This window comes from Tenrec ecaudatus, chromosome 14, assembly GCF_050624435.1.
Source record: "Tenrec ecaudatus isolate mTenEca1 chromosome 14, mTenEca1.hap1, whole genome shotgun sequence".
In the NCBI taxonomy this organism is placed as follows: Eukaryota; Metazoa; Chordata; class Mammalia; order Afrosoricida; family Tenrecidae; genus Tenrec; species Tenrec ecaudatus.
In genome coordinates this window covers 68,077,053-68,653,768 of record NC_134543.1, presented here as the reverse complement: position 1 = coordinate 68,653,768, position 576,716 = coordinate 68,077,053, and the positions used below count along the sequence as shown (strand labels likewise).

The window sequence follows — 576,716 nt, the reverse complement described above, 5'->3', positions numbered from 1 at the left end:
ATGAATGTTCATTACAGCACTGCTTGTAAGAAGTCAAAACTGGAAACCACCCAAACTCTCATCAACATAGTCTGATGTGCATCATCTGTGCTCACTCAACACTATGGGGACAGAAATGTGAATGAATGGGCAGCGCGTGTAGTACATGGATGAACCTCGGGCTAATGTTGAGCAGAGAAACCACACGAGAGAAGGGACATTCTTTATAACTGCATTTAAACGAAGTTTAAAAACAGCAAGAGTATTGAATGATATTAGGTGTCCGAATAGTAGTTTCTTGGAAGGCACTACAAGGTGGTGGTCATGGTGGGAGGGTCATTGGTAGTGCTGGACATGTCTGCTCTGGCCCTGGGTGGATACTAATCAAATCACAGGCGTGTGTTCACTTGGTAAAAAAAAAAAACAACAAAAACCATCCAACGGTACAGTTACGATATACGCTTTTTTTTGGGCACATTCTTCTTCATTAAAACATCTTCTCGGCATGCACCAGCTCCTCTCCACTGCCCTCACGCCAGTTTCCCTCAACTTCGTGTGCCACTCCTCCCAAAGCCAAGTTCTCGGAAACCCAGCCAATGTAAGTTTTAACAAGCTTTCCTCTGGCAAGCAGAATGCCAGCAGCGAGTACTGCTGCAAACCACTCTCGGAACCAGGGTTTCCTTCGACCGTGATGAGCTCATTGGTGTCACGTGTTCGGTAGGGCATTAAGACGACATTTTTTTTAAAAATGAAAGAGGCATTTGATGATAAAGGAAGTAAATAGCTCTCTTTTAAAAATGTCTGAAAATAGCCTGCCCTCACCAACAAATTCCATTCTGAAATGTCATCGATGCCTGGGGGATGGGTGGGGGGGTTGTTATCAACTGACAAGTGTTATTTGTAAAACACCCTATAAAGGGTATTAAAGATGTCAAGGATGTTTTATCTGCTCACCCGAAACCTGTCTCAAACAGAAATAAAAATGGCTGCAAAGTCAACACATGCATTTCATGTTAGTATCTCATGTGAAGGCACCTGGGCCCAGGTTATGTGGTAAGTCAGGAAAAATGTGTGATTGATGCTGTAATTGAAAAGGCCACTAGACAGGAGGATGGATGGGCTGAATATTTTCTGTGCCACCAAATGGCTAATGATCAGGTAAACACCTTTGACAAACCGCAGCTTCCAGAACTGGGGTAGCCATTCTCCAGCCTGTCCCTGCCTCTGGCATGCAAAGTCACTCACCTGCTGAGTTCCTCCAGAAAAGGACCCACTGCAGAGTCGCAAAGGCAGGGGTTCTCAACCTGTGGGTCACGGCCCCTTTGGGGGGTCAAGAGACCCTTTCACAGGGGTTGCCAAAGTCATGACAGTAACAAAATTACAGTTATGAAGTAGCAATGAAAATACTTCTATGGTTTGGGAAGGGTCACCACAACATGAGGAATTGTACGAAAGAGTCGCCGCATTAGGAAGAGTCTAAAGGGTCGCATTCACTCTCCCAAGTCTTGGGGTTCAGCTTAGCCAGAGACATCTCCTCTGACGGCCTCTCCTTAGAGAAACTGGTAGTCAGGATTCAAACAAGGGTTGCTGATTCCTAAGTTCATTCGATAGCTATTATACTATATTCCTTCTAAATTTTTTAATTCCTCTTTTTGCCCTTCTAATAGAAAGAAAAGGAGCCCTTGTGGGACTGTGGTCAAGGACTAGATTCCTAAGCACAAGGTCAGTGGTTCAAATCCACCAGCTGCTTCATGGGAGAAAGATGAAGCTGTCTGTCTCCATAAAGATGGATAGCTTCAGAAATCCTGGTTAGGGTTGCTACGGGTCAGAATCAACTCAATGGCAGTGAGCTTTACCAGAAAAATGAGCCCTGGTGGCACAGTGGGCTAGATGCTGGACTGTTATCCCAGAGGTTTGTGGTTCACACCCATTAGCAGCTCTGTGGGAAAAAGAGGAGGTTGTCCTTGCTTAAAGATTTAATTTTGGAGACCCTAAAGAGCAGATCTACTTTATCGTGCAGGGTCACTGTGAGGTGGAATTAACTCAAGGGCAGTGGATTAATAGAAAGACACGTTCAAAGAGCAGGAGCCAGGTCAGAGAATTCAGTATGAATGACATTCAAGTCCCTACTCTGGGTCACTTCACAGAAGGCCAGACTCCATGTCAGCAATACATACCTGTGGATTGCTCTCCAGAACAGAACCGCCCACATGATTCCATCTGACTACATCTCTGATTCACGAACTTGCGATGCAAATACCCACAAATCATTATCAAAAGAGTTCTAGACGGAGAGCACAGAAAAGGTCAGAGCAACTAGTCCTGCAGATTCAATCTCATCTTGACTCACACCCACAGAGCTCAGGAGCTCTTCAACCTGAACCTATGTGCTTTGATTTTGTTTCTTGGTCCCCATTTGTAGGTAATGAGGTGTTTTGTTTGTTTTTCCTTATTTACTCTCTAAGAATAATGTCAACATTTGCCCATTACACTTTACTGAATAACCAAAATTGGATAGTTTAATGACACACAAAACTTAAAGGGGGGTGGAGTGGGCAATAAAAACCAAGAAATTTGTTGCAAACTATGAAACAAAAAACAGTATCTGCTAAAAATTGAGTTCACTTACCTAGTTATCATCTATTTTAGTTTTAACATGCTGTACTTATGGGTTAGATTTGTTTTATGTATATTTTGTCATTTATATTCCCTCATGAATCAATAAGTTGTATACCCTTCATGTAGATACATAAATGCATACAACGTGATTCAAAGTCAGGTTTTCCAAAGCTACACATACAAAATCAGTGCATGTGGAATTCAAACACAGTACACACAAAATGAAAAGAACTACAGCACACAACACAGAGCAGGGCATTATCTTGCCTTTGAATGCAAAACAAAGCCCTTGTATCATTAGACTGTTGGGGGTTTTTTCTTTAAAAAATAAAAATCAGAAGTTGATTATCTACTTGTTGGGTAAACAGCAAAGCAGTTCTCACAAAGAAAATTAGACAGGTAATGGTAAATGTACTATGGTCTTGGAGCCAGTCTCTCAACGCTTCCAAAGATATTTAATTTTTTAAAAAAGTATTATATGAAATACCATGTCATCTGTACATGTAAACATTGTGATGTTCCAATACCCAAATAGATGGATATATTATCACATTTATGATGTATGAGCTTTTCTCCATTGCTGCCTTATTCATAATGTGGGGAGACGGTAGTTTCAAATATTCCATTAAAAAATTCATGTCTTAGTTTCAGTGTTTCATTCTGAAGTGTAAGAAACCTGAATTTCCCCCCTTTACCTCAAATTATACTCCAATCTTAAGATAATACATGTGTGTCTCTCAGTTTGTGTTAAATAACTTGCCAACATAAGTTCCATATGAAAAGTTTTTACCAAAAGTGTGTATAATCCGGATTTATAAGAAAGGAACCTGTAGCAAAGCCATTTACCTTTCTGCTGTACTGCCTTGGAAAAGCAAAGGGCATGTAAGCTTTCTATTGCTCAACTAGGCCCAAAGCTTGTCTTCCACAATGCTACTCCAAATCTTCAAGCAAACACTCCATTTCCTTAATTCTAGGACTCCCATTTCTCCCCACATTTTAACATTTCTAAAATTGGGATCATTTTACAAAGAACACATATATTTTACAGCAATTCTCATATTAAAAAAGAAGTACTAAACTTAGAGGTATAATGGGGTGCGGCATGAGACTGCTCCATCCTTGACTGCAGGAAGAGCCGTGGGGTCTTGTAGAAGGCGTGTCCTTATAACATGAATGCTGAGGACTAAAGGGGTAGAAGTGCTGTTAAGGAAGCGGATCTTGGGAGATGGATCCCTGAAAGAAAAGGGGACTGGACTGACTTGGAACTGGATGATAACAGGGACTGCTCGCTACTTCACAGAGGGGCACTCATCTACTCTGGGTCAGAACAACACTTAGACTTGGAACAATTTGTGTTCTCTCTCTCTCTCTGTTTTTTCCTTTTATTGTCTACCTACATATGCTAGGCAGGATAAACAATCCCAAGGAGACAGCAAGGGGACTGATGGTTCCAGGGGGTGGGGGGTGGACACGGAGAGGAGAAGGCTGAGGGAGGGGAGAGATGAGCCAATAATGACAGGAACACAGGAATTGCAAGGGATCTAAAATTGATGGTAACGAGGGTGTAGTGTTCCTGGTTGGTTTGATCAATTGAAAGGTATCCGAGAGGAATTACTGAGAGGTGAATGATGGGTAAATATGATAGTGGGGCAGTTTTACACACAAGAGCAGCTAAATCTTGAGAAAACATCCCAGCCCAGTCCAGATCAAGTCCGTAAGTCTGATATTAGCCCATATGTCTGATACCAATCTATAAAGTCCTCTTCTGATTTTGTAACTGCCACAGAGGCAAAGAAAAAACAATTAGGTGAGTTGACAAATTGACAGTGTAAGTTAACTTAACTGCCATCAAGGGGCTCTCTTAGAAGGTAACGTATTGTTGGTCCAAGGACTGGTCATTACGCTGTGAGAAAGACAGGGCTTCTTACCCTGGCACGAGGGCAGTTCTGCCTTGTACTATAGGGTCGCTGTGACTGGTATCAACTTGATGACAATGGGCTTTAGTTTGTTTATACCATCAGCTTAGCTAGACTACATGCAGAATATGAAGCAACTATTCATGCAAAAACTTTAAACGTTTCGTCTGATGGTCTGAAACTTCCTTTGGCAATAAAAACCTGGTATTAAAAAGTCCTAATGTTCAGGCTGCTCAGCCTAACTTGCCCCAGAAATCTAATTCTCTTGGTAAGAGGTACCTTTTATTTACCTCCCTTCATTTTTACTGGCACATTTTAAGAAGAGAAATTATGATAGCTTAGTCATTTACATAGTCATGCCTTCTTTCAACAAAGACATGACAGATACATTTCTTAACTATACTACATTTCATTGAAAAACTTCCAACATCTCAAGGCTCCTGCATCTATTTCTGATTATTTTAAAGACTTTGTCTTAAGATTGCTAGCCAAACTACCAACACAAATTTTTAACCACCCATCAGGTCAAAAAGACTACACATATCAAGGCAGCTGGAAAAGGGTTATTAAATGAAAATATTCCGTCAATTCTCCAGCTTACTGTTGGCCTAAATATCGCTTCATATATACTTTGCTCCACAATAAGAGTGATCTCTGCAAGTTGCCCAGCAGAATTTGAAACATTTGCCTTAACTATTTTTAACCAGATTTGTGGAGGAAAATTTTAACATATAGTCTCGATGTTATTATGCCCCTATAAAATGTGATGAATGAAAGACAATTACACCTTATGATGATTCATCACCACCACCCAATCCACCTGCTAGAAGAGTACCCCATAATTTAAACAACCTAGTATAATACAGCAATGATTTTATAAAGAGATTACATCAATTAGGAGGTGAGATGCTTTGATTAAATGCTAATGTTTTTGTTGCTTTCTAAAAGTTATTTTTAAAACCACAAAATTATATGACTTGATAATTTTATCATGAAGTTGAAAGAATGTTTGCGCTAAAAATGAGTTCATGTCAAAAGGCAACAAATATATTCTGCTGCTGCCAAAACAGCCTTTTCTCTATATGATCAAAGATTCAGTAACCCCAGAATGAGACGGAAACTGACCGCAGTCCCCAGAGTAACACACCTCATAGAAGGCAGTGCAAGAGATCAAATGTGTGGGAGGGTAGCTAGGGACTCGGGAAGACCAGAGCAGGACAAAACAAAGCTCTTTCCTTCCTTTACTTCTCCCTCTTTCCTCTTTTTAAGTCTCATGCCATCAGTTTCCCAGAGCTTTTACTTCAATGACAGGCCTACAACTCTACTTTGGAACTAAGGAATACTAAGTAACAGAAAACTTCATTTGAATTTGTGAGAAAAATCTGAATTTAGAAATAACAGGAGACATTTGTCCTAAAGGATGTCTTACCATCACTGGAGGCATCTCTGAATTAGCGTGTGGTATCTACACTATGATCTATTTGCTGCCCTTTAAGCAACTTTTCCCCTTTTTCAATAAAAGTGATAGTCTATTTATAGAATAATATGGGCAGATTAACATCTTGACATTTTGCTTTCAGTGGTGTGACTAGTTCAAATATTCATACTTGCATAACAAGGTAGGGCAGGTAAAGTTGTTGTAGTAGCATTTTCAAGACAGGGTGAGAAGGAATTTCTTACTTTGTCATGGACTATAACTGGCTCACTTCAGAGAGTCACACCATGGTAATATTAATAAGCCACACGTTTCACAGGTCTCTATATTTTCACTCCATTTGATAGCCACCACTTAGCTCTTAGCTTTCTTTTCTGGGCCACTTTTCAAAAATTGGCCAAATTTGTGCTCTTCTTGAGACACACAACACAGCAATGCCGACCTAGATTAGAACAACCAATCCTGAGTTCTTGTGCAGAAGTCGGCTGGGCTCGCTCTAACTAAAGTTGCTTTCCTCCCGTACAAGGAATTCACCTCCAACGTTCAGCATAATGAGTAATTAGTACTTGACATTTGGGACCATGTGTGAAGACTGAAATTAAGGATATGAATTCAAGATACAGTCTTACATTGATCACTTAGGTTAGAATAGATATATAGTCCATATACTAAAACACAGTTGTACCATTTAGAAATATGGTTTAAAAGATACTGCTATCAAATTTTAAAATTTTCATTTTAAAGCCTTCTTTATACATCAAATGTGTATTTTAAATTTTAATTTACACATATTTCATCACACAATGAACCTAGAATAAGAAAATCAAACACTCCCACCTTTGCTTTAAGAAGTCTTAAAATGAGCTAATTAAGAAATTGGAAGGTAAGTTATACATCTGAGTAATGGCATGACCATACATAAGCAGAAAGTAGGAAATAGCTTCCAGTTATCACAGAAAAGATAAGTTCAATTTCAAGTATCACTAGAAAGAAGTTTAATAATCTAGATTTTTGGTAAATTCTACTCAGAACCTGCTTTCTCAATTCATGATTTTATCATTTAATGCCTATATTATGTTTGGAGAACAGTGTCTGCATGTTTGTGGGTGTCAAATTTCCAGATTTTAATAACAGCTATTTGACTTAAAGGACTTAATCCATACATACATCAACTGTGTCAAGCACATTTATACATTCATTGCCCTCATCATTCTCAAAACATTTGCTATCCACTTAAACCCCTGGCATCAGTTCCTCATTTTCCCCCATCTCTCCCTGCTCTCCCCTCCCTCAGGAACCCTTGATAATTTATAACTTATTATTTTGTCATATCTTATACTGTCCGATGTCTCCCTTCACCCACTTTTCAGTTGTCCGTCCCTCAGGGAGGAGGCTATATGTAGATCCCTGTAATTGGTTCCCCCTTTCTACCCCACCTTCATTCCATCCTCCCTGTATCGCCACTCTCACCACTGGTCCTGAAGGGGTCAGTCATCCTGGATTCCCTGTGTTTCCAGTTCTTATCTGTACCAGTATACATTCTCTGGTCTAGCCAGATTTGTAAGGTAGAATTGGGATCATGATAGTGGTGGGGCAGGAAGCATTTAGGAACTAGAGGAAAGTTGTATGTTTCATTATTGCTACACTGCACCCTGACTGGCTCGTCTATCTCCCAATGACCCTTCCATAAGGGGATGTCCAGTTACCTACACATGGGCTTTGGGTCTCCACTCTGCACTCCCCCTCAGTCACAATGATATGATTTTTTTTGTTCTTTGCTGCCTGATACCTCATCCCTTCAAAACCTCATGATCACGCAGGCTGGTGTGCTTCTTCCATGTGGGCTTTGTTGCTTCTCAGCTAGATGGCTGCTTGTTTACCTTCAAACCTTTAAGAACCCAGGCGCTATTTCTTTTGACAGCCGGGCACCATCAGCTTTCTTCACCACATTTGCTTATGCACCCATTTGTCTTCAATGATCATATTGGGGAGGTGAGCACACAAAGATATGATTTTTTGTTCTTTGGTGCCTGATAACTGATCCCTTCAGCACCTTCTGATCACAAAGGCTGGTGTGTGGGCTTTGTTGCTTCTGAGCTAGATGGCCATTTGTTACCTTCAAGTCTTTAAGACCCTAGACGCTATATCTTCTGATAGCCAGGATCCATCAGTTTTCTTCACCACATTTGCTTATGCACCTGCTTTGTCTTCAGCGATCATGTCGGGAAGGTGAGCATCATGGAATGCCAGTTTAATAGAACAAAATATTCTTTCATTGAGGGAATACTTGAGTGGAGGCCCAATGTTCATCTGATACCTTAATACTAAACCTATAAATATATGCACATAAATCTATTCCCCATCCTCACATATAAATATATTTACATATGTACATGCCTTTATTTAGACCTCTATAAATGCCCTTTGCCTCCTAGCTCTTTCCTCTATTTCCTTTTACTTTCCTCTTGTCCCACTATCATGCTCAGCCTTCATTTGGGTTACAGTAATTCCTCTTGGTTACATTACCCTTGATCATGCCCTGTCAGACCTCCTACACCCTCCTCACCACCAATTTGGATCACTTGTTGTTTCCTTGTCCCCAGGTTCGTTAACACCACTTCCTTTCCCCCTACCTCCTCCTCTCCCATGTCCCGCCCGGAACTGTTGGCCCTGTTGCTTGCCCCTCCAGATAGTTCATCCAGCCTATTGTATTTAGACAAACCTGCGGAGATAATAACATGCACAAAAACAAGACGGAACAAAACCAAGCAAGAAAAGAAAAGAAAGCAACAACCAAAACCCAATGACAAAAACAAAACCAAAAAACCCCATAACATCAACATAAAAGAAAAGCTTGTAGTTAGTTCAAGGACTGTTTGTTGGCCTTTAGGAGTGTTTTCTGGCCAAGTCTGATGGGGTGCCAGGCCCTGGCCCCAAAGTCTGTTTTTTGTATTCCCTGGGGACTTCATTCTGGTCCCCTTGCTGTTCTGTTTCACACCCTTAGTGTTTTGCCTTGGTGTGGCAGGATCAGATCGCATGCAATTCCCACACTGTATCTCCAGTGTCCCCTGGAGGGCTATGGGTCAGTGAGGGCTGTTGTGACTGTCTCACAGTGGGACCGGCCATGTGGTCTTGTCTGTGAATTGGCTGTTCTGAGCGGGAATATCATCGTAAGGCTTGGTGGACCAGGATGTGCTCCACTCTCTCTTCCTCCCCCATCATTGGCTCCCATGTGTTCTGATCAGACATGTCCCTCTCTCTGAGCTGCAGCTTCAGTGCTGTCCTCTGAAATACATTCTTCTGGGGGGAAAAGACTTACGTAATTTTCACAACAGACCAACCACTTAGAATGTTCAATATAACACAACTGCTCTTGAAATTGGAAGGACCACCATGAAAAATCCACAGTGTTAGGCTGTGTTTAACTTGTCAGTCCCACTGTCAGAATGACAAAACTGATTTGATCATAAATCGTCTCCTAAGAAGACCTGTGTGCTTTGGGGACGAGCCAATCGTGAACCAACCTTCCTGACCTCGGAGCACAGTTCCAGACTCTGTGCGGGGACCGTGGTGGGATGTGAAGCTCAAAGGCTAGCAAAACAAAAGCTAAATTGCTCTTGATTTCAAAATGTATACTCTAAGAGCCCTGGTATTGGGAGGAATGTCTGAAAAGAATAGCTTCAAATAATATTATTTTTAAAGACTTCACCCCATTGAGAACTGCTGTTCTATGGGTGTGAAATAAAACACCAGGCTTTATTCCATTGAAATCGGAGAGTCACAGAGCTCGAGTTTTAACTACCCATATGTCTGTGTTGGCTTTACAGATAAAGATCAACTCAATGGCATTTTAGAAAATTAGTTGTGTCTAATCCCCAATGTCCTAGTTGACATTTCCTTTATTAATAGCACAGGATACACACCGCTGTAGGTGACCTCTTGCTGGGTTTGCCAGGACTGTTGCTACAGCCTGCTCAGTACAGCTGCTCTATGACGTCTACTGGGCCTGAGGAGGAAATTACTTTTAGGTCTCCCCAGAAGCTTTCCCTATTTTAACTATCAAAGGTTCTTTAGGATTTGAAGATTTATTTTCAAAGGTCCTTCAATTACGTGTCACAAAGGACATTAAAATGTTGATTTCCAAACTACGCTCCAAAATGACATCGAACATATTTTTGGTGTATAATTTTTACAAGAATATCACTAATGACCTTTGTAAAATAACCCCTATTTTCCTCCCAAACACCCTCCAAAATTCACATGTCATTCAATAAAATCAACAGATAGAAATACATAAATAAATAGTAATTGGGTCTTCTGGTTTATTTTCATTCTTCCCTTCATTTACTCATTCTTATTGCCTTACTTTGTTCATTTTTCATCTCATTAAATATCTGTCCTTTAAAATTTTTAATCTCTAGAATAATTTCACATATTTGGGGACCCAAAGCCCATCTGTATACAATTGGACATCCCCTTATGGAAGGGTTGCGGGGAGGAGATGAGCCAGTCAGGGTGCAGTGTAGCAATGGTGAAACATACAACTTTCCCCTAGTTCTTAAATGCTTCCTGCCCCTCACTCTCATGATCCCGATTCTACCTTACAAATCCGCTAGAGTATGTACACTGGTACAGATATGAACTGGAAACACAGGGAATCCAGAATAGATGATCCCTTCGGGACCAGTGGTGAGAGTGGCAACAACAGGAGGGTAGAGAGAAGGTGGGGTAGAAAGGGAGGGACCGATTACAAGGATCTACATATAACCTCCTCCCTGGGGAATGGACAACAGAAAAGTGGGTGAAGGGAGATGTCGGACAGTGTAAATAATGACAAGAAAATAATAATTTATAAATTATCAAGGGTTCATAAGGGAGTGGGGAGTGGAGAGGGAAGGGAAAAATAAGGAGCTGATACCAAGGGCTCAAGTAGAAAGCAAATATTTTGAGAATGATGACAGCAACAAATGAACAAATGTGCTTGACACACAATGGATACACGAGTGTGGTAAGAATTGTACAAGCCCCCAATAAAATGATTTTTTAAAAATGACCAATACAATAACTAGATACAAAGAGAGTCAAGGTTCTTAGCTTAGTTGTTTCTCTTTCATAGACTTTAGTTGATGAGTCATGAATCTATGCCAACTTTTCTCCTTCACTGCACCCTACCTGTGTTAGTTCGCCTTTCTACTTTTTCAGCTGACAGCTGTGCGAGCCTGGAGGGGCCCCCAGTGGGTATCTTACCCATGGATTTAAGCTTGATAGGCTGCTTTCTTGATATAAATTTCTTTCTGGATATAAAGTTCTTTCATATGAAAGAACGACCCATTTTCTTCCTCGAGCTTGTTTGTTTACTTGATTGTCATTTGTCTTCCCAATGCTCTTGAGATCTGCACTACATAGCCACAATCAAGGCCTCTGTTCTGGGAGCTCTGGGTTAAACGGTCAAGAAGGGCTCGTGGAATATAAGATTAAGACCTGAACTTAGGGGATGTGCTGGAGAGGAAACACGAAAGGTCACTCCAGGTCAAGGGACAGTGTGTAAAGCTGGAAGAAAGTCATCTACGGGAATGCCACATTCTGGACAACTTTGAGAGTGATTTGGGGCTTAAAGAATATGGGGAAGGGGCTGTTGTGGCTACAAAGATAAGTGGGAATAGATTATGAAGGAGAACATTATTGTCCTGTAAACACTGCAGAGCCACAGACAGTTTAAGAGGAGAGTGAAATAAGCAGATTTATGATATTCATGCAGCAAGAAAAGGAAAGTCTTCCTAAAGACAAATCTATAGCTCCAACTCTCTTCATTAATAAAGCTACAATACCAGTCTAAATCAGGAGGTAAAAGAAACATAACGTATACACTCGAGTATAAGCCAACCTGACTATCAGCCGAGGAACCTAATTGTACCACAAAAACTGCATTAAAAATGTGCTGGAAAACTCGGCTTCTACGCGAGTATATACGGTACTTTTAAATTAAAGTTGACTATGTAGGAAATTACATTTAGTGTAAAATCAAATACATTTTAAACCTATAAAACCTAAGTTATATTTGTACTAACACAGTTTGGGAACTTTCAGCTAATTTTCCAAAAGTATTAATATTATGACTGTGCTAGATAAAAGTCAGATAATGTAGCTAGTTTTTAGAAATAGCACATTATTTAATTTTATTATAATAAAAGAAAAATAATTCTGAGGATCAAAGTTGAATTATCACTTTATAAAGTAAAACTACCAGATTCGCATTAAACAAGCAGACAAAATATTTTAAGTTACTGGTACATAAGCAAAAGTCATTATATATATGTATATGTGTGTGTATGGATATATATGTATGTGTATGTGGTGTGTGTGTGTGTGTGTGTATATATATTTAAATATATAAACTTTGGAAATACATAAAACTCAATACGTTCCATTTAGGGCTTCATCTAATCATGTGAGAAAAGAAAAACCTGGCAAATATGAAAAAGTCACTTTTCCCCCCCAAATCAGAGAGTTTAGATATGACCTGACTTGACCCCAAATTCCACTGGACGTTCTGTTACAAAGTAATCAGAAATCCACAATGTACTTGTTCAATTTGTTTGTACTATGTAAAATTGATTTTTTTCTTTAATACTAAAATTTGGTCCATCTGTTGGGAAAACAGAAAATGTTCTAAATATATACAAAGAGTGGAACTGCTCCATCCCACTGGCTGGATCCTGTGGTATATGCATTTTCATCAGTATGTTTGTCTTGCAGACAAAATGAATATCAGATGGTGGTTTTGAAAAAGGGCAGACCTAACATGAGGTGATTAGTTTCAAAAACAGATTTTTATTCTTGATAAATTATTACCAAATACAATCATCTGTTGATTGAGGATATAAAACAGATTGGTCATACTACAACCCACAGGTTAAATGAAAAACGGAAATAATAAGTTTATTTAATATGGTCTTGCATTAAGTTCCCAGCAGTGCAAATCTAAGGCAAATAATTAGATTTCCAATTTAAAGATATACATTTGTTAAACCAGACGTTTCCTGAGTTCATCTATTTCTCCGTTGGCTAGTCTCGGTGCACTGCCAACGCATTGAGGGCATTTTCACTTAGAACTTCGTATTTCTACACCTTGGACATAGTTCTGATCAGGTCCACGCTTTGCCATTTGATTGTGATAATGCAGAGTACAAACGGCTGATTGTGACAATTCCTGACTGCAAATCAGATTAAAATATGTTGTCATATTGATGTAAAGAAAACAGGGGCCTTAAAAAAGGGTGCTCCCCAAGAAAGGAGGAAAAATTTGCCAAAAGATGGTAAAGCAAAGAAATCAAAACATCTTTTCCCAAGTAAATGGGACACCAATTACAGTACATTCGATCTCTTATCCAGCCTTCTTTTTTTAGGGGTGACTACTTAATTTTATGGTAAAAAAATAAAATTAAAAGGCAACAGCTCTGATAAATAGCATATCCTCTTTTTACTCGGCATGCCCCCCTCCCGCCTTTCCCCCCTCCTCTATTTATTTCTTCAGCCTTTTACAGTTCTGCTATGTAATGTCTCTCCAGGGAGCCAAGAATCCCATTACAGATGATTCCTCTGTGTAGACTTCAGCTCTGTAAATCAACAGGCTGAGCTCCCTAACAGATTTTAAATCCCTGTTTGAGTTCGGCTGGGACAACTTGAAAATTGGTGGGGCTGGAAATAGGGGGAGGAAGTAGAGTTTGGTACCAGAATAAGTTCCAGGAAAAGAACTTATAGCACAATCTGTGTTTTCGTTAACCTTTTCCAATAGCCCTGGTATCTTGGTACACAATGGAGGAGGTCTAGAAGTAGCAGCAACTGAAAAAACATGTCCCAAGGAGAGTCTTTCCCTCCCAGGAAAACAGTTCCTTCCGAGGGACCCTAACAGACCCTTGTTAAGAGGCTATCAGAGGCATAAGGTAAGTTAGACCAAAGCCCCCTTGGAGTTCAATTTCTAAATGGATAGAATATCTTGGAAATGTAGAGGAAGGTTAGGTGACAAAAGTGGGGATTGGGTTATTTCTAAGATAATTCTCTGAGAATGAGGTATTTCATACATTTTTTTTTGTTTTTTTTAGCCCTACAGGGCTTTACGTCTTTATTATTCAAAAAATGAAAATGCTCTAGAGATCAACTGATGAGGTAGTTTTGCATAATGCAAGATTCTTTTCAAATGGTGTCTAATACCTACAGCACCAGACTGTAAAGCATGAGCAATTATATAAAATTTTATTTTAAATAATAATCTTACCCACATGGTGCTAACTTGATCACCCCTGCTTTAATGTGGCTTCAGACATCACCTATAAAAAGTAACACCATGTTCAAATTGAACGAAATGGTCATTGAAATGGAACAACAAAAATAGCCAAGAAAGGCAACTTGGCATGCCTTAGCACAACTTATTTCTAAGGGTGAATTCCATATAATAAGTCATATGGACCATATGGGTTTAGGGTTAGTGGGTTCTGCCTTGGTTGTTAGTTCTTAATATGTAAGGCCCTCCCTTAAGCTTTCCCTCCCTTCCATCCCATCTCTTTCAGCATTAACTTCCCTAGCCAAGATCTAGTCCTCCAGTTTACACTGAGCCAACACTTTATTTTCTCCGTCTCTCCACATTCAAATAGCTTCACTTCTGAATGTCACTTGTTGGTCGTGTTGCTAGTGTTCCCAACACTTTTCTATGTCTATTCCACTTTGATAGGTTACCGGATAGGTTATCTTGCCAGTCCTTGTTTGCGTTAATTCTCTTGGTTTTGTATTTGTATTTCTGCTACCATCATTCATTTCAGGTCTCATCACCTCCATCCTAGGTTACTACTGTCTCGGTCTGATAATATTTTGCTTTGATTTTCCCAGCTATTCAGCTATACACACATTCCCAACGAATCCCCCTACAACACCATTATAGTCATGAATTAATTAAGTCGGGGATCTGGAAAATTGGTCTTGACTCAGTTCTGTGGTCACGATTTTGAACCACAGCCAAACATTCTCAAAACGTACATATTGCTGCGTATAATGAAGTGAGAGAATTACTAGATTGAGACCAACAATGTCTACTAAACAAACTACTAACGGAGCAAATGTTTTTTAGTGTTAGTCAAAATTGTCTTCTTACTTGCACTTAATTGTTGCCCTAATATAAGAATAATTAGTTCTTCCAACATGGTCCTACACGTTGTCTGCCCTCATGAAAAGGTCACTGAAGATATGGGTACTATAGCAAAGGGTAGTGAAGAAACCAAATAGTGCCTGGCTATCGGAAAGAATATCAACTGGGATCTTAAAAGCTTATCTTAAAACAAGCAGTCAGCTAAGGGAGTATCAACAAATCCACATAGAAGAAACATACCAGCCTGTGTGATCCAGGGACTAGAAAGAATACAATCAAAATCCAAAGGAGGGAATAATATCAAAGTTTAAATTATGAGCACCCAGCTTACAGAAGACTAGGAATGACCATGAAAGTCCAAAATCCATTTGCAGAATTCCCACATGGATTAAGCCTCTGGAGAATTCCCTCTGAACACAGTCCAAGGATTTTAATAGATTTACTATGAGACACAGAGCATTGTAAAGTCTATTATGGATTATGTAGTTAGGTTAAAATGTAACACTTTCTCATTTATCTCCTTTAACCCTCTTTAAAATGGTTTCATTTATTGATATTTTCTGCTGTCTTTTCTTTTATAATCATTTTATTCAGGGCTCTTACAACTCTTGTTACAATCCATACGTCAATTGTATCTGACATATTAGTCCATATATCCCATCGTTCTTTTCTAGACATTTACTTCCCATTGAGCCCTTGGGATCAGCTCCTCTCCCCCCTCCCCACCTCTAACCCGTGTGGCCCCTTGATAGATTGTAGATTGTTAATCATTTTTCAAATCTCACACCAATCCCTGTCCCCTCTGGTTTCTGTTGTTCTTCCCCCTCGATGGGGTGTGTGGTTATGTGCCATTCATTGTGATCAGTGTACCCCTTCTCCACCTCTCCCCCATTTCCCCCTACCCTTTTATCTCTATTCCCATTCCTCTTCCTGGGTTCCATGTGTTATGACTTTTATCTCTTGCCTATACCTATGTATATGCTCCCATCTAGTCCACTGGGGACTTGACAACGGAACATGCCCCCACAGAGGGGTCGTAGGGAGGGGTTGAGTCAATCAGGCTGCTTTATTTTCTATGGAGGTCTCTCTCTGCTTCATTTTGTCATTGTGATTAGGTTTTGGGTTTGGGGGTTTTGGGCTTTTGGTTTTTTGGCTTGCTGCTATTTTTTGCATTTGTTTTGTATGACTTTCTTTTTATGACATCCAGCGTTGGTAAACATATAGAGACAGAGTCCTAGCAGTGGCCACTCATTGGGCTGCTAACCTAAGGTAAGCTGTTCGAACCCCTCAGCTGCTTCGTGGGAGAAAGGCAGGGCTTTCTACTTCTGCAACGCGTTCGTCTCGGAAACTCACAAGGGCAGGTCACTGTGAGTCTGCATTAGCTTGATGGCAGAGAGAGGTACTGGACAGGGGGGATACCGGTAGCTAATAACGAGGGTTTGAAAGACGAAAATGTTATGATATTGATTGTGGTGATGATTATGCGACTTCTTTTAGTATGATTGAATTACGAAACTGTATGGTAGGTAAAGTATATGCCAATAAAACTATAAAAGAAAAAATGTTCTCATAGGATAGAAACAATAACATATAGTAATTAATTACTAGATTACAAGAGGTTTTAGAAAATCATACAATGTGAACCCGGATTCAGAGGTGATGATCATGTAAGGCAGTGGTTCTCAACCTTCCTAATGCTGCGACCCTGTAATACAGTTCCACATGTTGGGGTGACAACCCCCCCAACAGCAACCATAAAATTATTTTCATTGCTACATCATTTTTTGCTACTGTTATGAATTGGGCGACCCCGGTAAAAGGGTCATTTGACCCCCAAAGGAGTCATGACCCACAGGTTGAGAACCACCGATTTAAGGTAATTTCATATAGGGACTAATGCCCTCTCTTGTAGCACAGTTGGTTATGGGTTGGGCTGTGAACCCCAAGGTCAGCAGTTCAAAACCACCAGTCACTCTTCAGGAGATGGATGAGGCTTTCAAATCCGGTACACAGTTATAGCCTTGGAACCCACAGCGGGTAGTTCGGCCCTGTCCGTACAGGGTCACTATGAGGTGGAATCAGTTTGATGGAAGTAAGTGTTTTTGTTGTGCCAGTATCATTTTCCAGGCCACCAACCCAGTCCTCAAACACTGCCTCTGACTGTGGTGATTACTGACATGCTGAACATACCTCTGGGATGCTTTCGCTCCTCCACCGAAAACCTGAGTGACATTCTATAACGATTGGTTTTTTGGAAGGAATCTCACTGTCAATCTTTATTCCCAAAGTGTTCCAAACCTCAACCTCTTCCCAAGCATGGACTGTTCTACAGGGACTTCTCTGTCCTGCCAGGAAACTGCAGAATGAACTTTTAAACGGAAGAAAAGCCTGAGGGCACCACTGGGCACCATTTGCTGCTTTAAGAATGGTATGTTTGTTTTAAATTGGTGCTCCATTGCTAAAGTTCAAGAGGGGACCTTCACCAAAAAAATCAGTGTTTAAAAGATCCAATTTCCCTGCATCTTTGGTCAAGAGTTCATATTTACTTCCGCTCTTAGAAGGAACATTAACTTATCTTAGTAATAGCAGAAAATAAAAATAAAACAAAATGACTATCTTTCTTAATCAATTCATCAGTAACTTAACTTTCTTGAAAACTATCTTTTGCCTTTAGGTCCACAGACTTCACCTCTCTCTCCTTATTGGATATTTATAATCTGAAAGGTAAGTAATGAGTATCGAACTCCAGAATGCCCTTCTAAGTACTCTTTTTTTTTATTCTTTTTTTTCAGCTTTAAAAAAAAACATTTCATTAGGGACTCATACAACTCTTATCACAATCCATCATTACATCAATTGTATAAAGCACATCTGTGCATTCTTTGCCCTCATCATTTTCAAAGCATTTGCTCTCCACTTAAGCCCTTTGCATCAGGTCCTCTTTTTGTTCCCCTCCCTCCCTGCTCCCTCCTCCCTCATGAGCCCTTGATAATTTATAAATTATTATTTTGTCATATCTTGCCCTGTCCGGCATCTCCCTTTACCCCCTTTTCTGTTGTCTGTCCCCCAGGGAGGAGGTCATACGTAGATCCTTGTAATCGGTTCCCTCTTTCCAACCCATTCACCCTCTACCCTCCCAGTATAGCCCCTCACACCCCTGGTCCTGAAGGTATCATCCACTCTGGATTCCCTGTGCCTCCAGCTCCCATCTGCACCAGTGTACAACCTCTGCTCTATCCAGACTTGCAAGGTAGAATTCGGATCATGGTAGTTGGGTGGGGGGGAAGCATTTAGGAACTGGAGGAAAGCTGTATTCTTCATCAGTGCTACATCGCACCCTGACTAACTCATCTCCTCCCCTCGGCCCCTCTGTGAGGGCATCTCCAGTGGCCGACAAATGGGCTTTGGGTCTCCACTCTGCACTTTCCCCCTCATTCACTATGGTAAGATATTTTTGTCCTGATGATGCCTTATACCTGATCCCTTCAACACCTCATGATCGCACAGGCTGGTGTGCTTCTTCCATGTGTGCTTTGTTGCTTCTGAGCTAGATGACCCCTTGTTTACCTTCAAGCCTTTAAGACCCCAGACACTGTCTCTTTTGATAGCCAGGCACCTATAAGTACTCTGTATGCCTACTTACAATTCCTCCAAACAATACTTCTCTGGGTTTTTAATTCTTTCAACTTTTCATTGTAGTTTGAGTGAGAGTTTAAAGAGTCTGCATTTACCATGCAACGACTCATGCATTCATTTTGTGGCACTGGTTGCAACCCCTTTCACGTAGCACAACTTTTCCTACTAGAAAGATACAAATCAAAACAACAAGAAAATATTGTCTTACCACAGCAACAATCACAAAGGGGAACAACAACAACAGAAAAGCAAAGTTGGCAAAGGTGTGAGAGATTGTAACTCACATAACCTGGTGCTAGGACTGTCACGTGGTACAATAACTGTGGAAACAATATGGTACCTCCTTCAGAAGTAGAAACAGAAGTACCAGAGGATCAGCAATCCCACAACTAGGTATGTATGTGAGAGTAAGAAAAACCATAATATGAATAGGTACAAAAAAATAAAATATGAATAGATACTTGCACGTCCAGATTCATCACAGCATTACTCAAAAGAGCCAAAAATGGAAACCATCTAAATGACAACCAATGGATGTATGAACATACAAATCATGGTACAGATGCACATGGGAATATTGTGAAAGGCACCCCATAACATGGATGGACAGCACACAGAGGGAAACAAGTCAATCAAAAAAGGGCCAATACTGTATGACACCAGTACTGTAAAACATCACGAAAAGTTGTACAGACAGAAAGAAACACTCTCTCATGGTTACCAGGAATAGGAAGAGGTAGAAGGTAACAATCATCTAACAAGAGAGCAAATATGCATTCGCTTGGATGAAGGGAAAGGAGATATAAACTGAAGAGGAGATCAGCACATGAACAAGGCCGACACCTGGAGCTGCCCAGGTGTGACGCACAAAGACTAAATACTATGACATACACAAGCCTGGGTTAAAGGTATTGACAAACTATAATTTATGAGCAGGCACGATAGATCTGCAGGCAAGCTGAACTTCCTCGACTTTTGATGAACAAGTCTTCTGTGTGCTTTCAAAGAACACTCTCTCTACTATCCATGCTGGCAGATTGTGCTACAATGGTTCTATAAATTTGCTTCCTCCTCGCAAGCACATTTGGTGAAAGAGGGAGGGATTCTATTTTACCCAGCTTTGAATTTCAAAGCACAGGACAGTTCCTAAAGTCAGGATCAGTTGCTATCAAACTCGCCGTGATCCCGTGCCAGGGCAGAACTATGTGCCATATGGTTTCGCAATAGATGCAGTTTTCGACCGTCAGCACTTTCTTAGCATGAAAGCAATGTTTTGTTCTCCGTGCCACCCATGGATTCTTAACATTGCTAGTCTCTCCATAAACATTTGTTGAAACCAGATTAACTGAGGAACTGAGACTCCCACTGTCATGAAGTCGATGCCGACTCGTAGTGACCCTATAGGACAGGGGAGAACTGCCCCTGTGAGGTGCTGAGATGGTAACACTTTAGGGCAGTAGAAAGCTCTGTCTTTCTCCCAAGGAGCAGTTGGTGGTTTTGAACTGCTAACCTTTCAGACCACAGGCCAATAAGTAACCACGACAGAAAGAGGGCTCCTGAAGTGAGATTCAGGCCATATTAATGATTGGCTAAGGCCAGGTCTCCACAGAGCAGCAATGAAACATAGTAATTATCCGTATTGCTGAGACTTAAAAATGTGCTAATTTTGGCAAAGTAGGTAAGTCTATTTTGTGTAGCTGAACAAATCTATCATTGAATTTCAATGCCTAGCTTTACTAGTGGAAATTGGGCTTCTGTGAAGCATTCTTATTCTCTCATGCTTTGTGTTAAAACTGACTCATATGTTTCATATCGATGCTGAGTATTCCGTCTTCTTGGGCACAGGACAAACATCACAACCTCCTCCCCATCATCTGTCTCATGGATGTGCCATTGGGTCCCAGGAGGGTCAGCTGAGGGCGGAGCATAGATGACTCTGGGAAATGACCGCATTCAAGGACCACACCTCACTGGGACACTGAGTCACTGGCATTGCCTTCATGTCCTAAACTCAGCACGCAGCCCAAGTTCACATTTTAGCTCATGATTTCTCCAAATGGAGACAAAAGCCAAGGTGGGTCTCTCAAGACTTTACCTTTGGGGATGAAAATAAACTCTTACTGGATTTTAAGGATTATTAGAGGAAGACGGTGTCACATTTTAAACAAACCAACAGCTTTATTATCTATAATATATACATACATTTGTTGGCCTTGTTCCTTTTCTGGCTCATTTAAGCAGGAAGAGCAAAGTTAAACAACTAAGCAACTGACTAGAAGTTTACATCCTTGACTTTTAATCTTTTGTCACTTCTGTGAGAATGTAATTCATTTCCTTATGAATGTATGTCCTGCTTAAAAAAATGAAAACTCAAAGTTTTGATTTGGGTGGGGTTTTTTTTTTTTGGTATATCATGAAAGTCAAACAACATATTTGGAAAGCACTTGAACTTGTACAATATTTTTTCAGTTTACAAGTAACTAGTTAGCAAATAAATGAGGGTGGCAACACTGAATATATAACTGTATTAAAATTAATAGACATAGGATTTTCATAAGCTGTAAGAGTTTATGAAGGGTAAGGTGGGTCTTTTATAAAAATGAGTGGTAGGATGACAAATTAATGAATGACAAGACTCCTTTAAAATTCAGTACTTTGGATAGAATACAGAAATAGAAATAACTCAGAAATCTGAAAAATCCTAGTATTAATATCATCAATACTGGTATTTTGTGACTTTGGCATGACTTTCTAAAACAGAAAATAAATAAGTCTAATTATAATAGGACTAAAATAAATAATATCTAATTCCTAGGTGTTAAGATTTTTTTTGAGAAGGATGTAAAGTGAAGGAAAATGACTTTGAAATCATGGAATGTCAGACAAGGTGAAGACATTCTTCTTATTACTTTGGCATGCGGGTTTGGACAATGGTCATGGAGGAATGGTCTGATGCCTACCGTCAGATGCACTGTGAATGCCCTGCTGTGAGTGTATGAGATGATTGTAATTGCAAACTAACTTTTGCTCTGCTTCAGCCAAATAGTCTAGAGTTCACATTTCTTCAAAAATCCGAGTCCTTTTCTTTGGTGGTATAGTGGTTACAAGTTGGGAAACTAACTGCCAAGGTCAGCAGTTCAAAACCACCAGTAGCTCTGTGGGAAAAAGACTAGACTTTCTACTCCTGTCAAGAGTTACAGTCTCGGAAACCCACAGTGGCAGTTGCACCCTGTTCAGGAGGGTCTCTGTGAGTTGGAAGGGTCACCAGTGATTTTAGCTTGAGTTCCTCCTGTGACTTTCTACGCACTTTTGTAGGGCAAACTCATTATCAAGTTGGGGAGGAGGCATGGGGACCACATCTGATCTCCTCCTACCACAGGAGAGTAAAAGAAATTTGAACCCCACCTCTGCCCAAGGGTAATTACTAGGAGGCCTTTACCCTCCTCTGCCCCCACCCCTCCTTCCCATGGCACTCTCCTGTTCTGCTGGTTTCAATGGGCACAGAGAACTCACAGGCAATACTTAAAATTATAGAAGATTAGTAGGGAAATTTGCAGTTGTCACAAGTCAGGATCAGCGAACGCTAAGGATTTCACCCTTTTGTCTGCAGTGTTTCTTGTCCACCATACTGCCAGGCATGGCTCTTTGGTCCTTTGGCCTCTGTCTTGCTCCAGCACTGATAAATGCCCAGGGGCATGCCATGGGCTCTCAGTTCACACAGTCCTTGAGCGGGGATGCCCCGGGCTCCTCTGCTCTAGGTCGTGGTCTGAGTACTGAGGCTTCTGGTGTCCCTGCTGCCTCTCCCACTTCAGGTAGGGATCCTCTGCATGGCCCATGTTGGTCGCCCTTCTTACTTGATGATTGTGGACCCATGGGCGGTGGTCCTGCTTCTGAGAAGCCTCACTTTTATATCCAGTGGAGTGGCAAAACTGACCACATCCCAAGACATTCGCACCCTGTCACTGGGTGGAAGTGATGAAGACTAAAGACAGAAGCGCCAGACCACGTAATGTCACTTCACCACACAAACCTAAATCGTATTTTAAGTTGTGAAACAAGAGAAACTTCCTGAGAGGGTTTGAGCCCTAGGTTTCCTTGCTTTTCTCATGTCAGATACAATTTTTGTAACTCTTGGTTAGGCTTCTAACACAAATAAAAAAGAACCCTTAGAAAAGAGAAAGGGGGTGGGGGAAGGTGCACTAGACTGGTATATAAATTCATAGCGGTAGGGATAAAAAAAAACCAGACCCTACACCAAAAGAGAAGAAACTTCAGACCGGCATGCAGCATTTCTACTTCAGGAGGGGCCTTCGTGGCAGAGTGGTTACATATTGGACTACAACCAGCAAGGTCAGCAGTTTGAAACCACCAGCTGCTTCTCCAGGAGAAAGATGGCTTTCTCTTCCCATAAAGAGTTAGTCTTGGAATCTCACAGGGCCAGTTCTACTGTGCCCTACAGGACCGCTGTGGGCTTGGTTTTGATTTGGGCATGAGAATCAGGAACTAACCCAGACATAATCCACTATGTTTTCAGGGAAAGGGGAAGCACCAGAGAAGACCAGTCATTTTAATGGAGATGAGACTTCCTAAAAAGAGCAGTATTTTCCGCCTAGCTTTTCCTCTTTGAGGATTGCTGACAGCCAAAATGCAGGGTATTTCCTCCCCCTTTGGCTTCAAGCCAGGGCTTTTTGCAAAGATTCCACTGAACCACAAGAAACAATCTTTATTTTACTAAATGCCATTTGTTCTCAATTATTTTCAATAAGACTCTTGTCTAGCACTATTATGAGCTGGCTATAGTAAGGTAGAAACATCAATCTAGCTCCCTGGGCATTGTCAAAATGATTCCTATTCCATAAAAGCAATAAGAAGTATTATGAAGGCAGTCATCTCCCAAATACTTTGCTAAGTAAGTAGCTGCAAGACTTCAATTTATTTTGTTATTAAAAGTTAGGTGCCCGAGGAACTCCCTCCCTCCACCAGCTATAATCACACTGATTTTTGCATCTGAAAAACAAATGGCATGTGATATTACCATGTAACCTTATGTCCTGGCTCCCAAAGTATTATACAAAGCACAACATATTAAGGGATGTTATGGAGCCGTGTTAAAAGAATGAAAAACTTTCCAAATAAGTTTGGGAATCACTCCATTAAACAAGGCTAAACAGGTTTGTTTCCTACTGGATTTCTCAACTCTACAATATTGTTGTGACACGTTCTGTTAAAAAAAAGTTGATGTAGTGTATTTGACCACTAAATCCTCTGTCAGGAAACTTTAAAAATCTGAAAGAATGGCATATAGAGACAGGGTGGGGAAATGCCAGTCTATGCCATGGAAAAAATCTCTATGTCAGAGAGTTCATTTTCATGGTGCCCATCTAATCGAGTTGCCTTTGCTTGTTTGAGTCCCGTAAGTCTACCCATATGAGCACAGAGAACCTAGCCTGACACCAGGTTCTGTGGATTTAAGAAGCAGATTCAGATTGCTTTGTGGGAAGAGAAAAAGAGAATTAATCAGCGCCAACACGCTCCAGAGCTGCCCCCTCCTTCAAGTGACTGTCATTTTAGGAAATGATTTAAGTTGCCTTTCCTATGAAGCCCCAAAGTCCCGATAGGATTCCACCTTATTTTCAAGGAGGGGAGGGTACGGAGTCAATACATGTGTGAAAGAGAAGAGCCCCGTTTCGAAACACAGCCCAGTGCCGCCACCGCCTCGCTTCTCCTCCCTCCAGGGGAGCTGGACGCACAGTTCAAGCGAGGGCAAAGCTTGAGACCTGAGATATGTATTTCGGGAGCAGTCACTTAGAGGCGAATTCGCGTTTTTACCTCCCCACTTGCGGTGCTGGTTCTGCATTTGGCGCCAAGAGGGCTGAACACTGGTGCCGATGGTTTGATGGCTGTTTCAGCGACTAACCAGAGGGGCTTAAATGGGGTCTCCACCTGAGAAGGCCCTGCTCGTAATCAGAAACACCGATAGGCTGTTTCCCCTCAAAGGGCAATGGGAAGAACTGAGGGTTTCTCTCTGCGAGAAGCGCCACTTGTCCCGCGTTGAAGCGGGCCTCCCCCAATACTACAGTAGCGCCGGAGCGTGTTCGGCGGCTGTGGCAGCTCAACCATGCAATTTTATAGCAGGCAGCAAACAAGGCAGAGAATTCAGGGTTAAAAACTCAAGTGAAGTTTTGTCTTCGACAGTAATGCAAGCTGACTAAAAGAGTAAATCAAATGGAGCTCCTAACAAAATGGAAGCAGCTGTTTGGCCTGGCCGGGTCTCTGATTTAGGTTAAGTAATTATTGCTCCAGTGTGGCTCAAGGTCGTTCTGTATTCGTGAAATAGGATACCACGTGAAAATCATCCAACTTTTTAATTTACTGTAGCATCAGAAATTCCACTGTACAGAAAATTCCAGAAACGTAATCTTCTAAAAACTTACCTATAAACCTTTTCAAATACCAATTGATTAAATCTTTCAAGACATAATTATAGAATGCATAATTACATTATAGTAATAACCTTTAGTATCTATGCTGAGAAAACATTTTAATATATTAACTTTAAAACAGTTTTTTTTTCAATTTTTACTGGAGTGATATATTATATCCCCATTCCCATATAACTGTATAGCTCATGTGTGTGTGTGTGTAGAACCTTTTTCATGAAAAGCAATCAATGGATAGCTATTTCTTGAATCCCAAACAAATCTATTTTAATAGTACAAATAGTGAAAATCTTTTTTAAAATTTTTCTTTGGTTTGAGCATGGCACACCACGAGTAGTTGGCAAGAAAACCAATTACAATAAAGTACTTAAAGAAAGAAAGTACTTAAAACAGAGGTTTCTTTGATTGAACACTATTGAAAGTGAAATAAATCACTCAAGCCATTTTAAATTTCATTTCTTCTTTATGGATTTTTATTTTTCATTTCTCAGTCACCATTACTAATGTTCTTCTACTCTGACTGCAATACTATTTTTTGCTTTAGCTCACCTATTACAATAGTGAACAAATCAATGATAGGATGCTCTTATTTTTCACAATTTTTAGTAATTTGTTTTAATTTTTTTAACCCTAACAATACTACTTGACATTGTTGTAAGGTGCTGTCAAGTTAGTTGCAAATCACAGAGTTCCTGTGCGCACTAGAACCAAGCAAGGTCAGTCCTATGCCCCGCTCACAACTGTTACTGAGCCCTCTGGGCCATCTTAGCCCCTGTGTCAGCCCATCGTAATGAAGGTCTGCCTCTTTTTGTTCTCAAGCATGATGCGCTTCTATACAGAAATTGGGTCCTCCTAATACAAGACCAAAGTACATAAGGCAGAGTCTCGCCATGCTTGCATTGAAAGAGCATTCTGGTTGTACTTCCTCTAAGACGGATTTGTTCTACCACAATGTAGTGGATACTTTCCACCGACACCCTAGCTCAAAGGCACCGATCCTTCGTTGGTCTCTTTTATTCACGGTCCAGCTTTCACACACATATAGGCAATTGAAAATACTGTTGCTTGGACTAGGCCCACCTGAGAGTTTTGCTTCACCATTTTAAGAGTTCTTTTGCAGCAGCTTTGCCCAGAGCAGTACGGCCTTTGATTTCTCACCTGCCCTCCATGAAGACTGACTGTGACAAGAGTGCAGGGCTCCCTGGCAAGCCCCGTATTTCCTCCATTTGCCACACTGCTGCTTATTGGCCCATCATGAGGGTTTTGCTTTCTCTATTTCCCTTTGATCTTCATCGGTTAGTGAGTGCTTCAAGTCTTCTTTATTTTCAACCGACAGGCTCATGTCATCTGCATGTGAGTCAGTCTCCAATCTTCAAAATAATGTCGTTTCTTGGATTATTCAGTCAGTCACTAGATTGAATAAGTCTGATGCAGCCCTGAGGTGCATCTTTACTAGTTTCACACTGGGCTCTGTTTGAACGTATTCAAATGCCTTTGCAAGTTTGCCCTGGTAAATATCTTCCTAGTGCGTATGCTCTGCTTTCAGCCGAAATCCACCTGCCACCACGGCGATGATGGCCCGTGTTGTAGGTCCTCTTCCGGGTCTGGTCTGAATCCTCCTGCTGTTCCTGGTTGATGTACTGATGCCATGAATCTGGAATTATCTTCAGCAATGTTACCTGTGTGTGAGATTAATGATGTTGTTTGATAATGTCCATGTTCTATTGAATCAAACTTCTTTGGAATAGGCACAAAAATATATTCCAGCGATTGGCCAGGTAGCTGTCTTGCTTTTTTTGGCCCCAGCATTGCGTCTGTTTTTGAAGCATCTCAACTCCATGAAGTCCTGAAGTCTCTTTTTCAGTAGTGCCTTCGGTGAAGCTTTACTACTGCCTTCAATATGATTAGTTCTTGATCATATAAAAATGGCTGAATGCTGATCAATTCTTTTGGGTAAAGTAACTTGGCGTATTCCTCCCATCTTTTTTTCAACACTTCTTGTGTCTTTCAATATTTTGCCAATAGGTTCCTTCAGTATTGCAGTTTGAAACTTGTACTTTTTCTTCAGCTACAAGAGGTTAAATTATTGAAGAGAATAAATATCAAAGCATTTGGCTACTTTCTCTGGCTCTTAATCTATATTTACTTCATGTGTTAAAGTATGTTAACATATATCCTTATATGTGTTCATAGATTTAATAAACACACTTATTATAAGTATATATGTTGAGGTATGTATTCTAAATCTGATCAATATTTTAATTATAGGATAACATTACTTCAATGAAGTGGCATCTTTAGAGCATTTTCATTCACATGGGTACATTCAACTAAGTTCCCAACCAAAAACAGAGAGATTTACTGTGTCAGAAAATTAATGTCTTGAAGAAAATTTCTTAGGTGAGTTAAAGCCTGTGTCTCAGATGCTCTTGTTTTAATTATTACTCCTGGACACAGAACATGACATATTTATCTTGCCATTGGGAAACAGTTTTGAAGCTTAATAATCTAAAATGTATTTCTTACTATTCTCACCAATCATTCTCATTAGCAGTTGCCATTCCATCAAAATAACAAGAAACAAGAGTTGTATGTGTTATTATTTCTCCAAATAGTTTAAACACGATGATCCTTCATTGGGGGGATGAGGGGGCAGGGGTCAATATTCCTTACACTGAAGAAATAGATCATATTCACGGTTCCTATTCAGAAATTGTGTTGTGGAACCAGGGCAACAGTGTTTAATTTACCTAAGGATTAGAGAGGAACTCAATGAAAAGCAATATTTACACAGAAAGTAAAAAATTTCCCTTTCATACAGTTAATGTAAATTCTAACAGAGATCTTTAAAATGATAGGGCACAAAAAGTCAGTCTACATTGTCAGTTTCTTCAATTTGAAGTGGGTAACAGAAAGGAATGGTCCCACCACTTTGCAAGTTTCCTATTGGTTGTTGTTGTTTGTCAAAGGCACAAAGTATACTCCTGTTACTGAATAATATTTACTGTATAACATACAAATATTATTTATTCAAAGTCAAAAGTAAAGAATATGTGATATAGTGGAGCAACTTCAACGGCACATCTTTCAGTGCTGATTCAAATAAAGTACTAAAAGGCTAAACTGCATTCATTTCTTGAAAATCACATTCCTTCATTACCGTATGCGGAGAGGATCGTCTTTCTTCCTGAAGATTTCTGATCTTACTCTGGATTATCGTACTTTGCTTGAGGCATTGATGTCTCTCTCTAGCCTGCATTTAGTCCCAATAGTCTTCCCTCCGAGATAGCATTCCTCTGTGTAATCCTTTAGTTGTATGGCTGCACTGATTCCATCTTTGAAAGGAACAAGTTTGGAAGCTACACTTTGAAGGTCCTTGTATTTTTTCTGACCATCGGCAGTCTATCATCTTGCTGTCCTGGCGTGGTTTGGAAGGTGCCATAATGTGATGATGCTAGGACACAGGTATTTCTAATACCATCAGGGTCAACCGTGGTGAACAGGTTTCAGAAGAGCTTCCAGACTGAGAAAAATTGGGAAGACAGATCTGTCTGTCTGCCTAAAATTAACCAGTGAAAACCTTATGACTCATAAGAATATTGTCCCATCATGCTGGGAAATAATGCCCCTAGATCGGAAGGCACACTAATCTACAAGGCCATCCCTTTGCTTCCTAGGTACTTCTCCACTTGACATTGGCTAGAATGTGAGAGCAAACCATACCCAACTGAGTGCCATCCAGTTGACTCCCACTGTCCCATAGAATTTTCATGGCTGTGAATCTCTTTAGGGAAGTGGACTGCATCATATCTCTTGACAAGACGGGTTGGTAAGCCCAAACCGCCAACCTATCTCTTAATCAACACTGCTCTACCAGAGTCTTTCCAAACTGAGCCAGTAATTCAGTCTTCCTAGCCTATGCTGCTAGCGGCAGCCGCATGAGAGGCTGGGAACTTCCAGGAGGAGCCTAGTCACTCAAGGCCCCTGCTGCTAACATAAACGCTGGTTCGACCTCAGCAGCACTGCTGCGGGCTGCTCTTACACACACAACATACACACACACAGGGGAAGACAAGAGGTTTCTAAGAAAGATTAGCCATGCATTCTATTTATTGGAAACTTTCATAGTAAAATATCCACTCATCTTACTAAATAATAAGAAAGGAGGGCATCTTATGCTCGTGCCAAACTTACAGAAGTCGTTTACACGTTGGGGTACTAACCAGCCACTCCAGGGAAGAAATGGAGGCTGCTAGCTCAGAAACCCCACACAGCCATCTGCACTGCCCTGTAGGGTCACTGGGAGGCAGAATCAAGTCAGTCGCAGTAGGTTTGTTTGGTTTGGTTTGCAAGCACTATCAAATTCATTCATAAAAGTTTTATCATCTACATTCAGCATTGTTATTCCTGTAATCACAGGCCTTCCTCATAGTCTCTCCATAATGCTATCTCCATTTTATATTTGAGGAAATCGAGGTTTCGTGAAAAATACTACCCTTAAATTACAAGTACTATTTTAATATAACAAAAATAATTTAAGAATGCATTCTAAATGTGCTGAAATAAGTGCTTGTGCCAAAATTATCACTGGTTTAAAATGCTACAGGGGAAAATGGTAGGCAAGTAGAAGGAGCAAAATTGTTAAAATTATCATATTAATTGTTCTAACAAGGTTATGTTGGAGGCTATTGTGCTCTTCTACTCAGGGAATATTTGCCATTTTTTCCTAATAATTTATTATTTTTTAAAAATTCAACGACTGCAGGGATGGCCCTTTGTGGATAGTTTAAACAGTCCCCTGCGGTGGCGGGTCCTCAGCAGTAGAAAATAGGCAAAGGATATGACGCAGTCTGCATCAGATGATCCTACTTTCTGAGGAAGCTGAAGGATGGGCGGCTGTGAGAAAGCTTCAACTAAGCAGCATGGAGAAAGATTGATGTTCCCTAGCTGAAACACAGTCTATCCACCACCCTTTCTCAATTCGCTGTCCATGCCCAAAGAAAACACCGGACAAAAAGCAGCCAATGAGCCCAGAAGAAATCAAACGTGATCGCGCTCTACATTTCCTTCCTAACGCACTTCATTTTGGTGTTCTTCCTTGGGAGAACATTCCAAGGATACTGGCGAATATAAATATATTGGTATTCCCAACGCCTAGTGAAATAACCACAAGACATCGGAGTGGTTCGGCTACGGACAAGGTACCTGGATAAATGTGGATTAGGAGAGTGCCAATTTATTTATTTTTAGATTTTTAAAACTTTTAAAAAATTAATTAAAAGTTTAATTAATTAATTAAATATGAAATAAGAAACTGCGCGTTCCAAGATATGCCAAGGTTTATTTTCATAAACCAAGGCAGTTTTGGTAAACCATTTGATTATTAATAAGCTGAGCACTTGTGCTCTATTCAGCAATTCAGACAAGTTTCCCAAATGGCCCTCGGGCACCCTGGGGGATGATTAGGTTTAAAATTATTAGAAAGAACGTGCTGTTAGGGGCATAGCTCTTCAAACCTGTGTCCTCCGCAAAATTCAACCAGGGAGAAGGCCCATGCAACATCACTTGAGTTTCTTGGGTGTTGGGAAACTACTATCATCTTATTTAGAGCCATTTTTATATTTTGTATTTTGCTTCCCATTCACTTTCTGGGTTCCCACTCCTACTCCAAGGAGTCGTCACTCCCTTGAGCTTGTTAAATTTCTGGTTTGGATTGTGCAGAGTGATTGATGGTGGTGGGCCTGGGACATGTTGAGGTCAGCGCGCTGAGCATCCTGTATGTCAGCGACAAATACACCCGTGTGCATCCACCGACTCACTTTGCTCTTTCACAGGCATAATTTATTCATCCCAGGGTGCACTCAGCCATCTGCTATTTATTTTGTTTTCTTTAAGCATTATTTCCCTCGATTTGCTAAGCCAAGGCACAGGTGAAAAGTGGTAAGAAGCAAATGGAAGTTGTTGTTGCTTGTCACAGAAGGGGCTAGTTGAGCTCCCCAGGAGGAAGAGCATTGAGCTCCGCAGAAAGGGCCTAACTGTATTGTTGAATGCTTAAATCCCTGCCTAATAGGAGCCTTTGGGCCAGGCCCAAACATAACTAGCTCAGCCTAGACCCCTGGGGTGAGGAGTGTAAAGCTAGGGAATTTTAAGCATCCTTAATAGTAGCCCTGTAATAAACTGATGCTCTGCATCTTTGCTAGAGTCTGCACAAGACTGGCCCATAAATTTTACATTTGGCTAAGTGACTCATAAAGAAACACCCACCTGATTTCAGACACGCATTTTTGGCAGTCAGGGCGCTCACTGAATTAGCTATGCTTCTATTTTTAGCCGCTTTCTTTCTCTGCCGAAAATACAACGATTCTATCTGTACAGTTTTACAACCCTGCCCTCTACTACTGCTTATTAGACTGTCTCTGGAACTGGGAAGCATTGGTGTTTTTATCCTTTTTCAAATGCCCAGAACACTTCAAGGGACTTCCCATCTGTCCCTCAGTGCCTGCTCCTTGAGCTGGTTTTCACCAGCGCAATGATAATGAATAGCTCTGTGAGAAGCATTTCAGTTATATGTCCGATCACGATTTCGTTCTTACCGAGAGAGAAAATACGAAAAAACCACTTTTTCTCCAGGAAGAGCTGAAGTGTCTCTAGTCGGGGGAGGTCCAATGTTGACTTGAGGAACCTCGGTCAACCTGGTATTTGACCTTTGGCAGGAGGCTGCCCTGGGTCTTACATTCTCAACAAACTGGGCCCAAGACAATAGTGTGCTTTATGGCCGAGAGCCCAATCACTGTGTTTCTCCACGGAAGACCTCAAGCTGAAAAGCCAACATGCCTGACAACCACCACCAAGGTACCCAGGGCATAAGCTCTAGACATTGGAAAACAAATGGAAAAGCACAGGCAGCTACATCTGGAATCCTAATGGACCGCCGATGGTTCCCAGCTAAAGGAAGAATTACCCATGTTATTTTATCATCCCTTGCGCTAACTTTACTGTTTATGTACAGCAATAAATGATTTTTTAAAAACATATTTGGGTCATTATGTCATATACCACCAGCAAGTAAGGTTGTTTTATTGTGCTTGGAGTCAAAATACACTGCTGTACCCAGATGTACGGGAAGTTTAAAATCTCTTGTCCTGTATGCATTCCTCTTGGACAAATGAGTAAAGTTTTTAAAAGGGAAATTGAGAATTTTTATGGCTTCTACTCCCACCTCGCCAGTAAAATTTGCACCAGTATTTTTCTACCCAGCAAAGGTGCTTGGCCAATGATAACACTAAATGCTAATACAGAAAGCCAAACAGCTTCCAACCAACAGGAAATGCCAGAGTTTTGGGGTTGTTTTTTTTGAGCGAACACTGTTAGTAAGTTGGTTCTTCTGCCAGGGCTGGGCTGCAATAATCAAAAGGTACCTGCAGACCAAGACTATGAAGCGAGAGCCACGGGCCCAACGTGATTCTTCCCTTAAGAGTAACCTCAGTGGATGGTACCTTCCTTCCTATGTGCTACGCGCAGTTTAAAACGCACACATACACAACCGCCCGCCCTGTTCACTCCTTTGTCATGGATACCCAATATTTATACTTTCAGAGTTCATAAATAACCCACAATTCCCAATTCTTCAAAAAGCATTATGTTCATGCTCTATAACCAATAGACATGGATGATTTCTTTATGCTCCCAAATCTGAAGCACAATTCACCCCACTTTGCTAAATCTTCTTCCATCCCGCACCTAATAAGAACTTACTTTTCCTTTCTCCACATGAATAAAGTCCAGGCCTCTGATCATTGAGTGGGGAAGAGGAGGGGAAAGGTTGAGAAAAGCAGATGTTCAGATGTGGGTCACGACTGACCCACCTAGCCAGAGAATCCGTCCTTGTGTGTTTGGCTTCTGAAGCAGAGGATGCCGGCTTCCTGTTTACTTAGCTAGCCCTGTCACTGGTTTACAGGTGGCCTGGAAAGAAGATTTAGGAAATGTTTTCCTCTCTCCATTAATGATCATCAAATTATTTTACAATGTGCTCTGGTACAAGCATCATGACAGACTGGAAGTCAAAGAAAATCTCAAATAAAGCTGGGGGCGGGGTGGGGGAGGTGAAGGCGAGGCGTGGAAGTAGAGTAGGAACTTTCCTTCAAAGTTCTTTCTTGAAGAAACAAAATGTACTTAAAACCTTTCACAAGTCTTCCTAAAGGATGTCATTTTTTCCCTCATACCTTCCCTCTCTAGTCTCCTTCTTTGGCAGAAGTTCTAATGGGGGATTTACAAATTCGAACTATTCTTGCAGTGTAGCTGATTTAAAATTTTCAGAGGATCTTTTTAATAACCAGTGAATTTCCTGAACCGTTACCCTGATCTTACTTTTGTTACAAATATTTAATCTTTGAAGGAAAAAGAACAGTTAAGTTGATTCTGGGATTCCACTGAATTCCATACATAAGGAAATCCTACAAACACCAGCACTACTTGGGGCATGCCCTAGCTTTCCCTTGAAGAAGCAAGCAACTGCGTCTTACCGACTGCAACCTGGAGTTCCATTTCTCTCTCTCTATTTACACTCAAATCTGACATTCCATTGGTCCTCTGATCCCATTATTTAACAATGTTTTCACCAGCCTTGAGTGGCTTTGCCTAGAGCCCTTTCCTTTTCTTCTCATACATCCATTCCAACCCTGTCCTTTCTGACGCATTTCTAGCTCACATTTCAGAAGTATCTCATTCTTGTCATGTTCCATGCCTCTTGCCCCTCCCTCTGCATCCCTCAGCCCTCACCAAACAATGTCCACAGATCATCTATGTGAAATCACCTTCTACTCCTGCAAATGTTGCCAAGAGTCACCCCAAATTAACCCCGCATGGCTCTGGCCTACTGAATCCCTTCAACAAAGCCGTCTGCACATTGTACAGAGAAATTGCTTAGGAAGACGTTCCTGTATTCTGCAGATGTTATTGTTTGCTTGTTTTTTAACAGCCGTGTCTTTGTACTCTCATTTGTATACTCCTATATATTTGTATATACCTTTTAATCCTAAAACTTAAAGTTCCTTGTGAGTCTGGAAATGATCTTAAGCTCACACACCTTTTTTGTGTTCTTAAAACTCTCAATTCAGTGATTACTTTGGTATATAAAAAAAGACAAAGAAATATGGCTGAACTCAGGTCTGAAATTACTTCCCTGGCTGTCATCTTTTTTGGTTTGTGAGGGCAAGTGTATCTTAGCCTTTGTTCTCATCTAGACATGACGGTCATTGTGGTAGTGACATATCTGGTGTCAATTTGGGATTTAAGAGGATTAAGAGTGAAGGGGTGGAGTCTAGATTGTCAATCGGATCATAGCCAATGAGGTCTCTGTGTGAGTGTGGCCTTCTGAGAATTCTGGGAACTCCTATATTTCCTCCTTAGTGGGAGACGACACTTTCTGTCTCTCTGCTCACTTTCTTGGATACTCTCTACTGACAAGGGTCACTCCCTGAAAGACACTTTACTGACCAGACGCATGGAACTACGCTGATTCACCCCTGCCCTGGGAAACGGAGAAGCCAAATTGAGACCCCTGCCTCAGATGCTTACAGTGGCACTGGATCCAAAGACTTTCTACCCACTGACCTGTGATCATCATACATTCAGCATAACTGCATGTGTTTCATGAGTCTGAAGAGGACTTTATAGATTGGTATCAGACATATGGGCTAATATCAGACTTGTGGACTTGATCTGGACTGGGCTGGGATGTTTTCCCAATATTCAATTGTTATTGTATATAAACCTCTTTCTTATACACATATGAGTGTCTATGAATGTTTCTCTGGTCTACTGAGACAAACACAGTCATATTCACTGAACTCAAGGATTCTGAGGTCACATAGGACCTACCAAATTTCCATTTGTCTACACAGAAATGAAGATTAATAGGACTGGCAAAATTACCACAAATGCATAACTTATCTTTTTGTTCATAGGCTCCCCTTCATCAATTGCAATAGTCTCTCTCCCTCTTCCTAAACTCAGATATTATGGGCCTTCTTGAATTCTAATTTCTCCATCTAAAAGCAGCAAAATGCAATTTTAAAAAAATCCTTTTATTAGAGGTTTGTACAGCTCTTATCACAATCCATCCATCCATCCATTGTGTCAAGCACATTTGTACATATGTTGCCATCATCATTTTCAAAACATTTTTTTTCTACTTGAGATCAGCTCCTTATTTTCCCTTCCCACACAAAATGCAATATTATGCATAGTTTAACTGAAGTTAGTTACCACTAATACATGGACTCCTCTGAGAATTTTTCATTTTAAGCTTCATTTTCTCTTATGAAATAAATTTCTCTCTCCTGAAAAGGGAATTTAGAAAATGCTCAGCAAGTGAGAGGAATGTTATGGGTGGCAGAACGAGCCCTCTCTTGGCCCTAACATCATGCTACAATTACACCTGGTCTCACAGACCACAGAGTGAACCTCCTTCAGTTAGAGGAAGTACTTTTCCTAGTGGGGGACTCACATAGTGTTTCCCTTCCCACCTTCTTTAATACCAAGATTCCCATAGTCCAAGATTCAGCGATGGCAGAAATCCAGGGTCCCCAACCCCAGTCCAGGTCTCCTAGTGGATATCACTGCCCCTCATATGCCCCCATCACCCACCCCCATTATTACACCACATGAACAAAAGATGTGTTTTGCTCACAGCTTCTTGATTTCCTGGGCAATCTAATTCATAATTACATGATCTAAAGTTTTACTTGTTCCTACTACCCCAAACACTTGAATCTGACCCACCTTAGATACACACAGGGAAGGACAGACCTCAGGTGAAGAACAGGAGGGGACCGGGCTGAAGAGGGATCCTAGCACAGTGAGGGATGCCTCTGTCAAACAGCTATGGTCACCAGCAGATAACGAGCCTGACTCAAGAACCTGACGTTTAAGCAGCAAACACTAAAGGCATTCATGCACGCATTCATTCTCTTATCAGACAGATATCGTTCTTAACTGAGGTATAATTACTAGGCAATAATTGCATAGATTTGTATCATCACCATATTTCAATATACTTAATTAATTAAATACCGTCCACCCCTAAAAGCATCCTCAGGGCCCTTTATTATCTCTTTCTCCTGTCCTTGCCTGAACTGAGAAAGTCATGGATTAGCTTTTGATCATTATAAATGAATCTGTATTTTCTAGAATTCTACATGCATGGAATCAAACAATTTTAGTATTTCCTGGATCTGATTTCTTTCCCTTAGGATGATTGATTGTTTTTACATTAACCCATGTTTTGCTCACTTGTTTGTGCATTTTTGTTGCTAACTAGTCTTCCACTGTAAGACTGTGGCTGAGTGGCATTATTGATCCCCTTTTATGTGACAGCTTCTGTGCTACACACTAAATTACTTAGCCTACCACTGTAGCTCATTAAAAAAAATGTACTCAGCACCCAGCTGGCAATTAAAAACTTCTTTACTCTAGCCCCAATTCCAGGATAATATTTGCTTCTGCAGCTCCCCCACCCCTACCCCAAATCATTCAAGAGCCCACCTGAGGGCAATATCATCCACTTTGGGAAACACTGTACTAAAGGCTAGATCCCAATCATAAAAAATCTAACAGAGACACAGAACAGTAGAAATTTTTGATCTCATGTTCAGATACCATACCATAGTGGAGGGAACCACAGGACACTTGGAGCCCCAACAAAGACCCTTCTGAGGGGAGGTCCAATGGTCTACTGATGGGCTTTGGGTCTCCATTCTGCCCTCCCCCTCATTCACACTGCTATAACTTTTTTTTCTGCGTCTTTGATGCCTGATACCTGATCTCTTCAACATCTCGTGATCACACAGAATGGTATGCTTCTTCCATGTGGGTTTTGTTGCTTCTCAGCTAGATAGCTGCTTGTTTATCTTCAAGCCTTTAAGATTCCAGACATACATCTTTTCATAACCGGGCACCATCAGCTTACTTCACCCCATTTGCTTATCCACCCATTTTGTTTTCAGCGATCCTGTTGGGAAGCTCAGCATCACAGAATGCCAGGTTATTAGAATAAAGTATTCTTGCATTAAGGGAGTAGAGGCCCAATGTCTGTCTGCTACCTTGATACTTAACATATAAATATATATACATAGATCTACTTCTCTATCATCATATATAAATGTATTTACATATATACAGGCCCGTATTTAGACCTCTATAAATTATCAAGGGTTCATGAGGGAGGGTGGGGGTAGGAAGGGAAGAAAAATGAGGAGCTGATTCCAAGGGCTCAAGTAGAAAGAAAATGTTTTGAAAATGATGATGGCAACAAATGTACAAATGTGCTTCACACAATGAATGGATGTATGGATTGTAAGATCCCAGATAGAGATCTTTTAATAGCTGGGCACCACTAGCTTACTTCACCCCATTTGCTTATGCACCCATTTTGACTTCAGCAATCCTGTCAGGAAGGTGAGCACCATAGAATTCCAGGTTATTAGAACAAAGTGTTCTTGAATTGAGGGAATACTTGAGTTGAGACCCAATGCCCGTCTGCTATCTTACTGCTTAATATTTAAATATATGTATATAGACCTATACCATATCCTTTTATGTTAATGCAGTTATGTATATATATATGTATATATATACATGCCGAAATTTATGACTCTATACATGTCTTTTGTCTCCTAGTTCATTCCTCTATTTCTTTTTACTTTCCTCCTGTCCCACTATCATGCTTGACCTTCATCGATTTTCAGTACTTTCACTTGGCTACATTGCACTTGATCCAACCTCATCATACATTCCACTCCTTCCTCACCCTCAGTTTTAGAGCTCTTATTGTTCCCTTGTCCCTGGGTTTGTTGGCTCCCTCTTCCGTTTCTCCCACCTCCTCCTCTCCCATGTGCCTCCAGAGCCGACAGACCCATTTTCTTCTCCTCATGGTCAGTTATCCTACCTATCCGAGGAATTGTTTTTCATCACAACAATATACCTTCTAATTTTTCAGAGGTAACAAGGGAATGTGGTCAATATGGGTCTATGATTGCTTCTCTGAAATCAGTCTATGTGAATCATGAAATATACAAATAATTGGTTCAGGAGTGTCAGAAAATTATTTAATTTCAAGACATAGATGTGATCTATTTATTCTGTTCAGCAGAAGCTGAGCTTGTGAGTTAGAGAATTAGGCACAAAGGTAATGTTTCAAACTCACAAACCACTCCACAGTAAGAAGACAAGTCTGTCTGCTTCCATAAATGAATCTTGGAAACCTATATTGGGTTGCTCTGAGTCCAAATTGACTCAACAGCAGTGAGTGATGATAGTAATGTTTGGCAGGGAGCTTATATATACAAAAAAATTAAAAAATAAACTTACTGTCGTCAAATCAATTCCAACTCATACAACCCAGGAGGACAGCATAAAACGGTGTCTGTAGGTTCCCCGGGTTACACATCTTTATGGGAACAGATAGCCTCATCTTTTTCCAACATACCAGCTGCTGGATTTGAACTGGTGACATTTTGGTCACTGTGCTATCAAGTTATGCACATAGCTAAATAAAATTCCAGACAGAACAATGAACATGAATTTTCCCCTTTTTTTCAACCATGCTAAACATTTATGTTGTTGTTAGGTATGATCTCTCAGCAATCCTGTGTACAACAGAACAACCCACCCAGTCCTGCATCCTTCTAATTGTTGTCTGAGCCTTCTACTTTTCCAGGCATAGTGTCCTTTTCCAGGAACTGGTCTCTCCTATACCATGTCCAAAGGAAGTGGGGCGAAGTCTCCCCCATCCTTGCTGTCGAGGAACATTGCAGCTGTACCTCCCCCAAGACAGAAGCATTTGTTTTCCTGGCAATTCACAGTACTGTCCGTATGATTCACCAACACCCTGATCCAAATACCTCGATTCTTCTCTGGTCTTCCTTATTCACCGCGCAGCGTTCATATGCGTTCGAGGCAACAGAAAATGCCCTCGTTGGATCAGGTGTCTTTTGATCCTCAGAGTGACACCTTTCCTCTTTAACACTAACGAGGTCTGCACAACAGATTCTCTACTGCTCTTTCCATGCATGTTGATTGTGGATTCGAGCCAAATAAAATCCTGGACAACTCCAGTCTTTGTCTCCATTTACTAGGATGTTGTCTCCTGGTACACTTGGGAAGACTTTACCTTTGTCTATAGTCAGCTGTAACCCACGCTGAAGGCTGTCTTCTTTGATCTTCATCAGCAAGTGCTGCAAATTCTCCTCACTTCCAACAAGCTCCTGGGATTGTTGGCTCAGCATACAAAGTGAATGGATATGGTGAGAGGATGCAAGCCTGATGCACGCCTTTCCTGATTGAAGCCATGCAGTATGCCCTTGTTCTGTTTGCACAACTGACTCTTGGTCTGTGTACAGGTTCCACATGAAAACAATGAGGTGTTCTGGCATTCTCTTTCTTTGAAATTTTATCTGATTTGTTATGATACACACAGTAAGTAGAACACAGAAAACATCTTCCTGATAGTCTCTGCTTTCAGCCAAGATCTATTCGATATCAACAATACATGGAAAACACAGATGAAAAATTAGATAGATTATTGCTTAAATGATTATAAATTCCAATTCTCTAAAGATTAATAAGACTTCCCTACAACAAAATTAAATCTAAAAATGATAAATAGTATCCCATCTCTTAAACCCCAAACCAAATTCCTTGCTGATGAGTGGATTCCAACTCATAGCCACCCTAGAAGATAGAGTAGAACTGTCAAACGTGTTTCCAAGAATGTGATCTTTACAGGAGCTGACGGCCACATCGCTCTCCTGAGGTGCGTGTTCTAACCACTGAGCAGGCAGTTAGCAGTCAAGCATGTAAGCACTGCATCACCAGGGCTCCCTATTCCATCTCTCAGCCAGATTAATTCAAGGAAAATGAGTATAAAGAGAGCAGATAAAAACTCCCCTTTTCTCAGCACATCACGTAAGAAGCAATGATTTAAGGAAAATGCTTCCCATATCATTTCCTCATGTCTTTCTCCCATAATACATTAAGGGGTAACCTTTACTTGCCATAGAAAAACAGACATGTGAATCTGATACTCTCGGCTTGTTGATATGTTTTGAAAGCTGGCGAGCAAACAGAGGGTAGAATGTGATTTCTTTCTTTTTTTTTTTTTTTTGCTTCAGCTGCCACATGGCTAACGAAAAGCTAAGTTCAGGACATAACAGACTGTCTATTCAGATTTCCAAAAACAGCAAATATATTGTTATGTTGGGAGAGAAAAATTCTTATTCTTGATATCATCAAACTGTTGTTTCCAAAACCCACTTCGATTTTGTCTAGGTGGAGACCCTTACGAGTGAAATGGAAATAAACTTAACTTTACCATCTCCAAATGATGTGTGATAACTTTCAAAGGAATTTCTTAAGATTCTCCTAGTTTTTGAACTTTCTTAAAATAGGAAACAGCAACACAGTTTGGGGTCCAAACACACTTTTTGACTAAAGTAATATTCTTTAGATTTCAACTTGACAAGAAAATCTACTAATGTAAATATTTCCTCAAAAAGATGAATTAGAAGGATATTCATTGCATTACTGAAGCGATTTTCACATTAATAGGATTCATTAAAGTACTATATTCTTTAGTACTCTTTAAAAAAAACCTTTATATCTGAATTTTTAATTAAAAAATAATTTATTCAAATCCCTCAGGAGAGACATTTAATGTGTAAAGTGAGGCATGCGTGAATTTTCTATAAGTTTCATGCTACTCAAGACTGTCATCCTCTTATCCTCCCTCTAACATATTCCATTTCCTCCGAACATATCAGCCTACCAACTTTCTACCACCACAGCAGATAGTTTTCATATGCTCCAGAGAAATATATTAAATCCTTATGAGCTATCTCCACGTACTTAATCCATGAAAATTAAAATCCATTGCACTCAAGACTAATTGTGAAAAAATAATAATTTATAAATTATAAAGGGTTCATGAGGCAGGGGAGCAGTGAGGGAGAGGGAAATTAGGAGCTGATATCAAGAGCTCAAGTAGAAAGCAAATGTTTTGAGAATGATGAGGGCAACATGTACAAATGTGCTTGACACAATGGATGGATGGATGGATTATGATAAGAGTTGTACGAGACCCCAATAAAAATGATTTCAAAAAGAAAAAGACTAATTACATCACTTCGTCTTCCCAATCCTGTTCTCCTTCCAATTCCTTATTTCAGGAAACTGCTGAACCATTCACCAGTGGTTCAGATCAGGTCTCTGGGTTCATTTGAATCCCTTCCCATCTTTAAGAACACATATAAATAACAGATTTAATTTGACCATCTCCAAAGGACATTGAACACTTTTCAAAGGAATTTGTTTCCATCTCCTTATTATTACTGCAGTGCATCCAGTTTCTCCATTTCTGCATTTCACTTTAATCCTGACTCCATTCCCCTATACAAGCACAGCGCTAACTCCACACTCCACTCCCCCTATACAAGCAGAGAGCTAAATCCACACTCCACTTCCCTATACAAGCACAGCGCTAACTCCACACTCCACTCCCCCTATACAAGCAGAGAGCTAAATCCACACTCCACTTCCCTATACAAGCACAGCGCTAACTCCACACTCCACTCCCCTATACAAGCACAGCGCTAACTCCACACTCCACTCCCCTATACAAGCACAGCGCTAACTCCACACTGACTCCAATCCCCTATACAAGCACAGCGCTAACTCCACACTCCACTCCCTTATACAAGCACAGCGCTAACTCCACACTCCACTCCCCTATAGAAGCACAGCACTAACTCCACACTGACTCCATTCCCCTATAGAAGCACAGTGCTAACTCCACACTCCACTCCCCTATACAAGCACAGCGCTAACTCCACACTGACTCCATTCCCCTATAGAAGCACAGCGCTAACTCCACACTCCACTCCCCTATACAAGCACAGCGCTAACTCCACACTCCACTCCCCTATACAAGCACAGCGCTAACGCCACACTGACTCCATTCCCCTATAGAAGCACAGCGCTAACTCCACACTCCACTCCCCTATACAAGCACAGCGCTAACTCCACACTGACTCCATTCCCCTATACAAGCACAGCGCTAACTCCATGCTCCACTCCCCTATACAAGCACAGAGCAAACTCCACACTGATTCCTTTCCCCTATACAGGCACAAAGCTAACTCCACACGGACTCCAATCCCCTATACAAACACAAAGCTAACTAATCTTCTCCAGGTGTACCCATCTGTACTCTATTTCCCACATCACTGCCAATGATCTTTTGAAACTGCATATTTAAAAGTAAGTCAAGAGCCCTGGTGGCATAATGGGTTATACGCTGGCTGCTAACCACAGGGATAGCAGTTCAAAACCATCAGCTGTTCTAAAGGAGAGAGAGAATGCTTTCTAATTCCCATAATAATTCACAGTCCCGCGAACTCACAGGGACAGTTTTACTGGCTTGTAGGATCACTATGAGTTGGCATTGACTCTCTGGCAATGATTGAGTGAGTGAATGAGTGAAGTAAGACAGTCCCTTAGTAAAACCTTTAAAGGATAAAGCCTCACTCCCGAGTATGGCAAAAAAGATCATTCAAAATATTCCTTCCCATTCTTCCGCACCTTCCAGTCTGGGTTCCTACCACACAGGGCTACTCTCTGTCTCCCTGTGCCACCCTCCCACTCACCTCTGAGTTTTTGCCTGCACCACTTGTTAACTGGCCATCTTCTAGAACTCTTTCCCAGTTGCCTTTACGTATTTGCCTTTTCTGTCTCATTTCAGGCAATAACCTTCTCCAGGAAGCCTCCCCTGACTAGACAGAAAACAATCCCCTTCTGTCCTGGGAGCTTTCTCTACTTCCCTCAACTATAACCCATATAAACCTTGATTGCAATTGCTTTCCTGTCCCCTGCTGCAGGGGCAGGTCCTGGGCCTCGTTTTCCCCTAACTTCCTCAGCAGCAAAAACCAAGTCTGGCGCACATGACTCTAACAGATGAATGTAGGAATAAAAGTATGTATGGAAACATAAGCTAAGGCTTAAGGACAGTTCATTTGTATATGTGCTTCATTTTGATATTAATAGCAATATATAAAATGAGTCAAATGTTTACTTTTCTTGGAATCATGGAGGCACAGCTAAGCTTTAGGTTGCTAACTGAAAGGTTAGTGAGCCACTCCATAGGAGAATAATGTGGCCGTATATTTCCATAAAGATTTACAGCCTTGGAAACTCTATGGCAGTGGTTCTCAACCTGTGGGTCGTGGCCCCTTTGGGGGAGGGTCAAATGACCCTTTCACAGGGGTTGCCTAAGACCATCAAAAAACACATAAATATTACTTTTATACACAGTATATTACATATTGTTTAGTAATTAATCACTATGCTTTAATTTTGTTTAATTATGTTAAATTTGTAACAATGAAAATACATCCTGCATATAAGATATGTATATTATGATTCATAACAGTAGCAAAATTATAGTTATGAAGTAGAAAATAATGTTATGGTTGGGGCTCCCCACCACATGAGGAGCTGTATTGAAAGGCCGTGGCATTGGGAAGGTCGAGAACCACCATGCTATGGGGCCATTCTGTAAAGTGGAGTCCCAGTGATCAGAATCCACTCAACAGCAAGGGGTTTGGTTTGGGGGTTTTACTCTTTATTTAAATACAAGCGTAAGCATGTTTCTTCTTCTGAAAACTACAGTGCATTTATCTTTCCGCAAAAATCTCTCTGCAGCTGTTCTTTAATGTCTAGCGTAACTGAGATCCTAGAAAGCTGTAGGTAAGCAGAATTTTACATGAATTTTGACATACTGTTAGGGCTTCTGAGTACTTCTTTTTTGAACGAGTGATTAATTATAGAAACACATTGTTCTCAATTATGAAAACATTGTTTAGATATTTAGTATTGGGATTTATAAACCAATAGTCTTAATGTTTGTAAGAAAAGAAAATTAGAAAGTCACATAATAGACTTGACTTAAAGAACTGATCTACAATTTTTTGCGTGTATGTGGGCATCTGTGTACATGTGTGCATACATGTTTGTCAAAATCAGAAACTTGATTAAGGTATTTACTTGCCAGTTCCTTCCTCTACAAAATGAGGACATCTACAGAGATCAATGCTGTGCAAACATTATTTCAAATGCAACATCTTTTTCCCCACAAATAACTATTATATTGATAACCAGTACGTAAAACATAAAAATGCCGTGTTCTGGGAAGAGGAAAGGAAAGGTGCTGCTCTCCCCATTTCCTCTTCCGACACACTGCTCCAGGAGAGTCAAGAATCCCACAGAGCACAGGTTCAAATCCAGCTGTTTGTGAGATCACCCCGAAGCCTTTTTTAAATCTGAAATTACACTACTCTACAATTCACAAAGGTATCTGTAGGAAGTTGTCTTGAGAAGACAAGGTCAAATAATCATCTGAAGAGTTTCCAGGGCATACAAAAATGTAGGAGGAGCTGTAGATGTGTTTTTAGTGATTTATTGTTATTAAGATGTGTGTTGACACCACGGTCATAAAGTTAGCAGCTCCTATAATGTCTCAGTAATTATTCTTTCCCCAAAAATCTATCATTTCTCTTCATTTAAAGGAGTCTTCGAGACCATGTATAGTTGAAAGAAAAGATAAACAAACTCATTAATATTTCAAATTTAGAAAGGAAAATGAGTGGGTTTCATTGAGAATCACACAATAACGACAGGAACTCAGTTTCATGAAAGCTCAAGACATTCAGAGATTCCAAGTAATGACCTTAATTCCCCAGAGGCTGGAGCCGTTCCCGCCCCAGGGTAACAAAAACAAGGATTCATGTTTGTTTGTTTTGGAGTCTCTGTTTGGACTCGGGAAGGTCACGCTCAGAACAGCAAAGCCATTGTTGAGCATCGTTCACCCTGATCACGGCCCAGCACCTGACTAGGAACTAGGAAACCTGGGTCCTTTATCTGATTCTGTGATGGACTTACTCCGGGACTTTGAAGAGTTACAATTTACCTACTCTAGAGTCACCATGAAATGTTCTCTCCCCTCTGGATGACAGAGGAGTCTGGGGACTGTGCTGTCTCCAAGCACTGGAAAATGCGCTGTGGGTGGCTGGGACAATACCACGTGACCCAGGCTTCCAGTCTCCTCCCTAAAAGCAACAATCACAGTTACCGTGCTATTGAAGGATTACTCTGGACCAGGCCCGGTGCTAAGTGCTTTATGTTTATTAATCACTTAAGGCTTAAAACAACACTATTTGTTAAGTCTGTTATCATCTTCATGTTACACATGAGGCAGCAGCATTGATGAGAAGTTGGCCAGCCTGCCTAATGTCACCAGTCCGCGGTGGAGTCAGAGCATCCGAGCGGCTGGCCCAGAGTCCTTGCTCTTCCCCATGCTGCAATGCGACCTCGTCACAAAACCAAACCAGACCAGACCAAAAGCCCCCACTGCCATTCAGTCGATGCCCACTCGCCTTTCTCCTGAGGAGCGGCTGATGTTTCTGAACTCCTGACCTTGGGGATAGCAGCCCAACTCGTGACCACCTCTTGAGAGAGACTGTCAAATGTTCCCACGCCTAGTTCTAGGAACGGAAGATTTCAGGAAGGAGAGAACAACAAAGGTGGTGTCTAAATAGCCCGTGAAGCCAGATTGACTGTGTCGGCTTGCACACAATCATGGACTATGACATCAACTGGATTTAGCCGTGTTTTTTTTTTAAGCTTCTCCAAAAAAAAGGATTTGATTACTTTGTGGTGGTCAGACAGCTGGGAAGAGGAGAGGGTTTCAGATAGTCTCAAAGCATCATTTTAAATTGAATTGGACTATCTCTTAGTACATATGTGTTTAGAATAGGATTTGAAGGGGTTTTTTTAATACAACTCCCTACAAAGTTGTTAATAATAGTTGTTAACCCTGATCTCTCCGTTACTGAGAAGTAACGACAACGAAAGCACCAAGAATCTCACAGCATATACAGTGAAGCCCGTGGCAGAGCACCCTCCAATCAAGTTTTCGGGAAGCAGATGTTTAACATCTATGTGCATTTATGATTAGGCTCTGCTTTTACTTTTTCTCCCTCTCCATGAACTAGAATGTCTTCTCTCCGATTGTGCAGGATAGGGGATTCTGAAGTCCCAGCAGAAACAAGAAAACAATGAAAAGTGTATTGGGTGTGGAATGCAGCTGCAAGTGTTGAACCGCTCCTGCCCCGCCCCCCCAGCCCCTGGCCCCTTACTCCCCAAAGATTCTTTGGGGAGGGCCTTAAATAGGAGCCAAACAGGACAACGGTATCCGGAACATTTGGCCTTATTGTAGCTTGGATGAAGACATTACAGTTCAAAAGCCTCTAAGCAACTACTGAGTTGCACTTATCACAAAGAAATCTCTCTCACAGGAACTATGAAATGATTTAACTGGAGTCTTCGTTCCAAGACTTCAAGAACTTTTCTAAGTCAAAATGAGTCAGAGGGTTTGTAAAAAGCACGGAGGCTAAGGAAATGCACATTGGTGGAGCTGCCTTCTCCCAAATCCATCTGGGAATCAAATCACATGAGACTCAGAAGAGCACACTACAGGTTAGAGGAAACGAGACCAGAGTGTTAAGTCCAGAACCTGAGCAAGAGCAAAAAAAACCACCTGGTCCAGGGCCATTGAGACATGTTTTGAGGTGTACATTGTGTGTACCAACACAAGGGGAAGCAATAGGAATCAACTGCTGCGAAACCAAAACAAAACAGGAAGTATGGGAACAAATAAGAAAAACATGACCGAAAGTGGCAATGTGGCAGAGAGCAAACCATGGTCCACTGGTGGAAATTTGCTAAAAGGCAAAAGCACAAGTCTGGGTTTCACCAAACCCAGATGGTAATGCAAAATTAGATGAGTGAATGCTGAGTAATTATTTATCAAACAGCACGATCATTCCAGAAACACAGAAAGTATGCAACATAACAAGAACTATTAAATCAGCCCCAGCAGAGCTTTGAAAGAAACAATAGGGGGAAAAATACATGTTGATTAAAAACCAAAATGTAATCGTGGTGTTTTTTATTTACTTTGCCCTTAGAAACAAACGTGTTGTATGCAGTAAACAGCAAACCTTGGACAGCAAGAAAGCAAAATTTTCTTGAATTTCATGCTAACGAGATGTGGTTTGCATCACCCACTCTATGCCATGGATCAAATTTTCTCTATCAGGATTATCAGGGAAAACAACAAGATCAATAGCAAAAATAATAGGTATTGGATTTCATAACATTCTTAAAAATAATATATATTTATATTTAGACATCATATGTGTGCATATATGTATCAATATATGTATGTATATTGCTTTCTTCATATTCTTATGAGAGAAAAATAAGCAAACTTTTAACTTAATGTGGAACTCAACACAGTTACCTATAGAATGAGCACTTTATTCATCTTTTATACAGAAAAGTATTCTTTAAAACTCCCCAGGAAGGGGGTAGGGGCGGCTGCGGGGTTTCTCCTGAGAATTTAAGGGAACAGTAATGCATTTAGATTTTGCAAGATCAAGATAGACCATACAAACACAAGTTTCCCAGTGGCCATGTCATTTTTCATATGCTAACCACCACTTTCTAATAACACACAGGTAGAAATTCCTGTCATTGTAAACCAGGTCATGTATCTCAATCAAGTACCCAAGAAAAGTTACAGGTGAGGATGGATGGCGAGAGACAGTACTAAATCCCTGCGTCTTCCTGATTTTATAGTAGCAAGTGCACATACCTCTATGCTTCAAGGAGAAAGTGGCACTCCAAGATGCAAGGTTTGTCTGTAATCACAAAGATATCACAGGCTGGCTGTTGTTTGTGGCATCTGACAGCTGAGAGTACCTATATTAAAAATGAAAAGTTTTGGCAGAAAGCTTAGTATTAGTTCAGTGTGAATGTACTGACCTCAACTCTGAGCCTTGACATCCTCATCTGTGAAATGTGGCTAAGCACGTCTATCTCACAGCTGCTGAAGGAGTTACTACTGGGCAGTAGGCACTCAAACTTTGGCTGAACAGAATTTCACTGACAAGTACATGTTTCTTTTGTCTAATGATAAAAAACAAACTCACTGCCATCAAGTCGATGCCAACTCATAGCGACCTCCTAGGACATGGCTCAACTTCCCCTGTGAGTTTCCAAGACTGTAGCTATTCGTGGGAGTTCAAAAGCAGCTCCACACATTTTTTAAAGAAATGATATCAACTCAGACTAGAAGGCACAGAAGCAGTTCAAAAAGGAAAAGCAAAAACTGATTGCCAAACTTCTCCTTAGGAGGGAGCATACAAAGGTGACCCCATCACAAACAGAGAAAGAAAAAGGAGGAAACCTCAGAGTGCGCAGATAAGGCATAGAACCTGTAGGAATTATTTCCAGGAAGGAGGACTGAGCCCTAGCCAACATGCTGGTTGGAATTCAGAGCTCCTTACATCTTGATGGTTAGCCTGCTTCTCCTTGACCTCCTTGTGCCTGGATCTATTGTAGTTATCCTGTATCTTGGTCACCAGGGCATTTAGGTGGATCAGGAGTGGGGCACATTTTCAAAAAAGCAGCAGCAAATGAAACTATAGTATTGAGTAATGAAATGATAAATGAATTCAAGTTAATGCTTATGTGAACGCTAAGACAGAGTTTTCAGTTCCAGTAGAGAGAGGGCCGCAGACCCGTTGAGTGGATGTAGAGCAGCGGTTCTCAACCTGTGGGTCGCAACCTCTTTGGGAGCCCAACAACCCTTTAACAGGGGTTGCCCAATTCATAACTGTAGCAAAATTATAGTTATGAAGTACATGTAATTAGCAACAAAATTAGCAGCTGTAGCAACGAAAATAATTTTATGGTTGGGGGTCACCACAACGTGAGGAACTATATTAAAGGGTCAAGGCATTAGGAAGGTTGAGAACCACTGATGTAGGGGGTGATAATAAATACCTGTAATGTAACTTTATTAATGTTTGATTTGCTAATATTAAAGGAGATTCTTAAAAGAATGAAAAATAATACTGAAACACAGAAGCCAACATGTGTCCCAAATGGTAGATTAGCCAAACCGGATCACTAGAAGAGACAAACGCTGTGTTCTCCAGCGGTGGGCCTGCGGAGGTCACCAATAGCCCTCAGAATCGCATCAGGTCGCTTTCCGGGAGAAGACAAACCCTAGAGGTCAGGTTTCCAAACTGTGGCTCGGGGATAACAATTACCAGACTCTCCTCTGCAATCTTATTTTAAATTAAAATCCCTAAACCTTATGCACTGTTTCATTATTTGGGATCATCAGGCCCAAGGAATCAAGACACACTCCAGAAGCAATGTTTATACGCACACCAAATTTCAACGAAAACAAAACCTCGCGGCCGTCGAGTCAGTGCTGACTCATGACGATCCTATAGGAGAGGGTATGCTTCCGAGACTAGAAATCTCCACAGAAACAGGAAGCCCCATCTTTCTCCCAAGAAGCGAACTGCTGGCCCCATGGATCATACATCATCACTACACAAATTTTGAAAACTACTGTTTAATATAGAGATTTGAGGAGCTTTAAAGTCATTTAACTTGTTCTGCCAAAAAGCTTCAGTGAACGGGGAAAGGGAAGGATTATATGAGGAAAGAGTGAAATAAAAAAGGGTCATTTTTATAAGATGATCTGTCTGGAGATATTTGTTGGGAGTACAGAAAATGTCAATAGAGCAAAACTCTGGGAAGACAGCTAGAAAACCTTGAAGAAGGTGGAGAGAAAGCGTAATCAAAAGCATGTGTTAATGAGGTTAGATTTTCCACCAAAGGAATAATGAAAGGGAATCAAGTGAAAACTAGAGACAGAGCTTTGAGGCAAAGAGAAATTGAGTGATTTGTGGCTCTTACCCTCAATTTCATCGTAATATAGCGAGGCCATAGAGAAAAATGGAAACACGGGGAAGAGTTTGAAGATTCCTTTGCTTTGGGGAACTATACAAAAGTTTCAACAACCATGTGGAAACAGATTTCTGTCTTACTCTGTTCTGTAAGAGATGGTAAGAGCACTCCAGGAAGACACTATGGAATTTCACAAGTGTAAGTTCTTTAAAATAGCACACCCCATCTGTATTTGAGAATGACATAGCCCTATAATTTACCGAGTCTATGAAACTACTAAACGACTCACAACCTTTCCCACCAGGTTCACGGATGATGGGTCCGCCACAGCTTCTGCGCATATTCTAGCCACCCCGCTGGGTACTGACCTCCAAGTACCCACAGACTTGAAGTCTGTGGTCGAGTCAACACTGACAGATAACTCTTTTTTCCACACACGGGGCAGGCGCTCATCCATATCCATCACACCTTTCCAGCCTGTCAGGCTCTACTTGCTCCCATACAAACTTCCGAAAATCATTATCTGGACATGGTATTGATTTTAAGCTTAGATCTATAAAGACTCGAAGCACTTCAAAACCCTATTCTCCTGCCTGGAAATAGGTGTATAAATCTCTACACACAGAGGAGAAGGGCTGTTGTTGTTGTTTAACCTCCGTTCAGGAGAAAGCCAAATACCATTTTAGATAAACAGTATAAAAGTCTTTATATCTGAAGGGATGCAATACCATTCTCTTCCTTTGGAGTTAGAATTTTCAAACACACGTATCTGGCTACAGTAACCTCTTTTTAGTCAGAGGCTCCTTAACTATCTTTAGCTCTTGCAGTCTTGCCGCTCCTCACCCCTGCTCACTTTCTGGAAACAGCTTTGTTTTGCTTTCTTCTGTGGTACAATGACATTTGGAAGCTAAAGTAGTATTCCAGGTGGGTCCTGACTTGCTCGTCATTTACTCAGTATTTCCCTGCCTTTGGCCAATTTTATGATAAATTTAAATTAGGGAAAGGTTAGCAAATTGACCTATAAAATGAACAAATTGTTATAATTGTGGATTTTATAGCGAATTGTGTAATTTCCTTTGATTTTCTAGCTTCCTTTTTATGTCCTCTGCCAAAAGAGTTACTGGATCTAAAAATCTTGTGAAACACTCTCATTTATATTAACAGACATTTAGCAATAGTCAGATCAAATAGACAAATCCATTAAAACATAAAAAGCATTGACTGATTGTTTTGAATAGTGATACCTGGGTTTAAAGTATATACAATATTACTTTCCTGGGTTTTCTTTCCTTCTTTTGACTGGTGGATTACAGAGTCATTTTTTATTCTGCTATGTTAAATTGAGTTTTCATATAAGTAAAAGCTTTCCTTTGGTAAAATATATCAAACTTGTTTTGTTTTGTTCTATCATAAAGAATCCTTCATTTAAGTATTTTGGGATATTTTCCATTTTAACAACATGAGTGAGTATAAGATCCACAACATTAACATCTTAGCAAATTATCACGTAGAACCTTGATACTCACACAGATTGCACAGTTAAATTTATAGCCCAAACCTCACAGTACCTCGGATAGTTTGCGTTTTCACATTTGGCATTGGAACGTACCCCACTCACGTGGCAATAATTTGATAGGTGCAAAGGAATGTAACCATGACATTATTTCATCAGAAGGCACTAGGCAGAGTGGGAACTGTGGACAATGAAAGGGAAAGGCTGGTACACTGTTCCAATCACTGCTTGCTGGCATAGTTTGAATTGTATCCTCCCAAAACATGTGGCCAAGTTTCAGTGATTTGGCAGTTATGTAATGCTGTAATCATGCCCCATGCTGTGAGCAGATGCAATCCACCAATCCATTGTAAGGGGATTCCATTGGGATGCAACCTGTTGACTCAGGTCACCTCCCTAACAGGAAGTAAGGGGAAGATGTGACTCTCATCGCCTTGTATCTCCCCTCACCCTCAGGGCCATCAACTCAATGCTGACTCATAAAAAGAAGGAATATCAGAGATGGGGGACCACTAAGAAAGAAGAGCCAGAAACAGAGCGTATTCTTTGGACTCGGGGTTCCTGTACTGAGCACCTCCTACACCTGGGGAAACACTGATGCCAGGCTACATGAAGATCTCCAATGGACCGCAGGCCCACTGAGTTTGAAAAGAGACAAAGACCTTACCCCAGTGCTGTCAAAGAGAAAGCATTTTCCAAAGCTGGTCCTCAAATTCAGACTTCTAGTCTCCCAAACTGTGAGAAAATCAACTTGTTTGTCAAAGCCACTCCATGGTGGTAGAGCTGTTAGAGCAGCAATCGATGGGTGTGGTGTTGGGAGGGATGGAGCCAGATCTGCCGTCCACAGCTGAAGAGGTGAGCTACCATCCCCAAGGGGCGAAATGAAAGCCCTGCCAAGAGGAGGTGGCTACCACTCAAAACGACGAGGAGAAATGAGCAGAGAAAAATGGACCTACTGCCCTCAAGAAAGAAAAGCTGGCAATAGAGCATGTCCTCTGGACCAAGAGACCCTGCATTGACAACCTCCTAAACACAGGTAAGATTGAGATCCAGCCCCATGAAAATCAACCAGGAACAAAAGCTAAGAGAGACAAGGACATTCTTCCAGAGCCAACAGGAAAAGAAAGCCGTACTCTAGAGCAGGGGTCCTCAAACTACAGCCCACGGGCCACATGCGGCTCGCCGAGGACATTTATCCAGCCAGCCGGGTGTTTTTACCGCTGCTGCCTGTCATGCTTAGCAGCCAACTCGCCTAGTGTGCATAGGAATTTGCTCATAGTCGGGTTTTTTTTAACTATAGTCTGGCCCTCCAACGGTCTGAGGGACAGTGAACTGACCCCCTTTTTAAAAAAGTTTGAGGACCCCTGCTCTAAAGTCTGCACCTTAGAGTGGAACTTCTAACTTCCTAAATTGTGAGAAAATAAATTTGTTGGTTAAAATTGCCCACAGCAGGACTAGAGAACTACGACAGTGGACATATCTTTCCATTTTTCAAGGGAAATCAGAAACCCAGATTTTATTTTGACATTTTCCAATTCAAAAACAATATATCACAAAATCTTCTTCCCCTTTTTGAATCATTGACACAATGACGATCAATGCTAGTTGTGCCAAACAAGGCATCTGCAGGTCACGTACTTGGCCCATGGCTCACCAGTTTACAACTGTAGAGCAGACGCTCCAAGTCCCACATTTAGGAAACAGGAAACAACGACCTGAGCAACCTGGCTATTTGTGGTCAGAAATAAACACAGGGAGTAAAATTCTGGAAGTCAGACAAGGTGAGAAGCAAATGAATCCTAGGAGGTAAAAGCAGGGGTGTGTCAAGAAGCCCGAAAGGTCAGTGGGTGAGGACGATGGTATCACCTAGAGCTCCAGGAGAAAGAACGTGTTTTGAGAGTGATGATGGCAACAAATGTACAAATGTGCTTGACACAATGGATGGATGGATGGGTTGTGATAAGAGTTGTAGGAGCCCTCAATAAAATGATTTAAAAACAAGATAACGGTAAGAGAAATCCAACCCACAGAGAGTAGCTTGGGCCAGGGGATGCATGGCCTTACGTCTTCTTGCTGTGAACCAAGGCTGGTGGTGGACGGTGGCTATCCCTGGACCCACAAGAATAAAAAATGTCTGTCCCCAAAGATGGGTTCCAATCCTGGCTGGAGTGAGGGCAGTGCTGCGGGAGCTCCAGGGAGACGCTGGCAGGCCGGGGAGCGGAACTTTCCCCTGGGAACATGAAGCACAGTGCAGGGATTAGCCACTAAGTCCTCCCACATTTCCGAGTAGCCCCTCGCTGCCAGGGCTTCCCCAGTGTCCCATACACAAAGCATGGTTTGCTCTGACCAACCCCAGGCCCCAGTAACAACGCTCGGCTGATGCATCAAATGTCGGCTTGGCCAGTCCGCCCGCTTGCTTGGTAGACCACCCAGTTCCCTTATAATGACTCCACGTTGTCTCATTTATTTTCTTCATGGCAGCAAAGGCCCCAGTCTCCTTAGTTAAATTTCATTCTCTCCCTTTTGCAGCTGGTGATTTATTTGGTAATTCCCTGGCTCACTGTCAGTCAGCCCAAGATGATTCTTCTCCACCTCCACCCCCACCACTAATCAGCTGAGAAATAGGGCAGGATTAATAAAATTATTTTTCTACTCTATTTAGAGAATAATAAGAAACCGAATACAAGGGGGGAAAACCGAATGCGGTATTAAGCGATGATGAGAAGGAGAAAGAAAGAATGAAGGCGTAGGTCGTTCATCGTGTCCTTTTCAGTAGATGTTGTGAAAGAAAGGGACAAGAAAACAGCCTTAATGAATTCCCCCTATCATTTGGTATAGCTCATGTTACTGCATCAGTATAATGAAAAACACATCAGAACACGTCTAGACACATGACATACTCCTGGTAGAGGGTGCTCCGCACTTCAAAAAATTGCGGTTCAATTTCCCTTCTGGGAAATGCTCCAATGGCAACATTTCAGGATTTGAAAGGCTCTTCAGAATGACCGCCTAAGGGGAGGCCGCCTCCAACAGCAGACGCCCAGCACCAGGGCACTGCAAGGGCTGGCCGAACTTTCCATGGGAAAGGGGTGAGAAAACTGGGGGGGGGGGGCTCCCTTTAGAAATCCTACATACAGTATTCCACTGATGAGCTCTGCTGTGTGCAGAGGAGCTATGATAATCTAAATAAAACACAAAAGAAAACCTGTAAACAGAACAGAAGTAAAGAAATACTTTGTTTTCCTGATTCTTTCATTTTCACTACAAATGATTTAAATCCAATTGGTGTAACGTTCATCAATGTGTTGATTAAAATCAACATGTATAGGCATCGGGAGGTAGGAAAGAAAAACGACGCCCTACTCCCATGACACACTACTACTCATTAGGGGACAGCCGGTGCTCGCTTGTGTTCACACAGAGGATGGGGACCTGCAGAGTGAGCCCCAGATTGCAGTCATCCTGTTTGCATTCTGGTTGAGTCACTCACAGGCTCAAATCTAAATTCTTGAGGTTGGGCAACACGTGATCTTTCCTCTCACATTTGTCAGGCAAAATATATAGCACCACCAAAAGAACCTCCCATTCTCTAAAAGGACCGCTGGTGGCACAGGGTTAAATGCTCAATTGCTAACAGGGAAGGCGGCAGAGCACACCCACCAGCAGCTTCACGGAAGAAGAGGCCTGGAGGTCTGCTCCCCTCATGTGTCCAGTCTAGCACACCCCATGAGGATGTTCTAGTCCGTCCTCCACGGTCGCTAGGAGTTGGCATCAACACTGCAGTCCAACAACATTCTATCTAACTCTTTGAACGCTCGGAGACTTCAACAGGATGTGTTGGAGATTTGAAAGGAGTGATGACTGCTTGCTCTTTTCTATTTAACAGGCCAGGTGAATTCTTCTTCAGGGTGAAAACCTGTGCCCCATACCGTGACGGGAAGCAGGGTAAACACAAAATAAATTTTAGGCATTAAGAAGGCAGCAACCAATGTTGGAAAGGAGTGAATCTCAGGAAATAAGTAAGACACATGCTGGTGTTGTTAGGGATTTAGATGGTTCCACCTCATAGCGACCCGAGCCACAACACAATGAAAAGCTGCCTGGTGCTGTGTCCTCCTCACAACTAAGAAGCATAACAAGATAAAATAAAAGTATATGCAAAATGCTAAGAGCTCCAATATGATACAGGAATTCGGTTCACAAGTGAGAGTAATAATGTGGCTATCTCAGCAGAGGTGCATTTTAGTTAAGCCTTGAACCTACAGTAACCATAGGCAAAATATATATTTGGTGGTAAACCATTAAACAAACGTACAGATTGGGCAATACATTATAGAGGAAGGACTAGGAACAGCAATTACCATGCACTTGTGGACACTCTATTAACTGACATTTACTAGAAAAAAGATGAATAGGGTTAGAAGAAGTGAACTTCCTAAATCTTGAAAGCAGGTTGGTAGAAATAAATACCTTTACCCATCAGCAGCCAAAATGGAGTAAGAGAATAGTCCAATGAACCTTGGGGGAGCTGTGTTCAGAATCTTTATAGAGGTGGTGACTTTTGAGCTGAGAGCTCAATGCTCAGGAAGTGTCTACGAGACAAAATAGATAGAAATGGAGAACTCATCACTAAAGAAAAGGAACCCTGAGCAAGAATCAGCAGAAACAGAGATTCAAAAATTCTAGACATTGAATTAGTAGACCTAGCTTATAAGACCAATGTGCTCAGTGCTCTCTAAAGGTTAGACGGCAAAACTTGCAAGGCTGGACAACCAAACGTGCCCTAGCATGCTTGCTTCAAAAGGATTGACTCGGTCTTATTTTAAATTCTAACAAGGCAAATTGATTTCCTTTTAAATGGATTGATTTTTAAACTTACAGGAAAGGTTAGGCCAGGATAAAAATCATCAGAGAATGTCAAATCCAGGGGGAGATTCTGACAAAGAGAAAAATGCTGTATGATCTTTAAAGTGTTTGCCCCAAAATACACTGTTACAAGGGAGAGTTAAAGAAACAAACAAGCCCAGGAATTAAGTAGCAGAAAACCTGGATAACGAATTGGTCAATTGTAACATCCTCACCACAGATATGATACCCTGAGAAAGATATAGCACTGCCCATGCAATACTTACACTAGGAACGAGTAGCTTGACTCGAACCATGAGGAAACACCAGACGAACTCCACATTGGCGGCCTTGTCTAAGTTTGGAGGGTGGTATAATCTTACAGAATATGAATGTCTTAAAAGACAAAGAAAGGCTATGAAAGTGTTCTACATTAAAAGAGACTTAAGAATTATGACACCTGAAAATAAATTATGACAACTGAATGTAACAACTCAACGTTAGTATTAAAAGGGAAAGCAAAACTTGTAAAAGACATTATTGAATCACCTGACACGAAATGGAACATTGCAGTACATAAAGTATTATATTGATACTCTGCATAACTATCTCACATAGCGTAGACATAGATAAAATATCTCCCTATATACTGTATCACTACAACAACTTAAGGTATGATTTCACCTGAAGGAGCCCTACTGGCATAATGGGCTGCATTAGGTCAGTACCGGATGAAGATGAGGCTTTCAGTCCCCATAAATATTTAGTCATTGGAACCAGAGAGGCGGTTCTACCCTCCCCTCTGGAGTAGCTTTGAGTTGGAATCAACCTGATGGTAGTGAGGGAGGGAGTAAAGGTGGGAGTGAGCTTCACTTGCAATCGACTTTCATTAAAGGAATGTTTTCATTTTTATAACATGGCCCTCCTCCATGTCCCACCTCATGAATAGGTCACATATGGGTGCTTTAGCAAAGTGTAGAGAAGAAACCAGATGGTGCCTGACTATCAGAAAGAATATCACATAAGGTCTTAATGGCTTGTGTTCAAACAACCACCTAAGTGAAGCATCAGCTAAGTCCACATGGAAGAAGCACACCAAACTGTGTGATCCAAGGATTGTAAATAATAAAATCACAATCTGAGGTCGGAATGGCATCAGACCTTAAATTGCAAACACTTGGTTTACAGACCTAGGATTGATATTGGAAGCCCCAAATCCATGTGCAGGGTCGTCTCTGACTGTAAATTGCTTTGCTATCAAATAGAGAGTATTGCAAAGTCTATTATGTATGATGTATTTAGGTTAAAACATAACACTTTATAATTTGATCTCCCTTTTGATCCATTTTAAAGTTGTTTCAGTTATTAATATTTTCAGCTTTCTTTGCTATGCGGTTTAATGTTGGTTTTGTCATTTGTTTTAATGTTTGCTTCCTGTTTGTGTTTTGTGTGATTTTCTGTATATGAAATTCAGAACAGATAAATCAATAGAGACAGTAACTGGATTAATAATTACCTAAGGGTACGGCAGGGGAGGTTGGGGGAGAAATGAGGACCTAACAACAAATACAAAAGAAAATGGGGTGGGGGGAATGAGAAACTAACAAGTCTGAGAGGAAAACTGAACATCAGAGCTTAAATTAATTGTGAGCACACGGTCTGCACACAGCTACGGATGATAGGGCCCAAATCCATGTGCAGAGCTCTCCCCTGGAGGGAGCCTCTGGTGAGTCCCCTCTGACCGCAGTCCGGGGATGTGACCGGCCTTGCTGTCAGAGAGCATCATAAAGTGACCATGACAGCTACAGTCTGGAAGTGATTGTGGTGATGACTGCAGAATTCACATTAATATGACAGGACTATGTGAGTGCATGATATGTGCAGCATATGCCAACAAGACGATTCTAAAATGCTTCAGAAAGGAATATAGGTTTTACTGCAGTTTTGTTGCATTCTCTGATGTTAATTCATTTTTATAATTCTATCATATAATTATATTAATATCATATTGTATTAGAAATTAGATAAGTTATATTAATGTAATTCCTTAACCAATTTTAGTCATTTTCTTAGAAAAAAAACCTGTCAGATGCTAATGGTCCAATAGACATAATATAGCAGAAATGGATCTTTAAGTGCATTCTTTTATTTTCTTATAATTCTTGAGATTCCCAAAATATTAGAAGCTAAGTAATCAAATTTTTTTTAAAAACTAAGCTATTTTTATTATCTTTTGTAATACTTAAATGTATAATCACACTAGTGGTTATACAGGAATATGGTTTTCAAAAGCACCCAGCTGTATTCACCATCTCATAACATAAAGTGCTGAGCATTTAACTTGGTTGTTATATATTATAGAGTATGTGGAAATAATAGCTTGTGCCCTCGTGATTTTTTATATGTCTCTATCCTTCATGGGTATACAAATATGTCCTTGTGAACACATGTGGAGATGTCTTTGAAAAACATGCCAGCGTATTAGTGAAAGAAAAAATATATTATTATCATCAATAAAGATAGAAGGTGAGAAACAGTACCACATGCATCCTCATAGTACTGCAGGTGGTTTTCATTTAAATTAGTTTCAGCCCTCTTCCTTGAAAACAGAAGTAAGTCATGCAAGGAACTAATTCATACTGGGAGAGACAGCAAGGAACGCCAATAAAATTTATTCATTAAAAAAATTGCTACAAAAATATTTCTACCACATTTCCAGTTTTGTGTTAAATAAAAGAATAAGGGCCCTTTCCCAGGAACATTTTAAAAGGATATAGTTTAAAGGAAACTTTTATTTATATAGATATCATTTATTATGCACTAATTTTCAGACAAAAACCCTGCTACAACACACACACACACACACACAGGCTTGTCACAAGCAACCTGGTAGTCTTTAAAAAAGAGGTCTCCATTATCCCTAATTATCCCAGTGCCAACATGAGCCTACTATGGTTTGCTCTGCAAACAACAAAGCAAAAACACTCAGGTTTTTGTAGAGGCTCTCCGTTACCAGTGTCATCGAAGTCATACGAATTCTCTTTATTTGTGTGCTTACAGTATCTGAATTATACAATGTACCCAGTACCCGCCCGCCCACCCCCTCACACACATTGCTGCAGTTGTCTTACCTGCTCACGCAGACACTACTAGATGCCTGACCCATGGACCATTAACCATGTCATTTCTTCTTTGATGGGACCACCAGGGGCTATATGATGGAACATATCTAATTTCCTGCCAATGTTATAGACATACCCCCAAATGTCACTGGTTCCCTACTCTGTTACCCTGGAGCTTATCTAGACATTTATAATGCTATTTATATTTTTAATCTGTACCACATCTTGGAATAATGTGTTCCACAAGCTTCTATCCAGTATCAACCTCTATTAAGCTGTGAGTGCCCTATTTTCTCGTGCACTGGGATTCAATAAATAAGAAAACATAATTTTCAAAATTTCATGGATCATAATTATATGTCCTCTTTCTCCCTGTAAGTAGAGCGCTTTTCTGTTTAGGCTACACACAGAAAAAAAAATACTTGATGAATTCAGTCACTAATCTGAGCTAATTAATTAATAATGAAGCTCTCTTCATTTGCTCTTGTTAATTCGCTTTCGGTGGACCTTCTCACTTTAATCAAGTCTTTGTGGAGTACTGCTGACCAGATCTGCATTCCATGTTCCTGTTGTAGTGTGTAACGAGGTACAAAGCTAGGTTCTGTTTATTCTAAAGCAACATGCACGCATGCCTGGAAATGATGAAGAAACTTGTGGACTCACCATATACACCGGAATCAAGAAGGGCTTTGGTTGAAATGGCGCTCGTCAGTGAAGACAGGGTGTAGAAGTTAGAAGCAGCCTACTGCAGTAAGGTGCACTTCCCCTTAATCCTGGACAAGCATGACATCACTGGACAAATTGTCCTCACTGAATATGCTGTCACATCAAGTTTGTCCCAGGCTGAAACTGGAAAGAAAACTCAAACCCACTGCTGCCAAGTCAACACTGACTCAGAGCCACCCTATACAACAGAGGAGAACTGCTCCCCGGGGTTTCTCAGTCTGCAAATCTTCATGGGAGCAAAAGATCCTACTTTTCTCCCAGGAGTCACTAGGCCATTGCTTAGCCCACTGTGTCACCAGGCCTTCTTTCTTTCCACACAAGGCCCTAAAATAACAAAGATTTTCATTGAAGACAGAAGTTTCTAATGTAACTGCCGACAAGTTAAAGTGATTTTCGTTGAAGATAGAAGTTTCTAATGTAACTGCAGGCAAGTTAAAGTATAGCGACTGGGTTGTTATTGCTAAGTACTTATGTCAGTCTGGGTTAATTTGCAAAACAAATCCACAGAAACTCATATGTATACAAGAGAGTTTTTTTTTTATAAAGGGTAAGTGCACATCTAAAAAACATCCCAACCCAGTGTTGCCCAAGCCCACAAGTCCAACATTAACCCATATGTCTGACACCAATCCACAAAGTCCTCCTCCATCTCACAAAACACACACTATGACGCCGACTGCAGGAGGAAAGCTGAATCAGTGAATGTGTAAGCATCTCAGTGCTAGCAGGGATCTCCACACGGCTGCTCCAGCACCCAGGGCTGCATCGGGGTAGGTCCATGCTGCTTCTCCTCGGGGATGTCTTGCAGGAAGTGAGCCTTGACAGCTGAAGCAGGGAGCTGGCTAAGGCAGCTCCACCCTGGTCTGACCATCACAAAGCAAGAAACCCAAGAACGAGAAAGGTAAGGTTCACCGAGCCATTTATCTCTCCGCCCTTCAATTAATCCCACGTGTTCATTGGCCAAGTTGGCACAATAAACAGTAACTCTCAGTACTATTGAGACTTTCCCAATCCAGAGTGACCTCATGTCCAATGGAAGGCTACGCGGCCCAGCCCTAAACCATCCTCAGACTCGTTGCTATGTGGGGCCCCGTTGTGGCGGCCATCTGTCAGTCCATCTCACGGAAGGGCTTCCTATATTTGCTGATGCTCTAGTTGACCACACAGGATGTTATTCTCCAGGGACTGATCTCCCTAATAGCACGCCTAAAGTACACGAGGCAAGATGGAGTCTCGGTGCCTTGCTTCTAAAGAGCACTCTGACAATCCTGCGTCAAGGGCAGATAGATATGCCCACTCTTTTGACAATCTACAATATAGTTGAGGTTCTTTGCCAACCCATAATTCAAAGACACCAGTCTTTCTTTGGTCTCCCTTACTCATTATCCAGCTTCCCCTTCTATATGAGATGAATATAAAGACCATGGCGTGGGTCAGGCACATCCTTGTCCTCAGAGGGACAGCTTTGCTTTTGAACACTTTTTAAAAAAGTATTTTGCAGCAGATTTGTCCAATGAAAATTTGTCTCCAGGGATGTTGACTGTGGATACAAGTAAAATGAAACTTTGATGACTGCAATTTCCCCCATTTTTCATGTTGGGAGCCCTGGTGGTGTGGTTAAGCCTTGGGCTGCTAACTGCAAGGTCAGCAGTTCCAAACCACCAGCCGCTTCTCTGGAAAAGGATGGGGAATTCTACTTCTATAAACAGCTAAGGTCTCGGAAGCTGACAGAGGCAGTTCTACCCGGTCCTGTACGTCACTATGGATTGGCATTGACTCCATGGTAGTGAGTTTGGTTTTCGGGTTTGTTTGTTTGTTTATCATGATGTTGCTTACTGGGCCAATTGTGAGAAATGTTGCTGAGATGTAATCTACACTGAAACATGTAATATTTGATCTTCTTCAGCAAATGCTGCTTTGCATCCGAAAGCAAAGTTGGGTCCTCTGAATAGCACAGGTGATTGATGGGTCTTCTTGTCCGTGTCCTTCTTCAGAGAGTCCAGCTTCTCGGATGATCTGTTCAGCATGCATATTGAATAAGTGTCATGAAAGGATACAACCCTGACACGCACCTTTTCTGATTTAAAGTAAGTACCCCAGTTTGAACGATTGCCCCTTGGTCCTTGTACAGGCTCCACATGAGCACATTTAAGTGTTCAGAAGTTCGCTTTCGTCACAATATTAATCATAATTTGGTAGGTTCTACACAGTCGAATGTCTTTGCATGATCAACAAAACACTGACTTGTCTTGTTAATCATTGTTTTCTTTCTTCATGTTTGGTGTCCTAGTGCTATCCCACAATGTGTCTGGTCTCTGGGAAACATCTTTCTGGTGTGTATCCTCTGCTTTCAGTCACAATTCTGACATAAGCAATAAAATCCCTCATTCCCTTTCCTTTTCTGAATCCAGCTTCAATTTCTGGTGGTTTTCAATGTACTGCTTCAAACCATCTTTGAATTATCTCCAGCAATATTTTACTTGCATGTGATATTAATGATATTGTTTGATAATTTCTGTATTTTGCCAGATCACTTTTCTTTGAATGGGACAAATACAGATTTTTTTACAATTGGTTGGGCAGATAACAGTCTTCCAACTTTCTTGGCATACTTGAGTATTTCCAGTTGTGTCTGCTGCAATGTATCCAGTTGGTATTCTGTAAAATTCTGGTATTTCTTTCCTGTCTTGTTCATAATTTTTTGTCTTCTTCATGTATCATGTCCTCATGTCATCCCACAGCTAATCTGGTCCCTCATTCCTTAGTGCTGAATACATCAATTCGATTCCTGAAGTGGTTTCTAAATTCAGGTGGGATATGCTTAAGGTGGAACTCTACCTCTTTTTGTTTTTTTTCTTTTCTTTCTTTATTATTTAAACATTTTATTAGGGACTCATGCAACTCTTATCACAATCCATACATATACATACATCAATTGTATAAAGCACATTTGTACGTGCTTTGCCCTAATCATTTTCAAAGCATTTGCTCTCCACTTAAGCCCTTTGCATCAAGTCCTCTTTTTTCTCCTCCCTCCCCACTCCCCCCTCCCTCATGAGCCCTTGATAATTTATAGATTATTATTTTGTCATATCTTGCCCTATCCGGCGTCTCCCTTCACCCCCTTTTCTATTGTCTGACCCCCAGGGAGGAGGTCACATGTAGATCCTTGTTTTAATTTCCTTCAGCTTCAACTTGAACTTGCATATGGGCAATGGATGGTATAGTTCCACAGCCTTTTCCTGGCCTTATTCTGATTAATGGTATTAAGCTTGATTCTTGTGTATTCCTTCCAGTAAAGTCCATGTGTATAGTTGCTATTGTATTATTGCGGGGGGGAAAGTTGTTCCCAGTGAATAGGTCATTGTTCTTGGAAACCTCTATCTGGCAATCTCCAGTTTTGTTTCTTCACCAAGGCCACATTTTCCAACTACTGATCATTTTTCTTTGTTTTCAAATTTAGCATTCCAATCACCAGTAATTATGCATCTAGATTGCAGTGACCATATGAAAGGGAGAGTGGGGGAGATAGTAGAATATTTGTCCATTGATGCACACATTAAGCCACATTCCAAAGTGATTACCCATTTATAAAACATCCAATAGATCTTCCAGGGAATAAATCCCCTGAAACACTAATTTAGAAGGTTTCTTGGCAAGTCTAGAATCATGACAAAAATGTTTATATGGTAGTGATTAAATGAAAAAGCATGTGAAATTATTCCTACTGCAGAATATATCATGTCAATACAGACAACCAGTATCCATCAGATATCATTTCTGAGGCCTGGGTAATACTGAATAAACAGTTATAAATGATCAATTTCCAATTCCCTTTTTAATATAAACTCCATGTAGGCGACTCTTTTTCAATTACTGTATTCGAGAGAAGATAAGTGTCTGGCGTGTGTGGAGCCATGGTCGTATTCCCATCCCCACTACAGCCCTTGTGAAGGGAACCAGTCCCGAGCCAAAAGGCAGATTCAGAGTATTGGCGAACACAGTATTTTTCACAATCATTACAAATTAAGTCTCGCTGAAAAAGAAGACAGAGTCTATTTGGCATATAGTTGGATCAGAAGGCAATTTTCAGGTTTCCTCTTTTTGAGTTATATTCTAGGCCTAGGGACACATTCTAGCTATTTTCGCTCTCTTTTGCCCTTTATGAGTGGCTTACAGTCGTATTCCACTGTCTTGGTTTTTACTGCAATCTGTTACAAATGTTTCCTGAAGGCAATTAAACATAAATTAAAGAGAATATATTGCCTTATTTTTCCATAAATTTTATACACATTCGAAATTTTTATATTGATCTACCCAGATATTTTACTTAGATTAAATTTAAAGGGCTATAACTATATTGTTAAAGTATTAATGATAAAGAATTCCATTAATTATAAGAAAGTATTTAATACAAGCCAAACTATTAACAGTGCAGAGTGAGTGAAAGGGGGCAGGTTGGTTTTTAATATTATGAGTTTCAAAATCTTAGTAGCATTTTGACTTTATGCAAGCAGAGAAAAAAAGATGCATATTTAAAGGATTAAAAACAAAGAGAAGACAACCAAAATTATCTTTGTTTTCCTAAGTCCCCGGGGTGGTCGAATGAACGTGAGGGTTTAAGATATATAGGGTGGTAATTTGATTATTGAGTCATATGTGACCCAGCTGAATGAATGTAATAACAGACAGATGATGGTTTACATCGTTGATATGAACTGATTTCCCTCGTTTCATATGTTAGCAGCCAGTCATTTCCAGAATTGGCTTAGACCCTGAAAATGTCTTCAGCAGGGATACAGTTTGGGGCCCGGGACACTCTCTAACAGATGGAACACATTCTGGGACTCCAAATGATGAGGACAAGCAGGATGCGTGGGGATGGGCACCTGCCCGGGAGCTGAGCTCCAGGCTTCCTTCAACTAGCAAACACCTTGCTCTGGCAATAAAATCTCCCCTGAATTTGTTTAAAGAGAAATGTTTAGAAGCAACCCAATAGAACAACAGTTCATTTGAAATTTTCTCCAGATCTAGAAAGCCAGCATGTCACAAGGCTTTTACAGTGTAACTGTAATCAAGGGTAAAAAGTGTAATCAAGGTTAGAATTTATTCAGTGGAAGAGAACGCAACATGGATAGTCTTATTTCAAATTCGTCAACTGCCTCTTCCATCACAACCACAAAGATGAGCAAAGCAGGTCTTGCTGTTGCAGAAAGTCTTTCTAAGATGTATAATAAAAAAGAAAGCACGAAACACTGAACTTTAATGTTTATATTCTGATAGCATAAACTCTCTGAGCTGTTTAACATTCACTCGTAAAGACCTAATCAAATAGATATTTAAGTGAGCAGGGCATTGAAAGTAACTTCAGCATCATAGCATTGTATTTGTCAACAGATAGACTCAGTTCTTTCAGCACACTGATGTATCCTTGGGACTACAACTTAAAAAAGCATTCATAAAGTGTTGGGTTGTTGTTTTTTAACAAAAGATGCTATCAGCAAAACAAACAGAGAACTTCGGTTTACTTCAAAGCTTATTTATAATGTGTTTAGAAAGAATTCAATGGAAACAGGAAAATAAATGTCTTGATTTTCTAAACTTTACAACATCTGCTTTTACTTACTTTTTCAGCATTGTAAAATTCTCTGGATTTCAAGTGAGTTACTTTGCTTTCTTTTCTTTTGTCTATTCCTTTATTTGACTATCTTCACACTAAGTTATGCACCCAGACACAATCTATGACGGCATGAAAATCTCTGTGGCATGTATGACCAAAAATCTTTCAGAACGTCTGACACAGAACATGTGCCTCAAACGAAAAGCCAGGTGTATCCGGGGCAGATCCTTTTATAAGAATACTGACAAGCAGAAGTGAGACTCATAACACAACCAGACATGTGCACGCCTATAGAACCCTGGTCACACCAGCATAAGATGCTCACCAGTAGAATGGTGGTGCGTCCACACAACAGAATGCGATGCATCACTCAAAAAACAAGGAGAAACCAGGAAGCACATCAAGACAGGGATGGACCTGGAGAACATTATGCTGAGAATAAAAAGGGGAATAAAAAGGAAGGATTTTCAGACCTTCAGAACAAGCATGGAGGGGTGGTTGTATTTGATCTCCTCTGGCTTCTCTATTGCATGAGGCAGGGGTGAGACACGCCCACCCTTCACCCTGTCTTATCCTACTCTCACACCCACTCTTCGCCCCACAGCACTCTTATGCTGGGTCTGATCATTCGTTGCCACGGCCACACAAAGCTCATAGACAATGCTCAAAATTAACGTGGCTTATTAGGGGAGTTACTATTATAAATACTAAAAAGGCTTCCTACTGGAAAAACAAAGGATCTTTCATCTGTGTAGTGTACGTTAGTTGTCCAAATCGAAAAGAGAATATTAGTATTTAGTAAGTTCCCTATGTTGTCATATACCAGAACCAACCAACCAAACAAAAAAACACTAAAATATGTTGGGAACAGCACCCTCAATTAAAACATATCAATCCACTTTATTCTATTGGGGGCTTCGCTTTCATTCTTCTTAAATCAAGGGTCTTATTACCAGACAGTTAAAAGGAAATTTTAGAAAATGTTTTAAGGGAAATATTTCCCTAAACTTAGTACTAATTCCCTATAATTAATGTCCAGTTACTTTGGAAGACATGGAAGACTCTCATTCTTTGATCTTACTCATTTCATTCAGAATTTGATTTATTTCATTTTAAATAAGTTACTTTAAAGACTCAAAACGATTGTGTATGCCATATTTCCTGATTTCTCAAATTTTGAGGTTTCAGTTCCATTTGGGGAGTGGATACTACGTGTAGATCATTTATTTAGCAGAAGTTTATTGCGAATCAAACAATTCACCTGAGTGCTAAGTATCAGGAAGATGCAAAGTGAGGTGGCAGCCATCTGAATAGAATCCGATGGACTTTGAGGTTTGTTGCTGTTTGTTTTTTAATGAATTTTTAAATTGTGAATTAGGTGCAGAGTGGGGAGGTGTCGGTTAATTTTGTATCACAGGACCCACTGACTAGAAATATAATAAAGATATATCAGTCATCCCCAAAATCCAATCCAGTCCAGGACTTTCTTGGGCACTGAGTTGAAAGGTTTTAAACATTTGTTGGTTGTCTCTTGTGAAGCTAGTGTAAAGGATGTAGGTTAGTTGTGGTTTAGGTACATGAGGGGAAAAGGAAACACTGGGAGGAATGGCCTTCAAGGAACACACTCCGGGGGGTCAGTGCTGGCCAGCTGATATTCTTCCCTTGACGCCCCAGTTTGGCTGACCTCAAAATTCTGGTGTCCAAGATTTCTAAAAGAATGTAGACCACATTACCTTCCCCAGAGGGGAAAATAGAAACCATGGGATGATCTATCAGGATAAATTCCAGGCCCACCAGGAGGTTAAGGAGAAGGGAAAGTCCCAGGGCAATCACACCAAAACTCAAGGTTGCGTGGATAAGAGATGGTCCACAGCAAAGACGGAGAGGTGGCTTTGCCGTGCAGTTGAAGAGCAGGTTGGGGGCCATTATTCTTGGTTTCTGCCACACACACCTTTGAGATCAAGAAAGAAGATTGTACAAAGATCCGTCTCTACAAAGGATTTATAACATGGACAGCTACTGGCGGAGAGAGGGAGAGGCAAGCCCTCTCTACAGCCATCACGGAATGTTGGCAACACTTCCTTCTATGGTTGTTTTGATTATTCGCTAAATTCAAAAAGTTTTAGCCATGGATAATTTGATGCTTTGGTTTTCCTTTATTCTTCGTTTTCCTCATTGCATGTTTAAGAATGGTTTGCGCTCAAGAATTAACCACAATAGAAAAGACTGTGATTTGGAATTTGAATGACTTCACTTGAGGTAGAAGGAAACTGGAAATTAGTTCTGGAAAAGAAAGAAAACTCCCGTGCCGACTAGTCTTCTGCTTTCCCCTAAAAACACTGAAAAGATGTTTTATCTAATATTGTCTTTAAATCATTTCTGTAGAAAAAGTCACAAATGGCAGTGCTCCTCTGAGGGGTCAGCTCACAGACTCTGTGTCTCTACTTATGCTTGAGTCAGCATGCTGCGTCCCAGACCTTTACTTTAGGCCCATGTACTAATCACCCTCGCGTTTTTATCTCCAGTCACACTCTTTGGCCCTGCTTACTTGGGGTCTCGTTGGCACTTCAACGCATCACGTTCTGAACTGCTCTCACATCCTCCTCGACCCCAAGTTCTTCTCCCATCTCTTCTCAGTGCAGTGTTCCCTCCAGGAACACAAATCTTTAATCTAGAGATCCTCTTTGACTCCTCTGTCCCATTCAACTAGCTACTAACGTCTGTCAATCTGCCTCTTCAATAGTACTTTAAATTCTCTTTGCTCCCTCTCCACAATCAGCACCTTGGTCCATCAGTATGTCTGACGAGGTGGACTGCCGCATCTCATGCGGTCCCCTGACCATTGCGTGTATAATCTTTCTTCCCTCCAAGCTGGTCTCCCTCCACACAGCCCTTACCCTTGGCTTGGGGTGAATCCCATACTAGACAAATCATGGCACTCCCATTTTAAATGCTGCAGTAATATCTCATTGTATCACCAAGTCTAGAGACTTTCCTTACTACCAGTTGCCATCAATGATGATCCCATGCGCATCAGAATGTCAGTGTACTCTTTAGGATTTTCTGTGGTGCTGTCTGGTAAGCACAGGATTGCTAATGGCTAGGTTCTTAGTTCAAACCAATCAGCTGCTCCAAGAGAGAAAGCTGAGGCTCTCTGCCTCCATAATAGTTTACAGTTTCAAAAACCCGATTTGAAGTCACTAGGCATCAGAATCTTCTGTATGGCAGTAGGTTTGATTTATGAGTTTGGATGATCTTTCTAAAGTAGATTTTAGGCCTTTCTTCTATAGCACCTCTGAGTGGACTTGATTCAGCAAGCTTTGGATGAGCTTACAGACTTGAACCACCTTCTCATTATCATGGAGTCTATTCAGACTCAAAGCAACACTATGGGGCAGGGTAGAACTGCCCATGTGGATTTCCAAGACTTAACGCTTTTCCTCATTTTCCTCCCAAAGAGCAACGGCTGGTGGTTTCAAACTGCTGACCTTGCGGTTAACAGCCGACTCGCAACCACCATGCCACCAGGGCTCCTTGAACCACTTTACCATGACTTACAGGCGAGGATTACTTGCAGTGTGTGCCTATTTTCCGAGTGTGGAGGACTCCGTTCTCCTTCCAGTCACAGTGAACTTATTTCAGTTCTCAGAACTGAGCCGTATTTTCTTCAACTAGAACACACAGTTTTTGTTGCCTCTCCAGAGTGTAAAAGCACCCACAGAAGAACTAAGTGGCAATCTTTTTCTAGAAAGATGTGCAGACTTGGAAACCCTCCGGGAAGGTGCTACTCTACGGTGCAGTGTTGTAGAACTGACTCAAGGGCAGTGGGTTTGTTTGTTTTATCCATGCCTCATGAGTAACTCCAGTGAGTCTGAGCACCTAACCTCACACCAGTCGTTCAACTCAAAGACAGTTTATGGGACTATACATCTTTAGGAGAAGACATCCTCTTCTTTTGCTTTTGGAGTAGCTGGTGGGTTTGAACTGCCAACCTTGTGTTTAGTAGCTGCCACCAGGGCTCCTTCTCCTAGCACCAGTCTTTAAAAATGAAAATGGGTCCACATATCGGAAGTGGCAAACAAAGAAAGAAAATACACAATCTCTCCCAATTTCTCTAACTCTTGTCCCAAACCCAGAAAACGTGTCTAGTTCATCGTATGCTTCCTTGGGAGACAGATGTGACAGCTAGAAGCTGCCATGTCAGTGATCCTTGGTGGGAGAATGAGTAAACAGTGCCAAAGCAGCATCTAAGGATCCTTCCAAACAAAGGGCATGGTGCCCATAGTGGTCTCATCTCATGACCAGCACTCCGTCCATCAGCTTCCTATTCTGTCCATGAGAATATGACAATCTCCGAATAGGTCCTGTCTCTATAAACTTTACATCAAACAAGGGTTTCCCACTGGTTTCCTTATGGGCAATGTTCACTACAAAGAAGGAAACGCACAATGTAATTATTATTGGGCTATTGAGGAACCCTGTTTGTTTGCTATATTCAAGGCCAGCAGTTTGAAACCATCTTCAGCTCTGTGGGGGGTGGGGAGATATGATGCTTTCTACCCCCTTAAAGATTCATAGTCTTGGAAACTCACAGAGGCAGTTCTCTAGCCTACAGAAATGCTCAGCGTCAGAATCAAACTTTTGTTCTTTAATAGTTTCATTGCTCTATATTGTTGAAAGTGAAAAAATCTAGTCATAATTAGAAAATTTGACATTTTCAGTCTTCTTTTTAATTCTGTATTTTCTGTTCTGAAGGTTTCAGATTCCAGACTCTGAAGATACAACAGTAAGATGCCGAATGGAGAGAAACATGGAATGACATACATTAACCCTAGACAAACAGCAAAGCTCAGTAAGAATAATCCCATTAAAGGATCACATTCAAATCTGCCCAGTATCTAAGTCCTAATCTTTAGTAACAAAGTAGAAACGAATGACAACACAACAACTCTGTTACATTACTGGAAAACTATACAGTAACTTTCTATAGAACGTTCGTTTCCAAAGAGAGTCAAAAGGAACTGTGATTTGTAGGTAAACATGTCTTGGAAACTTGGCTCCACCTATGTCTTTGTTTCCTCAAAGCTTCAATCTGCAGAAATAAATGGGGGATGAATACGGAATCACCATACCAACTCACATCAAAGTAGTGGGGATCGAATTAGATCATATATACGAAGCACCTAGCACTTGATGAAGCACCTGGCATGTCCTCTCCACCCCCTGCCCCCACCCCCATCCTCAGGCAGCTAGTTTACTATGTGGGAAACCATTTAGAATCGATATTAACAAGTCCCATTCGACAAGCCTCTCTTCACAGTAACTGGACTTGTTACTTTTCAACTGTTTTTTCAATGACAAAAAAGTGGCATTTTATGCATTTGTAGAGGACACAGTTATAATTCAACAGAGCAACCTAACTAAATACAACTAATTGTTGAGATAGCTATTTCTACAACTATCTTTCTCTATTTGAATATAGGAGAACCTAGAGCTCACCATATTCCCAAATGCCAGGAAATCTCAGTGTAACTGGCTCATCAATTTCAAATTTAAATATATTTGAATTGACTTAATGTATCTAATTATTTGCAGCTGAGAAGGCAAGATATTCTTATATTCTACATTGACCGTGAGCATGTAAGGTCAAAGGGTAAATGCTACAACACAAGTGAAAGTGGTAAACTAGGATGGGAATCATCCCTCCCATCCACACATTAGTCCGGAGGGAACCCACTCCTGGGTTTACTCCAGTCGACAAGTATTGATTCAGAGCCTGCCATGTGCCAGGCCCAGATACACTGCTCTAGTGTATGTCAAAACAACCATGGCAGAACAAACAAACCTTGCTGCTATGGATTCCGTTCTGACTAAGTGGCCCTGCAGTCAAATCGCCCTTTATGTTTTCAAGGGGGTAAATCTTGAGGAGCACCAAGGCTCACCTTCCTCCCTCAGAGCAGCGGGTGGGTTCAAACTGCTGACCTAGCAGCTAGCAGCCTGACATGCAAGCCACTGCTGTACCAAGTCTCTCTTCTAGACGATGGAGTGGCAGCTAGAAATGAGTCCTTGAATTGATTTCCAATGCAGTATCTGAAACATTTTTAGTGTTATCTAATGAGTCTTACCAACTGTGATTATTCTTTCTTTTAACAACAAAAATAACACATGGCTTATAATGATTCCAAACTCCATGTCAAATGCTTTATCTCATCTATCCTTCACAGTATTCACATAAGGAAGGAATTATGATAATCTTCATTATATCAGATAAGGGCAAGACATATAGACAAGATATGCATTTTCCCTAAAGCCAACCAATTAGTCACCAAGAAAACGGAAAACAAAGAAGTCCTGTTCAAGCGTGCTGCCCTGGCACGATATTACTTGTAGCCCTTTCCTTCTCAACAGCGCTGCAGTGGAGACCTTCAGCCCCATGATGGCACTGCTCATTCAGCATCGCTCGCTCGGGCTGCCGGGCTCTCCATTCGCATGGTCTTCTCACTTATGTTCTCCAACGACGATGGCCTTCTTTCAGTTCCTTGGAAAATGGCAAACTCAACTCTGCCTCAAGGAGTGAAAATTCGAGTCTCTCTTCCTGAAGGCTCTCGGCCCAGCTGTCTGAATGACTTGCTCCACCTCAGTGGCAGCCCAAAGGCAGGCTGGTGGGATAGTCTTCCCTGCAGGAAACAACAGCTAGCAGTTGGTTTAAAATGAAACCAACTTGATGACACCTAACAGCAAGTAACAATAGCGGTATGTGTCTCACTCACTACCCACCAACAGTTTTCAACAACGCGATAAAACGGTGCTTCTTCAATATTCTTCTGTTAGTCTATGGTTGAAATTAGAACACGATTGTTATTTGTCCTTCAAGAAACATTGCATTCCAGCTGCAAGTTAATTTGGAGAAGTACAAGTTAAAAAATGGCTTCCATCATACAGTGCCCATCCAGATTCCAACATCACTCTTTAAAGAGATGGAAAAACTAACCAACCTTATATGGGAAGGAACTCACTCACTACCATTGAGTTGATTTCTACTCATTGTGATCCTATAGGATAAGGTGGAATTTCCCCCTGTGAGGTCCTGTAACTCTTTAGAGTAGGAAAAAGCCAAGTTAGCAGCCCCATACATAGACACCAAGCTACTAGGAAAGAGACCCCAAATAAGCAAAACACTATGAAAAAAGGAGAACCAAGTAGGAGGCTCACACTCCCTGATCTCCAAACGTGCTACACAGCCACGGTGGTCAAAACAACCTGAAAAAAACTAGTAAAACAGTAGATACATAGACCTACATCTTTGAGACCCCACAAGTCAATCCGTCCACCCACAGACAGCTCATCTTTGGCAAAGGGTTGAAATATATTCAATGATGAAAAAAGAGACTTTTTAACAAATAGTGCTTACACGACTAACACTCATTTATAGAAAAATAAAGTAGGCACCATATCTTATACCATTCATAAAAACCATATCATAAAAAAATCCCCGCTTTTCTGGTGCTGACGACTGCTTGGCGATCTTGCCTCTCACAAAGGATCTCCTTCACCCCTCTCCCGAAGAGGAGAAGAGAAAACACAAGAAGAAGAGCCTGGTGCAGAGCCCCAATTCCTACTTCATGGATGTCAAATGCCCAGGCTGCTATAAAATCTCCACGGTCTTCAGCCATGCACAAACAGTAGTTTTGTGTGTTGGCTGCTCTACTGTCCTCTGTCAGCCTACAGGAGGAAAAGCAAGGCTCACAGAAGGATACTCCTTCAGACGGAAGCAGCACTAAAAGACCCTGAGCCGAGATGAGTGGGAAGCCATTCTAATAAACCCATTTTGGATACAAAAAAAAATCCCCAACATAGTCACATATCACCTTTTGATCAAGATGGAACAAAAATCTCAATGTAAGCCTAGCACTAGAAAAATCATCAAATGAAAAAACAGGAGAAAAGTTCAGGGCCCTAATGCATGGCACAATTATATTATCAAACATAATGAAAAACACACAAATAGCAGAAGACAAACTAAGTGACTGTAACCTCCTAAAAATTAGACACGTAAGGCTATCAAAATATTTCATCAAAAGAATAAAAAAAGAACCCACAGAGGAAAAATTACTTTGACATATTACACAAGGGGTTGATTTGTAAAATTTATAGAAAACTTCAACACCTCAACAACAAAATACAAGTACCGGTAACTTGATGAAAGGAAAATGAGCAGAGGACAGGAAGAAACAAGAACAAAGACATTCAGGTGGCCAACAAACACATGAAAAATGCAAATCACATTAGCCATTGCAAAGATGCAGATCAAAATAATAACAAGACATCATCTCCTTCAGAATTAACAGCAGAGTTAAAAACAAACCATCAAAAAACTAAAAATGCTGGCGAAGACATAGAGAGCCTGGAACCATTCTTCACTGCTGGTGGGGCTTTAAGAGCGTTCAACCACTGTGGGAAATCGTATGGTACTTCCTTAAAATGGTGGACTCAGCAATCCCAGAAGCTGATACATAACGCATAGAAATAAGAGCTTTAATATGAATACAGATAGGCTTATTCGGATTCATTGCAGCATCATTCACAAAAGCAAAACAATGGCAGAAACGTAAATGCCTATCAGAAAGGACAAACAAACTATAGTACAGAGACACGATGGCATACTATTAAGTTACAGAATATCAACAAATCTGTATAACATCTCACGGCCTAGAGGAATGTGGGAAATGTTATGCTGAGTGATACTAGTCAATCACAAAAGACAAATACTATATGAGATAACTATTATGAAAAGTCAAGAAAAAGTTTTCACACTAAAAGAAACAATATTTGATGGCAACCAGGCTAGATTCAGAAGAGGACATGGAACAAGGGTGATCACTGCTGATGTCATTGCTGATCTTGGCTCAATGAGAGAATCCCAGAAAGATGTTTACTTGTGTTTTATTGACTAAGCCAAACCATTTGACTTTGTGGATCTTAACAAACTATGGATAGCATTGAGAAGAATGGGAATTTCAAAACATTTCATTGTGCTCCTAAGGAACTTGTGTGTGGATCAAGAGGCAGTTGTGAGAACAGAACAAGGGAATACTGCATGGTTCAAAGTCAGGACAGATGTTCATCAGGTTTGTATTCTCTCACCATAGTTATCCAATCTGTGTGCTGATCAAATCATCAGAGAAGCTGGATTATATGAAGGAGAATGTGACATCAGGATTGGAGGAAGGCTTATTAACAACCTACAGTGTGTAGATGAGGCAACCTTGCTTGCTGCAAGCAAGGAGGACTTGAAGCACTTGCTGATGAAGACCAAGGACCGCAGCCTTCAGTGTGGATTACAACTCAAAGTCAAGAAGACCACACATCTGCTAGGTCCTCACATCTGGACCAAGATGTAACATCATAATAAATGGGAAAACGGTTGAAGTTGTCAAGGATTTTGTCTTGTTTGGATCCACAATAAATGCTCATGGAAGCAGGAGTCACGAGATCAAAAGATATGTGGCATTAGGTAAATCTGCTGCCTCTTTAACGTGTTGAAAATCCAAGGATGCTGCACACGATTAAAGCTCAGGGTGGAGGCCAGTCTTGGCCAGTGAACTTCTGAGTGTCGGAAGTGTGCCACATTAACAGGCAGGGTTTTTGCTAATACCAGTAGAGCTTGCCTCCATGACTGGAGTTTGATAGTACTCGCTGTCACAGGTGAAAAAAAAAATAAAGAAAATCCAAGGATGATACTTTTAGGATTAAGGTGCACCATGGCACTTTCAATCGCCTCATATTCGTGTGAAGGTTGGACGTGAAGTAAGGAAGACCAAAGAAGAATCAAGGCATGTGAATGGTGGTGCTGGCAAAGAAAAGACTATTGAATACCACGGACTGCTAACAGGACAAACCAATCTTCTCCTTAGAGGCAAGGATGGCAAGGCTCTGTCTCACATACGTCAGACATGTTGTCAGGAGACCATCCCCTGGAGAAGGATATCAGGTTTGGTAGAGAGGAAGGCCCTCAGGAGGTGGATGGACACAGTGGCTGCAGCCATGGCTCCAGCAGGGGAACAATTGTACGGGCGGTGGGTGCAGTAGAGGGCAGTGTTCTGTTCTGTTGTGCATAAGGTTGCTATGGGGTGCAACAATAACACAGACATTGACAGATTAGCGATTGTTTTGTAATAGAGGAGATAAGGAGAATGAGCTATGATTTGGCAATCACTAAAGAATATTGAATTTTTTTGAGGGTCATGAAAATGCCCGAATATTGATTGTGGTGATGGTCACACATCCAGAGTTAAATGGTACATTTTATATGAGTAAATTGTATGGTTTGAGTTATATTGGAATAAAGCTATTAAAATAATTTAAAACTGTGCAAACTGAGAGTATGTAGGCAGGTGTAAGATATTTTTCCTACTTTATGAAAAATACAATGATATAATTAATAAGTATTAATTTACTCATTTTTTTCTTTTCACTTTGGTAATTTTATTTTATTTACTAATCTAGTAATAGATTAAAAGTGCAATACTTTTACATGTTGTTTCTGGCTCTTACTATTCTTTTGTACATGGTTATTGCTAAAAATAACTTTATAAAAAAAGGGGGGCTGTTAAAAGTAATCATTCCAGACTTCTGTCACCCTTTTGCTTCTATCACCCTTTTGCTTCTATCACCCTTTTGCCAGTGACCGTGGGTCACAGCACATTTGAGCTATGAAGCTGCTAACGAAAGCCATGACCCTCTCAAGATTTCATTCCCTCAAAGTTGCTCCCGGAGTCACAGCCTTGGCGGCCCCCACAGAAGCCCTCCAAAGCCTCAGGACCTCGAGTTGACCAAACGCTTAACGTCAGTGGCCTCGTCAGAGGGTTTCCTGACTGAAGGGGGACTCCAGGCGTGAGTCGCTGGTTCCTAGGAGTGCCAACCACAGTCCTTCAGCAGAGTGACTCAGTGCCGCCACTGATGTCAAAACGCTGCGCGAAGGTCGTTTCTGGCAAAAAGTCAATGGCAACAAGTGGAAATTTGGGGCATATACCTTTCACTGATGAGTTAGAATACTGAAATACATGAAAGTCTAATATAACATTTATCTTTTTTTGTTTTCTTCTTTCAACAACCTGGAATATCTTTAAAGCATGGTTATGGGTAATTATTCCCAACTAACCTAAAATTAATAAAATATTCTATTTAAGAAACCAAAATTAAAAAAAATCCATTCCAAGTTTCAAATACAGAAAAAATGTCACCGTTCTTTCTTATGATTCAGATGGTTGCCCAGATGTGAGCAGCTGCAGAGAGGCCATCCTTAGCTCCAACACGAGAATCACTGCCATCGAATGAATGTCTACTAGAAGCAACCCTGCGGGACACAGAACTGCCCCTTCAACGTTCTGAGAAACTCGCTGTGGAAGTTGAGAGCCCCATCTTTCTCCCAGGGAGAAGCTGGTGACCTTGAACTGCTGACCCAACTGGCAATCACTAAAGCACCACAACCCCCCTTCTCTAACTACTCCATCTAAAAAGACATCATTCTCTCCCCCTGGATTTCTCGTTTACCCCCTTAACTAGCTCTACTTTTTTTCATACTACTTATGCTGAATTGATAGTATACTGTTTGTTTATTGCTCTTCTTCATAAGAAAGTTCATTCAATAATAGGTTTCTATCTTGCTCATCCCTCTATCCTTCATGTACAGTATATATTCAATCAATTTTTGGGTGAATAAATAAACACTAAAAAGTATACTTACTGGTTAAATATCTGTACCTAAACGTTATATATGGTATTTTATACCTCTGAATTATCTTAAATAAGTTTTGTGAGCCACAATTCACTCAATTTTGAGTGCCCCTTTCTTAAACTTACCTCGCAATCTTTTTCTCACAGTTACTCAAGCTTACATTGTCTCACAACTCATGAGATCCAAGCTAATGCGAAAAACCAGACTCCTTTATTGAACCCTGACAATTTCTGGACCATGTTAAATAGACTTCAAAAGATTTTTTAAAACATGACAAATTTTTACAATTTTATCATTCCTTTCTTGGAATTCAGATTTTCTGTTTTTATTGCTTTTTCTCCTCTTCAAAATAACAGTTTTTTTAAACAGAGCAGAATTCTGCTGTAATATGGTTAAATATTATAACTATTTTCATGGGTCAAAGGTCAAGTCCCAATCTTTGCGAAGGGTGGCAACCACCAGTGTCACCCTTGTAGTGGTACCCAGGTGCTAGGGCACACAAGTTCAAGAAAGAGGGACGCTGCTGCATGCGCAAGTTCAGCAACACATATAATAGAAAAAGGCTTCCTAACAAAATGAAACAACACTTGGAATGGCGCTCTATTTTGAATAGTGACTTACATGTTTGTTTCTGTATCCTCAACTACTTGGACTAAAACTACAGCCTGTTTCAGAGCACCCAAAGGCCCGACTCCGGCCTTAGAACGCTGTGCTCAAACTCCTCGCTCCGCCACCTCCCAGCTGTGCTCCTTATCTTCCCTATGCCTCGTTTGTGTCACCTAGAAAGTGCAGAAAATGGTGGTCATCGGATGAGGGGGCAGTGATGAGTAAATGAGTTAATCTGGGGGGTACTTAAAACACTCACAAGGGCTAGCCATTCTTTTTAGGTTACAGGTAAAAAATTATTTGAAATTAAAGTTTTAGGAAACATATACACATCTATTAAAAATAAAAGGACACAATCTCACAAATTTTAATTAAAAATGCAGAAAGAAGTATTTTAACTTTAGGCTTTCCGTATATATTTATTAAAATTATAGTTACTGTAAAATAGAGATTAATTTAAACAGCCAAATAAATACCTTTATGAACTATAGATTTATGCATAAGTCTAATGGATACAAAATTATTTTTTTACACTGCTGCAACCTAGGAGGGACAAAAGGTCCAGAGCCTTCATGCCAGTATAGACGAGGCCATTTTCTGAAATGAGCGTGTACTCCTTCCGTAAACTGTCTTTTAAGGGCCTTTTTGATGACTTCCAGTTCCCTCCACTATAACAAGGATATTAATTTGTCAGTTTGTTTTTTAATCCAGTGGCAACTTTTAATATATGAACTGAGCATTGTAGACTAAATGGAGGGCCAATTAACTGGATTTTCCATCATCTGCGTGTAGTATAAATGAATCAGTGTCATCCCTCTGCTGCAAAGGTGGTCTTCCTTGGCCAAGAACTCTACATTTTGTTCTGCCAACCCTGGTTGCTTTTAAAAAGAAGGGGAGCTGCATTATCTGCGATATGAAACCAACTAAGTTCCACTCTCCATTTATTTTTGTGAAGGTTCAAGGACCTAGTATACTTCTACAGAGTTATTACCCAATACGGTATTTAAGAACGTATCACTTGGAGCTGTGACTATCAATTAGGACCCAGCACTGCATTCATTTTCATAAATGCAGGCTGTCTGTTTTCCCTTCCTCACTGATTCTCTATCTTTCCCATTCCTGAAGACTTTGCGACGACCTGCTGTGTGCATCTACTCATCTAGTGACTCTCTTTGGTAAATAGACCTCACAAAAAATAATCTCATCAACTAATTACAAATCAGAAATGATATAACCATGAGTAGGTCTGTAATCTTAGTGCAAACACTCTCCAACTGTATTTGCTTTTGAAAAAGAGTATCTTTTCTCCTCAAACATTTAGGCTTTAGAACAGATCAATTAAAAAAAGTCATGAAACATATACATCAAACACAGCATCACCGTGTATGGCTTGCTAAGTGGTAATGGGAAATGTGGTACATTTCACCTCTGAATATTGAGAGATGTCTCATTTCAAGCATTTTTGTGTGTACTTTCTTTGCCATTTCAAAAGAGAAAGTGAAATATACAAGCAAAATACACAACTGTGATTTACTGATTATGCAAACTTAAATGTTAAATATATAAATCATGCTTTTTCTTCTACATTTAAAAATGTCTTTAGATTCAGATGGTATTACATAATTTGTGAATGCTATTGTTAATGTAGCATCGTACATATACATGCTAATTTTAAATATCCTGATTTTGACATATTTCTATAGCTGTTGTTTTTGTAGGATTCATTTTTTAATATTGAGAAAAGGGCAGCTAATGGTACTAACAGTAATTAATAAACTATTTTGTGTTTAAAAGCAATTAACTAACAGTTACTAATTAAAGAGACTAGACGGACCTTAGTTTTTTAATACTCACGGGTTCTTACTGTGAATATTTGTTCGGTTGCATATTTTTCTGTCAGGTAAAGTCGCCAAGTTGGGAATGAGCCAAGTCTCTGAAAATCGATTGTTCAAAACTCTTAATTATGAAAAAGTAAACAGAGCTGGTTGAAGCAGAGCAGTTATAATGAGTTAATGTAACAAACTCAAGCAAAGGCAACTCTCTTAAGAGCCAGCAGGCTCAACTCTGACAGTCATCCATCACCCTGCAGGTCTCCTTAATAAATGCCAATTATGGGGCATATATGCACAAACGTGCCTAGCATAAGCCATAGGATCATTTCCTTCCGAGAAAATTAGTGACCAAGAAAACACCCAGGCAGTGCAGACAACCAGCCCACCCCACAGTAAAGCTTGTTCTAGAGTGGAATATGAACCAGCATTATTTCTCTCTCTCTCTCTCTCTCTCTCTCTCTCTCTCTCTCTCTCTCTCTCTCTCTCTCTCTCCCTCCCTCCCTCCCTCCCTCCTTTGAGTGCTCTCTTTTGGTTTGGGGGTTGTTGGGTTGTTTTTTTTTTCAACTTTGGAAAAGTTCAGAACCACACAGATTTTTTGTTTGAGGTTATACAAATTCCTTCACAATTTGTATAGAAGTCTAACATAACTTTTTAAAAGCCATGACATGCCCATAATGTATACAGAGTCTCCGACTTCCGCTGTAAGCGAGGCTTTTTCCTAACTTAATCATACTCAAATTTCACCCCTTTTAAAGATCCTGATTCAAAAATGTTCACTCATTCTCCACAGTCCACAAATTTATACCATCTCTTCCTGTGGTATTTTATGTGCATAAATTAAAAAAGAATGGCCTCCAATGAGGATTAAAAGGTTGAAAAAATCCGCCTTTTCTAAATTTAGTTTCATTTTTCCTATTTTAATTCTCAAATATGTGTGTTCACAAATTGTGTGTTTTCTTACACTCTTGTGAAGTAGCCTATTCACGCAACCTTCCTACCTAAAGGGAGTGTTGGATGCACTGAGAGGAGTCTGCATCCTCAGCTTGGCATTTGGATCACCGCGAGGTAGCCAAGCGCAGGGCTACAGATGAGGCCTGCTTACCAGTCTTTCAAACGTGCCCACCTGGTACCCTGGCTCTTGCTATGGAACCCGTGCCACTTTCACAGATATTGCTCTGCTGCCTTGTTCATGATCTACCTGGCCAGATCCTGAGACCACTATCTCCCAACAGGCTTCTTAGTTGAATCTGATGGTGCGAGGGAAGGGAGAGCGGATTCACAGAGAACACGGCACCATTTCAAAAAGAAGGGCTGTCTCCCTCTGTGGTGACAGAGATAATTAACGAAGCAAATGAAAACATTTATGTTTGATTTTTTTATGCAAATGACTAGAATAGTCTGCATTGGCCCTGAGTTGATGTCTTACCTAATTGCCATTTAAAGTGACATCTTCCATCACACGTGCAGACCTGTGCTACATTCACTTATTTCCATGTTGCCTGAACTTATGATGAATGGTCTGAGCTCCATTCAATTATTTAAAATGTGCAAAGAAACAGAAACAATGAAACTGGCAAAGCCTTCTACATTCTTAGGAACAATTTAGGCTAATTAGCATCAACTTCTCCCCCATTCATCATACCCCTTTAGAAATATAAACAAACTGTCAGCCCTAACCTAACAAACAGATCACTGAGCTACTTAACACAAATTATTCTTACATGAAAAGCTCCTTCTCAGGCAATATTCTCCTTTAGGGCATCTGGGAAGCTGAGCTATTAAAATTGAAGACATATGTTCCAGTCAAACTCAACTCCTGGGTTGCACTGATCACTGCTGTGACAGTTTTCAGTCAGCATACTTGCTGCTGGCCACACAGCCCCGAGCTTGCGAGAAACAAAGTCCCAGGGAAGGGCTCGGGCGCCGCCGCACACCACCTATCACCACTGGGTTAGCAGTTCTCAACTGGTGATCTGCTTTCCCAGCTCAGCGTTTGCTTTGCTCGCCATGCAGGCAACATGCAAGAGGACATAGCAAGCATGGTCGGTGACACGGCTGTGAATTTCATCGGGAGTTCGGTTTCCACCAGCACTCTAAGGCCAGTGTGAGTTTGTCTTTCACTATTCAGTGGAAGCCTGCAAATCCTGACCTCTCTTTTCAAACGAGAAGCTGGAAAGGGAGCACTTGGAAGGGTCCCGATGGAGAGAACCGCGGGTGGCTCTGCTGGTATGTCCCCTTAAGTGACTACTTAGAAACTCTAGACTCTCCCCTTCAAGCTAAGAGCCATGAACGTGGACTTTTTAACCCTTTAAAACGACAGCTCTGTGGCTTAGTCCTTGCCTTGATATTGGACCAAATAACATTTTCCAATCATTTAAGATATAGCCTTGTAGTCATCCTGCCTTCAGACTGCCCTGCGGGCCTCCGAGAGCCTGGCCTCAGTAAAGCAGGGTTCTCATTTGGGCACGAAGAGAAGCCTTCCTAAACTAACTGGTAAGATGTGACCTCGACTCTTCCTAGTAAATGGTAAAGCACCGCGTCATGCAGATTCGCCTGCTCTCTGTCTTGCTGCTGCGAGGTGCCACAGAAGTGGCTCCGATGCACAGCAGTACAACGAAACAGAGTGCTTGCTGCTGGAGCCCACTGCTGCAGCGACTGTGTCAGTGCACCTCGCTGAAGCTTTCCTCGGTTTCTGTGGCCTCTACTTTACCAACCATGCTATCGTTCCCCAGGGATCAGTCTCCCTCAATGACATGCTTCCAGTACATGGGATCAAGCCTCACCATTCGTACTGTTAAGGAGCATTTATGGCTGTGCTACTTCCAATAAGACTTGTTCACTCTCCTGGAGCTCACAGTATTCGTCACCAACACCATAAGTCAAAGATACCAACTTTTCTTTGGTCTTCCTTGTTTGTTGTCCAGCTTGCAAATGCATATAGGGAAATTGAAAATACCACGGCGTCTAGAGGGTAGACATGTGTCAAACTGGATGAAGGAGAAGGCAATATACAACTAGGAAGGAGGGAGGAAGGGACGGGAATGGAAGGAAAGGAAGGAAGAAAGGGAGGGAGTGAGGGAGGGAGGGAGGAAGGGAGGGAGGGAGGGAGGGAGGGAGGGAGGGAGGGAGGGAGGGAAGAAACCACATAGCATGTGTCGGGCCAAGCAAACCTTCCTTAGTCCTCAAAGTGGCACCTTTGCTTCTTAACACTTATACTTGGGGGTGTTTTGCAGTAGATTTGCCCAGTACAATGTCACTTGATTTCCTGACTACTGCTCCCAAGAGCATTCATCATGGAGCCAAATAAAATGAAATCCTTAACAATTTCAGTCTTTTCATGTTTAACATGATATTGCTTACTGGTCTAACTATGAAGATTTTTGTTCTTCCTGCTCTTTTGCATCCTAGAAACATGAACTTTGGTGGCATCTTTAACTAAAACTTACTGTCATTAAGTGGATTCTGACCCTATAGAATCTATGGCAACACTATAGAACAGAACTGAATTGTCCCTTTAGATTTCTGAGGCTTTAAATCTTTATAGGAACAGACCTCACCTTTCCCTAGTGGAGCAACTGATATTTCAAACTGCTGACCATTCTGTTAGCAGCTGACTGCATTATTGACTATACCAACAGGGCACTGCATCTATGACTCCCAAAAGCTCGCTACCATTGAGTCAATGCCAACCCATAGTTATACTTTAGCATAGGGTAGAACTACTGCTGTGGGTTTCTGAGACTAATCTTTACAGGAGTTTAAAGCCTCCTCTCTCTTCTGTGGAATGGCTGGTGGTTTCAATCTTGCAGTGAGCAACCCAAAACATAACCACTATAGCATCCGGGCATCTATAACTACTATAGTAATGATGTGGGCCCATATTCATGCCACCTAAATGATACTATATGGATTACTGTTATCTGCTCTAACACCCACTTCCTCCTTCCCTTTACTTACCTAGGACTGAGATTGCCACCCAAGCTATTTAGGTAGGGTTGGATGTAGAAGTGGGCCACTGGCTTTTAAAATGACTTGGAGATACTATTCCCGTGGCCACAGTGATTCCTGTAGATATAGGCACATGACTTAATCTGGAATAAGGACACTAAAGATAATTACTGAGTTCTCTGGAACTTAGGTTCCTCTCTGTAGAGTTCATGGGGGAGAACCAGTCTCAGAAGGAAGCAGGCACTATGGAAAGCAGAATAGAAATGTAAAGAGAATGAGGCCATGATGATGTCGTTGAGCTAAAGGAAAGGCTTCACATTTACCTCAGCCTATTTTGGAGTATTTTCAACTCAATGGCTCACAAATAGCTTTCGATTTTTTTCAGTTCATTATTCATGTATTTATCCATGATGGGCCAGCAACCATTGCAGGTAGCAAAATGCCATGGTGACGAAGCCAGGCATAGTTCCTGCTCTCATTGAGCTTATATGCTAGTGGGAACCTGGTAAACACATTATCTAGAACTCCATCAGCCTTTAACTTGTGAGTCAACTTATGTGGAATTGGGTATTTTTCTTATAACCTCAAGAATACCAATATATTTATATGCTAGTTTTACCACCCTCCTTGCCACCTACCAAACGCACAAAAGCACTGGATTATTGATCCCTTAAATTATCTTTCACTCAACTCTGTATATATGCTTCACATCCTGACATTGTGACTGCTACATGGTAAATACACTGGATTGAATTTGTGGATTAGAGAACTCTTTGAATGTAATCATAAAGAATATATCACAGTAATCACAGGGTGGTTATCCAAGATGGTGGCTGTTACATCGCTGCTCACTCATCAGAATTGAATTCTTGTTATCATTACTTTAAATATAAATTGATTCACTTTACATTATGTACCTCCATACCATAGAATACTAAAATGATAAGATAACCAACCAAGAATCAAATTTTAATTTAGCAAGTAAAATTACAAAGGTGGAATGATCTCGTCTCCTGCTCGCCCACACAGCAGGATAATGTGGTGGTATTTTTTCTAGTATCCCTAACTCCAGTATCTCTGGATTGGGTGAAATGAATAAAGCTGAATGTTATGCAAGCTTCATTCATAAATATAAACAATATGCCAATGTTTTTAAGTTTCTGCCTAACCTTTTCTTTCTCTATGGGTGGTTTTAATAGCCATGATTATTTGTGGATGCAAAACTGTGTATATAATAAATTGAAACTACAACTGACTAACCTCAGAACAACTGACAAATGATTAATTACTTCCACAGGTGGCCAACCACTTTGGCAATTAGCTTATTGTGGGCAAAATTCATCGTATTTAAGAGAAATGCTTCCTTTTCAAAATAGTGCACACCTCCTTTTTGAAGGGAGGAAGAGGATTTAAAGGGAAAAAAGGAGAGGGGGAGCAGAGAGAAAGAGACAAGTGATAAAGGGGAAAAGTAATGGTTACTTGCACAGGGAAGTCATTTAGTAATTTCCAGTCCAAGTCCAAGGTGGTGGAGTTATGCCCAACAGTCGCCCACCTCCCCACAGCCCCCCCCAAACATTCAGCAACAACCTGAAAGAGATCAGACGATCTACCTGTTTTTAATAGTTCAAAAGCCATCTGTCATGAACCTGTTTATTATATAAAGTTTAGAAATACATACGTATATGTGCAACACTCCTAAACTCATTTCTCATGACATTGAGCATAAAAAGGCATGTCTGAATGATTCATTTAAAATCAGTTATTGATCTGTGGTTATATTACTTCATTCACTTCCTACTAAAATGTCCCTAAGGTAGCATCCCCATATCTTAGTAATGTAGACAAGCATAGGTTTTAAAGATTTGTTTCCATGACACACTTTACTCAAGAACTTCGTAACTTCTTTAAATATGCAGGCAGCTGCCCTGTGTCCCGTCTATCTGCTCGCCGGAGGCTCCTGGAAGAAGAGCCTGTCGCCGCGCAGCAGTCACACATAAGAAGGACGTGGCACATCAGACTTGTAAACATTTGGACTTTTCGGTATCGCCGAGCTAAGGTAATGCCAATTTGTAAGGCAAGGGTGAAAATATTTGATGGTGCCCACTGTGGTGAGAAGGGGAAATATAAGCACTCTCATACACTGAGTTCAGGACAAAATTTAGAGGGATATTTGGTAGTATCTATTAAAATGTTGATACATAACTTGTTTGACCCATACATTTCTCTTCTAAAAACATAATCCAACAGATACACAACTTTTTGCATGCAAGTACATATTTACACAAGCAGTCACATATATACACAAATAGTCCATTATACTCACATGCAGATCCATACACACAGATTGTGGTAGTTGGAAGATTTTATGTCAAGCAGATACATCTGGCTTAGAGGTGGAGTCAGAACTGACCATCAAGTGTTAGTTTGAGGACACCTCCTTGGGTGTGGCCTTTGGTATGAGAATGAGGGACTCTTGGGACTGCTTCCCTCTCTGACACTCCAATGGGACTCTGTGTCTGCTCCAGGGGTAGCCACATGTGGGCCACCCCACCTTGACAAGTGTCAGAGTCCTTCCATGTTTCCCCTGACCTTAAAGGCACGTGACTCTGTACTTGTGGGGCTGGGATCTCCCTGCTTCCTGTGGTGTCAGATTCACAGGGCCCTGGCTAGGATCGCCCCCATGGACTTGAGCAGGACTAGGCAAGGGTGCCTTCTTAATTTAAAGTTGCTTCTTAAAATAAAGTTTCTTCTTGTACATAGATAAGTGTCCCTATAGACATGAGCCTAACACACATAGCTAGATGAATATATATATATATATGAATATATATAATGGCATTTATTTCATCATCATTGCTAATAGCAAAATAGAAAAGGAAACAGGTTACATTGGTATCAGAAATGATGGACAATAAACAATGCCAAAGAGATACAATGAGGTAGAATATTAATATTCAGGTTTTCTAAAAAACTAAGAATTCAAGTGTCTAAGTGGACTTCAAAAAATTAATAGAAAAATTCCATTATCTTTCCATTTCATTTCTCCACATACATTTTAAAGCACCTTAGATATAGGAATGTGTCAAAAGTGGAAGGAGAGAGTGAATTTTGTCTGTTTTGATCATTGCTACACCACCAAGGTCTAGACCAGTGGCACACATGTATTCAGTAAGTGTTGAATTGAAATATGTGTGTCACTGCAAATGTCTGTGTGATTGAATAGAAGTGCAGAGTACGAATAACAAAGAGACCTAAGAACCACACCTTGGCCAGGTGATCAAAATTAGCATGTGCCCTTGTTGGAACACCCTAAGATGAACCCCACATCATGCAGCCTGACTTCTGTTGCAAGCACAGTTGTCTCCTAGAAGCTTTAGGGGACTGGTTTCAAGGCATTCCCCCTCTCATGCCCAAATCCAAGAACCCGCAAGTCCCTTATATGAAATGAGTTAGTAAGTGCTAAGTTTATTCAAGTGTTATTGTGATTATGAAGATCTCTGTTGTTAGGAAATACACACTGAAAAGTTTAGGGGTTCAGGACCATAATGTTTGTAACTTACTTTTAATTAATTAGACAAAAACATTCTCAAATGACAGATGGGTAGATGGGTACATGAATGGATAAAGAGCAATAGAAAAAATAAAGCAAATGGGGCAAAATGTTAACATGCAGTAGATATGCATAAAAGTCTCTTTGTACAATCTGTGCAACTTTTATTTAAGTTGAACTTGTCTCAAAATAAAAATATTTTTAAAAGCACACACACAATTTCTGGAAGTATGCGTTGAAATGGGAATGAAGGGCTTTGGGAGAAGGAAGCAGATGTCTGAGAGGGCGAGGGATTCAGTTGTGATTTACTGTCATTCTCTATTCTTATAAAGGAACCTGCATGTATGGAACTTAGGTAAGTAGAATGGCTAGGTCGACTTTCAGTCGGCTGCGTGGAATCCTAGCAAGTGTGTTAGCTAGATCTTAGCTGAAATTCGCCCAGGACCCCACTTTACTTACAAAGAGGCCTTGCCCAAATCAAGTTAACTTCTTAAGACCTGCTTTCTAGTCCCAGTTCTACCACCAACTCAAGGAAAGACATTAAGCAGTTCATTTCATCTTCCTGAGCCTTTAAGTCTCCTGTGTGTATAATGAGGCACTTCAACTGTGATCTCTTTCCCGGCCTATTTTTGCTATGAAAGAAGTTTCGTTTTCAAGACAGCATCTCCTTTAATAGGAATGGTTCTTCTCAACGTTATCGTTCATATGAAAAGAACACGGTTTACCACGTTCTAGGTTAATGACTATTACTAATTGATCTCCTAAAAGGATTAAGAATATTTTTCAACCTTCAGAGGTGAGGTCAGCTGGAATTACATTAATTTGGGCTTCATCAAAGTTGGAGCCGAGCGGGAGGAGGGATCGCTCCCCCGTTCTTCTCCAAGGGCTGTCTCTCCGCCTTTTCTCTGTGCGTCTATCTACAATTCGCCGGGGCTCCTAACCGAGCAGGCCCCTTGCTCACTTCTCTTTCCCCTTGCCGTTTAAACCAGAGCACTGCTGAAAGGAAATTTAATCCATATGCTTCTGAGTAATTTACACTTAACACATCAAAATATCCCGTTGTAACAGTCATTTGTTGTCCCAAGAAACCTCTTGAGCCTTTTTAAGGCCGTTTATTCTTAGCAGTCTCAGTTGAGCCGTCATAAATGGAATTTGAACTCCAGAAGAAAAAGCTGGCTTTATCCCTATTATTTCGCACTCATTTGGTCGAACTTGCCAGGGCTTTATTTTGCAAGAAAAGAGAGTCTTTGTTGTAAGTGTTTTGTTGTTTTTTACTTTCTTCTTGTTACATAATACAGGCATTAATGATGCCATTTCATATGGAATGAGAAGCTCTGTATTGATAACTTTACACTTATCTTCTCGAATCTTCACATCGAGGCAAATATAACTGTTTTCTTTTTCTTTCTTCTTCCTCTTCCCCCTCCTTCCTTCCACATTCAAGACCTGAAGCTCTGAGAGACTAAATTATCTAACCAAAATCACATAGCTAGTAAGAACTTCAAACCAAACTCACTGCCACTGAGTCAGTCCTGACCAACAGAGACCTGCATGGCAGGGTACATGTGCTCTCGTGAGATGCCGAGATGAGTCTTTCTCCGGGGGAGCAGCGGGTGAATTCAAAGAGCTGACCTCGCTGTTAGCACCAGGGCCTAACCACTACTCCATTAGACTTTCCAAGATGGTGCACAGTCTTCCTAAGTTAAATAGAAAACAAACAAGTAAATAGGCAGTGTTCGAACTAGAAGTCATGCTAGCCGGGCCCCTGACCCTTGTCTTCTGCCAGTCTCTCTGTGTGCCTGCTCAGACGGTACGTCTTCTCTGAAGCCTTTCCTCTTTGCTAATCCTTCTTTGTCACGTTGGCCACGCTGCAACATAATCACAGTTTTCATGTATGCTTTCCTTTCACACGATGAGCTTCCAGAGTTCCAAGTTTGTGTCTTAATTAATCTTTGTCTTCCCAGGGCCCAACCCAAAGTCGATGTTTAACAGATGGCTGTCATGGATTGAGGTGGAAATGTCATTCATTAATTCATTAGTCATCGAGGCATTAGGGATACAGCAAGGAAACAAGCAGCGTGCCTCCCACATGCAACACCATCCACGGGGCTGCCTCGCCACTCACCGTCTGTCGCTGTTTATTCTCTCAGGAGAGTAGATCAGACGAGAACATGATTTACATGTAAACTTAGAACAGTGCCTGGAGTATCATTATTAATGAGCTCAATAAATATTAACTCTTATTCTTCTGTTTCACCTCCTTTGTTCTTCTTGTACTGCTAGTCAACTTAACAAACCATAATGAATTAGAAATTAAAATGGCCTAATGTGATCATTTCCAAACAGTACCTTTGCAAAAGGCTTCTAGTAATATTTTCCCAAGTAATGCAATGATTCTATCTACAATGGCTAGGTCAAACAGGTATAAGATTTTTTTTTTATATACAAAACACATATTCAGTGAATAGACACTTTCTCACTTCTGTAATTCATTCCAACAAATATAATGTCTCCTCTTTTCCACCTCTATACATTTTAATACTTGAGCTCTATATTTTTATTTTTCTTTCTTACTTCCTCCACATCTATTTGTCTGACTCCGTGTAAGCACACACTGGTTTACGAGACCAAGGTTAAAAAAAAAATTCTTTTGCAAATCCAACTATCATTCTTTTTCCAGGCAGCATTACTGACTTGTACATGGTAAATATAGTGTTAGCAAGCTAATTTGCATCTAGGAGCATTTTAGCTGTTAGATGACTTGAGAGACTTCATAATCTATCATTTTCTGAATTCTACAAATTGCATTCTATTCTACTAGTGAATTTTATGGTGGTGATTTTTACACGATCTACATTCCAATTGAAATCACTTGGCTTCTTCAATTAAATAATAAGGCTATCTGGTTCTGCCTTTTGGAATGAGGAACTTTAATTCAGGGATGACAAAGATGGGGCTTTCAACTCTGTATAAAGTTAGTCTCAGAAACCCACAGTGGCAGTTAGTTCTACCGTCCTACAGGGTCTCTATGAATAAGAATCGACTCAGTGGCACTGAGGTTTGTTTTAGTTTAAGACATTGATCAAATTGTTTAACTTTGAGCACAATAACCTAGAGTTACAGCACTAGCAGAGACAATAGTAATTTCAGGTGTAGATATCAGAAGTATGCCAAATGTGGGAATTTTTATCAGAAATGCTTAGAAAAGTGTGCTTGGAGTAAAATTAATGTTCTCCGTGAGTTATGCTTATTTAATGTGGTCCTTCTAGCCATGGTTTCTTAAATGACATATTATGGTTCTGGACTTTATATGTCTGTGCCTATGTTCCCATTTTGGAGAGCATTCTCTACTATGCTTTCTACTCTCCTAGAGCATTACAGTCCCAGAAATTCACAGGGGACAGTTCTAGCCTGTCCTGTAGGCCACTATAAGTCAGCATTGACTCAATGACAGTGAGTTTGGTGAGTTTGGGTTTCCATTTTTTTGGTCCCTACTATGCTGATGGACAAGAGTTAGATGTGATTGGGGTCTGACCTTGGTGAAGGGTGTAGGTCAAGCCATATTCTTTGTTTCCTTGAGGGCATCTTTAAGATCTCACTTAACCACTGGGGGGAGCCCTGGTGGTGTAGTGGTTACACATTGAGCGGCAATCCACTTGGTCAACAGTTCAAACAACCAGCAGATCCAAGAGAAAGACTGGGCTTTCTACTCCCATTAACAATGACAGTCTCAGGAGTCAGTATTAATTACACAGCAACGAGTTTGTTTTTGGCTTACTACTGGACATGAACCAGGCCACACACTCTGTTTCTTCAATGACATCCTTAAGATCCCACCTTAGTACTAGTTGCAAACTTGGTCACATTCTTTATTTTCCTTGGCTAAACAATTCTATACATATCCTCACCTGGAAAGCCAGACCTCTACTGTCCTGACAGAAGTTTGATAGAAGCAAGATGATCTTCTACAGCTTTGGACACATTGGCTTCTAGTTCTGGACCATGCATTTGGCTCACCTTTGTCTGACCCTGAGATATTAGACTGAACAATAGCCATCACCACATGAGACACTTCTTCAACGTTTCTTGGTTTCTGTGTGATGTTGCTATGAATCAGAGAACCCAGGGATATGAGGAAATACACTCAAGGGTGGAGTGGGGAGTGGAGGAGTCGTGAACAGAGTAGCATCTTCAGGACATCTTTTGGACATTGGGCTTATCTTCGATCCAGACTCCTTGGAACTGGTCTAGTATTGATTCTTACAAAAGAAAAGATTACCACACTCAGCTATGGGGTTTTAAATGTATTTTTAAGAAAACAAAATCAATTTCCAGTATTTTAATATTTTATTTACCAAATAGATATAGTGCCTACAAAGCACTAGGCACTTCAAAGTATTTTTTTCATTCAATCCCTATAACAGCCATATAATGTAGGTAATCTTACTTATCATATCCATTTCACTGAGAAGTTGAAGTTATGATAGGTTAAGTAACTTACTCAAGAGCTAGTAAGTGAAGGAGCCAAGACTCATAGGCTGAAAATCTTATGAATAGCATCAGACCATTGTTAGGCATATGGAAAAATCTCACGAGGAGCAGCAGAACATAGTCAGATACAGTGCCAAAAGATAGACCCTTCCACTCAAAGGCACTCTGAATATGACTGAGGAAGAGCTGCCTTATCAAAGTTGAGTCAAGTCGATCATAACGACAAGGATGGAACAGATAAAGCCTTTGGGATGTTCATGTGATGGGAGGACACGACTCAAAGGACAAATGGAAAAAAAGCAGCATTTATCTATTAATAATTGGAATTTGCAGTGTCCAAAGCATGAATCTAAGAAAATTGGAAGGAATCAAAAATTAAATGCAACACATAAAGATTGATAGCCTCGGCATTACTAACCTGGAATGGTTTGGTATTGACCATCTTGAGACAATTGTATGGTTTCCTGTACAAGGAATGAAAAATTCAAGGGGAATGATGCTGCATTTATCCTCTAAAAAGCCATTGCGGGACCTATCTTAAAGTACAATGATATCTGTATCTATACGCCTACAAGAAAATCCAGTTAACACAATTCATTGAAATTTGCACAGCAACCACTGAAGCTCATAATAAAGAAATTGAAGAATTCTAACAACTTCTTCAGTCTGAAGTTCATCACAATGCAACCAAGATGCACTGATAATTATTGGCCTATGGGAGGCGAAAGCTGGGGACAAAGAGGAAGGAACCAAAAAACCAAAACTGAAAAAAACAGTGCCACAGAGTCCATTTTCACTCACAATGACCCTAGAGGACAGGGTAGAGCTGTCCCTCAAGGTTTCCAAGACTTTACATCTTTACTGCAGTAGACACCACCATCGTTCTCCCTAGAGTAGCAGTTCTCAACCTGTAGGTCGTGACCCCTTTGGGGTTGAACGACTCTTTCACAGGTGTCACCCAATTCATAACAGTAGCGAAATTACAATTATGAAGTAGCAACGAAAATAATGTTATGGTTAGGGGTGACCACAACATGAGGAACTGTATTAAAGGGTTGTGGCATGAAGAAGGTTGAGAACCACTGCCCTACAGGAATGGGCTATAGTTAGAAAATCTGGTCTTACTGACAAATAAAATTGGAGATACCACACTAGAATTTTGCAAGAGCAACTTCTTCAATTCAAAGATAATTTTACAACAAACCATGACTATATATGTGAACTTTACCAGATGAAATAAACAGAAATCAAATTGACTATATTTGTGGAATGTAGTCAGAAGATGGAGAAGCTCAATATCTTCAGCCAAAAAGAAGCCAGAAGCTGCTTGTGGAACAAACCATCCATCACTCATATTTAAGTTCAAGTTAAAGGAATCCTGGTGGTATCATGGTTACAAGTTGGGCTGCTAACTTCTAGGTCAACACTTCAAAACAACCAGCTGCTCCTCAAGAGAAAAACATGTCTTAGATTCTACTCCTGTAATAAGTTATAGTCTCAAAACCTCACAGAGGCCATTCTACCCTGTCCTTCAGGGTTGTTATGAGTCAGCATCCAGTCAATGGAAGTGAGTTTGGTTTTGTATGAAGTTAAAGACAATTAAAACAATTCCAAGAGAGAGAATATTTGAAGAAAATTATAGCATCAGGATTGGAGGAAGGCTTATTAACCACCTGTGATATGCAGGTGACACAACCTTGCTTGCTGAAATTGAAGAAGACTTGAAGCAATTGTTAATGAAGATCAAGGATTGCAGCCTTCAATGTGGATTAAAAGTCAATATAAAGGTCAGTGATGAGCAAATATCACCATCTTTCGTTTGAGTCTCACAACCATGAGACCAATCCATGCACACACACCAAAAAAAAGTCAATATAAAGAAAACACAGATGGACCAATAGACAACATCATTATAAACAGAGAAAAGACTTAAGTTGGTAAGGGTTTCATTTTGTTTGGATCCATAACCAATGCTCGTGAAAGCAGAAATAGAGATCAAATGATGCATTGTATTTGATGAGTCTAGTGCAAGATACTTCTTTAAAATGTTGAAGAACAAAGATGTCATTTTTGAGGACTAAGGTGTACCTGACACAAGCTACAGTATTTTCAGTCACCTCATATGCATGTGAAAGTTGGACAACGATTAAGGAAGACGGAAGGAGAATCAGACATTTGAGTTACAGTGTAGGCAAAGAGTATTGCCAGTGCCATGAACCACCCAAAGAACAATGTTTTGGAAGAAGAACAGTCAGAATGGTCTTTAGAAGTCAGAATGACAAGACTCCCAGACTTTGTTCATGTTATTAGAAGAAACCAGTCCCTGGAAAAATAAGCATGATTAGCTAATACCGTCCATTCCTCCATGGAGAAAGCAGAGGGCAGAGAAAAAGAGGAAGACCATCAAGGAGATGGACTGAGACAGTGCTGTAACAACAGGAACATAAGAACAACTGTGGCCAAGGACAAGGCAAAGGATGGCAAAGGACAAGGCAATGCTTCATTCTATTTTACACAAGGTCACTATGAGTCAGAGCAGACTCAATAAAATCTAAATAGCAACAACAAAGTAAATACTACATTTATTTGTATATATTTAGAAAGAAATCAGGAAATGCCTGAGAAACATATAGAAGTGCCACTGTGTAAAAATAAGATTGAACTCTAGTAAAGATGAAAATAGGTTCCACTGTCACTGGGGCAATCCCAGCTTCACTGGGGCAATCCCAGTTAATAACTGTCGAACCATGGTAATTATCAATATTAACCTTTGTCACTCTAAATAGTGTCCAAGTTTGTTTTAAGGTCAACCTATTTGAGAAGTCGTATTCTACCATGAAGTAGCCCAGTGGCTTGGGGGGTTATTCACTGTGCTGCTAACTGCAAGGTCAACAGTTTGAATTCACCAGCCGCTCCATGGGAGAAAGATGAGGCTTTCCATCCCAGTAAAGAGTTACAGTCTTAGAACCCACAAAGACAGTTCTAATCTGTCCTATAGGGTCACTATAAGTCGGAATCTACTCGATGGCAGTGAGTTCTGGTTTGGTTCTACCCTGGATAAAATCTTTAAGCTGCAAAATGGAAATGCTCATGTTTGTTCTCTTTCTGTATCTCAGGAGATTATTGTGATACTATTTAAGTATCACATATAAATATTATATGTAAAGTATATATGATGGTTCCCAGTCCCTGTGTGGTATAAATGATTAATATACTTAGCTGCTAATCAAAAGATTGCAGGTTGGAGCCCACCCAAAGGAGCCTCAGAAAAAAAGACCTGATCACTTACTTCTGAAGTCAGTCAAGGAAACCCCTATGGAACAGAACAGTCCTGTCTGCAATTGATCATGGGGTTGGCACAGGAGCAGGCAGCAGTTGACTTCATTGTTCATAAATTAATAGCAGATATTAAGGCAGGTAACGATATGTAGCTAACCAAACTAAACCCATTGCTGTCAAGTTTATTTCAACTCATAGTAACCCCATAGAGAAAAACATCTCATAAGATTTTTCAAAGTTGCCAGTCTTTATAGAAGCAGAGTGCCACATCTTTCTCCCACAGAGGAACTGGTGAATTTGAAATGCCAGCCATTTGATTAGCAGGCAAGTGCTTAATAGCTGTGCCACTGAAGGTCTTTAATGGCATATTCACCCCTAACCACTGCCATTGAGTCTATCCCAACTCATTGCAAGCCTATGTAAGGTTTCTGAGGCAGTAAAATCTTTATGAGAGCAGATAACCGCATTGTTTTCCAAAGGAGCAGCTAATGGGTTTGAACCTATGATCTTACAGTTACTGGTCCAGCAGTTAGCAGTCTAATGCCGACCAAGCAACACCACGAAGGCTCCTTAATGGTATGCAGGAATATATAAATTTTAAAGTATCATGAAATGTTACAAGTATCTAATCATTTTATAGGGAACTTTTATAACAAATGAGCTCTTCCCAATATCAACAAACTGAATTGAGCGCTTCACATTAGTTACACACTCATTGACAGTGAATATGTAATGTGATAGGTAATACGTTTATTGTGCCAGCCTGGCCAATAGGAACATGTTGGATTAATAAGGTCTCTGTTTGATTGGAGGTCAAAGAGATAAACGGTTCGGCAAGCCTCACTTCCCTCGCTCTTGCTCTCTGGTGATCAGACCTGCTTTAGCTTGCTCTCTGCCTCAACTTGTAAGCTGCACTACCTGCGGGATAGCCAACCTGTGGATCCTGTCACTAGAGCTTGAGGTTCCTTTGAGACCTGCTTCACCATGCTGCTGGTATACCCATCACTTGAGCTTGAGTCTGTCCCCTTGCATTGCTTGAGTGCGATATCCCATCCAGGCCTGCTTCACTAAGCCCCTGAGCTGCTGACTGTTGATGACTCACCCTGCTGTTTGCTGCCTATGACTGGATTGCCACCATTGCCTTACAGAAGACTCAGCTGTTTGCGCCCTTGACTTTGGACCCAGCAGCCCTCATGAGTTGAAGGACTTCCAGAATATTAACATGGAAATGAGTTGAACTGAGCCCTCTGTACTGCTGTGTGGGCAAATTCTATATAATCATTAGTGTCCTGGTTTTGTTTCCCTAGAGAAACCTTTCTAACACACATAAGGACATTGTTATTCTTACACAACAAACATTTGTCTTGTCAGGATAAAGCACAAACAAACAAATCATTAAGTCACTCTTAAGCATTATTACTGAACCAGAAATCATGCCAAGAAGCTTGAAAAGAAAGCTTTAGTACATCCATTTTTATAAGATCCACTTTATGCTTGACTCATGATTTTCCACTTAAGCAAGAAAATAAGCAGAATAAAAATAATAAACTCCTTTGTTGTTAAAATATACTTTAAAAGATTATTACTGATAAGTACATCAAAAAGAAAAGTTATGGATTCATTTAGCACACACACACAAATTATATATGTATATAATTAGATAGATAGATAGATGAGAGAGAGAGAGAGAGAGAGAGAGAGAGAGAGAGAGAGAGAGAGAGAGCGAGCATAGGCATCATGCTGCTACACAAGCATGTGGACATTGAGGAAAATCACCTACATTTTGGTAATTAAAGGCTGTGAGTTGTCTTCTAGGGATGTATCTGATTTTCCTTTATTTGTTTGGGGGTTTGTGAGGGTGCCAAACCCAACCCCTTTGACTTTTTGTTTATCTTTAGAAGGCACATCTAAAATAGAAAAACGTATTAGCGTTTATCTTCCTGTATCTTCCCTTGGTTTTCAACTTTCTACTCCCTGATTTCTACCCACCACACCCACTCTAGCTTATGACACTCTATTGGCAAGTTCACTACAATCAGGTCCTTTCTCTGCTTTTCATGTATCATATTGCTAATTGAATAAAAGTCAGGACTAAAGCTAAATATATTCATTGTTTCCTTTTCGCTGTAAACCCTGTCTCACTTTGCAATTAGTAGAGCTGGAGCAACAGTCCCCTCACCTAAAAAGAGGAAAATGTCAAGTAGTTGATCCCTGGGGAAGTTCGTGTTTTAGAAACTGTAACAATACATCATGTGAATGGAGTTTTAGAAAATGTAACAATGCATCATGTGGATGGAGTGCCTGATAAAGACTGCAAACAGATAAACAATGGAGACAAAGATGATATCGATGACTCTATTTTGTGTCGGGGAGGGGACATCAGAAACAAACAGCCCTGCTTTAATTAAGCAATAAATCTCTGACCGAACAGAAAGAAATGAGGGGGGAAATGAAGAAACCTTTTAATACTGTAAATTCTTTCCTGTAGAAAATCTGAGATCTTTGTAAAAGAAATAAGAGAAACTATACATTGTGTAATATTTACCAGTTATCTACCTCACAGAAAGGGAAGATTAATAACACATATATCTTAAACCAAGCTATAGCTCAAGAGCATATAATAATCATCTCTATGAGACAAATAGTCAACAGTTACTTTAAAACAAAGAGAAAATGTAAGGGGGCAAGGAAAATAGATGAATGGCATAGGAACAACCATAATGGAAATACTGCGCATGTTCACTCATTGTGAAGAATATAACCAATTTCACTAGATAAGTGGTTAATGGGAGCCTAAAGTACTTATGTAAGACATTGTCCAAAACATTTTAAACTAGTATTAATATAGTGTGTGGCTATTCTTCATTGAAATGTTTCAAGAATCAGTGCTAACTTTATGTTGACCTGTGTTTTTAAAATAGAACATTTTCATAGTAGTGAGGTAAAAATGTGTAAAATTGCTGTAACACAATAGTTTGTGAACAGTACGTTTAACCTTCTAATCATACTCGAGGGAGTCCAAGAGCTCATTTCCTCTGAACTTGTATTAGTTACATTTCATGTTAGGAGGCTATATTGTTTTTAAAGATATTAGTTTGCCAGAAAACAAGTCCCTAGAGCATTTGCTACATTATTAAATGCAAAATAAGGTTATAAATAGCAGGATAAACGCAATGTGTACATTTTCCAACGTAATCTATCAGGTGTACAGAGAAAAGGTGAGTAGCATTCTGCTCTGGAGAATTGAGTACATCCACTTAGAGAATATGCAAAGTCCTGAAAGAATGAAGGAATCTGCCTCCGCTCTGATTTCTAAGCATGCCTAGAAAAGTTATAATAAAGTTAAGACACAATGAAGGTACCTTTGCTTAGACTGAAGGGCAATGGCAAGCAGGTGCTGGGGCCACTCATAGCCCATATTCCTCCACATCACCACATCCTTGTGGCAAGCAAGGGTCAACTCCACCCACAGAACCGCCCCAGCACCCTAATTACAGTTTACAAGGATCCTGCTATCATTGTGCTTAATCATTGTCGTTTAAGTCTATAACTTTGAAAATTTTTCACTACCAGATAACAGCTTATCAATGATTTATATAATCTAATCATAATAAACACAATACAGAAACAGTCTGGTTGAGACATCATTTGTCTTATGTGTTACTTGGCTTGTACAAGTTTATAGATCATTGGAACAACTTGTTTGATTTCCTATTTTGTAAAAAATTTTCACTGTACAGTTTTGTGATTGTTTGGGACTATGGCAACTAGATACTCCTGCGTGAGAGTAAAGGCGGAGCCAAATGGGTCACAGCCTAATTATACCTCCTTGGGGGTGGGGACTTTTATAGAAGAAAGAGAGACAGAACAGAGGCAAATTCTCTTTGGTGCTTTGCCTTCCACCAGAGATGGATCTTGTGCCTAGTTCCTTGATCTCCTGTTGTGTCACCTCCAATTCCAGGAGCTCAGAGTTGGCTACTGATGATGGATTCTTTGGGCCATGGATTCGTTTGGCCAACTTTGGATTCATAGTGTCTTTTCATCTATCAGCCTGTTGGCCTCTCCCACCCACCACTCATCTCTGATTCATCATTCTGGTGCTGTTTTCTCAGCTTCAATTCAGTCTGACTTGAATCAGACTGGACTGGACTGAACGATTTCTACAACTGAGTAGCTATTTCTTGATTTAACTCTCTTCCTCTATACAAACACATACAAGTGTCACTGGTTTTGCTTTTCTGGAGAACCCCACCTAACACAGTTAACAAAAAGAAATTACTCTTCTTCTTCCTCTCTTTCCTCTCTTCCTCCTCTTCTTCCTTCTGTTAACAAGAACAACAAGTCAGGGATGTAATGACGCTATGGAGGCAAGTGAATACGTACATCATCTAGTGGGAAGAAATCTAACTCATGAAAAAAGAGAGCTGAGTGCTGGGACAGGGTCTGCCTTTGAAATCTTTGACAAGTTATTGTCCTGAAAGCCTCAGAGTTTTCATCTATAAAGTAAGGCAGTTGTGTTCTGTTGATGGTTTCTAAGCTTTTGTTAGAATGAGAACCCTGATTCTCAAAAATGTACTGCTGCCTAGTGATTCTGCTCTGGTTACCAAAAGAGCAGGAAATCTGAGCTTCAATGATCACCTGCTGTTCCCACCCCCAACCCAGACAGCAAATTCTAAGCAGGAGAATCTCTACAACAATGCCAGTGATTCTGTGTTAGGCCGGGTTGACTAGAGACACAAATCCAGAAACACTCCTCTTATGTATAAGAAAGAGCTTTATATCAAGAAGTAACCATGCATTAATAAAACATCCCAGCCCAGTCCAACTCAACTCTATAAATTGAATACTAGTCCCTAAGTCTGAAAGAGTCCATGAATCCCTCTTCAGACTCATGCAGCTTCATGCAACGATGCAGAATGCAAGAAGATCACAGACTAATGGATGCAGTGTTGGGTGGGTCCAATGGCAGTGACCACATCACAGTACGGCTCCTCAACAGGAAGATGAAGACAGAGAGAGGGGGGCCAGACTCCAGAGATGCATTTATCTCAAGTCACATCTTAAGAGAAGATCATCAAGCCTTGTCCTGATTGACGGGTTAAACTGCACCCATAGCTTCTTACATGTGCCGTGTTGGCACAAAAAAAAATGATCACATTCTCATTTCATTTATTTACTGATCTTTTCTTCCTTCTTTGCTTTTTTTCTTTTGTTTTTATTAAATACTTTTATCGGGGACTCTTAAATCTCTTATCACAATCCATACATTCATCTATTGTCAACCACATTTGCATATATGCTGCCATCATCATTTTCAAAGGATTCTCTTCCCATTTGAGCCTCTTATATCAGCTCCATATTTATACCCCCTCCCTCCCTGGACCACCATCCCTCATGAACCCTTAATAAGTTATAGATTATTATGTTCATAATTTACATCCTCCTCCGTCACCCCTCACCCACTTTTCCATTATTCAGCCCCCTAGGAGGGGGTTCTAGAATGATCCTTGTGATCAATTTTCCCTTTCTCCTCCCACCCACCCCTACTCCTCCTGGTATCTTTACTGTCCTTGTTGGCCCTGAGGGGTTTGTCTATCCTGGATTCCCTGTGTTGCGGGCTCTTATCTGTAGCAGTGTGCATTTCTGGTCTAATCTGATTCGTAAGGTAGAATTGAGGTCATGATAGTGGGGGGAAGGAAGCACCTACGAAGTAGAGGAGAGTTGTGTGTTTCCTCGGCCCTACACTGCACCTGTAAATAAACCTATTTTTAACAGGCCCAAGAAGTATTACAGGCATCCTTTGTAGGGGATGTGCTACTAGTGGGTGCTAACTATTTGATTTTATATTTTCTACGGAGTCACTTCCAAGCCTATAGGATGGAGCAGACGTGTTTCCAAGGTTTCCAAGGCTGAAAATATTTACGAAGCAAACTGTATCATACAGACTTCTCCTTGTGGTGGCCAGACCTTGAGTCAACAGGTCAGTGCTTAGCTCACTGAGCCACCAGGCTCCCATCATCACTACCTACTTTTAGCTGACACTCCTAACTACATTTCCCAGAGCCCTTGACAGGCAGGTGTGGCCATGGGGCTAAAAGCCAGCACTAAGGTGTGACAGGAAGTGACCCAGTGGGATGGGAGGCGTGGACTGCTTAGAGAAAAGTCATAGCCACAAACCCAGCAGCTGCTCTTCAGGAAAAAGATTTGGCGGACTGCCTTCATAAAGATTTATTCTGGAAACCGTATGTAGCAGTTCTACACTGTCCGACAGGGTCACTCTGAGTTGGAATTAATTCTTAAGCAACAGGCATGTGAAGCTGCTGTCCCTCCTTTCTTATACCCAACCATTCACTCCAGCACTAGTTCAGCCTGGAGTGAAGATGCCTGGGCGGTAATCCAGCTTTCACTAGGCATCTTCTCGGGAGAGTGAGGGAACATAAACAGAATCTAGATGCCCTGACCTTGAAGAACAGCAACTACTGAATCCCTTCTTTCTCCTAGAAGCCAGTGTATTACAGAGTCTCTTTGCTACAGGCTATTATGCCTTGACTAACATAAATCACTTCTACCCAACTAATGACTTAAACTTAGAAAGAAACAAATAATAATAGTACAGAGATGCACATAAACAATATTCAATAGGTTCCTGTTCTTTCATCTTGCTGTGGGATGTCCAGTCATTGTGATTCACAGTGGCCCCATGGATCTGAGTAAGTGGCCTGGTAGGGTGTTCTAGGCTGCAATCTCCTCCAGGGTTGCTATGAGTCAGAACTGACCCCATGGCTACGGGTAATCATCCTGGGGAGCAGATCCCTGGATCTCTCCTTGGAGCCACAGGGTGATTTGAACCATCAATTGTCAGTTGGCATAGGTCTCTTGTCCATTGTGCCACCAAAGTGCCTGTTATGGGGGCTTAAATCCCCAGGAAGGCTTGACCTGAGCTCCTCTTACAGTGTCAAGTCACACTAAGAAAGCGCCATAAAGTGCTTCTAAGCATTTCCACACACACACTTCAGGTAGGTCAGATTTCAACTGGTCCAAGGGGTTTTCCAGGAAGAGGCGGAAAGCATGCGCCAAAGTCACATGTCAGCTAGTCACCTGGCTGTCTGCTAGTCTCCTATGGCAGTGAGTACAACATCCCCCAACCCCATCTCAGTGACCTCTCCAAATCCTCCCCACCATCTCACAAACAAGGCCAATTTGTTTAGAGGGGTGGATTTGGTATGGAATTGATCAAGCATGAAATACTTCTAATCTCCTTTCTCCTTGCTCCCTTTCCTCATGGCAAGATAGCGAAAGGATGGATTATGAAGAACAGAACATGGGCAGAGAGAATGTGAGTAGGCATGAGACACTGAAGCTTTATTTTTTTTTCACTGAGGTTGCTTTTTCTCCTCAGTCATTTCCCTCGTGATTTGGGAATATGCAACTGTCAAAAGTTACACTTTGGAATGAGCTTCTTCTTTTCCATGATATATTTTACACCTGCTTGTATGTTTACTGTGAGGATATTTGAAAGCTATTTTTTAAGTTCATCATGAAATATGATTTATGTTTTGCTTGGATTTTAATAATCCAGATAATTAGGCATTAAAAGTGGCAGAGAAAAGCAAGTCAAATACTGTGATGCATGAACAGGTTTTGCCCTGGTGTTCCATTGTGCTTCAGAATCTCATTGTGTGCTTTTGTTCCTATGTACCATAATGAAACACCAAGCTACAATCAACTTGTAATGACAAATTGTCTCAGGGTTGGGTTTGCATACTTCTGAATATACTGGCAGTTGTAAGCTGGAAAAGATAGATGTAATCAGCCACCCTCAGACAAAAGTAGGATGATTTTTCTGGCCAAATGTTCAAACCACATTAAGTCCCAATTTGAAACGATGTTTAAAAAGAAGCAATGCAACTAGAAGCAATTTATTTGTACAGCAAATAAAAACTGAATCCACTAGACATATTTAAGAGATGGAAACAATTAAATGCATTTGTTTTCTAAACAGACCAAAGATATTAGAAACTTTTAAGGCTAAAAAAATTCCAATTTTAATAGCCACTATTATTTGTTGCTGTGCAATACTTAAATCATTTTTTCTAATGATCATTTGAGGTTGTTCTAATAAAACATGCTATTTTTAGAAGTGAACAAACATGTTTAATTTTACATTTTCAGGATGCCACAGATTTAATTTTACATAAGCAGCAGCACATAAGAAGAAGTAAGAGGAAGGTGAAATAACTTAAACAGAAAATCATCTTATTATTGGGCATATAGTTGGTTTTCACTTTTGATTTTTATAAACTATGAAACTTGAAATTTTCTCCTTTGTATGCAAGCCAAGTTTCTATTGTATTCTGAGGCACGTAAGTAAAAGTACTCCACAGGATAAAATTATGCTGCAGAAGTGCATACCTAGACATTTTCACCAAAGATAACAATCGTTCCAGCAAAAAGGAGATTGAAAGAGTGGCATTTCCATTCAGAATCATATCCTGCTTCAAATGTGGGATGGCCAGATACCAGCATATCATCAAGTCTTTGGCTAACGTATGTACCCTGACCACTCAATCAAGGCGAGTTTCTTTAAGACCAACTCTCCTAGACTCTCTGGCGTCTTTTCCCTTGGGCAATGTCCTGACAAGGCTGGCTAAGAGAGGTGGCTCCTTACACACCATAATGAAGCACAGGGCCGGGAGGTAGCTCTGCCAAGGGCCCGCTGACGCTTGCCAAGAATGGATGCTACAGAGTATTCAAAACAGGACAGGGCCTTTTCTAGTTCTCCTTCTCCACAACACTAGCCTGTCTGATGAACATTTGAATGGAGAAGCATGGAGAGGATTTTTTTCCTCTCCCATAAGGATCAGACATCACCAGCAAAAACGCATAAGGCCTACCGCTGCCTGGAAGACTTGAGAAAGAAAGGGAGGAGTGAGAAACAAAAACACTAGCCCACTTTTAATCTCATTACTACAGGATCGGGAAGTATTCATAGGCTCTCCTTGGGCCATATTTGCGTTTTGCACAAATACAACCCCACAAGTGCACAGCATATTCTTAGCAGTGGTTGCTCCTCCTAGAAAACCATCAGGGACTAGGAGACTGTATTTGACTTTGATATGCCTGCTGAGAAGAAGAGATTCGGCTGATAAGAGCATTCAACCTCAAACACATACAAAGACATAATACTGGTGAGACAACTGGCGCGTGACTGAAACATCAAGTTTAATAAATTGCTTCATTCTACACTCATATAAGATTTCATGTATTGCAACTCCGAAGTATTTTCATTGAGCCGAAAACCAACCTGTGCTTCCATACTATAATTATATTACTCAGCACTGCTGCTAAAGTATTTCAAGATTCCAGTGTTCCTTCTATCACCAAACCACGTTAATAATTGAAATACAAATAATGCTCATAATCAAAATACATTTTAAGGAAGCTCATTTTGTAGATTCATTTATGTAAAACCAAACTTAGCCAGAACAATCCTGTTGTAACAGAAAGGATGAAAAAATTCAAAAAGAATTTTAAAGATGAACTTAGTGAAAGCAATAATAACTAAAATCACTCAGCAAGGATAGTATGAAAACTTAAGTCAACCGTGAACACATTATGTATGCATAAGACACCATGTTTCACGTTGTATCATGGTTGTATGGTGGTTAATTCATAGCACACAACAAACATACAATTTCCAACTTCTACTTGCCTCTCAGGATTCCCTGTTTTACCTAGAGAGCCTCGGTGGCCTAGTAGGTAATGATTTGGGCTGCCGAGCACAAGATCGCAGTCTGAATCCACCTGCCACTCCACAGGAGAAAGATGAAACTTTCTACTCTTGTAAGCCCTCAAGGCCCACTCTTGTCCTACAGAGTTGCTATGAATCAATGTGATGGCTGTGAAATTGAGTTTGAGTTTTCATGTCTTACTCGATGGCAGTGAGTTTGGGTTAGTTTTCGGACCCAGAGGCGCCCTGGTGGTCCTGTGGGTTAAGAGTTGAACTGCTACCCATTAGGTTGGCAGTTCAAACCCACCATCCTTGTGGAAGGAGAAAGAGGAGGCTATCTGTTCTCAAGAAGATTCACAGCCTTGGAACTCTTATACAGGGTTTCCAGGACCCGGAATCCACTCGATGGCAATGGGTTTGGTTTGGGTCTGCTCCTATCCTAGTCGGCTAGTAACTGATCAGCCTACTCCTAGCGGGGATTTTAAGTAGTAAGTGCTGTCGGAGAATGTCTACACAGTCCAAGGGTGTGCATCTCACAACACTGACACTGGTACTGAAAAAGCAAATGCTACTTCCTCCAGCTTTATTATTACATTTTAAATCCATGGACACACTATTGTAAGCCTTTAGCAGGCAGACCTTTCCAAACTAACCAGAACATGTCCTTTTAATCAAAAATAATAGCTCTGTTCTCATTTTCAAAGTTTGCGATTAAAACCTACAGTGAAGGAATCCAGCTGAGAAAAAAATTCCTTTTGGTTTTAAAAAAATAATGTCATTAAGTTTATCAGAACAATATGAATGAAGACGTTGTTGTTGGGGCCTTCGCCTCTAACAGAGCCCAAACAGGCCTGCTAGCTTTGTGAAAGGCGTCAGCTATCTTCACTCAGCATTTCCATAGTCACCTGAGACCCATGACAATTAAGCTAGGGGAGCCAATCCCACCATCGGTGATCATCAAAGTCAACAATTAGACATCTTTCTGGATGGGGCTTCGTCGCCCAAGTCTCACGTGTGAAAACATTTCTTGTGCGTGCTTTAAGCACGGCAGGGCATTTCCCAGGGATAATGCGCAGTATCGGTGCCATTCCAACTGCAGGTTCAGGCCCTCTGACGCAGCGGCAGTTTAGTTGCGAAAGAAACTTGGCATGCATGTTTAAAACAACTGAAATACAACTGTACATGGTAGCGTTCCATTTTTTTCTCGTAGCTCGTGGACTAAAATCCAGCATTTAATTGCTTTTGATACTGACAAAGGGCATTTTATTTTCTAACACAGAACTCAAAGGTACATGAATCATCCTTTTGAGACTAGGAATTCATGCAAAATAGTGGATGTGAATGAGGACTAAGTAAATAATTCCTTCCATCATCTAAAGTTCTTGTTTTCAGGGCATCAACCTTGAAAAAAGTCATTTTTCCCTTAAAAGAAAGAAAGAGTGAGAGATGGTGAAAACTTCATTCCCAAGGAGCCGTTTATTTATCATAAGACATGGCTCAGTAAAGTATTTTGGGTTCTGGAAATGTAAAGTTAATTCTTCCTGTCGAAGCCTTAGGAAAACAGCTGGATCATAAACATACTTTTGCATTTTAGAGTTGGTCCTCAGTTTTTTTAGGAGAGGGTTTTTCTGTGTGTCTCATAAATCAGGGTTCTTCGATGTGCAGAAAAGGAGAACAAGCATTTTAATGCACCTCTGCAGGGCACACCTAATATACAGGAGGACACCTTTCACTCTCTACTTGGGAATGCAGAGAGGGGGAAAGGGTACAAAATGAAATCCCAAGAGATGAGACTGACTTTAGCTAAAGTGATACTTTTTTTGGATTTTAAGCTCCTTCAAATACTATCAAATGAGAGCCGAGGCTCAATACTGCCATCTCCTTCTTAGATGCTGAAATACAAGAAGCAGTCAATCTTGGGAGAAAAACACAGGATAACAAAACAAAAGGAAGTCATTTTTGGACATGTAAAATTTCCCCAACACACATGGTGTAATTTTTATATTGGTCATTTTAGAGAGAAGCCTCAACCAATAAAGATGGACTCCTTTATTCAGAGTCTGATAGGGCAGTGGTGATGAGTTGGTCTGCTAAGGCAAGATCCGGTGTTCGAACCCAACAGCTGCTCCCAGAAAGCAAAGACGCCACTGATTGCTCCCATCGAGCCTGACAGCCTCAGAAACTCACAAGGGCTTGTTCTACCCACTCCTGTCGGGTTGTAATGAGCCAGACCCACTTAATGACAAACTCAAACAAAAAAAAATCGCTCCCATCCAGTGAATGGGACAGGGTAGAACTACCCCTGTAGGTCTGCGAGACTTTTATCTCTTCATGGGAGTAGAAAGCTTCATCTTTCTCCAGAGAAGCAACAGGTGGTTTCGAAGTCGTGACCTTGAAAGTGCTGAGCTAGCAGTGAGGGCGTTGTTGTTGCTGTAAGCTTTGCTGAAAGTACCCAGGTGGCACTTGGAGGCAAGCACTGAAGTGCACCACAGACCCACCATCGACTCCCCTGGAGGAAGTGGAGGTTATCAGGATCTGTAAGGAGCCCTGGAAGCCACAAACTGCAAGCTCAGTCGTGGGAAGCTACCAGCCACTCTGCAGGAGAAAGTTGAGGCTTTCTACTCCTTTAAAAAGTGATAGCTTCAGAAACCCCCTGGGGAAGTTCTACTCTGTCCTGTAGGTCACTAGGAGTCGGCATGAACTCGATGGCAGTGAATTTGGTTTTCACTTTGTCTATAAGCTTTATTAAATCAAAAAACATTTTGCAACAACAAAATGACAATATTTTGCTTCCCCCTCAAAAAAGGGCAAAAGGTACAGCTCACTTGTTCATCCTATTGACAGTTTATCCAACATATTTTTCTAATTTTTAAACTATTTAAGGATTGATTTGGACAGCTTTTAAGATAGTGTAAAGGCAGGCTTAACTTTAGGCAGAATAATCCACTGAAATACTTTCATTTTAGCACGCCTTAGCATTTCTCTGGCTTCAGTGGCTTTCTTATTAGGTAAGGAAAATGCCTAAAAACTCACTGTAAGAATACTTTAGCTTTAGCTCAAGGCGTTGAGCCCGATTGCATAAACAGGCAAACTTGCAACAGACAAATTGGCCAGTGATCTTGAAAACTGTTGTCAGGCAGATTGATAGTAACGTCCTGGACAGTCTGTCTGTTTGTCTGTTTAAAATGTCTCCTTCAATTGTGGAGAATTTGTTGCTCGCCTTAGGTCCTGTCTTGAGAGCAAGGTCCAGCAGGAGAGAGCACTGTGGCACAATGAGCGTCACCACCAAAAGGCAAGGAGCCCTGGTGGTGCAGAGATCATGCTGTGGGCCGCAACGCTCAGGCCAGCAGCAGCTCTGGATACTCACAAGGGCGCTTCCAGCTACTCTGTCCCTATAAGGTTGCTACGATTTGGAATCGACGCAGTGGCAGTGTAAACAAATAAAATGGATGAATAAGTAAATAAGAAGCAAAGTGAGTGGTTGGAAGTAAGCAGTGGAATTGGGACAGTGTGGTCAGAAGAAGAATGCCTCTTGGGGAATTATTTAGGTACTGCGGATTCCCTTACATGACCTTTCCTGCTCTGGGTTTCCAGAGCTGAGAGCAGAAGAGGTTCATAAGAAAGGAGTCAGCGGAGCAGCAGACAGCTCCTGAGTGTGCGCGCGCGCGCGCGCGCACACACACACACACACACACACACACACACACAAAGAAACAAAAATGGGACTGTGGTTAAGGGCAACAGTACAAGGTCAAATCAGGTGGCAGCACAGGGCTGAGGAGGTGCAGGCCCTCCTTAAAGGCAGCAGCAGAAGCTCCTGCTGAACTGAGAGCTATAATATTTGGGAGACCTAGCACAGGGTCTACCACAGACGCTGAGGAGATCCTATGCAGAGATCTGGACTTAGAGAGATGGTGTGAGCTAGGCCTGAGGTTGACCTGAGACTGATAGATGAAGGCTGAACTAGCCAGTAAAGGGACCAGAGCCAGCCTAGATGGGCCACGAAGACAGAGAGAAACCGTGTCACACATGACCTGAGCTGGTGATAGAAACCCAGGACATGAACTACAGTGTACTTGCTGGCACGTGAGCCATCGCATGCCCACCCAGGCACAAAAGAGTGGTCATCAGATGATGTGAAATAGGGTAAGCAAGTGTCCGTGAGACATAGCAGGTCCTTCTCCAAGGATACTTTGTGGGACATGTGTGGGGAAGCTCACTCTACTTCTGGGCCTACTTCGTATTGTTTGCTTTCTAAGAGTACTCAGGGTGGCTCTCATGGAGCACCACTTGGTTAGTTTCTGATTTGAATAGCTATGTCATGTGGGATGGATGGAGCATTATGGTAATAGTTCACACCACTGTGTGAAGTTCTTAGCCAAGTAGAAGGCAGTTACTAAGCCACCAGAAACAGTCTTTAAGGCAAGCTGTGTGCAACACAGGTAAGACATTTACAGTATTTAGGGGCGGACTATAGTGACAACGAACCCCAGAGTATGAACTGCAACACAATCTTAATTGATCACAGTACATTACACATTTGGCTAAAGTAAACAAGTGAAAGCACCATCCCCAAGAATAAAAATGCTAATTTGGAATCTCTTATTCCAAAACTGAATAGATTACTACTGCTGTAGCCATTTGTCAGATGCAAAGCTCAGCAGAAGCAGCCCGGGAGAACCAGTGGCTCAGGAGAGGCACTGTGGCGCCAGGTGCATTCCTGGACTGCTTGGCAATGTGGCATCTCTCCCCTTGGGGTATGATTCTACGATTGAATCCTAGAAGCAGAAAGGCAAAGATGACACTTTGGTGACTGTGCCTGATGCAAACCATAGTCTTTTCAGTTAGCTCGGGAGCATGCCAAAGCTGGACAAGGAGTCAGGAAGATTGAAGACATTCAATAATGCCAATAAGGCCCAGCTCAAGAATGGCAATGGCCATGCTGCTTTGTACGTCTATCCCTCTGTTCCAGCCATACGCCCATCGCTTGCATCAGGCTCCGGAATGGACTCACTGTGCCTCTCCCATTCCTGGGCCTCGATTCCTAATTATTCCCAATCCGGTGTATCATTCTAGAACACGCACTTTTTACAAATTCAGGTCTGTTCTAATTTCCCGGAACTGCACTGATTCAAACCAATGCGAAGACCTGCATGAATGAGGTCTGCTTTAACTGTTTGGGCTCTGGATAAATAAAGATCAAAATATAAAGGAACACACTTCACATATATTTAGTGGCAATGAAAATGATAAAATGTGTTCCAGAAACCAAACTCACTGCCATTGAGCTGATGCCAACTCATAGCGACCCTAGACATAGTAGAACTGACTGCCCCTGTGGTTTCTGAGACAGTAACACTGTTTTTATACTTTCATCTATATAAAATTCCTTTGTCATAAACCTCCATAGTTAGATAGCCTTTAAGAAGAGCTGTAGATACATCATCACAATCAGTTCTACTGCACTGCCACTCCTCCTGCGTTCATTATTTTCTTCCCCATTCCCTCCATCCTTTCCCTCGTCGCTGAGAAACCATTGCATCCCTTATTGTCTCTATGCATCCACCCCCTCTGTATTTCATAAACTTGGAAACAACAGAAACAGTAAAAAACAAAACAGAGAGAGAAAACTAGCAATGGGCTGAAAATACAGAAGAAAGAAAAGACTGCCGGCAATAATAAAATAAGCCAGAAAGAAAATGTCTGTTGCAGTTCACAGATGGACTAAACTCACTCACATAACCCCCTTTTCTCCACAGTACCTTAAATCCTATGCTACTGGATAAGTTATTGATGTTATCAATGCAATCGCCTTATACTCCAAGGGGATGATTGATAATGTTTTTACTTTGACATAAAATAATAATAAGACCACTAAAACAAACCAGAGTTGTTCATAATCTGTGGACAAGCAGATGGGTTCTGGGCTCCCACTTAACTCTAACCCCAATGCAAGAACAGTTAGTTCTGACAACATTGTTCTCGATACTCACCTTCATGGAGAGATCACTGACAATAAGGGTGCTACAGCAAAGTGTGGTCACTGAGTAGATGATGCCCTGCAATTAATCGGAATAATGTCTGGAGTCTTAAAGACTTGTATTCAGCCATGCAGCCATCTAAAGGAAGCAGCAACTAAGTCCACATGGAAGAAGCGCACCAGCCTGTGTGATGCATAGAGAGCAGTAACGAAATGCAAATATGATGAAAGGGAAGAAGGCTGTGGAAGACATTGGGTGCCCAGACTCCATCTTGTTGGATTAAGCATCTGTAAGAATATCTACTGTCTAGATAAGAGTACTGGATTATCTAGTTGGATTAAGCCTCTGTAATAATCCCTTTGCCCGACAGTTGAAGGATGCGAACAGTTTTGTTATCAGAGATAATTGTAAACTTGATTATGGTGGATCGAACCACAGTATAATGGGATACCTGAATTTGCTCTAAATTTAAATATTTCTCGCTTACTCCACGAGACCGTAACTCGTTACAAGAGTAACAAATCCAATCTTTCTTCCATGGGGACCTGCTGGCAGTTTCAGATTGCTGACCTTGTGGATTCCATCCCACTATACCTCCAGATCTCCTTATAAAATGTGTCACAAATGCAAACTATCATGTTTATAAATGGCCCCCAGAGACTGAAGTCATCCATGTTGTCTTCAGTCCTCTGAGAAAGCAGCACCACCTTTTAGTCCTCACCTGTCATCCAGAGTAAGAAACAGAGGCAACGCAGACGGAGGGCAAAGCTACTTGAGTACAGGAGCACCTGATCAAGCTACTTCACTTGACCACTGAAACAAACAGAGGCTGCAGGCTCTAGCCTGTCTGCCATCACCGACGTTCCAACCCCAAGTCTGCCGGCTCAATGGCCGGGAAAAGGTTGGTTGAGGGCAAATTTTCAGGGCTGGGATGCTCTGTCTTGTGCACTCTTCCTGGTGTTAGAAAGTGGCATGGTTCCATTGGCACACATAGCACCAACCCAGCACTAAACAGAAGTTCTTCCACATATCTATCAATTTTTAAAATTATATATCTATATCTATATATGAGGAGCTGATACCAAGGGCTTAAGAAGAAAACAAATGTTTTGTGAATGACGATGGCAACAAATGTACAAATGTGCTCGACCCAATCGATGGATGGATGGATACATTGTGATAAGAGTTGTATGAGCCCCAATATGATGAAATTTTAAAGTTTAAAATAAATGACCTCTACATGTAGTGCACCTGTGTGATCACTGCCAGCCATGCTGTTGTAGTCCTTCCTTATCCTAAGGGAAACCTGAGGGAACCTCTGTGGGTGCTACCAAACTGAGGTCACTTGCTAACTGAGAACAGTTTGACGTTAATAAAAGAGCCATATAAATACTGCGTAGTTGAAAGCATATTATAGTGAAGATCTTGTAACTTTAAGTAATCTGAAGCAATGCTCAAAGGGCTTACGCCTATCCTTTCAAAGTGACTTTCAAACAATTTTAGAACTCCAGATCACCGCTGCGGGGCAAATGATTTAAACCCGCTGGCTGATTATGCCCACTGGCTCTGTAGAGAACAAATGGCATCTGCAAACGCATACATTCTGGCAAGTCACATGTACGAAGGGGCGATATTTAGGAAATGGTTTTGAGAATGTATTCCAAGGTTCCAGAATCTATTTTCTATATAATTTTCTGAAAATCATTGATAGCCTTTAACCACCATAAAACAAGGTCAGTGGGCTAAAGGAGCTAGAGAAACCAGTTGCTATCGAGTCACCTTGGACTGCACACGTGTCCGAGGAGAACAGTGCTCCGTAAGGTTCTATTCAGAAGTAGATCAGCAGGCTGTTCTTTGGCGCTGCCTCTGGATGCTCTCAAGACTAGGTGAACCGTGGTACTCCAAATTCCAACAAGGGCACACCCAGGAACGTCTGCACGGGCGAGGCTGCCCCTCTCTGGACTGGCTAGGGGAGCAGTAGTAATCAATTTTCAAACACATGCTGCCTGAAGGCAAAGCTGTTCATATTGCTAGCTCATTACTTGAAAGAATTCAAGGAAAGCTGAATCTAGGTGGAGACCCAAAAGTGGTTATAGGGTTCTCAATGTAAACTGTGTTGTTGTTGTTAGGTGCCATTCAGTTGGTTCAACTCATAACAACCCTAGGTACAACAGAATGAACCGGTCATAGCCCACTACCTGGTTCTGTGCCATCCACACAATTGTTCTGATGGTTGAGTCCGCCAATGCAGCCGCAGTGTCAATCCACCCGGTCGACAGTCATCTTATCATTGCCCCTCTCCTTTACCAAGAATGATGATGGCTTCAGGAACTGGCTTCTTATGACAAAACGCCCAAAGTACCCGAGACAAGCCTTGCCATCCTTACATCTAACGAGCATTCTAACTAAACTTCTTCCCAGATAGATTTGTTTGTTCTTTTGGCAGTCCTGCCAATATTCCTCATCACCACCATAATTCAAATACCTTAATTCTCTTTGTTCTTTCTTATTCAATGTCCAACTTTCACACACATATGAAGCCACTGAAAGTGCCCTGGCTTAGGTCAGGCTTACTTTAGTCCTCAAAAAAAATCTTTGCTTTTCGACACTTTAGAGACATTTTGTGCTTCAGATTTACCCAAGACAATGCAATCTTTGATCTTTTGACTGCTGCCTCCTCAAGCATTGTTTGTGGATCCAAGCAAGACAGAATCCTTGACTACTTCAATCTTTTCTTCCTTATCATGATGTTACCTCTTGGTCCAGTAGTGAAGATTTGGGTTTTTGTTCTAATGAGTTGTAAACCATACTGAAGGCTGCACTCCAATAAGTGCTTCAAGTCCTCCTCATTTTCAGCAACTATAAACTTAACCTTGGGCAAACTTTGTACTTAGAAAGTAAGCGCTAATAAAAAATAAGTAAAGCTCACTGCCATGGAGTAGACTCTGACTCATAGCAACCATAGAGGACAGGGTGGAACTGCTCCTGTGGATTTCGGAGACTTTCTACTGCTGTAAAGAGTAGAAAGTCTTGTCTTTCTCCCTTGGTGTGGCTGGTGGTTTCAAACTGCGAGCAACACATAACCACTAAGCCGCCAGGGCTCCCTGTAAGCTCTAATACACAGTTAAATTCAAGTAACAAGCACTTACAGATACAGGGCATTGAGAAACATCCCTTACTCACTCCCTGCTCTCAAAGAGCGTCTAAGTACATATTAAATGATGAATAGTCCCATGCATAATAAAACAACTGAAGGATAATCATTCATTAATTTTGATAGAGCTCAGCTAAAGCTTTGCTTGAAGTTGTGAGTTACATCTGTGCTAAACACCTGGCAGAACTGATCTTATCTGACTGGAGCAACAGTAGTTAGGGCTCTGGAAGCTGCAGAGACCCATGACTCTGCATTGCTAACATTTTAGGAACGCAAGTGCTCCCTGAGATTAAAAAAAAAGATTTTTCTTTTATAACTAGAATTAGTTCTTATAATATAGCTCCTCACCTCAACTGATTGCCATTGAGTCAATGGTGACCCCACAGGACAGAACAGAAATGCCCCTGTGAGTTTCCCAGACTGTAACTCTCGCTCCCACGGTGAGAGATAAACTGCAGGCTGGTACTTTTGAACTGCTGGCCTTGTATTTAGCAGTCCAACTTGTAACCACTGAGCCACCTGGAGGAGGTCGTGGAAGTTGCAAATATGGGCTAAGTGCTCAACAGCTACCTGAAAGGCTGACAGTTCAAATCCATCCGAAGGTGTCTCTGGAGAAACCCCGCAATCCGCTCCTGAAAGATCCCAGCCTTGCAAACTCTGAGAAGCAGCTCTGCTCCACACGCATGGGGCTGTGTGAGTCAGTACGATTTCACCACCAAGTCAGGCAGACCTCATCATGACAACAACAGCTGTTCGTGGAGTGCCAGCCACGCACATTACAAACACTGACGACTGTGGCTGTTACATAATCTCCTGTCAACTTGAGTGAAGAGATGGAGTCTAGCCTGTCAATCAGATCATAGCCAATAATGCCTGCGTGGGCATGGCCTTCTCCTGAGGATTCTGGGAACTCCTGTCTTCCTCCCTGGAAGCAAGACACAGACACATCTCAGCTTCATCTTTCTGCTGACAAGACACATGGAGCCACGCTGACCCAGCCAGAGCCCTGGAACAGGAAGAGCCACATGGAAACCTACGCCAGTACTGAGATGCTTCCACCACCACTGGATCCATAAGACTTTCCGCCCACTGGCCTGTGATCGTCCTGCAGTCAGCATCATTGCATGTGTTGCATAAGTATGAAAAGGAATTTATAGACTGGTACCAGACATATGGGCTAATATCAGACTTATGGACTTGATCTGGACTGGGCTCAGTTATTTTCTTAATATACAATTCCTCTTTGATATAAAGCTCTCCCATATCCATATGAGTATCTCTAGACTTATTTCTCTAGTCTAACCAGTCTAACACACCTACTTAACTTAGCAAGGTGGGAATTTCTCCTTTCTCAAAAGTGAGAAAACAGGGTCAAAGGGCTGAGGTGAGGTCACACCATCATGTTATAGCAGTACCAGGAGTCTAACACTGGAAAATATAACTCCAAAGACCTCAAATGCCCACTTACCAAGCTGCCTGTATGGAGAGAGAATGGCTACCCACGTGAACACAATTATCTGTGGCTTTCACAAATGTCTTTGACTTCAGCGTTAATACTGTACAATGCATTTCCAGGACCCTCTCAGTTTGGACGTCCTTTATAACCCTATCTTTACCTTTGACTTGTTTGTTTTAATACTCTTGCTGGTGGTTTTGTGGTTTTATTTTGACTATTGTTTTTCTTTATACCTTTCCTCCCCTTCACGATGAAAGAGAGTGTGGCAATTATTAACTCTTGACACCAAGTCTGGAAGGGATCCCAAATTGCTCCTTTTACTTAGACCTGTACTTATGAACCTGAAGTCCAACACCTTCATCGATTAAAAACAAATTTAGGTTTCAAGCCCACAAAGACAAGTTCTCCAGCTGGCTGGAGCATCCAATTGTCTGGGCTCAGCTAATACACACGGCCATATAGAAACCTCAGAACTGAAAATCTGGTCAGGCAGCGGAAGTAGATCTAAACTAATATCACTTCTTTCCCCAGTTTTTGGTAAGGATGGCATGTGTTGATGCTGAGCAGAGATCACACCAGGTTGTCACAAAGAAGAGGGACTATTAAAACTGGAAGGAATGAGTGAAAACAGATGTTTGTTTTCATTTAGAAAGCACTGGACATGTGATTCTAGGATATAAGACCTCAGAAGTCAATAGAAGGGGGCTTCACAAGGTTCATGGACATTTTCCATTGTCCAATTTTCCACAGACTTAGTGTCGTTCCCTGGAATATGAGACCACACTGAGAGAGGACATTTCCGCCAGCAGAGAAAGTTCCGTTACACACTCTGGTCTAGAAAGACGGTATGGTATGGACTACAGAACCGCAGCTTCCCGTTAAAGAAATTCTCAGCCACTGGGCCAACACTGATTTCGTAACACTGACGTGACAGCAACTGTACTCCACGCCCTCAGAAACAGTAATTCCTTGAGTGCACCACCTAGTGAAAGCGAACCAGGGTTGCTTTATGGTGCACAGTGGTAGGCCTGCAGCCCGCGCGGGGCGCTATCGTCCTGACCTTTCTGCTGGCCGGAGGCATCTTGTGCCGTTCCATTTCTCTGGATAAGGACCCAGTTAGTGTGAGAAAATGGAAAACATGACGTTCAACATTCAGAAATGACTCAGACTCACCCAGTGTCCCTTTCAGCACTGTCCCTGAGCGACTACTTTACACTGGACACCAGTAGTACTCCACCTTCCTAACAACCTCAATAAACCCTCGAGATGGCAGATGAATTGCTCCTGGGTCGAGTAAATCTGTGATTTACTCTTAGGGTGATTTACCCCAAGTCCTACATTCTCTGAGTGAGATAAAAAGCACTGTATTAAATAAATTTTAAATAAGCATGCCCAAAATAGTCCAGTGTTATGTAATGTGCTGGCGCCTTGAGTTGATTCTAACTCTTGGAGGCCCTCTGTGTTACAGCTCAGTAGAGTTTTCTTGTCTGTGCTTTTCACGGAAAATAATCACCAGGCCTTTCTTCTGTGGCAGCGCTGTGTGGGTTCAGACAGCCAACCTGTAGGTTCATAGTCCGGCACAAAATCTTTGGTGCATCTAGGGACCCTGTAGTGTGCTTAAATCTCCAAAATACAAACCCGCTGCCTGTGAGTTAAGTCTGACTCATATCAAACATATAGGGCAGCATAGGACTGCCTCATAGGATTTTCAAGGTAGCAAATCTCTATGAAAGCAGGGAGTGATTTCTGGGTTTGAGCTGCTGACCTTTCATTTGTTAGCCCAAAGCTTAACCACTGTGCCACCAAGGCTCCTACATAGTGAGCCTATAGCCACGAATCAATTCGGGAACATTTCTAGTTTTATTATAGGGCTTCATTAAGATTTTCTTAAACATAATTTAGGATTTATATTGATTTCTTACCTGAATTCAAGTCCCCAAACCCACTTAAAAATTATTTTATTAATTGTTCTCAACTTATATCACTGATATTAGCTAATATTCTTTAAAAGGCAATGTTTTTAAGCCAGGATAATTCTACTCAGTGTATATACGATCCTGTGAGAATGACAAAGAATAGAAATAAAGCTAAATCCTTTCCCTCAAGGAACCCCAGATTCACTGTGTGCTAGGATGTCTTTGAAAAGAGAACTCAATCATCAGTGTGAATTCAGAGGCATATAGCATTCCATACAAGGTAGGAGTTGAAAAAAAAAAAAAAACATTCACTCTGAGTTAACATGGAATCTATCCTCTAATTGTCTGTACCATTTCTACTTATACCAGGCATAAGAAACACGCTATGATTCTGAATGTATAAAGAAAAAGAGTAAAGCGCCTCACAAAAACTTCAAACATGATAGGAACTCTGACCTAGGCAAAAGTCAAGGAACATTCCTTTTTGCTTTAATTCCTAAGAGCCCATGTGCACTGCAGGCTCTCTGAGAAATACGGGCCCTTCGAGGGACGTAGGGCCAAAGAAGATTTGGTGGTTTCTCATTAAGCCCCTGGCAGTGAGTGTTTCAGAAAATTAAGTAGTTTATGGAGCACACAGTCTTGAGACATTCCCTTGCTTGATTAGATGAGGCAACAACCCAATGTGGATGTGAATTCTAAACAGATGGGGGAAATAAACAGAGAAAAGAAGCTGCTGGCTTCGGCCAGATTGTTAAAGGCTCTCCTAATGGGCGAGCAAACCAAACCTCGTTGGAAAAGGAATTAGAGGGGCTCTGACCAATCAAAACCAAAGTCAAAGTTCAATGCGCTACCTCTGGGAAGGAAGAAGGAGGAAACAATTAGAGGAAGGAAAAGGAGGGCTGGGTGATAATGTTTTATCTCTTGGCCAGGTAATGGCTACACAAGTTGATATGCTTTGAGTAATTCATCAAGCTGGATACTTGTAATTCGTCTACTTTAATGTACATGCTTTGCACTTTGAATTTTTTGTCTAAGTTGAATGCCTTCAACTCAGAAGAGAGCATGCAGACTAACCTTGGAGGCTTTGTGGGTTTCTGTGAATGAAGCAACAAAAAGGAATTTGGTTACTGGAACCCCCAGGGCATGTCATGGAGTCAGACACATGTTGCGGTGGTGACATTTCATCTTCTGAGGTCCCTAGTGAACATTCTGGTGTGACACTGGTCCAGGCGTACTGCTGCATGTGCAACAGGATGCTTTGCACCGGGCCCTTTGGGAATGGACCAATGTAACTGGCAGCAGGCATGTGGCGCGAGCCTCATAGATGCACAGCAGTAGCTGCATGGGCCAGGGTGGCAAGAAGAGTGTTCTGCCCACAGGGGAAACAGGACTTATATGTTGTTCTGTTTTTCCCCATACGCAACATTTGTACTCAGTGAAACACAATACAATTTTCACCAAGAGCTCACGTGGGATTGGCCATCTAGATAAATCCGAGAGAATCTTCAAGAATTAATAACCTCGCTTTGAGCAGTGGTCTAAGTTTTTAAAATATCACTGCTCTAGTCCTGTGCCCAGAGATAAATATTTAATTTTTCTGAGGCACTACGTGGTTATTTAAAAACTGTTTAGGTCAGTGGTTCCCAACCTGTGGTTCGCGACCTCTTTGGGGGTCAAACCAACCAGTCATAGGGGTCACCCAATTCATAATGGTAGCAAAATTACAGTTATGAAGTATCAATGAAAATAATTTTATGGAAAAAATAATGTTATGGTTGGGGTCACCACAACATGAGGAACTGTATTAAAGGGGCGCAGTGTTAGAAAGGCTGAGAGCCACTGCTTTGGCTAATTCTAATGAGGACACAGGAGGAGAAACACTGTTTGGGTTGGAGCTTAGGGGGATGGCCCATTACAAAGCCCTTTTCGGTGAGGATGCTGTCAGGAAGAAAAGCGGATGTGAATGAGCAGAAAGATTTGCTTAAGCTACACCAGTAAAGATGAAGGGCCCTTTTGAGAGATCCATTTAGATCAGTGGCTCTCAAAGTTCCTGGCCCTTCCCACCATCAGGTAACAAAAAATAAGAACTCATTTTTGTTTGTTTAGAAATATCCATTTGGACTTAAGAAATTAGCTATTTCTATGATCAACTCAATGTTGGAATTTTTTTTTTCCGGGAGAGAATCACAATTTCTTTATTCTAGAATAGCCTTTATCCTTTCTTTCCTCAGTTGATGATAAAGATAAGATGAAACATGTTAAGGATAATTATGATAATATTGAAGGAGACCTGGCAGCACTGTGGGTTAAGCACTGGGCTTCTAACAAAAGTTTGGTGGTTCAAATCTACCGGCCATTCTTCTTCTTCTTTTTTAAAGATGAACGCTTCACGAATTTGCGTGTCATCCTTGCACAGGGGCCATGCTAATCTTCTCTGTATCGTTCCAGTTTTAGCACATGAGTTGCTGAAGCAAGTACCTCCCAGCCGTTCTGTGGGAGCAAGATGCGGCAGTCTATTTCCAACATATTTATCACTTTGGAACCTCCTGTGGAGCAGTTCTACTCTGCCCTGAGGAGTCATTATGAATTGAAATCAACTGGAAAGCAGTAGGTGTGTATGTTTGTTTGTTGTAGGACATCATTTTACTACCAGTGCCTTGGTTAACACATAAAAATAGAGTACTTACCCTGTGTCAGATACACTCTTTGTATTAACTCACAGAACCAGCATAGCAGCACTACAGGACTGGTACTTTTCCCTCCCCCAAATGCAGAAAACTAAGCCATGATGAAGTGGAACTCTCCCACAAACCCAACCCACTGCCCTCCAGTTGTTAACAGTCCTACCCAGGGTTTCCGAGGCTGGAAATCTTCATGGAAACAGAGAGCCTCATCTTTTCCCTGCTAAGCAGCTGGTACTTTTGCATCGCTGATCTTGATTAGAAGTCCAACACCTACCAAAGAGCCCCATCACGGCTCCTCAGGACTTGTCCCTGACACCTTTTAATAAGTGAAGGAGCTGAAAGTCAAAGCCAGGCTGTGTGATTCTGCAGCACAGAGTCACTGTGGTCACAGGTAAATTGGAAGGAAGAAGACAGCATAAGGGGAAGGTACCGATTTAAAAGTGAACACTTAGACCTAAGGTGGGAATTCTGACTCAATGGTGATAATGTGTCAATGGGTAAAGTGAGGTGAGAGTAATATTTTATAGCCACTGTTTGAGTGACTGGGAAGAATACTCAACACCACGGGCTTCTTGAAATGGTCTTCCCATGGCATTCTTCTCTTCTGATTCTTTTTCCACCTCTCTGATGGCTCATTCACGAATTTCTTTACTGAGCTCCTGCTCCTATCCTGGTGATTTTAGGAGTTCTGAAAATGTTCCTCTCCTGCCTCGTCTGGCTGGTCTATAGCAAGGATTCTTAACAGGACTTGATAGGGTAAGAATGGGGAAAATCAAATAATGAGGTCATTTTTTTAATCCCTCCAGGCAATCCTGATACACAAACCCCATCCCAGGGCGCGCACACACACACACACGCACACGCGCGCGCACACACACACACACACACACACACACCTAGAATCACTGGTACTGACTCCCACACACCTTCATGTGAAATGTATCCAGTTTCCAATCATCTACCCCTCACCTTGCTGTCATCCAGTCATCTACTAGCTAATTGAAACCTCACAGACATGAAACAACTCTGTATTCCCTGAACCCTCTTCGGACATCACTGATCATCCTTAAAGGCATTAAACATCAGCTTTCACTAAGTCTCCAGCTGGGCTGCTTCCTCAATCAACTGCACAAATCCAACCCACCACCTAATTGCTTTTCTGCAAGCCTAGTTCTTCTCTTTTCTATTGTCACTGCCTTCATCTAAATTCTGTTCCTCCCTCTTCTGGATAACTATACTAACCTCCCAAGGGTCAGGAATCATTGAGGAAGTTAATTGAGTTGGGAATTGGAGTTTTCTGAACGATAAGGCCATTCTAGGGGAGCTGTTGCAGGAATGAACCATTGCCAGTTTGCCTCAGTTCACATTTGCATGACTGGCAGCAGCTGCAACACACTATTCAGGGTGGGTGAAGGTGGAAGCGTCTTCTGACTCTCATACTTCAGGTGCCTCCTCCAGGTCCCAAACCCACCTTCTGTGTTATCATCTCATGACCAACTCAGTACCTGGTACCTGGTGAACACACATACATTCAGTATTTGATAAGTGAGGGACTTAGATACTTAAATCTAGAAGTGAAAGGTAGTTAAAGCTATCTAGCCAAGAAACTATCAGAACTAAACTAATGGTGGTCAAAATAAAAAGAGGTAGGCCAGTGAGATTAGAGAGTTTTGATAGGAAGAAATAGAATAGCAATCATAAAAACCCACTGCTTGTTTGCTTAGCAGATTTAGGCTCATGAGCTGTACCAGACAAATTAGGATGGTGAAATAAAGTTCCTTTCTCCTACGTGGATTCCTTTCTAACAAACCCAGCTTTAATTTATATAACTAATGAAAGATGTTACTAGCAATAAAAATAACCTGACATCTAGAACCTTTTTTTTAATGTAGAATACTGACTCTTTAGATTACATTTCAGGTTCTGGATTTGAAAACAGAATATTCCAGGTGTTTGGAGATTGGGTGGTGTGGGGTGTCCTACAGACAGGGAGTTAGCTACCATATGACTTCCTTTGAATGTGAGTCTATTGAATACCTTTTTCTGATTCCTCCTTCTTAAACCTTATTTCCTGGAGGCATAATGGCTTACCTGTTGGAAATCACCAGTCACTCCAAGGGAGAAAGACGGGGCTTTCTACTCCCATAAACAGTTATAGTCTTAGAAATTCAAAGGGGTCATTTTAGCCAGTACTACAGGGTTACTGTAAGCCAGTATCAATTTGATGGCAGTGGGGAAAAAATGATTTCCATGGGTCAAAAAAGAATACTTCATGATTTCATTTCTGTGTCAGCCAGGGTTCTCTAGAAAAACAAAACCAGGACGTTTATAATTATATACACAAGAGAGGATAGGTTGATACAGCAAGAAGGATTATAACAGCGAATTAGTCCATACAATAATACAGAGGGCTCACTTCAACTCACTTCTGTGGAACAGCTAATATACTGGAAGTTCTTCAACTCACGTGGGCTGTGGGGTCCAAGGTCAAGGAAGCAGACAGTGGGTTCCTCCCTCGGGCAAGAGTCTGCCCACAGACAGCAAACAGCAGGGTGGGTCACCAGCAGTCAGTAACTCTGGAGCTTAGGGAAGCAGGCCCAGATGGAATATCAAACACAAGCAATGCAAAGCAATAGGCTCCACCAGCATCAAGCTCAAGTGATATATGCACCAGCAGTGTGGTGAATTAGTTCTCAAAGTAGCCTCAAGCTCTAGCAACATGATCCATGGGTTGGCTTGGCCCACAGGTAGTGTAGCTCACAAGTTGAAGCAGAGAACTAGCTAAAGCAGCGGCAAGCTCCAACACACTCCAATCACCAGAGGGCAAGAGAGAGGGGGCAGGACCTGCAGAGCCATTCATCCCTTTGCCCTCCAATCAAACTGTGACCTGATTAATCCCACATGTTATTAATGGCCAGGTTGGCACAATAAATCTAAGTATCACAATTTCATAAATGAAATAGCAAAAGTTTTATGATTTTGAATGAGGAATATAGATCTAGTCTATTTGGATTTAAACCTCTGTAATAGTGAAATCTTGAGCAAAAGTCAACAAATTTTTCTCTTCTTCAATTTCCTTATTTGTAAAATAAAATTGTTCATAGGTCCCACAAATCTGGTTCTGCCCTAACCTTAGAACAAGATCAAACACACAGTATGTACTCAATGAATGTCAGGTATTATATATTATTTTATAGTTGTGATACTTATATAGATAGAGCTGCATGGTAGGAACATCCCTTGGTTTCCCAGGGGCTGGAAGGATGTACATCAGAAGGTTATTAATGATATCTAACACAAAATTAAAATCTATACCTAATTTTTTAAAAGACCATCAGTATACTCAAAGGAGATATCCAGGTGGCCAACAAATATATAAAGAAATGATTGCAATCTCTATCCAGCCAAGAAATGCAACTCAAAATAATGATGAGATACCAACTCACACTAGCATTGATAGCAAAGTGAACCGAAGCACAACAACAATTACAGACAGAAATGCTGAAGAGAGTGCGAAGAGGTTGGCACTCTCATCCACCATCGGTGAGACTATAAAGTTGTACAACGACTGTGGAAAGCTGTATGGCATTCCCTCAAACCACTAGGAACAGAAATTCCACATGGCCTGGCAACCCCTTTACTCAGTACCTACCCTAACGAGATGAGAGATGTAGCGTAAACAGATATAAGAAACACCCATGTGCATTACAGTACTATTCGCAATAGCAAGAAGATGAAAACAATTTAAATGCCCATTAGTGGAAGAATGAATAAACAATGGTTTGCTATATGCACACAACAGAATGTCACACATGGCTCAGGAATAATGATGAATCTGTGAAACACTTCATGACATGAATCAATTTGGAGGACATCAAGCTAAATGAAGTTAGCCAATCACAAAAGGACAAACACTGTGAGATGGTGAAAAGATACAACGCTGACACATACCTTTTCAAGTTTTAAACCATGCAGTATCCTCTTGTTCCGTTTGAATGACTGCCTCTTTGTCTATATACAGATTCCACATGAATACAATTAAATATTCTGGAATTCTCAACTTTGCAGTGTTGAACAAAAATGTTTTATAATCCATCTAGTCACATAACTTTGCACATTTAAAAGAACATACAGAAGTACCTTTCTGGTATTCTATGTTCAGTCAAGATTCCTCGGACATCATCAATCCCTTGTTATGGACCCTCCTACAAATCTCTCTGGGTTGTCTGACAGTTCCCTGATGATATATTGCTGCAACTATTTTTTAAAAATGATCTTCAGCAAAATTTTATTGTGATTGATGTGAATATCACTAGATAATTCCACATTCTGTTGGATCACTTTGTTTGGGTTTAACAAAAAATACGGATCTCATCCAGCCAAGTTGCTGTCTTCCAAATTTCTTGGTATAGACTAGTGAACGCTTCTAGTATAGCACCTATTTGTTGAAACAATGCAATTGGCATATGCAATAGTTTATTGTGCCAGCCTGGCCGATAAACACAAGTAGGATTAACTGAAGGGCAGAGGGATAAATGGCTCTGTGAGCCTCACCTTGCTTGTTCTGTGCCTCAATTTAAATGGGTACACTACCTGTGGGATGCCTAGCCTGTGGACTGTGTCGCTGTAAGTTGAGGTCCCTTTAAGCCCACAGGATTGGAATGTTCGTCTCTGGAGCTGGGGACCGACAGTTGATGACAGTTGGTGACCTGCCTTGCTGTTTGCTGCCTGGGTATATATAGCCCAGCTCTCTCTACAGAAGGGGACTGGCAACTGGCAGTTCTCAAGCCTTAAAGGACTGCTAGTGTCTCACTGCTTTATAATTCAACTGTTAATTTCTTGTATTATCTATCTGTATATAATTTAACGGTTCATTCCTTGTATTATATCTCTATCTTTATAAATATATTTATATATAATTACTAGCAATCTGGTTTGCCTCTCTAGAGAACCCTGTCCAACACAGCATACCATCCATGCCAAGAGCCTTAATGTTTGCCAGTGCCTTGACTACAGTTTGAACATCTTCCTTCTGTACCAAAGGTTCTCTTTAAAACAATTTTATTGTAAATTAATTGAAAGTCTACAGAGCAGATCATCAGTTTTACATTCAACAACTTGTACACATTTTGTTGCAACTCATCTGTTGCAACTCTCAATTGCAATGTACCATCACATAGCCCACTGCCTCTCTTTTTTTCCTGCTTCGTTCTCCCTCTTTCCTAACCATCTGACCTTGATCCTTGGAGAAATGTCCTTTTTATCTTAAATGGTTGATTGGTCTTGCATGAGGCTGAGTTCCCGTTCCAGATCTGAAAAATGACTAAGGTTCATAGCCTACGGATGCCAACAGTCTCTAGCTAGTCAGTCAATCTAATCTCTTATATAACATTGAGGCTTTGTTCCACATTTATCTCCCACTCCATCCAGAACTTTTTAATGTGATCCTGTTCAGAGCAGTTGGTAGTGGTATCCAAGTACCATGTAGTCTTCTGGTCTTAGGGTGTGGAATTAATGCCTGTTTGGTTCATTAGTTTTCATATATCTCTATTTTCATCACTCATCTTTCCTCTGGATAAGAGACTAATAGTTGTACTTCAGATGAGTGTTCACAATCTTTAGACTCCAGAGGAGTCTTAACATCCCAATATCTCCTCCTGCTTCCATCATTTTGCCAACCTCCCTCTTATTAAATATTGCCTCTTCTTCACCCAAATGAACTCTTGTCTACCTTCTAGCCCTTGACTTACCCTCCCTTTCAGTCCTGATAACTATCAAAAAAGTTTCTTTTAGTATAAAAACCTTTGCTTGGCTATTTATAATAGTGGTCTCATAAAGTACTTATGCTTGTGATTGACTAATTTCATTCAGAATGTCTTCCATGTGAATCCATGTGATGTAGTATTTTATGGACACATCATTATTCTTTAAGGTTGTATTACTGTTCTACTGTGTGTATGTACACAATATTTATCCATTCTTCCACTGGGGGGCATGTTGGTGGTTTCATCTTCTTGCTATTATGAATAGTGCTATAATTAATATGGACATGCATATAATAATTTGAGTCACAGCTCTTATTTCTTTAGGATTTATACCAAATAAAGGGATTGATGAGTCATACAGGAGCCCTGGTGGCATAATGGTTACACAATGGGCTGCTAAGTGCAAGATCAGCAGTTCAAACAAGCCACTCCACTGGAGACAGAGCTTTCAACTCCTGTTAAGTTACATTGGCAAATCATAAGGACAGTTCTACACTATCCTATAGGGTCGCTAAGAATTGGCATGGACTTCATGGCAGGGAGTTTGTTTTCTTATGGGATTTTGATTTCCAACTTTTTGAAGAAACGCCCTACAGCTTTCCACAGTGGCTGCACCATTTACAATGCGACGAGCATTGTACGCAGTCTAGTCTCTCTGTGACCTGAAGTTTTCGTTTTCTAACATTTGTTAGAACATCTAGCATTTGTTGTTTTCTAACTACACTGAAGGTAAGATATTTTATTTGTTTTGATTTCCCTATCTCTAATGACTAATGATTGAGGCCGTTTCTTCATATGTTGGTTGGCCATTTGAATGTCTTCTTTGGTCAAGTGTCTGTTCATATCCTCTGCTCATTTTTCAATCTATTTCTGCAGAGGTGTTAGGATTTTCTATACTTTTTAGAGACTAATATCTTTTCAGATACACCAATTTTTTCCCCTAGTCTGGGGTTCTTTTTTTACTTTTTTTGGTGAAATCTTTTAGTGCACACAAGTGTCTAATTTTTAGGAGGTTGTGAACATCTATTTTGTTTTCTGCAGTTTGTATGTTTTGCATTATGTTTGATAGTGAATTTATGCCATGCAATAGGGAGTTGTCCCTAAGTTTCCATTTATGATTTTCATAGTTCTTTGTTTTACAACTGGGTGTTTGATCCATCTTGAGTTTGTTTTTGTATGTGGTGTGAGATGTTTCATTCTTCTGCAAATAGAAATCCAGTTTTGCCAGCACCATTTGCAGAAGAGACAATATGTTCCTTATTTAATATTTCAGTCTATTTTGAAAGATTAGCTGACTAGTGATGGCTCAATTTACTTCTGGGTTCTCAATTATGCTTCATTCATCCATGTATTCATGGTTGTACTCGTACCAGAGTGCGTTAACTACTGTGGCTATGTAGTAGAACTTTGTTTAATCAAGGTCTCTTTCCTTTCATTATAAAATCAGTGATTAGTTTTCCCATCTCTTTAAAGAATTTTTGATATCTGGATCTATATCAGAATTTCATTAGTATGAACATTTTCACCACATTGTCTCCCTATCCAAGAGCATGTTATATTCTTCCATTTGCACATGCTTCTTTTGGTTTCTTGGGGTAGTCTTTGTCATTTCCTTTGTACAGGTCTTTTGTTTTTCTGATTAGATTTATTACAAAGTTTTTTGTCTTTTAATACTATGGGTTCTTGATTAAATATTACCTCCTAAAATTGTTGGAGATAGGATTAAGTCTTACTTATTTTTGCAGGAAGTAATTTCCCATATAAATAAGTCTTAATTACTTCTGAAAATCTTCAGGGAAAGTAGAATGTTTTATAGTAGACAGTGTTTTATAATTTTAAACTCCAAATATGTGATATTCTATATAACATTTTAGCTGCCTGGTATAAGTGACAATATGCTAGTACCTATGTCATTCTGCCTTAAAACATCAATTTATTATCTCTTGACAGTATCTCTTGCTTTTTCCATTCCACTCTCCTCAATTGTCTCTGTATTCTGAATAACCTCATTTACTAATTTCTCTTCATGGAAATTTAAATATTGTGAAGTTCCTTACAAACCCTCCAAATAGTCTAACTATGTATATCTGCTGTTTAAGGTGATTTTCTTAAGGACAGAACAGGTTTCAAAAGGGAAAAATTATTTAAAATGTTTATATTATATCCTACAAGATAGTCTTCAACTGATTTTTTTAGGGGGGTAAACTATGTTGCACTTTTTACCAATGTTCTTTAGTCCAGTATAAATGATATGGTAAATTTGCATTCAAATTCATGGAACTTTTCAAATCTGTTTCCCATTTAGTTGGCCAGCCAAAAACAATATTTTCATTTGTAAACAGCTGTTTCATAATCAGCTCTTTTGTACTATGTAGAATTCCATAAAAGATAGAAATTTTTATTTAAAATACAGGATTCGCATTAATCCACTGCAAATCATTGATTAGTTTCTCTATACGACCACACAGTTTAACTTATAAGGAAAGATTTTAAGGAAAATTTAATCTTGTGTCCAAATATAACATTACTTTAAACATGAGGTCATCTAAACATCTGTCTCCAATATATCACTGGGGATTTAAATCAAAAGTCTGCTAAACACGTACAATCATCTTGAAAATAAATAACAGGACAAATTTTGTCTTGATTATGATTATCATGCATTTTAAAAGGAAACATTTATTCTAATAAGAAAAGTCTGAACTAATTTAAACTTTATTGACATAAAGCTGAAATAGTTTCATACAAACGAATAAGTGATATATTTTATTTGCTGCCTAGCAATAATTATATTCTTTAACTTTTCAACATTACACCCTCACTTTTTATTCACAAAATCACTGACTTTTATCTCCCTATATATTTTTAATTGTAAAATAATCAAGGAAAAGTTTCAAGACATTATAAAATTTTTCCATTCAGCAACTGAAAAAAAAACTTAATAATAATGTTCTTTCTGAAATTTCCTTCCTTTAGGGCAACTATGAATCCTCAACAAGAACTTAAATAGCTCTATCAGTTTAATTGTCTCTTGCTTCATGCTTCAGAATAAAAAGAATACAGCTAATTAAAGAAGACAGTTACGGCAATGTCTTCTCTCTAAGACTTCACAATCAGTTTTTAAAAAAGTAGATATATCTTATAGAGTTCTGTTAACACTTAAACACGTGCAATACTTGTAGAATTTAATTTGTGTCTAATTTTAAGTTCTAGTGTTTAAAGTCGGCAACAGACGAACTTCAGCAACCAACTAAATACCTGAGATTAATTAACTTTAAGCTAAAATGCTTAATAATCAAAAGTTTCTGGCAAAACTGAGATGAATATCAGCAGTTGAAAAGCTGGGTACAAAAATGTGTCCATCGCTGAAGAAAAACAGCATGCTTTCCCCAGTACTGCAAAAATCACCAGAGAACCCAGCTGCTAGACATATTATTGTCCAGGTAGGTCTTGCGTGTAGTTGGCTGTCCAGAAATATAACTTTAAAAGGTAGTATTTATGGTTTTCTTAACTATCTCCACTCTTTTCCCTTTCCTCCCTGGATCGTGGAAGAGTTAATAGCTTTCGCCACAGAAATTTCAATCATGTATTCTGCCGTGGTACACCTAGGTTAAACATTATAAAGTGCATTCACGGTGTTGGGTATGAAATCCTCAGGGGCGAGGACTGTGTTCTCACTTCCATCACCAAGAGCTTGCGCTGCAGTTACTGTGGCAGGAATACGCGTAGTGAATGGTAAATGAGTTCACAGAAGGCTCATCTAACTAAAAAGCATTTTCGCCCTGGCTCTGTTGATATTGCCTGTTAATAAGCTGCCTTAATTTTCCCATGGAAAAAATTCATCTAATTCCTGACCTACACCTTGACTGTAGTGGTAGAATTGAAGGAAACTGCATACACGCCATGGCTGCCCAGGACCAGGTACGACTTCATTCTGCCGCACATATGGCCTCTGAGTTGGAACCAATTCATTGTTTTCTAACAACAGAAACTACATACATACGAAATGTCTAGAAAGCCAAAAGTAGTAAAGAGGTATATTATGCTAATTATCAACAAATATCCTTGTTAAAAATTGTATACACAAAGAAAGACACTATATGTGAGATGAAGTACTTATTTTAAAAACATAACTTAGTAAAAAGACGCAACACATGAAATGTAGAGAAACTCTCTTTTAAAAATACACTATAAAAATATGGGCTAAGACATCTTGGAAAAGATAAACCTGATAGCATCATTTTATATACGATCTTAAGAATATAATAATTCATGCCTTTTGGATTTCCAGAAAGAAATTCTGGCTTTCTTATTTAATTAATAGAGTTGAGTTTAGCCTGGATCTTAGCCTTCCCAATTCAAAATGGTTAATACCAATAGATGCCTAAAGATGCTGATTCGGCACTATAATGTTTGATCTTGTATTTTTTGTTGCAAGTGTTTTTTCTCAGCATTTAAATAAACACAGATATGATCTGAATGGGAAATATTTGAATTTACACTGGTATGTGTGTTAAAAAGTCACAGCATTTTCTTTGCCTTGCTATCAATTAACTCCATTTTAAAAACACATTAAAATGTAAAGCTAATTTCTTTTTTTATAGTTCTACCTATGTAACTTTATCTTACACATTCAAAATCTCTTTTCTTTCCTTATAGATTTTTATCTCCTATGAAGTTGGTAGTAACTGTCCCCTTGAAAAAAACATTTAATTTGGTTTCTCCCTAAAAAATCTGAAAGAAAATATTTCAAGTACTATGTATCACTTTTTATACTTTCCTAGAGCATACTAGGCTTTTGTTTATTTGTTTCCCAAATTATCCACTCTAATGAATGTTTCCTACTTTTGCTAGGCCCATCACCAAGGACCATGCTTCTCAATCTTGCTACATCCTGGAATCAGCAACAGCAACTTTCTTTCTTTCTTTCTTTCTTTCTTTCTTTCTTCATCATTTTATTGGGAGCTTATACAGCTCTTATCACAATACATACATACAATCATTGTGTCAAGCACATTTGCACATTTGTTGCCATCATCATTTTCAACAGTTTCTGTCTACTTGAGCCCTTGGTACCAGCTCATTTTTTCCCCTTCTTCCCTCATGAACCCTTGATAATTTATAAATTATTATTATTTTGTCAAGTCTTACACTGACAGATGTCTCCGTTCACCCACTTTTCTGTTGTCCATCCCCCAGGGAGGGGGTTATATGTAGAGCCTTGTGATCAGTGCCCCCTTATCCCCTCCCCTTCCCTTTCCCCTCCTGGTATTACTACTCTTATTACTGGTCCTGAGGGGGTTGTCTGCCCTGGATTCCCTGTGTTTCCAGCTCTTATCTGTACCAGTGTATATGCTCTGGTTTAGCCAGATTTGTAAGGTAGAATTGAGAATCAGACGAAAGTTGTATATTTCATTAGTGCTGTACTGCACCCTGACTGGCTTGTCTCTTCCTTGTGACCCTTCTGTAAGAGGATGTCCAATTGTCTTCTGATGGACTTTGGGTCTCTACTCTTTCACTCTCCCTCTTCACATTGATATGATTTTTTGTTCTGGGTCTTAGATGCCTGATACCTGATCCCATCGACACCTCATGATCACACAGGCTGGTGTGCTTCCTCCATGTGGACTTAGGAACAGCAAATCTCAAAGTGCTGAGTCCTCGGGCTCACGCCAGGAGACGCTGATTCTGTTGGTCTGGGGTGTGACCTACACACAAGGCTATTTTAGAGTTATCCAAATAATGACAATGTGTGCCCAAGGCTGGGCACCTTACTGTCCTCTTGTTGCTGTTGTAGCTGTCACATTGGTATTGTCAGTTGCCATTGAATTGATTCTGACTCCTGGAGAATGTGTGTGTTCTAGAATAGAACTGCTCTGCATGTTTCCTTGGCGGTAACCTGAACAGAAGTAGATTGCTACCCGGAGAGAAGGGCTGATTGACATGCCATCAACTGATTGTGTATCCACCGGTGCCAAGCAGTGGGGCTAAGCCCTCAGTATGCATGACATCTCATTGAATTCACAACTACCCTCTGGGGAAGATTCTAGGATTGTTGTTATTTTGTGGATAAGGATAAGAGGACTAGAAAGATTAGAAACTCACTCGTGATCTCCCCACCCCGTCCCCGTCCCCATCCCTCCTTAACTGCTGCAAAAGAAGCAAACACAGTGAGAACTCTTCATCACTATCTATCATCGGGGGAGGGACATGCCATCCACGGGCACATCTGCAGGCCAGTGAGGAAAGGAATTACCTTTGGGGAGACGAAAAACCACAACCTTCACCAGCTATTGGAAATCTCCATCTTCTCCCTCCCATTGATTGTCAGAGGAAATATGAACTCTCTTGAAATAGTTCTGTCTGAAGGAAAGAACATTCCCAGGCAGTGTCCTGTCTAGCTGCCTAGCTCTCAGTTGTCATGGACACAGGAGGGAACAGTGAAATCAGTATTTGACTATTATTTTTTAGTTGCTAGTCAGCATATGATTCTGCCTGTCGACTGCATGTCCACATTCCCTAGGGGCTGCGGGGGAGGGGCTGTCCCTCCTGCTAGTGACAGAATCACTACAGCAAATGATCCTTCTCTGGGGAAAGCCATCTTTATCTGTCAGTGTTGGTCAGTTGAGAAACAGAGCTGGAGGCAGCTGAAAAAACAGCTTGGCTGTTGTAGGTTTACAGGTGGCCTTGTACTGGAAACTTTTACACACTGAGATTCCTTTTCCAAGTTAAAAGGTTTGGACAAAAATGGACACAACTTGGCAGTATTTTCATGCAATGCTTCTAACCAGCTTACAAAAGCAAAACATGAAATGTTAGCGAAGCTTGGTGGACTAACTCCCCACCTTCTGGCAAACAGGCCCGGCTCACTGTTCCCACCCTTCTGCACGGCACATTCCTCACAGTTAAAATCAGAAAGGCAGCACCGTACCTGTTATCACAGGGCCCGGCACACACTAAGCATTCAAGAAATGTTTTCTGAGTTAATACAGAGGCGCTGGGGATAACTAACTAATTTAAAAAGACTGTGTAAAGGTGCTGTTTAAACAATGACATCATAGAACTGTGAGCCTGTACGTAACAGGGCAACTGCTTGAAGCCCAGCTACAGAGCATTTTGATGAGTCTGTTCATTTGTGTAAGGAGGTGAGTGGGTGGTAGGTGGGTTGGGAAGAGCCAGAATGAAGGATGCAAAGCATCTTTGACTAGCAATTTAATAAGCTTTCACAGCATGGACCAAATATTGCATTTCCGGGCAGGATACTAGCTTTCCTCTCAAATATTTGGGGCTATGAGCAAGCAGAACCATTATTTTGTAGATGGCTTAAATATCTCCCTTCCCTGCCTCCCAACTGGTCTTACACCTCCCCCGCACCTCTCTCTCTCTCTCTCTCTCTCTCTCTCTCTCACTCACTTTCTATTCTCCCCACTCTCCCCCCCCCCAAAAAAGGCAGTGTTTGCAGTCTATCAAAAGGGATTAAATCAGAGTGAGAACATAACACATTGAACACTCATGGAATAAAGAGCAATTAACTCTTAAGTTTATCAATTTCGCTACTGATTTTTATAAAACAGAGTCACCATGTGGTTGGTGTAAGCAGTCAACAGGCTTGGTTGTTAATTGAGAGGTTAGAAGTGTGAGTCTACCTTGAGTTATCGCAGAATAAAGGGCTGGCACTCTGCTTCTGGAAATGAAGCTATCGAAATCCCTCAGGAGCCCAGTTCTACTCTGAGACACATGAAGTAGTTACCAATCAGAAGCAGCCAGTGGGTTAATTTCCTAAAATCAAGTTTTTTTAAAGGTCAGATCAGCGATTAATAGGAGCCAGGACAGCCTGGGGAGTCTTAGTGAGAACACAGAACATAAGGGTTGAGGAACTGTACAAACCACACAGAAACTAACAAGAAATGGAGAGCCAGCTGACTACAAACTTGGGTAAATTCTGCCTTCCAATTCTGGGCCAAGGGCTGACAAACTCTAATTAGTTACAAATGTATAGCTGTCAGTCAGGGGGTCTCTTTCCCAGTCACTGGGAAAGGTCAATTGTTTATATTGAAGATAAGGCCTTTATTACAACTACTAATGTGGCTGTCGTTAGGAGGCAGGAGTCATTCCGACCCGTAGTGACCTGTGCGTGAGAGAACCAAACGCTGCCCCACCTGCGCCATCCTCACAATGGCCCCTCTGCCCGAGTGCACTGCTGCAGCCACAACCACCAACAGTCCTAGATAAAAGGTGTTCCAAATACAACCGCACAGTTTCAAGTCCTGGACATTGACTATGCATGATAAGAATAATAACTACTTAAAAACATGTAAAAAGTGGGTCTTAGAGGAAATAAGAGAACCAAATTATTTAATAGGGTAACCACTGTGATAAAAGTTATGAGTTTAAAAAAACCAACATAGACCTAATATGGAATAATGGGAAGGACTGAAAAAAACAACTCATTGCCATCATATCCAATGCATGATGACCCTACAGGGCAGAGTAGAACTTCCGAGACTATAAATCTTCATAGGAGTAGAAAACCTCTTTTTCCTGAGGAGCAGCTGGTGGTTTTGAACTTAATAAGGCCATTTTTCTTCAAATAAACAAAAAATCTGGTTAAAAAAGACTATTATGTTGGTGACACACAGGTTTGAGACAAAATGGAACTCTATTGTCCCAAATCAGTAGAGGTAACACAGAAAATACGACCGGGTCTCTAGATTGTAACCTGAACGATGCAGTTTACATTCTAAGTTATAGCACACGATTACAGTTAGCGTGCACTTGGTGTGTAGTGTGCCACCACATGTGCTGGTAAAGACATGTGCAAGATGGTTTCACGCTCCATAATAATGCAGTGGAAGCCTCCTCAACACTGGCATAAATTTCCTCTTCTGCAATGATAACTAACAGTTACTTCACCGAGAGCGCATAATGTACTAGGCACAGTTCTGAGCACTTTGCAAGTTCCGGTCAGTTCGAGCCTTACTAACACCATAGCAAGTAGATTACCGCAGAGTCCCATATTCTGACTGAACTGTGGAGATATTAACCCAAGGAGCGTAACGACTGAGTATCAGAGTTGAGATCAGATTCAAGGCAGTGGCAGTAAGCATCACAATCCCTACATTACATCACCTTCTTGCATTATCTCTAAGCGCTTTGTAGCAGGAAGCTCGCTAATTGTTAACCATGTATGCTACTTGATGAGGTGCCCTGTTTTCTTCTTGTGTGCTAATCTCAATTCTATCTACCTCATTGCTTAACAGCTTTAGGGCGCCAGGAATTTTGTCAACTATGTAACCATTTTAAGAAAACAATACCTATAAAACAAAAATCAGAGAGTAAAAACAAGATCAAGGTTTTACATGAACAACTCTTAGAGATGCCATAATAAGAATTTAATAGACCAGAATTATATGCCCTCACTGAAGATGCCCCCTGTAGTATAATTACATCATTGTCTGTCTGTCTCATGTGTGGCAGTAATGGACATATTCCTGAGGAAATGTGGGGCAAGTAGAAATACTGTCTGGTAAAAATAAAACAGAACACAGGGGCCTTTGAACTTGAGAAAATAAATGTACCTCCAAACAATCAGAAACAACAACCAGCTACTCTGAACTTCTAATAGCCATTTCTGGGCAGCCAGGTGTTGGAAAGAAACAAGTCCACATGCAGGCGCAGTCAAGATCTAGAGATTAAATTCCCAGGTTTGGAGATCAATAGAAATTACAATGCTTAGAATTAAAGTCCCTCCAAGATTGACTCTTGGTTAGAGCAATCAAAGCAGAAAGACTAAGGCCCTTCAGGTTTTGCTTTTCTTCCTTTGTTGCTCCTAGGAATGCACTTGAGCATCTTGGGCAGTGCATGGCTCCTGAACTTGGTGCCCAGTGAGCAGCAGTGATTCTTCTTGGCAACAATGACACTGGGCGCATATGAGTGAGAAACCACACCAAAACGTTTAGATCATTTCAGAAGCAATAGGTTTTCTGGATTCTTGATAATAGGTGTAAAGTTGTAAAGGAATAATAATTAAAATTTAAAATTGATCATCAAAATAAGCTTAATACGTTTATCTAATTTAATAACTAAATAAATGTAGCACTCACTCATCTCTTCATTCATTCATTGCCTATTCTGTATCAGGCTCCATGTTAGGCACTGGGGATATAGCAAAGTACCAAAGAGAAAACCTTACCGCAGGTAGCTTGTAGTCTAATAGCAGAGTTAAGAAGAGGATGTCTTAATATCTGCCATTATTCCACACCAAGTTCATCTGACAATTATTCTTGTGCATCCCTACACTTAAATACATATGCCAAATGTTAGGTATAGGCTGATAAAACATGTGCAGTAAGATATTACATTTGCTTACATTGAATATATGATCAATCAGCAATGCAATGTAATACGATATATAAAAAGGTATGACTTCCCTCATGATTATCAAATAAAAGCATACTCATGTACGAATTCAGGTAAACTTTAAATACCAAAGAATTAGAAAGAGTTTATTTGCTAGTAACCTGTACTTACTAACACTGACTACAGTCCCCCTCGTCTCCCACGGTCATGCTCTTAGGTTCGTCCCCCTTCGTTGGTCTTCCTCTGCTGTCTGGCTGTTCCCCCACCCATTCACCATGTGCACTTCACAGTGAGAAGCTTCAGAACCCCTTCATCCGTGCCTTCCAGAGGTTGGAAGACATGTAAGACCATCTATTTCATTCAGTTCTCAGCATATTAAAAAAAAAATGCTAACAGTGTAATAAAACATATAGTTAATATTTATACACATGTATTTATATTTGCTGTAACTACATCTGTGAATACATTAGAGCATACAAGTAGCAGAATTATGAAAACATCATCTGGAGCAAAGAAAAATGAAAATAACATCAAAGATAGAAGGAAATGAGTAGATCAAAGGATGAGGGGACCATATGAACTCAGGCCTCAATGAACCTGAGGCCTGCAGAAGGAGGTGTCTTCTGGCTGCCATCATCACTGACAGCGTCGGATAAGGATTGCAATAGGAGACCTTGAATAGAGTCAGAGAAAATTTGTAACCACCTGGAAAATCATATAAAAGGCCAAATTTACTAATCTGACAGGGATTTATAGAACCCCTGAGATTGTGGTTCCTAGATTCCCTGCAGGTTTGGAACTGAACTCATCCCTGTGGCTCGACTTTGAGTCAGAGACAGAAGGCCTATAAGTGAAAGTCACACACTCCGAACCAGAATTGATAGGAGATCAGCAGAGCAAAGCCTCAAGGCAGAGTGAGATGGGGAGGGGACTGATGGGAACGGTCACCTGGGAGGAAGTGGGAAGATGCTGTTACATTGTGGTGACTGCAACCAATATCTGAAATCAAAATGTGTATAAACTGTTCAACGGAAATCCAATTAGCTCTGTAAAATGTACCAAAATCATAGCAAAAGGGTTTTTTCAAAAGCAATTTATTTTAAATCCTTACATTTCTCCTATTAATGTTTTTAACACATGCGTTTGCATTGACATAGGCAATGGCTTTTTTTCTAGCCTTATCTGAGACAATGACAAAAGTCACAATGTGAGAACCACTTCCCGCCTCATTGGGCCTCCCCGAGAATGAGGCCGCTTGCAAATGGCCTTCCTGGGCCTGCCTGGTACCCTCTTCACCTGGACTGATGGCCCCTTCCTGTGGCACTGCCCAGGAGAAGCACCAGACTGTATGCAAACATGAGGTGTCACTCCTATCCCCTACCATTGAGAGCTCTTGAAACCTTCAGGGAAGCTAACCTCCGAGGTGGACAGGACCCTATTTCTGAATTTAGCATCCTAAATGTCCCAGGGCTTAGGACTCCAATTAATGGCATTTATACATTACAGAACTCCATATTACAGCGTTTTAGTATTATTATTATGCCTTTGCTCACAAGTTACATAACATTGTTCTGTGGGGAAATGTACCATGATTTCAAACAAGTAATCTAAACCTATGAATTTTCAGAATATAACCTACAGGTTCAAGATATTACCTGAAATTATACTATTTTCTACACATGGGGACTAGTTTACTTACTTCTTTCTTGTATTTGTCCTACACATAACTATGTGTCTTTTTTTTTAATTCTTCTCCACAAAAAATAATTTTTACAAAACCGGTGTAATTCACTTCTACCTCATCAATAATGGAAAGTAATAGTAATTCCCTTCAAGTTCCCTTTTGAATCTGTAAAGACAGTATGTCTGTTTGAAGCTGCACCCAAGTGGCACATACCCATGCAATGTTGACGATATGTCAGCTATACCACTAGCAGAATCATATTGATTGGCATAGGTACATTTTCATCTAGATACACCCTAGGTCAAAAACATGAAAGTTTTCTATTTCATGCTGCTCAGAATTAAACTGTTACTCCTACAAGAGCATTCCCTTCACTATCAGCAAAACATTGCACACTATTGGCTTCTAAATTAGGAGACATTCCTGATTTCTGTCATAATTGTGCCTGGTTAGGCTTCAGTCCATGAAAAAAATAGGTCTCAACACAATTCTATTGCTTTGAAGCAAAGACTAGCTGAATAAAGAATGCATTTATCAAGCAGTTTCTGTATTCTAACTATATATCCCTGGGGATTCAAAGATAAGCAAGACTTAGTCTCTCCCTATAAAGGACTCGCTCTTTGTAAGACTTACAAAATATGAAATAGATTCAGTGTAATTTTATCACCTCTCTGTCAGTTTGTCTCACTGTCAGGGCTTGCATACTTGTTACTATGAAGCTGGGGAGTATGCCACCGGTGTTTCCAATACCGGCAGGTGGCCCGCGGTGGAAAGGTGTCAGCGGAGCTCTGAAACTAAGCAGACTAGAAATCAAGGCCTGGCAATCTACTTCTGAAAATTAGCCAAGAAACCCCTATGAATCACAACCGAATATTGTCTGAGGCAGTGCTGGAAGATGAGGTGAGCAGGCACTCGGCACGTCGCCTGGCTGCAACAAGGACTAGAGCACAGCAGTGATATGAGCGGGGCTCCGGGCGGACCGTGTGGCATTGTGTTCTGTCGAACACAGCATCGCCGTGAGTCAGAGCACCCAGCTTCAACATGAGTAACAACAGCGCCCTTTCAAAGACACCTACCCGTGCAAGTTAACACATACTACTACAGGTTAGGGAAGGATGCCCATATAAAGACAGATAATATTGACTAGTGGCCATTCTTAAGCACCTACTAGTGAACAGACAGATGATACCCTTTGGTGCTGTACAAGACAAATCGAACAAGGGTCAGATGGACAGCGTGGTCACCGTTGTGTTGTGCTTTGAACTTAGATGTCAGTGTCTCTATTGTTCCCCCCCACCACCACCCCTTTTTTTTAGTTTCCCGCTTCTCGGTTGGTCTGCTAATCTCCTGCATATGTGTGCTAAAGAGAACAGAAGGGATAAACCAGTACATATCTCCCTGAAAACATGAAGGAAAGAGAAAAAGTTCCTATCACTTCTTGTTGCTTGGGGAGGCAAACGCGAGACCACGCTGCTCTGCAAAAGAACATTTCTGATATGCCTAGCTATTCTGATATCATCACATTCCTACTTCCAACTTTAAGGAATGCAAAATAAATGTCCTAATACAGCTAAAACTTCTTGCTTGGTCAACGAAAGAAAAAAAAAAACATTACTCTTTAGTATTTCTTATGTCCTTTAAAATGTACTTTTAATACTCATCTTCATTATACTTTTCCAAAAACAAACAAATGTAGATATTTCTCAATAAGAATGAAATCCTTTAATTTAGTAATAATTTAATTAAAACTGGTCTTAACAGACACAGGAAAGTTATACTGCCATCTTGTGTTTAAAAGTTCATTTACAGTAGCAGTCACTTCTGGGAATGCTCATTTAACCCTCTGTTGGCTGGATTATTTTATCAGGTCAGAGGCTTAAACTGAGCTGCTACTGGAAGGTCCAAGGTTCAAACCCACGAGTTGCTCACAGGAGCAAGATGTGGCTGGGGCTTCTGTAAAGATCTGCAGCCTTGGAAACCCCATGGGTCAGATCTCCTCTGTCCTATAAGGTCAGGGTGAGTGGAACAGATTCAAGGGCAGTACATCTGGACTGGAGTAATCATTTTGCACTACTGGAATGCATGCTGCTAAGCTTTTGTTAGGTATGATACATTTTTACAAATATATGTGGAACACATATATTCATTCCAGTGGACTCTTGTCTTATCATTCTTTGACACTGAGTGAAACGTGAGAACAGGGATAACCCATAATGCCCCCTCCACTGGCTGCGCATAATGTTCAGATGCCCTAGCGCCCAAAGTGGTAGGAAGTACTTATTTGAACCTTGGTCCATGCAGCTTGTCAAGGATGTATGATTAATCTGCGTTTCACCTAAGAATAGCTAGTCTTCCCTTGAATATTATTGAATGCCCCAAACAGCACCTCCCCAATAAGGTGAAGGAAATAGTAAACATACTGTACAAGCATCTCACTGTACAGCGATCCAGAGACAAAAGTTCCCAAAACCTCATGTCTGGATGCACCGATGCACACAACCATCTCTCGCAAGCAATAGGGTAGCAATGCTTGCTGCCATCTTGAGTAGTTACATAAGCCTCTGTTCCAACAACAGCACGTTCGTAAGCAGCATAAAAGCATGCTCCTAAATCTCAGAGGTGGGAAATGCAACTGGAGCTCACACATACCAGTGACCCCAAACACCTGAATGCTCCACACGGTATAAAACCAAAGCCAAACCCACTAACTTCAAGCAAGTTCTGACTCATAGTGGTCTTAGAGTTTCTGAGGCTGGAGATCTCTACTACAGCAAACCGCCTCATTTTCCTCCCAAAAAGTGGCCGGAGGGCTGGAAATGAGGTTAGCAGCTCCACGCCACAGTGCACAGCACTCCCGGGCTCCTCAACACAAGACACACTCATATCACAGTCATATCCCTGCGCGGACCTTACGTGTAAGATAGTATTCTCTACTAAGGGCTCAAGTATAAAGAAAATGTTTTGAAAATGATGATGGCAAAAATGTACAAATGGGTTTGACACATGGATGTATGTATGTATTGATATAAGCACTGTATGAGCCATATATATAAATAATTCTCCACTTCTTTATGGTAAAAGCCATTAAAACAAGAAATGCCATTTTGAGTGACCACCTTAAATATAAATAATACATTTGGTGTTACAACTCTTGCTCACAGACGCTTATAAGCTATCATTACCTAATACACACTCAAGTCCTAAGAATTTAGAAAAGCAAAACTAAGGAATATAGGAGTTTCATTTTAACAAAGAATTCTTCAAGATTTCTTTTTGTTAGTATCATATAAACAATTGCTCTTTGGTTCAGGACTCTGAATTCCAAAGCAAGACCTCCACAGAGAAAATACTGTAGCAAATAGACATAGCTTACTCCACTTGTTCTCACTCATATACATACAAACCTACTTTAACACCCATAGCTGAAACCCATAATTAAATGAGAAACATATTTCCAAAAGCACAGTCCTCTCTATTTACCAAGTGTCGAGTCCTCTAGGATCTTACAAGAGATCTGTGTCAAATGTTTTCACAATGACAGAATCCAATTAGACGTTAACATGCTTCTGGTTCAATCCACAGAAAACTTATTTTTTGAGCAAATCACCAAAGATGTGGGAAGACAGCACCATCTATCGGTCTTCACCAGGAGCGACTGCTATGCTTAGAGTGGCTGCTGGTACCCGAGCCAACCAGCTGGACTGCCTTGGGAGGAAACTCCACAGGACCCCTCTCACTCACCAGTCTTTGGAGGGGCTACTGCAATTGATTCCAAAGCATTTCATTGACCTCTAGAGTCATTTTCCAAAAGCTGATGACAGTAACATCAGCTGCCACTACAAGAACAAAAAGCAGTACTGCCCACAACTCTAGTATTAGGATTGCTTTTGGTACAACTGACGGCACACCAATACTGCAAAGCTAACATATGTAATGTTACACAGATACAGATACATACACACACACAGTGTTGATTGTGTTTGTTCTCCTCCCACCCCATCCCCTCCCTTTTGCCTTCTCATTCTTTGTTTCTCTCAAGACAACCCTATTTTGTCTAGTAATTAACTTCCTTCTTTTTTCACAAACTTGTCCTGTCTGCTCTAGGCTTGTTTTGACACCACAAACTCCAGTGTCTTATCTAGTTGTGTTAGAGTTCAGATAACAATTACATGAGAGTTAAGGCTGGTCTCATTCCTAATCAACTGCCTTCAGGGGCTGGCAGAAGAGATGGCCCTCTTGGTGCTGACAGAGCCCCTGTTGGGGTGATATGGAGAATCCCACACTTGAGCTCTCCCAAGTCCCACATAAAGCCAGTGTCTTGATCTAGACTGGGACTCAGAGGGACCCTACAGGCCAGAGTGGAACTGCTCCACGGCGATTCTGAGAATAGCAATCTCTGTGCAGCAGCAAATCCCCTTGTCTTTCTTTTGCAGAGTGGCTGGCAGGTTCTAACTGCCGACCTTTTAGTTAGCAGCGTAATGCTAACCCGCTGTACAACCAGAGAGAGCCTCTCACCCTAGATGCTATAGGCATTAAAATATCCGGCCAAGCTAGGAATTGCCCTTTGCTGTAGGGGCCAACTCGTGCTGAGCAATCGTCACAGGTCCAGGGCAGCCACAACAGGTCGCCCAAGCAGAGCAAAAAGAAGCCTAACTGAGGCGAGGCACGGCACGGTATCAGGTGGCTTGCCCACTTCTCATTCCCCAGAGACTCGCCTAGTGGGAGAGAGCACGTGCTTGGAAAGCAAAGAGAGCAGAGTTTGAGCCCTTGCTTGATCACTGGTCTTGAACATGTTACTTACTCCCACCGAGCCTCACTTTCCTCATCTTTAGGAAGTTACAAGTGAATACAGATGATTGCCGCTCAGCCTGCTGCTTCTCTTATGGTAATTATTGGCTCTAATAAGGAGATAAGATCTGTCCAATACAACCAAACACACACCCCCCCCCCCAAAGGATCGCTTTAGGACTTCTTACAGATGAACAAAGGAACACGCGGGAAAGGCGGAAGCCAGTGTGGAGCTGAGCGAGTCCATTTACAGAGCAGAGAAAACGGCATCCCAGGGTCTACTGTTAGCTTCACACACTATCTCCCTGAAACGGCTGTGAAGGCATTCAAGTCCACCTCACTCCAATCCCCGTGTGCTTTCTACAGGACACAGAGAAGATGGAATCCTCTGCCAATAAATAATATTAAACCAGGAAATTTGTTTTCTATTTTTTTATGGCAGTTGAATCAAGTGCCCTCACACTAAGGGCACTTTCACTTCCAAAATTTTGTTCTGGGTAAAATAAGGTAAGCAATCCTTTGAAATGGGGTTATGCAATTCATATTTTATTAGCTTTTAAATTGATACTTTGGAAAAGGACGTGCTCTGTAAATGAGGATTTTTTTTAAAGAGGGGCAAGAACACATTTTAATTAAAGCACATTCTTGAAAGGCATTTGATAATTAATTTAAGCATTAGAGCTGCTTCCTCCTATATGGTTGCAATGGGAGGTGGGGGAGAGTTTCCTCCTTAATTGCCCAAATAATGAGTCCCAGCCTCCCTTTGATGTGCCATGAAAGCTTACCTGCTTCACTACAACCTGCTATTTATTATCAAACAATTACAGTTTCCCAAATCCAGAATATCCAAAGGTGCCATTTATCCAAATCACACGTGGGTCCCCTCGGCACCCATTCTGCAAAAGAATTTTCCTGGATCCAAATGTTCCCCTTGATTATTCCCTGCCCCCCATGTGTGTATCAGCCCTTTTTGCAGCCTCATCCAAATGACAATCCAGAGGACCATTAGTAGACATATTGCTGGCTGCAGCATTTCCTTTATCTTTTAATTTTACCTCGATTATCATGGATTATAGGGAGGGGTTGGGAAGGGTGAAACTCTTGTGGAAAAGGAAAATAAGCTATAAAACTATCCAAACCAAACTCACTGCCATCGAGTCAAACCTGCTCATACACATGGAGATTGGAAATCATTCTGTGCCTTTTGCTTAATCTTTTCAGGTAGGGTAAACACTTTAAACTCTTTCTCCACCATAACGATGTACATTTTCAATGTACTCTTAGAGGGTTCATCTTCCCTCTCCATGAATCCTATATTTAAAACTCCTACTATATCAAATGCTCCCCTTCCCTCCCACAAAAAAATCTGTCATTTCACTCTTGTTTGGAAAAATAAAAGTCCCAGCTTGGAAGGTTATTGATGAGATAAAGTGCACACAATACTTGAACTGTGTCAAGTACAAAATTGAAAAGCTTGTTTCTAGAGTACTTTGACTAAAACAATTCATTTCAATGAAAGTCATGACCTCCAGGGAGCTGCACAGATGCACAGGGAGCTGAAGCAGAGTGATGGAGATGTGCAGGTGGAGGTGGGGCAAGGGCTACATGACAACGAGAGGGCTAGCGTGGGGCTGGGCAGGAGGACACAGAAGTCTAGAAATTTGGGTAGACAAATCTGTGGCCTGCCAGCTCCATCATCGTGTACATAACATACCAAGGGGAATGCGACTCTAGGAACCATTATGAATGTGATATGGACAACTTGAGAGAAACAAGATTCTCAGAGTGGGGAGCAGGATGGGTTAGAGAAGCCACTGTAGGAGTTCAGTGTGGACAAGGCCAGGACAAAGGTCACGGATGACCTTCAAGAGAACACTGCTCTGAGGTCCTGGAAGGTTTTCAGATTGGGTAACACTTTGTGAGAGCTTGGGGAGAATGGACACTGAATGGGCCTGGGAGCTGGGGCCCTTCAAGGCATGGGGAATGAAAACCCCGTGGGTTGAGGGAGCACCTGGAGGAGCCCAAAGGGTTCGCCACGGAGAAGAGGGGGGTCTGAAGGAGAGCCACACACATGGAGGAACAGTCCGAAGGCTGCTGGGGGATATGGCTAGGGCATGATGCAGGGCCTAACTTCCAGGAATTCGGTCAGGGTTACTGCCAGGCAATTTAGATGGTGAATCCACATGGTGGTGTTGTGAGAAATAAGGACAAATATCCCTTCCTGCCAGTGGACACAGTTCTGCTCCAGGACCCACAGATTATGAAGTCTGCGTTACATTTTGGCTCCCACTGTGCCCTTGTCCAGAGCCCCTTTTTCAGTCACCAATTCACACACCCCCATGTACAGGCCCTAGATGGACAGAGAACTAAAACAACTGCATTTCCTCCTGGCTAAAAGCTTGCCTTGTCCCCCTATTCAAAGTGACAAGACACTGATAAATGGAAAAGATTGCATATGAAGGTGAAAGGACTCACTGGGCAAGCTCGAACACGCTCCTTTGCTCACCTCCTGCAGAAATGGTGGGACAGAGCTGCGCAGTGCCACCAGGGGCTGGTGGTGGTGGTTAGGTGCCATCAAGTCAGTGACCTTAGGATCAACAGAACGATACACTGCCAGGTCCTGCACCAGCCCCCCCAATTAGTCCTAGATTGGAGCCCATTCTTGCAGCCGCTGTGTAGATCCATCTTGTCGAAGGCCGCCCTCTTTTTCCCTACCCTTCTACTTTACCAAGCATGATGTCCTTTTCCAGGGACTGGTCTTTCCTGAGAACATGTCTAAAGCATGTGACAGGAACACTCGCTACAGGCAAGTTAATTAGCCTCTCCATGTGTCATTGCCTTCATGGAGCAGTGGGGAGGATTAAAAATGTCAATCCAGCTCAGAACCAGGTGTGGCATTTAGCATTTAGACAATAAATGTTGGTTATTGAGGTTAATTATGCCATGTATGTGACAATGAGATAGCTGAGATAGAATGAGGCTGTGGCGGCCATTTGGGAAACATTTATATAGGTAACAGTTCTCAGGCTGCCCTTGGGGAAACTGATAGGATTTCAATGAGTGGAGAATGTAAGGAGAAACCATTCTAGGTATTAGGAATGAAGGTGGGAAGGTTGAGACAACATTAAAGACAAGGGGTAAAAAATAAGCCGGGCAGTTAATTTGAGGACACAAGGAATACAGGAGTGCTGGTGACATCGTGGTTATGCATTGACCTGCTAACCTCAAGGTTAGTAGTTCAAAACTACTAGTCTCTTCTTAGGGGAAAGATGAGGAAATGAGGCCTTCCACTCCAGAAAAGAATTGCAGTCTTGGGAACCTACAAGGGCAGTTCATCTCTTCCTACAAGGTCACCATGAGTCAGAATCTAGTCGATGGCAGTGAGTTGTAGTTTAATAAGAGGTACAGAACCTATTCTTTCTCAGTCATCGATGAAAACTAAGAAAGATTTCCCCTGAAACTCTCTTCAATTTGACTTTGGCCTCATCACTCCATGGAAACTACCCCCTGCCCTCCAGCCTACCCCCCACGAAAAATTAAATCTTCTAATGTAATGCTTCAAAACTTTAACATGCAAACCAATGGCCTAGAGATGGTCCCAAATTGCACATTTTATTATGGAAGTAGGGGCAGTAGTGCTGAGATTATACAATTGGGGGTAAGCTTTCCGCTGCTGCCCTGCCACAGCTTCTCATCCATGGACCACACTTTGATTACCGAAAGTCCAATCCAGAGGACTTTGCCATATTCATTCTCAATCTTCCTGAAGCTTTCTCATCAGCAACTTCTATGACTCTCTTGACTGAATCTTGTCCTATTACATGAAGCTAAAACCACATAGTGGCTTATCTCAAGAAACCCTGCTTGCCTAGCGGTTATGCATTGGGCTGAAAACTGCAAGGTCAGCAGTTCAAAACCACCAGCTGCTACAAGAAAGAGAGATGGGGCTTTCTACATTTATAAAGAGTTACAATCTCAGAAACTCTCAGGGGCAATTCTCCCTTGACCTGTAGGGTTGCTATCAGTCAGCATTGGCTGGATGGCAGTGAGTCAGTCTCAGACTGGCTTCTCTTGAGCACCTCATTCTCAATGTCATGTGAGATAGTTACCACTGGTCACAAGGTACTGATAATGGCTTTAGCTACAAACTCAATGCCAGTCTTTAGATGTCTATTGTCCAACTTGTCAGTGCATTTAGTTCTTTTAGATGTAAGCATTTATAGACCATCTTTAATAAAATATAAGCATTTATCATTATAGTAGGATCTATTGCTTATCACATGATACATCACACTTCCTAAACAAATATCTCCCCTGGGGATTTCCACCACCCTACCCACCCACAGGGGGACTGGCCGCTAGGTTCGTGCAGAGGTGTGCCCTTGACCAATATGGGTTATTCTGAGACCTTTCCCAGGATTCCAGATTAGAATGGAAACAGCAAGTCAGAGTCTCTCTCTCCCTCAGCAACAGAATTCAAAGGAGCAGAAACTCAGGAGCTGTTGGTAACCATGTTCTGCCACCTAAACTAAGGAACAGAAAACAAGTCAGTTTGCACTCACTGTCAAGAGTGCATGTGTTCGCTGCACACTCACCTATACAGGTGACGTTCGCAAGGGAACAAAGCAAATGAGGCAAAAAGGATGAAGGAAAAGCAGGGGGAAAGGTAGACAAGACTACTTTGTATTGTTGTTGCATCTCCTGTAAGCCTCACATCAAACCAGAATAAAAAGTTACCCTCACAAAAAAGAAAAAAAAACTATCAACTATGAGAAACAAGATCGATGAAGATAGGTCCACTGTGTGGTATGCTGACGACCTTGAACATCTCCATGTAGGGCACAAAAGCTAGGCTTGAACACAGTCTGACCTAACTCCTGGCAGGCTCCCGAGTTTCCTCCTAATAAAGGGGAAGATACAAGCCTGGTAAGGAGCCAACTCGCCGCAAGGCAGTTTCTCATCCCTATCATGGGGAAGATTGGCACCTGGCCACTTCTCATCCTTCTCCCGGCTTTCAGTTGAGGATAGGACTTTCCACCTCCCCCCACTGAGAGCGCCACTAAGAGTAGGTTTCAGACAAATCCATAAAAGGCACCCCTTGCCTAGTTTCGAAGTGGCTCGTCAACGCAGAATGGCCCTGCTGATAGCATCTCACATGGACAACCAGTCCACTGTCATCATGTCACAGTGCCAGCATGAAGACTTGCTTCTGCTCTCTGTGTAAACAGGAGCTATCGGGGCCCCTGTGCACACCTTTGTTCTTTACCAGGCCAATCTACAGCAGTGTGGCAAGCCAACCCAACAGCTGCAGTGCAGTAACTATGGCCCCGTAGCTATCTTGGGAAGGCCGAACTGAATGACAGAGAAGAAAGGAACGGTACAACTGATCATTTATAATTATTATTTTACCATATCTTACACCATCCGACGTCTCCCTCACCCAGTTCTCCGCTGTCTGTCCTCCAGGGAGGAGGTTATATGTAGACCTTGTCATCTGTTCCCCCTTTCTCCCTCACCCTCCCTCCACCCTCCTGATATCGCCACTCTCACCACTGATCCTGAGGGGATCATCTGTCTTGGATTCCCTGTGTTTCCAGTTCCTATCTGTACCAGTGTACATCCTCTGGTCTAGCCAGATTTGTAAGGTAGAATTGGGATCATGATAGTGGGGGGTGGGGGGAGCATTTAAGAACTAGAAGAAAATTGTATGTTTCATCGTTGCTACACTGCACTCTGACTGCAGAGCCTGTAATTCTTTATGGGAGTAGAAAGTCCCACCTTCCTCTCTTGGAGCGGTGGCTGGTTTCAAACTGCTGACCTTGCAGTTATCAGCTGAATGTAAAACCACTACACTACTAGGGCTCTTTGACATCGTGATCAGTAGGCCTAATTTGTAATAGTTCCTTCTGAAAAGCCATTTGCTTTCAATTATGAAATTTGTTTCAAAATAAAATGAAATTTAAGAATCTAAGTTAATTATTCACTGTGTAAATCTGCTGCACGAGATCTTTGAAATGTTAGAAAGCCAGGGTATTACTTGGAAGACTAAGATGCCCCTGACCCAAGGGTATTTTTTAATTAATGCATATGCACATGAAAGTTGAGCACTGAATAAGGAAGACTGAAGAAGAATCAATACATTTGAATTCTGGTTCTGGCAAAGAATGTTGAAAGCCCCAATGGACTGCCAAATGAATACATAACTGTCTTGGAAGAGGAACAACCAAGGATGGCAAGACTTCTTCTCATGTACTTTGGACATGTTATCAGGAGAGACCAGTCTCTGGAGAAGGACAGCATGCTTGGTGAAGGGGAGGGCAGGGAAAAAGAGTAAGTCACTCCATGAGCTGGGGTGACACAGTGGCTTCAACAAAGGGCTCAAACATAAGAACCAGGCAGTGTTTCCTTCCATGTCTACGGGGTTGCTGTGGGTCAGAACTGACTCTTCAGCACCTACCAAGTTATATATTAGGCATCTACCAGTTATTATCTTATTATGATTTAGTAGAGCAACCGTAATATTACTCAAGAGACTACATTTGTCGTAGGGGAGAAAAAAAGACACTGCCATTGTGTCAAGTGACTCATAACGATCCTATATAGCAGCAGTTCTCAACCTTCCTAATGCCTCAACCCTTTCATACAGTTCCTCATGTTTTGGTGACCCCCAACCATAAAATTATTTTTGTTGCTACTTCATAACTATCATTTCACATTGTTATGACTCATAATGTGAATATCTGATATGCAGGATGTATTTTCATTGTAACAATTTGAACATCATTAAAGCATAGTGATTATAGTCACAAAAACAATATGTAGTTATATATTGTGAAATATTTATTTCTAACTACAAATTAATGAAATTTTGTCTTGAAGCATAGTGTACCATGGGTAACAGTCTTCACGCAGGGTACTCGTATGTGGGTGTATCTGCATGTGGGCAGACTCTCCTGGAGACGGATAGAGGAGCGGTGTCTGGATTCCTAAGACCATCAGAAATATGTGTTTTCCGATGGTCTTAGGTAATCCCTATGAAAAGGGTTGTTTGACCCCCAAAGGGATCACGAGACATGGGTTGAAAACTGCGGCTGTATAGTTTTATTTTAATGGGTACAGAAAGGCTCATCGTTCTCCCTCTGAGCAGTGGTGATTTTGAACCATAAACCTTGAGGTCAGCAGATCAATACTTAACCCGCAGCACCACTAAGGCTCCATCCAGGAGAGAAAGGAGATCTTCAACTCAAATGTAATTCAAAGAGGCAAGTTCATTAAGTCTTAAAGAGGGCCCAAAAAAGCACAGGCATCATCCAGATGAGGGAGGCCATCAGTGTGAAGTCATAACCATGCTCACACCTTCACAGAAACTCAGCCACATAAATAGGGCCTGGAGAACAAGGGAGGCCATCACAAAATTAAGACTGGCGGAGATCAGCCCATCACAGTTGCAGGCACTTAAGAGGGACTTAAGAGTCCATGACTGAGACAGTCACACTTTTACAGACAGAAAAACTTACAGGACCCTCCTACTAAGGCAGTTGGGGTATAAATTTATGGCTATGCAGGCTCAAGAAGTCCTGGGGGCATAGTGGTTACTTGATGGCTTTGATCCTCAAGGTCAGCAGTTCAAAACCAACAGCCTCTCAACAGAATCCCATGAAGAGTTACAGTCTCGAAAACTCCCAGGGCAGTTCTACCCTGCCCTATAGACTCACTATAATTGTCATTTACTCCGTGGCAGTGAATGAGATGCAGACCCACGTACCCCAAATCCCGTCAAGGGCAAACCCTGGTAAGTCCCTAAAGGGCTAAATTGTGCTTTGGCAGGCTAGTTAAATGGTAGTAATCCATCCTTTACACACTCTGCCTGAAGCCAAAGCTTTTCGCATCGCAGGCTAATAAGCCAGAAAAGAAAAAACTCACTGCCATAGATTTACAGGAGTAGAAAGCCCAGGCTTCTTCCTGTAGAGCAGCTGGTGGTTTTGAACAGTTGACCATGCAGATCACAGCCCAATGTGCAACCACTACACCACCAGAGCTGCTATCTTGCAGGTTAATGGTCAAAGGGAATTTAATAGCAGCTAACTCTGTGGAGACTCAAAAAAAAGGATTTAGGAATTTAACAGTAAACAAGAGCTGTCCACAACTTCGTACTCAGAATTTAACTCTAGGGCATATTCATAAAAATATATTATGGGATGGATAATTATTGCAATGACGTCTTTACAATAAAGACGTGTCACAGAATTGAAAACTCATTCTCAGCAAACTCAGTATCATTAAAAGACCTACAGGTAATATAGTCTTATGCTTGGTAACTTTCTCTAGCCAATTTAAACCGTATTATTTCCAAGATTAGTAATAACAGGGTTTTTTCCCCTAATGTTTTCTTCTCCTACAGCTCCATTTATGAAATAGCGAATCGGTTATGGCAAATGTATTTATCTACGTTCATAGACGACCTGGTTTGGGTCGGCCCCCACCTGGCGCCGAGCAACCGCACTACGCAGTGGGATGTGTGGCGTCCGAAGGTGTGGGCGTGGGCGTGGGCGTGGGCGTGGACGTGGACGCGGACGCGCGGGGTTTCAGGACGCAGGTAAGCCTGGGCCAGCGTGCACGGCCGACACCACTAAATCCGAAGGCACTGCACGCACTTGGCGAGGCGCAGCCGGCGGGACTGCGTTCAAGTCCTCGACGCTGCAGGCCTCAGGCTGCCTCCCCGCGCGTCTCCGACCGGAAGCGAAGAGGCCGGGAGCGCGGCGACGTGACCGCGCGCACCGGGGCGCGCCGCCCGCTCCCGGCCTCCTTTGCGCCGCCGCTCGGCGGGCTCTGCGCCAGGGCGCGGGGCGGGGACGACGCAGGGAGCCGCCGCGGACGCTCACGTCCCGGGACGTTTTCCGGGCCCGCGGCGGGGCGAGGGGACGGGAACCGGGCCCGGGACTAGCCGGGCGGCGCGGCCTTACCAGCGGAGCCTCCGGCCAGGATCTGCTGCGAAGCTTCGCGCACGAAGCCGCTCTCGGCCCGGGCCGACATCTCCGCGGGGCGCGGGCGGACGGAGCCGGCGGCGGGGAGCGGGCGCTGTCGTCCGGGAGCTCGGCGGCCTGCGGAGCTTCTCCGACGCGCGGGAGCCGCTCCTCGGGGAACGTCGCCCGTTCTGTGGCGGCCGGCGGCGGCGACTGTTCGGCGGCGGCGGTTCCGGGCGCGGCCTCGCGGCGCGATCTCGGGCGGGTCGGGACCTGTCCTCTAGGCCCCCGCAAGGACACGCGGCCGTCCCCTCGGCCCCCTGGACTCCTGGGCGTCGCTCGAGAAAGGGTGGGGTGGGCAGCCCGGCCCCCTGGGCCTCTTAGATCGGCGCCCACGAGCTTCCCTATCTGCAGCCGCCTGCGGAGTTGGTCGCAGTGGATAACACCCGCAGGAGTGGCCCTGGCCTGGACACCCAGAGGCTGGGCCCGGGCGACCCTTGCCCCTCCTGGCCAGTCGGAACCACGGGCCAGAGCGAAAGGAGCAGGTGAAGACGTTTCCTGGAGTTAGTTCTCCTGGAATTCTGGGCTTTTGCGGCCAAGGTGAAGCAGATCCAATTTGCACTTACATTACCGTTGAGCCAATGTAGCACTTGACCCAGAAACTGGTTTCAGTTTAAGGCAATGATTCTTAAACCTCATCAACCTGAATTATTTACAGAGAGACCCACAGAGGCTGAGGCCTGCTAACCTACCTCTCGTCCAGGAGCCCTGCTAGCACAGTGGTTTATGCATCCCGCTGCTAACCACAAGGAAGAGAGGTCCTCTGCCCCTATAAAAATCATCAAAAGTCTCAGAAACTCCAGGGGCAGATCTACTTCTCTCCCATAGGGGAGCTATGAATTGGAATTGATCACAGCGGGTTTGATCTGGGGCATACCTCAGGTCAAGGAACCCTGGTGGGTAGTGAATTACGTGTTGGGATGCTGAGTGCCAGCGAGGCTGTTCAAACCCACCACTTTCTCTGTAAAGCTCCTGTAAAGATGTGCAGCTTGGGAAGCCCACAGGGTGTCTGTGCTATAGGGTCAACATGAGTCAGAATCCGCTCCATGACGGTGAGTGACTAATAACTTCGGTCAAAGCGTCCCTGGTGGCATAGCTGGTGAAGCGTTGGGCTGCTAGGCAGCAGGTCAGTTGTTCAAACTGTGAGTCAAAACCAATTCCACGGCACCTCACAACATTTTAGGGTACAAAAGAAATCTCAAAGACAATTTAAAAACATTTTCTTAAGACAAAGACAAAAAAATAATAAGCTCACTGCCATCGAGTTAATGCCACCTCATAGTGACTCTACAGGGCAGGTGCCTTTGAGTTTCTGAGATAGAAGAAAACCCTGTCTTTCTCCTGAAGAATGGTTGGTGGTTTCGAACTGCTGATCCTGTAAATCGCAGCCCAAATAGTAACAGCTCTGCCACCAGGGCAGGGCTCCTTTGAGGCAAAGACAGCTTGAGTGAGGGAGCACAGTAGCATGAACTCATAATGGCATCCACTGGCTTACAGAGACTCTTCAGCTTAGAGCTTTACATCAAAGGACAATTGTACATTAAGAAAACATCCCGACCCAGTCCAGATCACGTCCATAAGTCTGATATTACACCATATGTCAATACTAGTCCACAAATTCCTCTTTAGACTCACGCAGCCATGCAATGATGCTGAATGCAGGCAGGTCACAGGCCAGTGGGTGGAAAGTCTTGTGGATCCAGTGGCGGTGGAAGGATCTCAGCGCTGGCGTGGGGCTCCACATGGCTCTAGTTTCAGGGCTCTGGCTCCATGTGGCTGTTAGCAAAAAGATGAAGCAGAGAGTGTGTGTGTGTCCCACCTCCAGGGGGGAAAATAGGAGTTCCCAGAGTCCTCAGGAGAAGGCCATGCCCACACAATGGCATTATTGGCTTTGATCAGATTGACAGGCTAGACTCCACCCCTTAGCAAGTTGACATGCAACCACGTGGTGTCCACAATACCTAAGACAAGTCTTGCCATTCTTGCCTCTAAGTAGCATTCTGGCTGTACTCCTACAAGAGGTTTGTAGTGTGTGGCAACTAACAAAATAAGTTGTAGGTTTTGATCTACTCCTTCGGGAAAAAGAGATGTCAGTTTACTTGGAAGCACTACTGGGCAGTTCCACTTTGTCCGTAACATACTGTGAGTTAGAATGGACCTCTCAGCAATGGATTTGGTTTCAGTTGGTCCCAAAGTATTACTCATTAGATGTGAGGATGGCAAGATAATAGTCCATGGAAACGAAATCATGCTTGGTAAGAGAGAGCCAATTAAGAGGAAGACTCTCATTCAAATGGATTAACACAGTGGCTGCAACAATAGGATCAAACAAGAGAATGACACAGGACGAGGCAATGTTTTGTTGTGTTGTACATAGTGTTGCTATGCATCTGAACCAACTTAATGACACCTAAAAACGACACCAAAGTAATCAGGTAACATTAAGGAACTCTGCATTTTTTCTATAAAGCATTTCATTACTCATACTAGTATGAATACAAAACAAAAAATGCTATTTCATACTATTTTGAAAATCAAGTTACAAATGTTATGCGAAATAGAAGTCTGAAATTTTATACTTGTGAGGCCTTTGTCATGTGCAGGGGACCAGCCTACCCACAACCGAATGGGTCCAACGGGTGTTGTGTAATCAGGGTGTAAATGAAAGAGACGTGAGACATGGTAAAGCATGCGAGTGCTCACCTCCAGGACCAGCCAGGTCCGTGCAGAGAGAAAGAATATATTTCCAACCAAGGCTTATATATGCTCGAGGGGCATGCAAGCCCCCCTAATTACAGGTAACTACATACATAACAGGAAGGATTGTAAAACAGGCATACACATAATAGGCAGGGGATGAGCTAGGGGTGCACAAACAATAGGAAGGGGAGGCACTACAGGCATACATGTGACGGGAAGCCACATATGTAACAAGACGGAGACTTTGGAATCAAGATGGCAGCCTAACCAGGTGTCTGAGGTCTTCCACAGGGGAACCGTCCATTATCCTTATCAGAAGGGAACGGGCCCTACTTAGTGTGGGACACAGAATAGGATCTGTTGGCCTTAGATGGCAGGCAACCTTCAAGCAGTTGACCCTCAACAGTACAGTGAGCAACCATGTGGTTGCAGGCAGCACCTTAAATTTGGCATTCTTATGGGGGACATCGTGGGGAATAACTTTTACTTAGTAGAGTATGATTGGGATGCATCTCCAACCCACAAATGTGAAGGTTTCCTCCACAGGACCCTTGGCCTCCCAGACTCCTTAAATGTATGAATGTGGAGAATGTATCCACGTACACTCTCTTCCTGATTTTCCCCCAGACATGCAGGAGACGATTTGGGTAAAATGAATTAATTGGCTTTTGGGCCTTTGCTCTATTACTTCTTAGAAATGACATTTAATATTAAGTACATTTTGTGTCAACCTTGTAAAATGGCCATTTTTGAGGGTCAAAAATAGTTCAGTGCTATTCCGATATCCCCATTGAAACAATCTTTGTATTAATAAAAATACTCCGTATGAAAAGTGTTAGGTTCCCTAGGCGGAAATACCTTGGTCCTTGGCTTCACACACAAGAACTAATTCACGCTGAAGCCTGGTTTGTGATCCAAGTAAGTTTTTATAAAGGATAGAAAAAGTTTCAACTTTTACTCAGGCACCCTCGGCACTTCACACCCGCATGTGGAGACCTGAGACTGGCGAAACAGCACAGCTGAGGAGGAGCCCCTGGGAAGGAGGGCTGTGGGCTTTGGATTCTGGCTTTTCAGAGCCCTCCACTGGGAGGCGTGGTTGATGGTACTTATTGACCATTGGCTGAATTAAGCTCACCTGGCCTAGATTGGGGCCCTCCCAAGAGTACTGGCTTTCTGTCTCAAAGGCCTGAATGGGAGCATGCCCTCTAGCCTTGAGCAGCTTCCAACTTCCTGTAAGGGGGCGAAGGGAGGCCAGGGCCTTTACAGGGACAACTCCTGGTTTCTGCCTTTAGCTACCTAAAGAGAGTACTAGAATAATGCATGATATAGTTAAAGTTTATTGTGCCAACCTGGCTAATAAACACATGTGGGGTTAATTGAAGGGTGGAGAGATAAATGGCTTGGTGAGCCTTGCCTTTCTAGTTCTCGGGTCTCTTGTTTCTGACGGTAGCATCAGGGTGCCTTAGCCAGTTCCCTGCTTCAGCTTGCAAGGCTCACTTCCTGCCAGACATCCCCAAGGAGAAGCCACATGGACCTACCTAGATGCAGCCCTGGGTACTGGAACAGCCGTGTGGAGACCCCTGCCAGTGCTGAGATGCTTACACATTCACTGATTTGGCTTTCCTCCTGCAGTCAGCATCATAGTATGTGTTTTGTGAGATGGAGGAGGACTTTGTGGATTAGTGTTGGACATATGGGTTAATGAGTAATGTTGGACTTGTGGGCTTGGGCAGCACTGGTTTGGGATGTTTTCTTGATGTGCACTTACTCTTTATATAAAACTCTCTTATACATGAGTTTCTGTGGACTTGTTTCTCTGAAGTACCCAGCCGAACACAATGCATCCGTTACAGTGAAGGTTAACAAACCAACAACAAGATGTCCTTAGTTTTGATCCTGGGTGTTTCTCTCTTGCAGGATGTCATCCAAGATCCCACATTACATTTGTTTCTCAAGGCTCACAAATTTCTCAGACTTGAGTTTTGAAGGCCTTGGCAGTTTTAAGGAGGAGGGGTCAGATATTTGTAGAATGTCTCTCAATTGAGATGCACGAGGTGCTTTTCTCATGATGACACTGCTTATGAGTGTGACCATGCAAGTCAAATGCCACTTCTATCACGTACTATTAACATAGTTTGTGATGGTTGAGATTGACATTGGTATGTCAGAGTCCTCCACTGGGAAGTTACTCTTCTGCCTGCCCCTTTCAGTTCTGTAGTCCTTGGATGGAAAGGACTTGGATACAAAGCCTGCATTTATGGAGTGGGGAGCTATAGTTCACCTCCTCAAGGGATCTATATAAATTATTTAGAATTCTTCTGCACATGTTTAGACCTATCTAAATTTTAAAGAATAAACATACTGTTTTAAAAAGGGAACAGACACACAAATATACCTCTGAGGTGAAAAGGTCCAGGAGCATGGGCTAATGTATGCATTCTCCCAGAAAGCAGCTGTGGTAGGGTACAGGGGTTCACGCCGACATTGGCCATTTTCTACCTGCTTGATCCTGAAGGAGGCACTCGTTCTCCTGCCTCAGTTCTCTCAGCTGTTAACTGAGGGGAGAATCCATGAGAGAGTATCCATGAGAGGGCTCTGTAAACTGCTACCAAGAAGTGAGGTATTAACAGATGTTGCTTCAGAGCCTCAGGGGTGGAGTGAGAGTTCTTTCTGCCTATCCACTATGGAAATCAAGCACCAGAAACCAAATGGCAGTGGGTACCTCCGACAGGGAAAGAAACTTCATCTAGGGCTCAGTACTGCATAGTGGCTACCTGTTTTGGACTGGAAATCTCGAACTGTAACTTTGGGGAAGTAGTCCTTCTGAGCCTCAAAGTTCTCATGTGTAAAATGAAGAAATAATAACAAGTTCACAATAGAGCTGTTATGAGAATTAAATGAGACATGGCAGATGAGAGATAGATAGATTAATGTTAGCAATTTAATATGGTTTAAGTAAATATGTAACCCATTTCAAAAAATCAGAAAGTTAACAAGTGTTGGAGGGGCTGTGGGGAGATAGGAACTCTAGTCCACTGCTGGTGAACCTGTAGATATGTACAGCCACTATGGAAATCAATTTGGCGATTTCTAAAACAGATGGAAACTGAGCTACGATACGACCCAGCAATCCCCCTAATGAGCATATACCCAGAAGAGGCACAAAGAAACAAGCCATGGCCAGACATCTGTGCTCCAATGTTTATTGCAAGGAGTTGGAAACAACCCAAATTTCCATCAACAGACGAATGGATCAAAAAAACATGGTACATACATACAACGGAGTACTACGCAGCGATGAAAGCATGAAGCACATTGCTCCATGGGAAGAACTGGAGGAAATAATGCTAAGTGAAGTAAGCCAAGCACAAAAACACAAGTACAACATGAGTCCACTGAGATAAGCTTAAAAAATGGAGCACAGGGGAAAAGCTACTATATACATACATTCCTGGGGTGAGGTCCAAGTACTATGGCAGGGGCCAAACCTAATCCAGGGATACATATGGCAGCCAACAAAATAGGGGGAAAGAATGAGGGGGAATAATTAATAAGAAATGGGTAGGTGGGGGAGGAGCAGGACACTAACCCACCCAATGGGAGGATATTATTTATATCTCCGCAGGAGAGGGAGAGAGAGACCAGGCTTCAACCCCATGCACCAAGACATGAAGACAACATACCAGCATGTACCCGGGAACCAATAGAGAGTTCTGCAGGGCTGGCCCCAATCCCAACTATGTGGACACACCTCCCTCACCACCACCCCACCACCCCCAGAAGAATGCACTTCAGAGGACAGCACTCAAGCTGGGAAGTGGGGCACATCTAATTAGAGCAGACAGAAGAAACAGAGAGGGATGGAGAGGGTGGGCAACACATCCTGGTCCACCAAGCCCTGAGGGCGATATTCCTGCTCAGAGCAGACAACGCACAGAGAGGACCATAGGGTCAGCCCCACCACAAGACGTAACATCCCTCACTGAACCTTAGCACTATTGGGGACAACACTGGAGACAAAATGAGGGAATTGTGCCCAATCTGACCCCACTTCACAATGGGGCGAAACACTAAGGGCATGCAACAGAGCAGCAAAGGGAGCAAAGTGATGAAATCCCCGGGGAATACCAAAAATAGACTTTGGAGACAGAGCGTGGCACCCCACCAGACTCAACTGGAAAACACTCGTAAAAGCCAACAAACCAACCTTGAACAATTTATAGGCTTTTCCTTTTTGGTCCGTGACTTTTTTGTTATTTTGTTGATTTTGACTTCCTTTGTTGTTTTGTTTGCCTTTGCCTGTTTTGTATTTATTAATGTCTCTGCATGTCTATCTAGATAAGATAGGTGGGATAAACAATTCAGAGACAAAAAGAATGGGACCAATGTTTCCAGGGAGATACATGGGAGAAGAGGAGGTGGGAGAAAGGCAGGGTGTGGGGTGGGGTGCGGTGTGGTGGTGGGGAGGACTAGCCCAGAGACAAGGAAACTAGGATGCCTAGTGGAGCTTAAGCAAGGGCAATGTAGCAGTGAGGAATAACTAAACCCAAATGAAGGCCAAACATGATGATGGGACAAGAGGAAAGTAAAAGGAAATAGAGGAAAGAAACAGGAGACAAAGAACATTTATAGAGATCTAAATACAGGCATGTACATATGTAAATATATTTATATATAATGAGCGGGGACTAGATCTATGTACCTATATGCTAAGAATTAAGGTTGCAGATAGACATTGGGCCTCTACTCAAGTACTCCCTCAACACAAGCACAATCACTGAAGACAAAATGGGTGCATAAGCAAATGTGGTGAAGAAAGCTGATGGTGCCCAGCTATCAAAAGATAAAGCACCTGTGGTCTTAAAGGCTTGAAGACAAACAAGCGGCCATCCATCTCAGAAACAACAAAGCCCACATGGAAAAATCACACCAGCCTGTGTAATCACAAGGTGTCTAAGGGATGAGGTATCAGGCATCTAAGACCTAGAGCAAAATCATACCCAATGTGAATGGTGGTGATGGGCGTGGAGTGGAGACCCAAAGCCCATCTGTAGACAATTGGATATCCCCTCACAGAAGGGTCACAGGAAAGAGATGAGCCAGTCAGGGTGCAGTATAGCACCAATGAAATACACAATTTTCCTCTAGTTCTTTAATGCTTCCCTCCCCCCACTATCATGACCTCAATTCTACCTTACAAATCAGATTACACCAGAAAATTCACACTGCTACAGATAAGAACCCACAACACAGGGAATCCAGGATAGATAAATCTCTCAGGGCCAACAATGAGAATAGGTATAACAGGAGGATTAGGGGAAGGTGGGGGGAGAAAGAAGGAATCGATCCCAAGGATTGACATATAATCCCTTCCCAGGGGGTGAACAACAGAAAAGTGGGTGAAGGGCGGCAGGATGATGTAAGATATGAAAATAATCTATAATTTATCAAGGATTCATGAGGGAGGGAGGGAGGGAGGGAGGGAGGGAAAGGGAAGGAGAAAGGTGATGAGCTGATATCAAGGTCTCAAGTAGAAAGAAAATGCTTTGAAAATGATAGCAGCATATGTACAAATGTTCTTGACACAATGGATAAATTATGGATTGTGGTGGGAGATGTAAGAGCCCTCAATAAAAGTATTTAATAAATTTATATGTAACTATGGTTTCTTATAAAATATGGTAATTATGTCTCTAAATTATTTATTGGCAATAGTATTCTGACTGGCAACATTATTTTAAATGTTTGAAAAAATGAGGCTTGTTTATATGATCAGATATATACACAGTTTCTATAAAATTCCTGTTTATAGAATTACTAAGCATGAAAATGTTTATCAACAAATCGTTTTCAGAAAATTTTGCTAATTAGATGGGATAAAAGCTTCTGACTAATAGCTTTGTCTTACATTAATATGGGTTTTGAGTGCAGTGTAAAACGTCCTGGTGTCTTGGTGGGTAAGCTCTCCGCTGCTAACTGACAGGATGGCATTCAAGCTCACCAGTTGCTCCGAAGGAGAAAACTGTGTCATGGCGTTCTGCTTCTTTAACAATTTACTGCCTTGGAAACCCCATGGCAAAGTTCTACCCTGTCCTAGGGATGATGATATGGGTCCACAGGAGGGGTAGGAGAAGAAGGAGATGCAGTATTCAATATTAAAAATCAGTTTATTTTTATGCTGAGCACTAGAATTAGATTTTCAAAGCTCATAGAAAATGTCCCCCTGACAAGAGGAAAGTAAAAGGAAATAGAGGAAGGAACTAGGAGGCAAAGGGCACTTATACAGGTCTAAATACATGCATGTACATATGTAAATATATGATGATGGAGAAATAGATCTATGTGCATATATTTATAGGTTTAGTATTAAGTTAGCAGATGGACATCGGGCCTCCACTCAAGTACTCCCTCAATGCAAGACACTTTGTTCTAATAAACTGGCATTCCATGATGCTCACCTTCCCAACACAATCACCAAAGACAAAGTGGGTGCATAAACAAATATGGTGAAGTAAGCTGATGGTGCCTGGCTATTAGAAGATACTGTCTGGGGTCTTAAAACCTTGACGATAAACAAGTGGCCATCTAGCTGAGAAGCCAGAAAGCTCACATGGAAGAAGCACACCAGCGTGTGTGATCATGAGGTGTCAATAGGATCAGGGATCAGGCATCAAAGAACAAATGAAGGAAATCATTGTGAATGAGGGGGAGTGCATAGTGGGAACCCAAAGCCCATCTGTAGGCAACTGGACACCCCTTACAAGAGTCTCAGGGAGATGAGCCAGTCAGGGTACTGAATAGCACCAATGAAATATACAACTTTCCTCTAGTTCTTTAATGTTTCTTCCCTCAACTCTCATGATCCCAATTCTACCTTACTAATCTGGCTAGACCAGAGGATGTACACTGGTACAGATCAGAGCTGGAAACACAGGGAATCCAGGACAGATAAACCCCTCAGGACCATTAATAAGAGATACCAGCAGCGTAAGGGGAATGTGGGGGAGGAAGGGGGAGCCAATCACAATGATCCACCTTTAACCCCCTCCCTGGTGAACGGACTACAGAAAAGTGGGTGAAGGGAGACATTGGACAGTGAGACATGAAAAAAATAATAATTTATAAATTACCAAGGGTTTGTGAAGGAGGGATGATGGAGGGGGGAGGGGAAAAATGAGGAGCTGATACCAAGGACTCAAGTAGAAAGCAAATGTTTTGAGAATGATGATGACAACAAATGTACAAATGTTCTTGACACAATGGATGGATGACTGAATTGTGATGAGTTGTATGAGCCCCCAATAAAATGATTCGAAAAGAAAAGAAAATGTCCCCTTCATTTTACATGGAGGAAACTTGAAAATTCCAAGATCACATAGCCAATATTGTAGCTAAGTTTCAAAGCCAAGATTCCTCCTTTCAGTAGCATCGAATATGTGAAATTTTATATTAGTCACAGCCTGAATTCCATTCTCTACCATAGAAGGCTAAGGTAATTAAAGTTATTTATTTGTACAGGAGCCCTGGTGCCGTAGTGATTATATGTTAGGCTGCTAACTGAAAGGTCAGTAGTTCAAAACCACCAGTCACTCCTCAGGAGAAAGACTGGGCTTTCTATTCTCATAAAGAGGCAGGTCTATCCTGTCCCATAGTGTTGCTATGAGTTGAAATTCACTAGATGACAGTGAGTTAAGGGGTTTATTTGCATAGAAATAGAAGATTGTTTTAAAGTCTTAAAAAATTGATCATAATTATTAACCCCAAGTTATACACTAAGTCTATACACTCATTGAAGGCTTACCGAACATCTGCACTTTTCTGGGTGTTGGCCAGGTAATGTTCACTAAAACAGTCTTGTGGAGGCTGTACCTTGGTGTGGAAGGTACATCTTGCAATGTTAGGTACATTTTTGACTTCCCTAGATTACTTCAGGAAAGGTACTAATGCTCGAATCTCTTAGGTGATTTTAAAGCAGCCTTTTGACAACACCTATTAGATCCATAAGCATTTTATAACCTCTGAAGATCTCATCCTGAGGATGTGGGAACAGATTTGTAGTCTTATAAAGTCTCATATGGATTCAGTAAAAAGACGTGGCCATCATCTTTCCAAATATTTTGTGAGAAAAATACTGCTCTTTTTAACCTCAGTGGAGGAGCGTTGGACTGGTTGAGTTCGAAGAAGCGAGGTCTGAAGTCACATGGAATTCAGTCTTCTATCTCTAGGAAAGTGATGGACAAGCCTGGGCGTAAGAACATGTTGGAGCTTGGGCATCAGCCAGGGTCGGTTCAGAATCAACAAGTACCGGTAGTGGTCAGATCTTTGAGTATGGCTTATGACTCTTATCTGTAGCTAAACTTGCCCAGAGCCAGAATGGAGGTGCTGGAAAGTCTAGCAGTCGCAAACCAAATAAATGCTACTTAACATACTGCTCCAGATTTCCTAGACTCAATTCACCGCACTGTTCTTTCTCTGATGTATAACTTAATGCACTTATCTACAAGAGGAATGCTGTGAAATAGCAACTTTACATTTCAATAATGTTTTATAAAATTTATTTAAAATAGTCTATAAAATTACAGCATTGACTTATTAGTTCATCCAGTATGTAACTGAAAGCTAAACCTTCAGAGGCCTTAAAATACCCACTTTCCAACTAAACTCACTGCCATCAAGTCAATTCCAACTCATAGCAGCCCTTGAGAGCAGAGTAGAACCGCCCCTGTGAGTTTCTGACGCTGCACATCTTTACTGGAACAGAAAGCCTTGTCTTTCTCCCACAGATAGGCTGGAGGGTATGAACTGCTGACCTGCGATCACCAGGCAACTCATAACACACTCTGCCACCTGGGATCACTGCACTTAAGTGTCCAACAATTTCTTGAGTATCTTTTTGAAATAAACTTTTTGTATTGGGCCACTAAATCATCTAATCTACAAGGCCAAAATTAAAGTGGCTTAAATATTATAGAAACCATTTCCCACTTGTGTAAAAACCTCATTGTAAGGCACTAATAAGGCTCCATGCAAAAGAAAGGGGGACGGAGAAGAGAAAGACCCTCGGAAACCCCTTGGAGCGCTTGAGTGCAGTGGCACTACAGGGCAGTGCAGTGGCACAACGTGCAGTGGCACTACAGGGCAGAGTGGACCTGCTCTACAGGATTTCCAGAGCTTTAGAAACACCCACTGCCACATCTTTCTATTCAGAGTGGCTTGTGCGTTCAAATGGCCAAGGTTTGAGTTATCAGTCGAGTACTATAACCACTACACCACGAAGACTCTTCAAAGGTCTCTACAGGGCAAAATTGTCTCTGGTTGAGAATCCCTGGTTTAAGTGAAAGAGCTACCAGGACAATGAACCTAATTTAATGCTCTAGTTCAGTGGTTCTCAACCTGTGGGTCGCAACCCCTTTGGGGGTTTGAACAACCCTTTCACAGGGGTTGCCCGATTCATAACAGTAGCAAAATTACAGTTATGAAGTAGCAATGAAAATGATGTTATGGTTGGGGGTCACCACAACATGAGGAACTGTACTAAAGGGTCACGGCACTAGGAAGGTTGAGAACCACTGGTCTAGTTGATTCCAGTTCATGATGATCCCAGGTGTTACAGAGAACTGTTCCAGAGGGCTTTCCTGGATGTAACCTTCACTGAAGCAGTTTGACCCGCTTTTCTTCTGCTTGCCACTGGTGGATTTGAACCATCAACCTCTAGATTCATCAAGTACAAACTGTTTGCCCCACCCAGAAACCCTAATATGTTGTATTGCTTTAAGGTGCCTTTGAGTCAGTCCCGGCCTTATGCACAAGAAAAGGAAACACCACTCAGCCCTGCCCCAAGTTCACAATTGTTCTTATGCTGCGCCTGCTGATGCAGTCACTGGGTCAGTCCATCTTCCCAGGGCCTTCCTCTTTTCCCTGCCCCGCTCTTTTATTAAACACATTGTCCTCCTCCAAGAGACAAAGGGTCTGGTCTCTTCTGAAAATACACCCAAAACTCTTGGGATCAAGTCTTGCTCTCCTTGCCTCTGAGGATATAAATCTGCCTGTACTTCTTCCAAGACAGATTTTTTTGTTGTTATTTGGAAATTCGTGGTACCTTCAATATTCTCCACCAGCACCACAATTCAAACGCATCAATTCTTCTTTGGTCTTCCTTATTCAATGTCCAACTTTCACATGCATATGAGGCCACTGAAAATGCCCTGGTTTGGCTCACGTACATCCTACTCCTCTGAGTAACAGTCTAGCTTTTCAACACTTTAAAGAGGTCTTGTTCAGTAAGGACTTAATCTGTGAAATTCAATAATCAATATTTCAATTTATAGTTAGCCTACACTTGCTAATCTTCCTTTCTCTGTTGTGTTTTGAATATATTACCATGGGCTTATCAGGAGCACTATAAACAGAAGGACCTGAAGCTCCAGGGAGATGATTGATATAATTCTCTAACAAAAATTGACAAATATCCTCTAAGGTGATCCAGAGGCAGATCGAAAACATAGATTTAGGAATGGATTTGGGGCTTGCACTTAATCCTAGCTCCACAGTCTAGGCACAATTAGTTCTTACAGCTTGACCCTGCTCGATATGCACTGCAGGATCTACACATGGAATACACCTCTGGTGATTTCCCTCTGATCATAAGTGAAGGATGGGACTAACCTGTTTATCAGAGAGTGTACTTTAGATTAATGATAAATCTGACTAGATGGTTAAAAATTTGCCACATGGTCTCCCTTTTGACACACTTTTGGCTTGATCTGTTTTGGGTGAGTTTTTTTTTTCCTTTTTAAATTGGAATTTCTCTCTGTTGTATTTTGTTATTGTTGGTAGCATTCTTGACTCTGTTATGCATTTTTCTGTGCTTTTCGATATATGAAATCTGGGTAGGGAGACTCTATAGACACACTAACTAGAATACAGATTCCTGAGGACTATGGCAGAGGAAGTCGGGGTACTGGGGAGCTCATAGCAAGGAGAAAACAAGGAAGAAACTGGTCTGAAAGTGACTGTGGTGGCGATGACGCAACATTGGATTAAGTCCGTCATGGATATGACTGAGTTATTTGATGTTATTATGACTGTATTCTGTCATAATAAATGGTTTGAAAAAATAAAACTAAAGACATTTTATGCAACAGATTTACTCAATGTAATGTATCCTGCGGTCTCTGGACTGCTGCCTCCATGAGCACTGACCGTGGATCCGAGCAAGACAAAATCCGTGACGACTTCAATCTTCTCTCCGCTTATCATGGTACTTATTAATCCAACTATGAGGCTCTTTGTGTTCTTGACATTGAGTTTTAATCCAGACTGAAGGTTTCAATTCTTGATTTTATCAGCAAGTATTCCAAGTTCGCCTCACTTTCAGCAAGCAGGTTGTGTTATCTGCATATCTCAGGTTGTTAATAAGCCTTCCTCTGATCCTGATCCTGAGGTCCCATTCTTCTACATATAATTCCGTTTCTCTGGTTGTTTGCTCAGCATACAAATTTAATAAATTCAGTGGCAGTATACAACCCAGATGCACACCTTTCTTGGTTTTAAACCGGGAGCACTCCCTCATTCAGTCTAATGACTCCCTCTTGATTCATGTGCAGGTTCCACGTGAGCACCATGTACTGAGTGCTCTGGAGTTCTCAACCTTCTCAAGTCCGTCATCACTCACACAGTCAAGTGCCTTGTCGTAGGCAATACAACACAAGTAAACATCTGTCTCATATTTTACTGCTTTCAGCCAAGATGCGTGTTACATCAGCAATGATATCCTTTGTTCCACTTCTGACTCTGGACGGAATTACTGGCAGCTTCCTGCCAACGTCCTGCTGCAACCTCTGTTAAGTGATCTTCAGCAAAACTTCACTTGCATGTGATATTAATGATACCATCCAATAATGTGAGTGTTCTATTGGGTCACCTTTCTTTGGAATGAATGAATATATATAGATATAGATATCCAGTCAGTTGGCTAAAAGCTGCCTTACAAATTTCCTTGCATGTATGAGTAAGTCCTTTCAGCGCTTCCTCAGCTTGTTAAATCATACCCATTGATATTCCATGAGTTCTTGGAGCCTTGTTTGTGGTTAATGCTTTCAGTGAAGCTTGGACTTCTTCCTTGGGTACTGCTGGTTCTTGATAATATGCTACCTTGAGCTGGTTAAATGTCCACCAGTTCTTTGTAGTATAATAACTGGATATTCTCTCCATCTTCTTTTTTTAATGCTTCCTGCTTCATTCAATATTTTGCCATGGAATATTTCAATTTTGCAAATGGAGGCTTGATTTTTTTTCTTGTGTTCTTTCTGTTTAAGACATGCTGAGCATGTTCCTTTTTGGTTTTCTAATTCTAAGTGTTTGCCCATTTCATGATAATATTTGACTTTGTCTTCTTGAGCTTCCTTTTGAAATTTTCCATTCACCTCTTTGACTTCATCATTCCTTCCGTTTGTTTTAGCGGCTCTGTCGATTAAATGCAAGTTTTGGAGCTCCTGACAGCCACTTTAATCTTTTCTTTCTTTGCTGCCTTTGTAATGATCTTTTGCTTTCATCATCAATGATGTGCTTGATGTCCTTTCACAGCTCATCGGGTCTTCTGTCACTGAAGCAAATCTGTTCTTAAGATGTTCTTGAAATTTGGGATCAGTTTGATTTCTGTGTTTTCCCTCTGAAGAAAGTCCACTTATATAGTTGCTGTTTGTGCTGTTGAAAAAGGGTATTTGTGATGAAGTCATTGATCCTGCAACATTCTATTATGAGCCCTCCAGCTTTGCTTCTTTTTTTAATATATCATTTTATTGGGGGATCATACAACTCTTTTCACAATCCGTACATACATCATTTGTGTCCAGCATATTTGTATTTATGGTGCCATCATCATTCTCAAAACACCTGCTTTCTACTTGAGCCCTTGGTATCGGCTCCTCATTTTCCCCCTCCCTCCCCGCTCCCCCTCCAGCTTTGTTTCTATCACCAAGGTCGTATTTTCCAATGACTGCCCCCTCCTCTTTGTTTGCAACACTTGCGCTCTAATCACCAATAAGTATTAATGCATCTTGATTATACCTTTAATCAATTTCAGACAGAAGACTGCTAAGTCCTTTCATTTCTTCATCTAACTGTAGTGGTTGGTGCATACATTTGAATAAGAGCTGTATTACCCGGATTTACTTGTATTCAGATAGATGTTATCCTATCACAAACAGCATTGCACTTCAAGATAGATCTTGGAATATCCTTTTTGATGTTGACTATGAAGCCATTCTCTTTAAATGTATCCTCCCAGCATAGTAAACCGTATGATTTTCTGATCCAAAATAGTCAATGCTAGTCTATTTGAGATGACTAGCACCTATGATATCAGTTTTTTTTGCATTTCACTTCATTTTTGATGGCTCCCAATTTTCCCTGATTAATACTTTGTATGCTCCATGTTCCACTTATTAATGGGTACCTGCAGCTCTTTCTTCTCATGTTGAGGCTTACCCCATCAGCAAATAAAGGTCCCAAAGACTTTGGTCCTGAAAGCTTTACTCCCCCCACCCACATCCTGATGGTCAACAGCATTTCGGGAGGCCACTCTTCCTCACCCATAGTTTGAGTGCCGTCCCACCCTCGGGGCTTAGCTTCTAGCACTCTCTCTGGCAGCGCTTATGCTGCTCTGCATGAGGTTTTCATATGTGACTCACTGCTGTGCGGAAGCTTTTCAGTGGTTAGTTTCTCTGAAGTGGAAAACCTATTCTTTCTGCCTAGTTTGTCCTTAGTCTGGAAGTTCCACTAATAGTTGTTCACCACAGGTGACCCTGCTGGTGCTTCAACTACTGGAGACATGCTTGCATCTTCCAACATCTCAGCTGCATACGACCGTCACAGAACAACAAACAGACAGACAGACATTGAGGCAGGGTTGAGAAATGATTTACAGAAAGTTAAAATATATGCTGAAAACAGCAACTGATATTTGACATTGCTCTGAAGGGAATTTTATTTTAGAGGAGGGCAATACAAATGTACGATGGATTAAGAACAGTTACTTCATTGATGCCAAGATATATATGTACTTTCCCATTTTAACATTGTCGGATTCCTGTTATAATAGTCTTAGACGATGCCTTAACAAGTATAAATGGCACCGTTTTTTCTGCATAAGCTTTTCAGTGGCTAATTTCTCTGAAGTGGACAGTCTCTTCCGTCCTCACAGTCTGCTCTTCGTCTGGAAGCGCTGATCAAACGTGCTCACTTAGGCTGACTCTGCTGGTATTTGAAATATCAGTGACATAGCTTTGAGCCCAACAGCAATGCACAAGTCACTGTAGTATGACAAACTGACAGACAGACAAGTGGTGGGAAAGTCCTCTAGACTGAATAGAGCCATATTAAGCAATTTCAATTCACGTCCCTCAATATTCCTGTGGCTGGCTCCTCAAATACAAGTAGGGTTACTCATGGTCGACCGGTCTCAGCAGAGTTTCTAGATGGAGGCAGAATTGGAAGGAAAACGTGGTGATGTACCTCTAGAAATATTAGCCAGTACAGCGCCTATGAATATCAACAGAACACTGCCTGACATAATGCCAGATGATTGAGCTCCCGGGTGGGAAGGCACTCCACATAAGACCAGGGAGAGCTGATTCCTTGCACAAAGTTGACCTTCATGTTGAGGGGGCAATAGCATGTTCTAGACCTCCATGGGCTGATGTGGCGTGGCTCTAAATGAGAAGAAACAACTGTAAACATCCATTACTCACCAGAATGTGAAGTATACAAAGCACGAATCTAAGAAAACTGGAAGTCATCAAACATGTAATGGAATACATAAAGGTCTATCTGAGTCATTCTTGAGCTGAAATGGACCGGTGTTGGCCTTTCTTCATCAGACAGTCATAAACTCAGATTTGCCAGGGATAAAGGAAGAATGGCATTGTGTTGATTGCTAAGAAGAACATTTCAAGGTCTTTCCTCAATTCAACACTGTCAATGATAGTAGAGTACCCATCATGCCTACAAGAAAGGACAATTAATATGACTATTAATCAAATTTACTCACCAGCCACTAATGACAAAGTTGAAGAAATTGATGACTTTTTTTTCCAGTTTCAGCAGTCTGAAGTTGATCAAATTCATCCAGATGCATTGATCTCTACTAGTGATTGGAATATGAACGTTGAAAACACAGAGCAATGATCAGGAGAAGCGGCTTCTACACCAAGCAAAGGAAGCAAAAATGAGCGTGAGGGTAGCTGGATGGGCCCCATGGCCAGAATCACCCCCACAGAGGTGGTGAAGCAAGTTTGCAGCCCCAAATTAAAAACTAAACTTGCTGCCACCGAATCAATAGCGACTCATAGCAACCCTGTAGGACAGGATGGAACAGCCCCCCTGTGAGTTCTGAGACTAGCTGTTTAATGACAAGAGCAGAAAGTCCAGGCTTCTGCAGAGTAGCTGCCGGTGGTTTCCAAGTGCAGACCTCGGGATAGCAAGTCCACTCAAAGGCCCTGAGCCAGCAATGGCGGGAGCAGATGCACAGGTGCCAGGAGAGGGCTGGGCGCTTGCAGCGAGGAGGGGAAAGGCGGCCCGGGAACACTGAGCCCGCGATGATCTCCTGGTGGTCAGCGCTCAGGACGGTCCAGGAAGGCTCTGCTGGAGGACGCAGAGAGCTGCCAATGAGCGTGAGGGAGGCCTGAAGGTGACCGAGACCCGTGCCTTAACAGATGAAGGGAAGATGGAAATGGAAGTGGCGCACACTGAAGAGAAGGGGGGGTGGGCGGTGGTGGGGGGAGCGGTGGTCCCTTTTGAAGGGGTCATGGACCGCACCTAGGGGAGCTGGCAGTCTGGCTGCAGAGAGACTGATGAGCAGATCAGACTGATGGAGCAGAACTTGAAGTGTCTGAGTGCTGCTGAAGAAAAATACACTCAAAAAGAAGCCAAATAGGAAGAAAAGAGAAAGATTCTAACTGAGAAACTCAAGGAGGCAGAGCCAGGTGTGTGTTTGCTGAGGGTCAGTAGCCACTCAGGTAAAGACAATCAACGATTTGGAAGATAAATTGAAATGCACTGTTAGCCTGAGTACATTAGAGAAACAAATCCACAGAAACTCATGTATGAGAGAGTTTTATATAAAGAGTAAGTGCACATCAATAACACATCCCAACCCAGTGCTGCCCAAGCCCACAAGTCCAACATTAGCCCATATGTCCAACACCAATCCACAAAGTCCTCCTCCATCTCACAAAGCAAACACAATGATGCCAACTGCAGGAGGAAAACCCAATCAGTGAACGTGTAAGCATATCAGCACTGGCAGGGGTCTCCACCTGGCTGCTCCAGCACCCAAGGCTATATCCAAGTAAGTCCATGCGGCTTCTCCTTGGGGATGTCTTGCAGGAAGTGAGCCTTGCCAGTTGAAGCAGGGAACTGGCTAAGGCAGCTGCACCCTGGACCGACCATCACAAAGCAAGAGACCCAAGCACTAGAAAGGCGAAGCTCACTGAGCCATTTATCCCTCCGCCCTCCAATTAACCCCACGTGTTTATCAGCCAGGTTGGCACAATAAACTTTAACTATCTCATGCACCAAAGAGGAGTACCTCTGTACACAAAGGATGCAGGACTCTGGTTGGCTGGATGGGATGTAGCGCACCGGAGTCCACCATGCATCTACTCCTCTCCCAGACCCCAACTGGGCCTGAGGCTGCCTGCCAAAAGCTGACCTTTACTCACACCTGTTACTGGCAACCGCCCACCCCACCCCTGCCCCGGAGAACCAATCACACTTTTTCCTTGTTTGCTCTGCTAAACTGTCTCTGTGTCTCTCCAGAGAGTCCACCTGGGCTAGGGGATGAGCACTTCTGAGAACAACATTTAAGGGAACATGAGCCCTGGTGACGTTTTGCATTGGATGGCTGCTTGACCAGAGAAAAACTGGGCTTTCTACTCCCATAAAGAGTTACAGTGTCAGAAACCCACAGGGGTAGTTCTGTTCTGTCCTACAGGGTCGCTATGAGTCCACATCCACTCAATGGCAGGGAGTTTGATTTTTGGAGTAGAACTCGATGGCAGTGAGTTTGATTTTAAAGGCGTCTTCAAAAGCATATTGTGATGCACGCATTTACAAATACTTTACGTGCTCCCCTGCCTCCTTTATTAAAAGATAGAAAAGACAATTATGTCTTTGCCCCTGACTTAGCCGTGTGAAACTCACCTCATCACCCTACACTGGCTCTGAAGCTGCTGTCTTTCAAAGTGCTCTGAATCAGTCGGTGCAGGAGAAATCTTGAATATGTTACATGCAAAACTTTTTTGAAAGTTTATATTATTTTATATTTTCGATTTTTCTAAACTATTGTTTCTTTGGGGTTGGAGTGTACAGGCCATGCTGGGTGGCTGTGAATGGTGTCTATAGTTTGTAGGCTGGCATCATGCTGCTCTTTTAAAGTCCTTGCCGCCCCCCCCCCCCAGTTTCCCCTCTGGGTGAGGTATTTTTGTGAGAGGTGTTAAGGGTACATCCTGCAGCTTATCAGCTTAAAATGTACTCTCCCTTGTTGTAGTCTCATTTGGGGGCTGAATAGGAGAGAGAAAAGTAATAGTGCAACTATTTGGATATTGAACATTGACAAGTGTCTTTCTGAAATAAAGAACTAGTCGAGAGAGAGAGAGAGAGAGAGAGAGAGAGAGAGAGAGAGAGAGAGAGAGAGAGAGCACGCGCGCGCGCGAGAGAGAGACCACTTGATGGGGAACATGGCCTCGATGATAGAGAGTACATGATCAATTTTACAATGCCTCATTCGTTGCAAATACCAGTTTTCAACAACATAAGTCACGGCTCTCCATGTGGACCTTGCCAAACGGAACACAGAAATTGAAAGCACGACATCTGTGGAAAGGGACAACAGGAAAGTGCAAGATCATCAGAACAAGACAACAGACCTGTGCGAAGCAAGCCCAGTGGTATTTGTATGTGCACGTATATAAAAGGAGGTATCTCTCAAGAGACACCTCACACAGCTGTCGAAGTGGGTAAGTAGAGTGCAGTTCAAGTCTGTGGGTCAGATGTAAGCTGTGAGCGTATCTGATTAATGTAGTTGCAGGGGCTGATGAACAGAAAGCAGGAGATTGTGTCAGTCTGGGTAGACCAGAGAAACAAATCCATAGACACTCATGCGTATAAGAAAGAACTTTATATAAAGAGTAATTGTATATTAGGAAAACATCCCGGGCCAGTCCAGATCAAGTTCATAAGTCCTATATTAGCCCATATGTCTTATACCTGTCTATAAGTTCCTGTTCATACTCATGCAACACATGCAATGACTCTGCATGCAGGGTGAGCACAGGCCAGTAGGTGGAAAGTCTTGTGGATCCAGTGGCGGTGGAAGCATCTCAGCATTGGTGTGTATCTGCAAGTGGCTCCTCCAGCTCCAGGGCTCTGGCTCCATCAGTGTAGCTCCATGTGGCTTGGCAACAGGAATGTATAGCAGTGACAGTGTGTGTCCCACCTCCAGGGAGGAAGACAGGAGTTCCTAGAATTCTCAGGAGAAGGCCATGCCCACACAGAGGCCTCATTGGCTATGACCTGACTGACAGGCTAGACTCCATCTCTTCTCTTGACAGTAGATTAGGTAACTGCCAAAAAGATGAAGCAGGAAGACCATAGGTTGTGGATACAGAGCTGAATGAATCCCTGGGCATAAGAGTGAAGCCAGGGTCAGCAGTCTGCTGATGGCTCAGCAAGTGATATAAGAGGAGGTTGAAAAACCAGATGCAGGATTCGGATCCAGCAGCAGAAGTGAGCTAGCTTCAGCACAGTGTCGATCTATACTAAGGGTAGTTCACACCCCGAATGAAACCTCCCTCAATTGTGTCAAGGATGTGACCAGATTAAACAGGTGGTACTCAGCCCTATTCTTCTCACAATTGCTTGGTTGCTTCATAGAAAATCCCATCATGGGGATAGCTATATGATATTAGATCATATCATGAGAGAATTCTGGCCCAGCAGGGCCAAATATACACAGAACATCAATTTCTCATATGCAAGTTCAAGATGAAGCTGAAGAAGCTTAGGAAATATCTCCAAGAGCCAACATGTGACTCTGAGTCTATCCCATCTGAACTTAGAGACCATCTGAAGAATGCATTTGATGTATCGAACACTAATGACTGAAGAACAGATGAGTTGTGGATTACATCATGGGTACTATCCTTGATGAAAGCAAAAGATCATTTAAAACCACAGGAAAGAAAGAAACATCTAAAATGGATGTCAGAATAGAATGAAACTTGTGTTGGAGAAGCTAGAGCTAATGAGAGAAATAATGAGGTAAGCGAGCTGAACAGAAGATTTCAAGGATTGACTCCAGAAGACAAAGTCAAATGTTAGCATGAAATGTGCAAGGATCAACCTAGAACCCCCTCTCAGGGGGACAAACAATGGAAAAGTGGGTGAGGAGTGACGGAGGACGATGTAAGATATGAAATAATAATCTCTAACTTATCAAGGGTTCATGAGGGAGGGAGGGTGGGGGAGGGATGAGGAAGAAATGGGGAGATGATATTAGGCGGTCAAATGGGAAGAGAATGCTTTGAAAATGATGATGGCAGCATATGTGCAAATGTGCTTGACACACTGGATGAATGTATGGATTATGATAAGATGTGAGAGCCCCCAATAAAAGTATTTAATAAAAAATAACAATTAAAAAAAGAAAAGAAATGTGCAAAGACCTGGAGTTAGAAAAACTAAAAGGTAAGGACATGCTCAGCATCTCGTAAGCTAGAAGAACTAAAAAAATAGATCCAAGCCTCAAGTTGAACTGGTGAAGGACTGTATGGACAAACGATTGAACAGTGCAGGAAGAACCAAAAGAAGTTGGAAGGAATACACAGAAGCGTTGTATCAAAAAGAACTGGTCCACCCTCGAGCATTTCAGGAAGTGCGATGGATATTCTGGAGAATGGTTGGTATCGAAAGAAGAACTTCAAGTTGCGCAGAGGCATTGATCAAAATAAATAAGCATCCAGGAACTGACCAGTTAAGATGCCTCAGCAAAGAGATGCAAAGCTGAAAGTGCTCACTTGTCAATGTGGGTGGGGGTGGGGACATCCTTATTTTGGGGTATTTCTTTTAAAAGGTGATCCAACAGAATGTGCAAATTATCACACAATATCATTAATATTACCAAACAAACACCACTGCCATCAAGTCAATTCTGACTCATAGCAACCCCATATAAGCTTTCTGTAGCTATGCATTTTTATGAGAGCAGATAGCTTCATTTGCCATATCAGTAAAATTTTGCTGAGGATAATTTAAAAGGTGTTCATAGCAGCATATCACCAGGGTACTGCCAGAATTTAAAAACTTGTAGTGGAAAAAAACACGAGCTCGTACAGCTCTTATCTCAATCCATCCATCCATCCCTTGTGTCAAGCACATCTGTACATATGTTGCCATCATCATTTTCAAAACATTTTCTTTCTACTTGAGCCCTTGGTATGAGCTCCTCATGTTTCCCCTCCCTCCCTCCGTCCCACCCTGTCCTCCTTCAGAGGACAACACTGAAGCTGCAGCTCAGGGAGAGGGGCACTTTCGATCAGGAGGAAATGAAGAGGGAAAGAGAGAGAGTGGAACACATCCTGGCCCACCAAGCCCTGAGGACAATATTCCAGCTCAGAGCAGCCAATGCACAGAGAGGACCATAGGGCTGACCCTACCACGAGACGGGACGTCCCTCACTGACCCTAGCACTAAGGGGGACAGCACTGGGGACATGGAGTGGGAGATGTGCCGGATCTGACCCCAGCACACCGGAGTGAAATGCGAAGGGTGTGCAAAGCAAAGCAACGGAGACCCTGAGGGATACCAAAAATAGGGCATGGCACCCCATCAGACTTGCCTGGAAAACACTCATAAAGGTCAACAGACAGACCTGTAACTATTATAGGTTTTTCTTTTTTTGCTGTTGGTTTTTGTTGTTGCTGTTGTTTTTGTTTATTTTGTTATGTTTTGCTTTTCTTTGCTTTTGTGTGTATTATTGTGTCTGGATTTCTATCTAGACTAGATAGGTAGGATAAACAATGCAGAGGAGAAAGCTATGGGACCAATGGTTCCAGAGATGGACACTGGAGAGGGGGAGGTGAGGGAAAAGAAATCGGGGTGCCAACAAACCCAGCGACAAGAGAAGAACAAGTGTTCTAAAATCCATGGCGAGGAGGGCATAGGATACCTGGTAGAGCATGATCAAAGGAATTACTGAAGCCTGAATGAAGATTGAACATGATGGTGGTACAAGAGGAAAGGGAAAGCAAATAGAAGAAAGAACTAGGAGGCCAAGGACATTTAGAGAAGTCTAAATACAGGCATGTATATATGTAAGCACATTTATACATAATGAAGGGGGAATAGATCTGTGTTTATATATTTATTTGTAAAGTATTAAGGCAGCAGATGGACATTGGGCCTCCACGCAAGTACTCCCTCAATGCAAAAAAACAATATGTTCTACTAACTGGCATTCGGTGATGCTCATCTTCCCAGACACAATCGCTGAAGACAAAGCAGGTGCATAAGAAAATGTGGTGAAGAAAGCTGATGGTGCCTGGCTATCAAAAGATATAGCATCTGGGGTCTTAAAGGCTTAAAGATAAATAAGCAGCCATCTAGCTGAGATGCAACAAAGCCCACATGGAAGAAGCACATTAGCATGTGTGATCATGCAGTGTTGATGTGATCAGGGATTAGGCATCAAAGACCCAAAACAAAATTATATGGATGTGAATGAGAGGGAGAGCTGAGTGGAGACCCAAAGTCCATTAGTAGTCAATTTGATATCTCCTGTCAGAACCTGTCAGAAGGGTCACAGGGAAGAGACAAGCCAGTCAGGGTGCAGTATAGCACTGACAAAACACATAACTTTCCCCAAGTTCTTTAATGCTCCCCCCTCCTTCAATATCATGACCTCTATTCTACCTTACAAATCCGGCTAGACCAGAACATGTACAATATTACAGATAAGAGCTTGCAACACAGTGAATCCAGGAAAGATAAACCCCTCATTACCAATAATGAGAGTAGAAATACTAGGAGAGTAAGGGAAGGGGATGGGGGTGAGTAAGGGGAACAGATGACAATGATCGATATATAGCCCCCTCCCAGGGGGATGGACCACAGAAAAGTGGGTGAAGGGAGACAGTGGTCAGTGTAAGATATGAAAATAATAATTTATACTGCTAGAATTTTAAGCTGGATACCTAAGATGACATGGACAAAGAGATATCATTGCTGATGTCAGATTGACCTCGGCTAAAAGCAGATATGTTTTCCTGTGTTTTCATAAGTAGGAAAATGTGTTAGACTGTGTGGATCATAACACATTGTGGATAACATTGTGAAGAATGTGAATTTCAGACCATGTAATTGAGTCCAGGAGTCTTGGTAATGTACTGGATTGGGCTGCTAGCCGCAAGCTTGGAACACACCAGTCACTCTGTTAAGAAAGACGAGGTTTTCTGTTCTGGTGAAGATGTATTGCCTTGGAAGACCCAGGGACAGTTCGACCTTGTCCTCTACGGGGCTGCTATTAGGCAAAAAGTGGCAGTGGGTTCATTGTGCTTATTCAGAGCCTGTACATAGACGAAGAGGGAGTCCTTTGAAGTGTATCCTTTCCCAATATGGATTCAGTCTACGCTCAGCAAATAATATGAGTTAGACTATGTCCTCAGGATTGGAGGAAGATTCATTAACCTGCTACATGCAGATGAAACAACCTTGCTTGCTGAAAGTGAAGAAGCGTGTAAGTACTTACTGATGGAGATCAGACTATGGCTGTCAGTATGGATTATACTGAAATTAAAAAAAACAAAAGTCCTCACAATTGTACCAATAAGAGGGAGTCCTGTGGTGATTCGGGTTACACACTGGGCTGCTAACCACAAGGTCATCAGTTTGAAACCACCAACTTCTCCTGGGGAGAGAGATTTAGACTTTCTGCTTCCTGAAAGAGTTACACAAATACACATGGGTAGTTCTACTCTTTCCTATAGGGTTGCTATAAGTAAATAAATAAATAAAAACAAGTCTTATTGACATATAATTCACATATCATAAAATTCAATAGTTCATTCACACCCAGGAGACTTGTACAATCATTACCAAAATCACTTTTAGAACATTTTCTTCATTCTTGAACTGATCATTATTAGCTCCACAAGGAACCATAAATCACATTACTGTCTCTATAGATTTACCTATTCTGGATCTCATAGATAGAAAAACATTTAAAAACAAAGAACAACAACAAAACTAAAGTAAAGCAGATTAAAAACCCCAATAGTAAAGAAAGCAGAAACACATTAAAAAGTAGGACAAATTTAAAATGGATCAAAAGGGAGATAAAATCATAAGATGTTAAATTGTAACATAACTGCATCGGTGTGGTAGCTATTTAATCATTTGTCAAATTGAAGATTACGAGTGTAGGGGTGGAGTCTAGCTTGTCAATCAGGTGATAGCCAATGAGGCCTCTGTGTGGGCATGGCCTTCTCCTGAGAATTCTGGGAAATCTGGTATTTCCTCCTTGGCAGTGGGAGACACTTCTCTCTCTCTCCCTCTTACGCTCCTTGGAAGACATTGCAGCTGACAAGACACATGGAACTACCCTAGTGCCCTGAGCTGGACAAGCCACATGGACACACCAGACCTCTGAGGCTGGAGAAGCCACAGAGAGATCCCTGCCAGCACTGAGATGCTTACAATGCCACTGGACCCAAAGACTTTCTACCCACTGGCTTGTGATCGCCCTGCATTTGGCTTCATTGCATGCATTTCGTGAGCCTAAAGGGGACTTTTGTGTTAGACAGAGTTCTCTAGAGCGACAAAACCAGATTGCTAATAATTATATATATATAAATATATATATATAAATATATATATATATAAAGATAGATATATAACACAAGAAATGAACAGTTAAATTATAAAGCAGTACAAATGGCTCAGGGAAACTCACTCCATGAGTGAGTTGGGAGACACTGGCAGTCCTTCAAGTCTTGAGGGCCACCAGGTAGTCCTCTGTAGAGAGATTCAGGCTATCCCAGCACAGGCAGCAAACAGCAAGGCAGGTCACCAACAGTCAGTCCCCAGCTCAAGAGATGTAAATTCCAATTGTGTGGTGAAGGAGGTCTTAAAGGGTCCTCAAATTACAGCGACACAGTCCACAGGTTAGGTGTCCCACAGGTAGTGTAGCTTGCAAATTGAGAAACAGAACAAGCAAGGCAGCCGCACACTGGTCCAATGATCAAAGAGTGAGATACAAGAAAGGCGAGGCTCACCGAGCCATTTATTTCTCCACCCTTCAATTAATCACACATGTGTTTATTGGTCAGGCTGGCACAATAAATTAACTATCTCAACTTTATAGATTTGTATTGGACATATGGGCTAATATCGGACTTATGGCCTTGGACTGGATTGGGATGTTTCTTAATGTAAAATTTCTCTTGTATATAAACCTCTTCCTTATACACATATGTGTGTCCATGGATTTGTTTCTGTAGTCTACCCAGAGTAACACAATTGGCAATAAACCACTTTTCCAATATATTCTCCATGATAGCAAGTCTATTCACATGACTCAGAATTGACTGGAGGCAGTGATTTTGTTGTTGGGTTTGGTCTTTAGTATCAAAAAGCAACATAATGGTAAACAGAAAATGATTGGCTTTCCTAGCCCAGGGTTTAATTTTATTTAGATTCACAATCCACAACCATGATGGAGTCAAGAAATCCTAAAGTGTTAGAAGCCAAAGATGTCACTTGGAGGCCCTGGGTGTACTGGACCCAGTCCACAGTATCTTCCATTACTTTACATGCATGAGAAAGCTAGACTATGAATAAGAAAGACCATGAAGAATAATTGACGTTTTTGAATTCTGGTGTTGGTGAACAACATTGCATATACCCCAGACCTTCGGAAATAGTGAAAAGAAAATCTGTCTTGGAGGAAGTATAGGCAGAATGCTCTCTTTGGACTTGCTAGCTGCAGGGACCAGTCCCTGAAGAAGGACACCCTGACTGGTCGAACTCACTCACTGACATTGAGTCGCTCCCGACTCTTATTGACCCTGGAAGACAGGGTAGAACCCCACTGTGGGTTTCTGAGACTGCAACTCTTCACAGGAGTAGAAAGCTTCATCTTTCTCCCACAAAGTGGCTGGTGGTTTCAAACTGCTGACCTTAAGGTTAGCAGCCCAACATGGAACCGCTACACCACCAGGGCTCTGTAGAGGATTAAGAAACAAAATAGAGCAAGATCCTCAATGAGGTGGAGTGAGGCAATGGCTGCAGCCATGGGCTCAAACACAGCAACAATTGTGAGGATCGCTCAGACCTGCTAGTGTTCCCTTCCACTGGATATCGGGTTACCATTAACTGAAGCGAGCTGGATGCCCTGGCCACAAGTTAACGCAGAAGAGAATTGGCACAATGACTAACAAGTTTAAAGTGACATTTATAAACAGGACTACTGCTTTGTAGAACAAGAACACTATGTGTAAACATTACTAGTAGTCAATTATTAAACACAGAGGTAGAGGAATTCAAGACGTTTTTAAAAAATTCTGGTAATTTCAACATTTGATTTTGAAGAATGCCTATTCTGAACGAAAAGGACATGTGATATACAAGTCGGGCTGCTAACCCAAGCTTGCATGTTTACTCCACTGGGCATTTGTGGGAGAAAGATGAGGCGCTCTGCTCCAGTAAAAATGTGCTGGGTGCCCTACCTGTGATCTCTATTCGTTATCATTAACTGGATGGCAGGGGTGATTCTGAACGTTGGAGCCCAGAGATTTTCCCAGCCCCGACAGCCATAAAGTTCATCCCACAAGCACCAATGTTCTCATCTGTCATGTGCTTTGCCCAGGAGCTGGGTGTTAGGTTTTTGTTCACCAAGTGGTGTCTGGCCCTAATCCTTTTCATTGGATGTTCCTTCGCCCCCCAAGCCCCGCCCCGCCTGCGCCTGCTCCCTACCCCTGAATTCTCACTTTTCCTCTCTCACCGCCTCCGTCCCCCAAAGATACTACCAACTCCCGTGGACACTTAACAAAGTAAAAACACACCACAAGATGCATTTTGAACCGCATGCTATTCCGTTCTCCCAGAAGGCACCCGTGCAGGACGGGGCAGCCACAGTACCCCGCTGGCACAGTCATCGGAGACTCTGACCGCATTCCTCCTACTGTAAAGTCCGCTGAGATCTTTCCGCGCGCTCTCCTGCTTCCACCAGCCCTGGCGACACAGCGGTCGTCCCTGGATGCTAACCCAAACGCAGGCGATTCTAACCCACCAGCCGCTGGAGGGGAGAGAAACGAGGCTGTCTGCTTCTGTAAAGATGACAGCCTGAGATTCCCTATAGGAGAGTTCTACTAGGTCCCATTGGGTCGCCAGAATCCAGAGTTCAGTTTGGGGTTTCTTCCACTTCTCGAAGCTCCGCCCCACAGCCCGGGCTGCTCAGCACTGCGCATGCTCAGTGCGCACCTCCCGCCCTCCCCTCTCACGCCCTTCGCAGCCCCCTGTCTCCCCGTGGGCCCTGCCACGCTCGGCTCCCCGCCCGCCCGCACCCCCGCGCGGGCAGCCCCCGCAGGGAGGTCCCTGAGCCGCGATTGGCTGACGCAGAGCTGCGCGTCGGCGGGAGCTGCCCCGGCGAGTCAGTCCGCCGAGCCCGCTGCCCGGAGGTGCCCGGCGCATCGCAGGTAAACGGTTTGCTTGGGCGGCTCCGGAGCCCGAAGGAGGAGGAGGCGGAGGCGGGCGCAGATCCTCCTGGGAATCCCCAACCGCAGTCATTTTGGAGAAAGACGAGACCCCTAGAGTCGGCACGCAGTCAAGGTTGGTTTGCTGGCCGCGCGGCGGGGGCGGTGGGGCGGGGGGATGCCAGACCCCCCTGTGGGAGCGCGACGGCGGCGTCTTCCCCCGTTTTAGCAGCGGCGCATTTATCGAAGCGTGTAGATGATTGTTTTTCTTTGGATCGCGTTTACACGGCTCCGGGGCTGGCACCATCTCTGATTGACTCTGTGCCCTTGAAGGACTTACTTAATTCTTTTTTACTTCAGCTCACTCACTTTAAGTTTCGCAAAGAATGCAGTGTTTCGTAAGGCCCATTGAGCCAAGTTGTACCAAAGACACTGTTACAAGTTGTTGCTGCTTTGCTTTCTAAGAGCCCGGTGACATAGTGGTTGTGTGGGCAGTGATCTACAAGGTGCATCGTTTGAAACCACCAGCCGCACCATCGGACAAAGATAAGGTTGCTCCTGTAAACAGTAAGTCTCAGAAACTCACAGGACACTTCTACGCTGCCCTTTCGGGTCACTCGGAGGCAGTCTCCACTCCATGACAATTGGATTGCTTTGGTGCAGTCCTGGAGACATGATGGTTACTCATTGGACTGCTAACTGCAAAGGTTAGCGGATCGAAACTCCCAGCCGCTTCGCGGGGGCCAAACCGAACTTTCTACTCTTGTAAATAGTTACAGACTCAGAAACTCACCTGGGCAGTTATCCCCTGCGCTACAGGTCACTGTGAGTCGGAAATGTCTCAGTGGTGAGTCGGTGGCAGTGAGTGATGTTTTACTCTACCCTGCCCTATAAGGTAGAATTGACTCGGTGGCAGTGACTGCATTATAGGTGTTGCAAGTTAGACTGCAGGGTTAGCAGTTCAAAACCACCAGCCGTTTCGCAGAGAAAACGGAGGCTTTCTGTCTCATAAATTGTTACAATCTGGGAAACCTACTGTGGCACTGCTACCGTTCCTACAGGGTGACTGGGTGTCAGAAATGTTAGAATGACAGAAGTGCTTTGTAGTATTGGGGAGCCCAAATTTCAGATTGTAAGGTGACACTTTCAGCAGTGTTTATGACGGACTGTTATCTAGCTAAAGGACTGGATAAACCTGAGATTGCAATATTCTTAGACAAGGATAGCATGGGGGAAAAACCTACTTTCCACAACCGTCTTTGTTGAAAAGCTCTTTTGAACATTTTATGCAAAATTTAATATTTGTGGTAGTTGAAAAAGTTAAGTTCAAACAGTCAAACAAAACGAAATTCCAAGAAGTTTTCTCCCCTCCTACCTCCTTCCATAATTTTGTCATAGAAAATCGGCTTTCAGAATTTAACTTCATGATTTGTTATTACTTAAAATGATGTTTATGTAATCCCAACAAACAAACAAAAACTCCATTTTCTGGAGAGTTGAATCCTGTGTAACGATGTACCGGTAAAATGAAAAGAAAGCTGGAACAAGATGGCCAGGAGCGAGGCTGGGGTCACTCTGGGACAGCTGATCTTGGTAGGGTCTCCCACGCTCGGATGTTACCAACTTCACACCACTGTCGCATGAAGTCAGCAGCAGACAAGCCACCACTAAAGCAGGCACATCTGGTCACATCGCTCATGAGAAGCCTACAGTTGTAAAAAGCTGTTTCTGGAGTCCACATTGTCAGGTGAAAAACCAACTAGAAAGAAAGATTGCCATCAACCTTGGCTATGCCAATGCTAAGATTTATAAACTTGCTGACCCAAGTTGTCCTCAGCTGGACTGTTACAGATCCTATGGAAGCAGAACTCCTTATGAGCTTCCTACACAGACATTCCAGGGAGCAAAGGGAACTTCAACATAACCAAGCACATGTCCTTCGTGGACTGTCTGGGCCATGATGTTGTGATGGCGACTGTGCTGAGCGGGGCCTCCGTGATGTCCCTCTTCTCTTGAGAGCTGGTAATGAATCTTGCCCTCAGCTGCAGACTTCTGAACACTTGGCTTCTATGGAAATCATGAAACTGAAACATTTTGATTCTACAAATAAAATTGATTTGGTGAAAGGCTAGCGAGCAGTATGAACAAACCCTTGCCTTTGTCCAGGGAGAAGTAGTAGAGGGAGTGCTGATTATTCTAACTTCTGCTCAGCTGAGGTACAGTATCAAAATTGTCAGTGAGTACGTAGTAAAGAACATTCTGGTACCTCCAAGAGACTTCACTTCAGAACCCTGACTCATTGTTATTAGGTTCCTTGATGTCAATAAACCTGGCTATGAAATTGGTGACCTTATAGGGGTATAGCATGCAGTAATATTCTAAAAGAACTGTTAAAAGAGCCAAGCGATAAAAGTTAGACCTGGCTATGCTTTCAAAGATAGCAAAGAAAAACTCATGTGTAAACCAATCAGTTCCAAAATGGTGTCACTTATTTTTGGAACATAATGATCTTCAGGTAGTGATGGGTAGATTTATTGTGCCAATCTGGCCAATAAGAACATGTGATATTTCTAAGGTCACAGTTTGGAGGGCAAAGAGATAAAGGGCTCGGCAAGCCCCACCTGTCTCTGCCTTGCTCTCTGGTGATTGGATCAGTGTACAGCTGCTTCAGATAGTTCTCTGCCTCAACTTGTGAGCTACACTACCTGTGGGACACTCAACCCAGGGATCTTGTCACTAGAGTTTGAGGTTCCTTCGAGACCTGCTTCGCCATGCTGCTGGTGTGCACATCGCTTGAGCCTTGGGACTGTCGGATCCTGTTGTATGGCTGACTGTTGGTGCCCTCCCCTGCTGTTTGCTGCCTGTGGCCGGACTACCTGTATTGCTCTTGGAAGACTCAGCTGTCTGCTTCCTTGACCTTGGGCCCAGCAGGCCTTGTGAGTTGAAGGACTTCCAGTACACTACCTGTTCCATGGAAGTGAGTTGAACTGAGCCATCTGTATTTCTGTGTTGACTAATTAGCTGTGATATTCCTTTGTGCCATATATATCTATCCATATCTCTATATCTATATTCATAAGTGTCCTGGTATTGTTTCTTTAGAGAACCCTGTCTAGCACACAGCTGTAGTCTTACTGGAGTTGGAACAAAAATTGACCTCACTTTGTGCTGAGCTGACAGAATGGTCAGGCAGGTACTTGGTGTCATAGGAGCTTTACCTGAGATCTTCAGAGTTGGAAATTTCCTATTTTCTACTCAGATGGCTTCTACGTGTAAGCACTGAAAGAGACAAGAAAGCAGCCAAGGTGCAAGCACTCTCTGGGGATGAAATCCTCAGGGTGAGCATAGGATCCCTGTCAGCCGGAGGAAGAGTTAGTGCAGTGAAGGCTGGTTTGGACACAATTGTTTTGACTAATCCTGTGTGCACAGAAGTGGAGAAAATATTGCCCTTAGCCGAAGAGTTGAGAAACACTGGTGTCTAATTGGCTAGGGTCAGATAAGCAGTGACAATCAAGCCCATCGTAGATGGTGACTGAAGACTCCTGGTTAAATAATAATAATCAATTTGGATATATTTGGAATTTCTCTTCCCAACCCTAGGGTTGTATTTTCAAAGCAGTACCACAATTCCATTTCAAAGCTCATTACCTTAGTAGTAGCCATAAGGTTATTCTCAGTATTTGGGGAGGAAAGTTGAACCTCCAGTACTAAACTGCACTCAGTATTAAATGAATAATTAGCGTAATATTGGATTTACACTACTATTCAGCAAAAAATCTGATTCCAAGTAATGTCCAACTTATAAAATGATTTGCTACAGCCAGCCTTTGCTGTAGCACACATGCAAAGTGAACCTATTTGAAAGAAAGATTTTCTTAAAAAAAAAAAGCCGATTTTCCTCATAAAGTAGTAGGAATTAAGGTGAGAGGCAATAATATCAAATAAGGTAGGTAAATGGAGAGATGTCCTCAATTCCCTCCTCCCATCCCAAAGGCGAAGATCATAAAGAAAACTTTTACTGTATTTTAAAATTGAGAATGAAATATACATTAATATTTTCTTTGTTTTCTATCTATATCTGGGGAGCCTTGGCTTTCTGATGGGTATGTACTGGGCTGCTAACCACAAGGTCAGCAGTTTGAAACCAGCAGCCACTCTTTAGGAGAATTCCCAAAATAAGTTACAGTTTCAGAAACCCATAAGGGCAGTTTTATCTTTTTCTAGAGGGTCACTATGAGTTGGCAACTACTCAATGGCACTGAATTATACTTTATTCTCGATCATAGATTATAATACAAAAATTTTTCATTGTCAGTGGTCACTGAGTAATTTTTTTTGCTTTTCTGAAAGGAGTCAAATACGTTTGGGAACCTATGTTATACACACAGAAGAGTTCCTGGTTGGCTCAAATGGTTAGGTGCTTCCTCACTAACTGAAAGGTTGACGGATCAAATCTACTCAGAAGCATCTTGGAAGAAAGGTCTAGAAATCTGCTTTAGAAGATCATAGTCTTGGAAACCTTATGGAGGACGCTTCAATTCTGAGCATATAGGATGGCCACACGTTGAAATCAACTAACAGAACTGGGCTATTCATTTGTTTATATAGGGACGTGAGTCATAAGAGTACACACAGGTCTTTGCATTGTCACAAAGTATACATTCCCATGTAACCAGTCTCAAACCAAAAACCAAACTCACTGCCATCAAGTAAGTGCTGACTCATACCAACCCTATAGGGCAGGTTAGGACTGCCCCTATGCGTTTCCGAGATTGTAATTTTTTTTACACATTTCCAATGAGTTTTTATTATTTTTTAAGTCATGAGTCAGGATCCCAGGAGAGAAGTGAGGAGGGCCAGTCCAGCTCTTCCCAGGAAATGTGCCTTCTGCCCTGAGGTCGCCCCAGGTGGACACCCAGGACACGGGGCAGAGATATTGGTACACACATTGATACCACTGACCCACAGAGACCTCAGCCTCTCTGGTGGGCATTGCCTTCTCGCAGCTGTGGAAGTACAGGTAGTTATGCTGGCAGTTCCTGGTTTGGTTCCAGTTAGGAAAGTGACAGTCAAAGGGGGCAGTTCGGTAGTTCTTCATTTTATTCTGTATGTCTTCTTCCATGGTGGAGACTCATAAAGGTGCCCCTGAAAATGCTGGCAGCTCAATGTGAGCCTCAGAAAAGATGCCTATCCTTTGATGCCTGATACGTGATCCCATTGACACCTCTTGATCACACAGGCTGGTGTGCTTCTTCCCTGTGAGCTTTGTTGCTTCTCAGCTAGATGGTTACTTGTTTATCTTGAAGCCTTAAAGGTCCCAGATGCTATATCTTTTGATAGCCAGACACCATTAGCTTTTTTCACCACATTTGCTTATGCACCCGCTTGTCTTCAACAATCATGTCAGATAGGTGAGCATCATAGAGTACCATTTTAATAAAACAAAGTATTCTTGCATTGATGGAGTATTTGAGTAGAGGCTCAATGTCCATCTGCTAACTTATACTAAACCTATAAATATATTCACACAGATCTATTTCCCCATCATATATAAATATATTTACATACATGCATGCCTGTATTTAGACCTCTATAAATGCTCTTTGCCTCCTAGTTCTTTTCTCTTTTTCCTTTTACTTTCCTCTTGTCCCACTATCATGCTCAGCCTTCATTTAGGTTTCAATAATTCCTCTCAGTTTGTGAATGATGGGAGATTGTAGAGTGGAGACCCAAAGCCCATCTGTAGGCAACTGGACATCCACTTACAGAGGGGTCACGAGGAGGAGACAAGCCAGTCAGGGTGCAGTGTAGCAACAATGAAACATACAACTTTCCTCTAGTTCTGTAATGCTTTCCCCCCCACCCCCACCCCCACTATCATGATCCCAATTCTACATTACAAGTCTGGCTAGACCAGAGGATGTACACTAGTACAATGTAAGAACTGGAAACACAGGGAATCTAGGATGATGAATACCTCAGGACCAATAATGAGAGTAGGGAGACCAGGAGGGGAAGGGGAAGGTGGGGTAGAAAGGGGGAACCAATTACAAGGATCTACATATAATCCACTCCCTGGGGGACAAACAATAGAAAAGTGGGTGAAGGGAGATGTTGGACAGTGTAAGACATGACAAAATAATAATAATTTATAAATTATCAAGGGTTAGTGAGGGAGGGTGGGGAAGGGAAGGAGGTGAAAAAAATGGAGCTGATACCAAGGGCTCAAGTAGAAAGCAAATATTTTGAGAATGGTAATAGCAACAAATGTACAAATGTTCTTGACACAATGGATGTGTATATCGATTGTGATAAGAGTTGTATCAGCCCCTGATAAAATGATGTTAAAAAAAAAGGCACCTGTCACGGACCACAGGTTGTGACTCTGTATGAAAGTAGAAAGCCCCATCTTTCTCTTGAGCATCTCCGAGGTGGTTTTGAACTGTAGACCTGGTAGATTGCAGCCCTAAGTGTAACCACTACACCACCAGGGCTCTTTAACCAGGACTTAGATTTTTAAAAAGAGCAACAACCTTACTTACACCTTAGAGGTTCAGAAGGTCTATTCCGTCCTCCTTTCCAAAGATAATCATTATCCCAACTTCTAATATTATCCATGAATTTTATCATTTGTTCACTTTTTATAACTATATGGTGCTTTGAGTCTGTTTACTTTTGCCCAGTATTGTATCTGTAAGCTTCATACATGTGTCATAAGGCAGTAGTACATTTATTTTCATTGGGTATGGTATTTCATCCAGTTTGGGAAACTGCTGTGAACATTTTTGTAAGTATTTTGGTGAATGTATTTCACTGGGTGAAGTGATTGTCTTGTTGGATGTGAAAATGGTTAGTTCTGGTGTATAATATGTTACCAAAACGTTTTTCAGCTCTTGGAACTTGAGTCAGTTTATACCACTACTTCACTAGCGCCCCAGATCCTTGCGTCATTTATTTTTCCCCATCCAAGTGAGTGTATGGGAGCCCCGATGTTGTCCTGGGGGCCATATGGGCTGCTAACTGCAAGATCAGCATCCGCAACCACCAGGAGAAAGACGAGGGTCTCTAGTCCCATAGAGTCACAGCCTCCGAAGCCCCCTGGAGCAGTTCTACTCTGTCCTACAGACTTACTGTGCGCTGCCGTCCACTCAATGTCAGTGAGGTTTGTTTGGAGAGGAAATGTATAAATATATCACTTTTCTGAGGTTTACATTTGCATTTCCCTCATGACTAATGGAAGGAGAAAGAATGAGGCTTTCTACCCCCAACATGAGTTACAGTCTCGGAAACCCACAGGAGCAATTCTACCCTGGCCTTTAGGATCAAGATGAGCCAGGATTGATTGGATGTGAGTGACTGAATGATGAATGATACTATCATATGTGTGTCCATCATTTGTATATTCTCTATTGTAGGGGTTATGTTTTTGTTTTTTCCAGAAAAGGGGCAGAGAGTAAATATAGGCATTCCTCAATTTGTACAGTTTCAGTTAGTCTTAGGTGAAACTGGAACTGCCTATAATTTAAGCTTTTGATCATATATGTCTCTCTGATATGTTCTTGTTTCCTCCTCCTCCTAAATTGTTCTTCTTTAACAGCCCTTTAATAAAAACGTAAAAACCATTCTTAGCATCCTCGCTGTACACAAACAGACCACAAGCTGAATTCAGGCTCTTCCATAGTTTACACAACCCTGCTCTTATAGAAAGTAGTTGCTCCGTCTTTTGCCGAGTGGCTGCTGGTGAATTTATTGATCAGCCTGGCTTGCATTGGACACACTCAGATATATAATGGTATTAAGCAGCAGTTGTGATCGTATTGGATGTTTGAATTCTTGGTCTCTAAATTTTTGTAGTTTTTTTACTTCTCAGATTTGACTTGATGCCAGTGAGTTTGGTTTTGTTTGGATAAGACTAGAGAGCTGTTTGAGACTTCCTTGAATAAGTTTTACTTCTTCTATTTTTCCTTAAGCTTATAAATCTGGAGGGGAGACAGAGCAAGAGAGAGAGAGAGAGAGAGAGACCTTCAATGTGAGAAAAGGAGATACACTCTCCTTTGATATTAAAAGACAAGACACGGGGCTCCTGCAATGACATGCCATGTTGCTTCTGGAGACTTCAAAGGACTGAATTCTAAAACTGCTTTGCGAGCTCTTGAGGAGCATACTGTCTTTTGAGCTGCGCGTTTTCGGATGGTCTGATTGATGGGATACTTGATTGCGTATGTAGCTTATGAATTTGGACATGGCACTCACCAGTGGACCCCCTACGCAGGATGAAGGTTCTCTGTGACTTACACGTCCCCTTGTGCTGCTCACTTCATTGTCTCCTACTGTTTTCTGTTTTACTGGTCTTCTGTTTTTCATTGGGTATCACCAAAAACTTTCCTGTATTCTCTCTCTGCCCAGGTTAATGTTTAACCTATTAGCTTCATATTGAGGTTAACCTTTTTACCTATTAGCTTCATTTTCTTGGGTACCTGGAAGGTGCAAACAGTTAAGTTCTCAGGTGTTAACTGATAGGTTAGCTATTCCAGTGAGCTGGACAACCAAACCAAACCAAATATACTGTCCTTGAGTCGATCTGACTCATAGTTACCCATAGTTACTCATAGGACTGTCCCGAAGAATTTCTGAGAATGCACCAGACTAACTCTTTATGGGACTGGGAAAGGCCTATCTTTCTCCCGCATAATAGCTGGTGGTTTTGAACTGCTGACCTTGTAGTTCACAGCCATATGGGTAACCACGAGGCCATCAGGGTTCCAAAAAAGAAAAAGCAGATGTTGAAACTACTCCATTGCAAGTGTTTTGATATTTAGGGATCTATTAATTTAGGTATATATTTAGATATGTGCTTATAATAGTGTCTGGGTGCAATCACCAGTCAATGTGACCCTTGCATATTTTTTTCAATCTTATTTTGAAGTATTATGCAAAGATTGTTTTAATATAAGCTTTTGTTATGTGTGAGCCCATTGTAGCAGCCACTGTGTCAACTCATCTTAAGGGGTTTCCTCTTTTTGGATGACCTTCTATTTTATCAAGCATGACGCCATTCATTTTTCAGGAACTGAGCGCTCCTGATAACATGTCCAAAGTACGTGGGATGCATTCTGGCTATGCTTTTTCCAAAGTGGATTTGTCTGTTTTCCTGGCAGTGGTGTCACTTGTATTTTGAAGGCTGTTAGTAGTCTTCCTCCACTTCTGATACTGCATTCCTCGTCTCCTCCAGCTTTCCAAATTACTGGTCTAGCATACAGATTCAGTAAGCATGGTGAGAGATACAACCCTGATACACACCTTGCCTGCTTTCGTTATTTTCTTTTTTTTCAAACGTTTTTATTAGGGGCTCATACAACTCTTATCACAATCCATACATGCATCAATTGTGTAAAGCACTCTTGTACATTCATTCATCATTTTCAAAGCATTTGCTCTCCACTTAAGCCCTTGGCATCAGGTCCTTGGCCCCATCAGCTTCCTTTGCCACATTTGCTTATGCACCCATTTGTCCTCAGCGATCGTATCATGGAGGTGTGCACCCAATAATATGATTTTTTGTTTTTTGATGCCTGATAATGGATCCCTTTGGAACCTCGTGATCACACAGGTTGGTGTGTTCTTCCATGTGGGCTTTGTTGCTTCTGAGCTAGATGGCCACTTGTTTATCTTCAAGCCTTTAAGACCCCAGATGCTATATCTTTCAATAGCTGGGCACCATCAGCTTTCTTCACCACATGTGCTTATTCACCCGCTTTGGCTTCAGTGGTTGTGTTGGGAGGGTGAGCAACATAGAATGCCAATTTAATAGAAGAAAGTATTCTTGCATTGAGGGAGTACTTGAGTGGAGGCCCAATGTCCTTCCGCCACCGTAATACTAAACCTATAAATGTAGGCACATTGATCTATTTCCCAATCCTCATATATATTTGCATATGTACATGTATTTGTCTTAGACCTCTATACATGCCCTTTGCCTCCCAGCTCTTTCCTCTATTTCCCTTGACTTTCCTCCTGTCTCACTATCATGCTCCGTCCCCACCTGGGTTTCAACAATACCTCTTCCTTACATTACCCTTGATCATTCCCTACAAGGCCTCCCACACCCACCTCACCATCAGTTTGGATCACTTGTTGTTCCCTTGTCCCTGGGTTTGTTAACACCACTTCCTTACCTTCCACCTCCCCCTGTCCCATTTCCCCCTGGAACTGTCAGTCCCGTTGTTTTTCTTCCAGATTGTTCATCCAGCCTATCTTATTTATACAGACCTGTGGAGATAATAACATGCACAGAAACAAGACAGAGCAAAACCAAGCAACAATATACAACAAAACAACAACAAACCACTGCCAAAGAACAAAAGAAAAGACAACAAGAAAGAAAAGCTTGTAGTAAGTTCAAGGATCGTTTGTTGGCTTTAGGAGTGATTTCTAGTGCAGTCTGTTGGGGCACCATGCCCTGACCCCAAAGTCCACCTTCAGCACTCCCTGGGGACCTTGCCACTCCATTCCCTTGCTGTTCCGCTGCACTCCCCCAGTGCTTTGCCTCGGTGTGGTGGGATCAGGTCGGGTGCAATTCCCACACTGTGTTTCCGGTACTGTCCCCCGCAGGGCTGTCGGTCAGTGAGGGATGTCATGTCTCATAGTGGGGCTGGCCATGTGGTCTTCTCTGTGGACTGGCTGCTCTAATTGGGGTCATCGTCCTCAAGGCTTGGTGGGCCAGGTTGTGCTCCACTCTCCTCCTCCCCTTTCACCTGCTTCCGTGTGCTCTGATCAGATATGTCCCTCTCTGGGAGCTTCAGATTCAATGCCGTCCTTTGAAATAAATTCTTCTGCGGGAAGGGGCAGGCGTCCATTTAGTAATTGGTACTGGGTCCAGCCCCCCAGACCTCTCCATTGGTTCCCTACTCCACGCCGGAATGTTGCATTCACACCTTGGGGCACTGGGTTGAAGTCTGGTCCCTCTTTCCCTGTGGAGATATAAACAATACTCTCCTCTTGGGTGGGTTAGCACCCCATGCCCCTACTACCCATTTCTTGATCTGTATACAAGTTCCACATGCGCACAATGAAGTGTTCTGGAATTTCCATTCTTGCAGTGTTGTACATAGTTTGTTATCATCTACACAGTTGAATGCTTTTGCACACTCATTAAAACACAAGGAAGCATCTTTCTTGTATTCTCTGCTTTAAGCCAAGATTCCTGTAGCACCAGCAATGATGTCCCTCATTCCATTCCCTCTTCTGATTTTGACTGGAATTTCCGGCATCTTATTATGCTCTTCATAGTTGAATGCCTTGGCATAGTCAACAGCACAAGAAAACATCCGTCAGGCGCTCTCTGCTTCAGCCCAGGTCCATGTGACAGCAGCCACGACATTCATTGTTGCATAGCGTCTCTGGACCCAGCCTGCCCCTCGGCAACTCCGTCAGTGTGCTGCTCCGACCTTTGGTGGAAGATTTGCAGCAAAGTTTACTTGCGTGGGATATTATCTGTGATAATGTTCTTTAATTTAAGTATTCTGCCCGGTCATCTTTCTTTATAATGGTGCAGATATGGATCTCTTCTAGTCAGGTGGCCAAGTAGCTGTCTTCCAGATTTCCTGGCATAGAGGCGTGAGTGCTTCATTCGCTTTTTGAAACATTTCAGTTGATATTCCATCAGTTCGTGGAGCCTTGCTTTTGGCGAATGCTATCACTGTAACCTAAACTTCTTCCCTCTACCATTAGTCCTTGTTCATAGGACACCTCCTGAAATGGTTGACCGTCCTCATGTCCTGTAGGTATGGTGGCTGTATTCTTTCCACCTTGTTTGGCTGCTTCCTACATCACTCGTATTTTGCCCATTTCCTCTTTAAATATTGCAAGTCGAGGCTTGAATTTTTTCTTGAGTTCTTTCAGTTTAAGATATGCTGAGTGTGTTATTCTTTGGGCGGGGGGGCTTAGCTGTAGGTCTTTGCCCATTTTATTTGAATAGTTTACTTTCTCTTCTCAGGCTGCCCTTTGAAATTTTCTGTTCCAATGTTTGTCTTTTATTTGCCTCAGCTACTCTACTGTTAAGAGCAAATTTGCGTCTCTTCTGATATCCACTTTGATCTTTTCTTCCTTTCATGTCTTTCTAAGGACCCTTTGCTTTCCTCGTGAATGAAGTTGAGGTCTTCTCACAGCTTATCAGGTTTCTGTCTGTATCCAATGCAGAAAATCTGTTCTTGAAATGTTTTTAAAATTCAGGTGCGATAGACTCGAGGTTATCTTTGGCTCTTGTGGATTTGTTTTCATTTGCTTCAGCTCCAACATGATCTTACATATGAGCAAACATTGATGGTCTATTCCACAGTCAGCCCCTGGCTGGTTTTATCTGCTGATATTGAGCATCTCCATTGTCTCTTTGCACAGATGTAGTAAATTTGGTTTCTGTGTGTTCCAACTGGAGACGTCCATATATGCGGTCAACATTTGTGTTGTTGAAAAAGGTATTTACTATGAAGAAGTCATTGGTCTTACAAAATTCTGTCATGGAATCTCTGGCTGCAGTGTTCTATCAGCAAGATCATATTCTCCCACTACTGTTCCTTCCTTTTTGTTTACAACTTTTGCATTCCAATTGCCAGTGCATGTCAATGCATCTTGACTGCATGTTTGATTGATTTCTTATTGAAGACTTTGGAATTCTTCAATTTCTTCATTACTTGCTTTTGTGGTTGGTGCATAAATTTGAATAATAGTTGTATTAATTGGATTTATCTGAAGGTGATAGATATAATCCTATCACAGATGGCATTGTACTTCAAGATTGATCTTGAAATGTCCTTTTTGACAATGAATGCAATACTATTCCTCTTGATTGTGTCATTCTGGCACAGTAAACCTTATGCTCTTCTGATTCAGAGCAGCCAGTACCAGTGTGATTCAGCTCATGAAGGCCTAGGATATCGATCCTTATGGGTTCCACTTCAGGTCTGCTTACTTGAGCTTTCCTAGATTGATACTTGTGCATTCCAGGGTCCAATTACTCGTAGATTTCTGTAGCTCTTTCTTCTCACCTTGACGTGTGTCCCATCAGCAAGTGAAGATCCTCTTTATTCCCATAGGTTTTGCTCAGTTCACTTCACTGTGACCAACTCTACTTTGAGAAAGCAGCTCTTTCAAATTCACCTTTCAAGTCCCTTCAGTCCCAAGGGGTCCATCCTCGGCCCTATCTGACTTTCAGTGCTCTGCTTCCATGCATTAGGCTTCCAATATCTGACAATGTTTTGTTTTCTTTTTAAATCATTGTATTAGGAACGGATCCTGACATCACCCCATTCCATAGTTCAGTCATATCAAGCAGTGTTGTATGATCGCTACCACTGTCAGAACATTCTATTCCTTCTTGAACTCCTTGATACCCTCCCACCTTGCCTGCGCACCCCCCAGGAACCCTTATTTTAGTTTTTGCCTCTATAGATTCACCTATCCAGGGTTTCATATACCAAAAATCACATAAAAGGGAGTCAAGAAAGTGACCAACAATGACAAAATACAGCAGAGACAAACCCAATATGAAAAAAACCCACAGAAAATATTAAAAACCAGATGAAGCATAAAGTATCCGAAGGGAGATCAAGTGGGATGGTTTTAGCTGTTCAAGTCCTGACAGTGTTTGGTGCTGTGTGTGAAGTTCTTAGTGGCTGCTTCCTCGGAAGTGCGCAGCCAGTTCCTTCTTGCAGTCTGTTAGTCTGGAAGCTCCACTAAAGCCTGTTGCCTTGGGTGAGCCTGCTGGCATTCGAAATACCAGTGACATAGCTTCCAGCGGCACAGCAGCAGACAAGGCGTGACAGTACGACAAGCTGAAGACAAGTGGCGGCAAACCCTCCTGACGTTTTGCAAGTACACATTTTCCTCCAGTTCTGATACTGTGTTCATTCTTCACCTTCTGGATTATTGGATCAGTAAATAGGCTGAATATGTGTGGCAAAAGGATACAACTCTGACACATACCTTTCCTTTTTAAAAACCTCAGTGTCTCTTTGCTGTGTCCAAAGAGTACCTCTCGGCCTGTGGGCAGGTTTCATACGAGTACAATGAAATGTCCAAGAATTCCCATTCTTTGCAATGTTATTCATAGAATTTTTGATGCATTCAGTTGATTGCCTTTGCATAGTAAATAAAAGATCTTTCTGGTATTCTCTGTTTTGAGCCAAGATCCATCTGACATCTGAAATGCTAAGGATTTCATTTCATTTGGAATCGCTGTTCCATGCCCATAACTTCACTGCAACACATAGACCACCACTGACAGACTAGTGGTGAGTGCCTGTGACGTGCAGTGGTAGGGAATTGAACCCCGGTCTCCTGCAGTGAAGGCAAAAGTTCTAGCACTAAACAATTGCCTAATGGGTTTCACTTCTTTAATAAGTAATGATGTTGACGATCTATATGCTTTGTGGCCATTTGTGTAATTTCTTTGAAGGAATCTCTGTCCAAGTTCTTAACCTGTTTTTTAAATTAGGTTGTCTGTCTTTTTTATTGTTTTGTAGGAATTCTTTGTTAAATCCTTATCAGATTTGTAAATATTTTCACTAATGCTGTAGTTTTCTTTTAGAAGCTTTTGTAATATTCTTGGGAGCTTGAACAATTCTATAATTTTGATGAAATTCAATTTTTCTTGTTTGTTTTTTGTGTGCTTGTGCTTTCATGGTCAGATCTAAGACTCTGTTGTTAAACCTGAGATCATGAAGATTTATTCCTGTGAGTTTGTTGTTAGTTATTGAAAAAGTTTATATTTAATATTAGCCAGCTGGACTCGGTTTAGATGAGTCTGATTTTGCTGGCAGCAAAATGTAGTCTAACATATGCCTCCGTCTCGCCATCAGGTTGTTGACCTTGGCTGGATCAGTGTCACAGAGCTTCTTTGCAGACTGTTTCATCTGGTGCTTGTTGGCCTTGACATCCACAATGAACACCAGTGTGCTGTTACCTTCAGTCTTCTTCAAGGGTAACTTGATGATGGCATAATGGTCAAGCTTGTTTCTCCTGGGAGGCGCTCTTCTGTGGGTTTTTGTGCTGCCTTCTCAGCCTCACAGTCTTGGGCCGCTGGAAGGTGGCTGTGTGTGTGTGTGTGTGTGTGTGTGTGTGTGTGGCTGTGGACATTTTTCACCTTTTCATCCCTTTGCTTTTCTTCTGTTTTGGGAGCAACTGAGGCTTCCTTTTCTGTCTTGGCTCCATCTTGATAAAAAGGATTCTTATGTTTTCTACTAAGAATTTTATAGCTTTACTTTTAGACTGTTGATCCATTTTGAATATATTTTTATATGTGGTATCAGGTGAGGTTCCGGCTTCTTTTACATATAGTGATCTAGTTATTCCAGAACCATTTGTTAAGGATTCTTTTTTTTTTTCCCCCTGTTGAATGGTCCTGGCCACCTTGTTGAAAATCAGCTGGCCTTAGATATTTGGGTTTATTTCTGGGGTTGTAACTCAAGTTCATTAATCTATATTTTATCCTTGGGCGAAGTATCACATTGCTTTGATTGTTTTGTAGTAAGTTTTGAACTGAACTGTGTGAATCTTCCTACTTTGTTCTTTTCTTTTTTAAAATCATTGTATTGAGGTTCTCGTACAACTCTTATCACAATCTATATATCAGTCGAATCAGGCATGTTTGTACCTATGTTGCCGTCATCCTTTTCTAGACAGTTACTCGTTATTGAGTCCTTGGTCTCAGCTCTTTCTTCTTCCCCTCTCCCTTCCCCCCACCCTCATAATCCCCTGATAGATTGTACATTGCTATTATTTTCATCTCTCACACCGACCGCTGTCTCTCTTCCCCCATGTTCTGTGGTTATGTGTCGTTCATTGTGATCGGTTCCCCTTTCTTCTTTCTTCTCCCCCACTTCCCCTAACCTTCTGGTGTCACTATTCCCACTCCTATTCCTGGATTCTGTGTGTCGTAAGCTGCCATCCCTTTCTATACCTGTGTACATGTTCCGGTTTAGTCTGAATTGAGAAGCAACACTGGGTTCATGGTAGGTGGGTGAGGTGAAGAAGCCTCAAAGAACCAGAGGAATATTGGGTGTTTCATCGATGCTTTACTGCACCCTGGTGACTCATCCCTTCCCTGTGGACCCTCTGTGGGGAGATTGCTCCACTATCTAGAGATGGGACTCTGGATCTCTGCTCTAGCCCACCTCATTCTCAGCAATATATTTTTGTTTGTTATATATCTGCTGATGCCTATTACCCGGTCCCTATGACTCCTCATGATCACATTGGTGGTGTGCTTCTTCCATGTGGACGTGTTGCTTCCCTGCTGAATGGAAGCGTGTGTCACTTCCAGCCTTTAAGACACTATATCTTTTGATAGTCGGGCACCGTCTGCCTTCTTCACCACATTTGCTTATGCACCCATGTTGTCATCAGTGATTGTGTCAGGAGGGTGAACATCTCAGACTGCCGACTGGTTAGAACAAAGTCTTCTTGTATTGAGGGAGGGCGTGAGCAGAGGCCCAACGTCCATCTCCTACCTCAGAGTATTGCCATATAAATAGATGTACATGGGCCAATACCTCTATTTTTGTGGATCAATCTATTTACGTATGCACACCACTATGTTTATACCTCTATCTACTGCTTTGCTTCCTCGGTACTTTGTTCTTTTTCAAGACTGTTTTGAGCTCATTGACTGGTTCTGATACTTGTTTAGTGGACTCTAGAATATTACAAATGCACAATCACTTAATCTGTTCATAGAGATAGTTTTAGTTCTTCATTTTCAACCAGGATACATTTTATTTCTTTTTCTTACCTATTTGCTTAGCATAATGGTACTGTAGAAGGAAGATGAGTTCGTTTGTTTCCATAAAGATTGCAGTTTTGGAAGCTCAGTGGATCACTTCGGTTCTGTAGAATTGCTAGGCGTTGGAGTTGATGCAAGGCATAATGGCTCTGGCTAGAACCTCTGGCAAGCTAACACTGGGTAGATGTGGCAATGGAGGGCAGCCTGGTCTTGTTTCTGACTTGAGGAGGAAAGCATCTAGTTTTTCACTGTTTAATGTTAGTGGACTTTTCACAGATGCTCATGTTCAATTCGAGGAGGTTCCTTCTTTTCCTTGTTTGTTGAGGAGTTGATTAAAGGGTGTCAGGCTTTGGCTAGTTTTTCTGCTGAGATAATCATCTGAGTCTTCTATTCATGTATTACATGAATCAGAGTTCACATTGTAGACCAGTGTTGCATTCTGGGGACAAAGCCCTCTTAAATATCTAAGTTTTTTATATGTTGTTGAATTCAGTTTGTTATTGCATTAAAGAATTTTGCACCCATATTTATAAGAACTTTTTTTTTGACGTCTTGGTATTCAATCCCTGATTATGTAGTGTTCCATATTGGACTGCTCACTACAAGGTCAACAGTTCAAAACCACCAGCTGCTCCTTGGGAGAAAGACGAGGCTTTCTACTCCTGTAAACAGCTAGTCTCGGAACAAGGGCCATTCCACTCTGCCCTGTAGCACACGATGAGTCCACTAAGTGGTAGTGGATTTGGTGGGGGATGGGAGTGATTGATATTGAGCATCTTTTCATGTTATTCACATATTAGCTATTTTCATATCTTTGGAGAAATGTGCACTTAGGTTTTCACCCCATTGTCATGGCTTGAATTGCGTATCTCAAGAAACAAATGTCAATATGACTGGGCAATGATTCTGAGCGGTTTGGGAGTTGTAACAGTGCGATTGGGCACTTATCTAGCGATTTGACCATCCCTGTGATGTAATCTGATGCAATCAGGAAATCACTTGTAAAGAGATTAGCACGGGATGTAACCCCCTTACGCGGGCTGGGCTGCCCCTAGGGGAATACAGCCGCATCCCTGAGCTCTTACAGGAAATAAGAGACAAGAGAAGCAAGCCGATGAGGAGGAGCTGCCTCCCATCAAGAAAGACGTGCTGGGAGCAGTGCTTGCCCTTGTGGCACACTGTAGCCCTGCTGAGCCCCTCCCAGACCCAGGGATGCTGGCTCCCCAGGTGTTGAAAGGAGACAAGGACCTTCCCCCAGAGCTGACAGAGAGACAGAGAGAATACCCTAGAACTGGTGCCTTGAATTCAGACGGAGAGACTCAATTTCTGTTTGTTAAAATCCTGTAATTGTGATGTTTCTGTCACAGTACAGCTAGAGGGCCTAGTGGGATGTGCGTTCAGCTGCGTGCAGTAGGCTGTGCGTTCAGCTGTGTGCAGTGGGCTATGCGTTCAGCTGCTAACCACAAGGTTAGTAATTTGAACTCAGCAGCCACTTCTTGGATAAAAGATGAGATATTGTGCTCCCAGAGCGATTTATAGCCTTAAGAACCCACAGGCAAGTTCTGCTTTGTCTTATTGGGCTCCCGTGAATCAAAATTGATGTAATGGCAGTAAGTGAGGTAAGGAAGACACCTTTTATTTATTTATTTTTATTTTAACAATTTATTGGGGCTCATACAATTCTTATCACAGTTCATACATATACATACATCAATTGTATAAAGCACATCTGTACAGTCTTTGCCCTAATCATTTTTTTCTCCTCTTTTCTTTTTTTACATTTTATTAGGGACTCATACAACTCTTATCACCCTCCATACATATACATACATCAATTGTATAAAGCACATCCATACATTCCCTGCCCCAATCATTCTCAAGGCATTTGCTCTCCACTTAAGCCCCTTGCATCAGGTCCTCTTTTTTTGTCCCCTCCCTCCCCTTTCCCTCCTCCCTCATGTGCCCTTGGTAATTTATACATCGTTATTTTGTCATATCTTGCCCTATCCGGAGTCTCCCTTCCCCCCTTATCTGCTGTCCCTCTCCCAGGGAAGAGGTCACATGTGGATCCTTGTAATCAGTTCCCCCTTTCCAACCCACTCACCCTCCACTCTCCCAGCATCGCCCCTCACACCCTTGGTCCTGAAGGTATCATCCACCCTGGATTCCCTGTACCTCCAGCCCTCATATGTACCAGTGTACAACCTCTGCCCTATCCAGGCCTGCAAGGTAGAATTCGGATCATGGTAGTTGGGGGGAGGAAGCATCCAGGATCTGGGGGAAAGCTGTGTTCTTCATCGGTACTACCTCGCACCCTAATTAACCCATCTCCTCTCCTAAACCCCTCTATGAAGGGATCTCCATTGGCCGACACTTGGGCCTTGGGTCTCCACTCTGCACTTCCCCCTTCATTTAATATGGTATATATATATACATATACATATACACATATATACACATACATACACACACTTATATCGTTGTTGTTTTTTTTGCATGATGCCTTATACCTGGTCCCTTGGCACCTCGTGATCACACTGGCCGGTGTGCTTCTTCCATGTGGGCTTTTTTGCTTCTGAGCTAGATGGCCGCTTGTTCACCTTCAAGCCTTTAAGACCCCAGACACTATCTCTTTTGATAGCCGGGCACCATCAGCTTTGGAAGACACCTTTTAATTAGGAAATTAAGACACAACCTAATTAAAAGGTATCTTATTTATCAAGTATTGCCAAACCAGAATACCAAAGTTGGTGATTTTAGCAAACAGGATTTTTTTTTCTCACAGTTCAGTAGTCAAGAAGTTTGAGGCCATTAGTCAGAATTTGGGGCACTGGCTAGGCGAAGACACTCTTTCGTTTTGCTGTGGAAGAAGATCTTCATATTGAACTGTTCCACGGTTCTTTGGAAGTCTTCATGTGGCTTCTGTCTTCCCAGTTTGTCCTTGCTTGCTTCTGTGCCTCATTTGCTTATTTTTATATCTTCAAAGTGATTAGGTTTAAGACGTACCCTATACTGTGGGAAAGTATTGGGTGTCTCCACAGAACAGAGAGTGTTCATACAGACCCCACCACGGCACACAAAACCATGAGGGCAACGTAACTATGAGAGAGGCTACAGGACCGGCCCCAACCAGAGCCAAATTAACCCCCTCCCTACAAGTATGTGAGGGGCCAGCATATCACACCCACACGGAAGCAAACCAAGAATGAAAAAGAGAAAGGGATGATCAGTCTAGATCCCTTGTCAGCACACCAAGCCCAGAGGACAGTGTCTCTGCATGGAGCTGCTAAGGCACAGAGATGACTGTAGAGCCCACAACAGCTCATGACATGTTGTCCCCTCATGAGAGCATACCGCAACAGAGGACAACACTGGGGACACACAGCAGGGAGGTAGTGCAGGCTGAACCCCCAGTAATGGGGCAAACCAAGAAGGGACCATAACAGATCAGCAATGGGAACAAGGCAAAGCCACAAAGCCTCTAAAGAGCCCCCAAAATACTTCAGGCTAGGAGGGGCAGCTCCCAGAATCCCCCCAGGACCAGTGGAGAGACAGTCATAAAGGTCAGCGGACAGACCTGGAATTATGTATGTTTTTATTTATTTAATTATCCCCTCCCCCCTTTCTTATTTTCAATCATTTGTTTTCTATTTGTTTGGTCTATGCCATTGTTGGTATGCCTACTTACATAAGACAGGCATGGAAAGTAAGCTGGGGAGAAAGCAACGTCGGGGAGCATAGGGGGAGAAGGGTGTGTGGGAAGGGAGTGGTGGGCAAACAATGCCATAGACAGGGGAACAACTAGGGAATTAAAACCAATAAGGAGGAGGATATAGAGATCCTGGAGCTGCTGGTGCAACAGCAATCTAGCTGAGAGGAAATACCATGAGACAGAAGTTGGCGAGCGTGATGGTGGGCAGAAGGAAAGTAAATGATCTAGGAAGCAAAGCTATGAATAGAGGTATAAGCATAGGTGTGTCCGTATGTAAATACATAAAAATAGAGGTATTAGCCTATGTACATGAGGTAGTTACTTTATTGTGCCAACATGGCCGATAAACACATGTGGGATTAATTGAAGGGTGCAGAGATAAATGACTCTTTGAGCGTCGCCTTTCTTGTCTTTTGCTCTTTGATCATCGGACCAGTGTGCGGCTGCGTTGCTTATTCTGTGCCTCAATTTGCAAGCTACACTACCTGTGGGACACCTAACCTGTGGACTGTGTCGCTGTAATTTGAGGTTCCTTCAAGACCTGGTTCACCACACCATTGGGATTTACATCTCTTGAGCCTGGGGACTGTCAGACCCTGTCATCTGTTGACCTGCCTTGCTGTTTGCTGCCTGTGCCTGGATAGCCTGAATTGCTCTACAGACTTGCCAGTGTCTCACAACTCTCTCATGGAAGTGAGTTGCACTGAGCCATTTGTACTGCTTTATAATTTAACTGTTTATTTCTTGTTCTATATATCTATCTATCTGTATAAATATATATATATATATAAAATTATTAGTAATCTGATTTTTTTCTCTCTAGAGAATCCTGTCTAACACATACATATATTTATATGGCAATCACAGAGGTAGTGGATGGCCTCTGGGCCTCTGCTCATACTCCCTCAATATAAGAATACTTTGTTCTAACCAGTTGGCAGTCTAAGATGCTTACCTTCCCGATACAATTGCTGAAGACAAAATGGGTGCATAGCAAAAGTGGTGAAGAAGGCAGATGGTGCCCAGCTATTAAAAGATATAGCTTTTGGGGTCTTAAAGGCTTGAAGTGAAATAAGCAGCCATCCAGCAGAGAAAAAAGCACACATGGAAGAAGCACACCAGCTTATAAGATCATGAGGTGTCATAGAGACCAGGTAACAGGCATCAGAAAACCCTAAACAAACAAATAAGCAAACAAACAGACAAAACCATGTAGTTTAGAACTAGGGTGGTCAGAGCAGAGACCCAAAGCCTACCTGTAGACAACGACACATCCGCCACAGAGGGGTCACAGGAAAGAGATGAGTCAACCAGGGTTCAGTAAAGTACCGATGAAATACACAGTATCTCTCTGGTTTCTCACCACCTCACCCCACCCCCACCCACTGCCTCACCCCAGTGATGCCTCTTACTTCAGACTAGACCGGAGCATGTGCACAGGTGTAGATAAAACATAAGAGCTCATGACACACGCAACCTAGGAGCAGGAAGGGGAATAGTAATACCAGAAGGGTAGGGAGAGGGGGTGGGGGTGGGGGTAGGAAGGGGAAACCAATCATAATGATCAACACACAGAACAACGGAAACCATGAGGAAGGGAGACAGTGGTTGGTGTGACGTATGAAAATAATAATTTATAATCTTTAAGGGGTCACAAGGGTGGGGTGGGGAGGGAGTAGGTAAAAAGAGGAGCTGATACCAACGGCTCAATAGAAAGTAACTGTCTAGAAAACAATGAGGGCAACAAATGTACAAATATGCCTGATACAATTGTTGTATGGATTGTGATAAGCATTGTAAGAACCCTCAATAAAATGATCAAAAAATAAATAAGAATTTAAAAAACATTGCTTAGTAGAAGCATAAAAATAAAAAGATGTACCCTATATTATGTTATGTAGCCTCAGTAACATAACAAGGAAACACTATTTCCAAATGGGATTTTACCCATCAAGTCAATTCTGACTCATGGTGACTTAACAGCACAGTGTGAGTTTCAGAGACTGTATACCTTTAATGAAGCATACAGCCTCAGCTTTCTCTTGTAGAGAAACTGGTGGGTGTTTAAACTACTGACCTTGTGGTGGCAACTCAACTTTTTAGCCTTCTACAACACAAGGGCACCTTAAGCCCTAGTTAGGAAAAGATCATTTGTAAGCTATTACCATTTTGTGGGCAGTGTATTAAATAGCTATTCATTTTAAATAACACTTTGATGTTAGAAATGTATTAATGAAACTAAAGATTGAACACTAGCAGATTGCCAACAATTGTTCACCTAAAATCTGTCGATTTGGTGGCATAACGGTTGTACGTTAGGCTGCTATCTGCAAGGTCAGCAGTTCGAGACTACCAGCTGCTTCAAGAAAGAAAGAAAGATGGGTTTTGGACTTTCTACTCCCATAAAGAGTAACAGTCTCAGAAATTCACAGGGGGCAGTTTGATACTGACCTGGCAGGTCACTATGAGTAGGTATCAGTGAGTTGGTTTTTTTGGAGTTGCTCTGTGGAAGGATAGGCCTGGACAATTGCTTCTGTAAAGATTTTAGCTGAGAACCCTACAGGGTTACTCCATCCATTCCTTGACACCCGGGTCACCAGGAATTGAAGAATGATTGGGTCACAGCTTACCAAAAAAAACCTGTGTGCAGGACATAATATGCAGGACATAAATTTTTTATTACATATTAATATTTTTCCACTGTTGTTTTACTGCTTAGATGACATTCAAGCAGTGATTTGTTACAGGCATTTGAAATTTGACTCTTGAAATGTAGTTTTGCATTATTCCATCCGTGTACATGTAAACTAAAATTCGTTTGAACATTTGAATTTCTTAAATTTCCTGAAATATGGCAGGTGACTTATTTACACAGCATGTCTTGATACTAATTAGTACTTTAATACTTTTCTTCTCTTTTGAATTCAGTGTAAATTGATGCTACAATCTTTAATTTATGCCCCAAGCTAATTGACAGCTTGGGAGCTGTGGGTTATTGTGTGTTATAGATTTTGATATCCCAAAGTAGAGAGTTTTATTCAGTGGCATGAGCTGGCACCGTGGGCCAGATTAGTCTAATTCACTTGGTAAGTGAACTTCAGCATAGGAGATTCATATAGAAAAACTTGTAGGCTTTCTTTGTGATTCTTTACTGCTAAGAAAGTGCATAAGCTTTCATTCGCCTAATTTCTATTGTCTTTATTTCATGCAATTGACTACTTTTTATCTCACTTTAAATTCCTACTTATAAAAATTGTTGTAGTAGAGCATATATAACAAAACATTTGCCATTTTAAGGGTATAATTCATGGCATTGATTATATTTATCTTGTGGTATAACCGTTATCACAATTCATTTTCAAAAGTTTTTCATTCTTGTGTTAGTCTGGGTTGACTAGAGAAACAAATTCATAGACACATATATGTGTATAAGACAGAGCTTTATATAAAGAGTAATTGTATATTAGGAGAACATCCCAGCCCAGTCCGGATCAAGTCCAGAAATCAGTTATTAGCTTATATATCTGAAAACAGTCTAGAAATTCCTCTTCAGACCCGTGCAACACATGCAATGACACCAACTGCAGGAAGATCACAGGCCAGTGGGTGGAAAGTCTTGTTTATGCAGTGGTGGTGGAAGCATCTCCACGTGGCTCCTCGAGCTCCAGGGCTCTGGCTCCATCAGTGTAGCTCCATGTGGCTTGTCAACAGGAATGTCAAGCAGAGAGTGTGTCCCACCTCCGGAGAGGAAGAAAGGAGTTCCCAGAATCTCAGGAGAAGACCAGGCCCACATAGAGGTATTATTGGCTATGACCTGATTGGCAGGCTAGACTCCACCCCTTCTCTCAAGTTGACAGTAGATTATGTAACTGCCACAATGCCCTAGAAACTCAGGACCTCTTAAGCAATAGTTCCTTATTTTCCTTTCCCCTGATGTCATGGTAACTGCTAGTAAGATCTTATCAGATATGTCCTTTTGTGTCGGCCTAATTTTACTAAGCATATGTTTTTCAGACTTATCCATATTGAAGCTTGTGTATGCTGTAAAAATGTCATGGCAAGGATGTCTGACCTCTGCTAATTTCACAAGGGAGAAGGGGACTCAGATGAGTAACCCAAGGCTGATTTCTCTTAGGCAGAGGTCAAGTATGCCTCCTTCTTCCCACCTTTATTTTCCTTTTTTTGCAACCAATTCTGACACCAACAGCCCCTCCCTCTGCCCCAGCATTCTCTACTTCGCTATCGGGTTCTATAATCTTTCTCAGTGCTCATACAAAACTTCCAGACAATACTCATGATTATGAGGTTTACTAGGAAAGCTAACAGATTACAATTCAGGATCAAGAAAACCTCTGGATGCAGTTCTTCAGTCAGGATAACTTCCAACCTGATAGGCTACTTCCTGGCTTTTGGCCCCTTGGCCTTTAGGCAGCATGTCTTGATACGAAGGGCCTCTTGGGGTAGGTAGCCTGAGCTCTGCTGTGCTCAGTTAAGTGTTAGAAAATTTGTTAGCTCCACCAATAAATGTTCAGAGGCATCCTACTCCACCAGCAAGCCTCCTGCTTGAATGATCTCTGTGTGCTAGAAAGTCCACTGTGTTGCCCCCTGCAGATCTCCTCATTGTGCTCCTCTGATTGTTGCCGGTTTTCCCTGCTGCTGTTCTCTGTCTCCATTCTTTGAGTGTTTTATATTCCGAGTTTAAGGATCCTGGGAATAAAGAACATGTTGCATACCCAGACTATTTCTTTGTGATAGTCAGGGCCTCCACCAACACCCCCATTATCATATGTTAGTTTTGATGGACATCATCCAACAAAGTACACTGGCAGAGAGCTGCCAGAGGTTCAGACTGGATTCAGAAGAGGTCATGGAACCAGGGATATCAATGCTAATGTCAGATGGATCTTGGCTGAAAGCAGAGAATACCAGAAAGATGTTTCCTTGTGTTTAATTTGCTATGACAAGGCATTCATTCGACTGTGTGGATCATAGCAAACTATGGATAGCCTTGAGAAGAGGGATTCCAAAACACGTTATTGTCCTCATGTGAAACTTGTACATGGATCAAGAGACAATTGTGCAAACAGAACAAGGGAATACTGCATGGTTTAAAATCAGGAAAAGTGTGTGTCAGGATTGTATCCTTTCACCATGCATATTCAATCTTTATGCCCACCACTTACCGTATATACTCGAGTAGAAGACCACCCGAATTAGGCTGCTAGGCACCTAATTCTACCACAAAAATGGCATAGAAAATGTGCTGAAAAACTCGGTTTATACACAGCATATGCGGTAATCAAAGAAACTGGATTAAATGAAGAAAAATGGGCCTCAGTACTGTAGGGAGTATTGTAACAGTATTGTAACAACCGTGATCTGTAGGTGATGCAACCTTGCATACTGAAAGTGAGGAGGCTTAAAGCATTGCTGATGAAAATGAAGGATCCAGCCTCCAGTATGGATCAGAACTCAATGTAAAGAAGTCATCATGACTGTATCAATAGTTAACATCATGAAAAATGGAAAAAAGATTGAAGTTGTCAAGGATTTTTGTCTTGTTTAGATCAATGCTATGGAAGCAGCAGTCAAGAGGTCAAAGAATCCATAGCTTCGGGGAAATCTGCTACACAATATCTCTTTAGAAGTTGAAAAGCAGGGAGCTTGCTTTATGGACTAGGGTGTGCCTGACCCAAATCATGGTATTATTTTTTTTTTAGTGCCTAATATACATGTGAAAGTTGGGCATTGAATAAGGAAGACGGAAGAAGAATCAATGCATTTGAAATGTGGGGCTGGGAGGGAGTACTGAAAGTACCACGGATTGCCAAAGGACAAACAGATCCGTCTTGGAAGAAGTATGTCCAGAGTGCTCCTTAGAGGCAAGGAAGACTTGGTCTTGCATGCTTTGGACGTGTTGTCAGGACAGACGCGGACCTGGAGAAGGACATTGTGCTTGGTAAAGTCGAGGGGCAGAGGAAGAGAGGAAGGCCTTCAGCGAGATGGAGGGACACAGTGGCTACAACCGTGGCCTCAGCGTGGGAACAATTGTGACCTTGGTGCCGCTTCAGGCTGTGTCACTCTGCTGCGCAGAGCATTGCTGTGAGTTGGAGATGACTGAGCGACACCTAAGAACGCCACCACGCTGTCACCTGGTGGGTATTACAAAGACTCTGACTAGAGCAACAGGATGAAGTAAGTCATTGCACTACTGTGTGCTATAATTTATCTATCCATTAATCTGTCGAAAGATACTTTGTTTATTGTGAATAGTGCTTCACTGAACATTGTTATAAATGTATTTGGCCAGATTCCCACTTTCAAATTTTTTTGATTTTTTTTTTACTTCAGATTGGAAGTAGTATCTGAGGTCTTACAAGCTTTTGAGTGGCCACCGAAGCAGCAATTGTTGGTTTTCGTGCCTGGAGCAAAGGAGATTGAAAACTCAAAGAAGGAATGAATGCAAAGGGCTAATAGGTCACAGGAACCACAGGCTCCTTTAACCTGAGACCAGAGGAAGTAGATGGTGTCCGGCTACTGCTATGAACCACTGTTGCTCGGACCGCAACAGAAGGCTAACTAAAAACAACCTGGAATAAACAAACCTTAAACTCACTGCTCTAGTCCATTCTGACCCACGGTGACCCCTATAGGACAGAGTAGAATTGCCCCTGTGGGTTTCCCAGACTGTAACTCGTCACAGGAATAGAATGCCTCATCCTTTTCAGGCTGTCCCGACCCGCGGGAACTTCAGCACGGACCCTGGAGGAGGGAGTGGGAATTGGGGGGACAAGAGACACGAGAAATGGAGACAAGACAGCAGTCTGATCAAGTCTTGTTTATTGAGTAAAAGCCTACAGCTTATATAGGCCAGGGAAAGGGAAACAAGCTGCAGGTGTTTCCCTGAGAACATAAATGAGGGAAGCAAGCCACAGGTGTTTCCCTGAGAACAATGACCGCAGCAAAAACAGTTCCTGTGGAAAGTTACAGAGCTCAGGCAATAAAGATCAAGACAATGGCCGGGCCTCATGGCTCCCGACAGGGGCAGCTGGTGGTTTCGAACTGCTCACCAGCCCAACATGTAAAATACAGAACAAAATTAAAATTGGAAACAACCAGAACCCCTGCGGGAACTATCTCCCAAGACAACCTTCTAACTGGAGACGAAAGCTAGTCCCAGAAACTGCCTTCCAGCTAATTAACAGATGGCCCCTGGAGTAAACATAGCGGGCAGGAAGACCGTGCTCTTTAGAACAATTAACTATACCAGCCCGAAAGGGTAGCATTTACGCAAAAGCAAATGCGAGGCAGCAGAAAGGGGCAGTGAAATTAAACTCATGAGAATCGGGGCACAGGGAGGAAAGGAGCAAGTGTTGACCCATTGCAGATTTGCAGCCAATGTCAGACAACGATCTGTGCATGAATTACTGATTGAAACACGAATATGCTTCATGAACTTTCATCTAAAGCCAATAAAATGTTTTGAGAATATATAAACATCTTATAAAAACATATAATTGTTCATACATTTAAAGTTTTTTATCCTGTTTGAGTTAATTTTTGTATATGGTGTGAGATCTAAATCCAGCTTTATTCTATATTTATAGCGACCTAGTTGCCCAAGTGCTATCTATTGAAGCAAATGAGAATGAAGACAATCAAAACTCAAGGAAGAAAATAGGGAAAATGATTAATAGTCCACAGGAACCATGTGTCTATGTGCTGCGAGTCCTCCACCCTGCTCTCCTTCTGCTATGATTATTCAGGAGCCCCTTACAAAATATGTTTGAGGATTAGCTTTCCTATTTCTCTAAAGAAGGCTGTTGGAATCTTGGCAGAGATGGTATTGAATATGTAGTAGCTTTAGTATTGACATTTTAATAGTATTGTCTTCCACTCCATGAACACTGGTTGGCTTTCCATTTTAACTGCCTATATTTTTGTTTGGTGACATTTTAGAATAATAGTGTTATATTTAAAAATAGTTTGCTGTATGAATAATAATTGGTTTTTTTTCTGGAAACTCCAGGTCTATATGTAAATGTACCTAAAACAAAAAATTAATTAGTTGTGTCTTGAAAATTTCTTGGAATTGGGTAAGCAAGTGGCCATCTAGCTCAGAAGCAACAAAACACACATGGAAGAAGCACACCGGCCTGTGTGATCATGAAATCGAAGGGATCATGTATTAGGCATCAAAGAACAAAAAAGTCATTTTGTGAATGAGGGGGAGTGCAGATTGGGGACCCAAAGCCCATGTGTAGGCAACTGGACATCCCCTTACATAAGAGTAACAGGGAGGAGGCAAGCCAGTGCAGTGTAGCAACGATGAAACATACAACTTTCCTCTAGTTCCTAAATGCTTCCTCCCCACCCACTATCATGATCCCAATTCTACCTTACAAATCTGGCTAGACAAGAGGATGTACACTGGTACAGACAGGAACTGGAAACAGGGAATCCAGGACAGATGATCCCCTCAGGACCAGTGGTGAGAGTGGCGATGGGAAGGTGGAAGGAGAGTGGGATGGAAAGGGGACCCGATACAAGCACCTACATATAACTTTCTCGCTGGGGGAAGAACAATAGAAAAGTGGGTGAAGGAAGACATTGGACAGTGTTAGATATGACATAAAAATAATAATTTGTAAATTATCAAAGGTTTATGTAGGATGGGGGATCAGGGAGGGAGGGGGAAAATGAGGACCTGATACCAAGGGCTCAAGCAGAAAGAAAATGTTTTGAGAATGATGATAGCAACAAATGTACAAATGTGCTTGACACAATGGATGAATGTATAGATTGTGATAAGAGTTGTACAAGCCCCAATAAAATGATTAAAAGAAAGAAAATTTCTTGGAATAATTTTTCCCCATAGGTTTTCAATTTTAGGAAGTATTTTATGAAAGAAAACTATTTTATAAGTAAAAGTTTAGCCTCTTCCTTAACATACAGCACATTTAATGTTAACAGGATTTTTAAAAGCTAGCACAAAGGTGCCCAATGTAAGGCTCTACATAACAGAAAACAATGATATTGTCATTCAATGGAATATTAAATAAACACTAAAGTGATAGGTTGAAGGAATATATATATATATATACTATGATTTTATGGTGAAAGACATAATCATTTCTCTTGTGTATAGAGATTAATACACCAATGTAAATAACTAAGGCGCCCTGGTGGTATAGTGGTTTTGTGTTGGGCTGCTAACTGAAAGGTATACAGTTTGAAACCACCAGCTGCTCCATGGGAGAAAGAAGAGGCTCTCTACCCCCAAAAGAAGTTAAAAGTTTTGGCAGCAAATGTACAAATGTGCGTGACACAATGTATGTATGTAGGGATTGTGATAAGAGTTGTATAAGACCCCAATAAAATGATTTATATAAAAATGAAGAGTTTCAGAAACCCACAAGGTCAGTTGTACCCTGTCCTGTAGGGTCACTCTGAGTCGGAATCCACTCGATGGCAGTGTTTTTAGTAAACAAGTAAAGCAAAAATACCAAATGAAATTCGTGGAGATTTTAAAGTTGTTTTATATTTCAGTGGTGAAAGAAAGGGATTGTTCATTTTCAACCCTCTAACTCTCAGCTACTGTGGCCTCTTCCTACTTCTGTTTTTATATACTCTGGATTATTTTATATAAGACATGAGTGGGCTTCAAAAAGTTTATGGAAAATGGAATTAAAAGATAATGGGGGTTTTCGACGAACTTTCTAAAGCCCTCTTTTATAGTCATTTAGGCAGAAGCTCCAGGGAGAGAGGGGCTTAGAGCTTGACTGACCCAAATTTAAGTTCAAATCCACCACCTACTATGTATCAGGAAAAACCCTGTGGGACAGTTCTTTCTATAGGAGGAAAAGTGACATGATTAGGAGATGTTAAAAACCCACTAGTTCTTGAAAACATTGCGCTTAGTTAAATAAGGCACGCACAAAAAGATAACTATGACATGTTCCCACTTATGTGAACTGTCTAGAATTAGGTAAATACATAAAGACAAATGTATATTAGTAGTGGGAGGGAGGGGGGAATGAGGAGCTGATTTCAAGGGCTCAAGTGGAAAGCAACTGTTTTGAGAATGATGAGGGCAACGAATGTACAAATGTGCTCTGCACAATGGATGTATGTATGGATTGTGATAAGAGTTGTATGAGCCCCAATAAAATGATTAAAAGAAAACATATTAGTAGTTACCAGGAAGGAAGAGTAAAAGGAAATGAAGAGATATTACTTAAGGGTCTTGAGTTGCTGATTAGGATGAAGAAAACCATTTGGAAATGGGCAGTGGTAATAGTTAAAGTGGCAGATGCTTTATTATATCTGTGTTTTACTACAATGTTATCTTAGTTTGTTATTAACTGGGAGTTCATACATATATCATTCCGGGATGATGATGTGCTTCTTCCAATTGGACTTTGTTGACATCTCACTTAAGTGGCTGATTTGATTGTTTGGAGCCTTTAAGACCCTATGTTATCTGTTAGCTGGGCACCATCTAGTTTCTTTGCCACACTTTGCTCTAGCACCCGTATCTTTGTGTTCCCTTCCTGAGGGTGAGTAGCGAGCAGGACCATGGTGTAAGAACTAATTGTTCTTTAATTGAAACTAGGATGTAGTGTAAGCCCAAACCCATTCCTGGATCTATGTTGGTTTATTTGTTTTTAAATTTTATTGTTAATTGGGTGTTAATACAGATATCATTCTATAATTCAATCATGTCAATAAGAATTGTACAGTTGCCTCCACAGTCATTTCCAAACATACTTTTTCTTCCTGGACTCCTTGACATCATCTCCCTTTTACCCCACCACCACCCCTGCACCCCCTGGAACACTTCTCCCCCAACCCTTGCCATCTCTTTAGCTTCATTAATCCTGGGTTTCATGTACTGAAAAACAAAACACAACTTCAAGAGTGTGACCCCCCCCAATGAAATAACACCTCTGAGATATACCGGTGTGTGTGTAATCATTTCATTGGGGGCTCATACAGCTCTTATCACAATATACATGCATCCATTGTGTCAAGCACATTTGTACATTTGTTGCCATCATCATTTTCAAGATAAACCCTAATATGGACAAACAAAAGCAAAACAAAGCAGAATGTGCATCACAGGTTTGCTGTAATAATATATATCTTGATACAGCATATAGGGCATTGGTGTAGCAATACCATGTTTGTGTTTCTGCCGGCAGTTCAACAGTCTTAGTGCAGCTGTCTTCTGCTTCCTCAGACACCCTGTCTTTTCCGACTTCAGTCCCCAGGTTACAAGGGTGTCAGGAAAAGTCCAGTTCACCTAGTGGATTTTCACGTGAGATCTCACTGATGCAGCCTCGGGAGCATGCTGCGCATCTTGAAGACCCAGGAGTCCGTGTCCCAGCATTCCACGGCACTGGCCTGGCTCCCCAGGATGCACCCAGAAGCCAGGTTCAGCATGGCTCATTCAGTGCATACTATCAAAGACACTACCCCCCTAGGATCCTCCAAAGCATTTTTAGTCATTTTTCTCTCCAACTGGACATCAATCCTCTTTCTTTTCCTACCAGTAGGCATGCATTTCTGTTTCCCCAATTTCTACTATTTTTGTTTCATGCAGTTGGTAAGTGTATGGTTGGTCAGGTTGTCTACCAGACTGTATGACACCAGCACCCCCCCGCCCAACCCGGGCATCAGACTGGATACTTTAAAAGCCTGCTCTGCTGCTTATTCCTACAGCAGTGGACTCATGCAGTATTTGTCCTTCTGTGGTTGACTGACTTCACTCAGCATTGTGTCTTCCACTTTCCCCTCATCTTGAGTTTTATAAGTAGGCATTTAAGGTGAGATGAAAATTTGTCAACTGCATGAACTAGAATAGTCGAAATTAGATGTGGTGTGGTGAAATGTCTTAATACAACTCCTTCAATTCATGTTTCTCTAATTGGTGGGACCTTGCAAATGGGGTGTATGAAACACTAATGGAGGGGACTGGTCAGTTGCCATTCCTCTAGCTGTAAGAGTGAACCATCACAGAAGCAGGAACAGAGAGAATTCCCGGGATCATCAAGGAAGAATATCCATCAGTGGAGCACACTCAAAATCCCCGCCTGCTGTGGCGAAGGCCATACCGCATCAGGACCAGAGGCCAAGGCAAGGAGACCATGAGACAGAGCAGAGCGGGGGAGCAGGGAGGACGCTATGGGACCGCGAGGCAGAACCGTGGGTGGGCTTCTTTGCTCACAGAGGCGGACGCCAAGCCAGTACTTGGCCGAGAGACTGAGGACCAGAGAGACACTTAACTGCTGGCCGAGGAGAGGCACCGGTGTGGGCCAATGACTGTATCCTTAGTGTTTACAGATTCCGGCCTGTGGTAACCTGTCAACTTCCCTAATAATCCCCCCTTCCTGTGAGGGTTGCCTGTGAGTTCTGTGGGACATTGTGGTGGATTACGGGACCTGGCGGAAGAGTAGCGTGCCTGGGGAGGAACCATTGCTGTCAGAATAGGGTAAGAGAGGGTTGGAGGGTGAGGGCATGTCTGACGTTGACCTTGTGCTAGTAAGGGATCAGAGTTTGTGCGTCGTCACAGTCTCACTCTCAGTGCATCAAGTCAATGCTGACTCAGCGCTCCCCTGTGGGTAACTGTGGACGGCAGTAGAAAGCCCAGTCTTTCTCCATCGGAGCTACTGGTGGTTTGGAACTGCCAAGCATGCGATGGCAGCCCGGCTGGTCACCACTGCACCGTCCTTTTCCACACGGGGGCACGGAAAGCCTATGCAGTTTCTTACCGTGGAGAATCCCCAAATAAAATAAAACATCCAAATAAAATAAAACATCCCGTTCTGGAGTGGCTATTTTTAACATTTCTCAAAACAAAACAAAAATATTTTTCAAAATAATGACTTTCATATTTTTTATGAACAACCTATGTGGAAAACTTAAAGAGAAACCTTTTGTCTTAGAAACAGCAGAGTGCTGGTTGTACTTTGAGTCATGATCCTTGTCAGGTGCCCACAGGTCCATTTCAACTCAGAGTGACACATGTGACAGACCAGAACAGTCACACCGGGTTCCCAGACTCTGATCCACCCCTGGGTGTTCCTTACAGGCAACTGCTGGGATTCAAGCCGCCACACTGGGGTAGCAGCTGAATGCTTAGCCGCGGAGCTACGAGGAGCAGGATTAATGTCAGTGCGTATGCGTTCTTGACTTTGCCAAGCCCCCTGACAACAACAAAACAAACTTAAAAGGGCCAACTTCTCCTTGAGATCCCAAGAACTAGATGGTGTCTACTGGACCACTTGAACCAACAGGACCACCACCGAAGGCCCCAGGTAGAATGGGTAAGAAATATAGGATTCAAATAAAAAACACACCACATTAAAGACCAGACTTACTGGACCCATAGGGATTCAAGGGACCCCGGAGAATCTAGCTCTGATAGACCTTTTGAATGTACAACTGAAGCTACGCCCAGTGGGTCACCTTTTATCCAAATAGTAGATTGCCTTATAACATAAACATCACCCGTGAGTACTGTGCTATCTTCAATTAATCAACCGTATGAACCGGAGTGATCAACATGTACCCTAAAACAAAGATGAGAGGAAGCTAACGAGGTGCAGGGCCGCTACCTTAACTGAAACAGACACGAAGAACAGAAATAGGAGGATGTTGACACAGTGTAACAAATGTAACCAATATCCTGGAACAAGATGTTTAATGAGTGGTAAATGGAAACCTAATTTGCTATGTCAACTTCCACCTAAAACGCAATAAAACATACATATCTTAAGTGTATGTGTTTTCACCAATGTTAGAGAATTTTTACCAAGTAGTAATCATTAGTTTAACAAAATCCATCAAAGTTTAACAAAATTCAAAAATACTTCATTGTTTTAATTATATTGGAGAGGGAAGGGGTCCAGAAAGTATGGACATAAAAAGCTGGGGAAGCATGTTGCAGGGCTTCTGTTTCTAGGACACTGTTGCCGACTTGCATCGTTTCAGAGTAACTTCTGTGTTTCATCCTGTTTCGTAAAGGGACACTGGGAAGGCCAGCCAGTTCCTTAGGCAGTTCAGCTGTCACTGCTCTTGTTCCTGGGTGTGTGTGTGTGTGTGTGTGTGTGTGTGTGTGTGTGTGTGTGTGTGTGAGGGGTGAGTTAGGGGTGGGGATCAGTGAATGTGGGAAAACATTTCTTTTTTCACAGTATAGCCTATCTTGGTCTGAGTTTGAAGTAAAGTATTCATGTTTCCAACAGGATGGAGTTAATGGGAAATTTCATCTTTTAAGCATTAACTGCATGTTGGTGATATGGTAAAAATTTAACATATTTACTTGTGCTTAACTTTCTAAGTGTCCTTTTTTTGGCTTATCATAAAACTTTTGGGCCTTTCCTCATAAAACTATGCTGGGTGCCATCTGTTTCTATTCGTGGAAAGGGAACAATTGTTTAAAGGTGCTGAGGCCAAGGCAAAACACGATGGGAGCGCAAGGGAGCAGCAGGGGAGCAAAAGGGCTTGGGGGTTGTCACCTCATCAGACCCCATCGTAAATTATTCTAAGGGTCAGCAGACACCTGGAACTATTTATAGGCTTTTAATTTTTTTAAATCTATATAAGATAGGAAGGATTGTTTACAATTCCGAGGAGAAAACAATGGAACCGACGGTTCTGAGGGGACATGGGAAAGGAGGAATTGGGGGGAAATGGAATAGGGAGCCATTAAGCCCAGGGACAAGGAACCAACAAGAGATCTAAAATTGATGTTGAGGAGGGTATAAGAATGTCTGGTAGAGTGGAGACCCAAAGCCCATCTGTAGGTAATTGGACATCCCCTTACAGAAGGGTCTTAGGGAAGAGAAGAGCCAGTCAGGGTGCAGTATAGCACCGACGAAACATACAACTCTCCTCTAGTTCTTTAATGTTTCCTTTCACCCCCCCTCCCTAATATCATGATCCCAATTCTACCTTGCAAAGCCAGGTAGACCAGAGCATGTACATGGGTTTAGATAAGAGCTCGAAATACAGGGAATCCAGGACAGATAACCCCCTCACGACCAATATTGAGAGTAGCCATACCAGGAGGGTAAGGCGAAGGTGGGGGGAGAAGGGGGAACTGATGACAATTATCTATCTATAACCCCCTCCCAGGGGGATGAACAACAAAAAAGTGGGTAAAGGGAGACATAGGTCAGTGTAAGACATGAAAAAATAATAGTAATTTATAAATTATCAAGGGTTCATGAAGGAGGGAAAATTTGAGAAGCTGATACCAAGGGCTCAAGTAGAAAGAAAATGTTTTGAAAATGATGATGGCAAAAAGTGTACAAATGTGCTTGACACATGGATGTATGTATGGATTGTGATAAGAGTTGTACATGCCCCTAATAAAATGATTTTTAAAATGTCTGGTGGGGTTTTATCAAGTGAGAGGAATTATTGAGAGCTGAGTGAAGGTTGACCATTATAGTGGGGAAGTAAAAGGAAATAGGAGAAAGAACTAGGAGACAAAAGACATTTATAGAGGTATAAATATAGGCATGTATATATGTAAATATATTAATATATAATATTGAGGATATTGCCTTCATATATTTATATGTTAAGTATCAAGGTAGCAGATGGACATTGGGCCTTTACTCAACTCCTCCCTCAACACAAGAACACTTGGTTCTAACAACCTGGCATTCTGTGATGCTCACCTTCCCAGCATGCTGAAGACAAAATGGGTACATAAGCAAATGTGCTGAAGAAAGCTCATGGTGCCTGGCTATCAAAAGATATAGCATCTGGGTCTTAAAGGCTTGAAGGTAAACAAGTGGCCATCTAGTAGAGAAGCAACAAAGCCCATATGGAAGAAGCACACCAGCCTGTGTGATCACGAGTTGTCCATGGGCTCGAGTAACAGGCACAAGAAGACCCCAAACAAACAAAAAACTCAAATTGTTGAGAAAGAGGGTGGTTGGAGTAGAGAACCAAAACCTACCTGTAGACAATGGGACATCCCCTTACAGAAGAGTCACAAGGATGGATGAGTCAACCAGGGTGAAGTAAAGCAACAAGCACCGGTGAAACACACAATACATCTTTGGTTTCTTGAGGCTTCCTCATCCCCCACTATCATGACCCCAGGCCTGCCTTTCACTGTGGGCTAGACCGGAGCGTGTGCACAGGTACAAATAAAAGGATAAGAGATAAGAACTCAGGACACACAGACTCGAGGAACAAGGTTAGGGGGAAGGTGGGGAGAGGAGGGAAGGGGGAACCGATCATAATCATCGACATCCCCCAGCCCCCTGCCAGGGAGATGAACAACAGAAACCACAGGATAAGGGAGACAGCGGTTGGTATAAGATGAAAATAACAATGTATCAGGGGGGAGAGAGGGTGGCAGATAGAGGGAGGGAAAAGAAAGCTGATTAAAAGGAAATGCTTAGAAAAGAATGATGGCAACATATGGAAAAGCAAGCTTTATATAATTCATATATGGATTGTTGTAAGAGCTGTAAAAGCCCCCAGTAAAATGATCTTTTAATACAAAATCAATTTTTAAAAAGAGCTCTTGACACATGGAATCCAGGACAGACAAACCCCTCGGGACCAATAATGAGAGTATGCACATCATGAGGGTAGTTGGAAGGTGGTGGGAGAAGGGGGACAAAGTGGGAACCAATCACAGTGATCGATGTACAACCTCCCCCTGAGTGGGATGAACCACAGAAACGTGGGTGAAGTGAGACAGCAGAGGATATAAGATATGAAAATAATAATTTATTATTTATGGTAACAAATGTACAAATGTTCTTGACACAACGGATGTATGTATGGATTGTGATAAGAGTTGTAGGAGCCCCAATAAATGATTTTAAAAAAAGAGTTCATGAGGGTGGAAGGGCAGTGGAGGGAGGGGAAAAGGGGGGAACTGATACTAAGTAAAAAATGTTTTGAAAATGATGATGGCAACATGTACACAAATGTGCATGATACAATGGGTGTTTGGATTGTTATAAGAACTGTAAGAGCCCCCAGTAAAATGATTTACAAATAACAATGATAATGATGCTGAGGATATTCAAAGTATTAAAAGTGTTATCCATCAAATGAAAATTTTATGATAAAATATTTAATTTGAAAAAATATGCAGGTATTTGCATGGCCTGAATTGAAAATTGGGTTTTTCATATGAGTTCCGTCTGGTTTCCGGCAACCGCACCCCCACCTCCGGCCCCCCAACCCCTCCGCCCCCAGCAGTAGTAAAAACTCCAGAGGCGTTTATCTATTTCCCCACTAGATGGGGCTATACGATAATAATCTTGCTCCATGGCACACAGTGGCTTGGATCATGAGAGCAAACCTGTGAGAACCAGAACTTGATGGAACTTCCTTGTTTCTCTGGGTGTGGAAAGTTTTCTGCAGGTGTGATACTTCCGTGTCACGCTTTTAGAGGAAATATTTGAGTTTGCAAGTTTTCACCTTTCACCATCTGGTTTATACTGTAGCCGCTTGGTTCTGAGTTGATTCAGACTCTCATCATTACAGATTTTTCTTATTGGTGTGCTGATTTAGTTTTTAGCTGGATGTGTTGAAATCTTGCTGTTTAGGTTTTTAGATTTATTTCAGTGTAAATAGCAAGGGATCATCTTCCCCCAGGCTTGGAAGACAGGTAGGTGGTTTGGGCTACAGTAGTGTGAGCCTGTGGATAGGGTTCCCGAGGCTGTAAATCTTTAGGGGAGCAGGCACCATCCTCTTCCACCCGAAGAGCTCTTGGTGGACTTGCATGCTGATCTTTCAGTTAAGTCATGCCTCCATCACTGCTCTCGCTGCTGTTATATCACTTCAAAACCATTGATAAATGCCTACCAATTGGCTATTCTTTTTTTCTTCTCCATCAATAGATACCTGTATCTTTTGATAGCTGTTGGCAGAGGCATTTACAACATGTATGTGTAATTTTTCACTTCCTTATTGATTAGTAATTTTCCTTGGTATCCTATCACTAGACGGCCTTTAAATTATCCTCCCAATGAATTTTGTAATCCTGGAGATTGAATAAATTTGATTTTTCTTTAATTCTGTTGATGAATCTTTAAGCAGGGCTCTGCACCGGTTCTTCCTGGTTCGGTTGTGGCTGACAAAGTGAAACCAGGAATTTTGACATGTGGCTGCCTGGAACTGTCAACCGAACAGGAAAACTTCAGGGCTGATGCCCTGCTGGAAACGTGTCCCTCTTAGAAAACTAAGGCAGCAAACATATTCATTGAACAGCAACCTAATCTCCTAACCAGGAGAGTCTGGAATAATGGTGCCCTGCTCAAAGATGGTGCCTGACCATACCCCTGTGAATGTGTATTGCTCTCTACCATCCTGCCACTAAGCCAATCTCCTGCACCAGGCTCTTGAAAGAGCTCCTCGTGCCTTTTTTTAGTCTCCTTCATTGCAGGGGCTACACGGAACTTTTCCTGTAAGCTCAATGATTCATTGCAGTGATCGGATTACAGTTGTAGCTGGCCAAGTGAGAGGGAAGTTTGTGATGTGAGAAAGACTGGAAGTTGTGAATAACTTCCTCTCCATTCCCCTCCTTGCCACTTTCAGATCTTAGAAACCTTTCCAGTTGGCTACTCTACTTGCTCACGATTATATTATGAATCTTATTGTGGAAGTTAACAGGATACAATTCAGGTGAGAAATACTCAGGATACAGTTGTTCTATCAGGACTGTTTCTTCTCCGCTGTGCCCTCAAGCAGGTCAATGTCTCTGGTGCTCAGGCTCTTGACCTGGCCTCTGCCCAACTCAGGCAATGCCACAAAGCTCTTTTAGGGCTACCAATAAATAGCCCACGGGCATGCCCACCAGCCACTGTATAAGTCTCCATCCAAAGGCACTGAGCTCCAGCTCTGGAAGAGTAAGCCCAGCCCCTCCAATTAAGTGCCCAGTGGCACCCTGCTCCACAAGCCAGCCTGCTCCCAAGTTTACTGTGCTCCGCCATCTCTTTCCTGCTCCAGCTCCCAACTCTGCTGCTGCTGCCCCTCTGCTGTCAAACTGTCACCGCATCCAAAGGGCTCAGTGCGCACGGATCCCGCGGTCTCTTGCTGGTAGTAAAATGCCCCTCATTCTGAGATGGTTGATTTTTATAACTAGCATGATGACGATCACGATTAACCGTTTACAGAAACTCACAGCTGAATAATATCATCCCATCAGTATCTTCCTGATCTTTTTGAACTTCTTACCCACGGCCAGCAGGAAAACAAAAGTTGTTTGGTTAGAGTAGAAAGGCCAGGGCTACACTGTCATTAGACAGCAGCTGATCTGGTAATCATGAACAACCAAAAATAAGACACAATGCCATTTCTGAACTATTCTGTAGATGTCATTAGAGGGTTGCTCTTTGATGCTTTTTTCTTCACATCACCCAGGTAGAATCTTTCGAGAGCTTCATAAACCAACATTGGTTCAGTTTTCTTTCTCTAAAGGTTCGTCCGTTGTTTCCGTGTTCTCAAAAGTCCTTGTGGGGAAAGAACATTAACATTCTCCCTTGATGACATAATCCGTGTCTCTGCTCTTAACATTGGCCACCAGTTATTTAGGTTTCTATTTGTTATCCATTTTCCCTCAGTGGGATGAACTGCATTGTCCTCCCGGGATGCTCGTGTGTAACTGCCCTCCTGCTCCCCTGGACAGGAAGTTACGGACGCCTCCTCAGACCTTCTGCTTGTTCCCAGGAAGAATTTGTGAGATGTGGCAAAATTTCAGAACTGACTCTTTGTTAGTGGTGAGGCAGTGTTTACTTATTTATAAGTAAACTTGGCGGTGTGAGTGACGTTTCAAGCCACTCTGCAATGGCTCCATCTACTGGCGCCCACAACATTGCGTCCTGCTCAGGTCCCAGTTGTGTTGGCCAGGTGAGAGCAAAGTCGTGTGATGTCAGAAATAATGAAAATTGTGAATTACTTCCTCCCAATCCCTCATTGCTACTTCCAGATTCTAGGAAGCTTTCCGGTGGAGTTCTCTGCTTGCTTCTCATGCTTTGCTCAGTTTAGCCAGCCAAACTTCAATGCCTCTCGTTTTAAATAATATGTACTTTAACTGTCCATTCTAATTTTCCCTTGCACCGTACCATACCCCTCTGGAACTCTGATTATTAGATTATACATTATTTTTGTTATTATATATATGTATGTATATACTTGCTGTATCACCAGAGCTTCTTGAATCAGAAATTTTGTGTTTTTTGAAGTGATGTACTGCTAATTGTTCACAGTGCATTTGTTCTCAATCTGGCACATAGTGGCATGAAGCAATAACTCACATATTTTTTTAAAAAGCATTTCATCTTTCATTTCTTTTTTTAAAACATTTTATTAGGGGCTCATACAACTCTTATCACAATCTACACATATACATACATCAATTGTATAAAAGCACATCTGTACATTATTTGCCCTAATCATTTTTTAACAATTTATTGGGGCTCATACAATTCTTATCACAGTTCATACATATACATACATCAATTGTATAAAGCACATCTGTACAGTCTTAGCCCTAATCGTTTTTTTCTCCTCTTTTCTTTTTTTACATTTTATTAGGGACTCATACAACTCTTATCACAATCCATACATATACATACATCAATTGTATAAAGCACATCCATACATTCCCTGCCCCAATCATTCTCAAGGCATTTGCTCTCCACTTAAGCCCCTTGCATCAGGTCCTCTTTTTTTTTTTCCCCTCCCTCCCCTTTCCCCCCTCCCTCATGTGCCCTTGGTAATTTATACATCGTTATTTTGTCATATCTTGCCCTATCCGGAGTCTCCCTTCCCCCCTTCTCTGCTGTCCCTCTCCCAGGGAAGAGGTCACATGTGGATCCTTGTAATCAGTTCCCCCTTTCCAACCCACTCACCCTCCACTCTCCCAGCATCGTCCCTCACACCCTTGGTCCTGAAGGTATCATCCACCCTGGATTCCCTGTACCTTCAGCCCTCATATGTACCAATGTACAGCCTCTGTCCTATCCAGGCCTGCAAGGTAGAATTCGGATCATGGTAGTTGGGGGGAGGAAGCATCCAGGATCTGGGGGAAAGCTGTGTTCTTCATCGGTACTACCTCGCAACCTAATTAACCCATCTCCACTCCTAAACCCCTCTATGAGGGGATCTCCATTGGCCGACACTTGGGCCTTGGGTCTCCACTCTGCACTTCCCCCTTCATTTAATATGGTATATATATACATATACATATATACATATACACATACATACACACACTTATATCTTTTTTTTTTTTGCATGATGCCTTATACCTGGTCCCTTGGCACCTCGTGATCGCACTGGCCGGTGTGCTTCTTCCATGTGGGCTTTTTTGCTTCTGAGCTAGATGGCCGCTTGTTCACCTTCAAGCCTTTAAGACCCCAGACGCTATCTCTTTTGATAGCAGGGCACCATCAGCTTTCTTCACCACGTTTGCTTATGCACCCATTTGTCTTCAGCGATCCTATCATGGAGGTGTACAGTCAATGATATGATTTTTTGTTCTTTGATGCCTGGTAACTGATCCCTTTGGGACCACTCGATCACACAGGCTGGTGTGTTCTTCCATGTGGACTTTGTTGCTTCTGAGCTAGATGGCCGCTTGTTTATCTTCAAGCCTTTAAGACCCCAGTCACTATCTCTTTTGATAGCCGGGCACCATCAGCTTTCTTCACCACATTTACTTGTTCACCCACTTTGGCTCCAGCAGTTGTGTCGGGAGAGTGAGCATCATAGAGTTCCAATTTAATAAAAGAAGGTATTCATGCATTGAGGGAGTGTTTGAGTAGAGGCCCAAGGTCCTTCCGCCACCTTAATACTTGACCTATAAATATAGACACATAGATCTATTTCCCCATCCTCCTATATATATTTGCATGTACATGTCTTTGTCTAGACCTCCATGAATGCCCTTTGACTCCTAGCTCTTTCCTCCATCTCCCTTGACTTTCCTCCTGCCCTACTACCATGCTTCGTCGCCACCTGGGCTAGAGTATACCTCTTCTCTAAGCAACCTTACCCTTGATCATTTCCCACCAGGCCTGCCACTCCCCCTTCTCTACCATTTGGGGTCCCATGTTTTTCCCTTGTCCCTGGGTTTGTTAACCCCACTTCCTTAACCCCCCTACCCCCCCTACCCGAAGTCCCCCCAGAACTGTCGGTCCCGTTGTTTTTCCTCCAGATAGTTCATCCAGCCTGTCCTATTCAGACAGACCTGTGGAGACACTAACATGCACGAAAACAAGACAGAGGAAAACAAAGCAACAATATGCAACCAGACAACAAAACAACAAAAACAAACCACTAACAAAGAACAGAACAAAACAGTTCACAAGAGAAAAGCTTGTAGTTAGTTCAGGGATCGTTTGCTGGCCCTTAGGAGCGTTTTCCAGTCCAGTCTGTTGGGCCACCATGCCCTGGCCCCGAAGTCCACTTTCAGCATTCCCTAGGGACCTTGCCACTCCATCCCCTTGCTGTTCCTCTGCACTCCCCCAGTGCTTTGCCTCGGTGTGGTGGGATCAGGTCAGGTACAGTTCCCACACTGTGTCTCCGGTGCAGTCCCCTGTATCGCCCTTAGTCACTGATTGGCATCATTTCTCATAGTGGGGCCAGCCATGTTGTTCTCTCTGTGGACTGGCTGCTCTACTCAGGAACATCATCATCACGGCCTGGTGGGCCAGGCTGTGCTCTACTCTCTCCTCCTGCCCCTTCATCTTCTCCCATGTGCTCTGATCAGATATGTTCATCTCCCGGAGCTGCAGAGTCAATGTCATCCTTTGGAACAAATTCTTTTCGGGGGAGGGGCAGGAATCCACTTAATTTATGGTGCTGGGGCCAGCCTCCCAGACCTCTCCACCGGTTCCCTCCTCCACGCCGGGATATTGCATTCACACCTTGCGACACTGGGTTGAAGTCTGATCCCACTTTCCCTGTGGAGATATAAACAATACCCTCCCATTGGGTGGATTAATGCCCCATGACCCCACTACCCTTTTCTTCCTTGTATTCATCCTTTTGTTTTCCTTTCCCCACCTCCTCCACCATTGTCTACCATGTACATCCCTGGTTTTGGTCTGGTCTCTTCCATACTACACAGTCTTCACCCCTATCATCTTTCATTTCTTAGAGTCAAAATTTTATAAAACTTCCATGGAACTTCTAGCCAATTATCTTGGTATGCATCTCCATATTTTTATATAATATTAAACTCAGAACTCCGTGCAACTTAAAGCAACTCTGTAGGAGAGCGTCTGACTGCCCTCGGGGTGTCCGCGATTCGGAGGCTTCACAAGAGCAGAAGCCCCTCTGCGTCCACGGCTGTTTCTCACTGTGCCCCTGCAATGTGCCGACCATGAAAAACCCGCTGCGGCGTCAGACAGGGCGCCCGCTTCTGGATTTTTCCAATCAGTTTTAAGCCTAATTCCTTGGCTTCCTGCCCTCGAAGATAGGGAAGACTTTTCGTTGTATTACAGGACAGAAGATAAGAAATCATTATAGGCATTTCGAGCAGACAGATTCTTTATCCAGGAAATTAAGAACTTAGAAAATGATTCCAAATCCCGTCACAGAGTCACGGGCTATCTCTGGAGCACGGTTGTAAGGTGATTGTTACAATCTCGGGGTCAGGATGTTGCTGGTCGTGCTGCCTTTCATCTCCTGGAGGCTGGTGTCTGCACGTTGACCTGCCAGGTCTCAGCTAACAAAAGCACTTATGTCTGTATTACCTTGCAAGACGAAAACACATGGCTTCAACCGGACTTTCCCATCTGTGTTTTGCCAAAGTGCATTTACTTGCTAGAAACGACTGTCTTCAGCATTCAGAACCTGGACTGTAAAGGAGACTGGAAAATGTAATTTTTAGCTCACTGACTTCACCCAACAGAAAGAAGCATGGAAGTTGGGAGAACTGATCCAAGTTTATCCCCAGATACAACTCCCTTTAATACCTTTGACACACAAAGGCATACTCTGTCTTTGTTTTTCATCCTTCCAATGTTGTTTTATTTTGAAAAACTATTTTCAACTATTGTAGATGTATTTTACTGTTATGCTATTCACAGCTGTTACATGTAACATGTTTTCATTATTTTTCCTTAGACTCTCTGACTTCTGCACACCTTTTTGCTTGGTTGAAATTTTTTTATTGTTGATAATAAGTAGCTATCACTTGTTGGAATCTTTTAAACATTCCCAGTGCTTCCATCTTGGATTCGTTTCCCTCTGTGCCTGATGTCCACCGCCCACGTCAACTTGCCTCAGTGTAGAGCTCGTGTGGATGCTGCAGTGAGGCTGGAAGCTAGGCTACCAGTCTTTCAGATACCAGCCATGCCACCAGGTTTCAGTAGTTTCCAGATTAAGATGGGGTAAGCAGAAGGCAGAGGTGATTCACTTCTGAAGAATTAGTCACTGAGCCTTATGAATAGCAATAGAACATTGTCTGAAATAGTGCAAGAAAATGAGCCCTTCAGGTTGAAACCAAAACTCTCGCTGCCATTGAGTCAATTCCGACTCATCACCAACACAGAGGGCAGATGGGAGTAGAAAGCCTTGCCTTTCCCCCAAGGAGCAGCTGGTGGTTTTGAACTGCTGGCCTTAGGGTTAGCAGCACAATGCATAGGCACTACCCCACCAGAGTGCCTGCCCTTAGATTGAAGGCACAAAATAAAGTTGGAGAAGAGCTGCCTTCTGAAAGCACAATTGATGTTAGTGGCATGGATATAGCAAAAATGTTAGACCTTCATTAGCAGATGGAACAGAACTCAAAATCAGAGGAAACAGTTGAAAATATTCACTAATAATCAGAAAGTGGATTGTATGAAGAATGAATCTATGAAAACTGGAAATCTTCAAAAATGAATTGGAATCCACAAAGATCTATATCCTAGGTGTTGATGAGTTGAATGGGCTGCCACTGGTCATTTTTAATCGGACAATGATATAGTCTATGCCAGGAACAACAAATTGAAGGATACCAGTGTTGCATTTTTTCTTTAAAAGAATATGTCAAGACATATCTTTTTTAAAGATAATTTTATTGGGGACTCTTACAGCTCTTATAACAGTCCATACATCAATTGTATTAAGCATATTTGTACATATGTTGCCATCATTCTTTTCTGGACATTTACTTTCTGTTGAGCCCTTGGTATCTGCTCTTCTTTTTTCCCTTCCTCCCCACCCCCACCCTCATGACCCCTTGATTAATTATAAATCATTATTTTCATATCTTACGCCAGCCACTGCCTCCCTTCCCCCACCGTATTTGTTGTTCATCCCCCTGGAGGGATGTGTGTGTGGTTATGTGTCAGTCATCATAGTCAGTTCCTCTCTCCACGTTCCCCTACCCTTCTGGGATCCCTTTTCCCATTACTGTTCCTACGTTCCGTGTGCGGGGCTCTCTCTTAGCTGTCCCTGGCACATGATCACGTGAGAGGCAGCACTGGGGTCATGATAGTGGGGGGTGAGGAAGCCTCAAGGAACCAGAGGAATATTGTGTGTTTCATTAGTGCTTCACTGCACCCTGATGGATTCATCCCTTTCCTCTGACCGCTCTGTGAGGGGATTTCCCATTGTCTACAGATGGGCTTCGAGTCTCTGTCCTGATGCCCCTTTTTCTAAACAGTATTTTTTTTATTTTTTTGTTTGTTTTAGGCCTTCTGATACCTGTTACCTGGTCCCAGTGACACCTTATGATCCCACAGATTGGTGTGCTTGTACCATGTGAGCTGGTTACTTCTCCGCTAGATGACCACTTGTTTAACTTCAAGGCTTTAAGACCCCAGATGCTATATCTTTTGACAGCTGTACACCCTCCGCTTTCTTCGCCAAATTTGCTTGTGCACCCATTTTGCCTTCAGCGATTGCGCCGTGAGGGTGAACATCACAAAATGCCAGGTTGTTAGAACCAAGTGTTCTTGTATTGAGGGAGGGCATGAGCAGAGGCCTGAAGTCTGTCCACTGTCTCAGTGTATTGCCATATCAATATATGTACATAGACCAATACTTCTATTTTTATTAACTAATGTACATTTTTACACACCTATGTTTATACCTCTATCCAGAGCTTTGTTTCCTAGATATTTTCTCCGTTTCCTTTTACTTTCCTTCTGCCCCATCACCATGCTTGCCCTTCTTCTGCCACCCAGCAATTACTCTCAGCTACATTGATGTTGCTCCAACACCTTCAGGATCTCTACTTCCTCCTTGTTGTTGATTTTAATTCCCTAGTCGTTCCCCTGTCTATGGCGTTGTTTGCTCACCACTCCCTTCCCCCACCTCCTTCTCCCTCAAGTTCCTCTGGGACCATTGGTCGCATTGCTTTTTCAAGCTGGCATCCCATGCCCATCTTATATAAATAAGTAGGCACCCCAGCATTAACAGAGACCGGAGAAAGAGAAAGCAAAGATTTGAAGGGGAAAAAAAAACAAAGAAAGGAAAAACAAAAACATAATTCCAGGTCTGTCCGCTGACCTTCCTGACTGTCTCCCCACTGGTCCTGGGGGAGTTCTGGGAGCTGCCCCTCCTAGCGTGAAGTTTATTTTGGGGAATCATCAGGGGCTTTGTGGCTTTGTTTTGCTCCTGTTGCTGATCTGCCGTGTGTCCCCAGTATTGTCCTCTGTCACGATATGATCCAGCGAGGGACATCATGTCTGGAGCTGTTGTTTGCTAGTCCTCTCTGTGCCTTAGCAGCTCCGTGCAGGGAAGTCGTCCTCTGGGCTTGGTGTGCCGACATGGGGTCTAGACTGTCCCTTTCTCTTCTTCCTTCTTGCTTTGTTTCCATGTGGGTGTGGCATGCGGCCCCTGTCCCCAACCTGTGGATTTAATGTTGTTCTCTGTAGCATGTGACGAGACTTATCTTGAAGTACAATACTGTCAGTGATAGGTAAATAGCCATATGCTTACAACGAAGACCAGTTAATTTAATTTTTACTCAAATTTAGTCACCAATCATTAGTGCCAAAGATGAGAAAATTAAAGATACGTATATACTTCTGCAGTCTAAACTCGATCACAAGTGCAATCAAGATACTTATTGATTATTGCAATGAGAGAGTTGTAAATGAAGACGGATCAGCAAATGGAAATATAGCCTTGGTGCTCTAAATGCCAAGAGTGGTCTTGTGATAGGATTTTGCAAGGCCAGTAACTTATTCATTGCAAATAACTCTTTTGAAAACTTAAGTGGTGACTTTACACATGGACCTCACAAAATGGAAGACTCAGGAATTAAATTGACTACCTCTCTGGTAAAAGGTGATGGAGAGACCCAGTATTATTGGACAGAACAAGGCCAGGGCCCACTTCAGAACAGATCACCAACTATATACATGTAAGTCCAAGTTGAACCTGAAGAAAACTGAAATCTATAAGAGCCAAAGTCTAGTCTTGAATGTATCTCACCCGAATTTAGAGGCCATCTCAAGAACAGATTTGATGCAGAAGGCTGTATTCTGCTAAGTCATCCGGAGAAGAGCTAGCCAGGTGACCTGATTGCTACAGGTGTTTACAGAAGGAGAGCGTCCGTGTGGTTGAATTAGGACCTTGAAGGCATATTTGATCTCAATATTCTTTTGTTTCTCTTCTCAGTATTCTTATGAACTAGCTCACTGGAGCTGGCATTGTTTGATTTTGAATTGTGCATATTTCAGTTTTTCCATTTTGAGCTTGTCTGTATTTATAAAATATGTTTTTGAATCTCCTTTAGTATTTCAAAGTTTGGAATAGTAGGTGACAAGATCATTCTAACAAATGCTTAATTATTTCAGCTGGAAAAGGATTTAAGTTGCAGCCCTTGCAATTGTTCTCATGGTTGAGCCCACTGATGCAGCCGCTGTGTCCGTCCATCTTGTCAGAGGTCTTCCTCTTTTCCTCTGCCTTGCTACGTTACCAAGCATGAAAGCTTTTTTCCAGGGACTGGTCTCTCCTGACATTCCAAAGTATGTGAGATGAAGTCTCACCATCCTTGGTGAGAATGCTTCAGGAGCATTCTGGCTGTACTTCTTCCAAGACAGATTTGGTAGTTCTTTCAGCAGCCCATCGTACTTTGATAGTTCTTTGCCAAAGGCATGGATTCTTCCTTGGTCTTCCTAATTCAATGTCCAACTTTCACAGGCTTATGAAGCAACTGAAAATACCATGGCTTGTGTCAGGTGCACCTTAGTGTGCTTAAACCTGGACAAATTGACAGAAGGGTTTCAGTGTTTTAAGACTGCTCTTGACTTCTTTTATGACATATACCCCACTGTGATAATGGCACCGCAGCTAAAGCAAGTGATAGGAGAAGAACTGTTCCCACATGGGAAAACTTCAGAGATATTAAAATAAAAGTCAGAAATTGTGATGTATCTCTGTAAAATTATACCCAGGGTGCCTGGCCCCACTTTCACCTCCTCCATTTCTTCTGACTCTGCCTTCCCAGAGGCTGCATGACCCACCCTGTTCTTCTTCCTCTTCCTACTCCTCCTCAGTTTACCCATCTTGAAGAGGATCAAGTGTAGGGTTAAGAAAGATGTTTATGATTATCCACTGTCACTTAATGAATAGTTAAGTATTTGGGGAGTCAAAAGTTCTATACAGATTTTCTACCCTGTGCGGGTCAATGAACCTAATGCCCCCATTGTTTAAAGGTCGACCATTTTTTAAAGATAAATTATAACATACTTTAGAGTCATGTAGTTATGACTAATAAATTATGGACTTGATCACTCACACTACAGATCAATAGCAGTAACTAGAATGTTGTTTTAGGGTATAGCAGTTGGCTTTATCTAAGCACGCTTACTTGAGAAAAATGTTTGTTAAAGGTGACAATCTATCCACCCAGGTTCCTTGTACACTAGATAACATAAGGGCATGGCTTCAGTAAGTCATTAAGTCCACGGTCAGGAAGTAATTCCAAAGAATTTTAATAAATAAAGTACATATCCCTCAGCTGATAATATTTTCTTTTTGGTTTATACGTGTGAAAATGAAATTGATAGACTTCTGTCTAACTTGCATGGACTATAGAGCCCATGTAGTGAGAAGGTGTGCATGTATGCTTGTAAGAGATTTGTGTAATATTTGTTGCATTTTTTAATGTATGTATCTCAGGCATGAGATTGATGGGGTTCTGATAATACTCTAACATAAAATGAAGGTCTTTAACTTTTGTATTGCTATATATAATTCAATATTTTATTGGAATATCTATTGCTAGTTCTATGAATGATTGTTTGATAAATTTGGTTAGAAAGGAAATTTTATATATTTTCTTCATTTAGCAATCTCGATTTAAAACGAGTCACTGTGTAGCATCTCAGACATATAGCAGTAGACAAATGGCTGGACAGAATGACAGAATCACTGCACCAGAGCGAATCACCAGGAATCTGTGATGCTGAAGGAAGAATGAATCGATGTAGTGCTGGAAGTTCCATCTAGGAGACACTCCTGGCCACCTGACTGGACAGGACCCACATTGGTGCCTGTTCCAAAGAAAGGTGGTACAGGAGACTGTGCTGATTATAAAGAGCATTATCATAAATACCACATTCAAAAGCTTTTGCTCAAGATAATTAAAAGTGGTTGCAAACAGTATATTGGCAGGGAATTGCTAGAAATTTAAGCTGAATTCAGAAGAGGACATGGAGCGAGGGATATCACTGCTGGAGCCAGGTGAAGCATAACTCAAAGTGGGAAATATCAGAACAATGTTTACTTATATTTTATTGGGCTTGCAAAAGCATTTGACCGTGTGGCTCATAAGAAATGATGGGTAACATTGAGAACAGTAGATATTCCAAAACTCTTAATGTAAGATAATTATGGAGACCAGCTCTTATCTTACAATTCTAATGGGTTAGAGAGAGCACAATCTGCAAAGAGAAAGCTTACAGGTAAGAGCAAAGATAACAGAAAAAGTTGGGGTGCCAGGGGTCCCTGCATCTTAGTCACTCCAAGGCCCAGAACTTCTTTGAGGCAGGTTTCAATACATCCCCTGCACATAGCCTGTAGCACGTGACAGGTTTGCACAACGGGATCATTATTTGAGGAAACAGACAGGCGAGGAGGACCAGGCTAGGAGCATGAACTAACTGATAAGCTTGCTTTCTACTGCTCCTGCAGCCTTGCCCTGGGAACAGAAGGTGGTGTCTGTTTTATCTTAGGGCGAGAGACAGATCAGCAGCTGCTTCATCAGCACCGGGGGCTGATCTGTCAGCGTGCATCCAGGCCTTGAGCGGTGGAAGTTGGTGGTCCTGTCTCATTTGCCTAAGGAGCAAACAACTTTACCCTTGCAACTTAATTGTGCTCTTGTGGAACCTGTGTAGGTAGACCAAGATGTATTTGTTCACACAGAACAACGGTATGCTACATGGTTTAAACACAGGAGAGGTATGTATCGGTGTTGTATCCTCTTACCGTACCTATTAATCTGTACGCTGAGCAAAAAAATCCCAAGGAGCTGAACCGGATGAAGAACATGGTATCAGGATATGAGAAAGGCTCTTCGCAGCCACCAATATACAGACGACTTGCTTACTGGAAACGGAGTACTCCAGGCACTTATTGATAAAGCTCAAGACTACCCCCTTCAGTGTGGATGCTACCTCAATGTAGCAGAAACAAAGTACAAGTGGAATAATAAACAACATCACGATACACAGAAAAGTGTGAAGTTGTTAAATATTTCAGTTTATTTGCCTCTGTCCATGCTTATAGAAGCAGCAGTCAAATAGGCAGCAGAAGATTTCTTCAAAGCGATTTACCGTATATACTCGTGTATAAGACGAGTTTTCGGTTTATACATGGGTCAGCGGTACCCCAGCGAGGTATAACATCTCGCTGCCCACCTCCCCCCCAGGAAACGGGTGATTGCCTTCTCTCCGCTGTTGATTCAAAGCCCCGCTGACACTGCAGGCCTTTGAATGTTTGTTTACTCACATCTAACCAATCAGAGCCGTCCTATGATGTGTATCTTTGAATAAGCCTTTTAAATACTGTGTGCAAAGCATGTGGCATGATTGAATGTCATCTGGTCAAGCCCGACTAACAAAAGGAGGAAATCTCAGAAACCTGACATAGAGTTAATAGCAAAGTGGGTTCGAGATGCATGGAAAGACATTCCAGAAGACATGGTGCGACGTGCCTTCCAGAAATGTAGTATTAGTAATGCTATGGATGGCAGTGAAGACTGCGCTTTGTATGAAAATGACAGCAGTGATGGTGATGACGGCGATCTCAGTGAGGACAGCGTCTATGATGACCTCACACCAGCTGAAGCTCTGCATTGGGATATGGATGATGATGAGGGATCCAGTTTTGAAGGATTTTAACTCTTTACATTTTCGCTTGGTTGCTGATTGAGCTCAGGGGATAGTACTCTTAGGGTATCATTGTTGATACCTTATTGTTTTTGTTGAATCTATTTTCCACTTACTGTGCTGGTTTACTAATATTAAATGACTTGTTGTCCTTTTGTTTGTGTTTTTATTTAAAATAAATATTTACATACATTACCCCACTGATGTCTCAATTTTTAGTAATTTTATTTTCATTTGTTTAGATTATTGAAACTCACCAATAGCTTCTGCATATTCCATCCTAGGTTTATGCTCAAGTCAATCAGTTTTTTCTGGTTTCCCAGGTAATAATTAGGTACCTAGGCATATACTCGGGTCGGCTTATATTTGAGTATGTATTTACTTCTTTAAAGAGCAAAAATGTCACTTTGAAGACTAAGATGCAGTTGACCCACGGCATGGCATTTTCTATAGTTTCATGCATTTGAAAGCTGGTTACAAAAGAGATTGTATGGGGTTTATATAAAATTTATCATTGGAATCCAAATTTTTGTTTAAGTTACTAAGGAAGTAGAGTAATTGTGTCTTGAAGGAAATGTTCGGATTATATAGTTCAACTTACATTTTCTTCGATCTAAATTTTTATTTGATGTGAGTTAACTATAGAATATCTAATTTAGTAAATATTCTTAATACATACCTTTCAAAAAATTAAGACTGACTTTTTTGAAATTCTACCAGCTTTGTAGTTTCTCAGAATTCTGAATGGGGAGCCTGTGATTTTCTTGCTAGTGAACAAAAATTAGAGCTGTAGGTCTTGCCTCTATTTTCTCATCTCTTAAGGTCTGATTACTAGCCAGTGTACCCTATGAGCTTACAGTGTACAAAGTGACATGCACACCATATCTGCAACATTATGGACATGATGGTTGATAGTATCAATCCTAAAATTCCTGCTTAGTGTTCAGAGCTTAGAGTGTCAGTTATTTAATTATAATATACTTGTCAGATCTAGCTACTAGTGTTTTTCTTTGTTAGGACATTTGTTAAACCCTAGAAACTATAGAGAATTAAATCATGTATTCAATTTGAGAAAGTATGTTAGTAAGCAGATATGCTGTATGATGGAATTAGGACCTTCTGTGACTATTTTTACTTTATTTTAGAAATAAATTTTTGATAGCTGTTTTATTTGTTTTCGTATGGCTACTCATTCCAAGTGCCATTACAGGTTGATTTAGTTTGCTCCAATACCTTTTACTTTTGATTTGCCAAGAAATGCAGTGGCTGTGTGCAAATGTAATAAGCCTTTGTGTGAAGGAGTTTGCCATTGCATCAGACCTTGGCACCCACACGAATCTTAGGAAAACAGACTGTTTGTTCCCTGCAGAAACCATTCTATAAGCTGACTTTGTTTTTAGATGCTGTACCATGCGAGATTAAGTGATTTAGCTTAGTTTAGCCCAGGGCAAAACGTTTCAGGATATTTTAGAAAGTCTTGTTATCTGATCAGCCCACCAAATATAAGTTTTAAAGTTTTGCTTTTTTGCATTGGTGGATTCTGTATCCTAGACCCATTTTTTATTATTAAATACTTTTATTGGGAGCTCTTACAGCTCTTATCACAATCCATACATTCATCCATTGTGTCAAGCACATTTTTACATATGTTGCCATCATCATTTTTAAAGCATTTTCTTTCTACTTGAGCCCTTGGTATCAGCTCCTCATTTTTCTCCCTCCCTCCTCTGCCCTCCCTCCTACTATCGTGAACCTTTGATAAATTATAAATTATTATTTTCATATCTTACATCACCCACTGTCTCCCTTCACCCACTCACCCACTTTTCTGTTGTCTGACCCCCTGGGAGGGGGTTTTATGTCAATCCTTGTGATCGGTTTCTCCTTTCTCCCCCCAAATTCCCCTTCCCCTCTTGGTATCTCTGTTCTCATTATTGGTCCTGAGGAGTTTATTTGTTGTGGATTCCCTGTCATGTGGGCTCTTATCTATAGCAGTGTACATGTTCTGGTCTAGTCAGATTTGTAAGGTTTAATTGAGGTCATGATAGTGGGGGGCGGGGAGAGGAAGCATTAAAGAACTAGAGGAAAGTTGTATGTTTCCTCAGTGCTATACTGCACCTTGACTGGCTCATCCCTATTGTAAAGGGATGCCTAGACCCATTTTTAAAGTGGCATTTGCAACTGACATGTATCCCATGTCCATTCCATGTCAGGGTATATTGTTTGGCACCACCAATTGTAAAATATGAAAGTCATGTATTTTAAATCCCATCTATTTCTTTCCTCATAATTTGATATTCGTCCATTACCTGCAATGATGAAAAATAATGAAAAGTCTCTTTTGACTGGTGAGTGTTTGAATACTAAAGCATGTAACACAGGACTGTGAGTAACAGTTATACAATACTCTATTATCGAACAATTTATTTTCATTATTGACTTAAAAAATCATTTTATTGGGGGCTCGTACAACTGTTATCACAATCCATATATCCATCCATTGTGTCAAGCACTTTTATATATTTATTGCCATCATCATTCACAAAACATTTTCTTTCTACTTGAGCCCTTGATATCAGCTCCTCATTTTTGCCCCCTCTCCCTCATGAACCCTTCGTAATTTACAAATTAGTATTATTTTGTAATATTGACTTTTTAAACTTTAGATTAAGTAATATTTTTTAAATAATCATTTTATTGGAGATTAAGTATTCTTTCATTCAACAACCAATGCTTTGTTTTAAGAAACAATTTCATACTTCTCAGGAAACTTTTTAGACACTTTGAACGGTTTCATTCCAAAAAGCGGAACATATTTCATGGTTATTGTTCTTACTATCTTCCTGCTATATGTTGATATAATTTCAATGTTTTCATCTACTAAACCAAACAAGCAAGTTAAAAAAACAACAACAAAAACAACCAAGACCACCAAAGTGAAACTGAAATGTTAATAAGGCAGTAACTTTTCCCCACAGTTTTAAGGGAATCATTAGAATCACTTCCTTTGTGATCAGAAAATGTATGCATTATTGAATGTGAAACTGTGATCTGCTTTGTTAACCTTCATCTGCCTTACTTCCTCATTAGGTCACTTCCTCTGTGTTCATCTTGGCTCTCTCAGGTGTCTGTGACTTTTTTGACAGTTCCTATTACATTCCAAGGTTATTAGTAAACATTTCTGGAAATACAAGTTTTATATGCCTATGGCTAAAAATATCAAATGATACAGAAAGATACAAAATGAGATATGCATATTTCTTTCCTTTGCTCTCTCGATCTCCTCCCCCAACACCTAGTTCTTTCCTCAGAGCAGCCACTGGTAATTGCTTCCTGTATGTTTTTCCACAAAAAAAAACCCCCAAAAAAACCCAAACACTGTGTGTATTCAATCACGCACTCCACACTTATCTATCATCTCCTTAGCTGACATTTTGCATTTGTGACAACTTTGACAATTTCTTAAGCCGTGCCACTGATGATCTGGGTCCCATGTGGGCTGTGACTCGGCCTGGGGTGGCCTCTGTGGCCATCTTGAATGATATACTATAGGCCCTCATATGACAGTCAAGTCACATGAGAATGACGACTGACCAGCCACAAGAGACCTTGACTGTGACATCTTAGCCCTGCCATGAAGTGTATGGGGTGATGGCTGGGCAATGCGAGGTCATAGACTAACGGGGGGTGAGGGAGGGAGGGTCCGAAGGTGCTTGGGAAGCCCTGGGGCTGTCAGAGGATGAGTGTGGTGTCCGTGTAGGGCTGCAGAAGGAAGTGGTCAACTCCCAACCACCACCACTACAACTACCCGCTCCCCTGCGATCCACAGAGGTGGAGAAGGCGAGGTGGGAAAGAGGGGTCTGCCTTCTTGTGGTAGCTGCAAAATCTGGTGTTACTTTGAGCCTTGAGAGTGAAGGGGTGGAGTTTGGCCTGTCAATCAGGTCGCAGCATGATGACCTCATTTGGAGGTGCTTAGAAGATAAATAGCTCACTGGAGGCAGGATACTGGCTCAGTTCCTGTCAGACATTCTTGTTGACAAGCCACATGGAGAAAGGCTGATGAAGCTGGAGCCTCAAAGCCGGAGAAGCCATGTGGAGACAGACCCCTGCCAGCGCTAAGAAACTTACATCACCACTGGATCCATAAGACTTCCACCCCCTGGCCTGTGACCGTCCTGCAGTCAGCATCATTGCATGTTTCATGAGTCTGAAGAGGAATTTATAGCTTGATATCAGACATAAGGCCTAATATCAGACTTATGGACTAGATCTGGACTGGGCTGGGATGTTTTCTTAATGCACAATTACTCTTTATATAAAGTTCTTTCTTATATACACACAAATGTCTATGAATTTGTTTCTCTAGTCTACACAGACTAACACCTCTCAAGGTATTCTGGGGTCTCATGACAGGTGTGGGTGTATGGGGGTGGGGTCTTTGAGGACTGGGTTCATCCGTAGGAGAATTTAAAATTTTGGTACATTACTTAGTACATTATCTAAAGATATGTTTTGGGTGGGAAATTTGTCTTATTCATTATATTGTATCTAACTGCTATCACAATGCCAAATATGCACATATAGGTGCCTAAATGTTTGCTGAAATGATCTCACCGCAATATGCTCATACATAGATCTTTCATTTGTGAGAGAACCCGTGTAGATTCTGTATATGGCTGCAGCACAGTTATGTTTGTTTATGGAGTCCCTGGATTAATGAACGTGGCTGATACCTGAAAGGTTGGGGGTTTGAGCCCATCCAGGGTTACCTTGGAAGGAAATGCTACACTTCTGAAAACTCAGCTGGGTAACATGCCTATTATGTAAGTGGATTTGGAATGAATTGGAATAAACTCAGTGATTACCCGATTGGTTTTGAGATAAGTCAAAAACAATGAAATTAGACCTGGAAAAAATAGATTTCATGAAGGTGCTAGCATAAGAGGATTTGATAAGAGATGCACTTTTACATTAGATAGAAAGACTAGGCATAATTTATTCAAAGCCTTTTTTTGAAGATAACTTTGGACAAAGGCCTGAACAATGAGAAATATAAAGTTCTAGAGAAGAGAAATGTTGGTCAAGGAAATCGATGTAAATGCTCTGAGCAGAAGTAAGTATGGTGTGTTCAAAGACTAGAAAGAGGTCCAGGTTATGAATACATGTGGCTTCAATGAATACATCTGTAGATAAAATATGTTTAGCGTGTCGTTATAGATAGTTGAGGTAGCATAGCTGAGGAGGCAAATAGCATATAGATTCTTTCATTTGTCCAGCTGTGATTCGGGCCCACTTGTGTGGTAGTGCTTACTCGTTAGGCCGCTATCTGAACGGTCAGCATTTCAAAACTACTAGCTGCGCTGCTTGAGAAAGAGGAGACTTTCTACTTCCCTGCAGAGTTAATAGTATGGGAAACCCACAGGGGCAGTTCTACCCTGCCTTTTAAGATGGCTGTGAGTCGGCATCACCTTGATGGCAGTGAGGTGGTTTTTTGGGTCATTTTATTGGGGGCTCGTACAACTCTTATCACAATCCATACATCCATCCATTGTATGCCAAGCACATTTGTACATTTGTTCCCCTCATCATTCTCAAAACATTTGCTTTCTACTACAGCCCTTGGTATCAGCGCCTCACTTTCACCCTCCCTCCCTACTCCCCCCTCCCTCATGAACCCTTGATAATTTATAAATTATTATATGATGTCATAGCTTACACTGTCCGATGTCTCCCATCACCCACTTTTCTGTTATCCGCCCTCTAGGGAGGAGGTTATATGTAGATCCTTGTAATCGTTTCCCCCTTTCCACTGCACCTTCCCTCCACCCTCTGGTATTGCCACTCTCACCACTGGTCCTGAAGGGTTCATCTGTCCTGGATTCCCTGAGTTTCTGGTTCTTACATGTACCAGTGTACATCCTCTGGTCCAGCTGAATTTATAAAGTAGAATTGGGATCATGATAGGGGGAAGGGGGGCTTTGTTGCTTCTGAACTGGATGCAGCCTCCCCACAACTATTATGATCCCAATTCTACCTTACAAATCTGGCTAGACCAGAGGATGTACATTGGCACAGATAGCGACTGGAAATACAGGGAATCCAGGACAGATCATGCCTTCAGGACCAGTGGTGAGAGTGGCAATGCCTGGAGGGTAGAGGGAATGTGGGGTAGAAAGGGGGAACTGTTTACAAGAATCTACATAGAGCCTCCTCCCTGGGGGATGGGCAGCAGAGAAGAGGACTGGGGAGACATTGGACAATGTAACATGACAAAATAATAATTTATGAATTATGAAAGGTTCATAAGGGAGGGAGGAGTGGGGAGAGAGGGGGGGAAATGAGCAGCCGATATTAAGGGCTTAAGTAGAAGGCAAATATTTTGAGAATGATGATGGCAACAAATGTACATGTATGCTTGACACAATGTATGTATGTATGGATTGTGATAAGAATTGTACGAGTCCCCAAAAAATGATTTAAAAAAATTCTTCTGGTGTAGGGGCTGTCCACGTAGTTGTGATTGGGACCAGACCCTCAGATCCTTCCACTGGCTCGCTGTTCCATGCCGTATGCTGCATTCACATCCCAGAACTCCAGGTTGAAGTCTGGTCCCTCTTTCCCGGTGGAGATGTAAACAATACTCTCCCCTTAGGTGGATTAGTGCCTTGTTTCCCTGATACACATTTCTATCTTTCCCCCCTCCCTTCTTTTTAGTTGGCTACCATAAGTACCCCTGGATTTGGTCTGGCCCCTGCCAAACTACCTGGTCCTCACCTCAGGAATGTTTGTACACAGTTACTTTTCCCAGTGCCACTTTTGTATTTTTCTCTTTAAGCTTACCTCAGCGGACTAATGTTGTACTTGACCTTTTGTGTTTGGCTTACTTCACTTAGCATGATTTCCTCCAGTTCTTCCCATGCGGCAATATACTTCATACGTTCATCACTGCTTTTCTGGGATGCATAGTATTCCATTGTATGTATGTACCAGTTTTTAAATCCATTTGTCTGTTGATGGAAATTTAGGTTGTTTCCAACTCTTTGAAATTGTGAAGTGTGCCGCATTGAGCATTGGAGCACAGATGTTTGGCTGTGGCTTGTCTCTTGCCTCTTCTGGGTATATGCCAGTAGGGGGATTGCTGGGTCATGTGGTAGCTCAATTTCCATCTGTTTTAGAAATCGGATGGCAGTGAGTTTTGTTTTGTTTTTAATACCTTCTCCCATCTCCCTAATATTCATACTCTTTTTGTTCTCTAGTTCTGAAACTTAGTAGCGAGTGACATGGAATCAGAGGCACAGTAGGTTAAAGGAATTCTTTTTAGAGAGGACATGCCAGGCACTATTAATATTGGAGAGACTTTGATATTAGATAAAAATTCATGAGGCAGTAGGATGTATGCTTATATTATATGTTGTATTTTCTGATAACATATTTGTAAATTCCTTTGTAGGTGCCTATAGAGGTATACAAGGAGGTACTGAGAAAAAACAACGACCTGGAATTTAAAAAAATTATTTATGGGAGGCTCTTACAACTCTTATCACAATACATACATACATACATTGTGTCAAGCACATTTGTACATTTGTTGCCATCATCATTCTCAAAACATTTGCTTTCTGTCTGAACCCTTGGTATTAGCTCATCATTTTCCCCCTCCCTCCCCAGGATTTTTTTTTCAAAGCTATGTATTTAATTTTTTTTTAGGAAACAGCCTTATCACCTTCAAAGTGCTCTCCATTACACCTAATAAATTTGTCAAATCTGATTCCATTCTTGGAAACATTTTTCAACCTCATATATGTGGATGGCTGGCAGCACCTCCCTCATTTTTTTCTTCACCTCTTCTACATCCTCAATTCCTTTCCTATATCTTTGCATTCAGGGAAACAGAAATAAGTTGCCCAGAATGAGGTCAGGCGAGTTAGGTGTGTAGGGCAAAAGAGGGATGCTGTTTTTTGCCAAAAACTGGTGCACTGAGATGGCTACGTGAATAGGTACATTGTCTTGGTTGCAAACCAGTCCCCTTTCTGTCACAAATCAGGCCTTTTTGGTTGCACACTTTTATGCTATTTTTCAGAACCTCTAAGTAGAAAGCTTGATTAACAGTCTGACCTGGTGGGACGAATTCCAAATGTACTTTGATTGACACTTTCATCCATTTGGGATGTTGACAGATGTCCAGAATGAGGTTTGTCATCAATTGACACTTAACCTTTCTTGAAACGAGAAAACCACTTGTACACTTGAGTTGTTCCCATAGCGCTGTCCTTGTAAGCTGCGCTCACAGTAGTTTCTGCAGCATTTTTCCTGAGAAGCAAACAAGATTTCACAGCCGCATTCTGTTCTCTTCGATCAACCAACACAAAAATCGAGGTTTGAACAAAACCGTTTTTACTACAAAAATTCACTGTGATTATAGAGAACCTTCTCAGGCGACACCACTGGGTGCACTTACTCAGAGTGAATCTCTTGATGTTTACCTAGTGGGAAAATATGTGCACTCTGAAAGCTCTGCCAGTGGAACTTTTTTCCGTGTGTGTGTGTGTGTGTGTGTGTGCGCGCGCGCGCGCGCGCGCGCGCGGGGGGACCCCCTCGTATACTCACAGCAATTAAGTGGATACCTATTCACAGCGACAGTCTAGGGCAGGGCAGTTCTATCACATTAAGTTTCTGAGACTGTAAATCTTTATCTCTCTCACTTGGAGTGGCTGGTGTTTTTGAACCACTGACCTTGGTGATCACAACCCAATGTATAACAACAAAAGCTCCCCATAGACTTATATAGTTGGGCACAGTATAGTATTATAAATGTTTTTCTAGTTCCACAATAGTGAATGAAACATCTAAATTTGCGATTAAGGAGTCGTGAGAGAAAAAAGGCATCAAGCAAAGTTAACCAAAACCCTTTGCTAGAACGTGAAGCTTGTGAAGAATGTAGCGTCTCCCATGGAAAGCTTTTTGTGAAAATCCAAGATACTGTTTCATTGGGAAATGAGCTCTGGTTTTAAAAAATTCTCTACAAAAAAAAAAGTCTTTAAAGAATCATTGTCAGAATTATTATTCTTCATTTCTTACAGATTAAAAATTTTAGACTGATCAAAGAACAAATACTGTTTCATGAAGTGTTTTAGTGCTGAGTAAACAAGGAGAGTCACATTTGATAAGAGGGATGGATATTTGTTTAAATTTGTTTGGTCTACAGTGTTTGATGGGCTGAATGTCAGAAAATTTGACGGAGAGGGGGATCACGCACACTCCTTAATTATTATTTCTTATTCCTTTCTCCTATTTCGTGACAGGAGCCCTGGTGGTGTAGTTGGCTGTGTGATGAGCTACTAACTTCAAGGGCAGCATTTTGGAGCCACCATCTGCCATTTGGAGAAAGATGGAGCTTTGTGCTCCCTAAAGATTTTAAGCCTCAGGACCCCCAGGAGCAGTTCTACTCTGTTCCGCGGGTCTCTATCATTTGGGTTGGGCTTGGTGGTAGTGAGTTTGGGGTTCTTTGAAACACTTCCTTTGAGAATTAAGCATGGCTTGAACACTGATTTTAGGAAGCTGTGATGAAAAGAATTGGGAAGGTACTCCTATGCTTTGTTCTGTTCACTATTGTCTTTTTGCGCTCTTTTTTCCCCCTTCACCATTCAGCTTAGTTCTTTTTCCCCAACACAATTATAAACAAATAAATTTTAGTTGGACATTGAGTTTAGTTTGCTTGGATGCAATGATGTGGATTCATAATGGTAAAGAAATTAACTTACAGTTTGTGATACAATACATTACCTTTTTAAAATTAAGAAATCCAATTTAGCTGAACCCTTGTGAACCATAAGAGCATTTCACTAGTTTTATTGGGAATATGTAACGTTAGGTTGACAACAAGTTTTTGATAGCTACTGTTGAGGGTGGAAGTAAGGCAGGACTCAGTATTTCATTAGTCTCAGTCTTTGTCTTTAAAAGGAAAGAGGTGTGGAATAGCTGGCATGTTCACAGAAATCTTGTATTCATATTACAAATTGTGGATGTATAACTTAATTGTTTAATCATTATAACATCTAATTTTTGCTTAGGAATATGCAAATGCTCCATTAAATCTGTTTTTAAAGATTTTTCCAGATTAATGTCTGAATCCAAATTCATAAAGAGTTGGAAAAATGAGATGTCTGAGCTATAGGATTCACAGGGATTTCATATGAAGCCTGTTTAATCAGGATAACACTGTTATTAATATTCATAATGTCAGCTGGAACACAAATGACAGACTATGGGGCCTAAAAATTTTACTTGGTGAATTTATTAAAAGTAGCTTAAAAAATTAATGGAATTTAAGTAAAGTTGGTGAATATGAAAATCTTGTGTTAGTAGAGGAAAAAATCTCTGTTAGAACTTTCTTTAAGACCATTTTCCATTGATGTCTTTTGACAGATTTCATTGGTACTTAAAGACGAAAGATGCATGAATGGTCATTTAAGAGGATTTAAACACATTGGCACATTAATTTTTACATGAATAATAAGTACTTTCCAAAAGCAATTAACTTACAGTGTACAAGATATGAATTGAAAAATAAGACAGTGCCATCAAAGGGCAAAGAAAATGTGCTGTACATTTTAAACTTAGTGGCAGGACTTTTTAATATTTTGATTTATTTTTATAGTTTACACAGGATATGCTTTGAAATATGCTTGTTTAAAGCATTTGAAAGCAAATTAGAAAGACATTAATTCAATTTCTCTTCCCCTCCAAAATTTAGTTGTGTTAAACACTATCCTTGCAAGTGCCGTTTGCGTGTCGAGGACAATTAAACATTTGTTGTGCAGTTGGCAGTATTTTATTAGGAATTATGTTCAATTATGCAAAAAAGGCAGAGGGAAGAGACTGGACTTGCTGCTACAAATGCGTTCATTTTTAGGATGAACTTGTTGATTTCACTTATAGTATAATTTAAAAATGAAATAAATCAATGTTGTAAACTTTATTGTGGAAAGGTTAGTTAAGAACCACTTGAATAAAGTAAACATGTTTAGTCTAAGAAAGTAAAAAGATGGGGCTGGCTTATGTCAAAGCAAAGTGCATTATATTTTGGTCAGTGTCAGTTAAACTTCAGGTTTAAAAATATGTTTATAATAACAGTCATGTCACCATTTTTCATCATTTAAGCTCTTGGAAACCACCCTTAGACTAATATGCAAAGCCACAATGGTACTGTGTATTCTGTTTAATTTTTTTTTCAGATATCATTTCTCTTTGGAAAATATGTTAGTTTGAAAAACCTAGTTTATTACTCTATGACAGTGCAGTTAAGCCTTCCTACTGAGAGAACATAGTCACTGATCAGGCAGCCCAGATGAACACTAGGAATTCCCCTTGCAGTCTGTCCGTCAGTTATAAATGTGAGTGATATACTGAAGACACAGGAATTGTCTGCTATACTTGGACTTTATTACCAGAAACATGAGTTACCCAGTTATCTAGAAATAAGCATAGTGTTTCTATATCTAGCAGGGAAAATAAAATCTTCATGCTATAGTGTGTGCGTGTGTGTGTGTGTGTGTGTGTGTGTGTGTGTGTGTGTTCTGGACTCTGAGATATTCACTTTTAGGCCCAGAAGAGGGCAGCATTTTACTATGTCAGGCTCCTAAAAGATTTTGCCCTGCTTAGACTGTCAGTGTTTCTTGTAATTACTCCCAGTATATTTGTTGCTTGCTTATGAATTAACTTGCATTTATGGAACTAAATCATTCCAATCATTTAATTACACCTGAGGAGCTGAACTATAATTGCTTGCTTCCAACTAGGATCTGATATGGCTTGAGCAGTATTAATTTCATGTTTACTTTTCTGAGTGCTAAAAGCATTAAAATGATTGTGCAATGGGATTACATTTTACTAATTGCTGGCATTCATTAGCTGGGTAAATGATGAGGAAGAGTGACTGTATATTGCAGAGGGATAAAATTATGGTTTTAAATAGTATATTACTAGTCACATTAAGGCCTGTAAGACATGTTTTAAAATACTCCAGAGGTTATTAAAGACTGCATTTTCTACATGTCTTGCTATATGAATCTCTTATTAAAAGACTGCAATTATTATTAACCTTTTTGGGCAATATGTAGGGAAATGGCTTCATTGACTGGAACATATTTCTTTGATATTAATAACTTCCTATATTTTCAGTTAATCCAAAGGTAAATGAGGAACTTAGAAAAAGATTGCCAGGTCCAAATCAACATATTTAGAGAGAATTGGAAAAGGAGAAGCTTCCTACAGCTTTATTTGAGGACTTTTTAACGAACACAAGGTTCTACCTCTGAGGTAAATCTAATTTTATTCTAAAAAGCCTGCAGAAAATACATGTATCATTTTTACTGTATGTGATATGAAAACAAATGCCAGCTAGAAATGCCAACTATTCTACAAATCAATGATGGTCTTTCTTTTTTAAATGAGAACAACATTCTTAAATTAATTTCAGAAGAATAAAATGTTTAATAAAATTATACATAGTAAACTCCAAGATGTAATTCACATGAAATTATAAAAATAAAATTCTTAGAAAATATAATAAAACTTAATTTTTTCATCAAATACCTGCATTTATAGTTGGAGAAGACTTGATACATCAACTAAATGGTTTTCTAATGAAAAGAATAAGGCTGTTTGGAAGTTTAACCTATAGTTTCCAAACCTCTAGTGTCTACAATGTAAATGTAAAGAAAAGAAGCTCTTTAGAGAAAAATATTTAATTTCACCTGTTGAAATATGCAATTAATTTTCCCACCAGAGATGTTTTAGAAAGCCATTTGTCTTGTGAGTTCTCTTTTACACAAAGGTAAAGTTTAGGTGTGTTCTGGTATATTGTTTTAAGTTTATTTATCCAGAGTTGGCTTTATTTTAGCTTCAAATCTTGGAGCAAAACCCACAGACGTTGCCAGAACAAACAAGAACAGAAGTACAAATGGAGAACTGGTCAAAAGGTAAGAACTGTTAAGGTATTAATACCAAACCTGGGGTGTTGAGTTAGTTCAAGTCATTGAAAGAAGTATGTTTGTTCTAACTGGTATGTTAGATAGAGGCAGACATGTACACATTCAGACACACAGACACACAATGAAAGAGACACCCACAAGAGACCAGATGCTAAAAAGAGACCCACTTTGGGAAGGAACAAGCGCACAGTGAAACAGGCAGAGAGAAAGAAACTCACTGATCTGCACAAAGAGCAGGAAGGAGACTGAGCATGACTGGGGGGGGGGGGAGGGTGGCACTCACAGAGGGATGCTCAGAAAAGGACCCAGTTGGGAAGGGAGGCACAGAGAAAGAGACTCAGGAAGGAGGGAGACACACACAATGAGCAAAACACAGAACCAACGCACAGGCAAGACTCAGAAAGAGAGAGAGAGAGAGACACCAGAGTATGGGAGACAGAGAGAGAGAGAGAGAGAGAGGGAGCGCATGACATGAGGAAGAGACGCAGAGAGAGTCACCTGAGAGAAACAGGCACAGGTAACCACATGCAAGAGAGAAATGAACACAGAGGTAGAGAGATGTGTATGGAAACACAAAGAGATAAGGGACGCACGCCACCACGAAAGAGAAAAGACATAAAAAGACGCAGGCAGAGAAAGAGAGGCTACCAGAATAAGAAAGACAGAGCAACATCAGAGAAAGACACATGGAGGGGTTTCAACAAGTTTATGGCTACATTCCATTTTCTTTCAATTCCGTTTCCCATGAACATTTTCCGTCATACAAAGAGATGCAGACAGCTAGACATACGTAGATTGGAGAGAGAAAGATACAGAGAGCAAGAGACACAGACAGACATATGCATGGATACAGAGCAAAAGAAACACAGATCCCCCTCCCCCACATACACACACAGACACACACACACACACACACACACTAAACTGATGGAGACACATACTGCCACAGAGACAGGCCATCAAAGAAGTGCACTCACAGAGACACATGCAGATACCCAGCGAGACACTCATAAACTGAGAGACATTGCCAGCACTATGCACATTGAGACAGAGATGTAAGCAGAAATGTGCACATGGAGAGAGGCACTCAGAGATAGAGACTGTAACCAGAGAAACGGATGTGACAAGAACCACCCAAGGCAAAAAGGATACACACAGAACTGCGGAGGCATACTGACTCAGCCTGAGAAACCATCTGAAAGAGAGAGAGAGAGAGAGAGAGAGAGAGAGAGAGAGAGAGAGAGAGAGAGAGAGAGAGAGAGATTGAGAGATTTTTAAAAGACTATTATAGTAAAATGTAAACCTGTAATTTTTGGGAAATTATTCAGAATCTTGAACACCCTAGAATTGTTAGCTCAAAAAGAGATAAGAGAGAAGGAAGGAAGGAAAGGAAAGGTTTTGGATTTATTTCTTTTAAATCTTATAATTTAAAAAATTGGATTTTTACTAAAACTTACTGTTGGCATCTCCTTCCTCTTGTGGTTTTGCTTCTCAGTGAGGTTCCTTGTTCTGTGTGGATCAATCACATTCTAACTTTTTCTCAAAGACCATTTGGGGAGACTGTTCTGTAATTATTGTACTAAGTAAGTTAATAACTGAACTTTCTTTTGAGGTGCAGGGAGACGGCAGGCTTTCTGAACATTTTTTCCCTTTGACTTTGGTTTTTTAGGGGGAGGCTTCTAAATTTTTGAATTTTCTTCCTATTTTTGCCTACTATTAACAACCTTTCTTTTCTGATACACAACTCTAGGCTACTTTCTGTAGACTTTAGGATCCTGGTAACTAAATTTATATAAAGCACTAATAAATAGTACCTGGTTAAGGTCATTAAAGTTTTTAATACAAAGGTAATAGTTTTCAGAGATAATTATATTCATATTCAAATTTTTGATAAGGGTGTATTGGCATGAAGCTGAAAATTAATTTGTTGTAACTCTTTTTATTCATTTATTTCAGAAAGCTAGCCAACATTGTTCTTTTTTTGAAGAGTTCACCGCATTTTTATATCATTGTTAAGGAGGAATTTGATCACGAAGCCCCCTTTTCTTATATTACCTGTGCATACGTTCACTTGTGCTAAAAGTCACTTGTTTATCCAAATGGGTGACCAGAAGGTCTTCATGGCACCCAGGAACTGTTTTTAATAAGGTTCTAGAGACTGTGTAGGAAATCGTTTTCATACATATTTAATGTCAAGGAATGGGGACCCTGATGCCATCAGACACTTGTAGAGAGGAAGCTTGTGGTCTTGACGTTCCAGAAGCCCGTGGATAGTTTGAAGGAGGCACACCCCACTTTAAGGATGACTGAAAATATCAGTCACAGAGTTTGCATTTTCTTCAGGGACAATTTCATATGGAAAGTAGAAATAAGCCATTCCTTTATTTAAGGGCCTGTTTGAAACAAAACAAACCAAACCAAAAAATGCGATTAAGAAAGAATTTAAAAAGTAAAGGCAATGCCTTTTGAGTTTTGTGACACCTAATGTGCTACACCACATCATCTCTTTGATAATAGGTTGTGGGGTTTATCTTAAAACGTATGCTATGGTTTTTGCTCGTGTTCTGGAAAATATTTAAATTTAAATTAAATATAATCATTAAATAAAAAATTATTTAATATTATTTTAGCTTAAAATTAATTGGGCTAATCAGAAACTGCTACTGTGGAGCTATGGCTTTGAGTTGTCTTACATGTTTCGTCATTAGGCATGCTGAAGAGGCCATTCTGTACTTTGCTTTATTATAGAAACATGAAATATTTTCAGCCAAAAAGCTGGTGAGCTAGATATACTGTAACATATACAACCATTTGTCTTTTTCTTCCTTTATTTCTTTTTCGCAGGTAATTTAGAAATAGTGAAGTTGAGGTTGATAGGCAACTGAGTGAAAACGCGCTCTACAGTGGTCATGCAGGTTTCTTTAAAAGGGTCAGCAACCTAAGTGAGTGCTGTTTGAGGTCCAGAGAAGCAGAGTCTTGGAGAATAAGTGTGGGTTGCCGAAAGAGGATCGGTAACAACTTCTGGCCCGTTAAGAAGTCAATTATGCTTTGCCCTTTTGTGAAAACTTTCTGGTTTTTAATTTTTAACCTTTTTGTTAGGGAAAAATAGAATTACTCTAATCAAAATAGTTTATAATGATGTACAATCAGCCCTTGGGAAGGATGAGTTGTGATGTGATTGCGTAGCCTTCTGTAGCATCTGCTCAGTGAGGCGGATGGCGAGCATGATGCTGACCCGGCAGTACTTGCTCTGTTGTACGTATAGTCGCTGTGAGTGGGAGCCCACTCCATGGTACCTAACAGCAGCAACAAATCTGAAAAAGACCCAGATGCCAGAAATTATTTTGGAGTGTTAGCAAATTCCTAATCTGTCTTACATTAAATTTTGTTGATTTTTATTAAGCTTGATGAAACCTGATATGATTGTTTTGTAGTCTACAACAATTCAATGGAAGTAGTTCACTCATCACTTATGGACAAACATGTTCATGATAAATGTACATTCTTAAAATGAAATGGATTAAAAGGAGGTTCGGATACCAGCTAAATTCAGGAGACTGAAACTTATTTAAGTCTACACCTTTAGGGGTCAGTGTTCCCTAAGAAAGGTTAAAAAAGGTTATTGTTCTTACCCACCAAAATTAAACATGAAATCTATCTTTTTAAATATGTACCTTAAACCAATTAAAAGGTAAAAGAAGCCAACAGCCACATGGCTTGAAAAAGTTATAGACAGACCAGTTTTATGCGTCATTTCACTTTTTTCTTTTACTATTTCAGGAAATTATTGCATTTATTAATATTTGTTTTATACACAGTGGTTCTTTTCATTTACTTGTTATCTATATTTAGATATGCAATACACTTTAAGCTAACTTTCCTTTAAGTTTAAAAGGAGAACATGATTTTCAATGAAGAGTCAATGTACTCATCTGAAATTTGAGAGGAAAACCTTTTCTAGAATTGCTTATGTTTGCAGAATCTTTATGTACTAAAAATTTTTTTGTTGAGACTAGCAAATATTTGTAAAATATTACCTTGCTGAGTGTAATTTTTAAAGATTTCTTTTAGAATTACAGTGATTTTTTGTGTGTCCATAAGTCTTGTTTTTTTCTACAAGACAAAAAGTATACAAACCCAGCAAAAAGTAAGTAGGTTGTTAGTTTCTCATGGAGGCAAAATGCTATTTCTTTTTCTTGTTATTTGTGAACCTGTGCACCACTGTTAACCTTCTTTATTGCTGCTGCTTCTGGTTCACACAGTTTTCTTTTTACAAAGTACACATTGTTTTATGGTTACCTTCTGTCCATCTGTTACTCTGTAATTGAATTATATCTATTGCATGGTTTGCCACTATTGTATATGAACGGACATCTTCAGAAACACTGTAGGGAAAAAAATCTGATACTTTTAAATGCTTTTATCATAACAACTAAAATATGGTTGTTGAATCTTGTGTCATTTTAATAAATGTTTATTTAAGGTGGAAGGAAATAGCAAGTTGCTTAGAATGAGCAGTTATGTTGCCTTAAGGTAGTCTGTAGGAAAACATAATTCTCTAGGCAATGTAATTTTAGAAATTCAAAGTCTGAAAGTATAAAGTTAACTAATTCTTTGAATGAAATGATAAAATTTCAAAAGTTGTCTTTAACAATTAGTGTTTAGTAATGACTTATTTTCCTAAACAGATCTTTTTATTTTAGTAGCTCATTGACTGCATTTTAAAGCACAAGGTAACTTTCACTGAAAAAAAAAAACCAAATAAAATAATTTAGTAGTTGAAATAAAATGTTATAGTACAAAGAACACAATTTTTGGAGCAAGATAGACCTGGTTTCTAAATCTTTAATCTTCCATTTTCTACCTGTCCTTGGGTGCAAGTCTCTTAACTTTCATAAGCCTGGGTTTTCTGATATAGGAAATAAGGAGGTAATTCCTTTAAGACTATGTTGATGGTGTGTGTAAAGGCCGCAGTACACGGTCTGAAGCAAGAAATGAATATATTCAAGAGGGAGTTAATATTACCATAGTAATTATTTTTGCTGATATGCTAATAATGGATTTTGGAGATGTTTAAGAAGAAAAAGTTTTCATAATTTACAGGCCTAAATAAATAGTGCTGATTATTATTATGGATCATCCACTCAATGATAGTTACTTTAAGAACAGTTTCAAAAGTATTAAAAATAATGGTACGTGGAATAATTATTATTATAGTGCCATCAAAGAGCTGTTCTTTCCAATATACTATTGAGGATATCATTGACATTTTATTCTTGAAATTTTGTTTTTCAAAGTGATATCATTTGCCTTAGTGTGTTTGGTGGCACATGCATTGTTGCTAACCCAAACGTTGGCCATTCGGATTCATCAGCTAGTCCCAGTCTGTTTCCTTAAAAGATTTATAGCCTTGGGGACCATCTGGGGCAGACCTACTCTGTCATGTGAGTCACTATGAGTGGAAATCACTCAGTGGCAGTGAATTTGGGTTTTTTACTTTTAATATGGCATCCATTGTATGTACAGTTAGGATAAAATCTAGTTTAGTCAGAATTGGGATAGTAGAGTACTGGCGTCACCATGTAGTCTCGGTGCCCTCTTGTTTTTGCTGGTGTGGATTGGAGAGTGCATTCGTTAGTTTCCATACGTCATAGGGAGATGAAGAAGGAGTGTGTCTGACGTATAATTAAATGTACTCTCTATCTCTATAGGATCCAGGTTAATCGCGTGCTAGTACCTTCTCACATGACCAACTAGAATATTTGAGGGAGTGGCTCACAGGACCAACTAGAATATCTGGACCACTGGCAGCTGGCCAATAAGAATTGGTTTATTTCTAGAAGACAGGCTAACCTAAAGAATGACTGATAAAAAAATTCTGTTTTTCAAAATACATTTATGGTTAAAAAAAACAGATTCTTGCTTTTTTCATTTTTTTAAGGTTGATATGAATGAGTGTTACTGTTAGCCTTCATAGAGAAACAGAATTAAAAAAATGTTTACAAGTTTATAAAATGATAAGAGCCTTTTTCCTATTTGAAACATAAATTTAAAATGTTTCAAATCTGCTCGATTCTTACTATGTCTTTGACCCTTCACTTTATAAAATGATAATTAATAAGGAAAATCACCATGTAAATATGTTACATTTCTATTTTTATAGAACTTATTTCTCTGTTTCTGTACCATTGGTATTGATCCTTTATAGAACTTGTAACTCTTTTTTATTTTTTTGGTTTAAAGATGATAAACTAGCTCTACTTTTAAAATATAAGTCCTATCAAATTTATTTGTGGCCATGAAAATATGAAATTATATTTCTGAAATTGAAAAATACTTAAAATTTAAACAATGTTTGATTTATACACTCCATCTGTAAGATTCTTAACTCTCTAATAAATATCTTCATTAATTTATGTTTATGGCCTTTTTATACCAGAATACATCCTTGAATACATGTCTACAAGTCTTAATGTTGCATCTTTAACAGAGAATTAAGTTTATCATAATTAAGATGACTGTTTAATCTCCATAGTGGCTACATTTATTCCTTTTATTATGATTGCCATCAAGTTCTGACTGTACATTAGTATTTGTGATTTTGGAGATCTGAATCAATATGCAGTGGTGTTTAGAGTTAACCTGAGAACACTCATAGTTGACTGGCCATTTGTAGAATAGAACTAGTGTGACTTTGTGCCTTTAAAAGTATTTTTTTCTGAGAAGGCAAAATTATATATTTTGCATGCACTTTGTACTTTCTGTACTCTATCTGTAGCAGTTGAATTTTTCATTCAACAGCTTTTAGATGATACAGACAATCCTTACCTCATGGTCAAATTATGGTGGTAATATATAAGGTGAAAAATAATTCTCTTGAAGTCTCATTTTTAACTTTAGATTGGCTCCAGTTTTCCCCTCTCAAAATCTTTCGATATCTTAGCATAAGTGTGCTACCAGGTGAAGAATTAAAACTGATTGAGTTAGAACTAATACAATTAAATGGAAACTGATTATGTAAATTTTTGCAGATAGTTCATTATTTTAAAAGTAACCACGAGATTTATTTTACATTCTGTAATAACTTAGGCTGTAGCTAAGGTAATTTGATATATTCAAAAATTAAGATGGTAATCTATTTAAATATTATATGTTTATAAATATGATCAAAATTACAGATAAGAGTTTATTATTTCCTTCTTTAATGTCCTTCCTCCCTACACACACGTTCAAATTTTTCACATTAATAGGTGGGGTAGGTTAGGATTTATTTAGCATTAGTTCTCTGAACCAAAAGGATATGTAGTGAGGCATAGAGGTATAGTTTGTGTATAAATCCTAAGGTTTGGAAGAAGGAGTATGCTCTGTATCCTTTTTACAGATTAATATAGGTGGAAATGACCTTGAAAGAATTCCTATTTCAAGTAGAATAGAAGGTTTTCACCTTTTTGAAGGTCTTAACTCCACAATGGGGAGTCACTTTTACTCAATAATTTTGAAGACTTCAAAATTTAAAAAGTAAAAATTATAGCTCAGCAGATCTGATAGTTTCTTTTCAGGACCCTTCATCCCCTTTGTTTTATAAGCAGCTGCTAGAAAGCCAAGACCAAGAAACGGTGGCATTCGTCCAGGTAAGATGGGTAAAGACAAAACACAGATTTCTCATGAGGAGCATGGTCCTTGATCTCCCGAGAATGCCGGGTGCATTAGCACGCGAGGCTTCTCCGCATGTGTCATAGGCCATTTGGTCTCTGATGTTCTTTTTATACGGGCTCTGGGTTACCTTTTTCTTTTTTCAAACTCTGGGCGCCTTTCCCAAGTTAATTGAAGTGAACACATTAACAAAGCAAACAATCCAATGTGCTCCCCTTTTGGGCCTGCAATATTTAATACTATGTTTTCTCAAGTTCAAACTTCTGGCTGGGACAAGGGCTCGGCTGCTATGGGTGTCACTGAATAGAGGGGCCGACTGGGCTCGTCACAGTTGAGAAGTGAAATGGAAGCCCATACCTTTTTCAGTTTTTTTTTCTTCCTTTGGTGAAACAAATGGTGAATTTGAATAAAACACATAATTTGCATAGAAAGTTATGTAATGATGACATATAGAGAATAATGATTTCCTAAAACCTTGTATTTAAAGTAACCTGAATTACAATGAGAGATAAACAGAATATTTACCCATCCCTTATGAGCTTCTGCGGATATGTAAATTTATTCTTCTACTTTGCACAAATATACTTTTGAGCTACTGCTTAAACACGTTGAGGTCCTTAGTCAAACAGTCTTAATGATGCTTCCAATATTATGAAAGTGTGACATTTCATGAATACCTCGTATAGCTTTGGTATCTGGGCACACGTCAACAACAACAAAAAGCGGAGCATCGGTTTGTCGTGCAGCACTTCGATAATTTACAATTTTACTGTTTATATCCATCTTGACATTTTTTATCTGCCAAAGGCAGGTTTCATTTGGAATCTTAATCTGAGATTTATTTGGTGGATCTGGCAATCATAGCTGGGGTTCCCACAGGAAATGGTCCATCTACCAACAGATTAAATGGCAGTCCTGCAGTTGTTAGGGGAGCTCTGTGTTTAACACACATGCATACGCATTCAGTCAGCACTGTGGAGAAAAATTAAAGTAGTAACCCAGGTTTAGGAACAATGTAGCTAAAAAGTCCCATATTTGCTGAATGACAAAGGGTTATATAGCAGCATTTCATTTTATTCTTCGTGCTTGAATTTCTTGTTTGCTTTGTTGAGTCTGCTGACGAATACTAATAAACGCCTGCAACAATCCAGAGGAGAGATGCCTGGCAACAAAGCTATGCGGTGGACCTCCCTGATCTTCTCCAGTTCACACCCTGACCTTTGGAAAAATTGGCTGGGCTAAGCTGTCGAATTTGGGTGTAATGGTTATTGTTAACTCCAGCTTTAGGATTTATTAATTTGTGTGATCAAGACTTACCTATACTTCAAAGTTTCAAAAGACCAAACACAATCATCCATCCATTAGAACTAACATTGTGTGTCAGTGATTCCCACTTAGTATCTGACTGGTGATTTTTCTATTTTGGTGTTTCCACAATCTAAAGATACTCTTAAATAAAACAAGAGGTGCATAGAAAGAAAATCTCTCACTCTCTCTCTTTCCTTTCAAAGTTACTGACAAAATTGCCTTTCATAAATGATTTTCATAATTGGTGAATGTTCATAGTTAAAAAATAGAGCATATAATGATTAAATCTACGTCAGACATTCAAGGCAATTATAGACATCGAGACTTGTTCCACTCATGTTTTGAATTGCCTCATGTAAATTATTTTTATAAGACAACTCCAGAAAGTGTAATAATTTGCCAAATGCTCTTGTTGGGGGCCAGGGTGAGGATGAATAAAAATCATTCTTTCAATAGTTAATGAAATTTTAGGGTAGTGTTTGCAATCATTTCAGCCTACATAATATTTGGAATGCCTAGGAGTAATGTGTTTTATAAAACCTTAGTTTATGTAGTATGTTTGTTAGTTAAGTAAGTAGCTTACATTTTAGGAGATTACACTTTTATACCGTGTCCTAGGTAGAAGTATTTGGGGTTTAGAAGCTTATACATTGTGATAAAAGTTCATAAATGCCTAAATATTTTAAATAGTTCCTACATGGAAATCTGAATTTTTTGCTAATAATTGATAATCTCATGGTAATTTCAGAGGTGATGGGCCAACCAAACCTTTAAATATCTAATAGCATCATTTTAAGGAGTTAAAACCAAAACAAAAAACTAGTACCAAAATGCCAGGAATTTCAGCGCATCGCCATTTTAAAACCCGGTACACCAAGAGTCACTGAATTGTCATAATCAAAATAAAATAGCATCATTGCTTCCTTTGGACATAGATGTTTAATTACAACTCCAGATGTAGTATAAGGGTTGTAGTCTATTTGGGATGTTTAATCCTACTGTCCACATGAATAAATTATAGGACATTGAGAGGTTTCGTGATTTTCTATCAAGTGGCTTCTTAAAAATTTATTTTAAATCTTACAGCTACATCTACCTTCTGCCTGCCCACATCTTTTTTACTTTGCCTTAACTTATAGGGGACATGTAAATTATTTTTGCTCTATTTTCCACAGACGTTTTGAAGCTCCCTCGTGTAGGGCACCTTGTCAGTAGAGCTGCATGGGAACCTGTTCTATGCTTCCCACTGGAGCGCCATTGGCCTCCTGAGGCCAGCACGCACTTGAACGGTGGCTAGGCCAAGCTGAAACGTGCTCTAAGTGAAGTGCTAAAAAGAATGCAAAAGTCGTCAATTTCACAGTTACATACATGTTGGAATGACTTTATTTTTATGCATTGGGTTAAATAACCAATTCACTTTGGATTACTTTTCCAATGTGGTTACATGTACATTTTAAATTAATGAATTGCTCAGCTAATGTTACTCATTTGTAAGAGTGATACCACTAGGCCTGCACCTGTTCTGCCATCCACTTGGCCTTTATTTGATTATTTTTAGCAGAGGTTGCTCACGTGGTCTGTCTTCCCAGTTGCATTATCACTGCCCCTGAGAGCAGATAGGCATCATATCGTTTGCATCCCACACAGTCCTGGCACTGTTCCGGTGTTTAGTGTTAAAGAAATGGTGCTTAATGTTAAACATTTCTAATGTTTGTTCTTCATGTAGTGTATAAGTGACTGTTAAAAAAAAACCAATTTCCTTTAATCAGTTAATTTCATTTCAGTAAATAAAGGGTATAATTTAGCTACATTCTCTTTTTTAAAGGAAGATGGATATAGCAGGAATCTTACAAAGAAGAAAAGGCCACAAATTGTGGAGATTATACCTGTATACTCTCTATGTAGTATGTCTAACCATGATATGTTGGTGATTAACTTGGTGATGAGATTGAAAAGCAGACCGAGCTAAAAAGATTCTTACAACTTCATTTTGCTATATGTGGAGATAACAAAAAATTATGTTGCAAGTTTGTTGAAAGCCAGTAGACAAGAAGTATGCATATCGATGCAATTGAAAGCGTTGAGTTTTAGTTCCCCCTGTCCCCCATCCCACCCCTCACACCCTTAGGGATTTTCAAATGAAAAAGCAAATTGTAACCGTCCTTGAGTTAGTCAACAGTATCCAAGTAACAAGCCTGCATTTTTTAAGCCAAGGGTTCAAAAGTTACCTAACTTCCTGTGACCCTAAATTAGATTCTCTAAAGAATAAGCTCTGCAATCTACTTGCTATGATCTTGATTATATCAATTAACATGTACCAGTATAATGAGTGCTCAAATTATGTTACAGAAATAGGCTATTTAAATTTTGTATTTTCTGCCATGTGACACGGAAATGTGCTATTAGTTTTCTTCCTGGAGGATATAATTCCCCCCCCCCCCAGGACTTTTCCCTAATGTCAGAGTTTCTAAATTTCAAAGATCCATTCCGTCCCTTTAAAATGTTATTAGTTTATGATCCAATGTGGATGTGTCAATCATTGTACAAAAGTACACATGTCAACCTTAACAGATTGTCCTTTTCCCCGTTTCTTATTAAATTAGACAGCATTTTACTAATTTTCCATGCCTTCTGATATTTTAATAAGCAAGTCTCATTTGCATTGTGTCTGGAGACTTTGTCCACAAAGTCGGTAGCACTTCCTGGAGGAGAATAATAAACGGATAAAGAACATCCTGGTCGGTTAAGGCAGCAGCTCTGATTTTGGCAGCACAACTCTATACTGGTCAGGTATTGTCAAATAAATTGATCCAGGAAATTCAAAAAAACCAAAGCGGAGAGCTAAGATAATACCTACTACAATAGATTACCTTATTGATTGTATTTCTAATATGTAAGAGTAATTAAAATACAGATTTAAATGGAAAGTTTGAATGTGATCTGAAAATGATGATATTTGTGATCATGAGAAGGGGAAATTAGAATAGAGAAGCTAGCTTTTTAGCAAAGCAGATCTAACTGATAATAGCTATCATTTATTGAGTCTGGGGAGATTTATGTAATTTAAATAATTTATCCTCTCAACAACCTTTTGAGGTACATTTTATTATTATGCACATTACAGTTAGAGAAATTGAAAAGAGAAGCTAAGTACTTGGTAAAGGTCAATCGCTAAGTGACAGAGCTGCAGCTCCGACCCTGTCTGCAGTCAGGCTTCAAAACCCACCAGTGCCCTGTGGTTCTGCCTGGCAGCTCTAAGGTTTTCTTTTGTGCATACTTATATTAGGTGTGGCCAGTGTGCCGTAGCAGAGTTTCTGATGTGTTTTTCTTTTCTATTTGGGGTGAAAAGTGTCTCCAATATGCATCTATAAACTAAATTAACCTCCCCGCATATGAGGAAATAAGTAATGAGAACTATTTATTAAAATATATATCCACATAGATAATTAGACACAGGTAGGTTGATAGGTAGGTAAGTAGAAACTTCAATACCCAAAACCAAACTCAACTACTCTCCAGTCAATTCTGACCGATTTGGGGCCCTATAGTTTAAGGTAGAACTGTCTCTGTGGGTTTCCAAGACCATTAACTCTTTTTCTTTTTTTGTTGTTGTTGCTGTTTTTATTTCTTAACATCTTATTAGGGACTCATACAACTCTTATCACAATCCATACATACATCAATCGTATAAAGCACATCTGTACATTCTCTGCCCTCATCATTTTCAAAGCATTTGCTCTCCACTTAAGCCCTTTGCATCAGGTCCTCTTTTTTCCCCTCCCTCCCCCCTCCCTCATGAGTCCTTGATAATTTATAAATTATTATTTTGTCATATCTTGCCCTGTCCTGCATCTCACTTCACCCCCTTTTCTGTTGGCCTTCCCCCAGGGACCATTAACTCTTTATAAGAGTAAAAAGCCCCATCCTTCCCCTGAGGGGAGGGTGGTGGTTTGGAACCTCTGACCTTGTGGCTCACAGCTCAATGGGTAACCACTATGACACAAGGGCTCTCTGGAGATCTTTCATCAGTAGTTGATAGATATTAAATAATCTGCCCTTAATGCTGTTTGAGGAATTAGGAACAACAGTTGATATTATTCTAATTTCTTGGAAACTAATCATTAAGAAAAACTCTTTAACCATTGAAAAAGGATACTTCACAAAATGTGTGCGATTCTTACAGTTTCATATTCACATCAGATTTATACTCTAATACCACAAGAACACGTCATACCATTTTTTATGTTCTCATATGCTTTGCTGATAGACAATAGAGAAAAGAAAGAAGCAATAGACTTGAGACTTTCTGATCTTAAATCTCACATACTAAGGCAGAAATGATAGCCTTTCTCCCCATTCCCCTAAAAGTCACAACTTATAGTAGGAACCAATTGTGTTGGCAAGTGTCAACACATTGACAAATTCCCCCCCTTATGGTTCACTTTAGATGTAGACACCCTTACCTAGAATGTGTATCTTAAAGGTAGCCGATCCATTTATGTAAATATGCTTAAATATGCTTGCCAATGATCTCTCTCTTTCTCTTTTCTCTCCCTCTGCTCTCAGGTAGCTGGAGTGTTGCTATTTTGAGTAGCCCCAGTATGATCCCTAGAGACACTTCTATCTCAACCAGTCTGAAGAAACAGCTCTGTAAACAGTATTGACACCCCTCGCCCCTGGGGAACCATCAAATCCATTGGCACAGATACCAGTTGTCACAAACTATTTACAAAGCAGGCAGGACAGAATTCCCCGGCTTCTGTGCACCCCTATTTGATTCTAGATATTTCTTCACTTCTACATGGAAGATGAGGAAGAACGTAACAGTTATTTTTGAACATGAATCATGATTTATTGGGTCTCATTGATTTAACTAAGTAACCCCAAACGAAACAAAACCAGTGCTTTCCAGTTGATTCCAACTCATACAGTTAGGGTAGAATTATCCCCAATGCTTCCCTAGACTTTAAGGAAGTAGACTTTTATGGAGGTCAACTGCCCCTTCCTTCTCCCCAGACGGGACTGGTGGATTCAAAGCCATGTGCTTGACCACTGTGCCACTCAGGGTTCTTTCATTGAGTGCATTAGACTTTGATATATAGATGTCTGGAGAATTTAATAAGAATCACACAGCTTTATTTTCTAAGACAGGAAGTTATACTGTGAAGTCAAACTGAGAGTTTCACAGCACTGAGTTGACTATAGTGGCGCCCCCAGAAGTGGGCAGAGAAGTAGACCATCAGAATGATCCGGTGGACACAGAATAGTGAGAGAGGACTTTCACATAAGATACCTGGCTGGTGCACATGTATTTCATATTCAAAAGATTTCAAAATAATCTATCCTAAATCTGCCCAGTTTGCCCAAGGGAATGAGTCGTCTCTAGTAACAGTAGGAGACACATTAGAGTAATACCCAGGAATAATCTCCTTTAACATCACATTCAAGGTTGCAGGGTAAGTTTACGTGAGAGTGATGCACAATAGTGTTAGCTAGTAAGAGCAGCGTATTGAGAAATATCTTGGAAGGGTTCGAGTTCTTATGTCCAAATAAAATAACATGTCCATGGAATAATTAAATGAAATGCTGATAGCTCTCATTTTAAAAATTCCTGTTTTTGAATTTAGAGAAATGAAGGACTTCATAGACAGAGAAGTGACTGATAATTTATTCTCTCAGTCCATCTGCAGAAACAAATTTAAATAATGTTGACAGACTTTCGTTAGTCATGTGATGAAATAGTTAAACAATGTTGGTTAAAGACCAAAGCAGATTACTAAAAAGAGTTATAAAGTTTTCTCTTCAAATCTTATCAAAGAGCGAGTAGAATGGTTTCACTTTGGACCTGTGTCATCAGTCTAGCCCAAGTAAGTGTGTATCAGAAATGCACCCCTGTCTTTTTGTTTAATGTAATTTTTGTATTTTGATTCAGTACCATGTGAAACAGATATATCACATGAATGAATGGACAAGACCTTTGCCGTCCCGTTCATATTCTGTTGCTTAACAGAATCCCAGTGTTAAAGTAGGAGTCGTCCAGTCACCAGGTATTTCCCCAGCGTGAGCTCTCCACCCACATTCTGCCCACTGCTGTCGCTGAGTGGACTCCAGCCTCATTGGCCCAGGGAAGCCCCGCGTGTAGAACTGCTCCATAGCGTTTTCTGTGATGAATTTTTCAAAAATAGATCCCAAACCTTTTTTTTCTGGGATACTTTTGATGGACTTGAACATCCTCCCTTACCTTTTTCAGGTGAGCTTATTAACCATTTGCAGCACCTCACTTTGTGCAAAGTGAGGTGTAAAGCGTTTATTGGCTTGCGTGTTCATATAAGATTTTTACTTGTGTTTTATTGACTACAAAAGGTATTCATCGATGTAGACCACAAAACCCTGGAAAGCCTTGAGAAGAATGGGAATTCCAGTACACTTCATTGTGCTCGTGCAGAACCTGCACATGGACCAAGAGGCAGTTGTGCAAGGAATATTGCCAGGCTTAAAATCAAGAAGTGTGTGTGTGTGTGTGTGTGTGTGTGTGTGTGTGTGTGTGTGTGTGCGCGCGTGCATGTGTGTCATATCCTCTCATCTGACTTGTATGATGCTGGGTTAAATTAAGAATTGGAGGAAGGTTTAACAACCTGCAATATGAAGATGGCACAACCTTACTCGTTGAAAGTGAAGTACTTGTTGAAGATCAAAGATTACAGCCTTAAGTATGGATTACAACTCAATGTAAAGAAAGCAAATATCTTTACAATGAGGGACCAATAGGTAACATCATGATGAATGCAGAAAAGATGGAATTAAGGATTTCATCTTGCTTGGATCCACAATCATTGCTCATGGAAGCAGCAGTCAAGAGATCAACATGGCCCACCAAGCCTCAGGGATGACATCCTTGCTCAGAGCAGCCAATGCACAGAGAGGACCATAGGGCCGGCCGCACCATGAGACATGACATTCCCTTACTGACCCACAGCTCTATAGGGGACAGCACTGGAGACAGTGAGCACAAAGGGTTCCCGGACTGCCCCATGCACAGTGGGTGAAATGCCAAGCGAGTGCAACAGGGTGACAAGGGGAGCAAAGTAACCAAGTCCCCAAGGAATCCTGAAAATAGACATCTGACTTGGGGGACAGGGCTTGGCACCTCATCAGACTTGATCAGAAAAAAAACATAAGGGTCAGCAGGCAGACCTGGAACTATCTATTGGTTGTTTTGTTTTGTTTTTCTTTTGCCCTTTGTCTACTTATATAAGATAGGCAGGGCAAACAACCCTGAGGAGAAAACAACAGGACTGGTGCTTTGGGGGGGCATGGGAGAGGAAGGGGTGGGGAGGGGGAATAGGGAGCCAACAAACTCAGGGATAAGGGAACAAAAAGAGACCTAAAATTGGTGGCAAGGAGGGCGTATATTGCTTGGTGTGGTTTAATCAAGTGCATTGTATCTGAGAGGATTTACTGAGAGCCAAATGGAGAGTGAGTGTGATAGTGGGATAGGAGGAAGGTGAAAGGAAATAGAGGAAAGAAGTAGGAGTCAAAAGCTGTTTATAGAGGTATAGCTATAGGCATATGTATGTAAATATACTGATTGATAATAAAAAGGTTAGAGACCAGTGTACATATATTTATATGTTAAGTATTAAGATAGCAGACGGACTTTGGACCTCTACTCAAGGCCTTCCTTAACACAAGAACACTTTGTTCTAATAAGCTGGCACTCTTTGATACCTTCCCAACCTAGTCACTGACGACTTAATGGGTGCATAAGCAAATGTGGTGAAGAGAGCGGATGGTGCCTGGCTATCAAGAGACATAGTGTCTGGGGTCTTAAAGGCTTCAAGTTAAACAAGCAGCCATCCAGCAGGGATGCAAATAATCCCACATGGAAGAAGCACACCAGCGTGTGTGGTGAGGTGTCAATGGGATCAGGTATCAAAAAATCCAAAACAACTATATTGATGCAAACTAGCGGAATTAGAGTGGAGACTGATAGCCCATCTGTGGATAATTGGGTATCCCCCCACAGAAGGGTTATAAGGAAGGGATGATTCAACACAGGTGCAGTATAGCACCGATGAAACATCATTCCTCTAGTTCATGAATGTTTCCTTCACCCCACCCCAACTACCATGACCCAGTTCTACCTTTCAAATCTGGCTAGCCCGGAGAACACACATTGGTAAAGCTAAGTGCTCTCAATACATGGAATTCAGGACAGATAAACCCCTCAGGAACAGTAGTGGGGGTAGTAAAATAAGGGTAGTGGAATGGGGAGAAAGGGGGAACCCATCACAAGGTTAGAAACGAATAGCAGAAATGTAGGTGAAGGGAGATGTGGACAGTGTAAGATACAAAATAATAATAGCAATATATAATTGATCAAGGAGGGAGAGGGAAAAATAGGAGCTTATACCAAGGGTTCAAGTAGAAAATGTTTCGGAAATGATGAGGCAACCTATGTACAAATATGCTTGATACAATTGATACATGGAATGTTATAGGAGCTGTAAGAGCCCCCAATAAAATGATTTTTTTAAAAAGGTCAAACATCATTGCATTGGGTAAAAGTGCCGCACAAGACCTCTTCAAAGGGTTGGCAAGCAAGGATGTGACTTTGAGAACTAAGGTGTGCCTGACTGATGCCATAGTGTTCTAAGTTGCCCCATATGCATGTGAATGCTGGATATTGAATAAGGAAGAAGAAGACGAGTAGGTGAATTTGAATTATGGCGCTGATGAAGAATATTGAAAATACCACCAACGAAAGAAAGTACCAGGGGCTGCCAACAGAACGAGCAAATCTCTCTTGGAAAAGGTACAGCCAGCTTGCTCCTTAGGATGGGGTGCTCATCTCATGTACTTTGGACATGTTATCAGGAGAGACCAGTCCCTGGTAAAGGACCTGGTGCTTGGTCGCAGAAGAGGGTCAGTGAGAAAGAGGAAGACCTGCAGAAGAGCAGTGGTGAGGATGGTGGGGGGGAGGGTGATGCTTCATTGTGTTGTGCGGGGGTCTCCGTGTGTTGGAACCAACTTGACAGCGCCCAACCACAGCATCAACATCCTCACAGATGCAGTTCTCTTCAAGTGGTGGGACAATACAAACAGCTTAGCTGACCCTCTTGGTAATCCCATAATTACCTCCGGAGATCATTTTCCTTAAAGACCATTCAAGAAAATGAACAAACTCTGGATTTTAGAGATGCTAAACAGCATCCTCTTCACTTGGTGAGAGAATGCATTAATTCAGAAATTTAAAAAAATTGAGATAATGCAATATGAAGACATAGTGCCTTACAATAGGACTGAAAGGCAAAGGGGCTCCGTGCCTGCAACTTCCTCCAATGTTTCTGCAGAGGTCAGCCCTCATAGCCCACAGGAGAAAGACAAGGGTTTCTACTTCTATGTGGATGAACATCGCTGGAACCCACAGGGCACTTCTTCCCTGTCCTGTAGGGGCGCTAAGAGTTGGAATGGACTGGATGGCTGTGATTTTTTTCATAGTCCTTATGACATTGTGTTCAACTCTTTAGCTGTGTTTGCTTTCCTTACTGCGCGACAGAATATTTCAGGAGGGTGTTACCTTTGCATTCCCAGGCCCTTTATACGGGTTATCACTCTCGCTCCTCCATAAATGAGCATTAAGATAATAAATTAACGAGAGGGGTTAGGCATTTTATCCAAATAACTGGATTCCAATATAATACAGTGTGGCTGAGTAGAAGGGTATTAAAAGCATTTAGAGGATTACAGCCATGAATTGTTGAAATCATACTTGCCTAAATACATGAATTTTTAGAAAATGATAGCATTTGTCTTTTTCTTCTTAATTTAAGGCAGGAAACAAAATGTTATGGCTCCGCCTTGCTTACACTAGAGTAAAATCAGTTCTCAAGAGTATGGGTAGTCTGGTCTGCAGAGCAGGCTCCAAATGTCTGGTGAACACTTTTGGTGAGGAATCTTAAAAACCTCTTACTCCAGAACAAAATTAGAAACACCCTGTTGTAATGAGAGCCAAATCACAGAGAATATAGGTCTTTAAAAATATTAAGCATGATGAAATCAGAAGCATGTCTGAACTTGATGGGCTTATTTTAACCATACTTTATGGTTTTATAATTACTAAGATCCAGGAGGGGATCAGCAAAAGTCCTCTTATGGAAAGCCCCTGTAGCTGCTCGTAAGAGTCTGGGGAAGACAGCAGTCATAGGTCAAATGGTCATGGTTTACCAAGAAGCCAAGGGTTCACAGGATTTTGGTAAAAACTGAAATGAGAGGAGTTGAAAAAGCAATAAATGGCTAGACCCTGTCAATGACAAGGCTGGGGTGGAGCACACCTGCCTAAGGACTAGAAAACAGAAAGGAGAAAGAGACTCTGGACTCAGACATACAGAGATAAAAAAGAAGGGTCAGGTGGTAGAGAATGCTGAATTTAGTCGTAGAAACAGTCAAAGAGGCCAGAGCACTTAGTGCGATGTTGTTTGGGAGACTTGGGGATTTTATAACTTTGAATGCTCCTCGGCTCATCCTTCTCTTGTGAGCCACCTCAAGCTCCATAGCTCGTGAACAGCACCAGTGAAGAACCTGATGACTGGGTTTCAACACATTCCTGGAGCACTATGTGTTACTTTGATACTGCTTTGATTTTAAGTGAATTAAAAGCGTGGTCTGTCAATGACATTCACTCAACATGCTTTCAGGTTTGGGGGTATTTTCAACTGCTCCTCAGGGGACAGATGAAACTTTCTGCTCCTTTAGAGTTACGCTCTTGGAAACCCCAGGGGGTGGTCCTGGACTGTCCTATAGGGTCTCTATGAGTTGGCACCGACTGGATACCAGTAAGTTTGGCGTGGGACTGATACCGCAGCCCCAGTCCTTCAGTTGTTAACACACCTGACTGAAAGGTGGCTGCTCAAACCCCCCAGCAGCTTGGCAGTCTGTCTCCGACAGATTGGAACCGTAGAAACACTATTGGGTTCCCATGGGTCAGGTAGGTGCAATGGCAGTGAGTTTGGTTGGTTTATTAATTGTTGCTTTGCATTTACTTATCCAGCAAAGCCTTGCTGGGACAGTAGTTGAATGCTTGAATACCAATCAAAAGACCCTTGTTGGAAGCGCTCTTGGCTCCATAGGAGATGAGGCCTCTGCTTCTGTAAATATTTATAACCGTGGAGACCCCGTGGTGCATTTTTCTGCCCTACAGGGTTGCTTTAAGTTGGAACTAATATTGTTGGCAAAGGATAGCTTTTCATTTTTCTTTTAAAAATAATTTAATTTGCTAACACAAAGGGGCTTTGTTAACTTTGTTGTAAAGTGCTCAGCTGCCAACTGAAAGGCTGCTGGTGGCTCAAGCTTACACTGCTAACTGAAAGGTCAGTGGTTCAAATGCACCGACAGTCCCAGGGAAGAACTATAGTGCAGTTTGCTTCTGTGAAGATGTATAGAACTGGAAACCCGATGGAATATATGTCCCTATAGGATCATGTGGAGTCATAACGGACTTCATAGCAAAGAGTTTGGGTTTTTTTGTTTTATTTATGAATACCAGCCAGTTCAAGAAAAATGACATGATAAACATTTAAAGCCATCAAGAAAGTTTTGAAATGTCAGGAACCAACAAGTAGGACTTCTGACAGTCAAAACAGAACATCATGTTGACAGGTCTTGTATCCCTCTCAGTATATAATTGATAGCACATTTTCTCATTTCCTTTAAGTAAAATTGAAATAAATAAATAAGTGATTTCTAATCTGGCTTCCAGCCACCAGGAAGAATCATGTCCAGGAGTTGGAATTTAACTCTGACTATATCTAATTCTAGACTATATACAAAGAATTTCCCATTAGAGACTATGCATTTCACGAATGTTCCTTTACTTAGAAGTGGTCTCTTCATTTTATTTAAAAGTATCTCCTTCATTCTGCCTCAAAATAATTTTAAGTTTGGCAGGTTAGAGAAGCCATGTCATCAACGAGTTGTGGTTTTCCTGCCCTTTAAAATTTAAGAATTATTTTTGTACAAAATAATAAAACACTAGTTAAAATTAGTATTTGTGTTTGTTGATCTGATATACCAGCAAAATGGTGTCTGTGTGTGATTTTCTCCCCTAAACTTGACTGTAATATTAATTATTTACTATTCCTCTGATACATGTATATATATATATACCTTTCATTTACTGCTAGTTGCTAAAGCTAATTTTATGAGATAACCATGCATTTTTAAATAGTCTTATATAATAAATACCTGATGAAATAAGAGTAATATAATATGACAGTGATGATTACAAAGATAACAGCTAATATTTGCAATGTGCTAGATACTAGGCCAAGTACTTGGAATGTGTTTTTTAATTTAATTTTTTAACATTTTATTAGGGGCTCATACAACTCTTATCACAATCCACACATATACATACATCAATTGTGTAAAGCACATCTGTACATTCACTACCCTCATCATTTCAAAGCATTTGCTCTCCACTTAAGCCCCTGGCATCAGGTCCTCTTTTTTTCCCCTCCCTCCCCGCTCCCCCCTCCCTCATGAGCCCTTGATAATTTATAAATTATTATTTTGTCATATCTTGCCCTGTCTGACTACTCCCTTCACCCCCTTTTCTGTTCTAAATACGAGGTCAAGTATTTTGCAAGTATTAATGAAGCAGGTGTTAATTATATCCCCATATAACAAATAAGAAACTAAGGCATAAATAGGTTAAGTAACTCGCCCAAGCTAATGAAACTCCGCGAAGCTAGAATTCTCACCAGACAACCCCAGGCACATTTATCATCACGACAATCATCAATGTATTGTATTCTGAGAAAAGAGGCGTGATCTAGGTGTGGAGGTGGGGGGGATGAGAGGGACACAAATCCAACAAACCACTTCTTTAGGTCAGTGGTTCTCAACCTTGGTTGTACTAAAATTCAGGGAATTTAAAAATATTGACTGGATCCCACTCCCAGAGATTTTTATTTCATAGAGTTGGTGTGGTTTGGGCAGTATGATTATTTAAACTCTAAATTCAGGTTAGTGAACCGCTGTCTTAGATAACTCCTGACTGGAATTGGTAGTATTAATGTCAACCTAGACTAGTAAATACATGTTTACAGCAATGGGAACATTTACTTACACAAACTATGTATTGGGTAGAGTAGTTTAATATGTCGCAGTGGTATAATATATCTTTATTTTCTTCTCAAATACAGTCATTGTCCCTAGTCATTTTGAACTAGAGACCAAGGGGCAAAATAAAAGCACGCAGCCAAATGATCACCTGACAATGGCCTCTATGGAAAGCATGCTCCAGAAATCCACGGAATCGGTTCATGAGGCCACATATGAAGACCCGAAATTGCCAGGACAGATAACAAGAAATTTTCGGGCCACCAGTCCTCATTCAAATGATGAGACAATTTATTGCGCTACCGACAAACCCAAGTGAGTGTTTGCAGCCCTCTATTCAGAAAGTAAGAATGGGAGCGTGTTATCTTTTGTTCTCAACTTGCTTCCCTTGGGTTTGGGTAGATTGGACCTTTCATTAACTCACTAGAATGGTGGAAGGAACCTTCCAGGCTTCTCCGCTGCTTCCAGTATGTTGCTGTCATGAGTTCAGAGAGGTGAGTGCGTGCGCACAGAGCGAGGTTAAATGGAGGCCAGGAGGGTTTTTCATTCCTTTCTTGTTTAATCTTTTCTGTGACCTTTAATTTGGATGTGCAAATTACTTCTAAATTAGCATAAATGTGGTTTTAATCATCAGAGTTTAAAAATTGGCAGCCACAGAACAAATTAAGCCAAATCTGTGTTTTGATTTTTTGTTTAAAATTAATTTAAATGCTCGTAGAAGGACCTGGTGCTCTCTTATTTGCTTCCCCAGTGTTCGGCATTGTACAACTTTTACCCGTTCACCCGACCTGCCTATCCCATGAAAGGATTTGAGCTTGTGCCACTTAGAACTTTTACTAATAGGAACCAAGAACTTTGCTCATTAGTTACATGCTTTGAAAGTGTTAGATTTAAATAATTTTTAATCATTAATTAGTACAATTATAATAGACAACATCATACTTTACAGAATACCATTTTAATTGAGTTTGGGGTAGGGACAACTACTTTTACTTGCTTGAAATTGTTCAGTTCTTTTCATCTACTTAAAATGAATACAGAAGTGCTGAAGTATACATATTAATATGCACCCATCTCTCAGCAATTAGATTCAGTAGTGTTTTCACTGGACTACAGGTTGGAGTCTGTATTGAAGGTAGAGACAGATGAATGGGGAGAGCATAAACACTTCCTAATCAGAGATGAAAAATAATTTGGAGCTAAAGCCAAGGTACGTGATACTTGGCATAACTGTCGCAGAAGGTACTTGTGGTAGGTGGAACTGCACTGACTCAAGCCTCGCTGCTTTATTTCTTCTGAGTAACTTTAAGATTAACCTACCGCTACAAGTTGTGTGTCATACCGTCAAACAAAACAGAGCCTCTTTTCTTTTCCCTTACATGACTTGTTAACAAGCTATGTTTTCTGATAACATACACAATGTCATGTTTTGTGTGTGTTTTAATTTACCCTTAGATTCTACAGGAATCGTTTTTCATTTTTAATGTTTGAATTTAAGAATGAAAATATGACAATCTGTCAACCAAATTGAAAGAAATCCTGATTATTGTTCCCATTTTCAGAAGGAAAATCTAGGATCCTGGCTAGAGATATAAACAGTTAATATCCACAGCCATTGGAACCCAAATTCTTTGTTTAGCATACTGAACCATGAATCTCTCTATAACATCACTAGATTCTTCCCACAAATGTAGCTCACTCCAGGCATAGTTTACTGTCTCTGTGTGGAATTTACATCTTTATTCTTTTTACTGATGTTATTTTAACAGTGAAAATAAGAAAATTTTAAGTAGGTAGGTAACTTTATATAGTTACTGTGAAAATAAAATTTCTCTCCCTCATTTGAAGTATATTTTCTATAGAAATTTTGTAATGGACATGTATATATTATTTAATTGTTTAGTATTTTAATAGACCTTTTTCTATTACAGCATTAAGGAACACAGAGATGATGATTTGAATTGTGAATCTATGATTCCTTATAAAATTACTTCAGACTTAAATAAAGAGAAAGCAATTGCATCTCTTCTTAAAGAACTGGATATTCTCAGAGCAAGCAATAAAGAGGTATAAGATAATGATTATATAATATGATTTTACTGAATTTGCTTTGTTGTCCATCAGAACTCAATTCTATTATGTATTTTAAGTCTTTTCATGGCAGTGTTGTCACTTCCAGTTGGCCCATTGACATGGTTCAGTTGAAGGATTGGTTGCGCTTGGTTTCCTGCTTTTCTGGCTGCTAATATCACTTTATTTTTCATAAATCTATGGTAGTTACCTAAGAGGGGGAAATTAAATTCATTTAAATTTTATTGTATGCCATTACTTCAGAATAATGCATTGATTTCATGTCACTTTCTTAGGCTCTTTTCTTTTTAAATTAGTATCAGTGTCCACATTTTATTTCACTTCAAAATATGTAATTAAAATAGCAAGATGCCCTTTACTGTGTTTTATTTTATTTTGTCTAATCCAATATGGTGTCATATTTTTTCTTATTTTCTAGCCTCTTTTCTGCATACATTTCTTTGAGAATAATTACCTCTATGTTCATCTACTATGTTTTAAGAAACTGATTAATTTTCTGATTTTTGAATTTTAATATTGACGAAATCAAATGGAAGCATGTTAAGAATGTTGAGACATCTGATGGAAAACAACATAAATAACAGAAACCTTAAGAGAAATAAAAATATATATTTTAAAGTTGTATGAATTCTGTGTAAGAACATAAGGTATTTTTGGTTCCTTAATTTAGCAGTTATCTATTACATATGTATTTTGAGTCAGATGCCAGTGGCAGTTAAAATGGGATATTATGGAATATCATCCTCAAAGAAAAATGTATATAGTAAGATTATTATCAGAATTACCTTTGTTTCATTTGTTTCAAAATATTGAAATGTGTGAACGAGAGACATAGGCTGTGCTGGTCACTGTTTGCTGGGAGTCGCCCTCCGAAGTATCTTGCTTTCAAACAAAAGAATGAATGCGGTATCTTGTGGTTACATTTAAAAATGTGTATGTGCGCTTAATTTCATTTGCCTGTACACACACGGGCAAGTTAAATGTATAGAAAGATGCCTGGGCCATTTCCTTATTAACTCCGTTAACGCTATGAAATATTTAGAGCTTTAAGATACCTTCCCCCTCCTTTTATTTTGCAGTTATGTATTTAGGCAGTAAGATACAGCAGTTTAAGAAAGAAGCCGTTTTTCTTTGGAATTAATTGTATGTGTGGAGGTTATTTGCAAGATAAAAATCCATTTTCTTCAATGTCTTTCAGCTTCAAGAAAAACTGACCAAAGAAGATAAGCAACAGAGAAAACTAAAGCTTAAGTTGGAACTTCAAGAGAAAGCCGCAGAAGCGAAAATTGCTGCAAAGACTGCAGGTATAGAAGGCGACTATTAACATAGGGCCTTAAAAATCGCACACAGGTCGTTATATGATGGCAGTACGAGCATATTTGCCAAAGGAGGACGGGATCTTGCGCTCTCTCTCCCTCCCTCTCTCTCTTTTTGGCTGCTTAGAAAATAGGTGGCGTTAACATCCTGGTACTGGTATTAGTGAGAGCTTTACCTGTATTCAGACTGATTTGGGCATTAAATGCATTGTTAACACCATGTCAATCCAATCACAAAAAGGTTGTTTGTTTTGTTGGAAGGGCCTGAACAAACAAGGGGAAATAATGATTACCAGTGCCTCTACCTTTCAACCAGCAGTTCAAATACCACTTATTGTTTTAGCTCCTTGGGAGGAAATACCTCTCCTTTGTGTGAAGGCAGTCATACATTCTTTGCCAATGGAAACCTATGTTTGATTTTAAAATCTATTTTGCGTAATTAAAGTTTTATCTGATGATGTGGATGATGATCTTATTTTCCCTAAGATGCTTAATTGAATGTCTGCTAAATTTTAAGATTATAAATGGGTGCCTGAAATATATTTTAGAGTCTATTTTTATTCATTTATTTTCAAGGAGAAATTTTTATAATATATCTGAGATATGTTACAGATCGATCAGGTGATTCTCAGTAGCCTATGATCTCTCTCTATATGTAACTTTGACTATCTTCCTCACATTGTTTTAGAATGTTAAGGATATAACAGAAATTTCATATACTAAGACATTAGTAGCTAAAGCCATTTTATTTATTTTTTATTTTTGGAAGCTGATGTTTTTACTCATCTCGTGGCTTGAAAGCACCATTATGAAGTCGGTTTTTTTCAGTAGTTAACAATAGCTTTTATATATATGTATATATCTCATATCTATCATATATATATATATATATATATATATATATATATATATATATATATATATATATACTGTAAACAAGAGGTAACAGCAGCTTCTAGAAACTGATTTTCTTCAAGGTTTCCTGTGTGGTAGGCACCTGAAATACTGTAGAAAAGTGTCTGTGTGGATGTCTGTCTGTCCTCCCTGCTGCTGGCTGGCTGGGTTCTGTTCTGTGTGACCAGGCATGGTGCCGGCAAGGTGGCTTAGGGGCCAGGAAGGAATAGAGACATTTTAGAGAGCACTTATTTTAACATGTCAGTTGAAATGAGTTTTAAAACCATTGTATTTTGTGATTAGTCACATTATGATCATGCTTTATAAGCCACTTAACTTGGTTGCATATATAAAAGAATTCTGATATTTTATTTAAGTCCTATAACCTATCTTTTAAAATATTCCTATGGGGAATCCAGGACAGATGAACCCCTCAGGACCAGTGGTGAGAGTGGTGATACCAGGAGGGTGGAGGGATGGTGGGGTAGAGAGGGGGAACTGATCCCCAGAGTCTACATATAACCCCCTCCCTGGGGGACAGACAACAGAAAAGTGGGTAAAGTGAGATATCAGACAGTGTAAGACATGACAATAGTAATAATAACTTATAAATTATCAAGGGTTCATGAGGGAGGGGGGCAGGGATGGAGGGGAACAATAGGGAGCTCATTCCAAGGAGTCACGTGGAAAGAAAATGTTTTGAGAATGACGATGGCAACAAATGTACAAATGTGCTTGACCCAATGAAGGGATGTAATGATTGTGATAAGAGTTGTACAAGCCCTCAATAAAATGATTTATATATATATTCCTATGGCTAATAGGGCAAGTAATGTCCTTACAAGATAACCGTAAGTAATGATTCTCCATCTGAATAACATTTGCTTTTCTGTTAATGTTAAACTACCGTGTTTTCTTCTCTTTTAGGTGGGTTATTATGAGAATTATATATTTTAAGGAAAGTGAACTGTGTGTTTAAAAGTAGCCATTCATATGTAAACGTTGAACACGTTTTAAGATTCTTGTCTTTTTATAGCCATTTATATACAAGTATCTTAATTGCTATGTTGGTAACACAAGAAACACATTTGTTTTATTATGTTTGTATAGTAAATTTAATATAAATTAAAGGACTAATTTAATATAATTTGGTCACTCAGGTTTTTCTACAAATTATAATTAATATATTTGCATAGTTCATTTTATGTTCAAGGGGTACTGATTAAGTGCTAGTATTTACTCTTTTCCTGAAACTTTTCTATAATATAGTTTAACATTCTTCAAATATTTATTAATTGACCTATACTGAAGGATTCCCTGTCACCAAACAATTTGAATCAGACATACATACTAGGGAAAGTGTAACCATTAAATGGATTGTTTTATGATTTTTGTTATTAAACTGTTTCTCATTAATGTTAAAGTAATCATTTTAAAACCAAAAGTAGGCCAAACTCATTGACCTTCTGTCAATTCCAATTTAGAGCGAGCCTACAAGACAGAGTAGAACTGCTCCGTAGGGTTTTAGGAGCTGTATATATTTTACAGGAGCCGGTAGCTTCATCCTTCTCCTGAACGTTGGCTAGTGTGTGTTTGAACTGCTGACCTTGTGGTTAGCAGCCCAATGTGTAACCCAGTATGCCAACCAAGGCTCCAGTAACAATGCAGTCAAGGCTAAATGTTTGAAAGATTGAGTATGTTTAGTATGCCTTTATAGTGTTCTAAACCTAGTTTTAAAAGTTAGTAACTGTAGTAAAAAGGATTGTTATAAGAAAGTAGAACACAAACATTTATATAGGCTAAAATATTTCTTATAATATCAAGATAACTAAAAGTCATCTAATATATAACCACCCATTGTCCTACATATTGGGAGGCGGCTTCAAATCACCAGCCTTTCTGTTAGCTGAGCGCTGAACTACTTTGCCTACACAGCTAAATAAATCAGTACTTCTGAGATAAGAGACATGATAATTAAAAAGTATTTCTGAAGAATAGTTGATGATATGAGACAATCTCCATGATTCAATGCTAAGTGAAAGAAGTGGGGAAAAAAACTGTACTTATAACATTGTCTTGAAAAGCATGTATATACATATGTTAAAATAAGAAGCAGAACTTAATGGGGATATTAATATCTTTGGAGTCCCTTAGTGGTGCCAACAATTAATTACTCTGAAAATAACTGAGGTTGTTAATTCCAGCCCATCCAGTGGTGCTGCAGAAGAATATCCTGGTGATCTTCCAAAAGAGATCCCAGCCTTGAGATCTATGGATTGTAGTTCTACGCTGCACCCCCGGGGTGCCATGAGTTGACATTAATCTAATAGTAATTGGCTTGGGTTCGTTTGTTTTGTTTTATTCTTATCTTTCTGAACAAATTTCTACCTTTCTCAAAAGAGTTTTGTTTAAAGAGCATGGATTACCTTTAGAAGTAGAAAAAGAAAACTTCTCAAAGATGTGGTCTTATTTTTTATGTCAGTAATTTTTTTTTCTCTAATCTTAATAAGAGGAGCCCCGGTGGTTCAAGGGTTAAACCTTGCATAACCAATAGATTGGCTGTTTGAACCCACCCTGCAGCTCTGAAACGGAAAGATCTGCCAATCACTTCCATAAGACAAACCCAACGGGGAGGTTGTCACACGGGATCACTATGCGTAGGAATCAACTCAAAGGCACCCAACAACAACAATCTGTATCACAACCACTGAAACCCCCATGATCTAGTTCTACTCTGACACACGGGGTTGCCGTGAATCAAATCAACTTATTGCTAACGGATTTAATCTTAATGTAATTTCTGTGACAGGTTGGAAGTACAAAGACCATATAAACCAAAGTTTGTGAAATCTATCGGATGGTCATGAGAAAGTCTGGCCATTTTACCCTTAACATTGGTTGTAGTTGGTGGTGGTGCCTTTCAATATCCTTCTTCCTTATTTTTTATCTTTATGTGCATTACGTAACTATACATATATAAGAATAAAAACCAAATAAAACAGAAGGTGACCGATTCTCAGAGAGGTAGTTTGAAGCGGTAGTAGCCCAATAAGCTGGGAGGAAAATTGACTCAAGTTCAAATGACCTCTTTGATACTAACTTTGATTGGGTACCTTTGAGTAAATTAGGGCCTCCAAGCCTATCCGCCCCCCAAGTAACAATGGGCTCAAATATAGTAAAAATGGTGAAAATGGCACAGGACTGGGCAGTGTCTTTGTGTTTTATAGAGAGAGTTGCCAAGAGTCAGACTGACTTAATGGCGTCTAATAGCAAAAACAACAAAAATGCATTTAAAGTTTGTTAATTTATAGAAGTATTTTAAAGATGAGAGCTAGTGTATGGAGGGGCATCAAAAGTTGGTAGAACAGTCCATTATCTTGTCTTCTCGTTTTTCTATGAACTTTCTAAACCACCTTACTATAGAAGTAACTAGTAGATAACGGAAAAGGAGCCCAGGTGGCATAGTGGTTACTCCTGGGTCAGCAGTTTGAAACCACCAGCACGCTCCGTGGGAGAAAGGCCCTGGGCTTCCTAGTCCCATAAACAGTTACAGTCTGGGAAATCCACAGGGGTTACTATGAGTCAGCAATGACTCAATGGCAGTGTGTTTGGTTTCTTGAGTGTGTAACTGAAGCTCTGGTGATGCTTCCTGCTAAGTACTGGTTTGTTCAAACCCACCACTGGAGAAAGTTGGAGCCATTTGCTGCCCTAAGGAGTTCCAGTCTCCGAAATCACATTTAGGCTAGGCTAGGAGTCGGAATCCACTCCATGGCAGTGGGCAGGACACTGGTACTAAGTTGTAGCCACTACGGTTATTTTATTGTTTATACTCTTTTTTTTATTGTTTATACTCTTACAGAATTCTTAGACCTTTGATTATTGTTTTGCTAGGAACCATGAACATCCTTTTATTTAGTTTCCCTTATAATGAAAAATTACTGGTTCCAGGCTAATAGATTTTAAAAAGAAAATAAACTGAAGCATGACACAAAGGATTGGATGAAATCTCTGTGCAATACCTTTCGCTAAAATATGAATCTAAAATGAAGGAAATGCTATTCAAGGACTTGGGCTTAATTCAGTGTGTACCTGTGGTAACCTTCATATAAACTATTATAATAGTCTTCAAGCCTGTTTACTTTACTTCTCTGTTGGTTTTGCATAATGTTACTACTGTCATTGTAATGTGATCTTACTGGGAGTTTGAAGCCCAGCTGTCTTCCTTCTCCTGGTAAAATATCAGACAGTTGGCCCTTTCACCTTCTTATCTTACATCATAGTCGTTGTCATAAGCACCATCATAAAAATCAGTGTTTCGTAATTTATAGGAATCATGCTAAGTTCTTTTCACATCAGCCAATAATTGTTTACTGTACAACTGGGCTGATCACTGAATAGACATTAGCTAAGAAGATAGCCTTGGGCTTCTGTGTGTTTGCAGCTACTTTTCAGTCAGACCGCACCATGCTGTTTCCTTCGGTGCAGTCACATTGCGTCCTGCTCATAGTGACCCTACACGCAACAGAAGGGAACACTGTCCAGTCCTGCACCGTCCTCACACTTGTCCTTGGTGCCGCCACGGTGACAGTTTATCTTGTGAAGAGCCTTCCTACTTAGCACTACCCTTCTCCGTTACCGAGCATGATGTCCTTCTCCGGGGACTGGTTTCTCCCGACAACTTACCTAAGGAGCATGAGGTGAGGTCATGCCACCTTTACTTCTCAGGAGCATTCTGGCCGTATCTCTTCTAAGACAGGTTTGTCTGTTCGTTTGGCAGTCCACAATACGTTTAGTCTTCTTTGCTGGCACCACGATTGAAGCGAATCTGCTCTTCTTCTGCTTTCATATTCACGGTGGCACTTTCACGTGCATCGGCAGTCTTTGAAAATGCCCTGGCTTGGATCAGGCACCCCTTCGTCCTCAAATTCCCATCCTTGCTTTACGACAGGTTACAGAGTTTGCAGCAGATTTACTCGGTGCAATGCATCTTTTGAACTCTTGATTGCTGCTTCCATGAACGTTGATTGTGGATCCTAGCAAGACAAAATCCTTAGCAACTTCAATCTTTTCTCCAATTACCATGATGCCACCCAATGGCCCAGGCGTGAGGATTTTGGTGTTTCTTTACATTGAGTTGTGTTTCATGCGGAAGGCTGCAATCCTTCATCCCCAAGTGCTTCAAGTCCTCTTCCTTTTCGGCAAGCACCACACACGGGTTAAACGTACAAAGAGCAAGCCGCTGCCATCGAGTCCATCCAGACTGCTAACAACTCTATCTAGGAGCTTTGACACTAAACATGCTTAAGGAGCAAGCAACCTCAACTCTCTCCCACAGAGTGGCCACAACCTCAGCTCTCTCCCACAGAGTGGCCAGTCGCTTTTGGCCACCATACACTGGCATACTACAGTAAAATAACACACTAAACCCATTGCCATATGTCAATTCCAACTGATCTTGATAGTACAAGACATAGGACTGGCATAAAAAGCAAAGCAAACCCACTGCACGGAGTCAATGCCGAAATAGGGTGTGCACATGTATATGGAAGCTGACTCACTGCCCTCAAGTCAATACTGATTCATAGTGATGTTAAAGGCCAAGGTAGACCTGTCCCTGTGAGTGTCTGAGACTGTACCTGTTTACCTGAGTAGAAAGCCCATCTTTCTCCTGATGAGCTGCTGGCAATTTCAAACTTCAGAACTTGCAGATCACAGCCTAATGTGCAACCGTGACGCCATCAGGGGACCCAAGCCATGATATTCTCCATTGCCTTCTGGACATGTGAAAGTCGGGCATGGAATAAGGACGACCGCAGAAGAATCGATGTGTCTGCATTGTGGTGCCGGGGAAGACTACTGAAAGTGCCATGGACTGCTGAAAGGACCAACAAATCTGTCTTGGACGAACTTTGGCCAGAGTGTTCTTTCGAGGCAAGGGTGGCAAGACTTCATAGAAGGATATCTTGCTTGGTAAAGTAGAGGGGCAGCGAAAAAGAGGAAGGCCCTCAATGAGATGGACGGACACAGTGACTGCATAGGAGCAATTGTGAGGATGCTAGGACCGGGCAGTTCTGTTGTGCATAGGGTCTCGCTCCACAACAACAATGTGGAAAGCAAATGCCCCATGTTGTGTAATATAGTAGTTTACAGTTAGAACTCCAATTTAGGTTGAGACCTATATTCTAATCTTTTCACCCCTATTAGAGCCTCACGAGGATTGGGTGAAATTTCCTTTGTGGTGTACTATGACGTTTCAATGAGATCATGTTTGTCCTTCAGGAGACCTTCAAAAACGAGTTGGTGTGATGTTAAGAAACGGTGATGGTATCACCATATTGTTTTCTCGGGCTTCGGGATCAGATAGGGGACATACTCAGTGTGTTCCAAGTAGATTTTTAGGTATTCTTAAATTGGATTTATTTCATAGAGAGTATGTGTATTTTTAAAAAATTCATTTAGGGAACACTTTTATTAATTTGATCTTACTAGTATATTTGATCATGTTAGTATTTTTCTTGTATTTTAGAAAGCTTGAAAATATAAAAATGATTTCTTGTATCTTTATAGAAAATGAAGGGAAAAATATAGATATGTTTTCTTTAGTCTTAGAAAAAGGTGAAATGCTCAGCTGACTTTCTGTTAACATTGGGAAAATATTATTTCTATTGATTTGTTTAGGACAATTTACTGTTTTTTAACCCATTATACTATACAACTAAGTAATTGATAATTTTTAGTATATATGACCTTAAAATACTAATTTATTTTAAGCAAGACAGAAACCTTGAATCTTTATTATTAATGGGTGTATATCTTATCACCTACATGAAGTGTTTCAACCACAAACATCTCAGTAATTGTTTTAATTAAGTTGGTTTCAAAAATAAGATATAACATGTGTGACTGCATTTGGTTCCATTAATTTCCTCTCTGATCTGTGATTTGGTTATAACTTTTAAATATAACTTATTCAGTTAAACCTTTTATTTTTCCTAGTCTCCGTGGAAATTATCTCATGTTTAAGGCAATTCTCTTTAGTTTTTACTGTTCCTTTACATTTCCAGTATGCAGATGATGTTTAAATTTTATATGAGCATTTATTTGAAGAGTTTTTCTTATCAGTTATTTTTATGATATTTAAAATATTTATGTTTCCTTAAAAGCCTTACTTTTTTATTTCGTAGAGGCTCACTTTGGCACCTGTGCTTTCAGTTAGTTATTTTCCTTTCTTGCATGTCATCCATTAAAGATTAGCTGTGGAAGGTTGGAGCATGGAGAGATTATGAATGACAGAACAACTCCTGTAGAATAATAATCAGTTTTTGGTATTTAATGCTGTTTGACTTTTGCAGACACATTTCTTATTAACCTTTGGTACAAAGAGAAATCCAGGTTCCTGATATCTCATGAAGAAGATGAATTTGAGATCCTCTTCCAATTAAACGAAAATAAGGCCAATATTGGGTTTTAGCCAAAAGAACTCCTTTAGTTCCTAAGTCTGTGCTTTTATAAATCTGTCTACCAACCTACCTACATACCTATCTCTAACTATATTTTAACAATATATAATTCAACATTTACATAATTTGCTAAGCGTATCTTACCGATGGTGTTAGCGTTTCAATTTTTTTTCACAATAAACATAAATCCTTTCGTCTGCATGTAAATTTAGGCTAATATTTTGTAAATAAAATTTTAAAATATTCCCAGCCACTTTTTGTTGCAAAGAATATTAGTTGCCTTTTGGTGAGGAGGGAAGTGTTTAATGATGATTGGGGAAAGGATTTCAAAAGGGCAGCGTCTGAAATTTACAACTTAATGTTTTCTATTTGGCATAAAATTAAAATACTGTATGTAGCTTTGTAATCCGCCGCGATAACAAAGATAACACAATACTCCCAAGAATTAATGTGAAGAAAACCAAAGTTGTAGAAAATGTTTACATTGCTCTCGTAGGAAAATGTTCACAGTATCTCAGGTGGTAGCGACCTCTACAAAGAACGAGGGTGAGTGAATTTTATTTAGCAGATGAAGAATCGTACTTTCAAGTAACAATACGGATAGGAATCCTATTTCTCTGTCAATGCAGTGAGCATTAATTAAAATGAATAAAATCATTTTTAGTTTAATGCCTAAAGACCTTAGGTGCATTAATTTATAATGGAGCATTTCCTACACCCACATTTTTAATTTGAAAGGAAAAAAGGCTTCAAGAAAATGGCCCGTGACTTCAGAGAAAACCAAAAAGGACTCTTTCTATGAAAGTAAAATTGTTGATAAGTATTAATCATCTTTAATTAAATTACCATCTTTAGCTGGAGATTCCTATAAATAATAAATCAACATTAATTATGGCAAGTGCCAGGTCAAATAATGCCTGAGAGGAGAGTGTGTCTGGCTTTGTAGCCTCCCTTCATAAAAGTTTCCCTCTTCTCCTTGGTCAGAGAAACCAATATGCATAATAACTACCAAACATTAGAAGCTATTTTATGAGTAGTTTACTATGAACTTTAACATGATAATAGATGTTTGAGAGTATACAATATAATTGTTATTTAAGCAAAGATAAGAAAACTTTCCAGAAAATAATTTTACTAACTTTAAAAGTATTACTCTGAATATAAAATAATCTTGGAAAATTTTATGTAGCAGTTATAGTTCATAATTTTTTCATATTGGTACATTTTACATTTTAACTCAAGTATTCTGTGTAGTAAATAAGTCACCTATTACCCTTGTATTTAAAAAATACATAAAATGATACTTAATTTATTTATTTTACAGTTAAATATCTGACTGCAAATACAGAGTGGATTTTAAGAAAATGTCCTTAGAATTATCTGCTACAAAATGTGTATAAAATAATTGAATCTTATAAAAACGTTTTTCTTTTATACTTCTAAAGTTCAACATTAGTATTTTGTTTAATTGCCTAATCATTAACAATTCTAGTAGGATTGGTGAGCATAAATTAATAACTAACACGTTACAGAGCTGAGTTTGACAGCTGACTTTTTAATGTAATAGTCATATTTCTAGGAACTTTCAAAAGTAATTAAATACATATGTATACATATCAAATACATTAAATGCATATTTAATTATTGTACTAACATGTTCATTACAGTGTTATTTATATTGGGAGCAGTGTAAAATCTAAAACTAGGATATTAGTTGACTTAACTTTGATATGTTCAAGTGATAAAATTATGTGTTATATTTTAAGAAGAATATGCTATGTATTTTAAAAATACAGGAAGCATTAAAAAATATTTTTGTCTTCAAATTCTTACAATGAACTTATTTTACTTTTGAATCATGAAAACTTATAAAATATTTGTATCAAATCATAATGTTCAAATCCAGTTTTACAAAGAGCATCATATTATGATTTATAACAAAGCTTTTAGAATAATAAGCTGAACCTGACATTGTGATTACAAAAGCAGAGGCATCAAATTACTTGGAAGATGTTTGGTGAGCCTTGATGGTGAATTGGTTATGCTTTGGGATGATAACACAAGATCAGCAGTTCGAAATCACCAGCCACTACAAGAGAGAAAGACCAGGCTTTCTACTCCTTTTAATAGTCACAGTGTCGGATACTCACAGACTCAATTCTACTCTGCCCCATAGTGTTGTTATGAGTCGGAATTGATTCAATGAGAGTTTTCATTTCTACAGGCTATTTACCACCTGTGTTAAAATATACAATTTTAAGAACATAAAAAGACTAGTGCATGGGATTCTGGCATGCACACACGGTGGTTTCAGGAAACCCTGTCATACTCAAATATTGTCAAGGAATCCATTTAACAGCATTATAAATACCCCCAATTGGCGGGTTCCCATGTCAGGCAATACATGTAGATGCTCATCGGAGCTGAGATTGTTTCATATGTAACGAAGGATGGGCTATCTTTGAAAACTTATCCATGTTATGGACACAGCTTAGACTATTTTTTCTATTCTACCATCTTTAATTGTGAAGTCTAGGGTAAAATATTTTTCATGTTAGTGAGTTCAAAGTTTTTCTTCATAATATGAAAATTATCATGGCCGAAAATATTTTTTCTCAATTCATAAATATGAAAATTATACAGAACTGAGGGCACTAAGTTGTAATATATCCATTTATTTATGTGTATAGAGAGCCATTTTGTTGTGCTTTAGGTAAAAATTTCCATAGCAAATCATCTTTCCATCTACTAGTTCATACACAAATTATTCTGACACTGGTTGTAATCCATGGGAGGTGTCCCCATTCCCGCTCTGGGTTCTTCATTTCTCTTTCTCCACTTCCCCAGTACCTCTTTACTCTTTCATCTTTGCCTTTGCGAAGCTATTTCTCTTTTTCCCTGGGTATTGTTTATTATTGGGCTGAAAAATCGTATCTGGAAGTAGCTTCAGATCCACGTTAGATGGCTCTATTAGGCAAGTAATCTCAAGAGTTCTTGCAATCTCTTTCAGACCAGTAAGTCTGGTATTTTTATGAAATTGAATCTTGTTTCAGTTTTTACTCACTTTTACCAGGACCTTCTATGGCAGTGGTTCTCAACCTTCCTAAGGCCGACCCTTTCATACAGTTCCTCATGTTGTGATGATACCGCCAACCATAAAATTATTTTCATTACTACTTCCTAACTGTAATTTTGCTGTTATGAATCCTAATGTAAATATCTGATAGGCAGGATGTATTTTCATTGTTACAAATTGAACACATTTAAAGCCTAGTGATTAATCATGAAAACAATATGTAATTATATATTGTGAAACTTTATTTTTAATTACAAATAAATGAAATTTTGTCTTGAAGCATGGTGTAGCATGGGTAACAGTCTTCACGCTGGGTACTCCTATGTGGGCCTATCTGCTTGTGGGCAGACCCGCCTGGAGAAGGACAGAGGAGCGGTGTCTTGGTTCCTAGACCTTCAGAAATATGTGTTTTCTGATGGCCTTAGGCGACCCTGTGAAAGGGTCATTCGACCCCCCAAAGGGGTCATCACCCGCAGATTGAGAACCGCTGTTCTGAGAGGTCATGGAAGCTGAGTACTGTCTAGTTCTTGTTTCAGGTTAGAAGAGTCTGTGCTTCATGTGAGCCATTCGTCCTCATGATTTATTGCTTCCTTGAATCTTCCACTTTCTTCAAGTCCTTTATTCCAGTCAGGAAAACATGAGTTGTATTTTAGATGACTGATCGAAAGTTCTTACGATCCCAGATGTAACTCACCAAACTAGGATGTGGAAGATTCTCTCTACAAACTGTGTTACCAATGGATCTATATGTCCCCTGATACCATGGTTCTTAACCTTCAAGCCCAGTAGCTCAATCTAAGTGAATGGGTATTTCTAAGAAGTTTCCGTAACTGTGCCCTATATGCATGTACCCCTATATGCATGAAGGTGTGTGCCCATGTAACCTCCCACATCTAAATAACATGCGATTCTATTTTTGTATTCATTCACAAATTGTTGCTTCTTATTACTGTTGTTTTAAGACTTTACCTTAATCAACCTTTATTCTTGTCTACCACTGTGTCTTCTTTGGCCTTGGTCATATTGTGTCAACCTCACTCATACTGTGTATTGCCTTTCCCTTCACCCAAATGAGCAGGCCTCCCCAGTGATGAGGAAGGTTAGGCATTGAACCACAAAATCAATGGTTCAGACCCACTGGCTGCACCAAGAGAGAATGACGGAGCTCCCATAGAAGTGTGCAGTCTCGGAAACCCTGTAGTGACAGGGTCACTATGAGATGGAATCAACTCGTTGGCATTGATTTAGTTTTTATTGCTTAGGGGATTACTATCTAGTTAGCTGCTATTCTTCTTTCTGCTCCCATCCCTGTGCATCGCCAAAGAACATTTTCCTTTTATGTATGACTCTATTCTTGGGTTTTGATAATAGTGGTCTCATAAAATATTTGTCCCCTTTTGATTAATTTATTTTGCTCAGGAAAATGGTCTCCAGATTAATCTATCTGGTGAAATATTTCAGTGATTCATTATTTTTATCATTATGTAATATTCCATTTTATACATCTACTACAATTTGTTTATCTAATCATCTGCTGATGACTTGTTTCAAATATTCACAATATTGACAATATTGTGAATAATGATGAAAGGATTATCCATGTCACAACTCTTATTTGCCTAGAATCTACAATTTACTGGATTATGTAATATTTCTAGCTTTATAAGCAAGTGCTATATCGATGATTATACTATTTTACAGTCCAACCAGCAATACATATGAGCTCTAATCTCCGCACAAAGAACCATTGTGGCATAGTCAGCTAACCATTGGGCAAAACGCCAGGTCAGCAGTTCAAAACCCCCAGCTGTTCCATGGAAGAATGATGAGGTTTTCTACTCCTATAAAGAAGTACAGTCTTGTAAATCCACAGGCCTACTTCTACTGTGTTCTATAAAGTCACGATGCGTGAGAAGTGACTCAAAGGTAGTGATCTTGGTTTGGTTTTTAATCTCCCCTTGCTAGAATTTGTTAGCATTTTTATCATTAGTCATATTCAGTGATTAATTTGATAAGTTTTACCCCTTTATAAGATTCAACCTTTCCTATTTATATAACTGTTTTTAGGGATGCTAATAGATTCACTTGTCTGAACAATGTCTACCTTCCAAATTATGTTATTTAGAGACACATGATCTACTATTTAAACTAGAATGATTTCTAATATGCTGTCTCATTTCTAGTATATTTTAAAAGTAGTTTGAAAAGTGTAGAACATGGATTTGTCAATAGACTTGGGTTCTACTAAGAAAATATGTACTCTGCCTTGACTCAGTAAACTCATACTTAGTATGGTTCAGCTTCTTCATATTTACCCTTGCCCATATTAGAAAACAATTAGCTTACTAAACAAATTTGAGTATTTGGTGGGGAGTGGGGATGATCCTCACTGAATCTTTCTCATTTGACTAAGAATTATAGGGTATTTGATAACCATGTTTAAAAATGGAGATATCCAAATATTATTGTAAACACCCAATGATTTGTTTTACCCACAATATAAGTATTTTACTTGGTTGGCTTACATAGTAGCTAATAATATTTGTTAATGTAATTTAACTGCTGTGAACCTTTACTGAACAAATATTGAAATTTATTCAAGTCAAAGAAAGAGAATCTCTAATGACTTTTGTTAAAGCTTCTATTTAATAGTTAAGGAGAAAAGTTTGTATGACATACGAGATGCAATTAACAGTAGATTTTACATTTAATAAAAAGAAAGAAGCATGCGTATTTGCTTTATTCATTCCATCATAATTTGCATTAGAGCTGTGGGTGTTTAATGAGCAAATTCCAACTAAAATGCTATATTGATTTTTGAGTGAACTTTGTGATAGTCATCTACCTAGGCACAGCTCAGTGTTTACAATTAAGTTTTCTATACTTAAAATGTTTGAGAGTTGCATATTGACCCTTTAAAAGTACTACATTTCAGGGGGAAAAAAACAGGATTTTCATAACTGAAGAAATTTACATATAACAAAAAGTTGTTTTAAATGATCATTTAGCAATAGCTTAAATTTTGGAAAACTTTTCTTATTATTTCTAAAATGTATAGCTATATTATACATATTTTCCTGTCATTTTAAAATTTAACCTTTGAAGACTCAGAAGGTAATCTCATTTAAGTACACATATACAATTTTGGATTTGAAATTGCACTACTAAGGGAAAATGTGTTCTCTTGATTACAAAGGACCAAATAAGCCCGCTGTGTAAATAATTACCTTTAAGCATAGCGATAACTATTAAGGCCCTTGATATTGCTAGTCTTCCATATTTCATCAGGTGCTATTGTATGTAAAGTAGAGTGTGGCTTATTTTAAATGTCACTTTATAAAGATCTCATCACACTGTACAGAAGTGATAGAAAGCTTATTGGCACTTAAAGTTTAGTGATTAGTATTTTAATCTTTCAATACATCAGAATAGTTTAGGGTAATATAATAAGCATATGAATCTGTACTTAGAGCACTGTTTATATTTAATTCTTTCCATTCTATTTAGCTTATAAATTAGAAATATTTAATATGTAAAAATTAAAAAACATCCTAGAAATAATGATATTGTATATGAATTATTGAATCATTATATAATTCATATGTGGAAAAGATCTCGAAAAGGTTTGCTTTGATTTCCTCCATCGTTGTTGCATGAAAACAATGAAAATGGAAAAAAAAAATTTGGAACCGAATTCTTTTCTTTTCAACAAATAGCCAGGATTAATCAATATCATATTTTAATGTGTCTAGAAAGAAAGTTGAATTGTGTGTTTATGTGTTGATGGTGGTGATTGTAGAGGTGGAGTAGAGCTTGCATTTACTGAGGATTCTCTTTTATTTATTTGGCCAAGGACTATGTGTATACCCTAAAATAATCTTCCTTAAAGTCTTATATGCATTCTATCCACCTGAACTGTGACTAACATCATGTAAGACATTTAAAAAGTCAAGGCTGCCAAACACCTTGATGTGGATCCAAGCCCATATTCCTCCCATTACATGCTGCTACTTTCTAAAAACTTTTATGGCATTTCTTCCCAGGGAGAGATTGTAGAGAGACTATCGGAGCAAAGCAACCTCATTGTGTACTTCATTCTGGGCAGAAGTTTCAAATAATTATGATGAATTGATATAAAATATAAGAATAATATAACTATACAGTCAAATAGGAGTAATAACATTACAAAAAAAGATACAAAATGTGTGGCTGAGATGAGAAATACAAATTCTACTGAAATATATGTTCATAACAAGGAATAGTCTCTCTCTCTCTGTCTCCCTCCCTCCCTCCCTCCCTCCCTCCCTCCCTCCCTCCCTCCCTCTCTTTCCAGTGTGGTTAAAACAGGTACTTAATAAAATTAAAACTTGTGTAATTCTAGAAGGAACATACTTTATATCAGGTTATCTAGCCAGTTAGCTGCCATTATGTCACCCCCATATTTTGGCAACTCTGTATATGATGTAATGAAATGCTTCATGGTCCTGTGCTATTTCCACTTAGTAGAAACAATGAAAGATGTGCTTCTCAAATGTCATTGATGTCTGCCTACAAGCTTCAAAGCCCTGACTTGACCCAAACATCAGCTCAAAAGCTTTACAAAGTCAGTGTTTATGTTCTTAGAGCAATCTTCTTGCTCTTGTGGGTGAACTTGATGTGATCTCAGGGCCTACATTAGTTACATTTGGTGGTAGATTGTCCGGCCTTTCTTATTAACCGAAACATTGCCTTAATTAAAGTCACCTAAGTTATCAAAAGGCGGCCTGGTATTACGGTAAGTTACATGCTGAGTCCCTAACTAAACGGTCCTCGGTTCCAACCCACTGAAGGCCAAACCCACCAGTGGCGCCTGGGGAGAAAGATGAGGCAGATGGGCTTCTGTGAAGGTTGACAATATAGGTCACTGTGAGTTGGCGTGGACTTGATGGTCGTGGGCTTGGTTTGGGTTTAAACTGCCAGACACTCAATTTTATGCATGAGGTTATGCAGTTGTTGCTCCTTGTCATAGGCATAGTTTGCTTAACTGTTCACCTGTTGCTGGAAATTTGAATTGTCTCTAGCTTCTAGTATAAATCTGCTAGCCTTACACTGCCATCAAGTCGATTCTGACTCCTAGCAACCCTGTGTAGGGTGTCCAAGACTGTAAATCTTCACGGGAGCAGACAGCCTCCTTCTTCTCCTGTGGTGGCTTTGAAACGCAGGCCCCGTGGTCAGCAGTCCAGCATTTTCCTGACAGTATCACCAGGGCTCAGTGTTTTACTCATGTCTTTGTAGGGTTGTATGCTTTAAATTTTCTAGAAATAGATAATGAGTATGGTAAGTCATGGATATGGTAGATCTTTGCTTAACTTTGTAAGAATCTGCCAAATGGTTTTCCAATATGACTGCATCATCTGACATGTCCACCAGCGGGTTATATTTTATACTCTAGTATGGAAAAATATAACTGACATATTAGTTGCTTCCCTATCAACTGGGAGGCACTGCAGTGACAAGTGTCTTCAGTAACTTGGTATGACTGGACGACAAGTCTGAAGAAGGGAGCACGTCTGATGGAAGCACAGCTGTGTGCTATGAGCCCTTCCTCTCTCTCCCCTCCCCTCCCCTCCCCTCCCCCACTGAGGTAACTACTATTCTGAATCTGCTGTTTGTGGTTTCTCTGTGAGTTTTTTGTAGTTCTACTAACTATACCTATCAGTAAATGATATATAGAAATGTTTTGCTTTGCAACTTTTATTTTAGTCAACATTTACCTTATTAATTTCAATGCCTGGGTAGCAATCCATTACGAATATTTGGGTATGTATTTATTCTTGGTGATGTTATTTATACATTTTTGGTATGTAAATAATGCTGCAGTGAGTATTGTCATACATATCCTATACATATGTTCAAGCAGTTTACTAGGCTACATTAAAATAAACACTTCACTGCTCTGGATTCAATTCTGGCTCATCGTGACTCTATAGGACAGGGTAGAACTGCCCCTGTGAGTTTTGGAAAATGTAATTCACTATGGGAGTAGAAAAACCTTCGTGGGTGGCTGGTGGTTTCCAATTGCTGACCTTGATATTAGCCCAGTGCATCACCGCTACTCCACCAAAGAGAAAAACGACTGGGCTGGGCCCATCTGTTTTTTTAAAATCAACCACTGCCAACTTGCTCTTCTGATGGTTTAAAAATACACTCTCCTTTTATTGTACTGCTAATCCTAAGGTTGTCAGTTCAACTCCACCAGCCACACTGTGAAAGATGTATAGTCTTGGAACCCCTAGAGAGGGTGGCTATGAGTCGTCATAATCAGGTTGACAGCAGTGCATGTCAGCAAGATCCTGAGTGGAATCAGAGGTTTGCAGCCATCTGCTAACTGGCCTAAAGGTTGGTGGTTTGAATCCACCCAGTGGCCTGACACACTTGTTCCATAATGATGGCAGTCATTAAACCGTCTGGAGCAGCTCCACTTTGTGACACGTGATTGCCATGAGTTGAGCACCAGCTCAGCCGCAGTGACCATCCGCAGTGATCAGCGGCATATAGAAGAGTCTCCTTGGACCTGCAACTTCACATTGATTGTTATTAGATGGCACTTGTTATGGTTAGTCTTTAATTAGGTTAAGTGGTATCTCAATTTTATAGTAGTTTTTAAAAATAATGTTGTCTGAAGCTTTTAATTGACATTACTTTTGAAACCATACCATTAGATAAACAGACATGTCTAAATCTAACAAAATCATTCCTGTTAAATGTATATATTTCTCCTAATTAATTATGGGCTGTATGTTTTGGTAGCTCTGGTTGAAGAAGTATACTCTGCACAGAAGTTACATGATGAAGCAATTATGTCGAGACTGCGCTTAGCCAATGAAGAGAGAGATGAAGCAATTGCCCGAGCCAAGCATATGGAAATGTCCCTGAAATGGTATGTACATGTTTGAAATGAGTACGGCCTTTGTATTGAGGTTAGGACATACATATTTAAAGTGCGTTGTTAGGTGTTGTTGCCTGTTCAGAAACATTGCTGAGCCGTATGTGTTACCCTCGGGCATTCCCAAAGCTTTCGTGTCAGGGGTGTGGGTGCCCATGGAGAAGAGTCACCAAGAAACAAAGAAACATGTGCATCATTTCCTGATACTTGCATCCTGTCCGCCACTTCTTCACCGTTCTGTTCTTGATGTCCTTACTCTTCTTTCTTTTGTGACTCCTCTTTCCTTCTCTTTGCCTTTACTCTCAGTTTTAAAAGTTAGTTTCAGAAATCCGTATAGTTTTGTTTTCTGCTAAAAACCTCATTGCCTCATTGCTTAATAGCCCTGTTGCTATTCCTTACTATGTTTTATTGGTAGCTCTTCTTTTTTATTTTAAATAATTCAAGTGGGTTTTTATGAAAGACAGGACAAGGTGCGTGCTTTCCAGTCTCAAAGGGCACCCAGTATCCCCGGAAGTCATGGCAAGCCACGCAAAGGCCTCGCGGAAGTTCACAATTGGGTGCGAACAACCAGGTGGAAAGAGCACCCCCACTGTGGAATGGGGGTCAGAAGAGGCTGTGGCATGCATGGGGACCAGGAAGCAAGAATGCCCAGGGGTAAGGGAGAGACTGTGGACCCCAAGTAAGCCCTGAGCAGGAGCATGTGGGCCCTAAAGCAGGCCCAGGGTGGGCCCTGGGACACGCCCAGGCGCTGGCACATGTGCGTTGGCACCCTCTGACCCGCCTCTGACCAGGAGCAGGGTCCGAATGCTTGCTTCCTGCCTTTATTCTAGCCCACCCCCTGGCTGGAGGAAGCGTGGTTGATGGTATTTGATGACCCCATTGGCTGTTAAGCTCACCTGGGTGATGTCATGGGCCTGGGCTTAATTTGGGCCACACAGGTGTACCTCCTACCTAGCTGGGGGTGAATTTGAGCATGCTCAGTTTGTGGGTCTTCATGGGTATTTATTGGTCACCTGATTCCTTCCCAACCTCCTCTAGGGGCCCTGTGCAGGTATGGGAGGGACAAGCTCCCGTCCTTAAATCTAGCTACCTAACCTTTCCCCACTGAAGGATTATGGGCCCAAATCTTTGAGGTATTGGACAACGATGTCTCTGGCTGCTTCCTGCTGACAAGAGATTTGCCCTGTGGCTTTGGTTCCACACCCTTCCTACTCTTTGAGGAGAGGCTGTCCACTTAGGGACCCACGATGGATGAGGTTGGGGTGATTCCGGAGCTGGTGATCCTGGTGTTGGCACACTTGGCTCAGTGTCATGGGTAGCCTGACGACTTCTGGAAGAAACAAAACAGGTGGCCGGTTTAGGTAAGGCAAGGGCAAAACAGTGAGCTAGCAGTGCCCTGGGAAGTGTGGGTTAGTGTCGATGGAAGTTCAGAAAAGACATCTTAGATTGACAGGCATGGGCGCCAGCTTACTTTAAACATGGGCATTGTGTGAAAGCATTTACTAGCTTACAGACTGTTGTGGCTCTGAGGTAGGTTTTCTGCGGAGCACTTACCTGTCTCAGGGTGTCTGTAAAACACCATCTTCAGACCATGCATCGGCTCACAGCAGTACTTGCTGTTTGCTCTGCTTCTGAGGGTACCCATGATTCTTAAGCTTCAGTGATGTACTCAAAGGGTGGAACCCAAGAGTTACATTCTTAACTAGCAATGCATGCCAGTAAGCTTATACAACTATGCCCTAGAAATAAGTTCTTTTTAAATTTTAATGTGCACCCATGTAGGGATCAGTAAAAACACACAGATTCTGGTACAATGGTTTGGATGGGGGCTTGAGATTGTGCATTTCTAACAAGCTGGCAGTTGATGAAAATTTTGCTAGTCCAGTACTATGATTTAGGCCAGTACTATGACTCAGCCCGCAGCATCTAGAAACCTATTACTTGTAGCTATAGAAATATAATTGTAATGTAGAAATATATTATTGTAAAATCAAGTATTGCTGATGCCATTGACTTGGTGTGGGCTCCCAGTGACCCTGTGTGCAACAGGGCCCAATGCTGTCCATGCAGTGCCGCCCTCCCAGAGGCCACGTTTCAGCCCCTGTTGTAGCCGCTGTGTCAACCTGCCCCTTAAGGGTTTACTTCTCTTTCACTTACTCTACTTCACCAAGCGGGATTGATCCTTCCCGATCATTTGCGATGACTCAGAACCAACTTGATGCACATGGGTTTGGGTTTTGGGTGGTGACTAATGATGCTGTACAGTTTCTTTAATATCTTTGTGTGCATCTTTGTTGGCAGTGTGTCTGTTAAAGTATGTGTCCATTTTGAAAATTTGGTGGTTTTCTTATGGTTGAACTTCCCCATCCCCCTCCACTTAACACTTTCTACATAATTGATTGACTGACATTGATGATATTTTACATGCTACGTCAACCTCTCTCATTATTTCTCTTCTGCATGTTCTGTCTCTAGTGATGTTGTTTGCCTGCCCCTTGCCTTCTTCTCTTGAATTTACCAATCTTTTTAAGTCTAATTTTTTGTGTGTATATGAATTTTTTCAGGGGGCATAATACACAGGTAATAGCATTTATTTCATAAGCTATAATTTAGTTAAGAGATGAACTCATGGGATAGTTTTGGTTCAAGATGTAGAGAGTACCTCAGGGTGATAGTTTCAAGAAGGCCTCCAGTCTCAACACTAAGTAATTTTCTTGAGTGATTTATGTCTTAAGCACAAGAACAGGTCCAGTAGTTTTATGGATTTTCTAAGAATTTAGGTTCTTTTCCACATTTTCCCCCACAGTATCATGCCCCATCTATTGTGTTACTGATAAGAACACTTGATAGGGATTTGGGCACCATCTAGTTCTGGTCTCAGGTAGATGAGGTTGTGATTCAAGCAGACGATTTACTATTGAGTTTGAAGAATTTTGTATCTACCACGATGAAGAAATGGCATGGAGGCCACATGCTACCTCCTCTAGCTTCAGAAGGGAAAAGAATCAGACCTGATCCCATCCAACTGTCACAAGGCAGAGGTCAGACCTGCTGCCACCCCCGTCCTTCTTATCCCCTGTCCTGACTCGAACAGTTGTTCCCATAGCACCCTGCATTGCTGCGGGTGCTCCGTAGCAGTGGTTACACAGAACTCCCAGATAGTATTGACCGTTGTGGGGGCTGATTACAGAAGTTAGAGGTGACCACTAGTCAGGATAGAAAAGTACATGAAGGATACAGTCCCTTGTTCACAGCACCACCTGGTCTCAGCCAGCAGCCAGGTCTCTCTCTGGTCTTCAGGCTCTCGGCGACGTGGTCTTGACCCCTGCCTCACAGTCTTGGTGCTGCCTCTGGCCATAGCCTGTGCTGCAGCATTCGCTGCAGCTGTCACTTCAGACCAGGCTGTCTCACACGTGCTCCACCGGTGGCTCTTCTTCGGAAGGGTCGCAGGATTCTCGCTCTTGCTGTTTCTGAGAGGTGTCTCCCATGTCCAGAGGACTGGTACAGTTGACCCGCCCCCACGTTTGGGGATTTTTAGAGTCCTCTACCCAACCAATGATTTGGTGGGAGTTACGAAAGCTTGGAGGGAAGAGCCATAAGTAAGTAATTTCACTTTACCACAAAGAGACTTCCAAGCTTATGAAGAATGGCTTTGGGGAGGATGGAATATTTCCTTGAACTTCTTGAAGCCCTCTCATCTAATTGATACAAGGCTTTTATCAGAGATGTTTTCAAATGTGGTCTTCCTCTCAGTAAGAGTGACAGGATACAAGTTGTCAATGTTGATAAAATCCACCTCCTCACGTTTCTCTTCTGTAGTTTATGCTTTCAGTGTTGAATCTAAAAATCCGTCACCAATTCCACAGTCACGCAAATTTAACTCTTAGAAGTTACAAGTTTACTCTTCATTTAGTTCTCTGATCCATTTTAAGTTAGTTTTTGTTTAGGCTGTGAAGTATATCTATGGGGGTGCTTTCTTTTCTTCCCCCTTTCCTGTGGACACTCACCTGTTTAAGCACCATTTATTGAGAAGGCTGTCATCTCTCGATGTATTTCCTCTATACCGCTTTCAAAATCCATATATTTATTTGTGTCAATTTCTGTGTTATGATCTATTGATCTGTGTAACCCTCCAATAATACAGCATAGTCCTGAGGATGGAAGCTTTATACTAAATCTTGAGATCTGGTAATATCAGTCCTCTAATTTTTCTCTTCTGTGGAATTTATTTGGGATATTTTAGTACTTTTGACTTTCCATGTGCCTTTTTAGGTTCCATTTGCTTATGTGCACAAAAAACTCTCTGTGGCCAAATGCTTTAAAAATGTTTTTCTTCAAAGTAAGTTTAGAATTCCTTAGGGATTCACAAGTATTATACATTCAGTTTATTAGCTACTGATCAGTGTTATTTTTATAAATAATTTATAGCCATAAATTCTGTTACCTGGATTTATCACCAATTTTATTCATGAATCTTTGATCAAAGTACATTTTGATGCTTTTCTTTTCTTTTTCTTTAAATCGTTTTATTGGGGCTCATACAACCCTTATCACAATCCACACACACATCAATTGTGTAAAACACATTTGTACATTCATTGCCCTCATCACTCTCAAAACATTTGCTCTCCACTTAAGTCCCTGGCACCAGCTCCTCATTTTTTCCCTTCCCTTCCCGCTGCCCCCTCCCTCATGAACCCTTGATAATTTATAAATTATTATTTTGTCATATCTTGCCCTGTCCGACGTCTTCCTTCAACCACTTTTCTGTTGTCTGTCCTCTAGGGAGGAGGTCGCATGTAGATCCTTGTAATCTGTTCCCCCTTTCCAACCCACCCTCCCTCTACGCTCCCAGCATCGCCACTCACACTACTGGTCCTGAAGGGATTATACACCCTGGATTCCCTGTGTTTCGGTTCCTATCTGTACCAGTGCACATCCTCTGGTCTAGCCAGACTTACAAGGTAGAATTGGGATCCTGATAAAGGGGGGAAGGGGAGAGGAAGCATTTAAGAACTAGAGGAAAGTTGTATGTTTCATTGTTGCTACACTGCACCCTGACTGGCTCATCTCCTCCCCATGACCCTTACATAAGGGGATGTCCAGTTGCCTACAAATGGGCTTGGGTCTCCACTCCACACTCCCCCAAGCATTCACTATGATAAGATTTTATGTTCTGATCATGCCTGATACCTGATCCCTTCCACACCTCGTGATCTCACAGGCTAGTGTGCTTCTTCCATGTGGGCTTTGTTGCTTCTCAGCTAGACAGCCACTTGTTTACCTTCAGGCCTTTAAGACCCCAGACGCTATATCTTTTGATAGCTGGGCACCATCAGTTTTCTTTGCCACACTTGCTTATACACCCATTTGTCTTCAGTGATTGTATCATGGAGGTGAGCACACAATGATATGATTTTTTGTTCTTTAATGCCTGATAACTGATCCCTTCAGCACCTTGTGATCACACAGGCTGGTGTTCTTCTTCCATGTGGGCTTTGATGCTTCTGAGCTAGATGGCCACTTGTTTGCCTTCAAGCGTTTAAGACCCCAGATACTATATCTTTTGATAGCTGGGCACCATCATCTTTCTTCACCACATTTGCTTATTCACCTGCTTTGTCTTCAGCGGTTGTGTCGGGAAGGTGAGCATCATAGAATGCCAATTTAATAGAAGAAAGTGTTTTTGCATTGAGGGAGTACTTGAGTGGAGGCCCAATGTCCTTCTGCTACCTTAATACTAAGACTATAAATATATGCACATAGATCTATTTTCCCATCCTCATATATAAATATATTTGCATATGTACATGTCTTTATCTAGACCTCTATAAATGCCCTTTGCCCCCCAGCTCTTTCCTCTATTTCCTTTGACTTTCCTCCTGGCCCACTATCATATTCAGTCCCCACAAGGGTTTCAGCAATTCCTCTTGGTTACAGTACACTTGATCATACCCTACCAGGCCTCCCACACCCTCCTCACCACCAATGTAGATCAATTGTTGTTACGTTGTCCCTGGGTTTGTTAACACCACTACCTTTCCCCACCCCACCCTCTCTCTTGTCCCCCTGGAACTGTCGGTCCTGTTGTTTTCTCCTCTAGATTGTTCATCCAGCCTATCTTATTTACATAGACCTGTGGAGATAATAACATGCTCAAAAACAAGACAGCGCAAAACCAAGCAACAATATACAACAAAACAACAACACCAACAAACCAATGACAAAAAACAAAACACAGGAAAGAAAAGCTTGTAGTTAGTTCAAAGATTGTTTGTTGGCCTTTAGGAGTGTTTTCCAGTCCAGTCTCTTGGGGCAATACGCCATGGCCCCAAAGTCCACCTTCAGCATTCCTTGGGGACCTTGCCGCTCTGTTCTCTTGTGGTTCTGTTGCACCCCTCAGTGTTTTGCCTCAGTGTGGCGGGATTAGGTCGGGTGCAGTTCCCACACTGTGTCTCCGGTGTTCTTTCCTGTGGGGCCGTGGGTCAGTGCGGGGCAGCGTGTCTCCCAGCGGGGCCGGCCATGTGGTCCTCTCCGTGGACTGGCCGCTCTGATTGCATTTTGATGCTTTTCAAAATGACAATGAAACCACCCGGAAAAGGTAAGAAGTCAGTTTTCCTGCAGTGCCATAACTATTTGACATGGGTGATCTTTCATCAGAAATCCCAGAGTACTTGACCACTTCCCTCAGAGACTCCTAAAATCAACCAATTGCCCACTGAAGGACTTGTCTACTCATATTTATATATGGATAGCTCAAACTTAGCATTTCCAAAATGGGACTTATTAATTCATTCTCAAAACCTTCTCCTCCTCCTTAATCCCCTGTCCTGATCAGTGGCACAACCATCTGCCCATGTATCCAAGCCAAAACTTCTTCCTATGAATCCATGTTAAATAGGTATCTTGATTTCATTCATTCATTCATTCCTTTTAGCTGATAGATATAAATGGAACCTATTTGTCTTTACTATTATTTTCTTCAGCTTTAGCTCTGTACTTGACTTTGTGCATACATTTGTTATAGTTTTTCTTATGTGTTAAAATTCGTCATTGATATTCTTAGAGGCAGTCTTTTTTTATTTTGCTCTTAGTAACATAACTTTTAGGGAGAGATGGTAAAAGGAGACAAGGGAAATACTCAATTGCAAGCCTGCTCTTTTAATTAATTCCTTCATTCAACAGATAGCTATTGAATACATATTTTGTGTCAGGTACACTGCTAATTACTTTGAATAGAGCATGTGGTTCCAATTTAGTTAGGAATATAGCTAATAATAAATGATTGCATCAGTGTTCAATACACATTGATATGAAGGATTCATATGGCTCCTGGGGATAGTTTAAGAGGGATCATAATCATGGGGTACAAGTGGTGGTCAGGAAATGCTTTCTATATGAAGCAAGAAAATTAACCACAAACTAGTATGTCAGCATAGTTTTAGATGATACTGTTCAGTTTTCTGCTCTTTAGCTGAGTCTACAGGTTTTGCATCTTCCAGAGTGCATTTTAGAATAGACTCTTCTTAGGACAGAACCAATTCATAACAGTTTTCCTAACTGAAAGGCAGGTTTGGAGGCATTCGGTGTACTACACTACTATAAATCATTACGCGTCACTTTAGTTTTAATTCCTTATTTCTTGCGTCCATGATCTTCAAATTCCTCACCTCCCTGCCGTCTCTTATCGACTCTGGGCCTCTCTCTCTGCCAGGGTCTGCCTTGTCTTGTGGTTATTCCACTTCCCTGCTTGCCCTCACCTGCCTTCAATCACCCGCGCTTTTCTTCATTCTGTCCTCTGTCCAGAACTAGGGAAAGAGTCGGCAAGATTCCAGTTAAAAAGGCTTACGTATGCAAATTAATGCATACAGGTTTTTATATGCATATTTCAAATTTGAGTTCACAACATTTTTTCCTTTGTTGTTAATTTTAAAATTAAGGTTGGAAGATGAGACCGAGAATACAAACAAGTAGTGTGTAATTTTCCTTTCAGGTGGATCAGTGATTCATTTTATTCATTGAGGTCAGTGTTTTGCTTTCCACCACGGAACAAGGTGAATGACTGTTCAGTTCAGAGTGGAAAAAGCTGATATTGACCGATTTAGGGATAAATCAAGAAATGTGACATTTCATGTATGGGTCTTTTCACTGAGAGGGCAAAGTTGTCAGTCAAAATTTGCATGGTATAGGAAATCAATTGAAACTTGAGCCCACAGACATTTGCTTACTAATTATCATGACTGTGTCAAGTTAGATTCTTGTAAGCTTACTTTAGAGTTGAAGCAAGATTGAGATACTTTAGTGTAACTGTAAACTTCATATTAATTAGATATAGTTTATAAGCTTTATATACTACTAATTATGAAAATCAACTTAAAGCTTTATATGTTATAGAATCTATTGTTAACACTTAGTATCTCCTCAAAGTTATTTTATATGGCAAATTGAATGCCTTGTATACTTATTTTCGATTGTCTTTTTATTTTTAACATAAAAAAATATTTTTTATTTTAGCATTATTTTTTGTTTTTCTTCTAAGTTTTGTGATATAAATAAGTGTGCCTACTTTAGGCTTGGAATGAATTTTTTATAAGCCAATTTTAATTCTTACTCTTTAACTAGATATTGAATAATGTAGTTCAGACAAATAAAAATACCAAATTGGTACTTAAAGTGTATTAACAACAAGAATTTGGTCTCATTTTTTACTGTTCTCTCAGAAATTGATAAACTAAGGACTAGGGTAAAAATCCAGCCTGCTACACATGTTTTTGTGCATGTTCTGTTGGAACTTGCCCACACCCAGTCGTTTGCATATGTGTATAGATGCTTTAGTGTTTACAAGGGCAGGGTTTAGTGGCTGTGACACAACATGTGGCGAAGCATAAACTATTTGCTATCTGGCATTTTACAGAAAATGATCGCTGACTCCAGCACTATATAATAGGTAGAGAATCATAGTTGAAACTAAAGTAGGAGTTAGAAGTTCTTTCTGTGTTTGAAAAACGTTTCCCGAGACGTTTTAAGAAATACAATTAGAGAAATATCAGTCTTTTCCCTTTCTAGATACTTGTTTCTATTAAAAGTTGCGTAGTTCTTGTGTAATTTTCAAATCCAAATTAACTCATAAAGTATTAATTATCTCTTAATAGTCGTTCAATACTACATTTACATTACTTATAAATAATACTACTAATGCTTTCTTGAGCCACAAACACTAAGTAATTTTCTTGAGTGATTTATGTCTTAAGCACAAGAACTTGTGCATTAGCCTCACCAAGAAACATGGCTAGTGCTTGCTTCGGCGGCACATACACCAAGAAACATGGCTAAAAGTTTGTACTTCAGGAGAACGGCAAATCACTACCTGTGATGCAGCTTTAGAGATAATCACACACATTATCTTAAGTATAAATGTTAAGTTCATGGGTCAGAGGTCTACAATATTTCTGTTGTTAATAGCCACTGTATGTTTAACTGGCTCTTCAAAGTAAGATTTCAGTTTGATTTTTAAAATTTTTACTTGTTGCCAGACCTTTTAATATTTGTGTAAATGTCTCAGTGAAATGTTAATTTAAAATGTTCATCTGCCTCTCCTGAAAAAAAAAAATTCTTCACACTGCAATGCCTGAAGACAGCTTATAATTATTACTTTGAGAATCCTTATACTTCTGTTATGTTGATTATTTAGATTTACAAATTGGGTAATCTACCTATGTAACTATCTTCCTTGTGGTCCTATAAAATTATTTAAAACTAAATATAGAAATTTATTACCTTGAAAAAATGTGATTTCTTTAGTGAAGGTTTGCAGGAATCTGCCATTTTAAATATTTAATTGCCATGTACGTTAACACGTTTTAAATTTTGAAGTTTAGTAAAGTCACCATGACACTTACAGAAATATAAATGGAATTCCATTTAAAGTTCCCTTAATTATTTCTTTGCCTAATTTCATCTAAAGAGAACAACACAAAGGTATATGTTTCTCAATATGGCCTCCTTAAAATTAATATTGATTCAACCAATAGTTAATGCTCAAATTCTATTGCTGTTCTTCAAATACTTTAATGTGAATGCAAGTAAAGCTATACGAATTTCATTACACCATTTCTGCTATGCTGTTTAATTTAGTTAAAAAGAAGCAGTGATCTTCAGAGTTATTTTCAGACAAGCTTTAGTGAAGCAGTATCTTTGAAAACTGCTGATTAATTTTGGGAAAAAAAGATAAGAGAGCATTTGTCCTGACATAACTGTAAATCTCAGTAGTACACCTTAGTGGTTTGATATTTAATGTGTGAAATATAAGGTTATTATACCCTATTGCTAACTTATTCTGCCTAAGTATGTGAAGAACTAATAATAAAAATATAGAGACATTTCATTGAATTGTGGAGTTGGGAATTATTTTGTAATATATTTATGTCTTTTATTGTTTCTTTCTAGTAATATTTTGTGCTCAAGTGAGGGGGGTTATTAAATCATAGGGGCTACTTTTTAAAAAAAATGAGAAAACAGCTACATGTATAACTCAGTTTTTAGTACAATTGCAAAATAATAGAGATCACTTATAGAATCGATCTTTTAAATAATACCTATTGTAGATATTCATTCACAAAATCCCATGTAACTGTTGCTTAAATTTTTTATAATTAATTTTACATTTGGGAATATTTGTTATATTTGTTGCTGTATCTCTTTAATTCACCAATATCAATGAGCATTTTGAAAACACTGTAACTCATATGAAAAAAGGCACTTATTAAAGGGACCAGTGTATTTTTCTCTGTCTTAAAAGAATTATGTACAAGTTTTAGCATAAGAAAATATCAGCCAACGCAAAACCCTAGCTCCATTTTGGTCAGCATGTCTGTATAGTGTATTTGTTTTAACAAATGTGTATCAGCAAAGGATTGTTAGATCACATTTAGTAGTAATTATTTGTCGTTGCTTTTGAGGGAGCATAGTTAGACTCTGATAAAAAAAAAACCCACCCTGCTTGGCTTGCTTTATTTGTGATCGTGTCTTAAAGAGAAAGGAAATACAATGTCTGATAAGAATGGAAAGTCCAGGAATAAATACAATGATGAGAATGAGTGCCTCGACCACTGGGGGACTTTTCTTCATCTGAGCACATATGAACAATTGATCCTTGTAGTCATATAGAGCAGTAAACATTAATAACTTAACAGTCTGAATTCATGCCGAAGAGATGGAGCATTATTGAAAGACGGAGTCGAGCGGTGCCGCTTTAATATGTTCAGTGTCATGGTCGACTCTAAAGACTAGTCGAGTGAAATTACTTGAGGTTCTAAAGATTTAAAAAGCGAACTCATTTTGCTGCACTCAGGAAATGCTACTGATGAGGCTCTCTGTGTCCCTTTTTTCTAGGCTAGAAAATATTAACCCTGAAGAAAATGACATGGTAAGCCATTCTCTGAGGAGATTTCTTGATGTCAGTCTTATATCTTAGAGGCTTAAGTTCAATTGAGTGGGTTTCAAGAACTAAGATGTGGGAAAAAGAAGAATTGACACACTAATAATGTACATCTTTGCTGCAATATGAAAATTCAATAACTTCACTCAGTCAATTTACAATTCACATGTGCCTATTAATTAAAACCCTATATTAAATAAAATATATTAAACCTTCATGTCTGACTAACATATAATGGTGTTGGTAGACATTACAGGAATTACTGAACAGAATAAACAATGCAGACACTGGGATAGCTATTCAGAAGAATGGAGCTATAATTGTGGATAGAATCTGCCAGACCAAGGAACGGAGACAGAGAATAACTGCAGAAGAGATGAACGCCGTCATCGAAGAACGCGACGCTGCTTTATCTCAGGTACCTCTGCCGTGTCTGTAAAAGCATCCATTTAGACCCGACCTTCCTCAAAACGTTGCTTTTGCCCAGCTGTCCTTCACTCACAGGACTTTAAAATATATAATCCTTGCCTTAATTATTGGACATATTAAAATACGAGCATATTTTATTTTATCACTGTTCAAATGTATGTGCCCTTATTTTTAACAAGACTTGTTACGAAAATTTTTTAATTTTATATATATATTAAGGAATCAGTTTTATATGAAATGTCTTACGAGAGTCTCAGTGTTTTGAAGGCTGAGATTATTTTTTATTACTGTTTGATTCCCAGTATCTAACTCCATACCTTTTAGTAAACATTGATAAATGAATCATATTATTAGTGTATTCTTTCCTGATCATGACTTTCACCTTCCTGCTGTAACTGAAACCTGATTGCTTCCCTGAGGATACTACTTCTACTGCCATCCCCTCAAGAAGTGGCTGTAGTCTTCGTCACACAAATTATACCACTGGCCCGGGAGGCTTGTTTCTCATCAGTGCCGTCACACCAGGCTTTCTCGCTCCCTCCCTGCACGCCTCGCCGATGCCTCGTCTTTAAAACGCGTGCATCCGACGGCACCAGCGTAACCACGCTGCGGCAGGCATCTGCACACACCTGTGTTGCCCCTCACTCTATTGTCCCAGCTATTAGCATCCTTTTCTGACTTTCTTCAGCCTGCGCCTGTCCCATGGACCGGTGATTTACATGTCTATCCAGAGGATGCTTTCCAATAGCCTCTGTTTTCCTTGCGGTCCACTTCACCGGTGATTGTGTGCTCCCCACTCCCTCGGCTCTGCACGTCGGGGTCACTTTTGATTTCGGTTTCACCCGCCCCGCTTTTTAAACCACTCCCTACTATCTTTCCAGCTCATTCTCGATCCCCGCCTCTGAAAGTTTCTGACGGCACTGGTGCCTCTAGATGGCCCTGGTGGCACAGCGGGTTCAGCATCGGGCTGCTAGCCCAAAGTACAGCACTTCAAACCCACCTGCTGTTCTGCAGTCGGATGGCGAGGCATGCTGCTTCTGTAGCGCCCCAGTCTCAGAAGCTCTATGGGGTGGTTTGTACTCTGCCTTTTAGGGTCACTGCGACACGGAATCAATTTGATGCCAGTGGTTCGGGGCGCCCCTAGAATATTTTCTATTTACTGCCTTTTTTCTATTCGAACCCCTAAGGTCCTCATCTGTTCTCTTTCGCTTAGGTTTTGTGACCCATTCTCATCGCCAACCTGAATGTAATAGAACCTCAGTTGGCTCTGTCTTCGTTTTTCCTACTCCCCTCGCAAAACCCAAATGGAGTGCCATTCAGCTCTCTGCCTGTTTTTACACCATCTCAACTTCGGCCAGAGAAAACCGTACAAACCTGTCTTAAATGTGTGGCCATGATCCTCCGGTGTAATGTTATCTCTTTTCCCCTTCACTGTCTCCCCCCCCCCCGCCCGCCTACACACACACACACACACACACACACACACACACACACACACACACACGGCATGAAAGCGGCGGGCTTCTATGTGCATCTGCACTCGGCTCCTCTGCGGCTCTTTCGGGTTACCCTCTCCACTTCAGGGCTCATGCGCGTCCCTCAGGGCCAGTTCTCACCTTTTTCTTGCTTTTGTTCACGTTTATCATTTAGTCAGTTGTCCTTTGACTCGCCTACCTCGTGAAAAGTTTCCTATTAATTCATTGCTCTCAGCCACCCAAAAGACTTTGCGTCCCTTCCGGGAGCTAGGTGGAAGTTTTGTTCCACTCTGGGCCTTGGTGGTGCCTGCTGCGCCCCGAGACCCCTCACTGTAGTGTAGCTCTGTCTGCTCAGCACTCGCCGACGATGGTAGAAAATGCCCATGATCGTCTTTCGCAAGCTTGCGCCTGAGCTCTTCAACTCCCTGTCCTGTCTGGCCTTAAAAGTCAGGTGATGAAATCGGGCTCCCCTTTTAAATTTTGCCCATTTGAGCCCCGCAGGACTGCCCAAATCCAGCGGGGGGAAATGACTCCAGAGCCCGAACTCTCCCCTCTTTTCAGGCATAGGCTCTCTGGTCCTTGTAGCACCACCTCCGCCGCCTTCAAACAGGAGCTGTGCGCACACAGCCTGGCTCGCCTTGCTCAGGCTGGAGCCCGGCCTGCCACCAAAGGTTCTTTCCCACCTAGAAGTGAAAGCCTGCCTGCCTGCCATCTTCAGAGTAGAAGTGGAAGAGGCTCTCTGGACTTTTAAAAGAACATAAATATGTTTCCATTTTATACTTTACCATGAGTTGTTAAAGAGATAGCCAAAACTGGGTTTGGCTTGGAAACAAATATTATAGCATAAACTCAAATATTTGATATTTTTATCATTTAGTTTGTTAACCAGAATTAAACACATGGAGAATAATTAAATATCGACTGCCCCCCTTTTGTTTTCTTCTCTTTCCTTTGCCCACTGTCATTTAGTGTAAAAATGATTAAAAACAAGGCAACATTTGGTAATATTTGTCAGCATAATCTTATTTATAAATTAATTCATCTACCTATCACTACAATATATTTCTGGTTACGTTTTATAAAGAATCCATAGTATAAATTATAATATAAATTATTTTAACTTACACCTTTGCCAGGCATCCTGGCCCTAGGCCCAATAGTTTATTTTGATTTTTTCTGTATATGTAATATAATCATTACATATTTATAATTTTATTATCCTGAATGGAAACCTTTTTTACCATAATTTTTAAAAATTTCGCCTTGGGGGAATATTATTAGATTTACAGAAAAGTTCAAAGACACTATAGTTCACAGGGTCCCCATAGAGCCCTGGGCCATTGGCATATCGCTCCAGTTTTTTGGGGGCGGTGGTAGTTTTAAGTCTTTTTTTCCTTTATGACCTTGACAGTTTTGAGGGGTACTGAGGAAATGTTTTGAAGTCAAAAGGCCAAACCAATTACTGGTGAGCCAATTCTACATTGTAGCAAACCTATAGGTGAGAGTGGAACTATTGCACAGGGTAGGGTCTCCCGCAGGGGTCCTCAAAGTTTTTAAACAGGGGTCCAGTTCACTGTCCCTCAGACCCTTTGGACGGATGGACTGTAGTTAAAAAACCTATGAACAAATTCCTATGCACACTGCACATATCTGATTTTTAAGTAAAAAAACAAACTTAGCCAAAACTGCAGGCTGGATAAATGTCCTCAGCGGGCCGCATATGGCCCACGGGCCATGGTTGGAGGATGCCTGTACTCTCCCGCAAGGGCGGTGCAAATTTATAGAAGTAGACTGCCTGGCCTATCCTCCACGTGAGCACCTGAGGGCTTTGCACCACTGACCTTTTAGCTAGCAGCCACTGTGTCACCTGCTGCACCCTCGGGACTCCTAGTTATATAGTAGAAGTTCTCCTAATTTGGGTTCATTGATGTTTTTCTCATGTTTTTAGAAAGGCTAGGACAGAAGTTTTACCTTAATGATATTGTTTACCATCAGCTATTTTCTCATTATACGTTGTATAGTGCCAGGACTCTAAAGAGACATTTGTAAAGTTAGTCCATTTCTATAGCTATTAAAAGTCTTCAGATGTAGTGGGGCATCCTTGCTTCTGTACATTTGTTAATTTACTTTATTTTCCAAATATAGCTAAAATTATTTACATACTTGAAATGGCTGGTTTTATCTTTTCAGATGAATTGAATCTCTAGACTGTTATTTACTCTAAAAGTCTGCTTCGATTTTTCTTTTAGCCCAATCTGGGAACTGACAGATTTAAAATCTCTCTTAGGATGAATAACATTTTAAAATCTTAATTGGCATTTATTTGGTCAAATAATTGCCTTATTAACGATCTTTTCTTTATTATTTTATATTTTCCCCTCTAAATATTAAAATACAGTATCTAAATATTATTTTAAGCTTCTATAAATATCTAGAAGTAGAGGATAGAGCTGAAACGTCCACTTTTTCACAACCTTCCTTTTTTAAGTGAAAATGGAAGTGAACCTGTATGTGAACCTTTTGAAAAGTTAATGAAAAACAGAGTTTTCCCTCTACCTAGCAAAAAAATTAGAATTGTAAATGGAAATATTTTCATAGAATGGTAGCATTTAAGTTATGCAAGCTAGGCTTAGAGGCACAATTGCAGGCAAGAGGTCCTGGAAATAGTGAAGAATGGAGGCGTGTACTAGATTTGAGGCGGACTTCACCAGGAACTGCAATCATTCCCATTCTCATTCCCAATGATGCTGGCAAGATTAGGATAGCGATAGGCTGGTTTTAACACCCAAAGGCTGACTTTGGTAGAGCCTAGCAGCAAGAAGCTTTGCGCCTGTTGCCATTTGTAGTTGGTAGAATAGTAAGGTTGAGATTTTCATTGGGAAGATCCCACTCCTGAAACACTAGGAGATGGGCCAGCACTGGAAAACTGTAATTAGTAAATAATACGAAAGAAGCCCCAGTGGGACCGTGGTTAAGCACTCAACTGCTACCCCAATGGTGGGTGATTTAAAGCAGTCTAGCGGTTCTTTGGGAGAGAGAGCGGGGAGTTAATTCTCCTGAAAATAGAGATAAATCCACTATCATTAAGTGAATTCCAACTCACAGTGACCCTATAGGAAAAACAAAGCTTCTCCTTAGCGATTCTGAGACTGTAAATCTTTACAGGAGCAACAGCTTCATTTTTGTCCATTGAAGTTCTGGGGGAGGGGTTCTCACTGCTAACTTTGGAGTTCGTGGGAATATTCTATTCTGTCAGAAGCAGGTCAACATTCAGTGGACACTCCTCACAACCAGGGATCTAGAACATGAAGTGGAGGAGGTGGTCTCTCTACGTTAAACAACATTCCTTTGTGGTTACAGCCCATTCCAAAGGAATAGAAAACCCTTGAGTGATTACAGGTGCGTGTGGCAAGTTGATGAACTCAGTGCTGGGGCAGGCCCTAATCCTTACGGTTCTTTTCGATTCTCAGTGCGGTAGGTTAGTGAGTGTGCGGGATTTTTAAAACGAGGAGACCGTTGGGAAGAGTGGTCTTAGTGAAGTGGGAAAAGGAGTGATTGACAGGGAACTCTGAATGTTTATTTCAGAATTTGGATGATGAATTCAAACAGCTGTCAGGAAGGTTGTATGATTTCTTCTAGGCAATATTGAGATTGCGTGTGTTGTATGGTAGTACAGTCATTGATTTAAATATAGTTGGGATTTTGATAGGGGAGTGATTGCTATGATACCCCACAGAGACTTGTCAGAGGAGGGGGCTCGTGAGTGACTGAGAAGGAAACTGAAGAAAATGTGATGTCACAGGAGGCAAGATGTTCTTGCTGTTGTTAGGAGCTGCCGAGTCTGTTCAGACTCACAGTGACATTCTGTACAACAGACTTGCTCCATCCTCACAATTGTTACGTTTGCACCCATTGTTGAAGCCACTGTGTCAACCCTCCCGTTGAAAGGCTTAGTCTTTTTCGCTGCTGTCACTTTACCAGGATGATGTCCTGCTTCGGGTACTGGTCTCAGCTGATGACATCAAAGTACATGAGACATAGGTCATTCCTGCCTCTAAGGAGCATTCTGGCTGTACTTCTACCAAGACATGTCTGCACGGTCATTTGAGAGGCTATGGCACTGTCAATATTCTTCCCCAACATCATAGTTTAAATGCATCAATTTTTCTTCAGCCTTCCTTATTCTGTGTCCAACTTTCCCATGCATATGAAACACTTGGAAATACTGTGGCGTGGGTCAGGCATGCCTCAGTTCTCAAAATAACATCCTCACTTTTCAACCATTTCAAAAGGTCTTGTGCAGCAGATTTATCCAGTGCAATGCATCCTTTTAGCTCTTGGCTGCTGCCTCCATGAGTTATGACTACGGTTCAGAGCAAGGTGACTCTCGACAACTTCAGTCTTTCTCCTTTGATCGTAATGCTACCTGTGGGTCCGCTTGTGAGGAGTTGGGTTTTGTTACATTGAGCAGTAAGTAATTCATACTGAAGGCTGCAAACCTTGATCTTCATCAGCAAGTGCTTCAAGTCCTCCTCACTTTCATGAAGCAAGGTTGTGTCATCTGCATATGACCAGCTGTTAATAAGCCTCCTTCAAATCCCAGTGTTATGTTTTTCTTCATATCAGCCAGCTTCTTAGAGTTTTGCAGAGCCCGCGGATTGAATAGGTGTGCTGAGAGGATGCAATCTAGATGCACACCTTTCTTGAAGTTAAACCATGCAGCACTCTCTCATTTGTACAACTGCCTCGATCCTTGAATAAGTTCCACGTGAGCTCTGGGATCCCACTCTTCTCAAGGCTATCCATAGATCGTATGGCCCACATAGCTAAATGCCATAATATAGCCAATAAAACACAAAACTTATCTTTCCAGTATTCTCTGCTTTCAGCAAGATCCACCTGACAGTATCTGTGATAACCCTTGCTCCACATCCTTTTCTGAATCCAATCTGAACCGCTGGCCACTCCCTGCTTCCTTCAGTAGCAACCTCAAATTGTTATCAGGATGTCTAGCATAACCTAACAGCTCACCTTGAATAACAACCCCCAAATCTTTGTCATTGAGCTAACCATCAATGCTTAGACGATCTCCTTTATTTGAAGCAGTTAAAATGTTCTTACCTGTCCTTCATTAATGTTACCTTCGCTTTGTACCCCTCATAATTAGCGAAAATAGCATCATATAAAGAATAGATAGTGGTTTGTTAAATGACCGGAAGAACAGAAAGTTCTTACTCAAAAACAAGATAAAGCATAGCACTTAGTTTTCATATTTCAGAAAAAGTAGGAAACAGATTTAACCTTCTTTATTATAGTGACTATAAGAGTTTTATTAGTTTTCCCCCCTGACAATTTGTTAATTTGCTTTCTGTCTTTCATATGGTTATTTGCATACGTGTTTTTCCCTAGCCCATCTTGCTAAAATATGTTGTTGCTATTTCACCCATATTAATGCCTTCTCTTTTTTGTATTTATAAACATTTGAAACTTTTTGAAAATATAGATAACTTTGGAAAGTATAGATAAGCAAAAAGAAGGAAAATTATTCATAAACTCGCTTCTTAGGGAATAATCATACCCAGATTCTTTGTCCTATTTTCCATGAGTATTAGATTCTAAATACTATTTCACAACTTGATTTTTCACTAAATGATTTTACATTTTATCAGATGTTCTTATAATTCTATAAGGTGGATATGCTAAGGTTTGTTGACCTCATCTGCCACTTGATGGTGTTTTTATTTTTGGGGGGGATAGTGTATATGTTTTGTAGCTAAATTTTTATTTACCTCAAGTTAATTTCCTTAGGGTAAAATTTTTGAAGTAGGATTGTGAGCTCAAAAGATATAAACATTTTAAAATAAAGTCTATGCAGGTATAGACTTGGTAAACTAGGAAAAGGATATAATCTATTATCTAGAACAGTATATTATTGGAAATTTGTGTAAACACCATGTTAAAACCCCTTCTGGGTTTTATATCTTTTGGTTGTCTTCATTGTCGCTGAGGCTGTAGGGTCGGTCCAAAAGTGGAGCTATAAGAAGCCAGACAACTTGAACGGTTTGGCGGAAACTAAGCACTGCCCTGTCCCACCCTCCTGAGGAGCTATAATGGACTGGCTTCCTGTCCCCTCAGTGCCACTGGGCTGCCAGCCCAATTAACAAGCCCTTTCCCTAATCCGTGTCCTCAGCCTCCCTTGCTTGCATCCCACCTATCCCCCACTGCTGTAGGGGCTTGCTTTTGAGATCTTTAAAACGATTAGGGGTTAAATAGTAAACAAAAGGAAAGCTGCTTTCTCTTTTAAAACAAAACAAAAAAACATATGGGACCACGTGGACATGAACAGCAGAAGCCATTAAGTGAAGCATACTTTCATTTCCAAATTGACTTCTCAGAGAAGTTGGACCTAGAAATATTATTTGAGCTTTCATTCCAGGAAGCTTTATGTGAATAACATGCTAAGGAATTTAAACTTTATTTTCCAGGCAATGTAGAACTCCTGAAAGCTTGTGAGTCTTCTAATAACACACAAAGTGCTGTTCTTCGGAAGAAAATTGGGGGCAGCACCCCATTGACTGGCTTGAATAGTGTAAAACCAAACCCAAAGTTAAACCTAATGCTCTCTACTTGATTTTTGCTCACAGCCACCTTCTAGGGCCAAGTCGGACTGCTCCCTAGAGTTTCTGAGACAATAAATCTTTACTGGGTAGAAAACTTCAGTTTTAAAGCAAAAGAGGCCAAATGGGAACTGATGCACTTCACTCGAGAGCTGATGAAGGTACAGGGAAAATGGCAGAATAGGTATGAAAGCTGTGACAGCAGAACACATGCTCTTTTAGCGGAGGGATCCCCGCACCAAAGTCAAACTGCTCAGTCAGAGGAGGGACCCGCGTCCTAAGTGAGGAGGTTTTGCATATGTACATGCCCATGTGAGTGGCACTCAGGTAAACAAAGGACATTTCCAGCATCCCAGGGGTTCCGTCCTGATCAAATGCCATGCCCACTATAATCGCACTCTTCTTCTACCATAGTCCTCTACCTCTTCCTGTACAAGGAATCATATTCTCTGTACTACTTTGTGTCTGACTGATTTCATCTAAGGTTATGCTTGTGCAGTTGATCTGTATGTGTTACAAGTTTTAGTAGTTGATCTTTCTCTTGTCTCTTATTTTAATGCAAGAATACACCAGACTTTAATTACTTACTCCAAAGGTGGTAAATTTCTTTCTTTCTTTCTTTCTTTCTTTCTTTCTTTCTTTCTTTCTTTCTTTCTTTCTTTCTTTCTTTCATCATTTTATTTGGGCTCATACAGCTCTTATCAGAATCCATCCATCCATCCATTGTGTCAAGCACATTCGTACATTTGTTGCCATCATCATTCTCAAAACATTTTCTTTCTACTTGAACCCTTGGTCTTGGCTCCTCATTTTTCCCTCTCCCTCCTCACCCCTCACTTCATGACCCCTTTATAATTTATAAATTATTATTTTTTCGTGTCTTACACTGACCCATGTCTCCCTTCACCCAAGGTGGTAAATTTCTTTTAAATTATTTTCTAAGTTTTTTTTAAAAAAGTATGTTAGCTATTTTATTATAATTCAGAGGATTTCATCCAGTCCTTTAAACATATTAAAAAATGAGTTATGCAATCTCATAACAATCAATTTCAGAACATTTTTATTTTTCTTATATTCCTTATTATTAGCTCCTCATCCCCCATCACCAACCTCCCCTGCCATAACCCTATGAAACCATTAATCCAGTTATTGCAGGTGGTGAAATATTTATTGTTTCCAGATTGATTCTATGTTAAATGGAGTGCTATAAATATTCTTATACGCGACTGAAGCATTCTTTGTGTCTACACAGGATAATAGTTGAATCACAGTAGTTTTGCCTAAATAGACACTGTCCATACCAATTTAGGCTCTCCCCAGTAGTATAAGAGCGTTGCTTCCGTTAGGAGGGTCAATACCTGGTATTGGGATTCATTTCAGTTCCATCATTCTGATGGGTGTACATGTTGTCGTTTTAATTTGAATTTTCCTAATGAGTAGTTATATGGAGCCGATTGCTAGTGGCACAGTGGTTACGAATTGGGCTGTGATTCACAAAGCCCACAGTTCCAAACCACCAGCACCTCCCCTGGAGAAAGAGGAGGCTTCCTCCTCCCAGAAACAGAAAGTTACAGCCTCAGAAACTCACCAGCGCAGTTCTACTCTGTCCTATACAGTTGCTGTGCATCGGCATGGACTCGAGGGCAGTGAGAATCCCTGGAAAATCACTTTCCCAGTGGTTTATTGGCCGTTTTATATCCAAGGCAACAGCCCTAAATCAAGATAAGTCATCTTCCCTTTTCCATTCTCAGTGCCATTGAGCCACTTCTGACTCAGGGTGACCTTGGGACAGAGTAGGACTGCTTTTCTGTGGGTTTCCGAGACTGTCAGTCTGAACTTGAGTTGAAAACCCCATCTTTTGCCTCGCAGAGCTAGCTAACTACTGCTCGTTTCAAACTGCTAGCCTTGCAGTGAGCAGGCCAACTCACACATAGCCCACTAGCCCCAGGACTCCCTTCAGGAATGGTTACATACTACCAAAGAGCTTGTAAAAGTGCCTGCTGCGTATATGTGGTTGCTGCAGGCAGTATGCAAAGAAACCAGGATATACGGTTTATATTGAGGCACTTGTCTTTTGTCCAAAATGTCAGGTTACTTTAAACTAAAACTTTCATTCTCAATTCAGCAGCCCTCCTTTTTCCTTTAAAAGTCGGCTCTGGCTTGGCTTGCACATTTACATATAGGTTTGTTTGATTAATTGGTACTTGACTCATCTATCATAGTACTAAGCTCTGGGATCACAAAAGATCAGACTTCCAAGCTACTTTCTAGAATTAATTTAAATACTTAATGGCAAAACCTTGGAAAAAACCTTAAAAATTTTCATTGGAAAATAGTTTCTATTTTTGGTAATAGTGGGTTTCAGTACCATGATTCTTGAAAAACTTTCCAAAGGCATATATTGACTCATCACTAATATTATTTAGGGAATTTTTTAAAAATTGTCATAGTTTAAGTAGGTTAGTATACTTTCTAATTATTTATTTAGGTCCCATTTAAAGAAACATCTCTATAAATTATAAGTGCATCATAGATTTTCATATATGTTTATGTTGGTTTTATTAATAGTTGAAAATCAAAAGTAGTTCTTCACTATTAGTGTTAGTTTTGGTAAGGATTTTGAATTAATCCACAAATAAAATTCACAAAAATGTAATGTGCAGTTAGATGAGTTTTGAAAAATGCATGTTGATATAACCACATCCCTATAATTATGTCTTTATAGAGATTGCTCTTAGAACATTCTTATCACCCTAGAAAGCTCTCTTATTCCAGACTCTCCCTTATAAATCTTCCTCCCTGCCCTCCTCCCCCCCGCAGTAGCAACTTTTATGGTTGTTTTTCACTAGACTTGTGATTTGCCTAGTCACACGAGTGGGATCACACTTTTGTTTAACAAAGTGTGCTTCAACAGTTTATTATTTTTCATTTTTATTGACAAGTAGTGTTCTACTCTGTGATCTTTTGCTATTCGTCCTCCTGTTAGAGACATGTTCAGTAAGACTTTTATGAACATTCTTGTACAGATCCCTCATTTTGGGGACATACATTCTCATTTCTCTTGGGCAGATGCAAATTGTTTACTGATGTAATTCCATAATTTCATACTCTCAGCAGCAATTTGTGGGTTTCCTGATTATAGGTAAGCCATTGGGCTGCCACCAGACTGTCCGTGGGTCAAACCCACCGGCCACTCCATGGGAGAAAGAGACTGCCTGCCCCTATTGGACTTACAGTCTCGGGACCCTAAGTCGGGTTGCTGTAACATGGACTCTCCTCAGTGGAATTTGGTTTCACTTTGGTTGGTTGCTTTACCAGCTTATTAGCACTAATTACAGTGCTTTTATTTTTAGCCATTGTAATGACTATATAGTGGTGATTAATTTTCATTCATATTCCCTGATGATCAATGAAGGATACTGGTGGTCAGTGGGTATAGCACGAGACTGCTAACAAGGTGTCAGTGGGTCAGTCCTCCGAGCTGTCGTGATGTGAAAGAGGAGGCACTCTGCTGCTGTAAAGACTCCCAGCCTCCAGCATTCTGGGGAGGCGTAGAACTGCTTTGTGGCAGGATCAGTGTGAGTCGGGTGGACTCTAGGTTTGGTGATTAATGGCTTCATGTTCTGATTGGTTATTCACACCTTTCTTTTTGAGACGTCTGTTCTAGTCTTCAATTTATTAAAAATTTGTCTTTTTATTATTGGTTTACAGGAGTTCTGTATATTTTATGGATAAAATCTATTGGTGTGACTTATTAATTTTCTAAATTATATCTTTTGATTGGAAGAATATTTGAATTGTGATCAAGTTGAATATATCAATTTTTTGTGTCTTTTATAAGAAATCTTTTCTTTACCACGAGGTTGGTAGCATATTGCTCTATGCTTTCCTCTCTATGCTTTATTGTTTTAATTTTTACTTTTAATTTGTGATTTACTTTGAGTTAATTTATGAATAGTAAAAAGTAAAGATTGAGTGTATTGTTGTTTAATGTTATATGTAGAAAAGATTTTTCCCTCTACTTTTTGGCTCTGGCACCCTGTTTTGAAAATTACTTGTAACATTTTGATTGCTGTCATTTTGAAGTCGAGCAGTGAAATTCCTCTAACTTTGTTCCTTTGAAAGGTTGCTTTTCTTATTCTAGATTCTTTCTAGCCCTTTCCCCAGTCAAGGATACAAAGTCACTGGGTGATATTTGCTTTTCTCCTGTGATATTTTTCAGCTTAAGTTCTGAGACATGAATTTACCGATTATATTAACAAAAGGTGTGTTAAATGATAAGAGGAAAAGAGAGAGAAGAAAACAAAAGTGTGTATGTTTGCATGTGTATGTGTGCACGTGTGCACGTGTATGTTTGCATGTGTATGTTTGTATGTGTGCATGTGTATGTTTGCATGTGTATGTGTGCATGTGTATGCGTGCTCTTCAGATCCATTCCATAGCACCCTGCTCCTTGACTCTTTATCTGGAGAGGTGACCCAAGCATTATTCCCCAAGCGTCTGAGCCGTTAGCACTGTTGCCTGAATTAGATGGTTTTCAGTTTTCCATTGGTCATTGACTTTAATCTCAAGGCTTGGAAATATTTCGAAACTCCTCAGTGCATCTCCTGTATTCCAGATGCAATCCTCCTTATCCCCATTGGATAGTAGCGATCCATTTTCCCCATGGCGGTTGGAAGCTTCTGCCCCAACCAAAATTCTAACCTCCTTCTGTGCCTTTTGATTTAGACACTTGATGGTTGCAAAGCAGCTAAGTGGCAATCTTAGCTTTCAGTTTAAAGAATCTTCATTATGTTATCAGGTGGAAGTATTTCTCCTTTTGTAATGGAAGCCTCTGGACCATCAGAGAACCTATGGTCCCAGGGACAGGAAGCAACATTAGCTAATAGATCACTAGGATTAATTATAATTGACTACTCTTCTGTTTCCACCATATGATTTCCGAACTCATGAATCCTGGCTATGAGAGGAAGAACAATATATAAAACAGCTCTCTCTCTCTCTCTCTCTCTCTATATATATATATATATATATATCTGATTTAGATGAATAAGCATCAATGGAGTATTTGTCCCAGCCTCAGAAGGTGTTGCCACCTAACGAGCATGTAAAGGACTGTTCTGCCCTTGTATCAAGCCAACTGCTTCTGCATGCTGCGGAACGCAGTAAGGCTAGTGAAACATTGCCACCTTTAATTAGCTGTGAATTAAATGTCTGGATCAGAAGCAATGTAACATAGAACACCATGGTGATGAATAAGGTATTCCGTAAGTGTCTAGACGGTAGTTTGGGCATAAGAGGAAGGCAAATCTATATCCAGAGGAAGCGTCTTTTCTGGTGTGAGCAGAGGAGTACTCCTCCTGTGGTGGTTGATGGCGGCCTCTGCCCAAATGTGTGCTTCTCCCAGTCTCCGGAATCTGTAAATGTGAGCTTATTGGAAACAAGGATCTTTGAACATGTAACGAAAGATCTCGAAGGGAGATGGTTCTGCATTGTTTAGTGGCATCATAGATTGAATGACAAGTATCTTTCTAAGGGAAAGGCGGAGGGTCATTTCTCATTTCTCATTGGGTGTGTACTCTGTTGAGATTGGCACCCTGGCGGCGCTGTCTGGCACCTGTGGGAATGCTAACTTTAAAGTTGGTGGTTCAAAATCACCAACTGTTCCATGAGAGAAATATGAGGCTCCGCTCCTATAAAGATTTACAGCCTTGAAACCCCTCAGAGTGTCCTTATGAGTCAGAATTGACTTGATAGCAGTGGGTTTGGGTTCACTTTTGGTTTGTTGAGTTTAGGAGGGAGAAGGCATGATTTGGGATCTTAGAGTGAGTACAACTTCTATGGAGCACAGGGAAGTAATCTAGGTACGAATAAGTGAAAGAATTAGGGTGAATCCTTTCAGGAAATAATAAATTCAAGCAGAGAGCAAAGGTGGAGAAAGAGGTATTTGTGAAATCCAAACTTTGGCTTTGAAGATGAAATGATATTATCTTGGCTTGAAGACTGGCAAGATCTTTGAGTAAGAAAATTGAGGCTGCCTATGAAAATGTCACTGAAATAGGCAACTGGGTGGTCTAGCCAAGACCGAAAGGAATCTTAAAGCAGTAATGGTTGTGCTCTTGCTAAAGGGCTGTTGTCGTGGGAAGGTGGTTGTTAGGGGAGATTGAGTCAATCCCAACCCAGAGCAACTCTCTGTGCAGCAGCAGGAGGTGACCTATGGACAACAGGTGACCTGTGGACAACAGGTGGTGCCGGATCCTGCACCATGCTGACAATGGTGCCTATGTTGCAGCTCATTGTTGCGGCCACTGAGTAGTTTCATGGTAAAGTATGTTAAAGAGACCTAGACCAGTATTGGCTCTCGGCAATGTTTAAAAATAAGTTTTGTTTAAATAAAGGAGTCAAGTAGTGAGATTAAAAATTTGTTTGAATTACCATTGCTGTGTTCTCAAATATTGCCAGGAATTTGTTGAAAATATTGCCAGGAAATTGTCTTTAAAATGTAGAGAATAACATTGGCTGTCAGTAGAGGACAGTAGCACAGATGAGGCGCTAAGCATCCACATCACTGGTTCTCAAACGGCCTGTGTTGAAGAATTATTTTGAAAAATGTTTTTCCAATGTGTTATTGATTCACCCATACGATTATTTTCATAATGGTATGTTTTGTAATTTGTGTTATGTTTGTAAGGTTTACAAAAATGAATTACTAGAAAACTGAAATGATAAGAATACAGACTTTAAATAGTAAACACACTTTTATAATTGGGTCAGCAGATAAAAATTGCTCTCTCAAATTCCTAGAATACGTCTGGTTGCTTCCTGTCACTATCTGTCCTCACTGTGGGCAGTTATGCACAAATTAGTCCCTGGACCTCACTTTAGCAGCACAGTTACCGCTGCGTTTTCTTAGTGGAGAGGAGAAACTGCCGTGTTTAATGGAGAAACAGTGGGCCGTGAATGGAACTTACGAACCAGGGAAAGGCAGGTCCTTGTTTGCTCTGCTTCTGAAGGCCATGAAAGACAGACCTCGCTTTCTAGAAAGGGTTCAGAGAGCAGTGTCCTTGCAATTGAGATAGTTTTTTTCAGTAAGCTGCGGAGATAAAGGAGTTACGCTTGGAACACATGAAAGCGCCTTGGCAATGAAAGCGGTGGGCAGCGATGACAGGACTTCACGGAAGGTAGAGAGAGGGAAGGGCGAAGCCAAAGAACGTTAGCGTTAGTTTCAGGAGGGCGTTGGATTGCGGGCGAGGGGCGGGGGTGTTGGCTAAAATGCTGAGTATTTTACATGGATTTATAGACCGGCGACCCGGTGATATAGTGGGTCATGCATCGGGCTGCTAACTGCAAGGTCGGCTGTTTGAATCCATCAGCCTTCCACGGGAGAAAGTCGAGAATTTCTGCTCCCAGGAAGATTTGCAGCCCTTTTAGAAACCCACAGGTTTGGTCCTCCTTTGTCCAGGACTCTGTACAGTCCTGCGCTGTGAGTCCTTGGTAGCAAGTCTGAGTGTTTGGAGTTCTTAAATTAATGATTGCATGATGGTTTGAATATTGTTCTTGCACTTACATCCTATAAGGCAATTTTAGGAGCATCTAATAAAAGATAAATGACGGACTTCAGTAAAGAACTAGAGGAAGTATCTGAGAAATGTCCCAAGTGTCCAAAACTCTTGTTATACTAGTCGGAATACCAGGGCACAGGGATTTATAGGTTACCATGAAAAACACCTATATACTTACATTTATATGTTGAAAAATGACTGGACCCTTATCACTCGGAAAATGATTTTTATATAATATTCCATCTTTGAAAGCTCTTGTTGGTCCTGGAACTTTGCAGCTTTTCTCTTCTTGTAATCTTAGAAGTGAGAGCGGTTCCTGCTAGGATTTAGCAAATTGCGGGAATTCACATTATACAACCAGAAAATTAAGAACGCGCGCCTGAGTAATTGACATCGCGGTTGCGATTGCAACATTCATAAGGGCAAAGGTATAAAGTTTGCAAACCAGGAAGAAGCATCTGTGTCTCCAGGAACACAATAACTGAACACGAGCTTAATAAACTATTAGACTGTGGCGATCATCCAGTGAGTACTAATGCCACTTCCTGAACGCGGCTTTGTGTTTTAAAATAGCATAAGAAGCATCTCTGGCCTTTTGTGCAATAACTGCCAACTTAACATTTAGGTTATACTGCTGTTTGTTTATGGATTTTGAGAAAATCCATTGAAGTTTACTTAAGAACCAACTCATTACAATGGTATTATTTACTGAATCTTGTTTTCGTGACCATCAGCTACCTGTAGGGTTGGGCATTACCAGGCTATAACTGTACAAAACAGATCAGAATACCACATCCTAGTCGTTGCATGAGCCAGAGAATTAGAGTTATTATCTGAGAAATAAATGCCTGTGCAGCACAGAAGAGATTAAAAAGAATGAACAAACGTCATCAGACCAAATTTATAAGTTTTTTTCCCATTAATCAGCAGTTTTAAATCTTTTGTATTTTTATTTATGGTCATTCATATTAAACCACAAAAATACAATATTTTTTTCATGTAATTCATGTCAAAAGAGTTGAAATTTTTCTCCAGTTTACATGTCAGACAGGTTTTAAATTGTTCACTTTTATTATGGAATTTGTGGAGGAAGTATTATTAATCAGCTGTAACTTTTAATTCTACTTTGAAAATTAGCGTCTCAAAGTGCTTCAATCCCCAAAGAATTTTATTTTTTTTAATATAATTTTATTGTCAAAGAGATTTTAGATGGCCATCTTAAACAGACATAAAGGAACTAGAAAAGTCCTAACCTGGTGTTCTTGAGTTTTATACATACTTATTTCTAATTTAAACTTTAAGATATTGATATATTAAATATATGATTGGTAATTATTAGGATGATTACCAAGTCACAATTTTGACATGTGAAATGTAATAGCCGTGGCGTTTTCCTGGCCACTTTCTGTAGCTGAGCCTCAGGCAAGCCCAGCAATGTCAGGTCCTGAGAAACTGGCCGTGACGGAAGGAACATTCCTTCCCAGAACAGCAAGTTCTGCTTCAATCAAGGACGGGGCAGCTTCTGCTTCTAGTAGTTCTCTTTCTTTTTTTGGATAACCTTTTCAAATTACCTCCTTAGACTTTGCTGCCCTTGTTTACTTTTCCTCCTGTTGTTGACAGGTGCCGAGTCAACTCAGATCCATCGTGCCCCTGTGCACAACAGAACGAAACACTGCCCGGTCTTGCGCCCTCCTCAGAACTGTTCTTGTGCCTGAGGCCAGTGTTGCAGCCACTGTGGCAATCCACCACTGGTGGATTTGAACCACTGACCTTCGCTTAGCAGTCCAGGGTTTGCCCGACATGTGGCCCTCAAAACTGACAGCCACCGAGGCAGTTCTGACTCATGGTCACTCTATAGGACAGGGCAGAACTTCCCTGGTGAGTTTCCAAGAATGTAACTCTTTACAGGAGTACAAAGCCTCATCTTTCTTCCCTGAAGCATCTTGTGGATTCGAGCTGCCAACCTTGAAGTTAGCAGCCCAACGTGTAACAACTACACTACCAGAGTCCCATAGAGTAGGTTCTAAAAAGGGAGGTGCTGGGGGCAGTAGGAGGTGGAAATCTGCATGGTGATTCGCCTTTAGTCCTTGGCCAAGGCCTGGCACGTGCATGTGGTATGGAAAAACGGCTCTGACGTAGCATGGGGAGCTAAATGCAACAACTGGACTCCTGATCTGACCAGAGCGATAAGTGGAAACCCTTCTTAGAGTAAGTACCACGCTCTGCAGCCGCACGTCCTGTCCAGTAGAGCATATACAATCGTAGTCAGCATACCTTTGAATTAAGTAGCCACCGGTTTCGTTGTTACCATGCCAGGCAGGGCAGTTCCTTAGTAAGTTCAAATTGGACTATACCTGGCTAGAAAAATTATAAAACCAATATAACTGAGTGAATCTAGTGATTGCCTGCTGGAGCAAAAGCTGTTTTGTTGTTGTTGTTTTAAGAAAGATAATTTAAATGCCTTGCTGTCAAAGTTGTGTAATGGTGACTTCTGACCTCCGACTTCACAAGAGGGAAGGAGAATCAAGCTCGTTGTCAGCCCAAGGTCAATTCTTATAGGCAGAGGTCAGATGTGTCTCCACGGTTGACCGGTTCTGACACCATCCATTCCTCTCATGGCACTCATTTCCTACGATGGTTACACAGAATTCACAGTCAGTGCTTAAAATTACAAGGATCACTCGGGAAGTTATGAGAGTATAATTCAGGATTTTAAAAATGCCCCGCTACAGACCTTTGATTAGGACAGTACCCATCGGCATGCCTCTTACTGGTCCTTGGCTCATCAGGCACACAATCCCTTGGTCTCTGCCCTAAACCTAACCAAGTTCACTGCCGCCAAGTAATACTGACAGATAGCAACCCCCTGTGGGTCTCAGAGACTCTGTTTATGTGAGTAGAAAGCCGAGCCTTTCTCACGAGAAGCAGAGGTTGGTTTCAAACTACTGAACATGCAGATTGGCTCCTACGCAGGCAATATTCCCATACTCCATTAGCCCTGCAGATAAACATTCTAAAGGAACACCACTCTGCCCTGAGGGAGTCTGAAGGCACTCATTTCCAGCTTCACAGATTAGCAGATTTAGCTCCCCTTATTAGGTACCCCATTCTGCAAGTGAGTCCTCTGCTGGAAGACGTTCCTCCTGACTCACTCCGTGGACCAGAAAGACCCCCTCCGCGCTCTCATGTTTCTGCTCCTGCTGCATTACCTCACCTCTTGTATCAAACAAAGCTCCTTGTCTCCTGGATCCAGGAGGTTCAGCAAGTGTCCCACTCCTGGCTTTTCTTTCTGGTAGCAAGATCCCTTCATTTCTGCTTCCAAGATGGTTCATATAAAACCCAACAAGTTGACAAACTGATCCACCACCACCCCCTTTAGGTTTCCATATACTTTATTTGCATGACCCTGCCCAATGGTTTCATGGACTATACAAGGACCAGGGTTAGAAGAGCCATCTGCACTAATCCATAGCTCCTCACCTACAGGGGCCACACACAAAGTCCAGGGTATAAAGACCTCTAGATAAAGGACATTTTTACTAAATGCTCTGCCATTGAGTTGATTTCAACTCATAATGACCCTGTATTGGGCTCCTGGAGCTGTAAATATCTAGAGAGCCAGGCAACCTCCTCTCTCTCCTGTGGAGAGGCTCATAGGTTGGGACCACCGGCCTTGTGATTAGCAGTCCAGATGTGAGACACATCGCAAACATTTAGTAAAAACAAATACTGAGACGCCAGATCTTGCAGGAAAGTACTGCAAAGCAGCCATTCTGAATTCCTTCCTGGACTTAAAAAGAAAGATGGCCAAATGAGTGCCCGGGCAGTATCGGCAAAGAAGATCCTAGAAAGGCACCTAATAGAATTTATGGAATTAAAAGCACAATATTTGAAATGAAAAATTAACAGTATTATGGAGACTATACAACAAAGTATGAGGGAGCTCGAAGATAGATCAAAAGAAATTATTCAATCTGAAGAAAAGAAGGGGAAAAAAGAAAAACAGTACTAAAACTAACATGACCTCAGTGATCTGTAGGACAATATTAAGCAGTTTAACAAGTGTGCACCTGGAGGCCCAGAAGGAGAAAGAATGGACAGAATAAATATTTGATTTTTAAAATGCCTGGAACTTTTTCAAATTTAGTAAAAACAAACAGATCAAGAAGTTTGGCAAACATCAGAAATGATAACTACATATGAAACTCCCACGATCACCATACTAAAGCTAATCAAAACCAAATCTAAGAAGAAGATTTGAAATCAACCAAAGGGATGGGCAGACATATACATACAGAGAACCTTCCTGGGACTAATGGGCGATTTCTCCTTAGAAGTAATGAAAGAAAGAAGACACTGCCTGAGAGTTTCAGAGGATTAGAAAAGAGAGAGAAAAAATGTCAACCCAATATTCCATAAAGAGCAAAGCTCTCTTTCTAAAATTAAGATGAAATCGTCATCTTTAGATAGACGAAAGCTGAGAGAATGGATCTCCAGTAAGCATTAGTGCAAGAGCTAAACGCTGCTAACGAGAAGGTTGGCAGAGTGAGCCTACCAGTGACTCCATGGGAGGAAAGCCGTGGTGGGCCCCGCCAGCAGAGAGGACATCCTAGGGCACTCCCTTCTTTCGAAGCATCAGGACGAGTTGGAAGCAACTCAGTGATGCACAACGAGAGGTCTATGCGACATTATTACAAGGCCAAAATGAGTGCTTCCAACTTCAGGGAAACTACACCAGAGAGAAATTCTAATCTGCGTGAAGAATGGACCAAAATCACACTGCTATCAACTCAATCCCTACTCTCAGCAACCCTGTGATCCAGCAATTCAAATGGAATACCAAAACCATACTCCATTAGCACCGAAGATGGTAGAAGGGAAGAGAAGAGCAAGAATAAAACTGGAGCAGTTGAAGATCAAACAGCCAATGTTATTGTTTCTAGCTCAGAGTAGGCCCTGACCCATAGTGACCCTGTGCGCAACAGAACAGCACGCTGCACAGTCCTGCGCCATCCGCACACTTGTTCCTCTGCCTGGGCCCAGAGATGAAGCCACTGTGTCCGTCCCGCTCCTCGAGGGCCTTCCTCTTTCTCACGGCCCTCCCACATCACGTCCTCTCCAAAGACTGATCTCTCCTGGCAATATGTTCAAAGTATGAAAGATGAAGTCTTGTGTGGTAGTTGCATAGTTTTATGTCCACTTGAGGATGTATAAAAGTGTAGGGCTGGTATTCAGCCTGCCACTCAGATCACAGTCTGAAGGTGTCTCCTTGTGGGCATGGCCTTCTCATAAGGAGGGCACCTCCCCCTCTCTCTGTTGTCAACTTCTTGCTTTCTGGTGACCCTGAGAGCTGCTCCAGCCCTGCAATGTCTCCACCAATGTTGAATCCACGGGAGTTTGATGATCCTGCATTATACATCCTTGCACGTGACTGCACCTATCTAAAGAGGATCTTAGGGACTAGCATTGGACTTACGGACTTGAGTTGGACTGGGCCGGCCTGGTATTTATATCTTACCTATATATGAGTGTCACCGGATAGGTTTCTTTAGTCAGCCCTGCCTAACACATCTTGCCATCCTTGCCCCTCTTTTACAGAATACTCCGGCCATACTTCTTCCAGCACAGATCAGTGTGTCCTTGAAGCACTCCATGATACTTTCAGTATTCTTGGCCAGCACGATTCAAACGCATCAATTCTATAATCTTCCTTACTCAGGATCCAGCTTTCACATACATATGGGTCAGGTGCACCTTCATTCTCAAAGTCACATTCATCTTTTCATTACTCTAAAGAGGTCTTGAGCAGCAGGTTTACCTATCTTTTGCTATCTTAACTGCTGTTTCCAGGGGCGCTGACTATGGATCCATATAAGACAGAATCCTCAACAACTTCAACCTTTTCTCCATTTATCATGATGTTACCTACTGGCCCAGTTGTGAGGATTTTGGTCTTCCTTGCATTGAGTTCTAATCCCTACTGAAGGCTGCAATCCTTGATCTTGATCAGCAAGGGCTTTAATTCCCCTCACTTTGAACAACCAAGGTTGTGTCATCTACTTACTGCAAGCTGTTAATGAGCCTTCGTCCAATCCTTAAGTCACACACTTACTCATACAATACAACTTCCCTGATTTGCTTAGCAGACAGATGGAACGAGTATGGTGGGAGGATACAAACCCGGTGCACACCTAACCTGATTTTGAACCAGGCATGATTTGCATATTCTGTTCTCACAACTTCTTCGTGACCCATGTACAAGTTCGTCATGAGCACAATGAAGTGCTCTGGAATTCCCATTCTTCTCAAGTTAATACACAGTGTATTATGGTCCACACAGTCACATGCCTTTGTGTAATCAATGAGACACATGAAAGCGTCTTTCTGGTATTCTCGACTTTGAGCCAAGATCCATCTGACAGCAGCAGTAATAACTCTTCTATGCCCTCTTCTGAATCCAACCTTAACTTCTGGTAGTTCCCAGAAGTACTGTCAATGTATTGCTATAACCATTGTTGGATGATTTTAAGCAAAATTTTGTGTGAATGTGATGTTAATGATACCATTCAACAGTTTGAGCATTCTGTTGGGTCTCCTTTCTTTGGAATGGACACAAATATAAACCTCTTCCAGTCAGTTGGACAAATAGCTGTCTTCCAAATTTCCTGGAATAGATGAGTGAGGCTTCCAGTTCTTCCTCAGCTTTCTGAAACATTTCAGTGAGTTTTCCATCCATTCCTGGAGCCTTGTTTTGGGCTAGTGCATTCAGTGCAGTTCAATCTACTTCCTTCAGCAGACTGAGTACATACAAGAAATCGACTCAGCTCTCCACTTTGGAGGAAGAAGCCACTAAAAACCTTATGTATGCCCTGGAAAATTGTCAGCTACGAAGCCTGACCCAAAGAAGAAGGCTGCTAGAGGTAGTGCTGGCAGATGGGTCTCTCGGGTCTCAGGACATTTGAAATGTGACCAAAGAGGAGTTGAGTTCTCGGAGGGAAGTTGACCAGGGTGACGTGAGTCGGGTAAAGCCTGTGGGAGTGGAGCCTTTGGGATCTTCCTTTGCTGATGGGGCATGACCCAATGTAAGAGAAACAACTGCAACATCTTTAATTATTGGAACTTAGAATGTGCAAACTATGAATTTAGGAAAACTGGAAATGGTCAAAAAAGAAATGGAATGCATGAAAATTGATATTCTAGGCACTAGTGACCTGAAGTGGACTGGTTTGGGCCATTTTGAATTTTTTAAAAGTCATATGGTTTATTATACTGGGAATTACAAAATCAAAAGGAATGGTATGGCATTCATTGTCAGAAAGGATTTTGCTAAATCAATCATTAAGTACAGTGTTATCTGTGACCCGATTATGTCTATCTGCCTTCAAGGAAATCCAATCAGTACAACTATTATTCAACTTTATGCACCAACCACAAAAGCTAATGATGAAATTAAAGAATTCTACCAATGATTTCAGTCAGAAATTGATAAAACATGCAATCATCTTGTTAGTGATGAGAAGGCAAACGTTGAAAATAAAGAGGAAGGGACAATAGTTGGAAAACATGGACTTGGTGATAGACATGAAGCTGGAGATCACATGATAGAATTTTGCAAGACCAAGGACTTGCTTATAGTAAATACCTTTTTTCAGCAACACAAAAGGCTACTATTCACATGAACTTCCCTAGATAGAATATACAAAAATCAAATTGACTACATCTGTGGGAAAACACGATGGAATAGTTCAATATCAGTAGCTACAAACAGGCCAGGGGCAGACTCTAGAACAGACCGTAAATTGCTCATATGTAAGTTCAGGATGAAGATGAAGAAAATTTTAAAAAATCCAGAGTCAATTTACGACATTGATTCTCCCCCACCTGAATTTGGAGACTACCTCAAGAACAGATTTGACACATTGAACACTCTTGCAGAGCTGTGGGAAGACATGACCATCATTCATGAAGAAAGTCAAAGATCATTAAAAAAAAGACAGGAGAGAAAGAAAAGAGCAAAGTGGCTCACAGAAGAGACCCTAAAACTTGCTTTTAATCATAGAGTAGGTAAAGCAAATGGGAGAAATCATGAAGCCAAAGAGCTGAATAGAAAATTTCAAAGGGCAACTTGACAAAATAAAGCCAATAATATTATAATATAATGACATGTGCAAAGACCTAGAAATAGAAAATCAAAAGGAAGAACATGCTCAGCATATCTGAAACTGAAAGAAAACAACAAAAAATCATGTTGTAATTTCGGATCACTCTATTGACAAAATATGGAGTGATACAGAAATCATCAAGAGAAGATGAAAGGATTACACAGAGCCATTCTACCAAAAAGAACTAGCCAATATATTCTTTCAGGAGATAGCATGTGAGCCAGAACCAATGGTGTTGAAGGAAGGAGTAACAATTTGGTAGACATAAGTCTTATATCAGTAATCACGTTAAATGCAATATAAGAGGGCTAAAGGCATACTACCTGGTTTAAAATCAGGGAAAGTGTGTGTCAGAGTTGCATCCTATCGCCATGCTTATTTAATCTGTATGCTGAGCAAAGAATGAAAGAAGCTAAATTCAATGGAGAAGAATGAGTCATCAAATTGGAGGACGGCTTGTTAACGAACAACCTGCAATATTACAGATTTCATAGTGTTGCTTGCTGAAAGTGAGAAGAACCTGAAACTTGTTGAGGAAGATCAAGGATCTTCAGCCTTCAGTATGGATTACAACTCCGTGTTAAGCAGACAAAATCTTCACATCTGTACAGATAGGTAACATCTTGATAAATGGACAAAAGGTTGAAGTTCTCAAGGTTTTTGTCTTGCGTGAATCAACAATCAGGGTTCATTGAAGCAGCAGTCAGGAGATCAAAAGACGTATTGCATTAGGTAAATCTGCACACGATCTCTTTAGAGTGTTGAAAAGCAGGGCGGTTACTTTGAGAACTAAGGTGCACCTCACCCGGGCCATGGTATTTTCAAAGGTCTCATATGCATGTGACAGTTGGACATTGAATAAGGAAGACAAAAGAAGAACGGAAGCATTTGAATGGTGGTGCTTTTGAAGAATATTGAAAATACCATGGGTTACAAGAACAAACAAACTATCTCAGATGAAGTACAGCCAGAGTGCTCCTTTAGAGGCAAGGATGGTGAGACTTTGTCTTACATACTTTGGACATGTCAGGAAAGGACAGGGATCAACTGCAGAGCAGACCAACTTATGTGCAAATTGAAATTGAGGTACAAAAAATCAAAGCAAGGTAACCAGTGACTTGACTACCTCCTAGTTCAATGTAGAGACCATCTCATTGACTACTCATAACTGAAAGAGGGGGTGTGAGAGGGCATCCAGAAGAGCAGACATGAAAAAAGTGAATAAAAAAACAAAAACCACCTCACTGCCATCGACACTAATCTGACCCAGAGCAACCCAGAGTAGAATTGCCTCTGTGGGCTTCTGAGACCTACTGCTAATGATAGTAGAAAGTCTCATCTTTCTCCTACGAAGCAGCTGGAGGTTTTGAACTGCTGACATTGTGATTAGCTGCCCGAAGCATAACCCACTACACCAGTGATTCCCAACCTTCCTAATGCCGCGACCCTTTAATGCAGTTCATGTGGTGGTGACTCCCCCAACCATAAAATTATTTTCATTGCTATTTCATAACTGTAATTCTGCTACTGTTATGAATTGGGCGACCCCTGTGAAAGGGTCATCTGACTCCCAAAGGGGTCACACGCACACATTGAGAACCACTGGACTACACCATCATGGCACCTGTAAGAAAGGGATAGATCATTAAAAAGGGACCAAAGAAGGAAAAAGGACATATGAAGAGACTGGCGCTTCTTCTTAGAGTAGCAGAGTGAAGGCAAAAAATGATGAAGTTAAATAAAACGGAGTAGAAGCTCTCAAAGGGAGGCACGTGATTACAAAGTAAAGTGTGCAAAGAGCTAGAGTTAGGAAACCACAGGAGAAGCGCACAGTGAAGAACGTGATGAAGAGCACCCCGGCTAAAAGCATATGCTGCTGCACATTAAAGACGATTTGTTTAAAAAAGGAAGTCAAGTATACACTGTCTGTCTAAAGCAGACCTCAAATAATGAGGCATGGCTAGGTGGAAAGTAGAAGTATGGAAAAGATATACCATGAAAGTGATCCAAGAGATCCTTTGGTTCTATTATCAGATAGATTAGACAGTATTTCATCAGGAACACTTCACAGTCCTACATGTGAATATACAAAATAATAGATCTTTAAGATACACGAAGGACAACTGATAGAACTAAAGAAAGAGAGGCACAACTCAAAAATTCCATACTGATTCTTGGAGATGTTTTCACTGCAATTAATAGAACATCTAACAAATTTTAAGGTGAAAGATTTGAAAGATTTTTCAGTCAGATTAGCCGAATAGACACTTTTAGAATATGTATTTATAGTTACAGAATACACATAGTTTAAGTTCAGAAAGACTCTATGTAAAGAGGAATTGATCACAATGATTGACTCATAACCACACACACCCTCTCGAGGGGAACAAACAACAGAAATCATGTAAGGAGACAATGGTCAGTGTAAGATATGAAAATAATTATAATTTATCAAGGGGTCATGGGGGTTCGGGTGGGGGAATAAAGGAGCAGATACCAAAAGCTCAAAAAAGAAAATGTCTAGAAAAGAATGATGGTAACATATATACAAATATGCTTGATAAAATTCACATATCGATTGTTATAGGCGTTGTAAGAGCACCCAATAAAATGATCTTTTAATTTAAAACATTTAAAACGATATGTAACATAAATAAAAATAATTCTCCAAAGATTGGAATACTAGGGAGTGTATTTTCTGTCCACAAAATAAATAAATGAGAACTTAATGAGAATAATTTATTCTAAAATATTCCTATCTATTTGAAAATTTTATATAATCAAAGAGTAAAGAGGCATAGGAGCGTGAAAAAATTGCAAATGCAAATTTACCAAGTCTCACATATTTGCTAAGGCAGTGAGTGCTTCCAGAGAAAGTTATGCAGCTTTCATTGCTTATGTTAGGAAAGAAGAAATTAAAAAGGATTTAAGCACCCACTGTATAAAATATGGAGAAAATGAGCAAACCAATTCCAAAATCAGTTGACCCAAGAAATAAGAAAAAAATGAAATAAATGACATTGAACACATAAACAGATAATTAATAAACCAAATGTTGATTCCTTGAGTAGATAAATAAAATTGACAATACCTAGTGAGAGTGAACCAGTAAAAAGAGAAAATAGAAATTGCCAGCGTCGCCATGAGTCCAAATCAACTCATGATCAACAACCACTGAAATTTGCATTATGCATCAGGACTGCCTTAGGTGACTTATGAAGAGTTTAGCAAGTCTATTTAAAATAGTCCCTAAACTTTATCATCGAATGCTGGAAAATATATAAAATATATCCTACTGTGACAAGAAGAGTGAAAATATTCCAGAGTGGTAACAAGCAAATGTATAGACAGGTATTGTCTTAGTTTTCTAGTGTTTCTATAACAAAATATCACACGTGGATGGCTTTAAGAAGTGAAGTTATTTATTCACCATTTAGAAGACTAGAAATCTGAATTCAGCGTACAGATTTTACAGGAAGGCTTTCTTTCTGTGTTCGCTTTGGAGAAAGGTTCTTGTCTCTTGAGTTGTTCCTTCCTGGTTCCTTGGAGATCTCTGTGTGTCTTGGTGTCTGTCTCACCCCATTTCTCCTTCTGTTTGCTTGCTTAATCTCTCTAATATCTCAGAAGACGTTGCCTCTAGACACACCCTGCTCTAATCCTGTCTCATCCACATAACAAAAACAATCAATTCTCAAATGGGATTATAACCATGGGCATAGAGGTTTGGTTTGGAGTATGTGTGTTGTGTGTGTGTGTGTGTGTGTGTGTGTGTGTGTGTGTAGCGGGGCGAGGGGGGAAATAAATCTGTAACAGATGTTGATAATACCAAAAGGAATGGAAATAAGTAAAACTGTAGAAATCATTAATAATGGTGGTATTTTAAAATCTCAACTTGGAGCAATTAGAGATGCAGAGTATTTTTAGGTATGCATAGATCTGATATAAAGTAAATATGAAAAGATGTTCAAAGTGACTAATTCTAAAACCAAACTCATTGCCACTGAATTATTTCTGACTCATAGCAGCCTCACAGCACCGAGTAGACCTGCCTATCTATGTGGCTTTCCAAAACTGTTACTCTTTCAGGAAGAGAAAGCCTAATCTTTCTCCCAGGGAGTGGCTGGTGGGTTTGAACTACTGACCTTGTGATTAGCAGCCCAACAGAAAACTCCCTGTGCAGTAGATTGTCTATCATTTAAAGAAAAAACAAACAAGCAGTAACAGTTGATGCTTTTTAGTAGACAGTATGGTCTGTAAAGTCACATGCCATGCTGAATATTGAAACACCGCTCCAGGCAAACTACAAGGCTAGGTTCTGTGGAGCACAAGGTCATGTTCTCATCAGCACATCATTGTGTTTCTGTATAGTGATATTTTGTTTCATATACTTTGCTGAATCATTACCATCCACTTATTGCCAACAGCTTTCTACCTCATGGCTGAATAAGGCTTATCTAACGTACACATGCTCCATAGAGCACATCAGAGCCTTCCCGCACTTTGGCACACTAGATTTAGCCCTACATGTTGGGACCATTTCACACAGTGAGAGCACTAACCCAAAGCAACAACAACAAACATGGCACTAAATAATGAAATGGGATGGACTTACGGGGTGGATTCTCATGTTTATACAAGAAGCTGGACCTTGTTTGGCCTAGGCAGGGGACAAGGACGCAGGGGGACTCAAATGTTCACTCTTCCCATTGTCGGGGAAACACAATTAACATTTCAATCTCCTGCCAGTCAAACAAATGCTCCATAAAGGTATACGATAAAGGTATTATTATTGAATAAGCATTGAATCAGAATTCAGTGCACATCATACACAATCTGCTACAAAAATGGAAAGGAATTTTATTCTTTCACATAGCCACGAAGATTCAATCCGTACATGTTCTCAAGAAAAATATTAACTAATCTTCAAGAAAGAAGCTTTAAGTAAGAAGGGGCTTTAGATGTTTGTGTGAAAAAAAAATGACTTAAGGAGAACTTTTTGAAAACCTCATATTTGCCATTCACAATTCATCCTAAATTCACTTGGTAATCAGGAGCGTTACTTAGATTTTTTAAGTTCCCTTTTCACAGAGGAAAAAAAAATAAATGGCTTATATCTTGACCCTGGTGTTCGATTTGCAACTTAGAGTCAAGGACCCCCTGGAGTGGCATTCCTATCCTCCCAGGAAACTAGAAGATGGGTGGGGGTTATCTTCCTAACTGATTGCATTTTAAAAAATGGCTCCCAGGTTTTTGAGGAAACATTCCTGAGCTGTAATATTGACAGGAGGCTTATTTAGCTTTTTAAAAGATTTACATACATTCCAAAGAGGCAAAGAAATAACTTAGAAGTATTCTAAAGTAAATGTTCCCAGAAAAAGGAGGGGGAGAAATTGCTTCCCCCACCCCAACTGTGGAATGAATATTGAGTCTGATTTTCCCTTCCCTTTCCTTGATCTCATTGGTATTCACCGTCAGAGCAAGTCTGCGAATGGCTACAAAAGTACCACAAGTATTGATTTCAGATTATAAATAAATACAAGCATGGAGAAAACTCCTAAAAATCTATTCTGTGAATATGATTTGCATAATACCGAATGGTGACAATTCTGAGAAATGAGGTGCCCTCGTACCTTTTCAGTGGAATGCAAAATGGTGAAGTCACATCTGGAACCCAGTTTGTTAGCTACTCAAAATATTAAATGCAGAATTAACACATGACACAGTAATACCACTTTGTATATACTTGAGGGAAATTTAAATATATATATATATATATGTTCCTTGAGGTAGTTAGTTTATTGTGCCAACCTGGCCAATAAACAAATGTGGGCTTAATTGAAGAGGCGGAGAGATAAATGGCTCGGTGCGCCTCGCCTTTCTACTTCTCGGGTCTCTTGCTTTCTAATGGACCCGGGTGTAGCTGTCTTCGCCAGTTCCCTGCTTCAGCTGGCAAGGCTCACTTCCTGCAAGACATCCCTGAGGAGAAGCCACATGGACCTACCCCGATGCAGCCCTAAGTGCTGGAGCAGCCCTGTGGAGACCCCTGCCAGAGCTGAGATGCTTACACTTTCATTGATTTGGCTTTCCTCCTGCAGTCAGTGTCATAGTGTGTGTTTTGTGAGATGGAGGAGGACTTTGTGGATTGATGTCGGACATATAGGTTAACGCTGGACTTGTGAGTTTGGGCAGCACTCGATTGGGATGTTTTCATGATGTGCACTTAACCTTTAAATAAAACTCTCTCTTATACATATGAGTTTCTGTGAATTTGTTTCTCTAAAGTACCCAGACTAACACATCCCTTCAAAAAACTATAATCAAATGTTCATAACAGCATAATTCATAATAGGCCAGCAGTAGAAACAAATGAAGCATACATAAGTGGATGCATGGGTAAACAAAAAGGCTTTTTATCTATATACAGTTATTATTTGACAATTGGAAGAAATGAGATATTAATACACTCAACATAATTAAAGCTTGAAAACATTGAATGCAGTTAGTCACACAAAAAACAACAGATTGTGATTCCATTTATGTGAACTATCCCAAATAGGCAAATATATTAAAAAATTCTATTAACTAGATTAGTAGTTAACTAGTACTGGTGAAGGGTGCAGTTTGGAGGTAATGACATGTGACTACTTAATGGATATGTGGTTTCTTGTGTGATAAAAATGTTTGGATATTGTCATGATATTTGCACAACTGTTAATACGCTAGATAGTACACATTTGTAAGCACTAAATGCGTGATTAGTGTGGTCTGTGGCTAACTCAGAACTAAAGCTGTTAACAGTGTAAAAAAGTTCTTAGGAGTAGATGTACTTCTGGACTCAATACTGTATCCATAAACCACCCTGAACTTTAGTTCAGGAGTAAGTCTTGAAAGCAGACAGCTTCAAGCTTCTAACTTCATTCTTTTTCAAAATATTTTTGGCAACCCCCCTACACACACATGCACACGCACAGGCACACCAAAACACTGACTTGATTCTGACTTATAAAAACTCTACAAGACAGAGTAGAAATGCTCCCAGCATTTCCAACGCGGTGAATCTTTAAAGAAGCACAGTGCCTCCTCTTTTCATCTTTCCCTTGCAGAGTAGCTGGTAGGTCTGGGCTGCCACCCGACTGTACCTGTGGGTTTCTGAGACTGTAACTCTTTACAGGAGTAGAAATCTTTGTCTTTCTCCCACATCTCAGCTAGTGGTTTCAAACTGCTGACCTTGCGATGCAGTGCAATGTGTAACCACTGTGCCAGGAGGACTAGTTGCTGTGAATTCCAACTCACGGTGATCCTATGTTTATAGAACAGAGAGTTTTCTTGACTATATATTTTTTATCATTTTATCAGGGGCTCATACAACTCTTATCACAATCCATACATACATCCATGTGTCAAGAATATTTGTACATTTGTTGCCATCATCATTTTCAAAACCTTTTCTTTCTTCTTGAGCCCTTGATATCAGCTCCTCATTTCCCTTCTCCCTCACAAACTCTTGATAATTTATATATTATTATTATTTTTTCATGTCACACACTGATGATCGATGTCTTCCTTCACCCACTTTTCCATTGTCTGCCCCTAGGGAAAGGGTTATATGTAGATCATTGTGATCGGTTCCCCCTTTCTCCCCCCACCTTCCCCTTTCCCTCCTGGTATCGCTACTCTCATTATTGGTCTTGAGGGGTCCATCTGTCCTGGATTCCCTGTGTTTCCAGCTCTGATCTGTACCAGTGTACATCCTCTGGTCTAGCCAGACTTGTAAGGTAGACTTGGGATCATAAGAGTGGGAGGAAAGAAACATTAAAGAACTAGAGGGAAATTGTATGTTTCATCAGTGGGATACTTCACCCTAAGGGGAAGTCCTGTTGCCTACAGATGGGCTTTGGATCTCCATTCCATACACCCCTTCATTCACAGTGATATGATTTTTGTTGTTGTTGTTCTTTGATGACTCATACCTGATCCTATCAATAACTCGTGATCACACAGGCTGGTGTGCTTCTTCCATGTGGGTTTGTTGCTTCTTTGATGGCCGCTTGTTTATCTTCAAGCCTTTAAGACCCAAGATACTATAATTTTTTATAGCCAGGTACCATCAGCTTTCTTAACCACATTTGTTTATGTACCCATTTGTTTTCAGCGATTATGTCAGGGAGGTGAACACCATGGAATACCAGGTTAATAGAACAAAGTGTTTTTGTGTTTAGGGAGTACTTGAGTAGATGCCCAATGTCCATCTGCTACCTTAATACTAAACCTATAATTACATGTACCTAGATATATTTCCCCATTCTCATATATAAATATATTTATATATGTACATGTCTGTATTTAGACCTCTATAAATGCCCTTTGCCTCCTAGTTCTTTCCTCTACTTCCTTTGACTTTCCTCTTGTCCCACTATCATGTTCAGCCTTCATTTGGGTTTCAGTAATTCTTCTTGGTTACCTTGCCCTTGACCAAGCCCTACCAGGCCTCCTACACCCTCCTTGCCATAGATTTTAGATCACTTGTTGTTCCCTTGTCCCTGGGCTTAATAACACCCACTTCCTTTCCACTGCCTCCCTCTCTCCCATGTCCTCCCGGAATCATCGGTCCATTATTCTATCCTCCAGATTGTTTATCCCGCCTATCTTGTCTACATAAACATTGCAAATAATAATATGCACAAAAACAAGACAAAGCAAAACAGCAACAATAGAAAACAAAACCACCACAAGAAAAAAGGCAAAAATATCCTATAAATAATTCCTGGTCTGTCTGTTGACGTTTAGCAGCATTTTCCAGTAGAGTCTGATGGGGTGCCACATCCTGGCCCCAAATTCTATTTTTAGTATTCCCTGGGGACTTAGTTGCTCTGTTCACCTTGCTGTCCTGTTGCACGCCCTTAGTGTCTTGCCTCCGTGTGGTGGGGTCAGATCGGGCACAATTCCCGCACCGTGTCTATAGTGTTGTCCCCCGTAGCGCTATCGGTCAGTGAGGGATGTCATGTCTCGTAGTGGGGCTGGCCCTATGTTCATATTTGTGCATTGACTCCTCTGAGCAGGAATATCGTCCTCAGCGCTTAGTGCGCCAGGATGTGCTCCACTCTCTCTTTCCCCCCCTTCATTTACTTCCGTGTGCTCTGATCAGACATGTCCCTCTCTCTGAGCTGTAGCTTCAGTGCTGTCCTCTGAAGTAAATTATTCTGGGGGATGGGGGGGTGGAGGAGGGACCTTGACCATAATTATAATGAAAGTATAACACTAGTTCTTTTCTTCTGTGGGAAAGTTGGATGGATTTGAACCACTAACCTTTATGTGAGCAGTTGAGCACAAACCATATTTGTATCGTCCAAGGACTTGCATACTCTTATTCTGGTAGTAACAATTGTGGTTAAAATTTTCTGAATGCCATGTAGCACGCTGTCCTATATTTTCGTGATAAGCTGGATTACACTCCTTCCTTTTAGTTGCCTGGCTTTGAGGAATTTTATTATTAATTACTTTTATTTCCTTCTGTAGCTCTTATATCTATAAAATGAGAAAGCTATTATATCTAGCACAGAGTTTGTGTGAAGATGATCTCATTTAATATGTTATGTGAATAAAATACATATGACCTCCTTTTTTTGTTTTTGTTTATTTTTACAAACCCTTGTGTCGAGGGCTGACCTCCTTTGGCTTTCCTGTTGCCATGAGGTCAGACATGCCTCCATACCCCACCCTTCTTTACCTATTCTGACACCAGCCATTCCTTCACTAACACTACTTCTGTGCTGGGTTCAATAATTTATTGCAATGTCAACACAGAACTTAAAGAAAATTCTCTAAATTGTGGGGGTTATTAGGGAAGCTAATAGGTTACCATGAGCTAGACTCAGAAAACAGTAAAGATATAGTTATTAGTCAGTAGGTAGCATCATGATAAACTGCAAAAACATTGAAGTTGTCAAGGATTTTATCTTACTCAGATCACAAGCAGTGCTCATGAAAGTAACCCTCAAGAAATCAAATGATGCATTCATTACCTTGGCTTAATCTGCTGCACAAGATGTCTTTCACGTGTTGAAAAGAAAGCGTGTGACTTTGAGGAATAAGGTGCTCGTGACTCAAGCCATGGTATTTTTGATTGCCTCTGGGTTTATGAAAGTTGGAGATTGAATAAGGAAGACAGAAGAAGAATCAATGCATTTTAGTTATGGTGCTGATGAAAAATATTGGAAGTACCATGAACTGCTAAAAGGACAAACAAATTTGTCTTCGAAGAAGTACAACCAGAATGTTCCTTAGACTTGAGGATGGCAAGACTTCCTGTCAGGTGTTTAGGACATGTTATCAGGAGAGATCAGTACCTGGAAAAGAACACCATGCTTGGAAAGTGGAAGGGCAGCAAAAGAGAGGAGGCACTTCTGTAAGACGGCTTGGCACAGTGGTTGCAACGGTGGACTCAAGCACAGAGACAGTTGTGTGGATGGCACAGGACCGCGTAGTGTTTTCTTCTCTTGCGCATTGCCTTACTGTGAGTCGGAATCGATTTGGTGACACTTGACGATAGTCATTGGGTCACATCACCACCTCTGCTCAGCCAGCGTTCAAGTCTCCCACTCTGCTCCCTTGATCTCTGTCTCCTTGGAAGCCGGGAAGCCCTCCCAACTGCTCTGCCTCACAATCTCTTTGTCTTGGCGCGGCTCCTCTGTTCTGTCTTCTTGACTTTCTGGTCTCAGCCTGGCTCCTTTGCTCTCTCCTGTGGTCTTTGTACCGCAGTCTCAGGTACCTCTGGTCTTGAACTTCTGTCACTTCAGAAAAAGGTCTCATATGTCGTCTTCTTTCAATGGTGCTGGGGTTGCACTCTGTTTTTGAGGTGGCTCTTCTACCCAGAGGAATGGCTGTCAGATGTTATTTTGTCTTTCAGTGGACCGTACCCCCAAGGAAACCAAAGGTGCTACTTGGTTCATACCCTCGGCCAAGGACAAGACTTACTCCTACCTTAATCCTGCCCAATAGCATAGAGAACTCTTCAAAGTGAGATTATGGCAACAGGTATTATGTCCATAATTTGTAATATGTCACAAGGAATTTTGGCTAAAAGGACCATATTAATTGACTGCATTTCAAGTGTGAATGTAGAACGTGTAATCTATAATGACAATGACACATTGAAGAGGAATGGCATTAAATTCAATGTCAAACAGGACATTTCAATATCTTTTCTGAAGTACAACTCAGTTGGTTATATCCATATACCTACAAGGAGGACCACTTCATCGACTATTTTTCAATTTATGCATCAACAATAATTAATGCCAAACAGGCCTTCCCAGAAGCCCCGGGCGGCGTGGGCATGCTCACTGTGGTCCCAGCGGCTCGGGGCTGGGAACGCCCGGCGGGATCGGTGTCCTGGCGCTCCGGGCACTTGGTGGCGGCCAGCGTCTGGCCCGAGTTGGAGTCCCGGCAGCGGCCACTGAGCTGACGGGCTCTTCATGATGAGAGATTTTGAGACACTCAGTTCTCCGTGTAGTTGATAGAATTGTATGTTGAAGAGATGGCTGAGAGTGTCAAAACCTTTCTTCAGGACCTTGCCAGGGGAATTAAGGGCTCCATCTGGGGTATTTGTACCATCTCGAAGTTGGATGCTCGAATTCAACAAAAGAGAGAAGTCCATCGAAGGACAAGTGTCCTGGCCCAGAGGAGAGCCCAGAGCACAGAGCGGAAGCCAGAGGCTCAGCCCTATATTGTTAATAGAATTTTCCTGTGCTGTGCTTGGAATGGAGGAATATTCTGGCTTAGCCTCTTCTTCTTTTACTGTGGATTTATTCCTGCGCTTCAGTATGTAACAGCAAAGATTATTGGTGATCCATCACTACACGGAGATGTTTGGTCGTGGCTGGAATTCTTCCTCACATCAATTCCCCGTGCTCTTTGGGTGCCCCCACTGTTCGTCCATGCCTTTTGGTGTCAGGATATAGCTGATCTGGCGTTTCAGCTGTCAGGAAGGAAGATGCAACCATTCCCCAGTTCCAGCAGGATAATTGCTGATAGGCTGTTCAACCTTTTGCTGCAAGCTCTTTTTCTTCTTCAGGAATTGAAATGCACCAGCGGTTGTCAAACATAGAAAAGAATTGGCCTTACTACTTTGGCTTTGGCTTGCCCCTGGCTTTCCTAACAGTGATGCAGTCCTCGTACATTATCAGTGGCTGTCTCTTTTCCATCTTTTTCTCTTTATTTGTTATCAGCACTAACGAAGCAAAGACCCCTGGCAAAGCATACCTTTTCCAGTTCCGCCTGTTTTCCATCGTGATCTTCTTAAGCAACAAACTCTTCTAGAAAGCGGTCTACCTGCAGTCAGTCCTGAGTAGCCCGGCTTCTGCAGACAAGGCCGCTTCACCACATCCATCTCCTGCCAAACCGAAGGCTGTTGCAGGCCACTGATTTTCCCTGCCGTGTAGAAGGTGTAGGAGGGATGGGAGGCAAGCAGGATGTGGCAGCTCGTTTCCCTGGTCATCCCCTACCCGGGGAAGGCAGGGCTCGCTCTGCCAAGGGTACTCTGCATATTCCCTTCTCTGAGGAATTGGGATTTTGGCACATCCGGTCAGAATCTTCCTGAGACCAGGAAGTGGATTTTTAACACCTTGAGTCTGAAAATACCACATATTTTTCTGTAGCTATTTTTAGCATTTGCTGAAGCCTGTGTCTGGGCCAATTTGAAAATGCTCTTTTTTCTTCCTGTGCCATTTATCCTCCCGCCTTACCTCCCTGCCTCCCACCCGAGGATGAATGGATTTTGCAATCTAGCTGTTGTGATTAATGGACTTGTTTCTGTTGTTGTTTTTTCTGTGAAGCACATGCATTGGATGTGGCTGGTAAAGGAGTCTTCCCGTTGCTCCTGGCCACGCTCTTATAGCCATCACTGTTGTCTTTTTTTTTTTTGTAACTCAGATTAGGTTTGGTTTTTTTTGTTGTTCCACTGCAAAAAAAAGAAGAAATGCCTCTGAAGAGATGCAACCGGAGGATGGATCTCACAGATCTGTTGGGTTGTAAGACATGGCTCTCTTTCTTCCTCTGGTGGAAAGACCTTCACGATGCATAGAGAACCCCAACTACGGGGCATTCCCAGTTCTGGACAAGTGCCACTGCAACCCAGAATGCTCAGTGAACATGAACTCTGGAAGCCCGAGATGTTCTGTGGGCCATTGCTGGGTCTGTGTGTGATTTCAAAGGAATGCTGGGTGCTGAAAATAGGAACTAAAGGGGTACATTTATTAAACCCATTAGACCTAAAAAAATTAATGCCAAACATGAAGAAATTGAAGACATATATATACATATATATCTGCAAGGAAGTCCAGTTAATACAATTATATTTTAAATGTACACACCAGCTACTAAAGCTGCTAGTTTTGTTAGGTGCCATCCAGTTATTTTCAGCATGTCGAGATGCTGGGCACAACAGAGCAAAGCACTGCTCCGTCCTGCACCATCCTCACAATTGTTCCTATGTCTGAGCCTATTGTGGCAGCCGCTCATTTTCCCTGTCCCTGTCCTTCCCGGGGGCCTAGTTCCTCCTGACATGTCCAACGTATGTAAGGCTAATCCTTGCCATCCTTGCCTCTCAGGAGCAGCCTGCATACTTCTTCCAAGACAGATCGGTTTGTTCTTTAGCGGTTAATGGTGTTTTCAGTATTCTTCACCAGCACCACAAATCAATGCATCGATTTTTCTTCTTCCTTATCCAATGTCCAACTTTCATATGCATATGAGACAATGGAAAACACCGTGGCTTTAGTGAAGCGCATCTTAGTCCTCAAAGTAACAAACTTGCTTTTCAATCCTCTAATGAGGTCTTGTGCAGCAAATGTCCCCAATGCAGTCCATTGTTAGGTCTCTTGACTGCTGCTTCCATGAGCACTGATTGTGGAACCTAGCAAGACAAAATCTTTAACAACTTCAACTTTTTCTCCATTGATCACTCTGCTATCTATTATCCAGCTCTGAGGACTTTTGTTTTTAATATGAGTCGTAATCCAAACTGAAGGCTGTGAGCCTTGGTCTTGGTCAGCGACTATTTCAACTCTTCCTCACTTTCAGCGAACAAGGTGGCATCATCTGCATGTAGCAGGTTGTTCATAAGCCTTCCTCCAGTCCTCCTGCTGCATGCTTCTTCATATAATCCAGGTTCTCTGATTATTTGCTCAACGTACAGTTTGAGTAAGTATGGTGAGAGGCTGCAACTTCAATGCACACCTTTCCTGATTTTAAACAAGGCAGTATTCCCTTGTTCCGTTTGCTCAGCTGACTCCTGATCCGTGTACACATTCTGCACGAGCACAATGAAATGTTCTGGAATTCCCATTCTTCTCAAGGTGATCCATTGTTTGTTATGATCCCCTCAGTCGAATGCCTTGGCATGGTCAATAAAACACAAATATATTTCTGGTATTTTCTACTTTCAGCCAAGATCCTTCTGATGTCAGCAATGTTATCTGCTCCACATCATGTCTGAATCTGGCCTGAACCTCTGGCAGCTCCCGTAGGTGTACTGCTGCAGCCGTTCATTGGTCAGCAAATTGTACTTGTAATGTGATACTAGTGATACTGTTCTATGGTTTGAGTATTCTGTGGGGTCTCCTTTTTTGGAATGGATACAAAAACGGATTTCTTCTGTTGATGCGTAAGTGTTTCCAGTGCTTCATCCCCTTGTTGAAGCATTTCAGTTGGTTTTCCAGAGTTCCTGAAGCCTTGTTTTTGGCTAATGCTTTCAGTGTAGCTTGAACTTCTTCCTTCACTATTGCAGCTAGTGAAATAGAAATTGATTTTTTTTGCCTTTTCAAATGAAAGTGGATTTTATTGTAGAAGTATATATGTTCCAAATAGATTATAAAATTTTATCTAAGTCAACAAATTATAGATATATAAGTTTTTAGTTCTTTTATACAAATACTAGTTGCAAAATAACAATTTTCAAATTAAAAAACAATATCTAGAAACTTTCCCCTAAATTAATGTATACATAAAGCATAGCTATCATTATATTCTGATTAGCATTTCTTTCACTTTTACCAATCCCACAAGAAGGATGCTGCAGAGCAGACTGAAAGAACCTTCTGGTAATAGTTCAAAAGAGGTTTACCAGAAAAAGAGTACTCTGAAGCAGTCTCATCATAAGTACCTTTAAAACCTCTTTACAGAAAATTTATTTTTATTAAGTACTATTTGGCATATCAATAATACTGACCTTCCAATGCAAAGAAAACAAACAACCTCAAAAATGGGCCAGTAGGCAATGTGGCAGTTTTTATGTCAGCTTGAATTTCTATATAGAAACGGGTGGAGTGTGACCTTGTTGTAAGAGACACTGTGACATTTGCATTTGCAGAGTCCCAGGAATCAGGAAGGTCGAGGGGAAGAGAGAGAGTTCCCAATGTCACTCCAAGACTTGTGACATCAAGGAGGTGTAATCAGTCTTGGACCCAATTGACAGGTTGGGTATCACCCCTACCCTTATCCAGGAGTGTCTGGTTGCCATAACCCTGAATCACAGACCACCCCTTGTCAACACAACACCTTTACATAACTATAACTTTACATGATCACCAAAGACAATAATAAAATCACACATGTGTCTAACATGATACAACTAATGCACATACCACTGAAAATGCACCAGCTTCATTTCAACCTTATATTCTTTTTTTGTTTATCATTTATTGGGGGCTCATACAACTCTTTTTTTAAAAATTTAGGTAGATTTTTTATCTATATTTTATTATTTATTTATTTTTAAACATTTTATTGGGGGCTCATACAACTCTTATCACAACCCATACATCCAACCATTGTGTCAAGCACATTTGTACATTTGTTGCCATCATCCGTCTCAAAACCAAGGGTCCTCAAACTTTTTAAACAGGGGGCCAGTTCACTGTCCCTCAGACCGTCGGAGGGCCGGACTATAATTTTTTAAAAACAAAACCAAACCTATGCACAAATTCTTATGCACACTGCACATATCTTATTTTGAAGTAAAAAAACACACGGGGTAAAAACACCAGGTGGCCTGGATAAATGTCCTTAGCAGGCTGCATGTGGCCCATGGGCCGTAGTTTGAGGACCCCTACTCAAAACATTTGCTTTCTACTTGAACCCTTGGAATCATCAGTTCCTCTTTTTCCCCTCATGAAACCTTGATAATTTGTAAGTTATTAATATTTTGTCATATCTTACACTGTCCAATGTCTCCCTTCACCCACTTTTCTGTTGTCCATCCCCCAGGGAGGAGGGTATATGTAGATCCTTATAATCAGTTTCCCCATTCTACCCCACCTTCCTTCCACCCTCCCAGTATAGCCACTCTCACCACTGGTCCTGAAGGGATCATCTGTCCTGGATTCCCTGTGTTTCCAGTTCCTCTCTATGTCTGTGTACATCCTCTGGTCTAGCTGGATTTGTAAGGTAGAATTGGGATCATGATAGTGGGTGAGGAAGGAAGCATTTGGGAACTAGGGGAAAGTATGTTTCATTGTTGCTACACTGCTCCCTGATTGGCTCATCTCCTCCCCACGACCCTTCTGTAAAGGGATATCCAGTTGCCTACTGATGGACTTTGTGCACCCACTCTGCACTCCCCCTCATTCACAATCATATGCTTTTTTTGTTCTTTGGTGCCTGGTACCTAATCCCTTCGACAACCGCGTGATCACATAGCCTGGTGTGTTTCTTCCATGTGGGCTTTGTTGCTTCTCAGCTAGATGGCCGCTTGTTTACCTCCAAGCCTTTAAGACCCCAGATGCTATCTTTTGATAGCCGGGCACCATCAGCTTTCTTCACCACATTTACTTATGCACCCTTGTCTTCAGCAATTGTGTTGGGAAGGTGAGCATCATGGAATGCCAGGTTAATGGAATAAAGTGTTCTTGCATTGAGGGAGTATGGAATTGATTAATTTTATCAACTTATGCAGTTGGAAGTTGATCAAACAATCAATATATTGTTAACTCCTGGTGATTGGAATATCAGAGTTGGAAACAAAGAAGAAGGATCAGTTGTAGGAAATTAGGACCCCCAAATTAGAAATGATGCTGGAGATCACATGGTAGTATTTTATAAGGTCAACAACCTATTTATTGCATATACATTAATATATATATCCATTGATATCAGCAGATGTAATACCCAGAAGTAAACTTTATGTGCCAAAGATGATAGAAATGTTCAATAACATCAGCTCTAACAAGGTCAGCAGCCAATTGTAGAACAGAATATAAAGCACTCATATGTAAGGTGAAGGTAAAGCTGGAAGCAGGGAAGTGGGTACAGAAGCACATCAAGATCAGTGAGATTCAAGGTCAGTGGGAACATGGCCTGGTGCCAGCACTCCTTGGGTTGGCAGTTGACATAGGACTGCTGTTTGAGACACACACAGAGAATCTAAGCAAGGAGAAAGGGTGAATGAGCAGGAAGAGCCACATCCCACAGAGGTATTGCCAGCTCTGGCCTGGTTGATAGGCTGGGCTCTACCTTACACTTTCATACAGATTCACGTTGATGGGAAATCATTTTTTGGGCATAAATGCTGATGTAAAATGAGCATTTCTCAAGTTCTAAAAGCTGAAGAAATCATTCTATCCTTGAGTTGCAATATTGAACGATTCTATGGACATAATATTGAAGAAAGCAAGAAGCATGAATGGAACATAGAGTCACCATGAAACAGAATGTGCACATTTAATCATGTTAGGAGACAGGAAGAACCGGGGGTATTGAAATAATGCCGAGCTACTCGGAAGGCATTGACAGAAAACAAGGCTCCGTGAGTTGGTGGAATACCAACTGAGCTATTTCAGCAAGTAGATGCAGTGCTTGAAGTTTTTGCCCAAAAATTTGCAAGAAAGTACCTAGTCAACCATACCCATTCCAAAACAAGGTGATCCACCCCAACCAGTTAATTTAACTTTTATTTAAATTTACACTTCAACTGCTATAGCTGGTGATGAGGAAATTGAAGAATTCTACTAACTTTTTCAGTCAGAAAATGTATCAGATGTGCTATCAAGATGACCAATAGTGTAAACAGTATAATATCATTTATAACACATGCAAGTACATTTTTACTGAAGATAATTAGGAACTGGTTGCAACAGGGCATTGACCGAGAGCTGTCAGAAATCCAAGCCAGATTCAGCAGAGGACATGGAACAAAGGATATTATTGCTAATGTTAGATGATATCCTGACTGATAGCGGAGAACACTCACAAAATGTTGACTTGTGTCTTATTGACTATGCAAAGGCATGCTAGTTTGTGTGCGATAACAAATGATGGATAGCATTGCAAACAATGAAAATTAATTGGTCATGCTGAACGAGCATATGGATCACGAGGAAGTCGTTTGAAAAAAACAAAACAATAAGATACAAGCGACACTGTATGGTGTCAGGTTTAGAAAGGTGTGTGACGGATTTGAAAGCAGTTCTTCCCAGTTCAGTCATGGCCAGTGAAGGGACACCAGAAGAGACCCCAACTTGTAACATGTGGAAGTACCAGAGTAATAATCAGAATGGGGAAACTGACCGGCCAACAGCCTACTAGAAACATAGTCTCCCTTTTAGAATTATCAGTGTGCATGTTACAGCCTTGGACACACACAGGGGATGTTCTACCCTTTCCTCTCAGTCAGAGTCAACTTGATGGCAGTCAGTTTGGGTTTTATAGTTGTGCCTGGCACATAGGAAAACAAACAAGTGAAACACACTGTTGTCGGGTTCATTGAGGCTCAGCCATCAAACAGGGCACAGCAGAAATGGGGTTTCTGGGGCTGTGAATCTTTATGGAAGCTCACTGCCCCATCTTTCTCCCTCTGAGTGCTTGCTGGGTTCCACTGCTAACTTTTCAGTTAGTGGCCCGGCGCTTCACTCACTGCGCCAGCGAGCACCTCTGGGGCGTTGTCAATGCTTAACAGATATATAATACCTAAATGAAAATGGAATTTAGAGACACTGGTTCCTCAAGGGAGAAGTATATGGTTGTGGGATTTGGAGAGGGAAAGATTTGAAAAAATATGGCAAATGTGTTTATCCTAGGGAAATATTAATGATGGATATTATTTTCTGTTATATTATTCCCTATCTCTTTCTGTGTGTTTAAAAAGAAAATACCAATTTTTAAAGTAAATGTGTAAATAAAAAATTGGGGGGAATGGTAAGAAAAATATGGAATATAGATAAAGGTGAGATTTTTACATATCAAATAGTATGTGAAATCACAAAGGAATAGTAATAAAAATCAACTCCGACTGGCTCATAAACAACCAATTGAATCCCTTGGCTTCAAAATAAATTTCAGAATTAAAGACTTTAGTAAAAGAAAAGAAAAACAGAAGAAACTATATATAAATATGCAATTATGAAAAGTGTGCTACGCTTTCCAACTATAATATCAAACAAAGAAATAGTGAAGGATTGAGTAAATCTAAAGAAACCATACATATAAATTATAAATGTGTACTTTGGCAAAAGCATTTATACACATTTTTTATTAAGTTCAAAGTTGATGCCTTAGCCAGTTAGAATCCAGGTGAATTTTAAACTCCATGAAGAAATGAAAATAAATTCAACATGTAAGTTTTGGGGTTCGCAGCCTAAGTCAGAGCCCACCATGCCACCAGGGCTCCTTAACATTTATTTCTTGAGTGAATTCTTTGTTCCGCATCACATGGATGAGGAAGAAGTCTTTGTGCTTGGGTAATTTCTACTTTACTTGGGGATAAAATTATATTCCGTTTTCTTCTATATTTATTCTTCCTTCTCTAGTTTCAGCTCTGAAAATTGTACACCCAAATCAAGCCGAAAGCAGAATTCGTCTTTCCACAAAAATTCGTCTTTTACTCCAAAGCACAATTTATCTACCCAACTTTTTAATTATTAAACACGTCTTTAAGTAACTTTGTGTTAATAGTGACAACAATGTTAAGGATATATCAAACATTTTGATTATATCACATCTCTACTAAATTTTGATTATTACTACTATATCATATTATTAATTTTTGTGCCTTATCTAGGTTACATGTTACCAAATATATTAATTGGTACAGGCTGAAAACAGAGAAAGTTGATAGGTAAATCATCCCCTCCAAATAAAGGTTATAGGTATAGCATAGTTCATAAGGAAAACTGTGGAGGGTGAGTTAAGTTATATAACACACAGTAGAATCATGATGCGGTGTGAAAGGACCAATCACTTTATCAATCAGTACTATATCATATTTGAAGAATTTAGGTTCTATAAAACCTTACCTTCTGTATGAAAGTATTTTGAAATTTGTCGATGTTTATAGTTATTTATTAATATGCTTCCTAATTACATTATGTAGGCATGAGATATGTCTGTCCAATTTAATTTTATTTATATAGAGAGAACAGCACCTAATTTAAGTTAATATGAGGAGTCTGGTAGAGAGTTTTCTCAAGGATTTATACATTAATCAAGGTTGGGAAGCAGGGTTCTCAGCCCCATGATATTCTAGAGGTCCCAGGGACCAGCTCGGCAGCAACAGGCAGAAGAAACCAGCATTAGAGTCGCAAAAATACAAGTTTGGATTATAGTTGCATCTTGATGGTATAGTAATATTTTTACCCAATATGGCAAGTAGCCATTTATGAAATAAACTAGAAAGATTTATATCTTAAATCAATATATGTGTTTATTGTTTGGTATTTAAATATCCCAATTTAAAAATAAATTAAAGAGTGATTTCTAACTTTGTCCTGAAAGGCGAGATTAGTCCTTTGTACCTTTAGGCAGTTTTCCATGTATCTTTATATTTTCCTGATTTATAATATGCCAGTTTATGTCCTCCACAATTATATATAACGTTTATATTAACATTTGTATATTCACCCTGAGATCTTATATTCAAAGTGCAGATTCTAATAATTGTGATACTACTAATATTAAACTTATGCATTCATTTAGATTCATTTTTACCATTATTCACTTATAACCCAAGGAAACCCAAATGTCATTTTACATACTTGTTACTACTTGTTTTACTTAAAGAATAAAATACAGTCAAAACATGAGAAGTTGAAAACATTCATTTCCTTAGTTTTTCCTATTCTCACAGCACTCGGCCACTTTGCTTTGTTGTTTACACAAGAGTTTCTGTAGATATTTTTTAAAGTGTGAAAAAATTTCATAAGTGTGAGAATCTTTATGAAAAATAAAAATTGATCACAGACTATCCTCTAGTACATTGAGAAGTTAGTGACTTGCAGAAAGTATTATTGGGAGCATGCTCTTCTTTAGACGACAGCTAGGCAAAACTATGTAGATAATGAGACAATAATTTTGATCTGGGTTGACTTTGATTTTATAAAAATAAGTAATTTGTTATTTACCTTGTAATACTCACTTGACTAAAAGATTACCCGAAATTGCGATCAAATTCCTAGAGTGCTGCGTTACTCAGCGTATTATATAGACAATATTATTTTGTTTGTATTTAGCAGCCTTTCCAACCTAATCGTCTTGTTGCAAAAACATAGATAGATCTTCTTTGAGAGAATCTTCCAGTGTTATTTACATGAATTCATGTGGCGTGGTGGGGGAAATGCGATAACTCCTCTATTTAATGGGATTCTTCCCCTGTGGCAGTGCAAGCGGCTGGAGCAGGAGCTTCATCATCTGAAAGAGCAGAAACAGACTTCAGCAAACAACATGCGACATCTGACTGCGGAAAACAATCAGGAACGTGCTTGGAAGGTAAATCTCGGCGCCTTCTTGCAGGCAAATTAAGGTTGTAAGCCCGTGGTGCCTGCCTTCTGCGCTGCATATATCAGTTGTGTACATTGCGGCAGAAGTGAGCCTTGCTGTTTGCCAACAACTCCTTCTTTACACACGGACACAGCGCCCTTCTGTTGCGGTATTATTTTATTTCGTGTATGTGGACGTGGAAACAACATATTTTCTGAATTTTGAGTAGTGGTGCCACAGTTTGGGACCCGTTCATTCTGTTTTTGTTTTTATAATAGAATTATGTCTAGGGTTAATTGGAAATCACGACACTTGTAGGGGGTGGAGATCATGGACGTCTCATTGAAACCATATTTTTTACAGTGATTTTTAAAATTACTTGGAATAGCAGTGGCCCACAGAACTGGTGCACCCTGAACTGGATATATGAATTGAAGGATGCTTAGAAAAAATGCAACTTATGAAAAATACATTATGAAAGATCATATATTCCACTAGAACTTGAAAGAATGAAGTTTTTGACCATGGCAAGAAATTAGGTCCTATTGTAATCCATTAATCACTAGGAAAAAAGCCAAGATCTCAATATTTTTTTAATAATATTTTTCTTTATTTAAAATACTTGGACTTCCCATTTTCCTTTTTTGTACTTGCCTCAGTTCCTAGCATAGTTCCTGGGACATAATAGTTGATAAGTGCGTATATAAATGCATATATGTAGACTCGCAGGAACTTATTTACATGTTTGGTTACTGATTTTGATTTTTAAAAATTTGATCAGGCCATTTTGAGCTCTTAAGTAGCAAGGATGTAAATACGTACTTTTCCTTGTTAAGGAAATCTTTTATTCAAGTCTGTGTTCCTCTTTAAGATATAGTTAGTGTTTTATATATTTATACTGATGTTTATGTCCTCACCCTGAGATCTTATCAAAGAGCATACTCAGGGTGTATGTTTCCATGACATTGATTAAGTATATCGACATGATGATACACCATGGGTAGTCTTGGTTGTTTGGCACAGAATGTACAAAGATGTAGATAAACTAGAACTTTTAGATGTCTCTGTAGATCAGATTAGAAAAGTAAATTAATTTATTTTAGTAATTTGCAGTATAATTCAGAAAGTCTAGTTTGGTTGTCAAGAACATAAAGAATGCCTTCCCATGAATTATTATTTTTATTAATTGTGGTACAATATCTTTGCTAACTGGTATAATGTCAAGTTGTGCTGAGCTGAAATTATATTACTAAAAAGTATAATTTGAAGGTTCATGCCTGTTAATTAAATTTTCTGATTCTTGACTTTTTATAAAGTATTTATCCTATGGTCTTTGTAATTTCTATTCTCAAATACGTTTATAAAAAGATGTATCATTTCTTTGAGTCACATTGTTCTTCAATCTCATCATTCACGCTAGGATTTCAACTTTCATTAGATTTTAACTCGCTCACTTTTATTTTTGAATGAAATTATTTTTGAGTGAAATTTTTTACTTCATGCAAGTTGCTGCTCAGAGTTATGATGAATAGAACACAGTAAATCCATGATGAGATTCAAATACCTTTATAAAACAAAATTCATTCACAAAATAAAAGGTCCAGAAAAATCACAAATTTCATATCTCCATAGATTTTAAAATCAGTTTCAAATGTTTAATTTATACAAGAGTTTTCTTATATTGTGAAATAGTTGACCTTTAAATGGAAGAACTATCAGACTATATTACAATATAAACTTTCAAATGAAAATTGCATTTCCTCCAGAATCTTACTAAGTTAAAATTACAAAAAAAATCTTTATGATTTGATAGTGGTAGATATGAGATTTTATCTGTATTAAATTTTCCATGATGAGTATCCCTAGAATAACACAGTTTTATATTCTTAATAATACAAATAATACTATGTAATTATTCTTAGTGACAAGTAAACTTTTTTTATGTCAATAGGGATAAGCTAAAAATGCTGCTTTTCCTGTCTCTGCCTTCACTCTCTTCCTGGATAGTTCTCACCAGTCTTCAGTTCTAAATGCCATTTCGAAATTGCTTAGCTCGACTCACTGCCCTCGAGTTGATTCCTATTCCTAGTGATCCTGTAGGAGAGACTACAAGTCCTTTGAGTTTCCAAAGCTGTACATCTTCACAGGAACAGAAAGCTTCATCTTCCTGTCATCTAGTGGGTGATGGGCTCCCACTGCTGACCTGGTTGTTAGCACCCAGGGTGTAACCTACTATGCCGCCAATTCTCCTCTATGTTGATGACTTACATTTCCCATCTAAATCTTTCCCCTGCGCTTCAGAACTCTGCGTCCAATCAGCTATTTACCATTTTCATTTGCATATTTAAAAGATATCTCATATTCAACATGTCTAAAATGAAATTCTTGATTCTTATTTTTTATGATCCTTGACTCCTTGATTTGATTTCTCATCCAATCTGTTTCATCTCCGAAAGCACACCACCCTTCATCCTGTTGTTCCCACAACTCACATGAGCAAGTCCTGCTAGCATTACCTTTACAGTGCACTTCAATTCCACTCGCATTGCACTCCTTTGTTGTTCTTACATACGTCATCAAAGCCTTGATGTTTCCAGCAAGAGCTCAAGTCTCTATCTCCACGTACCAGAGAAGTAATATTTTGAAATCAGCTCCAGTTTCTTAAAACCTCCTATGACTTTCTGTCACCACACAGAATAAAGCCTGAATGTTACTATAACCTATAAAGTTCCATTTAAGATCACCGTATTTACCCAACTGATCTCTTTTACCATTTTCCCTTTAGATTCCTTTTCTTTAAAGCAGTATTTCCCAAAGTGGGTGATACTGCCCCTAGGGGTGGGCGAAGGGGGATGCTGAAAAAGTAGATACCTATACTTTATCTTGGATTGTGGACTGTGGGACCAAAGTTTTTTATTTGCTGGGGGTCTCTGACTAATTCTGGGGTTTTTCCCCCAGTAAAAGGGGAGTAGGCGAAATAAGTTTGGGAACTGATGCTCTAGAGGCCAGTTGTGGTAGTGAGATATCATGTTAACTCAATACTAGGGATAGGAATCAACCTGTCTGTCCATCCAGTGGTGGCTTGAGGACCCCTCCATGGGCGTATGGCCTTTTGTATAAGATGAACTGAGGCACTCTTTCACCCAAACTTCACCTTCCTGTTCCCTGGGTTTCACTAAGAATCTATGTCTGCCTCCAGGTGTGGCCTCATATGAGCCCCCTACCCTGATTGCCATCAGCTCCCTGCCAGGCTCCAGCCACCTTGGTTACATGAGACTCTGGACCACCCAGCCTACACACAAGTCACGCCAACTTTTTTCTTTTTCTTTTTTACAATTTTTGGAATATTTACTCTTTCCTTCCCATGTAACTCTCACAATCTGTGTTGTGTGCAATTGTGATCTATCCATATTACCAGTGACTCTGGAATTTTCCACACTAATTGAGTTTTAATTTGATAACTATTTAAAATTTAATACTAAGTTAATCACTGAAAGAGAAAAATAGAAATACGAGAAATGGTCTCTGGCTTCAAGGAGCTTACATTTTTACCAGCAGTATATATATAGATATATATCTCCACATGCACACATACAAATACATATGTATCTCCTTATCTAAACCAAACTCACTGCCACTGAGTGATACTGACTCACAGTGGCCTGATAGGACAGACCCCACAGGACAGGGGAGAGCATGGCCCTGTGGGTTTCCGAAACTGTAACTCTTTCCGGGAGTAGAAAGTCTTGTTTTTCTCACAAGGATGACTGCTAGTTTCTGAACTACTGACTTTGCAGACTGTGGCCCAATTCTTCACGACTGTGCCACCAAGGCTCCTACATATCTATAGGAATCCAGAAAAAAATCATCATTGTTATTATATAGTAAGAAAAATATTTTAGTATAAAAATTGCATTGTATTTTGTGGTCTTCAATTATTTTTGTAAGGATTATAGAACACTGTCATAGAATTAGCAGCATAATTTCTTAAGCCAGATTTATCTTCCAAATTTGAGGAAAATTGTGACATTTACATGTGGTTAATCTTTTTAATCTAAACAAAGTGTGAGGTTTGGTAGAAGTCGAGATTTCTACAACTAACCCGTATTTAGCTTCATTTAAAAACCTCAGCCTTGGTTTATAAATAGCTGCAACCGTTGTGGAAAGTGAGAAGGCACGACCTAAAACAACTGAGAATAGACATGCGGAACCACCAGCAATACTTTTGCTGCGCTTTTACCCCAAAGGAGTAGGAGCCAGAACACAAACAGATGTGTGCTCTCCTATGTGCATTGCAGCACAGCTCAAAATAGCAAGAAAATGCAAATGGCCCAAGGGCCCATCTGAAAAATTGGTAGAGAAACTCCACACATGCACACGATGTAATACTATGCATCCCTGACAAACAGCCGTGAAACACCTCCTGGTGTGGATGGCCCTGGAGGCCATTACTCTGTGTGAAATTAGTCAATCACACACCAAAAAGACATGACACACACCAAAATGAGGTCATTACTATAAGGATAAACACCAAGAAGAAAGCAGGCTCTACTCCCAGGTCATCTAGTTTTACCATCTTGTCTGTCAAGCAACAAAGCTGGGGCCTATGAACCATGTGTCACCCCCATATACGAACATTTTAAAAACCACTTCCACCAAGGCCACCCTGGCTCCTAGCTACCCCAAGAGACAGGGCAAAACTGCCTGTGTGAGTTTCCCCAACTGACTCTTTAGGGAACAGGAAGCCTTTTCCATCTTACTCAGAGTGACAGGGAATTTCAAATTGCTGACCTTGCAGTTAGCAGCGCAACTTGGAAGTCCCACGACACCACCACTGCACCTTAGCACGTTGTACTGAGCAAATCAGCAGACACTCCTGTCAGAGTGATAAGTGGGCCGAATTGGGCTTTTGGGTCAAAACAGAGGAGGCGAGCATGTATATCACAAAGAAAGTCTATTTTTGTTGGCGGATGAACCAGATGGAGCTACCTTTTGTGGTGGGGCGTGGAGAGTGGTGGAGGGTACTTAACAATACTTACATGAAATCCAAGGGGAGAATGCACCCAGCCCTGTTTCTAACTGGGCACCTTTGACCTAGTTTCTGTCCAGCCCTTGGTGTCCCAGGCCATGTGCTAGAGAATACTGGGACTTTAGACTCTTGTCTTTCGAGGTGCACAAACTTCTTCATAGGCCACAACCGAAGGATTTGATGTAGAAACCCCACTATGTGAACAGGGCTTTACCTGAAACTCACCTCTAGCAGATTTAAAGCATTGACAGAATCCCATGGATTTAAACCTGAAATTCTCGAGTGTGAGTATAGTTACTGTGCACCGATCAAGGCTCTTGTTCGACTTGTGAGGGAAACACAAAGGATTGCAGATAGTATGAGCGGTCATGCAGCCCAACAACCAAAAATCTTTTTCTTGATGTCTTGATTTTGAGGTCTGTTCCTGGGCTTATTTGGGACACTGATTCAGAACATTGCATTGGAGAGATCACATCAGTTCTAGTTCCTTGAATATGGTATTCTGCTATAGTTTTAGCTATTAAGTTATCATAATTTATTAATTTATCACCCTGGTTTTAAAGAGAAAAGAATTCAGACGCACAAATTACAAGATAAAACAAAAATGTAAGAAATATTTGAAAATGATTCGGTATTACGAGACCTCCAAGGGAAGTTGTGTATCATAGACTCATGGTAGCTAGCTGGTTCCACATTAAACTCTCAATCATAAGTTCAGTGGTTCAGACCCCCCAGTCACTCTTCAGTCTTTCAAAGAATTAAAGGTTTGGAAACTCAAAGAGGCAATTCTTCTACCTCACGCACGGTCACTGTATATTAGAATCGATTAGATGGCCTCGTGGTTTTGGGGGTTGATTTGATTTGGGAGGCTGCATGATATATACAGAGACTACCAGTTGGACTCTGCAAAGCCAGAACACAGTGTGGGAAGAGTGGAAAGTAAAAAAAGAAAATTGAAAAGGCACATATATGGAAAGTGCGAGGGCATTTTTCATTAATAGTCTGATTATTTAATTATTTTTCAAATAACGCAATAAGCATTTCAGAACATGTTTTATTCTAAGGAAGTTAGTGGATAGTTAATGTTAAATGTTTCAGAGGTGAGTTTGACTCCAAGCTTCTTTATAAGAAAAAAAAATCAAAGTTTTTTCCCAAAATCTTTTTATTGGGGAGTATTGCAGATTTCATATATCATTACATAGTTCAGTCACATCAAGCAGTATTGTACAATTGCTACCACAATCCGTTTCAAAACATTCTCTTTCTTCTTGAACCCCTAGATTTCCTCTCCCCTTTACCCCCCACCTTCTCCCACTGTCCCCCGAGGATCCCTTATTCTTCTTGCTGTCTATAGTTTCATCAATCCTGGGTTTCATACACCAAAAAAACACCTAACAAAAATTCAAGAAAGCTATCCCCTATGACAAAATATATCAGACCATAACCCCGATATGAAGAAAAATCAAAACAAACCAAAAAACCCACATAAAATTTTGAAACCCATATCAGCCTCGACGTTTATGGGAGGGATCAACTGGCAAGGTTTTAATGTTCAAGTCAGGTTTATCATTTTGACCTCCTATAGTCATGTTTCCAATGTTCTCTGTTCTGTAACCAGTTAGTTCCCATCCCTCCATTATGTTTAGAAGGAAATCACCGGAGGCTTACTTCAAATATAGATCTCACAAATGTATCTTGGGTTCCCACTGTCATCCATAGCCTTCTGCAAACCAGAATCTCACAGTTTGGGGTCCGATACTATTTCCTCCTTCCGCGTCAGATTATATGATTTGCAATCCTTTGGTCACTCATATTGAAGTGCTTCTTCCATATGGGCTTTATCACTTTTCTTTTAAGAGTTGCTGTGCACAGATGGAGAAACTGTGCCATCTGTTTTCTTTGAGCAACATTTTAATTTTAATAAAACAGTTATTAAAACTCGACCGATATTAGGTCTCAGAACATTTGAATATTTATGGTCCCAAACTCAGCATCAGTCAGTCAGCTGCAATTCATCGCAAGCCTGTAGGACCAGTGGAACTTCTCTTGTGGGTTTCTGAGGATGGAAGTCTTTATTGGAGCCAAGAGCCTCATCTTTCATTGGCAGAGCAGCTGGTGGGTTTCAGTAGCTGACCTTGTGATTAGCAGTCAAGTCCATAATTTATTGCACCACCTGGACTCCTTATTTCTGGTACAGTAACTCCCCCGCCCCCATTTATCGTGATGTTTACTGGGCAATAAAACAGTACCATGATCAGCAGGGGGGAAAATCAAATTGTCAAGGATTTCGTTTTATATGGATTCACAATCAATGCCTATGGAAACAGCAGTCAAGAAAGTCAAATGACTTATCGCATTGGACAAAGCTGCTGCACAAAATTTCTGACATATTAAAAAGGAAAGATTTCACTTTATGGACTAAGGCGCACCTGATCTAACCAGGGATGTTTTCAGTGGCCCTATATGCATGCGATAGCTAAAGAATGAATGAGAAGACTGGAGAAAAATGGATAGGTTTGAATGATGATGTTTGTGAATGATATTGGACTGCCAGAAGAGCAAGCCTATCTGTCTTTGAGGAAGGGAAGCCAGAATAACCTCTAAAAATAAGGATCCTGAAACGTGTCATCCAGAGAGTGCAGCTCCTGGAAAAGGACAATGTGCTTAGAAAAGTCAGGCGTCATCTGAAGAAGAGGAGGCTGGTTGACACATGGTGCAACAGTGGGCTCAGCCAGGGTGGCACAGGGTGGGGCAGTGTTTCCTTTCATTTTCCGTTGTGTTGCTTTGAGCTGAGGGCATATACCAATAACAGCGTATGTATGTAAAAGTTGACTGATGAAAATGAAGACCAAAGGAAAATGGGTCCCTTCCAGTCATGGCGTTGGCAACGAATAGTGAGTGTTTCATGAACTGCTAGAAGAGTAAACAAATCTGTGTTTGAAGAAGTACAGCCAGTTCCAGTACAGACACAAGGATGGCAAGACTCCGTTTCACTGACTTTGCAGATGGTATCAGGAGGGACCTATCCCTGGGAAGCACAGCACATTCATCCTCAATGAGATGGACTGATACCGAGACTGCAGCCATGGGCTCCAACAGTCACCATTGCGAAGGTGCCTCTGGAAACCGCACGCTGTTTCATTCTGCTGTCCATAGGGCTGTTGGGTGTCAGGACCGACTCAGCCACAACTAACAACTGCTATTTTCTCTCGGGGTCAAAACCTTAACGCAAACTCACTGCCATCGATTGGATGCCGACTCCTATCCACCCTGTAGGTAGAGTAGAAGTACCCTAGTGAGTTTCCAAGATTGCACCTTTATGTGATTATAAAGCCATGTCTTTCTCTAGCGAATAGTTGCTGGTATCAAACTGCTGACCTTGAGATTAGCAGCCCAATGCATAACCACCACATCACCAGGGCCCTTTATTTCTTATCCTTTGCTGTAGAAGAGGAGAAAGTGAAATGCTTCCTCCGCCTTCCTTTATGGACATTCGACATAGGAAGAGTGCATTGTAACGAGGTATCTCTGGAAGCTTTTTTGTCTCCCTGATACAAGGGCAGATCGTCCCTTCTCCTCATTTCCCTACCTTGTACACTTACTTACCTCCTGCCTGGAACCACAGCCACTATGAAAAAATGGCAAGAGAAGTGTAGAGAAACTAGCTCCAGCATTGAACACCTCAGAAGGTGCCTTAGTAAGCAAATGAAAGTAGCTACCATATATGGGGACATTCTTTTCTGGTAATAAAGACAAAGCTTTCTAAATTAAAATCACTCTGGTAGCTTTCTATTATTGACACCAAACTGATCAGTTATATATATGTGAATTAATGTCACTATTGTTTTGTTAGATCTGTGGGCTCATGTAATTGGCATGATTTTAGTATGCTTTCATCCACCACACACCAGCCAGTTCAGTACCCGGGCCTGACATTTCTATAACAACATTTTCCCCCTTTTTATTCCCAACCCTACACACCTACACACCTACCCCCCCTCCCATTTTTAGTGATCTGCCTCTGCCCTATGTCAGGTTGATGGTCTAGATTATGATAGAAGTCTACTAACGGAATTTCAGACCCTCATTTTCTCCCCTCACTAATCAGTGGTCACACGCAGTGCATCACCCATCTCTCTAAAATCTAGTTATAGGCCTTTTACCCAACCCTTTAGTAAGTATCGCTTTCCCAGCAGTATAGAAAACTACAGGCCCTGAATGACTGGCAAAAAAAAAAAAAAATGAAGCTGGCTAAAATTTTTATTTTAAGACACTCCTGAGTAGGCAAAAAGAAAAAAATCAAGAATGAGTTAAAATCTAAAGCAAAGTAGAAATGGAAAAAAAAAAAAGCAAACATGGGAAATAAGTGAGTGCCGGAAGCTATATTTCATTCTGAGTGTACTTTGCCAAATCTTGATGAATTTGAGCTTTCATTTTGATGACGGCACAGGGCAAGGAAGACAGGAGCTCAGTGAAGAGCCTGTTTAAGCCTGCGAGTGTAATGGGAAATCCTCTCCGAAACCTGGTTTCCTCCGGCTTCTCAAAATGAGTGTGCTGATGTACAAAAGGCAAGCCCTTCATCCAATAGAAGACAGCAAGGGAACTTGACTCTCTTGACTATGGGGGCTAGGGGTGATTCTGTGAACATTCATAACCCAAGCCAGCTAACTTAGAAACACACAGAAAACATGTATTCTTTCTGCTTGTGTGATGTTAAAGCTGAGGATTTAATTTAAAGAATCCCTGCACTTGTCTGTGGATGGGGCCACAGACAAGCGATGATCAAAGCGACGTGCCTGCTCAATATACAACGAACTGCCATCCTGTCAATTCTGACGCACAGTGGCCCTGTAGGGCAGCGTGCGCTGCCCCTCTGTGGGCTTCTGAGACTGTAAAGCTGTACAGAAGTAGAAAGCCGCCTCTTTCTCCTGCCGAGCTGGGTCTCGAGCTGCTAACCTTCCACAGAGCAGCCCATACCATTACCCACTATGCCACCAGGACCTCAAACAATTCCTGTAGATAAAACTTCAAGGGCCTTTAGCAAGAAGGAAAATAAACCTGAAAACACATAAAAGAAAAGGGCACTTGCAGAGAAAGTGAGGAAAACCAAAGGCAAGTAGATCATGTAGTGCAGCAAAGAGTGCAAGCAAAAGAGAGGCTTGAAAATATGAGCCAGGAAACTATAAACATGATCTAGATCCAGCAGACATGGGAGGGAAAGTGAGGATGAACTTTTAGAAACTAAAAAAAATAAAATAATATAGACTGAGCATCAAATTTCATCCAATTAAAGAAAGTACTAGTAAGCTATATCTAAAGCAAAAACAAAGATAATTATTTTTTAAAAACTATAAAAGAGAAAGGAAAGAGAGAGTGAAAATATCAAAAAGAAATCTACTCAGAGTTCCAAAAGGGAAGAGCAAATTGGAAGAGAGTAAATCAAGATGCAAATGTATTACCAAGAATCTTTCAGATTTATCAAGGGACCATCAAACCTCAACTAGAATTTTCAAATGACTATCAAATAGATAAATTCGACATATAAACCCATAGAACAATGAAGCTAAAGTTTTTTTAAAAGAACTGAAAGTAAAAATCACAGCATTTGCAAAGGAATTTCATGACCAGATTTTCCAACAGCAACAATATCTAAAATGTGTTGTGAGTAATAAGAAGAAAAATATCTTGGAATGAGTGAAGTAATGGTCTACAAACATACACACACACACACACACACACGCAAGGGGCACCCCCCTACACAAATGGAAAAAAGCTCCGCTGGATGGAGCTTTCTTAGTAGACCTTTTGCCCACTAGGCAAACATTCACCAACTCTCTGAGGTGGTGCATCCAAGGCATCACCTGGGAAGGTTCTCTCTGGTCACCGTGAATTTTTGTGTGAAAGCACTTTCGCTTGAGCCTCATCTTTTCTGACGGCCAATTTAAGAGAGCAGTGTGCAGCTGTGAAATTTTGTTTCCTGCTCAGGAAAAATGCCCAAGAAACTGTTGTGACATTGAACACAGCTTACCAGGACAGCACTATGGGAAAAACACGTGTACGAGTGGTTTTCTCATTTCAAAAAGGTGATATGTCGAATGATGACAAACCTCTCTCTGGATATCTATCAACTTTCCCAAATGGATAAAAATGTTGATTTGTGGTGCATTTGGAGTTCATTCCACCAGGTCAGACTGTTAATTAATCTTTCTATTTAGAGGTTAAGAAAAGATAGCCTAGCAGCGTGCAACTAAAAAGGCCTGGTTTGTGGCACGCGTGGTGGTTTTGCTGCCATGCCAATGCACCTGCTCGTGCTGCATCGCAGTGCACCAGCTTTTGGCAGAAAACAGCATGCCTCCCTTGCCCCAGGCACCTTAACTCACCTGACCTCACTCCATGTGACTTTGTTTCTGCAAAAGAAGAGGGACATGAAGGAACAGCTGTCTCACAGAAATGAGTTGCAGTAATCCATTTATACTGGTCTATAGACTAATAAGTTGTTTATTTTTATGTTGCATATATCTATCCATATAAATATATAGAAAATCATAAATTTCCTGGTTTTGTTTCTCTAGAGAACCCTGTGTAACATAAGGTTGTTTTGTAAAATAAATAAATAAATAAATATACATACATACATAACTTTGAAAAAAATGTTTTTTGGAGGGTTCCCCTTCATTTTCATATACCTTAAATTTCTTTCTATTGTATATGGGAAAATGCCCAAACATTCTAACTATGCGATTGGAGCACAGCTTTTGGAAACGTCATTTGCTGACAGGTTAAGACGCCAAAAGAGAAGAAACAGCTGCAACATATATTAATAAACGGAACACAATTTGTAGAACACACATGAATCCATGATGGATGGAGAGCTTCTAAAATGAAATGAAACACATAAATATCGCTATCCTAGGCATTTGTGAGTTGAAATGGACTTGTATTGTCCATTTTAGTCCAATAGCCATATGATTTACTATGCCAAGCATTACATATTCATAAGAAATTTCAGACCTAGATAGATCAAACATACAATCAAGATGGGTTGATAATTATTGATAGGAATGCAAAAGGTGGAAACAAAGAGGAAGGGATTATAGTTAGAAAATATGACCTTGGTGATAAAAAGGAAGTTGTAAATCACATAATAGAATTTTCAAGCCCCAAAATTTCTTTATAGCAGGGGTGTCAAACTGGTGGCTCACCGGACGCATGTGGCCCTGAGGCAATTTTTTGTGGCCCGTGACGCTCTGAAATAAAATGAAAATAGGAAAAATTGTTATGAAGCAAATAGTGTTTAGGGGAGAACAAGGCAATACCGTGCACACAATTCCCTTGTTAACCCTGTAACTACTGAAGACGAGTATGCACGTGGCCCAGAGCCTTTCCTGGGGGGCTGTGGATGTGTATAAATGCGCTGACTCAGTTCCGGTGATGTTTGGAAGCGATATGTCTGCCACGCTCAGTGTCACGTCATGGAAACATATCCCAATAGTACAAAGGTTAAAAAGAGCACTCTGGTTTGTGCTGTTATGAGTCATACCTAGGGCAGTGCTAGTTCACATTTTTAGAGGGAGGCCATTAGGCTTGTGCATCACGTTTGTCAGCTGTCCAACACTATGCGTTGTTTTTATTAGTTACATTTTCTGGTCACAACATAAGCGGTAAGTAACATTTATAGAGGTCTACATATAGGTATGTGCATATGTAAATATACTTATTTATGATGGTGGGGAAATATATCTATGTGCATATATTTACAGGTTTAGTATTAAGGTAGCAGATGGACATTTGGCCTCCACTCAAGTAATCCCTCAATGCAAGAATACTTTGTTATATTAAACTGGCATTCTATGATGCTCACCTTCCCGACAGGATCACTGAAGACAAATGTGTGCATAAGCAAATGCGGTGAATAAAGCTGATGGTGCCTGACTATCAAAAGATATAGCGTCTGGGGTCTTAAAGGCTTGAAGGTAAACAAGCGGCCATCTAGATGAAAAGCAACAAAGCCCACATGGAAGAACACACCAGACTGTGTGATCACGAAGTGTCGAGGGGATCAGGTATCAGAAATCAAAGAAGAAAAAAATCACATCATTGTGTGTTCACCTTCCTGATACGATTGCCAAAGGCAAATGGGTACATAAACAAATGTGATGAAGAAAGTTGATGGTCCCCAGCTATCAAAAGAGATAGCATCTGGGGTCTTAAAGGCTTGAAGGTAAACAAGCGGCCATCTAGCTGAGAAGCGACAAAGCCCACATGGAAGAAACACATCAGACTCTGTGAGCACAAGGTGTCGTGGGGATCAGGGATCAGGCATACAGGGAAAAAAAATCATATCATTGTGAATGAGGGGGAGTACAGATTGGGGAACCAAAGCCCATCTGTGCGTAAGTGCATATCCCCTTGCAAAAGGGTCGCGGGGAGGAGATGAGCCAGTCAAGGTACAGTGTAGCAAAGATGAAACATACAACTTCCCTCTAATTCTTAAATGCTTCCTCCCTGCCCACTATCATGATCCCAGTTCTACCTTACAAATCTGGCTAGACCAGAGGATGTACACTGGTACAGATAGGAACTGGAAACACAGGGAATCCAGGACAGATGATCCCTTCAGGACCAGTGGCTAGAGTGGCAATACCGGGAAGGTGGAGCAAAGGTGGGGTAGAAGGGGGGGACTTATTATAAAGATCTACATATAACCTCCTCCCTGGGGGATGGACAACAGAAAAGTGGGTGAAGGGAGACGTCGGGCAGTGTAAGCTTTGACAAAATAATAATAATTTATAAAGTATTATGGGTTCATGAGAGAAGGGGAAGGAAGGAGGGAGAGGGTAAAATGAGGAGCTGATACCAAGATCTCAAGTACAAAGCAAATGTTTTGAGCATGATTATGGCATCAGATGTACAGTAGTGCTTGACGCAATGGATGGATGTATAGATTGTGATAAGCCTTGTACAAGCCCCAAGTAAAAGGATTTTTTTTAAGTAAGAAAAAAAAAAGAGGTGGTGAAGAAAGCTGATGGTGCCCGGCTATCAAAAGAGATAGTGTCTGGGGTCTTAAAGGCTTGAAGGTGAACAAGCGGCCATCTAGCTCAGAAGCAAATAAGCCCACATGGAAGAAGCACACCGGCCAGTGCGATCACGAGGTGCCCAAGGGACCAGATATAAGGCATCATGCAAAAAAAAAAGATATGTGTGTATGTATGTGTATATATGTGTATATGTATATATGTATGTATATATGTATGTATATATCATATTAAATAAAGGGGGAAGTGCAGAGTGGAGACCCAAGGCCCAAGTGTCGGCCAATGGAGATCCCCTCATAGAGGGGTTTAGGAGAGGAGATGGGTTAATTAGGGTGTGAGGTAGTATCGATGAAGAACACAGCTTTCCTCCAGATCCTGGATGCTTCCTCCCCCCAGCTACCATGATCCGAATTCTACCTTGCAGGGCTGGATTGGACAGAGGCTGTACACTGGTACATATGAGGGTTGGAGGTACAGGGAATCCAGGGTGGATGATACCTTCAGGACCAAGGGTGTGAGGGACGATGCTGGGAGAGTGGAGGGTGAGTGGGTTGGAAAGGGGGAACTGATTACAAGGATCCACATGTGACCTCTTCCCTGGGAGAGGGACAGCAGAGAAGAGGGGAAGGGAGACTCCGGATAGGGCAAGATATGACAAAATAACGAGGTATAAATTACCAAGGGCATATGAGGGAGGGGGAAATGGGGAGGGAGGGGGGGAAAAAAAGAGGACCTGATGCAAGGGGCTTAAGTGGAGAGCAAGTGCCTTGAGAATGATTGGGGCAGGGAATGTATGGATGTGCTTTATACAATTGATGTATGTATATGTATGGATTGTGGTAAGAGTTGTTTGAGTCCCTAATAAAATGTAAAAGAAGAAAAGAGAAAAAAATGATTAGGGCAAAGACTGTACAGATGTGCTTTATACAATTGATGTATGTATATGTATGAACTGTGAAAAGAATTGTATCAGCCCCAATAAATTGTTAAAATAAAAAAATTAAAAAAAATTAAATTAAATTAAAAAAAAGAAAAGAAAGAGGTAAGTGAAACTAGTATGAGGAAAGCTGGCAAATTTCAGGTAAAAAAGAATAATTTTAGTTTTATAGATACATTAAATAAAATAAATGTTTAAATAAAAGCAATTATGTAGTGTTTTAATTATCCTATCCATATTCCTGAATCCTCACTTCAAAATATAAATTTAACAAAATTTATAAATGTGATGTGACCCGCATGAATCTTGCCTGTTGCACCCAATGGCCTGCGTTTTACTGAGTTTGACACCCCTGCTTTATAGCAAATACCTTTTTTTTTGATAGCATAAACAGCATCTATATATTCATGGAACTCACCAAATGGAATCTACAAGAATCAAATTGAGTACACGTTGGAAGAAATGATGGGGAAGCTTGGTATCAACAGCCAAAATGTCCATTTTGAAGATGAAGCAAGCAAGTTCATGGAAGGAAAATATGACCTTGAGCATATTCCACCACTTCAAGAACAGACTTACATATTGAACTCTAATGACAAGCTGTGAGTTGGCATCCAGATGATACATGAATAGCAAAAGGCCAGTCATTAAAAACAAGAACAAAAGAAAAGATCAAAGTGGATGTCAGAAGAGACTCAGAAGCTTGCTTTTCTTGATCATACAGTAACTAAAGAAAATGCAAGAAATGACTAAGTGAAAGGACTGAACAGAAATTTTCAAAGGAAAGCTTGAGAAGACAAGGTAAAGAATTGAAATGAAATGTGCATGGGACCTGGAGTTGGAAAGCCAAAAAGGAAAAACTTGCTTCACATATTCGAACCTGAAATACCTGAAGCAAAGAATCAAGGCTCAAGTTGCCATATTGAAAAATTCCATGTGCAAAATACCAAATGATGCGGAATGAATGGAAGAGGCAAAGAATGCACAGAATCACTGTACCAAAGACTGGTCAATGCTCAACCATTTCATGAGGTAGCATATGATCAGGAACTGATACTATTGAAGGAGGATATCCAAGCTAGTACCTAAGGCACTAGCAAAAAACAAGGCTCATGGAATTGATAGATATCTATTAAAATGTTTCAAAAAGCTCATGCTACACTGGAAGAACTTAATGATCTATTTTGTTTTTTGAGATAGAAGAGCCAATCCTGTCCCTCACAATTTAAAACTTATTTGAGAGTCATAAATATACTCTTATAAATAAATGAAATCGCCATTATCTGAATAATATCCTTTGAAAATTGTCAGTCTTACTTTCGAACCACAGTTGTCAATCTTTCTTTCAGTACATACTGAAGGAGCTGCATATGGCTTGTGAGTCTGAGTCTGCCAATCCCTGGTCTGTGGCAAGAAATTTGGAAGACAACTACATGGCCAACCAACTGGAAAAGATTCATATTGTGCGTATTTAAAAGAAAGGTAACCCAACAGAATGTCGAATTGATCCAACAACCTAATTAATGTTACATGCAAGTAAAATTGTATTGACGATGCTGAACACCAGTTGCAGCAGTGCATCAAGAGAGAACTGCCAGAAATTCACGTTAGATTCAAAAGAGAACATGGAACACAGGATATCATTGCTACAGCAGGTGGGTCTTTGCTGAAAGCAGAGCAGATGAGAAAAATGCTTACTTGGGTTTTATTGACTGCAAGGCATTTGACTTTGTGGCTCATAGCAGCCTACGGATAACATTGAGAAGAATGGAAATTCCGGAACACTTCTTGTGCTCACGTGAAATCTGTACATAGATCAAGAGGCAGCCTGTGCAACAGCATCATATATGGCTGAATGTCAGGAAACGTGTGTGTCGGGATGTATCACTTCGTCGTACATATTCAGTCTGTAGGCCAAGCACATAATCCCAAAGCTGGACGATCTAAAAATAACCCAGCATCAGAATTCGAGGGAACTTATTACCAACTTGCAGTATTCAGCTGGCACAACCTTGCTGAAAGCCAGGGGGACTTGAAGCTCTTGCTGATGAAGATCAAGGATTTCAGTCTTTAATATGGATTACAAGCCAATCAATGTAAAGAAAGGCAAAATCCTTACGACTGAACATCATAACAAACTGAGGAAAGATTGAAATTGCCAAGAACTTCCTCTTCTTTGAATCCAAAATCTATGCTCATGGAAGCCGTAGTCAAGAAATCTAACAAGGCATTTCACTGGTTAAATCTTCTGTACATCTTTAGCGTTGAAGAGCAACGATGTCACTTTGAGGGCTATGATAAACAACTATCATATGCCTTTGAGGCAATTGAAAATGGCAAACTGTGGTATTTTGAATCACCTGATATGTAGGTGATAGTCGTACATTTAATAAAGAAAACTAGAGAAGAGTAGATGGATTTGAATTATGGTGTTGGCAATGAATATTGAAAGTAATGTGGATGACCGAAACCCACACGCCTGTGTTGGATGAAGTGCAGACAGAATGATGCTTAGAACACAGGATGGCACGCCGTACTGGAAGGTGATCTCAGAGGAGACTGGCCTCTGGAAAGGACATCAGTTTGGGTAAAGCAGAAGAACAGTGAAAAGAGGAAGACTGTCAACAAGATGATTGACCCCGTGGCTGCAACAAAGGGCTCAAATACAAGAAAACTTGTGAACGTGACCCAGGAACGGGGGTGCTTCCAGTGTTAAACACAGCATTGCTTTATGTTAGAACTGACTCACTGGCACCTAACAACGTAACAAAGATGTTCAAGACATGAATATAAAATTTTCTGTTATCTTCATAATCACTACCCAATTAAAACTTTCAACAAATATTTTAATTTTGTGATAAAGCTTGTTGGCTAATGAATATTGAACAGTGTAATATCAGGAATCTAATTTTTTCTGTTGGCCAAACAATATTGATAGACATCTTTTTATGTTCATTTTGTTCTTTGGTGTTTGGAGCTCACTGTACAATAAACTCTTTTAATTCAGTAGATGAATATTAACTATCATTAATATAAATTATAATTTATATAAAATTATATTTTCATAATAAAATTGATAAAAATTCTAATTTCATAATAAAATTGATATTACTAGTGGTTTTTCCATAGGAACTGTGCACTGTCTTTGATATGCCCATTTGGTACCACCCTTCTGTTAAAAACATATGAATTGGGATTATTTCCTAATAACAAACTCTGGAAATAGATTTTGAGTTAAAAATTTAGAGTCTTTTTGTCTTCAGTATGGGGCATTGATTCACTTATCTGAATATCATTTTTTACATCCGTAAAGGATATGGCAAGATTCAATTGATAAAATGTATATGTAATTATAATATATATATAATATGATTATAAGAAAAAACTAATTATAATATGTATAGTAGTGTTCCATATATATCATTCTTCTAAGGTGACAAAATGATAGTGATGGGGACCGTATCAGTGGATTTTTCAGGGTTCCGTGTGGGGAGTATATAAATATGCCTGTTAAATGATACAACCATTTGTCTGTCGGTTTGTTGTAGTGTGTGGCTTTTGCATTGCTGCGATGCTGGCAACTATGGCCCTGGTACTTTAGTTGCCAGCAAGGTCACCCAAACTGAACAGGTTTCAGCTGAACTTCCAGACTAAGAAAGAAGAGGCAATGAAGGAGAACTTGGCTCCCTACTTTGGAGGAAGGAGCCCCTGAAAACCTTATGCATAGCTTCAAAACATTGCAGCTACTGAAGGCCTACTGAATGGAAGCAGGATTTTGTTGGAAATAGTGCCAGAGGATGGGTCCTTTGGGTCAGAGGCCAATTGAAATGTGACTAAGGAGGAGATGATTTCTCAGCATGAAGTGGACCATTATGTCTTGAGTCAGGTAAAACCTGTAGGAGTGAGCCCTTGGGATCTTCATTTGCTGAAGGGCCACCACTCAAGGTAAGGAGAAAGCTGTAACAATCTGCTAATGATCAGGACTTGGAAAGGGCGAAGTATGAATGTAGGAAAATTGGAAGTGGTCAAAAATAAAATGATGCACACAAAGATCAATATTGTAGGAATTGGTGAGCGGAATTGGACTGATCTTGGTCATTTTGAATCAGAAATCTTATTATATTGTACTAACACAATCAAGAGGAATGGTGTTAGTCTGAGTAGACTAGCGAAACAAATCCAGAGACACTCATACGTATGTAATAGAGAACTTTATATAAAAGAATAATTGTATATTAAGAAAACATCCTAGCCCAGTCCAGATCAACTTCATAAGTCCAATATTAGCCCAATATATCTGATACCAGTCTATAAATTCCTCTTCAGACTCATTCAACCCATGCAATGATGCTGAATGCAGGAAGATCACAGGGGAGTGGGTGGAAAGTCTTGTGGATCCATTGGCAGTGGTAGGAACTCAGCACCAGCAGAGGTCTCCACTTGGTGCCTCCAGCTCCAGGTCTCTGCCTCCATCAGCATAGCTCCAGGTAACTTGTCAACAGGAATGTGTAACAGAGAGTAAATGAGTGTCCTACCTCCAGGGAGGAAGATGGAAGCTCTCAGAATCCTCAGCAGAAGGCCATGCCCACACAGAGACCTAATTGGCTATGACCTGATTGACGGGCTAGATTCCATCCCTTTGCAAGTTGACAGAAGATTATGTAGCTACCACAAATGGCATGGCATTCATTTCAGAAAGAGCATTGCAAAATCAATCATGAAGTGCAATTCTGTCTGTGACAGGATTTGATCTATCTGCCTTCAAGAAAATCCAGTTCACAAAACTATTATTCAAGTTTATGCGTCAGCCACAAAAGCTAGTGATGAAGAAATTGAAGAATTCTACCAATGACTTCAGTTGGAGATGGATCAAACATGCAATCAAGATTCATTAACAATTATTGGCAAAGAAATGAAAAGTTGGAAACAGAGAGGAACAGTAGTTGGAAAATATGAACTTGGGGATAGGAATGAAGCTCGAGATGACATGATAGATTATTGCAAGACCAACAACTTGGTCATGGCAAGTTGTTTTCATCAACACAAAAGGCAATGACGCACACGGACTTCTCCAGATAGAATCCATGGAAGTCAAGTAGGAAGAGATGATGGAGAAGGAATACTGCATGGTTTAAAATCAACAAAGGTGTGCGTCAGGGTTGTGTCTTCTCACAATACTTGTTCTATCTGTAGGACGAGCAAATAATTAGAGAAGCTGGATTACATGAAGGAAAATGTGACGTCGGGACTGGAGAAAGGCTAACAGTCTACCGAATGCAGATGACAGAGCCTTGCTTGCTGAAATTGAGGAAGACTTGAGCCATTTGCTGATGAAGATCAGAGATTGTAGCCTTCAGTGTGGATTACTTTTGATCAAGAGATCAAACGATTCATTGCATTAGGTAAATCTGCTGCAGAAGGCCCCCTTATAGTATTGAAAAGTAAAGATTCTACTTTGAGGCTTAAGGTGCAAGTGACCCAAACCATGGTATTTCAGCTGCTTCATAGGCATATGAGAGGTCGACCCTGAAGAAGGACTACTGTATGCATTTGAATTGTTTGCTGGAGAAGATTATTGAAAGTACCATGGACTGCTAAAAGAACAATCAAATTTCTCTTGGACCTAAGTACGACCAGAGCTCTCCTTGGAGGCAAGGACGGCAGGAATTCGTCTTACATAACATGGACATGTTTTCAGGAGAGACCCGTACCTGGAGGAGGACATCATGCTTGGTAAAGTGGAGGGGCAGTGAAAAGGGAGTCCCTTCCTGAGATGAACTGACACAGCGTCTGCCACAGTGGCCTCAGGCATAGGAACAATTGTGAGGTTGGTGCAGGACCATGCAGTGCTTCATTCTGTTGTGCATAGGGTCGCTATGGGTTTTAACCAACTCAATGGCACGTAAGAACATTATAACATGAGGGAATATCTTTGTGATGATTGAACTGTACTCTGTGATTGTGGTGAGTCTGGTGTTGGTGATTTAACATGGTATAGAACTGTAAGAGTAGAAAGCAAATATTTTGAGAATGATGAGGGCAACAAATGTACAAATGTGCTTGACATACAATGGATGGATGGTGGATGGTTGGATGGATGGATGGATGGATGGATTGTGATAAGAGTTGTACGAACCCCCAATAAAATGATTTTTTAAATTACAGCAATTATGAAGATGGCCAGGATGAGTACTGTTTTGTTCCATTTTTATAAAATAGTATTAAAATCTATATGACCTTAAAAAAGAGAGAAAGACCTCTAAGAGAGGGAAGGAAGATAAATCAAGGAAGAAAAGAAGCATGCATATGAAATTAGATAAAATTAAAATAATATATTTACCTGAGTACATATTTTATATCAATTTTTTTGTTTCATGATATGCTTTGATACATCATATATCATTTGATCAAGCTAGATGAACGCTACACTGTTACTTGTACTCTTTTTGCAAGTTCTTATAAATTATTATTTCAAAATCAAAAAAGTAAACATTTTTATATAGCTAATAAAAATTGCTAAAAATTATAAAGAATATTTAACATCACCCTTTCCTGTCATTAATTACCTCTAGACTTTTCAAATTAATTCTGATAGGAAGAATCATGTTTCTTTTGTTTACCAGCGTTTTGTTGGAATGAATTCAACATTTCACCAATGAGTTTGACATTGGCTTTTATGCTTACTTTCATATTTTACAATATCAGATTAATAGTTCCAACAAATGGGTTTATCTCTGACTGTGGTGTTGTTATTGCTTTGTTCTTTATTTGCTTTAGGATTTTTGGTTTGTTTGTTTGGACTTTCGTTGTTTCTCTGTGTCTCTCATAAATTTTTATTGAATGCTGGATAATGTGAGTGGGCCAGTAGTTCTTCCGTCAGACCATTTCATTGAGCTCTGAGTTGACTCATTCAGGAACTGAGCTGGAGTTTTGTTGTGGCTGCAGCGGTTCACATTGCTCTTGGAACAGTTTGCTGAGACCCTGCTCTTCGGAGTAGGTGCTCAGGGGCTGAGACTTTTCTCATTGCTTATTGCTCATCTGTGGCTCCTCGTTCACCCTGTGTTCTTGGATCTCTGAGACTGACTCACTTTATGATCCTGCCTTTCTCACCGCAATAGAAGGTTCTTTTACAAGCTCATACTGGGGGCCAGAGAGGTCTCTGCTTTCGTTGCAGACAGTCTTTCCGTGGCTGATGGGCCTTGGGAGTGAAGTTTTCTCAGCACATCTTCCCACAGCAATAATCTGCCTTGTATCTGGAGCAGGCCTGTTCAAGAGAGGTGTTCCCACCTTTCCCTCCACAGGAGGTTATAGCCAATGTTTTTACAGTAGAATCCAGAACCCAGGTCTTTTCCTGGCCATCAGGGATAGAGTTTTTTTTCTTTTACCGTTGCCCAAAGGAGCCTGGGCAGCACCAGGGGTTTGTGATCGGCTGCTAATCTGATGATGTATGATCTGCATCATATCCACCTGCCTGTACCACTGAGAGACACCATCTTTGCTGTCTTCCTCTACCCTTGGCGTTTCTCACAAGTAGCGATGAGAGAGCTGTGTAAGAGGGCCAGCTCCCCTGTGTCAAGAATTCCCAAGAGTTCTGACTTGTCACAGGAGCGTACCCACAGCTTTGATCACATTTAAAAAGTCTTTGATGATGTGTTGTTACCTGGCCGTGGTGGCTGACACTTCTACATACCATCCTCTGCCCTAGGTAAGCTTGTGCACGCACCTCATATCTCCACGGGATTGGCTGACCACTTTTTAAAATTCTGAGTACTTAGTTGTTCCTGTGATTTTAACATGTAATGGACTTGAGAAAATTTATGACTTTGGAGTTTATTAAGCTTTTCGGTTAAGGTGGAAGTGACACTCTTGAAAGTTCTACTTCATATCTATGTGGGTTTGCACTTTCATTTCTGTTTTATTTAAATAGAGCCAAACGCCTTTAAGGTTCATTAATGTTCTGGTATATACCAGGACTTTGTTAATTTTCATTGATTGCTATATTTATTGTGTGCACATAACATAATATAGTATTCTTATTGATTCATTAAGTGATGTGCATATAGTTTGCTTCTACTTTTGCATATTAGAAAGTATGCTGCAATGAACATTCGTGTGAAAGGTTTTAAAGACATGCAATATCAATTTTGGTGAGTAGGTCCCTAGGGTTTGGATTGCAAGGCCATATTTAACATTGGGAGGTCATGACAAACCCTGCCAAAGTTTATTTGCCGAAGTGACTGCATCATTGTGTAATCTAACCAGAAACATATGCAGGTTCTAAATTACTTCACATCATTGATAACATTTATTATTTCTTGTCCTTTATATTGTAGCCATTCCTGGTAGTGGAATGATATCTGATTGTAGTTTTAATTTGCTTTCCTTACTGACTTACCATTGAGCATTTTTCATTTTATTTCATAGATTTGTTCAAGACATGTATTCAGATATTTTGCCTATTTTAAAAAAATTGTTGTTTCTCTTTATTATTGAATTCTAAGAGTTTTATATATGAGATGGTACACACACACAAAAACAGAATTTTTTCAAAGTTATGTATTTAAATTTGTTTACAAAACAACCTTATCACCTGCAACGTACTTTCCATTACACTTAGTACATTTGTCAAAGCTGCGATTCCATTCTTGGAAACATTTTTCAAACTCATCTATTTGGATGGCTGACAGCACCTCCCTCATTTTTCTCTTCAACTCTTCTATTCCGTCAAATCACTGGCCTTTCATGTCCCTCTGCATTTGTGGAAACAAAAAATTGCATGGAATGAGACAGGTCAGTCAGGGGTGTGGGGCACGAGAGATGGGCTGTTTTTTGCCCAAAACTGGTGTGCTTAAATGGCTGCGTGAGCAGGTACATTGTCATGGTGGCAAAACTAGTCGCTCGTTTGCCACAAACTAGGCCTTTTTTGTAACATACTGTTAGATAATTTTTTCAGAACCTCTACATAGAAAGCTTTATTAACAGTTTGACCTGGTGGAATGAATGCATTACGAGTCCACATTTTCATCCATTCAGGAATTTGATGGATGTCCAGAATGAGGTTTGTCATCAAGTGACATTTCACCTTTCTTGAATGAGAAAGCCACTCATACACTTTTTTCCCATAGCACCATCCTTGTAAGCTGTGTTCAACATCACAACAGTTTCTGTGGCATTTTTCCTGAGCAGGAAACAAAAGTTCACAGCAGCACCCTGTTCTCTTAAATCAGGCATCACAAAAAAATGAGGTTTGAGCAAAACTGCTTTTACAAAAAAATTCACCGTGAGCAGAGAGAACCTTCTCAGGCGACACCACTGGGTGCACTAACTCAGGGTGAGTTGCTGATGCTCACCTAGCAGGGAAATGTCCTATGAAAGTTCACTCTGCCCAGCGCAATTCTGGTTTTTTGGGGGTAACCCCTTGTAGATTCTGAATACCAATCCCAAATATGATACAACTATTTTTTTTTAATTCTGTGGGTTGTCTTTTCATTTTTACTGTTTCCTTTGAGGCACCAGCGGTTTTAGTTTTGATGATGTCAGTTTATTTTTTATGTTGCTTAGACTGTGGCATCAGTCTAAGTTGTTGTTACTGTCAAGAGCTGTTCAGTGCGTTCTGGCTCATAGTGTTCCTGTGTAAAACAACACTGCCCTGTCCTGCATCGTCCTCACAATTGGTCTTTTGTTTGAACCTATTGTTGCAGCCCCTGGCAATCTGTCTCATTGAGAGTCTTTCTATTCTTCATTGCCCATCCACTCTACCAAGCATGATGTCTTGCTCCAGAGACCGGTCTCTTCAGATGACATGTCAGAAGTATGTAAGATGAAGTCTCACCACCCTCACCTCTAAGGAGCATTCAGGCTGCACTTCTTCCAGGATATATCTGCTTATTCGTTGTCAGTCCATAGTACTTTCAATATTCTTTGCCAGTGCCACAGTTCAAATGCATTGCTTCTTTTTCAGTCTTCTTTATTCAATGTCCAATTTTTACATGCATATGAGGTGATTGCAAATATTGTGGCTTGAATCAGGTGCACCTTACTCCTCAATGTAAGCTGTTTGCTTTTCAACATTTTTTAGCAGTTGCATGCATCACATTTACACTATGTAATGTATCATTTGATCTCTTGACTGCTGCTTCCAAGAACACTGATTGTGGATCCAATCGAGATAAAATCTTTGACAACTTCAGCGTTGGTTCCCCCGTTTATCGTGATGTTACCTGTTGGTCCAGTTGTGAGAATTCTGGTCTTTACTTTGAGCTGTCATCCATCCTGAGGGCTGAAAACTTTGATCTTCATCAGCAAGTGCTTCAAGTCCCCCTCACTTTAAGTAAGTAAGGTGGTGCTATCTGCATATCTCTGGTTGTTAATAAGCCTCCTCCAATCCTGATGCCACTTTCTTCATCACATAATCCAGTGTGTCTGATTTTTGGGTGAGCGTAAGATTTAGTGTAGGCTACAATCCTGCACCAACCTTTCCTGTTTGGAACCATGCAGTATGTTCCTGTTCTGCTGCACACCTCCCTCTCCATCGATGTGCAGGCTGATGAGCACAATTAAGGGTTCTGAAATTCTTACTCTTCTCTAGGCTATCTATAGTTTTTTTTTTTATTATCTATACAGTCAAATGCCTTTGCCTAGTCAATGAAGCACAAGTTAATATCCTTCTCGTATTTTCTCCTTTCAGTCAAGATCCATCTGACATCAGCAATGACATTCTTTATACCAGATCCTCTTCAATCTCTGTAGCTTCACTTAATCCAAAGACACAGAGGTTTTCACCTGTTTTCTTTTATTTTTTTAATTAATAAATCATTGTATTGGGAGCACTTACAGATCTCTTAGCAATCCATACATCAATTATATCGAACACCTTTGTACATATGTTGCCATCATCATTTTCAAAACATTTTCTTTCTACTTGAGCCCTTGGTATCAGCTCCTCTTTTTTCCTTCCCTCTCCCACCCTCCCACCCTCATGTGCCCGTAATTAATTATAAGTTATTATTATTTTCATATCTTACAAAATCCACTGTCTCCCTTCACACATGTTTCTGTTGATTGTCCCCCTGGAAGGGGGGGGAGAGTCACACATCAATCATTATAGTCAGCTTCCTATTTCTCCCCCTTCTCTCCCCACCTTTCCCCTACCCTCATGGCATCACGACTCTTATTACTGTTCCTGGGGAGGTTATCTGTCCTAGATTCCATGTGTCCAGAGTTCTTATCTGTACCAGTATACATACTCCGGTCTAGCTGGATTTGTAAGGTAGAACTGGGATCATGAGAATTGGTGGCGGGGAGCCTTAAAGAACTAGAGGAATGTTGTGTGTTTCATCGGTGCTATGCTGCACCCTGGCTGTCTTGTTTTTTCTTTGTGACCCCTCTGTGAGGCAATGTCCAGTTATCTACAGATGGGCTTTGGGTCTCCACTCTGACCCCAATCATTTCATTGATATATTTGTTAGGGGTCTTCTGATACTTGATACCTGATCCCATCGATACCTTGTGATCACACAGGCTGGTGTGGTTCTTCCATGTGGGTTTTGTTGCTTCCCTGCTAGATGGGAACTTCAAGCCTTTAACACCCCAGATGCTACATCTTTTAATAGTCGGGCACCATCAGGTTTTTTCACCACATTTAGATATGCATCCATTTTGACTTCAGCGATTGTGTCAGGAAGGTGAGCACCACAAAATGCCAGGTTGTTAGAACAAAGTGTTCTTATGTTGAGGGACAAGTTGTGTAGAGATCCAATGCTGCTACCTTAAAACAAACATTTAAATATATGTACATACACCTATATCTCTATCATTGTATATTAATATATTACATATGTGCACTTTTATTATTTTATGCACCTTTATGTATACCTCTATAAATGTATTTTTCCTCCTAGTTCTTGCCTCTATTTCCCTTTACTTTCCTCCTGTCCAACTCTCATGTTCGACCTTCATTTGATTCTCAGTACTTTCTCTCGTGTACATTGCACTTGATCAAACCCATCAAGCATTCTAGACCCTCCTTGCCATCAATTTTAGATCTCTTATTGTTCCCTTGTCCCTGGGTTTGTTGATTACCCTCCCCCCATTTCTGCCATCTCCTCCTGCCCTCCCCCCTCCTCCCCCAACCATCTGCCCATTGTTTTCTTCTCAGGATTGGTTATCCTACCTATGCTATATGGATAGACATAAGAAAAAGGAAAATAAAGGAAAGCCTATAAATCGTTCCGGTCTATCTGCTGACCCTGTTGATTGTTTTCCAGTAGGATCTGGTGAAGACCAAGCCCTGCCCACTGATTCTGAGGTCTATTGTCAGCATGCCTCTAGTACAGCGGTTCTCAACCTGTGGGTCTTGACCCCGTTGGGGCTCAAACGACCCTTTCACAGGAGTCGCCTGATTCATAACAGTAGCAAGATGACTGTGCTGAAGTAGCAACAAAATAATGTTATGGTTGGGGGTCACCACAACATGAGGAACTGTCTTAAAGGGCTACAGCATTAGGAAGGTTGAGGACCGCTGCACTTGCTTTGCTCCCCTTGCTGCTCTGTTGAGCTTTCTTCGTATTTCGTTCCAGTGGGGGGTTGGGAGGGGGCAGGTCAGACCAGGCACACTTATCTCACTGTGTCTCCAGTGCTGTTCCCTGTAGCCCTTTGGGGCAGTGATGGGGCCAGTCCCACAGTCCTCTCTGCACCTGTGCTTTCTTTTGGGAAATGAGCACTATTGTTGGGAGAGTGGGTGACATGTTGGACCGCTAACTGCAGAGTTGACTGTGGGAAAGCACTAGCTGGCTCTCTACTCCTGTGCGTGTTTCCAGTCGCAGAAGCCCATAGAGGCAGCCCTGCTCTGAGACAGAATCATCTCAAAGGCAATGAGTTTATTCAAGGCCACTTTAATAGTTTTATCTCTTGTCATGTAGGCTTATGGTCCATATTGAGTTAGTTTTTTATATGATGTGATGTTAGGGTTCAATTTTATTCATTTTAATGTAGATAGCTACTTACCTGACCACCCTTTGTTAAAAATACTATTTTTTTTTGTTCCTGTTGAATTTTCTTGCCACCATTGTCAAAACTCAACTGACCAGAACGATGAAAGTTCAATACTAAACTCTCATAGTATGTTACCATGTATGTCAGTCTTTATGCTTGGACCACGTTGTCTGGACTATCGTTGTGCAGTAGATACAAAAATTGAGACCTGTTAATTTTCCAATGTTATCCTTTTTCAAGATTCTTTGGACTACATCAGTTTTGATAATAGAGTCACTGGCTTAATTAATGCCATCTTAATAAACTTTCAGACAGATTGAAATAGTCTTAGAATTATCTTTCTTTAAGGCACTTTAGTAGCACCTTTGGGTAAGCATTGAACTGGTTCTAATCAGCAGCTTTGCAAGAGGGCAATCTGCTCCCCTAAAGTTTACCTCATCAGAAACCTTATATACACTTTCTTCTAAGTCAAAATCAACTTGCTGGCAGAGGATTTGGTTTGAATCCACACAGGTTTGATTTTTGTTATGATAATAATTGTTATTACATTGCCTTCTCAAGGGTTTGAATATGTCCATCTAGTATTTCCACTTCTTGGGCCAGTTTTGGTTGTCTGTATATCTTGGTAGGAAATCACCTTATTTCTTCTAATTTATCAGGTTTTGTGTTAGAGAAAAATAGTCTTATTTTTTTCATTTCTTCTCTATGTTGGCAGATGGTGTTCATATTACTGCTTACATTGTTTTCTCTATTTTTCTTACTCAATTCAGTTGTGCCTGGGTTTATCACATTTTGTTTCTTTTAATAATATGTTTTGCTTTATTTAATCCTTTCAACTTATTAAAATTCTCTTGCTATTTGTATTTTACTTCATTCTGTTACTTTTTAAGTTTTTTATTAATTTCTTAAGTTCATTAGTTAACTTTGGCCTTTAAATATATTAAAGTCTTATGGCTGCATTCATTACTCTAGCTATTATTTCAACTGGTCATGTGAGTTTGGGAGAATCAAGTGTTAATTTTACAAAATTATTTTGTCTGTTTCTGTTTTGATTTTTTGTTGGATCTAATATATTTTAGAGACTGTCATTTAAATTTTTATACTTTAACATGTGTTCATATTTTCTTTAATGCCATGTAAATCCAAGTTTGAAAAGTTTTAGTGACTTAAGAAAACCAATACCATTTTCCATTCACAAAGTACTAGTTTCAACATACATTCTGATAAGCTCATATTGCTGTTTTTCATTGATATTGTTAGTCAAATTCTGAAAGAATATTAGGCATCTTGCTAGTATCATGTTTTTATCATTTTCTCATATTTATTTTTTATTTTAAAAATCTAGCTGCTATATTGTTTGATACTTAAATATTTATGACTCGTATCTTACTGGGCTACACATTCCACTGGTATTAGTCCAGTAGACTAGAGAATAAATCCAAAGACACTCATATGCATGTAAGAGAGAACTTTAAATCAAAGAGCAATTGAACATTAAGAAAACATCCCAGGCCACTCCAGATCAAGTCCATAAGTCCGATATTACCCCATGTGTCTGATGCCAGTCTGTAAATTCCTCTTCAGACTCACACAACACATGAAATGATGCAGAATGTAGGAAGATCACAGGCCAGTGGGTGGAAAGTCTTGTGGATCCAGTGGTGGTGGAAGCATCTCAGCACTGGTGTGGTTCTCCACGTGACTCTTCCAGCTCCAGGGCTCTGGCTCCATCTGCGTAGCTCCATACAGCTTGTCATCAGGAACATGGAGCAGCGAGAGCGTCTCTGGCCTCCAGTGAGGAAGACAAGAGTTCCCAGAATCCTCAGGAGAAGACTACCCCCACACAGAGCACACAGAGGCCTCATTGGCTATGACCCGATTGACAGGCTAGGCTCCACCCCTTTACAAGTTTACAGATTATGTAATTGCCACACCCACCATTCTTACATAAAATATTCTTCTTGAGATTGTTAGTGTCAGACCAAAAAGTCTACCTGTTCTCAGATTTGGATCAGCAGAGTTTTTTTTATGTTTTTGCTCGGCAATAATTTTGCTTCTCAGAATTTATTTACCCATCATCTGAGTTATAATTTTATTTCTCCTATAAAAACCAACCTTCTTCTATGCTCAGATATTCTTTGGTTTGAGGTAATGCCACTCTTATCCAAAGCCTGACCAACCAGCATGTCATATTCTTATTGCCACCAATCTGCCATGAAGATCTTTTTCATTTACCAATAAAGACTCGATGAGATGTGTGAAGGCAAGAAATTAGTTTAGGAAGGGAGAGAATGATACCAGATCTTGTTCAGGTTGTAGTTCAAATCATGAAAGTATGGGAACATTACAAGGTCAGATTAAGAAAAAAAAAAGAAATAAGAAGACAAAACAAGGGTGAATTCCAGCATTTACGTGGTACACACACACACACACACACACACACACACACACACACAAATATTGCTCATAAAGGGTCTGAAGAGGAATAGTTGCAAAGATATAGGAAGATGACATAGGAGCTTTATGTTATCACAGAATCCAGGATAAAATTTCCTGAAGTGGGAGCAAAGGGGCAAATGCTTCAGAAATGCCAAGTATCAGAAGTGTCCCTTTAATTTTGGAATTAGCAGACCAAGCAAAATTCAATACCATAGAGTTGATTCTAACTCACAGAGACCCTGTAGGACAGAGTGGAACTGTCTGAGACTGCAGCTCTTTCCTGGAGCAGAAAGCCTCCTATTTCTCAGTCAAGGAGTGACCGGTAAGTTTGAACTGAAGACATTGTGGTTTGCAACACATAACCCACTACGCCACCAGAACTCCCCGGAATTAGTAGAAGTAGCGGTATTTTTGTCATCGTTGTCTCGGTAGAATGGTTATGGTGAAACTTTGACTCCAGAGTTGGAAAGTAAATGGGAAATGAAAAGTAAAAAAACATTGGTTTGGTTGTTGTTTAGGAACTCAGTTATTAAGAAAAAAGTGCAAGGGTTAGAGTGTAACATGAAAGTATAAGGGAAGGAAAAAGCAGTGCCACTAAGATGCCAGTTTGGACACACAGGTTTCTTTCCAATCAAGCATGTTTAAGCACGTCTCTTCAGTTAGTGGGTAGGCGCAGACAAGTCCCCTCTCTAGGGTGCCTTTGAAAAAAGATCCAATCAGAACAGTAAACGCTGAAGAAATCTGCGTGGCCAGTTAAACTCAAGGCTGAGAAGTGATCTCAGATTATTGTGATCTCAGAATAATCTGATTTAGGGGCTTTCCAAAGAGGTCATTTCGATAGATTTTCTTGAAGGACATGGGACAATCACAATGGCCTATTATAAAGAAAATTTGAGAAAATTGAAATCAGCATTGCTGGGAAAAGGCTAGGAAAGTTTGATTAAAGCTAGCATGATTAAAGCTAGCATGTTTTAATCATGTCAACATACCTGCTTATATTTCAAAGGCCGCACGGTCTGTCCTTGGAGAATTTCACTGGAAAGCCGGACCCCACTTTCCCTACCGTCCTAACCCTGTCCATTCAGACTGCTTTCTGCTCTGCAAACTCAGAGAACATCTTAAAGGGGCACAGTTTCCTCTCTCATTCCCAGATGTACGGACAACCTTGCAGCAATATCCGTCACCCTGGAGATCACTGCGGTTGTGTCCGCAGACGTGGCTGCCTGGGCAAGTGCCCTCGTCTCTTCCCACTCCACGTGCCTCCCTCCAGTAGCTGTGTGCTGCTCAGTGAAGAAGATGACTGCTGTCCCTGCTGTCCTTCTTTCTGTCCAGAGCACTCAAGTAGCTGTGCTCTAAACAAACATACCCCCAAACAATCTCTCATCCATGCTCCCTCTATACGACACGGATGCATGGCTCTCTGACCCCAACCCGGTACTGCCCGATCTGTATGAACTGACCCAAAGAGATTGTTAGACCAGGTACCCCCTTTAATAATTTGGAATTAAGAAACAGAGAGAGTGAGCCAGTTAGATTTGATGCCGAGCCAAATACTCATGAGCTAGACTTGGAGTTAGGTTGTTTGCTGTTGAGTCATTGGCAATCTGAATTATCAAGTCGCTGGCTGATTAAATGAGAAGGGAAGAGATGCGTGTAGAAACTGAGCAAGGAAGGTGGAGGGAGAACCTGCTCTGGTTTGGTTTTCAGATAGTTACATATGTGTTTTGTTTTGTTTTTCTCTAAAGACTGCCTTTATTTTCCAGCAAGTTTCAGTCATACCAGGCTTCCAGTCTTTGCGTAGCAGATAGGGGACTTGTAAGCTCATGGCGGGCTCTCTGAAATGGACCGTGACGCTGAAGGGCGGCTCCGTGGATTATAGCTCTAATGGAAGTTCACAAGGTTCTTCAAGACACAATATAAACGGATTGAGGTTCAGCTGGAACATCTATAACCTCTGTTATGGAAGGAATAACAAGAGTAATGGGAAATTACTGTAGAGGTTATGAGTGACTAACCACGAACATGAACCTTAGTAATGGTTACTAATGATGCTTTTCCAGTTTTGAGCTTCATAATCAGAATTATCCTATGACTCTTAAGCTTAATTTGATAATTTATGATAAAAATATAAAAATTATATTGCAAGGTCCCCTGCCAGAACTGTTTTGCATACATGATAAAATAGCAAAATAAATAAAATAAATGGTTCAGCAAAGGCATATATTTTCTGTGTTGCTGTAAAGCACCGTCAAATTGGTCCTCCGTAGTATGGAACAGTACAAAATACGACTGGGTCCTTGACCATCCTCACGTTGTTGCAGATATTGCCTCATTCCATCTCCTAGATGTCTTCCTCCTTTTCAGTGAACCTCTACCTTACCCAGCATGATGTGCTTTTTAAGGGACGGGGGCCTTCTGATAATAGGTCCAATATACGTGAGATGAAATCTCACCATCTTCAATTTTAGAGAGCTTTCTGACTGTATGTCTTTTGAGATAAATTTGATTGTTCTTCTGGGAGATCATGGTACTTCAGTATTCATTGCCAGCACTATAATTTTCAGTAGGCACCTGAATGTTATGCGTACCAGGTAGATTTGTCATTGATTTTTGGTTTTGGATTGATCCTAGATCATTTCTTTGTGATCATTGGATCAGCTGGCCTTTCCTCTTATTTCTTCTGACTGAATTCCCTTATGCTGCATATTGGCCTGCTTCCTTTGTGCAGCTAATGCATACCGATCCTACTTTCAGTTGATCCACCGTATTCTTCGCTGGGGAGCTGTCCTGGAGTAACGGTTACCCGAGGCGGCCGGAGAGAGGACGGTGGGCGAAGGAGGGAATAGGGAGCTGGTAGCAGTGATGACGGTATGACCCCACTCAGTGGGATGGAACAACAGGATTGTATGTGAATGGATATATTGGATGTATAAGATATGGCAATAAATAAACAGTAAATAATGAATGAATGTTCCTGGAGGGTGGGGTGGGGGCGGGACGGGATATAGGGGAGCTGATACCGAGGAGATCAAGCAGAAAGAAAATGTTTTGAAAGTGCATGTGGTAGCAACTGTACCTTACTGCTAGAGGTGATAGTACCATGGAGTGTTACGATATCTGTAAGATGCCCCAATACAAATATTTTTTTAATAATCATACGCACACATACACACATGTTCTAAAGGAGCTGTCCTGAAAAGAAATAGGCTGTGTGAGAAGTTGGCTGTGCTCCTAGGACTTTCTCACTGGCTTTTCCATCTCTGTCCACACGTTTATCCTCAGACCTATCTCTTTCCTTACATTTTGCTCTTGTCTTACTTCTAGCTCTTATTTTTCCCTATATGTCCTCTGTCACCTACTTTTTTCCTGCCCTATTTGCTTTTTAACTACCATGCCAGAACGATATAGAAGAGCGGGTGCCCATCTTATAACACTGGCAGCAAGGCCCTGGATACCTTTCAAAGTGACACCTAAGAGCGGTCCTGTTGACTGGTTGTTGGGTAATGGGTACAGATGAATGGATCTTAAAGGAGGCATGCATCAGAATCATCACAGGCATGTTTTCAGAATAATAAATCTGGGACTGATTGAAAGCCTATCAAGTTGGAATATCTTAAATTGTGAATTCATAGACCTGATGACAAGAACCTTGTATTTGGAAAGTATTACTTAAAACCACTGCCAGTGAACTGGTTCCAATTCATAAGATTTCTGAGGAAATCTTTACAGGAACAGATTACCTATCTTTCTCCCATGCATGAGCTGTTGGGTTTGAACTAATGACTTCATATTCAGCAGTCCAGGGCTTATCTGACTACACCACCGTGATTATGATGATGGTGGAATTGTCTTTCTTTTCAAAAGAAATATGCCTTTTCTTTCCAACAAGTGCACTTTTCAATTTTAATCCCACTTAATTTTCTACTCAATTTCCCTATGAAAGGAGCTGCTGGTGGCTTGCTGGTTACATGCTCAAGTACTTACAACAAGGTTGGCAGTTCGAACCCGCCAAGCAGAGTCACGGAAGAGAGGCCGTGGTGATCGGCTTCTGAAAGCTGACACCTGGAAAACCTCGAGTCACAGTTCTATCCCATTTCCCTGTGAGGCTGATGTCAGTGCTTCGGTAGCATTGTGTTTTATATCTTTGGTAGTGTTTTTTCTTGCTATTAAAGATGTGAGTTGGATGAGGCAACATATAGAATTGGAGGATATAAATCCAACTCCCAGAGTCATACTTCACAACATTTTAGTTAAAGCTTTGCTTCATTTTAATACTTAGGTTTAGTTTTCCTTAGAATTTTATCAGTTTTCAATGAATTTTACACAACTTTGTGCCCTACAGTGATTTGGAATAAGTGACTTATTGAATCTTTAAAATTGGAGTACAGTACTGCTCTGAAAAAGTGTAGTATAGAATTCCGATGTTTACTTGAAACATGAAATGTAATTTCCTGAATTTAAAAAATATTAACATATTTTTACAAGCAAAATACATAATATAGGTGTACAGATTTAAAGAACTTGAGGCTATTAAATGTAATTAGTTTTCTTTAGCTACTAAGTGAAATGTTTCTAACTTGAAACATGATGGCAGAGGAGAAAACAGTTGTCCTTCTTAAGAGATTTCATTAAATTATCACTAAAGCACTTAAATTTGCAAATGCAGTTTTCTGTACTAAACAGTCTTTCCAACAGGAGGGTTGATTTTCAGACTCAGTTTTTTGAAGTACATCTATCAGAACTTTAGCATAACACTATTAAAAAAAAGATTAACCTAGTTAGTTGACCTAGTTACAGTATGCCCTCTGTACCAAAATGAATTTATTGTGTTGTTCTGTATTGGTTAGTTTTTCTGTTATGTTGATGCATTAAAACAGATATTAAATTTTATCATTAATTCAGCTCCTGGTCTCTCATCAAATCCCCTTAATTACAAATTGACTCCAAGGATTAGACAGCATGGATTTTAATTTTAACTGAAACAAAAAAAAAAACAGCTTGAAAAATCACTCTTGTCTAGTGACTCATAGGCACATTTAAAAAAAGATTTTATAATCTATTGCTTGATATTTAAAGTTCAATGCAAAAAGCCTAAGACTAACTTTTTATTCCTTTATATTCATGGTAAACATGTACTTTAGAACATATTTCACAATCTTGAACAAAAACCAGTACTTTTTCAAATGAAAAACAGCATCTGGGAGTTTTAATAACTTATAGCCCTTTCTCTAGGAAACAGTGCACAACCACAGTGAATGCCATTTTTACTATTTTCTGTGCAAACGTATGTACTTGTACGTGTTCTGTGGGAATATTTCCAATGTAGTCCAACTCCCAGGGTCATTTGTAGGATATTTTAGTTAAATCTTTGCTTCCTTTGATAGTGCTGTTTTATAAGTCCACAATCATTTTTGTGCATTTTACTCTAAAGATACAGTTCTTTCCTCCCTAAAAGTGCTAAATTATTAAATACAACTTGATTACATAAACTAACCATTTCAAATACTGAAATAGATGTTCACTTACATCGGAACTAGAGGATAGTAAAATTATGATCTCAGTGACTAAAGGTGCACTCCATAAGGGGGGCTTCAGGAAGTTCATGGGAAACCCTATTACCTTGACATTTTTCTAGAAACTTTTTGAAACTCTTCTGTATTTTTGCTGGAGTACACGATAGTGAGTTTTTACACTGCGTGACTCTTCTGAAATTCCCTTACTTATTCTGAATAGTTGTCACAATCTAACTTTTGCCAATCGTGTATGTACATCCAAATTTGTATAATTTGATTTTTAAATGCTATTCTGTGGGGGGTTTTCTGTTGTTGTTAAACTGGATTCTTATAAGCTGAAAGAAATTTAGTATACAAATGAACTCAGCTTACCGTGGAAAAAATACATCGCCTAGAAACGGTTTGTTTACGTAATATTAGATGGTAATATAAACCAACAAAGGCAAGGAAATTAACTTCTAAGGCTGACACACTGCCCTTTCCTTGCTCCTTTGTGTCTGTAGGTATCGTGTGTGTTGTAATACCGGCGTGCAGTGGACTCATAAAGAATTGTCAAACTGAATTTTCAATTTATCGGTTTGTGTCACAACTTACCATCATTTTGTCTTTTAATGCTATACAATATCTTACACATGTGTTATGAAGCAATGCCTGGGTGGATCTGAATAAGATGTTGAAGGGGTGTTTGTTTTTCCTCTCGTTTACAGTTGATTGCCTTTGATAAGCCCAATTTCATGCAGCTCTGATATTCTTTACATTCTGAAAAAAAGGCAAGATTGAAAAAGGAAGGCATCTAATATGTGGACAATGGGAACAATATAGATAATGACTTAAAGGTGTTATTCAATTTTTAAGTTATTTCAATGGGGTGATTTTGATATTATGTTTTCTTTGCATTTTGAAAGAGAGATTTTTTTTAAGGGAGAGCAATGAGCAACCCTTAGAATTTTACTATAGTCAAATACACAGAGACATTCATAGAGCATTTTCTACATCCATCAGACAAACTAAAAATTATTTGTGGAATTCTGAAAAGTGGAATATACCATTCAAAAGTAGCCTCCAAGGTAAGCAGTTTAAGAACTTGTAGACCCTTGTTAGACTACTCTCTTAACAACCACTGATTTTTAGCATTTGGTGTTAAAAGTGAAGAATTAACTCTACTTTGAATAAATCCAACTATTATTCACTAGGTAGTAGTAGCTCATGGTTTCTTAATGATTTACCCCTGCTTTTCTGAGGCTCCGTGACAGAGTAGAGGGACTGTATCCTCCGCTGTTCACTAGTAGAGAGACGGTTCCATTCACGAATGTAAGCTCCCTGTTTGCTAGCAGTTTGGAAATTATTTTTCTTTCTGTTTTCCATTTTCCTCTGTAAAAGGTTGCCGGCCTTTATTTAACTACCCACTAAGACCCTCGGTTTTCTAAAAGAAACTTGCAGTTTTGACACTAGAAAAATTTCTAAGTTTCTCCTTCCATTATGTGTAAAACATAATCCGACTAGTTTTTATAAAGACTCAAACCTATTTCTAATTGTTGTGCTAAATCCTATGATCTGCTGCTTTCTGTAGATTTATACAACAGAATTCCTGCTCTAAATGTGAAACAGAAAGATCTTCCCCTTAGGCATAAACACAAAAAATTCAAGGGTAAACCATGTGCTAGTATGATGCTGAGGTGAATCCTTTAGGAAATTCTGCTATTTTATTTTCTGCAATTAGCCTTTGATTGGCTACATTTAAAAGTAGTAGAAAAATAATCTCTTTGCTGGAGACTTGAGAAGCAATACCTTAAGCTCTTACTGATTTGGAAGTGTTGAAAGGTGAAACATTGGACGTTTTCTTTTAAAACCAGAGGGCGGGAACGAGGCGTTGCCACGGCGGAGTTCAGAGTGTCAGTGGCTGTCCGTGACGGCAGCTCTGGGTTTGAAACACCTGTGTTTACCTTCCAGCTTTTCCAAACCAGCCTGAAAGTGGCCTAAGAATGGCACAGGCCTGTATGAGGACTGGGTGTTTTGTAATACAGAAAAATAGCTTAACTTTACATTTCTGTTCTATGTTGCAAATATTCCGTTCCTTTCTCTCATTCGGTCCATGGTATTCGTGCATATACTTACATGGGTGCATCGGGTGATGCTTGTTTTATATAAGCTAGAAACAATATAGCCATTTGTTTTCATTTTTTAATCATTTTATTGGGGGCTCGTACAATTCTTATCACAATCCACACATCCCTCCATTGTGTCAAGCACATATGTGCATTTGTTGCCATCATCATTCTCAAAAGAAAGCCAATTATTTTTAAAGATATATTTCATTAAATCTCTTTGCTTTTTGTTTATTGTCTGGAAAATCTGATGAAAACTGATTTATTATATTATTGTTTATAATGTAATAGAATTTGGAGAAAACAAAATGAAAATACTGATGCCTTTTGGAGGAGAAATCAAAACAAGAAATACATGAACCAAATGTGATTTGACATGTTAATTTATTAAGTTTAGCTTTTCAATAAAATCTCTACTTTTTATAGTAGGTTTCTTAGCTTTACAGTAATTATTTTAAATCATTTTATCTGTAATTTTAATTTACCTTATATTTAATATTTTGTCTTTTCTTCAGGGGTTTACCAAATTAAGGGTATGATACAAGTTCATGTTCCAATTTACCTATTATTATGTAGCTGGTTAAAGTTTCCTACTTAGGTGCATTTACATATTTAATACTAGTTGTTTACATTTTTATTACTTTTATGACATTCAAAGGATACATGCTAGCTAAATAAAGTTATTAATCTTAATATTAAATTATTCTTTGCTATGACTTATTCAGTGTAACACAATTGAATTTTTATTGATTTGTTTTACAATTGTTCATATTCAGATTTTTCAATTCTATATTGCAGTAGATCCAAGTCCTATATTCCATAATGCCAAGCATCTTTCTACATGCGTACTATTGATTACAGTAACAAGACATTTCCCTGTGAAGACAGTTGGTGTTGTCCAACTGGGATGACTTATAAAAGCTGTGCGTCTCTCTCAACAAAAGAAATAGCAGTGTTCCACAGAACTGAGCTTTTAACATTTAAGGTATTAAAAACCCATTTGACTCTTCTTCCTCGGAAAGTGCAACAATAGAGACATTTCCATGTAATGTCCAAAAGCTTAGTCTCTTCCCAGAGCAGGCCATGCATTCAGGTTAAGAACCCCTTTCTACGTCTTCAGCTGAGATGTTTAATCCTTCAAGTACTTTTCTTTCGATTCATTTTTTTGGCAGGTGTCAACAGCAGATCACAAATAAAGCGCGTGTTCCCATACTAAGTGTGGAACGTTATGGAGGGATAATTTATTATTTAATTTGCTGCCCACTCGCTGCCATTGAGCCCATTTTGTCTCATAGTGACCTGAGAGAGGCCGGAAGTCTTTACGGGAGCCTGTCACTTCATCTTTCTCCCAAGACCCGGGTTTGAACTGCAGATCTAGCCATCAGGAGCCCAGTATCGCGCCCATACTTCTACCAGAGCGCTTGGTCTTTTATTAGGCTTAATTTTAATTAGTGTTTTAACTTCATAGTTCATTTCCCCTGACAGGTATATAATGTGTGTGCACTCATATGTGTGCATTTACATACATACATACAATGGGCCGTCGAACATTTCATGGAACAATTCTCTCATCACTTGGTTCCCTTTTCCTTGAGCTCTCTGAAACTTCTGTATGCTCATCTCAGTGTTTCAAAGGATTTGAAACACAAATTATCATACTCTCAAGTTTCCCAAACAGGCAAGTGGTAGTATACCTATTGTATTAAAAAAATATAAACTCCAACTGTTATCACACGAATCTGTCAAAATAATATTTCATTTCATCTTGAATGTTGTTTTCTTTAAATGAATCATCCACGGTGTAGGTACCCCATGCTGATAGAAAATTGCTAGCTGTGGACAGTACCTAAGAAATTTAATGAAGATGCTGGTTGTTGACAGATGCCATCCAGTTGATTCTAACTCATCATCACCCTCTCCGGTGAAGACCAAGATGAATTAGAAACGGCGGCCTTTTGCTTAGCGGCTGATTCTGTCACCTTCGCACCACCAGGGCCCCCAATAACGTCCTGGGAGGAAATGGAACCTCGTAGTCATTCCGTTTCAGAGTCATGCGCTGAGGCTACTAAAGCCTTCAGGGAAAGGCACTAAGCAGATTTTATAGAGAGAGTAAAGGTAATGGCATTACTTTAGGTAACATGAGTGATTTAAAAATAACTTCTAATAATCAAATACGTGTTTAATTAGAAAAGGAACCTTTTGGGTCGAGTGAAATTACTGGGATAAAGATCATTTTAGTTAGTGGTTTCTATTTTTCATTCTTCTCTGTGACTACTAAGGAAGTAAAAGAAAGAAACAAATCTCTCAGTGCTAAAAGTACATTTGTTTCCAGAAACTCTCAAATTGCTTAACTTAAATCATGAAACTTGATAAGTATTCCTGTGGAGTGTGTTAGTTTTGCACTGGTGGCAATTACCATCAGGTAGTAAGTACATATTTGTGATCTATGTTTCAGCTTAATTCAAGTAGACTCATCTTTTGTGCGATGTAAAATTTTAAATTCTATTAAAAAATGTAATACGATGCATTTCTGTCTCAAGCACATATTTTAGAGTCGTTCGTTGTAAAGTGTTCATTCTTTTGGCGTATGTTGTAGGTTTTCTGAATCTTTGGCCTATTGGTCCTGTCTCTGGGATATACTCATTACAGAATGGTATAAACTTTATATTCTCTGAAGTCATTATTTTCTCAGATAGTCCTACAGGGGAAAGCTATGAAATTATTTACTAATGATTACTTGGAGAATTATTACCAGAGTGAGAACAGGAGAGAAAAAAGCAAGCATAAAGTAGAGCATCATGTAAGAATTCCTAAACTGTGTAACAGTTTAAGAAACACTGATGAACTCTCCTATTAGAAAGGACTAGAATTAAAGCTTGAATTAATCAGCGTTACTAGAGAATCCTTTGTTTAAAAGAAGACTGAGTCATTAAGTACCTGTAAGCCTTTCTGTTTCAACCATTATTTGACTACCTTTCAAAAATGTACTACTATATTTTCCCTTCATTCCAAAGTCTGTAAATGGGATGTGCTTGTATCAGGCTTTGTCTGTTGCAAATTGACACCCAAGATTGTTAAACAAAAATGAAACCAATTGTTCACATAACTGAAATGACCGAGGATTTGGCTAAATTCTGAATATACCTTTTTCGTTTACTTCTTTTTTCAGACAATTTCATTTAACTATCATTTCCATACAATGAATTATATCCATTTAATGTGTACAGTCGGTGCATGTTACAGGTATGTTCACCTGCAAAGCCATCACCATAATCAAAGTGCAGAACACCCATGTTGCCTATAGCCGTAATTCTCTTTCTCTAGCCTCAGGTGAATCTTCCTCAAAACCCAAGAGAGTTTGTTCTGTTTTGAGCTCTGTCAAGGCTTAGGAACTCTGGTTGTGCTGTTGGGTAAACATTGGACTCTTAATCTCAAGGTTGGCCGTTTCAACTCACCAACCACTGCACAGGAGAATGTGTAGATTTACAGCCTCCAAACGACTCAGTGGCACAGAGTTAGTTTGGTTTGAATATAGAGACTTAATGTTCAATTATATGGAGGTAGAAGATTTGGCCTACATGCTTCCTTGGTGTAGTCTAAAATGAAATGACAGGCTGTTTATCAAAAGTGCAAACAGAGGCCCAGAATTGGGTCTAAACAACTTGAATTGGCATGCTTTTCTTTGAACTAATTTTTGTGATTAATGGAATGAAATATGCGAACTGCTGTCGAACAAGCAGGGCTTATTCTCAAAATTTGGTTGATAGTGACAGAAAAATGGTTTTCTAAAGAAAATCTAGATCGTGTTACCAGAAGAACTAAGAAAGGAGAAAGGTTGGTAACAGTTTAAGATCTTGAAAAAAAATTGCAGTGAGAAATGGTGGTGGTTACAACAAATTAAAACATTTCAATTAAACCAAACCCACTGACATCATATCAATTCCAACCCATGGGACCGCTTTGTAGAATGTCTGAGGCTGTAGTTTTTATGGGAGCAGATCATCTTACCATTTTCCTTTGAGCAGTTGGTGGGTTTGAACTGTCAACCTTCATGTTGGCAATCCAACACTTAGTCAACAGGCCACCAGATCTTACGACTAGAAACCAATGCTGTCATATTATAAACTAGATTTACCTTTTCAATTCTTCAAGGAACATAATGCATATTTAACTTTTGTTTGTATTTACATATTATATATTTACTTTTATATGCAAGTATATAGACATGTAATGGCTAAAACATGTTTTATATGACTATAAGTTTTCAAACTGAATTATGTGACAGTCCTAAAATCTGATCTTTCTTTGTTCTCTGACTATTGTTATAGCATATTTTTTATATCCTCTATCTTTTAGATTGTGTTTTTGGATTCTAGTGAATTCTTTATTCACAATTCAAAGTCTATATTTTTTTAAATAAATTAAACTTATCATTTAGTTCTGCTGTCAGACCTAATAGAGTGATTTACAACCAACCAGCATTCCTGTCATGGATGAATGCAGTAAGCACATACATGCAATTAGAGGGCACCACGGAGCTCTGGAAACTCATGTGGCAGCAATGAGAATGGAGGTTTTTATAGGGCTGAAACGGAGAAACTCCAAAGTAAGCTGATTAATTCAGTCTCTTATTCCATCTCAGCATTTGATGATTCTCTACAGGCAGAAATTAGAAAATTCTAATTTTATATTTGGATCTCAGCAATCCCTTACATGCAATTAAGAGCACTCAATAAAAAAATATTAATCGCACAAAAGGATGAACCTAGATAACCAAAACCAAGAGAAATATAAAGTTAATCCAAATGTTAGAGTTAACTGATGAGTACTTTATAATGCCTCTTATTAAAATATTCAAAAAACTCATAGTGTGCTTATTCCATCTTAGTTCTTATTTTCACAACGCTTTTAACTATTCCACTTTCTTTGCTTTCTAAATTTTAAAATCAGGTTTTCTATAGCTATAAAATAAATTGCTTGTATTTTAGTAGGACTTGATACATAGAAAAGGAAAGGAGTAAACGGACATCTCCACTATGTTAATGTTTCCCATCCATGAATACAGTGTGCCTCTCCCATTCATTTAGGTCATTTAAAATTGTTTATTTCTTTAATCACCATTTGGTAGGATACAGAGCCTATATGTGTTTTGTTAAATCTACACATAAGTCTTTAGTGTTTTGAAGCTGTTTTAAATGGTATTTTTAATTTTGATTTCCAGTTGTACCTTGCTAATCTTTAAAAATTCAGTTTTATGGTCATCATGTTTTGCATTAGTATTGATAAAATCACTTGCTGGTTTAAGGAATACTTTTTAAATTCCTTTAGATTTTCTATGTAGACACTCATGTCATTTACAAATAGGGATCTTTTTATGTCTTCTTTCATAATACAGATGGCTTTGCATTCTTTCCCCTGCTTCCTTGCACTGGCTAAACAACCAACACTAAGTAGAATACAGAACAGTTGGAGCAGATTACCTTGCCCTGTTCCTAAATTTCAACAGAAAATGCTCAATCATTCAGTACCTAATTTTCTGGAAGTAGATCAGCAGAAATTTGTTCTGATGCAACTCTGGGTAGACTTGATCCCTCATCTACTGGTTAGCAGCAGCTGACTGCATGAACTAATTCTACTGAACACCATCCTCACCCTAAAATCTCACCGTCATTCCACTATTGCATTTTGGTTAAAAGAACTATTTTTCGCTCTTTTAATTAAGCTTTGAACTTAAGAATTAACATTATACAAAACATTAACTTAATTCCTTCTTCTTTACACCTCTTGTTTTCAAAGACAATCAAGGTACATAGACTTTAACTAGCATTCATTTCCTTCTCATACTTTTATCTGTATCACTTATCACATCCTTCCAGAACTGCAAATTACATCATTACATAACTCTGAATCCATGGAGAATCATGGCCCAGCCAAGTTGACACATACCAGGCATACATTGTCAATGTACAAAATAATAGAATAGCACTTTATTTGCTCTAGTCACAAGTATAAAATATCGCATAACAAGCTAGCCAGTAACTGAGAAGGAGCGGCGTCCTCCTTTTCCTCAGTGCGTTTGGAAACTAACGTGGAACATTTATTTCATCTCATCCTAGTAAGTAGATGTCAGGGCAGGCCAACATTTGAACACCTTTCCTCCGGCCATCAGCACTGATAATGATCCTATAGGCCTGTATTTATGGAGGTTATCTTCATCCATTCCTTAAAATATAAAAACAGCTCATTAAGTCCCTTTGCATTTTTTGATGAACTAAAAATTGACCAAAACTTTAATTCTGAAAGATTTGGTATCCCACGTAAGCAAATGCTTTTAGCAGTGTCACGGTGGACAACTTGTATGAGACATTTAGCAGAAGTAAGATCATTTCACTTTCTTCCCCAAAAATTTACAGACTGACTGAAATTTGCCAGAATTTACATTTGCATCATTAGCCATGTAGATTAAATGAGAAAAAGTTTAATTTGGACAAGCTATCAACAATCTTGTTTCTTGTTTTCTGAAATGTTATTAGAATCTTCATAAAAATCCATGAAACCTTTTTTAAAACATAAATATACCTTAGAGCCAGAGGGATTATTTTTGTTACCATAACTTGACACATTAATGTACTACAGAAAAGGTGATGGCTATTAAGCACTGACAAAATCAGCCCTGCCCTAAGGGGTCAGCACGTCTCATCAAAATTTCCCTTTTGGTTGCTCTTAAAGACTTTTTAGTTGTAACCTCCGAGTCAGGAAATGTAACTGTACTGAATTATACAGCGCAGTCAAGGAAATGATATGATGAAGAAGTGTGTTCTTTTATGTGGTATGCCCAAAGCAAACTTTGAGGACTAAGGTGTACCTGACCTAAGCCATGATATTTGCAATCGATTCCTACTCATGTAAAAAATAGACAATAAATAAAGCAGACTGTGGAATGATTGTTGCCTTTGAATTGTGGGATTGGTGAACAATGGTGAACAATGTTGATCATATCCTGGACTTCGTGAAGGAGCAACAAATCTTTCTCTGAAGCACAGCCAGGGTGCACCTTAAAAATGAAGAGGATTAGGCACTATCTGCTGTACTTTTGATGTATTATTTATGAGAGACCGGTCCCTAGAGAAGGACATGTTTGGTAAAGCAGAGGGTCAGCAAGTAACAGGAGACCCTCAAGGAGGTGGACTGAGTGCAGCGGTGAGATCGATCGGTCATAGCAAAAACTGTGAAGAAAGCTGAGCGCTGAACAGTGTGTCCTGCTCTATGGAGTTTCTTTGAGTCAGGTCCGATCAACCAAACTCAAAGTCACAGTCATTCCTTCAGTCCATATCTACTCCTACAGGCCTGATACGACAGGCTTGACTGCCCTTGTTGGTTTCTCAGAGCGTATATCTTTATGGGGATAAAAAGTGTCATCTCGTTCCTGCGGAATGGCTGGTGGTTCAGAGTGCTAGCCTGGCAGTTAGGAGCGCACTGAGTAGCCCACCATGCCACCAGGGCTCCATCAGAACCAATCAGAGACACCAGTAGCAGCAGCATTGCTCTCATTTGAGGAGCCAACATTTTTATTTATTTATTTATTTAGAAAGATTTGCCTGGGCCAGGCCAGGCCAGGTGCTTCAGTCTCCACATGCACTTTCACATTTCTGTTAGCGTGAGCCACTTCAGATCTTGTGTTCATAATGTGCAGTATGTTCTGTTTGCTTATTTAGCATTTTGTCCAATTACATTCTTTCATTTGCCCTTGAATTAGTCATTTAGTCTCCTTTTTTGCTCATATCTGAGTCATGCTGGCATTGACATTGTCATCTTCATTGTTCCTTATCTTATCTCTTGGAAACATGGTCACAGTATCTGCAATGTCAAGATTACACTGATTCACATTTACACAGAGTATAAATTCATCTGCAGAGACAGTCAAAGGCAATTGAGCCATTAAGAGTCATGATTACTACATACTTAGAGTGAAGCCAACAATGGGTATCTTTTCATGTGAGCCACAATCATGGTGGCCAACAACTGTGACCAGGGGAGGAAACAGCAACTGCAGACGGTACATAATCTACGCTCTATCCTCGGACACTAAAACCAGTCGTTGCCACTCCCATTTTGGAGGCAGCCATATAGGATTGTACTTGCCCCACATTTGTGCACACCAACTAGGGAAACCCAAGACTTTCTTCATGCATGGGAAAGTTTCTTGGAGTGGTCACCTGTGGACAACTCTGAAGTCTAAATTAGAGTCGTATCTGGACAGCAAGGCAAAGGACACCAGCCTTTGTGAAGCAGAACTTAGGGAATCACTGACTGACGGGCGTTTTGCCTGGAGGGGTGATGAAATGTACGAGTTGATAATGTAGAAGTCGGAGGAAAGAAATCGTGCAGGTGTCATGGAATGAATTCGGGCAGCCGTGGGAACATGGGAGAGGTGGAACACCCAAGGCTAACAGGAAGCTATTAGAGTGCATCACGAACGAGGTAGAGCAGAACGGGCTCCCCTATAGCAGCGGGAATGAGGAGGAAAGACGGTGTGCGACATTTCACAGTAAATGGGAAGACTGGTAAACTCAGTGGAAAGGAAAGAGAGACTGATGATAACATGCAGCCTTCACGCCTCCTAACTGGGGAACTGTAAACAGGGGTAGCACTAGGAAAGGCTCCACCGGTGGGAAGTTGATTTAATTGGTGACAACAGATTAGTTTAGAAAGTAATTATTCGACAGCATAAGGAAGATAAGCAGTTAGTGGTTGAAGATCACGAGACTGGAACTCATTGATAAACACTGGGCAAAGCTGAATGCGCTCCTTACAACGCTGATTCCAGGTGACGTCCACATCAGCGTCCTAAGCCCCCATTTGCCACTGTTACAGAAGCCAAACAAATGCAGTGTTGACAGAAATGAGCAACAGAGTGAAGGTTATCATTGCCATGACTGACTAAGTGATCCTCTTAGATCTTGGACATTAGCTATGTCTGTCCACTCAATAATTATACCATAAGTAAAACTTCCTAATCTTCCTGATGAAGAAACTACTAACATTTTCTTTCCACCAACACTATTCTAAATATGCAGTTTCAGGAACCATACCACTCGGTGTGACTAGGCATAAAATCCCATGTGCTAGGGAGCACAAGATACCTACTACATTGAAAACAGAAGCACCCCTAGAGAAAGGGTTAAATGTAAGAGAAGTCATATTAAAAAGAAATAGTCTACCAGCATGTACCAGGGAATCAAAGAGAGGTCTGCGAGGCTGGTCCCTATGCCAACTATGTGCCCACCCACCACCACCCCCCCCCAGCACACACATACAACACCTCAGAAGAATGCACTTCAGAGGGTAGCTCTGGGGCTATAGCTTGGGGAGAGGGGCACATCGGATTAGAGCACCTGGGAGAAATGGAGAGGAAGGAGAGGACATCCTGGCCCACCAAGTCCCAAGGACGATGTTCCTGCTCGGAGCAGACAACGCATGGGGAGAACCATAGAGCCGGCCCCACCACAAGACACGGTGTCCCTCGCCCAACCATGGCGCTGCCGGGGACAGCACTGGAGACACAGGGCGGGAATAGTGCACGGTCTGACCCCATCACGCTGGGGCGAGGCACTGAGGGCATGCAGCAGAGCAGCAGGGGGAGCAGAGTGATGAAAGCCCCGGGGAACACCAAAAATAGGCGTGGGAGACAGAGTGTGGCACCCCATCAGACTCAACTTGAAAACACTCATAAAGGCCAACAAACAGACCTTGAACTATTTATAGGCTTTTTCATTTTGTCAGTGGCTTTCTTTTTGTTATTGTTATTTTGTTCTTGCTTTCGGTTGTTGTTATTGTTTTGTTGGTTTTGACTTCCTTTGTTGTTTTATTTGGCTTTGCTTGGTTTTTGCACTTATTAATGTATCTGCATGTCTATCTAGATAAGATAGGTGGGATAAATAATTCAGAGATGAAAAGAACATTACCAATGGTTTTGGGGGAATATGGGAGAAGGGGAGGTGGGAAAAAGGAAATGTAGTGGTGGGGGGGCGGGGTAGGAACCAACCTAGGACCAAGGAAAAGCAAGTGAACTAAAATCAGTGGGAGGAAGGTCGTAGGATTCATAGTGGGGCTCAATCAAGGGCAATGTAGCAACTAGGAATTACTAAACCCGAATGAAGGCCGAACATGATGGTGGGACAAGAGGGAAGTAAAAAGGAAAAAAGAGGAAAGAACCAGGAGGCAAAGGACATTTATAGAGGCCTAAATACAGGCATGTACATGTGTGTGTGTGTGTGTGTGTGTGTGTGTGTGTGTGTGTAACTAGAGGGGAATAGAACTATGTACTCATATCTATATGTTAAGGATTAAGGTTGCAGATGGACATTGGGCCTCAATTCAAGTACTCACTCAACACAAGAACACTTTGTTCTAGCAATCCAACATTCTGTGATGTTCACCTTCATGACACGATTGCTGAAAACAAAATGGGTGCATACGCAAATGTTGTGAAGAAAGCTGATGGTGCCCAGCTATCAAAAGATATAGTATCTGGGGTCTTAAAGGCTTGAAGATAAACAAGCAGCCATCTAGCAGGGAAGCAAGAAAGCCCACCTGGAAGAAGCACACCAGTCTGTGTGATCATGAGATGTCGATGAGATCAGGTATCATGCATCTAAAACCAAGAATACCCCATGTGAATGAGTAGGGGTATGGAGTGGAGACTGAATGTCCATCTGTAGACAATTGACCATCCCCTCACAGAGGGGTCACAGGAAAGAGATGAGCCAGTCAGGGTGCAGTGTAGCACCGATGGAACACACAACTTTCCTCTAGCTCTTTGATGCTTCCTTCACTCCACTATCATGACTTCAAGTCTACCTTACAAATCCTATTAGACCAGAGCATGCACACTGCGACAGATAAGAGCCCGCAGCACAGGGACTCCAGGATAGATTCAGGGCCAACAATGAGAGTAGAAATACCAGGAGGATGAAGGGAGGATGGGGGGAGAAAAGGGAAACTTATCACAGGGATCAATCTAGACCCCCCACCCAGGGGGATGAATAACAGAAAAGTGGGGGGGGGGTGACAAAGAACAATGTAAGATATGGAAAAAATAATCTATAATTTATCAAGGGTTCGGGAGGGAAGGTGAGGGAAGGAGGGGGAAGAATTGGGGAACTGATATCAGGGGCTCAAGTGGGAAGAGAATGCCTTTAAAATGATGGCGGCATATGTGCAAATGTGCTTCACACATTGGAGGAATGCATGGATTGTGAAAAGAGATGTAAGAGGCCCCAATAAAAGTTTGGTTTTTTTTAAAAGAAAGAAATAGTAGAAAACTTACCTGGTCTGAAGAAAGACTTGAATTATCAGGTTGAAAGTATATAGGAAAAGCAGATAGACTAAGTGTTTTAATTACTTATTTAAATCTATAAGATATCATGGTGATACACATTAGACATAGCTAGATAAAATGCCTCTTCTAAAATAAAAAGAAAATGTTATACCTTTCCAGTATAAAATCGATTATTCAACAAAGAAAGAACATCATACTGCCATCAGATTTTATTTTCAGCGCTGAAAAGCAGGGCAATGAAAGTGTTTTTAAGCCTGTGAGCAAGCAATCGCAGCTTCAGCAGTCCATTTCCACCCCAAGTGTTGTCTGTAGAGGAGGGCCAACCAAAGAGTTGTGTTTTATCAAGTTAGGTTTAATAAAGCCTCTTTATGTTTTGCGGGGAGAATTATTTGAATTGCTATAACCAAACCCACCCACTGTCATAGAGCCAATTCTGAGGACAGTGTAGAACTGCCTTTTGGTTTCTGATACTGTATATTTTTACCAGCGTAGACATCCTCATCTTTCTCTCATGGGCCACACCGTGGGTTCGAACTCACGATTTTTCCGTTATGCAGCCCAATGCTTTGTCCGCTATGCCATGGCTCCTTCAAAAGAGAGATGGGAAGTAGACAGTTATCTTTCGAAGCCAATATATCTTTAAAAGGTAGATAATCCTAAACCAGTGATTATTTTAATTGTGATGTGTTAAGAAATAATTCTCTAAACAAATTATCTACAATAAGAAAACTTTACAGTGCATGAAACTAGTTTTTTAAAACTATTTAAAGTAAACTGTAGGATTGGCAAATGAAAGTGGGGAAGGCAAGGGGGTGAGGCTGAACATCTTATTTCTGCTTTCAAATTCTTTCCTTGGTCTACTAGACATATCAATTATGAGATAATGTAAAACTGGAATTAATGTCATGGGATCTAGTAAAGCCAAGTTGATAACTTTAGATAAGCTGATAAATTTTCCTATTCTTTGTCATATGCGTCTGGGTCAATGTAAATGAAAGAAATCATATCTTTATGTGATGTGACCTATACTTATAAATTTTACCCTCTTGAACACTTCTTAGAGAAAGATAGCTTTCTTTTTTTAATATCCATTCACTGGAAATATTTCTTGATAGCTTGTCTGTATTACATGCTGGAAATATGAAGAGAAAAAATTGGGGTCTATTGTGGAGATAAATGTACAATAAAGCAGATAAAATTAGATGGGTATTATTAACCAAAAACGCATTGCCATAGAGTTAATTCTGACCAGTAGCGACCCAGTAGGACAGATTAGAATTGCCATGGGGGGTTTCCCAGGCTAGAAATAATTCTGGCTATTCTGGCGAGAGCGGCTTGTTTTGAACTGCTCATCTCGCAGCCAGCAGCCCAGCACATAATCCACTGCACAACCAAAGTTCCCGATGAGTGCTACAGTGTGTGTGTGTGTGTGTGTGTGTGTGTGTGTGTGTGTGTGTGTGTACACAATGAAGCGAAGTACACACTAACACCTTTTGTGTTAGCGGAGGCTTGTGTATGGCTATCATGTTAAACAGATTTGAATGTGCCTACAGACTAAGACAAGGAAGAAAGGCTTTAACCATCTACTTTTAAGAATCATCCAGTCTGATGGGTTACTTACCATTGGAATAGCACATGACAGGACAGCATTTTGTTGCCTTGTGCAGAGTCACAGCAATACATCTTTGTGGGGAGGTGGGAACATCTTCACCTGTGAGGAATTCTGTGTCAGCCAGTGGGCAAGGTGGGAGATATGCTAAACAGTAGGGACATAGATTATGGATGAGAAAATGTATTCACCCCAGGTGATTTAGCCATAATGGGAATTTTTTTAAGTTAAAATATATTGAACTTGGTATGAAACTGAGATTTCTCGGGTACCTCCTTTTGAAAACTGGAGTTTTGTTCTGAGTTAATGCTTAGATTTTTTAAGGCAGCATTAGAACGATGTACAGCAATCAGATGTTCACTACGTATTGTTAGCAGCATTTTGGAGGAGAGAAAATAAGACTTCTGGCATATTTTTAAATATGGGCTTAGAACAGGGACTTTAAAATAGGTTTCACTTTTGCCCTTCCTATTTAGGGTATGATGATGAAAGGCCAGTCCTCTCGCGTCAGAAGGAGCCATGGCTGGCCTGCCTGGTTAATAAGACATGGCGGACTTGGCAGGTGGTAATCACAACCTGTGTCTTTGCACAGAGCAGGGAAACGCAGGATAGGCTGCTCTATCATCTGTGTATTTTCAAATCTTCCTCCCTCGTGCAGAGGAAAAGGAGGGCTGAGCCAATGTCAGGGTAGAAGATGTTTGCTCTTGGTGCTAGTGTGTTGAGAAAAGGCCTCTTCTTAGAATTAAGAAATCACAGAATGGCCTAATAAAGATTTTCAAACATAAAATCGAACAGTTCCTCTATGTACACATTTTGTTAGCTTCTAGTATCAAGGGATTCCCTGTAAATTATAAAATCTTAAATATTACGAATTCTAGTATGAGACTGGATAATCTTAGAGCTAATCATAGAGATCATCTTTACTTTTTTTTATTTATTCTGGGATATGCTTCTCTGTCGTAATTATATAAATGGTGAGATTTCTATTTTAAGAACCATCGCTCTGTCGTGGTAAGAGTTTCCTAGCTCATATATATTTTGTTTTTCTATCAGGCATCATAGAGGAAGCCTAAAATATATTGCTGGGAAGTTTGCTTTTGCTCTCTCTTTTTCCTTTTTGCAAGTTCTTTTGGTGAAATTATGTATTTATGTATTAAAGTTTCTGTCCCTGTTAATCGATCAGATGCCTAGCTGCGGTGTTCAGAAGTGATAATCAGTAGGCCGTTCTGTATAATGCTGGAGGAACAAGCTGCTTATGATGACCCAACAGAGACATGAGGAAGGTTTGTGAAAGGCATGTATTCATCCAGCTCTAATCCTTGTTTTCAGAAAGGCAGTGTCTGTAAGTGTTCTCTAATTAGTGAAGAGATATGGTTGTAAATTCTTGTAGACACCTCTTTTGTGGAACAGAGATGGGTTGCTTAGCTTGCTAGAATTTTACATTGTTTTTTAAGTGAAATTTTAATATGAACATCTAAAATAGTTTTAAGTATTTAAACCATTTACAAAAATAATTAATGATTCATTGTGGGGGTTTTTATCAACATAATTAAAAACTGGACTGTTCTATATAGTAAACTAGCCTCTACAAAATCAGTGTGCTTTTTTGTTTTCCTACTTGCTTATTTGCTTTACTGATCTCTTTGTATACATGAAATAATGTTTGCTGGCATGAAATAAATTCTTTTTGAGTTTGGTAAAATTGCTTCTATCACTCACCTTGGAAATGTAAGCTAGGGAACAAGACACTAATATTTAGGCAGCCCTAGAGGAAATATATTGCTTCAGTGAACTGAATATAAAACATGACCAGCAAAACCACCTGGAAATAAAAAGAACAGATTTTAGTTATGCTTCTCCTTTTCAAAGAACCTAAGTGCTTGGCTGTTATTGTTAGTACTGGGGAGGGAAGTTGGCAGTGACATTTGAAATATGATAAATAAAACCCTACAGAATGTCTGATCCCACCCTTAGCACTTGTCTGATTTTTCCTGCAGAAATTGCATCACGGAAACCACCCTAGAGTTCTGGTACTGTAATGTATCAGCCTCCGACATTGCAGTAGATGTGTCCTCTCCGTGCGTGCGTAATGCAAAGGCATAGTTTTTGAAACTGTGGAAGTTATTGAACCAGAGGGAGGGGAGCTTTCTGCCTTTATCACCTGTATTATTAATTGGAGATAATTACTGCCGAGCAGCTGGTTGTTGGTTTTCGAGCGCATCAATTGTTCTTCTCACCCAGCTGTTGACTAATAAGGATAGTCAACACATCTGTTTCAACAGCTGGTAATTAACAAAAGCCTAATTGCTGCAACTCCTTTAACATCCAATCTGTGAAAAGAGAAGGGAGGTGGAAGAATATTATTTACTTTGTACTTTGCACTTTCTGAGACTAGTTTCTCTTCTCTCCCCCCCAACCCCCCCCCCATTTTCTTTTCTTTTTTTCTTTTTTTTACTTTGAACACCACTGCCTTTGTACAAAGCACTGAAAAGCAGGAGAACACAATATGGTAATCCAGAGCTTAACTTTGTCAGATCTTTGTTGGTGTTTCTTATTGCAACATTTCTTTGCTAACGTGCAAGCGAAAACAGATCAAAAGCATTTTGAGGAGCCCCGGACAACAGTGAAAATCCGCAGCAGCGTGCGCCTCCAGAAGGGCCTGGGGATCCTTCTAGCTTACGTTGTTCACAGGCTTAGGCGCAACTCGCCAATCCAAATAGGATCTATCTTTAGGAAGACTACTAATATACAAAATGTTTGTTTAAATGACCATATGTGTACATATATGTAATATAGTTATTACAGTGAATATACATATATTTTACAGTGAATGCAGTTGGGTATACCAAGCACTCCTCCTGTGATTAAAAACTAAACTGTCTTCTCTCAAAAACTCAGTTTACCTATTTTTGTCCACCGCAGTCTTTAATGGCCGTTAATATTCTTAAAAGTGTTTAAGAATCTTTTTAGTATCAACTTGAAATCTCTCTTGGTAGTCTGGGTTGTTTTTTTTTTCTATCGCATGATCTGCACTTTTAAAACTTTGTCTTAATTCAGATAATTTAAGGATTTTTTTTCAATACTAAATGAATAGAAAATTGACTGGCTTGGTTTTGGATACCTGAATAAAAAGGTTTTGCAAATGACACTTATAAATTCATTTTTCTTTTATCTATATTCTTTCAGTACTTGTAATCAATGACAAACCATTTCATAAAAATATCCTTCATACAGCCTTAGTTACAAACCTTTATATGTAGACTTTTGATCGTTACAACTTTTTGCTACATATTATTAAGTATGTCCAAAAATAACTTATCTCCTGTTTTTAAAATTGCCATGTACATCTAATATTATTTTCCTTTCATTATGAGTTTTGTTTTTGTTTGTCAGTTATAGTGGCTGAATTTTCGATAGTCTCTTCCATTACATTTCTTTATGGCTTTTATCTATTAAAACTTTGATGAATGAATATTAGGGATTCAGAGATCCCATACATATACTGATTATCCTTTGAATACATGTATACAGTTTTAGTGTGATCTTAAGGTTAGTTTGATAGACAATGATTGTAGCACTTATTTAGCAGGAGAATACAAAAACTTCTTGACTAAGGTGTTAGTCAAGTCCTCGTGATTAAATTCGCTTCACTTAACTTTTTCATTGGCAATATTTCCATAGCGGCAGTTCTTTAATTGTCTGTTAGGTATGTTGAAAGGTATAGAAGAAATTCTACCCAGGTGCTCACCATGGGCTAAGTTGCAGATTGCATAATTTCACTTTTTTTTTTTTTTTTGCTGGCAAGACAAGTGTCGTTCAGCAGGTGTTCAGGTGATGAAGTGTACTATAGGTGCACTTAAAAAAAACCCATACATGATCCCGGACAAATAAACAAAATACTGCGGGCTAAAATCCTAACTAAATAAAAGGGCACTGGCATGTAGAGAAATGTTTACTGCTGAAGTATAATGGAGGGGGAATATTGTCATTTGGGGAAATGTTTGCTTCTTGAGTTTAAATAAGAATTTAATTTTCTCTGTGTGCTCATGTTCTTAGGCAGAACCAGAGAAAGTAAGCTTAGAGAGGAATGTATCATGCCATGAGAACAGAGAATGGACTGCTGGGGGCACCTACGTCCAAGCTGATACCTTCTAATGTTATTATTTAAATGTATAAGTATATTAAAATGAAGAAATGACTTCAAGAAGAGTCAGAGAAATAGAATGGTTGAACTGATAGTCTCTGAGGACAGTAAATACTTCATGATTGACTTACTTTCTGTATGTAAACGAGGCAAATGTCCTTAAAGAGCAGCTGAATATTAGGGAGGCCAAAGATGCTCAGGGGGTTGGTCTCCATCACTAGGAATGCCTTTGCGAGCTACAGCCAGCAAGTCTCAGCATCACAGGTCTGACTGTCATCGGTCTAGGAACACATGGAAGCTGCTGATACTATCTTCAGGCAGGGTTCGCTCAGCTTCAATAGTACGAGGAAAAAGATAACGTCTCCACAGTTTGAATTAATGGACAAAGAAATTGTTTAAGAAAAAGATGCTGAATTACTCATAGATTTAAAAATGTACGATATCAGGCATGAAGCTAAAAGAAGAAATATAATGTAAAAAGAAGATTTCAAAATATAAGTGCCAGTGAGTAGAAAAAGAGCTAAAAATCAGAGTTAACAGTCTCACCTCTGGAATTATCATAGGATGCAATAGCATGTTTGGAGGCGAGGGAAAAGTTGGAAAAACAGTTAATGCGCAGATGGTGGGTTGTTTACTGAATTTGTCATCGAGTTCTGAGTTATAATTCTGGCTTTACCACTATATCTTACAACCTTTCAAACAATGAGGCCTTAAGTAGATCAGTTTCTCACAAGTGGTTCTCCACACTCTTCAAGGGTCCACATTGTTAAATGGAGTGATCGGGAATGTTTCACTCTTGACTTTGGAACTTGCCAAGGTCATACAGTTTGTAATCCGTGGAGCCAGACTGTAATCCCGGTTACTCTGGTTCCACAGTTTATATTCTCAACCACTCTGCTGAATTCCTTTGACATACTTCTCTCTACTCTCCCTAGCTCTGTCTCGTGGCTTCTGCTGACTGTCCGTGAACCACCTTCTGCATATGAATATTTTGGCTTCTCCTTCCACTAGGAGTGATTTTCTTCCCTCTCACAAGGCAGACCCACCTCTGAGATTATTAGACAACATAGATCGCTACTTTTGAGTAAGGAACTTGATCATCCATGATGTGATGCCAGGGGAGGCACATCTAATTTCAACTCCAAAATACAACCCAGGGTGGTAAGCAATCCAAGCGTCCACAGGATTTGGGGGTGTAATTGACAGGGGCTGTAATTAGCTTTATCTTTCTGAAATCAATGCTTCATTTTATAGAAACCCTTTTACAAGCTAGTAGCTACATTTCTTTTCTACTAACCACTTAGCCTACACTGCAGTGAAAACGTGAACTCTTAGGATGGGTATAACTACAGGATATTTTTTGAAACCTTTTCTGCTCAGATGTACTGTTGAGAATGTATAATTAGATAGCATAGATGTGTTTAAAGTAATCACGTATATTTATACTTACTCTGTAATATAATTGGATTATAATTATTAGTACACATACTAAATTAAACCATATTGAAATGTGCCTTTACATGGCATATTAAGCAATGTTTTCTGGATCCTTGTAGGCTAATTCCAACTGTTACTCTAATCAGCTATAAAAACTTGAACAATTTTTATAAGTGTTTCTTTGAACATGTTTTCTTAGAACAGTTCATTCATCCGTAAAAGAACAAGACCATGTTACCTTTCCAAGTGTAAATTTATTTGGTTCTGTGATTTAATTTGTACTGTATGGTTCTTTATTCAGCAGGTATCACACAACTGATCAAGTATCTCTGTTCGCTGATAAAAGCAGAACCATCTGGGAGTTAGCCAAAGGAAAACTTAACTATATCATTAAAAACACATTTAAACCAAGCACAACAAGATTTTAAAATAAGACAAAAGTGGTTTCTCCAAAATACGCATAACAAATAGTGTTACTGAGGAGTATAATCTTTGTTCATATTTCTCAGTTACTGGCTAAAAGAAAACAACACGAGGAGACGGGGCAGTAAGGGTGCAGTGTGGCACCGAGGAAACATGCAGCTTGCTTCTATATTTTTGAATCTTTCTTCCCGACGTCCCCCCCACCATCGTGACCCCAGTTCTACCTTACAAATCCAGCTAGACCAGAACATGTACATGGGTACAGATCAGAACTGGAAACACAGGGAATTCAGGACAAAAGAACCCCTCCTGGCCTATATTGAGAGTAGTCATACCAGGAGAGTTGGAGGAAGGTGGGGGAAGAAAGGAGAACTGATTGCAATGAACTACCTATAACCCCCTCCCAGGGGGATGGACAACAGAGAAGTGGGTACAGGGAAACATTGGTCAGTGTAAGACATGAAAAATAATTCTAATTTATAAATTATCAAGGGTTCATGAGGGAGGGAGAGAGAAAAAATGAGAAGCTGATGCCAAGGGTTCAAGTGGAAGGAAAGTGTTTTGAAATGATGATGGCAACAAAGGTACAAATGTACTTGACATGATGAATGGATGCATTGTGATAAGAGTTGTACGAGCCCCCAATAAAATGATTTAAAAATAATAATGATAAAGTATTAAAGAACAACAAAAAGAAAACAATTCATTTCTAATATCATGCAGGACAAATGGTTCTCCTTTTAGATGACATTGCTTCACCCAGCCATATTTTAAGAATAAACATTTAACTATTCTACTGACCTAATGTCTAGCATCAGTTAACCAACTTCTTTTCCCCCCCAAAGTATAGTCACAGGTTAATGAAGATGTAAAGCTCTTATGATTGTGTAAGCTTACATTAATGTTAGTTACTCAGGCCAATATTTTACCTGGAGTTAGTGCAACTGTCCCTCTCCAGGTTTTTAGGCAACACCTATTGTATATTGAGAAGCAATATACACCTATTTAGGCAACACCTATTGTATATTGAGAAGAAAAGGGGCTGGTAGACACACAAAGTTGTGGAAGGCACTGGTGGAGACTGTAATCAACATTTAAAGGATTTCTTATGTGTATAACAAACCAAAAAAAAAACATCAAGAATGTTGGAGCTCTGTTATGAATAAAATTTACTATTTAAGAGAAAAGATCAAGGTGTGTTGAGGATGATGATGGTGATTAGGTGCCATTGAGTCAACATTAACTCATGGTGACCCTAGATACAACATAGTGAAAGCCTGCCAGGTCCTGCCTCAACCTCATACTTATGTCTGAACTCATTATTGCCACCTCTCTGTCTGTGAAAACACAACATGGAAGAGTACATATCTGACCTCCTCTGGCTTCCCTATTGCCAAAGTTAGGGACAAACATACCTTCACCCTCCATCCTTCTTTATCTATTCTGACACTAACTGTACCTCCCACAGCACTCTATTTCTGTGCTGGTGTGTTAGTCTGGGTTGACTTGAGAAACAAATCCGTTTAAGAGAGAGCTTTATATCACAGAGCAATTATATATTGAGCAAACATCCCAGCCCAGTGCAGCTCAAATCCTTAAGTCCGATATTAGCCCATATGTCTGATAGTAGGCCATACATTCCTTTTTAGACTCATGAAGCACATGTGCAATGATGCCAAATGCAGAAAGAGCACAGACCACTGGGTGGAAAGTCTTGTGGATCCAGTGGTGCTGGAAGCATCTCAGCGCTGGCAGGGGTCTCCACATGCTTCCTCCAGCTCCAGGACTCTGGCTGCCATGATTGTGGCTCCATGTGGCTTATCAACAGGAATGTGAACAAAGAGGGTTTGTTTTACCTATCACAGTTGGCCTTTCCCCAGCCCTTATTCTCTACCCTTTGTGCATTCCAGGTTCTCAAATGATTTGCTCAGCATGCAGATTGCATAAGCACCATGAAAAGATATAACTTTACCACGCAGCTTCCTGCTTTTAAGTCAAGCACTATTCCATTGTTTCATTCCAATGACCGATTCTTGACAGGTTCTGCATGGGCTCAGTAACATGTACTGGAATTTCCATTCCTCCCAATGTTATTAATAGTTTGCGAAGACCCACCAAGTCAAGCACCTTTGCATAAATAAAACACAGGAACACATCTATGTTAATCTGGGTTGACTATAGAGAAACAAATTCATAGACGCCGTGTATAAGAGAGAAAACTTTATATCAGAGAGCAATTGTACAGTAAGAAAACATACCAGCCCAGTCCAGATCAAGTCCATAAATCCTATATTATCCCATATGTCAATACTAGTGTATAAATTCCTCTCTAGACTCACGCAGCCATGCAATAATGCCGAATGCAGCAAGATCACAGGCCAGTGGGTGAAAGTCTTGTGGTTCCAGTGGTGCTGGAAGCATCTCAGCACTGGCATGGGTCTCCACATGGTTCCTGCAGTTCCAGGGTTCTGGCTCTATCAGTGTAGCTCCATATGGCTTGTCAACAGGAATGTCTCACAGGGAGTGAGTATGTGTGCCTCCTCTCCAGTGAGCTATTTATCTCCTAAACATCTCCAAATGAGGTCCTCAAGCTGCAACCTGATTGACAGGCTAAACTCCACCCCTTCACTCTTAATAGTCTCAAGTTGACAACAGACGATGTAACTACCACAACATCTTTGCTGTGTTTACTGCTTTCAGCCAAGATCCATCTGATGTCTGCAAAGACATTCTTATGCAATGCCTTCTTCTGAATCTGATGTGAATTTCTGGCGGCTCTCTGCCATTGCACTTCTGCAACTGTGTTTTAATTATTTTCAACCAAGTAATTTTTCATGTGATATTAATGACATTATTATATAATTTATGTATTCTGTTGGATCACTTTTCTTTGGAATGTATACACAAAATGAATCTATTCCAGTTAGTTAATTAGTTGTCTTCTAAAATTTTGATATAGATGAGTGAGTGCTTCAGCTAATTAAAACATTTCCATTGGTATTCCATAGATTGTAGGAGCCTTGTTTTTTACTAATACTCTCAGTGCAGCTTGGACTTCTTCCTTCAATACCATCAGTTCTGGATCATATGTTACCACTTTTTTTTAATGATTTTTTATTGTGAACTAGGTGAGGTTTTACATTTCATACCATGACCTCTCTAGTCAACAGTTTTAAACCTGTCATCAACAACTCCCAGTGTTCTACCTCACCCCACCCCTAATTTCTCTGTTCCCTCTTGCAGACCTGCATCCTTCCTTTGACCAGTCAGTGGGTATCATCAATCTAGTCCTGTGCTTATCTTTCCTCCCTGCTTTCCCCACCTTGGGAACTTCCAAAGTCTGTTCTCTTTGGTATGCAAGTCTTTGCTTTTATCCTTACAGTATTCTTCTCACATAATGTTTATCCTTTCGTGATTGACTAACTTCACTCAGCTTAATGTTCTCCAGGTGCCTCCATGTCCTGAGGTGCTTTGTAGTTTCAGTATTGTTTGTTAGGGAGGCATAGTATTCCATTGTGTGCAGATGCCAAAGCTGCTGCTGCTTCTTTTTTTTTTAAAAATCATTTTATTGGGGGCTCATATAGCTCTTACCAAAATCCATACATAGATCCACTGTGCACATTTGTACATATGTTGCCATCATCATTTTCAAAACATTTTCTTTCTACTTGAGCCCTTGGTATCAGCTCCTCACTTTTCCCCCTACCTCCCCACACTCCCTTCCTTACAAACCATTGATAATTTTTACATTGTTAATGTTTTTCATGTCTTAACTGATCGATACCTTCCTTCACCCACTTTTCTGTTGTCCATCCCCCAGGAAGGGGGTTAAATGTAGATCATCATGATTGATTCCCCCTTTCAACCCCCACCTTCCCCTTACCCTCCTGGTATCGCTACTCTCATTGGTCCACAGGGGTTTATCTGTCCTGGATTCCCTGTGTTTCCAGCTGATACCTGTAATAGTGTACATGCTCTTGTCTAGTCAGATTTCTATGGTAGAATTAGGGTCATGATAGTGGGGGAAAGGAAGCATTAAAGAACTAGAGGAAAGTTGTGTGTTTCGCCGGTGCTGTACCGCACCCTGACTGGCTTGTCTCTTCCTTGTGACCATTCTGTTAAGGGGATGTCAAATTGTCTACAGATGGGCTTCGGGTCTCCACTCTGCCCTCCTCCTCATTCACATCCATATGGTATTTTGTTCTGGATCTTTGATGCCTGAGACATGATCCCATTGACACCTCATGATCACACAGACTGGTGTGCTTCTTCCACATGGACTTCGTTGCTTCTCAGCTAGATGGTCGCTTGTTTATCTTCAAGCCTTTAAGACCCCAGATGCTATATCTTTTGATAGCCAGGAACCATCAACATTCTTCACCACATTTGCTATGCACCCATTTTGTCTTCAGTGATCATGTTGGGCAGGGGAGCATCATGGAATGCCAGGTTATTAGAACAAAGTGTTCTTGCGCTGAGGGAGTACTGCCATCATCATTTTCAAAACATTTTCTTTCTATTTGAGCCCTTGGTATCAGCTCATTTTTCCCTTCCCTACCCTCCCTCCCTCCCTCATCATCCCTTGATAATTTATATATTTTTTCATGTCTTATGCCAATCACTGTCCCCTTCACCCATTTTTCTGTTGTTCATCCCCTTGGGAAGGAGTTATATGTTGATCATTATGATCAATTTCCCCTTTATCCCTCCACCTTCCCTTTTCCCTCCTGGTATCTCTATTCTCATTATTGGCCCTGGACTCCCTGTGTTTCCAGCTCTTATCTAACTGGGGTCATGATAATGGGGGAGTGGGGAGGTACAAGCATTAAAGAACTAGAGGAAAGTTGTGTGTTTCGTCAGTGCTATACTGCACCCTGACTGGCTTATCTCTTCCATGCACCCGTTCTGTCAGGGGATGTCCAATTGTCTACAGATGGGTTTTGAGCCTCCACTTTGTCCTCCTCATTCACATTAATACGATTTTTTTGTTCTGGGTCTTTGATGCCTGATAACTGATCCCATCGACACCTCATGATCATACAGGCTGGTGTGCCTCTTCCATGTGGGCTTTGTTGCTTCTCAACTAGATGGCTGCTTGTTTATCTTCAAACCTTTAAGACCCCAGATGCTATATCTTTTGGTAGCCGGCCTCCAGCACCTTTCTTCACCACATTTTCTTATGCATCTGTTTTGTCGTCAGCAATTGTGTCAGGAAGGTGAGCATCGTGGAATTCCGGGTTATTAGAACAAAGTGTTCTTGCATTGAGGGACTACTTGAGTGTAGGACTAATGTCCATCTGCTACCTTAATACTTAACAAATAAATATATGTACAAAGATCTATTTCCCTATTGTTATATATAAATGTATTTACATGTGTGCATGCCTGTATCTAGACCTCTATAAATGTCCTTTGCCTCCTGGTTCTTTCCTCTATTTCCCCTTCCTTTTGTCCCACTATCATGTTCAGCCTTCATTCGGGTTTCAGTAATTCCACTAGACTATATTGCCCTTGGTCAAGCCCCAACGGGCATCCCATGCCCTCCTAGCCATTGATTTTAGATCACTGTTCTCTTGTCCCTGGGTTTGTTATGCGAAAGCTTCTTTATGCATTCTTTTACTGATGGTTATTGGGGCTATTTTCAACTTTTTCCTATTATGAGCTGTGTCATGATGAACATCAAGTGCATATGTCTGTCTGTGATATGGCTCTTTCTTCTTTTGGGTACATACCCAATCGTGGTATTGTTGGATTCTATGGAATTTCTACTCTCAGTTGTTTTAGGTAGCACCATATCTCTTTCCAAAATAGTTGTATGTATTTACAGACCTGCCAGTGAATAAGGGTTACAATCTCTCGGTAGGCACTCCAACATTTGATATTTTCTTCTTTTTTCTTTTTAACTTGGTTGTCATTGTTGATCCAAAGTGGTATCTTATCAGTTCTTTCATTTGCATCTTCTGGATGGCTACTTGTCATGAGCATTTTTTCATGTATTTGGGGCCATTTGGATGTCTTTGGTGATTTGTCTTTTCAGGTCCTTTTCCCACCCTTTAGTCCCACATTTAGTTGGGTTATTTGTTTTTTTCTTATTGAAGTGTTACAGGTGTCTATACATTTTAGAGATCAGTCCCTTGTCTATTATGTTGTTATCAAAGATTTTTCCCCAATATCTGAATTTTCTTTTATGCTTTTTAATAAAATCTTTTGTTGTACACAAGTATTTTATTTTTAGTAAGTTCCAGTCACCTATTTCAAGAGGTAGTATATGATAAAGAACCAATCATACTGAGGGGAAAAGTTTAAGCTACACTGATCACATTAGCCAAAACAAGGCTTCAAGAATTGATGAAAGGCCAATTGAAATGTTTCAACAAGCTGATGAAGCACTTGAAGCACTCACTTGTCTATGCCAAGAAATTTGGAAGACAGCTACCTGGTCAACTGACTGGAAGATATCTGTATTTATATTCATTCCATATAAAGGTGACCCAACAGAGCACTCAAATTATAGAACAATATCATTAATATCACATGCAAATAAAAATTATCTGAAGATCATTCAACAACAATTCCATCAGTGCATTGACATAAAGCTGGCAGAAATCCAGGCCAGTTTTCCAAGAGGACTTGAAACAGGGATACCACTGCTGATTCCATAGGGATCTGTGCCTGGAAACAGAGAATACCAGAAAGATGTTTACTTGTGTTTTATTGACTACACAAAAGTATTTGACTGTGTGGACCATTATTGTGATAGGTTTTTTGAGTCAACATGACACCTGTAACAATATATGAGTGGAGGCCGCAGACATGATCTCCCTTTGAGGTACAACCCAGATATATATCTCTCTGGAAGCCAACTTCTCTCTCTCTCTCTGATTTCAACCTCCCTGCTTGCCAGCCACCCATGGATATATAAATACGTGTATATATTATATCACTATATTAAATAACCCACATATAAATATATTTATGTGTAACAATAGGGAAATAGCTCTATGTACATGTATTTATTTGTTAAGTATTGAGGTAGCAGATGCACATTGAGGCTCCACTCAAGTACTGCCTCAGTGCGAGAGTCCTGCCTTATTTCCACCCACCTCGGAACCACATGACTTTGCAGGCACCAGCCTGTAATCTCCCTGCATTCTGCATCCTTCCAGGAGTTTAAAGGGGATTTGTGGATTAGCATTGGACTTATAGACAGGAATTGGACTGGGTTAGGATGTTTTCTTCATATGTAATTACTTCTTGATCTAAACATACATTTATACATTCAAGTGAGTGTCATTGGATTTGTTTCTCTAGTCCACCTGGCCTAACATAATTATAAAGCATGTACACCTTTGAGGAGAATGAGGATTCCGGCACATTTTATTGTTCTGGGCTCATTTACAATCCGTACATGGCTCAAAAGAGAGTTGTGTGAACAGCACCAGGGCATGCCGCCCAGTGTAAACTCAGGTGAAGAATGTGTCAGGGCTATATCCTTTCACCATACTTAGACCATCAGTATGCTGAGTAGATGAGTCAGTGAAGCAGGATTATAAATGAGGAATATAGTAACATCAGGATTGGAGAATACTTTGTTAACAACCTTCCTCCTGCAGATGAGACACGTGGCTTGCTGAAAGGCAGGAGGTCTGAAGTACTTGCAGATAAAAATCAAGGACTGTGCTTGACAACATGTCCAAAGTAGGTGAGACACAGTCGCACCATCCTTGCCACTAAGGCATTCTGGCTTTACTACTACTGCTACTACGTCTTCCTATCTTCTTCTTCTTTTTTTTTTTTCTGGCTTTACTTCTTCCAAGACAGATTTGTTTGTTCTTTTGATAGCCTGTGTTATTTTCAGTGTTCTTCACCAGCACCGTAATTCGAATTCATCCATTCTTCTGTCTTTCTCATTCAGTGTCCAACTTTCACATGCATATGAGGCTATGGGAAATATCAAGGCTTGGTCAGGCACACCTTAGTCCTCAAAGTAATATCCTTGCTTTTTGACACTTTCAAGAGGTCTTGTACAGCAGATTTGCCCAATGCAATGTTTTCTTGACTGTAGCTTCCACAAGCATTGATTGTGAATCCAAGCAAGACGAAATCCTTGACAACTTCAATCTATTCTCCACTTACTGTAACATCATGATAAATTCTATCATGTGATCTCCTGCTTCGTTTCTATCAACAAGACCATATTTTCCAACTACTGTTTCTTCCTATTTGTTTCCAACTCTGACTTTCCAGTCACCAGTTATTATCAATATATCTTGATTGCATGTTGGCTCACTTTCATGTTTGATCAATTTCAGACTGAAGAAGTTGATAGAAATTTTCAACTTCTTCATCTCTTGCTTTGGTGTTTGGTACATCAATTTGTATAATAGTTGTACTGATTAGATTTGCTAAATGCAGATAGATATCCTATCAAATTCAAATTTGAACAAATTCAGGATTGTACTTCAAGATAGATCTTGCAATGAATGTCCTTTTTAACTATATGAGTGGAATGCCATTTCTCTTCATTGTGCCGTACCCAGCAGAGTATACCATATGATCTCCTGATTCAAAATCGCCAATGTCAGTCTATTTCTGCTTACCAGTGTCTAAAATGCCTTCCATTTCATTTGTTTTACAAATTCCAATTTTCCTAGATTCACATTTCACTTGCCTATGGGTAGATGCATTTATTTCTGGGATCTCTCTTCCATTTGTCTCTGCATCTCTCATTGTACCAGTACCACACTATTTTGACTACCGTGTACTCTAAAATGTGGTTGTATGATAGCTTTACAGTCAAGAAGTGAGAGAGTTCCTACTTCATTCTTTATCAGTTCTTTACTTATCATGGGTTTCTTCCCTTGCCATATAAACTAAGTACTTTTTCCACTTATCAGAATTGCATTTTATTTATAAATTGCTTTGGGTAGGGTTGACATTTTCACATTGTTAAGACTTCCTATCCATGAATGTGTAATATTCTTCCATTCATGTTGGTCATTTTTGTTTTTTTGTAGTAATGCTTTGTAATTTCCTTTATAAAGGTCTTTTGTTTTTATTGTTAAATGTATTTCTAAGTCTTTCTTTATTGGTATTGTTATTGTAAATGGCATTATTGCCTTGGTTTCTTTTCCAGAGCTCTCTTCACTAATCTACCAAACTCAATGCCCTCAAGTCAGTGCTGACTCATAGCAATCCCCTGTGGGTTTCTGAGACTGTAACAGTTTATGGGCGTTGAAAGCCCAGTGTATCCCGCTGAGGTGATGGTGGTTTCAAACTGCTGATCATGCAGATTAAAGCTAATGCATAACCATTACACCACCTGTTAGTCTACAGAAATCTGATTTGGGTTTTTTTGTATGTTATTCTTACATCCTGTCACGTTGATGAATCTTTGGATTGTTTCCGAAAATATTTTTGTCTAGCTTTAGGGATTTTTCTATGTGTACTATCATATCTTCTAAAAAAGAGTGAAAACTTCACTGCTTCTTCGCCAATCTAGGATCCTTTGGTTTCTTTTTGTTGTCTGCTGGCCCTGTCTTAGACTTGGAGCACAATGTTGAGTAAGAATGTAGATAAGGCAAGGCCCTGCTGGTTTCCATTAGCAAGGAGAATGCTTTCAGTTTCTCTCTGTTGAATGAGATGTTAGTTGTGCACATCAAACCTTTATTGTGTTGAAAACTGTCCCTATTCTTCCCGTTTTGCAGGGTGTTTTCTATCAGGAATGAGTTTGGGATATAATCAAATGCCTTCTTCTACCTTGATTGATGTGGTTTGTTTGTGTGGTGACTTGCATTGATTGTTTTTCTTCTGTTGAACCATTCTGGTGTCTCATATTAAGTCTCACCTGGTCTTAAGAGTGTATTCTTTTTTGATATATTGTTGAATATTGGCCAATGTTTAGTTGAGGATTTTTACATCTATGTTTATGAGGGGTCATGTACACATTTTGTTCTCTTGTAGACTTGCTTTAGTTTTCTTCAGCTTCACAAAAATAGCAATTATTGGTCTGTTCTACAGTGGGCTTCTGACTTTATTTTGGCTTATGCTAGTGAGCTTCTCCATCATCTCTTCCCTGGCTGTAGTGACTTGGATTCCTCTGTGTACCATGTGGTGAGGGTCATAGTTATAGTTGCTATCCATATTTTTGAGAAAAAAGGTGTGTGGTATGAAGTTGTTAGTTTTGCAAAATTTTATCTTTCCCACATTGTTTATATCACTGAGGCAATGCTTTCCAACTAGTGATCCTTCCTTTTTCTTTCTGACAACTTTTGCATTGCAATCATCAGTAATTTTTGATGCATCTTAGTTGCCTGTTTGATCAATTTTAGACCAAAGAAGTAGATAGAATTCTTCAGTTTCTGGATCATTTGCTTTAGTGGTTGGTGTGTAAAGGTGAATTATAGTTACATGAACTGGACTTCTTTGCATGCATGATGGATATTATCCTATCACAGACAGCATCATAGTTCATGAATAATCTTCAGATGTTCCTAGGACAATGAATGTGATGCCATTCCTTTTGAATTTGTCAATCCTGACATTGTAACCTATGTGGTTGTCGGATGCCATCAAGTCTCTTCCAGTGTATAGAGATGGAGACCCTGTGTACAACAGAATGAAACAATCAGTACAGCGCTTTCCTCGGAGTCATTCTCATGTCTGAGCTCATTGTTGTAGCCGAGGTGTCAGTCCATCCCCCTGAGGGCCTCCCTCTTTTTTGTTTTCCCTCTACTTTAGTGACTTATATGATTATCCAAGGCAAAGTGGCCAATACCAGCCCAGTTTGGTTCACTAATGCCCAGTGGATGGGTCTTTATGCATTCCACTTAATTTTTGACAACTTCCAGTTTTCCTACACTTATGCTTTATACATTTCACATTTCAACCAACCATTAATAGGTATCGACAGCTTTTTCTTCACACTTTAAATCCTCCTCTGTCAGCAAGTGAAGATGCCAAAGGCTCTACTTATTTGAGTATCTTCATTAAAGTCAGCTCTGCTTTCAGAACGCAACTCTTGGGCAGTCATATTCTGAGTGCCTCCTGATCAGAGGGGCCCATCTTCCAGCACCAGATCTCACAGTGTTCTGCTGCCACTCATGGGGATTTCAGTAGCTGATCCCTCCCCAGTGGACAGCCTGTTTCTTCTTCGTAGTCTGTTTTTAGTCTAGAAGCTCCCTCAAAACCTGTTCACCATGGGTGGTCCTGCTGGTGTTTGAAACACTGGTGACATATCTTCCACCCTTCCAGAAGCATGAAAACCACTGCCATACACCAAACTGACAGATGAATGGGGGGCACGGTGAATCTACATTTTTTCAAATATATACGCAGATGGTAAATGATCTTTGACATGCTCTGAAGGGGATTTCATTTTAAAGAAGCGAAATACAAATCTATGTTAGATTATGAAGCATCACCTCATTGATGCCAAGGTATATGTGTTTCCCATATTAATATTGTTGGATTATTGTTACAGTACTCATAAATGATGTCTTCACAAGTATAAATTGCATGCTTTTCTGCATAAAATTACGGCGTTTTAAAATCAATAACCTTTTGTTAAATTTGTTAAAATATTTTAAGATGTGTTTAGAGAGTTTGTAAAAGTGTAATCAAGAATATACATATTTTGAAGCAAAATCAGTGGCCTTAGGGGAACATGTTTTAGCAAGAAGACAAATGTTTTATAGACATATTTTTACTGAGATATGAGAAGAAAATCTGTATTGTTAAAACTGTTAGAGAGAGGTAAACCAGCAACAGAGCTGGAATATGATCTTTTCAAGCAGAAGATACAACTAAGACTCCTACAGTCATACTTTTCCATGCGCCCATGTTACTAAGACCAAATGCATACATGATTTTCAACACAAGATTTTTTCATGCAATGACATTAAGTAGCTCAAATGCAAATGATGCAGATAATTAGGAGAAGTACATCGTTTATTGTACATGTCTCTTGCAAAGCGGGTATTGAGATAGAGTTCAGGGGGAGTTTGAATAAAGAACAAAAGTTGAAATAATATGTCAAAGTTCTTAAGTAATATATTAAAGCCCAAAGTACTAAAGAATATTTGGTACATATCTGTTGTCCTTTCTCTTGAAATTATGGCTGTGACATTTATAAATAAATCAATTACTTGTGAGCTTGAGCCCAACAAGTGTATTTTTTTCCAAATTCCTGAATAGATTCTTTTTATCACCAGTCATAGGTTCTTGAGAAGAAAACAAACACTTTTAGATAATTAGTTTCAGTGACAGTTAAGTATGCACCTATAAAGATAAATCAATATAACATTGGGGCTGATGAACCCAAAATCAGCAGGAAGACCACAGACTGGTGATTGCAGAGACAAATGATTCTAAGGTCTGCAGATCAGGATTGCGACTAGAGAAACAAATGATTCCAAGGTCAGGAGGTCAAGTAGTAGGTCAGATAGATGGACCCTGGGGTCATCAGGCTCAAGTCCAAAGAAACAACGGTTGATGGACTCATGCAGGATTCAGACTCTTTAAACAGCAAGCAAGCTTTCCATAGTGTCCACTTTCACAGGAAGTAGACCACACCTCCAAGGAAACTTCCTTTCAACTTCGGTAGAGTTGTTACCTAAATAAAGCAATTGCATTTCACCTTAATTTTCTTAATAACTGTTTGGCTGCTCCCAGCAAATCCTATTATGGAATTGACTACATTGTATTAGTACACATCATGGGGAATTAATAGACTCTCACTGCTGCATCACTGATAATCCAGCTCAGCCAAATTGACAGAAAGTATCGTAGATTTTTTTTTAATACCCAGAATGTTGTGGGAAACGAGTGTGGTATAAAGGGGAAATATGTATGTTGGACCAGGCAGATCTGAATTTGTATCTGTTTTATCAGTCACTGGTTTTTTTTACTGTCCATGAGACTTGGCTTTGGAAGCTCTAAAATAGGGATAAAGGAACTACCTCACAGATACCCAAAACACAAAAGAAATTCAAAAGCGGCATTTGTTTATAGCAATATAGGCAACAGATTGTCACTTATAAAGTCAAGCACAAACACAAATATACCACCCAGTAATCCCATTTCTAAATACTTGACCTCATCTAATGGCAGTACAGCTCCGCACATTGATCCATATTCATATTTAGAGCAACTATTAATAACTGTCAATGTTGAAAATAATCCAAATGCTTATAAGCTTATAAACCATAATATTATTTATTATTTATCATTATAATACATAACTATGTAGTAAAAGACACTGTAGTATGAAATATTATATAAAGTGTCCTTATAGTAATTATTATAACTAAATTAATTAAAATATAGTATAAAATAGTCTTGAAAATGGTAATCCCCAAATCATGGAAATAGTTTACTTTTTGTGTGGATGAAGGGGAAGAAATGGGACTGCTGAGTGTGAGTTATGCATTGGGGTGAATGGTGGTTTTTTGCTTTGCTTTTAAATCTGATAGAAAATGTGTTTAAAATTTAAAGTTAGGTATTTACCACTTGCATACATTAATTAGGCCCTCTTTTAACCTTAACCTTCTGTTTATTTTATATTCCTTAAGTAAGAAGAAAAGGATGTCTAACATCTTGTAAATTGAATGTAATTTGGCATTTGGCATTTGTTTTTGTTGTTCTTGACTTGCCATTAATCACACTGGATTTATTCTCCATTATTAAAATAGTAAAATAGCATTACCTAATATGTATAGTACAATATTTTTAGTAATCAGGATATTATATTTATCTTGTTATCCCATTCTTAAGCAGTGAAATCACATGCATTCAGAAAAATTAGGGAACTTCTGCCTCCAAACTTTCAAATACTTTCTAGTTGTGGGTATTTTGTAGTTGTTGAGGTTTTATGTACTGAGAACCGCATTAAAGGAAAGACACCCTTTTCATGGACTAAACTTTGCATTCACAAACATATGTAACGTAACCACCACAATTTTAAAGTTGAAAATGAGGATGAAAATTTAAATTCTTTTAAAATTGCTACTTTTATGATTGAATTAAGCCGCCAAAATATGTGTGAAGAAAGGAAGACCCTTGATGAGATGGATTGACACCGTGGCTGCAATTGCGGGCTCAAATGTCGCAAACCCCTTGTGTGTGGCCCAGGGTCGGGCAGTGTTTGGTTTTGTGGTACCTATGCCTGCTTTGAGTCAGAAACTACTTGATTGCACAACAACATACCTGTGGGTGTTTGTTACCCCCAATAAGGTCATGCTAGTGTAGGGTGAATCCCAAGCTCACTTCTTAGTTTTATAAGACCATATTGGAAACAGAAGGGTGGGAGAAGATAGACACCATGTGATGCTCAGATACAAGCCAAGGAAACTAACAAAGAAGGAATGAGCAAAACTGAGACCCTAATTTGGACCTCAGCTTCTAGGAACATAACAAAATAAATGCTTGTTCTTTAAAGCCACCCGTTTTGGGTGCTTGTGTTCCAGCAGTGCTGGATAACTAATGCCCATCAAAATGAAGCCTCATCAGAAAATACTGATAGATTCTTTAAAATTGGTATTTTGTAGTCAAGGAGGGCCAGTACTTTGCAGGGAATTAAATATATCTTGCATTCAAGGTTTCTAATGTTATTCCTGTGGGGTTTTCTTTTTATCTTTACTGAAAAAGAATTGAAAAGGTTAAATCATATCTGTAAGAATCGGATTGTAATCTTGTGATTTTTATATGAAATATGGAAGATGGCCTGGCAACATATTTAGAATTTTCCTAGTTCTATTAATAAAGTTAAAGGAAAATCTAGTGTGATTAAGCAATGGAGCCACATTAAATTTGTATGTGAAACACCCACTGTGCTTTATCTCTGCTTTAGCTATTGCTCTGAACCCATGTTCCACATTCTGAATTCTGTGTATAAAGTTAAACATTGCAGAAGGGCATATAAACAGAGCTGATGGTACAGATAAATAAGGAGCACAATTGGTTAGCTTAAAATGTTCATGTCTTTAGTGTTTCAACGATATAGTTGGATTATTTTATAGCAAATTATTAGACATTGCTGAAAATATTATGATGTATTTTTAAACTACTAGGTACTTAACACTTAAAACTATGCTGCAGTGCTATATACAACAGAACTAATGTTAATTTTTTAATATTAATTATTTTCAGGCAAAGTTATTATCTATGCAACAAGCCAAAGAAATTGCAGTTCAACAATACAAAAAGCTAGAAGAAGAAATTCAGACACTTCGAGTTTATTACAGGTAAAATTATTTTTAGCTTCTCGTGAAAGAAATGCAATTTGTTTCACAAACATTTTTACCTGAATTCATGATGGGGTACAAGGAAATAAGTTGTTTTAAAGTAGACATGGGATATTCATTATTCTACCTTCTTTCCATCTTACACGTGAACCTTTGTACTCCAATCACACTAAGACCACTTAAGTAATTTTTATCACTTGTCTATATGTAGCTCATGTTCCTGTTAAACTATTTGCCTGTCTAGAAGCCTATGAAATTGTATATGTATATATATTTTTATATCATGTATGAACACTGATAACAGCTTTGCACCTCTTACAAGAGGTTTTTAAAGGAGTGACCTGTGATTCTGGAGCAGTTGTAAAATCAGTTCTGTAGGTCACAACTGTCGTGTTTTAATGAAAAGAAGTAAAATTGAAAATGTCAAAATATGTCTCACGTAATGAAGGTCAGTATTGGATGTGGTACTTCGGTTTTAATTCTGCCATTTGTTTCTGAAGAGTGGGAAGAGAAAGGTAAGATGTGGATCTGGTTATAGCAGGGTAAATTAAAAAGTGTTGCTTCTCACAACTAGACCAATGGATAGCCTCATGAAAAATTGAGAAAAGACTGAAGTTGCCCAAAGTTTCATTTTATTTGAATCCACAGTCTACATTCATGGAAGCAACATTCAGGAAATCAAATGATGTACTGCATTGGGCAAATCTGCTACCCAAGAAGTATTTAAAGTGTTAAAGAAGAGATGATGATGAGACTGATTCAAACCTTAGTTAATAGCCTCATAGGCCTATGAAAGCTAGAAAATGCCTCATATGCATGTGAATAAGGACTTACTCACTGCCACTGAGGCAGTACTGACTCATAGTGACCCTGCAGGGGAGGGTAGAATTGCCCCCTTAACACTCACACTTAGTGACAGGTGGTTTGGAACTATGTACCTTACAGATTGAAGCTCAATTCATAATACTGGAGCCACCTGGACTCCATTGAATAAGGAAGACCACATGCAAATTGAATTATGATGCTGATGAATTTGAATGATAGTGTTGGTTGAAGAATATTGAAAAGTACCATAGACTTCCAGAAGAACAAGCAAATCTGTCTTGGAAGAAGTACATCCAGAATGCTCCTTGGAAGCCAAGATGGGGAGACTTCATCCCACACACTTAGGACATGTTGTCAGGAAAGCTCAGGTCATGGGAAAGGACCTCATGCTGGTAAAGTAGAGGGTCAATGTGAAATTGGAAGCCCTCAAAGAAAAGAATGGACATGGTGGTTGGAGTGATGGTCTCAAACATAACAATTGTGAGGTCGGCGTCGGACTGGACAGTGCTTAGTTCTGTTGTACATTGATTATTATGACTCTGAATCAACTCTCCCACACTTAACAACTAGGGTTTTAGTTCACACATGCATGGGTTTATTCCAAGTAAAATGTGTTGAAGCTTGTCTCTGTGCTTAGTGGATGACTGCAGACACTTTCTCTCACTATTACACTTATATTAGGCCCTTTCTGATATCTTCACGAGAAAAAGGTCCAATCAAAAGAGTGGATAAAAAGAGGAATCTAAAACAAAAATAGGGTGGGGAATGTACGGAGCCAGTTAAATTCAAGGTCAAGATGTCAGCTCAGATTATTACTTTTTTGTTGTTGAGATTCCAGGGTATAATCTTGATAGATGTTCTTGAAAAACATAGGATGGTCAAGGAGTCTTATTATGAAGTATGAAGAAAGCTGAAAATTTCATGGGTCAGATAAAGGCCAAGAAAGTTACATTGAGGATACCACCCGGCCTCCATAATACAAAGGTACTTGCTCACTCTTTAAGGGTAACGAGAATTTCATTAGAAAATCTTACCCTATCCACCATCTACCCCGCAGCACAACCCTTTGGGACCTTTGTGTGCTGATGAGACACAACTCGAAATGAGAAGAAACAGTACAACATATACTAATAATGGGAACTGGGAAGGCACGAAGTATGAATATAGGAAATAGAGGAGTCATCAAAAATGAAATGGAATACAAAAAAGATTGATACCCCAGGTGGCAGTGAGCTGAAATAGACAGGTATTGGCTGGTTTCAAGCAGAGAATCATCCATACGCTTTACTATTCTGGGAAGGACACGGTAACGAAGCAAGGCATTGCGTTCCTTGTCAGAAAGTGCATTCCAGCTTCTATCTTGAAGTACAAGAACGTCTGTGATAGGGTTACATTTACTCACATTCAATGAAATCCAACCACTGACGCTATTATTCAAATGTGTGCGCCAACCACTAAAACTAGTCATGAAGCATTCTACGGGAAATTTAGAGAGAGGACAACTGTGGACAAACTGTGAAGTAGCAAGACGTAGGCCTCGAGTCAGGCTCTCAGCTCTCCATCAGCCGAGACATAGATGATGTATAATGTTGTTACATTTAGAAGCAGATTAAAATATGCTAATGACTTTCACCCTAACTTTGACTTTGATTTTACCAATTTAAGGTTAACAGTTAGTGATGATGCCTTTATTTTTCCATCTCCTGCCTTCAAATAGTTTTCTTTTCTCTTGATTAGAAGGCCTATTATTACTATAGCTTTCATTTCCTCATGTGGAACATGTGATAGATTTTCTTTTTTCTGTTTTGTCTGTTTCTTTTAAATCTTAGAAAACGTTGAAAAGTTTTAAACAAAAGGACACATTGGCTTTTTGTCTCTCTTGGCACAGTAATAATCAGGGAACTACTAGGTGCCTGGGTAGATATTAAACTAATAACCAACAGCTTTTTACATAAAAGAAACGGCACAGCAGAAGAATAACAATACAAAAATGTTAACAATATCCTAAGTGTTATTAGTAAGACATTAATACCTTCTTATTGCTGCGTTGAATGCCAAATCGATTTGCAAAAGCTTGATTAGTCTGATTCTAAACGGTTTCATCCGGGAAGGATCTTAAGCTCGTAGGCTTAGGTGTGTATTTGGCAGTGATTTTGCCTGTTGCTATAACCGGAAGTGCTGCATTCCTACGTTCAGAAGGCATCATAATGACAAACTCTTTTCTAATCTAGGGAATGCCTAAGTTTCGATGTTTGCTAATTTTATAGTGCTTCCTTATATTTTCTTTTGCTCAAAAATCTGTAAAGTACTTAGACAAGTGTTGTTTGTTGCCAAATGAATAGGATTACTTACTTACTATAATAGCCGGGGTTAATATGTTCAAAGACTTTTAGTATATTTTATTTTTATATGCAGGAAGTTGTGATTTAGTTCAACCTTGGTGATATTTACATTTTAGATAAAAATAGTTCATCAAATGTTCCACGGTTTTAAGGAGAATGTTTCTTATGATTTTATTAGTCTTTATCTTTAAATAATTAAGTTGACTATGTTTTTGACTTAATGAAAAGTAGACTATATATTCCCAACTTACCAAGCAATCAATAAAGTTAGAGACTAAGTGAGATATAAAAAAAAGACATAGAAATTCTTAAAAATTGTTACTTTCTTTTTATTAATTTTCCTGTCACCCCCTCCTCTGGGAAAGCTTCATTTTTCAATATCCGATACTTATGGAGCCTTCAAATCACAGTTTAAATACCAACTATTGCATTCACCTTTTCTGTTCTTCCAAACTAGAAGTGATTGCCATCTGCCTCTAATCTCTACCAGTTATTCACAGGAGCTCTTTCACTCTCTATCCCTGTACAATAGTTGTTGAACATTAGTTTACGTTATTAGTCATTTGTTAATATCAAAGAGAGAACGGGAAAGTCATTGTCCGGTGCTACGGAATCAGTTGTGCCTGTATGCACCCACGTACAACAGGAATAAAGCATTGCCCAGTCCTGTACCATGCCCACGATTGTTAGGATTCAACGCGTTGTCCCGTCCACCATGTCAGTCCACTTCGTGCAAGTGTTCCTCATTTCCATTGACCCTCCACTTTTTCAAGTTGATGTCCTTCTCCAAGGACTACACTCTCTGATAACATGTTCAAATTAGGAGACATGAAGTCTCGCCATCCTCTTCTCTAAGGAACATCTGTCTCTACTTACTTCTTCACGAAGAGGTTTGGTCCTTCCCCTGGCAGTCATGGTATGTATATTCAGTTTCGTTGATAACACCATCATTCAGATGCATCCCTTTTTCTTCTGTCTTTCTTAGTCATTCCTTGCAACTTCAGCCTGCTTATGAAGGCATCAAAAATATCATGACTTGGGTCAGTATCTAACAATAGACTTAATGAAATGATAACTGATAAACTAGATTAAAGAAGGCAGGAAGTAATGTTGAAGGGACATTGAAAGCAAAAGTACACATTCAGAAACCATGTATTTTTAAAGATCATAGAGTAAATGTAATTGCAACCTTTTTTCCCTTTCTTAAATATTCAATCAGAAAATAGAATATTTCTGTTTAAGATGTTAGAGATGAAACATTCAGTCTTTTTTAAAAATCATTTTATTGGGGGCTCATACAGCTCTTAGCACAATCCATATATATAACCCATTGTGTTGAGCACTTTAATACATTTGTTTCCCTCATCATTCTCAAAACATTTGCTTTCTACTTGAGCCCTTGGTATCAGCTCCCCATTTTTTCTCCTCCCTCCCTGCTCCCCCCTCCACCATGAACCCTTGATAATTTATAAATTATTATTATTTTGTCATATTTTACACTGTCTGACATCTCCCTTCACCACTTCTCCCTTGTCCATCCCCCAGGGAGGAAGTTATATGTCGATCCTTGTAATATGTTCCCCCTTTCTCCCTCGCCTTCCCTTCACCCTCCCAGTATCGCCACACTCACCACTGGTCCTGAGGGGTTCATCTGTCATGGATTCCCTGTGTTTCCATTTCCTTTCTGCACCAGTGTACATCCTCCAGTTCAGCTAGATTTGTAAGGTAGAATTGGGATCATGATAGTGAGGGGGAAGGAGCATTCAAGAGCTAGAGGAAAATTGTATGTTTCATCATTGCTACATTGCATCCTGACTGGCTTGTTTCCTCCCTGCGGCCTTTCTGCAAGGGGTTCTCCAATTGCCCACAGACGGGCCCTGGGTCCCCAATCTGTGCTCCCCTTCATTCACAATGCTATGATTTTTTTGGTCTTTGGTGCCTGATACCCGATCCTTTCAACACCTCGTGATCTCACAGGCTGATGTGCTTCCTCCATGGGGGCATTGTAGTTTCTCAGTTAAGGTGGCTGCTTGTTTATCTTCAACCCTATAGGACCCCATACTCTATATTTTTTGATAGACGGGCACCATCAGCTTTCCTCACCACATTTGAAGTGTTCAGTTTTAAGAATGTCAGTTTTGGAGGAATGGCCTTTGAAGTCGTAATCCCCCCACTAGTGTTTCTATTCTTTTTTCCCTTTTTTTTCTATTCTTTATATAGCAGGCCTTCAGTAAATATTGGGCAAGCAAATACATAACTAATCATGTTTAGCCCTAAGTTGAAACTTTCCTCATCTGAAAAGTTATTTTAATGCCGAGGGGTAGTCTTGGCAGTGCACATAAAAGCTCAGGAATAAATGCATGAGTGAATGAGATGATGGGAGAAAACAGCCTTGTTCATCATTTGCGGAGGGGTGGGACAAAGTGGACTCTTGATACCATAAAGCAGCTACATTAACTGCCAACCAAATTTCCCCCCCAATTATATAGTGCTCAGATTTAGAAACTCTGATCATACACATTTGTGTGGACTTTTTATTTCTTGAAATTTAGAATAAGTTTTTTAAAAAACTTTAAAAGCAGCAAAATCATTGCTCAGGTTTATTGCAGTCTTATTTCTCATAGTGAAAGAAAATTAGAATCCTTCCCCTTAGTGCCTTGCTTGGTCCACACATTATTTTTTTAAATTAAATCCATTTCCACAATGAAGCCTTGTCAACTGAGCCGTAGGCTTATGGTCCAGCATGGTTCAGCAGCTGTCCGTGCAGAAGGGAAGCTGTGTTCCCAAATGGGACCAGCGCGCTTCCTTGTCACCATATCACTTCGCCTGCCTCCTCAGGCACTAATGTCATTGGCCTGAATCATAGAGGCATGGTCTTTGTGACTCCAGGATCACAAACATGTTGTTCTCTTACTCATTTATTAAAGAAATATTTGCAAATATATACTTCTGTTTAGATGTGAGGGTTTTTAAAGACTTTTTGTGAAAATGCTATTATCTTTTCATTCGAGTCTTCCATGAACACTTTGAAGCCCCATCATAATATAATCTGGTCACTGGCTACCTTCCACACGTCTTTGCACAATATGCATCTACTCTTGCTTCACTCAGTCACTCTGGACCCTCCATGTTTATACTCTTGCACGTTTTCAACACACTCTTATCTAAGGAAGCATGACAACTGTGAGTTGGCACATTCGCTTCATTCGGCATTCTGCTTCGCCCTGGCTATGTACACTGCCCCACCAACCTCCCTGCATGACTTTATTTTTTACCCTCCTTTATTTTTCTCTGCAATATGGATAATACCAACCTAATACTATGCATACTTACTTGTTGATTGTCCTCTAGAATGCCAGTTCTTCAAGGTTAGAGATTTTGTTTACCATTGTGTCTTACATATGAACAGACTTGGTGCATCTTTGATGCACAATGAACACTTGTTGAATGAGTGGATGCACATATGTATATTTGTTGGTATGGAGTCAGTTCTGATGCCTGGGGACCCCCTGTGGGAATATTAGACCTGCTCCATAGGGTTCTCAAAGCCATGGTCTTCCGGAAGCAGATTGCATAGATGGTCATCTGAGATGCTTCTTGGTGGATTTGAACAGCTAAACTTTCAGCTCATTGTGACTATTTGTGCCAATCAGGGGTTCCATGTTTAAACAGCATGATCGATCAAAGTCAGCAGTGGCTTATCTGGAAGTGGGGCTGAGTCTAGCAGTCAGGTTTTTGTATATGTGATCAGTGAGAAGAGAGGAAGTTTTAAGTTTCATTTGAAGCCTGATAAATTATTTGAATTTGTATGTGAATACCCTGGTGGTGCCATGGTTCAGGGCTTGGCAGCTAACCAAAAGGTTGGCAGTATGAAACCACCAGCTACTCTATGGAAAAAAGGTATGGCAGCCAGCTTCCATAAAGATCTCAGACTTGAAAACACTATGGGATAGTTCTACCATGCCATTATAAATCAGAATCGACTTGGTGGCAACCAATTTGGTTCTGGTTTTTTTTTTTTGGGGGGGGGGACATATTGACTAGAGAAACAAATCCAGAGACACTCATATATGTATACAAAAGCTTTATATCAAAGAGTAATTGTATATTAAGAGTACATCCCAGCTCAGTCTAGATCAAGTCCTTAAGTCCAATATGAACCCACAAATCCTTCTTCAGTCTGACGCAGTCACATGCAATGATGCAGAATGCAGAAAGATCACTGGATGGCAGGTAAAAAGTCTTGTGGATCCAATGGCGGTAAAAGCGTCTCAGTGCTGGCACAGGGCTCCATGAGGCTCCTCCAGCTCTCCGAATGTGACTCTTCAACAGGAAGGTGAAGCAGAGAGAGAGGCCAGCCTCCAGAAAGTCATTTATCTCGGATGCCCTCCAATCAAGTTGTAACCTGATTGATGGGCTAGACTTCATTCTCAACACCCTCAAGTTGACATGAGATTATATAACTGTCACGCAGATAATGATTTTAAAGACCATCATACTTGCCTTGCAAAAACTAAGTTTGCTGTCTAAGATAAATAGGTATTTATGAAATACAATTATTTGATACTTATAGATAAGTGACTACCAACGTGACAATGAAGTTTAATTAATAGATTTTATCATTCTTATTCTTTACCAAAAGAGAGTATAAGGGAATCAATCCAAGTGTAGTTCACCTACGGTGTGAAAATGATACCTATAAATAATGATCCTACTTAGGTTTGCCATATATTTCTAGCTTTGTTTTGTCGTGTTATTGGTAAAATCTATATCACAGAACATTGCTGTTTTCAAACGTTTTAAAAGTACATTGTCAGAATCCCAAGCCTTATTTAAATTATTTGAATGTGATGTTAAGATAAATTAACTTTAACAGAAGACTTAACCTTAAAATGAATTTGCTATTTAATAGAATCTGAACCCTGTGACGGGTTGAATCAAGAAGAGAGTAAAACTTTTTTGTTTGTTTTAATTCAGTCCTATGAACATTAGTATGGCCAGGTATGACCACGCAAGAGGGATTTTCTTCATTTTCAACAGACTTCACTCAGTTCAATTAGATTTAGTTGAGACATTTGAATTATAAATGTTTTATCTTTCCTTTCTGTAGCTGGCATATATACATTATTAAATCCTTTCAAGGTTTTGTTGAATTTATCTAGTTTAAAATATTTGACAAATGGAACTAATAGCTAATAATTGAAAACCTTTGTTCAAGAACTTTCTGCAAAAACAGTAAATGGCAGTGTTAGCATAAGAAAAATATATAAAAATGAGATCTTTGGGCTCCTCTTGCTTTCTGTAAAGCTTATAATGCCACTGCTGTCATAAAGAGCTTAGTAAACATTGACTGATGAAGAAGATGATGATGATCTAGCAATATATTTAAGATGGGCTGACACTGGCAATACAGTCAGATATCCGGGACTTAACAAAATAACCTTGTTATTTTGCCATAGGGCCCTTGCACCTGGGCCTCTCCCAAAAGGGTAAATGTTTACCTGCAGTTAGGCATTTAAATGTGTAAATATTCTAGACTCAATTATATAGGAAGTAGCTAGAGGTTGTAGTCTTTAAATCATGAAGTAGTTCTCCAAAGTTTAAAATGATGTTCTGAAAGATTATAAATCTCAAAACAGACTTGATTGAATGTTTTCCCTGCAATTCCAAAGATAAAGGTTGTTTTATTAGTGCAAATAAACCTAAAACTAATGCACGGCATTAACTTCTCCAAACTCAAGATTTTTATAAAACTTCTGAATTTGTTAGTTTAATTAATAATCTGCTTAGCTGTTCGGTTTTGCATGCCTTCTTCTCTTAGAACTTATATTTTTGGACTGCCAGTGTTCTGTTAATATGGTTCTAGTTAGTTCCCAAAATATTTTCTAAAACTTCCTGGTTCTGATTGAACTAGACATAAACAATATTCAATTTGGGTGAAACAATCAGAAAGTTCAAAGCTTAGATTTCTTTTTTTTCCGTGCGCATTTTGTTTTTAAAGATGCTTTTTAGTTTAGTTTTCTTTTAAGAGATGTGTAGCCGACAAAGATTTGTGTATCTTACAAAGAGTTTTGTTTCATTCGATCCATAGAAAGGTGTTATCTTTTCAATGTTTGTTTATTATTTTGAACTCTGAATGCAGGTGAAGGCTTTCTAACATGTTCATTATGAAGAAACGTGAGAATTTCATTTTATTGTATGAAAAAGGATGAGAATCAGGGATTCCCTGCAGGGAGCTTGGCAGTCTTCCCTCATAATTGAAGTGCGCATGTCTTCTCATTCTTTTTAAGTTTGGTTTTATTTGTTGTTTCTGTTTGTTTCAGAGCTTTTTGTTTTTGCATATGATTCAGAGTTAAATGTTTAGTCATTCTGATTGGTTACCCGAAGGTTAAGATAAAATCACAGATTTAAGGATTAGCCCTTCTTATCCTGACTTTGATTTGTAATGCAATTTTTCCTTTGGCTTATAATTAGTAAGGTGATTAAAAGTTGACATATATAGACCTAATTCAAATTATAATTCATAATGTAGGAAACTTCACTTAATTTCAAAATCAGTTGACTTGTGTTTTGGGGTTTTATGTATAAAATTGTCATTTTGCACTAACAATTTTTTGAAATATAGTATTTTTTTAATACTATGGTCATTTATTTTATTTTTTTTAAGTATGGTCATTTATTTTAACATATTATTAACACTGTAATATAGTACTTTAGCACCATTAAGACAAATGGTGTAGACTAGATTGTGATTTCTTAGCTGGCTGCTCTTTAACAGGTAATTAACCTCTTTAAGCCTCAATTTCTTAACCTACAATGCATGAGTTATAATATCAGCCTCATAGTGCTGGGAAAAAATCAAATGAAATATGCTTATTAAATGCTTTGTACAGTGCTTATGTACACAGTTTTGTACTTAATAAATGTTAACCATTGCTATTCTAATCTCTATGTTGAGTTTATTTTGAGTCATCATAAGCTTTTCTTCAAGGGGATTCTATTAATATGTTTTACTTTATTTAGCTTTTAGACTTAAAATAATTCATATGCCTGCAATATGGAATTGTTCAGTTTTGCTTTGAGAAAAAGTTGATCAATGGAGTTAGGAAAGTTTATTTTATTGTTCTTATGTGGCACTTTAAAAACAATATTTCAGCAAAATAATATGCTTAAATTTAGACTTGACACTTTTTGTTAACAGTTCATTTCCAGGAGTTGCTTATTCACACAGAAAGTATTTAATGTTAAGGAGATCTACCGAGAGTTAGAAATTTAACAATTGCTATCATTTTTTTCTGATCAAAAACCTCACTCTTTCCATAGAGTACATATTCTGAAATAGCTATATCCATTTTCCCCCAGCCAAGCCGGGCAAGATGATGGGAAAATAGAAGAATTATTGAATGTAAAACTGCTGGTCTGCACTGTAGACCATCACTTAATTCAAATAGAAAGCTAAAACAACAGCAATGTTTCCAGTTAAAAATTTACTTTGGGAAACAAGACAAATGTAATTTTAAAGATCAGAGTTTAATTCTTTCTAGCCCATCTCTAGGTATCTTCTGTATATGCTATCTTCTTTAACTTCAACATATTTGTAAGATATTTTTCTGTTTTTACATTTTTGGAAAGTAAAGAGATGAGCTAAACTGAAACTTAAGAAAGTACTGTCTGAAGCCCATCCCAGTAGTTCAGATGAAATAGAGAGAGAATATCTTAGAAAGAAGCAAGCTACAAACTCTGCCTCAAAAAGAAATAGATGTTCTGGCGAGCCTTGTAACAAATGAGAAGATTGAATTAGGAATCAGAAAACTTCTCCCAGAGAAACGTCCTGACTGAGATGCTTCCCCAGTGATTTGCACCAAGCCTTTAAAGAACAATGAATCCAGTTCGTCACACACTTTCTAAAAAGCAGAGGAGGAAGGAAACCCATTTCGTGACACCAATATTTCCCTAATACAAAAATCAGATAAAGAAATTACAGGTATATAGCTTATGAATAAGAGTGCGGAACTCAATACAATACTATCATTGTTCGTTGCTGTCACGGTGTTTCCTGTCCTAGTAATACCATGTGCGCAGCATCGAATGCCCAGCGGGTTCTTCTGGCTGTGACCTTTCTGAAGCAGATCTCCAGGGCTGCCTCCTGAGGCATCTCTGGATGAGTTTGGACCATCTACTTTTCAGCTAGAAGTTGGTACATAGTAGTTTACACCACTCACAGAATCCCCTCACAGTACTAACCCAATTCAGCAATATAGGAAAATAATTATATGCGACTCCCAGTGGGATTTATCTCAGCTATGTAAGATTGTTTCAACACCCAAAGAATCAAGACATGTATTACAGTATATCAGAATTAAAAACAGAATTTCAATTCATGCAGAAAAAGCACTTGACCAGATTCAGGACCCTTTCATGATAAGAACACGTAACAATGTAGAAATAGACCAGAACTTCCTGAGCTTGATAATCCCATCCAAAATCACTGGCATCAAGTCAAACTCTATATGGGATTCAACCCCTATATAGGATTTATGAAACTGTACCTCTTTACAGGAGTAGACTACCTCATCTTTCTCCTGTGGAGCACCTGCTGGGTTTGAACCCCAGACCTTTCACTTAACAGCCCAATGCTTAACTCACAGAACCACCAGATCAAGGGCAACTACAAAAAACCCACAGTTAACATCATATTTAATTATGAAAGACTGAATGCTTCCCCCTGAAGATCAAAAACAAGACAAGGATGTCTACTCTCTGCACTTCTATTCAGAATGTACTGCAGGTTCTGGTCATGGCAACTAAACAAGAAAAAAAAGAAGAAAAGACTCTGTATTAGAAAAGAATAATTTGAAAATAGCTAATGCTTCCTGTCCCCTACTCTCATGACCCCAGCTCTACCTTACAAATCTGGCCAAACCATCGCATATACACAGGCACAGATAAGCACTCTCCACACAAGAGTAGTAGTGATACCATGAAGGTAGGGGGAAGGTAAGTGGAGATGAGGGAGAAACGGGGAACCGATCTCAAGGATCGACATATAACACACATGCACAGGGGGATGAATAACAGAAACATGGGTGAAGGGAGATAGTGGATGGTATAAGATATGAAAATAAAAATAATAAATAATAGTTTATCAAGGGTTCACAGAAGGCTATAAGGGTGGGAGAGGGAGGGGCAAAAAGAAGAGCTGATACCAAGGGCTCAAGTAGAAAGAAAATGTTTTGAAAGGATGATGGCAACATATGTACAAATGTACTTGATACAGTTGGGGTGTGGATTGTTATAAGAGCTATAAGAGCCCCAATAAAATGATTTTCAAAAAAAAGAGTTGAAAGTAGCACAGACTGCCAGCAGGACAAACAAATCTGCCTTGGAAGAAGGTACAGCCAAAATGCCTCTTAGAAGCAAGGATGACCAGATCTTGTCTCCTGGACTTTGGACATGTGGTCAGGAGAGAGCAGTCCCTGGAGAAGGACATCCTGCTTAGCAAAGTAGAGCGGCAGCAAAAAAGAGGAAGACCCTCAGCAGGATGGATTGACACATTGGCTGCACCGATGGACTCAAACTTAAGAACAGGTGTGAAGAGTGGGGTGTCGTCTCTGAGTTGGAACTGACCTGACAGCACCCAACAACATCTTTATCCATAAATTGCATGACTTTGTATGCAAGAAATCTTAAGTAATCAGTACATACATACAAACCTGATAGAATGAATTTATCAAAGTCAGAAAAACAGATCAACACACAAATTTAATTTTATTTGCACCCATTGGCAATTAGCAACCTAACAATGAAAATAAGAAAGCAATTCTACTCATATTTATATCATCAAAAAGACTAAAATGAGCAACAATGAAACACACAATTTTCCTCTAGTTCTTAAACACTTCCTCCCCCACCCCCCACCCCACTACCATGATCCCAATTCTACCTTTCAAATCTGGCGAGACCAGAGGATGTACATTGGTACAGATAGCAACTGGAAACACAGGGAATCCAGGACAGATGATTCCTTCAGGACCAGTGGTGAGAGTGGCAATGCCTGGAGGGTGGGGAGAATGTGGTCTAAGGGGGAACTGATTACAGGAATCTACATATAGCCTCCTCCCTGGGGGGAGGGACAGCAGAGAAGAGGGCAATGAGAGACATCAGACAGTGTAATATATGACAAAATAATAATAATATATGAATGATGAAGGGTTCACGAGGTAGGAGGGAATGGGGAGGGAGGGGGAAAATGAGCAGCAGATATTAAGGGCTCAAGTAGAAGGCAAATGTTTTGAGAACGATGATGGCAACAAATAGACATATGTTCTTGACACAAGGGATGGATGGATGGATGGATTGTGATAAGAATTGTACAAGCACCCAATAAAATGATTTTTTTAAAAGACGAAAATGTGTAGGAATAAATTTAATGAGGGAAGTGTAAGAGTTGTGCACTGAAAGCTACTACCAAAGATGCTGAAAACTTTGAAAGGAAACCTAAGTAAATTGAGAAAAAACTGTGGTGTTCACAGATGGGAAGACTCGTTGCTAAGATATAAATTCCAACCAAAATGTTTTATGGATTCAGCATGAACCTAAGGAAAATTCCAGTTGTCTTTGTTATAGATATTGAGATGCTAATTCTAAAATTGATGAATATGAAGTTTATTTAAAATAGCAAAATCAATTTGATAAAAAAGACACCGTTGGGGGATTTATGCCACCTGATTTTCCAATATACACTATAAAATCACAGTTATGAAGACAATGTAGTACTAGCAAAAGGATAGACATAAATCTTTGGAATAGAGTCTACATATGTATGGTCAATTTATTTTCAACAATGAAGACAGGCAATTCATAGATGAAAGAGAAGCCTGTTCAATTACAGATCAGAGTACAAGTGGATAATTGTTTGTAAAACAAATTAACATTGTCCCTAACCATAAATCTCTTACCAAAAAACTACCTTTAAGTGAACCACAACTTTAAAATTTCTTGAGGACTGAGACTTTTTCTCATTTGATTTAGTGCTCTTGTCCCTAACATACGTCCAGCTGGCAGTAGGTGCTGAATATTTATTTTTACAATGAATAATTGACAAGGCTCTAGTCCCCTTGGTCACTGGCTCTATTGCAATGAGGTTTGTCCATCATACTGTCAGGGTTGCTTCAGGACAATACAGCCTACTTAGTTCAAGTTCCTCTATTTTACTGTGTTCTCTAGGAACCATCCAATCAATGCTTTCAGACACACACAGTTGGCACTGAAGTACTTTATTGTTCTGAGGTATTCTTTGTGTGATTGCATTTATATCTATTAGAAGCTTAGAAAAATAGGAACACATTAAACTTGAATAGAGTAATAAGGATCCATACAATAATATGTGCCTCTAGAAAATTCAATAGTATCTGTTGATGCTGCTGATTTGCTTTTTGCTCCCATTGGCAGCTAGAGTCAAAATGACATGTTCATTAGTTCTAATACTTTAAATCCACAAGGCAAATTAAAAAAAATTAATACAGATATAATGCTCAAAGAATGTAAAGGATACTGGTGCGTATATTTTCTATTTGTTAATAAATGGACATCAATTAATCTTTATGCTGTTGTCTGTATACCACTGAGTCAGTGCTGACTGATAGCAACCGGACAGTACGGAGGACTTTCGTATGGAGTTTTCCAGGCTGTAACCCTTACAGAAGCAGACTGCCACATCTCTCTTCCTCCCTCAGAGACTGGTGGGCTCAAGCCTTCACCTCACTCATTGTACCAGTGTGCCCCGGTGGTAGTTACCTGTTTACAGATGAACTAAAAAGGTCAGATGACATGGCTACTGACAGAAAAGCAAGATTAAAGTCAAAGTTTAGGATTCTTGATGGCTCATTTTATAAACCAATGCTTAAGTAAACAGAGTGTAGTTTAGAAAAACGTCCTATTTATACAGCTACAAACTGGATTTGATATGCTCTTAAATGAAAACTCTTCATCTCTGCTCATCTACCTTACAGGAAGCATAGTCACTTTGCTGTAGCATAGTAACCATAGGCCATTGGAGCTGATGTCGAACTGGAGAAATATTGCGGAAGTAAGCATGCATTCTGAAGCACAAATGTGAATCTAGGTATGCTGTATATTCTACTTAGTGTGGAATGGGCCTTTCTAAGTTCTAGCATTGACGTAGTTTATTCATACAGTTTATTCATACAGTGCCCATCAAGTGACTGATATAAAATTATATTTGTTTTAATTGATGATATTATAAATAAAATAAGGTCTAATATATTATAATTTTTTTATTTGCTACAAATTGGAGGCCCAACTGGCCAAGAACCAGACCAACAAAAAACTCATACAGAGTGTCCTTAGTCAGAACCCTGATATTAACATGGAAGTAGGTGAACCAGAGTGCTGGTAAGAGTTTTCCTGGGTAAATGATGCTTTAGGCATGTACACATGTATTTATGGACATGTACATACATAGAAGAACTTCAAAAAGTGAATGGACATTTTTAAATTCCATTTTCTGTGAATGTGTTGATGTAGGGAGCTCTGGTGGCATAGTGGTGGGTTACACATTGAGAAGTTAACCACAAGGTTAGTGGTTCAAACCAACCAGTCAGTCTGAGGGAGAAAGATGAGGCTATTTGTTCCCCAAAATATTTAAATTCTCAGGACACAAAGAGAAGTTCTACTCTGCCAAATAGAGTCATTATAATTCAGAATTGACTCAATGACAGTGAGTTTAGTACTTTATTTATGATTGCTTTATTATTCTTATATGAATGTTTGATTTCCCAATAAATAAATTTTTCAAATCAGTTTATTGGGGCTCATTACAACTCTTATCACAATCCGTACATACATCAATTGTGTAAAGCACATTTGTACATTTGTTGCCTTCATCATTCTCAAAACATTTGCTCTCCAGTTAAGCCCCTGGTATCAGCTCCTCATTTTTGCCCCTCCCTCCCTGCTCCCCACTCCCTCATGACCCCTTGATAAGTTATCAATTATTATTTTGACATATCTTACACTGTCCAACATCTCCCTTCACTCACTCTTCTGTTGTCCACCCCCCAGGGAGGAGGTTCTATGTAGATCCCTGTAATCGGTTCCCCCTTTCCTTTTGATACTCAATTTTTATGATTGGCAAATAATGATCAGCTTTTAAAATTTCAACAGTTTGTTTACAATCCCCTCGCATATTAAGTCTTAAAATCTTTACAAGGAAGTTAATGTCACTGCTTGCTGGATTGTAGCTTTTTAAAAATCAGGAAGGTAAAAAGAAACAAGAGTGTGCAAGGAAAGAAAAAAACCCTTAAAGCTATCTTAGGGAATCACAAGCCTTGCTTTGTACTATTACTCTTCTTCAAGAACAACCCAGACCCCACAGTCAAACGCACAGCCATCAGGTCGATCCAGCTCCTCGTGACCGCATTTGGGGCTCTGATCTTCACAGGTACAGATGGTGTCAGCGTTTCCCTGGCAGGAGCCAGTGGGTTCTGTGGCAGTTAGGTTTTATGTCAACTTGCACTTGTGTGGGAGGGAGAGTCCAGCCTGTCACTTCAGGTCACAGCCTGATATCTTCTGAGAGGTGTGGCCTTTTTATAAGACAGACACTGGGGATGCTACCCCCACCCCCTTCTCTGCTTCTACACTTTCCTACTTGCTGAGACTCTGTGCCTATCTCCAGGGATGGCCCCTGCCATATTTCTACTAACTATGGATCCATACAACCTTGTACCCACCAGCCATGACTTCTGCATCTTTCTGTGTCATTGGCCTGCAGCTGTGTGTGTGAGTCTGAGGAGGGCTCTGACTCACGTTGGAACTGTGGACTTTAGGTGGACTGAGCCAGGAATGCCTGCTTGATAATAACATTACTTCTTTCTTATACACAATTATTGGTGGTTTTGTGCCGCAGATTCCAGCTGCAAACCTGGTCGTTAGCTACCAGGGCTTCACCCACCATGTCACTAGAGTTCTTAAAAACAAACCAACCAGAATCTCAAATTCTGAAATTTATTCTGTGGAATCTTTCATACCTATGGAGATTACGTATGGTTTTTGCATTAATCAGAATTGTTTTAATGAATGTATATTGTATTCACATCTCATGCAAACACTTTCTCTTATGTATTCAAATTTAAGTTCATGAGGTATTTTCACCTAACACCCAAATATTTTTTCTAACTTGCTTTTGCTCCATAGACTTTCACAAGACCCGCCTTAAAAGAATTCGTGGTTAATGCCAACAGAGAATAGAATGGCAATGAGACCACATTCTTCCTTCTGTCACCCAATGAGTATTTTTCACAGTCCATGTGTCAGGGCTCGAGCGCAGTCTCCTGAAACTGTTGTCATGCCAAAGTCATTTCCAACAATTGATGCCTCTACTCTTTCAGTCTTTTAGGAGGCCCTGCAATTAATAGTACCAATGTTTTAAAAGGGAAGAAATTTTAGGGGAAATAATTCAAAGTTGGAAAAAATACTCAAGGCATACATGTACTCCAACTATATTGTACGTAACTATGGTCATCAAGGAGATTCCGATTTATAGCCGCCTTGTAGGCCAGGGTAGAACCGACCCTGTAGGTTTCCAATATTGCCAGGAGTAGAAAGCCTAGTCTGTCTCCCTCAGAGCAGCTGTGGGTTTGAACTGCTGAGCTTGTGGATAGTAGCTCAGTGCTGAACTATGCCACGGGGCCCCTCTAAAGAACTGATGTCATCTCAAATAGTCCGCAAAAGTAGCGTGTTGAATAAAGGTTAAAAAAAATTTAATTTCTTTGGTAGATTCACTGGAATTAGTACTTAAAAGCTAGGCAAGCTTGACTTTAATTATGTGACACACAATTAAAATGCTCAACTGCTACCTAAATGGTCAGAGGTTTGCATCAAGCCAGAGGTGCCTCGGAAGAAAAATCTGCCACTCTACTTCTGAAGTGTCCATCTTTGGAAACCTATGGAGCACGGTGCCAATCTGACATGCATAGGATCACTGTGAGTTAGAATCGACTCAATGGTATCTTGTTTGGTTTAGGTTTTTAATAACTAAGGTAGGATTTTTTCTCACCTTCTATCCATTCCAACTTTCTATCACCTACATTCTTATTTCAAATGGTTGGGGGTTTTTTCCCCCTCTAAAACCTCATCGCATTTTTCATTGCTTTATGTATAAGTTGATGCTCTGATTTGAGAACTGAGAGGCATCGTCATCAACTGCGCTGGCCTACATAGCGGCCTGGGATTACAATTCTTTTCCTTTGAATGGAAACTGCCCTCTCCAGTGCCCCAGGAGAGTAGTCTTTGGATCAAAACAATCTTTTTCTAAAGTAATCCACTCTGGACTTAAAAGTATACCGCACTTTGTACTTGTTTCTTATACCTTTCTTTTTTGTTATTGTTTTTTATAAATATTTTTATTGGCGCATAGTTCACATATCACACAATTTAATCATTCAACCATATTAGGAAGAGTTGTGAAATCATCACCACAATCCATTGCAGAACATTTTCCTCTTGTTCTCATCGTTACCTCCCCATTTCCTCGCATCCTCCCCTGCCATTCCCAGTTACTGTCTTTTAAATTTAACTATCCGGGATTTCATCTCCCCAAAAAATCACACAAAACACAAACGGGAAGCAAGGCATATCACAACAACAACAAAGACACCCAAGAACGACTAGACAAGACGTTGAAAAACCTCAATTGGAAAAAAAGCCCAAAATATTAAAAACTGAAGCAACTTTAAAATGGGTCAAAGGGAGATCAAATGATAAGGTATTACATTTTAACCAAATTCCATCTGTTGCAACCAACTTTGTTGCAACCAACAATGATGTCTGTCTCCTAACGAGGCTGTTTACATCTCTGAGTATTGTCAGAAGGATTCACCAGAGGTTTAATCCATCTGTGGAAACTGAAAGTGTATTTGGGGCATCCAGTGCCATCCAGAGCCTTGTGCAACCAGTGGTTCATAATTGAAGCTTGGATACCATTCCTCCTTCGGATTGGGAATGTTCCCATCCTTGAATGGCACAGGCTGGTATTCTTCCAAGAGAATTGAGTTGACACCTCACTTAGGCAGCTGCTTGTTTAGATATAAGCCTTTAAGACCCAGGCTTCTGATAACTGAGCTTCATCTGGTTTCTTCACTACACTTTCCTGTAACCCCCGTATCTTCAGGGATCACTTCATGAAGACGAGCATGGATCAGGGCCATGTCGTAAGAACTACTTATTCTTAGAGCGGAGCTAGAATTAAGTGCAAGCCCCAAATCCATTCATATATCTATGTGTTATATATGTCTCTGCTTTACTGTAGAGATATCCTTATCATTTTATGACAGAGGACACTATAAATCACCTCCCTGGAGCATGTTAATTCTATTAATTTAGTCATTGGTATAGAATTTAAAATACTGTTGAGAAAAGGAGATTATACCTGTAGAAGCTGGCTTCAGTCGCAGTACACTATTTGTTCACTGGCACAGTTTAAACTCTTACATTACTGGACACAACACTGTTCACACAAACAGTGGGGGTGGGTGATAGGGCAAATGCTCAGTAACACTCATTCATGAGGGCAGAGCTTTGCCTACCAGAGTAAGACAACATATCTTAAGAGAGCCAGGAGGGCATTGAAATAGTAAATATATGTAGTCCTGGGTCACTCACTATTCACTGGGCACTCTCAAACCAAGAGCTCTAAGCCAATGTCCAGTGCCCACCAGTTCCCTAACTTTCGACAGTCACCTAATTCCTCTCACACTAGGGCATTCCAGCCGTAAGTCCAAGGTTGTGGGCCAATTCCTTAAATCTGCTACAGGTGAGTTTGAGATAAAACCTAGTTCGATTAGCGGGGTATCCACATGGAATCCTTGTGGTGTGGCCAATGAAGGATGTTGACAGAGTCTAAAGTCCCAGCAGTCTAAAGCACACAATGGCTTCAAGAGCTGGATAGAAACTAGGTCAAAGGTGTCCTCTTAGGAACATAGGGCGCCTTCTCTCCTTGCATTCTATATCAGGATTAAGCATTTTTCCCCAGTAGGAGATGGATTCCCTGGACTCTACCCACCCTCATAGGTATAATCAACTTCTCAGAGGTACATATGTCCCCCTCCACACATCCTAACTTTAATTTTGATTAGATTTACTTATCACTCTTCTGGGAGTACCTATTGATTTGGCCTGACCTTAGCACAATGGTCTTCTTCCTCTTACCCTCTCTTGAGAAAGTGACCCGATGAAGTGAGATCTCCTCTGTTGAAGTGTGTGGGTTTTTAAAAAAATTATTTTATTGGGACTCAGACAACTCTTATCACAATCCATACATACGTCAGTTGTGTAAAGCACACTTATGCAAGTTTTGCCCTCATCGTTCTCAAAACGCTTGCTTTCTGCTTGGGCTCTTGGAATCAGTTCCTTGTTTTTCTTTTCTTTTTTAACCCCTTCCTCCCCGCTTCCCCTTCCCTCATGAATCCTTGATAATTTATAAATTATTATTTTATCATAACTTACAGTCTGCTGTCTCCCTTCATCCACTTTTCTGTTGTCCATCCTCCTAGGATTAAGTTATATGTAGATCCTTGTAATCGGTTCCCCATTTCTACCACCCCCCTTCCCTCTTCCCTTCCGGTATCACCACTCTCACCACTGATCCTGAGGGGTTCATCTGTCCTGGATTCCCTGTGTTTCCATTTCCTATCTGTACCAGTGTACATCCTCTGGTCTAACCAGGTTTGTAAGGTAGAATTGGGATCATGATAGTTGAGGCGGGAGAAAGCGTTTAAGAACTAGAGGAAGGTTTTGTGTTTCATCGATGCTACACTGCACCCTGAGTGACTCATCTCCCCACAACCCCTCTGCAAGGGATGTCCAGTTGTCTACAGATGGGCATAGAAGTGGTTTTTAAGTTGTACTCATGAGGCAGGCTCTCTAGCTGGTTGCTTAGAAGACCAGATTAGGAGACTGCGGGACCTGACAGTCGAAGCCTGCCTCGTCCTGCCACTTCTTTCGCTTTTGGATCTTGTGCTTTGGTTCTTTTCAGTTTCTCCCCATCTGTCCCATCACTCTGACTCTCTTTTAGGGAGTGCCATTTTGTGGACTATGTTAATTAAACCATTTCATTATCTTATTTTAAAAAATCCTTTACAAAAATCCCATCTTCCTGCGCTACAGTTTGCACGAATTGTTCTCTAGGCTGCCCCACAGCTTTCTTGAAAGTTGTTTTCTCTCCTGCTCTATCGGGTATGGTCACTGTTTCGAGGATGCCAGCCCCCCCTTCTTGCTTTATTCCCGCTTCAAGTAACTTCCAAGCTAAAGGTGGATGTGGGCACATTTTCTTAATATAGAATTCAAATTTGATTTTATCCCCTCGAGATTTGCAGGATGATGCGCTTCTTTGTTTCTATTTTGAGTGATTGACTATAGAGTGACTCAAAAGTCATTAGTCTTACTTTGTGAGCATTTTTTAAATAGATGATACCAAAAATATCTCTTCCTTTGGTGTTTTGAAATCACACAAGGATACATTTTCTAGTTACACGTTCTTAGATACATCTGATACATGTTCTTGGAAATGCCCTGGTGTTTTTCTTCTCTAAAAGGTTATTTTTTATGCCTTTTTTCATTACCTCTGGGTTTTGTCTAATAAATAAAACCAAAAAACCAAACTCACTGCCATCAAATCCATGCTGGCTCGAAGTGCTCCTATAGGACAGAGTAGAACTGCCCCTGTGAGGTTCCAAGACGAACTGTCTATGGGAGTAGAATGCTCCCTCTTTCTCCCACGGAGTTGCTGGTGGTTTCAAACTGCAGACCTTGTAGTTACCAGCCTAACGCTTAACTACCGTGCCACCAGGGCTCCTTGTGTACTTAACGTATCTCATTTAAGTGACTATTAATTTTCCCCATAATGTTTTGCTACTCAAGTTGTACATTTCTGTGTTCATGTTTCTGTTTAATTTACCTTCTCCTTTCCACCTATGGTCTCATATATATTTCCTTAGTTCAGCAAACAGGGCTCGGTGTCTGGCTGGGACTGCAGGAGCTTTTGTCCAAGCCTGTGGTCCTGCACCATTTCCTCCCTCTGTGGGGATCCGGCTGGAGAGCCTGGTTGAGAATGGAATGTGGGCCATAAGCTAGTCTGGTTCTCTTCAGCATGAAGCGCAGAGGTAAGGAATTGCCCGAGGGCAAGGGGAGCAATGCTTGACTGGGAGATGCATGCTCTTACTAGCTTTTACCAGACAAGCCACTGGCTTTCCCTAGGAATTTCATCAATTCCGTAGAGACAAGATGCCAGGCTATTTGCTTATCGGTAAACATCAAGTGCCAACCTTCTGTGCTCGGGAAGAGTCTCCACTTAGACTCCTTCAATCAATCCTAGTTTAAGGTTCCATTTCTCACTCCTGCTCTCCTTGGTAGCGTCGCCTCTGAATCCAGAACCAGCTGTGGATTCCATTGTGTAGATTAGCACTGCTACCTCCAGAGTTAGGTGCCGTCAAGGCGGCTCTCGGCCCATATCAACCCTGTGCACCACGGAACGAAGCACTGCACGGTCCTGTGTCCTTGTCACACTGCTTCCTATGTCTGCGCCCATTGCTGTAGCCACGGTGCCCATCCATCTCGTTGTGGGCCTTCCTCTTTTATGCCGCCCTTCCACTTTACCAAACATGATGTCCTTCTTCAGGGACTGGGCTTTCCTGACAATTTGTCCAAAGAATGTAAGACGAAGTCTCACCATCCTTGCCTCTCAGGAGCACTCTGGTATTTCTTTTTCTTCTTCTTCTGCTTCTGCTGCTTCTGCTTCTTCTTCTTCTTCTCCTTCTTCCAATATCAACAGTATGCATTTAATGACGACATAGATTCAGGTACAGATTCAGAGCACCCTGGTGCTCTATTTATGCCCTTAAGAAAATGCATTTATGTTATTCGTGGCTTGTGGTCTTCCGTTTTGCATTACAGAGTCAGTTTGTCCTTTTAGCTGTCCGTGGCACTTTCAATATTCTGCTCCAGCACCACCATCCAAAAGCATCAGTTCTTTTTCAGTCTTCCTTAGTCACTGTTCAACTTCAGCATGCATGTGATTCCGTGGAGAACCCCATGGCTGGGGCCAACGGCACTTTAATTCTCAAAGTAGCATCCTTGCTCTTCAATACTCTAAAGATGTGAAGCAGATTTACCTAGTGCAATACATCTTTTGATCACTTGACTGCTGCTTCCATGAAATCAATTGTTGATCCAATAAAACACAATCCTTGACAATTTTAACCTTTCCTCCATTTCTCATGATGTTACCTGTTTGCCCAGTTGTGAAGATTTTGCTTTTTCCTCACACTGTAGCATATTCTATAAAGACAGTTTTTCTAGTTTGTCTATTGATACACCTTCTGTCTTCGAGAAATATCTTTCTTTAGAGTTTATTACCACTTATACTCCCACGTCTTCTCTCTTTTATAACTTTATTCCTTTTCAATGCTATTTTCTCTTGATGTTATTTCACTGTGATCTCAAAAGGGAAAGGAGATAAGTATATGTATATGTTTTAGTGCCCAAAAGTTAACTTATGACATACAAAGTTGATGCATATTTGAGCACTATTTTAAATTATTTAGAAATTTCTCCAATTGTAGATTTTTTAAGCTCCCATATTTTGTAGCTTTTAATATTGTTTTTTTTATTTTAAAGTAGTGAAAAACAGTAAGAAAAGAAAGCACCAAATGTCTGAAAAAATAAGCATACAATTTTCACCTTACAGGTTATTTGAATATGTTTCAAATATGTTTGATATAAATATAAATGTTTTTAAATACTTAATTGATTAAGAAATTATTTATTCTAGACATTCACAAATTTCAAGTGTATATGTAACTACATATATAATGACTTTAGTGATAACATTATGCCTTCTAAATTGAAATCTCTTATTTCATTGATTTAAATCTTCTAAAAAAATTTTAAAGGTTAAACCCAATGTATTCGATCACCAAGTTAGATATTCCCTATGAAATCTTGATACCTTTTCTCCTGGGTTATATTAGCTATTTCATACATAACACTGCTGTGCTCTGAACTTCCTGGGATCCTTGGCGGTGTAGTGGTTATAGATTGGACTTTGATCGAAAGGGCAGCAGTTCAAAACCTCCAGCTGAAAGACGGGGTTTTGACTCCCATAAGCAGTTACTGTCACCGAAGCTCACAGTAGCAGTCGGTCCTGTCCTCTAGTGTTCCTGAGTCTGCACCGACTCAATGGCGGGGAGGGTGACACACCTTAACACCGACAGACAGCTGCTCTCCTCATTTGCCTGGGGGTCACATCGCTCCTACTAAACTTAAGCTCCTTGACAGTGCCTCCACTGCCTTGCTTATGATACAAGTGCTCAACAAACATTTGTGGACGGGAACAAAGACTGCTACTGAGATGGCCTTGTATGTCTTAGAAGCCAGAGTTTCTTTGACTTGTGTTTATTTGAGGAATGTTTTTATTTTCAACTGACTTGTTCTCTAACATGGAAAATAGCATCCAAGATAGGCGACTTCTTATTTTCTTCTTCTTTTGTTTAGGAGACTTCTTTTGTTTCAAAAGCTTCTACATTGAAAGGTTCCCTTACTTTCCTGATGGGCAGCACATTCACCTGTGTTTTTGTACAAGTTTCTGTCTTTTCACCAGCACTTTCGTCAACAATGAGCTATCCACTCAGATTATTGTTCCAGAAATGGAATCAATTATGTTCCTAATATTTACAGGGCTGTTTAATGAAAGAAAACATATTTACAGTAGAAATGAAATAAAGGATGACAGTTAAAACAAATATATATTTTTTAAGGGAGAAAAGTCTTTAAAATTCTGTCGAGCTGTATATGTCAGAGAATAGCAAACAAATGAGTAGGAACCTCAGTGTTCTTTTGTCCGTTTACTTAGCCTAGAACTTCATCATTAAGGACTTGAGATGAAAAGAAACAAATATGATATCTCAACAGTCTCTTTTCAACACAGTTGGAATAGCAAAGTATTAAATCTGGAACTCAGCCAGGTGTTCGTTATTGATATCTGAAAGTGATTTATAAAGGGAGATTTACATTTATTAAAATCCAATATAGGAATAAATCATGAATTACAGAAATAGTTTAATGAACATGAACGGCAAATGAAAACTTCCCGAAAAAGTGGTCAAAGCAAGCATTCCTCACGTGAAGTGTCTTGCCAGCCTGTGAGTAATGCTTTGATTTAGTTTCAATCTTTTGTACGTAACAATTTCTAGTGCAAGTCGCTGCAGTTCTTTGTGAATAATGCAGGTCAGGAGAAGTTCATTTGTGGGTGGGGCAGCTGTACTACTTTGGGGGACTATCTTAATAGATCCATTTCATTAATTGTCATGAATTTTTATTAACAAAACCGGTACCTCAGGTTTTGCTTGCTAAAAACTTCTCGTAGTTGTTATCTTAATTGTCAAAAAGAATACTGTGAAAATAGGGAGTTATTGCACATGCTTTAACTCTTGGTTAAACAGAAGAATGACACTATCCATGAACAATAACTTAGGGGCATATTATCAGGTTGACAGACAGACAGTGTTTTAGTTGGGCAACTCCCATTAACTGTATAACCCTACGCTTTAATGTTAGTGTTGTCTAGTTAGGAGGATGCCAAGGTTGTCTGTTAGAGACTCGGAGTTACTGTGATTAATGTCAAGTAGCAGGATGTTCAGTCTCTCTTCCTTAAGCTTTAGTCCGTGGGTCTCTGGGTTAAATGGTCTTCTAACGCTGGCCCTCTAATAAATAGCTTTTAAGAAACCAGGCAGTGACACTGAGGAGCAGCAATGATAGATCGGAAAAAGAATGATGTTGCCATGCCTATTTTATTTACCAATGGAAGAGAATTTTTTAAATGCTTATCTGATAATCCTTAATATTATGCTTGGAAATTAAAACTATGATTTTTTTAAAGAATTTTTAAAAGCTTCCTTATACACATGATGGCCATTTATAAGATTATTATCTATAGCCTTTGCGTCTTCCTTAACAAGATCAGAGGCACTTTTTATTTCCCACTTATTGTGAGATAATTAATAGCAAGAATTATTATCCACATTTAGGTGGCTTAAAAGTGAAACAGGGAGAGGCTTAGTGGTTTTCTCAGGTTCCCATAACTAATCTTTGAAGGAGTACATAATAGAATTTAGAATTTCTGACTCATTATACTTGGTGAAACATTGATCTTGAAAAACTCTGAAGCGGAAAGGGTCCTGAGAAAATAATTTCTTGAAAGGCAGAAAGGACATCATCTTTGGAATAAGGCATATGATGGTTGGAATCCTTTACTGGCTGCATGACCGAGCATAAATTACTTAGTCCTTTAGACTCCATTTTCTCATTTTAAAAGAGCATGAAAACTACTTCCTAGATTCTTCCTAGATCTACTTCCTAGATTCTGCTGACTACGTATAGCGGAGCTCTGGTGGAACTGTGAACACGCAAGGCCAGCATTTCCAACCCACCAACCGCCCCTCAAGGGCGAGGTGAGGCTTTCTGCTCCCGTAAAGATTTACAGCTTCAGAAACCCTATACAGAGCCCCTGTGAGCTGGAATGGAGCCCTGGTGGTGTACTGGGTTGCATATTGGAGTGAAAACCACTAGGTCAGCAGTTCAAAACCACCAGGCACCCCTTGGGAGAAAGATGAGGCTTGCTCCTCTCATAAAGAGTTAAACGCTCAGAAACCCACAGGGCAGTTCTATTCTGCCCTATAGTCCAGGCAGAATTGACTAGCTGGCAGTAAGTGTTTGGGACTAGGAGATCGAAGGGATGTCAGTGAGTGGGGATAATGCATGTTAAACACTCGGCTGAGGGGCCTAACATATTGGTAGCATCCGATAAAATGGTTGCTCTGGTTGGTTGCCATCAAGTCCATTCTGGCTTTGGGAAACCCCTAGTGTCCAGGGTAGACCTGCTCCATAGGCCTTTTAAGGCTGTGACCCTTCAGAAGTTTGGGGCAACTCTGTGTGACTTTGACATGCCAATCTTCCAGTTCTTTGTTGAACATTTAACCATCTGTGCCACCCAGCCACTGATAGACATCATTTTTATTATTATCTCTGGATTTGCAAATGGAATTAGAGATGTTAAAAGAGGATTTAGCTGAGATGCCAAGACTTGGTATGACAGAGGTGCCCTCACCAAACTCAGTGTTACATATGCAATAGTAGCATTTAATTATAGAAACTGCTTAGAATCTCGTTAGTTAGAATTATGCATCTGTAAAAGTTTCCACTGTTCAATAATATACTCATTCTCTTTCTCTGTGTGCCCCAAATTCAAGGTTGGAATATGTTTTCTTTCAATTATTATATAAAGCATTCTATCACTTGTTAGCCTGGAGTTCTACTGGTGTGCTACATTGTTTATTAGACTGCTAACAGCAAGATCCATAGTTCAAAATCACCAGCTGTTCTTTAGGAGTAAGATGAGGCTTTCGGTTCCTATAAAGATTTACAGCCTTAAAAACCCACTGGGGCAATTCTACTCTGTCCTTCAAAATCCCTTTGTGTCGCAATCAACTCAATGGCTGCTGGCTCAGGAGACCAATGACGATATCCTTAATGCTTCTTGATCCTGACTTGTGATAACTTATTGATTTCCCTACTCCACCCACATGCAAGCAAAATATTGCTGAAGATCGTCCAATAATGTTTGCAGCAGTACATCAACAGAGAACTCCCAGAGCTTCAAGCTAGATTCAGAAGAGCACGTAGGACAAAGGATATTATTGCTTATGTAAGAAGATCTTGGCTCAAAGCAGAAAATACCAGAATGTTGTTTACTTGTGTTTCACTGACTGTGAAACACATTTGAGTGTGTGCATCATAACAAACTATGGGCAGCCTTGAGAAGAACGGGAATTCCAGAATGCTTCATTGTGCTCCTGTGGAACTTGTATGTGGATCAAAAGGCAGTTGCATTAGGCAAATCTGCACAAAACCTCTTCAGAGTATTGAGAAGCAAGGATGTTACTTAGAGGACTAAGGTGCACCTGACTCTAGCCATGACACTGTCAATTACCTCATAGGCATACAAGAGATGAACATTGAATCAGAAAAACTGAAGAAGAATCTATGCTTTTGAATTGTGATGTTGGCACAGAACATTGAAAGTACCATGGACTTTCAGACAAACAGATGTGTCCTTAGAGAGGTGTGGCCAGAGTGCTCTTTAGAGGCAAGGATGACAAGACTTCATTTTATATACGTTGGACATCTTATATCCATTGGACATTTGGACATCATGCCTGGTAAAGTGGAGCGGCAGATAAATGAAGAAGGTCATCAAGCAGGAGGAGTCACACAGTGGCTGGAGCAATGGACTCAGCCTAGGAGCAATTCTGCGGATTCTGTAGGACTGAGGAATGTTTCGTTCTGTTGTGCATAGGGTCCCTATGGGCCAGAACCAACTGGGTGCCACCAGATAACAAGAACAACAATAAACCCTCCTAATTGTATGTGTTGTCTGTGAGTTCTGTGTGTCCATTGTAATAAATTCTTGCACCAGCTTAGGTGTAGTGTGTGTGTGTGTGTGTGTGTGTGTGTGTGTGTCAGGGTGGACAGGGGGTGCAATTATTGGTGTCCAAATAAGTACAGAAGGATGGGGGGGTGTAAAAGCTTATCTGACCCCTGCCTCATAGCAATGGAGGAATCTAGGGGAGGTCAGGGATGGATAGCCTTCCGATGTTTGTTTATTGCAATGATTTGCTCCAAGTCTCATAGCTTGTAAACGAGAGAGGCCAGGTCATTTGACTATAAAACCTGAAATAGTTTCCATCCCTCAAAAGTTGTTTATGATCCATTAGTGACAAGAGATAATAAAAATGTCATCAGATAAAATCAAAATGGAAACACATGGTTTTATTAGACAATGGGACATCCCCTCACAGAAGGGTCACAAAGAAAGGATGAGTCAACCAGGGTGCAGTATAGCACCGATGAAACACACAATATTCCTCTGGTTCCTTGAGGCTTCCTCATCCCCCACTGTCATGAACCCAGTCCTGTCTTTCACTGTGGGCTAGACTGGAACATGTGCATAGGTACAGATAAGAGATAAGAGCTCATGACACACAGAATCCAGGAACAGGAATGGGAGTAGTGTAAGTGGGAGGTGGGGAGAGGAGGAGGAGAAGAGGGAACTGATTGCAATGATGAACACATAACCATCACCACCACCACACACACCCCCAGAAACCGTGGGGGAAGGGAGACAGTGGTTGGTGTAAGATATGAATATAATAATAATTTATAATTCATCAAGCGATCACAAGGCTGGGATGGGGAGAAGGAGGGAAAAAAGAGGAGCTGATACCAAGGGCTCAACTAGAAAGTGAATTTCTAGAAAATAATGATGACAACGTATGTACAAATATGCTGGATACAATTGATGTATGGATTGTTATAAGAGCTGTAAGAGCCCCAAATAAAATATTTTAATAATAAATAAATAGATAGATAATTTTTAAAGTGTCATTTTGTGATGTGAGATTTCTGTGTAAGATGCATCCAAGAAAATATCACCCAAGTGTTAAGTAGGGAATATTTGTCTCAGTAGTGGGTGCATTGGAGGGAGTTCTTAAATGCTTTTTATTATAGCATTTAAGGTACAAAAAAAGGACACTGTTTCTTCAAGAAAAAAGGCCTTAATATGACTTTATTTTAACAATCTTTTTGTATTGTTTTATTTGGGCCTCATACAACCCTTATCACAATCCATACATACATCAATTGTGTAAAGCACTTTTGTACATTCATTTCCCTAATTCTCAAAACATTTGCTCTCCACTTAAGCCCCTGGCATCAGGTCCTCATTTTTCCCCTCCCTCCCCGCTCCCCCCTCCCTCATGAGCCCTTGATAATTTATAAGTTATTATTTTGTCATATTTTGACCTGTCTGACGTCTCCCTTCACCCACTTTTCTGTTGTCAGTCCCCCAGGGAGGAGGTCACATGTAGATCCTTGTAATCAGTTCCCCTTTTCCAACACACCCTCCCTTTACCCTCCCAGTATTGCCCCTCACACCACTGGTCCTGAAGGGATCATTTGCCCTGGATTCCCTGTGTTTCCAGTTCCTATCTGTACCTGTGTGCATTCTCTGGTCTAGCCAGACTTGCAAGATAGAATTGGGATCATAATAGTGGGAGGGGGGAGGGAAGCATTTAGGAACTAGAGGAAAGTGTATTTTTCATGGTTGCTGCCTCGCACCAACTGGCTCGTCACCTCTCAAAGACCCTTCTGTAAGGGAATCTCCAGTGGCCTAAAACTTGGCTTTGGGTCTCCACTCCACACTCCCCCCTCATTCACTATGATAAGATTTTTTTGTTCTGATGATGCCTGATACCAGATCCCTTCAACACCTCGTGATCACACAGGCTGGTGTGCTTCTTCCACGTGTGCTTTGTTGCTTCTGAACTAGATGGCCTCTTGTTTACCTTCAGGCCTTTAAGACCCCAGAAGCTATATCTTTTGATAGCCGGGCACCATCAGCTTTTTTGGCCACATTTGCTTATGCACCCATTTGTCTTTAGCGATCGTGTCATGGAGATGTGCACACAATGATATGATTTTTTGTTCTTTGATGCCTAATAACTGATCCCTTTGGCACCTCATGATCACACAGTCTGGTGTGCTTTTTCCACGTGGGCTTTGTTGCTTCTGAGTTAGGTGGCCACTTGTTTACAAGCCTGTACGACCCTAGAGATTATATCTTTTGATAGCCGCGCACCATCAGCTATCTTCACCACATTTGCTTATTCACCTGCTTTGTCTTCAGTGGGTGTGTCGGGAAGGTGAGCATCATAGAATGCCAATTTAATAGAAGAAAGTATTCTTGAATTGAGGGACAAATTGAGTGGAGGCCCAATGCCCTTCTGCTACCTTAATACTAAACTTATCAATATATGCACATAGATCTATTTCCCCATCCTCATATATAAATATATTTGCATGTGTACATGTTGTTATCTAGACCTCTATAAATGCCCTTTGCCTCCCAGTTCTTTCCTCTATTTCCCCTGATTTTCCTCCTCTCCCATTATCATGCTCAGTCCTCCACAGGGTTTCAGCAATTCCTCTTGATCATGCCCTTGATTACATTACCCTTGATCATGCCCTACCAGGCCTCCCAACCCCTCCTCACCACTGATTTGGATCACTTGTTCTTCCCTTGTCCCTGGGTTTGTTAACACCACTCCCTTTCCGCCCACTTCCCCCTCTCCCATGCTCCTGCAGATTGTTCATCCAGCCTATCTTATTTAGACAGACCTGCAGAGATAATAAGCAACTTACTTTATAAAACTGAGCTTCTTACATATGTACAAATGTGTTTGATACAATTGATGGGTAGATTGTTATAAGAGCTGTAAGAGTCCTCAATAAAATGATGTATTTTTAAAAGTAGTGCTATTCTTTCAGAACTACGGTGAATCTATAAAGATTCCATCTCTTTCACTTAAATATTGCTTTAAATATTTTCTCATTTCTATCTTCATTACCAATAATACCCCATTCATATCCTCATTATCTTTCATTTGAACTATTGAAATAGTCTCCTAAATAATTTCTCATCAAATAAGTTATCTTCAAGCCCAAATCCAAAGCTATCTAAATTGTCAATAACCAAAATTATAATAACAGCGTCAGCTGCTACCCTCTGCAATATGCTAGCTGTGTGCCCTCTGTGGCTCTGCATGATCTAATTCTAACCCTTGGCTGTCCCTCCACCTTCATCCTTTGCTTCTTCTGTCAGGCGCTTGAAACTCCACCCACATCAAACTGCTTGTAGTGCTCTTAAGGTGTTTTTCTCACTACTGGGTTTTTGATCCTGCTGTCCCTGTGTTCCCCATCCCACCCCCTTTTTGAGAGATTGTTTTCTGAATAATCTACCCCCACCCTTACTCCCTGATTAGATTTACCTCCTCGTTCCTCCCAAATTATAATCACCCGTCTTTCCACTACACTCTTAAATTTCTTAAGGACAGGAAAGCTCTTATTAAGCTCGTATTAAGGCTGTCACCTTTCAGGAGCCAATCACCACGTCTTAACCCCAGATCCACTAATGTGTTTGATTTACTAGAGATATTCTTATGTTTTAAAATGCGTTCACTTGTCGAAATTTATGAAATCTACATGGTTTTACTTTTTATTTTATAGTTTTATGGTTCAAATATGTTAAACTCACATTCCATTTGCATGTTGTTTTCTTTTAAATGAATTCATAATTTAATCTTGCATTTGCTCCATTTGTTTTAATAGACTACTGGAATGTTATATACTGACAATATTTTTGCAGAATTCCTGTACCATTATGATGATGTAGAAACAAAGTTTTCTGTAAATATCATGTTATTGCTTTTCGTTTGTAAGCTAATCATACCTGTGGCAGGAAGTAACAAGTGAATGAACAATCTGAAGGCCAGTATCTAAATCTGTTTTCAGATGAGCAGTGAATAAGATCAGATACTTATTTTCTAGGTTAAATAAAGGTATATAAATCATACTTCTTCATAATATATCCCCAAAGCAAAGAGCAAATTATAGGCCCTGTCTATGCATGCTGTGGGTAAGTTCAGTGCATAGCAATAAAAGAAACATTAAATGAGAAACAAGCATATTGAGGCTATCAATTTGTCATCTAGAGGAAATAAATTTTCCTTACTGGAAGGATGCTAGCATTTTCTTCTTCCATAGTGTGATCAACAGCAATATCATCTTGTCTTACTACTATTTCAGTCCACACTCAGTAAACTCACTGCCACGGAGTCGGCAGTCCACGATCCACTCAAGACAGAACTAAACAAGTGGTTGTGGGCTTGATTCTGACACGTGGCAACTGCGTGTGTGCAGAGAGCTGTAGGAGGAGATTTCAGAGCTGTCACCTTGCAGGAGCCAAGCACCACCTCTTTATTGAGAGGCATCTCTGAGTGGATTTGACCTGCTAACCTTTCAGATAGTAGTTCCACAGCACGAGCGGAACCACAGTCTGTGAAGTTGGTAACACTCCCAAACTGCTATACAACTATAAAATGAAAAGATACCAACTCATGACTGTCGACTCCTAGCGACATAGGACAGAGTAGAACTACCCCTAGGCTTCCAAGACTGTAAATCTATACAGGCAATGAAAAATGTCGCCACTATATTATTTAGCTATTTGTTTGTTAGGCTAATTTGTTTTTATTAATTATTTGCTTCAAAGAAATGTAGTAGTTGTATTTGTCACTCCTAAATTCAAATGTGTAATAGGCAGTATGGTTTTCAAAGGGTAGAGAAATTGAAGTATTCCAGAATATAGTATTCATTATTTCAGACCTATTCTTTATATGTATATTAGTTTCTCCTGTTTTTTTCATAAGAATATATTCCTATATTGCAATATGATTATATTTTGAAAATAAGCATAAATAAATGAAAACTTGTTTACTGGTACTCTGCAAGAAATTATTTTTATAATTGAATAGTACTTGAAAACTCTAATATTCTTTGTCATATGCATATATCATTAGGGTTTATATTTACTATTAAACATGCAGCCTTCAATACTGATTGCATTCAGGAGGGATTGTAACTCAATATGAAGAAGACAAGAAAATCTCGCAACTGGACCAATAGGTAACATCATGAGAAATGTAGAAGCGGTTGAAGTTGTCAAGGATTTTTGTCTTGCTTGGATCCACAATCGATGTTCATGGAAGCAGCAGTCAAGAGTTGCCTGGGGTAAATCTGCTGCACAAGGCCTCTTTGGACTATTAAAGAGCAAGGATGTTACTTTGAGAAATTAGGTGCGTCTGACCCAAGCCATAGTATTTTCCATCGCCTCATATATATGTGAAAGTTAGCTGTTAATAAGGAAGACCGAAGAAGAATCAATGCATTTGTATTGTGGTACTGGAGAGGGATATTGGGAGTACCATGGACTGCTAAAGGAGCAAACGGATCTGTCTTGGAAGAAGTAAGGCCAGCGTGCCTGTTTTAGAAGAAGTAAGGTCAGTTTTTCAAAGATGGCAAAACCTCCTCTTACATGCTTGGACCAATTATCAGGAGAGACCAGTCCATCGAGAAAGACTTCATGCTTGGTAAAGCGAATGGCAGCAATAAAGAGGAAAGCCTTCAACAAGATGGCTGAGCACCGTGCCTGCAGCAATGGGCTTCCATGCGGGACGGTGCAGTGGAATGCTTTCTTGTGTCTAGGGTCACTATGGGCGGGCACAGACAACATAACAACAAGCAAGCTACGCTTTGTTATCAGAAAATTTATTCTTCAGCTATATAATAGGAAACTCTTTGGTATAGTAAGAAATTTCACATAAAATGCTATTTATAAATGCCCCAAAAAGCCTTGGTATCTGGGAGTTTGGTTACTGAAAGTGTATCAAGTAGGTGAGAGATTAGATTTCTTTGAGCCAGGCCTGTGGGTGGGGTCTTTAGAAAGAGAACTCCCCCACCAGCCAGGCAGGTCTGTGCCAGAGCTGGATAAACTTCATTCTGAAAATTCCATGTGAATGAGGATCTTGGCCTACTTCATTCAGTTCTCTATACCCAATAGCAAAGTGGGCACAAAGTTGGTGCTCTGTAAATATTTGTTGAATGATCAGTGCAGACAAGGAGCACAAACATGTCCTCAAGTAGGCCCAAGTGGCTCCACCCATTTGCCTCCCAGCAATCGGAGCATCGGTTGTTCTCTGTCTGGGTTTCAAAACCTATTTGGAAGCAAAGTGATGAGAACATGATGTCTCCTCCTAGCCTAACCCCACTCCTTCCTTTACCAAAACCTCTCCGGTGTCTGCTTACAACTGGTCATATTCACACGCCCCTCGGGAGTTAATATTTTCAGCAAAGTTTCTGTGATCCCACCCTACCTCTGACTTCCTCCGGTGGGAAGACCTTATTTGCCTCTTGCTTTATTGAATAGCTCCTCCCTTTTGTTTAACACTCAGCTTGATAGCACTGTACCTGTGAAGTCCGCCCTGATCCCTCACTCCCTCTGGCTTTCCTGGCCCTCCTCTACTCCCTGGTGTGCTTGTCTTTCACAGTTTTCCAAACTAAATTGTATCTGAGGAGACACACTAAAGGATTTTAAATAAAATAAGGTAGCATCTCACACCACCTTACATTTGGTTTCAGATGTTAGCTGGATGCTGGCTTGTAATTTATGTAGCCTGTTATTACATATTATAAGTATAGAGCCAGGTGAAAAGGTTCTGTTTTGTATTTTAATATAATTCTCAGTTGAATCACCATACTATTTCAGCAACAGTACACTCAATTTACAACTTTGCATTTATATGACCTATTAATTACCTGTGCAACTTGAGCTAACTGGTACCATGTTTTCAATAGATCCTCACAATTTTTTGGTGACCAATTTTCCCAGGCATGCCTACACTGACTTTCTCCTAATTCTCATCTGACCTAGGTCTCTGACCAATATTTTAGAAGTATAATATCACATCATTTAACATCTGAGTTCCAGAAATCAAAATGTAGGCATGTATTCAAGAGACATAAACCATAACTAACCAATTTAAAGCACACATATCATGTGCTGTATTCTATTTTCCCAAATTTAGTATACTGAGATCAGCGAAGTGTAAAATAGAACTATTAAAGTTGGAGCATTGTTTTCTTAAAAGTGTACAATACTACATATGTATTTTTTAGTTCTTAGAATTTTAAGGGAAGATCCAACAACGACTTCATAGCAATTGGATCATCAATAACATAAGAGTAGAAATCTATTGCTCTTCTATTAACCAGTCATGTTGGGCAAATAGTATATATAGGCATGCCTTTCTGACCACCCTAGAGTGAAATAAACATAGTATCCCACGATTGCTAAAATTAAGGCCATCGTCGCAAATGTGTCACGTGGGTAGTATTTTTTTTCATCGTGCCCTCTTTCCCCTTTTGCTCTTTCCTTTACGTTCAGTGTTAACTATTTGGGAATGCATCACGAGAGGCCACTGATTCTATACAATGTCATGCGCTCTGATTTTATATTTAAGAAAATGATTTTTACTTTTTATGATTGGACCATTACAATTCATACATAAGTAAGCATTTAATCATTTTTAGACTGAAAGACATATAAACTATTTTTCTGACATCAAGAAAATAGAAATTAAATTTATTTAAAACATGTGCTTTAAAAGATATGTCATAAAATTCAAAGAAACCCACCTCATCTCTGGATAGAACCTAATAAATTTTAGAGAATTCTAAATTAAGTCTCAACAAAATTCACAATTTTTCAGCCTACCTAATAATTAGAATAGTTAATTCATGGGTATCCAATAAAGAATTATTAGATAAAAATGAAAATTCTTATAGGTCCTTTATTGTAATAGAAATTAAAATCCAAATAACTTCTTATTTTTACAGAGTGTGTAGCAACCCAATAGCAACAGAAACGTTATAGCATTTCCTTATGAGCAGCTGTACAGCAGGTTTTGAACAAGTCTCACGGTTAGTGACGTGAAAGGGGTTGGGCTATTTTATAGTTTGAGTTGGCATTTTACCAAGAAGAGAAGTATGGATATCGTTGTTGGCATTTTTTCCTCTTCTTGTGTTTAAGTGACATAATACTGATCGAAATGGGCATTATTTTGCATTATTTTGCAACATATAATGAAATAATTCAAATACATTTAGACCTACACTCTGTAGTGCTGAGCAAATTATTTATGGAAGGGAAGGCAAGATAAAGTTGCTTTTAAGAGGCCTTTTACATATCAGTTTGATAACTAGCAAAACACCTTTACTGCCATTAAATATTTACCGAGACTTGGCTTTGGGCAGGGGGCAGCTTAGTGCAACACATTTGACTCTGGGCAATGCCATTGATTAGCTATCAGAAGGACATAGTTAATAAGTAACTTAGGCATTACAGAGCACTCCACATTCTTGTCAAATCTTTTCTCTGAAGATGACCTAAAAGAGTCGGTTCCAGCCGGCGTTCACCCCACCGCCGATTGCACAAGCACAGCTCTGCAGGGCAGGAAGGCCAGTCAGTTGAGCAGTACTTGGGCAATCCTTTCTGGTGACTGCTGTCATTGCTCTGGACTTTAGAACGGACCATGTTTACATTTAATTAGAAAGGACACAGAGTTTATGGAACAGTAGCTATCAATATCGGATAAGAATTGATTTCCGCTTTCTCCCCAGTGATTGCTTCCTTCGAGCTAATTAAAAAAAAAAGGCATATAACCAAATGACTCACATAAATTTTAAAGCAAAGTAAATAATATTCCTTGGAGACCAAAATAAAAGCAAATGACATTTATCCTGATGATTAACTACACTTTTTGTTTTTTAATCCTAATGCCAGTCAATGTGATATGAGGCAAATGTCAGCGTTATCAGCCTGCTGATATAGCAAGTATTCCCTTTTGAAGAAATCCAAGTGAGTGGCTGACTGAGTGCTTTCGCGCTCAAAGAAACATAACCTTATTTTTATCTTTCTTCTCTTAGAGCATGTAGATAAAGCAGTCTTATTGAAGCTTGCCGGGATCTTGCTCCAGTCTCCAATGTTCACTTGCTGTCCAGAAAAAGTAGCCCCCAAAGCAGGGAACAAATGAATTGATTTCCTTAGAAAAGAACACCTGTGTGATTTGTTAAAATTAAGGAAGCGTCGTGGTGTGAATGAACAACTCTTTTCTGCAATGGCCATAGCCAGAATCATCAACAAAATTCGTTGTGAGAAAAGATCGATTTTTGATCACTCGCTACCCCTGCCCTACAAAGAGGCCTGTTGTAACAAATTGCATACATTTGTTAACATGTAAGGATGTTGATGCTACTTTATGACATGATGTGGGGATATAAATAACTTTGTTCTATGGAAAATGGGGTGAAATAGAAGTTCCTCCTGGAGACGTCAGTGACACCTGTCCTCGTTGCTTTTCTATGGGATCATCCATGCATGATCACCTCTGGAACGGAAGGCCGCCAAGGCCCGAGGAAGTACAAATGATTCCGATTGGAATCAAGTCTTAAAAGGAAAACATTCATAGTTGACTTCCAAATATTTATTAAGTATTCCTCCAGGTAAGGATAAAACTCTATCACATTAGAGATTTCTATCTGCGTTAGTCACTGCTGTATCCCCAAGCACTCCCTGTATAATTTTCATGTAGCATATGTATAATCCATTCTTGTGGAGTCCATTTCAACTCAATAGATCCTCATTGAATGAGTGACCCTGTTTCAAGTCTTATTTCACCACAAGCAAATGTTCACTCAGCCACCAGGGGGGCCTCCAATAGCAATCATTGCCAGTCAGGAAAACTGTATTGAAATCCACAGTGGTCATGCCAGTTCATTTTAAATCTCTGTCTAGAATAGATTGCTTCTTTGTTTGTTTGGTGGGGGGTTCCCCTCTTTTATTTCCTTCCTCTAGGATTATTCTTACTGTTCACAAAGCAATAGACCTGTAATCTGCATTGAATAACTGTGGATGACTGCTAAATATATTATATTTAGCATACTGCTTATATTTCAGGAATCTGAAGTAGATTGCACACATTTTATATTAAATTTTGTTCTAGACATTTATGATCAAATAGTGGGGAAGGTAGAGTTGTTATTCATGATGCTTCCTGTCTAGTTGACAAGTCAGAATACTGTAGGAGAACATGAAGGAACACATAATGTGGACAAGTCAAACACAGCCAAGTGGAGACCTAAAGACCTAGCTCAGTAAAAGAACATGGGGTAGAAAGGGGGAACCGATTACAGGAATCTACATATAAACCCCTCACTGGGGAATTGACTTCAGTAAAGTGGGTGAAGGTAGACGTCGGACAATGTAAGAGAGGACAAAATAATAATTTATAAATTATCAAGGGTTCATGAGGGGAAAAATTGAGGAGCTGAAGCCAGGGGCTTAAGTCAAGACCAAAGGTTTTGAGAATGATGATGACAACATATGTACAAATGTGCTTCACACAATGGATGTATGTATGGATTGTGATAAGAGTTGTATGAACCCCCAATAAAATGATTTTTTTAATGATGGCACTTTAAGTTAATGGGTAAACACCAAATTCAATGTCATCAAAGCAATTTTAATTCATAGAGACCCAATGTGAGGTTTCAGAGACTGCAGGTCTTTACAAGCGCTCCCCAAACGTGACTGATGGGTTTGAACTCCCCGCCTTGTGGTTAGCAGCCTAATGCCTAACCACAGTGCCCCCGGGGCTTCTAAGAGCATGGTTAAAGTGATAGAAAGATACAAGAAAGATTTTAAAACTTAAATGGGATTGAAGAGACTATCAGGTGACCTGGATATTGCATAAGTTTGGGTTTACACAACTGAGAAGATAGAGCTACCCATTGGGCAGAGGGAAAGAGCTGTTTTGGAGTAAGGTGTAAAATGAGATCATGTATTTTGTTTTAGGCTTATTAAATTGTAGATATTTACAGAATGGTCAAGTGGAGATGTCAAGTAGTTATGTATATAGATCTGGTGCTCAAGACAAAAATCTCAGCTGGAAATGAATACCACAGAATTGTGGATCATTAGCCACAACATATATGATTCAGGAAGTCATGAGAGCAAAATGTAATCAAGGAAGACTTAGTAGAATGAAAGCATCAATAGTTAAGGATTGGACAGATTAAAATAAATACCCAAAGAAAATTTTGAAACAAGAAAAGTAAGCAGAAAACCTGAAGTGTATTGTCATGGAAAGTAGAAAAAAGAAGTTATTTCAGAAAGAATTGGTTTGAAAAACAAAAACAACACTATAGAGTTGATTCCAATTCAGCGACCCTATAGCACTGTTAGTCTGGGTAAACTAGGGAAACAAATCAACAGAAACTAGAGAGAGTTTTATATAAAGGGTTCGTGTACATTAAGAAAGCATCCCAACCCAATGCTGTCCAAGCCTTAAGTCCAACATTAGCCCATATGTCCGACATTGATCTACAAAGTCCTCCTCCATCTCACAAAACACACCCAATGATGCTGACTTCAGGAGGAAAACTGAATCAGTGAGCGTGTAAGCATCTCAGCACTGGCAGAGGTCTCCACACGGCTGCTCCTACCCAGGTCTGCATCGGGTAGGAACATGTAGCTTCTCCTTGGGGATGTCTTACAGGACATGAGCCTTGCCAGCTGAAGCAGGGAACTGGCTACGGCAGCTGCACCCTGGCCCGATCTTCAGAAAGCAAGAGAGATAAGAACTAGAAAGTCGAGGCTCACAGAGCCATTTATCTCTCTGCCCTTCAATTAGCCCCACATGTGTTTAACAGCCAGGTTGGCACAATAAACCTTAACTATCTCAATGACAGAGCATAAGTGAGCCCCTCTGGGTTTTCAAGGCTGTAAATCTTTATGGGGGCAGAAAGCCTCACCTTTTTCCATGGAGTAAGATGGGATCGACCTCATGGTTGGCAGCTCAACATGTCACCCACTGTGACACCAGTGCTCCTTTGAATGGGCGCCAGGTAAGTCAAATAAGTTAAGGATTGAAAAAAAAATTACTTATAAATTTAGCAACAAAATCATTGGCGCAGTTGTAGACAAAGCATGCTGTAGGAGCCCTGAACAGACACTAAAAATGTAAAGATGGAAGTGGAGAAAGTGAAGACTGGAAGTTTTGTGCTAAATGATATGATCGCAAACTAGGTCCAAGAGAATTCTCATTTTTTAATAGAACAGATATCTTTAATAAGATTTCAAAAGCTTTGCCCTAGTTAAGAATAGTCTTCTCTTTACACATTTTTAGGACTGTCTAATCACTTTGTCAGTGAAGAACAAGGCCCTCTCTGAGCGGGACTAATTCAGTGACTACAAAAGCCACTTAAGCACAACAACAATTTTTTAAAAATCACTTTATTGGGGGCTCATACAACTCTTATCACAATCCATCCATACATCAATTGTGTAAAGCACCTTTGTACATTCATTGCCCTCATCATTCTCAAAACTTTTGCTCTCCACTTAAGCCCCTGGCATCAGCTCCTCATTTTTGCCCCTCCCTTCCTGTTCCCCCTCCCTCATGAACTCTTGATAATTTATAAATTATTATTTTGTCATATCCTGCCCTGTCCGATGTCTCCCTTCACCCACTTTTCTGTTGTCTGTCCCCCAGGGAGGAGGTTATATATAGATCCTTGTAATCAGTTACCCCTTTCCACCCTACCCTCCCTCCGCCCTCCCAGTGTCACCACTCACACCACTGATCTGAAAGGGATCATCTGCCCTGGATTCCCTGTGTTTCCAGGTTCCTATCTGTACCAATGTACATCCTCTGGTCTAGCCAGACTTGCAAGGTAGAATTGGGATCATGATAGTGGGGTGGGGGTGAAGGAAGCATTTAGGAACTAGAGGAAAGTTGTATGTTTCATCATTGTTACACTGCACCCTGACTGGCTCATCTCCTCCCAGTGACCCTTCTCTAAGTGGGTGTCCAGTTGCCTACAGATGGGTTTTGGGTCTCCATTCTGCACTCACCCTCATTTACAATGGTATGATTTTTTGTTCTTTGAGGCCTAATAACTGATCCCTTCAGCACCTCGTGATCACGCAGGCTGGTGTGCTTCTTCCATGTGGGCTTTGTTGCTTCTGAGCTAGATTGCCGCTTGTTTACCTTCAAGCCTTTAAGTCCCTAGATGCTAGATCTTTTGACAGCCAGGCACCATCAGCTTTCTTTGCCACATTTGCTTATGCACCCTTTTGTCTTCAGCGATCATATGAAGGAGGTGAGCACACAATGATGTGATGTTTTATTCTTTGATGCCTTATAACTGATCCCTTTGGCACCTCATGATTGCACAGGCTGGTGTGCTTCTTCCATGTGGGCTCTGTTGCTTCTGAGCTACATGGCCGCTTGTTTTACCTTCAAGCCTTTAAGACCCCGGATGCTGTATTTTTTGATAGCTGGGCACATCAGCTTTCTTCACCACATTTGTTTATGCACTCGCTTTGTCTTCAGTGATTGTGTCGGGAAGGTGAGCATCATGGAAATGCTAGTTTAATGGAACCAAGTATTCTTTCATTGAGGGAGTACTTGAGTGGAGGCTCAATGTCCATAACAATTTTCAGGAGGGCCTGGGATTGTTAGGGTTTTGTTCTGTTGTACAGAGTACAGCTGTGAGTCAGAACTGACTCAGTGGCTACTGACAACCTTCATTTATTCCTGCTGATGGTATGGAGAATAGTTTTCATTAGTAGAACAAATTACTCAGCCATTTTCTAAGAAACTAGCTAAAGAAAGTATGCGGCACTACTAAAAAATTCTCTTTTTAGATTCATCCTTCTGCAGATACTTCTGTTGGTGGTAGGTTTTTTTTCCAGAAGTTTTATTGGCTTCTAATTCACATCATACCGTGAAGTGGTTGAATCATATTAAGAAGAGTTGTATAATCACATCCACGATTTTAGAATATTTTTGTCTTATACTTATTGTTAGCAGCTCACCATTTCCCCTAGCCTTCCCTGCTACACCTTACAATAAATCTATTCTTTGATGGTAGTCCATAATTTAATCTGTTTTAAAAGAAGTACCAGAATGCACCTCAGAAGTGAGGAAAACAAGCCTTAGTTTCATGTAATTTGGACATATTATCAAGAGGAAACAATTCCTGTAGAAAAACATCATGCTTGGTAAAGTAGAAAAAAACAAAATTAAACTCACTGCCATGAAGTGGACCTGTGGTTTGCAGCCCAGAGAGTCACCACTACCTCACCAGGGCTCCTCCAGTACCTAACACAGTGACTTACGTTGGTGACGTTCAGGAAGTATGTGTTGGTTGTTGTTACTGCAATTGACCCTCGTTCCCTGACAGCGACATCACTTTTATTCCTCTCTCCCTCATCTTTGTCTGCAGCTCCGCGTGCTCCACTGCTGATTAGAGTTGAACATCCTACTTTGAGATAATTGTAGGTCTCCTGCGGTTGTAAGAATTAAACAGAAATCCCATGTGTCTTTCACCCAATTTCCACCAATGGAAACTCCTGCCAGTTTCTGTCTTTTAGAGCAATAGCACAACCAAGAGATTGATAATGAGACATGTAAAATATGGGAGAATTCTATTGCCCCGTAACGACGTCAGGTTTCTCTCTTATAACCACATCTACTTCCTTCCCTCTCCCATCCCTCCTTAAACAACGGCAGCTAATACACTGTCATATATTTAATTTTGTCATTTTAAGAACATTAAATAGGCGTAAAAGCTAGTTTATACAGTCTTTTTCAAAAACATATTTCATTGTCCTATGGCTCACATTCCATACAATCCAGTGGTTGGAATTCATTGAAAATGGTTGGGCAATCATCACCACAATCAGTTTTAGAACCTCTTCCTCATTTTTGTAATCGGTGCTAGTAGCTCCCACATTTCCCACTTACCCTCCTACCCTAAACATAAGAAACTATTAATCTAGGTACTGTCCCTATAGATTGATATATCCTGAACATCATTTAAAAAAATGTCACTGCCATCGAGTCAATGTCAACTCATAGTTACCACTGCCCCTTTGAGTTTCCACGACTGTGCCTCTTTAGAGGAGTAGTTTGTCCCCCAATGAGTAACCACTATGCCACCAGGGATCCTATGTAAAGAAAAGCATGACAGAAAACAAGCAAAAACAGCAATAGCAAACTAAAACAATCTCCAAAAGAAAGCAGAAAATAATAAAAACTAGAACAAGCTTAAAATGGGTCGAAAGGTAACACAAATGATAAGGTGTTAAAATTTAACCTAACTATATCTGAATCACTTTCTGATACACTGTGTCTGAGAGCAAGGTGATTCACATGCCTGGTCACTGACCCGAGGGAATTCAATGAAGGTTTACAAATGGGTTTTGCTTCAGATGAATTTGGGGCTTTCACTGTCATCCAAAGCCTTCTGCAAGCCAGGTATTCAGTATTTAAGCTCTAATACAGCTCCCTCTTCTGATCTTGGGTTTTACTCTTTGCATCCCTTGGATCATGCATGCTGTTGTGCCCTGTGCTTTTCAGTGCGGACTTAGCTGACACCTCACTTAGATGGCTGTTTGCTTTATGACAAGTTTTTAAGACCCTAGATCAGCGGTTTTCCACCGTCCTAATGCTGCGACCCTTTTATACAGTTCCTCATGTTGTGGTGACCCCAAATTGTAAAATCATGTTTGTTGCTACTTCATAACTGTCATTTTCCTACTGTTATGAAGCAGGCGACCCCTGTGAAAGGGTCACTTGATCCCCAATGGGGGTCACAAACCACAGGTTGAGGACTGCTACCCCAGATGCTATTCTTTCTGCTAGTTAGTCACCATCTGATTTCATCACCATGCTTTGCTGTAGCACCGTATCTTCAGTGCTTCCTCCATGAGGGTGTTGAGCAGGGCAGCATCATAAGAACTGATTGTTCTTGGGTCCTTAGGTCAGGACTCAGGCGCAAGCTAAAACCCCATTCATATATTTAAAGTTTATATCTATCTGTGTTCTACCTTATTGGCAGCATGTTCGGCTTTTTGAGAAATAGTATATGTAACTTTCATAGGGCTTCTTGGTAATTCTAATAATAGTATCGTTAAATTTGCCAGTGGCATGAGATTTAAAGTACTGTTGGGGATCTTCATATATGAGAAAGCTCTTTTAGACTAAAATACTTATTCATATTAAAAAACTTAAATGCCTGAAGCCTGTTTAAGATAACAGGGAGGGTTAGACACAGAGCACCAATTCCAATAGCACTCATTCATTATGGTAGAATTACGTCTGCAGAACTAAGAAGACATTTCTTTAAAATCGAGGAAAATATGACAGTAGCAAATATATGGTGGTCTTCAGCTGTCTGTTATTGGGCAACCTCAGAAGCAGTAAGTTTGAACTGAAGTCCAATTCTTCCCACATCCATGGTCTACGGTAGCAGTCCTCTTCTCTCACTAGGGTGTTACAGCTTTACGTTCAGGGGCACGTAGCAATTCCTTCAATCTGCAACTGATGTGTTCGAGGAAAAGTGGGTATTCCTACTCACATCCTTTTGATGTGCTCTCTGTAGTATGGTGCACACCTCAAGAAACAAAATCTAAAGTCCAGGGAGCCCATAATGTGGGGCCTGGGAAAAGAAACACTTAAAAGTGCATGATTAGCTATCTACTCCAAGGCGAATGCTGCCCCTTGGGGGGTGGGTGGCATAAAAGCAATGTGAGGGGTTTTCCACAAGAGTAAGCCACCCTTTCCCACCCTTATCAAGAGAAGTACACTCTCTTCTTAGAGACAGACATAATCCCCCTCCTCTTGGCCTTGGAGCTCCACTGGAGCGCACTGAACACCAGCGTAGGAAGGTCCACCCAATAAGGGAGACCACATCACATTGCCATGTGGCATGGACTATTTGCCCCTCTTTCACGCCAACTGATGAGAAACTCCTCCCCTGCTAAGGTGAGGCCTCTGGGAGAGGATTTTTGTACTCAGCATAATTCTCTGACAATTTATCCAGGTTTTGCCATGTACCTATGATTATTGTGTCCATAGAATTGGCCCATTGTATCTCAGTTGTCGGGTTTAAGTGTGCAGAGTTGCTTATGGCAATCCCTTCTCTTCCTTGTAGTGTCTGACATTACTGACTAATGTCGGTAATTTGTGGTTTCTCTCTCTCTCTCTTTGTTAGGCATGCTTAATGTTATTGATGTGTCAAAGGACAGCTTTTTAGTGACTTTCTAATTTTTCAATATCCATTTTCACTGATTTCTGCTTTTGTCCTTATTTTTTCCCTTCAATTTGCTTTGCATTTCTTCTGTTTTTATAGGTTTGAGTGGCATCTACAATTATTGATTCTGTATATTTTCCCAATGTCATTGAATGCTGAAAAATTTCCTCTCATCATAATTTAGCTATGTTCCTCAGATTTTTAATATGTTGTATTTTCATTTTCATTCAAACCCATTTATATTTTTTAATTTCCCTTGAGATTTCTTTTTTGACCTATATATTGTTTTAAAATTTGCCATTTCGTTTCCAGATATGTTAGAGATTTTTTCATTTTACTTCTGTTATTGATCATTTGATTTCAGGGTGAATAGAGAACATGCTCTAGTTTCATTTTTCCAACGTTGCAGGTGTATTTATAAACAAGCGCAGGTGTAGATTGTTATGTGTTGGACGGGTATTTGACAACAAAGTATATTCGGCTATTGCAGGTACAGTATTCTTTGTCAATTGGATCCTGATGGTTGATGGGTTGTTTGGTCTTTCTCTATCCTGGAAGGTTTACCAAGTTCTTTGTCTGCTGTTAAGGAAGCAGTATTGAAATCTCAAACTGAGCTGTGAATTTGCTCACTTCGCCTTTCAGTTCTATCAACTTTTTGTTTTCATGTTTTCAGTTCTATTGTGCATAAACACTTCAACCTTGCTGTTCGTCTTGATGGGTTGTCTTTTTTGTCATGCTGTAATATCCCTCTTGCTCTCTGCTTCCTTTGTTTGCTCAAAATCACTTTATCTGATATTAATATACAGGCTCTGCTTCCTAGCTGATACACCTTTTCTGTGCTTTCACTTTCAATTTGCCTGTAGCTAAGTATTTCAAGTGAGTTTCTTAGAGACATCATTCACTCTGGTAGAAATTTCTAATTCTCTCTGCCAATCTCTGTCTTTCAATTAGTACATTTGGACCATTTATATTTACGTTAAGGCTTAATTCTACCATTTTATTTTTTGTTTTCTGTTTGTTCTCTCTGGTTTTTCTGTTCTTTTGTAGTTCAGTTTAGTTTTTCTCTCATTTTTTTTAATTTATCCTGCCTTCTTGTGGATTACATTACTTGAATGTTCAATATTTTATATATATATTAATTTAAGATATTTTAATGTTTCTTTGTATCGGGTTTTATGTTCTTTTTCTACGCATTACATTTTATGTGCAAGACTTATAATAGTGTGCTGTTTTCATTTGACCAGTTCCAGTGAAGTATAGAAATCATAATTGCCTTGATAGCTTTTTACTCTCCTTCATCTATAAAGTACTTTTAAAAAATATTTTATACACTTAGAATCATGTCAGATGATATTAGAATTTCTGCTTCAACTCTTCAAACATAATTGTAAGCACCCGAGAAGACACAGCTCTTGGTTTCTCATAGCTTTGCTTTGCACGCTCTTTCTTCCCTCGTTGCAAACCGAGGTTCTGTATTTTACACTGACTTGTCCTTCCAGAGCTTCGGCTCCTCGTTCTGCTAAGACAGATCTGCTCATGAGACTCTCCCATGGTTTTCCTTTACCAGAGGAGATCTGCATTTCTTCACTGTCGTAATATGTTTTCACTGAGTGTCGGGCCCTGGGCTGCCATTCTTTTTCTCTCCGACCCTGAAACTTACTGTAGCGCGTTCTTCTGCCTTCTATAGTTTCGAATAAAAAAATCTATCATTTGAAGTGTTGATTTTATTTTTCCTCATATGCTTGCAGAGTTTGGTCTTTGCCTTTATTTTCTAGAAGTTTAATTTTGATGTGTCTTGGTGTGGATTTCTTTGGATTTTCCCTATTTGTAGTTTGCTTAGTTCCTTGTAGATTCATGTCTCTAAGTGTATTCGGAAAGTCTGTAGCCATTATGTCTTCAAGCAATATTAAACCTTTGCCCTCATTCTGTTCTCTTTCCAGAATTCCAGACATCCCTACATCACATCTTTTGTTACACAGCTCCCCAGAGTCCACGGTTATGTCCTTCTCCTCCCACCCCTTCTCCTTCATCTTTGCCTTTGTTGTTCAGATTGCTTAACTTCTACTGTTCAATCTTCTAGTTCAGCAATTTATTGCTTGTCTCTCTTTTATTCAATGGAACCCATCCACTGAACTCTTTTTTCAGTGATTTTTTTAGGTCTAAAAGTTTCCATTTCTTTTTCTTTATACCCTATATTTCATTCCTCTTCATCTTTCATTCATCTTCCCAGAAGAATAAATCTCATTTCTATTAAATGTAAGATATATGTATAACCCACTCATCACCAGCCAGTCGATTCTGACCTGTGGCAACCTTGTATGACAGAGTGGAACTGTTGTGTAAAATTTCCAACATTGTGAATCTTTATGGGAACAGACAACCTCGTCTTTATCCCATGGAGCAGCTGATAGGTTTGAACTACCGACCTAGACATTAGCAACCCATTGCTTAACCTACTGCACTACAAATGCCCTCTATAGATAGATAGATAGATAGATAGATAGATAGATAGATAGATAGATAGATAGATAGATAGATAGATAGACACATACCTATATTTATATATAATACATCTATACACACATACATGTATGCATGTGTGTGTTTGCATGTGTGTTTATATATGTATGCTCATACACATGAAGGGCTTTATAAAGTTTGTGGGAAAGTGGAATGAAAAGACCATTGGATTTTTCCACAAACATTTGAAATTCACAGAGAGAGAGAGCGCGCACATACTGGTGGTGCAGTGGTTAAGTACTCAGATGCTAACCAAAAGGTCAGTCATTCAAACTCACCAGCTCTTCTGCAAGATAAAGATGTGACACTGCCCTTATGAAGAATGACAAACGTGTAAGTCCTGTGGCACAGTTCTCCTCTGGCCTACGAGGTCACTGTGTGTCTGAGAACTGACTTGATGGCACCGAGTTTGGTTAGAGATACATACGAAACCACGGGTGTGCATTTCATTTGCAGACGTGCACGTCAGTGAGGCTCATAACGTATTGCCGTGTTATGTAGAGTCTGATTCAGGTTCACGTTAGGGCCTGTGTCCTAGAACATAATATAAGCAGATTTCTGAGCACAAGCCCTTATTACTCCACTTCCAAAATAGTCAAATTCATGAAGTGTATAAATACACTTTTGCATAATCAGGAGCTGATTATGAGAATTTTTGAGTATAGTAATTGGAACAGTTAGATATTTTTAGATCTTAAGAATTAGTTATTTATATACTGTTACATTATTTTCTACTGAATGATTTCCACAAATAGTAACTAGAATCTGCATTACAAAGTTTAGTGCACAGGAGGCTTCTAACAATGTTAGTGAATACCTGAACCACTATATCCACTAAAAAAAACAAACTTGGGCTTTATAAATGTAGCCCTAAGTAACTTTTATTATATTAAAGAATTATTTTTCCTTGAAAGAACTGTATCAGTTATTATACAGAAAACAAAATCAGAATAACCACTTGTTTAACTTACAGATTAAATCTCAACCACATTCTTAATCATACTGAGTTAATTTCCCACATCCATATGCTATTGAGACGGAAGGCCCGTTCTGGAGAATAGGCAGATTTCCTCAGAAATGAGGGAGCGAACTCAACTGTTGTTTGGTTGGCAGAGTCTTCAAAACTGTACCACTGCAGTGAACCAGGAAGTTAAAGCGTACACTGTCCTTGCAGGAAATGCACGCTTAGGAAGAGGTAGTGCATGCCTTTTGGCTTTATATAATTCAGTAAAACAAGGTGAACCTGCTTTTTTTTATCAATAACTTGAAAGTGTTATCAAAAGTGATTAAAGGTTAAGAAAACTAGTTTGCTTCTCCTGATACATGAAAAACCGGTAGAAACAGGCACTAGTTATTCATCAAACTATTTATAAAATGTCTGAGTATTGTACAAGGCTCTGTATCTCTCGTTAGACCTGCATTGCTTACCATAAAATTCTAAATGTAACAATGCCTAGTCTTTGCTAGATGTTTTCATTACATATAGGTCACTTTCATTCATTCCCCTTTGAACCATCAAGTTTTGTTGATGTGTTTACTGTTTTAGGATTGAGGGAATTGATAGTCAGAGGGGCAAAAAATGTTTCCCAAGTCATGCAGAGGAAATGGCAAATTGAAGTTCCAACCTGACTTCTTTCACCTGACTTCAGGGTTGGCGCTCTCAACATATGGGGGCTATGCTTTCTGTAGTTCAGGATGTGGGGTAGCATCCCTGACCTATATCCACGAGATGCCAGTGGTACCTCCTCCCAAATGGTGGCAAGCAAAAATATCGCCGGACATTAAAAATGTCCCCAGGGAGACAAAATCACTCCCCAAGTAAAAAAAACATTGAGCCATAATACATAATTAACTCCATTTTTTAACCCAAAGGTACTTAATAAGTAAATAAATAGCATATACATCAAGCATAACTGGTTGAGAAATTGCTGCAACTAAATTCAATATAAGAAGAAGAAAAAGTGCATCTTGGGGAATTGTGATTTAAAAAAGATCTCGTTTAAGGATTGGAATAAGAGAAATACAAGAGAGGAAGCCAGGAATGATATAAGAATTTAGGAATGATATAAGAATTTGTAACATAGTAAAACCGTAGTTGAAAGAATAAACTGAACCCATGTATCACATTACAGTAAATGAGGAGTTCAGCAATTAGGTACAAGCACTAGCTGAGAGAGCACAAATGCCGTAAGAAAACCTACATGAGTCATAAACCTGAGAAAACCAAGGTATTTAAGCTGAAGGTGGGCAGAGTCATAGACATGACGTAGAGACAGACCCCACAACACAGAAATGAAGGCAGAAGCCGCTACTGAAGGGAAATCGACTATGTGTTGCTTCTTAGAGTGAAACTTGGCAGTCTCACTTCATGTGAACTAAGATTATGATGATATGGAATATTACTAAGTAAAATATTAATGATATTTCACTTTTTATGCAAAATTGGAAAAATTCCATTTATTAACAATCACATAATTTCACAACTAGAAGACATAAGTGAATTTAAATTCTGTTTTATGGTATTACCTCATGATCATACCACTTCAGGTAGTAAATAGAAATGGTGGTTATATGTAAACCACACTCGCGGTTTCATGTGAGTTAGAGTTAATTTATATGGCCCATCTAGCCATAATCCCATATGGGATGTATGTAATGCTAGACTCAATATGCCTATAGCTAGAGTTCCATTTTGAAGGGCATTTTGTACTCTACTAATGACAAAATTAGGATGTGATTAAGACCCGACTTTACTAGAAGGTGTAAACCAAGTCGTTGTTTCCATGAGGGCATCTTTAAAATTCCACCTTAGTAGGGGGTGGGAGAAAGGCCAGACTTACTACTCCCATAAAGAGTTATAGTCTCAGAAAACCTGAGGGGCAGTTCTACCTTGTCCAATAGCAGTGATTCTCAACCTTCCTAATGCTTCGACCCTTTAGTACAGTTCCTCATGTTGTGGTGACCCCCCCCAACCATAAAATTATTTTCATTGCTATTTCATAACTGTAAAGCACGTATTTTCATTGTTATAAATGGAACATAATTAAAGCATATTGATTAATCACAAAACAATATGTAATTATATATTGTGAAATATTTGCTTCTAATGACAAATAAATAAAATTTTGTCTTCGAGCATGGTGTAGCATGGGTAACAGTCTTCATGCCAGGTACCCATATGTGGATATATCTGCATGTGTGTGAACCCTCTTGGAAAAGGATAGAGGGTGGTATCTGGGTTCCTAAGACCATTGGAAATATGTGTTTTCCGATGGTATTAGGTGACCCCTGTGAAAGGGTTGTTCGACCCTAAAGGGGTCTCGAACCCACAGTTTGAGAACCGATGTCCTGTAGGGTTTCTGTGAGTCAGAGTTGACTCATTCGTAGTGAGTAGAGGTTGTGAACTCAGCCACAACTTTATTTTTTAATCATTCTACTGGGGGCTCATTCAACTCCTATCATGATCCATGTATCCATTGTGTCGAGTACATTTGTACCTTTATTGCCCTTATCATTCTCAAAACGTTTGCTCTCTACTTGAGCCTTGCTATCAGCTCATCATTTTTCCCCTCCTTCCCTGCCTCCCTTCCCTCATGAACCCTTGATAATTTATAAATTATTATTATTTTGGCATGTCTTACACTGTCCAACGTCTCTCTTCACCCACTTTTCTGCTGTCTGTCCCCCAGGGAAGGGGTTATATGTAGATCTTTGTGATCGGTTCCCCCTTGCTACCCCTCCCTCTTTCCACCCTTCCGGTATTGCCACTCTCACCACAGGTCCTGAAGGGATCATCTGTCCTGGATTCCTTGTGCTTCTAGTTCCTATCTGTATCATTGTACATCCTCTGGTCTAGCCAGATTTGTGAGGTAGAATTGGGATCATGACAGTGGTGGGGAGGAAGCATTTAAGAACTAGAGGAAAGTTGTCTGTTTCATTGTTGCTATACTGCACCCTGACTGGCTCATCTCCTCCCTGTGCCCCTTCTGTAAGGGGTTGTCCAGTTGCCTGTAGATGGGCTTTGGATCTCTACTCTGCACTCCCCCTCATTCACTAATGATATGATTTTTTTGTTCTTTGATGCCTGATACCTGATCCCTTTGACCTCTCGTGGTCACACAGGCTGGTGTGCTTCTTCCATGTGGGCTTTGTTGTTTCTGAGCTAGATAGCCGTTTGTTTACCTTCAAGCCTTTAAGACACCGATGCTATATCTTTTGATAGCAGGGCACCATCAGCTTTCTTCACCACATTTGCTTATGCACCTATTGTCTTCAATGATCCTGTCAGGAAGGGGAGCATCAAGGAATCCCAGTTTAATAGAACAAAGTGTTCTTGCATTGAGGGAGTACTTGAATGGAGGCCCAATGTTCTTCTACTACCTTAATACTAAACCTATAAATATATGCACATAGATCTATTTCCCTATCATCGTATATAAATATATTTAAATATGAACATGCCTGTATTTAGATCTCTATAAATGCCCTTTGCCTCCTATTTCTTTCCTCTACTTCCTTTTACTTTCCTTGTGTCCCACTATCATGCTCATGCTCAGCCTTCATTTGCATTTCAGTAGTTTCTCTTGGTTACATTGCCCTTGATCAAGCCCTACCGGGCCTCTTACACCCTCCTTGCCATTGATTTTGGATCACTTTTTATGCCCCTGTTCCTAGGTTTGTTAACACCACTTCCTTTGCACTACCTCCCCCTCTTCTATGCCTCCCCACCCCACCTGGAACCTTTGGTCCCTTTGTTTTCTCCTCCAGATTGTTTATCTAGCCTATCTTATCTAAATAGACCTGCAGAGATAATAATGTGCAGAAAAGCAAGACAAAGCAACAATAGAAAATAAAACAACAACAAAAAAACAATGACAAAAAAAAAGAAAAGCATATAAATAGTTCAAGGTCTGATTGTTGACCTTTAGGAGTGTTTTCCCCTGGAGTCTGATGGGGTGCCACAGGCTGGCCCCAAAGTCTGTTTTTGGTACTCCTTCAGGACTTCCTTCCTCTGCTCCCCTTGCTGTTCTCTTACACACCCTTAGTGTTTTGCCTCGGTGTGGTGGGGTCAGATCAGGTGCAATTCCCACACTGTGTCTCCAGTGTTGTCTGATGTAGGGCTATGGGTCAGTGAGAGATGTCATGTCTCATAGTGGGGCTGGCCCTGTATTCCTCTCTGAGCATTGGCTACTCTGAGTGGGGATATCATCCTTAACGCTTGGTGGGCCAGGATCTGCTCCACTCTCTCTTCCTCCCCCTTCAATTGCTCCCGTGTGCTCTGATCAGACATGGCCCTGAGCTGTAGCTTCAGTGCTGTCCTCTGAAGTAAATTGTTCTGGAGAGGGTGGGGCGTCAGCCACATTATTTTGTTTAAGACTTTGCCTTAGAAAATGCCATCCTTTGTTTTCCTTGGATTTATGTATATCCATACAGTTCTAACATACATCACCTCACCTGGAGAGCTGTACCTCTACTTCTGAGTGCTGAGCTGTGGTAAAAGGAAGAAGACCTGCTGTGATTTGGGGGCAATTTTGGTTTCTGACTTTGGATCCTGTTTTGGGCTCACCACTGCCTGACCTTCAGATTTGGGAGTAAACAGCACCCACCACCATGTGAGACAGACATGTCCTCAATATTTCGTAACTTTCTGTGGGAGGTGTCAGTGAATGGCAGACCCTGGGACATGAGGGAATCTATTCAAGAGAGAAGCAGGAGGAAAGTAAAGAAAAGTGTCATCTTGGAAAATTTGGATAATGGTGACACACATAATTTCCGGTTGGGGGGGGGGGTAGGCGCGATAACACTAAGGTACATATGTGTTTTAATACTTAAAGATAATATGTGTTTTAATAAATATGTGCACTTGGACTGTATCTACCCCTACACCATTACTCTTGTAGAAAAATCTCTCTAGAATAATGAGTGTATGTTATTAAGACTTTACAGTTCATTAATTCTCTGGTGAAACATCCACATAACCATCACTGATGAAGCCACCGTGGAATCTTTGTTCTTCCTGTAGCCCATCTCCAGCTCACACTGTGCCAGCACCAGCATCAGCCTTTGCAGTCCCCTGACTCTCCATTCTGCTCCTGCGCTCCTTGCCTTGCTTTCTGGAGGTCTTTTTCTTCTCATTCGGACCAGTGTGTGTTTAGGGTCATTTTTCTTTGCATAAAACAAGGAATCGTAAATCATTCTGAAGCCAGTGGTCTTGCTACCACCCAAATGGGTTCTAAATCCAAATTTTTTAAAAATGACATCTGGTGTGTTCTTGTATATTTTGGATATTTGTTTCACGAATTTCTGTTTTAGGCACTGTTGCTTGCCCAGGGAGAGCGACATCAATGGCCGTTTCTTTTCATTGAAGTAATCCATCGGTCATGAGCTTTGTGGTCTGGATAATTATCATGTCATTCATAATGGCGGAGGACGCACCATCAGCTAGAGAGGAAACGAAGAAAATGCTGATTGATTCAAGTTCTTAAGGAGATTACACTTCCCCTGCAGTGAAGCTATCCTTTTTTTCAGTATAGCATCCATGCGTGGGAATAAGGCTGTTCGCCCTTGCCCGGTAGGGTTGCTGTGAGTTGCAGTCAACTCCAGAGCTGTGAGTTTGGTTTGGTTTGAGGTTCAAATTCTGCTGCTAGTTATATGACGTTGATGAAATTACTTACCTCTGTTTGTTGCAAATCCTTCATCTGTAAAAGGGAATATAATAGTATTTCTCCCATGAGTTTTTGTGAGATTTATTCAATTAATATATGTGCTTTGGAATTACTTGTAGAGATCTGTGTGCAGTACCATAAGACACTATTGCAGGATTTTAAGAGGCATCTTGGTTTTTTTTTAGAGTCACTCCAACTAAAACTATTTCTCCTTCTAACTGCTGTGAATTTGCTCTAACAAATTCAAGTGATGATGAGACATGTGTAATGCAGAAAAGAGAACGAAGAGGTTATGAAGTTACTAGGTTTATGCTCATAAGTTCCCATAGAGAGGGAAGTCAAGCATGCCAGGACACAGTACTGTAGGACTGGCTGTCCCTGCAGCAAGAGAACAAGCTCGAATTGGAGGGGACACCTTACAACTGGTGCTCTTGGAGTTAGCTAGGTTGCATTGACTTCCTTGGGGATATGCATACCGGATGATTCTGCAGCCCGGGCTTCGGAGCTCTCATAGTTGCTGAGTACCTAAACTTGAGGCATTACGGATGAAAGTCTAGAGGCCCAGGAGTGTGAGAACCTGATAAATGAAAAAAGGTTGATACTGGGTTTAACTAGCTTGACCAGAGGGGAACAGACTAGCCTCTAGCCAGGACCTCAAAACTACATCAAGATAGGTTTGGGTTTTGGAGTTTTTCCAAGGATATCAAGACTTAGGATTCCAGGCAGAGAAACTTTGGAAGTCTACATATTGGAAATCTCAAAGAATCCACAAATTGCTAGAGCTAGTACATTCAACAAGGTACGGTACAAGATCAACATTCAAAAACCCTGTTCCTATATATCATCCAAGCAAACTGAAAAGAATTTTTAAATTTTCATTTATAGTAGCATCTCAAAATCACGTTGCTGAAAGACATTTCCGAAGCCTGAAGTCAATGGAAGATGTCCTTGTTTATGGATTATTGCTGCTGGTAGATACTATCAAGCCCATTCTGGCTCAGACAGACTGCAGCCCGTACAACTGAACAATATGGCGCCTGCTCCTTTCCTGTTCTTACAATGATTACTGTGTTGGAGCTCATTGTGCAGCATGGGGTCACTCTATCTAGTCTTCCTTTTCCAAGCACTCATCTTTCCTGATAACGTGTCCAACGTACAGGAGATGACGTCTCACCATCTTTGTTTCTAAGGAGCATTCTGGCTATGCTTTTTCCAACGCCGATTTGTTTGTTTTTCTGAAAGCCAACTTCATGTTATCAAGATGATGATATGCCCTAAAAGCAATCTACAGATTCAATATAACCCTTATAAAAATCCAATGACCTTTGTTTTTGAAAAATGGAAAAGCAAATCCTAAAATCCTTTTGGAAAAGAATACAAAGTTGGACTCATTCTTCTTGGTTTCAAAACTCGGGGAGGAATGAAGAGTCAGGTGATCCAAAAGTTTTGGAACTAGTGAGAAGTGATGGTTACACAACATTGCTAGTGCAATAAAGATCATGTACTGTACACATGACAAGTGGTTAATTGTATGTTATCTTAAGTCGACTTTATTAAAAAAATCATTATCACTCCGGCTCCTTTTGTTTGGGTAAGCCTTCAGGGGAATTAGGAAGTTTGAAAGACATTTTCAATAATAAATAGCTTATTGAACTTAAAAACAAAGGATCACCATCACAAGGACATTTGAGAGAAAAAAGAAATCCTAGAATAAATATGCTTCCAAAAGCAAGTGATGGAAAACCAGACAGTGAAGAATTCATAGAAGATGAAATCAGAATAGTATGAGCATAATAATGGGGATACTTTTAAATAGGTTATTCATTTTTAGTGTATAACTAAAATAGTTACATGGAAATCTGGATGGCATTTTAAAAATTTCATAATGTGAATGCAGGCAGAATTCTAAACTAAGTTGACCCACTGTAAGTTGATAAAATACATATATAAAGGACTTGGGGTAGATTAAGCTTTTAAATTAGGACCCAAATTTAAAGAAACAGTGGTTAATTGGGGTATATTAAAAATGAGAGTTTATATTTGAAAAGAAAAGATAGTCGTACAGATATGCTGGAAGAACAGATAACTGCTTTTGAAGACTATGTGCAGTCCATGGATGTGGCTGCTTTCAACAAGATCTAAACTCCCTCCTGGATGGTTGCACTTAAATAAATGACTAAAGGACAAAAAAAAAAAAAAGAAAGAAAAGATAGTCATAGACTGAAATATCACTATAGCCCTGCTAGGATGGCAGAAGTTAAGGAGTCGCACTGTACCACTCTAAGGGGGGAAGCAGACCAACTGGCACCCATATTGTTGAGGGAGCACACAGTGGTTCAACCACTTTGGAAAACTGTAGCGTCTCCTTAAGTCTAAGACACGTATACTATAAAGCAGACACATATACTATAAAGAAATTCTGCACAAAATTCTTAGCAACTATACCACTAGGTAACATTATAGTAAACGAAAGGATTGAAGTTGTCAAGGATTTAGTCTGGCTTGGATCCAAAATCAATGCTAGGAGACACAGCAGTGAAGAGGTCAAGCAACCACTGCATTGAGTGAATCTTCTGCACAAGATTAATTTAAAGTGTTGAAAGGTGCGGATGTGACTTTGAGGAGTAAAGTGCCCTTGACCCAAGCCATGGTATTTTCATTTGCTGCATTTGCATATGAAAGTTGGCCATTAAATAAGACAGACCAAAGAAGAACAGATGCATTTACATTACCGTAATGGAGAGGACTGGTGGCAGTCCCAGGAACTTCCAAATGAGCAAATAAATCTGTCTTGGAAGTACAGCCCAAAAACTCCTTGGAAGCAAGGATGATAAGACTTCATCTCAAGTACTTCGGATATGTTGTCAGGAAACACTAGTCCCTGAAAAAGGACATTATGCTCGGTAAAGTAATGGGCAATGCAAAAGAGGAAAATCTTTGACCAAGTGGATTGACACAATGACTACAATGGGCTCAAGCATAGCAATAATTGTGAGGCCAGCGCAGGACCACAGGACCAGGCACTGTTTCCTCCTGTTGTGCATAGAGCCACTATGAGTCAGAACGAACTTGACAGTCCCTAACAGCACGCCAACAATGACTGTAACAGCAAAATTGGCATGGTCAAGTGCATTGTGAACTGTGGTATGTTCACATCATGAAATACCTTATATCTGTGAAAAACAAGGAACAATTTTCAACAATAAGGGTGTATCTCAGAAGCCTAGTGTTGGTTGAAGTAGACCCTAGACAGATTTTCAAAAATAAGCAGTACTAATATTACTAGAAGTCAGAATAACTGGGAGAAAAGAACACTGAGATCTCTCCTGCATTTCTGGGTACGTTCCCTTTCATGGTCTTTACATTCCATGGAGCTGAATCTGTGCACGTTACCATATGTCATTTTAAAAGCAATTAGCAATTAAAATATAGATAATAATATTCCAATTGTGAATCAAATAAATCTACTTATCTTTTTGAGGTTGTGTTTGGTATTTTTTTAGGTTTCTATTTCTTTCTTCCTTGGATTTTCAAAAAGACAGTGCTGGAGGAAATTGGAACTTGGAACGGGAGAAAGTCAGAGTACGAGAGGACAGGAAGAGGAAAATAGGCTCACACACACACACACACACACACACACAAAACGGGAGTCGGTAAGCACCTAGATTCAGAGGAAGAACTGAGAATAGGGTTAGTTCATCAATAGTAAAATGAAAACCACAAAGAAAGATATTTCTTTGACCCTACAAATGTAGCATTATGCACCATTATTATTTTTAAAATAGTAACCCGGTGACTAGCGTTTAGTAACAGTCTCCTTTTTCAGGGAATCATTTCAATCCTTGTGTTGTTTTTTTCATTTCAATCTTCAAATGATTTTTTTAGATATGCTATCCTTGTTTTGTCTCCTTCTTCTTCTAATGTGAGGCCTTGCCCACGTGAGCACACCTTCAAAGCTTATAAGTACAAACAGAAATTTGTAATGAATTTAAACAGCATTAAATAAAGTACTAGAGTATATATTCGGCTAGTGGTAGATTCTCTGACAAGCTCTCTGTAGCTTTAAGAATTAATTATATTATTTTCTTAATCATTTTATCCATCTTTATTATACAATTAGACTATTTTCAAGTCTCCAATCTATATTTCCTTGGTAGGCATATACTGAAATGATTTTATTTAATAAACTCAAAACCATCTCCTGTGTAGGTTTGAAATTTCTCTCATTAAATATTTATACTTTCACAATGTCTTTATTTAATTGAGCAAGGTGCTAGGTGCCGTGTGGAGATGACCTCAGGTGGTCGGTGTGATCACATATCAGAGTTGACCTTTAGCAGTTTAGGATTCTATTTGTCTTCATTTAGTCTTAATTTGTATGCTATTTATTCTGTATGACTTAGTAAATAGCTATATTAGACATAAGAGTCATTAACAGAAAGAAAATATATCAGAATGTATGTTATTTCGGCATAGCTTTACCAGTGACTTTGGCTTCGTCCTGTTTCAATTGTGACAAGAAAATGCTATGTATAAGGCTTATTGGTGTTTGCACAAACTTCGTTCATCCTCATTAAATGCTTACAGAATAGGCCCTGGAACTTCAAGTATGAGGACCAGTCTCTAACTTCTCACTTTCCCCAGTCACTTTAGTCTGCTTCATCGTTTAATTTTTATTTTCGAACTATCTACTATTCCTTCTAAAGAAAACTGAACATACTGTCTACATTGATAAAGCTTAATTAACAGATGGGGTTGTTGTTGTTGTTTTGTGCCATTGAATTGGTTCCAACCCAGAGTGACTCTACACACTGTAGAATGAAACATGCCACAGTCCCATCCTCAAAATTGTCCCTGTCCCCGAGCGCACTCAAGGCCTTCCTCTTTTGTGTCACCCCTCCACTTTACCTAACATGACGTCCTTCTCCAGGGACTGGTCTCTCCTGAAAATATGTCCAAAGTATATGAGACGATGTCTTGCCATCCTTGCCTCTCAGGAGCACTCTGGCCTAACCAGATTAGTTTGTCCTTTTAGCAGTCCCTGGCTCTTTCAGTCTTCTTCTCCAGCACCACAATTCCAATGCAGCCATTCGTCCTCGGTCTTCCATATTTAATGTCCAACTGCCACATGCATGTGATGCAATGGAGAATCCCATGGCTCGGGTCAGGTGCACCTCAATCCTCAAAGTAACAGCCTTGCTCTGCAGTACTCAAAAGAGGTCTTGTGCAGCAGATTTACTTAATGTATTTCACGTTCTCTCTCTCTCTCTCTCTCTCTCTCTCTCTCTCTCTCTCTCTCTCTCTCTCTCTCTCTCTCTCTCCCTCTCTCTCTCTTATGAATTTTAGTCTGCATTTATTGGAGTGCTTGGTAAAAGTTCTCACAAATTACCAAACCTCTGCCACAACTTTCTTCGAGAAACTCTCCTTCCCTTGGCCTGGATAAGAATGCTCTGGCCTTGGCAGGATTCCAGCGGTTCTTCTGAGTCTCTTGTGTAAGACTTCATTTGGCTTTCCTGCCCCATAAATTCACCTTTGAGGTAGATGTTTCCAAGGGTTGTCACCTCAGCTCTTTTCAGCTTATAATCCTTCCCTTTGCAGTCACATCAGTCACTTCCACAATGTTATATTCTTCTCTCCCAGAGTTACTTATCATGCCCCCTGCTTGATTGAGGCACCGGAAGCCAGAAAGGTGAAAGGCACCCTGGACGCTGCCTTTTCTTTGGCCTCTCACATTGTGGGCGTCTGGGTGGACCAGAGAAACAAATCCATGGACACACACACATGCGTAAAAGAACAAGATTTAGATACAAGAGCAATTGAACATTGGGAAAACATCCCAGCCAGTCCAGATCAAGTCCATAGTCTGATATTAGCCCTTATGTCCATTACCAGTCTATAAAGTCCTCTGCAGACTCACGGAACACATGCAGTGACAGCAGTGCAGGACGGGCACAGGCTGTGAGTATTGATTGTGGCGCCGTCATGATCTTTCCTATTGGTCCAATTGTGAGGATTTGGGTTTTCCTTACATTGACCTGTAACCCATAGTGAAGGCTGCAATCTTATCTTCATCAGCAAGGGCTTTGAGTCCTCCTCAACTTCAGAAAGCAAGGCTGTGTAACCTGGGCACCACAGGTTGTTGATACACATTCCTCCAATCCTGATGTCACACTCTTCTTTATATAACCCAGGTTCTCTCAAGAGTTTCTCAGCACATAGACTGAAAAAGTGTGGCGAGAGGATAGGACCCGAATGCCACCTTTCCTGATCTGAAACCTTGCAGTATTCCCTTGTTCTGTTCCATGTACAACTTCCTTGTGAGCACAATGCAGCGTTTTGACATTCCCGTTCTTAACAAGGTTATCCACAGTTTATTATGGTCCACACAGTCGAACGCCTTTCCATCCTCAATGAAACACAAGGAAATAGCTTTGTATATTCTCTGCTTTGAAACAAGATCCACCTGACATCAGCAATGATACCAGTTGTTCCACGTCCTCTGCTGAATCGGGCCTGAACCCCTGGGCGTTCCCTGACAATGTAATGTTGTGACTATTGTTGGGTTCATTAATATCTAGTAGCTTCTTTTTTATTTTTCAGTAATCCTATTCACTTGTCTGGATACCTTTTATGTAGAAGGAGATAAGTGGGACAATTTTCAATTATATGGGTGTATGTGGTTAAGTAGATATGTATGTTTGAATACGCACATATACAAAGGAACTTCAAAGATGCATGGGAAAAATCCATTATCTTTTAAAATTTAAACTTTTAAAAGTTAATTTTAATAGTTTTATTGACACATAATTCACATTTCATAGAATTCAATAGTTGAACATAGATAGGAGAGTTGTGGAATCATCACCACAATCTATTTTGGAACATTTTCTTCTCTTGTACTTATTATTATCAGCTCCCAACCTCCCCTGAAATAATCCCAAGAAAGTATTAATCCAGTTACTGCCCCCATAGATTCATCTATCCTGGATTTCATATCAAGAAAAGCATGCAGAAAGAAGAACAAAACTCGACATTAACTAAATGAAACAGAAAAAACTCAATCCAAAGGAAAGAAGAAAGCAATACAACTAAACAAATGTAAACTGGGTCGAAAGGGAAAACAAATGTTTCGGGGTTAAATTTTAACCTAGGCATAGCGTCATCTGTCCACTTTTCAGTGCACGCCGTCTGGTGGCGTGGCTACTCACATGCATAGTCAATGAGCAGAGGAGATTCGCCAGAGGCTGTGCAGACCCTGCAGATGGATTTTAGGTTTTCACTTTCACTTTTTGCAAACTAGGTGCACAGAATGTAAGGGTTAATTCAGGTCTCTGCTGTGGTCTTTGATTTTATTTACAATCCTTGTATAACACTGGCTGATGTGTTTCTTCCATGAGGACTTAGCTGACACCTCACTTAGATGGATGGCTGCTTGTTTTAAGACAAACCTTACAGAGAGGAACTGGAACACAGGGAATCCAGGGTGGAGGAACCCTTCAGGACCAGTGGTCTGAGGGGCGATACTGAGAGAGTAGAGGGAGAGTGGGTTGGAAAGAGGGAACCGATTACAAGGATCTACATGTGACCTCCTCCCTTCAGGACAGACAACAGAAAAGTGGGTGAAGGGAGACGTCAGACAGGGCAAGATTTGACAAAATTATAAATTATCAAGGGCTCATGAGGGAGGGGGGAAGCAGAGAGGGAGGGGAAAAAATGACCTGATGCCAGGGGCTTAAGTGGAGAGCAAATGTGTTGAGAATGATGAGGGCAATGAATGTACAGATGTGCTTTACACAATTGTTGCATATATGGATTGTGATAAGAGTTGTATGAGCCCCTAATAAAATGATTTTTTAAAAAAAGGTCATATAAGTTACAATAAAAAGACCAAAAAGACAAACCATACGATCCCCAATGCTATTATTCTGATAGCCAAGCACCAGCTAATGACTTCACCCTACTCTGCTGTTTGCACCGGTATCTTCAGTGAACCCTTCATGAGGGCAAGTATCTTATACGCAAAGTCATCCATGATCTTTTAATTCACTGTGTTTCCATAGGCTTTTTGAAGCGCCCCCCTCCCCGCATATATTTATGTTGGTAGGGGCCACGGAATCAGTTTCAATTCATAGTGGCCCTATGCACAACAGAACGAAACACACCCCGGTCCTGCACCGTCCTCACTATTGTTCTTATGTTGAGACCAACCATTGTTGTAGCCACTGTGTTAATCCATATTGATATACAAATGTGCATGTCTAGGTGTATCCAAAGGTATATGCTTCCATAGGTTTCTGTGTGCTCTAGAGGAGCTTCTGTGGCATAGTGTTTACATATTCGGCTGAAAACTGCAAGATCGGAACCACCAGCCTCTCCACAGGAGGAGCAGGCTTTCTCCTCTAGGAAAGAGTTATAGTCTTGGAAACTCACAGAAGCAATTCTGCCCTGTCCTATAGGGTCTCTATGAGTTGGTATCATCTCAATGGCAGTTAGCTTTAGGACATGCAGACAACACCTCTTTTCCAAAGTTCCCATTATACCATTTCACTTTTGTGTTAGTAAAAGACCTATTGGTCCCTGTTAGTAAAAGACCTATTGGTACCTGTTTTCACTAACTGAAAGAATCTAAGGAAGATATTTTTCCCTTTGTGTCCATTTTTTCTGTTAATTTTTATAACTCGTTTTATTTGGGGCTTTTACATCTCTTATAACAATCGATACATCCATTGTGTCAAGCACATTTGTACATATGTTGCCATCATCAGTTCCAAAACATTTTCTTTCTACCTGAGCCCTTGATATCAGCTTCTCTTCCCACCCCACCCACCCTTCTGAAGCCTTGTTAATTTATATTTTTATTTTATTTTTTTAGCATTTCTTCATATGATTATAATTTTGGCTATTTGGATTTCATCTCTGGTCAATTGTCCATTGGTGTCCTATGCCAATTTTTATTCTTTTTTTTAATAAATCATTTTATTGGGGCTCTTACAACTCTTATCACAATCCATACATACATCAATTGAGTAAAGCACCCTTATACATTCGTTGCCATCATCATTCTCAAAATTCGCCTTCCACTTGGGTTCCTGGAATCAGCTCATTTTCCTTTTTTCCATCCCCCTTCCTCCCCACTCCTCCTCCCTTAAAAACCCTTAATAACTTATAAATTATTACTCTATCCTATCTTACACTGCCCAGCATCTCCCCTCACCCACTTTCCTGTTGCCCATCCCCCAGAGAGGAGGTTACATGTAGATCCCCAGATCGGTTCCCCCTTACTACACCCTCTTCCCTCCCAATGTCACCACTCTCCCTGCTGGTCCTGAGGGGTTCATCTGCCCTAGATTCCCTGTGTTTCCAGATCCCTACTGCACCGCTATGCATCCTCTGGTCTGACCAGGTTTGCAAGGCAAAATTGGGATCATGATAATTGGCAGGGGGAGGAAGCGTTCAAGAACTAGAGGAAGGTTTTGAGTTTCATTGTTGCTACACTGACCCCTGAGTGACTCGTCTCCTCCCCACTCCTCCTCTGCAAGGGATGTCCAGTTGTCCACAGATGGGCAATGGGTCCCCATCACGTACCCCACTAATTTACGATATGATTTTTCCCCAACTTTGTTGTTTGAAACCTGGTCCCCTCGGCCCTTCACAATCACACATGTTGGTGTGCTGCTTCCATGTGGGCTTTGTTGCTTCTGGGCTAGATGGCCGCTTGTTTACTTTGAAGTCTTTAAGTCCCCAGACGCTATATCTCTCAAGAGCCGGGCACCATCAGCCTTCTTCACCACACTTATGCACACATTCGTCTTCAGCATTTATGTGGGGAAGGCGATCACACAATGATGGTTTTTGTTCTTTGGTGTCTGCTACCTGATCCCTTCAATACCTCGTGTTCACTTAGGCTTCTGTGCTTCTTCTCTGTGGGCTTTATTGCTTCTGAGCTAGATGGCCGCTTGTTTGCCTCCAAGCCTTTAAGACCCCAGACGCTATATCTTTTTGATAGCCGGGCACCATCAGCTTTCTTCACCACATTTCCTTATGCACAAGTATGTCTTCAGCAATAATGTTGGGAAGGTGGGTATCATGAAATGACCGTTTAGCTGAGCAAGATGCTATTGTATTGAGGGAGTGTGTGCGAGGAAGCCCAATGTCCACCTGCTACCCTACTATTGAACCTATAAATATATGCACATAGGTCTATTTCCCCCATAATCATAAATATATTTACATATGTACATGTCTGTATTTAGGTTTCTATGTATGACCTTTCCCTCCTACTCCTTTCCTCTATTTCCTTACGCTTTCCTCCTGTCTCACTACCATGTTCAGCCTTCATTCTGGTTTCAGTAATTCCTCTCAGTTACCTTGGCCTTGGTTACTCCCTACCAGTCCTCCCATCCCCTCCCTCTATATTTTTATTTTCATATTTTACACTGTCCACTGTCTCCCTTCACCCACATTTCTGTTGTTCATCCCCCTGGAGAGGTTGTATGTCCATCATTGTAGTAAATTCCCCCTTTCTCCCCCTTTTGCCCCCTAGCCCCCACTTCCCTCTAACCTAGGGTATCACTACTCTCATTATTGATTCTGAGGAGTTAATCTGTCCTGGTTTCTGTGTGTTGAGAGCTGTTATCTGTACCAGTGTACATGCTCTGGTCTAGCCAGATTGGAAAGATAGAACTGGGGTCATGATAGTGGAGTGTGTCGGGGGTGGGGGGTGGGGAGTATAAAGAACTAGAGAAATATTGTGTGACAAAAGGCGAAAAGTGAAACTGGCATCCAGCATTTGTTTTGCTGGAGGCTATTGAAGAGACAACACACAATCACAGCTGCAAGAGTGTTGTCACCAAGCTTCTTCCCTCAGAATTACCCTCAGCATCTAGCTTCAAGCTCTCCATAGTGCTGAATGGTGCCTGTGAGCACTATGTAGTAGTGTTTTACTTTTATGTGTTATTTGGCAAGATTTAGTAGCTTATTTTCATGGTATGAAAATGTTCGTAACTTTTTCTGATATAAATTAATAGTATTTTATGTTATTTTGGCTTTTGAAAGATTTTGTAGCTATGCTCTGCTTTTTGATAATAGGAAAACCTTGTATTCATATATAGAATAAACCACAATGGGGACACAATCATTGATACGCTCTAGACATATCCAAATATCTCATGGAAATTGGTTTATAGCACTTGACGGTTTAGAATTTGTGGATCACCTTGATCAGTTGGTGCAATATGGTTCATAGAGATAATTTCTTATATACCAGTTGGGTGAGTAACTTTCTGGGGTCTTGAAAGCTTGAAAGCAGCCATCTAAGATACAAGGTTGGGTGTCTAATATCCAGAGAAAAAGGAAAAGAAGAGAACCAAAGACTTGAGGAAGAAACTAGCCTAGAAGACAATCTATACAAACCCTGGCCTTACCTATCTTAAAACCAAAACCAGATGGTTGCCAACAACCACGACCAAACATTCCTGCGAAGACCGTAACAGAAGGTTCCATGTAGAATAGGAGTGCAGGTGGGGTGGGCACGTACAGAGAAAAGCTCGCTTAAAGAAGAAGAAAGAGAAGGAGGAGGAGGAGGAGGAGGAAGAAGACAAAGAAGAAGAAGAAGAACAACAACAACAACAAAGGCCAGACTTACTGGACCAATAGGGACCAGAGGAATCTGCAAGCTTAACTCCCTAGAATATCCTTTAAACTTGGAACTCATTACTTCAAAAGGTCTGTTCATCCACATGACTTAAAATAAATACTATCACCTGCCAGGAGGCACTCTGGTGGTGTAGTGGTTGAACATTGGGCTGGTAACCACAGGGTTAGCAGTTCAAAACTACCAGTGGCTCCATGGGAAAACGATGAAGCTTTCTGCTCCCATAAAAATAGTTTAAATTTCAGAAACCCACGGGCAGTTTTATCTTACCCTGTAGGGTCAGTATGAGGCAGCATCTAATTGGTGGTGAGTTTTGCCCTCCCTGCAGGTACTGTGGTCCTTTAATAAGTAATCATCCTAAAGAAACCAAACAGTAGACGTTAACCTGGGTCAAATATGAGAAGGTGAGCAAGGGCAGAGAAGCTAGCTTCATGGTGACAGAACAAGGATGGAAATCTGGAAATCATGAGTGTGCTGGCACTTGGTGAAAAAACTTAACTAAGATCACTGAGCGAGCTGTATCGAAATTTATAAATGAGAATGTTGTCAGCTGTGTAAACTTTCATCAAAAACGGATTTTTAAAAATAAGGATCATTATCAATGATAATTTTATGATTAAATTATTTTATTTAGCCATTTAATCATTTAAAAGTAGGTTATTTAATTCATTTTCAGAACAATTGAGATGATATCATTGCTGGGTCAGCTTCCATATTTTGTTTAAATTTGTTTGCTTGCATTTTCACAGCTTACACAAATCTTTATCCCAAGAAGAAAATCTGAAGGATCAGTTTAAGCATGCTCTCGGTACATATGAAGAAGCTTTGAGAAACCGAGAGCACATTGCGTCTATCACTCAGCAACAAAATGAAGCATTGGCTGCTCAGCTGCAGCAGGCTGCAGCCCAACAAGCAACCCTGGAGGTGCAGCTGCAGCAGGCCGCGGAGGCCACGCGAAGGGCCTCTGACAAAGTTCAGACGTGAGTACAGGATTTTGCATTATTTCAACATCAGAAAATAAAAGAAAGCAAAAGACACTCTTTCCACAGCCAAGAAGTATATCATTTCTTATCTGTGCTGAAGACAAAAGTAGCTTGGACCAAATGAACTTCCTGTCCATTTCATTACATATCATAATCATTCTTGGAATCAAAAGTTATTTTCTTAGGGGTCATTAGTTTGTAGAGCAGGCCATTTGACTGAATAACTGATCATCATTTCTTGAAGATCAGACCAGTTAGCAATCATTTTGTCCTCATACCTTAATAGGCAAAGTTATTCGCAAAGGAAAAAGTCAGTGGAGGGTGAAGAAAGCTGATGGTGCCCTGCTATCAAAAGATATAGCATCTGGGGTCCTAAAGGCTTGAAGGTAAACAAGCAGCTATTTAGCTCAGAAGAAACAAATCCCATATGGAAGAAGTGCACCATCCTTTGCAATCACGAGGTATTGAAGAGATCAGGCATCAGGCATCATCAGAACAAAAAAATAATATCATTAGTGAATGAGTGGGAGAGCGGAGTGGGGATCCACAGCCCCTCTGGAGGCAACTGGACATCCCCTATGGAAGAGTTGAAGGGAGGAGACGAGCCAGTCAGGGTGCAGTATCGCAACCATGAAACACAACTTTTTTCTAGGTCCTAAATGCTTCCTACTCCCCCACTATCATGATTCCAATTCTACCTTACAAATCTGGCTAGACCAGAGGATGTACATAGGTACAGATAGCAACTGGAAACATAGGGAATCCAGGACAGATGATCCCTTCAGGACCAGTGGTGTGAGTGGTGATACCAGGAGGGTGGAGGGAGGGTGGGGTAGAAAAGGGGAACTGATTACAAGGGTCTACATATAACCTCCTCCCTGGGGGGTAAAAGAGGGTGAAGGGAGACATGGGACAGGGTAAGATATGACAAAATAATAATTTATAAATTATCAAGGGTTCATGAAGTAGGGGGAGCGAGGAGGGAGGGAGAAAATGAGGAGCTGATGCCAGGGGCTTAAGTGGAGGGCAAATATTTTGAGGATGATGAGGGCAATGAATGTACAAATGTGCTTTACACAATTGATATATGGATGGATTGTGATATGAGATGTATGGGCCCCCAATAAAATGATTAAAAATAATACTTTTTATGAATTAAAGAAAAAGTCAGGGGATTATCACCTATAAGCATTCTGCTTCCTGGTGCTCTAGCTCAGAGTGCAAGTCTGTGACCTGCGATCCGGTATCCCAGGTGTTCTGAATCCAGCATGGGAGGGTTTTTGTGTAGGTGGTGGTTGTACCAGACTTTTCCCTGAAGTGTATGTAGTAGATCTGCTTATTGTGAGTGATATGGGCATCTTTTTTCCAATTCAACTAAAATTGCATTATCTGTCAACCTTATGACCACTAGGAGAATGTTAACAAGTAATTTACCAGACAGAGATGACATTTGTTCATTTGAACTTTGTAGTAGAATTGTCCGTGCCAGCTTTAGTATATTAGAACTTGTCATTTTAACTGAGCCTTTCTTTCTATTTTGTTAGCAAGATTACGTAATTCAAATATCACGTTAAATGTAATGAAATCATAGTTAAAAGGACCCATTGAATTTAATAGTTTTGGAATTACAGGTAATTTTAAGAAGAAAAATGTTAAGCTATAAGAGTGAGCCATCGTATCTTTAGTTCGGAGGAATAAATGTAAATTGAGTAGTTGACAATGGTGAATATAGATCAGTTATTCAAGAAGATGTCAAAGGGGAAGCCGACCCAATGGGACAAAATAGAAGTGCTCTAGGGATTCTGAAACTATAAATCTTTAGGGAGCAGACTGCCCCATCTCCTCCCCTGGAGCAGTTGGCGGGTTTGAACTGCTGGCCTTCCAGTCAGAAGTCTGATGCTGAACCCAGTGTGCAACAAGAACTCCATTTACATGCCTTTATCACCTCGACTTTCCAAAGGCTACGTTTTGCCTCAATGCTTTCTTTTTTGGACTTTTACTGTATGGAGTAAATAAATATTATATGAAGTCAATATGGCTTCAAAATTTCTTAATTTCCTGTATTTCTTATTTGAAAATTAATCATCCCCAATTTTTTAAACCAACATCCCTAAAATTACATTTTAATTAATAGCCCAATGTCAAACCCATCTGTAGTCCAGGAGCATTTGAAAATAGTTTCGTAATTATATATCTTAATCCTTACTACCATTCTCAGGAGCTCTGGTGGCACTGTCTGGTAACTATTAGATTTCTAACCCCAAGGCTAGTTGTTCAAAACCATTAACCGCTCCATGGAGGACAGATAAGCCTATTTGCTCCCATGAAGATTTACAGCCTCAGCAACCAATAAAGAGTCACTATGAGTCAAAATTAATTCAATGGCAATGGTACAATCATTAAAACTTTTGAGTTATGTAAACATTACATGTTGTGTGTGGTTGGGTTGCCTAGAGAAACTCATCTAGGTATTAAAAAAACATACAAACCAACCAACAAACAAATTCACTAACAGCGAGTCAATGCTGACTCCTAGTGACCCTTTAGAACAGAGTAGAACTGCCCCTGTGAACTTTTGAGACTGTATCTGTTCATGGGAGTAGAAAGCCCTGTCTTTCTGTTGTGATGCAGCTGGTGGTTTCGAACCACTGACCTTTTGGATCTGAACACACAATCCCTAGCCACCAGTGCTCTTCTGTGTACAAGAAAGCTTTATATCTAGAAGGCATCTCAGGCCAATCCAACTCAAGTCTCTAAGTCAATGCTATGAAAGGGTTACTTAGGATCCACCCTACTCCGGTGTTGCCTCAGTAACACAACAAAAGGAAAACACTGTTTCAGAACAGGGTCTTATTGCTAAGGATTGGAGTTAGGACTTTAGCATCACATTTCTAGGAACATAACTCGAGCTATAATACTTTCCATCTACTGACGTGCTTCTTGTCACCTGGATTGGTTTTCCATAGGATTTTAAAATACACTTTGTTATATTTATTATGATTCAGCTACACATAGTTGCATAAATTAAACGTAGTTAGAGTCAGACCTGTAAGGTTAGAAGCTATTTCAAAGATCTTTTAAGACAATTGCTCTATCTCAAATCAGTACCACACTGAACCTATTACAGATAACTGGATACACTAGATTAAAACTTTTATTAGGAAAAAAATTAACCACTACCTATGAATCTTTACTAATTAATATACTTTACTTATAATGAGTAGGCTTGGTGCCACAGTTTGGTAACTCATTGGTCTGCAAAGAGCTGTACGTCATCCTTCACCAATTAAGAGTTCATATGAAATTCTAATTGATAAATTATTATTTAACCCCTAGCCTTTGCTTCCTGCTAAATGATTTTGATAATATTATTGCTCTTTCCTCATAGGTTCCATTTTTATTCCACAAAACTGATTTTTAAATTGAAGAAAGTCACCACGTGGGTTCACTGTGGGTTAGAATTACGTTACTATGATTCAGATCTCTTCGCATACTGGGGTTATGCAGTGAGCACACCAGATCAAGAGATTTAGGGGAAGAAATTATTAACCTGTAAACATACGTTTAAGAAAATGTGTATCAACTGTTTAGAATTTTCTTTCCATACCTTTCAGGGGGAGAAATCTATTCTGTGAATTTTATATATGTTTTGCTAATTTATGATTAATATCAGTCCTTTTAGTTGATTTTAAAGCCGTAAATAGCCCTTTGAAATAAACAGGATCTTGTATTTTCTGAGTGGTACGGACATAAAAAGAGAAAAAAACTAATGTCTAACAAAGTGTTTACTGTCTCTTGACCCAATACTGATTTCCATGAAGAAGCTGCGGTTACAAAGGGGTTGGGAATTCTCAGCCTGCTTTCGGCTGGATGAGTAAGCACTGTCTGCAGGTCTCTTTGAGGTGTCCGAAGAGTCACCATCGTGTCACACAAGGGTTCTGAGCGCAAAACAAACACACTCTCCACAAACTCAGCTGCTTAATCTGTTTGAAGGCTGAACTAGACGATGGAGCAGATGACTCTGGTGCTGGGAAGGGGAACAGAGCATTTCCACAGGCTCGTGATTGAAAAAGAAAACCTGCTGTTGTCCTTCTTTCACATGCATACTATTCTCATCAAGGGTTTCCACTCAAATTTTGTAGTTTCAAAATTTGTAGCTCCAAAATCTTCTTTTAAGCCGAATGGATAAAAAATTGTACTAAAGTCTTCTTAAGCTTAATATATTTTTTGAAAACAGTGACATTTTAAATTTCATGGTTTTCATTATGAGTATTCTGCTTTGTTCCAGCTTTACTTGTGACTTTTTAAATTAATATTTTGGCAGTACCACAAGTTACAAAGCAACATTAGACATGTTTGAACGGTTTGTAAATACTTATTGTCTAGATTAAAGAATAAGTTTCTTAGTACCTCAATTCAGGCATGAGGCTTAAATCAGTTTTTAATACAATGTTTGTAGCTGGCATAGGATTATTAGTACTATTAATAATGGGAAAACTTAAAAACTTGTTTTTAGAAATTACCCTTCTGTGTCTGTTATTTAGAAGGCCAGTGAAATAAGTTATATTCCTCATTAAACAAAGAGTCCAAACATTAGTTTATTAGTGAGTTTATCTGCAAATGCCCTCACCACTCATCTGTTGTGTCACCTTCTAAATCTGGATCAGCTAGGTAGAACCTAGTCATTTGGATTCAGAAAACAGACTCAGATGATGCCTAAGCAAGCATTGTAAGAAAGGCAGCATCTAGCATGCTTAATTTCTGTTCTTGGATGCATCATATGCTTTTTAAAAATTTAATGTTGTGAATTTTTTAATCATAAACTATGTTCTTAAAATTACCTAACTAACACATTGACATACACAATACAAGTCATTTGATACTGCAACAAGTGTGTATTTTGTAGACAATTTCAAGGCCATTATCTTTGTTTACCGAATTGTTTTCTTATCCACTGAGTATATAAAGAGGTTTTGTTATTGCTACTTTATTGTTGTATGTCACCTAGTCAGTTCTCACCCACAGAGACACTCACTATAGGACAAAGTAGACCAGTCTCAAGGGTTTCCTAGGCAGAAATCTATATGGGAGCAGCCCATTATGTCTTCTGCTTGGTGAATTTGAGTCACTGACCATTCAGTTAACAACCATTTTACTCTCCTGGCTGTTTGAGTTTCTTTAGACCTTCTTTTATTAGGCATCTGAATACTTACACAAGGTTTGAATTGCTTAATGCCGCTGAGCTTTATATTTTTAAATGATAAATGTTATGTATATTCCCCACAATAGGGTGGGGGGGGCAATTATGACAAGAATCACACAAGACCCAATGACTGAGTTCATGGATATGGAAGAACATCAGGGTTGAGACAAGGTTCAGGATTAAGGAAATCGTCTGAATAGAGACAGTGTTAGAGGGAGATGGACGGTAACACTGTAATGGCAAAGCCACTGGGACACACATTTGATTAATTTTAAAATGTAATGAACATTGACTAACAACCACCACTCAAAGCTAAGAATTTGAGTAAATAACTTGACCTTTAGTGAATATCTCCCTTTGACTTAAGAAGAAACATAGCTCCAATTGTCTAGCTTCCTCCTTGCTTCCAGGAAAGGATTAATGTAGGATTATCAAGATTGAAGCCTAACCTAGAATATGAGAACTTCCAGTGGAGCAGAAGGATCCAAGCAAATGACACAAAGAGACTCTCCAAACGTAAAAGCCTGTATTTTCCTTGATAATGATCCACTCTCTTTTTTTCCCTCATTTTAAAAAAAAAATTGTAATCATTTTATTGGGGGTTCTTACAACTCTTATAAAAAATTTTTATTCATAACATGAACTTTTTAAAATCGCTTTATTAAGGGCTCATGCAACTCTTTTTTTAAAGTCTCTCGAATACATTATTTAGTCTCTGTACACATCACTTAATGACATCAGTTGCATTTCTCACAGTATGTCAACAGTCTCTTTTATTGTGTTCTCTGTTTCCCTGTCCAGTATCCTAGTTTCTTATCACAATCCATACATATATCAGTTATATAAAGCACATTTGTACATTCATCATTCTCAAAACATTTGCTCTCCACCTAAGCCCCTGGCATCAGGTCCTCATTTTTCCCCTCCCTCCCCACTTCCCCCTCACGAACCCTAGATAATTTATAAATTATTATTTTGTCACATCTTGCCCTGTCCAACGTCTCCCTTCACCCACTTTTCTGTTGTCCGTCCCCCAGGGAGGAGGTCACATGTAGATCGTTGAAATCGGTTCCCCCTTTCCAATTCACCCCCCCCCCCCCGGATTTCCTATGTTTCCAGGTCCTATCTGTACCAGTGTGCATCCTCTGATCTAGCCAGATCTAGCCAGACTTGCAAGGTCAGATTAGGATATGATAGGTGGGGAGGGGGAGGAAGCATTTAGGAACTAGAGGAAAGTTGTATTTTTCATCCTTGCAACATCGCACCCTGACTGGCTCATCTCCTCCCGGAGAACCTTCTGTAAGGGGATGTTCAGTGGCCTACAAATGGGCTTTGGGTCTCTACTTCCGCACTCCCTCCCTCATTCACTATGGTGAGATTTTTTTGTTCTGATGATGCCTGATAACTGATCCCTTAGGCACCTTGTGATCACACAGGCTGGTGTGCTTCTTCCATGTGGACTTTGTTGCTTCTGAGCTAGATGGCCACTTGTTTACCTTCAAGCCTTTAAGACTCTAGACGTTATGTCTTTTGATAGCTGGGCACCATCAGCTTTTTTCACCACATTTGCTTGTTCACCCGCTTTGTCTTCAGCGGTTGTGTTGGGAAGGTGAGCATCATAGAATGCCAATTTCATAGAAGAAAGTATTTGTGCATGGAGGGAGTACTTCAGTGGCAGCACGATGTCCTTCTGCTACCTTAATACTAAACCTATAAATATATGCACATCTATTTCCCCATCCTTATATACATATATTTGTCTTTATCTAGACCTCTATAAATGCCCTTTGCCTCCCAGTTCTTTCCTCTAGTTCCTTTTACTTTCCTCTGGTCCCACTATCATGCTCAGTCCCCACCTGGGTTTCAGTAATTCCTCTTGGTTACATTACCCTTGATCACGCCCTACCAGGCCTCCCACACCCTCCTGACCACTGATTTGGATCATCACTTGTTGTTCCCTTGTCCCTGAGTTTGTTAACACCACTACCTTTCCCCTGACCTCCCCCTCTCCCATGTCCCCCAAGAACTGTCAGTCCCGTTGTTTTCTCCTCCAGATTTTTCATCAAGTCTATCTTATGTAGACAGACCTGTGGAGATAATAACATCCACAAAAACAAGACAGAGCAAAACCAAGCAACACTATACAACAAAACAACAACAAACCAATGACATACACACAAAAAACACACAGCAAGAAAGAAAAGCTTGTAGTTAGTTCAAGGACTGTTTGTTGGCCTTTAGGAGTGTTTTCCAGTCCAGTCTGTTGGGGCACCATGCCCTGGCCCCAGAGTCCACCGTCAGCATTCCCTGGGGACCTCGCCGCTCCATCCCTTGCTGTTCTGTTTCACCCCCTTAATGTTTTGCCTCGGTGTGGAGGGATCAGATCGGGTGCAGTTACCACACTGGGTCTCCTGTATTGTCGCTTATAGGGCTAAGGGTCAGTGAGGAACATCATGTCTCATAGTCGGGCCAGCCATGTGGTCCTCTCTATGGACTGGCTGCTCTAATTGGGAACATCGTCCTCAAGGCCTGGTGGGCCAGGATGTGCTCCACTTTCTCCTCCTCCCCCTCCATCTGCTCCCGTGTGCTCTGGTCAGATATGTCCCTTTCCCAGAGCTGAAGGTTCATTGCCGTCCTTTGAAATAAATTCTCTGGGGGGAGGGGCAGGTGTCCACATGGTAGCTGGGATTGGGGTTGGCACCTCGACCTTTGCACTGGTTCCCTACTCCACACCGGCATGTTGCATTCACATCTCAGAGCACTGGGTTGAAGTCTGGTCCATCTGGTATATAAACAATACCCTCCCCTTGGGTGGGTTAGTGCTTTATTCCCCCGCGACCCATTTCTTTTTTATTATTATTTTTCCTTTCCCACCTCCTTTTTAGTTGTCAACCATGTGTATCCCTGTATTTGGAATGATCCACTATCTTTATGGAGTTCACCATAAAGAGTGTGAAAGTAGAAATTTAAAAGTTAAATCACAACAAAACGTCTTGCAGTTACTTTATGTCTTTATTTTAGAAGCTGCCTCCTCATAGGTGACCATGATCTCGATTAGTTTACAAGTTTTGCATCCTAGGATCGGTGAAACATATTTTAATTGCCATAAGTTGAGCAAAGAAAGGAAATGAACAAAAAAGAAAAATACTAGAGAGATCTCTGTTCCTATTTAAGACTAGATAATTTGCATTTTGAGGGGGGGTATTGTTGTTCCTCATTAATCTCAATGACTCCATGGATTACAGACAGAGGCAGCATTCCTATCATTTTAGAGAAATTATAGCATTGACTTACGATGATGCACCTTTTTTTTAGATCTTGACAGTGGTTTTTTGTTTGCTTATGTATTATTTGTTTGTTTCCTTATTTTTAAATGCACCAGGAGTTCTTCACTTCATAGCTATCCCAGTGTGATTTTACCATATTTATATACATACGGTAAATTCCTGAGTGTGGATATATGATCCAGTGAGTTACTTTTTCCTTGGTTTTGCTCTTAGCTCAAATCATAAGCCTTCCTACTATTTCACATACTTGACAGGCTCTGTAATTCTGGGTACTTCTGTGATGATAAAGGAACTGATCCATCATACCTGAGAATCATTTACAAGTAGCTAAATTAAGATTAATAAAGCATTTGAAATTCTGAATAAAAGATAATTAGTACACTAATTGCTAGCATACTTTACAATATTTTATCATAGGAAATGGGAGATTAAGCTTTTGAAGAAATCATGTTTAGAAATTTCATCATTTCTGTTTGGATAGTGCTCAACCAATTATACTTTCTAACTCACTCCAAACTTCCCCTTTTATCTATTCTAAAACACATAATTGCAAATACTTAACCTACACTTTTATATAAACCAACACCACGTTTTTATTGTCTGTGTGTTTAAATAAATTCTCACAATCCTCTGAAGTCAGGTGTGTGCACCTGCACAATTAACCTGACAGACAAGTAGTTAAAACTTCTTTGCTAGTTATAGATTTTAGTCTCAGAATTTAACTGGAAAACCTGAAGGAAGTATAAATGAAAATTTCACCTTCATTCTAAAATTTTGTATTTGATTTTTTTCCCCCCACTAGGTCAGAGATTTGTCCAAAGTGCATGTTAGATGTGTCCAATGTGCATGTTGTAGATGAACAGATACTTTACTTATTTCAGTGTGGTTTTGTCAGAGGGTGAAATTCTTGATGTCAAGCCTATCTAGATGTTTCTTCTTGGTCATCTGCAGTGAAAGTCAAGAGATCGTGTAGAGGCTAGACACAAATACAGCACCAGTTGAAGCATATTTCTTTGTCTTCTTTCTATGGTACTATTCTTTAACAGCAGAGCAAGGCAGGCTTTTTCTTCAGTTTTAAGCCTACAGGGAACTAATCCAATTAGTTGTCCTTAATTTAAAGATGGTGATCTTATTGTAGTTTGGGGGGGCGCGGTTGTCAAGTATTTCTGTAGGAAGACTGGCTAAAAGTGAAAAAGCAGAACTTCAGAAATAACGCTGGAATGGTTGTAACAGATTTAAAATTTAAATTGTGTTGCCTTTTTACTAGGAAAAGTAATACTTCTTGAAACATTATCATAATATATCTTTTCCCTTGGCTGAATACAAGAGTATAATAAAAGCATTCAAATATATATTATGTATCATTCTGTGGCCATTTGCCATCTAAAAAGTTACATAATAATAAAAACTTATCTAATATCTTGAAACATCCTATCCCTTAAATTGAACTAATCTTTTCTCGGAGCTGAGTTGTGTGTATTTCACATCCGTGTTCCAAGAAGTCCTCGGCTCTTCCGTGGAGCGCCTAGACTTTCCCAGAAGGATGGGAGGAGTGGGGTTCAAGAGCAAGAATGCATCTCTGTGTAATCACACCACAATGTGAGGTGACCCTCAGACACAGAACTGACCAGATACACATATGGGCTTCAGGAAAACTCTCTGATGCTCTTTTTTAACACAGCTGTGAGAAGAATGTGGCTAAGACCCAGTAGTCATTCTTGAGTAGAGCTGGCAAAAGAAACCATGAGGAGGAGAGAATTTAACACATGGGTGTAAGAAAGTTCGGGCTTCATTGATGCGATCTGAGGGGAATGCCTAATGACTGGAAGAATCAAACTTGGCAATGAGAACACAAAGCTCTTTTCATCAATTCAAATGCAGACTCTAAAGCTGCAGATGGTCACCTCCAGCCTTGGCTATTCAGTGTGGGGTTTTATAAAATGGTACTTTGGTGAATACTAATAGATCTAAACAAAGATTTAATAATATAAAGATGTGGTGTTCATTTTTAAATGAGTATACAGGTCAGTGTCTTAGAAAAGGATGAAAAGAGCACCTTTTATATATGGGTCTAAAGTCTTTTTGTTATTTTTTAACTTCAAAAACAAATGACATCTTTAATGTACAGAATGTGTTTCGTGGAGAACAGCTTAGGATGTGAGGAAGAGGCCAAATTCGGAGTTTATACTGATGCTTCTGGGTTTCCTTACTCCTTGCTGAAGATTGTCAAATGACAGTGCTTGTTAATGCCATCCTTGAATATGTTCTCGAAGCTCACTTGATAGATTAAATTTATCTTGCTATTCATAAGGAGAAATTTAGCTAATTCAACACTTAAGATGAAAGCATTTTTGTCTTCATTAGAATTTTCTTTAGCGAAAGCAAAGAAATATTGCTTATTAGAATGGAATCCTTTGAACATTTATCCAGATTTGAAGTTACGCTTTTACTATTTGTGTTTCATCTTCTAAGCTTTTAGAAATTTATAATAATTGTTTATATGTTAAAAGATAACTTAGCAGGTTAACATTTGATAGTCTGTAAAATTCTGGACCTAAACCCAAATAAATGAAGACTTACTATTCAACATAAACTTTTGCCATGCATTCAGATATGAACTTAAAAAAATTAATGTACATTCTCTGTTTCTACTATTTGTGATGAAAATATAATGGATGAATCTGTATTCCTAATATTTTTATCCAGTTAGTAATTTTAACATACAAAGAATTTAAATGCTGGAATTAAAAGGCAAAGAAGCAATGTAGTGTCTAGGAGAAGTCTTCATAAACTAACATCCTTGACTGTCATTACCTAGTGTGTGCAAGTCATAAAAGTGCTCATTCTCAGATTTTTCATCTGAAATATGAAGTTAATACCACTTGCTCTACCTATGTCAAAACATTGCCCTGGGGCAAAAAACGATACATGGGCATAAAAGTGTTTTCGGAAGTGTGCTCTATAAAAAAAAATTGACTGAAGAATATACATCTTAACAATAAAAATGATCGCATCTTTGGAGCCCGAAATTGTAAGTACAAAAAGGATCTGGCGAGGCTCCCTGAATGTCCCCTAACTTGGTAAGAGGCACAGAGGACCATCATCGGCTCGAGCCCAAGGTCAAGTCCTCTGATGCAGAGGTCAGACAGTCTCTCGAGGTTTTGTTTTGTGTGTTTGTCTTACCAGTCCTGACTTCGGCCTTCGCTCCTATGGCACTCTCTACTTCTCTGCTGGGTTCAGTAATTCATTGCAACAGTCACACAGCTCTCAGAAGCACGACTCACGATTATGATCTTTGTTAGGGAAGGAGCAGGTTACAGTTCAGCACCAGAAACATATAGTATGCAGTTCTTCAGTCAGGATAGCCTCTTCTCAGGCCGCCCTCTCTCTGAATTGTGACCCCTCAGCTCCATATAAAGATCCTCGTACCACAGTAACGGAAAATAATATTTTAGCCTGAGGCATATTATATGCGCCATGTAACTTTGGGAAAAAAGAATCTTCATGTAGATCCAGGGCACTGGAGATAAAGAGGATTGATTCTCATGCATTCTAGGCGTTGTTGTTGCGTGACATCCAGTCTATTCCAGCCCACAGTGACCTTATGCACAGCAGAATGGAACACTGCCTCGTCCTGCATCAGGCCCGCACTGTTTCCTGTGCTTGAGTCCATTGTTGCAACTAGTTTGTCGGTCCATCTCTTTGAGGACCTTCCTCTTTTTCACTACCTGTCTACTTTACCTAACATGGTGTCCTTCTCCAGAGACGGATCTCTCCTGATGGCATGCCTGTGTGAGTCTGGGTACTTTAGAGAAACAAATCCACAGAAAGTCATGTCTGAGAGAGTTTTATATAAAGGGTAAGTGCCTATTAAGAAAACATCCCAACTCAGTGCTGCCCAAGCACACGAGTCCAACATTAACCCATATGTCTGACACCAATCCACAAAGTCCTCCTCCATCTCACAAAACACCTGCAATGATGCCGACTGCAGGAGGAAGCCAAATCAGTGAGCGTGTAAGCATCTCAGCACTGGCAGGGGTCTCCACATGGCTGCTCCAGCACCCAGGGCTGCATCGAAGTTGGTCCATGCAGCTTCTCCTCAGGGATGCCATGCAGGAAGTGAGCTTTGCCAGCTGAAGCAGGGAACTGGCTAAGGCAGCTGCACCCTGGTCCGAACATCAGAAAACAAGAGGACCAAGAACTAGAAAGGTGAGACTCACGGACCCATGTATCCCTCTGCCCTTCAATTAACCCCACATATGTTTATCAGCCAAGTTGGCACAATAAACTAACTACCTCAATGCCCAAAGTGCATAAGATGAAGCTTTCCCATTCTTTTTTTTTTTAAACAATTTATTAGGGGCTCATACAACTCTTATCACAGTTCATACATATACATACATCAATTGTATAAAGCACATCTGTACAGTCTTTGCCCTAATCATTTTTTTCTCCTCTTTTCTTTTTTTACATATTATTAGGGACTCATACAACTCTTATCACCATCCATATATATACATACATCAATTGTATAAAGCACATCCATATTCCCTGCCCCAATCATTCTCAAAGCATTTGATCTCCACTTAAGCCCTTTGCATCAGGGCCTCTTTTTTTTCCCCTCCCTCCCCTTTCCCCCCTCCCTCATGTGCCCTTGGTAATTTATACATCGTTATTTTGTCATATCTTGCCCTATCCAGAGTCTCGCTCCCCACCCCCCTTCTCTGCTGTCTCTCTCCCAGGGAAGAGGTCACATGTGGATCCTTGTAATCAGTTCCCCCTTTCCAACCCACTCACCCTCCACTCTGCCAGCATCGTCCCTCACACCCTTGGTCCTGAAGGTATCATCCACCCTGGATTCCCTGTACCTCCAGCCCTCATATGTACCAGTGTACAGCCTCTGTCCTATCCAGGCCTGCAAGGTAGAATTCGGATCATGGTAGTTGGGGGGAGGAAGCATCCAGGATCTGGGGGAAAGCTGTGTTCTTCATCGGTACTACCTCGCACCCTAATTAACCCATCTCCTCTCCTAAACGCCTCTATGAGGGGATCTCCATTGGCCAACACTTGGGCCTTGTGTCTCCACTCTGCACTTCCCCCTTCATTTAATATGGCATATATATATACATATACATATACACATATATACACATACATACACACACTTATATCGTTGTTGGTTTTTTTTTTTTGCATGATGCCTTATACCTGGTCCCTTGGCACCTCGTGATCGCACTGGCCGGTGTGCTTCTTCCATGTGGGTTTTTTTGCTTCTGAGCTAGATGGCCGCTTGTTCACCTTCAAGCCTTTAAGACCCCAGACACTATCTCTTTTGATAGCCGGGCACCATCAGCTTTCTTCACCACATTTGCTTATGCACCCATTTGTCTTCAGAGATCCTATCATGGAGGTGTGCAGTCAATGATATGATTTTTTGTTCTTTGATGCCTGGTAACTGATCCCTTTGGGACCACTCAATCACACAGGCTGGTGTGTTCTTCCATGTGGACTTTGTTGCTTCTGAGCTAGATGGCCGCTTGTTTATCTTCAAGCCTTTAAGACCCCAGTCACTATCTCTTTTGATAGCCGGGCACCATCAGCTTTCTTCACCACATTTACTTGTTCACCCACTTTGGCTCCAGCAGTTGTGTCGGGAGAGTGTGCATCATAGAGTTCCAATTTAATAAAAGAAGGTATTCATGCATTGAGGGAGTGTTTGAATAGAGGTCCAAGGTCCTTCCGCCACCTTAATACTTGACCTATAAATATAGACACATAGATCTATTTCCCCATCCTCCTATATATATTTGCATGTACATGTATTTATCTAGACCTCCAAGAATGCCCTTTGACCCCTAGCTCCTTCCTCCATCTCCCTTGACTTTCCTCCTGCCCTACTACCATGCTTCGTCGCCACCTGGGCTAGAGTATACCTCTTCTCTAAGCAACCTTACCCTTGATCATTTCCCACCAGGCCTGCCACTCCCCCCTCTCTACCATTTGGGGTCCCATGTTTTTCCCTTGTCCCTGTGTTTCTTAACACCACTTCATTACTCCCCCTTCCCCCCCACCCCAAGTCCCCCTGGAACTGTCGGTCCCGTTGTTTTTCCTCCAGATAGTTCATCCAGCCTGTCCTATTCAGACAGACCTGTGGAGACACTAACATGCACGAAAACAAGATAGGAAAACAAAGCAACAATATGCAACCAGACAACAAAACAAGAAAAACAAACCACTGACAAAGAACTGAACAAAACAGTTCACAAGAGAAAAGCTTGTAGTTAGTTCAGGGATCGTTTGCTGGCCCTTAGGAGTGTTTTCCAGTCCAGTCTGTTGGGGCACCACGCCCTGGCCCCAAAGTCCACTTTCAGCATTCCCTGGGGACCTTGCCACTCCATTCCCTTGCTGTTCCGCTGCACTCCCCCAGTGATTTGCCTCGGTGTGGTGGGATCGGGTCAGGTGCAATTTCCACACTGTCTCCGGTGCAGTCCCCTGTATCGCCCTTCGTCACTGATTGGCATCATTTCTCATAGTGGGGCCAGCCATGTTGTTCTCTCTGTGGACTGGCTGCTCTACTCAGGAACATCATCCTCATGGCCTAGTGGGCCAGGCTGTGCTCTACACTCTCCTCCTGCCCCTTCATCTGCTCCCGTGTGCTCTGATCAGATATGTTCATCTCCCGGAGCTGCAGAGTCAATGTCGTCCTTTGGAACAAATTCTTTTTGGGGGAGGGGCAGGGCTTTCCCATTCTTACCTCTAAGAAGAACTCTGACTGTAATTCTTCCAAGACAGATCAGTTTGTCCTTTAAGCAGCCTGTCGTGCTTTCTCCTTTTTTTCCAATATTCTTCTCCAGCATCACAATTCAAATGCATTGATTCATCTTCAATCCTTACCCAATGTCCAACTTTCACAGGCATAGAGGCAAGGAAAATGCCCTGGCTTGGAGTAGGTGCACCTTAGCCCTCAAAGTAGCAGCCTGACTGTGCAATAGTCTGAACAGGTCTGGTGCAGCAGATTTACCCAATGCAGCTTATCTTTTGATCTCTTGACTGCTACTTCTCTGAGCATTGATTGTGGATTCAAGCAAGACAAAATCCTTGACAACTCAACCCTTCAACCATTTATCACAAGGTCCAGTTGTGAGGATTTGGGTCTTCTGTACGTCGAGTTGTAGTCTATCCTGGAGGCCACAATCCTTGATCTTCATTAGCAAGGACTTAAAGGCTTCCTCGCTTTAGGCAAGCAAGGTCGTGTCATTTACATAGGACAGCATTCGAGTATTCTTTACTTTCAGCAATGATCCATCTAAACACGGGCAATGATAATCCTCATTCCATGTCCTCTTTTGAATCCATCTTAAATTTCTGGCCATTTTCTGATGATGCTTTTCTGCAACTATGTTGGAATTGCCTACAGCAGAACTTTACTTATGCATAATGCTAACGATATTGTTCAATCATTTTCATATTCTGTTGGGTCACCTTTGGGGGGAATGAGCACAAATATGCATCTTTGACTGTCAGTTAACTGGGTAGCTGTCTTCAAAATGTATGCGAATAGGTGAGTGAATGCATCTCAGTTGGATCAGGTGCGCCTTAGTCCTCAATTTAGCAGCCTTGCTTTTCAATACTCCACACAGGTCTTGTGCAGCCGATTTTTTTTTTTCAGTCAGTGTCTTCAGTGCAGCTTGGACTTCTTCCTATCAGTTCTTGATCATATATGCTCACTGAATGGATGAACACCAACCAACCCTTTCTGTTGCTGTGACAGTATAATCCTTCCTTCTTTCCATGATACTCCTTGTGTCATTCCATAGCTTGCCCGCAGACGCCTTCAGCATGGCAAGGTCTGAATTTCTGCGTCAGGTCTTTCAGCCTGAGAAATGTCAGGTGTGTTCTTCCCTTTTGATTCTCTAACATCCACCTTTCATTACCATCCGTGGTCTTCTGAAGCAAGCCCCGGAAATCTGATCTTTGACGTCATTCTGTCCTCAGTTCACGTTGGCTACTCTACGTTGAAGAGCAGGTTTTAAGACTTTTCTGACATGCATTTTGGTCTTTCCTGTCTTTTCAATTACCTTTTGCTTCCTTTGTGTGTGACATCCTTGAAGCCATTTCACAACTCATCTCAATTATTAGTATTCCATGTGCCAAGTCTGTGCTTGAGATGTCTTCTGAGTTCAAGTGGGATGTTCTCAGGGTGTACTTTGGCTTTCGTAGTATTGCTTCAATTTTCATTTGCGTCATCACGAACTTGCATTTGCTATTTCCTCAGTTGGTCCCTTTTCTTCTTACTAATGATATTGAGCTCCATCATTGCTTTCCATAGATAGCTCAATTGATTCCGGGATATAAAACCCAGAGCTACCACCATCAAGTCAATTCTGACTCATTGTGCCCAACAGAGCAGAGTAAATCTCCTCCATAGGATCCTGAGACTAAATCTTCCTCAAGCTGACAGATCTCCTGTGCAGCAACTGGCAGGCCGACTTTAGTCCCAAATCTCCCTATCTCCCTGGGTGTAGCAGACAATGGGGACTTAACCCATTATATCTCTAGGGGTCTTTTCTATCATCATCCCTTCTGTTGTTTATATATATTTACAATGAATAACTTGTTTGTCTTGCAAAATTCTGTTGTTATCTTGGTGTGATTTCTATCACCAAGTCCCACCAAAGTCCAGTTCACTTTTGTTTGTTTGTTTCCAACATGACATTCGTCAATCCAAATAGTTTGTAAATACTAATCTACCATATACCAAATTATCTAGAGGATTTATGATCTCAAGTGGTGATCCTTAGAAATGGTGACTTTTATTGTCAAATGCCTTCAAACAATATTTATAGAATTATCATTACAATTTTACTGTAAACATATTTAACCCAAATATCTGTGCTTATTTAATCATAATAGACCCAAACCACTCAGTCTTTTATCAAAATTTATCTTTCAAAGAAATTGATTAAGAGCTTTGCCTTCAAGACTTTATCAAGATTAGACTAGATATTGATCCTTTTAAAAAAACTAATATTTTGTTTACCATTTTGTTTGTTTGTTTGCCTTAACTCTTTTTTTGCAGTTATTCTTTATTTAGATTACTAAGTTTCTTTTATACCCCCTTGAATTTTATACCCTAAAGGAGAACTTCATTTACCTCATCCTAGTCTTGGCCCTGAATACTGTACAAGCGGGTTTTAAAAAGTCACTGCTGGAGGGAAAAATAGCAAGACCAGCACTAGTTATCCTTATTCAAAATATATTAAAATCAATACTCGTTATTGCTAGCGCTTCATTTCTCACAACCTCCCCTAAGACACTATTAATCTAATTACCATCTCTATAGATTTACCTACACTGGGTTTCATATCAAGAGAAGGCATACCCCCAAAACGGCGAAATAAAACAGAGAAAAACCTCAATCCAAAAGAAAGAAAATAATAAAAACTAGAACAATTTTTAAATGGGTCAAAAGAGAGAACAAATAATAAGGTGTTAAATTTGAACCTAACTATGTCTGCATTAATCACCTTTCCAGTGGACTTTGATACAAGGCTGTTCACATCCCTGGTCAATAGTCAGAGGGAATTCAGTTAAATCCCTGTGAGGACTCTGCCAGTGGAACTGGGCCTTCCACTGTCATCCATTGCCTTCTGCAGACTGGGTGCTCAGAATGTAAACTCTAATAAGGCTCCTTCTGCAAGTCTTGTGTGCTCGTTATTTACAAGTCTTGAATCACACAGCCTGGTGTGCTTCTTCTATGTGGATTTAGCTGACAGCTCACTTACGTGAATGCTTACTTAAGACAAGCCTTTAAGACCCCAGAGGCTATTCTTTCTGATAGGTAGACACCATCTGATTTCTTCACTACACTTTAATATAGCACCCACATCTTCAGTGATCTCTTCATGAGGGCAAGTCAAGAGTAGGGCCACATCATTAGAACTATTGTTCTTAGATTAGAGCTTTGGGTAATTGTGATCTCAAAATCCATAGGATGATATTTTGAATTTTTAAAAAAGTCATATTATGGATTTGAACAATTCTGAGTTTTCCATTCCTTGGAATTGGACTAGATTTTTGGGGTTATGAATTAAATCTGTTCTTAAGGTGTGTATTTAAGTTACATTTATATGTAAGTCCAAGCAGCTGCATACAATTAGTTCAAGAAATGCCTCATTGCCTTTTCAGTGATTTTAAACCTTCACGCAATGTAAGTAAAGGCGAGTGTGATGAGGAGCGTGCTGAGTAGGGCTTGGTTGAGTCATTTCAAAGTGAGCGAAGGTTTCCGTCATATGAAAGGACAAGTACCAGTTGTCCATAAGTTGGACGTTCATAACCCGAGAACTTACTATCCTGACAAAGCCTGCCACTCTTGAATTCCTGTTTCTCACCTCATTGCTGGCATCCACACCAGTGGGTGTTATGAGCGGGGCTGTTAACCACAAGGTCAGTAGTTTGAAACCACCAGCAACTCCTCGGGGAAAAGACAAGACTTTCCATTCCTGTAACTAAGTATAGCCTTGAAAACGCACGGGGCCAGTTCTACCTTGGCCTGGCCAGTTGGGTTGCTAGTGGTCGGCATGGACTTGATGGCAAGGAGGTGGTGCTTGTCATTTTAATTATCTTTCTCAATGGTCAGTTGCCAGATCTATCAATAGGAGGATCCTGATTGTATTCTAGACCTAAATAAGTTTTAGAATATATAGTTTCATGAATGAAAGATAAACCAGATAGAGAAAATGACTGTAATGATGCCAAATTAATAAGTAGAATATTACCTTTCCTTGGTAGACCTGAGGCTTAGGCTGAAGTTTGAAGTTGTATTGATATATTATCCCTACTGGTCTCCCAAAGGATATTCCCGGTCTTTCGAATTAAACTTGAATAAAGTTGATTTGTATTCCCTGTAAATCAAAATTTGAAATGTTGACATTAGAAAATTTCATTCAGTGCTAATTACATATGACTTTTGAAAGTTAGGAAGGAATGAATCCTACATTTTAAAGTGTAGTATTACTCTAAAGCCCTCTGAAAACAATAGTGAGTAGCTTAATAAGACATCTTAATAAAACACCTTAATAAAACTAACCAGTTTTTCTTGCTTGCTGCATTTCACTTGGCAGTATGAAAACCAATGATTCATTTTCTCCATCATTAATTGAAATTTTACTGGGTTTAAATTGATTAAAAAAAATCATAGTAATGGTAGAGCAATGTTTCCCAACTTTTCTTGAGTTTTGAGCTCTTAAATCATAATAATATATGTTCAAAGTAGTGTTTAAAACATCCTTTTATAATGATATCAAATAAAGATATTTTTATTTTATTTCACTTTATTTGATATACTAATATTCTTTCAAAACAATCTTTAATATTCATAATCTATAATACTATGTGACATTTGATTTCTTTCAGCTCTGTGAGAAAAGGCATAGATAAATTTTATAATAGTTAAATTTATAACTTTTATTTAGGAGCTGACTATGTATCAGAAAGCAGAGTAAAATTTATAACATAAGGCATAAATACCTGCTGTATAATGATATTCAGGGTTCTTATTGTTTTACCTTAAAAATGAAATAATAGAAGCTTCTATTTCCTAGTATATTTAACTTTGATTTTTAAGCCATAGTTACTTAATAGACAAGGTGAGATGCTTCATCAAATAAATACAATTTATGAACTTGAGGCGGATTTATAGAACTATTCTCAAGTCCCTTAATAATTTATGTATTACTATCAATGCACCTTTTGCTTTCTCAAATGGTTTGTTTTAATATCAATGCACTTTATTGCTTTCTCTAAGGCTTCCGTTGTCAATAGTGGAAGAAACTAAACAATATATAACAGAGTGAAAGTAACAGTGTTCAGAATAAGCATGTTGACCGGTTATGTTCAGCTCAATGGTAAATCAACCGGAGAACTAACACATGAGCACACTCCACTGAACTTCCTTTAGGCTCAGCTTTTCTCTTTCATAAAGACGTGAAGTCCGACTATGTCCTATTTTAAAAGGGGGAAAAAAAGTATTTAATAACTCAATCTTTGGTTTCAAAATTTTAACTCAAAACAGACATCATTACCGTTTTTAACTATGTGATCCCCTATGTGCTTTTAAATTGTAGTTTTGTAAAACATTTTTACCCTTGGTCAATTTAAACATTTTATGTTGCTAAATAAGTTTTATTACTTTCTCAAAAATATATTTGAAGGACGTTATTGCTTATTTAACAAAAAACAAACCTACAAATGTGTAATAAAGCCAAATAAGTTACTTGGATTAATTAAATTATGATAAAAGTTATTGAGAGGTTGGAATCTTTTGCTAGGAAAGTTGTGTCTTGTGTCATATTAAACATGTATTAAAGACTTCTTAGTGTCTTAAATTTTATAAAATATATCTGGGAAGTATAATAGTTTATTATAGAATAACTAACTGACTATATGCCTTAAAGTGCTAAGTAAATAGATTTTTCATCTTGGATAAAGTGAGCATTTGCAAGACCTACTTTGTTATGGACTTACTAAATATTAGTCTTTGCTAGTCCAGCTTACACCTTTACCTTTCCTGTGCCAACATTCTGATTTTGGTCTGAAGTATTTCGCACGTTTCTGTTATATGATAGTAGCCCGAGAGCTAGTTTTTCTAGTTTACTGACTATGCTTCATATATTCTGTAATTGATAAATCAATAAAACCATGTTGTAATATACAAACTTTCATCTCTATGAAGTAGTTATAAGCAAACTGTCAGTGAACACATGGGTCAAAAATAAATGTGTCGGATTATATTGACTCTGAAAACATTTGACTTACATAGAATACATCATTTTGTGTGTAGTAGGAATTGTGTATTGTTCATAATCTTTTGAATTATGAATACAGTGAATAGTAAAGCAATAATAATGTTTATATGCCAGGAATACATTTTTTAATGAATTATTCTGAAGAGCTACATGTTTGCATTATCTTTGAGCAAATTAATAGATATGAAACATTTCTTATTGAATAGTGAAACTGGGTTCTGTTGATGCAATTTTTATCTTTGGTGATTGAGCTTTATATTGGTTACATACATTTTTCCATATTATATTTTGTTAGCAAATTTCTGTAAAATGTTTAAAATATTTTAATTAGGTAACAGTTTAAACTGAATAAGCTATATTTATTAAGTAAATGTGTTTATAAGAAAACAAGTTAAACAGTCGATTTTGTTCCTTATTAAAATTTGACCAAGTCTTCAATAACTAACCCATTATTCTTTAATGAGGCCCTACTTCCTTGGTGAAACTGCATTGATACTGTTTTCCTGATTATATGTCTTTGGCAAACGTTCCATTTTTGCATACAACTTTCCTCTAGTTCTTAAATGTTTCCTCCCCCCCCCCACTACCATGATCCCAATTCTACCTTAAAAATCTGGCTAGACCAGAGCATGCACACTGGTACAGATAGAAACTAGAAACACAGGGAATCCAGGGCAGATGAACCCTTCAGGACCAGTGGTGAGAGTGGCGATAATGGAAGGGTGGAGGGAAGGTGGGTTAGAAACGAGAAACAGATCAGATAGATCTGTAGATCCTTGGGGGGTGGCCAACAGAAAAGTGGTTGAAGGGAGACATCAGTCAGTGTAAGACATGAAAAGATAATAACAATTTACAAATTATCAAGGGCTCATAAGGGTTGCGTCGGGAGTGAGAGGAAAAAATGAGGAGCTGATACCAAGGGCTCAGGTAGAAAGCACATGTTTTGAGAATGATGAGGGCAACAAATGTACAAATGTGCTTGACACAATAGATGGATTGTGATAAGAGTTATATGAGCCCCCAATTAAATGATCTTTTTAAGTTCCATTTTTGATTACTAGCAAGTAGTTGACCACTGAAAATTAAGTTATATGAGGAGACTTCAAAAAGTTCATGAAAAATTTTCAGCATCTTTTAATTCTGTTTTTCAAACTTTTTGCATTCCCTTTGTATTTATCATTGGTCAATCAAGATATCCTTGCTCTTGTGAACTGGAGACTGTAAGCATAAATAACTATACCAATACATTTATTTTATTCTAAATTTAAAACACAGAAAATTTCTAATAATGGAACAGGTAAGATTATTACCTACTCAACAGAAGCCGTGCTTTAATTTTTTTCCAATTATAATTAAAATAAATAGAATATTGAATTATTTAATTTATGTCTTTATTCAGCATGTATTTTTTAAGCAGCTACTGTATGAGGAATTGTGTTAAGTACTGGGGGACAAAATCAAACCTTTTGAACTCAAAAATATATCATCTGTCAGAAAAGAGAAATATATAAATTATGATTACAATGTTTAAAAAATTGGCTGCCCAGGACAGCAAATCCACAGAGAAGACCGTATGGCTGGCTCCACTATGAGACACAACATCCCTCACTGACCCATAGCCCCACAGGGGACAACACTGGAGACACAGTGTGGGAATTGTGCCTGATCTGACCCCACCACACCGAGGCAAAACATGAACGAAGGGTGTGCAACAGAACAACAAGGGGAACAGGAAAACAAAGTCCCCAGGAAATACCAAAAATAGACTTTGGGGCCAGGTCTTGACACCCCACCAGACTCAACCGGAAAACACTCCTATAGGCCAACAAGCAGTCCTTGAACTAACTACAAGCTTTCCTTTTTTTGTTGTTGTTGTGTTGTGTTTTTTTGGGGGGGTTGTTTTGTTTTGTCATTGGCTTTTTGTTGTTTTGTTTTGTTTTCCTTTGTTGCTTGGTTTTGCTCTGTCTTGTTTTTGGTGCATGTTATTATCTCCGCAGGTCTGTCTAAATAAGATAGGGCGGATGAACAATCTAGTGGAGAAAACAATAGGACCAACAGATCCAGGGGACATGGGAGAGAGAGAGGTGGGGGGATCGGAAGTAGAGTTAACAAATCCAGGGACAAGGGAACAACAAGTGATCCAAATCGGTGGTGAGGAGGGTACAGGAGGCCTGGTAAGGTGTGATCAAGATTAATATAACCTAGAGGAATTACTGCAACCCAAATGAAGACTAAGCATGAAAGTGGGACAAGAGGAAAGTAAAAGGAAATAGAGGAAAGAGCTAGGAGGCAAAGAGCATTTATAGTGGTCTAAATACAGGCATGTACATATATAAATATATTTAGATATGAGGATGGGAAAATAGATTCATGTGCATATATTTATAGGTTTAGTATTAAGGTAGCAGATAGACATTGTGTCTCCACTCAAGTACTCCCTCAATGCAAGAATATTTTGTTCTATTAAGCTGGCATTCCATGATGCTCAACTTCATGACACGATGGCTGAAAACAAAGCGGGTGAATAAGCAAATGTGGTGAAGAAAGCTGATGGAGCCCGACTACCAAAAGATATCGCACCTAGAGTCTTAAAGACTTGAAAGTAAACAAGTGGTCATCTAGCTGAGAAGCAACAAAGCCCACATGGAAGAAGCACACCAGCCTGCATGATCACAAAGTGCCAAATGGATCAGTTACCAGGCATCAAAGAACAAAAAATCATATCATTGTGTACTCACCTCCCCAAAATTATTGCTGAAGAAAAATGGGTGCATAAGCAAATGTGGTGAAGAAAACTGATGGTGTCTGGGTATCAAAAGATATAGCATCTGGGGTCTTAAAGGCTTGAAGGTAAACAAGCAGCTATTTAGCTCAGAAACAACAAAGCCCACATGGAAGCAGCACACCAGCCTCTGTGATCACGAGGTGTCCAAGGTGTCAGGCATCAAAGACCCAGAAGAAAAAAAAATCATATCATTGTGAATGAGGGGGCGAGTATTGAGTGGAGACCCAAAGCCCATCTGTAGGCAACTGGACATCCTCTTACAGAAGGGTCGCGGGGAGGAGACGAGCCAGTCAGGGTGCAGGATAGCACTGATAAAGCATACAACTTTCCTCTAAGTCCTAAATGCTTCCTCCGCCCCCAATCCTATCTTGCAAGTCTGGCTACACCAGAGGATATACACTGGTACAGATGGGAACTGGAAACACAGGGAATCCAGGACAGATGATCCCTTCAGAACCAGTAGTGTGAGTGGCGATACTGAGAGGATAGATTGAGGTGGGGTGGAAAGGGGGAAGCGATTTCAAGGATCTACATGTGACCTCTTCCCTAGGGAACGGACAACAGAAAAGTGGGGGAAGGAGGACGTGGGACAGAGCAAGATATGACAAAATAATAATTTATAAATTATCAAGGGTTCATGAGGGAGGAAGGAGTGGAAGGGAGGGGAAAAAATGAGGACCTAATGCCAGGGGCTTGGGTGGAGAGCAAATGTTTTGAGACTGATGAGGGCAACGAATGTACAAAGGTGCTTTACGCAAAGGATGGATGTGTGGATTGTGCTAAGAGTTGTATGAGCCCCTAATAAAATGATTTTTTTTAAAAGAAAAAGATATATATACTTAAAATGTTTGGAAACGACATTACTTACAGTATTGCAAAATTCCATAATGAATGTGTTGTAACTTCAGGCACTCTGCCGTTTTCTTGCCTGATAATCTTACTGTTAGTGACGTCAGCAGGCCAGAAGGCATCGTCCACATGGCTTCACAACTTCATCATTTCTCCTTCCTACAGGACAGATTCTCTTGATCCAAATGCTTTCATTGGACCCTCTTGCCAAGAATCAGTTTATGTTTTAAACCCCGGCCACTCAGATACTTGTCAGTTATCTTGGGACAGGATTCTTGTTTGCTAGATATATTCTTGTTAATAATGCGCTTGAATCATATCCATTTTGTTTCCGAACAAAAATGGTTGGCTTTTGCACTTTGTATTCATTTAGTCATCTATTGCTTTGTTGCAAAATTGTCCTAAATGTTTAATAATAAAATTATTATTTTATATTTTCTGTGGGTCAGGGATTTCAGTGTAGCTTGCTTGGTGCTGTGCCTCTGGCTCTGTCAGAAAGTTTTGCCATCTCTAGGTCTGATTGAGAAGGTCTTTTTCCTGGTGATCCTCATGCTTTTTGACAGGATTTGGTTTTTCTTGTACTATTACACTAAGGGCTCAGTTCCTCCTGGCCTGAAGGCTTCCTTCGGCTCCTTGCTATTAAAAGACTTTTCCACAGAACACCTCAAAGGATGACAGCTAACTTCATCAAAACAAGCAAGCAAGAAGGCAATGGAGGGAGAACAGAAGTTATGGTGTTGTTCTTGTTCTTGTTATTATTTGTAACCTGATTACAGAAGTGACAGCCTATTGCTTTGGGCCACATTCTGTTTCTTAGAAATAAGTCATTGGGTCCACTCAAGGAAACAATGTGTGAATAATGTGAATTCCAGGAGACATGAATCATTGGGATTCATTTCATAAACTGCCTCCCACAACGTTTAGAGAAAAGTTGAGTTACTTTTGTTGGACCATGGATAGCTGAGAATTTTAGAATTAGTAAAACATTATTAATCACATTGCTTCATAAGCAGTTAAGGTTGTGGGAAAATACAAGATCATGGCGTCACCACAGGACAGCATCAGACACTTGAAAATATTTAAAATATTGTCTAAAGAACCCAAATGTTATGGCAGTGTCAAAACTGTCTAAAGAAACCAAAGTTTGAGCCAAAATTAAGTACCAAGAATCATGCAGATTCAGAATCTTCATGCAAAGTCCACGGAGCGAGGTATAGTTCAGCATTCATAATTTTTCTAATTTAATACAAGTATATAGAGGAGTACCTATTCTTTAATATGTAACATCTCAGTTGCTCTAAGCAGGCGTCCTCAAACTATGGCCCGCGGGCCACATGCGGCCCGCCAAGGACATTTCTCCAGCCCGCCTGGTGTTTCTGCCCTATTAGTTTTTTACTTCAAAATAAGATATATGCAGTATGCATAGGAATTTGTTTATAGTTTATTTTTTAAACTAAAGCCCAGCCCTCCAACGGGTCTGAGGGACAGTGAACTGGTCCCCCGTTTTAAAAATTTGAGGACCCTGCTCTAGAGAAACAGCCCGTGAGCAAACACATGAGTATATCTGCACTGAAATTTATGAGTAAATCAAATCAAGTTTTGCTGCTACAGGAAGTTGCAGAAAATTTATAAAACGACTTCCATTTTCTCAGAGCTTTCTGGGCTCTACTGAAATTTATTGTGAATATCTATAGCCTATTTGTCTATAACAAAGGCATTTGAAGATGTGGATCATAATAAATTATTGGTAGCACTACAAAGAACGAGAATTCCAGAACACTTAGTTGTGCTCATGCAGAACCTGTGACCAACATGTGAACAGAGCAAGGGGACATTGCAGTTTAAAATGAGCAGCCATGTGTGTCAGGATTGAATCATTTCCCCATACTTATTCAAATTTCATGGTAAGCCAATAATTCAAGTAGCTAGACGATATGAAGAAGAACATCGTATTGGGATTGGAAGAAGACTAAATAACAACCTGCAATAGGCAAGTCACACAACCTTGCTTGCCGCAAGCCAAGAGAACTTATAGCACTTAATGAAGAGCCAAAGTACAATCCAGTATGCATTATACCTCAATGTAAAGAAAACAACAATTCTCATGACTGAACAAGTAGACAACATTGTGATGAAGAGAAAGCACTGGTGTCCTCAAGGATCGCATTTTACTTGGGTCCATAGCAGTGTGCACACCTGCAGCAGTCAGGAAATGAAGCTATGCAGTGCATTGGACCCGTCTATAGCGAAATATCTCCATTTAGTGTCCCAAAGGAAAAACGTCGCATTGAAGACCATGTGCCTCTACGTCAAGCCATGAGATTGTCAATTGTCTCAGATGCATTCAGGAGCTGTCCAGTGAATCAATGTGGTAGTTACATATCTGGTGTCAATTTGAGAGGATTATGAGTGAAGGGGTGTAGTCTAGTGTGTCAATCGGGTCATAGCCAATGAGGCCTCTGTGTGGGCATGGCCTTCTCCTGAGGATTCTGGGAACTCCGGGATTTGCCTCCCTGGAGATAGGAGACACCTCTCTCTTTCGGCTCACTCCCTTGGAGATTCTCTACTGACAAGGCTGACTACCTGTGAGACATTCCTGAGGAGAAGCCACATGCACCTTCCCTGATGCAGCCCTGAGCACTGGAGAAGTCACGAGGCGAACCCTACCAGCATTGAGACACTTACAATGCCACTGGATCCATAGGACTCACCACCCACTGACCTCTGATCATCCTGCATTCAGTGTCATTGCATGTGTTTTATGAGTCTGAAGAGGATAGATTGGTATCGGACATATGTGCTAGTAACGGATTTATAGGCTTGAACTGGACTGGGTTGGGATGCTTTCTTAATGTATAATTACCCTTTATATAAAACTGTCTCTTAGACACCTGTGAGTTTCTGTGGCTTTGTTTCTTTAGTCCACTCAGACTAACACAATAAAGAAGACAAAAAATAGTGGATATCATTGAGTTACTATGTTAGCAAGGAATATTGGATGTGCCATAGATTGGCAAAAGATTAAAAAAAGCAAATTTTATGTTGTAAGAAATACACTCCCTGTGAGAGTGGTAATATTTGTCTGACAGGCTCTAGACATGTCTGGAGATGCAGTCCCTGGAGAAGCACAGCGTACTAATCAGCATAAAGATAAAGATCCTCAGTAAGATGGACTGACACGCGGCTGCAACAATGCGTTCAAACATGGGACCAATCATGAGGATGGTAGAGGACTGGGCAGTGCTGTGATCTGTCGTGCACAGAGGGTCACGTGAGCTGCAGCCCACTCGAGGCCACCTAACAACTTGTCAGTAACAGGACTTGGTCAGCAAGTATTTGCAGTTAAGATTTCATGTTGCTTTGTGTACGTAATATCAGCCAGAGCCCTGGTGGTGCATCCATTAAGCACTGGCCTACAAACAGGAAGCCTAGCAGTTCTGTACAAAAGAAAGAGATGGCAAGATTGCTCCCATAAATATCCCAGCCCACAAAACCCCGTGGAGTAGTTCTCTGTCACATGGGGTTTCCGTGAGTTCAAAAATCAACTTGACAGCACTGAAAAATAACATAGTATCAACCATTGAAATGAAAACATTTCACTCTGTTAAGGTCATTCTTCCATGATTGTGCTCTGAGTATTTTTCAGTGATAGGGAGTATCAAAGGAAAAACACAGAGGATAATCCGAAGGCTTCTTCATCATAATATTTCCAAAAGATTATGACATGTCAAAAGTTGTTTAGGCTTTAGGGACAGATGTGTCACACCCAAAAGTTATTTGTAAGTCATTTTAAACATGTAATTTTTAACAGCTTGTCTAAATATTGTTAATTTATTTCAAAACTTTGGTTAAGGTAATGTTATAGATGAGCATATGCTCCTGAATAATACCAGTAATTTAAGTGACTAAGCTGAATTCATTATGAAGGATTTGTCCCAAGTGGAAGCTTTTCATATTTAAGTATTTTCCTAAAACTTTATGCCATTGTTAAAGTTTTTTGCTGGAAGCTCACAAGTCAATTAAGTTTTATCTTTAGAGAACTGAGTAGCCACCTATTAGTTAAGTACAAAGAAAAATCAAATGTCACACATTAAAGAGTTTCTTGAAAGAGGGATTTGTGGTTTTCTCTGAAAAGGTATTCCTTTTAGTTTTTAAGCAGGCTCCAGCTAGCCTTTGAGGGATAGGCCACTGAAGAAAGGCAAACTACAGAAACAATTAAAATTGTTTTACAACATATAATTGGAGCCCAAATGTAAACTATATGACCCCTCACTCACTGTCTTGTTATTTAAATTTTTCTATACATAAATAAAATTTTATAATGATGTTTTCAAGAAAAATAAAAGCAAATGCAAGTATCTTAATAGTTGTTTTTAAAAATCACGCGGAAACCCAAGACACTTCAAAAGTAGCAATTGCCTCATGTACTTTCAAAAACTATAAGTACTGATTGTCAATATCAAAATCATAATAACCATTTTAAAATTAAAATTAGAATATTTAAAAATTGCTTCATGCATATCTATCCTTTGTAGACTGCGTTGCAAGATTTATGAGAAAAGAATCAATGGTTTACTCTTCTTTAACCCAGAAAAGTGCACTTCTGATAACTTTCAAAGATGCTTATTAAAGTTATTGAAATGGATCCTAGCCTTACCTGTATATATGTATGTATGTATGTGTATTTAAAATAAGCTTTTTAATGAACATATATTTTCTTTAAACCCTGCTCTTCGTTATATTGAACTTAAAAGAGTGAACTTGGAGTTCCCAGTTGCTGTCCCCTGCCATGGGATCGGTCCTGACTTATAACAAGCCTATGTCTAGCAGAGTAAAACGCTGCCCGCACCATCTTCACAAGTCTTACATTGGAGTCTGTTGTGGCAGTCGCTGTGTCAGTCCATCTTGTCAAGCATGGTGTCCTTCTCCAGGGACTGGTCTCTCCTGCTAACATATACACAGTACTCTGATAACATGTCCAAAGAGTTTTCAGTAGTAAATGGAAACATACTCTTATTTTTCTAGATTATGCATCCTATGTTGGCTCTATTTTTTTTTCAACTACAGTTGAACCCTGAAACATGGTTTTGAACTGCGCATGCCTACTTTCCACGGGGATCCTTTTTTCTTGTTGTTGCTATTGCAGGGAGCTCCAGTGTTGTAAGTGTCCCCTTAAAATGCCGTGATCACTTGCCACTTGCGATAATTTCCTTAGGAGCGGCTCGTCTCCTCTGTAATGCCAGGCATCCACCTTGCCTTCCCCACTATTTAGCGAGATGAACTGCTCACACAGGACAGTAGTACTCACTGCCACGGAGTCAGTGCTGGCTCTGAGCGACAGCCTGTGGGTTTCTGACACTGTAACTTTAAAAGAGTAGAAAGCCGGGTCGTTCTCTGTGGAGTTGCTGGTGCACTTGAGTTGTTGACCATTTGCATACCAGTCCACACCATAACCACTACACCACTAGGGAGCCATATGACAATTATACAATATGCTAAGCAGATCCTCGCAACACTGCAATAGCAACGGGGGATATCGCGTGTTCAGTGGCACAGTTAAAACATGTTCACGTGTAGACTGTCAATTAAATTGGATTTTTTTACGGCAAAGTAGGTCAGGGACCCTAATGCTCATATTGTGGGCGGGTAAGCTGTACACAAGAAATGCCTGAGTGTGGCTAATAAATCAAAGAATATAAAATAAAGAATAAAAGTGGTTTCCCCTTCTCTTTAGGTTATCACCCCAGGAATAATCTTCGTTGAATGTGTCTTGTAACAAATTGATAAAACACTGGCAAGTTTACCAAAGGAAAAGGATGATAGGATAAAACTATCACAAATGATTAAAATGGTTATTATCACCACAGAATTAAAATATACATATAATCATACAGTATTATGAAACTTCACTCCAACAAATTTTTAAAAAACTAGGAAAAGTGGTCAAAAGTATAGGAACATACTACCTACCTAAATTAACACACATTGACATATAAAACATTAACAGACCCATAACCAAAGTAGAAGATCATGTCATTAAAAAACTTCCAACAGAAAGTTCAAGGGAAGAAGACAGCTTTACTTGCGATTCTTCCAAGCATTTGGAGAAAAGTTGGCACTGATTCTGTACAAACTCTTCCATAATATACAAAAGGGCAAACTATCAAATGTATTTGAAAAAGCAAGTAGATCCCTGATACAAAAACAAAAACAGGAAAAGACAATACCAGAATAGAAAATTACAGACCATTATCCTTTATGAACATATCAAACCAAAACCAAACTCACTGCCATTGAGGCAATACTGACTTACAGTGGGCCCTTGTGGGGTTCCAACACTGTAACTGTTCACGGAGTAAAAAGACCAGTTGGCCTCCTGGTGGTTTCAAACTCCTGACAACGTGGATTGCACCCCACTGCATAACCACTACACTACCAAGGATGCAAACGTTTTCAACAAAATCTTAGCCAGTAACATTCAACAGAACATTAAAAAAAAGACATCGTTGTTAAGGGGGACACCAAGTATGCGAAGATTATTCCTCATCAGTAAATGAAAGTAATCCACCATGTAAATAAAACCAAAGAAAAACCCATATTACATCAATAGATGCAGAAAAGGCATTGACAATACCTAACATCCCATTGTTGATAAAAATTCTAAACAAATTAGGAATAGGAGGAACTTCTTCAACATACTAAAATAAAGCCATATACCAAAAAAAGCAAACAATAGCAGGCACTTCATGCAATGGAGAGAGACAGAAAGCCTTCTCCCTCGAGAACAGCGACCAAAGATACTCTTTATCACCACTGTTATTTAATATACTCCTGTAAGTCTTAGCTTGAGTTGTTAGACATCAAAAAAGAACTCAAAGGTATCCAGATTGGCAAAGAAATAAAATATTACAAAAATGTCAATATTATCAAAAGTAGTCTATCAATATAATGCAATTCTAATCCAGATACCAGTAAATGGAAAAACTAATCACTAAATTTTTAAAATCATCTTTGGGGGATTCATACAGCTCTTATCACAATCCATCCATCCATTGTGTCATGTACATTTGTTGCCATCATCATTTTCTAAATATTTTCTTGCTACTTGAGCCCTTGGTATCAGCTCCTCATTTTCCCCCTCCTTCCCCCACACTGTCTCCCTCACGAATCCTTGATAATTTATACATTATTATTATTCTTTCATGTCATATACTGACCATGTCTCCATTCACCCACTTTTCTGTTATCCGTCCCCCTGGGAGGGGGTTATATGTAGGAGGCAAAGGGCATTTATAGAGGTCTAAACAAAGTCATGTAAAAATGATAGGGAAATAGATCTATGTACGTATATTTATATGTTAAGTATCAAGGTAGCAGACGGACATTGGGCCTCTACTCAAGTGCTCCCTCAACGGAAAAACACTTTGTTCTATTAACCTGGCATTCCATGATGCTCAGCTTCCCAACACAATTGCTGAAGACAAACGGGTGCATAGCAAATGTGATGAAGAAAGCTGATGGTTCCCGGCTATCAAAAGATATAGTGTCTGGGGTCTTAAAGGCTTGAAGACAAACAAGCAGCCATCTAGCTGAGAAGTGACAAGACCCACATGGAGGAAGCACACCAGTCTGTGTGATCATGAGGTGTTGATGAGATCAGGTATCAGGCATCAAAGACCCAAAACAAAAAAATCATATCGATGTGAATGAGGGGGAGCGTGGAGCGGAGCCCCAAAGCCCATCTGTAGACAATTGCACATCCCCTCACAGACGGGACACAAGGAAGAGACGAGCCAGTCAGGGTGCAGTATAGCACCGATGAAACATACAACTTTCCTCTAGTTCTTTAATGCTTCCTGCCCCCACCTTCATGACCCAATTCTACCTTACAAAACCGGCTAGACCAGAACATGTACACCAGTACATATAGGAGCTGAAAACACAGGGAATCCAGGACAGATAAAATTTTGACATTTATATGTGTAAAACAAGTTCATGAACGAAAGTAAAAAGGGAACCCACAGACTGGCGAAAACGTTTTTGGTGATGATACATTGGATAAAGAGTTAATCTCTGAAATCTATTTTAAAAACTGCAAGCCCACATTAAGAGAAACGCAATCCAAGAAAAGAATAAGCAAAAGGCACAAGTAGGCAATTCACCAAAGATGACCCTGGCGAGAAAACATACGATGAAATATTCTCAATCGCTAGCCATATGATAAATGGAGTTTAAGATAATCATCAGAGACCACCTCACAGAAATACTCATGAAAAAGTTTAATGATAATAATAACGAACATTGTCAAGACTGTGGCGAGATTGGGACCTTCCTACACTGCGAGTGGGGTTGCGTTCTGTGCAACTATTGTGGAAGTGGCATGGCCCTTCCTCAAACGAACACAAATAGAAATACCATCTGACCCCGCAGCCTCCCTCCTGGGTGTATGCCCTGAAGAAATGAGAAGCAGAGCACCAGCAGATACTTACCCTCCCATGTTTATTACAGCCCTGTGTGCAATAGGAAAAAAGATAGAAACAACCAAAATGCTATCAGTAGAACAATGGGTACATAAACTTTGGTGCATACATGTAGCGGATGCTATCCATACCTGAAAAATGTAACTCTCAAACACCTCATGACATGGATAAATTTGGAAGATATTATACTGAGCGAAATTAGTCAATCCCATAAAAACATTGTCTGAGACCACCATTATAAAAGAAAAATATCAATTAAAAACTACTTAAACCAAAGAAGCAGACCAATCATGATGATTATGGAGAAGCAGGAGGAAAGAGGGACGAAGAAGAAAATAAATTAAATATTTTATTTCAAAAGGAAAGTAGATAGTAATACCCATAGATAAATACAGAGTCGCATACATAAACATATAGTAAACAGCTAATAACACAGAGCAATAAAAAGAAATGGTCTCACTTCCGTTCACATTTCCCTAGTCAGAGCAAGTCGCTTGAGCACACCCAACTTTTTTTTCTTTTTTTAAGTGTCTGGTGACAAAAAAAGACAAGCAATTCGGTGAAAAAATGAGTAAAAAATTTGAATGGGCATTTTGCCAAAAAAGCAACACCAAATGGCCAACAGGCGCCAGGAAAGATGTTCTGTGTCTCTATGTCTTTACGTATCAGAGAGAAATTAAAACCCCACTGAGATACAGTATCATTCCCAGTAGGAGGTCGGTGATAAAAAGGCAGAGACAGCACCTGTGGAAGAGAGCTGGGGAAGCTGCTGGGGAAATGCTGCCGTAGACGATATAGCTGCTGTTTGGTACTTTCTCAAAGAGCGTACACGAAATCACCTGTGATCCAGCAATCTGCAGCTACGCACATTCTCGAAAGAATCAAAGCAAAGACACAAACGGGCCCTTGGAAACCAGTGTTCATTTCAGCACTGTTCATAATGGCCAAAAAGGTAGAAACAGCCCCACGGAGCCCCAGCAGATGAGTGGATAGCCACACGGCGGTGCTTACAGAATGGCAGTGTTGTTTCTGTTGTTGTTAGGTGGCTTCAAGTCACTTTCAACTCATAGCAACCCAATGTGCAACAGAACAAATTATAATGTTACTCAATCATCATAAGAAATGAAATCCTGATTCATGTCACAACAGGGATGGACCTTGAAAACATTAAGCTGACTGAAATGTCAGGTACAAAAGGGCAGAGGTATTAAATGACTTTCACTTATGTAAAATATTTTGGATAGGTTAATGTATACAAAGACCAAAGTTTACTTGTGGTTACCAGGGACAGCAGGGAAGGAAAGAAGAGAACTCATTACTTACACTATCCTGAGCTTCTGGTAAAAATAATGGGAAAAAAAAGTGGAAACGGCAGTAACTTAAGGCTTATGGTCTCTGTTGGCTTCAGGGGATCCCCAAGCCTGTGGATGGTTCTGCAAAAAATTAAAAATAAATAAGAATGGAAGAGAAAGAAAGATGTCATGTTTCTTTTAAATACCTATGTGAGAGTAGTACTGCTATTTTCATAGGTCAAGTACATAGAAACAGCTTTTTAATCCACACTACTTCTTAAGAAATCACTAAAGCAACACGTATTCATCTTGGGAAAAAATTAAAATATAGCCAACCAACTTACATTTTTGTAAAATATTTCCATGCATCACACCTTATTTTGTAACCTGAAAGTTTTCCTTAACATATTGTGACTAACTTTCTGAGTCATTATGTATAATATTTCACTAACGTTTTCAATGGCTTTAGAACTATTTTATATTTATACCACAATTTAACAAGTGTATTATTGTTGCTATTAGTGTTTTCCAGCATTGCTCCAATGACAAAACCTGTAATTAGATAGCATCTATCAATGGCATGCTACAGTCTGCTGATCAAATAGTTGGTGGTTCAAAACCACCCAATAGAATGTACAGGGGAAAGTCTGGTGATCAGCCTCCATGAAACACCTGGGGAGCATTTGCACTCAGTCATCAACACAACTGGCATGAGTAGGGGCACACTCCATGCAAGCTAGCAACGAGGGACACAAACTCCTGGAAGTGGAAGTGTTGAGTTAAAAATATATATTTAGAATTGTTAGACAAGTTTCTACTGATTAGAAAAACAGGTAAACCATTTAAAGGGATAAAACTGAGAAACTGAAAATATGTAAATCCCTTCAGGTATGAAAAAAAGGAAAGACATGGTTCTGGTCATTTATTGTTGTTGTTGTGAGGTGCTTTCAAGTCAGTTTCTATTTAGAGCGACCCCATGCAACAGACCAGAACTGCCTGGTCCTGCACCATCTTCACAATCGTTCCTATGCTTGAGCCCATTACTGTAGCCACCGTGTCAATCCATCTCCTTGACAGTCTTCCTCTTCTTCCCAGTCCCCACTACCCTACCAAGCGTGATGTTGTTTTCCTTGGACTGGGCTCTTCTGATAACATGTCCAAAGTATATGTGACGAAGTCTCCAATTCTTGCTTCGAGGAGCAATCTGGATATATTTGCTCCAAAACAGAGTAGTTTGTTCTTCTAGAATTCTCAATATTCTTTATTAGCACCATAATTCAAGTGCATCAAATCATTAGGCTTTCTTATTTATTGTCCAAGTTCGCATGCATATAAATACAGTGATTGAAAATACTTTGGTTTGTCTCAGGGACACCTTAATCCAAAATGGAAGCATACATTCAGCTTACCTCAAGTTAAAAGAACTGAATAAAAAAATTCAAACCTCGAATTTCAGTGCTGAAGGATTCCACGGGCAGGGGGGGAAAAAAGGTGCAAAAAGTATCAACAGACAAAAGAGTACACAGAGTCACTGTACCAAAAGAAACTAGTCAAAATTCATTCCTTTCTAGAAGTAGCTTGTGCTGAAGGAAGAAGTATCTTGTGAACAGATTGTGCTGAAGGAAGAAGTCCAAATTGCTCTGAAGGCTCCAGGAATGTATGGTGCACTACTTGAAATGTTTCAACAAGCTGATGAAGCACTGGAAACTCTGTACTCAAAGAAATTTGGAAGGCAGGAACTTGGCCAACCAACTGGACCCCCCAAAAGGTGCCCCAACATTATATGGGAATAATATCACATGCAGTAAAATTTTGCTGAAGATCGTTCAACAATTGCAGCAGTACATCAGCAGGATCATTGCAAAAATTCAAGCAAGACTTAGAAGAAGATATTAAACAGAGATATTAAACAAAGATCCTTGCTGACATCAGAAGGATCTTGGTAAAAAGCAAAGCATACCAGAATGATGTTTATTTGTGTTTTACTGACTGGGCAAAGGTTTCGACTATACAGATCATAACAAACCAGGGTTCACATCGAGAAGAATGGAAATTTCAGAGCTCCTTACTATGACCATGTGGAACCTATACATGTGGAACCTGTGCCTAAATTCTACTTTGGACCAACTTCCACATGCATATGAGATGACTGAAAATGCCATGGTTTGGGTCGAGTGCACGTTAGCCCTCAAAGTCACATAGTTGCTTCAACACTTTAACAAGGCCTGCGTGGCAGATTTGCCAGATTTCTTACTGCTCTTTCCATGAGCATTACTTGGGGAAGCCAGCAAAGTAAAATCCCTGACAATGCCAATCTTTTCTCTGCTTAGCATGATGTGTCTATTGGTCAGGTTGTGAAGATTTTTATTTCTTTGACGTTGAGTTATGATCCATACTGAAAGATGCAGTCCTTGATTTTCCTCAGCTGGTACTTCAAGTCCATCTCAATTTCAGTAAGCTAGGCTGTGTCATCTGCCTATCGAAGGTTAATATGCCATTCTCCAGTTTTGATGCCACATTATTTTTCATGTAGTCCGTCTTCTCAGATTGTTTGCTTTTTGTATTATTATTATTATTAGAATACAGATTAAGTAAGTATGGAGTAGGATACAAGCCTGCCACATCCCTTTTCTGCTTTTTAACTACCCAGTAGTCCCTTGTTCTGTCTGAACGACTGTCATGTGGTTCATATACAAGTTTCACCTCACATAATGTGGAGTTCTGGAATGCCCATTCTTCTTAAATAGTTATGATCCACTTAGTGGAATGACTTTGCATAGTCACAAATAAGCTTTTTCAGGTGTTTTTATGCACGATTCATCTGATGTCACCAATGATAGCCGTTGTTCCACATCCTCTTCTGAATCAGACTTGAATTCTAGCAGATCCCAGTTGATGTAGCATTGCAACCATTGTTCAATGATCTCCAGCAAAAAAAAAAAATTACTTGCAGGTGATATTATTCAATAATTTCCATTCTATTGGGTTACCTTTCTTTGTAATGAGCATTAATATGAATCTCTTCCAGTTGGTTGGCCAGGTATCTAGCTTCCACATTTTTTGGGCATACATGAGTGAGTGCTTTCGATGCTTCATCAGCTTGTTGAAACCTTTCAGCTACTATTCTGTCAATTCCAGGATCCTGGTTTTCGCTAATGTCCCTTGTGCAAGTTGGATTTCTTCCTTCACGTACCATCAGTTCTTGACCTTTTGAAGTGCTAGTATGTGATTTATTTTGTATTACGACTGCATCCTTTCTGTTGTTTGTTGACACTTCCTGCATCTTTCAGTATTTTGCCCATAGAATCTTTCAACATTGAAACTCAAGATTTTAGCTCAACTTTATTTCTTTTAGCTTGAGATAGGCTGGTGTATTTTGCCTTTTGACATTCTGTCTTTTCACATTTCATCTTCTCAAGCTGCCCTTTGGAAATTTTTGTTCAACTCTTTTTTTTGTCTTCTTAATTTCCAGTTGTTTTAGTCACACTATACGCAAGAGCAACTTTCAGCATCTGTCCTGAAATCCACATGATCTTTTTTTTTTTCTTGTCTTTTTAATGCCCTTTTTCTTTTCTGTGTATAATCTTCTCGTCGTTCTACAACTGTTCGAAGAGCACACTGTGTTCTTGAGATAGTCTCAAAATGCAGATGGGTTAGACTCAAGGTCAGATTTTGGCTCTCGTGGAATTGTTTTCATTTTCCTCAGCTTCAGCCGGAGCTTACATATAAGCAACTGATGGTTTGTTCCACAGTGAGTCCCTGGCTTCATTTTGGCTGATCTTTTCCTACAGATAAGGTTCAATTGATTCCTATTTGTTCTATCTGGATAGGTCCATGTGGACAGTCATTGTTTATGTTGTTGAAAAAGTATCTGCAGTGAAGAAGTCATCCATCTTACAAAGTAATATCAAGTGATATTGAGCTTGGTTTTTTTTTATCATTAAGGCCATATTTTCAACTACTGTTTTATTTCCAACTTTTGCTTTATCCTCTCTAGTGCTTATCAATGTATCTAAACTGATCACTTTCAGACTGAAGAAGCTGGTAGAATTCTTTAATTTCTTCATCGCTAGCTTAGTGGTTGATACGTAAATTTGAATAATAGTTGCACTAAGTAGATTTCCTTGTAGGCATGTAGGTATTATTCTGTCACAAACTGCATGATACTGAAAAATATATTTAGAAATTTCCTCTATTACAATGAATGGAATGTCATTCTTTCTGAATTTGTCATTTCTGGTATAGTAAAGCATATGACTGATTCAAAATGACCAGTAATACTCCATTTCAGCTCACTAATATCGAGGATCACAATCTTCATGTGTACCATTCCATTTCTGGCAACTTCCAATTTTCCTAAATTTATACTTCAAACATTCCGTGTTCTAATTATTGATGAGTGTTTATAGCTGTTTCTTATCATTTTGAGTCTTGCTTTATCAGCAAGTGAAGGGCCGCAGAGCCCTACTCTGTTCACACCTTTATGATCCACTCGATTTGCAGGAGGCACTGTGCCTCGGTCATATTTTGAGTGCTTCCAACCTGAATGGATCTCCTGGCTCTGTACCTGACGATGCTTCACTCATATTGATAGCATTTTCAGTGACTAATCCGTCAGAAGTGGACAGCCTCTTCTTTCTTCCTAGTCTATTCTTAGTCTGGAAGCTCTTCCAAGACCCGTTCACTTTGGGTGACCCTGCTGCTATGTGAAATTCCAGGGACATAGCTTTAACCATCAGCAACAGGCAAGCCACCACAGTATGACAAGTAGTGACAGTGGTTTTTAGTAGGTAAAAAAAAAATTACATCTTGTCCTTTAATTTTAAAATGCATTATCATAAATATATTCTATGATTCCAAACTAAAAACCCAACTTGATGCCATCAGTTTTATACTGACTCATAACAACCCCCCAGGGAGGTTAGAACTGCAATGCAGGATTTCCCGGACTGTTTTTATGACTGACTACCCATTTTTACCCTGTGGAGGAGGTGATGATTTAGAACTGTCAACCTTTTGGTCAACATGGAATGCTTTAACTACTAGGCCACTTGGGTTTATTTTTTTATAAGAATGACCTAAATTTTATGCACATAAACACACATATTATCTTTTCATTCCACTTCATAATTACATATTTATGTATATGTGTGTATAGGTGTATGTGTGTATATATGCACACAGTCTATATCTATATAGACTAAGACAAAAGTTATTGTTATTAGGGTCTAAGTTCATACACAATTGGGGTTATTGAAAATAAGTGTATTAAATATGTCTTGAGATCAGTGGATCTCAGCAATAAACCTGCCTTAGTCTCAGTGGGGCCCTTTAAAAAACCTTCCGTCCAAATCACTGTTTCCAAGGAGACGTGCTGTTAAATTTATAGGAGCGGGCTCATATCAGAAGGTTATGGAAACTTTTTTTTAGGGGGGGGCTCCAAAAAGGTAATATCGATAAACTTTCTGGAAGGACAAGGGACAATTGTGGAGGTTTATTAGGGAGAAAGTTTTTTGTTTGTTTTAATCATTTTATTGGGCGCTTATACAACTCTTCTCACAATCCATCCGTCCATTGTGTCAAGCACATTTGTTGCCATCATCATTCTCAAAACATTTTCTTTCTACTTGAGTCCTTGGGATCAGCTCCTTGCTTTTTCCCCTGCCTCCTTCCTGAACCCTTGATAATTTATAAATTATTATTATTTTGAGATGTCTTACACTAACCAATTTCTCCCTTCACCCACTTTTCTGTTGTCCATCCCCCTGGGAGGGGTTTATATGTAGATCCTTGTGATCAGTTCCCCTAATCTCGGCTACCTTCCCCTTATCATCCTGGTATGGCTTCTCTCAATATTGATCCTGAGGGGTTTATCTGTCTTGGATTCCCTGTATTTCCAGTTCTTGTCTGTACCTGTGTACATGCTCTGGTCTAGCCAGATTTGTAAAGTAGAATTGGGGTCATGATATTCGGGGGGTGAGGGGAAGGAAGCAATAAAGAACTACAGGAAAGTTGTAGATTTCATCGGCTCATCTCCTCCCCGCGACCTTTCTGTAAGAGGATGTCCAGTTGCCTACAGATGGGCTTCAGGTCTCCATTCCACACTCCCCTTCATTCACAATGATATGATTTTTTTTCTTCTGGGTCTTTTATGCCTGATATCTAATCTTATCAACACCCCGTGATCACACAGGCTGGTGTCCTTCTTCCATGTGTGCTTTGTTGCTTCTGAGTTAGATGGCCACTTGTTTATCTTCAAACTTTTAAGACCCCAGACACTATATCTTTTAAAGCCAGCCACCATTAGCTTTCTTCACCACATTTGCTTATGTACCTGCTTTGTCAGCGATCGTGTCAGGAAGTTGACCATCGTAGAATGCAAGGTTTATAAAACAAAGTGTTCATGCGTTGAGGGAGTACTTGAGTAGAGGCCCAAATGTCCATCTGCTACCTTAATACTAAACTATAAATATATGTACATAGATCTATTTACTAATCATCATAAATAAATATATTTACATATGAACATGCCTGTTTTTAGATCTCTATGAATGCCCTTTGCCTCCTAGTTCTTTCCTCTATTTCTTTTTACTTTCCTCTTGTCTCACTATTATGTTCAGCCTTCATTTGAGAGAAGTTTTGAGACAATTTAAAAGATGAGTTGGTGAGAAAAAGCCAAGACAGTCACACTGAAGAATTCTTTTTGCCATAATGATAATGCACCTGCTCACTTTTTGAAAATTGATAATTTCCTTAGGAAACCTTATCTTCTCAGCCCTACACCCCTGATTTTCCCCTTCCAGACTTCCTTTTGTTCACAAAACTCCTATTTAAAAGGAACACCATTAGATGTCAAAACTGCTGTTATTATAAGTATATTCTGTGCTTTTGACATGATGTAAATTAAAGGACATAGAATTCTAAGGAGAGGGTTAGAGAGGGGAAAACAGCCTACAGAAGCGTATAGTTTTATGTATGTTGAGAAACAATCACTACACAGGGTGAGACATTCAAATAAAGGCAGCTTCTATGATGTTACAATAAAACTTCTCCACTTGTATTTGGATATATAGTAACAACTGAAATTTAATGTGAATATACTTCGTATCGTACAAGTACTGAGAAACTTTATATACAATAGGTCTATACTTTCCGACTATTCGGAGACGCATGCAAATACTGAATAAAGCAGAAGAAGGCGTGTCTAGCTCAGGACCCCCCTACAGAAGTCCAGACTGAGAAAGTTCAGACAGGACTTGTGAGCTCTCCTTTGAGGACAGCAAATCATTCTCTCATCTCAGTGAAAACCCACTGCATTGAACCAATTCTATCCTAGTGAGGACCCCACAGCACAGAGTAGAATTGCTCCTTTGGTTTTCCAAGACTGTAACCCTTCCTGGGGCAAATAGGGTTTCTGAGGCTGTGAGTCATTATGGAAAGAGAAGCCTCGTCTTTCTCCCAAGGACTGACTGGTGGCTTTGAACCACCATTCAGGTGAGCAGTCCAGCACTTGGCCCCACAGAAATTACACACCACTGGGCATCAGGTAACTAAAGAAAGTAGCCTTTTAGAAATATTACTCTCACTTATCATTTTGGAAGATGACTTTGAAGCAGATTGGTGTTAGAAGTAATAGCACCAGTAAAGAATCACCCATGTCAATATCATAGCAAATGAAAATGTGTCCTGGCATAGTCCAGCAGCAGTGAGCATGAGAAGAAGGTGTGAACTTCAGGCACGGTCGAAGACTGAGGAGATGGGAAGGGTAAAGAAATCAATACTGCAAGGTTTTCTGCCTCTGAGATAGAAGCAACACCGTGCCATTAATAGACTGTCTCTTCGTTCCATGCTAAGATCTAATTTCCTTTTATGTAATCCTAACTTATAAACTTATGAGAAAAAAATCAGTTGAATTTGAGAACAGAGCTGTCAGGGAGCAGCTATAAAACTCATCAAAATTGGCTTCAAGAAACTGAAAAGCAAAAGAAGGGCTTCCAAGGATTCTTAACAGGAAATAATATAAATACCCGTGTGATTTCCATTCTACCGATAGCAATTTTCCCACATCATTAAACTCTTTCTGTGGAATTTAGTGTCAAAAGACAGAATGTCCAAGGTTATTATGAGTGATAGAGATTATTCTTAAGAGTTCTTGTCTCTTAATTGGCCAAATGTCGAAGCTTGAGTTTGAAAATTGTCCTTCTTCAAAGGTAACATGTAGCTCCTTCCCTGGCAGATCAGACTCTGAGGCGATGCCCTCCGATTGGAAGAAAGGTCTGGCCTGGCCTGGTAAGCGAATATTTAAAAGTCTAGAAATGAAGAGCTGAAAGGCACATGTAATAAGAATATTAGTAATCTGTTTGTTTTAAAAGGCACCTAATGAATATGGTCTGTTACCTAAGATGTATAGCAACTGTTCATTAATATAATCCAGGTTATTTTCGCAAAAGAGGCATTGCTGACAAATGTAGGTATCAAAACACATTCCAGAAGCTGTAAACACGACCATATTGCCCGAGCCTAATTGAATAGAGAAAGACGGCCAGGAATTCCAGTGCTTGTGTATTGTGTTTTGTAGGGCATGTGAAAGACCTTGGGGACCTTTTGAATTTTTTCAGGAGAAAGGTTGAATGCCCTTTGAGTACTGATGGGATTTTTTTAAAACACATTGCCCTGTAGCCACTATCATTGAGTCAGTTCTAATTTCCGGTGACCCTAGGATAGAGGAGACTGCCCCATAGGATTTCCAAAGCTGTAGATTTTTACAGAAATATATGGCTACATCTTCCTCCTTTAGAAGCAACTTGTGGTTTCAAACCACAGAACCTTCAATTAGAGATCACTGTGCCACCAGGACTTCTTAATTGCCCTTTAGTGTTCTGTGAATCATAATTAAATAAGTTATAAATTACTGCCAAATTTAAGGTAGTTTCTATACCACAAAGGTCTTTAAGTACTGATAACTACAAATACTACTAAGTCTAAAGAAATATAAAAATCCATTTGCATAATGCATTTATCATTATAAATAAATTTGAACATAATAAAATTCACACTTATCATTGTAACTCCATTTTGACGAACATTACTGAGTAGTATCCGGTCAATTTAAAGAAGTGTATCTCTTCTTATGTCACTAACATACTACTGAAGAATAATCTAGGTACTGAGAATAAATCCCACTAATCTTTACTACTGGCTTTTTAACGCATGAAAGAAGGATGTACGTAATTTAATTTCAAGCCTTCCTTGCTGCTTGTAAAGTATTAGCTGTGACGTGAATGGCTGTTAACAAATGGAAATTACGAGTGGCATATGCAAATCGGAGATCAGAAGCAATAGTCTTTGAATGCATCCGTAGTCCGCATCTACATGTATATGTGTCTGGAATACACACTGGTCTTTGCATTATTAGAAATATGCAACTGTCCTGCTCTTTTAAACTTGTGACATAGGTCTGCACGCCATTTCCTCTTTCATGTCGTCTCTGTTTCATTGGTTACTAAGGAAAGTATGTTCTCTGATTATGCTTCATACGTCTTTCTGATAAATCTCTTTCCACGCTCACATTACTCATCCAAATGTCAATAATTTAGAAAGATGGATCTCTCATTCATCAAGTTCAAGGCTTTATATAAAATATTTTGGTGTAATAAGATAAAATTTCATTCTTAGAGGAAAATTTCATTTAACATCTCTCCCACCAGGTCCCTAAACCCCTTCCACTCAAAAATGAAAGAAAACTGGTTTTTTGGTGTGTGGGATTTTTTGTTTGTTTGTTCTTTTCCAAACAGTTGTTACATTACTTTCTCTTCTTGCTATGTCTTTGACTATTTGCCACACATTTTTATCCAGATTAATTTACTTCTTTCTTCTCCTTGAAAACTGTCCGACGTCTCCCTTCACCCCTTTTCTGTTGTCTGTCCCCCAGGGAGGAGGTCACATGTAGATCCTTGTAATCAGTTCCCCCTTTCCAGTATCGCTCGCTGCTCACACCACTGGTCCTGAAGGGGTCATCTGCCCTGGATTCCCTGTGTTTCCAGTTCCTATCTGTACCAGTGTACATCCTCTGGTCTAACCAGATTTGTAAGGCAGAATTGGGATGTGGGGAAGAAGGAAACATTTAGGAACTATAGGAAAGTTGTGTTTCATCGTTGCTACATCGCACCCTGACTGGCTCGTCTTCTCTCCAAGAACCTTCTGTAAGGGGATGTCCAGTGGCCTACAAATGGGCTTTAGGTCTCCACTCCACACTCCCCCCTCATTCACAATGATATGATTTTTTTGTTCTGATGATGCTTGATACCTGATCCCTTCAACACCTCGTGATCGCACCAGCTGATATCCTTCTTCCATGTGGGTTTTGTTGCTTCTGAGTTAGATGACTGCTTGTTTACCTTCAAGCCTTTAAGACCCCAGACATTATATCTTTTGATACCCGGGCACCATCAGCTTTCTCACCACATTTGCTTATTCACCTACTTTGTCTTCAGTGGTTGTGTTGGGAAGGTGAGCAGTGGTTGTGTTGGGAAGGTGAGCATCATAGGATGCCAGTTTAATAGAAGAAAGTATTCTTGCATTGAGAGAGTACTTGAGTGCAAGCCTAATGTCCTTCTGCTACATTAATACTAAACCTATACATATATGCACATAGATCTATTTTCCCATCCTCATATAAAATATGTATTTACATATGCACATTCCTTTATTTAGACCTCTATAAATGCCCTTTGCCTCTTAGCTCTTTCCTCTATCTCCTTTGACTTACCTCTTGTCCCACTATCATGCTCAGTATTCATTTAGGTTTTGGTAATTCCTCTTGGTTACATTACCCTTGATCACGCCCTACCAGGCCTCCTACACCCTCCTGACCTCCGATTTGGATCACTTGTTGTTCCCTTATTCCTGGGTTTGTTAACACCACTACCTTTCCCCCCACAACCCCCTCTCCCAGATACCCCCGGAACTGTTGTTCCTGTTGTTTTCTCCTCCAGATTGTTCATCCAGCCTATCTTATTTAGACAGACCTGCAGAGATGATAACATGCACAAAAACAAGACAGAGCAAAACCAAGCAACAATATACAACAAAACAACAAACCAATGACAAAAGACAAAGAAAAGCTTGTAGTTAGTTCAAGGACTGTTTGTTGGCCTTTAGGAGTGTTTTCCAGTCCAGTCTGTTGGGGCACCGCACCCTGTCCCCAAAGTCCACCTTCGACATTCCCTGGAGACCTCACTGCTCCATTCCCTTGCTGTTCTGTTCCACCCCCTCAGTGTTTTGACTCCTGTGGCGGGATCAGATCAGGCACAATTCCCACACTGTGTCTCTAGTGTTGTCCTCTGTAGGGCTATGGGACAGTGAGGGACGTCATGTCTCATAGTGGGGCCAGCCATGTGGGGCCAGTCCACTCTGTGGACTGGTTACCCTAATAGGGAACATCATCCTCAAGGCCTGGTGGGCCAGGATGTACTCCACTCTCTCCTCCTCCACCTTCATCTACTCCTGTGTGCTCTGATCAGATATGTCCCTTTCCCAGAGCTACAGGTTCAATACCGTCCTTTGAAATAAATTCTTCTGGGGTCGGGGAGGTGCAAGTGTCCACTTAGTAGTTTCGATTGGGGCAGGCCCCCCAGACCTCTCCACTGGTTCCCTACTCTACGCCAGAATGTTGCATTCACATCTTGAAGAACTGAGTTGAAGTCTGGTCCCTCTTTCCCTGTGGAGATATAAACAATACCCTCCCCTTGGGTGGGTTAGTACCCTGTGCCCCCACTACCCATTTTATTTTTTTTTCTTTCCCCACCTCCTGTTTAGTTGTCTACCATATGTGTCCCTGTATTTTGTCTGGTCCCTGCCACACTACCTGGTCCTCAACCCAGGAATGTTGTATATAGTAGCTTTTCCCCTATGCCCCTTTTGCTTTTTTTTTTTTAAAGTTTACCTCAGTGGACTTATGTTATACTTGTCCTTTTGTGCTTGAATTACTTCGCCTCGCATGATTTTCTCCAGTTCTTCCCATGCAGTGATGTGCTTCATACATTTATCACTTCTTTTTAGTGATGTGTAGTATTCCATTGCATGTGCGTACCACAGCTTTTTAATCCACTCATCAGTTGATAGAAATTTGGATTGTTTCCAACTCCTTTCGATTGTGAACTGTGCTGCAATGAACATTAGAGCACAGATGTCTTGCCTTGGTTTGTTTCTTGCCTCTTCTGAGTATATGCCTAGGAGGGAATTGCTCGGTCATATAGTAACTCAATTTCCATCTGTTTTAGATATCACCAGATCAATTTCCATAGTGGTCGTACATACTTACAGGTCCACCAACAGTGGATGAGAGTTCCTGTCTCCCCACAGCCCCTCCAACACTTGTTGCTTTCTGATTTTTTGAATTGGACTTTCTTTGAGGGTGTTAGGTGTTACGTCATTGTTTTAATTTGCATTTCTCTTATGGCTAAAGATCGGGAACATTTTCTTGTATGTTTGTTAGCCATTTGGATTTCTGCCCCTGTGAAACTTCTGTTCAGATCCTTTGCCTACCCCCTCAGTGGCCTATTAGTTTTGTTTTTTCTTATTGTAGGCTAGCAGAGTATTGTAGATTTTAGTAATAAGGCCTTTGTCTGATGTGTCATTGCTAAAGATGTTTCCCCAGTCTGTGGACTCTCTTATTACTCTCTTGGTGAATTCTTTCGATGTACACTAGCTGTCTCGCGGAATATTTGCCTTTTTTGGTTGACTAATGTCATCCAGCAGCGTGTCCTCTTTTCACTGCTGTGAGTCATGGGGTGATGCCCTCGAGTGTGCATGTATCTTATTGGCTCGTACTTTTCGGGGATCTATATCAAGCAGAGGTAAGTTGGGTCACACGGGTGTTTCTATTCCCAACTTTTTAAGGACGCACCATACATTTCCACAGAGGCTGCACTTGTTTTACAGAGACCCACTAGCAGGGAACAACCCGCTCTCCTGTCTCTCCATGTTTGCTGTTAGGAATGAGGGAGAAATGGACATTGGAAACACAGCGACGAAGTGGGATAAGTGATGGTGCATTAGGGGATCACAGTGCATGAGTTGAAACAAAATGTGTATGAAATATAAAACTGATGATCTGCTCTGTAAAGCCTCACCAAATTCACAATTACAGGAATAGTTACCAAATTATTTCAGGCTTAACTATTTGAGAAATTAAGACAAGCTTTTCCAATTACACAGTTCTGCCCAGAACTGCCTCAAACAACACGAATGCTGCTGTGACCATTTGACAGGAGATATAGAAAAGATGTGGCTCAAGGTAATTTTAAGAACCATAATAATGTTGTAAGCTATATTTCCTGAGTCTCATGTTGGGTCCAGGGTGATGGAGGTTGTGTGCTTAATTAACAGTATCAGTTAAGAACATTACTAGAAATATTATTAGATTGGTCACTACAATGGAGGATTCCATGGTTTTGCTAAAAATAAGAATTTTTAATTGAATGTATTTGAACAAAATCAAGGCAAGTGCTCAATTTCAGCTTACGCAGTCTGTAAGTTTACCAACCACTAACATATCTGTCACTATTGTGTTGCCTTATGTGTTGCAATTCATGATTCTAGAAGCTATGCCACCAATATCCCCATGTCAAACCCTTCTCAATTTCCTGATGCATGTGAAATGGTGCTGATGAAAAAGGAAAATGAAAGAATTGATGCATTCAAATAGTGTGTTGATGAAAAATACTAGAAGTACTATGGACTGCAAGGAAACAAAAGTATACCCCCAGAATCTCCCTTCTACGTGAGAATGTCGCTATTCTCAACTTCAGCTTGCAGGCCTGAGCCGCAGCATCAGGAAACACCAGTCTCTAGAAAATGACATCATGTTTGGTAAAGTAGCGAACTCATGAAAATGAAGGAAACACTCAAGAAGCTGCAATGCAGACAAACATGCCAATGATTGTGAAGCTGGCACCGGACTGCTCATGTTTCAGTCTGTTACCCATCAGGTCTCCATGAGACTGAGCCACGTTGGAGGCAACTAACCACCACAAACCTTAGCAACAACATTTCAGACGCGATGACAATTCTCAAGTCTGTGACCGTTAGAAGGTACTGCAGATACCTCAGCCTGTACACAACCTGTCAAGTAGGTAGTGGAGGACCTTTTCTATCCTTCTCTGGCTTCTGCTTAGACTCAGGTGTCTTAATATGCAGATTAACCAGGAGAAGAATCTTTGATTCTGTTACAGCATATGCATGTAGACGTGAAAACACATTAACAAGGCTAAGATTTTTAACGCAACCTTGGTCAAGGAAAGTATTATAGTAATTTCCTCTTAGATATTTTCTAAGAAATATAAATGTATAAGGCCATTTTATCATGTGTTGAATACTTTTCTAGAGTACTTATTTGATAACTTAGTTTTAATCTAATAGCATCAGAAGCTAGCTAAATTCAAGAGGAGCGATGTGGATTACCACCAGCACAAAGCTGATTCCTATGAGAGTAAAGTCAGACAGACCTCCATTCCCCAACTTTTTCACGAGCCATCCACCCCGTCGCACTTTCTGCTCCTCCGCTGGGTTTGCTAACTGATTGCACTGGCCACACAGAGCTCACAGACCACACTCGTTTATACGCAGCGTATTACAGAATTCCTTTAGTTACTTACTGTTGCTCTAACACAAGTAGATAGATAAACAGATGAATAAATAAATGAACAGAAATTTCTTCTCTCAAACTTTAGCAGGCCAGACATCCAAATTCAGGGAAAGAAGAGCCACCATCAGAGCGTGTGGCAAAAGCTCCAGAGGCACCACAAGCCACAGCGGGAAAGGCTGAGACCAAGCCAAGGAGTGTTGCTGAGACCAGGAAGCAAATGGCAGGCTTCCTGACTCATCGAAGGACACAGAGCCAAGGGATCAGGTGGCCGACAGGCTGACCGGAGAAGGACGCTCCCTGACAGTGTGGTGGAGAAGAGGCGTCGTATGCTTACCATGTTGGAAGCTGATAACTTCACTAGTGAGCCGTCATAAGCACGAGTGTCTGTGAGCTCTGCGTGCCCATTGCAGCAGGTTAGGGGACCCGTCAGGGAAATGGAGTGTCGTGGGAGGAATGGGTGGTGTCAAAATGGGTAAGAAAGAGTAGAGGATAGAGGTTTGCCTGATCTCTGCTTCATAGGACTCTTCCCTGGACTGATGGGGAGCCAGACTCTCCCCACCTCTGTGGCTGCGCGAGGCGTCAGCTCCAGTGCCATTTCCTCAGCTCGGCAGGGGGCGAGTCCGTATTAGAAAAACCCTGGGTGAGTCAGGAAAGTGACGCCATTGGAGCTTAATCTTTGTTTGTCTTTGTAAAATTATTTTATTGGGGGGTCATACATGGAGTTTAATCTTGGGGGAGGGGAGAATCTAGGAATAAATAATGACAATGAGCACTGGGGGTAGGGGTGCTTCAGGCAGAGAAACAGTCTAGATAAAGTTATGGTATCAAGAAACAATGCATTGCCTAGTATGTCTAACTAGTTTAAAAACAGTAGCACATGAAGCGTACAGGAGGGAGGGAGAGGACTGTGGTGTCCGTAGGCCCTGCTACTTGGGAAGCACTGGGCAATATATTTAGTACCAAGCGATGGGAGGGAGTAGCCTTTCTAGGTGCGGATGAAATTTGTAATGGTCTCTCTTCCGTACCCATCCACATCACACTGGAGGTGAAGATTAGTGTACACCCTTCTCTCTATGCAGCCAGGCTTTGAATTTCTCTTAAAACAGAGGAGTACTTTGAAAGCTTGATCTTCCTGCACTTACACAAGCTACAACTCTGGATCAGGACCAACTTGGATTTAACAGGATGAATCTCATGAAACTGCATACAATTCTTCCAACCAAGATAGATTTCAGCCTCGCTGCTAAGGCCACAAGGCAAGCTGCCTTTCTTTTGGCCATGCCCCGCTCAGGCTTCACCAAGAAGTGTATAAGAGTTCTCCCTCTACCAGCAAATCTCCTGCCCCCAAGCATTCAGCTCACACTCAGTCCTGGAGTCAACAAGCCCACTGAAGTTGCTTCATTCCAGTGTCCAGCTTCCCAACACGCTTACTGCTGGCCGCTAGTTCTCTGCTGCTGGACTCTGCTGTGGGTGTCACCATTTCAAGTGATCTCCAGCGTTTCAGCTTTCTCTCCTCTCTGTGTAGGAGGTGTTTAGTACAGCATCCCCAGGTCTCATGTGCTCTACACCGGACTCTTCCTAATGAGCTCTCCCCAAAGCTCTACGCAGCTGGTCCTATGTAAGTCCACTGCTTGCCCATTTGATGTCATGGCCCTCCACGAGACCGTGAACTGATAGTTCGCAATCACTTAAAGTGCAAAGTAATTGAGCAATTCCCATAGGGTAATTTAATCCTGTTAGGTGGTTTTGCAAATCCTTTCAGTCTAGTAGCCTAACCAATCCCTTTGTAAAACTCTGCCCTTACCATTAATTTCATGGGTTACTAAACCAAGGCCAGAAAGACCATATAGAAGAGAAACATTTCATTGCAAGGGCTGTCTTTTCACCCTCTATAAATTGGTCATGTGATAATCGGTTTTGTTTCTACATTCCTGCTGATTGTAGGTTTTATTTTTTCTCCATTTTCTCTAATATGAGAATTTTTTAATTTTTTAAATGTCTGTCTGGTTCTGGATAAATTATTACCTATTTTCAAGTCAACCACATTCTATTAACACCGATTTTCCTAGCAAGAATACAACAAAATGAAAATGTGTTGGGTTTAAAATGTTATAAGACAGGATCTTTATAAGCCTGGAAAAATATTAATCTGTTTAGTAAGAGATAGATTTCCTTTTGGAAAGGCAAAGTGCACCATGCTATTATCTTTTGGAGTATATGGTTTATTTTTATTAAGAGTACCTCATAGACTTTGCAGTGAAGCCTTTCAGTGATATCTTAACTGTTGAGAGATAAACACAAATCATTGAATTAAACGTAAAAATAAATTGCTATGTGTTGTGAACCATATTAGGCATAATTCAGCAGCAAGTCATGATCCATGGACACACCATAGTTGTCTAGTAACGTTGCTACCTAGAAACCTCTGGGCAAACCTCTGTTTACCTGACACAATCATCAGATTAGAGTTTTTGAATACCTGCTGTGGGGGCAGGGAATTATTTAAGGTGGCTCTTCTGCCCAAAGTCTCTAACTCCCACGGAAAGACCCTTCCCTCCATGAACCTAGTAAGAAGATTGGAGAAGGTATGATAGGATTCACCTGTGAGTAATCAGGAATAGGATTCCTGCCATCCTGCTGTGTATAAAATGAACATTCAGAGAAGCAGGAGGAGGGACCTCTTTACCAGCAAGAGCCAGGAGCGGAGCACATCCTCTGGACCCAAGATTCCTGTACAGTGAACCGCCTGGATCTAGATGACAGCTAAAACATGACAGTTAGAACACAGCATGTTATAGAGTTGGACTTCCCAGCCCGCACAGCAAATAAAGATGGGTGCTTTTGTGCAGGAGGCTGGCTTGTGAAACGGAGTGCCTCTGGGCACTTAATTCAGGGAGATAGGTTTACTGACCCCCAGAGTTTCAGCGAATGTCTTCATCTTGAGGCTCATGGCACAGGAGTATACCTGTTGGCTAATGGAAGCGGCAGATTTTTAAAAAATGTGTTGCATTAGGCAAATCTGAACAAGACTTCCTTAGAGTTTTGAAAGGCAAGGACATTACTTTGAGGACTAAGGGGCACGTGACCCGAGCCATGGTATTTTCTATTACCTCATATGCATGTGACAGTTGGACATTGAATAAGGAAGACCAAAGAAGAATCTGTGCATTTGAATCATGGTGCTGGCAAAGAATATGAAAGTATCATGGACTGCTAAAAGGACAAACTGCTCTGACTTGAAAGAAATACAGCCAGAATATTCCTGAGAGGCAGGGATGGCATGACTTCATCTAACATACGTTGGGCATGTTGTCAGGTGAGACCAGTCTCTGGAGAAGGACATCACGTTTGGTAAAGTAGAGGTCCCTTACAAGGAAGGATTGGCACAGGGACTGCAGCAGTGGGCTCGAGCTTGGCAACAGTTGTGAGGATGGTACTGGTCCATGGATCAGAACCGTCTTGATCATCCCTAACAACAAAATGCCCCTTGACCACTTCCTATAGCAGGCTTGACAGAACTTTGTAACATCTCCTGATAAATAGCTCCACTCTGAGCATTTATCACTGGCATTACGACTTGGTAACTTGCATAATAAACACTTTAATCATGAATTTTGTCCGTGAGTTCTGTGAAACCATTGCAAAAGATAGGAGAACCCAGCTAGATAAAGTAGAAATCATTAAGAGTCCGTACCTATAAAATTCCATGTACCGTACATACTCGTGTACAAGCCGAGCTTTTCAGCACATTTTAATGCAGTTTTGTGGTAAAATTAGGTGCCTGGGCTGATATTCGGGCCAGCTTGTACTTGAGTATTTACGGTAAGACCTTTAAGTGCTCTCTTTGAGATGGTTAGTGGTGCTTTTAGTTGGCCCACTGTAGGTGTTCCAGTTAGCTCAGTGCCAGTCCCCCTTAGTTACTATGTACCTTGTTTGATTACTAACCTTACTGGTCAAGCTGATGGGGCTAACCTCTAGGACTAATAGAAAAAGGGAAATAATATAAATGTAGAAAACTTGTTTTCAGCAGTCATTTCACAAACAGTCTCAAAATATCTTTGTAAACAAGACCGAAAAATGGTTCAATGAAACCAAATAAGAACATGCATTATGATGCTGTAGGGTTGTGTCCAAGAATTTGCCTCGGTATTTTTTATTTGGTTCTTTACTGTTCAGTGTTTTTCTGAATTGTTCTATTGGAGGAATAATTGTTCTTTGCCTCGTTTAGATTTCCCTAACCCTTTCTCCATGAAAATAAACATGTTTCATGGGTCAACTTCATTGCCTAAATTAAGAATGTAGGAGTACTTTCTTTTGTTTTGTTTTTCTGAGGACAAAATTGTTTTCTCATCATAAATTTTCCTGAGAGCTCAAATTGATAGCTACAAAAATTGTTTTCAAAATTGGAATCTACAGTGAGTGTTTTACTTTGGTAGAATTCATTTAGTGATGTGGAATCTGCCCTGTATTCATGACGATCTCTTAAACAATCTCTTTTTAAATACTCTTACCAATAAGAATAATACAGTCCCACAAAATTTAAGAAATATACTTTCAAAGTCACAGTACATTTGGAAACAATATAGGATGTCACAAAGTTCAGAAACTTGGTAGTTAGACTGAGGACTAATACCTTCTCTGTGTTTTAGGTTTATCAGCTGATGTATAATGAAATTAAATATGCACATAAATTGCTTCTCATCGTTTCTGCCACATAGGCAGTAGTCATCAAGTAGTATTTGTTCTTCAGAATATACAATAATTTTTATTAAGAGTGAAAATGGAAGCAAATCAAGTAGAAAAATTGAGAAGGAACTTATAGTTCATCTACTTGATATACATTTTATTGTTATATTACATTGACATAGCAATGGACTTCACCATAGCAGCAGTGGTGAGGAGAGTGCAGGACTGGGCAGTGTTTCATCCTGTTAAACAGAGTCACGATGGTTCGGGCCCTGACGGAACCGAATAAAAACACAGTACATGTGTGTTAATATGCTTTACCCAGTGACCGTACTCGCTGCCGCTGAGTCAATGCTGACTTACAATGGCACGCTGTGGGCTTCTGTACTGCAACTGCTCACGGGAGCAGACAGCCCGGGCTGCTCCGGAGGGTGATTTTCAACTGCCCACCATTCAGATCTCGGCCCAGCGTATAACCACTACACCACCACAGCTCCTGTTAAAGTTTTAGTTAATTAAAATATCTAAAGGTAGAGTTCAGCAAAAAATAGGCTAGGGCACTATACATTTATTTTTTAATTTTATAGAAATTGTATTGCTACTGAAATAGGAGGTGAGATATACCAGGAAAAGCTTTACCACTTTAAAATATGTAAGAAAGTGAGAGTAAGTTGTAATGAAGCAATTAACACAAATAACCTATTAAACCATTAGCTGAGGTCTAAGTCTCCGGTAAACCAAATCCTAGTGGAAACGGCTTTAAAATAAAGACCAAAAAAAAACTAGGCCTGAACTTCTCAGTCTTGCCTTAGAACCTTGTGTCAGGGTTTATTTCTTTGCTTCGGTTTCATCGTATTTCAAATGGAGGATCCTTAATCCTTTTCCAATCTCATGAAAAGATGTCATTTAGTCATGTGTATAGCAAATAGAGCCTATTTTAGAGAGCTGTGTAATGTTTTAAAGGATATTGTCGATTTAGACAGTAGAGAATAGCCTACAGACAAATCCTGTAAGGTGCTTTAATACATGCATATGTGAACACACACACACACACACACTCACTCTTCTACCTTCCTTTTGGCACACCCCATGTTTGGCAGGTGTATCCCATTCCTTACAGGAAGGAATAGATGCTTCATTGTATTTCTGAAGTCAGTTAGCTTTTGCAAAACGGGGTAATTGACATTTTCCTCATTTCTGAGATCATATTTTCATAAATCATTCAACCTGGATAAACTGAGAATGTGGTTAATCTAGTAATTGTTGAAATTTGGTAGACATTGCAAAACATGGTATTTACGTATTTCCTTCTCACCTCTTCCCTTAGGAAAGCGTAAGACTGTTAAAGTAGACAGGCAGGGAAGAACAGGAAGACCCTCAGCCAAACGAATCGCCACTGCAGCTGTAACATAAAACTCTAACGTTACAATTTTAACGAGGGCGAAGGGCCAGACAGTGTTTTGTTCTGTTGTACTATGTTTCGAAACAGACTGGACAATGCTTAACAAGAAGAATTCTAAGGAGGGAAATGTCCCAGTGTATAAAAAAGAAGCAACAGTAAGCTGAGCCTATCGGTCAAGGGGAAGCCAGAGTCCCAGCACAGTTCTGGTTGGGTGGAGTGAGATGCCATTGATTCCGGATTTGTCATGATATTAGCCATGCAGAGTCGATTATGAAGGAGATTTTCTTGCTTTTTCTTTAAATAGTTTTAAAAACACGATAGCATAAAGTTCTGACATTTGATATGTCATTTAACATTTACCTGCAATATCAGAGTTAAATTGAAAAGTATTTCTTGTGGGTTGCGGTCCACCGTGCGGCTGTTTACTCCTGCGAGAACGTGTCTGAACAAGTCGCCACGATCCGAGGATGACTGCGTACAGCTCTCTCGGTCGTGCATTTGTCTCAGGCTTGTGAAAGTGCTTTCAAAAGAACGGTCCAATCCAAACAGCTACTGCCCAGCAAATCCACTGTGCCAGGGAAATTCAAAGCCGAGAAGTTAACTTGGGTTATGGTGGCTGTTTTGAGGAATTCTAAAAGGGGTAATCCTGATGTAATTTCTTCAAAACCACCGACGATTACAGGAGTTCATTAGTAAGAAGTTTTTAGAAAATCAAATACTGCATTGATGAGAAAAAAGAATGGGAAAGCGGCCCCAGGGAATATTTCCTTCATAACAATTCGCCTGCTTATTCTTTAAGACTAGCCAGGAGAATTCCCTTGGGAAACTTAAGCCAGCCCACCCTACAACCCAAATCTTGCCCCTTCAGGCTTCTTTTGGTTCCCCAAACTCAAAAGAAATTTCCAAGGAGTGCGATATGCCAAAACTGCCATTTTGCGTGGAGGGTGTGGAAGCGCAGGACGCCCCCCAGAAAAGGTAGAGAGTGGAGACACTGCCTTCAGACATGGACGCATACGCCGATGTGGAGGATGTGTCAGGAAACAATACTCCACATGTTTCTATGTTTTATCTAATAACGCTTTCTCTCATTTTGTAGCAGTGCTTTTTTCTTTTTTTGCTTACACTCATAATTACAGAGTGCTTCTACTGAGAACTATTAGGGAGTCATTAATTCAAGTTACTCTCAGAATTTGACAGTAAACTATAGTTCACTTAAGAATATTCTAAACTTCAGGGCTGTAATTTTCTGATTCACCCTCCACACCTCACTTGAATTTCTAAAATTTTGCTTTAAAGGATTTATGTTCTCCTGTGAATTGTAAAATCACGAGGGAAATGCCAACTAATACAGACTAATCTGTGAATGCAGTGGATTGTCCAGGGAACCTCTTAGTTATTTCAGATGTTTGAGTGGCTATGTAAGGCGAAGGCAGGATTTCCAGATAAGAAATGCATTCACTTTAATCACTTTATTCTAAGGTCATTATTCCGTCTCTCAAAACAAAGGTTTTCATCCATTGACTTGCTTTGCCCTACCTTCTGTTAACTGAACTGGATGGAATATGCGGAACCCTCCAACACACTTGAGCTGCACGTCAGTGTTGTGTGCGGCCAACTCATTCGTTCCTTGATGAAGCTTCCGAACTGACTGAACTGTTGGGTGTGACACTGAGAGTACCCGTGCCTCCAGTGGCTTGCTCTGTGTCGTGTTGGTTTGCAGAGGACCCTTATGCATGGGTTCCACTCAGTCAAAGGGATGCCAACTGTGAAGCAGGCTAGGCACGGAGCAACCACTTTGGGGAAGAAAAACTGTATTTGAAAGACTTGTAAATGTATGAATTAAGCAAGATTTTGGGTTAGCTTTTATGCTTTCTGTAAGATGAGAATAATCGTGGTCTGACTCCGTTATCGTTTGGCAAGAAAATGCTGAACGATGCACGTGAAAGTAATCTCTCTCCTGTAGAATAACCAAAGGGCTATGAACGCTGAGAATACGGTTTCAAACTTTTGACTATTTCTCAGTTTAACTGATGGATTTTCAGTCAACTACAAAATCACTTTATTTGACAAAACAGCCTGCTGAATATAGGTAATTCTGAGTGTATTCACAATATCTGGAATAGACGCTTCTTTTTAAAGGTAATGCAGAAAGTCTAGATTTATTGGTATGAAATCATTTGCATGCTACTTGAACAGGAAGTCCCATCCCCCCATCCTATACCCCCCACCCCATCCCACCCCCACCCCCCGCACCAGATCCCTTGCTTTAATTTAATCAACTGACTTTAAGGGGAAAAAAGAAACTCAATGTGTTATTCACATAATTATAAGATGGCTGCTATTTTTGTGTTGGAAAATATGCTTTTTAAATTTGTTTAGGTAAAAATCAGGTTGAAACTGCCCTGCATTTAATACGCTCGCCTGCCTTTGCCTAGGCCATGGCTCATTCGCAACCTTAATGCAAACAGTTAAACGTCTCAGAGTGGGTCCTTGTGAGTATCTTCGCGTAGCACCTGAGGCTGACTCCGTCCCAGGATCTAGGTTGAAGTTTGCTGTTGCTGCTGTTTTAACCTGAAACCCTCGGCATTCTGAGCCAGTGTCTCTCTGACAGAAATGCTCTGTGTCTTACAGAGACTTCCGTCCAGGGCTGTTTGGTCACAGGAAAATACTGTTCTTCAGTCGGAACATTCCTAACAATAATTATACTTTTTATCCTTTTTTGCTCTCCCATACCACCCTCCCCTCACTTAGACTGGAAAGGCTGGTGGACGTCCTGAGGAAGAAAGTTGGAACGGGGACCATCAGGACGGTGATCTGACTGAAAGCCCCGCCAGTCTGGGGAAGCAGTCACATCTGGGGACCAGGCTGCTTCATTCAGCACCGTGTCAACACGAAAGCCTTACTTGGCAAACAGCTGTTGGAAGTGGGCCACTCCAACCGCATTCCAAGCTGAGATAAAATCAAATCACAAATGTTTAACCACTTTGCTGCTGACTTGGGTTATTTATCCAAGTGTATTAACTGCAGACTTTAAAAAACCAGTGGGGAGCTATAAGGCTGCGGCTTATTTTGTCGCTGTCTTATATCTTAGTCTATTTTTATATTAATCTTTTTACTGAGATATGATTACAAGAACATGGTAAAGTTGGTCATGATCCTATATTCACTAATGACCCTTGTGGAATCAAAATGAAGCAAAGTAAATTTTGTTTAAACTCTAGTCTACTATGTTAGCCAGGATTTCAAATATAAGCCTATTTTAAGAGTGTATATCTTAGCAAAGGAGAGAAGGTTCAGCTATAAGAGTTGTAACTTTTATTCAGTGCATATGTATAATTTTTGCTGATCTTAAAGAATATTAAGTATAGATGCTAGGAATTAAATATATAATTTACTTTGTAAGTGTTTGGTACGTTACAATGATATTCTTCACGATATTTTGTTTCACTGTTAAGTAAAATGGTAACAATGTTCAATAAAAAAAAAGACTGCCAACATGTATTCATAGTCAGTATTTTTTTATTGTTGGAAAAATTATCTGAAGCTTTAAAAACCTATCAAAATTACCAAGTCTCTGTCCAATAGACCAGGTCACAGTCTGCTTGGAAATCAGCATTTGCTAGCACGCCCCTATTCCAAAAGAATAGAGGCCACCAAACTAAGTGAGTTTTCTTTTTGCTTGTCATGACTTAGATTACTATTGAATCTCTGTTTGGAAGAGAAGGCTCCCATACGTAATAAAATCAAAATGTAAAGTGTTAGTTAAAAAAGGAAAAAAGGAACTCTGCATCTTGGTATTGGTTTACCTGAATTCTCTCTTTTTTTTTTTTTTACATTTTCTTTTATTGAAGAGATCATTTAAAATAGTGCATACAAGTCACTTTTAATTGTGTGAAGTTGTGAATAAAATAGATTTTATGTATTTGGCTATAGGGGTGAAAACATCATTTTTTAAAAGATTAATTACATGAGAGGTCAATAGGAAATGACTGTTCTTGGGACTGGATGAGATAGGTAGGTTGAGATTGAATCAGTAAACATGTCGTAATGCAATACAAATTTTCTGAGTCTTAAGGGTATAAGTTCATCTTTAAGATTGAGCTAAGTTGCCTACGATTGCCTGTTTTCAAGAGTGGAATAAAATAATGTACTAAAACTAATCCATCCTATGCCACTGGAGATGATTCCCTTGAATTTTAACTCTGCAGAAAAGTGCTTCCTCATAGATTAAATTCGATCCTAATGTGCGTCCTCATAGATTGAAATAGAATCAGAATGCCAAATGTTACTTTTCTTGTTAAATCTATAGCCATTAACTTAACTAGCAATCAGAATCATCCTGTTGAGTTTGAATTTAGAATTTGCTCACATTGTCATGTTCTAAAATGATTTTTTTTAACTATGAGAAGTAGAAAAATGTAAATAGAAGACTTGTAATTTTGTATAATTACAAAAGTCTACATCATTTTGCATTGGGCTCCACTGGAAACACAAAACGGCTCCTTACTGAAGTCACCTAGGACGTGCAGGAAACTAGAAAAGTCATTCTTTTCAGAAAATACGGAATAGTACTACATTCCGGATCCTTCTCCCCAAATTCACAAGAAAATTACATTTCCAGTTCATCCCTGGAGAACATCTAGCTCTCCTGCATCACTGGGCTTGGGTTTTGGAAAGCACAAAGTAAAGTGTAAAAACATCTCAGAATTTCCAAGCAGCTTTTTATATGCTTAAATAATCAGATTGAGAGGAATTTATCCTTATTGTCAATTTTCACAATGGCTTTTATAGAATTTGATATTATAAAGCTAATACACAAAATAACGTAATAGTGACTATCACTCAGTGTAAGTATCTCAGAAACCAAGTGGGTGACTACTCATCGCAATCCTATAAGACAAGCTTTCTGAAACTGCCCCTGTGCGTTTCCAGACTGTTAACTCCTTTCACAGGTAGAAAGCCTGGGTTTTCTCCCTTGGAATGGCCAGTGATTTAGAACTGCTGACCTACTTTTATCATTAATTGAGTTTTTGTCCTTTAAAACGTCCACCACGAGTATTTCAGAATAGTCTGGTTTTTGTAGGAAGAAATATTCTTGTTCACTGAAGATCAGTTCTCTCCTGATCGGTGATCACAGAGCCTCAGAATTATTTGACATTGCTCAGATATGTTGCTTTTAGTTTGCTTTAAACACCATCAAGTCTAATTCCTGTAGTAATAGGAGAACCCACTGCTCATAAAAATAAGTACTTTGGCAGAAAACATAATACTAACATTTGTATCACTTGATGATTTACAAAATCCTTTCACACCTTTTGTTGTCATTCCATCCTCTCAACAACCATATAATAGTAATAGTATATTATATATAAATCATGTAATGATGGTTATGATAATTTTAATATTAGTGTTACTGTTATTACATCCATGTTACAGATGAGGAAACAGAATCCAGAGAGGCTAGGGACTTGCCAAGGATCTATTTGACTCACAACTGCTATCTAAAGGCTGAAAGCCATGCTATGCAGGTCCTCCAAATGTCCTACAAGCCGAACAATTAAAATATGTTAATGTGTGCAATCTCTGTTGTTATTGTTCTGTTTCATTAATATGATTTCATTGAATTATCGAGCAGTTATACTTAGTTTTGTAAGTACAGTAAATGCATTTTATCATTACTACTTCTCTGTAGAATTAGTCTAACAGGCTGCTTTCCCAGAGCTAAGGGAAAGCTAATTATAAATTATAAATGTATCATTATAAATATAATTTATGTCATACTATAAATATGATACACTATTATAGTAGTGGAATATTTATAAATAATTGTGATTTTATCAATAAATAATGATAAATTTTAAAAATAATTTTATTAGGGGCTCATACAACTCTTTTTATAATCCATACATACATCATTTGTGTCCAGCACATTCGTACATATGTTGCCATCATCTTTCTCAAAACACCTGCTTTCTACTTGAGCCCTTGGTATCAGCTCCTCATTTTTACCCTCCCTTCCCACTCCCCCTCCCCCTGAACCCTTGATAATTTATAAATCATTATTATTTTATCATATCTTACACCATCTGATGCCTTCCTCACCCAGTTCTCCGCTGTCCATCCTCCAGGGAGGAGTTTACATGTAGACCTTGTTATCTGTTTCCCCTTTCTCCCTCACCCTCCCTCCACCTTCCTGATATCGCCACTCTCACCACTGTTCTTGAGGGGCTCATCTGTCCTGGATTCCCCGTATGTCCAGTTCCTATCCGTGCCAGTGCACATCTTCCGGTCCAGCCAGTTATGTAAGGTAGAATTGGGATCATGATAGTGGCGGGGAGGAAGCATTCAAGAACTAGATGAAAATTGTATGTTTCATCGTTGCTACACTGTATTCTGGTTCATCACCTCCCCACAGCCCTTCTGCAAGGGGATGTCCAATTTCCCCCAGATGGGCCCTGGGTCCCCACTCTGCACTCCCTCTCATTCACAATGCTATGGTTTTGGGTTTTTTGTCTTTGGTGTGCATTTTCCATGTGGGCTTTGTTGTTTTTCAGTTAGATAGCCCCTTGTTTATCTTCCAGCTATGGGACCCCAGATTCTATGTATTTTGACAACTGGGCACCATTAGCTTTCTTTACCACACTTGCCCATGCACCCGCTTTGTCTTCAGCATTCTCATTGGGGTAGGCTGGCGTGCTTCTTCCTTGTGGGCTTTGTTGTTTCGTAGCAAGATAGCCACCTGATTTTCTTCAAGCCTTTAAGACCCCTGATGCTATATCATTTGATAGCCGGGCACCATCAGCTTTGTTCACAACTTTTGCTTATGCACCCACTTTGTTCTCAGCAATCTAGTTGGGACAGGCCAGTGTGCTTCTTTCATGTGGTTTTTTGTTTGTTTGTTTGTTTGTTTTGTCTCTCAGCTAGATCGCTGCTTGTTTATCTTCAGATCTTTAAGACTTCAGGTACTATATCTTTTGGTAGCTGGACACTATCAGCTGGTAGCTGGACACAAGCTTTGCTTGTGTACCCATTGTCTTCAGCGACTTCGGGTGCTATATCTTTTGGTAGCCGGGCACCATCAGCTTTCTTCACCACATTTGCCTGTGCACCCATTGTCATCAGCGATCGTGTCAGGCAGGTGAGCATCTCAGACTGACAAATTGTTAGAACAAAGTGTTCTTGTGTTGAGGGAGTACTTGAGCAGGGGCTCACTGTCCATCTGTTTCCTTAATACTAAGCCTATGTACATAGATCTATTCCCCCCTCATCATATATAAATATATTTACATCTTTATATGTATGTATTTTAATCTCTATGACTACCCTTTGCCTCCTAGTTCTTTCCTCTGTTTCTTTGTACTTTCCTCTTGTTCCACTATCATGTTCTGCCTTCATTTGGGTTTTAGGAATTCCTCTCAGCTGCATCGCCCTTGATCCAGCCCTGCCAGACCTCCCACACCCTCCTTGAGACTGATTTTGGATCACTTGTTATTCCCTTGTCCCTAGGCTTGTTAACACCCTCTTTCTTTCCCCCGCCACCCCTACCCCCATCCCCCCCCCCAACTGTCGTCCCATTGTTCTCTCTTCTGACTTGTTTATTCCAGGTAGACATGCTATGTACTATCACAAGATTGAGTACCACAAAGCACCAACAGAAAGTAAAACAATGGCAACAACAACCACACACACACGCATACACACAAAAACGTATGAATAGTTCAGTGTCTGTTTGTTTTCCTTCACAGGTGCTTTCCAGTCGAGTCTGATGGGGTGCCATGCCCTGGCACCACCTCTATCCCTGGGGACTTCATTGCTCTGCTTCCCCCACTGCTCTGCTGCATGCCCCCAGAGGCTGGCTTCAGCGTGGTGAGCTCATGGTGCACAATTCCCACTGTGTGTCTCATGTTGTCCCCAATGGTGCTATGGGTCAATGAGGAACGCTGTGTCCCTCGGTGGGGCCGGCCCTGTGGTCATCTCTGTGCATTGCTTTTCTGAGCAGGAACATTGTCCTCGGGGCTTGGTGAGACAGGATGTGTGTCACTCTTTTCTTTTTTTTCCCCCTATGCCCCCTCCTTGGCTCCTGTGTGCTCTGACCAGACCATTCCCTCTTCCCCTCTTCTTAAGCTGTAGCATCAGTGCTGTCCTCTGAAGTGAAGTCTTCTTGGGGAGAGGGTAGTGCTGTCCACTTAGTTGGTAATGGGGCCGATCCCTCATGCCTCTCTATCAGTTCCTTGCTTCATGTCAGTGTGTTGTGTTCTTGTCTTGGAGCTCCGGGTTGAAATCTTGTCTCTCCCTGTGGAAACACAATCAACACCCTCCCCCTGTGTGGGTTAGTGCCCTGTTCCCCCAGCTACCCATACCTTTTCCATCATCCCTTTTAATGGACTACCCCATGTATTCCTGAGTTTAGTCTGGCCCCTGCCATATTACCTAGGCCTCACACCAGGGACGTATGTATACAGCATCTTCAATAATTTTCAATAATCAATGATAAAATTTTATTAAATAACCTTGAGTTTCTTTATATTATTTTGACTTTGACTTGATGTTAGCACCTATAAGCATAGATTAATAAAATGGTACTTTAAATTTATGCTTTCTCCTTATGATAACTTTTTGGTCTCCCTTTATAAATAGCACATCTTAAAATCTTTATACTTAAAATATTTTAATATATTTCCTCTAGAAATGTTTTGCTTATTCTTTATAATGAGAATATTGACACTATATATCTCTTTTTTTACAAATATCTGAAGAATAGTCTTATCAGATCACCTACTGATAAAATTTGTTTATATCACAAAGAAATTATTGTCTTAGATTTTTACAGTTTATATTGTTTATATCCATTGCCATCAAGATAATTTCAACTCATATCAACCATATATGACAATGAAACTACTCCATAGAGTTTCTGAAGCTGTGAACCTGTGTGGGAGCATACTGCCATGTCTGTCTCCCTAGGAGGGGCTGGTGGATTTGAACCACTGCCCTTGTCAGTTGAAGGCTGACCCAGTGGATCACCAGGGCTCCTTAATATTGTATATAGTTTCATAGGAAATCACTATTATATTTAATATTTTAATATTATATTTTTCCTATTTTCAAATTATCTTTCTCAATGAGACATGATTTGATAAAATAGCCACGGGTTACACATTTTGTTATTTTACATATGATTGGCTTATAAGCATATTTAAGATACTACTTTTTTACAATTAAGATTGTGTTGTTAACTATTTGTCATGATTGATTTATGTAATTTGTATGTATACATTCATATGTTTATAGCTCTATATACTATATATAACCATATAGTATATAAAATGCTGTCTTTATGAACACACACATATACACGTAAACGAAAATTTTTTGACTTTTTTTGAAAATTGATTTATAAGTCAACTGTTAGACTCTAGTGGTTTCAGTGTCTTGTTCATTTTCATTGGAAATGTACTGTTTTTTGAGGCTTTTAAGCAAACACATAGAATAGTTGAAAGATTTATATTGCTCGTGCTTAACTAAATATGTCATCTCTAGAAAAGTTGTGGTTTATTTTGGCACTGTTTTAAAAAACTCAACTATTTTAAACATTTGTTAAGTTGGAGCTTGCACATTTGGACTAGTAGTATGCGTTCCAGAATAACATCTCAAGTTACCAAACTTCTTGTAATCTATTCAGAATAAATTTTATTAAGTTTTCTTTTTGATTATGTGTTTTAGTGTTATTTAAGGTAAATCAATAAAAGTTGATGTTAGTATTTATTTAATGTAGAACCTCATAAGTAGAATTTTATACTCATAAAAGTGTGCTTTTGTAATTATTAACATTCTGCATGCTCATCATCATTTCCTTATACAAATCTTAGTATTTTTATTTAGTTGGTTTTTTTTTTCAAATACAGTTTGGGAGAAAGCTACAATTTGGAAGCCAAGAATTTCTTGAGTATATTATTATTAATAAAAGTGCATTTTAATGCACAGACTCAAAACACATAAAAATAAATATTTTCTATTCATATAAAATTCCCTATTGCAAACTCTGCACAGTTTTCATTGAGGTTCTTGCACATTAATCTTATGCAAGGTCATAAGTGTAAAATTAGAAGACATTGCGTTGGATATAAATAATAAAATGCATTGCAGTAAGGCAGTGGTTCTCAAACTGTGGGCCGCGACCCCTTTGGGGGTCAAACAACCCTTTCACAGGGGTTGCCTAAGATTATCTGAAAATACATATTTCCCATGGTCTTAGGAACTGAGACACCGCTCCTCTATCCATCTCCAGGTGGGTCTGCCCACAAGCAGATACGTCTACATACAATTACCTGGCTTGAAAGACCCAGGCTACACCATGCTTCAAGACAAAATTTCATTTATTTGTAGTTAGAAATAAATATTTCACAATATATAATTACATATTGTTTTGTGATTAATCACTATGTTTAATGATGTTCTATTTATAATAATGAAAATACATCCTGTATATCAGGTATTTACATTACGATTCCTAACAGTAGCAAAATTACAGTTATGGAGTAACAACGAAAATAATTTTATGGTTTCGGGTCACCACAACATGAGGAACTGTATTAAAGGGTCTCGGCAGTAGGAAGGTTGAGAACCACTGCTTAAAGAAACAGAATAAATTCACCATCAAACTGTGTCTGACCTCCTTAACAAGACTAATAGGACAAAAAAATCAATATGAACAAATTTTTCTGTACATCAGGGACCTTTGAAAACTATTTAGTTATAAAATAAAGTTATGAAGTCAAATATGAAGGAAAATTCTATGTTAGATAAATAAGAACTTAAGAAGGGAGATAAAATGATCTTATTTAAAAAGTAATAGACCAAGTCTTCAAATCACCTCGACCTAGATTGCATTCTGTATATGGCATTTTGCTATAACTGACGCCAAAATTATAACACGTTACTGTTCTCATTTTTTTCATCATTAAGATAAATATAAACAATGCAACACTCTATCACATGTAAAGTCCTTCGAGTTTAAAGCTTAGGGTACATGGCAAAAGGAGCATTCAAGATCTCATGTTCATGGATCAAAAGACACAATATAGTAAAGATGTCACTCTTATGCAAGGCACTATATAAGTTACCAACAACCTTCTTCAAAGAATTGGACAAACTGACCACCAATTTGATATGGAGAGGGAAGAAGTCCAGAATTAGCAGAGAACTTCTGAAGAAGAAGGACAAAGTTGGAGAACTTGCTTTACCTGACTTTAACACCTATTATACAGCCACAATGGTCAAAACAGCATGGTACTGGAATAATGACAGATGCTCAGACCAATGGAAAATGACAGAAAACTCAGAAATAAAACCATCAAATTATAGACAACTGATCTTCAGCAAGGACCAAAAAAGAATCAAGTGGGAGGTGGATGTCCTCTTTAACAAGTGGTCCTAGAAAAAAATGGAAAGCCACCTGTAGAAAAATAAAACCAGACCCTTACCTCACCCCATGCACAAGAACAAACTCAAGGTGGATCACAGCCCTAGAAGTAAAACCTCAAACTATGAGGACCATCAGTAAAGGAATCGGGACAAACCTAAGAACCTTGGCTCAGGGAACATATCGGCTAAGTGCAATAGGGAAGGGTACACACACAGGTGAACCTGAAATGGACAAGTGGGATATACTAAGGATAAAACACTTGTGTGCATCAAAAGACTTCACCAAGCGAGTAACAAGAGAACCCACAGACTGGGAGAGGATTTTTTAGAAATAGCACAACAGACAAAAGGGCTTACGACTAAAATTTATGATGCTCTCCTAGACTGCAAAAAAGAAAATGGTTAACCCCTTGTGGAAGTGGACAAAAGCCCTGAAGAGAAGATTCACTAGGGATGAGACCCAAATGACCAATAAACATGAGAAGATTCTCCTGCTTATTAGCCATTAGAGAAATGCAAATTAAAACAACAATGAGCTACCACCTAACACCTTTGAGGAGAGCCCAAATCAGAAAATCAGACAGCAACAGATGTTGGAGGGGATCTAGCGAGACTGGAACTCTCCTCCACTGCTGGTGGTTGTGTAGGTATGTACAATATCTGTGGAAAGTGATCTGGTGATATCTAAAGACAATGAAAATTGAACTACCCTATAATCTCGCTATCCCTCTACTAGCTATCCCCAGAAGAGGTAAGAAATAGACCACAACCAGTCATCTGTATTCCAATGTTTATTGTGGCACAATTTACAATCTAAAATTGGAAACAACCTAAATTCCCATCAGTAGACAAGTGGATTAGAAAAAGCTGACACATACACACAGTGGAGTACCACCTATAACTAAAAAGTACTGATGATCAATCATATGAAGCACATCATTTCATGGGAAGAGTTAGAGGAAATTATGCTAAGCAAAGTTAGCCAATCACAAAAGAACAAGTACAACATGAATCCCCTGAGGTAAGTATAATCAGCACAGTAGGTACAGAGGAAAAGCCACTTATCTCACACTGTATAGGTTGAGGTACAGGCAGTCAGGTGGGGGACAGACCAAATCCAAGGATATACATGTTATTCCAACACAAAAAATGGGAAAGGGGGGACATGGAGTGAGGAAAGGAGGAAAGATGATGGCACTGGGGGAGCAGGGCACTGACCCACCCAGGGGGTTGAGTATTGCTTATGTCTCCACAGAATTGGGAGTGTGCATGCAGACCCCACCATGGTGCACCAAACCTTGAGGGAAACATAGCCTCATGGAGAAACTCATGAACAGAAAAGTCCACAGGGCCAGCCCCATTCAGAGGTAGACTGACCCCCTCCTTAGAAGTATGTTCTTCAGAGAACACTAAACCTACAAGTTCGGAAGAGGGGCCAGCACGACACACCCACAAGAAGGAAAAAGAGAAAGTGAGGGTCTAGACCCCACATCAGCACACCAAGCCTGGAGGATGACATCCCTGCATGGAGCTGCTAAGGCACAGAGAAGACTGTAGGGCCGACAGCAGCTGATGACATGTTGTCCCCTCACTGGAGCGTACTGCAACAGAGAGGACAATATCCCAGTGGAGAGTTAGTCCATTCTGAAACCCACCCCCACCCCACATACACACAGTGCGGCAAACCTAGAAGGGAATATACCTGATCAGCAATGGGAGCAAAGCAAAGTCACAAAGCCCGTGAGGAGCCCCCAAAATAGACCAAAATAGGAGGGGCAGTTCCGGGAATTCCCCCAAGACGACTGGGGAGATAGTCATAAAGGTCTGCAGACAGATCTGGAATTAGGTATGCTTTTTTGGTTTTGTTTTCCGAGTTATTATCTTTTCTTTTTCTTCAATCTTTTGTTTTCTTTTTGTTTTGTCTCTGTTATTATTGGTTTGCCTACTTATATAAGATAGGCATGGGAAGCAAGCTTGAGGAAAAAGCAATGGGACTAACAGTTCTGGAGGGACTTGAAAGGAGGAGTAGGCAGGGGAAAGGTGAGCAAACAATGTCACAGACCAGGGAACCACTAGGGAATGAAAATCAACAACAAGGAAGATGTAGAGATCCTGGGGGTGTTGGAATAACAGCACTCTAGCTGAGAGGAATTTCTAAGATGCAGAAGAAGGGCTTGTGTGATGGTGGGGCAGGAGGAAAGTAAAAGGAAACAGGAAAGATCTAGGAAGCAAAGCTATGGATAGAGGTATAAACATCGGTGTGTACATATGTAAATAAATTAATTTTAAAAATAGAGGTATTGGTCTATGTACATATATCTATATGACAATACACTGAGGTAGTGAGTGGACTTTGGGCCTCTGCTCAAGCCCTGTTTCAACACAAAAACACTTGGTTCTAACAACCTGGCATTCTGTGATGTTCACCCTCCCGGCACAATCAAAGAAGACAAAATGGGTGCACAAGCAAATGTGGTGAAGAAAGGGGATGGTGCCCGGCTATCAAAAGATACAGTACCTGGGGTCTTGAAGGCCTCCAGTTAAACAAGCAGTCATCTAGCAGAGAAGCAACAAGCCCACATGCAAGAAGCACACCAGCCTGTGCGAACATGAGGTGTCAGGTAACAGGCATCAGAAGACCCCAAACAAACAAAAACTATATTGTTGAGAACTAGGAGGCTCGGAGCAGAGACCCAAAACCCATCTGTACACAATAGGACATCCCCTCACTGAAAGTTCACAAGGAAGGAATGAGTCAACCAGGACGCAGTATAGCACCAATGAAACACACAATATCCTCTGGTTCCTTGAGGCTTCCTCAAAACCCACTATCATAACCCCAGTCCTGCCTTTCTGTTCTGGCTAGAATGGAGCGAATATGTGCAGAGGTACAGATAAGAGATAAGAGCCTAAGATGCATGGAATCCAGGAACAAGAATGAGAGTAGCAATACCAGGAGGGTGGGGGAAGGTAGGGAGAGGAGGGGACAAAGGGGGAACCGATCACAATGATCGACACATAACCACCACCCCACCACCTCAGGGGGAAACAGAAACAACGAGGGAAGGGAAACAGCAATAGTTGTAAGATATGAAATTAATAATAATTTATAATCTATCAAGGGGTCACGAAGTTGGGAGGTGGGAGGGAAAAAAGAGGAGCTGATACCAAGGGCTCAAAGAGAAGGTACACTTTTAGAAAATAATGATGGCAACATATGTACGAATATGCTTGATACAATTGATATTTGAATTGTTATAAGAGCTGTAAGAGTCCCCAATGAAAAACTCTTTTAATTAAAAGAAAAAAACATAAAAGGTAGTGGCAGATAGTAGGAATCTTTAGAGCAAAGATTCTACAACTTGGTAATTTCTAAATAGTCCTATTACTGTATAAAAATTATATTATCTCTCCATGTGTATTTTATATATTACATTCTTGTTACTTTATTTTTATTCTTGGTATTTATATTTCTGATATTCTTGTTAAGCATTTTACTTGTACATGCAGTGTCATAGCATAGAAACCCACTGCCACCAGTTCAGTTCTGACTAGTAGTGACTTTATGGGAGAGCAAAACCTACCCCAGGATGCCCTTCCACAGCCAGGTTTGACCAAGCTGTACCAGTTGGCAATGCAAGACTCTTATTTTCCCAGGACGCATAGCCACGTTGGATTCAGTGCTGGTTTGGATGAGTCTGCCCAGACTACTTCTCATGAACTCACCATTCCAAATGATTTGATTGGCTTCATAACTGGGCGTCAAGGAACCCAAATCAATGACATCCGTCAGATGTCTGGGACGCAGATCAAAACTGAAACCCCAGTGAAAGGATCTACCAATGGGTGGGTTCCCATCACGGGATCTGCTGCCAGCATTAGCCGGAATCGATGCATATTCAACCTCAGAGCTAGTTGGCAGGGGGAGCAGCTAGAAACGCAGATGCATCCACAACCCCCTTCTCCCCTTCACCACCACCCAAGATCCAACTGTGTAGTTTCTGAACAGTCAGCGATTCCAAGTTTTAAACAGCTTGTAAATTTTCAGTTTCTACACTTTATCATCCACTTGTGATTTTTTGATGAAAGCATTTTAATGCCTTTCTCAGTTCAGCTGTTTGTGCTGAAATCCATATTTGGTTTTATAACTTTCCTTGTTTAGTTGTTGTTATTTGTTTTGGTTTTTTGGCTCATGAACACGCCCTCCCCCAATTTGCAATGGATGTGTAGTAGTGGAATATTAATATATTTCAATTTCACTCTGTAGTGTCAGTAATCTTTTTTTAATTAAAAGGTGGACTGGAGCTTTTCCTTTGTGACTAGAAACTGGATGCCACTGGGGGCAGGCTAGGGGTGGGGGAGTAGAAACTGTCCTTGTGGGTTTGCAACAGCCTGTCTTCATGGGAGCAGACAGCTGCATCTTTGCTCTGCAGAGTAACTGGTGAATTCAAAGCAGTGACCTTGTTGTGGGCAGCACAGTGACACCACCAGGATTCCTTTCCAGTCATAAGCATAGTTATTATTTAGCTTTTAAAATCAAATTTTAAAAAATCATTTTATTGGGTGCTCATACAAATCTTATCTAAATCCATCCATCCATCCATCCATTGTGTCAAGCACATTTATACATATGTTACCCTCATCATTTTCAAAACATTTTCTTTCTCCTTGAGCCCTTGGTATCAGTTCGCTTTCCCCCTCCTTCACCTGGCCTCCCTCATGAAACCTTAATAATTTATCCTTTTTCCCCCCGTGTCTTATACTGACCAATGTCTTCTCTCACCCACTTTTCTGTTGTCCGTCCCCCTGGGAGAGGGTTATATGTACATCATTATAATTGGTTCTCCTTTTCTCCCCCCACCTTCCCTCCACCCTCCTGGAACCTCTACTCTCATTATTGGTCCTGAGGGGCTTATCTCTCCTGGATTCCCAGTATCGAGAGCTCTTATCTGTACCGGTGTATATACTTTGGTCTAGCTGGATTTGTAAGCTAGAATTGGGGTTATGATAGTGTGGTGGGGGGGGGAGCGTGGGGGGAGAAGCATTAAAGAACTAGAGGAAAGTTGTATGTTTCATCAGCGGTGCTATACTTCACCCTGGCTGGCTCATCTCTTCCTTGTGACTCTTCTGTAAGGGATGTCCAATTGTCTACAGATGGGCTTTGGGTCTCCACTCCGCACTTCCTCTCATTCACATCAATATAAGTTCTGGGTCTTTGATGCCTAATACCCGATCCCATCAACATCTCATGATCACACAGGCTGGTGTGTTTCTTCCATGTGGGCTTTGTTGCTTCTCAGCTAGATGGCCACTTGTTTATCTTCAAGTCTTTCAGACCCCAGACCCTATATCTTTTGATAGCCAGACACCATCAGCTTTCTTCACCAAATTTGCTTATGTACCCATTTTGTCTTCAGTGATCGTGTTGGGAAGGTGAGCATCACAGAATGCCAGGTTATTAGAATAAAGTGTTCTTGTATTGAGGGAGTACTTGAGTAGAGGCCCAATGTCCATCTGTTACCTTAATACTTAACATATAAATATGTATACATAGATCTATTTTCCTATTGTTATATATAAATATATTTACATATGTATATGCCTGTATTTAGACCTCTATAAATGTTTTTACCTCTTGGCTTTTTTTTCTATTTCAAAAGCAATGATCTTTTAAGGATTTTTTTAAATTAGGGAACAAATATTTTAGATTTACCCATATATTTACGATTTCTAGTACTCTATACTTTGCGTAGACCCAAGCTTTCCTTTTGCTTAAATTGTTTTGGGTTTTGGTTTGTGACTATTTATAATAGTGCCAAGCTAGTAGTGATGAGTGTCTTCACCGTTTATGTGTCTGGGAAGTCTTCATTTTGCCTTTATGTAGTGATTTTCTTAAGTTTTGTTGAACTTTTCAATTCTATGGCTCTATCAAATTTAGAAAATTTCAAACTGTTGGTTTTTTCCCCAGTATTTCTCTGCCACCTCTCTTTCCCCTCTTTGGAGCTACTTCATGTCTGCTTTAAATTGCCCTACCACTCACTGATGCTTTGTTCATTTTGTTCTTTTTGTTCTTTGAAACGTTTCCCACTATGAGGTCTCTTTTGGAAGAGTTTCTATTTCGATGTCTTTGACTTTACTGATCTTTGCCTTTGCGGTGTTTAATCTGCGCATGCTTTCCAGGGTCTTTTTCTGCTCAGTAATTGTCGTTGGTTTTGTATTTTAATCTCTGCAAGTTAGCACTGGGTCTTTCTGTAACTTTTTCATGCTCTTCATAGGCTCCCAAACTTATTTGGTCTACTGCCCCATTTTCAGTAAAATAAATAAATTACTCAGCATCCCTGGAAATAAGAAACATTTATGCCATCGCTCCTAATCCAGGGTGAAGTGGAGGCCTCTGCTTTTACAGAGTCCTGGGAGGGCTCCCCTGCTTCCTAGCGGCAGGGGCAGTGGTGGTGGTATTGCCTATGTTGGGAAAAACTGCTTTATAGTATCTTCTGTAGCCTTTATTTCTTAAAAATAAAAATGTTAATAATTGTATTTCAAGACTTTTCTCATTCCTAATTCTCCTATCTCTTTGATTCCTTGGGTTGTTTGTAATTGATAGTTTGCCCACTATGGGTTGTATTTTCCTGCTTCAGACCTAGCGTACCTGGTAACTTGTAATTAGATGCCAATCGTTGTGAATTTTGCCTTGATGGATGGTAGATATTTTCGTATTTCTTTCAATATTTTTTAACTTTATTTGAGAATGCAGTTACATTACTAGCAAACAGTGTGATGCTTTTAAGATTGTTTTTAAGCTTCAGGAGGCAAGAGCTCAGCAAGTTTAGTCTAGGAATGATTTTTCCCAATCCCAAGCCTGCCCTTCCTGCATACACTTCCCTGCATATCATGAGATTTTTCTACTCTGGCTGGTTGTAACAGAAATTATTGCCAGCCATGGCAAGTGTCAGTCATTTTCCTGCCTACTTCAATCTAGTGGCTCTTACCCTTGCCTTGATGGTTTATTCACATCTTTGTGCAAGTCAAGACTCAATTTAGGACTCCACAGGAATGCCCTGCCATTTCTCAGAGTGTCCTCTGGGTGTAGCACTCTAACCTGTGCAGAATCTCCCACTATGCTATATGGTCCAGTTGTCTTGACTTCCCTAAGTTCTTGACTCTTGTCTTCTAAATTCTGGGAAAATTTCAAGCTCTATTTGGTCCCCATTCCTTACACAATTCGCTGGAAATTCCTCTGGTGTGAAAAACAGGATTATCATAAGACTGTCTTATTGCTTTCCCCTCCCTCAGGAATCACTAGCCTGCACTATTTAATGTCCAAAGTCTAAAAAATATATATGTTTCATTTATTTTGACTAGGTTTTGTTATTCTTTTTAGTTATTTAACTTGGGAAGGTAAATTTGGTCTTTGGTACTCCATCATGGCCAAAAATGAAAGTCCTTTCACTCGTTCAAAATGCCATTCTGTTGGTATCTAGCTTTCTTCTTTCCTCCTGAAATATTATCTGTCAGTCTTCTTCTTCTTCTGAATGCAATCATTAATTATTAGGTGTCATTCATCAATTTCTATTCAACAACCCTATATACAGAAGAATGAATTAAATATTGCCTGGTACTGTGTCATCTTCACAATTATTGTTGTTTGAACCCATTGTTTCAGCCATTGTGTCAGCCCATCTTATTCTCACTAATGCTTCAGTTTTCCAAGCATGGTACCATTCTCTAGGGAGAGATCGCTCCTGATAACTATCCAAAGTATGTGTCACCGAAAGTATTGCCATCCTCCCTTCCAAGGAGCATTCTAGCCATACTTCTAAAACAGCTATTTTTGTCTTCTGGCAGGCCATGTTACTCTCAACATTCTTCATCAACATCATAATTCAAATGCATTAATGCTTCTGCCTTCCTTTTTCATTGTCCAGCTCTTACATGCACATGAGGCAACTGAAAAATATCCTAGCTTCTATGGGGCTGATGTATAATAGTCCACAATAAATAGATACCAATGCCAGTCAAATGAACCAGGGCCACATATAAACAGTAGATGTATGAATGGATTTTGAGCTCACACATTGTCATAGCTCCGTCTAAGAACAATTAGTTCTTAAGACATGGCTCTACTTTATACCTGCCCTCATAAAGAGATCACTGAAGATATAGGTGCTATAGCAAAAGGTGGTGAAGAAAATAGATGGTGCCTGCCTATCAGAGTAGCCTCTGAGGTCTCAAAGGCTTGTCTTACAAAGAACAGACATCTAAGTCTGCACAGAAGCAGCATATGAGCCTGTGTGATCCAAGGATTATAAACAATAAAATCCAAGACTGGAGGAGGGAACAGTATTAGAGCTTAAATTCTGAGTACCTAGTTTGCAGAAAACTGTGGATGACAGTAAAAGCTCCAAATTCATTTTGCAAAGGCTCCATTTGAATTAAGCCTCAGATGAATCTCCTCTGACTATTGATGAAGGATGAGAGTAGCCACTCTATCAGACAAAATGCATTGAAAAATAGACTACTGTAGGTGGAGTGGGTTGAAATTTATGACCTTTTCATTTGTTAGCCATTTTGACTCATTTAAAATTTGTTATATATTGCTTTCTGTTATCTTCTCAACTAACTCTATGTTTTGTTATTATTATGGGAGGGGGACTAATGCAGACTTTCACGATCTCAAGAACCAACAGAAGGGAAGGAAAAAGTTCAAGCAGCTCAGAAAGTCTTAGCCCAAAACAAGGATCCTAGGATACCAATGAAAACATTTCAACAATCTCATGAAGCACTAGAAACACTCACTCATATATGCCAGGAAATTTGGAAAACAGTTATGCGGTCAGTTCTCTGGAAGAGATCCATATTTGTACACATTTCAAAGAAAGGTGACCCAACAGAGTATGCAAATCCTAGAACAATATCATTGGTATCACATACAAGTAAAATTTTGCTCAACATCATCCAATAACAGTTGCAGCAGTACATTGACAGGGAGCTGCCAGAGGCGCAAACCAGATTCAGAAAAAGATGTGGCGCAAGGGGTATCATTGCTGATGTCAGGTGGATCATGACTGAAAACAGAGAAGATGAGAAAGATGTCTGCCTGTGTTTTACTGCCTATACATTACTACAGGTAGCCTTGAGAAGAATGGGAACACTTCATTGTGGTCATGCGGAACCTGTACATGGATCAAGAGGCAGTTGTGAACAGAACAAGGGAATAGTGCAAGGGTTAAAATCATGAATGCTGAACATCAGGGTCATAAACTGTCACCACACTTACTCAATACTCAATATGTAGGCTGACCAAATGATCAGAGAAACTGGCTAATATGAAGAACAAGGCGGAATCAGAATTGGAGGAAGTTTTCTTAGCAACTTTTGATATGCAGATGACACACATTGCTTGCTGAAAGTATGGAAGATTTGAAGCACTTGCTGATGAAGCCCAAGGATTGCAGCCTTCAGTAAAGAAGGTCAAAATCCTCGCAACTAGATCAATAGCTGACATCATGATAAATGGAGAAAAAGTTGACATTGTCAAGAATTTTTTCCTACTTGGATCCACAATCAAGGTTCATGAAGCAGCAGTCAAGAGATCATAAGACATATTGCATGAGAAAAATCTGCTGCACAAGACTTCTTTAGAGTATTGAAAAGCAAGAATATTACTTTGAGGATTAAAGAGCACCTCATCCAACCCATGGTATTTCCCATTGCCTCTTATGTATGTGAAAGTTGGACATTGAATAAGGAAGACTGACGAAGAATGTCTGCATTTTAATTGTGCTGGGGAAGAATATTGGAAGTATCACAGACTACTAAAAGGACAAAGTGATCTGTCTAGGAAGAAGCACAGCCAGAGTTATCCTTAGAGGCAAGGATAGCAAGGCGCCTTCATCCCTACTTTGACCATGCTTCAGGAGCGACCAGTCCTGAAGAGGGACATCATGTTTGGTAAAGTAAGAGCAGCAAAAAAGAGGGAGGTCCCCAAGGAGACAGAATGACACCAGGGCTGCAGCAATGGGCTCAAGCAGAGGGACAATTGTGAGGATGGTGTAGGACCGGGCAGTGGTTCGTTCATACGGTCACTGGAACTCTGACCCAACCTGGTGACACTTAACAACAGCAGCAACAACATGGACGTGCTTTTGTTTATTGAGGTATTTTGTGGTATTACTGCAAGCTTGTACTCTTAGAATTATTGCCTACTGGCTTTTTCAAGGCCTAGGTGACTGTGGGTTCCTTCATAAGAGATTTCATTTGCTTTTGTCACTTACCTGGGAACATGCGTAGGCCTTGTATCATTTTAAAATCTTAATTTGTATTTTATTGGGCTACTTAATAGTGTTAAATTGGGTTGAAAACCCACATGTGGGCTGTTCTGTGATTACAAATGCATAATGGAGTTTTTTTTCATTCATAGCCTGTGTACAAAACTTCTATCTTAGGGTGGGCCTTGGTCTTTGTCCCCTAGTCCTTGCTCCATTAGGAGACCATGAAAATCAATACTCCACTTCTTTCGTAAGGAAAATGCCTTCGAGCTGAAAACTGTCTTTCGTGCTTCATTTTCTATTAGGATTCCCAATTTCTCTTACAGTTGGTCTCAGAATATTCCTTACTGACTTCCCAACATAATGATGCTTTTGAAAAAATGCTTATTTCCTATCCCACATTTTTAGTCCTTTACTGCCCAATGCCCCAGGCCCACTGGAGCAGGATGCAATCGTCAGAAGCGAATGTCACTGAATTCACATACACACTGTACACCTACAGATACAACGGCACCACAAATAAAATAACCCTAAATGAACTCTGAGTGAGTTTTACTTGTACACGTGGGTAAATTGAGTAGACATCAAATATATCATTCAAAGAGAACTGGAGCCATGCGTGTAGCTCTTCGTCCCCAGCAGGAACTCCAAGCGAGTTTTCATTAAAGAAAAGAAAATGATTGAACAATCCAAATTAGCCTGGGCACGAAATCTAACAGCTGCCTAAATGAAATGTTTGAATGATGAGCCATGTGCCACTTTGGTTTATCTGCAGCCAAAAGGTTCAAAATCCTTATTCAATTAACCATGTTGCTTGGGAGGGCCCGGTTGCCCTGAATAGGAGCTGCCTGGTGATGAGTAAGTGTATCCGCGACACACAAGTCGGACCTTGCAGGTCTGTCTGTTGTTTGAACTTTCTCTGCGTTGTAGCTAAGGATATGGCATGGAATTTAAACACTTGTGTGGTTGCTCCATTCCTTCAGCCATTGTGTTGTTAAGCTCTAGCTAACGAACTTTTTTTTTTAAAACACTGACTCTGTGTAAGGCAAACCTTAGAAAACAGCAGCAACCAATTAGGGGTGTGCGTTTTAAAAATATAAATAAAAATAAAGCCCTATGATTTATAGGTCTGTAGGGAATCAGATGCTTTTGCCATGTCTAGTCCATCTGCTCCCCCCAAAGCCACCTTCCTGCTATGAAAATCCATAAAGTTGTACACCTAGGAAAACTTAAATTGAATTTTTTTCAATCAAATTTAAAAGTGAGACTTGCATTTTACTTATTGAAATTTTCGTTTGAAAAATTGCATCTACTACAGCAGAAACTTTAGTGAGTGAACCTTTTCTAAAACGAAGGTACTTTGCCTAAACTGGAGGAATTGAAATTACGTAATATTTGAGAAGATGAAAGCCGCCAAGTCACCAGTTGAGTGTACTTTGTCTCCTGTGGCCTTTTCTTCTCTGCCAACTTTTTTGTTGCTTAGCAGATCCTCCTGATATGTCACCAAGAATGTTTCTCAAGCCCATATGTATTATGTACACAGTGATTTGCCAAAGGCAAGTTTTGATTTTAAATCTTCAAGCTTCATTTTGTTTCTAAAGATACCATAGTCACCCAAGACAGAAGACTGAATTTCTTTCCTAACTCATGGATGGGCTCTGAAGATAATTCTAGGGCACGTGATTCAAATATAATTTGAACAAGTGTACAATGATTTGACATAAAACATCTCAATGTTATTGCTTTCAGAATTACACTTTACTTAATTATAAACATTGATTATTAATGTTTCATTTTTTCAAAACCTATCACTGCAATGTAGATTTGTTTTTGTATCTTGTTTATGTCAACTATGGTCATAATATAAAGATTTGTTGTGTATTTTTATTTAGGTAACATGTAGGAATGTAAATACATAATCTTGTTTGTCAAATTGGAAATTGGAATAATTGGAAATTTAATTTTTATATGAAAATCTCACTTATATAGAAACAATCACTTTGTTTCTGCTTTTACAGAGATTACCACAATCCTTTTAAGAAGAATATATTGGGAGCTGAAAGTTTAGATATTACAGATATATATCATTGTAAGATACAACAGTGGCTTTATGATCTTGAGACTCAACGGATAGTGTGTATGTGTGTGTGCACGCACACTTAAAAAAATGTTTTTGAAAAGTTGTCTGAGCACATGTTTCAGATTATACAGAGTGGCTCCACATCACATACTTTTATTCTTCTGAATGGCAAGACCAACCATACGTATACCTTAGATCCTGTGCTCCAAGAACCTTCTCCTTTTTCTGGTTCTACCCTGAATTTTTCATTCCTAATTAAATTACCACTTTTAATTTCCTACTCAATCAAATCCACACACCCTTTCATTTATTCAATTCATCATTCAACAACACTCACTTGCCAACCCCTACATGAGGCTTGCCTTAATTTTCCGCTATCACCGTACCCCCAAGTTAGAATTAATCCTTCTTCTCTGCACCTTCTAGCTATTTCTCTATCTCTCCATTAGGACAGACATTAACTTCCTTTGTTTCAGATTTCCTTAAAATGTCCCCTCAGAATGAAAGCTTTTGCCGGCTAGAGATATGGTCCTGTTCCTATTTCTTTTCCCAAGAAAAATATTTGATGAGTAATCATTGTTCTTTAATTATGAGACCTCATTGTCCAAATTATACTTTTAATTTACATCTAGTCGTCAAGCATGTCTTTTAAAAAACCATGTAGATGTAAAAGTGAGCACTATTCCTAAACAATGGGATTCAAAGATATTATCAATTATTCTCATGTAAACAGGTCCAACATTTGGGGTTCCTTGGAGATTTCACACTGAATTTAAAGCGGAGGAGCTTTGGGGTGGAGTTTCGTTTTTTTGTTAATCAGAGTTTTTTATGTAGCTATTAGATTTGGGCCCCTTAGGGTCCAAAGTTTGACATTTCACTATGCAATAAAGTGAATGCATGCTTTTGTTTGTTGACCACAAGATTCCCATGCCACAACACAGGCCATTAAATCTCCATTCAACAGTGGTGTTAACTAAATTGTTGTCTGTAACCAAATGTGTCCAAATTCAGGAAGTGGGGGGGGAGGGTAGACTATAAGCATGTGATGTATTTGGATGCCCTCTAATGTTGCTACCATCTATGTAAGACATGAATCAGGTTCAGTATGCCCCTCCATATCCTAAATTAACCAGTTTCCTGAATTCTGAATACTTTGGTAAGTCTCTTGAAATTTTTCTATCTGGTTTTCATTATTCTTTTAATAATTAAGCTGTACTTTAAGATATTTGAGAGCAAAATTAAATTGCACCTAAACATGAGCCACCATAGCTGCAGCTTATGAACGTGGCACATTCTTCTGTAGGGGTCAATATTAATGCTTAGTCACTAATTTTATTTTGCCTGTACTGCTTTCTCCATCTAGTTCCCTCATACAGCTTCTTGAGTCAATATCCTAGAGCTTGCAAAATACATAGCTTTCGTCAATAAAAAGGTCAGTTGTGGAAAAGGCTTTTTGAAACTCTCAAGCATATACCTGTAGGATTTTGAACACTAAACCTTCAAACATTGAGAGGAGAGTTATTTATAAATCTGCCCTGGCTGTGTCTAATCGAATTATGCTTTTCCATATAGTATATCCGTCTCTGAAATCATTTCTACTATCTATTTCCCACATAGTTCGCTGTGTTGGTTACAACTGACTACTGGCAAGAGTGATTCATTATCAAAAACAGTATTTTATTTGTCATTTTTTAGGAAATATAGCTCCTTCACTCCTGAGGGAAGCCCGCCGGCATCATTTACTATGGGGGAAAACAAATCACTAAAATGAATAGTAATCCAAAGCTGGCACATAGCCAAATGAATCATCATTTTTATTTTGAGGTATCAAAAAGGCACTACCTGTATCCAGACTTAATTTTTCTTTAGATGCATGAGACAAAAAATGCAAGCGTTACATGAATTCTGAGATTTTTGTCTAAAAGATCTCGAGATCTCTTAGCTAATAATTGTTTTACCCTCAGAATTACATCTTCAATCCTAGGATCTTCAGTGTCTTTGCAAACATTGAATCAATACGCAGAGTTCCCTGTACAGCTCACACATTTGGGCAAAATGAGAACCTTTTTAGAGCTGGAAGTAGAAATGCATCTCCACCCCTAAGGCTGTTCCGTCGGTCTGTCAACCTTGCTGCCTCCCTCTCGGATGCTATCAAGAGCCAAAGCTGGTGTGCCATCGCGGCTAATGTTTTGACAGATTTTGTCATAAACCTTGCTGTCGTAAATTCACCTTGAGCCAAAATTTAACATGTTGTAAACTCCGAAACAGTCCACCCCCCGCCGCCCTCCCCCACGCCCCCCGCCCCACCGCCGTTGATGATCAGAAAAGGAAATAATTATGACTTTTTGAGTGATTGGCGGATGACATTTCAGCCTCTAAAAGTGACATATTACTTGAAATGTGGGATGAATTCGTAAGCTTTCTGTGCAAGACCTCTCAATTGTCAATGAAACCACACATAACAACTTTGGGGCTTTACCCGGGGAAAATATACCCAAGGGGTAGATGTGCCACGTATACTCCCTGAAGTTTACAATCGCACTGCAGTCCTTTGACTTCGTATGTGGTGCCAGCAAAGTAAACCCTCAACGGGTGACTCAGAAACCATAGACTAGCTGCTTTGTTTCCAAATAACGTATCAGAACGCTCTTCCTGTAGACCCTGTTTTATGGTGCTTGTCATCTATTATCTTATAACTACTTAAGAGTATTTTGTTCGCCATGCTCCTATTCATTGTGATTCCTAACAGTCTGCCGATCTCAATTTGTTTTTCTCTAAAACGCCTTCAATGACCATGACCATTAATATTTACTCATAAATGCATTTGTACACAGGCCTAACCATAGCAATCAGTGAAGAAAAAAAAGTTGTTACCCATTTCTTTACCCTAGAATAAATCAAATCAACAAATATTTATTGAATGTCTACTATGTGCAAATAGCTTTGGACTGGTCAGCTTTAAAAGCCATCCAGCTTTTCACACTAACAAGTAAAAGCATTATTATTTCAAGCATTGCACGAGCCATTTCTCCAGTCCTCAACGTGAGACGGCATAGGAGAATCCTGCAATGACGTGGGGTACAGAGACAAGGAAAGGGAGACTAAGCGCAGCGTGAAGAGAGGAGAAAGAGTCACCTACATGCCATCTCCAATGGACTGCATCGTGTATGTATGTATGTGTATATGTATATGCTTGTGTTTATGAGATTATGTCACTGATTACATCTAACTAGTTGGGTTAAGGAAATATAGAGATTTTATTTGAGTCCTGAGGTTTGTTTTTAAAATAGTCTTAATAGTTTCCGCATTAAGAAGCCTTAAGGTACTACAAAACCAAAGTATATCATTGTCTGTAAGAGGAAAATCACTCAACTTGAACCCAAGAACCCCAAGTTCTAAGATTTGGTTTGCCTAAAATCTATGATAGAACCACTACCCCGGTCAAAAAGTTAAACATAAAAGAAGTGATTTCTACATTGGTAGTACAGAAAATGAAGTATGAGCCTAAGAAATTCAGTGAAACATAAGTAAGAAAAAAGTATTTAAAAGTTTATTTAAAGATTCTAAATGTTATTACAAACTAAATAAAAACTATCCTTTACTATCCTAGGCATACCATTTTATCAGTCTGTAAAATCACACAAAAAATTATATGTTAAGTTTTCACCTCAAATAATTAACTGTATTTCTTAGTTGCTGTAAAGGGAAGCTGGTGATAATGTCCAGCTCTGTCAACTAGAATTCATCCTGGCTGCTTTGCATAGAAGGTGTGTGTATATTTGGTCTCTGAAAATATTGTCATTGGCATTTTCACAGTGATGTCTGGTGCCAACTTTAGAATATTTATTTAGGAGAACTAATTTTTAAATATCGATTTTACCTACTATTGGTAGGCTGTTTAATTTTTAATGAAGATCAAAAAGGACTATTTAAGTACTTTTTAGGTAACCTTTATAAGCAGCAGCTTTTAGTTATATTAAATTGTCTGGCATGGACTTGATTTTTTTGTGTAGGGGAAAAAAAAACACCAACCTGTTATACCTCTGTTCTCTTTCCAAGCTAATGCCTCTGGTGTTGGTGGTGTAGTGGGGCGCACAGTTGCCTTCCAAAGTTTATGCCTCTCTTGTGTCGCTGTTGGTTATTACGATCATTTTTAGCCCAGGTGTCTTCTCGGATTGCTTTTCCGTGATTTGATACGTCACCTTTATTGTCAAAGCATACCCTGATTACTGAATAGTAAATTTTACAAATGTTTCTTCTCCGAACAGCCTTTCTCTTCTTGGTAAAGCCATCCGATTGATCTTTTAAACATAGCAAGCGCTGTCAGTGTGGGACCATTTATATTGGGTCCGTTTCTTCCTTTTATAGCCTTGGTATGCTCTACTGACCATCTTTCAGCTATGGGATAAATAGATTTCACTTGGATGGTCCACACCCAAAGCTATGTTCATAAGAAAACTTGATCTCCCCCCACTTCTTTGACTAGAATTTCTAATAGTGAGACCCTCTCACCTGGCCCTCACCAGGATTCACCTGCCCCCTTGTGGTGTTCCTTTTGGAATAGTTCAGTGATTTCTCAGATTTGGATTTGATATTACATTGTGTAGGTAGAAAAACCTGGCTCTCTGCTCTAGCTGTGCAGCATCAGATAAGTTCTTTTCTGTTGGTCATTGGCTAGCATACAGTGAGGGATGGAAGGGGGTTCCTTTTGATTTAACTGAGAGGCCAAGAAGAAAATTGAACAAAATAATGCATACCTTGCAATAAAAGAGGATACTTAGTTTTGTCTAAAATCAGTATTAGAGACCTGCAGATTGATAAAGGGTTTTTTTTTATTTTAAAAAATCCAACTCAAAATGAAGTTGATTCTATCTCAGTGTCTCCTTTTTCAGGTAATGCAGAGGATGAAGGGTGGTGTGTGTGGTTTTTGTTATTTTGTTTCAGTTACATTTTAAAGGACTTTCCTAAATTTTCATCAAGGACAAACTTAGAAAACTAAATGAAATCAGATATTGTTCAGTCTGATGTGTTTGCAATGATTGTTGCGAATAGGTTTTTCTTTCCCTCTCTGGAAAAGGAATTCCTTTTTTAGCATGCCATAGACTCACTTTTCATCATCAATTGAAATCAATAGCATTTACACATGGAAAAGAATGGGTGTATACACTCAGTGAGTAAATTTGCCTAGCCACAAGTTCAAATTCAGAGACATTTCAAAGCAATAAGAACTTAAGAATTAACCTTCACCTAGCAATAGATAATATGAAGATTGTATTAAAGGGGAATGGTAAACACTACTTACATAAATATTGGGGGATTTTTTTAGAAGGATCTAGATTAATAAATTATTATTAGCATGACTCAAAGTAAATGTTCAAGCTGTCTTTTTCTATTAACTGTAAAATAAATATTTCTAGCAGAACAGAGTTGTTTTTTGATGCTATATACCACCTTCCCCCAACTTTCCCCACACCATCAAGGCCTATTTTGAAGAAGTAATAGTGCAACTCATGACTCGGGGGCTTTTATATGCTTCTCTCCTGTCTTGTCACCTTAAACTCTAGAGAAAGGGAGCTTAGGTAGACGTGTTAATGAACATCTTTGTAGGCCCTCTCCCAAATTGCTAGTAGCCACTACTCCTTTGCAGTTTACCCGATCACATTTGCCACAGTTGAGCTTCTCACGGGTTCCCAGAAGCACAGGTTCAAAGTTTGGCAGGCTTACCTCACCTCTTTGTCCTTCCAAAGTACATAAATGCTAAATAAACTGTGTTCGCAGTGAGGAAGAGCGAGTCATTCCAATAAGACTTTTAAAACCAAGACCCTTGCTACTCCCTACCAAGTTACTGCTGCCCTCTCCAAAGGAATGAAGTTTTGTCAGTGTGCCCTGGGCACAATTTCTTCAGCCTGGATTATGCACAGGTGACTGAGAGTCTGCCTTATCTCCACAGGGCATTAGTCACTCTATAAAAGTTAAATTTATTATGAAACACTTTGTTTGTGTTAACATATATCTTCTCTGGGAAATTGGAAACAAAGGCATGTCCTTTAAGAGTCCATATGGGGAAAACACATCCTCCTTTGGAATTTAACCTTAATTTGAACCAAGATCTGTGAAAGAAAAGCACTTTAGTGTATTGTTCCCTTGCTCCACCCCTGTATCCCCTTATCTAAATGGGGTTACTGTTGCTTCATGTTTTTTAACTCTTCCAGTTCCAAACTTGCTTGCCTGAATTCAAATTCTTACATTTCTTACAAGAAAAGTATATTAAGATAATAGTAGCAAATGAATACTTGGTTTTTAAGCAAACATAACTTTTAGGCAAAAATACCTTGCTCTTAAGATTGAGTGGTTTCATAATTAATTTTATTTTCTTTTTAAAAATCATTTTATTGAGGCTCATACAACTCTTATCACATCCATATATACATCAATTGTGTAAAGCATACTTATACATTCGTTGTCCTCTTCATTCTCAAAATTCGCCTTCCGCTTGGGTTCCTGGAATCAACTCATTTTTTAATTTTATTTTCTTAAAATTCCATAAACCCACATCCAATTTATATTTACACATTTTCACTGTTAATGTTATTGTTTTAACATAGGGTTCATCATAAAGAATAATGTTATTTCCTACAAATTTTATTTATTGAAAATTTCTTGCTAGCCAACAGAGTCATAAAGCAACATATTTTACATTTTTTAGAAGTAAAGAAAAACTAAAAGAAGGTTTACATTGGGATGGTGGGCTGGATACTATTAAAAAGACCGATTCTACCCCTTCTCTTTGCATTCTTTAGAATGCTGTCTGTCTGCTTCCAGAGAAATTCCAACTTCCCCTTTTGAAAATGAACCTCCATTACTACTCACCTACAATATCAGACCAGCTCAGCATTAAAGGAAATATGTCAAAAATAAATCATTTTAATTTAATATTTTTAAATGCACTTTATGTAAATGCTTAAAGTTTTTTTTTGAGGGGGGGTGTTGTTTTTTATACCATCTATCAGCAAAGTGTCACCGGGCAAATGACTTTCCTTTATTAACCTTTTACACATTCAGGAAATCAACAAATAAGCTTATACATAAATGATTACAAGAAATAAGTTGGCAATAATTGAAATGGGTAACAAAAGGGAGAGGAAGAACCAAAGATCACACCAAACTGGCACATGCCAATGTTGGTAAATCCCAAAGTATTTGAAAAATCAGAATAGAAGGGGTGTGTGTGTTCATAAAAAGAACTTGATCTTCCCATGTTAAATTTCAAATATGTGCTACAACAGTAATTAAATATTGAACATGGTTACTTGGATTTATGCATATTACTTGACCATGAGCTTTCTTACTAAACAAAATTATGTTAGCTAAAATTAGAACTAATAAAGAATCCATTTTCATGGAGGATATATGTATTGATTGAATGATACTTATTTATCTTGAAATCTCCTGCGTTAATTTAACTAGACACTCACAAATACTTTCGTTACATGGAAACAGTCTTTACCAAATGAAAGCAAAGAGTAGTGGAATCCCAAGAAGAATGGATAATAGACTGTGGCCTCAGGAGACAGCCAAGAGAAGGACTATTTGTAAAGATCTAAGCCTTATGAATTTGGTCATAACTTAATGGCTTGTAAATGCCGCATCATACAAGTGAAGGTGAATGTAGTATTCTCAGAAGAAATGGAGGTGTTCTGGTTATATCTGGAAATATCCAGATTCTATTTTGATAAAAATTGGAAGTAATCAGATTTTTTTCTCTAAAAAATGTATCTTGAAAGAAGACTAAAGGAAATATTAGAAGCAAGTTTCTTCGTTTGTTTGTTTGTTTTTAATCAATTCTTCAGGAAATACAATACCAGATACTAGGGACATAAAGATGCTCAAGACATGGTCTCTGTCCTCATGAAAATCACGTCCAGAGAGAATGACGTAGCTGCAAACAATCACTATACGGTGGGAGTGTCCATGACAGAGGTAGGCCAGAGTGCTTTAAAAGAGTCAGGCGAGGACACCTGGCGCTGTCTGCAAGATAGAGGAAAGCTTCCCAGAGGAGATGGCGTTTGCATTAAGTGTCACTGGAACTGGCAGTGAAAGGACCCTTTGTATGCATAAGCCCATTATCGAAGTTATGATATTCGTCCGATGGAAGCTTTTCCTCATTTTTGCTGGCCCTCTACCAAACGTGATGTTCTTCCTTTTTCCAGAAATTGGTCCTTGCTGGTGACTTAGCCAAAGTAAGCAAGGCAACATTTCACCATCCTCACTGCTGAAGAGGATTCCAACTGTATCCCTCCTAAGACTGACTTGTTAGTTATCGGAATGCCTTGGAGTGGTCACTAGTCTTTACAACACTACAAGTTAAGCTCATCAATCCTTCTGTCTTCTGACACTGGCCAGCGTTCGCATGCAAATGAGTGAGCAGAAAACCCCTGACTTGGGTCACGTGCACTTTACTTGTCCAAGTGGCATCTTCTCTTTTTAAAACTTTAAAACATTTCAGAACTTTAAAGAGATCTTTTTCAAGAGATTGGCAATGCAATGTGTCCTTTGTTTTCTTGACTGCTGCTTCTATGGGCATTGGTTCTGAAGCACAGAAGTATGAAATCCTACACAACTTCAGTTTTTCTCCATTTTCCATGATGCTGTTTATTGGTCCAGTGGTAAGGTTTGGGGTTTTATTTACAATCACTTGCAATAGAACTTGAATTTACAGTATTTTACCTTCATCAGTAAATGCTTCAAGTCATCATCACACAAGTTGTTAATGCATCTTTCTAGAATCCTGATGTCATGTTCTTCTTCACATAGTTCAGATTCTCAAATTCTTTGTTCAACATACAGATCGCGTAAAGAAAGTGAAAGAGTACAATCCTTTTTAAATTCTGAACCATGTTGTGTTTCCCTCCTCTGTTCAAATGATTGTATGCACAGAGTTCAGCAAGTAATCTGAAATTCCCATTCTTTGCAATGTTGTCTATAATTCGTTATGATAAATTAGCAAAGTCTAATGCCTTTTCATAGCCAATAAAACACAAAATCAAATTTGTGGTAGTCTCTTTTTCTGGTATCCTCTGCTTTCACCCCAGATCCATCTGATGTCAGCAACAATTGCTCATATTCCATGCCCCCTTCATAGTCTGGCTTGAATTCTGATAGCTCCAGTTGATATTTGAGTGCAGTCATTTCTGAATTACCTTTAAAATTTTTGCTACATGTGCTATTGATATTGTTCAATAATTTCCAAATTCTATTGGATCACCTTTCTTTGGAATTGGTACAAACATGGCTCTCTTCCAATTAGTTGAGAAGGCAACTTTTTTTGAAAATTTCTTTACATACACAAGTGAATGTTTCCAGTGTTGCATGCATATGTTGAAACATTTCAATTTTCTCAACAATTGTTTTTCATCAATGCCTTCACCGTAGTTTGAGTTTCTTCCTTTAGTTCTTGATTATACAGTACTTGGCTGAATACAATACATGGCTGAACCAACTATTTTTGGTACAGTGACTCTGTGTATTCCTTCCATCTGCTTTTCACTCTTTCTGGGTCATTCACTTGTTTACCCATAGGATCCTGCAGTTATACAATTAAAGCCTTGAATTTTCTCCTCAGTTATTTTAGCTTAAGAAATGCCAATTGTGTTCTTCCCTTTTGGTTTTCTAGGTTCTTAGCTTATTTCATCCTAATACCTTACTTTGTTTTCAAAATTGACCTTTGAAATCTGTTCAGTTCTTTCACTCCATCATACCTTCTGTACACTGTAGTTACTCTGTGCTTAACAAAGTTTCTCGAGTCTCTTCTGATATCCAATTTGTCTTCAATACATGATGCATGATCCATGAGACTTCCAACAGCTCACTGTCAGAAGTAGGTCTTCCTTCTTCATCTGGGTTAGTCTGGATTCTTCACTGAAACATGGCCACCATGGTGACTCTGTCAGTGTTTGACATACCAGTGACATCACTCTAGCATCACAGCACATACAATCCACAACAGGCAGATGGTACTTCTAAGTTACAGAAGTAATCAAACCTTTCCGTTTTAGTTCCTATTACAACCTCACTTAGCTGATGGCCATAATACAACTACCTTTTAAAAACTGATTCAATTCTGGTCACTTCTCTCTTTTTATCTTGGAACATAGACACATTATATTCCTTTTTAAATTTCCCCCCTTTGTTGCTGGATTTAGTAGATATTAT

General features: G+C 40.2%; 2 protein-coding genes, 2 non-coding genes and 3 pseudogenes across 6 annotated transcripts in view; 4 read left to right on the top strand and 3 right to left on the bottom strand.

The window, feature by feature from the left end:
* SLC25A21 (solute carrier family 25 member 21) overlaps positions 1-152,551 on the bottom strand; it is a 584,085-nt gene extending 431,534 nt beyond the window's left edge. Inside the window, exon 1 of the mRNA XM_075530895.1 lies at positions 151,793-152,551. Within this exon, the coding sequence (XP_075387010.1) occupies positions 151,793-151,862 (70 nt within the window). The 5' untranslated portion in view covers positions 151,863-152,551. The remainder of the gene's footprint in view (positions 1-151,792) is intronic.
* On the top strand, positions 75,425-75,576 carry LOC142427068 (small nucleolar RNA SNORA62/SNORA6 family). The gene has a single exon (XR_012779899.1). It is a non-coding gene; the product is annotated as a small nucleolar RNA SNORA62/SNORA6 family (small nucleolar RNA).
* Positions 119,921-120,030, bottom strand: LOC142427006 (U6 spliceosomal RNA). Its single transcript, XR_012779853.1, has one exon. It is a non-coding gene; the product is annotated as a U6 spliceosomal RNA (small nuclear RNA).
* A 28,553-nt stretch (positions 152,552-181,104) lies between the features above and the next one.
* MIPOL1 (mirror-image polydactyly 1) lies at positions 181,105-546,410 on the top strand. 3 transcript variants are annotated; one of them, XM_075531534.1, is made up of 13 exons: positions 181,105-181,435; positions 245,291-245,428; positions 246,012-246,090; positions 268,269-268,500; positions 270,117-270,252; positions 271,475-271,580; positions 289,812-289,941; positions 301,339-301,372; positions 301,632-301,802; positions 347,275-347,382; positions 419,526-419,620; positions 487,059-487,289; positions 545,484-546,410. In XM_075531534.1, exons 3-13 carry the CDS (start codon positions 246,072-246,074, stop codon positions 545,548-545,550), a joined length of 1,329 nt encoding a protein of 442 aa, XP_075387649.1. In that variant the 5' UTR covers positions 181,105-181,435; positions 245,291-245,428; positions 246,012-246,071; the 3' UTR covers positions 545,551-546,410. The 3 variants fall into 3 exon arrangements, with proteins under 3 accessions (XP_075387649.1, XP_075387651.1, XP_075387650.1); XM_075531535.1 differs by lacking the exon at positions 181,105-181,435 and adding an exon at positions 214,911-215,116; XM_075531536.1 differs by lacking the exon at positions 245,291-245,428.
* Positions 182,848-184,835, top strand: LOC142425986 (eukaryotic translation initiation factor 2 subunit 3, X-linked-like; annotated as a pseudogene).
* Positions 186,056-186,421, bottom strand: LOC142426602 (cytochrome c oxidase subunit 6B1 pseudogene; annotated as a pseudogene).
* LOC142425981 (etoposide-induced protein 2.4 homolog pseudogene) lies at positions 337,131-338,052 on the top strand (annotated as a pseudogene).
* Positions 546,411-576,716: the final 30,306 nt, after the last annotated feature.

Coding starts and splice junctions, on each gene's coding strand:
- MIPOL1 (XM_075531536.1), top strand. Junction 268,501..270,116: donor TGCGCTACCGACAAACCCAA/GTGAGTGTTTGC, acceptor TTTCTATTACAG/CATTAAGGAACACAGAGATG. Junction 347,383..419,525: donor ATCAGGAACGTGCTTGGAAG/GTAAATCTCGGC, acceptor AATTATTTTCAG/GCAAAGTTATTATCTATGCA.